Below are 573,862 nucleotides of genomic sequence, written 5' to 3' on the forward strand. Positions count from 1 at the left end.
TGCCTGCAAGAGCCATACTTTAAATATAAAGAGACAAATAGGTTAAAAGGAAAAAATGGGGAAAATATAACATGGCAACTCTTGTCAAAAGGAATCGGGAGTGGCTATTAACATCAGACAATGTAGATTTCAGCACAAATGATATCGTTAGGAATAAAGAAGGTCATTTCATAATGACAAAGGGTTCCATTCATCAGGAAGAAATAAGGTTTCTAAACGTTTATGCAGCTAATAAAAGAGCTTCAAAATACACAGAACAAAAACTGACAGAACTACAAGAAAAATAGACAAATTCATGATTCTGACTGGAGACTTCGATACCCCTCTCTTAAAATTTGATGGAATAAGGCTGGGCGCCTTGGCTCACGCCTGTAATCCCAGCACTTTGGGAGGCGGAGGCGGCCAGATCACGGGTCAAGAGATCAAGACCATCCTGGCCAACATGGTGAAACCTCGTCTCTATTAAAAATATAAAAATTAGCTGGGCGTGGTGGCAGGTGCCTGTAGTCCCAGCTACTCGGGTGGCTGAGGCAGGAGAATTGCTTAAACCCGGGAGGCAGAGGTTGCAGTGAGCTGAGATCACACCATTGCACTCCAGCCTGGGCAAGAGAGCGAGACGCCATCTCAAAAAAAAAAAAAAAAATCGATGGGATATGTAGAAAATCAGTAAGGATGTAAAAGATTTCAACAACACTATTGCTGTCGTCTGAATGTTTGTGTCTCCACAAAATTCATATGTTGAAAATCCCCAATGTGATAACATTAAAAGGTGAGAACTTTGGGAGGGGCTTCACTCTCATTAATGGGATTAGTGCCCTTATAAAAGAGGCTTGAGGAAGCCCCTTTGCCTTTTCACCATATGAGGACATGTAGAAGGCACCCTTAGGAAGAATGGGCCCTCACCAGACACTGAATCTGCTGGGTGCCTTGATCTTGGCCTTCCCAACCTCCAGAACTATAAACAATAAATTTCTGTCAGTCTAACAACTACCAACCAACTTGAACTAATTAACATAATATAGTGTAATTCACTATATTATGGAACACTCCACCCAACTACAGAAGGATACTGATTGCTTTCAAGTGTACATGAAACATTCAAGATGGACTATATTGAAGGTAATATAAGAAACCTTAAGAAAATGAAAAGAATCCAGCCATACAAAGTATGTGTTCTCATCAAAACAAAATTAAATTATAAATCAATAACAAAAACATACCTGAAAATTCTCCAAATATTTAAAAACAAAATGACACCCTTCTAACTAATCCATGGATCAAAGAAGAGGTCTAAAGGGTTATTAGAATATATTTTGATCTGAATGAAAGTGAAAATACAACATAGCAGAATTTGCAAGATGCTGCTAAAGTAGTAAAAGGGGAAAATTTATAGCATGAAAACACTTATATTAGCAAAGAAGAAAGGTTCTAAAGTCAATGACCTCAATTTCATATTAAGAAAATGTGGCACATATACACCATGGAATACCATGCAGCCATAAAAAATGATGAGTTCGTGTCCTTTGTAGGGACATGGATGAAACTGGAAAACATCATTCTCAGTAAACTATCGCAAGGACAAAAAACCAAACACCGCTTGTTCTCACTCATAGGTGGGAATTGAACAATGAGAACTCATGGACACAGGAAGCGGAACATCACATTCCAGGGACTGTTGTGGGGTGGGGGGAGGGGGGAGGGACAGCATTAGGAGATATACCTAATGCTAAACGACGAGTTAATGGGTGCAGGAAATCAACATGGCACATGGATACATATGTAACAAACCTGCACATTGTGCACATGTACCCTAAAACCTAAAGTATAATAAAAAAAAAGAAAAGAAAAGAAAAAAAAAAAGACACTAGGAAATGAAGAGGAAATTCAACCCAAAATAAACTGAAAAAAGGAAACATGTAAGTAAAAAAAGACCAGGGTGGGAGTCAATGGTACAGAAAACAGGAAAACAATAGAGAAAAATCAATGAAGCCAAAATCTGGTTCTTTGAAAAGATCAATAAAATTGGTAAGCCTCTACCAGACTGACCAACAAAACAGAGAGAAGACATGCATCACTAATGTCAGAAATAAGAAAAATGATATCACTACAGAATCCACAAAATTTTAAGTGGATTATGGGACACTGTAACAATTATATGCCTATAAAAGGCCAGGTGCGGTGGCTCACGCTTGTAATCCTAGCACTTTGGGAGGCCGAGGCGGGTGGATCACGAGGTCAGGAGATCAAGACCACAGTGAAACCCCGTCTCTACTAAAAATACAAAAAATTAGCTGGGCGTGGTGGCAGGCGCCTGTAGTCCCAGCTACTCGGAGAGGCTGAGGCAGGAGAATGGCGTGACCCCGGGAGGCAGAGCTTGCAGTGAGCCGAGATCGCACCACTGCACTCCAGCCTGGGTGCCTGGGTGACAGAGCGAGACTCCGTCTCAAAAAAACAAACAAACAAACAAAAAACAATTATATGCCTATAAATTTGACAATTTAGATAAAATGGATATATTCTCTGAAAGAAACAAACTACCAAAGCTCACACAAGAACAATTAGATAACTTGAATAGCCCTACATCTATTAATACAATTGAATTGGTAATTAAAAACCTTTCCACAAAGAAAACATCAGGCCCCAGATGACTTCATCGATGAATTCTACCAAAAATTTAAGGAATAAACAACACCAATTCAACATTAACTCTTCCAGAAAATTGAGGAAGAGGGAATATTTCCCAACTCATCATTCTGATATCAAAATATTTTCTATGGCCAGCACTACCTTGATACAAAAATTTTCTGAACAAAATTTCAGCAAACAGAATTCAATATTATATAAAAAGGATAATAATGCACTATGGTGACATAGGGTTTATCCCAAAAATGCAGGGTTGATTTTATATTTGAAAATTAGTCAATGTAACTCACTATATTAACAAGCTGGAAAGAAAAAATCACATGATCATCTTAACCAGTGCAAAAAATAACATGACAAAATTTACCATCTGTTTCTTATAAAATTCTCAGCAAAGTAGGAATCACTGGGAACTTCCTCAACCTGATGAAAAACAGTTACAAAAAACCTATCGCTAGTATGATACTTATTAGTGAAGGATAAGGAATAGGGAAAGGAATGTCCACTTTTACTCTTCTATTCAACATTGCATTGGACATTCTAGCCAGTGCAATCAGGCAAGACAAATAAATAAAAGATATGCAGATTAGAACGGAAGAAGTAAAACTGTATTTATCCACAAACATGACCATCTATCTAGAAATCTGATGGAATTTTTAGAAAATCTCTTTAAACTATTAAGTGTGTTTGGCAAGATTGCAGGATACAAGATGAGTATACAAAAATTAATTGTGTTTCTGTATACTAGCAATGAAAACTCAATAATTGAAATAAACAAAGCAATGCCATTTACAATAGCAACAAAATACTTAGGGAACTTAATCCAATACCTAATCCAAAATACTTAGGGATACACCTGGCAAAAGATGTGAAAGGTCTGTACAGTGAAAACTACAGAAAACTGCTGGCAGAAACTGAAGAAAACCCAAAATGATTGGGGAGATATATTAGTGGGTCAGAAGATTCAACATTATTAAAGTGTCAATTCTCCCCAAATTGATCTATGGATTTAAATGCAATCCCAATCAAAATCCCTGAAGGCTTGCAGAATTGACAAGCTGATTCTAAAATTCATATGGAAATGCAAAGGACATAGAATAGCTAAAGCAGCTGTACTTCCTGGGGCAGAGCCAAGATGGCCAAACAGGAACAGCTCCAGTCTACAGTTCCCAGCATGAGCGACCCAGAAGACGGGTGATTTCTGCATTTCCATCTGAGGTACCAGGTTCATCTCACTAGGGAGTGCCAGACAGTGGGTGCAGGACAGTGGGTGCAGGGCACCATGCGCGAGCCGAAGCAGGGCGAGGCATTGCCTCACTCGGGAAGCCCAAGGGGTCAGGGAGTTTCCTTTCCTAGTCAAAGAAAGGGGTGACAGACGGCACCTGGAAAATCGGGTCACACCCACTCTAATACTGCACATTTCCGATGGGCTTAAAAAACGGCACATCAGGAGATTATATCCTGCAGCTGGCTCAGAGGGTCCTATGCCCACGGAGTCTCGCTGATTGCTAACACAGCAGTCTGAGATCAAACTGCAAGGTGGCAGCAAGTCTGGGGCAAACAAAGCAGCCAGGAAGCTTGAACTGGGTGGAGCCCACCACAGCTCAAGGAGGCCTGCCTGCCTCTGTAGGCTCCACCTCTGGGGGCAGGGCACAGACAAACAAAAAGACAGCAGTAACCTCTGCAGACTTAAATGTCCCTGTCTGACAGCTTTGAAGAGAGTAGTGGTTCTCCCATCACACAGCTGGAGATCTGAGAACGGGCAGACTGCCTCCTCAAGTTGGTCCCTGAACCCCGAGCAGCCTAACTGGGAGGCATCCTCCAGTAGGGGCGGACTGACACCTCACACGGCTGGGTACTCCTCTGAGACAAAACTTCCAGAGGAATGTTCAGGCAGCACCATTCGCGGTTCATGAAAATCCGCTGTTCTGCAGCCACCGCTGCTGATACCCAGGCAAACAGGGTCTGGAGTGGACCTCTAGCAAACTCCAACAGACCTGCAGCTGAGGGTCCTGTCTGTTAGAAGGAAAACTAACAAACAGAAAGGACATCCACACCAAAAACCCATCTGTACATCACCATCATCAAAGACCAAAAGTAGATAAAACCACAAAGATGAGGAAAAAACAGAGCAGAAAAACTGGAAACTCTAAAAAGCAGAGCACCTCTCCTTCTCCAAAGGAATGCAGTTCCTCACCAGCAACAGAACAAAGCTGAATGGAGAATGACTTCGACGAGTTGAGAGAAGAAGGCTTCAGATGATCAAACTACTCCAAGCTACAGGAGGAAATTCAAACCAATGGCAAAGAAGTTAAAAACTTTGAAAAAAAATTAGATGAATGTATAACTAGAATAACCAATGCAGAGAAGTGTTTAAAGGAGCTGATAGAGCTGAAAGCCAAGGCTCGAGAACTACGTGAAGAATGCAGAAGCCTCAGGAGCCCATGTGATCAACTGGAAGAAAAGTTATCAGTGAAGGAAGATGAAATGAATGAAATGAAGCGAGAAGGGAAGTTTAGAGAAAAAAGAATAAACAGAAATGAACAAAGCCTCCAAGAAATATGGGACTATGTGAAAAGACCAAATCTACGTCTGATTGGTGTACCTGAAAGTGACGGGGAGAATGGAACCAAGTTGGAAAACACTCTGCAGGATATTATCCAGGAGAACGTCCCCAATCTAGCAAGGCAGGCCAACATTCAGATTCAGGAAATACAGAGAACGCCACAAAGATACTCCTCGAGAAGAGCAACTCCAAGACACATAATTGTCAGATTCACCAAAGTTGAAATGAAGGAAAAAATATTAACGACGGCCAGAGAGAAAGGTCGGGTTACCCAAAAAGGGAAGCCCATCAGACTAACAGCGGATTTCTCAGCAGAAACTCTACAAGCCAGAGGAGAGTGGGGGCCAATATTCAACATTCTTAAAGAAAAGAATTTTCAACCCAGAATTTCATATCCAGCCAAACTAAGCTTCATAAGTGAAGGAGAAATAAAATACTTTACAGACAAGCAAATGCTGAGTGATTTTGTCACCACCAGGCCTGCCCTAAAAGAGCTCCTGAAGGAAGCACTAAACATGGAAAGGAACAACCGGTACCAGCCACTGCAAAAACTTGCCAAATTGTAAAGACCATCAAGGCTAGGAAGAAACTGCATCAACTAATGAGCAAAATAACCAGCTAACATCATAATGACAGGATCAAATTTACGCATAACAATATTAACTTTAAACATAAATGGCCTAAATGCTCCAATTAAAAGACACAGACTGGCAAATTGGATAAAGAGTCAAGATCCATCAGTGTGCTGTATTCAGGAAACCCATCTCACGTGCAGAGACACACATAGGCTCAAAATAAAGGGATGGAGGAAGATCTACCAAGCAAATAGAAAACAAAAAAAGGCAGGGGTTGCAATCCTAGTCTCTGATAAAACAGACTTTAAACCAAAAAAGATCAAAAGAGACAAAGAAGGCCACTAAATAATGGTAAAGGGATCAATTCAACAAGAAGAGTTAACTATCCTAAATATACATGCACCCAATACAGGAGCACCCAGATTCATAAAGCAAGTCCTGAGTGACCTACAAAGAGACTTAGACTCCCACACAATAATAATGGGAGATTTTAACACCCCACTGTGAACATTAGACAGATCAACGAGACAGAAAGTTAACAAGGATACCCAGGAATTGAACTCAGCTCTGCACCAAGCGAACCTAATAGACATCTACAGAACTCTCCACCCCAAATCAACAGAATATACATTTTTTTCAGCACCACACAACACCTATTCCAAAATTGACCACATAGTTGGAAGTAAAGCTCTCCTCAGCAAATGTAAAAGAACAGAAATTATAACAAACTGTCTCTCAGACCACAGTGCAATCAAACTACAACTCAGGACTAAGAAACTCACTCAAAACCGCTCAACTACATGGAAACTGAACGACCTGCTCCTGAATGACTATTGGGTACATAACGAAATGAAGGCAGAAATAAAGATGTTCTTTGAAACCAACGAGAACAAAGACACAACATACCAGAGTCTCTGGGACACATTCAAAGCAGTGTGTAGAGGGAAATTTATAGCACTAAATGCCCATAAGAGAAAGCAGGAAAGATCCAGAATTGACACCCTAACATCACAATTAAAAGAACTAGAAAAGCAAGAGCAAACACATTCAAAAGCTAGCAGAAGGCAAGAAATAACTAAAGTCAGAGCAGAACTGAAGGAAACAGAGACACAAAAAACTCTTCAAAAAGTTAATGAGTCCAGGAGCAGGTTTTTTGAACAGATGAACAAAATTGATAGACCACTAGCAAGACTAATAAAGAAGAAAAGAGAGAAGAATCAAATAGATGCAATAAAAAATGAAAAAGGGGATATCACCACCGATCCCACAGAAATACAAACTACCATCAGAGAATACTACAAACACCTCTATGGAAATAAACTAGAAAATCTAGAAGAAATGGATAAATTCCTCGACACATACACCCTCCCAAGACTAAACCAGGAAGAAGTTGAATCTCTGAATAGACCAATAACAGGCTCTGAAATTGTGGCAATAATCAATAGCTTACCAACCAAAAAGAGTCCAGGACCTGATGGATTCACAGCCGAATTCTACCAGAGGTACAAGGAGGAACTGGTACCATTCCTTCTGAAACTATTCCAATCGATGGAAAAAGAGGGAATCCTCCCTAACTCAATTTATGAGGCCGGCATCATCCTGATACCAAAGCCTGGCAGAGACACAACCAAAAAAGAGAATTTTAGACCAATATCCTTGATGAACATTGATGCAAAAATCCTCAATAAAATAGTGGCAAACCGAATCCAGCAGCACATCAAAAAGCTTATCCACCATGATCATAACATGGGATGCAAGGCTAGTTCAACATATGCAAATCAATAAATGTAATCCAGCATATAAACAGAACCAAAGACAAAAATCACATGATTATCTCAATAGATGCAGAAAAGGCCTTTGACAAAATTCAACAACACTTCATGCTAAAAACTCTCAATAAATTAGGTATTGATGGGACGTATCTCAAAATAATAAGAGCTATCTATGACAAATCGACAGCCAATATCATACTGAATGGGCAAAAACTGGAGGCATTCCCTCTGAAAACTGGCACAAGACAGGGATGCCCTCTCTCACCACTCCTATTCAACACAGTGTTGGAAGTTCTGGCCAGGGCAATTGCACAGGAGAAGGAAATAAAGGGTATTCAATTAGGAAAAGAGGAAGTCAAATTGTCCCTGTTTGCAGATGACATGCTTGTATATCTAGAAAACCCCATTGTCTCAGCCCAAAATCTCCTTAAGCTGATAGGCAACTTCAGCAAAGTCTCAGGATACAAAATCAATGTACAAAAATCACAAGCATTCTTGTACACCAATAGCAGACAAACAGAAAGCCAAATCACGAGTGAACTCCCATTCACAATTGCTTCAAAGAGAATAAAATACCTAGGAATCCAACTTACAAGGAATGTGAAGGACCTCTTCAAGGAGAGCTACAAACCACTGCTCAATGAAATAAAAGAGGATACAAACAAATGGAAGAACATTCCATGCTCATGGGTTGGAAGAATCAATATCGTGAAAATGGCCATACTGCCCAAGGTAATTTATAGATTCAATGCCATCCCCATCAAGCTACCAATGACTTTCTTCACAGAATTGGAAAAAACGACTTTAAAGTTCATATGAAACCAAGAAAGAGCCCACATCACCAAGTCAATCCTAAGCCAAAGGAACAAAGCTGGAGGCATCACGCTACCTGACTTCAAACTATACTACAAGGCTACAGTAACCAAAACAGCATGGTACTGGTACCAAAACAGAGATATAGATCAATGGAACAGAACAGAGCCCTCAGAAATAACACCGCATATCTACAACTATCTGATCTTTGACAAACCCGACAAAAACAAGAAATGGGGAAAGGATTCCCTATTTAATAAACGGTGCTGGGAAACCTGGCTGGCCATATGTAGAAAGCTGAAACGGGATCCCTTCCTTACACCTTATACAAAAATTAATTCAAGATGGATTAAAGACTTACTTGTTAGACCTAAAATCATAAAAACCCTAGAAGAAAACCTAGGCATTACTATTCAGGAAATAGGCAGGGGCAAGGACTTCATGTCTAAAACACCAAAAGCAATGGCAACGAAAGCCAAAATTGACGAATGGGATCTAATTAAACTAAAGAGCTTCTGCACAGCAAAAGAAACTACCATCAGAGTGAACAGGCAATCTACAAAATGGGAGAAAATTTTCACAACCTACTCATCTAACAAAGGGCTAATATCCAGAATCTACAATGAACTCAAACAAATTTACAAGAAAAAAACAAACAACCCCATCAAATAGTGGGCGAAGGACATGAACAAACACTTCTCAAAAGAAGACATTTATGTAGCCAAAAAACACATGAAAAAATGCTCATCATCACTGGCCATCAGAGAAATGCAAATCAAAACCACAATGAGATACCATCTCACACCAGTTAGAATGGCCATCATTAATAAGTCAGGAAACAACAGGTGCTGGAGAGGATGTGGAGAAATAGGAACACTTTTACAGTGTTGGTGGGACTGTAAACTAGTTCAACCATTGTGGAAGTCAGTGTGGCGATTCCTCAGGGATCTAGAACTAGAAATACCATTTGACCCAGCCATCCCATTACTGGGTATATAGCCAAAGGATTATAAATCATGCTGCTATAAAGACACATGCACACGTATGTTTGTTGCAGCACTATTCACAATAGCAAAGACTTGGAACCAACCCAAATGTCCAACAAGGATAAACTGCATTAAGAAAATGTGGCACATATACACCATGGAATACCACGCAGCCATAAAAATTGATGAGTTCATGTCCTTTGTAGGGACATGGATAAAACTGGAAATCATCATTCTCAGTAAACTATCGCAAGGACAAAAAACCAAACACGGCATGTTCTCACTCATAGGTGGGAATTGAACAATGAGAACACATGGACACAGGAAGGGGAACATCACACTCTGGGGACTGTTGTGGGGTGGGGGGAGGGGGAAGGGACAGCATTAGGAGATATATCTAATGCTAAATGAAGAGTTAATGGGTGCAGGAAATCAACATGGCACATGGATACGTATGTAACAAACCTGCACATTGTGCACATGTACCCTAAAACTTAAAGTATAATAATAATAAAATTTAAAAAAAAGAAAAGAACAGCTAAAGCAACTTTGAAGAAGAACATAATTAGAGGGCTAGTAAAAATGCCCATACTACCCAAAGCAATCTACAGATTAAATACAATCCCTATGAAAATTTCAGTGTCCTTCATTACAGAAATTTTTAGAAATCTTAAAATTCATATAGAACCACAAAAAATCTTGACTATTTAAGGCAATTGTGAGCAAAAAGGGAAAGCTGGAGGCATCACACTACTGGATTTCAAATATATTACAAAGCTGTAGTAATTAAGACAGCATACTCTTGGAATAAAAACAGATACATCAACCAATGGAATAGAAGAGAGAACTCAGGCCAGGCACAGTTGCTCATGCCTGTAATCCTAGCACTTTAGGAGGCCGAGGAGGGCAGATCACGAGGTCAGGAGTTCGAGACCAGCCTGGCCAATATGGTGAAACCCCATCTCTATTAAAAATACAAAAATTAGCCAGGTGTGGTGGTGCGTGTCTGTAGTCCCAGCTACTCGGGAGGCTGAGGCAGAACAATCACTTGAACCTGGGAGGTGGAGGTTGCAGTGAGCCAAGATCGCACCTCTGTACTCCAGCCTGGGCAACAGAGCGAGATGCCGTCTCAGAAAAAAAAAAAAAGGAGAAGAATCGAGAGTCCAGGCAAATCCACACATCCATTGTCAACTGATTTTTCACAAAGATGCCAACAACTCATAATGGAGAAAGAAAAATAGAATAAAAAGAGAATAGTCTCTTCAATAAATAGCATTGAATAAACTGGACATCCATATACAGAAAAATGAGAATGGACCCTTGTCTCACCTCTTATACGTGAATCAACTCAAAATGGATTAAAGACTTAAACATAAAACCTGAAAATATAAAATCACTGAAAGGAAACATGAGGTAAATCTCCACGACGTTGGTCTGGGCAGAGATTTCTTGGTTATGACATCAAACCACAGGCAAAAATGACAAACAGGATTGTATCAAAATAAAAAGCTGCTGCACAGCAAAGGAAACAATTAATAGAATGAAGAGACAACACTGGGATTGGGAGAAAATATTTGCAAATCATACATCGAATAAGGGGCTAATATATACAAGGGACTCAAACTGCTCAAGTACAAAGAAAACAAATAACCCTATTTAAAAATGGGCAAAGGATTTGAATAGAAATTTTTTGAAAGAAGACATAAAAGTGGCCAACATATATATGAAAAAAATCTTCAATATCTCTAATCACCAGAGAAATGCAAAATAAAGCCACGATGAAATATCACCTCACACCTGTTAGATTGACTATCATCAGAAAGATGAAAGATAACAAGCATTGTTGAGGATATGGAGAAAGGGGAACTTTTATACACTTTTTGGTAGTAGTATAAATTAGTACAGTCATTTTCTCAAAAAACGAAAAATAGAATCACCATATGATCCAGAAATCCCACTACTGGGTATATACCCAAAGGAATTCAAATCAGTATGCTGAAGAGATGCCTGCATTTCCATGTTTATTGCTGCATTATTCACAATAGCTAAGATACAGAAACAACCTAAGTGTCCATCAATGGATGAATGGATTTTAAATTGTGGTATTTATACATAATACTATTTGGCCTTAAAAAACACACAGGAAATTCCAGGCCAGGCACAGTGGCTCATGCCTGTTGTCCCAATGCTTTGGGAAGCTGAGGCAGGAGGATCCCTTGAAGCCAGGAGTTCAAGACCAGCCTTAGCAGTGTATCAAGACCCTGTCTCTCCAAAATAAAATAAAATAAATAGCCAGGCATGGCATGCACCTGTAGTCCTAGCTACTTGGGAGACTGAGACAGGAGAATTGCTTGAGCCCAGGAATTCAAGGTTATAGTTATATCACTGTACTCCAGCCTGGAGTACAGTTTCTCTAAAAACAAAAACAAAAAATAAACAGGAAATTCTGTCATCTGTGACAACATGTGTGGACTTAGAGTATATTATGTTAAATGAAATAAGCCTGACATAGAGAGACAAATGCCACAGGATCTCACTTATACATGGAATTTTTAAAAGTTGAACTCATAGAAGTAGAGAGTAGAATGGTGGTTACCAGAGGCTGGTGGTGGGAGGGAGATGGGGAAAGGGGAGACATTATCAACAAGTACAAAATTTCAGTTAGACGAGAAGAATAAGTTCTGGTGTTGTATTGCACAACAAAGGTGACTAAAGTTAATAATGTATATTTCAAAACAGCTAAAAGAGAGGATTTTAAATGTTCTCACAACAAAGAAATGATAAGCATTCAAGGTGACAAATATGTTAATTACTTGATTTGATCATTCTGCAATGTATGCATGTATTGAAACATCACATTTTACTCCATAAATATATGCAATTATTATTTGTCAGTTAAAAATTAGAAAGAACAAAGTTAAAGGGCTAATACTACCTGATTTTAAGACTTCCTTTAAAGCTACAGTAATATAGACAGCATGGTATTGGTGTGAAGATAGATAAATAGATCAATGGAATAGAATAGAAAAACCATAAATAGACTTTTACGTGTAAGGACAACTGATTTTTGACAAAGATGAAGAGGCAATTTAGTTGAGAAAGGATATTGTTTTCAATAAATGATGCTAGAGCAATTAGATAGATATGTATATGTCAAAAAAGAGAGAACATAAATCCATACCTTGCATCTAAAAAAATACTCAAAATGGATCATAGACTTAAATGTAATACTTCTAGATAGAAGAGCATAGAGCATAGACGTAAATATAAATTTCTAGAAGAAAACATAGAAAAAAACCTTTGTGAACTAGGATTAGGCAAAAATGTCTTAGATATGACACCAAAAACACAATACATAAAAATGTGATAAATTGGACTTCATTAAAATTTAAAACATCTGTTCTTCAAAAGACATGGTGAAGAAAAGAGTAAGACGACCCACAAAATGAGGGAAAATATGTGCAAACCATATATCTTATAAAGGACATGCACGCAGAATATATAAAGAAATGTTAAAACTTATCACTAAGAAAACAAATAACTAAATTAAAAATGGGCAAAAAATATAAAAAGATATTTCACTAAAGAAGACATCTGAATGGCAAATAAGCACGTGAAAAGATGCTCAACACTGATAGTCCTTAGGAAAATATAAATAAAATTGCAATGAGATACCAACTATTAGAACAGTTAAAATTTTGACCATACCTAGGCTTGGCAAGGATGCAGAGGAAATGGAACTCTCTCATACACTGCTGATGGGAATGTAAATGGTACAACCATTTTTGAAAACAGTTTGCAGGTTCTTAAAAAGTTAAACATACATTTGCTATAAGATCCAGCTTAGTCCATTTGTGCTGCTATAACAGATTACCTGAGACTGGGTTATTTATTTATTTGAGACTGAGTTTCACTCTTGTTGCCCAGATTGGAGTGCAATGGCGCAATCTCAGCTCACTGCAACCTCCACCTCCCAGGTTCAAGCAATTCTTCTGCCGTGGCCTCCCGAGTAGCTGGGATTACAGGCGCCTGCCACCACACCTGGCTAATTTTTTGTATTTTTAGTAGAGACGGGATTTCACCATGTTGGCCAGGCTGGTCTGGAACTGCTGACCTCAGATAATCCACCTGCTTCGGCCTCCCAAAGTGTTGGGATTACAGGCATGAGCCACCGTGCCCAGCCACTGGGTCATTTATAAGAACAGAAATTTGTTTTCTCATAGTTCTGGAGACAAGGAAGTCCAAGATCAAGGTCTGGCATGTTTGTTGTCTGAGGGCCGCTCTCTGCTTCCCTGATGGTGTTTTATTTGCTTCACTCTCTGGAGGGGAGGAAGACTGTGCTATCACATGGCAGAAGGGCAAAAGGAACAAAATCCTGTCAACCCCTTTTTAGAGGGCATTTAATCCCATTCACAAAAGCGGGGAACCCTCATAACCTAATCACCTCTTAAATGTCCCACCTCTTAATACTACCACATTGGCGATGCCTGAATTTTGGAGGAGACACATTCAAACCATAGCACCAACCACACTACTCTTAGATTTTTACCCAAGAGAAATGAAAGTATGTGTCAGGACAAATACTTGTACGTGAATGTTCATAGCAGCTTTACTTGTACTGGCCCAAAACTGGAAACAGCTCAAATGTTTGGAAATGGATAAACAAACTGTGGTATGTCGACACAATAGACTATTGCTCAGCATTAAACAGGAATAAACTGAGTGAATGGCATAACATGGATGAATCTCAAAAGAATTAAGCTGAGTGAAAGAAGCCAAAGTGTTCATATTGTATGATTCCATTTATGTAAAACAAAAAGAAATGCAAACTAATACATAATGACAGAAAGCAGATTAGTAGTTCCCTTGAGACAAGGCTGAATGGGGAGAGATTAAAAAAGGGCATGCAGAAACTTTGGAGTAATGGGTATGTTCAATATCTTAATTGCAGTGGTATATACATACATTAATCTCATTAAGTTGTATACTTTAAATGTGTGAAATTTTATTGTATACCAATTATATCTCAACAAAGGTGTTAAATTAAATGATCCCAGCAACATTTTTTTGTGGCCATAGACAAGCTTATTCTAAAATTTATATTGAAAGGTACAGACCTAGAATAGCTAAAGCATCTTTTAAAAGAAGAATAAAACAGGAGGAATGAGTCTACCCTATATGAAGTCCTGCTACATAGCCACAATAATCAAAATAGTGTCATATTGGAAGAAGGATAGACACATAGATCAATAAAATGGGATAGAGAACCTAGAAATAGACACACACAAATATGCTCAATTGATTTTTGACAAAGGCACAAAACCAATTCAATTGAGGAAGCACAGACTTTTCAATAAATGGTCCTGGAGCCACTGAGCATCTATAGGCAGAAAAATGAACGTCTATCTAAACCTTATACCTTATAAAAATTAACTCAAGATGAATCACAGACTTAACATAGAACTATTATTTAAAAGTTTAGAAAAATAGGGGGAAATCTTTCGGATATAGGGCCAGGCAGAATTTGTAGACTTTATACCAAAAGCATGAGCCATAAAAGAAAAAAATTATAAATTGGACTTTATCAAAGTAAAAAACTTTTGCTTTGTGAAAAACATGTTAAAGGAGGAAAAGATAAGCTACACACTGGGAGAGAATATTTGTACAACACATATTTGATAAAGGATTTATATCTCATATTCTACAAAGAGCTCTTAAAACTCAACAATAAAAAAGCAATCCTATTAGAAAATGGGCAAAAGACATGAAGAAACCAAGAAGATGGTCAAATAAGCTTATGGAAGTATGGCAACACCATTAGCCTTTAGGGCGATAAAAATTGCCCTGTGTGAGGTCATAATGAGATAATCACTATACACCTATCAGAATGGTTAAAATAGAAAACTGACAACACCATATGCCAGTCAGTATGTAAAGAAAATGAATTACCAATATGTTGCTGGTGGAAATATAAAATGGCACAGCCACTCTGGAAAACAGTTTGACAGTTTATTGTAAAACTAAACATGCAATTACTATACAACCCAGTAATTATACACCTGGGCATTTATCCCAGAGAAATGAAAATTTGTATTGACATAAAAACTTGTACACAAATGTGAATAGCAGCCTTATTCGTAACAGTCAAGACTAGAAACAACTCAGGTAACCTAAAACGGGTGAATGTTTAAACAAACCACAGTACATCCATACCATGGATTACTACTTAGCAACAGAAAGGAACAAACTACTGATACACATGTCTTAGTCTGTTTTATATTGCTATAACAGTACCACAGACTGTGTACTTGATAAACAATAGGAGTTTGCTTGGATCACATTCTGGAGGCTAAGAAGTCGAAGAGCATGGCATCAGCATCTGGTGAGGGCATTCATGCTCCATCATCCATCCCATGGCAGAAGGCAGAAGAGCAAGAGAGGTACAAGAGAGGGAGAGCAAAAGGAGGCCAAACTTGCTTTTATAACAAAACCATTCTCATGATAACTGACTCACTCCAGAGATAAGGTTATTAATCCATTCATGAGAGCAGAGCCCTCAATGACCTAATCACCTCTTATTAGGCTCCATCTCCCAGCACTGCTGCACTGGGGATAAAGTTTTCAACACATGAACTTTGGGAGACTCATATAAACCATAGCAATGGATTATATGTGCCTTAATCTTGGACTTTCCAGCCTCCGGATCTGTGAGAAAAGGATTTCTGCTCTTTATAAATTGCTCATGTGAGGGTATTTTGTTATAGCTGCCTAAACAGACTAATACAGGCCCTCATGTACAGAAATACTGTCTCATGTAGAAAGGATGGAGGGATACGGGAGACTGAAATGCAGTCTAGGCAGAAGGAACAGCAGGTGCAATAGCCCTGAAGCAAGAGAGAAGTTGAGTGGAGTTGCAGATTCAGGACAGAAAGAAGGTAGTTGAAGCAGAGGATTTCACCAGGGGAAGGAGATGAGCTCAGAGATGTGGCTTGGATCAAGATTGTATATTGCCCTGTAGACAGTTGTAAGAAGTTTAGATTTTATTCTGGTTGAGATAGAAATCATCTTATGGTTTTGAGCAGGGGAATACCATGATCTGCTTTGTTATTTAGGCAGATCATACACACTGGTGTATGAGCAGAACAAGGAAGAAAGTGGAAAGGCCAATTAGAAGGTTGTTGCAGTGATCCAGTTAAGGGAAGAAGGTTTAGCCTAGGTTAAAGGGACCTGTTAGTTCTGTGAAGTAAAGAAATGGTCCATGTTATGGATATGGGTTGAGGTGTCACGTTAATGTCTCATACAGAAAGATGTGTTAAATGTTAGATAGTGGCAAGTACCTCCAAATGACACTTACCAGCAGGTAGCTGGAAATCCAGAAAAGCATCAAGAACTAAAGAGATAGATATGAGAGTCATTATCATTGAGGGTATGACTGAGTGCTTGGAAATAGATGACATCACCAAAGAAGCAAAAGAAGCAAGAGAGAAGAACAGAGAAGACCGAGGGTAGAATTTGGGATAGCACCCATATTTATGTTATTTTTTTCCATTAAAATTACTTTAAATTATGAAAGTAATATAAAAATATTACAGGAAATTTGAAAGTAGCAAAAAGAAAAAAGTCTGATGATCTAAACCAACCATTTTATTATTTTGAAAGATTTCTTCCTCCAGGGCTTTTAATATCTATCTTTTAACTAGTGTGCATATAGTTTTATATTGTATTATATTTCCTCACTGCTCCAGAATAGCCTACACTTTGGAAGTGGGAGAAGAGGGCCCAGCAAAGCCAATGGAATTAGTTAGCAAAGGAGAGTAATATAAGGGAGTAGTGGCATTCGACTCCTATTGGTGACTTTGGAACGGAAATAGAGATGTATATAGATGCTAGTTTTTAGTTTGGTGGCAAAAGGAAGGGAAAGGATAAAATCTTGAAGTGGTGGGTGGATCCAGGGAGGATTTTTTTGGGTGAAAGATATCTAAGTATGTCTATAGGCAGAGGAAGGAAGCAGAAGAGAGGGAGAAATTGGAAATGTTGTTGACAGGGTATGGAGCATAGTCTCTACAGAAGTAGGAGGGGTCTGAATTAACAGCTGGGAGAGAGATAAATTTCTTTCTCTGACATAGGAGAGAAGAAGAGATTGGGTAAGGGAAGAAGTTGAGGTAGCTCATCCTCCTTGAAGATGACTTGAGGGTCTCAGTCATGTAGAAGATAGTCAGGTCATCTCCTGAGAATGAGAGAGACAAAAGTGGGCCATGCGCTTTGGGAAGTAAATAATGTTTGGATTGGTTAAGACAGAAAGTCAAGAAGATTGCAAAGCAGATAAGTGGGTAACTAAAGTTGGAATTAGAATTAGAGAGGACCTCCAACATCATCTAGTCCAATTCCTCATTTATAGATGAGGGCTTGAGGTTAAGAGGGGTGTGCCAATCACACAGCTACTAAGAGTTAGAGCTGGGATGTAGAACCTAGGTCTACATAAACCTCTATCCAGCCCAGAAAAGCAAGTTTAATGTTTTCATTTTGATCTATCTCATGGGAAAGACTTTCCCCCGGCTAGCTAGAGACAAAACAGGGCAAAACCCAGGAAACAGCTTTATTCCAAATGCAAGCACTCTCCAAAATCTGCATGTTGGCAGCCCTCTCTGTAAGAGCTATCTTAACAAACAGTCCCTCATCTAGAATATTGAAAAGCCAAGTATAGGGTTTCAAAAAAGTGTTGGAAGGCTTTTACCTTAATCAACTAGACAATACATCTCAAAAGAGCTCCATTCCATTTTGTCACAATGAAATAGAGGCTTAGCAAAAAATTAGACATAACCTAGAATAACCAACATTAGGGACATGGTTTAATAAGTGATGACCCATCAACAGATGGAATGTGCAGTCATTAAAATAATTACAAAGACTGTAGAAATAAAAACATGCTTATGATATGATGGTCAGAGAAGATGCAGAATTCAAAATGATAATTATACCTTAATAGCAAATATGTAAAAATAATTTATGCCCATTGAAGGTAACATTCAGAAAGAGAAAACTGTTCATCTGTTCATGATGAATTATAGATGTCATGACTTCTAAATATTCTTTATTATTGTTATATCATCTGTTCAAATAAACATTCAAATAAATAAAAAGTAACTATTATTTCCTCCAGAAAAGAAATACTCATTTTCACAGTTGCTGAAAGCAAATGTTTTCTATTGTTAAATAAACTTAAATGAAGGCATGGATGGGGATCCTAGTCCATTGGAATGCTCAACTTCTTCAACACAATAAGCAAAGGCATTCAGCAGCAATGTCTTCTGGCTGTCACAGGAACACATTTTGGGTACCTCTCCTTTAGCAACACCCCCTTTTTCTCCCTTTCCCTCCTCTAGGATTAAAAGCAGATGGCAGGAGCTGGTAGATCTGGAAGGGCAGCCCAGGGAGAGAAGAGATTCTAATATTAGGCTCCTAGGTGTTATACTGTTTTCACCTATTTATTTGCTTAAATTTATTTTTGATTTATTTTAGCAACTGTACTCCATGAAAGAGAAGAAAGGAACTATTTTAATCTGTAATCCTATTACTGAATACAATTTTTTAATGTGTGTGTTCTCTGGAGATAGGTTTTTATACAATGAAAATGTCTATACAATTATGTGTTCTATTTTTGTCTCTTAACATTATTGTGTTTAGATATTTCAGTGTTTATTGCAGTCCTCAGAAGTAAGATTACATAATATTCCATTCAATCTATGTGTCTTAATTCACTTAACTATTCTGATTTTGTTGGACATTTGGCTATTACCTTTTTAAAAGATTATGCGTAATGGCATTTCTTTGTATTTGTATATATAAAATGTATTTGTACATATAGTTTTTTTTTCCTTCTTTTGAAAGATTACCTAATGAAAAACTTCCAGGAGTGGAATTCCTGTGTGAAAGGGCATGAATTTTCTTTATGGCTTCTGATATAAATTGCCAAATTGCCCTTCAAAAGAATTGTCCTAATTTATCCTGCTGCTCATACTATTGTATGATGATATCTTTCCATCCTCTTTCTCAGAGCTGAATCAACATGTACTTGATGTTTTTTGCTACTTTAATAAGTATAAAATAATATCTCATTATTGTTCTTTAGTACCAGCATGATTGAATGAGTTAAATTATATCATCTAAGAACCCAATCTCAGATCTTCAATTAGAACTGGTGGCTCCCTACTCCTAGTTCAATGCTTTTTTTAAAACAAAACAAAACAAAACAAACTAGTGTGTGTGTGTGTGTGTGTGTGTGTGTGTGTATAAATTGTGTTTCACACCTTTCCCAGCTGCCTAATGGTGTGAGTTGTTGCTGGAGAGAAGGTGAAGAGAAAGGGGGTAACTACAAAAGGATTGAAGTTGCTCCCTGCCATATGTTGCTCTTCCACACTATATAAGAGATGCCAGGATGCCAGGTATCATCAAGTTAATCAATGAAAGGCAGAGCAAAACTGGAAGCGGATAAGTACTGCCCAAGAATGGAGAAAACTATCAATGAAAAAACTCAGGCTTGTTTTTGATTTCTGGACCTGTACTGATTTTCAGTCATACATAAAACCCAAAGGTATACAGGCACTTAATAGAAAATCAGTTACACAATATGTGAAGTGCTAGAAAAATTGGCAGAATTCTTCACAATCCTCCCTAATGTGTTCCTGAAGTTTCCTAGTGAGCCTACTCGTGAGATTGTATTTACTTGTACTTTGTTGCCAGGCAAGAATCAAGGTGTTGTATTTCAACCAGATGTCTTGAGCTGGGTTTTGCAAGATAGCGTAGCAAACAGGGAGACATGTGTTTTCCTTTACACAGACCTTCTTAGGCCATCACCAGCTGCTTTCAGTCTCATGGGTGGATCTCTCCACTTGTCAGATTTCCTAGCTCCTGAGGTTTTGGAAAAGCCACTCTTGGTTTCTTTAATCCATTTTGGGCATTGCTAATTCTCTTTTAGGTGTCAAATTACACTTCCAGCAGTTTCTTAGGCCATCCCTTAGGCTTCCTCCCTAACCTGGGCCCCAAGGGTTATGGGGCCTGCTGACCTTAAAGCAGTCTGCTTGCAATAGTTCTCTCTAGTGTCAAGGAAAATTATGAAAGACTGAATGGGCAAAAAAGATTACTGGATGTTCTGACTTGTGCATTCTTCTGGGATATCTGTGCCTTTTACTGACTTTGAGCTATTTAAAAACTTTATAAGTTGTAAGAAACTGAAAATAATGCAAAATACTCTTATCCATAGAAATGCAAAGGAATTTTGTCTGATGCCATCCAATTGATTATTGTCCTGGATATTGGATATTGACCAGTTTTGTATCTATTTGAAAACTCAGTCCAGTATTCTTAATTGCCTGTAAGAATCTATGTTCTTCAAATTCACCTTTGAACTGGTTGTAACATCTTACGGTTTCCCTCATTGAATAATGAGTTCAATAAAAATTTTTGACATGTGTTTATTTTATATTTGCATGAGAGTCATGATATTTTCTTTAAAAATTATCCTTTAACACTAGCCTGCCTTTCTTCAGAGGCTTGCAGGTCCAAATGAGCCTCTCTTTTTGCCCTTTTGTCTGAACTGGAAGCATTTAGCCCTTGTTCACCATGATATTTCAATTTAACTATTTTTAAAAACTTAGAGAAGAATTCAAAATGACAACTATATTAGCTATAACTTCAACTAATGCTTCCTCCAAACAGCTCTTCTCAGAATTCTATTCTCCAGCTTCCCCAAAGACACTTTTGGAAGAAGCAATTTACTTTAATAGCAAGTTTTTGGCCCCATCAGAATCTGGAGAAAGAAGCTCTCTGACTTGTTCACAGTACATATAATCACCCACCCCCTTTGGAGGCTGGGGCTTCTCACAAGTCAAGTGGTCGTTTCTCAGTAAGTTTTGACCTTTCAAAAACTGTAGTTTTATGTAAAAACCAATTGCTTTATGTGGAAACTTTTCATTTCCCCCTCAAATTTCAAAATTTTAAAAGTACATTTAGGGGACAGCTTGGCAGCTGCTTCTTTAAAAATAAATGTTACCAATTAAAGCATAAAGGTCAGTTGCACAGAGCCTTTTGGTGGCAGGATTCTGAAACAGTCAAGATAAGGTGAGGATTTGCACTCAGCTGGTTGAATACAGGAATGAGGCTGGATAAAATGGAGGAATACCTCAAGGCAAAGTACAAACCAGGAAAATTATTAGAGATTGGTAGGGAATGAGGACTAGGAATCAGAAGCTAAGCCAGTGATTTCTAGTTGATTTCCTGTTTCGTGCTTTTAGCTCAGCAGAAGTAAAATGAAAGTAATTCATGTGTTTTGAAAATGCCTTAAGAGTGTCAGGTACAGATACGTAAGGTAGTAGCTTGAAGGGAGAGGGAGGAGCAATTGGTTCTAGTCCAGCTCATTCATTAACTTAATGGGCATGATTCTTGGCCCTTCTGGGCTTCAGTTTCTTCTTTTGAAATAGGTTGGACTGGACTCGGTGGCCTCCTAAGGGTCTTCCAGTTCTGACTTCTTGAGTTATGTATAAAAGCTGAGAAAAAAAATGCATGTGAGTTTTGGAACTCTGGGGGTTAAAGTAGAACTTGCTAAGCTTGGGTTGTCACACCTGGTACTGCAGGACTAAGGCCTTTGGGCCCAGGAGCCCATGATCTGGTGGGTAGTAGTGATGCTTAGGTCATATAATTTCTCGGGGCTGCCAGCTCCTTCCCTCTCAGCAGCTACTCTCCTTTCTCAAGCAATTTGGCACATTCCTAAGGGCAACTTCTTTCGCGCAGGCATGGGCTTGGTGTCTCAACTCCTGCTTCTGTGGGTCCTGCTTTCTGTTGCTACAGAAAGCTTAGTTTCTAGTCTTTTCACAAAGGAGTCAGTGTGTGGAAGCTTATTCTTCAGTAGCCATTGCTGTAAAGCACATTTCAGTCAAGCAAAGTCTGTATTCCCAGTGTTAATCGAAGATAGGTCACAATAGGAAAACAAAATCCCTAAGCTGACTGAACTGAACTTGTATGATAAAAAGAGTAAGATAGTGGTCAAGACTGCTGTAGGTCTATGATATGCTGGATTTGGCCTCCTGGGTATTCATTTATTAGTTCACACAGTTCACTGAAGTTCTGTGAGCTGTGAGTGCCTATAGCCAGTGCTCAAAAAACTCTGAGAAGTGGATGGATGTATAAATGAAGTAATGAATGAGCAAGTGAAAGAATCAATATAAAACCCTCTGGTAATTTTTTACTGAAACTGTTATTTTGTAGTAGCACTTTGCAAACCCCCTCTGCTAGCAGGTACCCCACTATTTTCTCCTTGGCTCTACCTCACGTAATTTCTTGGGTCTCCATTTACTACTGCTGCAATTTTCTGATTCAGTTTTGTGATTTTTCGAGACCTAATTTGGCTTGGCTGCAGTATCATACCTTCCTATTGGACTGTAAGATCATATTGGAATGAGGAAAAGGTACTGCCATCTAGTATCTATTAGATTCTAACTTTAAAATTACAGAAAACTCCTTATTCCTTAGGTTTCTGAGTATGCAAAATAAATTGTTCATCATGGCATAATGAAAAGAATGTGGGCTTTTCAATCAGTACTGATTTGGATTTGAATCTTAGCACTACATCTACTAGCTGGGGGACATCAGACACAGTACTTCACTTTTCTCTGGGCCTGTCTTTTTTTTACATGTAGGAAAATGAGCAATTTACCTTGTAAGGTTGTTCCTGAAGATCAAATGAGATAAACATATGTAACTTTGCCAAACATGGTGCCTGGCACATAGTAGGTACTCAATACAAGGTAGCTATTATCTTAATATCTTACATTTGTATAACATTTTATATTTTACAAATTCTACCATACTTTCTTTTACTCATCCTAATTCTAGCATCATTATTTATTAACAGAATATATATATTCTATATATATTACATATATATATACATACACACACACACACATTGATACCATAAGACTCAAGATCAACTTGGAGTTCATCTTCATACACCAACTGTTCACCTTGGACCTAGGCTTACATGATTCCCATCCTTCCAGGAGCCAGACTGTTACCCTGTAGAGTCCATTCCTGAGTTTTTACTCATCAAGTGTTAAGCAGCTTAGAAGTGTGCTTAAATTCCAATAAGCTGTTAATTTAGCATTTCTTAGCCCAGGGCTGCTAGTTTTCTGAGTTGTTTAAAGGAAAGCTTTCGAATTGGGGTGATTCACATTTTTTTGTGCAATGTTTGAAGACTCTAAAACTGTTAGGACATGGCATTTCCCAACTTATAAGAGTGTGCCTGTGAATCTGGTCCAGCTCAGAGGTGTAGTGGGAGGGGGGACAAGGCCATTTAAAAGCTTTGCTGTTATACTGAATTTGTGAAAGAGTCCCTATTTTTCAAATAAAAATGTTCTTATTGTACATTAATTGTATTAATTCTTTGTTTTGTCCATTGATGTATTCCCAGCACTTAGACTGGTGCCTGGCACATAGCAGATACTCTATGAATGCTTACTGAATTGATATGCTATATAAAATATCCAAAGTTAAGTGTATTAACTCAATGCAATCTAGTTGTGGGCAGCTGGAGTCATTTTGGGAGAGTTATTATAACTCTAGAGTTTTCCAAGCCCTGTCACAGGTTGCTTACCACAGAACCAAGATTGGATCCTAGAGAGTGTCTCACTCTCCAGGGCTCAGATCCCTAAGATCTGTTCTCTAATTCTCATGACCAAGAAATGCAGACTGTGGGCACAATTAGCTCTTTGGCCAGATGGAGCAGGCAAATATAAGTGTAATGAGTAAATATGACAGGTTTAGTAAAAAAAAAAGAACCCTAGGCTGAGTCAGGTACACTGACTGTGTAACCTTGGATAAGTCATTCAAGTAGTCACCTCTCTGAGCTTCAGTTTCCTCCCGTTAAATGAGGTCAAATGGCCACTCTACCTACCACACATAGTTGTTTAGAGGATGTGAGTACCTGTAAAAAACAATTCCAGTGATTCTCTTAAAGTCCTACTTTGCCAGAACTGAATCTGCAATCTCCTCTGTGGTCCTGATGTGACATGTGGCATGGCTCTGTGGAATATGTAGTGCAGTATGTGTTTCTAGGCTACTTGATGGCCTGAATGGTGGTGCTGACACACATTGCAGGGGACACAGATACAAATGACATTCTGCCAGCAACAGGATTTTCTATTTTTGAATGAAAAATCCCTCTCATGAAGTGAGAGCCTCCCCATATGCTCGGCCACCCATGAGTAGCCAAAGACTTTATTGCAAAAATGAATATTCCATGTTAATATTGTGCCATTTTGCTCCCTATAGCAAGAAGAATTTCTATCTCCTTATTATTGCTTCATGAATTTCTGCAAACATTTCTATGCCACTCATGGCAATAGTCATTTCTCACAGCAAGTAAGAGGTCTGCTTTTCTTCCCCCTTCTTCAGTATATGTTTAATTTTTTTTCCTAAATACTCCTGACAGCCTCGCTTATATAAATGTGCTCAGCATTTTATTTTACTTTGCTTTCCACCTAGAGCAGCTGTCTTCTCTCCATCAAACCTAGACCCCTTCTGCCTTCAAACCGCTGCTTAAAATTCATCTCTACATAGTCTCCAATCCATTAACAAAGATTTGGTAAGCAATGGCTTGAGGTAGATTCTGTAGGGGCTAAGACAAAGCCCTGTCCTTTGAGGAGTGCCGGCTATAAGCTGGAAAAATTAGACCCTCACGCAGAATGGGGGAAGAATTAGCAATCGTGAGTGGCATACTCTCAGTGCCAGCTGTGTTGTATGGGCAGGGTGTCCTGGCGGAGAGCACTGTGGGCAGGCAGGGTCAGGAGGGGGAACTTGAGCTGGGCCTTGAAGAATGAGCCAATTTCAAATAGGCAAAGGGGAAGGGAAAGGAAATTGGAAAGGGGAAGTGGAATAATGTCAGCAAGAGGCAAAGCGGCAGGAATGTAGACATTTGTTCCTGGGCAATGAGAGCCAACGTTATGCAGAGGCAGAGGTTTGTGGAGACCTAGCAGTGGCACAGCTGGAAAGGTAGTGTGGGGCCAGATTGGAGGACCCTGCATGTTAGGCTACTGTTCTGAAGTCAGTGGGATTACTGTGCAGAAGAATGACCTGATAGGATCCAGATTTTGACACCATCTAATTATGGTATACTCAGTGGCCTTGGAGTTAGGGCAAAATGGTGGTGTCAGTAGCAGCCAGCCAGGAGGCAGAAGAAACTGACTTGCAGCCAGTTTATCACTCTGCCACTCCAGAAATCTCACAATTTCTGTGTGTCTAGCTCTGTGAAGCTGATACACTATCTGTTATCAGCTGGGAGGTAAGGTTGAGAACATGGAGCATGGTATCTTTGAGCCAGTCAGACCTGGATTCAAATTCAGACTCTGCCACTTAGTTGCTTTTGAATTTGGGCCAGTCATTTAACCTCCCTGAGCCTTGGTTTCCTCATCAGTGAAACATGGAAAATACTAAACTCACACAGAAGTTAATAAGAAAGACTGGCACATCAAAGATAAGTCTTCAACCAATGTTCCTTTCCTTCCTTCTCTCCTCTTCTAGTTAGCTTTGTGACCCTGAGTATCTTTTCCTCTGGGAGAATTGCCTCATGCAAAATGAGACAACTGTCCTTTCCTGCTTTACTATGCTGAAAGAAAAGGCCTTGCCTATCCAGTAACACATCTGACCAGTCCTTCTTTCTCCTTCTTCTTACTCTACTAGGGACGGAATTCATTCATCCCATCAACAAACATTTATTGAGAGCCTATTTTGTGTCAGGCACTATTCTTGGTCCTGTAGACAAAGCAGTGAACAAAACCAGACAAAAATCTCTGCCCTTGTAGAACTGATACTCTAGTTGTGGCTGCAGAGGAGTCATACAATAAACAAATAAATATATAAAATGTGGTAAGAAGAAAAATACAGCAAAGTAAGGGGACAGAGAATGATAGGTTGATAGGAAATTGGCCAAGGAAAGGTTCTCTGATAAGGTGACATCTAAGAAGAGTCCTGGAGGAAGTAAGGGAGAAGCCATGTGGCTTTCTGGGAGAATAGCATTTCAGGCAGGAGGAAATACAGGTAAGAAGACCCTTAAGTGGGAGCATTCTTTGCAGGTTCAAGGAACAACCAAGAGCCCAACATGACTGGAGCAGAGTGAACAAGGAAAACAGAGGTAGATTACAAGCCCAGGGAGGCAAACAGCAATCAGATCATGTAGGGCCTTGTAGGCCAAGATAAGAACTTTGAGAGAGATGGAGAACCAGTGGAGGATATGGAGCATAAGAGTGATAGACTCTGACTTAACATTTTCACAGAATGTCTCTGACTACAGGGTAGGGAATAGACCATAGGATGGCCAGGACAAAAGCGTGGAGACCCTGTATACATTTATAGTAATCCAGGTGAGAGAGCACTGGGGTTTGGACTAGGATGATGACAGGAAGGTGGTGAGAAGTGGTCGGGTTCTAGATATATTTTAAAGGCAGAACTGACAGAACTCACTAACAGATTTGATGTGGAGTGTTCAAGAAATCGTTCAAGGATGATCTCATAGTTTTGGGCTTGTCCGATGGGAGGTTGGCATTGCCATTTGCTGAGATGCAGAAGACCAAGGGATAAGTACATTTTGAGGGAGAAGAGGTTTGTTTTTGGTCATGTTGAGTTTGAGATGTCTATTAGACAGTTAAGTGAAAATGGAGAGGATCAAGTTGAATACAAAAGCAACAAGTCAGGGGAAGTTGGTGAGAACATATAGGTCCTATCTCAAACTTTAAATATGCAGAAGCAGGGCCAGGGACTTAGTGAAGGCAAATTATGCAGATGCTTTTCTACATTTCTGCCATGTCCTTGAGTATTGCTACATGTTTTCCTCTCATCTTTTTTTGATGGAAGTCTCCTACATAACAGGGACTAACATTTACTGTGCATTTATTATATGCCACACAGTGACAGCATCTGAAGGAGTTGAGAAAGTGCCACCCCATAATATGCCACTTTGGACTTCAAACTGAGGGCATTTGGGGAACAGCAAATTCAGGCAGGGATTTCTGAACTTTCCTTTTCTGTCTAAAGACAGATCCTCCAAAAGGAACTCAATTGTTATGAATCCCCTCCCTGGAAATCTCATCAACCAGGGAAGATTAAATGCATATTACAAGAGAGGAGACTGGAGGTTTACATCATGCCCAGATGAACTTTATCACAGGGTGTCACCTATTCTTCTAAGGTCCCATTTATCTTTCCCCAAAATCATTTATTCCTCCTAGAGGCCTACTTCCCCCCTCCCCTCTCCCCTATGAAGAGGGTCTATAAGCGTCTAGATCTCACTGGGTTGGGCATTCACTTTTTGTTCATGTGATGTCCCCATGCATGTAAAAAAATGTGTATGCCTGCTACAGTTTGGATGTGGTTTGTTGTCCCTACCAAATCTCATATTGAAATTTGATCCCCAACGTCGGAGGTAGTGCCTAATGGGAAGTGTGTTAGTTATGAGAGCAGATTCCTTGTGAATAGATTAATGCCCTCCCTGGGGATGAATGCATTTTTGCTCTGTTAGTTCCCCCCAGAACTGGTTTTTAAAAAGAGCCTGCCCCCACTCCATCTCTCTTGCTTCCTCTCTCCGCATGTGATCTCTGCACATGCTAGCTCTCCTTCACCTTGTGCCATGAGCGAAAGCAGCCTGAGGTCCTCATCAAATGTTCAGTCCTAAACTTTTCCCAGACATCAGAATCATGAGCTAAATAACCTTTTTTTCTTTATAAATTACCCAGCCTCAGGTATTCCTTTATAGCAACACAAAATAGACTAAGATAATATATTTTCTCCTATTAATCTGCCTGCTGTCAATTTATTTTACAGACTCAGTTACCAAACCATCTGAGGAAAGAGGAAAGCCTTCCCTTTCCTACACATCCTGTTTAAGTACAGCTGTCTTGCAAAATATATACTGTCATCTCCGCTTTGCAGATAAGAAAACTGAGGCTCTGTAAGAGAAGCAAAAATCACTTGTCCTAAGTCACATAGCTTATAAGTGAATAAGGTGGGATTCAAACCAGGATCTAAGTCCAAAGTTCGTGTTCCTTCCAACTATCTGCTTATCGCTAAGTAGGTCAGAGAGTCACCTGATCTCTATGTCAATGATTTATTCTGTGGATTAACCAGAGCTAAGAGGTATTTAAAACCAGTCCCTGCCTAACTCCTTAGCATATTCCACTCAATTGGTGGGTATTCAGGGGTTGACAACATATTTTGGATCTTTATTATTTGGGGGTTGTCAACTAATATTGTTTTATTTTATTTTATTTTATTTTTTGAGATAGAGTTTCGCTTTTGTCACCCAGGCTGGAGTGCAATGGCACAATCTCAGCTCACTGCAACCTCCACCTCTCTGGTTCAAGTGATTCTCCTGCCTCAGCCTCCTGAGTAGCTGGGATTACAGGTGCCCGCCCCCATATCCAGCTAATTTTTGTATTTTTAGTAGAGATGGGTTTTCACCGTGTTGGCCAGGCTGATCTGGAACTCCTGACCTCAGGTGATCTGCCCATCTCAGCCTCCCAAAGTGTTGAGATTACAGGCATGAGCCACCACGCCCAGCTATATTATTTTTTAGGGCCAGACAAACAAAAGTAGGAAGGGAAACTTGATGAGACAGACAAGTCAGTGAAATATTACAAACCAACTGTATTTGAATTTCTGGATTATTTATTTTTCTGGATTATCCACAACTCCCATAGCAGCACAAGTAAGAGGATAATTTCACAATTTTCATTTGGTTCTATTTCCTTTGTATCTTTCCATAATGTATTATGTAGCTCTTCAACCAGGAAATGTTTCATAAGTGGTACGGACAGGCATCCCTTGGACCAGTTCCCTTTTTGGAATTCTAGGTAGTCTAAGTTACCACGAGTGACTTCATGTCTTATTCATTTGACAAACAATATTGGTGCCTACTATGTGGTAGGTGCCATGCTAGGTATTAGAAATATCAAAATAAGACAATATTGGTGCCTACTATGTGGTAGGTGCTATGCTAGGTATTAGAAATATCAAAATAAAACAATATTGGTGCCTACTATGTGGTAGGTGCTATGCTAGGGATTAGAAATACCAAAATAGAAAGGACACAATTCTTACCATCAAGGAGCTCATGGTTTAGTGGTAAGAAATCCATGTGAAACATTCAAAATGCAGTGTGGTAAGTGATATCATCGAAGTATGCTCAGGGTGCAATGCAAGCATAAAGGAAGTCTGGTTGGAGTGAGTTGTGGGGCCATATCAGAGAGAACATGTGAATTGATTCTTGAAGAATTTATCAGGTTTCCAAGGTAGGGGCAATCTTGACAAAGAAACTAGCTTGTTCAAAGGCACGGTGGTGTGAGAAGTGTCAGCAAATTTAGTAGTATGCAAGCATGACTTCCTTGTAAAATGGCGGAAGATAACGTTGGAGAGGCAGATTAGAGGTCATGTTAAGGAGCTTATATCTTGTCTCATGTAGTACATGGGATCAAAGAGGTAAGGTGAATGAGTGACAAGGACAGTATTGAAGGATAGAAGAAAGAGGTGGTGATGGCTGTGGAACTTGATTGTTCATGCTTGTTTCAAGGAGACAGTTCTAGCTGAGTGTAGCCACATGGGAATGTGAATCCAGAGTTATCAGGTCTTCTGGTTTTTTAACAGAAAAGCAGGAAATCTGGATTTTTTAAAAATGTGAAATCTCCAGAGTTCCAATAGCTGACAATTTTTTTTTTTAAATTCAAAGGTTTAGTCGATACTGCACCAAACACAACACATCTGTTTGCTGGATGTGGCCTGCAGGCTGTCATTGAGACCTGTGCTTCAGGGGACAGGATATGTATGGAAGCATAGAAGCTAACTGAAGCAAAACTTTAAAACACTTAAAAAATAGCCACATACATTCCTCTCTGGATTGCCCCAGTCCAACATTTCTACTGCATATGATGACACATGTTCTTTCTCTGGGGAAGCAAAGAGAGGTCCCAGGTCAAATGCAACCCTCAGTGCTTCTGAGGGCAATGGTGTAATCCAGAGTCTCAGTCAAGCCTGGTAGAACATGGTAAGGTGAGACCAGTGTGGCCCCTGAGCATCACCATCACCACCAGGAGACGGCTGTCATTTGTTTCCTTTTCATTTTAGAGGAAGAAAGGGCAGCCTGTTTAAACTATGTATGCAAGAAAGTCAACGTGGCCAGTGACAACACAGATAAAACACAGTGTAAAGGCCGTTAAAGTTCAAACTCCTCATTTTACTGACGGAGAAACTAAGGCCCTTAAAAAGCACAGTGACTTGCTCAGAGGGACCCGGCAACCTAGTGGCAGGATGCAGTCTCCTGACTCCTGGTCTAGCATTCTTTCCAATAATCCTGGGCTGTGATAATTAAAGTAAATCAGCCTGGCAGTTTTCCTAGCATCTAGAATTCCTGGACTGGACAAGCAGGACTTGAGAGCAGCTGTTAAACACCTTTTTTCCCCTTAGCTCTAGGATGATGATATTCTTTGTGAACTTTATATTTCATGGGTAGGGGTTAAAGAGAGGACACAAAGGTGTTTTTGAAGCACTGAGAGCATTCACAAAGTGTACAGAGAAAAGTTGTCTGTGGCTAATATATTTAAGGCTTATGACCTCTGTGCTCTCTGGACTGACCTGCCAGCAGATGCTTTTGGTTTTGTGTTTTATTTCTCTTATTTTGTCTTCTTTTCTATTTCTATCTATGTTTTTCTTCTCTTCCACCAGCCTAGGTCTTAGGCCTACACATAAGTGCTCCCAGCATTGCTGAGCCTCCATGATGACACTCAAGATGCCTGCTCCAAGTCAATAAAATTGTTAATTATTCATTACTCAATAACACGGAATGAGAGTGCATAGTGACTATGAAGCATACATGGTTCTCCTGCTATGGTCATTTCGCTTTCTATAATCTCAGACTAGTAACTCTTGTCAATTGTGACTCTTGATTTAACTAACCCTTTCCATCCTTCATTTCAGGGTCTATTGTTCTGCCATTTGCCACTTTTTTTTTTTTATCTGAACCCGTTTCTGATTGGTGCAGCTGTTGAAGATGCTGCAGTTGCAGCAGTGTACATCTGGAACATTTGGCTGACTTGTTGAACTTCCCCTAGGGAGTACTCCAGGAGAAGGATGGGAGGGGTGGAGAGGCCAGAACAGTTGCCTGTAAATAAAGATGCCAGTAGTGTCTGGCCATTCTGTGGACCACCCTTGTACAAATCTACTTCATTCTGGCCCTCGGCTTCCCTGTCTACTCACTGAAGGCATATGTTCTCCAATCAAAACTGCTGCAGTGGAAGAAATCTATTCTGGCTGTGGATGCTCTCATACAGCATTTTCTGCATTGTACAGGGATCGATAGCTATTTGTTGAATTAATTAATATATCAAGAAATCCTAGGAGACTGTTTTACCCTTCATAGGACAACATCATTTCAGTTCCGCTTGGCATGGAGCGGCTTCTCTGTTACTTAGATTGAGCCTTCAGAGTCCCTCCAGGAGTGAGGCTGCTTGAGTCCCACCCATTCCCATAGTTCCCAGGCTCCTGGGTCTCCTTTTCTTCGGGCGAGCCATTGAATTGCAAACACAACAGGCATGGTTTCATTCCAAACCCAGAGCTGTTTTAATTAGTTTAACGTCTGTTAAACGCTTTGAAGATTGGAAGCAACAGATAAGTACTGGATGATGTTATTAACAACTGCAGTTAATTGCAAACATTTCTATTAATGCTAGTTTCTGCCTCCTTTTCTTTGCTCTACTTTCTTTCCAAGGTTCCCAAATTCTTAGCCTCCCCCTCCTTTCCTCCCCGTACTGGCGCTATAGGGTTAAACTGGGGCGGAGCCCAGGGATGAACGACAGCGCCAGTCACCAACTGGGACGGGGCAAGCGGGAAGAGCTGGGTGGGGCGGCCAGGCAGAGGCGAACCCTCACGCCCCCAGGCCCCGCCCCGCGGCTGGAGGCCCGGCTGGAACGGCACGGGGTGGGGCGCCAAGGCTTGGCGGCCCCGTGGTTGGGCGTCCCGGCAGCCGCTTGAGGGATGGGGCGGGGTCGGCCAGGACCTCCTCCTTCATTCCCTCGGCGGGCCGAGCCTCCCCTCTCTCCCGCCCCTCCTCCTCCCTTTCCCACCCCTCGGAGTGGAGCTGCACATGCGGCTGCTCCCTACTCCGTCCCGCCCAGCCACCGTCGCGCAGGAACGGGTCCCTGCAGCCCCCAGCCGATGGCAGGACAGTAGCCGCCTGTCAGAGGTCGTGAACGGCTGAAGCAGACGCAGCGGCTCCCGGGCCTCAAGAGAGTGGGTGTCTCCGGAGGCCATGGGCTACCCGGAGGTGGAGCGCAGGGAACTCCTGCCTGCAGCAGCGCCACAGGAGCGAGGGAGCCAGGGCTGCGGGTGTCGCGGGGCCCCTGCCCGGGCGGGCGAAGGGAACAGCTGCCTGCTCTTCCTGGGTTTCTTTGGCCTCTCGCTGGCCCTCCACCTGCTGACGTTGTGCTGCTACCTAGAGTTGCGCTCGGAGTTGCGGCGGGAACGTGGAGCCGAGTCCCGCCTTGGCGGCTCGGGCACCTCTGGCACCCTAAGCAGCCTCGGTGGCCTCGACACTGACAACCCCATCACCAGTCACCTTGGGCAGCCGTCACCTAAGCAGCAGCCGTTGGAACCGGGAGAAGCCGCACTCCCCTCTGACTCCCAGGACGGGCACCAGGTGAGTCACCTAATAGGGGCGGCGGCGGCCCCCTCCCCTCGCGGGTAGGGCGAGGGCCCTCCGCCTCAGGGGCCTGGGAGCACTCTGCAACCTCGAGCCAATTTAGAGGGCAGGACCAGGGAGGGACCAGGCGAGCAAGGGAGAGGTTGCCCAGGGCAGGTTGTCTTCTCTCCCTGGCCCAGCTAATCCAGACTCCCTGGGGACCCCTTGACTTGGAAAGTCTAGCGCGCGCCCGCGGCCCCTGGCTGCGGGCTGCCTCCAGAAAAGTTGGCGACGCTCCCGTCGAGGAGGTGCCTGCGCTGCCCCCCGGCCGACTAACGGCTTGGCCCTTCTGCTCGTGATGAGGTTCTCTGCCCGCGGTGCTTGTTTTTTCGTGTCTAGAGCTGACGCCAGAACCAGCAGGCTCCCCTTTGGAGTTGGAGCTGTAAACAGCTGTAATAACTGTTCCACGTCTGCCCGCTGAAACAGCTTTTAACCGCATTTTCAGCGCGGGTCCTTGTGCGCTGACCAGAACGTGGGCTTGTTCACACTTACCTGCAATTTGAGACTGATTGTCCTCGGCGTTCTAGTGAGGATCAGCGCCCCTGAGGAATTCTGGTAGAAATATGCCGTCTTGCTAGACAACTTCTGAACAGCAATTTAAAAAATCTATGGAAATAAAACTCACCCTTTGCATGCCGGTTCTGATTCTTAAGCGGGGTAGGTGTGCGGTGGGAAGGGTGGGTGGGAAGCGCTTTTACTACTGCTAGCTTGAGAACAGGGATCTGCCAATGGAATAATTACTCAGGACTAGTCCCCCAAGAGCAGTTTTGTTTTGTTTGTTTTTGCAATCTTTATGGTGTTTGTGCCCTTATTAGCAAACTATTAGCTTTGATGTTTGTTTTCTATTCTGAAAGCTCTTTATTCAACTAAATTTCGTTCACTTAACGTAAATATTGTCTTGGTTGCCATATGTGAAACTTAGGAGAAGCATCCAAGGATCCTTTTGAGGTGGCTAAAGGATAATAGTAAAATTGTACCTCTTAGGGAAGAGAGCAAGTTGTACAAATAAGTTCCTTGAGGTGAGGGACCCAAGCCTTCTATATTTACTGCCACATCCAGAGTCATTGTCACAACTCTGTAAACATTATTTGTGCCACTTTGACCTCCCATCTAAAGTGGTGTGGTTGATAGAGACATCACATTCATGATAATAGTGTAATGTTAGGACTGATACTTAAAAAAAAAAAAAAAAGATGTGCATTGTAAAGTTGCCCTGAGCCTTAAAATGTCTTTCTAGCACACTCCAATTTATATAACAGCTTATCAAAGAAGAGAATCAGCAGACGTGCTTCTCATACTTGAAACTTTAAACATTGCAGCTAAACGATAATTAACTAGGATTCTGACTCCTTTATTTATCTACTGCCACTCCCCCCACACCCCAATGCCCAGTAGAAGTATTTAGCAGCTGAACATTGACATTCTGTGAAAAAATGAAAGAATTAAACTTCTTTAATCAAATGTTGGCCAATACTTTTTGGCATTCAGGATGGACAGAGCCATTTTTATAGACTGAGGATTAGCAGAACAGCTGTACTGTAAGGCTTCTGTGATGGCATGAAACTCTTACAGGTGTATAATGGCATTTAGTTACCTGCCTTTTGTGTGGCACTAAAATAGTTCTGTCTAGATTTAAACACAGCTTCCTATCTTCTGTCCTTTATTCTTTCTGTTTTAATATTTTTGAGCAATAGAAGCACGGATACTAGCTCTTTACATTTGTTGACATCAATTGGAATCAGTTTCCTAGAGTTATGAAGGGCTTATATGAGTCCATTTCGTTTGATTCCCTTGGGAAACATAGGCCCTAAAGGGAAAGTGACTTGCCCAAGGTCACATAACTAGAGTCAAAACTGGGATGATAGTTGCTCTCTTAACTCCTAGTTGGGTGCCCATTCCCCCAACTACCTCCTGGGACCTTTTGCGAGGGAGCAAGATGGAGCTCCATATTAGAACTTTTACAAAGTAGAGGGCTCAGATCTGTATCATTTTGTTCTACTCTACCTGTATTTTGACTACAGTAACCATGTATTCCTTATTCTTCCTGAACTTCACTTTCAGATTTGGAGTATACTTTGAAGGAATTTTAGCCCAAATTCAGCTTATTTTAAGTTATTCAACTTGAGTTTATCTTATCTTGTATTTTAGTATACAAAAATAAGTTTTTAAAAAAGTTGATTGGGTATTAAATTAATGCTGCTACAAGCTTGGGTAAAATTTCTAGTGCCCTGGTGCACCCTCTGCTGGCTTTACAGGGACATTTAATTTTCAGTATCTGCTGACACTCAGAATTCTACATTGTGCTGACAGATTCTGATTCGGTAAATAAGGAAGTAAACAGCCTTGTGGGATTTGGCCACGTAGGTCATATTTTTATATTTTAGTTTTTAAACACAAACAACTGCTGTTACAGCAAATCTTGGATGGAGAGGAAGAAAGATAAAAATATACACCCTTCAACGGGCAGTACATTCAGGTTTCTTACCAGTTTATCTGTAAGGAGTGAAGGCAAGCTGATGAGAGTAAACTGCAGGAAGCTCTCATGAGACCAAGTGGGCAGAACAGTTAGAGACACTTCATGCAGGTAGGCAAAAGTAAACGTATCCATCCTTACGAGATGATGGGCTCTGGGCTCTCAGTTATGACTCAAGAAAGGGACCTGGAAATCACTGTAGATGTATGTATATCATCTCTCAATTTAAAACCTTTTTAAGCAGGGCACACAAGGAAGTTAGGGCAGGCAGGATACAGAGCAGAGAGATCAGCACAGTTCTCTATGTGAAATGTTAGAAAAGTCTCCCCGGTGGGGACACACTTGCTAATGATAAAGTGAGAGAGTCACATCAGACCTTCCGTAATCAATCATCTCCTTCAGCTGGAGCAACCAAGTAGCTGAGATTTGTCTGGATAGTTGGTGGAGATTATCTCAAGAGCAAGGGATATCTCATTTGTGTCTGAATTAGGACAATATACAGTAATATGATTGTCAGAGTAAAAAACTAAAAATCACTGCTGATCATTCTGTGGAGATGTTGCGCCAGTTGTGATTGTGGTCCTCGAAGGCCAAGAATGTAGTGGGTATCATCAGGAAGGGTGTCAAAAACAACAAAACAAAACACTTACAAAACACTTATTTTTTCCATATACAAGATCAAAAGCAGATTGGCTTCTACAATCAGACAAGAAATTCTGGTGGCTGCTCCTCAAGAAAAGCCTAACAGCTGATAAAAGTCCTCAAAAACCCCATTAAATTGATCAAAAGGATGAAGGGATTTTCTAGTTGGTTTTTCAGTCTGGATAGAAAGAGGTTGAAGGAGGAATATGATCAAAGTCTACCAAACCATGAGAGAGATGAATATGATTAATATATTGGTGTAATGTAACAATCCAGTTCAATAAATAGAAAGCCTGCTGTGCCAGACACAATGTTAAGTATTAGACACCTTTTAATGTTTGAAAAATTATTTTCAAGAGGAGGCAAATAAAGGTAGTATCTTATTCAACTCATTGTCTCAAGTAATAATAAAAATTATGGGTAGATCAATACAGATTTACTTAGAACTGTTAGGGCTATTTGGAGTATGTTCCTAATTATTTGAAGTGATGTCATAGATGTTAACCTTAAAGTTCTACAAAACATTGCTTGACATAAGTAGGTAGGCCATTAGTGTATCCAGAGTTGACATTACCTGTGTTAAGGCTCTTCGATCAAGAACATAACTAGGAATCATTCGAGGTAATTCAAGGTGAGCACAATGAATAAATCCAAGGATTTTTTTTTTAGGGAGGTGGGATCTAGATAAAATACCTTTACTGTGGGTTTAAATACAGAAGTTTTGATCAACTTGCTTCATTATTCCCATCGCATTTTCTCTCTCACTAACTCTGCTGCAACCCACCCATCATATCCTGTCTTAGAATCATTCTTTAGTTGTTATTGCTGTTGTTTTCAAATACATTTTATGTCTTTACATTAGAGCTCCTTAGAAATCTGCCTTCATTTTTGTCTTTCTCCATAATGCCTGACACAGTGCTAGTTACAGTTACTGTACTCAAATACTTGTTGAGTTGAATATTATTTTGGGACTTTGGAGGTGTTTATGTAAAACAAAGACATTTTCTCTTTCTATAACAGGCCTGTTTTCCTCAGGTCTTGCTAAGCCTGTGACCTGTCAGCTATGCTTAGGTGAGTAAATAGTTCCACTGGAAATGTTTCACTGATTTCTAGAATAATTAGAAAGTGAAATGGAGAAGAGCCTTAACCACATAGTCAGTCTCCCAGTTTCACACCTTCTCTCTAAGATGGTGCAAAAAGCTTCCTGTAATATTTTGTTTGATGTTTTGTTTTATTTGCTTTTAGGTCTCATATCTTTCTTTTTATCTTAGATCTTTTGAAAAAATAATCTGTAATTTATCTGTAACTACCTTATAGAGAAGATCTCTTTAAAGTAAAGAACCTCTGAAGCCATTTAATTCCCAAGAACATTACCAAGAGAAACCACCTTGCCTGTAGAGGACCATTTTATCTGACTCCTCTGTAAATACTCAGGACTTAGCTTTTCATTTCATTTCTTTCTTTTATTAAAAATCTTTTCTATTCAAGTATAACTCACACAGAAAAGTATATAAATCATATTTGTACAATTTGATGAATCATTACAAAGTGAATATACTCACGTCACCAGCACCCAGGTCAAGAAATAGAACATTATTATATGCCACAACTCCTACTTATACCCTATTGTTATCACTATATCCTCCTCACTCTCTCAAGTTCTGACATCATAGATTAGTTTTTTTATCTTTCTCCACAGTGCCTGACATAGTGCTAGTTGGATTAGTTTATTAGTTTTGTTCATTTTGAACTTTATATAAATGAAATCAAACAGTGTGTATTCTTTTGGATCTGGTGTTTTTTGCTCAATACTGTTTTTGTGACATCCATTCAGGTTGTTGCATGTGGCTGTAGTTTTTTGTTTGTATTTTTTTTGTGTGTGAGACAGAGTCTTGCTCTGCCACCCAGGTTGGAGTGCAGTGGCATGATCACAGCTCACTGCAGCCATGACCTCCCAGGCACAAGAGATCTTCCAACCTCAGCTTTTTGAGTAGCTGGGACCACGGGCACATGCCACCATGCCTGGCTCATTTTTAATTTTTTTGTAGAGACAGGATCTCTCTATGTTGCCCAGGCTGGTCTTGAACTCCTGGCCTCAAGCAATACTCCCACCTCAGTGTACCAAAGCGATGGGATTACAGATGTGAACCACCATGCCCAGCCATTTATTTGTATTTTTGTATATTATTTCATTGCTTGAATATACCACAGTTTATTTGCTCTATTTTTAATGAATTTGTGGATTGTTTCCAGTCTGGGGCTATTACGGATGCTGATGTTGTGAATATTATTGTACATGTCTTTTGGTTGCATATGCTTGAATTTCTATTGCTTGTATAGATTGGAGTTGCTGGGTCATGGGGGATGCATATTTTTGACTTTATTGATAATGACAGTTTTTCCAAGTCATTGTATCAATTTACATTCTCACCAGCAATGTATGAGAATTTCTGTTGTTTCATATTCTTACTAACACTTGGTATTGCCAGTCTTTTTAACCATAGCCATTCTGGTGGGTGGCTTTGTAGTAATATCCGTTGATTTTAATTGGCATCTCTCAGAAGACTGACGAGGTTGTGCTCTTTCTCATGTTTATTATGCATTTGCATATCTTCTGTGAAGTGCCTATACAAGTTTTTTGCCCATTTTTCTATTAATTTGTCTGTCCTTTTCTTATAGATTTGTAGGAATTCTTTATATACTCTGAATATGAACTATTTTTGTATTTTTTATATTGTAAACCATTCCAAAATCTGTGATTTACCTTTCTTTATGGTATCCTTTGATGAACAGAAGTTTTTAACTTTAATGTGTTTAATTTTTTAGTATTTTCCTTTATGGGTAGTGTTTTCTGTGTCCCATTTAAGAAATATTTTCTTACCTTGAAATTGTAGATATTCTCCCATATTATCTTCTAGAAGCTTTATGTTTTTGACATTTACATTTAGGTCTGTACTCCACTTGAAATCGATTTTTGTGTATGCTAAGATACAGAAACTAAGCTTCATTTTTTAAAATATAGATATCCAACTGATCCAGTACCATTAATTATAAGGACCGTCTTTCCCCCAGTCCTCTACAGCGTCACCTTTGTCATAAATCAGGTGCCTGTATATGTGCAAGATTGTTTCTGAACTGTTTATTCTATTCTGTTGGTCTCTTTGTCATTACATCGCTACCGCAATCTTAATCACTCGACTTTATTATTACCTGGTAAAGCAACTCCTTTCACCTTGTTCCTCTTATTTAAAAGTATCTTGGATATTCTTGGCCCTTTGCATTTAGAATCAGCTTGTCATGTTCCACAAAAAAAGAAACGTGCTGAGATTTTTATTGGGATTGCATTGCATCTAAAAATCAATTTAGAGGGAACTCACCATTTTATGGTATTCAGTTTTCCAATCCATGAACATACCCAGCAGATTTGGTGTTTGGTGAGTGCCTTCTTCTTGATCCATAGAATGACACACTCTTGCTGTATCCTCACGTGGTGGAAAGGATAAATGCACTTCCTTGGACCTATTTTATAAGGACATTAATCTCATTTACAAGGGCTCTGCCGTCTTTATTTAATTGCCCCCTAAAAGCCTCATCAAATACCATCACATTGGTGATGATATTTCAACATATGAATGTTGGGGGGAACACAAATATTCAGACCATAGCAAACCTGTTTTAGACATTATCTCAGCATCCTTTATGTCTGTTACATACTTTTCTCTGTATTCTATCCTTTTTTTCTCTCTATACTTCATTCTGGGTATTTTCTTTTTTTTCTTTTTTTTTTTGAGACACTTGCATCTACATACTTTATTTTCAAAAAATCTTCACAGAAACAATGTAAGGTAGATACTGCCATGTCTCTATTTTTACATATGGAGAAACAGACCCAGAGGGGTTAAATAACTGTCTGCAATCATATGGCTATTTCTGGAACTATGTTTTACATAGGAATTTTATAAACCATATATAGAACTTGTATCAACTGGACCATTTAAAATGTGCATGGAGAAGTTTCTATTTAAAGGACTCCCATGAAAGGTAGATTAATTCAGTAAGTGGTATTGGGATTTACTGACTTGCCATTTTGGGGGTTTAAAAAAAAGACAAGTAAAACTGGATCCTTATCTCACCTCTTATACCAAAATAAATTCCAGATGGAACAAAGATTTACATGTAAAACATGAAGTCACAGACATCCTAGAAGAACACATGGATGCATATTTTTATAATCTTACATTCTGGATATTTTCCTGTGACTTAACTTCCAATTCATTAATTCTGTCTTCAGCTTTGTCTAAACTCCCTTTAAACTCACTCATTGAGTTCTTAATATTATTTGTCATGTTTTTTATTTTTAGAATTTTCATTTGGTTCTTTTTATAAAATAGTGTTTGGTTCTCTGCCAAACTCTGCCAAAATATCTTTTAACATACTGGCCATAATTATGTGAAAATCTTCATTAGATTACTCATTATTTCAATCCTTGAGGGTATGTTTCTATTGTCTATTGTTTGTCTTCATTTTCTATCACTTTACCTTTCTCCTGGTTAGTTTTGATTGAATGGTAGACATTATATATGAAAGATTATAGTAGAGATGGTTTGAGGCCTCAGTTATTTTTATCTTTATCTAGAAAGGATTTATACTCACTTCTGGCACGTGGTTAGAGACACTAGCAATCTCACATCTCCTTAATTCAATATGAGACTGAGATAATTTAAAGCTGCCCTTCAATCCAAGTGAAGGTTGACTTACCCTTCCTTTTAGTATTTATGCCTTCTAAGTTGAAACCAAAAGCTTGGGTTTTTTTTTTCCCCTTGGGAGTTCTCCCTCTTTGAAGGGTTCTCAATTCCAATTTTTGTTCTTGTAGCTTCATGAGTCTGTCAGAAGCTCCTCTCTCTCTCTCTTTCTCTCAGCTGACTCTGCTATATCAGCCAATGACCTTAGAAGAAAAACAGCCTCTCTCAGTTTTCTTTTTATCCTGCATTTTGGCTTTATAGTATTGCATTACTTTGTTAGATATCAGATATCTTCAAACATATATCGTTTATATCTTGCCCCAATTTTCTTGTGTTTTTTAAAGCAGGAAATTTAGCCCAAATTACTTTTGCTTCCATTACTAGAAGCAGAATCAGCTTACCATTTCTTCAACAAATGTTTATTGGTCATCTCCTGTGTATCATGCACTGTACAAAACAATGGAGATGCAGCTGTTGAACAGATTGGAGGGGATTCCTGCCATTGTGGAGCATACAGAGAAGTGAACAGGCACATATAATACAATTTCATAAAGCAATGGTAGGGTTAATCATAGGATGATCTAGAGCACTAAGGAGGAGTACCTGACCATGACTTTTGAAATCAAGGAACATGTTCTTGACAAAGCATCTTCTGAGCTTTTTAAACCTAAAAAGTAAGTAAGAATTATCTAGGATAAGACTGTTTTAGGCAGTAGGAACATCAAGTGCAAAGGCCTGGAGATGAAAGAGAACATGGTACATCCAGGAATAAGAAAACCTAGTTTGTATGAAGCTACTGTTATCAAGACAATGTGGTTCTGGCATAAGGACAGGCATATAGATCAATGAACAGGATTGAGAGGTCAAAAATAAACTCTTATATTTATAATCAATTGATTTTTGACAAACGTACCAAGATGATTAGTTGGGGGGGAAAAGATACCCTGTTCAATAAATGATGTTGGGAAAATTGGATATCCATGTGCAAAAAAGATGAACTTAGATACTCACTAGAGACCATACCCCAAAAATGAACTCAAAATGGATCATAGGCTTAAATGTAAGTACCAAAACAATAAAATGTTTAGAAGAAAACGTAGAAAATCCTGAATATCTTGGAGAGCAAAGATTTATTACATATGACACCAAACACATAGTCTAAAAAAGAAATGAACCGTTTTGGAAAGAAACTTTTTTTTTTTCCAAAAGAAAACCTTGAAAAATGAAAAGAAATGCAGCAGACTAGGAGAAAATCTTTGGAAAACATATATCTGGTAAATAACTTATATTCAAAGGAATTTACAAAGGATTCTTAGAATGTAATAATAAGACAAACCAAACAAAAAAATGAGCAAAAGATATGAACAGATATTTTACCACAAATGAAGATACACAAATGGCTAAATAAATAAATACATGAAAACATGTTCAACATCATTATCCATTACAGAAATTTAAATTAAAACCACAGTGAGATACCATTTCACACCCACTAGACTGGCTATAATGAAAAAGACAATAAGAAGTGGAGATGTGGAGAAATGGAAACTCTCATACATTGCTAGTGGAAATGTAAAATGATTCAGCTGTTTTGTAAAACAGTTTGTCAGTTCCTCCATAAGTTAACACAGAGTTACAATATGACCCAGCATTTCCACTCCTAGGCATATACCTAAGATAATTGAAAACATGTTCACAGAAAAGCCTCTACATTGAATGTTCATAGCAGCATTATTCATAATAGTCAAAAAGTAAAACAGCTCCAATGTCTGATGTGGTATAATGTGATATAATATTCTATACAATGCAATATTTTTCAGCCATTAAAAGGAATGAATTATGAATAATGCTACAACATGGCTGAGCCTCAAATATATTATGCTAAGTGAAGGAAGTTAGTCACAAAAAAACCACATTGTATGATTCCATTTATATGAAATGTCCAGAATAGGCAAATATATAGACACAAAAATTAGATTAGTGGATGCCTGGGGCAGGGGGTAGGAATTAGGATTAACTGAATATGGGCATAAGGGCACTTACTGGGGATGAAAATATTCTAAAACTGATTTACCACAGCCAGGGTTATAGCAGTGGAACGAAATAAAGGAAATGATGCAAGAGATATCATGAAGTTACACAATTCTGTAAAGTTACTAGAAATTATTGAATTGTACACTTAAAATGGATGAATTCTACAGTATGTGAGTTATATCTATATAAAGTGTTATTTTTTTAAGTGTCTGGCACATAGAAGATGGTGAATAAATGTGTAAGGGGCGTTGGTTGTTTCTGAATGATACCTATCTTTAGAGGAAGAGAATCTTCAAGGCTGTTCGATTTACTTCAGAGATTTCTCCCTCTAACAGATGTGTCCAGGGTCCCAGTGAAGAATCAATTGAATTAGAAGCTTCAAGGATGGGAGTCTAGTCATATATAATTTGACAAAGCTCTATGGGTGATTTTGCCAAGCACTGCAAATTGAGACTCTGTGATTTATGGAATTGTGAATGGCTTAGTATGGTCAGAACCTAGGGTGCATGTGGGACCCAATAGGTACTTGCACTAGAGTGGGCAGTAATCAAGAATCTTGGCCCAGAATCATCTCTGTCTCCCTCACTTTCCCTTTTTTCCTCTCTACATCCCTCTCCCTTTCTGCCTCCCTGCCTCTCTCTCTGCCTCTTACGCTTATTCTCTCTGATAGAAATAGCTAGCTAGCTATTCCCAGATCCTACTTAGAATTTTTTTCAGAATTGTAGGGTTAAAATATATCATACAGATCATCCGTGGCAGTGGTTCTTAACCAGGGATGCATATTAGTCTTACCTGGAGAACTTTTTCAAGATACACAGCTCCCTGGCCACACCCAGACATACATCATTAGAATCTTTAGAGTGAGACCATGGGCATATATAGTTTATAAAAAGGTTTTTCAGGTGATGCTGATGCTCATCTCCATTTGAGAACATACTGCTCTAAAGGAAGAAATAAAAGCATAAAGAAGATAAGATTTGGTTCCCCATGCCTAACTTCAGCTTCCCTGTTACAGATTATTAGGTCTGTATCACCTGTGTTACTGAAGCTACTTTTGAAGACCACTAGACCTGAGCTTGGGTGGTAGTGAATGCTTAATGAACACCACTGTGGAATACCATTTGGAAAATCAATTCATAAACTCTGGAGAGAGGGATTAGATTTCAGTTGCCATTTCCTCAGCCAGATGATAGTGCTGTGTGCTTGGAATAGCCAAGAAAGGAGGGTGGTTTCCTGTCTCTTGTGGCTTCCTGGGGACTTCGCTTGCTGCTAGCTGCTGAAACCACCTTAAAATAATAGGCTGTTGAGTAATTTTCTCCATGTATGTCCACCTGTCAGTGGGCCTGCACTTCAGAGATGAAGAGTAGTTTTTATTGGTGTGATGGCATATAGCAAGGATTGAAACCAAACAGCCACAATGAAATTGATTTTCAAAAAGAAATTACTTCTGAATTTTATTCTGTGGTTTGTGGATTGTTATTCTTACTTCATCTTGCCACACCAGTGGCCTACAAGGACAATGAAAGCTTGAACATGAGTAAGAGTTTTGGATCAATCCACAAGGCTCTGTACCTAGAAAAATTGCATGCTGCAAAAGCACTTTTGCTATGTAGTCTAAATGATGGGGAAACTCTGAGGGTTTCTTCTGTAAGGATGGACCTTAATACCTGTCACAACTAGTCAGACTGAGGGAAAGAAGGGCAAAGAGTAGATTTCAGGAGTTCTTTCGACTCAACCCCCACTCCATCGAGTCCCTATTTGGTATAAGATAATGCTAGTAGGGGGATTGTATCCTCAAGACAGATTCAGCTAGCAGAACCAATGAAGGAGCACAAACGTACTTCATCCTTAATGACATTAGACAAATCCTTTGGTGCAGCTTGTTTCTGTTTGGATTCCCAGCTGACATCTCAAATTTAGTAAGCTAAACTGAACTTATTTTCATTCTTCCCCTTCCCATCACACACACCAAATTTTACAAAAGTAAACCCTGATTTCATGCCCTCAATCACTAATGCATAAAACTTGGAAGGCATTATATTTTTACTTCTCCCTTGTCCTTGCTACCTATATATAGCAATCAATTGTTGATTCCTACTTTGTGATGTTGATTTATATTGTTCATGATGTCTCTTGCATGACTCCCTTTCTTTCTAGTCCCACTGCTATCACTCTGGCTGTATTTGGCTTAGATGATCTTCAGGGTGCCTCCCAACAATGAAAATCTGTAACTCTTTCTCAGCTCCTTATTACCTCACTCCTACAGTGGTTGTGTAGCTGAGAGTTGCTTTGTTCTCTATTCCATATATACACCTCAGCTAGATTATTTTTCTTCCAGAGCCATTTTGTCATGTCACTTACGCCTCAGAAACCTTGATATCTCCCTACTGCCTGTAGAATAAAGTTCAGACTTCTTAAACTGGCATTCTAAGCCCCGTTGCAATTGGGTTTGAACTACTCTGTCACTCTTCTTTTTATTCTCTGTTTGAATCTTGTTTTATACAGACTGGTCCACTGACAGGCTGCGTTCTGGCCTTTGTTTACCTGTTCCCTCAAAGAAGAATGTCCTTTCCTCCAACCTGTCTCTTGGACCCCTCCAGGTCCTTCAAAGCTCAACTTAAACCTTAACTCTTGGGTGCATTCTTCCTTGCCCATCTATCCATCCCAGCACCCTAAATTCCTCATTCAGCACTGTGCTGTGTTGTAGGTGCTCTTGTTTCCTTAACTTGATGTGAAGGTTTTTGAAGACAGAGACTGAGTGTTACATTCCTTTATAGCTCTTATACCTACAACGCTAACTGTACTCTTAATTAAATACCAAAGTGAATCTTAAGGTATTGAAACATTCCCCCTAATATTGGACTCTAAAATATAGTTGTACACATTGATTGTGAGGATTATCATGCTACCTTAAGGATCTGGTGATTATTAATGGAGTCTGTCACTGGGGCTTCTTTGCTTTTAGAGCCCTGCTTAAGGTCAAGCACCCTCACAGAAAGTTTATTAGACTCTAGAGCTTCCTTCCTCAGTTCCTTTCCCTCCTTCAGATCTTTAAAAGCTTTTCACATAACAAGTATTCATATTCCACTTTGACCTGCTATATACCTCTTGATTTCCTCAACACAGCAAGTCCTTACCTTCAAAATGCTTTTGGAATTCATTTCTCCCTGAATACTGAAGGTACCTCAACTTCTTGGCTTTCAGATTTTAACTCATGTGCCAGGTCACGAGAGGCTCCATACCCAAATTTGTTTTCAAGTCACAAACCCCATACACCCCCATCGTATATCAAAGTTCCCTAACCTTCTTGTTTGTATTTTTAACAATAACTCGTTTAAACGTGTAAATGTTGGAAAGCCCTTAAGGTCAGGACTCTCTCTGTCTTGTATAGTGCAAAATATGCCAGTGTTCCAAATAATAAAGGTTTAGGGAAAAGCCCAGGTTGTGGTTATGTACGTGTCTGCATTTGTCTGTGTGAGGGAGTCAAGGAAGGGGAAGGGGAGAAAATGGAGGGACTGACTTGTGTTTCTTTGTGTTTGCATGTAAGTATTAAATACTAGAATTCTAGCATTTAATTTCTAGGAGAAATGTGATTCATAGTTCAAGACATAAGACCAAGTAGTACTACTGTTTCATAAACTACACTCTTACATTTCCAGTTAACCCATTTTCTTCTCAGCCCCTGACTTTACCTATTCATTCACAAAGTCTGGCTCCCACCTGCTAAACCAGAGTGCCTCATGCTTATTTTGGTCTATTTTGGATATCTTTATTATCCTGGAGGTTGTAGAAAGAATACTGGAATAAGTTCTGGCTCTTAACCAACTAGCACATTTCAGTGTCCTTATTTGTAAAATGGGAAAGACAGTACCTTCACTGTCTCCTTCACACTGTCTTTTTGAGGATCAAACACAAATATATGTGAAAAATATAAAGTCTTGTGGTAATTTCTTAGAGGACTTACTGATAAATCTGTCTCTTTGTCTCGTTAATTATGTAAAACTTTTTTTCTAATTACTACCGTATATTTTCCATATAGTTGCCCTGTCTGTTGACATAAATTCACAGGGGTTGGTAATGGTACTGCGTTTTTTCAAATCATGCTTTTATGTTATACTCCCTTTTTGCATTTACAAATGCTTTCTTTCAGCCTGGCCCTCTGACAATTTATTTCCACAAGTTGTAGAGGGATAACTAGATTGGAAATTGGGATACAGTAGTACTGGTCCCAGGTCTGCGTTTAGTTATTCTTTTCTAGTTAAGTTGGTTCACCTTAGGTAGGTCATTTCACCTTTCTGGCTCTCAGTTTACACATCTGTAAAATGTTGGAGATTGAAGTTGGTGATCTGTAAGTTCTCTTCAAACACTAACAATTTATCATTGCAGCTAAATAGAATTCGTGATGCTGGCCAGGCACGGTGGCTAACACCTGTAATCTCAGCATTTTGGAAGGCCTGTAATCCCAGCATTTTGGAACAACTGAGGTCAGGAGTTCGAGACCAGCCTGACCAACGTGGTGAAACCCCGTCTCTACTAAAAATACAAAAATCAACCGGGTGTGGTGGCACGCACCTGTAATCCCAGCTACTCGGGAGGCTGAGGCAGGAGAATCAGCTTGAGCCCAAGAGGCGGAGGTTGCAGTGAGCCAAGATTGCACCACTGCACTCCAGCCTGGGTGACAGAGTGAGACTCTGTCTCAAAAAAAAAAAAAAAAAAAAAGAATACCTGGTACTTTTTTTTTCAGTTTTTCCTGCTCCACACCCCACTCCTTGAGAATCACTGGCCTAATGAATATAGTCCAGATGCCAAGTTCAAGACCTACATCAGTGTTGGCTTGCCAGTATTATGTACTGTTTCCAGCAAGAACCCCCAGTTATATATAGATTGGTTTTCTTACTGCACATTCTTACCTTCATTGCCACGGTGTCATTCCCCCTGTTAAAATCTTTTTTTTTTTTGTGGTAGAATACTCCTTTGTCTCTAAGGACAAGCTTAAATGTTATACTTTCCTGTGAAGCCTTTCCTAATAGCTTAACCCTTAGTAATATTTTTTCTATTTCATCTGAACCACATCTGCATTTATGATATGCCAGACACTATACCGGCATTGTAGGAGACAGAAAGATAAAATAAGTTCCTCACATTAGAGAAGGTTGAAATTGGGAATTAGCATTCTGGGCAGTGGTTAGCAGCATCAGCAAAGACTTGGAAATAGTAGAGTGGAGTAGAATGGAGGGTGAGTTTGGATAAAGGCTTAGAGCCCATGGACCTTACTTATTTGGCCTATAACTATATATCCTCTTATGACAGTTCTTGTGATAGTATACTACCTTATAATATGAAATTGTGGTTTATTTGTCATTTATTGGCTACCTAGCTTTCATTTCCTTTTCCTAATACCATTGCAGTTTCTTTTTGGAGTAGTCCCTTTCCATTATTGGATGGTGTAATAGGAAATCTAGGTGCCTGTATCCCACAAGACAAGCCAAAGGGGTCAAGTCCTTCTACTTACTACCCCAGTAAAATCAAAGAGCAGTAGTCATGTGATGTATGGTCAACCAACCTACATTCTCTTGTGGGATTGGCTTGACTTTTTGTCTTACAGTCTATATCCTTTGGCCCATTGCTCCAATCACCCTCTTGCAATTACCTCAAGTCTCTTGACTCTCTGTCCCCAGGTCCCCCTGCCTTAACAAAACCTCAGTCTAGGATTAGCTCTACCATTTGGCTTTACCAGTTCTACATGAAAGACTGTTGAATAGGACTGCAGAGAATAACAAATTACAGCCACTACAAATTCAGGCCCCAACCTCTGCTGGATACTTAGTTACCTAGCAATCTTTCTTTCTGTGGACTGAATTAGCTTGATCTTCTGAACTCAGCAGCAATTCTGTACTCTCACTTTGGTCCTCAGACCTCCTGCTCTAAGACATACTTCACTTTCAGCTGTTAAAACCCGATTCCTACTTCACTGAAAACAATCAAGACTATCTGTGACATCACCTGCAAATCCATTCTCCTCACTCACTATAATACCACCTATGGATTTTACTCCATTTGCCCCCACTCTTATGCTCCTGTCTGCATAGAGGAAATGTGTTCCTTTGGTTCAAGACCAGTCCTTTCATCTGAGCTTTGGATCTTCTCCCCTCTTACTATCTCATGGTCCTTTCTCTTAGTCATTTTCTTCCTATCCTGTATCTTGGATCTCTCTCAAACTTCTTTTTTTCTTCTTAGCATGTAGTCATGCTCACATCTCATCTTTGGGGGGGACCTTTTTTGACCCAAATCTTCCTAAAACTACCCTTTCCTACTTCTCTAAATGGTTAAGCTTCTGAAAAGAGCGGAATAAACTTGCCGTCTTTACGTTTTAACCACTCATTGATGCCTAATCATCCTGTGGTTCAGCTTCTGTGTCCTCCTCCCGAGAGTTTGTGCTTGCTCACCAGTGACCTTCATGTTGTAAAATTTAACGGGATACATTTATTCTAATCATATTTCACTTCTCTGTCAAGTCCTTTATTTTATTATTTAAAATTTTTGATAATAAGCAGAGAAAGCCACTTGACATTATGAATTTACTGGGGATAGTTATTTCAATGATTAATGTTCCTCAGTGAATATTTATTATGAAGTTTCAATTTTGTTTTAGAATTTTGTAATTGAGATATAATTTACATAAGTTAAAATTAATCCTTTTAAAATGTACAAAACACTGGTTTTTAGTATATTCACAGAGTTGTGCAACTGTGAACATTGTCTAGTCCAAGAACATTTTCATTGCCCCCCAAAGAAACTCTGTATCCATTAGCAGTCATTCCCCAATTCTTCCTTTCCCCCATCCTCTATCAACCACTAATCCACTTTCTGCCTCTATGGATTTAACCTATCCTGGACATGTCATATAAATGGAATCATGTAATATGTGGCTTTATGTGTCTGGCCTTCTTCACTTAGCATAATATTTTCAAAATTCATCCATGCTGTAACATGTATCCGTACTTTATTCCCTTTTACGGGTGAATAAAATTCCGTTGTATGGATATGCCACATTTTGTTTATCTATTTTGTCTATTGATGAACATTTGAGTTGTTTCCACCTTGGGGTATTATGAATAATGCTGCTATGAACATGGAGGTGTACAGGTTCTTGTTTAAACACCTGTTTTCCACTCATTTGGGGTATATACCTAGTGGTGGAATTGCTGGGTCCTATGTTAATTCTATGTTTAACTTATTGAGGAACCACCAAGCTGTTTTTCACAATTGTTGAACCATATTACATTGTCACCAGCAGTGTATAAGGGTTCCAGTTTCTCCACATCCCTGCCAACCCTTATTATGATCTTTTTTATTATAGCCATCTTACTGAGCATAAGGTGGTATCTAATTGTTTTGATTTGCATTTCCCTAAAGACTAATGATATTGAGCATTTTTTCATATACATATTGGCCATTTGTATATCTTCTTGGAAGAAATGCCTATCCAAATCCTTTGTCCATTTCTAAATTGCATTATATGCCTTTTAATTTTTGAATTGCAAGAGTTCTTAATGTATTCTGCATACTAAACCCTTATTAGAGATAAAGTTTGCAAATATTTTCTCCCATTCTATGTGTTGTAGTTCTTTATTTTTATTTTATTTTGAGACAGGGTCTCACTCTGTTGCCCAGGCAGGAGTGCGGTGGCATGATCTCGGCTCACTGCAACCTCCATCTCCTGGGCTCAAGCGATCCTTCCGCATCAGCCCCCTAAGTAGCTAAGATTACAGGCTTGCGCCACCATGCCCGGATAGTTTTTGTATTTTTTTTTTTAAGAGAGATGGAGTTTCCCCATGTTGGCCAGGCTGGTCACGAACTCCTGACCTCAAGTGATCCGCCCACCTCGGCCTCCCAGAGTGCTGGGATTACAGACATGAGCTACCATGCCCGGCCTCCTTATTTTTTGAACCCTCTCCTCTTTTGGTTTCCGTGGCAATAGGCTTTCTTATTTTTTTCCTACTTCTCTGACTATTCCTTCCTAAGTTCTTTTAGAAGGTTCTTTCCTACATATCTCTTAAATGTTGTTACAGTCACGTGTGCCACATAACGATGTTTCTGTCAATGATGAAGCACATGTACAATGAGGGTGGTCCCGTAAGATTATAATGGAGGTGAACAATCTTTATTGTCTAGTGACCTCTCATAGCTGTTGTAACATTGTAGTACAATGCATTACCTTTTCTATGTTTGCATATGTTTAGATATACAAATACTTACTATTGTGTTACAATTATCTATGACTTTATGAGTATTATGTACAGTGTTCAGTATAGTAACATGTTACACAGGTTTGTAGCCTAGGAGGAATAGGCTATACCTATGTAGTAGGCTATACCATCCAGATTTGTGTAAATACACTCTATGATGTTCACACAATGACAAAATAACCAATTGACATATTTCTCAGAATGTATCCCCGCTGTTAAGTGACACATGACACACTATTTCCTAGGTCTACACTCTTGGCTTCTTTTCTCTTGTTAGTTTATATATTCTCCCAGCGTGATCTCTTTTAAATTCATGGCTTTTAACTGTCATCTATGTAGGAATGATTTTGAAGCCAAGATCTACAGTATATACAGTTCAGACCTCTTTCCTATGCCCCATACCTGCTGAGCTCCAGTAGCATTTCTATTGGAAATCTTCTGAGTATAGCATAGGCAACTTGAAATCAATTTATCCTAAACTACATTTATCACCTTCCTACCCCAAACCTGCTTCTCCTCCCCTGTTCATCTCAGTAAGTAGTACTACCATTCATTTACTTATCTAAGCCAGAAGTGAGAATTGTTCTAGATTACTCCTTCTCACTTCCTCCCCACTCATATTCTAACACCAAATCTTCTTTTTTTTTTTTTTTTTTTTTTAAACAGAGTTTCACTCTTTCGCCCAGGCTGGAATGCAGTGGCATCATTTCAGCTCACTGCAACCTCTGCCTTCTGGTTTCAAGCAATTCTCCTGCCTCAGCCTCCTGAGTAGCTGGGATTACAGGCGCCTGCCACCACGCCCAGCTAATTTTTGTATTTTTAGTAGAGACGGGGTTTCACCATGTTGTCCATGCTGGACTCGAACCCCTGACCTCGCTAACACCAAGTCTTACAGATTCTACCTCTTTAGTGTTTCTTCAGTTTCTCCTCTCATTTCAATACTTACTACCTCAAAGGCCACCACCAACCCAGTTTAGGTTAACTTCTACTTTTTTTTTCAACTTGAGTGTCACCTACTCCAAAAAACTTTCCTTGACTATTCTTTGCCAAGTCTGAAATATATGCTCTTTGCTGTTCCTATAAAATTCTATGCTTACTCCTGCCACTGCACTTAACTATAACACACTGTACTCTACTGATATAGTTCTGATGTTTGTCCCCTCCAAATCTCATGTTAAAACATAATCCCCAATGTTGGAGGTGGGGGCTGGTGGAAGGTGTTTGAGTCATGGGGGCAGATCCCTCATTAATGGCTTAATGTTGTCCTTGAGATAGTGAGTTCTCATGAGGTCTGGTTGTTTAAAAGTGTGTGGCACCTCTTCTCCTCTTCCTTGCTCCCTTTCTCACCATGTGATGTGCCTACTCCCACTCCACCTTCCAGCATGATTTTAAGCTTCCTGAGGCCCTTCCCAGAAGCCAAGCAAATGTAGGTACCATGCTTGTACAGCCAGTAGAACTGTGAGCCAATTAAGCCTCTTTTTATTAATAAATCACCCAGTCTCACAGTCTCAGGTATTACTTTATAGTAATAATAATGCAAAAATGGCCTAATACATCTGTGCATGTTATTTAACTCGTCTACCTTCTCTAGTAAACTGAAGTCCTTCTCTACTAAACCCCCTTTTATATGACTATGTCCACAATGCCTAGAACAATGTCATGCACACCATAGGTGCTCAAACCGGTTCATGGTTTTTTTTTTGGGGGGGGCTCAAACTTTTGAAGGAAATAATTAGAATGTGATACTTTATTATAAATCCCTAGGCAGAATATGTTCAAGGAAACTGTTTCTTCTTGCTACTGTAACTTTTTGTTGTCATAGCTTTCTATTTATTGAGAGGATTATGTTTTTCTTGCGACCTGGACTTACGTGAAGTGAACAAAACAAGATTAATTATGCTCTGTCTGTCAGACATCCCACCTCACTTTCTCCATCATCCTCCAGTGCGGTGTTGCAAGGTTGTGGCATTGTCACAAGTGGGACAAGGATTGGAAGGGCAGGACAAGCAAAATTTTCAACCAGCAATTTTTTTAGCCTTGCCCTGGGAAATCACGCAATAGTAGAGCTGAAAAGAATTTCAAGAGATTGTCTTATCCAGGCCCTCTGCCTTCAAGCAAGTGAATTTTAAAGCATTCGTGACAAATGGTCACTCAGGAGCCCCTAATAATCTCACTAAGAAGAATATTCAATGGGGATGGGAAGAAATACAAAAGTGCAAAAGTTATGTATGCCAAGTAGTCAACAGGTATACTTCAATATAGAGAAGGATATATTAGGAATTGACTCCGGTGCAAATCTATATATAGATCTGTGTTTTCTCATTGCCTTTTATTAACAAATGGGAGGTTTCATTCCTCAGAGAACTGAGCATGTTATCTGGTGTGGAGTCAAAAAAAAGAAGGAATTAGAGAGCAAAGAAGGACTCTGAAATTGTTCCTGGAATCTGGGCTAATGGAATGAGCCAGCTGCCTTGGGAAAGACCTGTATCAGATAGATGAGTTATGCTGCTTCAGGCTGTTTAATTAATGAGATTGAGTTCTGTAACTAACCTGTGGATATAAAATCTGCAGACTGAGGACAGAACATACTCTTGTGCAGCAATTTTGCATTCTAAGTGGAGGATTGTGGAGTGGTACTCTACATGGCAGTTAGATACATGGACTTCATAGCCTGAAGTCAGGATTTGAATCCTAGCCCTGCCATTTACTACAGGTCTCCCACTAGTCTTCTCCATTTCTTCATCTATAATAAAGACAATATCAACTCTATAAAGTTGTTATGAGAATCAAAGAGGCAATGGATATGAACCTTATAGCATAGTGCTTGGCATATAGTAAGTCCTCACTAAATGTTAACTACTACTACTACTGCTTAGTAGTAGTAGTGTTCTAATCATCACTGTGCTGTACTAAAAAGACAATGAGCAAGCAAAGGGGGAAATGCTTGGTTAGTCTTAGCAGGAAATTCATGGTTATTTGGTGGTGGTGGTGGAGGCAATGAAGAAAGGTTGCCAATAGTGTAAATGCCTAGAGAGCCTTCTCATGGGCACCTGAATTCTGTCACATTTCCAATATTAGATGTTTGCTGATTATATGAGGGCTACAGCTATCATACAGTATTTCACTTAAAAAATGTTTCCATTGTCTTAATACTTTAGGCTCTGCCACTCCTTGCAAAGATCAATATAAATCCCCAAATTACCTGAAAAGCCTATTTTACATTCTCTTTCTTAAGAAATATTGTTGTTACCCACCCCCATAATGTTGACACTTTGCCAATGAATTATACAAAAAACAAGAAAAGAAATAAACAATCATGTTGTACTGGAGGCAGCCAGTATTTCCAAATGATGGGTCCATGACATACAAGCAAGAGAAGTTCATGAATAGTTCAGTACTTAGAATTTGAATGTTGGCTAGATTGGGAAAACTCATGTAACAGGTTTTAACTCCAGTTTGAGGGAGTTGTTTTAAAAAGAACTTCCTAATAATCATTTACAGTCCAGTTAGCCATTTTCCCATTTGTAGTAAGGGTTTTTATTTAGCTTTGCTCATTTAAAATTGGTCTTCAGTAATGCATTTAGGGCTTGATAACTGTGCAAATGATTTTCTCAAATAGCATCGTGATGATGCCAAGAGCTCTGAATGCTTTTTATGGCTTCACCCCAATTCTACAGGAACATGAATGTGTTGAACAAAACTTTCTCTGGGTTAGTCTGAGCAGTAATTTCTAGTCTCTGTACTGTAAGCCTATTATGTAGGTAAGATCATAAGCTAAATAGTCACAGACCTGCTTTATTGTTGTTTACTTCTTATTGTGGTAAAATATACGTAATGTAAAATTTATCATTTTAATCATTTTTAGATGTACAGTTCAGTGGCATTAAGTACATTCACAATGTTGTGCAATGATTGCCACTATTTCCAGAATGTTTTTATCTTTCCAAATGGAAACTCTTTCTACCCATTAAACAACTCCCTACTCTCCCCTCCCCCCAGCCCCTATCAACCGTTAATCTAACTTTTTTTCTGTGAATTTGGCTACTCTAAATACCTCATGTAAGTGGAGTCATACACTGTTTGTCCTTTCATGACTGGCTTACTTAAATTAGCCAAGGTTCACTTATGTTGTAGCATGTATCAGAATTTTATTCCTATCATGGCTGAATGATACTCCATTGTATGTATATACCACATTTTGTTCATCTATCTTTAGATGGACACTTGGGTTGCTTCCACTTTGGGGTATTGTGAATAATGCTGCTATGAACATGGGTGTACACATTTTCATTTGAGCGCCTGTTTTCAATTCATTTAGGGTACATACTGAGGAGTAGGATTGCTGAGTTGTATGGTAATTCTACATTTAACTTACTGAGGAACCGCCAAACTGTTTTCCATAATTTTTGAATAATTTTTGCATTTTTACCAGAGGTGTATGAGGGTTCCAAATTTCTCCACATCCTTATCAACACTTGTTATTATCTTTTTGATTATACCCATCCTATTGTATGTAAAGTGGTATTTAATTATTGTTTTGATTTGCATTGCCCTAAAAACTAATGATATTGAGCATCTTTCCATATGCTTATTGGTTATTTGCATATCTTTGGAGAAATGTCCATTAAAGTCCTTTGTCCATTTTTTAATCAGGTTATTTTTGTTGTTGTTGAGTTGTAGGAGTTTTTTTTAATATATTCTAGATATTAACCTCTTATGCATATATGTGATTTGCAATATATTCTAGATATTAACCTCTTATGCATATATGTGATTTGCAAATATTTTCTCCCATTTTGTGGATTACCTTTTCACTTTGTTGTTAATATCTTTTGATGCACAAAATTTTAAATATTAATGTAGTCCAATTTATCTATTTTTTGTGTGTGTGCTTTTGGTATCATATCAAGAAATCTTGAAAAATCCAATTTCATGAAGCTTTTCTCCTATATTTTCTTCTAAGAATTTTATAGTTTTAGGTCTTTTGTTTAGGCCTTTGAACCATTTTGAGTTAATTTTTATATATGGTATAAGATAAAGGTCCAATTTCACTGTTTTATATGTAGATATCCAGTTTTCCTAATGCCATTTGTTGAGAAGACTGTCCTTTCCCCACTGAATGATCTTGGCACCCTTGTTGAAAATCAATTGATCATATATGTGAGGATTTATTTCTGGTCTTTTTGTTTTGTTCACAGACCTGCTTTTGATTCTTGGCTTTGTTACTTATTGGGTGACAATCTGTGGGTTACTTAACCTCTCTCATGATAACTCTCATGATAGAAAGTAAGCTTCATGAGGGCTGACATTTTTGTACCTTTTGTTTACTGTTATATTCCTAATTAATCAATATTTGATTACAAATAATAATATTTGTTGTTGAATGAGCAATAATCTCAGAAGGCTGTTGTAAGAATTAAATGAAATAATATATGTAAAATGTTCAGCACACTTCCTGGCACATAGTGGGTGAGAAATGTTAGTTATTTTACTTATTTTTCTATTAATTGTAGAACTCCTAAGAATAAATTAAATGGTAAATCTTAAAATGCTACTATTTCAAGTGAGTCTCTCTTCGAATTCAGAGGACAGGTTGGTATGGGTGTGGAGTTACCTTGAATTGAGTGGCCCTCAATTGGAGGGGCACACAAGAACGCATCACAACCATCTTCCCCTCTCATAAGTTGCTGAGACTGGCTCCCTTGTTTCTGGCACCCCAGAGACAAAGGCCGGATGAACACTGCTGCTGAGATACCAAAGAAGAAAATGAGGGTTTAGGGTGAAGTGCAGTAAGGAGAGCAGATATTTAGGCATTTGGTAGGCAGCTCTTTAGGTCTGAAAGGAACAAAATATGCATCACTGTGATATACTAACACCAGGCCTGGCAGGAGAATTAGGGGGTTTGGATTTTTGAGGATCTACCATGGGCCAAGTGTCAACCATTGGACTTAGAGATTTACATATATTCTAATTTGTCTTCACAATTTCCCTGCAAAGTAGGTATTATCCCCATTTTACAGATGAGAAACAGCCTCTGAGAGATTAAATAACAGATTGTAAGTAGCAGAACTGGGATTTAAACCTAAATTCATCTTGACTCCAAAGCCTGGGACCTGAAACAACACGGATTTTATTTAGTTTCCTTATAAATTCTAGCCCTTCTGGTAATCGTGAGAACAGCTAATAAAAATTTTGGGCTCATGTAATATTTTCGTTTGTTGTTTTTTTTTCCTGATACATAACTGCTAAGCATTTACATTATCACCATGTCCTGTTCTGTTGTTTTAACTGGCAAATTGGAGGTACCAAAGCCGCTAGCAAACAGTTTTTCTGAGAAATGTAAAATTTTCTAAATTATATGCCTATGCATTTTTATAATTTGCAGTGGCAAATTATAAAACGCAATAGCAATTATGCTATTTGTAGTTTGTTACATTTAGCAAGATATGTGGTGGGGTGAGTGGTTGGGAGAGATGTGAGGGTGTGTATGTGTGTGTGTATACATACATATATAATTTGTGTATATACATACACACATGAAAATAGTGGGAAACACCCAAGTCAGTAAAATGGACAAACACATTGAGGAAAATGGCTTTGAAGTTTTCTAACAAAAATAATGTAATTCTTGTGCTAAGTATTAGACTAGTGTATTTCACTCTGCTTCTAAGCCATGCCAGTCATTTTTATAAACTCATACTGTTGTTTGCAACATAATAAAGGCAGAAAATGCAGTTGGTTCATCCAAGTCACTCCTTTTGTCATAACTTTATATGGAGGGGTATTACACTATTGGTGCCAACTTTATAGAAGGACAGGCTGTTGCTTGGATGTTTGCATGTATATGTATAATGGTGCAGCAAGAATTATGCTAGGACTCTCATGGGTACATTCTATTTAGACTATGAGAAGACAAGAGCTCGGATTATAGAGCTAAACTGCATGGCTTTGAATTGTTGTTCTCACAGTAGCTTTGTGACCTTGAACAAACTACATAGGGAAACTGAGGCTCACAGTTGATGTGAAAAGTGGAAAAAATAACAAGCTATGTAATTCATAGGGTGGTTATGAGAATAAAATACTTGCGAAGTATTTAGAAAAGTTCCTGGCTTACAGAAAGTGTTCAATAAGTGTTAGCTGCTGTGTTTGTTATTGTTGATTACTGTTGTCATTTTTACTGCCAGAAATAATAGTAGTAGTAGTTGGAGGAGGAGGAGGAGGAGAATTATAGGTGTGTCACAGACTGAAAATGAGTGGGGAGGCAATGCCCTATAGTGCGAAATTTTAGCTTTAGAGGCTGAAAGGCCTGGGTTTGATTACTACTTTTATTATTTATCAGCTATGTGACTTAAAACTTAACCTAGTTGTTCTTTCATGAGTAAAGTGAATAAAATAATACATGAATGATTACATTTCAGTATTATTGTGAAGACCATGATGAAGTCACATATATAAAAATACTTGATAAGCTGAAATACTATATGTTATATGTGTATATTGCTATTTGCCAACTCTCTTAAAAAGAACCAAAAAGAGTTGGCAAATAGCAATATACACACATAACATATTGTATTTATATGTTTTATTCTTATAAAGAACCAAAGAGAATTGAAAATGACTTATAAAAATGACAAAGCATTTATATTGTCAAAATTGGTATAATATGAAGATAAACCCAGAGTAGAAAGCTTTGAATTATTATTATATCATTTATTGAGTATTTTCTTTGTGCTATGATATACACTGTAAAAATCTTGCCTCACTTACTCCTTTCAACACCTCTTTAGGTCTAAGGCAGGAACTTGATTTAATTCAAGTTTTGAAATATTACTATAGCTTCAATGTAAAGACCTCACAGAAAACAAAACAAAACAAAGCAAAACTGAAGTTCAGAGAGGTTAACTTGCCTGTGTTCACAAAGCCAGTAAGCCAGTAAGCTACATAGCCAGGACTGGAATCTAGCCCTGATTTCAAAGCCTCTTAACTGAACTTGAAAGATGGCAGTGGGAGGTGAAAAGATTTTGAGAAAAATACTATAAGAGATGAGTGGAAGCTAGACATTATTGAAGATACTCTAAATAAATGTTGTTTCTTCTCCTATTTTCAACCTTAGTAAAAATGTTCTTGAGGAAAATCTAAACCTAGTCAATAACCTGAGGGAGCCAAGGAATGTAATGTAAGCCCAATGAGAGCAAAGACTATTTCTTCTTTACCACTGTATTCCCTGTGACTAGAACAGTGCCTAGCATATAGCAGGCCCTCAACAAATAATTATTACTTTTATGTATAAAATACATCAAAACATATATGGTAAAAAAAAGACCTAGTCATATTTTTAGATTCTTTTTACTTGGAGTTCTTTTTTTTTCTTCTCTTCAACTTTTATTTTAAATTTAGGGGGACATGTGCAGGATGTGCAGATCTGTTACATGGGTAAACGTGTGCCATGGTGGTTTGCTGCACAGATCATCCCATCACCTAGGTATTAAGCCCAGCATCCATTAGCTATTCTTCCTGATGCTCTGACAACTCCAGTGGGAGTTGTTTGTTTGTTTATTTTTTTCTTGTAAATTTGTTTAATTTCCTTGTAGACTCTGGATATTAGACCTTTGTCAGATGGATAGCTTGCAAACATTTTATCCCATTCTGTAGGTTGTCTATTCACTCTGTTGATCCTTTCTTTTGCCGTGCCAAAGCTCTTTAGTTTAATTAGATCCCATTTGTCAATTTTTGCTTTTGTTGCAGTTGCTTTTGCATTTTAGTCATGAAATCTTTGCCCATTTCTATGTCCTGAATGGTATTGCCCAGATTTTCTTTTAGGGTTTTTGTAGTTTTGGGTTTCACATTTAAGTCTTTAATCCATCCTGAGTTATTTTTTGTATATGGTGTATGGAAGGTGTCCAATTTCAATTTTCTGCATATGGCTAGCCAGTTCTCCCAGCACCATTTATTAAATAGGGAATCCTTTCCCCATTGCTTGTTTTTGTCAGGTTTGTTGAAAATCAGATGGTTGTAGGTGTGCAGTCTTTTTTCTGAGTTCTCTATTCTGTTCCATTGGTCTATGTGTCTGTTCTTGTACTGGTACCATGCTGTTACTGTAACCTTGTAGTATAGTTTGAAGTTGGATAGCATGAGGCTTCCAGCTTTGTTCTTTTTGCTTAAGATTGTCTTGGCTATTTGGGCTCTTTTTTGGTTCTATATAACTTTTAAAATAGTTTTTTTTCTTATTTTGTGAAGAATGTCAATGGTAGTTTAATGAGAGTAGTGTTGAATCTATAAATTACTTTGTGCAGTATGGCCATTTTCAAGATATTGATTATTCCTATCCATGAGCATGGAATGTTTCTCCATTTCTTTGTGTCCTCTCTGATTTCCTTGAGCAGTGGTCTGTAGTTCTTCTTGAAGAGGTCCCTCACTTCCCTTGTTAGCTGTATTCCTAGGTGTCTTATTCGTTTTGTAGCAATTGTGAATGGGAATTAATTCATAGCAATGCTAGCAATTTTTGCACATTGATTCTGTATCTTGAGACTTTTCTGAAGTTGTTTATCAGCTTAAGGAGCTTTTGGGCCGAAATGATGGGGTTTTCTAGATATAGGATCATGTCATCTGCAAACAAAGATAATTTGACTTCCTCTCTTCCTATTCGAATACCTTTATTTCCTCCTCTTGCCTGATTGCCCTGGACAGAACTTCCAATACTATGCTGAATAGGAGTGGTAAGATAGGGTATCCTTGTCTTGTGCCAGTTTTCAAGGGGAATGCTTCCAGCTTTTGCCCATTGAGTATACTATTGGCTGTGGGTTTGTCATAAATGGCTGTTATTATTTTGAGGTATGTTTCTTCAATATCTGGTTTATTGAGAGATTTTAACGTGAAGGGATGTTGAATTTTATTGAAGGCCTTTTCTGCATCTATTGAGATAATCATGTGGTTTTTGTCTTTAGTTCTGTATATGTGATGAGTCACATTTATTGATTTGTGTACGTTGAACCAATGTTGTAACCTGGGGATGAAGCTGACTTGATCATGGTGGATGAACTTTTTGATGTGCTACTGTGTTTTATTGAGGATTTTTGCATTGATGTTCACCAAGGATATTGGCCTAACGTTTTCTTTTTTTTGTTGTATCTCTGCCAGGATTTGGTATCAGGATGATGCTGACCTCAGAAAATGAGTTCAGGAGGAGTCCCTCCTTTTCAATTGTTTGGAATAGTTTCAGTAGAAATAGTACCAGCTCTTCTTTGTACCTCTGGTAGAATTCAGCTGTGAACCTGTGTGGTCCTGGGCTTTTTGGTTGGTAGGCTCTTTGTCACAGTCTCAATTTCAGAACTCATTATTTGTCTATTCAAGGGTTCTATTTCTTCCTGGTTCAGTCTTGGGAGGGTGTATGTGACCAGAAATTTATCGATTTTTTTCTAGATTTTCTAGTTTATGTTCATAGAGGGGTTTATAGTATTCTTTGATGGTTGTTTGTATTTCTGTGGGGTCAGTGGTGATATCCCTCTTATTTCTGATTGTGTTTATTTGATTCTTCTCACTTTTATTCTTTATTAGTCTAGCTAGCGGTCTATCATTTTATTATTTTTTTCAAAAAACCAGCTCCTGGATTTGTTGAGTGTTTCAAGGTTTTTTCATGTCTCTATCTCCTTCAGTTCAGCTCTGATCTTTGTTATTTCTTGTCTTCTGCTAGCTTTGGAATTTGGTTGCTCTTAGTTCTCTAGCTCTTTTATATATATATATATATATATATTATACTTTAAGTTCTAGGGTACATGTGCACAATGTGCATGCTTGTTACATATGTATACATGTGCATTTTGGTGTGCCTCACCCATTAACTCAAACCTAATGTAAATGACAAGTTCTCTAGTTCTTTTAGTTTAGCTGTTAGGTTGCTAACTTGAGATTTGTCTAGATTTCTGACGTGGGCATTTAGTGGTATAAATTTCCCTCTAAACACTGCTTGAGCTGCATCCCAGAGATTCTGGTACGTTGTCTCTTTATTCTCATTAATTTCAAAGAACTTCTTGATTTCTGCCTTAATTTCACTATTTACTCAAGAGTCATTCAGGAGCGTATTGTTCAATTGACACGTAGTTTTGTGGTTTTGAGTGAATTTCTTAATCTTGAGTACTAATTTGATTGTGCTGTGGTCTGCGAGACTGTTATGATTTCAGTTCTTTTGCATTTGTTGAGGAGTGTTTTACTGCCAATTATATGATCAATTTTAGAGTAACTGCCATGTGATGATGAGAAGAATGTATTATGTTGTTTTGAGGTGGAGTGTTCTGTAGATATCAGGTCCACTTAATCTAGAGCTGAGTTCAGGTAGTAAATATCTTTGTTAATTTTCTATCTTGATGATCTGTCTAATATTGCCAGTGGGGTGTTAAAGTTTCCCACTATTATTGTTTGAGAGTCTAAGTCTCTTTGTAGGTCTCTAAGAATTTGCCTTATGAATCTAGGTGCTCCTGTATTAGGTGTATGTATATTTAGGATAGTTAGCTCCTCTTGTTGAATTGAGCCCTTTACCATTGTGTAATGCCCTTTTTTGTCTTTTTTGATCTTTGTTGGTTTAAAGTCTGTTTTGTCAGAAAATAGGATTGTAACCCCTGCTTTTTTCTGGTTTCCATTTGCTCGTAAATTTTCCTTCATCCCTTTATTTTGAGCCTATGTGTGTCTTTGCACATGAGATGGGTCACTCGAAGACAGCAATACCAGTGGGTCTTGGCTCTTTATCCAGCTTGCCATTCTGTGTGTCTTTTAATTGAGGCATTTAGCCCATTTACATTTAAGGTTAGCATGTGTGAGTTTGTTAGTTACATGTGAGTTTGATCCTGTCATCTTGATGATAGCTGGTTATTTCGTAGACTTGTTTATGTGGTTGCTTCATAGTGTCACTGGTTTGTGTACTTCAGTGTGTTTTGTAGTGGCCAGTAACAGTTTTTCCTTTCCATATTTAGTGCTTCCTTCAGGAGCTTTTGCAAAGCAGACCTGGTGGTAATGAATTCCAGCTTTTTCTTGTCTGAAAAGGATCTTATTTCTCCTTCACTTATGAAGCTTAGTTTGGCTAGATACAATTTTCTGGGTTGGAATTTCTTTTCTTTAAGTACGTTGAATATTGTCACCCAATCTCTTCTGGCTTGTAGGGTTTCTTCTGAGAGGTCTGCTATTAGTCTGATGGTTTTCACTTTGTCAGTGACCTGACCTTTCTCTCTGATTGCCCTTAACATTTTTTCTTTTATTTCAACCTTAGAGAATCTGATGATTATGTGTCTTGGGGTTGATCTTCTCATGGAGTATCTTACTGGGGTTCTCTGCATTTCCTGAATTTGAATGTTGGCCTGTCTTGCTATTTTGGGAACATTCTCCTGGATGATTTCCTGAACTATGTTTTCCAGCTTGGTTCCATTCTCCCTGTCTCTTTTAGGTTCCCCAGTCATAGGTTCAGTTTCTTTACATAATCCCATATTTCATGGAGGTTTTGTTCATTCCTTTCATTTTTTTCTCTATTCTTGTCTGTCTGTCTTATTTCAGAAAGATAGTCTTGAAGCACTGAGATTTTTTCCTCCTCTTGGTATATTCTGCTATTGCTACTTGTGATTGCATTGTGAAGTTCTCGTGTTGTGTTTTTCAGCTCCATCAGGTTGGCTGTGTTCCTCTCTAAACTGGCTCTTCTGGTTATCAGCTCCTGTATTGTTTTATCATGATTCTTTGCTTCTTTGCATTGGGTTACAACATGCTCCTTTAGCTCAGCAAGGTTTATTATTATCCACCTTCTGAAGCCCACTTCCATCTATTCAGCCATCTTAGCCTCAGCCCAGTTCTGTGCCCTTGCTGGAGAGGTGTTGCGGTCATTTGGAGAAGAGGCACTCTGACTTTTTGAGTTTTCAGCATTTTTACGTTGATTCTTTCTCATCTTTGTGAGCTTATCTTCCTTTGATCTTTGAGGTTACTGACCTTTGAATTAGGTTTTTGTGGGTTTTTTTGTTGATGTTGTTATTGTTGCTGTTTTCTGTTTGTTTTCCTTTTAACAGTCAGGCCACTGTACTGTAGGACTGCTGTGGTTTGCTGGTGGTCCACTCCAGACTCCAGTTGCCTCGGTTTCTCCAGTACCTGGAGTTATCACCAGTGAAGGCCATGAAACAGCAAACATGACAGCCAGCTCCTTCCTCTGGAAGCTCTGTCCCAGGGGGGTACTGACCTGTTGCCAGCGCACATGTGCCTGTAGGAAGGAGCTAGAGACCCCCATTGTGAGGTCTTAGTCAGGAAGAATGGGATCAGAGACCCACCCAAAGAAGCAGTCTGGCTGCTTTTTGGTAGAGCAGGTGTGCTGTATTTCTGGGGGACCCTTCCTTGTCCAGACCACCTGTATTCTTAACAGCCAGCAGGCTGGAGTGGCTGAGTCAACCAAACCTCAGAGATGGGGGCCACCCCTTCCCCCAGGAGCTCCGTCCCAGGGAGAGATCAGAGCTCTATCCGTAGAACCCTGGCTGCAGTGGCTGAAGACCCCACTGGGAGATCCTGCCCAGTGAGGAGGAATGGATCAGGGTCCCACTTAAAGAAGCAGTCTGGCACTGATTTGGCAAGACAGCTGTGCTGCACTGTGGGGAACCCCTTCCCATCCAGGCCGTCTGTATTCTCCAAAGTTGACAGGTTGGAATGGCTGAGTCTACGGATCAGCAGAGATGGTGGCCGCCCCTCCCCACAGGAGTTCAGTCCTGGCTCAGGCAGACTCCAGCCTGTCACCTTTGGCTGGCTTGAATTCCAAGCCAGTGCATCTTAATGTGTGAGGTGCTGTGGAAGTGGGGCCCACAGAACTGCTTGGCTCCTTGGAATCACCCCCCCCTTCCTAGGGACATGTATGGATGGACTTGCCAGTGATCCTGGGTCTGGAGTATGCATTATAAAACTCCTGGGTTTCTGTGTGTGCCTCAGTGGCTGCTCTGCCGAGACTCCACACAGCTCTGTGTATTGGACCCAAGGTCCTGGTGGTGTGGGGTCACAAGGTGATCTCCTGATCCATGGGTTGCATAGATCCATGGGAGAAACATGGTTTCCTGGGGCAGGCTCACACAATCACTCACAGCTTCCCTTGGCTAGGGGTGGAGGGTTCCTTTGGCTGCATGTCACTCCCAGGTGGGCCATCATCCCTCTCTACTTTTCTTCATTCTCTGTAGGTCAAGTTGTTTGCCTAGTCAGTCCCAATGGGAGAACCTGGATATTTCAGTTGAAGGTGCTGAATTCACTCACCCCTTTCATTCCTCTCCATGAGTGCTGCAGACTGAAGCTGCTTCTAATCGGCCATCTTGGCCCCTCCCATATTTTTAGATTCTTATGAAATAGAGTGTTAGCTAATGCATATTAGGTAGTTCCTGAAATAGTTTCAGTGAATTATTGTGCATATAAATATGAAGCATCTAAATGATAGGTTGGTCTATTTAGTCTAGTTGTCGGTGTCAATAGGAGAATGGTAACTCTATTAATTTGTGTAAACAGTGCAATTGTGGTGACTATCTGGGGATTAGATACTGGAAACCTATTGACTGACAAATGTATAAGGTAGGGCTATTATTTCTTTACTTTTTTTTTGGCTTATAGCAAGCTTCCCAGTAGAATAATATTAAATGCTATAAAATAAGCAAAGTGAATACTCAAACCTATTTCCTTTGTACCCTTGTAGTATGTGAAATACAGTCTTTTTTTTTTTTTTTTTTTTTTTTTTTTGAGACAGAGTCGCACTCTGTCACCCAGGCTGGAGTGCAGTGGCGTGATCTCAGCTCACTGCAACCTCTGCCTCCCAGGTTCAAGTGATTCTCCTGTCTCAGCCTCCAGAGTAGCTGGGATTATAGGCATGCCCCACCAAGGCTGGCCACTTTTTGTATTTTTAGTAGAGATGGGGTTTCACCATGTTGGCCAGGCTGGTCTTGAACTCCTGATCTCAGGTGATCTGCCTACCTCGGCCTCCCAAAGTGCTGGGATTACAGGCATGAGCCACCGCACCCAGCCAATACAGTGTTTTTTGAGGGTAAGGAAAGAGGTAGTACTTATCTCAGGGAAATTCTTTAAACCGAAGAGTTGGAACTGTGGCTGCCATATCTTTATGGGAAATGTGGCTTAATGATTTATTATACTATTTGTGTTCATACAACAAAGAGCACTCCCTGTTTGCTGAGGTAGTATAGTACAAGAACATTGGATTTGGAGTAAGAAGACTTTGGTTCTACTACTTACCGTGTGACTTTGAGCAAACCATTGACTCCCTCTATGGAGTAATAACATCTTCTGTATCTCATAGGATACTAGGAATGTCAAAAGGAAATCATAGGTGTTTGTTCACTCATTCCTTTCGAAGATACTTATTGAGTTGCTACTTTATGCCACATATGGTATATTAGATATTGGATATATTATAGCGGCAAACAAAACAGATAGTGTCTCTGACCCTGATGTAATTCATAGTCTAACGGCATAGCTAGCAAATATATAAGTAAATATGTACTTACAAAGGGCTATGAATGGTGGTTACCAGAGGCTGGGAAGGGTCATAGGGAGAGGGGTCATGAAGAGGGGTTGGTTAATGGATACAAACATACATTTAGATAGAAGGAATAAGTTCTAGTGTTTGATAGCACAGTAGAGTGACTATCATTAACAATAATTTATTGTATATTTCAAAAAGGCTAGAAGACAAGATTTGCAATGTTCTCAACACAAAGAAATGATAAATGTTCGAGGTGATGAATATCTTAATTACCCATATTCAACCATTACACATTGTATGCTTGTATCAAAATATCACATGTACTCCAAAAATATAATATGTACAACTATTATGGATCCATTAAATTAAAAAAAAACCAAAGGGCTATGAAGAGTGCTGTGAGAGAATAATAGGGGAGGGTCTGCTTTAATTAGAATGAACAGAGAAGGTTTTGCTGAGTAGGTAGCATTGATACTGAGACATAGGATGAGAAGGGCATTGGGGGAGGGGCCACATAACAGGTAATGGAAAAGCCTATGTGAAAGTCTTGAAGCAAGGAAGAGTATGGGATGTTGGAGGAACTAGAAAAAGAGCACTGTAACTGGAAAGTAGTTAGTAAGGGGGAAAGTTAGGCAAGATGAGATTGTAAAGGCAGGGGGATCCATGGCTTCCTCAGCAAAGTTAGCAGTAGAGTTTGGATTCCATTCTAAGTGAAAAGTCCTAAAACAGGAAAGAGTTTGGCATGTTTAAGGTACAAAAGGATGCCAGTGTGACTAGAGCCTAGTATGAGTAGAAGGCATGTTGGTGGGACAAGAAGTTTGGATTTTGACCTAAGTAAAATGGGAAGACATTGGAGGGTTTTAAGATTTTATAGAAACAATTAGTGCAGATGTAGATTTTTGGAGAAGATTCCTCTAGCTGATGTGTGGAGAAGGGAGAATCAAGAAGTGAAACTAGAAGAATAGTTGGATGTTCTTTCTTTCCAGGTAAAGAAGGTGATGGCATTGGATAATGTGGTAGTAGTGAAGGGGAAACGATGTAAAGGGGTTCAAGGCATATCTTGAACATAGAGCTGAGAGAACAAGCTTTCTGCTATTGGTATCCAGGTATATAATCTATCTACTGATGTGGGGGAAATTTGGGGGAGTCAGTTTTTGAGACTAGGGGAGATGTAGAAATCAAGACTTTAGTTTTGATGAAGTTTGCTTCTGAGAAGTTTAATAAAATGAGGAGCAAAGAGTATCCATTTGTTTATTTTTACAACTTGGAATGCATTGATCTTTTGTAAGAGCAGTTTCAGTGGCATGGTGGGATGGAACAGTTTAAGATAGGAGATACTGGCGTTTAAATGCCTGAGGATAATCTATAGAGTAGAGATTGCTGATGCAGGAGAGAGATGCAATAAACAAAAATATAAAGTCTTTGAAAGGGGTTGGGAGAAGAAATGGGATATAAAACACAAATGGAAGGTTTGGCCTTTGAGAGGGACAGGAGCAGTTCATTCACTCTAACAGAAGGAAAGAGGAGAAAATGTGTGTTGGTGGAGATCACCTGATGAATTTGGTGGTGGGAAGTGGGGTGTGCCCACCTCTGATGATACCCTTCTCAATTAAGTATGGGGCAAGATCATCAGGGCAGAGAGCAGAGGAGAGTGATGAAAGTTTTGAAGAGAGAAAATAGTTGTCCTGGAAAGCAAGCTTGATAAAGTTGTAGATTTCAAACAAGTAGCATTTAGTACCTGTTTGAGGTCTGTGATTATGATTTTAAGTACAACCTATCACTGAGATTGTGTTATTTCTTCTAGCAACATTTAGCTGCTCAGGTGAAAATTCAGAGCAGGCAAATGACTGAATTTATCCAGGGTCAAGGACTTGCTAGGCTAGGGCAAGCAAGTTGAGGAAGTGATTACAATGGCAAACCACTGAAAATCCTGCATAAGGAGGGAAGAGGTTGACAGACAGTGACAACGTGGCAAGCTTAATAGATTGGAGTCTTGATGAAGTTCATTTACTCATTTAACAAATAATTTGAAAGACAGAAATTATAATACATGGTATTGACTGGGGATAAGGGAAAATTAGAAAAGGTAAAGGGATCATTAGGGACATGTTTTTGACACAGCTTTTAAAAAAAGAGATTCTAAATTTCTCAATATATTTCATATCTGACTACACAATCCTTCATCTTACACTTTTAGTAGATTTCTAGCTTAAATACTTCCAACAGAAAGTAGCTTTACTGTTAAACAAATTCACTATTCTTGTCTTTGACCTTTAACCTGTGGCCTCCGTGGAAGTGGTCCAGGAAATAATCTTAGAATTAATTGCTTAAACTTTCCAACTATCTTGTTGAGTTACTGCCAGTCCATAAATATCTTAAGAAATAAATAAGATATAGTGCTTAAAATGTGTATGAAAGTGTTAGAGAATATTATATTGCTATAATCATAGAAGCAGCTTTCATTTCATATGATTTATTATTAAGAACAAAGTCCGTACTTGATTTTGGATAACACTCTCAGGTATAAACATATTTTCTCATTTCACTTAACAAATGTTCATAAACTTCTGCTATGTGCTAGGCTAAATGCTAGAGATACAATAGAAAATAAAACAATAGGCCGGGCGCGGTGGCTCATGCCTGGAATCCCAGCACTTTGGGAGGCCGAGTTGGGCAGATCACCTGAGGTTGGGAGTTCGAGACCAGCCTGGCCAACATGGAGAAACCCCGTCTCTACTAAAAATACAAAATTAGCCTGGCATGTGGTGCATGCCTCTAATCCCAGCTACTCGGGAGGCTGAGGCAGGAGAATCGCTTGAACTGGGAGGCGGAGGTTGCGGTGAGCCGAGATCACACCATTGCACTCTAGCCTGGGCAACGAGCGAAACTCCATCTCAAAAACAAACAAGCAAACAAAAAGACAGTAAAGGTCCCTCCCCTCAGGAATCTTACATTCCTATGCAGAGAGCTTATGATTGTGTACAGAAGGTATCATTACCTTCTTTTACAGATGACAAAATTGAAGCTCAGATTACTCAAGTCAAACTAGAAGCTAGATCTTCAGATCCTCAGTTTTGTCTGTCTTCTGTAATGCACTGTTTCCTTATTAGCATGATGATACCTACCTTTAGTGATCATTTTTGGATAAATTTGAGGGATTTGGACCACATATTTTCCCCATGTGTCTGAATTCATTCCAGTTGTGTATGTGGTGGAGGGGGACTATCTTGAGAAAGTTATCCACTATTATTTACATCATTAGAATAAATATATATATATATATTGCACTTTGTGATTTAAATTATGCTGCAATAGGTAAGGAGGGTGAGAGGGAGACAAACCTCACAACAAAATACCTGTTCCCCTGTCCCATTATTCATGTCTCCATTACTCATTCTGTCCTAGGAGCTCATTCTGCCTCTCCATCTCACTATCACTTAGGTGATATTCTACTCCATTATCCACTGATCTCCTTGCCCACCATCTAACCTACTGCCAATTTAGGCAAAATTACCCTTGTCTTTCCCTCCTAATTTCTCAAGCTCACCGTTTGTCAGATATATACTTTGTCTGTGCCTCTCATGTAGCTCAGTATTTGAGGAAATCTGGGTCTACAGTTGACCTCACAAATTCCACCTGTGCAGTACTGTGTGCACATCAAGTGTTCAGATGCTATTTCCTGACTAAAACCTATATTGAGGCATTTTTGAGCCTTTCACAATGCTCCTTAGTCCTATTAATCTAATCTTCAGAAATCTTTGTCATATACTTTTCTATTTCTACTGCCAGCACTCTAAGTCAGACCACTTGCAATGCATATACCATCAACTCCCTTTCTCTCCCTTGCTTCTTTTTATTCACTTGGCAAAGTCAAAATCACAATTCTAGTAACATTCTGCCTCCTTGGTGCTTTTACCCATGCAATAAAAGTGGCTGGAAAAAAAACACATGACCACACTGCCTGATCTCACTTTATGTATATATGTATGTATGTATGCATGCATATATGTATTTTAGATTCGGGGGGTACATGTGCAGGTTTCTTATATAGGTATATTGCAAGATGCTGAGGCCTGGGGTATGATTTATCCCATCACTCAGGTAGTGAGCATAGTACTCAATAGTTTTTCAACCCCTGCACTCCTCCCTCCCCCCGCATTCAGTAGTCCCCAGTGTCTATTGTGGCCATCTTTAGTTCCATGTGTACCCAATGTTTCACTGTCACTACAAGTGAGAACACGTGGTATTTGGTTTTCTGTTCCTGCATTAGTTTGCTTAGGATAATGGCCTCCAACTGCATCCATGTTGTTGCAAAAGGCATGATTTCATTCTTTTTTATGGCTACATAGTATTCCATGGTGTATAGGTACCACATTTTCTTTACCCAATCTACTGTTGATGGGCACCTGGGTTGGTTCCATGTCTTAGCTATTGTGAATAGTGCTGCAATGAATATATGTGTGCATTTGTCTTTTTGGTAGAATGATTTATTTTTCTTTGGGTATATACCCAGTAATAAGATTGCTGGGTTGAATGGTAATTCTATTTTGATTTCTTTGAGAAGTCTTCTAACTGCATTTCATAGGGGCTGAACTAATTTGCATTCCCACCAACAGTATATAAGTGTTCACTTTTCTCTGCAATCTCACCAACATGTTTGTTTGCTTACTTTATAACAAAAGCTATTCCGATTGGTGCGAGATGATATCTTATTGTGGATTTGATTTGCATTTTTCTGGTGATTAGTGATGTTGAGCATTTTTTCATGTTTATTGGCTACTTGTCTTCTTTTGAGAAGTGTCTGTTCATGTCCTTTGCCCACTTTTTAATGGAGTTACTTGGTTTTTTTTCTTAAGTTCCTTATGGATTCTAGATATTAGTCTTTTGTTGGATGCATATTTTGCAAATATTTTCTCCCATTCTGTAGGTTGTCTGTTTACTCTGTTGGTAGTTTCTTTCACTGTGCAGAAGCTCTTTTGTTTAATTAAGTCTCATGTTTCTATTTTTGATTTTGTTGCATTTGCTGTTGGGATCTTCATCATAAATTCCTTGCCTAGGCCAATGTCTAGAAGAGTATTTCCTAGGTTTTCTTCTAGGATTTTATAGTGGGACATCTTACATTTAAGTCTTTAAGCTATCTTGATTTAATTTTTGTATATGGTGAAAGGTAGGGGGTCCAGTTTCATTCTTCTGCATATGGTTAGCCAGTTGTCCCAGCACCATTTATTGAATAGGGTATCCTTTCTCTCCTGTTTATTTTTGTCAACTTTGTCAAAGATCAGTTGGTTATAGGTATGCAGCTTCATTTCAGGGGTCTCTATTCTGTTCCATTGGCCTGTGGGTCTGTTTTTGTACCATGCTGTTTTGGTTACTGTAGCTTTGTAGTACAGTTTTAAGTCAGGTAATGTGATGCCTCTAGCTTTCTTTTTGCTTAGGATTGCCTTGGCTATTCAAGCTGTTTTTTGGTTCCATATGAAGCTTTGAATAGCTTTTTTTCTAATTCTGTGAAAAATGATACTGGTAATTTGATAGGAATAGCATTGACTCTGTAGATTGCTTTGGGCACTGTGGACATTTTAACAATATTGATTCTTCTGGCCCATGAGCATGGAATGCTTTTTTGTTTGCTTGTGTCATCTCTGAATTCCTTTAGTAGTATTTTGTAGATCTCCTCATAGAGATATTTTACCTTCTTGGTTAGCTGTACTCCTAGGTATTTGTGTGTGTGTGTGTGTGTATTGTAAATGGAATTGCATTCTTGATTTGGCTCTCAGCTTAAACATTATTAGTATATGGAAATGCTACTGATCTTTGTGCATTGATTTTGTATCCTGAGACTTTGCTGAGGTCTTATCAGATCTAGGAGTCTTTTGGCAGAATCTTTAGAGTTTTCTAGGTATTGAATCATATTGTCAGCAACAAGAGATAATTTGACTTACTCTTTTTCTATTCGGTTGCCTTTTATTTCTTTCTCTCACTTTAAATTCATGAATGTAGAACTCAAGTTAGACCTTTATGCAGCCTTTCTAGTTCATTCATTCCCTTCCTTTTTAAGATTTTGTCATACTTTCTTCTCAAACTCTCAACATCACTGCCCACATGCTCACTTTCAACAGAGAACTCTGCTTCCTATGTTTGCATAGTACTAAAGAGTTTACAAAGTACTTTTGCATGCCTTTTCTGATTTTATTTCTCCCTCTTCTGCCCTTGGAAATTGCTAGTTTAAGCAGTATTCTTCTTTAGAGCAAATAACTCTTGGTTCTTCAGTTGGTTCTAGTATCTAGTTTACCTCTCCTAACCATTTAAGCTGCACAGATCAACCTGTGCTTGCATTTCACAGTCTGTAAAAGGAGGATCCTCACACCTACCATTTTCACTCACAGGAACATTGTGTAAGCGTTTGTCTTTACTCTGATTCTTTTTAAGTCTTCGAGTACAAAGAAACTGATTTTCCATCCACACCCACAGCACTACAAAAGATAACCTCCCTGGACTGGAGATTCAGTGATTATTTTTTGACTCCAAAGTGTCTGTTCTGCAGTTTGATAATCAAGAAAAATCCATTTTTATCATGGCCTAGACTAGCTTCTAGTCTAAATATTAGTGTGCCCTGTTTTAATATTTCTCCATGTATTAAATCAAAGTTTTCAGAGCAAATAAAATAAGGATGAGCTTTAATTTTCTAAAAGTATTTCTTTACTAAAAGATTCCTTTTAGGTTGAACAGGTCCTTGGTAGATTTTAAATGAGTTGACTGATACCAATTCAGTTTATACTACATTTCAGGAACATCCTTTTGTTAAAAATGAGCTACATTTGTACAGGCAGTCCCCAGTTTTCACCACAGTGGTATTCCTGGGAACTGTCATAAAACAGATCATATTTTCCTACAGGAACAATATTACAATTGGGGGTTGTGTTCCTGACCAAAGATGTAGCATCAAATAAATCATAAATATAATCAACAATGTGACATAAAAGCAAAGATATAGGAACTAGAAATCTGTAATCATTTTAAGTAGTTAAAAATTACACTCCAAATCCTACAAAATAGACACAAATGTGGCATATGCAATCATTACACAAATGACACCAATGCATTAGAAAGTGTGCATAATGCCCTTAAAATGCAACCCAATTTTACAGTAAATTTTACCAAAAATAACCTGCCAGTCACAAGGGATCTATTTGTAGTAATAAATTCTTTCTTTTTGCTATCTTGTAATGCAAAAATTCTTGTGGTGTTGGAGGCAGTGTATGGTCTAAATGATCTAACTTTGTTCCCAAACCTGGCAGTGCATCAGTCACCTGAGGAGCTTTAAAGATGCAGGTTTCTGGGCCTGAACCCCAGAGATTGTCATTGAATAGGACTGGGGGGAGGCCAGGAATATGTATTTTTAAAAGTTCCCTAGGTGATTCTGACACACAACCAAGTTTAGTATCCTAGGCATGGATGTGTCAGTACCTATTTATCTTTCCCATCCCTTTTTTTCATAAGCTCATACATTCAGAATCATTCCACCGACCATAACATTTGTGCCGGTAATAGGTTTAATAAGTGTTTCCAAGGTGTTTCTTTCATTGAAAAACATTTTAAAAAGTAAAGGCTGTCTTGAAGTTTGAAAAACAGTTTAGTAAGTGAGGATAAAGTCCACATTTCTCTACTCACCCACTCCTATATGTAGCTTTGAATAGGCTTAGGTATTAAATCATGTCTTAGGAAGTGACAGTTTTTTTGACAGCCATCAGAGTTCTTTGTAGTTGATTGGGAAGCAAGAAGAATTGCTAGGTCATTAATCACTAGTATTTTTTTTTAATTTAAAAAAAATTTATTCTTTTTTATTATACTTTAAGTTCTAGGGTACATGTGCACAACGTGCAGGTTTGTTACATATCTATACATGTGTCATGTTGGTGTGCTGCACCCATTAACTCATCATTTACATTAGGTATATCTCCTAATGCTGTCCCTCCCCCCTCCCCCCACCCCATGACAGGCCCCGGTGTGTGATGTTCCCCACCCTGTGTCCAAGTGTTCTCATTGTTCAGTTCCCACCTATGAGTGAGTACATGTGGTGTTTGGTTTTCTGTCATTGCGATAGTTTGCTCAGAATGATGGTTTCCAGCTTCATCCATGTCCCTACAAAAGACATGAACTCATCCTTTTTATGGCTGCATAGTATTCCACGGTGTATATGTGCCACATTTTCTTAATCCAGTCTATCATTGATGGACATTTGTGTTGGTTCCAAGTCTTTGCTATTGTGAATAGTGCCACAAGAAACATACATGTGCATGTGTCTTTATAGCAGCATGATTTATAATCCTTTGGGTATATACCCAGGAATGGGATGGCTTGGTCAAATGGTATTTCTAGTTCTAGATCCTTGAGGAATCGCCACACTCTCTTCCACAATAGTTGAACTAGTTTATAGTCCCACCAACAGTGTAAAAGTGTTCCTATTTTTCCACATCCTCTCCAGCACCTGTTGTTTCCTGACTTTTTAATGATCGCCACTCTAACTGGTGTGAGATGGTATCCCATTGTGGTTTTGATTTGCATTTCTCTGATGGCCAGTGATGATGAGCATTTTTTCATGTGTCTGTGGGCTGCATAAATGTCTTTTGAGAAGTGTCTGTTCATACCCTTTGCCCACTTTTTCATGGGGTTGTTTGATTTTTTCTTGTAAATTTGTTTAAGTTCTTCATAGATTCTGGGTATTAGCCCTTTGTCAGATGGGTAGAGTGTAAAAATTTTCTCCCACTCTGTGGGTTGCCTGATGGTAGTTTCTTTTGCTGTAAACTCTGATGGTAGTTTCTTTTGCTGTGCAGAAGCTCTTTAGTTTAATTAGATCCCATTTATCAATTTTGGCTTTTGTTGCCATTGCTTTTGGTGTTTCAGTCATGAAGTCCTTGCCCATGCCTATGTCCTGAATGGTATTACCTAGGTTTTCTTCTAGGGTTTTTATGGTTTTAGGTCTAAGATTTAAGTCTTTAATACATCTGGAATTAATTTTTGTATAAGGTGTAAGGAAGGGATCCAGTTTCAGCTTTCTACATATGGCTAGCCAGTTTTCCCAGCACCATTTATTGAATAGGGAATCCTTTCCCCATTTCTTGTTTTTGTCAGGTTTGTCAAAGATCCGATGGTTGTAGATGTGTGGTATTATTTCTGAGGGCTCTGTTCTGTTCCATTGGTCTATATCTCTGTTTTGGTACCAGTACCATGCTGTTTTGGTTACTGTAGCCTTGTAGTATAGTTTGAAGTCAGGTAGTGTGATGCTTCCAGCTTTGTTCTTTTGGCTTAGGATTAATCACTAGTATTTTTTTAAAAATACATTTCACTGTGTAAATTTAAGGTATACAACATAATGTTATAGGATACATATACATAGTAAAAAGATAATTACAGTGAAACAAATTAATGTATCCATCATCTCACATAGTTACCTATTTTTTTGTTTCTGTAGCAAGAGCAGCTAAAATTTATTTATTTAGCATGAATCCCAAATACAGTACAATTTTATTATATATACTCCTCATGTTGTACATTAGATCTCTAGACTTGTTTATCCTATATATCTGCTATTTTTTATCCTCTGACCTACATCTCTCCATTTTCTCCCTCAAGCCCCCACCCATAGTAATCACTGTTGTGTTCTCTATTTTCATATGTTTGAATTTTTAAGATTCTGCATATAAGTGATGTCATGTGATATGGTTTGGCTGTGTCCCCACCCAAATCTCATCTTGAATTGTAGCTCCCATAATTCCCACATATCATGGGAGGAACCTGGTAGAAGGCAATTGAATCATGGTGGAGGTCTTTCCTCTGCTGTTCTCATGATAGTGAGTGAGTTCTCACGAGATCTGATGGTTTTATAAAGGGGAGTTCCCTGCTTACGCCCTCTCTTGCCTGCTGCAATGTAAGATGTGTCTTGCTTCTCCTTCACCATCTGCCATGATTGTGAGGCCTCCCCAGCCATGTGAAACTGTGAGTCCATTAAACCTCTTTCCTTTATAAATTATCCAGTCTCGGATATGTCTTTATTAGCAGTGTGAAAACAGACTAATACAGTAAATTGGCACCAAGGTAGTGGGACACTGCTGTAAAGATACCCAAAAATGTGGAAGCGTCTTTGGAACTGGGTATCAGGCAGAGGTTGGAACAGTTTAGAGCACTCAGAAGAAGTCAGTAAAATATGGGAAACTTTGGAACTTCCTAGAGACTTGTTGAATGGCTTTGACCAAAATGCTGATAGTGATATGGACAAAAAAGTTCAGGCTGAAGTGGTCTTAGATGGAGATGAGGAACTTGTTGGGAACTGGAGCAAAGATGACTCTTGCTATGTTTTAACACAAAGACTGATGGCATATTGCCCCTGCCCTAGAGACGTGTGGAACTTTGAACTTCAGAAAATTCTGGGAAGAAATTTCTAAGCAGTAAAGCATTCAAGAGGTGACTTGGATACTGTTAAAAGCATTCAGTTTTATGTATTCACAAAGATATGGTTTGGAATTGGAACTTATGTTTAAAAGGCAAGCAGAGCATAAAAGTTTGGAAAATTTGTAGCTGGATGATGTGACAGAAAATAAAAACCCATTTTCTGAGGAGAAATTCAAGATGGCTGCAGAAATTTACATAAGTAATGAGGAGCCAAATATTAATCGCCAAGACAATGGGGGAAATGTCTCCAGGGCATGTCAGAGGTTTCCATGGCAGCCCCTGTGCTCACAGGCCCAAGGCATAGGAGGAAAAAATGGTTTCGTGAGCCTGGGCCCAGGGATCCCCCTGCTGTATGTGCAGCCCAGGGACTTGGTGTCCTGTGTCCCAGCTGCTTCACCTGTGGCTAAAAGGGGCCAAGGTACAACTCGGCTTGTGACTTCAGAGGGTGCAAGCCCCAATTTTTGGCAGCTTCCATGTGGTATTGAGCCTGTGGATGCACAGAAGTCAAGAATTGAAGTTTGGAAGTCTCTACCTAGATTTCAGAGAATGTATGGAAATGCCTGGATGTCCAGGCGAAGATTGCTGCAGCAGTGGGGCCTTCATGGAGAACCTCTGCGAGGACAGTGCAGAAGGGAAATGTGGGGTGCAAGCCCCCACCCAAAATCCTTACTGGGGCACTGCCTGGTGGAGCTATGAGAAGGCCATCGTCCTCCAGACCCCAGAATTGTAGATCCACTCACAGCTGTACTGTGTACCTAGAAAAGCCACAGACACTCAACGCCAGCCTGTTAAAGCAGCCAGGAGGGGGGCTGTACCCTGCAAAGCCACAGGGGTGGAGCTGCCCGAGGCCATGGGAGCCCACCTCTTGCATCAGTGTTACCTGGATGTGAGACATGAAATTCAAAGGAGATAATTTTGGAGCTCTAAGATTTAACTGCCGTGCTGGATTTTGGACTTGCATGAGGCCTGAAGCACCTTTGTTCTGGCCATTTCTTCTATTTGGAATGAGTATGTTTACCCAATTCCTGTACCCCCACTGTATCTGGGAAGTGACTAACTTGCTTTTGATTTTACAGGTTCATAGGCAGAAGGGACTTGCCTTGTGTCAGATGAGACTTTGATCTGTGGACTTTTGAGTTAATGCTGAAATGAGTTAAGACTTTAGGGGACTGTTGGGAAAGCATGATTGGTTTTGAAATGTGAGGACATGAGATTTGGGAAGGGCCAAGGGTGGAATGATATGGTTTGGCTGTGTCCCCACCCAAATCTCATCTTGAATTGTAGCTCTTATAATTCCCACATGTCATGGGAGGGACCCTGTAGGAGGTATTTGAATCAAGGGGCGTGTCTTTTCCATGCTGTTCTCTTGAGAGTAAGTGAGTTTTCATGAGATCTGATGATTTTATAAAGGGGAGTTCCCCTGCACATGCCCTCTCTTGCCTGCTGCCATGTAAGACATGTCTTGCTTGCCCTTTGCCTTCCGCCATGATTGTGAGGCCTCCCCTGCAATGTGGAACTATGAGTCAATTAAACCCTTTTCCTTTATAAATTACTCATCCTTATGTCTTTATTAGCAGCATAAGAACAGCTAATACATCATGCAATATTTTTCTTTCTGTGTCTGGCTTATTTCACTTAGCATAATGTCCTCCAGGCTTATCCATGTTGTGGCAAATGGCAAGATCTCGTTTCTTTTTAGGCCAAATAATATTTCATTGTGTGTGTGTGTGTGTGTGTTACACACTATGTTTCTTTATCCATTTGTCCATTGATGAACATTTAAGTTGTTTCCATATCTTGGCTATTGTGAACAATGCTGCAACGAACATGAGAGTGCAGATATCTTTATGAGGTGGTGATTTCATTGCTTTTGGGTATATGCCCAGAGAGGGTCATATGGTAGTTCTATTTTTAATTTATTTAGAAACCTCTGTATTGTTTTCGATAATGGTCATACCAATCTACATCCCTACCAGCAGTGTACAAAAGTTCTCTTTTCTCCATGCCTGTGGCAACATTGTAATCTTTTGACTTTTTGATAATAGCCATTCTAGTGGGTATGAAGTGGTATCTCATAGTGGCTTTGATTTGCCTTTCGCTGGTGACTAATGATGTAGAGCATTTTTTCATATGCTTATTGGAGATTTTTATGTATTCTTTAAAGAAATGTCTATTCAGGTCTTCTGACCATTTTGTAGTTAGGTGTTTGTTTTTCTACTATTGAGTTGTATGAGTTCTTTATACATTTTGGATATTAATCTCTTATCAGATATATGATTTGCAAATATTTTCTCCCAATACATAGACTGCCATTTCATTTTGTTGATTGTTTCCTTTTCTGTGCAGAAGCTTTTTAGTTTGTTGTAGTCTCATTTATTTAATTTTGCTTTTGTGGCTTGAGCTTTTAGTGTGATATGTAAAAAATCATTTTCAAGGCCAATATCCAGGAACTTTTCTCTTATATTCCCTTCAAAAAGTTTTATAATTTCTGGTCTTACATTTAGGTCTTTTATCCATTTGAATTTATTATGGTATAAGCTAAAGGTCCAATTTTATTCTTTTGCACATGGAAATCCAGTTTTTCCAGCACCATTTATTGAAGAGACTACCCTGTCCCCATTGTGTTCTCTTGGTGCCCTTGTCACAAAGTAATTGACTGTATATGTTTGGATTTCTTTCTGGGTGCTCTATTCTGTTTCACTGGTCTATGTGTCTGTTTTTATGCCAGAAAAATACCATTTTGATTACTATAGGTTTGTAGTATAATAAATTATATAATATAATCAGGAAGTATGATGCCTCCGACTTTGTTTTCCTTTCTCAGAATTGTTTTGTTTATTCAAGGTCTTTTATGTTTCCATACAAATTTTAGGATAGTTTTTGCTATTTCTGTGAACAATGCCATTGGGATTTTGATTGGGATTGCATTGAATCAGTATATTGTTTTGGGTAGTATGGACATTTCATCAGTATTAATTTTTCCAATCGATGAGCATGGGATCTCTTTCCATTTATTGGTATCTTTTTCAGTTTATTTCATCAGTGTTTTGCAGTTTTGGGTATACATATCTTTCACCTCATTGGTTAAATTTATTAAGTATGTTTTTGATGCTATCACAAATGGGATTGTTTTATTTCTTTTTCAGTTAGGTAATTATTTTTGTATAAAAATGCTACTTTTTTGTATGTTGATTTTGTATCCTGCAACTTTACTGAATTTGTTTATTAGTTCTAACAGTTTTTTATGGACTTGGAGTTTTTTTACATGTAAGATCATCTCATCTGCAAATAGAGATAATTTTACTTCTACCTTTCTTATTTGGGTATCTTTTGTTTCTTTTTCTTGTCTGATTGTTCTGTCTAGTACTTTCAGTACTATGTTGAATAGAGGTGGTGGGAGTAGGCATTCCTGCCTTGTATCACATTGTAGTGGACAAGCTGTAAGTTTCTCCTTATTGATTATAAGGTTAGCTGTGGGTTTTTCATAAAATGGCCTTATATTATGTTGAGGAACATTAATATCTAAACTTTTGAGAGTTTTTGTCAAAAAAGGATGTTGGGCTTTTTTGAATGCTTTTTCTGCATCAATTGAGATGATCATGTGGTTTTTATCTTTCATTTTGTTAATGTCATATGTATCACATGGATTGATTTGCTTATGTTAAACCAGTCTTGCATAACAGGGATAATTCCCACTTGGTCAGCTTATATAATATTTTTGATGTATTGTTGGATTTTGTTTCCTAATATTTTATTGAGGATTTTTTGCATTAATATTCATCAGTAGCCTTTAGTTTTCTTTTCTTGTGATGTCTTTATCAGGCTTAAGAATTCCAACATGTGTTGGAAAGTATTCCTGCTAGCTCTGTTTTTAGAATAGTTTAAGAAGTATTGGTGTTAATTCTTTTTTGAGTGTTTGGTAGAATTTAGTCATGAAGCTACTGGTTTTGGGCTTTTCTTTGTTGCAAGATTTTTAATTATTTCTTTAATCTGTTTATTTGTTATTAGTCTGTTCAAGCTTTCTATTTCTTCCTGACTCAATCTTGGTAGGTTTTATTTTTCTAGGAATTTATCTATTTACTCTAGGTTATCCAATTTGTTGGCATATAATTGTTCATAATAGTCTCTTTTAATTTCTTTTTTTTTTTTTTTTGAGACAGAGTCTCGCTCTGTCGCCCAGGCTGGAGTGCAGTGGTGCGATCTCGGCTCAAGCTTCGCCTCCCAGGTTCACACCATTCTCCTGCCTCAGCCTCCTGAGTAGCTGGGACTACAGGCGCCCACCACCACGCCCAGCTAATTTTTTTGTATTTTTAGTAGAGACAGGGTTTCACCATGTTAGCCAGGATGGTCTCGATCTCCTGACCTCGTGATCCCCCCACCTCGACCTCCCAAAGTGTTGGGATTACAGGCATGAGCCACCGCGCCTGGCTGTCTCTTTTAATTTCTTAAGTGTCTTATAATTTTTTCACTTTCACTTTCATTCTATCTGAGCTTTTTCTATTTTCATCTTAGACTGGCTAAGGATTTGTTAATATTGTTTATTTTTTTCAAACAACCAACTCTTAGTTTTATTGATTTTTTCTATGATTTTTCTGTTCTCTATTTGATTTATTTCTGTTCTGATTTTTATGATTTGTTTCCTTTTTCTAATTTTGGGTTTAGTTTGTGCTTCTTTTATTAGTTACTTAAGGCATAATGTTAGACTATTTATTTGGGACCTGTCTTAGTTCATTTTGTGTTGCTATAACTGAATACCACAGATTGGGCAATTTATAAGAAAAGGTAAATGTTTCTTGTAGTTCTGGAGGCTGGGAAGTCCAAGATTGAGGGGCCTGCATCTGGCGACGGCCTTCTTGCTGTGTCACTCCATGGCAGAAGGTGGAAGGACAAAAAAGTATGAGAGAGCAAGATGGGGCCAAACTGGCTTTTATAACAAGCCCACTCTCAGAATAACTAATTCACTCTCACAGTAATAACAACCTATTCATGAGGGCAAAGTCCTCATTACCTAATCATCCCTTGTTAGGCCCACCTCCCATCACTGTTGCATTGGGGACTAAGTTTCTAACACCACGAACTTTGAGGGACACATTCAAACAATATCAGGATCCTTCTTCATTTTTAATGTAGGCATTTATTGCTATAAACTCCCCTTTTAGAACTGATTTTGCCATATCCCATAGGTTTTGGTGTGCTGTGTTTTCATTATCACTTGTCTCAAGATACTTTCAAATTGCCCTTTTGATTTCTTCTTTGATCCAGGGCATGTTTAATTATTTGTGAATTTTCCAAGATTTCTTACTGTTATTGATTTCTAGTTTTTTTATAATTATGGTCTGAAGTGACACTAGATATGATTTCAATCTTTCTCAATTTATTAAGACTCGTTTTGTGGCCTAACATGGTCTGTCCTGGAGAATGTTCCATGTGCATTAGAGAAAAATGTATATTCAGCTGCTCTTGGATGGAAAGGTTTTTTTATACATTTGTTAGGCCCATTTGGTCAGAAGTACAATTTAAATCCAGTATTTCTTTATGAATTTTCTGTCTGGTTGATCTACCCATTGATCTACTCATTGAAGAAAGTGAAGTACTGAAGTTCCCTACTATTTTTTTTTGGAGATGGAGTCTCACCCTGTCACCCAGGCTGGAGTGCAATGGCGTGATCTTGGCTCACTGCAACCTCCACCTCCCAGGTGTAAATGATTCTCCTGCCTCAGCCTCCTGAGTAGCTGGGATTACAGGTGCCCACCACCACGCCCAGCTAATTTTTGTATTTTGAGTAGAGACGGGGTTTCACTGTGTTAGCCAGGATGATCTTGAACTCCTGATCTCGTGATCTGCCCACCTCAGCCTCCCAAAGTGCTGGGATTACAGGCTTGAGCCACCACGCCCAGCCTGAAGTTCTCTACTATTATTGTATTGCTATTGATTTCTCCTTTTATGTCCATTCATATTTACTTTATGTATTTAGGTGCTCTAATGTTAGATTCCTATATATTTACAATTGTTATGTTTTCTTGATGAGTTGACTTCTTTATCATTAAACAATGACCTTCTGTGTTTCTTGTAAAAATTTTTGACTGGAAGTCTATTTTGTCAGATATAAAGATATAAGCATAGCCACTCTGCTCTCTTTTGGTTACCATTTGTGCAGAATAGCTTTTTCCGTTCCTTTGCTTTCAGCCTATGTCCTTAAAGCTTAAGTGGGTACCCTGTAGACAGCATATAGTTGGACCTTTTTTTAATCCATTCAACTACTCTATGTATTTTGATTGGAGAAGTTAATTCACTTACATTCAAGGTTATTATTAATAGGTAAAGACTTACTACTGCCATTTTGTTGTTTATTATTTATTGGTTGTTTTTTAGCTTCTTTGTTCCTTTCTTTCTCTCTGGCTGAGCATAGTACCTAATAGTTAATTTTCAACCCTTGCCCCCTACCCCATTCCCTTCTCTAATTGTTCCCAGTTTCTATTTTTGCTATCTTTGTGATTTGATACTTTTCTGTACTGCTGAACTTTGAGTCCTCTCTGTTTATCATTTGTATATCTGCTGTAGGTTTTTGTTTTATGTTTACCGTGATGCTTACATAAAACATCTTATAGTTATAATAAACTATTTTAAGCTAATATCAACTTCTATCACATGCAGAAACTAGAGTTTTATCCTCGTTTTCCACAATTTATATTTTTGATGTAACAATTTACATATTTTTATGTTGGGTATTTTTAACAACTTATTATAATTTTAGTTATTATTAACCATCTTTTTTTCTTTTCCTTTTTCCTTTCAACTTTTATCTTAGATTCACATGGTACATGTGTAGGTTTGTTAACTGGGAATATTGCATGATGCTGAGGTTTGGGGTATGAATGATTCCATCACCCAAGTACTGAGCATAGTACCTAATAGTTAATTTTCAACCCTTGCCCCCTACCCCATTCCCTTCTCTAATTGTTCCCGGTTTCTATTGTTGCTATCTTTATGTCTAGGAGTTGTTCACTGTTTTGACTTATAACCATACTAGAGTTATGTATGATTTACACACCATTACAACAGTATTGGAATATTCTGGGTTTGAGTATGTATTTACCTCTACCAGTAAGTTTTAGATTTTCATATGTATTCATAATAGTAATTATCTTCTTTATGTTTCAACTTGAAGAACTTCCTTAAGCATTTCTTGTAGGGCAGGTCCAGTGGTGACGGATTCCTTAAATTTTTTCTTGTCTGGGAAAAACTGTCTCCTTCATTTCTGAATGACAGACTTGCTGGGTATAGTATTCTTGGCTGACTGTTTTTTTTTTTTTTTTTTTTTTTTTCTTTCAGGACTTTGACTATATCATTTCATTCTCTTGTGGCCTACAAGGTTTCTGCTGAGAAATCCATTGATATTCTAATGGATATTCCTTTGTATGTGACTTGACATTTTTCTCTTGCTGGTTTTAAAGTTTTCTCTTTGACTTTTGACAGTTTGATGATAGTGTACCTTAGAGAGGGCCCCTTTGGGTAGTAGCTGTTTGTGAACTTTTGAGCTTTGTGAATCTGGATGTTGATATCTCTCCCAAGACTTGGGAAGTTGTCAGCAATTATTTCATTAAATAATATTGCTGTCCCTTTCTCTATCTCTTCTTTGAAACTCCCATAATGTGAAAGTTTGTTTACTGTTTGCTTAATGATGCTCCTTAAGTCCCATAGGCTGTTTTCACTCTTTTTCATTCTTTTTATTTTTACTGAGTCATTTAAAAAAAAAAACCACCATCTTCAGGTTAACAAAAGTGAACAAGCAGTAGTCAGGAAATACCATTTTATGCCCATCTTACCAATTGGCAGAAGTGCTATTATTCACTGTTCAATAAATAAATATTTACTGATTCTTTCTTCTGTTTGATCTAGTCTGCTATTGAAGTTCCCTCTATTGTATTTTTTTAATTTTGCCAATTGAACTTTTCAGCTCCAGGATTTATTTTTGGTTCTTTTTAATGATATCTATCTCTTTGTTGAATTTATCACTCAGATCATAAATTATTCTCCAATTTCATTGAATTGTTTCTATACCTTCTGTTGTATCTTGCTGAATTTCCTTAAGATTAATATTTTGAACTCATTTTCAGGTAATTTGTAAATTTACATTTATTTGGGATTAATTATTGGAGAATTATTCCATTCCTCTGGTAGTGTCATGCTTCCTTGCTTTTTCATGTTTTTTTTTTTTGTGTCCCTGCGTTGATGTCTGTGCATCAGTTGGTGTAGTCACCTCTTCCAAACTTTACAGAGTGGTTTTTGTATGGGAAGACATTCACCTGAAGATGGGCCTGAGGGTGACAATTGAGCAGACTATGGTGACTCTCATTCCATGTGGGCACAATGCTGTAGTCTTTGTGCAGCTTATTTAGTTGTAATCAATGTCTGTGAAGACTGCAGGAGCCTCAGTAGTCTAGGCTACTGGAGTTTGTGGCAGTGATGGTGGCTTCATAGGTTATTAGGGCAACAGCTTTAGGGATCCTCCTGGTCTTACTTTTCCCACAGTGGGGTATCTGAGCTGTGGGTATCTGTGTTGGTGTCAGATCTGACATGGCCAATAGGCAGCCACAGTGGTACTTAGATCCAGGGCACAGGTGCTCAGAGCAGCTGTGAAGGTGATTTCCTGGGCTCAGGGTCTTGTGAAACTATGGTAGCACCCAAAACTTGAGGCATACGTTCACTCTCCAAGGCATGAATGACTGCGGTTTTCCCACTAACCAGGGACTGTTGCTCTGTGGCACACTTCAGAAGCTTGGGTCCAGGGGACTGTGATATAGCTGTGGTTCTGACCAGCTAATTCCAAGCTGGTTCCAAGCTGATTCTGAATGGGGGAATAGGGTGGCAGAGGCAAGGTGTTTCTTTCCCTTCCCTAAGCAGCCATCCTGGGTTTGTGTGCTCTATAGGTTTTCTGCTGCTTCTTTGATGTTCTCTGGCGCTCTCCTTTAGTCATTTCTGTCAAAAATGTAGTCATTTATTCATTGTTTTGTTTTTGTGTGTGGTAGATAAAACAGTACTGGGAACTTCTCTTTGGTCATCTTGCTAATGTCATTCCTTTTTTCCTCTCAGTCACTAGTCTTTTCAAAAGAAACTCCATGTGTCACCTATTAGAGACACTTATATAAAGTTTTTCTTCTCCTAGTAGATTGAAAGCTCCATGAAGCCAAAGACCAGGTCTTAAATATCCCCCATTTTTGCCCATAAATCCTAATACATTGAAGGAACTCAGTAAATATTTATTTATTGAACAGTGAATAATAGCACTTCTGCTAATTGGTAAGATGGGCATAAAATGGTATTTCCTGACTACTGCTTGTTCACTTTTGAGAAAATTCTTCCCTGCATAGTTTGCATTCATAGGTCTGGATATGTGAATATAAGTTTTAGAGTTGTGGGGGGGACTTAGATCATGTTATACACCTACCACGTTTTTAAATGGGAAAACTGAGGTTTTAAGGTTACCATGCCAGGTTTTTCTCCATTTCATATTTTTCTTTTTATCCATTTATCACGTTTGAGTACCTGCTATGTATGCGCCCCAAAATGCAAATGGTCCATTTCCTTTGTGAAGTAAGAGGCAAGGTCATTTTCTGAAAAGGGTGGAGCTGGGGAATAGTGCTCTGAAGGATTGAGAAGATTGGAGAATTTTTAAAAGTTATGGCAGAGTCTACGGCCATAACACCCTGAACAAGCCTGATGTCGTCTGATCTTGGAAGCTAAGCAGGGTCGGGCCTGGTTAGTACTTGGATGGGAGACCACCTGGGACTACCGGGTGCTGTAGGCTTTGGCTGGGCGTGGTGGCTCACGCCTGTAATGCCAGCACTTTGGGAGGCCGAGGCAGGCGGATCACGAGGTCAGGAGATCGATACCATTTTGGCTAACATGGTGAAACCCTGTCTCAACTAAAAATTCAAAAAAATTAGCCAGGCGTGGTGGCGGGTGCCTGTAGTCCCAGCTTCTCAGGAGGCTGAGGCAGGAGAATGGTGTGAACCTGGGAGGCAGAGCTTGCAGTGAGCCGAGATCGCGCCACTGCACTCCAGCCTGGGTGACAGAGCGAGACTCTGTCTCAAAAAAAAAAAAAAGTTGTGGCAGAAAGTGAAAAAGAGAAACACAGCAAGATTGGTGAGCAGATTTCAGGAGTCTGCTGCAGGTGATTTTCATTTTATGTATTGAAACAAATCTGCCTGTTTTGTTACTTTGCCCTATAACTTGGCTACTGGAGATAGGCACAGAGAAAGTGAATGGTAGGAATGATCAATGGTTAGAATTTGGCCTAGATGAGTACAAAAACATCATTATCATTATCAATAACAATAACATCATCATAGTGAGTTAAGAGGTTTTGTGGTTTTGGCAGGAGTGTAACAGCATTGATACACTATGGAACCTAAGCTGGATAGGGAAGGAAGTGAAGAAAATTTTGATTGATAGGGAGAAAGTAGAGGAAGAAGGGTCAGTGAACTAGAGATCTTGATGACCTGAAAGAATAGTGATAGTAGGAATAGTTGAACCAGCAAAGCTGGAAGTTTGTGATCAGAGAATTTCATGTTTGAATTAGTGATTTTGGAGATGGAGTAGGAAAGGGTGATGGAAACTTCCAAGGTGTACAGAGTGAGTGGCTCATGTGGAATGGAAGGATGAGGTCATCGGAGGTGAAGAAGTTAAGGAACTGAAAGGTCAGCATATTCGGTATGCTATACCACACTTTCATGAATTTATCTTCCTTTTAGATGGTAACAAAAATACATCCTACACCCAGGCAATTTTACTGTATTCAAAAAAAAGTCATTTAGAAGCAAAGTTATTGGTGTGAGGTGAATATATTCTATAGTCTGAATCAATTCATGAGATCTAATAATGTTTAGTAACTATTTCCTCCATGATCAGTTTTACTATGAAATTTATTTTCTGAATCAAGCTTTGCCTTAGGTGGAGGATGGGATCTTTATTAGTGTTCACAAGAGACATGTTTAAATGTCAGCTCTAGGACAGCTATTCTAGGCTATTCAAAGTCTATTCTCCAAGGAATTTGAAGAGCTCTCAGAGTGGATATATTAAATTAGCTGTCGCAGTAAGAAAGATGTGGAATTTTCAATCTCTGCCTCTTTGCTATCCTCTTTGTCTTTGGACATGGTCACATTCCCTCTTCTAAAAAACATTTCCTGGAACCCTGCTGCCCTGTCAAGCTACCTCTCAACTCTCTTCTTCCTTTCCGTGCTATAAATATTTACCTTTCTCTTTATTTATTGAAAACAGCTAATTTTTATTGAACAATATTGTAGGAAAAGCCTATCTGTCTATCTATCTATCATCATAATACATAGCTTTTGTTATTTGGGGTATACTTTTCTCTGTTACATATGTACCTTTTTTTCCCCATAGTTTGAATCACAAACTGTTAAGTCTTATGAGACTGTCTATTTTGTCTGCCACTATGTAGCTAGTATGTGTGCCTATCACATAGGAGGGACTCCATAATCAAATGTGAAATGAATGAATGGTGTATATTTTAAATTTGTATTTTGATTTTTTTCTATTTAACATAAGTATTTCCCTTTTTCTTCAGACTTTATTATATTCAAAAAGTATTTTATTGTTTTAATAGATCATAAATCACTACCTTTTGTAGTTGGACATTTCAAGTATTTTACAATCATTTACTATTACCAACAACAATGTAATGTACAACCTTTAGCATTAATGTATTTGCTTGCTATTATTCTTCCATAGAGCAATTTTTTAAAAGTTAAATTCCAGGGAGTGGGATTACTGGGCAAAAGTGAGTATTTTCATTCTGGTGAGCTGTTGAAAGAATTGAATACCTTTTGCCTTCATGTCCTGACTCCTTCCTAAGTGGCTTGGAATTTGGCTCCTGCCTCCACCACTTCAAAGAAATACTTCTTCCAATGGCTTCCCATTTGCCAAATCAGCCTGTTTGTTTTGAGCTTTGAGAACCTTCTTGACTTTTCTTGTAACGTTTAATACTAATTTACTACCACCTTCTACTCTCTTGGCTTCATGACATGTCATTATTTTGGTTCTCTTGCTGCCTCCCTGACTGATGTTCTTCCTTGAACCTCTGAAGTGTAACTTTTCCCAAGGTTCTGTCCTGTCCCCTCCAACACTGTTATCTCTGTTTTATTTTTTTCTTTTTTGAAACAGTGTCTTGCTTTGTTGGCCAAGCTGCAGTGTCGTGGTGTGACCTTGGCTCACTGAAGCATTGACCTCCAGGCTCAAGAGATCCTCCCACCTCAGCCTCCTGAGTAGCTGGGACCAAAAGCACATGCCACCATGGCCAGCTAATTAAAAAAAAATTGTAGAGATGAGGTGTTGCTGTATTGCCCAGGCTGGTTTCAATCTCCCAGGCTGAAGCAATCTGCCCTCCTCAGCCTCCCAAGGTGCTGGGATTACAGGCGTGAGCCTCCGTGCCTGGCTTCTGTCTGTATTTTAGTAACTCCCAAATTATTATATCTAGCCCTGACTTCATTCTTAAGCTTCAGATTTGCATTTCATTTTTTGATCTCCCATTAGTGTTCCATATTGTATACTCATCGTGTCTAAAAATGAATTAATTTCCACCCTCCAAATCAGTTCCCTGTAACTATTCCATTTCTGATAATGCTGTTGCCATTCCTAAAATCTGGACACCATGGAGACATTTTGATCCTCCTCTTTTGCTCCACCTATTCCATTAGTTGCCTTGCTATATGAATTCTAATTCTTCACTGTCCCTAACTTTTTTTTCAAAATTTTTTTCTTAATTGATTCATTCATTTATTTAACAAATATTTATTAAGAAATACCATGTACCAGTTACTATTTATGGAACCAAGGATATAGCAGTGAACATAACAGACAAAAATTCTGGCCCTCATGGAGCCAATAGTCTAGTGGAGGAAGACACACAAGCAGATAAGTAAAATACATAGAATGTCAGATAATACAAAGTTATATGGAGAAAAATTAGGGAAGTTGGAGAGAGAAGGTCAGGACAGGATGTGTATGTATATGTGCACATTTTTAAATTGGGTAGTCCAGGGAAGCTAACTGAGAAGGTGATATTCGAGCAAAGATCTGGAGGCAGTCAGGAAAGAGCCAGGCAGATATGGGAGAGGATAAGGGAGGATTCCAGGCAAAAGAAGTAGCAAATGTAAAGGCCCTGAGATGAGGGAGAACATGAGTGTTCCAGAAATAGTAACATGGCCATTGTGACTGAAGCAGAATGAGTAAAAGGAAGAGTAATAGAGGTGAGGTCAGAGAGGTAGGAGGAGCGGAACAGATCATGTAGGGCCTTGTAGGTCATTGTAAAGACTTTGGCTTTGTGTTATGAGTGAAATAGGAAACCAATGGAGGGGCTTGAGCAAAGGGCTGACCTGATTTGACCTATTTTATTGGTAGGAAAACTTTAGCTGCTGAGTTGAGACTAGACTGTAGCACGGCAAGGGTAGAAGCAGGAAGTAAGTAAGGGGGCTATTGCAGTAAGTGAGGTGAGAGTTGATGGCTTGGACCAGAGTAGTGGTGGTGAAAGTGGTAAAAGATTGTTGGATTCTGAATTTACTGTTGATTGAACGTGGCATGTGAGAGGAAACAGGGAAGTCAAGGATGTCTTTGAGATTTTGGCCTCAAATGGAAGAATGAGTTTTTCTGTGTGTGTGTGTGTGTGTGTGTGCACGTGTGTATGTGTGTGTGTGTAATCTCTAATTTCTTGGATTCTCAATATATATTTTATTCTGTTCTATACCGTAATTACTTTTCACCTGGGCTGTATCAATAATCTTGATAAATGTTCAGTGGTGAATCAGATCTCCTCTTCCAGCCTCTCTTCTCACTCCAGTTCACCCTTTATAAAGTGAGGCACTAATCATATCTTCAGTGGTTTCCCATTGCACTTAATTCAGTAGGTGGACTCCCCTGTCTTGGATTCAAGGCCCTCCATAATATGAGCCCAACCTATTTCTTTGGCTTTATCCTTTGCTGTTCCCTTATATCTTCCAAATAAAGTGGCTTGCTGCTCCTTGAGTTTAGTGTTTATCAACATGTAACATGTTATAGATGATGCTTATTTGGAATCACATAATGGTTAAGAATATAGACCTCTGTAGCTGGATACCCCAGGTTTGAATCATAATTTCATTTCTCATTGTGCCTTTGGACAGTTTGACTTCTATATCTTAGTTTTCTATCTCTAAAATAGGGATAATATTAATAGCAGACTACTTCATAGAGGTGTTTTGAGAATTAAATGGGTTTATATTTAAAACACAAAAACAGTGCCTGACCAACATGTTAAGTACTCTAATGTCTTGGCTGTCATTGTTGTTATTATTGTTACTATTTTTATTGTCTCTTTCTCTCCCCACTGTAATATCAGGTCCGTGAGGGCAGGAATTTTTATCTGCTTTGTTTACTGTTCTATCCCTATTGCCTACAACAGTGCCTGGCATATAATAATAATAAATGCTCAGTAGATATTTGTGAAATGAATAATTGCAGTTTCCTTAGCCCAAGATGACTACTACTGCTGTCTCTTCCCCCTACTCTCTTCTCTTAAGAACCTGTCCAAACTACAAGGCTTATCATGAATGCCATGTATTCCATGGAATACTTCATGATTTTCTGATCCTTCTCCCCAAGCTAAGTTTAATCTCTCATTCCTTTTAATTCCCATAATAACTTACTTACGGTTTTCTTACATCTATTACATTTATTTGCCTTTCATCTTAGTCATTTTTATCTAATCTCGCTTACTAGATATTAAGTTCTTAAACCACGGACTGTGTCTTACTCATTTTATATCCCTTGTGATGCTAGTATAATGCCTTGAACATGGTAGATGCTCAATAGACATTTGCTGATTGAACTGAATCTGTTTTACTGTTTATATACTTAGTTGTATACAAATTTTCAGATTTCTAAGTCATACTTCCAAGGTATTAAATCTCTGTGCTATTTATTTCTTAGGTATCCTAAATGTTCAAGCTTAGAAAGACTATGCTTTTTTATCTGCAGTTGCAGAAGAAATAGATTTGTCTTAAATCTTGTTTTAACTGCCTAAGGACCTTATACCAGATTATGAAATGGTCCTGCATATATGATCCTAAAGGGGAAGGTTTATCAAATATGGCAATATACAGCTGGAATTCAATGATCTAGTAACATCACCTAAGAACTCAGATGAGAAAAGGCTTTGTGCAGATAAAGTGTGTGTCACAAGATCCATGCACTTAAGCTCATGCTTGTTATATAGTGTAAGATTCTGAGATACTCACTTATAATTTATTTACTCATCATTATGCTTTAATCATGATTATCATATTTCCTGGCCAACAGCTGTGGAGAGGCCATTTAGAAATGTTAACATGGCTCATCGAATAGTAAGAGGGAGAGACAACTGACTCTAAGGAAAGAGACAGAAAAACCAAAAAACAAGCCAGGAACTCATAGCAATGTGGGTCTAATAGCCCTATATGGCTTAAATAAGTCTTGAGGGCATCAACGTGTTATAATATAGCTCAGTAATTGATGTTCATAATAATGACCCAAATTCATCAAAAAACAATTGAATTGTGATCATCTACTATGTTCTATTTGTGAAGATAAGCAATGAGTATTGAGTTTTAGATTTCCATCCAAAAGATTAAATTTAAAATGGTTTTGTGTATAAAGTAATAAACCCTGAACTATCAGGACAACTTGACTAACTCCTTCCTGAGTTACAATCAGGATTTTCCTTCATTTCAATATATACCTTTCTGTTCAGGCCCCTCTAACTAGAATTGAAATGCAATGGTAAGGCAACATGAGGCAGTAAATCTATAAAAATGAATTGTTCATTCACACTACATTTATAAAACAGGAAATACGATTATAAAACAGATGTTGACTGATTGAAATGCTGTATGCTCAATCATGTTAGTGTTTATTTGATAAGGAATGCCATTTGTTTAGCTTTGCTCATTTATTCAGTGACTGTGGCCTGGAATTTTATTAGATGCTGTATAGCTGTATATCTCTGCCCACCAGAATGCTGAGAGAATCTTAGCTTGAATGAAACTGCATAAGAAGTTGGAGCTGTTTAGCTTTGGTAGTGAAGATGAGAAGACTTTAGTTTTGAAGGTTTTCCATTTTAAATGTCTTTGTTTTGTTTTATTTCATTTATATATGGGTGCCAGAACATAGAAGTGACTAATAGTCTGGAAGTATTCATTACTTGTTTAACTTTATTCTGAAAACTTTCATCTTCCCAAAAGTCTTTCAATGACTACCCAGGGAGAGATCGAGAGCCAAGAAAATTTCCTGAAATGGAACCATTTATAACTGATGTGTTTCTGAATAATGGAGAAAACTTAAATTTAATTTTAAAAGTACTGTAATACTAAACAGCTCTTATATTTGAAATAAATTATTCAACTAATTTTTTGTTCTCCCTTGGAGCCAGTTAGCAAATATCTTTTGTGTTGCAGTGAGATTACAGCAAATGATTTCATGGGAACATTTATTTAGATTTTGTATTTTATTTTATTAGCTGATAATATCTGGGCCTTTATGATATAGAAACTAGTACAATAAATATTTGAATGAATAGATTTAGGAACCAGATAATTTGGAAGGATAATTTCAAAACTTGAATGAACTATGACATTTAAAACCAGCATCTTGGATCATCATGTAACATATTGTATAATACACATTATAGTGAAATAGATTTTAAAATGTAATACCTTAAGCAAAATATTTTAGGAATAATTTTTCTTTCTTTTAAAGAATAAGATAAATAGGTTTCTAGTCCCCCACATCCGAATATTTTTGTGTCCATTTTACCCTCTTGATAAAGGCAGAAAAGGGTTTTTAATTGTTCCTAATGCAGATTAAGAGTTGTTAACCTCTACAAACTACACAGCCAAACTAAAGTCAGTTCAGAAGGATGTGATATGTTACATAAATGTAGTATGTTATGCAGCATTACAAGTTCCTTATAATCTCTACAAATAGCTTTTAGAATTTACCAATTGATTTAAAAATAAAAACCAGTGCATGTTAACATAAATAACATAAATAGCATTTTACAAACAATAATTTCTACTTCATCAAGAACATTCTTAAGTGAAATGGCATATCTTTCTTTTCTTTTCTTTTCTTTTCTTTTCTTTTTTTTTTTTTGAGACAGAGTCTTGCCCTTGTTGCCCAGGCTGGAGTGCAGAGGCATGATCTCGGCTCACTGCAACCTCTGCCTCCCAGGTTCAAGCGATTCTCCTACCTCAGCCTCCCGAGTAGCTGAGATTACAGGTGTCCGCCACCATGCTTGGCTAATTTTTATATTTTTAATAGAGACAGGGTTTCACCATGTTGGCCAGACTGGTCTCGAACTCCTGAACTCAGGTAATCCGCCCACCTTGGCCTCCCAAAGTGTTGGGATTATAGGCGTGAGCCACTGCGCCCAGCCTGAAATGGCATTTCTTTCTCTGAAAATGCATGATGGTAAAGAATACAGTGGCCACTACTATAGTTTGGTGTCCCTGCCTTAATCCATGCAAGGCACCAACAGTTTTTGCACCACTATTTTTTATAATAACAGCTTTATTAAGATATAATTTACATACCATATACTTCACTCATTTAAAGTGCTAATTCATTGGTTTTTAGTACATTCACAGAGTTGTGCAACTATTATCATAATCAATTTTAGAGACACAAAAGGAAACCCTGTACCTATAAGTAGTCACTACCCATTTTTCCTGAACCCTCCCCTCTTCCAACCCCTAGGAATCATATATCTACTTTCTGTCTCTATAGATTTGACCATTCTGGACATTTCATTTAAATGGAATCATATAATATGTAATCTTTTATGATTGGCTTTTTCACTTAGCATAATATTTTCAGGGTTCATCCACATGGTGGCATGAATCAATATTTCATTCTTTTTATGGTTGAATGATATTCTATTATATAGTTATATTACATGTATCCATTCATCAATGGATGGACATTACGTTGTTTCCATTTTTTGCCTGTTATGAATAATGCTGCTCTCAATATTTGTGTACATGTTTTTGTGTAAACATTTGTTTTCAATTCTCTTGAGTATATACCTACAAGTGGAATTGCTGGGTCATATGGTAACTCTCTGTTGAACTTTTTGAAGAACTTCCAGACTGTTTTCCAAAGTGGCTGCACCATATTACATTTCCACAAGCAACATATGAGGGTTCCAATTACTCTTCATCCTTGGCAACACTTGTTATTGTCTATTTTTTATTATATTCTTCCTAGTGAATTTGAAGTGATATTTCAGTTGTGTTTTTGATTTGTATTTTCTTGAAGACTAATGATTTTTTCATGTGCTCATTGGCTACTTATATATCTCCTTCAGAGAAATGTATATTCAGATCCTTTGCCCATTTTTCAATTGAGTAGTTTTTTTTTTTAGTTGTAAGAGTTCTTTATATATTCTGGATATGAGTCTCTTATCAGATATTTAACTTGCAAATATTGTCTTTCATTCTATGAGTTGTTTCTTCACTCTTATTTGTGTGAAGAAAAAGAAAGGGAGTATTGCCATCTTAACAATATTAAGCCCTCCAGTCTATGAACGTGAGATGTCTTTTCATTTACTTAGATCTTCTTTACTTTCTTTCAACAGTGTTTTGTAGTTTTCAGTATAAGTTCTACCCATCTTTTGTTAAGTTTATTCCTAAACTTTTATGCTGCAAAGTTTAATGTCCAATTTATCTAATTTTCCTTTTGTGGCTTCTCCTTTAGGTATCATTTTGAAGAAAGTATTGCCTAACCCAAGGTCACAAGGATATACATTAATGTTTTCTTCTAAGAGTTTTATAGTTTTAGCCTTTACATTCAGGTCTGTGATCCATTTTTTATTTTATTTTATTTTTATTTTGGCAAGCCTGTATTGACAACCTGCACTGAGGGATGCATTGATGCAATCGATATCTGAAGATGAACTATTAAAAAGTAAGTGTAAAACAGTGTCTTAGGTTAGGGTCCCTGAGAAATACACTTTAAGATGGAGTTAGAATATAAGCAGTTTGTTGGGGAATGCACTCCGATCAACTCCTGTGGGGAAGTGAAGGAAAGCATTGAGCAGTGGAAGGAGTTGAACTGTTAGTACAGTCTTCACAGGAGCTCTGGGGCTGGGATGGCAAAATGAGAATACTCTCACGTTGGAGGGGGCCTTTGTACCCTACCCTCTTCACAGACTTATCAAGGGATTTTCACTGCCCTGGGAAAAAGAGGTTCTTTCTGGACAAAGGTAATTTCCTTGAGGGATTTGGTTGAGGCTCAGTACCTCATTCCTGAAGCAAGGAACAGGACAACATACACCTCACAGTGGCACAGTGTCAATTCTCAATGGAGGAACTGTGTTGGGATACTATGGGGGAAAGAAAAGACAATTAGTATGTGGATATGCCTCTGTGTCAGTGAAAACTTTCATAGAAGAGGTGATACTTGGACTGCCTTGAAGTATGGAGGTATATTTATCAGGTAGTATAGAGAAATAGTATTCCACTGATATATGTAAGCAAAGCCTGGTGCTTTTTATTTATTTTTTTTTGAGACAGAGTTTCCCTTGATCACCCAGGCTGGAGTGCAATGGCGTGTTCTCGACTCACTACAACCTCCACCTCCCAGGCTCAAGCAATTCTTGTGCCTCAGCCTCCCAAGTAGCTGAGATTAAAGGCATGCACCACATGCCCAGCTAATTTTTGTATTTTTAGTAGAGATGGGGGTTTTGCTATGTTGGCCAGGCTGGTCTCAAACTCCTGGCCTCAAGTGATCTGCCCATCTTGGCCTCCTGAAGTGCTGGGATTACAGGTTTGAGCCACTGCACCTGACCCAAAGAAACATGTCACTCAGAGTGCCTTAGAGTGTAGGATCCAGGAGGAGGGATTGAAGAGGAGGATAATGAGGTGGTGACAAAGGATGAAACTGCAGAAGTAGCAAGGTCTAGGCTATGGAGAGGTAAATGGCATGCCCAGAAGTTTGTATTTTATTCTAACAGCTAGGCAGGCCTTTAAGCAAAGGAAGATCTTGTATGATACGTGTTTTATTTAATTTTTATACGTGGTATGAGGAGTGGATCCAACTTCATTCTTTTACTTGTGGATATCCAGTTGTCCCAGCACCATTTGTTGAAGACTGTTTTTCCCCTATTGAATTCTCTCGGCACTCTTGTCAAAAGTCGATTGTAAATGTAAGCGTTTATTTCTAGACTCTCAATTCTACTCCATTAATCTATATGTCTGTCCTTATGCCAGCAGTACTACATTGTCTTGATTACTTTGTAGCTTTGTTGTAAGTTTGGAAATCAGGAAGTATGAGTCGTATAACTGTTCTTCTTTTTTTTTTTTTTTTTTTGAGACAGAGTCTTGCTCTGTCACCCAGGCTAGAGTGCAGTGGCACGATCTTGGCTCACTGCAAACTCCGCCTCCTGGGTTCAAGCGAGTCTCCTGTCTCAGCCTCCTGAGTAGCTGGGATTATAGGCGCCCGCCACCGTGCCTGGCTAATTTTTGTATTTTTTAGTAGAGATGGGGTTTCACCATCTTGGCCAGCCTGGTCTCGAACTCCTGACCTCATGATCCACCCTCCTCGACCTCCCTAAGTGCTGGGATTACAGGTGTGAGCCACTGCGCCCGGCCCAACTTTGTTATTCTTTATCACGATTGGTTTTGGCTATTCTGTGCCCCTCAATTTCCATATGAATTTTAAGATCAGCCTGTATTTTGATAAGGTTGTGTTTGATCTGTAGATCAATTTAGGGAGTATTGCCATCTTAACAGTATTAAGTCCTCCAGTCTATAATGTGGGATGTCTTTTCATTTATTTAGATCTTCATTACTTTCTTTCAACAATATTTTGTAGTTTTCAGTATAAGTTCTACACATCTTTTGTCAAATTTATTCCTAATGTTTTATTTTATTTTGATGCTATTGTAAATGGGATTGTTTCTTAAATTTTATTTTTCAATAGTTCATTGCAAAAGTAGAATTAGAGCTAATTTTTAATATTGACCTTGTATACTGCAAACTTGCTAAACTTGTTTATTAGGTTTGGTAGGGTCTTTGTGTGTGTGTGTGTGGATTCCTTAGACTTTGCTCTATATAATATTATGTTATCTGCAAATAGAGATAGTTTTCTGGATGCCTTTCATTTCTTTTTATTGCCTAAGTTCATAACTATAACCTCTAGTAACAATGCGTTGAATAGAAGTGGTAAGAGCAGACATCCTTGTCCTGTTGGGGGAAAATATTCAGTCTTTTATCACTTAATATAATGTTAGCTCTGGGTCTTTCCTAGGTACCCTTTAATGTGGTTGAGGAAGTTTCCTTCTATTCCTAATTTTTTGAGTATTTTTATCATGAGTGAGGGTACTGAATTTTATCAACGTTTTTCCATGTACTGAGATATTCATGAATTTTTTTCCTTTATTCTATTCATATGATATATTAATTGATTTTCTGATATTAATCCAACCTTGCATTCCTGGGATAAATTTCATTTGGTCATATTATACAATCCTTTTTATATATTACCAGATTCAGTTTGCTAGTATTTTATTGAAGATTTTTATGACTATATTCATAAGATATATTGGTCTATAGTTTTCTTGTGATATCTTTTTCTGGTTTTGGTAGCAAGGTAATACTGATGTCATAGAATGAGTTGGGAAGTATTCCCTCCTCTTATATTTCTTGGAAGAATTTGAGAAGGATGAGTATTAATTGTTCTTTAAATGTTTACTGGAATTCATCAGGGAAGCCATCTAAGCCTAGGCTTTTCTTTGTGAGTAATTTTTTTATTACAAATTCAATCACTTGTTTTAGGTCTATACATCTTTTCTATTTCTTCCTGAATCAATGTTGGTAGTTTTTGTTTTTCTAGGTACTTTCCCATTTCATCTAAGTTATATAATTTGTATACATACAGTTGTTCATCGTATTCCCCTATAGTCCTTGATGTGTGTTTATGGTTAATAGTAATGTCCTCTCTTTCATTCTGAATTTTAGTAAATTGAGTCTTTATTTTTGGCTTCATCAATCTAACTAAAGGTTTGTCAATTTTGTGTATATTTTCAAAGAAAAAAACCGCCTTTTGAAAAGAGAAGTAGCAAATTAATCATTTGAAGGCACCTAGTAACCACTATATAATGACCTCACTGACAGTGTGTTCTTGGCCACATGTTTCTTAACCTCCTGGAACCTCAGTTGCCTCATCTATAAAACGGGGTGATACGGCTTGCCTCATAGATTTGTCTTTAAAATTAGATGAATTAACATGTAAAATCTCTAGCACAATACCTATTTATGACAGATATTGTACCTTTCAGTAAATGCTCGTATCTTTTTCTTCCACATTATTGTGCTGACCCTGGTTTTACTGCATTATTCTTCAGTAGCCAGCTTTAATTTACTAAAGTAAACCTTAAAAATGACTTCCCTTTTAAAGTCTGAAAAAATATTTTTGTGCTTTTTCTTCTACCATATAATCAAGATGTTATTTATTTTCACTAAAATTTAGGCATATAACCAATTTCAGAATGTAAGCAGGTGAAACATTGGTTTAATATTAACCATAAATGAAAGTAAAAGCACAGCTGGGATTGTATATAATAAATTATCATGCTCTGTATTATTTTCATCTTTTTCTCATCTCAGTAGTAATTTTATTTCCTATTAAATATCCATAGAGATAATTTGTTTCTTCTTAAAGTAGAGCACCATTTCTCAGATAACTTTAACATTTCTGAGACAATTCTGACCTTTAATGAACTTTATGATAGTTCAGCAGTGTTATAAATAATGAACCTGAAACTCTAAAAAGTTACCAAAACTTCTTTCAAATTGTGTTATATAATTTATTCAAGTAAAGAAAGGTAACTCTAATCAATTTTTATATTTTATTAAAAGTTTCTACATCCTATCAGTAGGATTTATATTCTGTCTTTCCTAAGTATTTTTTGTCCTAACTTCCTCCATAGGTATGCACCTTTATTGCTTGCCAGTAACTTGAGGAAATAAGAACATTTCTTCCAGACTTCGAGTCAATGAAAAGTGACTCCCATATGGAAATAGGAATTGAATGCTACTGTCTCATGTATGAACTCTGTATTTGGCCTAGATCTTTTCCCTTTCTCTGAAATGAGGAAGATGTTATGGCACTTCACTTCACATGTGCCTGACCAGCTGTTGTAACATGTATCTTCATGAACCCTATGTACTGGTTTCACTCTATGGATTACTTGTACAGTAGGAATAATTGAATTGACAAATAGGGTTATGATTAGGTTATGATAGAAACTCTCTAGCCCAGCCTGACACAAGTAGATCACAAAACATCTTTATTCTAACACTGATGATAGGAAAGCATCTCCCAGGGATGTCGGTAGAGTTCCCAGGGGTAACTTTCATCTCAATAGATCTCCAACTCCAAGCAGAAGACATGTTTTGCCATGGAATACAGAGAGTGAAAACTCATGAATGAATGAGAAAAATTCATTCCCAAGAGACCTGCCTTAGCTAGCTAACACACGTCATTAGCAATGCGATCTTAACGGAATTATTAAACATCTCCAAGCTTCAGTTTCCATGGATGTGGGTGGTGATAACAGGATTGTTGAGAAATTTTAATAAGATAATTAATGTAAAGTACTTAACACAGTGCTCAGTTCATTGTAAGGGATTTTCATCAAGTTTTGTCAAAATAATTTCTCTCCTATGACCCACTTGGGTGTTGTAACCGGCCCATTAGCTTTCTTTTACTATATCTGAAATTTTTGTCCTATATTCTTTAGATCAGTGCTTTTATTATTGATGGTTTGGGTTTGTGTCCCTGCCCAAATCATGTTGAATTGTAGTCCCCAGTGTTGGAGGAGGGACCTGGTGGCAGGTGATTGGATTATGGGGGCAGATTTCCCCTTGGTTTTCTCAAGAGAGTGAGTGAGTTTTCAGGAGATCTGGTTGTTTAAAGGTGTGTAGTATCTCCGTCCTTGTCTCTCTTCCTCCTGTTCTGGCCATGTAAGATGTGTCTGTTCCCCCTTGCCTTCGCTATGATTGAAAGTTTCCTGAGGCTTCTCCAGCCATGCTTCCTGTACAGCCTGTGGAACCGTGAGTCAATTAAACCTTTTTTCTTTATAAATTACCCAGTCTCAAGTATTTCTTTATAGCAGTGCAATAACAGACTAATACAACTATTTAAGATAGTTTTATGGGTCCTCTTACTTTTACCTCTATGCCCCAGTTTTTTTCATTCCTTTCTTGTATGAGTGATTTTCGGGCTTTTCATCATTTTGGAAACCCTACTTGGATCCTATTCTCAGTTATTTATTTCTTTTAAAATGTAGCACACAGAACTGGACCCCATACTTTAGAGATTATTTGTCCAGCCTAGCCTTCCTTTAATTCAGCTATTAGACTTTTATCAGTGTAGACTAAGATTACTGTAGAATTTTCTTTTCAGTGGCTATTTTATGACCTTGTGGCCAGATCAAAAGAACCATTTTTGAGATAAGAGACCTATTTGAAATCATAGTTCTGAACACTGATTCAAGAATTGTTTTCTTCAGCTCTGAATATTTACATGCTGGTTTCATCAGTAATCTATTTGCTCAGAGACTGACTTACTGGAAAAATGAAAACAGCATTTGTAATTATATATTAGACATTTTATTCTTATACCTATATACCTAGATTTGATTGGTTAACTTATAAGCACCAACATTTCCCACATTTGTTCTTCAAATTTTATTTAGGTGGACTAGCTTATAGACCATTGACTTCAAATGGAATTGTGAAGCTAATCTTTATCTGAAGCTTAGGTGATGAAAGGCTTTCTTTCCCAAGCAAAACTAATGATACTCCCGAGTTAAATGAAAATGGCCTAACATGGAAACCAAGAGTATGTTGCTTCCTCAGCACTGCTTTCTTTCTCTGCCCTCTGGGAGAGGGGAGAGGGCTTATGGGGAAAGGCTGCAGGAGTCAGAGCAGCCAACCTATGGCTGACCTGAATGATATTGTTAAAGGTAAAAGAAATTGCAGAAGAGATAATCAGTTTTTATTGGAATTTAGACACCATTACTTTTCCTTGGATGATTCAGAACACACTTTTAAAGGAGAAATCTAGAAGAATAAGAGGGAAGCACTAAGGATTGAGCCTCTTTTTTACCACACTTTAGATGATGTCAGAATTATTTTGTTACATTGTTTTAAGATGTGAATGCTTAATCACTATAGTATATAGGACTGTTCTTTGCAAATATTTAAGGGGTTTTTTTTTTGCCTCTGGAAAACCTCAGCTCCCTAGACCTCATTCTCTGTATCTCAATTTCCTTATTTGTAAAATGAGGACAATAAGAGTACATAGAATACTTTCTAACTTCCCAGTTACCCCATAAGGTAAGTCTTTTGTCTCTATACTTAATTCTTCCAGTGCTTTAAACTATTCTTAGGACCTATACTGATTTGTGTAAATTGTGGTTACTTGTGTATGAGTTTTTTGTTCCCTACTAGATTATAATCTCTTTGAGGTCAGAGGCTAGCTGAGTTTTCATCTTTTTTGACCTTCGTAGTTCCTTGGATTAAAAACTTCAGTGAAACCACAAGAAAGTAATCAGAAATATAATTGGGCAGGTGGAACAAATTTGTTAAATCTGTTTGGGAAAACAATAACTGGTTCTTAAGTAATAAATCAGCCTCAGGTTCACTGTTCCATAATCAGAGTGGGAACAAGGGAGAGGGGAAAGTATATGTTTCTCAAGATATCTGAGAACAGAAGCCCTGCCTTTAATATGGTTGATTTCATTGGATAATGGAGGAATCTCTTCCTAGTCATGTCCGGAAAAATTAGGAAGCTTGTCATTAGCTGTACTGTGATGCAGATGTGACTTCAAAGAATCAGTTCACTTCGTCTTGTTATGTTGTGGCAGAAAGCAGTATTTCAAACTATCACAAAGCAAGGAATTGGGGTATAAGATTAACGTCTAATATGTTCTGCATGGACAGACATAATTTCTATTAAGTATTGATCCTTAAGGCAAAGCTAAACAGATATAATTAGCATAGGATTTTTATTTGAAAATATTGATTTTCTACCCTCTCTCTCTAAAGCAGAGACTATAAGTGTCATAGAATCTCTGGGTTAGAATGGAGATAGAAGTCATCCAACTCAAGATCTCATCTTCTTTGTCAGTCACTTCTGCAATATCTCCATCAAGTTCTCACCATCCTAGGCTTGCAACGTGTCAGCAATGGAGAACTTGTCCTCATGGGAGATAGCTAATGTCATTTGTAGGCTGATCTAGTTGTTACAAAAGTCTTCCTTATTTAATACTGCAATAATAAACTCTGCCATACCATAGTTATTCAGATGGGAGAAAGATCCCCACATACCCCTGACTAGTCTCCAACCCCCTAACTCCAGGCTAAACATGCTTTCAACTGTTGCTTTGTTACTTTGTTGCACTTTCCACACTGTATATTTTAGTCATAGTTTTGTAGCTGTATTTTTACACATCCTCTGAATTGTGAGCTCCTCGAGGACACGAACCACATCTTATCTTTGAATGTGTCTGGTATATAATGCCTTTGAGTTAGAAAAACATGGCATTAAATCTCTGCATTATCTAGGCTACTCTTGTTTGGATGTTCTCTGAGTTATCCTTCATTAAACATATATTTACTGAATGCCTTTCTGTCAGTCAGATACTGTGCCAGTATTTAGGAATACAACAGTGAAAGAGAAAGATATAGTTTCTGACTTTGTGAAACTTAAAATGTGTGAGATACAAGGAAATGGGCAGTACAAAACAAGGAGACAGGCTGCACTAAAGGAAGGATATAGTACATGGTTTCAAACCAAGGCTTTTGGGATCAAAGATGGCTTTTTTTCTCCCCCATTTTCTTGTTGAAATGGGGAAAATATTTTAGGTATGGTCTGACCAGCCCTGATGATCACAGTTTTCATCTGAGTATTTCTGGATGTATATGTTATTGTAGGTTAAGGTAATATTTGCCTTTGTAATGCTACTACATTATTATTCATTCATTCAATAAATATTTATTGAGCACCTATCATCTGTTAAAATCTTTAGACAAATTAAAGTTAAAGACTATACTTTCAGGGATCATTTCTATAGTTTCTTACTGGAGAAGTTTCTTTGAATGTATAGAGCACTAAAAACCATATTATCTCCCAAGTGTAAAGCTGTCTCTTGGTGTTGGTTTACTTCAATTGTCATTTGCCATTAATGATTGTTCTTCTTTTCTTTGGGGAGAATAAGAGACAGAGGACACAGTCTGGGTGGGGAAAAATATTAAATTTAGCAGAGTCTAATTGAGCAAAGAACTATTCATGAATTGAGCAACCCTCAAAACCAGAACAAAGGGAGGGGAGAGAAGATGACAGGGTTGGCAATCACTACTCTGCTTTCTCTGTTTAACCACCATGACTATAACAGCTCTTCCTCACACAGGCCAAAATCAATCTGATCTCCAGAGAATGGTTTAGGTGAGTTAAGTGAAGTGTGGACCTAATGACATACTATACCGGAAAATACTTTATAAATTAAGTGCTATATATATATACTATCGTTATTATAATAATATTTCCACCTAATTCCTCCCAGTAAAACTTCATTCTCTTCCATGTCATCCAGCTCTCTGACACAGTACCTCTGATCATACATACCCTTCTATCATATCACATCTTCTCACTTCCCCATTGTAAATAAGCTTCATGAAGATACAATCCAATTGACTCAGTTAACTTTGCCAATTTCAGTTTTTAGATTCCATTTGTCCTTTCAGTCTTTCCGGAAGACTGAGGGTGATAAGGACAATGATAATGCCATTGTATTCATGACACCTTATTCAATTGCTTTATAATCTGTCCAGTAAAATAGTACTTCTATTGCTGGAGATTTCTCCAGGAGCACTCCATAAAGGAAATACATGCTTTAATAACCTTTTTAGCTACTGTTATAGTATTGGCTTTCCTACACGGAAAGCTCCTATCCAATCAGAGAATATAGACTATTATGAGAAAATACTCATATCCCATTTAAGATGGCAAATGAATGAAATTCGTCTCTAAATGTTCAAATGGACTATCAGAAAGTACAGATGTACCACCTGAAGTTTTTATTGTCTTCCAAGGATTATGGGTTTGACAAAGCAAACATTGGTTATAAACCATTTTGGCAATTTAAAAATAGTCCCCACACTAATATTTTTTCATAATTGGCATAATTTTGTATACTCCATGATGAGTTATGAAGTACAGAACTTTTAATAATGGAGGCTTTAAGGACTTGAGAAAGACCAGGTGGCCATCTGTGCCCTCTATGAGTCGCTTAATATTGAATTTATATTCTTTTAAATATCAGATTTGTTTCTCCAATTCAGGTGTAGCACTGTTTATTAAATAGGGTAAAATAGGTAATCTGACCTCAATCAGTCTTAAGGAGTTATTTTAAATTGCATATCTTAACAATTTCAGTACTGGCTGACTTGGTATGAAAATCTGCCAAAGCATTTCCTTAGTATTTAATAATTCTTGTTCTGCGTTTGGGTTAGCAGTTTTGTAAAACTAGTTTCTTCATTGGAGATCTGGAAAGTCTCACCTAGTCTAATGGTGTATTAAAGTTATCAGAAATCTGTACTTGTCAGAGTCCTTTCCATGAATCTCCTTTAAGACAAAACACTTTAGGCTTATAGTTGCTCAGGAAAGTACCAGAGTAAACAACCATCTGTGAATAATAAGGCTTAAAATGGCCATGGTTAAAGGCCTGTTGAGAGCTCACTACAACGTTGATGCAATTGACAAGGAAATTCAGTTATTTTTGCCACATACATTTTAAGATAACTGGAATTATGACTTATACCAGGACTACTAGATTTCTATGAATTTTATACAATTTCTGAAACACGTATTAATAACACATCCATACAAATATAACTCAAAGGATTAGCTTTACCTATTATTTGACAACACTTTCCATATAATTTAATATATCGAATAAGCCCAGTTAGTTTATATTTCTCTTTTCACAAAGAGAGGTATCCTTTTGAGATGTTCCAAGGGCTTATCTGGAAAATCCAAAGTTAATTCAAAGTAAAGAAAGAGACTTAAATTAGAATTTGATTTTGTGAAGCTTGTCAAAAATATCAAAGGTTTTGGCCTGGCATGGTGGCTCATGCCTGTAATCCCAGCACTTTGGGAGGCCAAGGCAGGTGGATTGCTTGAACTCATGAGTTCGAGACCAGCCTGGGCAACATGGCAAAACCCTATCTCTACTAAAAATATAAAAATTAGCCAAGTATGGTGGTGTGTGCCTGTAGTCCCAGCTACTTGGCAGGCTGAGGCAGGAGAATCGCTTGAACTTGGGAGGTGGCGGTAGCAGTGAGCTGAGATCGCACCACTGTAGAGAAAGAAAAAGGAAAGGAAGAAGGAAGGAAGAGAAAGAAAGAAAAAAAATATATGGTTTAAAACACTTGGTCAAAATATAATAAGTGACTGTGAAGTAACAGTAATCATTTAAATAGAGTGATAATTAAAAGACTTTAAAAGGCAAATATAGAAACATAGTTGTAGAAAAATCCTTAGCTCTTTTAGAGGACTCAGTTTTCCTTCTTTCTGTCTTTCTTCCTTTCTTTTTTTTTTTTTTTTTTTTTTTTTTTTTTTTTTTTTTTTTTTTTTTTTTTTTTTTTTTGACAGAGTCTAGCACTATCGCCTGGGCTGGGCTGGAGTGCAGTGGCACAATCTCGGCTCACTGCAACCTCCACCTCCCAGGTTCAAGCGATTCTCCTGCCTCAGCCTCCTGAGTAGCTGGGATTACAAGTGCCCGCCACCACGCCCAGCTAATTTTTAGTAGAGATGGGGTTTCACTATGTTGGCCAGTCTGGTCTCGAACACCTGACCTTGTGATCCACCCACCTCCCGTCTCAGCCTCCCAAAGTGCTGGGATTACAGGCATGAGCCACTGCACCCAGCCTCAGTTTTCTTAAGTAATCAAAAACCTAATATAGAACGTGAAGCACAAGGAATCATCTTGATAAAGCACAGAATCTTTGTTTCCTAGGCCAGTTACCTACCAAAAAGGTAAAGAAAGAACTCTCAAAATTTCCTAGTAAGAGCAGATCAAAGGCTGGACGCAGTGGCTCACACCTGTAATCTCAGCACTTTGGGAGGCCGAGGTGGGTGGATCACCTGAGGTCAGGATTTTGAGACCAGCCTGACCAACATAGTGAAACCCCATTTCTACTGAAAATACAAAATTAGCTGGGCGTGGTGGCACATGCCTGTAATCCCAGCTATTTGGGAGGCTGAGGCAGGAGAATTGCTTGAACCCAGGAGGCAGAGGTTGCAGTGAGCGAAGATCGCACCATTGCACTCCAGCCTGGGCAATAAGAGCGAAACTCTGTCTCAACCAGGAAAGCCTTATTGTTTCAACACAAGGTAAAAAATTCTAGTTTTGCATCAGTGTACATTTGGTAGTAAGGCTCAATTTTTAGAAAAACTTGTGAATAATTTCCTTCTAATCTTAGCTTGATCACACATAAAATTACTTTCATAAGATTTATCTTCCACAAACCTTCTGTAATCTTTTTATGTCTCTTATTTTTCATATACTTTTTGGTTTCTCATTTTGGAACAATCAATCATTCTACTTTAGGATAAAAATTACCCTCTTTTTTTCTTCTTCCATACCTCATAGCTTCACTTACTAAAAACATGTCTTACTTTACTCACGTACAACAGTTGTTTTCCTTTTATTTCTATTTTAAATTACCATATATTGATTAGGATTTTCAGCTCTTAGTAACCTTAATTTCTAGTGAAAACCCAGGAAGTAAAACAATTTACAACCCTCTGTTATATATAAACATTTTATGGTTATGCATTTCATAATTTCTAGAACATGTGCTTCTTCATAGAGTAATTTTTTCATGTTTACTAACAGACCCAAATAGCATATCTATACTGTTTGAAAACAAGATGCCAAAATATGTATACTTTAAATTTACGTTTTGTAATTAATATTTTGGTATTTTTAACTTACTTAGAAATGACCTAGACATTTCATGAATATGTATTACAGTAATTCCTCCTTTACTGCAGTTTCAGTTATCTGCGGTCAATTGCAGTTCAGAAATAGGTGAGTACAATACAATGAGATATTTTGAGAGAGGGAGAGTGAAAGGTTCTTGTATTGGTTCGAACCCCAAGAGCACACCAACAGACAACACGAGGTAGTGTGGAGCAACACGCTGTTTTAATGAGCGCCTGGGTGCAGACTGGCTGAGACCTAAAATGGCGTCAGCACCAAATGAGGGTGGGGCAGGGATTTTATAGTCTCCTCTAAACAGAAAGTGTCTCAGTCTGATGTAACTGCTACGTGGTACCCTGATGGCCTCTCTCTCGGTCTTCAGGGGGTACGTGTCTTCCGGCCAGCTCTCTTCCTGCTTCTGGTATCTTGCTGAGGCACGTTGCTCTTGCAAGTGGTCTTGGATCTTGGGACTGGGCCTGAGAAGGGAGGAGTTATTCATTCCCTTAAGCTTTCAGGCCCTGGGGAGAATCTTTCATTCCCATCTATTTTGTTATAGAAAAAGGGAAAAGGGATGACTTTCTCAATAACTACTTCAAGCGTGACATGGGGGGTGGTGTGGGCACCTTGGAAACAAAGAAAAACTTAATTTTGGGGGTATTCTTGACAGACAGGTTGGTATCCATCGTGTCGTTGCAGCAGGAACATCATCTGGATTGTCTGGTGGTTAACTGTAGTTTCAGCAAGACTTTTAATAGCTTTTATTATTAGTGGGATAATACAGGGGAGAAACAGGAGGAACCCAATGATGAAAATTACTGTCCCTACCAGTGTTTTAAATCCTCCTAATTAGAGAACCACCCTCCAGAAGGTTTGTTGGGTCCCATCCCTTCCAGGTTTGGACTGGTACATGGGCTACTTTTCTGATGTTTGAAGCAATTTCTAGAACTGCTTTTTTGTTATCGTCTATGTTAAGACAGCAATTAGAGATATTAAACTTACCACAGACCCCACTCTCTTCTGCTAATAACTAGTCTAGTGGTAGCCTGTTTGATAAATTGCCGCGCGCATTTGATTTTGTTGTTGCGGGAGCATTTCCAGGGCTGGGGAGGTTTGGTTAGTGATTATCTCTAGAACCTCCTGTAGTCTAATTATTCTGTTTAGCATATATATGGGAGTGCGATAACCCCAGGAACCATCCTCAGCCCAAATGGCAGGACCGTGATATTCGATGATCCGTTGCAGAGGCCATTTGTTCTTTTGCCATCTTTGGCTTCCTTCTACCTTTAAGGATCGTTTTTCTTTGTTTAGGTTATTCTATACAGGGACTCCGAGAGTATTGCCCACTGTTAATGTTTTGGAGGAAGGAGTATCCTTGTGGGGTGAGCTTGACCCTGGTGCGACGGATCCAGCAGGGGAGTCCTTGGACTCTCACTGCAGTTGGCATGCTGAGTATCACAGTGTAGGGCCTGTCCACTTCGGTTATAGCTTTTTGTGAGGGTTAGGTTGGCAGATGAACACATCTGTGCCTGCAAGACAGTTATGTTGAGAGGACAAGGAGGTGTCGACAGGCAGAGGCATGGCCTCATTTGTTGCTTCATGAATAAAAGACAGTGTCTGGATTAAGGAAGGGGGGTAATTTCCAGGTGGCTCAGAGTCTGGTAAGGGTGGAGGCCCTAAAAGAAAAGTTCGGCCATACATGATTTCAAAGGGACTATAAAAAGAGGGTGCTTTTTGTGTTGCACAGAGTCTCATGAGGGCAAATGAGAGATTTTTTTGTCCACGACTGGCGGGTTTCTAGAGTTGGGCTTGGTGAGTTGGTCTTTAAGGACAGAGTTGACCTTTTCAACTTTGCCTGAAGATTGGGGCCTGTAGGGTGTGTGGAGAATCCATTTTATTCCCAAGGATGTAGAGACGCCTTGGGTAATTTGGCTGATAAAGTCAGGCTGTTATCAGATTGGATGGGTGTTGGGAGTCCAAAACGGGGAATTCTATGCATGATGAGAGTTTGTGTGACGACATTTGCACCTTCTGAAGTTGTTGGGGATGCTTCTACCCACCCGGAGAAAGTACAGACAAAGACTAGAAGATAGCGGAGCTGTTTATCGGGTGGCATGTGAGTGAAGTCTACTTGCCAATCTTGCCCGGGTGCCTGGCCCCGGGCTTGGTGGGTAGGAAAAAGCAGCGGCGGAAGGACTCCTGGGGTGACACTGAGTGGCAGATAAAGCAGGTCTGGGTGATTTCTCAAACACGGCTAGAAAAGTGAGGACAAGTGAGAATAGGGTGGAGAAGTTGGAAGAGAGGTTTGTACCCGACATGAAAAGAGTTGTGGAGACTTTAGAGGATAGGAATTGTTTTAAGAGTGAGGAACAATGAAGCACCCTCCCTTTACATACCATGGTCCTTGTTTTTGAAGGTTTTGGGCTTGATAGTCCTCCTTTTCTTCTGAGGAGTAAAGAGGAGAGAACAAGGACAGGGACAGAGCATGGCCAAGTTTAGATGGGAGCTGGTTAGCATGGTGATGTGGGGAGTTTCTATGAATAGAGCATACAGTTGGAGAAGGCATGGGGCAGGGATGAGACTTAGTACACTGCGGTGAGCTAGCATGTCTTTGATGTTATGGGTTGAATAAACTGTTAGGTTGGCATGGAGAGATAGTTTTATGCTTTTAAGAGTGAGGACTGCAGCTGCCGCTGATGCTTGGAGGCAGGCAGGTCATCTGAGAACTGTGGCTTCAAGCTGTTTAGAGAGGTAGGCAACAATCTGGAGGGTGGGTCCCTTAGACTGGGTTAGAACACCTAGTGCAACTCCATGCCATTCACTGGTATAGAGGGAGAAAGGTTTGGTGAGGTCTGGGAAAGTGAGGACGGGGGCTGAGATGAGAGCCTTATGGAGTAGATGGAAAGGTTGGGTAATAGTCTGCGCAGGGTTTAAAGGCTCATGGAGAGGGCCTTTAGCAGCTTGGTATAAGTTTAGCAAGTAGAGTGAAGAAGGGAACCCAGAGCCTAAAATATCCCGCTAGTCCTAGAAAAGAGATAATTTCTTGCTTAGTTTGCGGAGGCAGGAGGGACCGGAGTAGGGATATGCGGTCGGTTGTGAGCTGTCAGGTTCGTGGGGTAAGAGCTAGGCCTAGATAGGTGACTGAGGGGGTGCATATTTGTGCTTTCTTAGGGGAGACCTGATACCCCTGTTCTGCCAAGAAGTGTTGCAGTCTCTGAGAGGGGCTACACAGGAGCAGATCATTAACATATTGAAGGAGAGTGGACAGTTTTAGGGATAAGGTGCAGAGGTTGTGAGCAAGGGCCTGCCCAAAATAGTGGGGGCTGTTTCTGAAACCTTGAGGTAGTACGCATGTGAGCTGGTATGAAAGGTGAGTGTCGGGGTCTTCCCACATAAAGGCAAAGAAGTCTTGAGAATCAGGGTGTAAAGGAATTGTGAAAAAAGCATCCTTTAGGTTTAGAACAGAAAAATGGGTGGTATTGGAGGGAATTGCAGAAAGTGAAGTATATGGGTTAGGAACTACTGGACATACTGGGAATACAGCTTGGTTAATGAGCCTGAGGTCCTGGACTAAGTGATAAGTTCCATCTGGCTTTTTGACAGGTAGAATTGGTGTGTTACAAGGGGAGTCTGTTGGGCGGAGTAGGTGACTGGCAAGGAAGCGAGAAATGATAGGCTTTAGGCATATGAGAGCTGCTTGGGGGATGGGATACTGCTTCTGTGATAGGAACTGGGTGGGCTCTTTAAGGGTAATGCAGACAGGAGTGTGGTGTGTTGTGACTGAGGAAAGAGGTGTGGAAGTATCCCAAACAGTGGGGTTGACTATGGATGGGGAATAAGGAAAGGTTGCATGTTTTAAGGTGGGAGGTTGGAGGAGTAGAAGAAAGTTAGAAGCCCCAGAGGGGTCTGGGTTGATGCGTTGGGCACTATGGGGAATGTGGAAGTGGAGAATAGTGTGGAGTTTTGAAAGGATGTCTCTGCCTAGGAGTGGAGTTGGGCATGAGGGCAGGACTAAGAAAGAGCGAGTGAAGGAAAAGGTGTGCAGGGAGCAGAAAAGTGGAGGGGTGGCTCAGGGTTTGGAGACTTGTCCATTAATTCCCACAACAGAGACTTGGGAGGACTAGGTGGGTCCTGAAAAATTAGGTAAAGCAGAGTAGGTTGCCCCAGTATTAATTTTAAAAAAGCAGGCTGGCTTACCTGCCACCATCAGAGTTACCCTTGGCTCGGATGAAGAGATGGTAGTTGCTGGGGCATCTGTTGCAGGGCACCGTCAGTCTTCAGCAGCAAGGCTGATGAGATCTGAGTAGGAGGTTTTGGCCGGCTCAGGAAGGGATGGGGGCGGTCCTTGTGGGGGCCACTCACAGTCCAACTTCCAGTGGGGTCCTCTGCGGAGGGGGCATGACCTGGTGGGCTTAGCTGGGTTTAGTCATTGTCTGGACCAGTGGCCTTCATTGCCACAGTTGAAACAGGTGCCAGGTGGAGGTGGATTCTAGGAGGATTCTGTGTGGAGCTGTGGCCCATGGGCCTGCAGGGCCCCTGATGGTGGAGGCAAGCATTTGAAACTGCCTGTTTTTGCCTTTTACTTTCCTCATCACGATTGTTAAAGACTTTGAAGGCAAAATTAAGAAGGTCTTGTTGTGGGATTTGAGGGCCACCGTCAAGCTTCTGAAGCTTGTGCCGGTTATCGGGGGTGGATTGGGAGATGAACCAAAGGTTTAAAATAGTGGTCCCTTCTGAGCTGGCTGGGTCTAGGTTGGTATACTTTCTCATGGCTTCAGTTAAACAAGAGAGAAAAAGGTCTGGGTTTTCGTCAGGACCCTGGGTGATTTCTGAAAGTTTTTCATAGTTGATTGTTTTATGGACACCCTTTTTGAGTCCTGCAAGGAGACACACAATCATGTGGTCTCGATGGCAGCGTCCAGGGGCCCCGTCTTGATAATCCTAGTGGGGGTCCTGGTTGAGGACTGCCTTTGCGCCAGTAGGCTGGGCAGGAGCTTGGTGATGAATTGTATTAGCATACGCCTGAGCTAGGGTCCAGATATGGTCCCAGTCTTCTGGGGTGAGGGTGGAAGAGAGGATAATGTAAAGGTCATGCCAAGTTCATAAGACTGGGTGAGGTACTGAAACTCTAATATAAGAGGTAGGGTCTTCTGGAAATGAACCAAGTCTTTTGTTAATTTGAGAGAGATCAGTAAGGGAGAAGGGAACATGAACTCTAACAATACCTTCAGTTCCTGCTACTTCCTGAAGGGAGCACTCCAGCACAGGCGCTGAAGTAAGGGTGGGGCATGGGCCAAAGATGGTGCCTGAGTGAGTATAGGTGGGAGAGAAGGAAGAAGCCGGAAGTGGTTCCTGCTGAGGGTTTGAAGGGGGAAGGGGGGTTGAGCTGATAGGCAGTGGAGGATAGATAGGGGCATAAGGTGGCAGGATGGGTTTACAGGCCTCAGGAGAGGGCGGTGGGGGGAGGATAATGGGTACAGACAATACTAGAATTGTCCTGAGGAGGGGAAGGTGTAGGAAAAGAAGTGGATTCTGCTGATTGGGAAGATGGTGGCTGGGAAGATGGCAGCTGAGAGGATGGCAACTGGGAAGATGGCAACTGAGAAGATAAAGAGGAGGCTTGGGGGATTAAAGGTGGTTGAGAGAGAGAGGTAGGTGCTGGGAGGGGTGGACAGCAGTCTGCTGGATCCAACAAGGAAAAAGAGGTAGGGCTGGGAGGAGAAAGGCGATCAGGGCGGTGAGAATGGAGGAGAAGGATTTGAACAGGTGAGCAAGAACTGCAGAGGTCGGGTTGTGATCTGAGTGCAAAAAGGCCTGGACATAAGGAATTTCTCCCCATTTTTCCAGCCGTCAGCAATAATTGCTTAAGTCAGTTAAAATTGTAAAGTCGAATGTTCATTTGCAGGCCATTTGGACCCATTATCTAATTCGTACTGTGGCCAGACTGAATTGCAAAAAAGACAAGGTGTTTAGGGCGGATATCTTGTCTGAGGCCTAATGTTTACAAGTTTTTTTTTTTTTTTTTTTTTTTTTTTTTTATGAGGCAGCCTAGAGGGCTGTCCTTTGGAATAGAAGACTGGGAATTTCCCATAACAGAGGGTAGGCTTGGGAGAAAAGTGAAAGGGAGACCATCTTGCATGGCCGTAGGGAGACGATAAAAGGAGCAATTGTCACTGCTGCCTTTTTCGTTCCTGGAATGGGATCAAATGGCTTAGAAGCGTCCCCCCAACACCAGATGATCAGCGAGTACCTGGCACACTCTAGAACCTTCTTGGACCAACGTTGGATTTTCAGACCGGAGAAACCAAGAGAGGCCGTGCAGATTTTTCCCTGTTAACCAGGCTCCCGGGAAACTTTACTGGTAGGTGAGATCAGTGACTGATGTGCATGCACAGAGAGGCGACTGGAGGCTGAGTAGTTTCCTTTGTCTGGCTGCTGTGGCCTGCTCTCCAGGGTGGAGGCGTAGGTCCACGGGGGACCGGAGCCCCTCCCGGTTTTCGGCACCAGATGAAAGGTTCTTGTATCTGTTCGAATCCCGAGAGCGTGCCAACAGACAACACGAGGTAGTGGGGAGCAACACACTGTTTTAATGAGTGCCTGGGTGCAGGCGGGCTGAGGCCTAAAATGGCGTCAGCACCAAATGAGGCTGGGGCAGGGGTTTTATAGTCTCCTGTGAACAGAAAGTGTCTCAGCCTTATGTAACTGCTACGCAGTACCCTGACGGCCTCTGTCTCGGTCTTCAGGGGGTACGTGTCTTCCGGCCAGCTCTCTTCCTGCTTCTGCTATCTTGCTGAGGCATGCTGTTGGTGGAAGTGGTCTTGCATCTTGGGACCGGGCCTGAGAAGGGAGGAGTTATTCATTCCCTTAAGTCAGGCCCTAGGGAGAATCTTTCAGAGAGAGAGAAAGACCATGTCTATATTACTTTTATTGTAATATATCATTATAATTTTGGTATTTTATTAGTTGTTAATCTCTTACTGTGCCTAATTTATAAGCTAAATCTTATCATAGGTATGTATGTATTGATAACAACATAGTATATATAGAGTTTGGTACTACCTTTGGTTTCAGGCGTTGATGAAAAGAGTTGAACTCTGTAAAACATTTCAAGAGATTTATTCTGAGCCAAATATGAATGACCAATGGCCTGTGACACAGCCCCAGTAAATCCTGAGAACATGTGCTACAGCTTGGTTTTACACGTGTTAGGGAGACATAAAACATCAATCAGTTCATGTAATATGTATATTGATTTGGTCCGGAAAGGCAAAGCAACTGGAAGCTGGGGTTTTCAGGTCATAGGCAGATTCAAAGATTTTCTGATTGGTGATTGGTTGAAACAGTTATTATCTAAAGACCTGGAATCAATAGAAAGAATGTCTGGGTTAAGATAAGAGGTTGTGGAGACCAAGATTTTATCATGCAGACAAAGCCTCCAGGTAGCAGAGGTAACAGGCTTCAGCGAGAATAGATTGTAAATATTTCCTATCAGACCTGAAGGGTCTGTTCTGTCAGTTTTAAGGTCTCTGTTTTGATGTTAATGTTAGTCAGCTGTGCCTGAATTTCAAACGGGAGGAGGGTATAATGAGAAATCTTCCATTATCACCTGAACTAGTTTTCAGGTTAACTTCGGAATGCCCTTGCCCAGAGGTGAGGAGTGGGGGGAGTGGGTGGGAGGGTCCATCAGTGCATCTACTGGGTGTCTTGGAATTTATCTCCCAAGGATAAGATGGGGACTACTGTGCTTAATATAACATAGAATGACTTTAAGATTTTAAGTTACTGAAAAAGATTTTTGAAATTTTGACAAGTTCACTTAAACTTGTATCCTGTTTACATTCACTTAATTTACTTATTCTTGACAATTCTTGAATTGCTCATTAAACAAAACTGGCCATTGAAGGAGTTCAGGAAATACCACCCTAAAATATGTATATCGGTATACATATTTTTGTTATGTTGATGACTTTGAGCTGAAGCACTTGAAAAACAGCAAAATAGGCCAGGCGCGGTGGCTCACGTCTGTAATCCCAGCACTTTGGGAGGCCAAGGTGGGCCAATGACCTAAGGTCAGGAGTTCAAGACCAGCCTGGCCGACATGGTGAAACCCCGTCTCTAGTAAGAAAAAATACAAAATTGGCTGGATGTCATGATGGGCACCTGTAATCCTAGCTACTCGGGAGGCTGAGGCAGGAGAATGGCTTGAACCCGGGAGGCGGAGGTTGCCGTGAGCTGAGATCACACCATTGCACTCCAGCCTGGGCTACAAGAGTGACACTCCATCCCCCACCCAAAAAAAAGAAAGAAAAAAGAATAACAGCAAAATACAGAGGCTTTCTGAGTCCCCCCTCCATCTGCCTAAAGACTAATGCTACAAAAGGAACTCAATTGTCATCAGTCCTCTGAAGATTAACTGTTATCGCAAGAGAGAAGGCCAGAAGTCCATCGCAACCAGACAAACCTTGTCACAACATCATCTATTCTTCTAAGGGGCCCATTCATCTTTCCCCAACACGATTTACTCTGAAGATACCTCTTTTCTTCGACCTCTGACCATTTTACTCACAGTAGCAGTAGGGATTGAGTCAAGGGACCTTTGTCCTTTTTTAAAATGACCTGCCTGATTATTACCCTAAGCAATTTTTTTTTTTTTTTGAGATGGAGTCTCGCTCTGTCACCCAGGCTGGAGTGCAGTGGCACGATCTCGGCTCACTGCAAGCTCTGCCTCCTGGGTTCACGCCATTCTCCTGCCTCAGCCTCTCCAAGTAGCTGGGGCTACAGGCGCCTGCCACCACGCCCAGCTAATTTTTTGTATTTTTAGTAGAGACGGGGTTTCACCGTGGTCTCGATCTCCTGACCTCGTGATCCGCCTGCCTCGGCCTCCCAAAGTGCTGGGATTACAAGCGTGAGCCACCGCGCCCGGCCTGCCCTAAGCAATTTTTAGTTAGGCTGCTCATTATATTTGTCTTTGGGCTTTTAAAATTTCTCCAAACTGAGGTAAATAGAGTGGACTGGTTTGGGTCCCTGAAATGTTGGGGGACCAACAGGGAGTCCCTGTGGTCCATCCATCCTTTGTTAGATTCAACCTTTGTTTTAACCCCATCACTGTCCATTTTAGTCATCTCATTTTTAAGAACCATCTAAAAATTTTCTACGCCAAATTTGCATTTCTAAAGTGATGGTTCTTAGGTAAAACAAGGTACAAAATTTATATCTCAAAGGTACAGAATTCAGATTTCAGCACTAATTGTCATTATTTGCTCAAACCGAAAAAAGAAGGTATAGGTAAAGGCCCAGTTAAGACAAGATGGCCAGGAAAATCACCTTAAACAAAGGTAAGGCTTGTTATGTAAATTTAAGTCAATGCTTTCTCAACTGTAAGAGCTTCTAATAAGAGTCCTGCCTTTCTTCAGGTGCAGAGACAGAGACAGCCTTATAAATGGAGATTTCCTTTATAGATGTAAATTTATTTTACAAAAACGTCTCAAAATAACTAAAAATAGGCAGATCCCAGCCCAAGTTTTTAAATTAGTTAAAATTAGTTCTGAGTTCAGAGTGGTTCCCATTAATGCATAGGGCAGACAAAGCATCTTCTATGCCAGCCTAGGATACATTTCACTGTTGTTCTGAGTTTAAGATTTTGATGAAGGCATAGAGTGGTTAAAGAAGCAGGCCACCTTTATCTGAGGGCTGAACTTCTCTAAACAACTTTTTTATCCTGAGATGGGAAAATAAGCAAAAAGGTTAATAAATTTAGAGTACTATCGATGAAAAGTGTCAAACTCTGTAGAATATTTTTGAAAAGATTTTGTCTGATCCAAATATGAGTGACCATGACCCATGACACAGCCCTCAGGAGATCCTGAGAATATGTGCCCAAGGTGTTTAGGGTGCAGCTTGGTTTTATACATTTTAGGGAGATGTGAAACTTCAATCAAACACATTTAAGAAATACATTGGTTCAGTCCAGAAAGGCAGGACAACTTGAAGAAGGGTGGGGGTGGGGAGGCTTCCAGGTTGTATGTAGATTTACAATTTTTCTAATTGGCAATTGGTTGAAAGAGTTATCAATAGAAAAGAATGTCTATGTTGAGATAAGAAGTTGTGGAGACCAAGGTTTTATCATGCAAATGAAGCCTCCAGGCAGCAGGTTTCAGAGAGAATAGATTATAAATGTTTCTTATCAGACTATGTTGATGTTAATGCTGAAGAGGCCTAATGAGGCATGTCTGACCCCCACCTCCTGTCATGGCCTGAACCAGTCTCTCAGGTTAAATTTTAAAGTGCCCTGGCCTAGGAAGAAGTCCATTCAGGTGGTTGGGGGTACCTTAGAATTTTATTTTTGGTTTACAGTAGGCAGAGGAGGATAAAGAGAAAGATGGAGAGAAAGATAAAGAACAGTCAGAATCATCAGTCAACATAAAATATTTTCTCTCTCCAAAGATCATGTTGAACAGAAAGAGGTGGACAGAGTTGGCAGAACATATAGTCAGCAGGGTTTTGAGAAGACAGGTTTCAGTCAACTGAGAGGTTCCTATAGGAGAAGCAAGAGTAAGTACAGAAAACAGAGAGAACTAATTCTTACAAATATTTTTCTGAAAATGGTCCAAGTGGTATTAGACAGGTTTGGACACAGGAATCTTTTAGACATAATTTGAAACCTCCACCATGGAAATATTCTTTGTTTCTCTCTGAGAAATTGGTTAATTATCATCCAAGGAGTGAAGCCTTTGGGGGCTTCTTCTAGTGAGGAAATAGTGCAGGACAAAGTGAGTGAGTTCATCAGATGTCTTCTGTAAAAACTGACAATTTATTTTCCAATTCTCTGGCTGTTTATGATAAAGGCAGACATCTCAGAGCACAGGGTACTTTAGTTTGGGACCCCTTGTTTTTGGTTTAAAATTTATACCACAAGGTCTTCTTGGTCCTTGTAGATGTTGTAGCTGTAAAGACACCCAACTGTTTGCCTTTTGTAAGGAGTTTTCCCACTGTGCCCACTGTAACTCTAAGTTACTTTAAGTTCACACATTTCTCTAGAAAAACACAGGTTCTATATCCATAGTTCTTATACATGAAATTTGCTAGAGTTCCACATGGAGGAGTTCTAAACTTTTTGGATCCAGATGAACCCATGATTTCCTATCATATTCTAGTAACCTTACCTACCTATTGAACCCAGTCCAGTTTCTGTCTGACCCAGGCAGACACCTGCGGCACCCCCATACAGTACCCATTCCTGTTTCTATTGTGACTTCTGAATCCATTGTGGATTTAAAAAATGCTAAAATAAATTCGAGAGCTCAAGCAACAAATTTGTGGAGCCCAGAATCTGAGAGAGAAATCACCCATGACCCCAGTTGCTGTAATAGATCAGTGGGCATAATGGGCTCTGTTGGGTACTTTTACTTAGTCACTCAGTGCTACTGGGGGTCACTGGAGTTCTACTTTGGATCTGACTTCTGATGCCAATCTGTTAAAAGAAAAACTTTAGACAAACTAAATTTAACAGAGTTTAATTGAGCAAAGAATGATTCACAAATTGGGCAGCCCTCAAAACCAGAACAGGTTAACAGAACTCTTGCCTGCAGCATTTATGGACGAAAAACTGAGTGCCCTAAGAGAGACAGCTTGATTGGTTCCAGCTCTGCCTTTGCCTTATTTGAGCATGGTGTAATCAGTTAGCTACCTGCAGTTGACTGAAGCTTGGCTACTGTGATTGGTGGACACTCAGCTATTTGTTACAAAAGTATACTGTGAAGTTGGGCTTTGAGTTAGTTTTTATGTACGTAGGTTTTAGTTCATCAGTTCATTAGGTAAGGACTCAAGTATGGAGGCTTCACACATGTATGAGGAGCTGTGCTAGGAACTGGGGCTATAACAGTGATTAGAGGTGGATTTACTATAAAGTGAATGAAGCTTAAATTCCAAGGCCCTTCACTTGCAGGGACATCTTCTAAGGCCCTATAACTAATTTTGTATTTGTAATTTTGTATTATTGTTCTTGAAGAAAATTCTGCAACTCATATATTTTAAGTCCAACAAAACCTGTATCTGGCTAGGAAGAAAACAAAGTTCCTGTTACCTGCTCCCATTTTGATGGGAGCTGGAGTGGGGGCAGACAAAAAATATAAAAAATAGATCTATAATATATTAGGTGGAAGCAAATACAGGAGAAACTTAGAGCAAGGAAAGGGATATATAAAAAGTGAGGGGTGGGAGTTGCTGTCTCACTTATGTGGTCAAGAAATGCCTCTGTGATAAAGCAAGACCCCGAAGAAATGAAGGATAACATCATGCAGATACTTGGGAGAAGAACCAACTGGATAGAGAAAATAGCATGTGCAAAGATCCTGAGTCTAGAATGTGTTCTTGGTGTGTTTGAGGAATGGCAAAGTTGTCAATGTAGCAGAAACAGTAAGAGATGAAGTCTGAGATCATGATGGTTCACTGGGCTTTCCATCAGCTTAAAACTCTTTCACAGATGCTGCTGTGTTTATTTAATTGTAAGTTTGGACCTTTGTGAAAGGCTTTTTATTTGTTTATGTTATTTTTCATTGTGTATCTAACAGCCAGTATAGTCTGTTAATTCCTAATTCTGACTATTCAAATATCAGTACCCTTATGTACTTCAGACCATCTGCAGATTCAGTAAACTATATGCTTTCTGTTTGATTTCCAAACCATCAGTGGAAATCTTGAAGGATATGTGGCCTTTTAGCATTTGGCTAGGGACCATTGATTGACATTTAATCTTTCAGTCAGTCTTGAGTATGGTCTTTGAAATGTTTACAAGTTCTCTCAGCTCTAATGTGGCACATCAGTTTTGACTCTATAAAGCTATTGTGAGACACCGTCAAATACTTTCCTAAAATCAGGATATAAAAACAGTTATAGCACTTACCTGATAACATTTATATCAAAAGTAAAGGAAGGAAGAAACGGAGGGGACAGTGAATGAGTTTTTTTCTTAAAAACTTGAAAACTAGCTCCTAGGGTCCACTGATTTCTCTTTTCTTTAAACTGTCTTCAGCATTATTTTTTTCTCTTTTTAAAGAGGGGGTATCACTATGATGCTCAGGCTGGCCTTGAATTTTTGGACTCTAGAGATACTCTCACCTCAACCTCCAGAGGAACTGGGACTACAGGCATGGGCCATCACTCCTGTCTATGTCCCCAGCATTTTAAACCGATGTTGTTATTAAGAAAATTGTAGATTCTTTTTTTTTTCTTGTAAATTTGTTTGAGTTCATTGTAGATTCTGGATATTAGCTGTTTGTCAGATGAGTAGATTGCAAAAATTTTCTCCCATTCTGTAGGTTGCCTGTTCACTCTGATGGTAGTTTCTTTTGCTGTGCAGAAGCTCTTTAGTCTAATTAGATCCCATTTGTCAAGTTTGGCTTTTGTTGCCATTGCTTTTGGTGTTTTAGACATGAAGCCCTTGCCCATGCCTATGTCCTGAATGGTATTGCCTAGGTTTTCTTCTAGGGTTTTTATGGTTTTAGGTCTAACATGTAAGTCTTTAATCCATCTTGAATTAATTTTTGTATAAGGTGTAAGGAAGTGATCCAGTATCAGCTTTCTACATATGGCCAGCCAGGTTTCCCAGCACCATTTATTAAATAGGGAATCCTTTCCCCATTTCTTGTTTTTGTCAGGCTTGTCAAAGATCAGATAGTTGTAGATATGTGGCATTATTTCTGAGGGCTCTGTTCTGTTCCATTGGTCTATATCTCTGTTTTAGTACCAGTACAATGCTGTTTTGGTTACTGTAGCCTTGTAGTATAGTTTGAAGTCAGGTAGCGTGATGCCTCCAGCTTTGTTCTTTTGGCTTAGGATTGACTTGGCAATGTGGGCTCTTTTTTGGTTCCATATGAACTTTAAAGTAGTTTTTTCCAATTCTGTGAAGAAAGTCATTGGTAACTTGATGGGGATGGCATTGAATCCATAAATTACCTTGGGCAGTATGGCCATTTTCACGATATTAATTCTTCCTACCCATGAGCATGGAATGTTCTTCCATTTGTTTGTATCCTCTTTTATTTCATTGAGCAGTGGCTTGTAGTTCTCCTTGAAGAGGTCCTTCACATCCCTTGTAAGTTGGATTCCTAGGTATTTTATTCTCTTTGAAGCAATTGTGAATGGGAGTTCACTCATGATTTGGCTCTCTGTTTGTCTGTTATTGGTGTATAGGAATGCTTGTGATTTTTACACACTGATTTTGTATCCTGAGACTTTGCTGAAGTTGCTTATCAGCTTAAGGAGATTTTGGGCTGAGACGATGGGGTTTTCTAGATATACAATCATGTCGTCTGCAAACAGGGACAATTTGACTTCCTCTTTTCCTAATTGAATACCCTTTATTTCCTTCTCCTGCCCGATTGCCCTGGCCAGAACTTCCAACACTATGTTGAATAGGAGTGGTGAGAGAGGGCATCCCTGTCTTGTGCCAGTTTTCAAAGGGAATGCCTCCAGTTTTTGCCCATTCAGTATGATATTGGCTGTGGGTTTGTCATAGATGGCTCTTATTATTTTGAGATACGTCCCATCAATACCTAATTTATTGAGAGTTTTTAGCATGAAGCGTTGTTGAATTTTGTCAAAGGCCTTTTCTGCATCTATTGAGATAATCATGTGGTTTTTGTCTTTGGTTCTGTTTATATGCCGGATTACATTTCATGATTTGCGTATGTTGAACCAGCCTTGCATCCCAGGGGTGAATCCCACTTGATCATGGTGGATAAGCTTTTTGATGTGTTGCTGGATTCGGGTTTGCCAGTATTTTATTGAGGATTTTTGCATCAATGTTCATCAGGGATATTGGTCTAAAATTCTCTTTTTTTTGTTGTGTCTCCACCAGGCTTTGGTATCAGGATGATGCTGGCCTCATAAAATGAGTTAGGGAGGATTCCCTCTTTTTCTATTGACTGGAATAGTTTCAGAAGGAATAGTACCAGCTCCTCCTTGTACCTCTGGTAGAATTCAGCTGTGAATTTATCTGGTCCTGGACATTTTTTGGTTGGTAAGCTATTAATTATTGCCTCAATTTCAAAGCCTGTTATTGGTCTATTCAGAGATTCAGCTTCTTCCTGGTTTAGTCTTTGGAGGGTGTTTGTGTCGAGGAATTTATCCATTTCTTCTAGATTTTCTAGTTTATTTGCGTAGAGGTGTTTTTAGTATTCTCTGATGGTAGTTTGTATTTCTGTGGGATCGGTGGTGATATCCCCTCTATCATTTTTTATTTCATCTATTTGATTCCTCACTCTTTTCTTTATTAGTCTTGCTAGCAGTCTATTAATTTTGTTGATCTTTTCAAAAAACCAGCTCCTGGATTCATTGATTTTTTTGAAGGGTTTTTTGTGTCTCTATTTCCTTCATTTCTGCTCTGATCTTTGTTATTTCTTGCCTTCTGCTAGCTTTTGAATGTGTTTGCTCTTGCTTCTCTAGTTCTTTTAATTGTGATGGTAGGGTGTCAATTTTAGATCTTTTGTGGTTTCTCTTGTGGGCATTTAGTGCTATGAATTTCCCTCTACACACTGCTTTGAACGTGTCCCAGAGATTCTGGTATGTTGTGTCTTTGTTCTTGTTGGTTTCAAAGAACATCTTTATTTCTGCCTTCATTTCATTATGTACCCAGTAGTCATTCATTTGGAGTAATTATAAATGGTAATATGTCTTTAATTTTGGTTTCCACATGTTAATTATTAGTATATATAGATGCAATTCATATTTGTCTCTTGACATTGGACCTTAAACAACCCCATCAAAAAGTAGGCAAAGGATATGAACAGACACTTCTCAAAAGAAGACATTTATGCAGCCCACAGACATGTGAAAAAATGCTCATCATCACTGGCCATCAGAGAAATGCAAATCAAAACCACAGTGAGATACCATCTCATACCAGTTAAAATGGCCATCATTAAAAAGTCAGGAAACAACAGGTGCTGGAGAGGATGTGGGGAAATAGGAACACTTTTACACTGTTGGTGGGACTGTAAACTAGTTCAAACATTGTGTAAGTCAGTGTGGTGATTCCTCAGGGATCTAGAACTAGAAATACCATTTGAGCCAGCCATCCCATTCATGGGTATATACCCAAAGGATTATAAAACATGCTGCTATAAAGACACATGCACACGTATGTTTATTGTGGCACTATTCACAACAGCAAAGACTTGGAACCAACCCAAATGTCCAACAATGATAGACTGGATTAAGGAAATGTGGCACATATACACCATGGAATACTATGCGGCCATAAAAAATGATGAGTTCATGTCCTTTGCAGGGACATGGATGAAGCTGGAAACCATCATTCTCAGCAAACTATCGCAAGGACAAAAAACCAAACACTACATGTTCTCACTCATAGGTGGGAATTGAACAATGAGAACACCTGGACACAGGAAGGGGAACATCACACACCGGGGCCTGTTGTGGGGTGGGGGGAGGGGGAAAGATAGCATTAGGAGATATACCTAATGTTAAATGACGAGTTAATGGGTGCAACACACCAACATGGCACATGTATACATATGTAACAAACCTGCACGTTGTGCTCATGTACCCTAAAACTTAAAGTATAATAAAAAAAGAAAATTGTAGATTCACATGCAATTTTAAGAAATAATACGGAGAGCTCCTTTGTACACTCTAGTTTCCGCTAATGGTAACAGTTTGCAAAACTATAGTATAATATCATGACCAGGAACTGACATTGGTACAATCTACCCATCTTATTCATATTTCTCCAGATTTACTTGTAGTTGTATACAATCTTATCTGTGTAGCCTTGTGTATCTACTACCACAGTTGAGATACAGAACAGTTCCAACATCAAAAGGATCCTTTGTTTTGTCCTTTTATAAACACATCCATTGCCTCCTGTGTACCCTCCCTTTACCCCATCTCTAACCCCTGGCAACCACTAATCTGTTTCTACAGTTTTGTCATTTCTAAAATGTCATGTAAATGGAATCATATGGTATGTACACTTTGGGATTTACTTTTTCTCACTCAGCATAGTCCCCTTGGAATCCATCCAAATTGTTGTATGTATTAATAGTTTGTTCCTTTTTATTGCTGAGTAATGTTTCATTGTGTGGATGAACTGTAGTTTGTTTAACCAGTCACCTGTTGAAGGACATCAAGGCTTATTCCAGTTTTTGTCAGTTACAAAGAAAGCTGCCATGAACATTTGTGTGTAGGTTTTTGTTTGAACATAAGTTTTTATTTTTCTGGGATAAATGCCCAAGAATCTGGTGGCTCACGCTTGTAATCCCAGCACTTTGGGAGGCCGAGGCAGGCAGATCACGAGGTCAGGAGATCAACACCACGATGAAACCCCGTCTCTACTAAAAATACAAAAAAAATTAGCCAGGCATGGTGGCAGGCGCCTGTAGTCCCAGCTACTTGGAGAGGCTGAGGCAGGAGAATGGCGTGAACCCGGGAGGCAGAGCTTGCAGTGAGCCGAGATTGCGCCACTGCACTCCAGCCTGGGCGACAGAGCGAGACTCTGTCTCAAAAAAAAAAAAAAAAAAAGAATCCAGTTGCAGGGTTGTATTATAGTTGCATGTTTAGTTGTTTTTTTTTCCCAAGAAACTGCCAAACTATTTACAATAATTTGTAATTTTACTTTATACAAAATTTATAATTTTACTTTACCATAGTGGCTATACTATTTTACATTCCCACCATGAGTGGTTCTCTTTCTCCACATTCTTTCCAGCATTTGGCACTGTCACTGTTTTTAATATTAGCCATTTGGATAGGTATGTAGTAGTATATCATAGTAATTTTAATTTTAATTTCCCTGATGGCTAATGATATTGAACATCTTTTCATGTACTGATCTGCAATCTCTGTGTCTTTAGTTAAGTGTCTCTTCATGTCTTTTGTTTTATTTTTAATTTACTCTTGAGTTTTGAGAGTTCTTTATATATTCTAGATGTAAGTTCATTTTCAAATATGTGGTTTGGAAATATTTTCTCCTAGTCTATAAGCTTACTTTTTTGTTGTGCTCACATAGGCTTTCACAGAGCAAGAGTTTTAAATTTTGGTGAGGTTCAATTTATCAATTTTTCCTTTTATGGATCATACTTTTTGTGTCAAGTCTAAGAACTCTTTGCCTCAACCTAGTTCCCAAAGATTTTATCTTATTTTTAAAAAAGGTTTTATAATTTTACTTTTATATTTAAGTCTATGTTACATTTTGAGTTAACTTTTATATAAATTTTGAAGATTATTTCAGGGTTACTTTTCTTGCCTGGGGATATCCAATTGCTCCAGCATCATTTGTTGAAAAGGCTATGCTTCCTCCATTGAATTGGGTTTGACTTTAGTCATACATATTTATGTGAGCATATTTTCTCTGTTTTGTCTCATGGAGCTATATGTCTACCTTCCACTAATACCATGCTGTTTTGATTACGGTAGCTATATATGTTGTGTTAATATGTGCTAGAGTGATTCCTTCTCCTTTTTTTCTCTTTTCCAGGGTTGTTCTACCTATTCTGGGGCCTGTGCCTTTCCATATAACTTAAAATAAGCTTGTGTATGTCTACAAAAATCCTTTTTGGGATTTTTATAGGAATTATAGTAAACCTGTGGATCAATATGGGGAAAATTGACATCTTTACAATGTTCTCTTCTAATCAATGAACACAATATGTCTATCTATTTAGGTCTTTAAAAATTCCTTTCAACCCATTTTATTTTTTTACTTTTTGTAACTTTTATTTTAGGTTCAGGAGTACATGTGCAGGTTTGTTATACAGGTAAACTCATGTCACAGGAGTTTGTTATACAGATTATTTTGTCACCCAGGTACTAAGCCTAGTACCCAAGAGTTATTTTTTTCTGATCCTCTCCCTCCTCTCACCCTCCATCCTCAAGTATACCCCAGTGTCTAATGTTCCTCTCTTTGTGTTCACGTGTTCTCATCATTTAGCTCCCACTTATAAGTGAGAATATGCAGTATTTGACTTTCTGTTCCTGCATTAATTTGCTAAGGATAATGGCCTCAAGCTCCATCCATGTTCCTACAAAGGACATGATTTCATTCTTTTTAATGGTTGCATAATATTCCATGGTGTATATTTACCACATTTTCTTTGACCAGTTTGCTATTGATGGACATTTACATTGATTCTATGTCTTTGCTATTGTGAGTAGTGCTGCAGTGAACATATGCCACATGCATGTGTCTTTATGGTAGAATGATTTATATTCCTTTGGGTATATGCCCAATAATGAGATTGCTGGGTCAAATGGTAGTTCTTTGAGGAATTGCCACACTGTTTTCCACAATGGTTGAACTAATTTATACTCCCACTAACAGTGTATAAGCATTCTCTTTTCTTTGCAACCTCTCCAGCATCTGTTATTTTTGACTTTCTAGTAGTAGTCATTTTGACTGGTGTGAGATGGTATCTCATTGTGGTTTTGATTTGCATTTTTCTAATGATCAGTGATATTGCGTTTTTTTTTTCATGTGCTTGTTGGCTGCATGTATATATTCTTTTGAAAAGTGTCTGTTCATGTCCTTTGCCTACTTTTTAATGGGTTTGTTTTCTTGTAAATTTAAGTTCCTCATAGATGCTGGATATTAGACCTTTGTCAGATGCATAGTTTGCACATATTTTCTCCTATTCTATGGGTTATTTGTTTAATCTGCTGATAGTTTCTTTTGCTGTACAGAAGCTCTTTAGTTTAATTAGATCCCATTTGTCCATTTTTGCTTTTGTTGCAATCGCTTTTGGCGTCTTCATCATGAAATCTTTGCCTGTGCCTATGTCCTGAGTGGTATTGCCTAGATTTTCTTCTAGGGTTTTTATAGTTCGGGGTTTTACATTTCAGTCTTTACTCATTCTTGAGTTAATTTTTGTATATGTTGTAAGGAAGGGATCCAGTTTCAATCTTTTGCATATGGCTAGCCAGTTTTCCCAGCACCTTTACTGAATAGGGATTCCTTTCACCATTGCTTGTTTTTGTTGACTTTGTCAAAGATCAGATAGTTGTAGGTGTGTGGCTTTATTTCTAGGCTCTCTATTCTGTTCTATTGATCTGTGCATCTGTTTTCTTCCATTACCATGCTGTTTTGGTTACTGTCACCCTGTAATATAGTTTAAAGTCAGGTAATATGATGCCTTCAGCTTTTTTTTTTCCCTTAGGATTGCCTTGGCTACTTGGGCTGTTATTTGGTTCCATATGAATTTTAAAATAGTTTTTTCTAGTTCTGTGAAGAATGTCATTGGTAGTTTGATAGGAATAGCATTGAATCTCTAAATTGCTTTGGGCAGTATGGCCATTTTAATGATATTGATTCTTCTTATCCATGAGCATGGAATGGTTTTACATTTGTTTGTGTCTTCCCTGATGTCTTTGAGCAGTGTTTTGTAATTCTCATTGATCTTTCACCTCCCTAGTTAGCTGTATTCCTAGGTATTTTATTCTTTTTGTAGCAGTTGTGAATGGGATTGCATTCCTGATTTGGCTCTCTGCTTAGCTATTGTTGATGTATAGGAATGTTAGTGATTTTTGTACAGTGATTTTGTATCCTGAAACTTTGCTGAAGTTGTCTATCAGCTGAAGGAGCTTTTGGGCCAAGACTATGGGGTTTTCTGGGTATAGAATCATGTCATCAGCAAACAGGGATAGTTTGACTTCCTCTCTTCCTATTTGGATGCCCTTTATTTCTGTCTGTTGTGTGATTGCTCTGGCCAGGACCTACAATACCATGTTGGATAGGAGTGGTGAGAAAGGGCATCCTTGTCTTGTGCTGGTTTTCAAGGGGAATGCTTCCAGCTTTTGCCCATTCAATATGATGTTGGCTGTGGGTTTGTCATAAATGGCTTTTATTATTTTGAGGTGTGTTCCTTCAATACCTAGGTTATTGAGAGTTTTTAACATGAAGGGATTCAACAGCATTTTATAATGTTCAGTATATACAGCCTATATATGTTTTGTTAGGTATCAACCTAAGTACTCTATTTTCTTCAGTGCTATTGTAACTGGTATTATATTTTAAATTTTAGTTTCTGCATATTTATTGTCAGTATATAGAAAAGCAATTGAATATTTGTGTGTTGATATTTCATCTGTGTACTTGGTGATATGGTTTGGGTCTGTGTCGCCTCCCAAATCTCATGTCAAATTGTTTTTTTTTTTTTTCGAGATGGAGTCTCGCTCTGTCGCCCAGGCTGGAGTGCAGTGGCACGATCTCAGCTCATTGCAAGCTCTGCCACCCCGCTTCACACCATTCTCCTGCCTCAGCCTCCCGAGTAGCTGGGACTACAGGCACCCACCACCACGCCTGGCTAATTTTTTGTATTTTTAGTAGAGACGGGGTTTCACTGTGTTAGCCAGGATAGTCTCGATCTCCTGACCTCCTGATCCACCCCCCTTGGCCTCCCAAAGTGCTGGGATTACAGGTGTGAGCCACCATGCCGGGCCAATCTCATGTCAAATTGTAATCCCCAATGTTGGAGGTGGGGCCTGGTAGGAAATGATTGGATCCTGGGGACAGATTTCTCTTTTGGTGCTGTTCTTGTGATAGTGTGTTATCATGAGATATGGTTGTTTAAAAGTGTGTAGCATGTCCCCACTTCTCTCTCTTCCTCGTGTTCTGGCCATGTAAAATGTGCCTGCTTCCCCTTCACCTTCTGCCGTGATTGGCCTCCCCAGAAGCTGTCACGTTTCCTGTACAACCTGTGGAACTATGAGCCAATTAAACCTCTTTTCTTTATAAATTACCCAGTCTCAGGTACTTCTTTACACCAGTGTGAAAATGGACTAATACACTTGGTAAACTCACTTACAGATTCTAAGTGTTTTTCTGTAGTTTCCTTGGGATCTTCAATGTAGACATAGCATCTGCAAACAAAGATAGTTTTCTTTCTTTCTTTCTAACCTATATGCCTTTTTTTCTTGTCTTATTGCACTAGCTGGTACTTCTAGTACTGTGTTTAGTATTGAGAACAACTATTCTTGCCTTGTTCCTATCTTAAGGAAAAAATACTCAGACTTTTACCATTAGGTATGATGTTACCTGTAGGACTTTGTAGATGCTTTTTATCAAGTGAGTTAATTTTTCTCTATTTCAAATTACTGAGAGGTTTTTTTTTCATGAATGAGTGTTGGACTTTGTCAGATACCTTTTCTGCATTGACTGATATGATCGTATGATTTTTCTTCATCTTGTTGATTATTGTGAATTACGTTGATTGATTTTTGAATGTTAAGCCAGCCTTGCATACCTGGAATAAACCCCACTTGGTCATAATGTATAATTCTTTTCATATATTTTGGATCCAGTTTGCTAATATTTTTATGAGGTTTTTGTATTTAAGTTCATGAACAATTGTTGGCCCTTAGTTTCCTTTTTTAAGTTATATTTTCTTTGTCTGGTTTTGGTATGAAGATAACACTACCCTTATAAAATGAGTTAGGAAGTATTACCTTCTTCCTATTTTTCTGGAAGAAATTTGTTAAAGTTTATGTTAATTCCTCTTTAATGATTGGTAGAATTCACCAGTGAATTCAGTTGAGCCTGAAGATTTCTTTTTCAGGAGCTTTTAAATTACAAATTGAATTATTTTGATAGTTACAAGTCTACTTAGATTATCTATTTCATCTTGGTCAAGGCTTGGTAGGTTGTTGTTTCTAAGGAATTGGTCCATTTCTTCTCAGTTATCAAATTTATGAGCATAAAGTTATACATAGTATGCCCTTATATTTTTAAGGGTTGTAGGATCTAGTGATATATTCTGTTTCATTCCTGACATTGATAATTTGCATTTTTTTTCTTTCTGTCAATGTTGTTAGAGTTTTGTCAATTGTATTGTTTTTTTTTTCCCCAAGGAACTAGTTTTTTACTTTATTGATTTTCTTTTTTACTGCATAAGACTGAATTATTTAAAAATGTTTTCCTCATAGGTTCTTTATAATGCATGTAACTGTTTAACACATTTTAAAAAAAAATTTCAATAGCGTTAAGGGTGCAAGTGATTTTTGGTTACATGGATGAATTGTATAGTGATGAAGTCTGAGCTTTTAGTGTACGTGTCACCTGAATAGTGTCTACATTGTACCCAACAGGTAATTTTTCATCCCTTACCACTCTCTCACCCGCCCCACTTCTGAGTCTCCAATGTTCATTATACCACTCTGCATATCCTTGTGTATGAATGGCTTAACTTCCACTTACAAGTGAGAACATGCGGTATTTGTTTTTCCATTCCTGAGTTACTTCATTTAGGATAATGGCCTCCAGTTCCATCCAAGTTGCTGCAAAAGACATTATTTTGTTCTTCTTTATGGCTGAGAAGTATTCCATTGTACACACACACACACACCACATTTTCTTTCTTTTTTTTTTGAAATGGAGTTTCTTTTTTTTTTTGAAATGGAGTTTCTTTTTTTTTTTTTTATTATTATACTTTAGGTTTTAGGGTACATGTGCACAATGTGCAGGTTTGTTACATATGTATCCATGTGCCATGTTGATTTCCTGCACCCATTAACTCGTCATTTAGCATTAGGTATATCTCCTAATGCTGTCCCTCCCCCCTCCCCCAATCCCACAACAGTCCCCGGAGTGTGATGTTCCCCTTCCTGTGTCCATGAGTTCTCATTGTTCAATTCCCACCTATGAGTGAGAACATGCGGTGTTTGGTTTTTTGTCCTTGCGATAGTTTACTGAGAACGATGGTTTCCAATTTCATCCATGTCCCTACAAAGGACATGAACTCATCATTTTTTATGGCTGCATAGTATTCCATGGTGTATATGTGCCACATTTTCTTAATCCAGTCTATCGTTGTTGGACATTTGGGTTGGTTCCAACTCTTTGCTATTGTGAATAGTGCCGCAATAAACTTACGTGTGCCTGTGTCTTTATAGCAGCATGATTTATAGTCCTTTGGGTATATACCCAGTAATGGGATGGCTGGGTCAAATGGTATTTCTAGTTCTAGATCCCTGAGGAATTGCCACACTGACTTCCACAATGGTTGAACTAGTTTCCAGTCCCACCAACAGTGTAAAAGTGCTCCTATTTCTCCACATCCTCTCCAGCACCTGTTGTTTCCTGACTTTTTAATGATGGCCATTCTAACTGGTGTGAGATGGTATCTCACTGTGGTTTTGATTTGCATTTCTCTGATGGCCGGTGATGATGAGCATTTCTTCATGTGTTTTTTGGCTGCATAAATGTCTTCTTTTGAGAAGTGTCTGTTCATGTCCTTTGCCCACTTTTTGATGGGGTTGTTTGTTTTTTTCTTGTAAATTTGTTTGAGTTCATTGTAGATTCTGGATATTAGCCCTTTGTCAGATGAGTAGGTTGCAAAAATTTTCTCCCATTCTGTAGGTTGCCTGTTCACTCTGATGGTAGTTCTTTTGCTGTGCAGAAGCTCTTTAGTTTAATGAGATCCCATTTGTCAATTTTGGCTTTTGTTGCCATTGCTTTTGGTGTTTTAGACATGAAGTCCTTGCCCACGCCTATGTCCTGAATGGTATTGCCTAGGTTTTCTTGTAGGATTTTAATGGTTTTAGGTCTAACATTTAGTCTTTAATCCATCTTGAATTAATTTTTGTATAAGGTGTAAGGAAGGGATCCAGTTTCAGCTTTCTACATATGGCTAGCCAGTTTTCCCAGCACCATTTATTAAATAGGGAATCCTTTCCCCTGAAATGGAGTTTCACTCTGTTGCCCAGGCTGGAGTGCAATGGCATGATCTTGGCTCACTGCAACCTCTGCCTCCCAGGTTCAAGCAAGTCTCCTGCCTCAGGCTCCTGAGTAGCTGGGACTACAGGTGTGCACCACCATGCCTGGCTAATTTTTGTATTTTTAGTAGGGATGGGGTTTCACCATGTTGGTTAGGCTCGTCTCGAACTCCTGACCTCATAATCCACCTGCCTCGGCCTCCCAAAGTGCTGGGATTACAAGTGTGAGCCACTGTGCCCAGCCACCACATTTTCTGTATCTACTCACCCACCAATGGGCACTTAGGTTGGTTCTATATTTTTGCAATAGTGAATTGTTTGTATGGTGTATTTTTTCATTTTATTATTTGCAGTTGTTTACTTTGAACACTTTGAAAAACATTGTGCCACTTTCTATTGGCCTTTACAATTTCAGAATAGAAATTCTTGGCCTTTTGAATTGGTGTTCCCTATTCGTAATATGCATTTATTTCTTTTTATTTTTTAGATTTCAAAATTTTAATTATGGTGTGTCTTAGCATGGATTTCTTTGAGTTTATCCCCCTTGAAGTTCACTCAGTTTCCTGGGTGTGTACCAAATTTTGGAAACTTTCAACCATTATTTTTTTGAATATTCATTTAGTCCCACATCCTTTCACGTCTCTTTCTGGGACTCCAATGATATGAGTATTAGATCTTTTTTCATTGACTCATAGGTCATGTTTTTTACATCTGTACTTTCGCTGTTTTTCAGATTGAGTGAATTCCACTGTGTTCTCTCCTCCAGTTCACTGATTCTATCCTTTGTCATCTCCATTGTACTATTGAGTCCTCCAGCGATCTTACTTTAAAAGTTTCTGCCATTATTTTCTCAGTTATAGAGTTTCCATTTGGTTCCTTTTTTAATAATTTCTTTCTTTGCTGCATTTTTATTTTTTCATCTGTTTCAAGATAATTTGTAATTGATTGCAGAAACATTGTTATAATAGCTGCTTTCAAATGTTGTTAAATAATTCTAACATCTGATTTCATCCCAGTGTTGATCTTAGTTTATTGTCTTTTCTTCTTCAAGTTGTTATCGTCTTGTTTCTTGGTATGTTGGGTGATTTTTTTAATTGTACCATAGATGTTTTGTCTATCATGTTAGGTGACTTTGGATCTCATTTAAATCTTTTATTTCAGCAGACAGTCACCTTGTTTAGGTTTAGCGTGTGAGTTGTGGGCCTACTTTTGTGGGTTGTGGTTCCAATGGCAGTTTAATTTTCATAGCTTTTGTGGTGTTATTTTGGTTTGCTTGGTTTATCTGGTGCTGCTGGGGCTTCCACTGCTCCTGCTGGTGGTGCTTGAGGGGACAGAAGGGGTTTCCCAAGGCCTGCCATTGAATGTCTCTGGAAGAAGGAAGGGCATGGTGGGATACTCCACCAGTGTTCCCCACTCTACTCTTCCTCCAGAGTGTTTGGGCAGAGGAGGAGAGTCTTGGGTTTGTGAGATAAAGAAGCTTCTAAGAATAGGTGCTTCTTCTGACTCAAGTGCCATCTCTGGTTCCGTTTTCTTTCCTAACGTGTTTGAGTGTAGATGGAGTATTTTGAACCCATAGGGATAAAGAGGCTTCTCAGAGCAGGCTGCCTGCTTCAGCTGGGTCTCTCCTATAGGCTCAGCCTTGTCAGCCTCAGTATATCTTGGGGGCAAAGGGAAGCTCAGGCCTGGTGGGGAAAGAGAGTACTTCCCCTGTCTGCTCATTGCTGGTTGGGCTCCCAATTGATCCACCGTGCTGGTGACATTGGGCTCACCTGATGTTGTCAGAAGACGCCCATTTGATTTAGGAGAGGAATGAGCCCACCTGGGCTGATCTCTGTTGCTAAGATAGGGGATTCACAAACACCAGGTCTAGGTGGTCTTTCTCTGTGGAGTATGGGGATGCAAGATATCCCATAGCTTCGCTGTTCTTCCATTCTAAACCAACTCATCTTCCTGTTATAACTCTCATAGTTTCCTTTGGTTGTCTTTTATGTCATTTCCAGGTTTTATAGTTGTGTTTAGCTGAGAGATGCAGGGAAAACACCATCCTGCCCAAACTGAAAGTCTTTTTAATAATGTATTCTATAAAACCTATCTAGAATTGAGGTTACATTCACCAGCTTGTAGACATTACTTTCTTTTTTAAAAAAATCAAGACTACATTTGCCTCTCTCTAGACTTCTGCACCTCTCTCATTATTCACAATTCTGTGTAGATATTAGTTGGGAAATCTTAGTGTAAGATCTTTCCAGTATCCTGGAACTTATCCTAGGACGAGTGCTTCTTAATCTTTTCTTCTGTCTCTCTGTTTTCATCTTTCTTCAACTCATGTTTTCTGTACCCTTTCTTGTCCTTCTTTTCTTTTCTTTTTTATTTTTATTTGTTTATTTTTTGAGACAGAGTCTCATTCTGTCACCCAGGCTGGAGTGCAGTGGTGCTATCTCGGCTCACTGCAAGCTCCACCTCCCAGGTTCATGCCATCCTCCTGCCTCAGCCTCCCGAGTAGCTTGGACTACAGGAGCCCACCACCACGCCCGGCTAATTTTTTTGTATTTTTAGTAGAGACGGGATTTCACCTTGTTAGCCAGGATGTTCTCAATCTCCTGACCTCATGATCTGCCCACCTCAGCCTCCCAAAGTATCTTTTCTTTAAATAGAGGAAAAGTGGAAATAAAATAGGAATATTTTTCTTTCTCTTTGTTACCTAATGTTAGTTTTCTGGTTACTGATTGCAATTTGAAATCCCTTTTTGTTATCCTCAGAATATATCTCTTTTTAAGGCTCAGGTCATTCTGAATCTTGGCCTTTTGGGTGTTTTGCAGGCTCATGACACTCTCGTAGTTATCATTGGTTATGTCTATTTCATTACACTAGTAGAGCTATAAATACTAACTTAAGAGTCAGACAGACTTGCATTTGAATCTCACCTCTGCCTCTTTCTATGTGTGTGATTTGGGATTGGTTGTTTAACCTCAGAGCTATTATTTCCTCATCTATAAAATGGAAACAATAGTACTATTAATAATAGGACCAACTTTGTAGGGTTTTTATAAGGATTAAATGAAATAATATACATTAATCATGTAGCACCATTCCTTACCTAGAGTAAATTAAATGCCATTGTTGTTATATATTTTTAAAATCTGAGATTATAGAAACATGTTATAGCTTTCTTTTGATACTTATCTTTTTCTCCATCTTTATAATTGTATAGTCATAATTTCACCTTTGAGTGCCTTCCAGTAGCTTATATAAATTAAAGTTCTCAAGGAAGAAGGTTACATATCTTTTAAATTGTGAAATTTCACCTAATTTAATTGCAACTGTCATTCTTAATGCAGTTTCTGGTGATGGTCGTCTTACTGAGTAGTAAACGCAAATATTTCACATGCAATTGATGTGTAGGTGTTAAATTAGCCTTTCTGGTTAACCATCCATAAATATTTCAAAATACTTACCTTGTGTGGGTACCCAGCTTGCTTCTACATGCTACAAAAGTTTTTGCTTGTTTGACATTATCATATGTCCTACCTGTATTTCTTGCTGTATTTTAAAATAAGTTCACAGTTATAGAACATCAGCATACATCCCTGGTGAAAAATGAAGTTTATGAGTCACTAAGTAAATTGAACTTTCTGAACAGGAATCATATCTAATTTTATATTTTGTATAGTGCCCAACCCATTCAGGTCTTTATCACTAACAATTGTACCTAAAATGATGCAGCAATTGTACGAAGGTCAGCAAACTGACATCATTATGAGTGTATTCTAACTAACCTAATTCTTCCAGTGTGTTTTTCCTCTGAGTTAAAGTTGGTAATCTTTTTAATCTGGGTAAATTCTTTAGGTTTCATGTTTGGTAGCTATAATTCTGGAACCTCCCAAAACTATCTTAATTAGAGGCATGTTAGAATGTGTTTGAATGTTTTCTGCTGTAGTTTGGTTACTTCTGGGCAGTATTATGTAATCTTCAGATGTGTTTTCTTCAGGAATTCAACCTTTCCTGCTTTCTTTCACCTATTATTTTTAGCACTCCACCCCCTCCTCTGGGAAGAATAGGAATCCAAATTGTTGTTAGTCTCCTGGAGATGCATAGAACTAGGGTCTTGCTAACTCTAACCTTTGAGTGTTCTAGATTGCTTTTGAGGGCCATCCTTGGTGTTATGGTCAAATTGTAACTTGGATAATTTAGATTCTCATACCAGAAATGTAATTGAAATGGGACAAGGTCTAGTGTTTTCTTTCTTGATGTCATGAAATGGTGCTGTGCATTGGTGAGGTACCTGGCTTTCTCCATGATGTTCCATTGGTGAATTGATTACTAGGTTTGGTTTGTTTATATGCTTGTAAAGTACTATTGAGTCCTTTTGGGGGAATCAATTAATTAGTGGTGGTTGGGTTGCTTTATGTTCCACTATAGAATTGTACCCTTGCCAGAAGAAATATAGATGAAAGTGACTGAGTCCTTGGGCCTGATTTGGAGTTGACCCTTTTCCAGGCTTTCCTGGCCTATTGCTATTTCCAAGTCTCTTTCTTTAGGCCGTTCTATAACTTTGCTTTTTTTTTTTTTTAAGAAACATATTCTGGCTTCCCTTTGTACAGGACCCTCTTCCTTAGACTGCTTCCACAGTGTACCAAGTGTCTGGAATGCCCTCTCCTTTGTCTGCCAAACCGTTTCTCTGCTGTAAGCTTGAGAGTGCTAGAAATCTCACCTCCTTCGTTAAACTCTGTTGACCTAAGTGTCATAGAAGTGACAGTTCCCTGAGGCACAGATCATGTAAACACTTCTCCCTGTCAGTTTATGTAGATGTTCAGTGTTTTATACTCCTATTTTAGGTATCTTTGTGGGATGGTTATCTGTGTTGTCTGGTGTCTTAGATTTTTAAATCCACAAAGGAGAGAAATCCTATCAGACTTACTGAGTATTCAGTCACGCAAATAACTAGGCATTTAATATACTGTTCTTTGATGGCAGTGTCATTGAGGAAAAAAGTGAACAAATTACTTCTGTGAAAAATTAAAACTCTTGCTGCTTGTTGAACTTTCTAATAAATAACTGAGCTTATAGGCTTAGGAAATGGGATTGGGATGTTCAACATTTCAATTCTTGGCCACATAGTATCTACTATAATGTTTTAGAAGTTTTATTTCTCTTTCCTCCATACTAGTCAGATAACTCAAATATTTGACTTCATCGCTTAGTAATCTTTGTATGCATTATAATCCTGCCTTTCAGTTTACATGCCATTAACTAGAGAAGTCTTAAATTTCTATTGTTAAATTCTCCACAGATCTGACTGACCGTGTGGTGGATTTCTACCTCTGGGAATGCGATTATTTATTAACTGCCTTAATAAAAACTTTCAGGCAGAGACAAAACCCTTCACAATTAGAACTCTGCCTGTATTTCCTCCTTTATGTCCTGCCATACCCTATCACTCATCTAGCTCCAACAGTACTAAAGTAATAGTAATTTCCCATGCCCACAGCCATACCTTTGTACACATAATGTTATCTTCTCCTGAAGTGCATTTTTCTTTCTCTAACCCCTTATTCATCTGGCATATTCTTGACTTATCTAAAATTTCTTCTATTCTGTGAGCATTTTTTGACACTTGTACTAGACAAAGTTAGTTCTATTTTCATTCTCCCATGTAGTATCCTCTACACACCTCTAGTCACACCTTTAGTTTTACATACTTAAGCAATGTATTTTTTGCCGTTTATTTGTGGTCCTATCCCTATCCATTTCACTGTAAGTTTCCTAAAGACAGGAACTGTTTGTTTTCCCAAAGTTTGAAGAGTTATTGACATATAACATGTGCTCAGTACTTGTTGAAATGAATGAATGAATGAATGAACGAACGAACGAACCAACCAAGGACAGGCATGTCAATGGCATTAAAAACCATGGGTATGGGAATATGGGGACTTCTGCTTTTGGCTTTGACAGACTAACGGATATCAGACCAACCATCCCTCAAGAAAATATAGAAAAACTGGATAAAATTACAAAATATCTGTTTAAAAGCATCACAGTGTTACCAAAGTAACAGGGTCAAAATCCCAGAGAGAAAGGAGATGTATTGAGGTGAGCCTAATAGTCTGTGCTAGATTTCCTTTGAAGGCATTTTCCAGTGTAAGTGATATGGGTAAAGAGACTGAGAAGCCAAACTGAAAGTGGTAACTGAGAGACAGATAAGATGAGCAGGGGTTTCAGCAGTCTCACAGGGCTATAGAGATAAAAAGTGAAGTTCAGCTATATCCTGACAGTCAGAACTTGAGGGTCTAAGATGCCAGAGAAAAGGAAAGTACAGTGAGTTTAGTTCAATATTTTACACTATTTTTTCCTTTGCGGAATTGGCTGATTTATAAGTGGTACAAGGCAAAAAAGTTGAGAAGTTAAGCAGAGTGGCAGATACAATGCTTAGTAGTTAAGCAGAGCTTTCATCAATTTCACAATGCTGAAGAGACAGAAATTAGAGTTCAGAGCCTGCCAAAGAGGAGGGACCCTGGTAATTATTCCACGTTTTCAGTTTGGATCCCCAAAGGGCTAAACTCTAGGAGTAAGGATGAACTAGAAAATACCATTTTTCACAAAGACTGAAGTGGAGCTTTGAATCAGTGCAACCTTAGCAGGATTAATGTGATCTGTCCTTCACCACCTGCCAAAAGCAAAAGTAAATCTTTGGAGGAAGATAATATCATCCAGAGCTCCTCTAACTTTTAATATATAATGTCTGGCATTCAATAAAAATATTACTTGGCTTACCAGGTATATTAGTTTGCTAAGGCTGTTGTAACAAAGTACCATAGACTGGGTGGCTTAAACAATAGAACTTTATTGTTTTACAGTTCTAGAGGCTGGAAAGTCCAAGATCAAGGTTCTGGAAGATTTGGAGTCTGGTGAAGGTGAAACAGGACAGTTCCCTGACTCCCTTGCAGGACTTGTGATGGGTGTGGCTCACTTGCCACACATTCAAACCCCTTACAGGAGCGGGAGCACACGGACAAGCAGGTGCACAAGCCGGGGCGAGTGCTTTTGGGCTCTGGCCCCATGGTAGCATCCACGGGTGTGTTACAATTAACGCTATTTTAGCAGTTGCCATCTGCAGACGGCTACGTGTTAAACCATCTCAGTGGAGAGTCAGAATGGCAATGTTTTACACTCTGTCCTCTTGGTACCTGGGCTCTTTTCTGGCGTTCAAGAAGAATCAGGTCACACAGACTTGATGAATGGTGAATGCGGGTATTTTATTGAGTGGTGGAGTGGCTCTCAGCAGGATGGATGGGGAGCTGAAAAAGGGGTGGGGTTAGAAGATGATCTTGCCCCAGAGTTCGGCTGTCCCCAGTGAACTCCTCTCGATGACTTTCAGATGCTCTTTCTCTTCTCTCCTTGTCTGCTGCACTCTGCTGCTCATCTGCTCATCTGCTCGTGGAGCCTGAGGTTTGGGGTTTATATGGGTACAGGATGGGGGGTGTGGAGGGCCAAATGGCAACATTTGGGCATGAAAACAGGACTACCTATTCCCATTTAGGGCTGCGAGTTTCCAGGCTTGAGGGTGGGGCCTTTGCCAGGGAACTGCCCTCTTCTACGCAGTATTTTCCTGCCTCCTGTTTGGATCAAAGGCATAATTTCTTGTTTATGGATGGCCATTCTCCTGCTGTGATCTCACATGGCAGAAGGGAGAATGGAAATCTCTGGGGTCTCTTTATAAGGGAACTAATTCCATTTATGAGGGCTCTGCCCTCATGACCTAATCACCTTCCAAAGGCCCTAACTTCCCAATACCATTGCATTGGGGGTTAAGATTTCAACATGTGAATTTTGAGGGGACACATTCAGTCTATAGCAATATAAAAACAAGCAAATTCTGGAATTGAAAATTACAATAACTAAAATTAAGAACTTGATAGATGAGCTTAATAGCAGATTTGATACAGCTCAAGAGAGAATTGGTCAGCTGGAAGATAGGTCAGTAGAAAATATTCAGACTGAAGGACCAAGAGAAAAAAGAAGGAGAAACATGTCAACAATATATTGGCTTCACTTTAGTGTATTTTTGGTAAGTCATGTAAACATTAACTCAGCCTATATAGTGCAGAGACCAAATAGGGTTATAAACAGACCTGGTTTAGAATCCCAGCTCTACCCCTTACTCTTTTACTGAGTATGTGATCTTGGATTAGTGATTCTATGAGCCTTAGTTTCCTCATCTACAAAGCAGGAAAATATTACCTACCTTACAGGGTTGTTCTGGGAATTAAATGAAGTATGTGTGGGAGTGCTTTGTAAAATACAAAGTCACACACATGATAGTATTTGTTTTTTATTCTGTATAATATACAGTATTTTGGGACATATCTATTTTAAGCAGAAATTTATAGATATAGTCATGTATTGCATAATAACATTTTGGGCAATGATGATGGTCCCAGAAGATTATAATGCCATATTTTTACGATACCTTTTCTATGTTTACATACACAAACACCATGTGTTACAATTGCTTACAGTATTCAGTACAGTATCATGCTGCACAGGTTTGCAACCTAGGAGCAATAGACCATGCCATATGGCCTAGGTGTATAGGAGGCTATACCATTTAGGTTGGTGTAAGTACACTCTATGTTTGCACAATGATGAAATTGCCTAATGATGCATTTCTCAAAATGTTTTCCTGTCATTAAGTGACACATGACTATTTGTATTCTAGAGTCAACATCTTCCCTAATAACTGTTCGGAGTTTTTATTCCATTTGTTGTATGTATACTTGATGAAAAGGGAGGGGCACTTGCTGCACTGTACCATCTCCTTTCAGGCCTCATTTCACCATCCTTGTCTAAACTTAAATCTGCGTCTTTAAGATTGCTGAGATTTTCTGTTTTGTGGTGCTTGTTTTTTCCTATTCCTAAAGCATTTAATAGAAATAGATCTTGTTTGGGTGTGTTAAATAATTTGTATTTTGTGCTTTTGTCAACTTACATTTTTGGTTCGTTGCTGTTTCTAACCCCTTCTCTTCTATTGTCAAGTCATTTAATCAATATTTTTTGATGTACTATGTGCCAGGCCCTGTGCTAAATGATTGTGATAAAAAATGGGTAATAGGCTGGGCGTGGTGGCTCATACCTATAATCTCAGCACTTTGGGAGGCCGAGGTGGGCGGATCACTTGAGGTCAGGAGTTCAAGACCAGCCTGGCCAACATGGTGAAACCCCTTCTCTACTAAAAATACAAAAATTAGCTGGGCATGGAGGCGCATGCCTGTAGTGCCAGCTACTCGGGAGGCTGATGTGGGAGAATCACTTGAACCAGGAGGCGGAGGTTTTGGTGAGCTGTCATCACACCACTGCACTCCAGCCTGGGCGACAGAGACTCCATCTCAAAACAAAAAAATGAGTAATAGCTAGTGGGGAACTTAGACACTTAAACATTTTTGATATGGTAAGGTGAATGTTGTAGGGGAATCATACGAACACAGAAGAGTGGTTACTTCTGCCTGTGGTGCCACCTAATGATTAGTAAAACATCCTGTGGAGAAAAAGTAGGTGTGCATTTTGGGTAGAGGAAACAATATGTGCAAGGGCACAGAGTATTGAAGAATTTGATGTATTCAGGGATCAAATATAATTTGGCATGTCTAGGATGAAGGCTGTGGGGCGAGAGAAAGGGATGGAGTAACAGATTCAACTGGAAAAGTTGGCAGGAAGATGGGTAATAATGAAGCATTTTAAGCAGGAGAGTTATACAAACTATTTATTGGCAGATAATTGACAGTGATGGGAATGAACTGGAGAGGGGTAAGAGGAAAGGTAGACAGAAGAGTTGAGAGGCTGGTTTAATAGCTCAAGTGAAAAACAAGCTAGTGCAGTGGCAGTGGGGATACAAGAAGAACCCAGGCTCAAGAGGTATGATAGGGATACTAGATAGAACACATCTCTACCCCATGGTGTACAGGTTTCCCCCATAAATAATGAATGGTTTGTATCTATTATTCTTTTCTTAGTAAACTGCATATATAGAGTGTACCCCCAATAGAGGTAGGGGTGAGGGTTTATTGAGGGAATCAGGTCAAATACAGAGTATCTCAGAACATATACAAACCAAATAAAATGAATCTGCTGGGTGGAAATTGATGCAGAGATTCTTAGGATTTGGTAAAGTGAGTAACTGTATCTGAGTGAGTATCTTTGGATGACTGTATCATGGCCTTTCTTCCTAAGTTTCTGTCATATCTCTCCTTTTCACTTTTAGCTCCATGTTTCTTTTTCAGTGAGAAAAAAGAAAGCAATAAGTAGTGAAACTTCAAAAGTTCCTACTCCCATACCTATTCACCTACCAGCATCTGTGCCACTTTTCTCTCTCTCCTGTGGCTGTAGATGAACTTTCCATGCTTTTAATCTAAAGCCAACCTCTCCACCTATGTACTAAATCTCATCTCCTCTTTCCCACCAAAGGACATTGCTCCATCAATTATACCCTACTTTTCCTTCTCTTTCCTTCACACTCCATAGCCAACCCCTTAGCCATTCTATCAACTTAACATTCTATGTATATCCATGCCATTTCCCATCCTCTCCACTGCTACCACCCTGATACAAACCACTATCAATCTCTGAACTATATTGTATCAATAGCTTCCTAACTTATCTCTCTGCTTTTACTCTTGCCCTCTATTTTATTCTAATTACACAGGATCCAGAATGAACCTTTTAAAACATAAGTCAAATCATGTCCCTCTTTGCTCTCATTGGCTTCTCATCTTACTGAAAATAAAATCAACAGTCCAATGTGTTCTACACAAAGCTACCTCTCTGACCACATTTTCTATCACTCTACCCCTTACTCTTAGCAGTCAAACAAGTCAAGCATTTTCTAGATTTGGGATCTTTGCACTTTCTGATACCTCTGTCTAGAATGTTTCCTCCCCCTCTCCACAGATATGTACCATATGGTTTGTTTCCTCACTTCTTTTGGGTCTCTCTTCAAATCTCAAGCATCTTTCCTAGACTGCCCTTTATAGCAAACAAAACTCTCCTGCCCACCATCCCTGTTTGACATTTTATGCTGCTTTATTTTTCTTTATATCATTTATCACTACTTTATATTCTTTCCATTTATTTATTCATTTGTTTTTTAATTTTTAAAATGTTTTTGTGGAGACATTGTCTCACTATGTTGCCCAGGCCAGTCTCGAGCTCCTGGCCTCAAATGATCCTCCTGCCTCAACCTCCCAAAGTGCTGGGATTGCAGGTGTGAGCTACTGCACCAGCCTACTAATTTGTTTATTGTATGTTCTTCCCTTTGAATGAGAGGGTCTTTGAGGATGGGGATTTTGTTTTGTTCACTGCTGTATCCACAGAAGTGCTCAGTGTATTAGGTGTTCAATATTTCTGAATGAGCAAATGAATTAATCAGGGAATCCATCCTGGAGGAGATGAACGTTGATAAGGCTTCTCAAAGCATGAAGGGCCATGACTTGGTAGAAAAGAAGGGTAAGAGCTAAGGGCATTATATACACAAGCAGTGTAAGGCTTCTCAAAGCATGAAGGGCCATGACTTGGTAGAAAAGAAAGGTAAGAGCTAAGGGCATTATATACACAAGCAGTGTCATTTACCAAGACAGGGATGTAGGTATGAGCTCCTGAAGTCTGGGGACAGTAAGCATGTTGTCTTACTACTATGAATGACAGCTAAGATGTGAATGGAGGTAGAAGTATAATGTTCTTGCATATTAAATCCTATCTAGTCTTCAGACCTTCATACCCTACCTCTCTGAGGCCTCATTTGACTCCACAAGTTTTACTTTCACAATGAAACTTGTTAGTTCCTTGGGGGCAAGGACCTTGGTTTAGCCTTTTGTACCCAATAGATGCTCAAAATGCGTGTGTTTCATTTGGCAAAGGAAAATTGCTCAGTGCTGTGCTTTAGTAAGTAAAAGAATCTACCTTTTGTGACCATAATGAAAAATACATATTATACTTAGCTAATTATCTTCATTGCTTTATGTAAGATAGTACTGCTGAACAAATATTAATTCCCAGACAGCAATTTTCTGCTTTTATCCTGGGAAGATACTCACATATGTCAGACGTTATCAAATTGTTCACTTAAAATTGGTGAATTTTATTATTCATTAATTCTTTTTAAAATATTTGGTAGAATTCTTCAGTGAAACCATGTCAACCTGAAATTTTATTTGTTGGAAAGTTTATACATTCAACTTATTTAGTAGATATAGAACTGTCCAGGTTATCTATTTCTTCTTGAATGAGTTTCGTTGTTTTATATCTTTCAAAGAATTGGACTGTTTTATTACATATTTTTATATAGAGAGTTTTTCATAGTATTTCATTGTTGTCTTTTTAATGTCTGTAGGGGGTGTTGTATTAGCCTCACTTTCATTCTTGATATTAGTAATTTGTGTCTTCTTACCTTTTTTTCTTGGTCTGTGTGGTTAAAGGCTTACCAATTACATTGATATTTTCAAAGAACCAGCTATTGGCTTCACTGACACTTCTCAATTTAAAAGAAAAATTATTTTATCATGCTTACTTTGAGCTTAATTTGCTATTCTTTTCCAATTTTATTAAGCTGAATGAGTAGGTTATGAATTGAAGCCTTTATTCTTTTTCTTTTCTTTCTTTTTTTTTTTTGAGATGGCGTCTCATTCTGTCGCCCAGGCTGGAGTACAGTAACGTCATCTCGGCTCACTGCAACCTCTGCCTTCCGGGTTCAAGCAATTATCCTGCCTCAACCTCCTGAGTAGCTGGGATTACAGGCGCATGCCACTACGCATAGCTAATTTTTGTATTTTTAGTAGAGATGGGGTTTCACCATGTTGGCCAGGCTGGTCTCAAACTCCTGACCTCAGGCTATCTGCCTGCCTTTGGCCTTCTAAAGTGCTGGGATTACAGGTTTGAGCCGTCTTTATTCTCTTTTCTGACATAAGCATTTAATACTACAAATGTCCCCTAAGCACTGCTACAGCTGTTGAATAGTGGTGGTGAGAGTCAATATACTTGTTCTGTTCTTAACCTTAGGGGAAAAACATTAAATCTTTCGCCATTAAGTATCATGTTAGCTGTAGATTTTTAATAGATGCTCTTGATCAGATTAAGGCAGTTCCCTCCCACTCCTAATTTATTGAAACTTTTTTTATGAAGATTAGATGTTGAATTTTGCCTAATATATTTTTTGTGCCTTTTGAGATGACCATCTGCCTTTCCTTCTTTATTCTGTTGACATGGTAATCTATTACATTGATTAATTTTTTAATATTTTATTGAAGATTTATTTTTTTATTATACTTTTAAGTTCTAGGGTACATGTGCACAACGTGCAGGTTTGTTACATATGTATACATGTGCCATGTTGGTGTGCTGCACCCATTAACTCGTCATTTACATTAGGTATATCTCCTAATGCTATCCTTTCCCCCTTCCCCCACCCCACGACAGGCCCGGGTGTGTGATGTTCCCCACCCTGTGTCCAAGTGTTCTCATTGTTCAATTCCCACCTATAAGTGAGTACATGCGGTGTTTGGTTTTCTGTCCTTGCGATAGTTTGCTGAGAATGATGGTTTCCAGCTTCATCCATGTCCCTACAAAGGACATGAACTCATCCTTTTTTATGGCTGTATAGTATTCCATGGTGTGTATGTGCCACATTTGCTTAATCCAGTCTATCACTGATGGACATTTGTGTTGGTTCCAAGTCTTTGCTATTGTGAATAGTGCCACAATAAACATACGTGTGCATGTGTCTTTATAGCAGCATGGTTTATAATCCTTTGGGTATATACCCAGTAATGGGATGGCTGGGTCAAATGGTATTTCTAGTTCTAGATCCTTGAGGAATCGCCACACTGTCTTCCACAATAGTTGAACTAGTTTACAGTCCCACCAACAGTGTAAAAGTGTTCCTATTTCTCCACATCCTCTCCAGCACCTGTTGTTTCCTGACTTTTTAATGATGGCCATTCTAAGTGGTGTGAGATGGTATCTCATTGTGGTTTTGATTTGCATTTCTCTGATGGCCAGTGATGATGAGCATTTTTTCATGTCTCTGTGGGCTGCATAAATGTCTTCTTTTGAGAAGTGTCTGTTCATATACTTTGCCCACTTTTTGATGGGGTTGTTTGATTTTTTCTTGTAAATTTGTTTAAGTTCTTCGTAGAGTCTGGATGTTAGCCCTTTGTCAGATGGGTAGATTGTGAAAATTTTCTCCCACTCTGTAGGTTGCCTGTTCACTCTGATGGTAGTTTCTTTTGCTATGCAGAAGCTGTTTAGTTTAATTAGATCCCATTTGTCAATTTTGGCTTTTGTTGCCATTGCTTTTGGTGTTTCAGTCATGAAGTCCTTGCCCATGCCTATGTCCTGAATGGTATTGCCTAAGTTTTCTTCTAGGGTTTTTATGGTTTTAGGTCTAACATTTAAGTCTTTAATCCATCTTGTATTAATTTTTGTATAAGGTGTAAGGAAGGGATCCAATTTCAGCTTTCTACATATGGCTAGCCAGTTTTCCCAGCACCATTTATTAAACAGGGAATCCTTTCCCCATTTCTTGTTTTTGTCAGGTTTGTCAAAGATCAGATGATTGTAGATGTGTGGTATTATTTCTGAGGGCTCTGTTCTGTTCCATTGGTCTATATCTCTGTTTTGGTACCAGTACCATGCTGTTTTGGTTACTGTAGCCTTGTAGTGTAGTTTGAAGTCAGGTAGCGTGATGCCTCCAGCTTTGTTCTTTTGGCTTAGAATTGTCTTGGCAATGCAGGCTCTTTTTTGTTTCCATATGAACTTTAAAGTAGTTTTTTCCAATTCTGTGAAGAAAGTCATTGGTAACTTGATGGGGATGGCATTGAATCTTTAAATTACCTTGGGGAGTATGGCCATTTTCATGATATTGATTCTTCCTGTCCATGAGCATGGAATGTTCTTCCATTTGTTTGTGTCCTCTTTTATTTCGTTGAGCAGTGGTTTGTCATTCTCCTTGAAGAGGTCCTTCACATCCCTTGTAAGTTGGATTTCTAGGTATTTTATTCTCTTTGAAGGTTTTTACATATTAATGAGAGATATTGGTCTGAAATTTTTTTGTTGTAATATTTTTGCTTTTTTTTATCAAGGTAATAATCGCTTTATATAAAATGAATTGGGAAGTTTTTTCTTCTCTTGTATTTCCTGAAAGTTTGTGGAAAATTGGTATTATTTCTTTCTTAAATATTTGGTATAATTTGCCAGCGAAGTCTTATGGGATTGGAGGGCTTTTGTTGTGGTTGGAAGGTTTTTAACAAAAAAAATTTTAAAATAGATATGAGATTATTCAGATTATCTATTTTTTTCTTCAGTGAGCTTTGATAATTTGTGTCTCTCAAGAAATTTGTCCATTTGTCGGTACAGTGTTATTTGTAGTATTCTCTTATTATCTTTTAAATTTCTGTGGGGTCAAGAATGATGCCTCTGTTCTATTCCTGGTATAGATAATTTGTGTCTTCTCTTCTGTTTTCTTGGTCAGTCTAGCTATAGATTTATCAATTTTATTGATCTTTTCATAGGACCAGCTTGTGATTTGATTAAAAACAGGTAAAAAACAGAAACAAAAATTTTTTATTGATTTCTGTTTTTATTTATTTCTTTTCTCCTCCTTGCTTTTTGTTTTATTTGCTTTTCTTTCTTTAGTGTTTTCAGTTGGGAGGTTAGATGACTAGTGTTAGTCTTTCTATTCTAATATAAACATTTGATGCTGTCATTTTTTTCTGTCAGCACTGCTTTAATTATATCCAAAAAATTTTGGTATGTTGAATTTTCATTTTCATTTTCATTCAGATCAAATATTTTTTTTCTTAGGGGGGTGGTCACGCTTGTATCTAGCATTTGGGGCGAGGGGGGTCAGGTCAGGATCAAAAGGTGAAAGTCTTATAAAATACAAAATTAGGGGTGGTGGGGCTGTAGTCCAGTTCGAGAGTGACAGAGAATGGTGACCGGAGGGAGCTTGCATGACGAATTGGCACTGACTCATCTGGGACAGAGCGAGACTCGTCTCAAAAAAAAAAAAAAAAAAAAAAAAAAAAAAAAATTTCTTGAGAATTCTTCTTTGACTCATGAGTTATTGAGATAGATATTGTTTAATTTCCAAGCATTTGGAAATTAAAGCCTATTTTATGTTACTGATTTCTAGTTTAATTTCATTGTTAGAGAACATACTTTGTATAATTTCAACTCCTAAAAAACTTTGTCACACCCATTAGGATGATTACTGTTTTTTAAGAAACATAGAAAATAGCATGTGTTGGTGAGGATGTGGAGGAATTGGAACCCTTCTGCATTGTTGGTAGGATTCTAAAATGGTGCAACCATTATGGAAAACAGGAAGGGCGTTCCTCAAAAATTTAAAAATAGAGCTACCCTATGATCCAGCAATCCCACTTCTGAGAATACATCCAAAAGAATTGAAAGCAAGGTCTTGAAGGGCTGTTTACACACCTGTGTTCATACCGGCATTATTTACAATAGTCAAGAGGTGAAAACAACCCAAGTGTTCATTGACAGATGAATGAATAAACAAAATGGTGTGTTTGTATGTGTACACACATACATACACATACAACGGAATATTTTGTGTGTGTATATACACATACAAAATGGCATATTTATAATGGTATAACAATGGTGAATATATATACACACACACAATTAGTGGAATATTATTTAGCCTTAAAAGGGAAGGCTGTGACTCATGTTATATGCTACAGCATGGATGGGCTTTGAAGATACTAGGCTAAGTAAAAGAAACTAGTCACAAAAAGACAAATACTATTTGTTCTATCGTTTAATTTTTTGTTTTCTGATTGTCCCCTCTAGTCTTCGTTTCTCTCTTTCCCATTTTCTGTTTTCTTTTGTAATATTGATAGTTTAAATCTTAGTTCACTTCTCCAAGCTTTTGGTGTAATTCTTTGGGTATGTTCTGTGCGTGGACAGCTTAGGGCTGAGCACAAGACTTATGTGGATTCATACACAGAATTAGAAGATACCATTCTCTAGCTCTCTCCTCTCCAGAATTTTATTCATGAGCCCACTCTTGAGACCATGATTGCCTCTTTCCCAGTTCCCCTAGTCAAAAAGACAGGGTATTCTTGGAATTTTAGCTGCTTACACAGCCATCACAGCCAATCAGTTCCACAACTAGGGCTTTTGGGGCAAAGCTGCTGGAAAAAACAGAAAACAAAAACAAAAGATGATTGCCCCCACGCACTCTTTGCTCACAGGGACCACTTTTCTTGTTTATTCTTGCTAGTAATACAGGGTTTCTATTAGGATTGTCACCAATCATGCCACTGCTCTGCCATGCAGCTCTGCAACTGGAATCCACCCTCAGGAAAATCTGCAAGAGAAAAAAAAAATAGGCCGGACGTGGTGGCTCATGCCTATAATCCCAGCACTTTGGGAGGCTGAGGCGGGTGGATCACCTGAGGTCGGGAGTTCAAGACCAGCCTGACCAACATGGAGAAACCCCATCTCTACTAAACATACAAAATTAAGTGGGCGTGGTGTCGCATGCTGTAATCCCAGCTACTCGGGTGACTGAGGCAGGAGAATTGCTTGAACCTGGGAGGCGGAGGTTGCAGTGAGCCGAGATTGTGCCATTGCACTCCGGCCTAGGCAACAAGAGCGAAACTCCGTCTCAAAAAAAAGGACACCCACTTATGTTTTGTTTGTTTTCGTTTTTGTTTTTTGAGACAGAGTCTTATTCTGTCACTCAGTAGTGGTGTGATCTCGGCTCACTGCACCCTCCACCTCCCAGGTTCAAGCAATTCTCCTGTCTCAGCTTCCCTAGTAGCTGGGATTGCAGACATGCACCACCATGCCTGGCTAATTCTGTATTTTTAGTAGAGACGAAGTTTCTCCATGTTGGCCAGGCTGCTCTCGAACTCCTGGCCTCATGTGATTCACCCACCTTGGCCTCCCAAAGTGCTGGGATTACAGGCGTGAGCCACTGCATCCAGCTTTTTCTCTAAAGTTTTAACTCCCCTTCAGAATCTACCTGTTTTTGGTTACTTTTCAGTGTTTCCAGTTAATTGATTTTTGTGTTTTTTTTCAGCAGTTTTAGTTGTATCAGGAGGAGAGATAGGTTGTAGTGAGTTTACTCCAACTTTTTTTTTTTTTTTGAGACAGTGTCTCACTCTGTCACCCAGGCTGGAGTACAGTGGCGCGATCTTGGCTCACTGCAATCTTAGTCTCCTGGATTCAAGCAATTCTCCTGCCTCAGCCTCCTGAGTAGCTGGGATTACAGGCGCCTGCCACCATGCCCGGCTAATTTTTTGTATTTTTAGTAGAGATGGGTTTCACCATGCTGACCAGGCTGGTCTCGAACTTCTGACCTCAAGTGATCCACCCATCTCAGCCTCGCAAAGTGCATTGATTTCCAGGCGTGAGCTACTGCACCCAGCCAAGCTTACTCCATCTTGACCAAAACTGGAATTCATCTTTTTACTTGTAAACTCCCTGTATATTTATATTTAATGTGAGTCTCTTATGGACAACATATAGTTGACTTTTTATTCAGTCTCACAATTTCTGGCTTTAAATTTGGATGTTTAGATAATTTTCATTTAATGTAATCATGGTAATGTTCAGGTTTAAATCTACCATTTTGCTACTTGTATTCTATTTGTTCTATTTGCTCTCTAGTTCTTTTTATCTTCTTTTCTTGCCTTCTTTTGGAGTAATTGAATTATGATTTAATTTTATCTCCACTGTTGGCTTATTAGCTATACTTCCTTGTTTTCAGTGGTTACACCAGATTGTGCTTATCGTATCCTACCTTAAAATAATATCATACTACTTCACAGGTAGTGTAAGAACCACACAACAACACACTTTGATTTTGTCTCTCTCATCCTTTGTGCCATTGTTTTCACACATTTTACTTTTACATATACTATAAACCTCCTAATTATTGTTATTTTTACTTTACATAGTTATTTATCTTTTAAGAATTAATAAATGATTACATATCTTTTATATTTACCATTTATAGTGTTCTTTATTTCTTTGTGTAAATCAAAGTTTGCCTCTGATATTATTGTCTTTCTGCCTGAAGAGCTTAATTTAAAATTTCTTGCAGTGTAAGTCTGCTGGTAATGAATTCCCTGTTTTTGTTTGCCTGAAAAGGTCTTTTTATAGAGTTCAGCTTTGAAAAACAATTTCACTGGGTAAAGGATTCTAGGCTGACAGATATTTTTTTGTTTCATCACTTCAAAAATGTCACTCCCCTGTCTTTTGAATAGTGTAGTTTCTGATGATATATCTGTAATTATTCTTACCTTTGTTCCACTATATAATATGCCTTTAATTTGGCTGCTTTTAGCATTTTCTCTTTATCACTGGTTTAAAGGAATTAGGTTATGGTATGCCTTAGTATGATTTTCACTGTGTTTATCTTGTTTGAGGTTTGTTGACTTTTTTGAATTATCAAGTTTATAATTTTCAATAAACTGGTAAATTTTTGGTCATTATTTCTTCAAATTATTTTTTGCCTTTATGTCCTTTGGGAGTTGCAATGCTCTGTTCACTTATTTTCAGTCTTTTTCTCTCTATGCTTCATTTTGAATGGCTTCTGTTGCTTAGTCTTTAAGTTTACTGATCTTTTTCTGCAGTGTCTAATCTGTTCTTAATCCCATCTAGTATTCTTTTAAATTTAGATACTGTATTTTTAATCTTCAGAGCTTTCATTTTTTTATTTCTGTAATGTCATTGGTAATGTTCCCTATTTCTTTCCCAGTTTTAGTAATTTGATTCTTCTCTCTGTTTTGTTTGGTGAGTCTAGCTAATTTCTCAATTTTGTAGATCTTTTCAAAGACTCAACTTCTGGTTTTATTGATTTTCTCTATTGTTTTTCATGATTTCATTAATCTCTGTCCTAATCTTTATTAATTCCTTTCTTCTGCTTGCTTTAGGTTTAGTTTGTTCTTTTTAGAGTGTCTTAAGGTAGGTTATTGACTTCAGATCTTTCTTCTTTTTAAATATATACATTTACAGCTGTAAACATCCCTTTAAGCACTATTTTAGCTGCATCTCATAAGTTTTGGTATGTTGTCTTCGTTTTTATTCATCTCAAAATATTTTCTAATTTCCAGTTTGATTTATTTCATTGACCTATTGGTTATTTAGGAGTATGCTACTTCATTTACACATATTTTTAATTTCCCAACTTTATTTCTGTTATTGATTGCTAATTTTATTCCATTGTAGTCAGAAGACATACTTTGTATGATTTATGTTCATTTAAATTTATTGAGGATTGTTTTATGGCCTAGCATATGGTCTAACCTGGAGAATGTTTCATGTGCGTTTCAGAAGAATATACCTTCTACTGTTGTTGGATAGAGTGTTATATCGATATCTGTAAGGTATATTTGGTTTATAATTTGGTTCACCGGGCGCGGTGGCTCACGCCTGTAATCCCAGCAGTTTGGGAGGCCGAGGTGGGCGGATCACGAGGTCAGGAGATGGAAACCATCCTGGCTAACATGGTGAAACCCCATCTCTACTAAAAATACAAAAAATTAGCCGGGCATGGCGGCAGGCGCCTGTAGTCCCAGCTACTCGGGAGGCTGAGGCAGGAGAATGGGGTGAACCTGGGAGGCGGAGCTTGCAGTGAGCTGAGATCACGCCACTGCACTCCAGCCTGGGCGACAGAGTGAGACTCCATCTCAAAAAAAAAAAAAAAAAAAAAAATTTGTTCAAGTCTTCTGTATCCTGTTGGTCTTCTGCCTAGTTTTTCTATTCATTACTGAAAGTGAGGTATTGAAGTTGCCAACTATTACTGTTGAGTTGTCTGTTTCTTTCTTCAATTTTGTTAGATTTTGCTTCATGTATTTTGGGGTCTGTTGTATGTACATGATTTTTAATTGTTATGTCTTCCTAATGGATTGATCATTTCATCACTACATAATATCCCTGTTTATCTTTGGCAAACATTTTATCTTAAAGTATGTTTTGTTTGACATTAATATTGCCACTCCAACATTTTTATGGTTGCTGCTTACATACTATATCTTTTCCATTATTTTGCTTTCAACCAATTTGTGTTTTTTAATCTAAAATATCTGTCTTACAGACAGCTTATAGTTTAACCTTATTTTTTTTAAAAAACAGTCTGATAATCTCTGACTTTTGATTGGATTGTTTAGTCATATTTAATTTTATTATTGATGTAGTTGGATTTATATCTGCCACTTTGCTTTTGACCCTCTATATCTTTTGTCTTCTTTGTTCCTCTATTTGTACTTCTGCTTTCTTTTGAATTAAATGAATATTTTTCTGCTATAACATTTTAATTCCTTTTATGATTTTTTCGCTATATATTTTTAATCACTTTCACAGTGGTTGCTGTACGGCTTACCATATATGTCTTAATTTATCATGGTCTAGTTCATTTTTTACTAGCTTAATTTCAGTGAGATATAGACACTTTACTCCTAGGTAGGTCTAGTCCCTCCTCACTTTTGATGCTTTTATTGTTATACACATTATACACACACAAACACATATACAACACACATGCACATATATATTACAAATCAAGCAATACATTGTTATATGTATTGCCTTATATAATTTGTATATTTTAAAGAAGCTGAGAGAACAAAGAAGAGCAATTACATTTATATAGTTTATTATATTAACCTTTATATTGCCTTTTCTGGTTCTCTTTATTTATTACTCCTGTAATCCTAGGCTGTGAGCTGGAGGGAGATGGAACTCTGTGTTTTTGGCTGTAATTGCCCAAAGTAGAATTTCTGTTACACTGATCTGGGGAAATAGAGATAGGGCAAGAGAAGCAGGAGATGAATTGTGTCTTAAATGTTACAGACTGACACTGCTGTTACCAAAATGTAGTAGATTTTCTTGAATAAATATTTCTTCATTTTCTGTATGCTTTTAGGACAGTTTCCAAAGACTTTTAGCAGTTGTTGCTTTTTTATAATTTTCACAAACTGTGGTTGTTTAACTAGGTTGAGAGTCTGTCCAGCACTTCATGCCACTATCCTGGAAGTCATTCCCCATATTGTTTTTCTGACGGTTCTTTTCCTCAACTTTTGGTAACTCCCTCTCACATAGATGCAGATTTGGTAATCAGCCAATACTCACCATGCTCTGTTACAGTTTTCTCTTCTTGCCTGTGGCCTGGATGGTACTTCTATGCAATAAACTAGGGCAATAATTGGGCTTACCTTGTTTGGTTCTGTTTTCTTGGGGGTCACAGTCCTGTGCTACCTGTTGTGTAATATCTGAAATAAATATTGTTTGATATTTTTTATGGCTTTCCAGTTGTTTAAGGAAGAAGGATAAATCTGGTCCCTTCTACTACATCCTGGCTGTAAGTGAGATTCCCAGTCCAGTACTCTTTGTCTCCTCTTTTTTCTTTATCTGATTAGGAGCTGAGACTTGAGATTTGAATTCTGGCTCCCCACTGGTTAAGGCAAGTCACCTCATTTTTTTCCTACATCATTTTTCTCTACAAAGTGGAACTAATACAAGTACTTCCCTTTTACTGTTTTTATGAGAGTTGAGTTAATGTTTGTTAAGTGTTTATAACAGAATATGGCCAATAGGAAACTGAAATAAGTTTTAGCCACTACTACCACCACCATCACCACTGCCGCCATTGCTACTACTACTACTGCTGCTGCTACTACTACTACTTCCCATGTATCATTGGAGAAATTGTCTAAGGCATTGCTTATGGTACAGATATGGAAGAGGACTGGACCATAATATTTAGTAGATACTGCTGGATATTAAACATTATATAGTCGTTGGGTTTTTGTATGTGTGTATTAATGTGCAAACTTAAGATGATAGAACTTCAGAGCTGGAAGAGATCACCTGTGTCAATCACAAGCAAAATTAGGTACATAGAGCTGATTCCCTGGGCTAAGATCATGTAACAGGTTCATCTCTGACTTCCATTAAGTGCTGTTAGTGTCACACCATGATACTGCTTGTCTCTTCTGTATCTAATGTCTTCCTCCACCATCATCCAAGGGAAAATTGTGCTAATAGTTCTCTACAATTGGGTAAATTTAAAAATTGAGGTAAAACCAAAGATAGTGTTAACTGCCCACATGAACTCTTAAGGTAGTTCAACCTAGGTAAGTAAATGTGTTCAATATCCAGGCATTAGTAGACCATCCATAGCCTGTTTCTATTTATAAAGATCTGGAAATAGTTAAGGTGGCTAATTTTGGAAATGTATTTCATTTCCATCTGGTCTGAATCAATGAACTTAAACTTCATGCTATGTGGGATGGAGACATTTTATGAGATACCAGATTTAAAGACTATTATATAATGTTCCCAGAGTCTTCTTTTGGTATTACAAGATAAGTTTAATTACTTATCTGTGCACTAGTGATATGATATCAGTAATATCTGATGAAGAAGCAAGTGGATGCCTCCTGTTGACTTGGATATCCTTCTTTGAGCCTTCAAGCCTTCCCTGTATGATGTTCTCTGTCAGGAGAACAGTGCATTGGTGCTTTACTTTAGTACTCCTCAGCATATCAAGGTGATATGATAGCACTGGCAACCTGTTTCTGAATATCTATGTGCCAAGGCATTATTCTAAATTCTAAATCCTTTTCCCACATTATCTCATTTTAATCATCACAGAAACATTCCAAAATAGGTATTATATTCCAGTTTTATAGAGGAATGAAACTGAAGCTCAAAAAAGTGAAGTATCTTGTCCAAGATTATGTAGAAGGCCAGGAACAGATGTGGAATTCTGACCCAGAGTGTCTGACTCTGAAGCCCTGTGTTTCCCATAGGGGTTATCATTGGAATTAGCACTGAAATCATTGGTCATAGTACTGCTACTAAATGCAGAGCTCTACTACTAAAACTTTTAAAGGCAATGTTGTAAAGATACTACCGTGTATCTTTGCACCCAGAAGATTAATAGGAGGAACAAGTAATTAAAGGTTTCATGTTAGATAAGACTTTGGTGAAAGAATGCAAGAAGCTAAAGTAGTACTATGGGCTTAAACCCCCAAATGGTATCCATCTATTGGTTTTACCAGCCAGCAGGTGGTCTTCAAGAAATGAGGATGTTTTGGTTAAGCAAAAAGATGTTGTGGCTTAGAGTAGCAAGGGTTGGTTGCAGTTAGTGCTGCGAGGTGCTTTATGTACTTCTCATTCGATCCTTAAAATGGTGCTTTAAATTAGGTTGTATCATCCTCATTTTCAGATGAAGAAGTTGAAACTTAATAACTTGCCTACGGGCACAGGCGGTTATAGAATTTGGCAGTCGCTCCCCAGGTCTGCCTACTCTGAGCCTGTGCCCTTTCCTCTCTCTCACTCTGCCTCAAGTCGGGTCCAGGTAGCATCATATCTGCTACTATCTCGTTTTCCTCTTTGCTTTGGACTTCAGATTATTTTTCAATGGATAGAGAGAAGGTATATTTCTCTATTACTTAAAATTTTTTCATTGGACAGATATGTGGGATTCTTACATCACAATTCATCTGGAGTCAGTGAAGGGCAGGAATGGGTATATGGAGCAGTTTTCACATACTAATTAACATATCCAGTTTCTATGCTTTACCTTGGAATTCTATCTTTCATGATAACACGCATTATTTCAGGCTGATCACAAGTTCTGATGGGTAGCTATATATGTTTTTGACTGATGAAACCTAAAGAATAGTTCATTAATGGATGTCATTCTTCTAGGAAATTAAATCTTCAAAAATTGGGTCTTTTTGGGAACATAGAATAAAATAACCTTTGGTAAAAAGGTAGTTCTTGTAGTTGATAGTACTTGGGATTAGTGATCTTGCAAGTTAATGATCCTGAGTCCTGCCTCCCATTAACCTTTAATGTCAGCTGTCACAAAAAACAAAACCAAAAAATGGCTATGAGCTTAAAAAATCATTTTACTTTTGCTTTCCTGTGTTCCTGTGTTCATCGAAGCAGTCTTTTCTTTGCCCGTTAAGAAAAAAGAGACCCCGCAAATAAAATACTAAAAACCTCACTAGTGGAGTTGACTTATCAGTGTTCCAAAATACTTAGTGCTTCAGAAAATTCAATCATAAAAACTAAATTATGAAAATGAAGATCTTCTGTCTGGGCACGGTGGCTCACACCTGTAATCCCAGCACTTTCAGAGGCTGAGGTGGGCAGATCACCAGAGGTCAGGGGTTTGAGACCAGCCTAGCCAACATGGTGAAACCTCATCTCTACTAAAAATAGAAATACTAGCCAGGTGTGGTAGTGGGCACCTGTAATCCCAGCTATTCAAGAGGCTGAGGCTGGAGAATCACGTGAACCTGGAGGAAGAGGTTGCAGTGAGCCAAAATCATGCCACTGCACTCCAGCCTGGGTGACAGAGTGAGCCTCCGTCTCAAGAAAAAAAAGAAAAATTAAGATCTTCTACTCCTTCCCTCCTTCTCCTACTGTCTTCCTCTCTTCCCCTCCTCTCCCTCTTCCTTCCCCCACTTATTTTCTCTCATTCTCTTGCTCTCATTCTCTCTTTTGTTCCCTCATTTTCTCTGCCTTTCTCATTCTCTTACTTTCTCTGTCTCTCTCTTATTTTCTCTCTCGCATTGTTTGCACTGTAGCTGCCTCTCCTTTATGTGAACACTAAGCAATATCATGTTTGCCCCAGGTTGCCATGGAAATGTTGCAAGTAGGCCTTTTAAGGAAGCTGACTTGCTCCATTAGTGAAATCATACTCAAATTTTCTAAGGACGATAATTTAGGAATATTTCTTTTTTTTAAATTTATTATTATACTTTAGGTTTTAGGGTACATGTGCACAATGTGCAGGTTTGTTACATATGTATCCATGTGCCATGTTGGTTTGCTGCACCCATTAACTCATCATTTAGCATTAGGTATATCTCCTAATGCTGTCCCTCCCCCCTCCCCCCACCCCACAGCAGTCCCCGGAGTGTGATGTTCCCCTTCCTGTGTCCATGAGTTCTCATTGTTCAATTCCCACCTGTGAGTGAGAACATGTGGTGTTTGGTTTTTTGTCCTTGCGATGGTTTACTGAGAATGATGTTTTCCTGTTTCATCCATGCCCCTACAAAGGACATGAACTCATCATTTTTTATGACTGCATAGTATTCCATGGTGTATATGTGCCACATTTTCTTAATCCAGTCTATCCTTGTTGGACATTTGGGTTGGTTCCAAGTCTTTGCTATTGTGAATAGTGCCGCAGTAAACATACGTGTGCATGTGTCTTTATAGCAGCATGATTTATAGTCCTTTGGGTATATACCCAGTAATGGGATGGCTGGGTCAAATGGTATTTCTAGTTCTAGATCCCTGAGGAATCGCCACACTGACTTCCACAATGGTTGAACTAGTTTACAGTCCCACCAACAGTGTAGAAGTGTTCCTATTTCTCCACATCCTCTCCAGCACCTGTTGTTTCCTGACCTTTTAATGATGGCCATTCTAAGTGGTGTGAGATGGTATCTCATTGTGGTTTTGATTTGCATTTCTCTGATGACCAGTGATGATGAGCATTTCTTCATGTGTTTTTTGGCTGCATAAATGTCTTCTTTTGAGAAGTGTCTGTTCATGTCCTTCACCCACTATTTGATGGGGTTGTTTGTTTTTTTGTTGTAAATTTGTTTGAGTTCATTGTAGATTCTGGATATTAGCCCTTTGTCAGATGAGTAGGTTGCAAAAATTTTCTCCCATTCTGTAGGTTGCCTGTTCACCCATCAAGCTACCAATGACTTTCTTCACAGAATTGGAAAAAAACTACTTTAAAGTTCATATGGAACCAAAAAAGAGCCCGCATCGCCAAGTCAATCCTAAGCCAGAAGAACAAAGCTGGAGGCATCACGCTACCTGACTTCAAACTATACTACAAGGCTACAGTAATCAAAACAGCATGGTACTGGTACCACAACAGAGACATAGATCAATGGAACAGAACAGAGCCCTCAGAAATAATGCCGCATATCTACAACTATCTGATCTTTGACAAACCTGACAAAAACAAGAAATGGGGAAAGGATTCCCTATTTAATAAATGGTGCTGGGAAAACTGGCTAGCCATATGTAGAAAGCTGAAACTGGATCCCTTCCTTACACCTTATACAAAAATTAATTCAAGATGGATTAAAGACTTACATGTTAGACCTAAAACCATAAAAACCCTAGAAAAAACCCTAGGCAATACCATTCAGGACATAGGCGTGGGCAAGGACTTCATGTCTAAAACACGAAAAGCAATGGCAAAAAAAGCCAAAATTGACAAATGGGATCTAATTAAACTAAAGAGCTTCTGCACAGCAAAAGGAATATTTCTACATAGAGACAAGGGCTCAGAACTCTGAAGTCTAGGTACCCCTCCCAACCCCGACTTCTATTCTCCTACATATACAGTTTTCTTCCATTGTGTCTTCTTGGAGACCTGGGTATGATTTTATTGAGGGAATATGTGGATTTCTTTAGACTTCTATTATTCTCTGATTTTTTTTTTAGTCCACAGAACAGTGACTTCCAGTATGCCCTTTTTCAGAGCAGAAGGGAAGGGTATAAATTGAAGTTTGGAGCATATAAAACCTGGCTTAACGTGGAAACAAAAGTGTTTTACAATGGAGGAGAGAAATCTTGACTCCTGCAAATGCATGCAGGTAGAAAAAGGTGAAGATTTTATCTGGTAAAAGGGATTCCTACCCTCCTCTTTGCCCTCCACACCAAAATAAAAAAGAAAGAAGTTGAAAAGATTCACCATCCTCTGGATGGTGAGGAGAGAAATGAGTCATATGTTCCTGGCCTCTAGGGATGGGATGAAGGAAATACTTGGTACTGCTGCAGCCCCAGTGGAAAGGGATTTAATACCCAGTATAGCAATAGAGAAGGGCAACTTTAGGAAGGCCCAAGTTTCATTAAGAGGTTTAACACTCTAGCAGAGGCATCCTCTACGTACTGCAATGAATAGCAGCTTCTCCCTCACACAAGTATGTTCTGAGGTTCTAGGCACTGGAGATAGAGTTATGAATAGACACAATTCCCTGCCTTCCTACAGTACATAGTCCTACTGGGAGAGGCAGGGGACAGATTTCAAAAATTGCTAAGAAAATATCAGATGGTAATAAACAGGAAGAAAGAAATAAATAGGATAGTGAGAAAAAAGCTAGTAAAGATGGAAAGGATACTCATGTTAGGATGTTTAGAACTCTTCTTTGAGGAGATAACATTTAAACTGAGACTTATAGATGAGAAGGATCTATCCACGCAAAGAGCCAGGAGAGCGACAGTATTCAGATAGAGAAAAAAGCAAATTCAAAAGCCCTGAAATAAGAAGTGTTTGGCCTTTCTTAGGAACCAAGGGAAAGTATGAGCAGTGTGAAATATTGGCAGAGGCCAGATTATGCAGATTGGGATTTATAAGCCATGCACAAGGAATGTGGATTTTATTCTGAGTGCAGTGAAAAGCTATTGTGGGATTTTAAACTGGAGTGCAACCTATCAGATTGTGCTTTAACATGATTACTGTCTGCAGAGTGGACAGTGGATTGAAAGAGGTCAGCAGTGGAAGCAGAAATATTGGTGGGGAGGCTACTGCCTTTTTCCAAGGAAGAGATAATGTGATCTTGGATTAGAATAATAACAATGGAGGTGAAGGGAAGTGGAAGGATTTTGGTTATAATTTGAAGATAGAGTCAACGGGGCTTGCCCATGGATTAGATGTGGGGATAGAGGAAAAGAAAGAAAAGACTGTTTTCCTTTCTAGTTTTAGTAACTGAGTAGCTTAAAATGGAGTGTTGGAAGGGTGGTGGTTAGGATTTGCAAGTGAGACAGTGATTTGGAAAAGGAGAAGTCTGCGTGAGACTGGCAGAGTCCTGGAATTGACAGATCAAGAGCAGTTAATTCAGCCACTGCCATGCTGGTAAGGAGAGCAGTGAGAGAAAATGAGAGAAATGCTGCAGATAGGCCTTTTAAGGAAGCTGACTTCCTCCATTAGTGAAATCATACTTAAATCATACTCCTGCAGGAAAGAAGTAGGTCCCTGGAGGAGACTGAAGGTGAGAAGCTGCTCAGCCCACTCTTGTGGTAGGGGAAGCAGTTAACAGATGCAGAAGAGATCCTGCCTGGTTCAGGAGAGAATGGGAAAACCTGGAGTTCCAAGATTTGGTGGAGGAGGGTGGGTTGAGGTTCTTGTTGCCTTTGTTGCGATCAGGTACCTCAATTTTAATCCTCAGGCTGATGGAATCCAGAGAAACACCTGTTGAATCTGTAATAGAAAAATCACTGGAAATGAAAACCACACTCTTCTATTTATAAAAGAGGGTTGATTTGATAAAGGGATGAGAAATAAGATGATTTGCAAAGTACTGTTTCTGACTACTCCTGACCACAGGGATATGCAAAGGTTTATTACCAAGGACTGTGCTAAAAAGGCCCGTTGTGTGATATGTTGTAAGTTTGCATCGTGTAAACAAAATTAGGATATGTGCTGCTGGTTGCCTTTAAGGAATTATAATTTCAATATTATTATACTTTTTTAAAAAAAGAAAAAGAAAAGAAAGGCATCTTTAGGATAATCAGTACACCAACAACTGTCACTTGTCTCCTTTAGGAAGATGGCATAGCATAATAGCTTAAAAGCATGGACTCTTGAGCTGCCTGGGTTCTAATCTCTGCTTTACCACTTACCCGCAGCATGGTCTTTGGGTCAGTTAGTTAACATTCTTTAAGCCTAAGCTTTTAAATCTATAAAATAAGAATGTAGAGCCTCCCTCATAAGGTTGTTTTGATGAAAAAATATGTTGATATTTATAAAGTGCTTAAAACAGTACCCATGTCAGTGTTTGTTAAATAAGATAAAATGAATAAGCATTTTAATAGGAGGCAAATCGAAGAAATGTAAGACTAGCCCAAAATACAGGGTCATTTTATAGAGCAGGCAGGACAAAGAAAGCAGTCAGCTGACAGTTGAGACTCAGGTCTAGAGTAGCCAGCATTGGTTCCGAAGTAGGACAATGGTGCTTGTTATGACTTGATTAGTCTCTTCTTGGCTGCAGGAAAAGAACTGATAGAGACCTTCTGAGGCCCAGAGACAGGTAAAGTATCCCTAGATCTCTAAGAACACTGAACTACATACAAATAACACAGATAACTCTCCCTTAACATAGGACTAATAGGATTTTAGTTCCAGAAAAATCACTGTTTTTCCAAAGCTCATTATGACTCCCAATATGTCTTTTAGAAACTTCCTCTCACTAAGGTTTCTTTTTTCTTTTTCCTTTTCTTTTATTTTTTTTTTTTTTGGTTGGGGAGAGGGGGCCATCGCTTCTGTCAGAAGAATCGACAAAATAAAACAAGTTAGTTTTCTTTTTCTTTTTTTTATGGTTATACTTTAAGTTCTAGGGTACATGTGTACAATGTGCAGGTTTGTTACATATGTATACATGTGCCATGTTGGTGTGCTGCACCTATTAACTCGTCATTTACATTAGGTATATCTCCTAATGCTATCCCTCCCCCCTCCCCCAACCCCACGACAGGCCCCGGAGTGTGATGTTCCCCACCCTGTGTCCAAGTGTTCTCATTGTTCAATTCCCACCTGTGAGTGAAAACATGCGGTGTTTGATTTTCTGTCCTTGCGATAGTTTGCTGAGAATGATGGTTTACGGCTTCATCCATGTCCCTACAAAGGACATGAACTCATCCTTTTTTATGGCTGCATAGTATTCCATGGTGTATATGTGCCACATTTTCTTAATCCAGTCTATCATTGATGGACATTTGGGTTGGTTCCAAGTCTCCGCAGTAAACATACATGTGCACGTGTCTTTATAGCAGCATGATTTATAATCCTTTGGGTGTGTGCCCAGTAGTGGGATGGCTGGGTCAAATGGCATTTCTAGTTCTAGATCCTTGAGGAATCGCCACATTGTCTTCCATAATGGTTGAACTAGTTTACACTCCCACCAGCAGTGTAAGAGTGTTCCTATTTCTCCACATCCTCTCCAGCACCTGTTGTTTCCTGACTTTTTAATGATGGCCATTCTAAGTGGTGTGCGATGGTATCTCATTGTGGTTTTGATTTGCATTTCTCTGATGGCCAGTGATGATGAGCATTTTTTCATGTGTCTTTTGGCTGCATAAATGTCTTCTTTTGAGAAGTGTGTGTTCATATCCTTTGCCCACTTTTTGATGGGGTTGTTTGATTTTTTCTTGTAAATTTGTTTAAGTTCTTTGTAGATTCTGGATATTAGCTGTTTGTCAGATGGGTAGATTGTAAAAATTTTCTCCCACTCTGTAGGTTGCCTGTTCACTCTGATGGTAGTTTCTTTTGCCGTGCAGAAGCTCTTTAGTTTAATTAGATCCCATTTGTCAATTTTGGCTTTTGTTGCTATTGCTTTTGGTGTTTTAGACATGAAGTCCTTGCCCATGCCTATGTCCTGAATGGTATTGCCTAGGTTTTCTTCTAGGGTTTTTATGGTTTTAGGTCTAACATGTAAGTATTTAATCCATCTTGAATTAATTTTTGTATAAGGTGTAAGGAAGGGATCCAGTTTCAGCTTTCTACATATGGCTAGCCAGTTTTCCCAGCACCATTTATTAAACAGGGAATCCTTTCCCCATTTCTTATTTTTGTAAGGTTTGTCAAAGATCAGATGGTTGTAGATGTGTGGTATTATTTCTGAGGGCTCTATTCTGTTCCATTGGTCTATATCTCTGTTTTGGTACCAGTACCATGCTGTTTTGGTTACTGTAGTATAGTCTGATGTCAGGTAGCATGATGCCTCCAGCTTTGTTCTTTTGGCTAAGAATTGTCTTGGCAATGTGGGCTCTTTTTTGGTTCCATATGAACTTTAAAGTAGTTTTTTCCAATTCTGTGAAGAAAGTCATTGGTAGCTTGATGGGGATGGCATTGAATCTATAAATGACCGTGGACAGTATGGCCATTTTCACGATATTGCTTCTTCCTATCCATGAGCATGGAATGTTCTTCCATTTGTTTGTGTCCTCTTTTATTTCGTTGAGCAGTGGTTTGTCATTCTCCTTGAAGAGGTCCTTCACATCCCTTGTAAGTTGGATTCCTAGGTATTTTATTCTCTTTGAAGCAATTGTGAGTGGGAGTCCACTCATGATTTGGCTCTCTGTTTGTCTGTTATTGACGTATAGGAATGCTTGTGGTTTTTCACATTGATTTTGTATCCTGAGACTTTGCTGAAGTTGCTTATCAGCTTAAGGAGATTTTGGGCTGCGACAATGGGGTTTTCTAAATATACAGTCATGTCATCTGCAAACAGGGACAGTTTGACTTCCTCTTTTCCTAGTCGAATGCCCTTTATTTCTTTCTCCTGCCCGATTGCCCTGGCCAGAACTTCCAACACTATGTTGAATAGGAGTGGTGAGAGAGGGCATCCCTGTCTGGTGCCAGTTTTCAAATGGAATGCTTCCAGTTTTTGCCCATTCAGTATGATATTGGCTGTGGGTTTTTCATTAATAGCTCTTATTATTTTGAGATACAGCCCATCAGTACCTAGTTTATTGAGAGTTTTTAGCATGAAGGCTGTTGAATTTTGTCGAAGGCCTTTTCTGCATCTATTGTGATAATCATGTGGTTTTTGTCTTTGGTTTTATTTATATGCTGGATGACGTTTATTGATTTGCGTATGTTGAACCAGCCTTGCATCCCAGGAATGAAGCCAGCCTGATCGTGGTGGATAAGCTTTTTGACGTGTCGCTGGATTCAGTTTGCCAGTATTTTATTGAGGATTTTTGCATCGATGTTCATCAGGGATATTGGTCTAAAATTCCCTTTCTTTGTTGTGTCTCTGCGAGGCTTTGGTATCAGTATGATGTTGGCCTCATAAGATGAATTAGGGAGGATTTCCTCTTTTTCTATTGATTGGAATAGTTTCAGAAGGAAAGGTACCAGCTCCTCTTTGTACCTCTGGTAGAATTCAGCTGTGAATCCATCTGGTCCTGGACTGTTTTTAATTGGTAGGCTATTAATTTATTGCCTCAATTTCAGAACCTGTTATTGGTCTATTCAGGGATTCAACTTCTTCCTAGTTTAGTCTTGGGAGGGTGTATGTGTCCAGGAATTTATCCATTTCTTCTAGATTTTCTAGTTTATTTGCGTAGAGGTGTTTATAGTATTCTCTGATGGTAATTTGTATTTCTGTGGGATCGGTGGTGATATCCCCTTTATCATTTTTTGTTGTATCTATTTGATTCTTCTCTCTTTTCTTCTTTATTAGTCTTGCTAGCGGTCTATCAGTTTTGTTGATCTTTTCAAAAAACCAGCTCCTGGATTCATTGATTTTTTGAACGGTTTTTTGTGTCTCTATCTCCTTCAGTTCTGCTCTGATCTCAGTTATTTCTTGCCTTCTGCTAGCTTTTGAATGTGTTTCCTCTTGCTTCTCTAGTTCTTTTAATTGTGATGTTAGGGTGTCAATATTAGATCTTTCCTGCTTTCTCCTGTGGGCATTTAGTGCTATAAATTTCCCCCTACACACTGCTTTAAATGTGTTCCAGAGATTCTTTTACATTGCATCTTTGTTCTCATTGGTTTCAAAGAGCATCTTTATTTCTGCCTTCATTTTGTTATGTACCCAGCAGTCATTCAGGAGCAGGTTGTTCAGTTTCCATGTAGTTGAGCAGTTTTGAGTGAGTTTCTTAATCCTGAGTTCTAGTTTGATTGCACTGTGATCAGAGAGACAGTTTGTTATAATTTCTGTTCTTTTCATTTGCTGAGGAGTGCTTTACTTCCAACTATGTGGTCAATTTTGGAATAAGTGTGATGTGGTACTGAGAAGAATGTATATTCTGTTGATTTGGGGTGGAGAGTTCTGTAGATGTCTATTAGGTCCGCTTGGTGCAGAGCTGAGTTCAATTCCTGGATATCCTTGTTAACTTTCTGTCTCGATCTGTTTAATGTTGACAGTGGGGTGTTAAAGTCTCCCATTATTATTGTGTGGGTGTCTAAGTCCCTTTGTAGGTCTCTAAGGGCTTGCTTTATGAATCTGGGTGCTCCTGTATTGGGTGCATATATATTTAGGATAGTTAGCTCTTCTTGTTGAATTGAACCCTTTACCATTATATAATAGCCTTCTTTGTCTCTTTTGATCTTTGTTGGTTTAAAGTCTGTTTTATCAGAGACTAGGATTGCAATCCCTGCTTTTTTTTGTTTTGCATTTGCTTGGTATATCTTCCTCCATCCCTTTATTTTGAACCTATGTGTGTTTCTGCATGTGAGATGGGTCTCCTGAATACAGCACATGGATGGGTCTTGACTCTTTATCCAATTTGCCAGTCTGTGTCTTTTAATTGGAGCATTTTTCCCATTTACATTTAAGGTTAATATTGTTATATGTGAATTTTATCCTGTCATTATGATGTTAGCTGGTTATTTTGCTTGTTAGTTGATGCACTTTCTTCCTAGCATTGATGGTCTTTACAGTTTGGCGTGCTTTTGCAGTGGCTGGTACCAGTTGTTCCTTTCCATGTTTAGTGCTTCCTTCAGGCGCTCTTGTAAGGCAGGCCTGGTGGTGACAAAATCAGCATTTGTTTGTCAGTAAAGGATTTTATTTCTCCTTCACTTATGAAGCTTAGTTTGGCTGGGTATGAAATTCTGGGTTGAAAATTCTTTTCTTCAAGAATGTTGAATATTGGCCCCCACTCTCTTCTGGCTTGTAGAGTTTCTGCTGAGAGATTGGCTGTTAGGCCACTGGGCTTCCCTTTGTGGGTAACCCGACCTTTCTGTCTGGCTGCCCTTAACATTTTTTCCTTCATTTCAACTTTGGTGAATCTGACAATTATGTGTCTTGGAGTTGCTCTTCTCGAGGAGTATCTTTGTGGTGTTCTCTGTATTTCCTGAATTTGAATGTTGGCCTGCCTTGCTAGGTTAGGGAAGTTCTCCTGGATAATATCCTGAAGAGTGTTTTCCAAGTTGGTTCCATTCTCCCCATCACTTTCAGGTACACCAATCAGACATAGATTTGGTCTTTTCACATAGTCCCATATTTCTTGGAGACTTTCTTTGTTTCTTTTTACTCTTTTTTCTCTAAACTTCTCACTTCATTTTATTAATTCGATCAATCACTGAGACCCTTTCTTCCAATTGATTGAATCAGCTACTGAAGCTTGTGCATGCATCACGTAGTTCTCGGGCCAAGGTTTTCAGCTCCATCAGGTCATTTAAGGACTTCTCTACACTGTTTATTCTAGTTAGCCATTCGTCTAGTCTTTTTTCAAGGTTTTTAGCTTCTTTGCGATGGGTTTGAACGTCCTCTTTTAGTTTGGAGAAGTTTGTTGTTACTGATCGTCTGAAGCCTTCTTCTCTCAACTCATCAAATTCATTCTGCGTCCAGCTTTGTTCCATTGCTGGTGAGGAGCTGCGTTCCTTTGGAGAAGAAGAGGTGCTCTGATTTTTAGAATGTTCATCTTTTCTGCTCTGGTTTCTCCCCATCTTTGTGGTTTTATCTACCTTTGGTCTTTGATGATGGTGATGTACAGATGGGGTTTTGGTGTGGATGTCATTTCTGTTTGTTAGTTTTCCTTCTAACAGTTAGGACCCTCATCTGCAGGTCTGTTGGAGTTTGCTGGAGGTCCACTCCAGACCCTGTTTTTGCCAGGGTATCACCAGCAGAGGCTGCAGAACAGGAAATATTTTAGAATGGCAAATGTTGCTGCCTGATCCTTCCTCTGGAAGCTTCATCTCAGAGGGGCACCCGGCTGTATGAGGTGTCAGTCAGCCCCTACTAGGAGGTGTCTCCCAATTAGGCTACCCGTGGGTCAGGGACTGTTGATGAGGCAGTCTGTCCGTTCTCAGATCTCAAACTCCATGTTGGGAGAACCACGACTTTCTTCAAAGCTGTCAGACAGGGACATTTAAGTCTGCAGAAGTTTCTGCTGCCTTTTTGTTCAGCTATGCCCTGCCCCCAGAGGTGGTGTCTACAGAGGCTGGCAGGCCTCCTTGAGCTTTGGTGGGCTCCACCCTGTTGGAGCTTCCCAGCAGCTTTGTTTACCTACTCAAGCCTCAGCAATGGCAGACGCCCCTCCCCCAGCCTCGCTGCCACCTCGCATTTCGATCTCAGACTGCTGTGCTAGCAGTGAGCGAGGCTCTGTGGGCGTGGGACCTTCTGAGCCAGGCATGGGATATAATCTCCCGATGTGCCGTTTGCTAAGGCCATTGGAAAAGCGCAGTATTAGGATGGGAGTGTCCCGATTTTCCAGGTACCATCTGTCACGGCTTCCCTTTGCTAGGAAAGGGGATTCCCCGACCCCTTGCGCTTCCCAGGTGAGGTGATGCCCCGCCCTGCTCCATGGGCTGCACCCACTGTCTGACAAGTGCCAGTGAGATGAAGCGGGTACCTCAATTGGAAATGCAGAAATCACCCCTCCTCTGTGTCGCTCACACTGGGAGCTGCAGACTGGAGCTGTTCCTATTCGGCCATCTTGGAACCTCCTCAGTTTTATTTTTCTTACAATTTGTTTTTCTCCTGAAGAAGTAACTCTAAATTTTTTATTGAACACACAATGTGTATTTTATTCCTATTAACCAGAATGTTTCCTCCTCCTTCCTGTTTTGTTCCAGGTATTAATAGTCAAAAGATTTATAATTGCATTTTTTATATATTAGAGGAACTACCAAGTGGTGCTTTATGTGCATCAGATTGCAAAAGTCAGCATCTGTAGTTGGATCAGGATAGTAATTATAAGCAGCACATTTATCTTATTCCTTCTGTGGAGTAGAGCAGAATTAAGGCCCTTTTTAGAGTTATAGGGCTGCATAGGTTTGGAGAGGCCTCATCCATCTGCTTCCCTATAGGTTCAACTCTACCTAAACCTTTCTAGAAAGATGAATATCTTATTTTTAAAGGGCCTTTGGGAATTAAACTTCAAAACCTCCTTCTAAGTCATTTCTGTGTTTAGGATATTCACTGTCAGGACATTATTTTATTCAAGTAAAATCCCATTACAAAGACACAGATATTTCCCCCATCTCTTGAATGCCCTACAGAAATGATGCTTTGTTGCGCTGACCGCAATGGACTACATTACTACAATAAACCTATACCAGCAAACTTTTTTTCTGTCCCCAATTCCATACCAGCTAGTTTATAATACAGATATCTGGTCTTATGTCTGCTTTGTAGGGGAAAGAAGAGGACAAAACTGGGGAAGAGGTATGAGAGGTTTCCTTTTATAACCTTTCCTCTTTGCTGCTAGGTTGGGATCACTCGCAGGTTTACCATTGACAGTGTGAGGTGAGCTCGCTTGTTTTCTGTTCTTATCCATGGGTTGGGATTGTTATTTATAGCAGTATACTAATTAAAAAAAATTCTACTCAAACCAAAGAAACAGGAAGGTCTGTTAACGGGAGATCAATTAGTGATGAACTCTTAGCTGTATTTGAGTCCCTTTTCTCTTCCCCAGTGTTTGTTAGTCTTCTGGTCATTTTGATTTTCTCATTCTTCTGAATGTATCCCATGAGAAAGTCCTAGTACATGCTGTTGGACTAAGAAGAAACTTAATAGTTAAGCTATGTCTCTTTAGTAATTAAAGGGGGTGCTGCAAATAATTTAGTTAAAAAAAGGGGAGAGTGCTAACTCATGTTGGTTGGTCAGGTGTGATAGCTCACAGTTAACATTTGTTTAGCCAACTTAATTCCAAGGTTAAGCATTCGTTGAAATCTCTCTTTTTTGAATAATATTGATTGCATGATCCTCAATGTTCAGCATTAAGTCATCTTAATGTATTTCTTTTAGGAAGTAAAAGTTATCTGGTATATAGTAAGGACCTAATGTAGTTCATATCTCTTTCTTTATAATTAAAAATATATTCTCACTTCTTCGCAGCAGGTACTATGTTAGCTGCTTAGCAGCAACATGTTCATAAGGAAAGAAAATCTTATACATTTAATTCTGCCCAGAGGGGTGCTATAAAGTGTTATGAACAGAAAGCTGAACTTTCATAATGAAGCCCTTGTGGATATTGTGTCAAGATGTCATTTTAATAATCCAAATTTTAATCATCCTGACTTTACCTGTCACATCGTATTTTATTTTCTATTAGCCACACATCTCTGAAATGTTCTCTAAGAGGCAGTGGTAATAGAATCTATACCTGTCCTAATATATTTGCATTGTCAGGCATTGATGAGAGAATAGGTTTAATATACTTTGTACAAAGCTCTCCACATGGGCTCAGTCTGTGTGTGGGATATATTTTCTACGTGACTAACAATATGAACTTAACAGCGTCTTCTCATTATGGAGTTATCATGCTCAAGCGATTTGTTTCCATTTTTATTGTGTATCACTCAGAAGTAGGGTTTATATTGAAATGTATCCTGGATGAAGGCCCTGCTAAAATATTTCATGTTTGTATTCCTCCAGTTCTACTACTACATGTGCTCCTCTTTGGAACTGTCCTTTAAGACTACTTTCAAACGTCGGGTATAGGCTTCAAAAGGTGTTCTTCTTCATCTTTATACACAAAGAGCAAACGTTAAGCATTGTAATTCATCCAGATAATTGAGCATCAGCCAAAAGTTCCAGTTGGGTAGAGGGTAAGACTGTTGCCCATGGGATGGGAGAAATGGGTGTCTTGGATGAAATGCTCTAATAGTGTGCACTAGATGATCTGGTAGAAAGAAGATTCAGTGTCAAGGTGTTAGCTGTTTATGTCCTTATAGAATTTATAGATTATCTTAGTGTTCTTGCTTATTCTTCTTCAATTGCCCTGATTTGGGCTTTCTCACTGTTGTTTAGCCCTGGGAACATTTATATTCAGCAAACATTTTTTGAGCAATGCTTAAGTACAAACTTAAAGAAACAAGTTGGAAGGCCAGGCGTGGTGGCTCACACCTGTAATCCCAGCACTTTGGGAGGCTGAGGTGGGCAGATCACCTGAGGTCAGGAGTTCAAGACCAGTCTGGCCAACATGATGAAATCCCGTCTGTACTAAAAATACAAAAAATTAGCTGGGTGGGATGGCATGCGCCTGTAGTTCCAGCTACTCAGGAGGCTGAGACAGGAGAATCGCTTGAGCCTGGAAGGTGTAGGTTGCAGTGAGCCGACATCGCACCAGTGCACTCCAGCCTGGGCAACAAGAGTGAAACTCTGTCTCAAAAAATAAAAATAAAAAAGACAACAACAACAAAAAACCCAGATGGAGATCACATCTTTTTTTTCCATTTGGATACTTATGAAACCGATTGTCAAGTTGGAGATTTTGGGTTATATCTGACTCCTGGTTCCACACAAGAGTTTATGTGCTGTCTGATCTGTTTATCCTCTAATGCATTTTGATCTTTAAAGTTACTTCAAGTCATTAAACATTTGCATTAATTGAAAAATAGGATGTACTATTCAGTAATTCTGTATATTTTAAGATTTCTTTCCTCTTTTTTCTAGGGAAATTACTGACTTTCTTTTTTAAACCAGCATCATTCCCCAATACAGTATTGTAACTAATGATAGCTGGGATATACTCAATTCCAAATGGTCCAGTGTCATTTTTCCGTATAGTAGGAGTGAATAAGATCATCTGTAGATTAGCCAGAAGGAAAATGGCTTTGTGTTTTACCTTTGTAGCAGCCTCTTGAAGGGTATCTAATTTGATACAGTTATCTGTAAGAAATAGAATAAAGCAAGATAAAGCACGTATGTTTAGATGTGTGGCTGACAGCTGTCCTGAAAGCAGAAAGTGCTAATTTTTTACTTTAAAAAAAAATCTGGAAGAAGGCCCCAAATAATTCAGGGGAAGACAAATGATGCTGAAATGAAGTCACATGACTCAGTGGATAATTCCAGTGAAACCCAGGAAGAACTGCATTAGTGATAGTCTGTAAGTATACACAGTGTTTTACAATAGGTTGATTGCACTAAACAAAGGAGAAAATCCTTTCTCTGAGGAGCTTACAATCTAAAGATACAAGTTGGTGCGGTACAATATGGAATGAGAACAATAAGTGAGCCCCATGGTGGGTGGTCTTCATAGCTGAAATGCTTCCAAACAAGTGCCTTCTTGGAAAGGTAGAGGTTGGAGAGGGAGTGGCCCAGGTGTGCAAAGAAGTTGAAGGCTGTTCTTTTGGGACTGGGGAATAAGGATAAGGAAGGAGAGGGCTGGATAGTATTTCTGAAAAGAGGCTCGACATAAAAATGGGTAAAGAGATCAGACGGACATTGGCATGGTACAGTGTGGTGATTTAGAGAACAAGGGGAAATACCAGCAGAAGAGGACTGAGAGAGAGGGGCAAACAACATACCTTAAGACTGTATTACAGCAAATACCACATCTTTAAAGATTCTCCAGATCTCTCCCTAAATCTGGAGAATGCTGCTTGTGACAGACTCTTGCCAGTGTGAATGGATTCTGTACCAGAGGAAAGAACAGTCTAGTATGGATGGAACAATCCAGTAAGATTCTGTATGTGAAAAGGGCTTTGTACAAACCTCTCATGGGGTTTTATAAAAGCTCTTTTGTACAAAAACAAAATAAAAAAATCAAAGCAGTACAAATGTACATCATCATCATTTTGCCTAGCTTTGACTTGATTAAATTTTTGGTTGGTAAAGTATTTTAAGAAAAGGTTAGCAGTAGAACTTCCCATTTCAGAGATATTATCAGAAACAGATTTGATATTATAAATGCTTCACTTGTTTCCATGTTAGCTCATTACAACTTCTCATAGTAAATGTTCCCACAAAGGGCTCTCTATTTTCCTTACAGTTGAACTAATACTTCACATAAGTGAAGATCCTCATTCTCATCCTCATTCCTGCCCCCTCTCTTGTTATCCAGCCTCTTTTTCACTTGTGTTCATATGCTCGTATGTTTTGTTTGGTCTCACAAAACCAATTTTATACTCTGCCTTATTCCAGCAAGGATATCAGTTGGTTTACCAAGAAATACATAAAATAACAGGATTAACAAATTGACAGGGAAATGGGTATGAAGGGAAAATAATTATAATAAACAAAATGAGGCCAGGGTAAGGTTAGTACACCAAGTATACAGCACTGGAGACTTATGGCAGTGCCCTAAATTTGACTCAGCTTCTTAGCAGACGGATCAAGGAAGGAAATGTTAGTTATAAGAGTTGCAGGTGTCCATAAGGTAAAAATGAACTCATTTCTCAGAAGCAGCACAGCTTTTCTTGAGACTTGTAAGAAATTCCTCCCATGAGGTTTTATAAATGCCAGTTTGTTGGATATGAATTTTATCCTGGGGGCACTGGGAAGCCAGTGAAGTTTTTGATTTAGGGGATGACATACACAAAGCCATATTTAAAGCAGGTATAAGAAAGCTCAAATGAGTTGGGGGGGAACTAGATGCAGGAACAAGTTAGAGACGAGGCTTTAAGAGTCTGGGCAACGAGGATATATCAGAGGGAATGGCAGATGAAGAAAAGCTATAAGAGAGGTTAGGAAGATATACAAGGTCGTTGCTTAGATATCAATGGAAAAGGAAGAAGCAAGGATGCCTCTAGGGTTCAGGTATAGCTAAAGTGATGGTATCATAATCCCTTGCAAATAAAAGGAGGAAAGATGTGTTAAAGTGGAAAGCCCAGAAGATGATGAAAAAGCTGAGATAACCACTATCGGTTCTTATAGTCACATTTTAGAACAAGCAGAACGAAGAAAATGGAGAGTTATCATTTATTTAGCACGTTATAGTTTATGAAGTACTTTTACATACAGTATCTTATTTTGTCCTCATGACATTCCTGTGAAGGAAGTAGTACTATCCACATTTTACAGATAAAAAATCTTGGACTAAATGATTAACTGACGTTATAGCAAGTGCCTTGTTTTTCCCCCACTGTATTACACTGCCTCAAAAAGACCACCTGCTTGGAGCTGTTGACGTAATATTATCAGATGAAAATATCAGGACAAGGTTATGCCATCATTATGAGTTTTGCCATCATTATGAACATCAATATTTTGCTTTGCTTTATACAGTTGTTCTACTGGGGACATTTGATAGGAATAGGACTGTTTGCCCCTACACTAAATGTCCCCAGACTACTATGCTTTTAAAATTTAATATCTGCTTTTTATACTTCTTTAATCTCTTCCGCTGCTGTCAGCTGTTACTACTTGATGTGTCTGTCAGTTCCCCTCCTCCTAATCATTTGTACCCCTGGAAACCAAACAAATATGCTTGTTACTTTTAGACACAATCTTAAGAGTGACTATGCATTGAATTAGAACATAGGGAGTCCTCTTATGAGAACTCTAACCCTTATTTATGTTTTTACGGGTAAAGAACATAAGTCTTACTGTACATTCATTCTTAGAATATATAATTTTGGCTCTCTTCTAGTGTCTTGGCCAATTTTGAGTAGTTGAAAGTGCTGGATAAGTTACCTAGAAAGGTGAGGTATCAGTATATATATTTAATATGTAACCTTGGCCAATACTTTTTAAAAATAGGTGTTTTGATGGTGACTGGAAAGGAATCATGCTTTACAAAGGGAAGGTTGTGAATTTTTAGTGAATAGTAGTCTAGATGCCAAAGGTTTGAAGTGACTGCCCAACCTCCTTTATTCCAGAATGACTGGTGACCACTTCTCTCAGTCCCCATTCCCCTCTACTGGAAAAGTTGCAGACATTTTCTTTGTTCTCCAGTGAGTCTTTCTTCCCAAAACAGTCATAGAAGCTTCCAGCCAGCCCTTTCTTGGTTCACTTGTCTTTCTCTTTTTCCCTCTGCGAGTAAGGCTTTTGATAAAGATTTATTGACTATCCACGGGGCATTGTTCCTATAGGAAGTACTGAACTCCTCAGTGTGAAATCTGTGCCTCCAGCTGGCTAAATAAAGCACTTTGTGACACTTGCTACAGCATGTGCATAATTCAGATGTGTGGACTGTTGCCCAAGCATCACGAGCACTCAGCCCATGTCCAAATAGAAGCAGTGTTTTTTTTTACAAATTTACTTTTCAAATTAATTTTTAAGATGAAGAACAATTAGTGGCTAATCAATACATTTATTAAGCCACCTGAGCTGGGTAGAAATGAGAGAGAAGAGGAAAGGTGATTTCCCTTCACACTCTACTGAAGTATGAAATTAATAAAAGTTGATGTCATTAGAACTCAGCAAGGTCAGTAATTAAAACTCTTGGTCTTTCAAATGTTCCTAGGAAAGGTTGTATCCTTCATTATGATGGAAATGGAAAATGCTTACTTCTCTGCACAGGTAGTTTGGGACAAAGGAACTACTTTTACTGTTAGTTAGAAATATCCTCATGTCACCTTGTGCCCAGAAAAATAAGAATGATTTTGGATTAGATGTGGTCTGTTAAAAATACAGTGGTGATACTACCATTTTATGGCTTTGAATTGAGCTTTGGGAAAAAGTTTCTAGTTCGATGCTTTTAGGAGCTCATGATTGGATATAAGATTTTACAAAGATAATGGGGAGAAAACAACTTCCTATGTCCTTTTATGAATTCATTTAAAGTGTAAAAGTATTTTCTAGAAATAGGCAGGATATCTAGGCCTTGATAGGAGTGAGGGACATTTCTTCAGCTTTAGTAGTCATCCTGTTTTGCATGTGACCATGTCAGTATATCCATTTTAGACTGACCTTTCAGAAGAAGAGAAATTTGCTTTTCCTTCTTTTTGCTTTTGTATCTAAGTGTCTATTACAGGAACATACATTTGGTGGGTATTCAAATGCCTCTGATGAGATGTTTATTGGTAAATGAAAAATGTTTTCTGAAGGGAGCAAATGGTATGCTCTCTAAAGATAATCAGATTTATCAGTTCAAAAATATGGCAATGCAACTGAAGTATCCAGATTGAATAGTAAACTATGAATTATGCCTACACAATGCTGCAACTGCCGCCTTATGTGACCTCAACTTTTGCAGTATAATGAAGGTATATTATTAAACATTTAGATAGCCTCACTTACTGAATAAACAATCAGCGGCTTGATAAATTATGTTTGGACCTAGCACTAGAGATACTTCACTCATTATAGTGCTTGTGAGCACTAAGGCCAACCCCTGGTATTTGAGGGACATTATGCAAATTTCCCCAGAGCAGCATGGTTTGGAGTTCTCTGTCTGATACATCAGTTAGCATTAGTGCCCTGTGGCTAAAAAGGATATGATGATGGGTGAGTATCCAAGTGTAATATTAAAATAAACCAATGAGATTTGAGGCTTTAGACTTTCATTTCATTTCATCCATCAGCTACATTGAACTTTCTTTTAGAAAACCAGACTAGCATTGACCTGCTAGAGTCCATGGGGAGACTATGCTATAATAAATTTTGATTAGGTATTAGTAGATATAAGAGAGAGAAGAGATGAGCTAGCCAGGAAGGGTGAGGTGGGCAGAAGGGACATTACTGAGCTGAGGAGGGGATAATTAGATTAGAACAAAGGAAAGTGTATATGCCTCCTCACTCTTCCTCTCAACTACTATTTTGGTCTAGCAATGAACCTTGCTCATCGATCTCTTATCCTTCCTGTCTTAGTTTTCTTCCACCACTACCACTCCCATTCATTTTTTATTCTTTTTTTTTTTTGAGACAGAGTCTCACTCTGTTGCCCAGGCTAAAGTAAAGTGGTCCAATCTCAGCTCACTGCAACCACCGCCTCCTGGGTTCAGGCGATTCTCATGCCTCAACCACCTGAGTAGCTGGGATTATAGGTGCCTGCCACCATGCCTGGCTAGTCTTTGTATTTTTAGTAAAGACAGGGTTTCACCACATTGGCCAGGCTGGTCTTGAACTCCTGATCTCAAGTGATCCACCCGCCTCTGCCTCCCAAAGTGCTGGGATTACAGGCATGAGCCACCGCACCCTGCCCGTTTCTTATTCTTGATGCCTTCTGTCCTTCTGGATATTCCCTAATAAGTATTACATAATAAAAGAAAGACAACAAGGAAAACTGTTGTTTTTCTTTGTTTTTGTTGTATTTTTGAAAAATATTTCCTACTTTTCCCCTTTACATTTCTTCATTGATGCTGCCCAAATAAAACCTTTATCAGATAATCTCCTTTACCATATTTGTACAAAAGGTTTCTATTATAAACTACTGCAGCTGAGCTCATTTTGTTTATTTAAGTAATAATATTCTCTGGATGGCATCTCAATCACTCTGACACCTTGTCATCTAGAGTGGCATCCCAGGGTATTTATAATCTTCTCAATGGTTAGCATGAAATTCTCAAACCAAAATTAATTTGAAGTCACTTTAACTTAAAATGATTTGAAAAGATCCCCAAATCAAATTGTCATAGGCATGGCACCACCTAACAATCAGAGATTAGTGCTTTGGAACAATTATTCTTAAACTGTTTTGTTTCTGAAGGAAATATTTAGTCAACACTCCACCCTAAGAAGAGGGACAATCATTTATCACTGAACAGCCAGAATTTTCTGATCTCAAGCACTCTCTCAAAAAAAGTTCTTAAAGGCTATGAGAGAATGTAGCAACAGTGGTGGACATAAGGGAATTGGCTTACCTATTCATTCATTCATTTTCATGCGTTCATTCACCAAATATATACTGAGGGCCTACTATATGCCAGCATTATTTTATATAGGTTCTATCTACCTTGTTATACAAAAGATAATATTACCTGGTTTGAAAATGCTCATTCTCTAGTGGTGAGTAACCTATGGTTAAATTAGAGTAACCCTTAGTTCCATTTCTCTTTGGTAACCAATGATTCAGTACTATGTAGTTTGGATCACTTTGCAGTATAGTGGTTTTGTTTTCCCATTCTGTGATGTTTCTCTAGCCTGCAGCCTCTTACCCATCATTCATAACCATCACTGGTGTTCATTGAATTGTACTTGTACTTGTTTGCAATGTGTTGATTTTAATTTTCTTTCTTTTTGAACTTTTTATTTTAAAATATTTTATTTATTTATTTTATTATTATTATTATTATACTTTAAGTTTTAGGGTACATGTGCACAATGTGCAGGTTTGTTACATATGTATCCATGTGCCATGTTGGTGTGCTGCACCCATTAACTCGTCATTTAGCATTAGGTATATCTCCTAATGCTGTCCCTCCCCCCTCCCCCCACCCCACAACAGTCCCTGGAGTGTGATGTTCCCCTTCCTGTGTCCATGTGTTCTCATTGTTCAATTCCCACCTATGAGTGAGAACATGCGGTGTTTGGTTTTTTGTCCTTGCGATAGTTTACTGAGAATGATGGTTTCCAGTTTCATCCACGTCCCTACAAAGGACATGAACTCATCATTTTTTATGGCTGCATAGTATTCCATGGTGTATATGTGCCACATTTTCTTAATCCAGTCTATTGTCATTGGACATTTGGGTTGGTTCCAAGTCTTTGCTATTGTGAATAGTGCCGCAATAAACATACGTGTACATGTGTCTTTATAGCAGCATGATTTATAGTCCTTTAGGTATATACCCAGTAATGGGATGGCTGGGTCAAATGGCATTTCTAGTTCTAGATCCCTGAGGAATCGCCACACTGACTTCCACAATGGTTGAACTAGTTTCCAGTCCCACCAACAGTGTAAAAGTGTTCCTATTTCTCCACATCCTCTCCAGCACCTGTTGTTTCCTGACTTTTTAATGATGGCCATTCTAAGTGGTGTGAGATGGTATCTCATTGTGGTTTTGATTTGCATTTCTCTGATGGCCATTGATGATGAGCATTTTTTCATGTGTTTTTTGGCTACATAAATGTCTTCTTTTGAGAAGTGTCTGTTCATGTCCTTTGCCCACTTTTTGATGGGGTTGTTTTTTTGTTGTAAATTTGTTTGAGTTCATTGTAGATTATGGATATTAGCCCTTTGTCAGATGAGTAGGTTGCAAAAATTTTCTCCCATTTTGTAGGTTGCCTGTTCACTCTAATGGGAGTTTCTTTTGCTGTGCAGAAGCTCTTTAGTTTAATTAGATCCCATTTGTCAATTTTGGCTTTTGTTGCCATTGCTTTTGGTGTTTTAGACATGAAGTCCTTGCCCATGCCTATGTCCTAAATGCTATTGCCTAGGTTTTCTTCTAGGGTTCTTATGGTTTTAGGTCTAACATTTAAGTCTTTAATCCATCTTGAATGAATTTTTGTATAAGGTGTAAGGAAGGGATCCAGTTTCAGCTTTAACATAACTTTTTATTTTCAGAAACAGGAAGTTTCAAAAAATAGTACAGAGAGATCTCTTGTACCCTTCATTCAGTTTTCCCCAATGGTTATATATTATATAATTAGAGTGCATTATTAAAACCAGGAAACTGACATCAGTACAATGTGTGTATAAATTCTATGCCATCTTATCACTTCTGAAGATTTGTATAGCCAATAAAAACACAGAACCATTCCATCACCACAAAGATCTCTTTCTTGCTACCTACCCCTTTACAGTCAAACCTGCTCCCTACCATTCTTCACTATCTGTAGCCCCTGGCAACCACTAATTTACTTTTGATGTCTAAAACTTCGTCATTTCTAGAATATTAAAGAAAAAGAATCATACAGCATGTGACCTTTTGGGATTGGCTTGTTTTTCACTGAGCATGATACCCTTGAGATTTATCTAAGTTTTTGTCTGTATCAATAGTTTGTTCGTTGTTATTGCTGAGTAGTATTCCATGTTATTTATGTACCACAGTTTGCTCGATTGTTTGCCCCACTTTATTGTTCTATTTCCTTGTTCACTGATCTTTTCTCCTGTTCTGTTTGTTCTGCTGTTGAGCCCAAACATTGAGTTTTCAATTTGGCAAGTATATTTTTTCAGTTCTAAAATTTCTATTTGATTTTTTTATAGGGGGGAAGTATCTGGCATTTTTTTAACTTCTGTTTTAGGTTCAGGGTTACATATGCAGGTTTGTTATATAGGTAAACTCATGTCATGGGAGTTTGAGATTATTTCATCACCCAGATACTAAGCCTAGTACCCAATCATTATTTTTTCTGACCCTCTCTCTCCTCCCACCCTTCACCCTCAAGTAGTTCCCAGTGTCTTATAGGTCCATATGTACCCTCTTTGAGTCCATGTGTTTTCATCATTTAGCTCCCACTTATAAGTGAGAACGTGTAGTATTTGGTTTTCTGCTCCTGCGTTAGTTTGCTAAGGATAATGGCTTCCAGCTCTACTCACATTCCTGCAGAAGGCGTGGTCTCATTCTCTTTCATGACTGCATAATATTCCATGGTGTATATGTACCACACTTTCTTTATCCAGTCTGTCATTGGTGGGCATTTAGGTTGATTCCATGTCTTTGCCATTGTGAATAGCGCTGCAACGAACATTTGCATGCATCTGTCTTTGTGGTAGAATGATTTATATACCCAGTAATGGGACTACTGGATTGAATGGTAATTCTGTTTTTAGCTCTTTGAGGAATCACCACACTGCATTCCACAGTGGTTGAACTAATATACACTTCTGCCAACAGTGTATAAGCATTCCCTTTTCTCTGCAGCCTTACCAGCATCTGTTATTTTTTGACTTTGAGTTGGCCTTTGCTGAAGGTGCTATGGATGGGAGTGGAGCCACAGTCTTATCCGTGGTGTTTAGGTGGAATAGGAAGGTGACTAGAATTATTCTGTCTTGCCAGGCTGCCATTTTCCTAGTCCTTTGGCTAGAAAGAGCCACCTTTCCTTGTGACTTGATGTTAAACACCTAGAAATCCTTAAAAGTAGTAACATAATTACTAGTAACATTGTGATTGTGTTAATTATGCCACATTTTACTTACTTTTTAGTACTTTTATTGAAGTATTGACATACAATTAAGTACATTTAAAGTTTACAATTTGATGCACACACCCATCACCACAATCTAAATAATAAATATGCCTATCATGCCCAAAAGTTCCCTTGTGTCCCTTTGTATTCCCTCCATTCCTTCCCTACTCACCTCCTCCTATCCTAGGCAACTATTCATTTGCTTTTTTCTCAATACAGATTAGTTTGCATATTCTAGAATTTTTATAAATGGATTCATAGAGTATGCACTTTTTCTCTGGTTTCTTTTACTCAGTATAATTATTTTTATACTCATTCATTCTGTCATGTATGTAAATAGTTCATTCCTCTCTTATTGTTTAGTAGTAGCAGTATATTGTATAGAAATGTGACAATTCATTTTTCCTTTCAACTGTTGATAAACATGTGACTTGTTTCCACTTTTTGGCTATTACAGATAAATGCTACGAACATTTATATACAAGTGTTTTTGTGTACACATGCTTTTATTCTTAGATAAAAGGACAATGAAATTGCTGGGATATATGGCAGGTGTATGTTTACCTGGTAAGAAATTGCCAAACTTTCAAATTTTGCACTAGCACTAGCAGTGTATGAGCGTTCCAGTTGTTTCACATCCTGCCAAGACTTGGTATACTAAGTCTTTTTAATTGTAGCCATTCTAGTAGATGTACAGTATTATTTCATACTAAGAAGTTTTAATTTGCATTCTCCTAATGGCAGATGATACTGAACATCTTTTCATGTGCTTATTTGCCATCTGAATATATTATTTGATGAAGCATTCATTCAAGTATTTTGCTGAATTTTAAGTTCCTTCTCATCTTATTATTGAGTTGTAAGAGTTCCTTATATATTCTAGGTGCAAGTCCTTTGTCACATATACGTTCTGTTAATAGTTTTCCCCATCTGTGGCTTGGCTTTACATTTTCACAGTGATGTCTTCTGAAGAGTGAACATCTTTAATGTTCATGAAATGCAATGTAATGATTTTTCCCCTTTTGTAATTTCTGGAGTTTTGTAATAATTAAGAAATCTTTGAGAAACCTAAGTACATTGAGATTTTCTTCTGTTTTCATCAAAAAGTTTTATAGTTTTAGCTCATACATTTAGGTCCATGATCCATATTGACTTAATGTTTTATACAATGTGTAGTAAGTGCCAAGGTGTCTTTATTTATTTTTTTGCATATGGATATCCACTTGTTTCAGCATTATTTGTTGAATAGACAGTTCTTTTCCCAATGTATTGCATTGACATCTTTATTGAAAATCAATTGATGATATAAGAGCAGATCTGTTTCTCGATTCTATTATGTATTATTAATAAATTTGCCTGTTTTACACAATAATATACTGTCTTGATTATTATAGTTTTATATTAAGTCCCAAAAAAAGTAACGTATGTCATCCATAATTGTTCTTTTTTGAAGTTATTTAGACTCATCTAGGTGCTTTACATTTTCTTACAAATTTTAGAACCCAATTGTCAATTTCTACAAACATTTCTCCTTATTTGGGTTTAATGTGTTGTTCTTCTACTACTTATTTAATGTAGGAAGATGGAGTCATTGATTTGAGAACTTTCTTGTTCTTTCCTAACATAGGCATTTAGTGCTATAAATTCCCCCCAAATATTGATTACGATATACTGTTTATTCATCATCATTCAGTTCACAATCTTTTTCTAATTTCTGTTTTGATTTCCTCTTTGACCTATGGATTAGTCAGAAGTGCAATATTTAATTTCCAAATACTTAATGATTTTCTAGATGTCTTTCTGTTCTTGACATCTAATTTATTTTCATTGTGGTAATGGAGCATTCTTTGTGCCACTTGCATTTTTAAAAATTTGTTGAGACTTGTTTCCCAGAACGTGATCTAGCTTGGTAAATGTTCCATTGGCAGTTGTGTACTTGTCAATGCTGAGTTGTGTGTTTTATAAATATCAAGTAGTTTACTTGGTTGATAGTGTTTGCAAAGTCTTCTGTCTCCTAACTGATTTTCTGTCTACTTATTTTATCAATATTAAGGGATGAGTAATGAAATCTCTGAATATAATTGTGTATTTGTCTATTTCTCCTTGCACTTCTATCAGTGATCCAGCTTTCTTTTGATTAGTATCAGTGTGGTATATCGTTTTGCATTCTTTAACTTTTAACCCATTTGTGCCTTTATATTTAAAATGTGTTTCCTGTTAAGCAGTATGTTGTTGGATCTTGCTTTTTTAATTCCGTCTGACAGTCTCTGCTTCTTAATTGAGGTGTTTAAAGCACTTCAATTTAATGTGACAATTGATGTGGTTAGGTTTAAGTCTGTCATCTTATCATTTGCTTTTTATTTATCCCAGATATTCTTTCTTCCCTTTTTCTTCTTTTCCTGCCTTCTTTTTGATTAAGTATCATTATAATTATATTGCAAAGCCTTTGCTGGATGATTAGCTTTATCTCTTAATATGTTAGGGGTTGCTTTAGGGTTTATAGCATACACAACAAGAAAAAAATTATGTAATTATTATTTCTGGTGTTCTTCATTCCTTTCTATACATCCATATTTTCATCTGATGTCATTTTATTTTTTCCTGAAGGATGTGCTGTAACATTTCTTATACCATGAGTAGTAGGCAATGAATTCTTCCTTGTATGGGAAGGGGTGGTGTGTGTGGTGTAAAAAGGCAACATGATGGGATTGAAAGTGTGGGATTGAACTCATAGCAATCACTAATCTGTTCTATCTTTATAATTTTCTCACTTCTAGATTATTTTACAAAAGGAATCATAGCGTATATATGTCCTTTTGAGATTGGCTATTTTCACTCAGCACAATTCTCTGCACATTCTTGTTGTGTATATCAAGAATTTATTCCTTTTATTTGTTCACAGTTTGTTTAACCATTCACATGTTAAAGGACATTGATCTATTTCCAGTTTTTGGCTATAATGATTTGAGCTTATATGAACATTTGTATATAGGTTTTTGCATAAACATAAGTTTCCATTTCCCGGGATTATTGCTGAAGAGTGCAATTGATGTATTGTATGGTAGTTGTGTGTTTAGTTTTATAAGAAACTGCCAAGTTGTTATCCAGAGAAACTGTACAATTGTACATTCCCACTAACAATGTATGTATGAGTGATTCCGTTTTTCCACAGTCCTGCCAGCATTTGGTGTTGTCACTCATTTTTATTTTAATCATAACAGATAGGTGTGCAGTGATATCTCATTGTGGTTTGAAGCTGCATTTTCTAATGGCTAATGTGGCAGAACATCTTTTCATGTGCTTATTTTGCCATCCGTACACCCTCAGGTGAAATAGCTCTTCAAATCTCCCATTTTCTAATGGGTTTTTTTTTTTTTTTTTAAACTGTTGACTTTTGAGAGCTCTTTATGTATTCAACATACTAGTCCTCTTGGGTATGGGTCTTGCAAATATTTTTCTCCCAGTGTGTAGCTTGTCTTTTCATCCCCTTAAGAGGGTCTTATGAAGAGCAAAAGATTTAATTTGGATAAAGTCCAACTTAATCACTTTTTTTTGATAGATTATGTTTTTGGTGCCAAATCTAAAAACTCTTTGCCTAGTCTTAGATTCTATTTGCTCATATTTTTTTTCTAAAAGTTTATTTGTTTTAAATTGTACACTTAAGTCCATAATTCATGTTGACTTAATTTTGTGTATTGGTGAAAGTTAGTTCAACAGCAGTTTTTTCCTTTCTGACTATAGATGTTCAACTGCTCTAGCATCATTTGTTGAAAAAACTATACTTACTCCGTTGAACTACTTTTGCTCCTTTATTGAAAATCAGTTATGTCATGCAAAGAAAGGAAGTATTTATTTATTTATTTATTTATTTATTTATTTATTTATTTATTGAGACGGAGTCTCACTCTGTGGCCAGGCTGGAGTGCAGTGGCATGATCTCGGCTCACTGCAACCTCCGCCTCCCAGGTTCAAGCAATTCTCCTGCCTCAGCCTCCCAAGTAGCTGGGACTACAGGTGTGCACCACCACACCCAGCTAATTCTTTTGTATTTTTAGTAGAGACAGGTTTTCACCATGGTGGCCAGGATGGTCTCGATCTCTTGACCTCGTGACCTGCCCACATTGGCCTCCCAAAGTGCTGGGATTACAGGCGTGAGCCACCGCGCCTGGCCAAGAAAGGAAGTATTTTTATACGTAATACTCCTTGGATAAACCTTGAAAACATAATTAAACAAACTAGATGCAAAAGGCTACGTATTATATGATTCAGTTTATATGTCCAGAATAGTAAAGTTCATAAAGACAAAATTTAGATTAGTAGTTGCAGTGCCTGATGTGAGGGGGAAATAAGGAATGACTACTACTGGACATGAGGCTTCTTTTTGGGGTGATCAAAATATTCCAAAATTAGATATTGGTGAAACAATTACGTGAATATACAAAATACCATTAAGTTGTATAACTAAGAGAATGAATTTTATTGTATGTGAATTTAGCTCAATAAAGCCGTTATGAAAAATAGATTTGGCATATTTTTATGTGTTCATTTCTGGGTTATGTATTCTGTTCCATTGATATATGCATGAATCACTCTACCAGTGATGGTAAAGATGGAATCATATGATACACAGACCTTTATGATTGGCTGTTAGCTGTGATGTTAGCTGTAGGAACTTTGTAGATGCACTTTATCAAATTGAAGGATTTCTGTGTTGCTTACTGAGATTTTTCATGAATTAGTGTTGGACTTTATCAAATGCTTTTTAATTTTTTAATATTTTTTTGATGGAGTCTTGATGTGTTGCCCAGGCTGGAGTACAGTGGTGCAATCATGGCTCACTGCAGCTTACCTCTCGAGCTCAAGCAATCCTCCTGCCTCAGCCTCCTGAGTAGCTGGGACTATAGGCACACACCACCATGCGTGGCTAATTTTTTATTTTTTAATATTTTCTAGAGACAAGTTTTCCCTATATTGCCCAGGCTGATCTCAAACTCCTGGGATGAAGCAATCCTCTCACCTTGGCCTCCCAAAGTGCTGGGGTTACAGACGTGAGCTACTGCACCCAGCCTATCAAGTACATTTTATGTGTCAGTTAATATTATCATGATGTTCTTATTTATCCTGTTGATATAGTGGATTACATTAAATGATTTTCTAATGTTGAACCAGCCTTGCACACCTGGAATAAGACCCATTTATAATGAATCATTTTATACAATGTTAGCTTCAATTTGTTAAATTTTTATTAAGGTAAAATTTACATAATGTAAAATTCAACATTTTATTTTATTTTTAATAATTTCAATTTTCATTTTAGATTCAAGGGTACATGTGCAGGTTTGTTTTACGGGTATATTGCATGTTGCTGAGGACTGGGGTATGATTGATCCCATCCTCGTTAGTGAGCAAAGTGTCCAATAGTTATTCAACTCCTGTGCCCCGCCCTCCTTCCTCCATTTAGTAGTCACCAGTGTCTATTATTGCTGTCTTTATGTCCATGTGTACCCAATGTTTAGCTCCCACTTATGAGTGAGAAAATGTGTTATTTGGTGTTCTGTTCCTCCATTAATTTGCTTAGGATAATGGTCTCCAGCTGCATCCATGCTGCTGCAGAGGGCATGATTTCATTCTTTTTTTATGGCTGTGTATTATTCCATAGTGTATATTGACTACATTGTCTTTATCCAGTCCACCATAGATAGGCACCTAGGTTGATTAAATTTGCCTCTTTAGACTGTACCATTCAGTGATTCCTAGTATATTCACAGTGCTGTGCAAACATTGCTACTAATTCCAGAATATTTTCATCACCCCCAAAAGACCCTCTATCCATTAAGCAGTCATTCCACACTTCTTCCGTTACACATTAAGCAGTCATTTCACACCTATTCCATCCCTAGTCCCTGATAACTACTAATCTACTTTCTATTTCAATAAATTTGTCAATGATAAACATTTCATATTAATGGAATTATGATACACACACCTGTACGATTAGCTTCTTTCAGTTAGCATGTTTTCAAGGTTTGTCTGTGTTATAGCTTATATCAGAAAGTCATTGCTTTTTAAGGCTGAATAATATTCCATTGCATGAAAATACTACATATTGTTTATACATTCATCTATTATTGATAGACAGTTGGGTTGTTTCCACCCTTTGACTTTTGTTTATAATACTGCTATGAGCATTGGTGTACAAGTGTCTATTTGTGTCACTGCTTTCAACTCTTTTGGCGATATACCTAGAAGTGGAATTTCTGGATCATATGGGAATTCTGTGTTTAACTTTTTGAGGAACCACTATTCTGTTTTCCACAGCAGCTCCACCATTTTACATCCCACCTGCAATGCACAAGGGTTCCAATTTCTGCATATCCTTGCCAGCACTTGTTATTTTCTGTTTTTGTTGTTGTTGTTTTTAATAATAACTATCCTAATGGGTATGTAGTGGTACCATATTGTGGTTTTTATTTGCATTCACCTAATGATTAGAGATGTTGCACATCTTTTCATGTGTTTATTGGCCATTTATGTATCTTTTTTGGAGAAATAACCATTAAAGTGTGTGTGTGTGTGTGTGTGTGTGTGTGTGTGTGTGTGTGTGTGTGTTGAATTGTAAGAATTCTGTATATATTCTGGAATTAATCTCCTGTTAGATATGATTTGCAAATATTTTATCCCATTCTGTGGGTTGTCTTTTCACTCTCTTGATAGTGTCCTTTGGTGAACAAAAGTTTTTAGTTTTGTGGGAGCTGGATTTTTTTTATTCCATAAATAATCTTTAGGGATGCAGTTAAGTTACTAGGAAACAGTTTAATTCCTTCAGGTATTGCTTTTAAAATTAGTTAGATGAGTACAGAGCAGAGCTTAGCCTGGTGCTAATTATTCCCTACTCCCAAGGCAACACCCTGTTAGGCACTCTGCTCAATGCCTAGTGAATTATGAGTTTTTCCATTCTGGCTGAGACAAAAGCTATTATTACTGGGTTCTGTGTGATCACTGGATAATGTTCTCTCTAATCTTTTTGGATTTTTTCCCTTGTGGCCTTGGGTAGTTTCCTCACATGCATCCACTGATTAGTGCTCTGCTGAATACTCAGGTGGGAACATTTACAGGTCTCCAGGATTTTCTTTCTGCACTGCTTTCTCTTCTGCAGTACTCTGTCCTGTGAACTTTAGATAATCTTGGTCTTCTTAGCCTCTTGGCTCTGTCTCAACTCAGAAAGTCTGCTAATCTCCACTTGGGTTCTTCAGTCTACACTGCAGCCTAGAAATCCGCTCATAGCAATAAGCTAAGGCAGCCACTGGACTCATTTTACTTGTTTCCAGGCTCTGGAGAGTTATTATCTTTTGTTACCTGATGTTCAGGTTCTTGAAAACCTTTTGTTATGTATTTTGTTTTGTTATTTTAAAAAAACAAAACATAGTTTTGTTTTGGGTGTTTCAGGCTGTTACTTCTTCTTAATCAGAAGTGAACCTGTCATATTGTTTTAAGTCGTAACTGTATACTAGTAGCTCAGAGAAATTTCTGACTCTAGAGACTTCCCTGAACTTGCACAGGCTCAAATTCTTAGCCATATGATATTTGAAAGATTAAATATACAAATGTAATAGGGAGATCAACATAATTGTCTTGGTTGTTCTCTTTGTTCATTTTCCAACCCTACCTATTCAACTGAGTGGATATCTTTATTGCTCTGTAAGGCACCCTTCAAATTATTATTATATTTGTGTTGAACAGAGGCATTAAAGAATGTATTGTAAATGACATGATTGATTCTGCTGTCCCCAACCTCCCACATTTAGGATAAACTCCATACATCCTAGTTTAGGATAAACTCCATACATCCTCGTTCTTCCAAGTAAAATATTATGGGTCAATTATTGATGAACCTTTAAAAAATCATTATATGTGTATTTTGAACTATATTTTGAGATTCTTTTAAGTTTATTGCCCACCATGAAAAGTATTCCTTCTTTTTTTATTTGTCTTTCCTGAACTGAAATCCCTGAAATTTCAGACAGAACTATTCTTCCAGTATTTTTGACAGACATGTTTGGGCTCACTGCCCCAATGTTGTTCATGTTCTTGTATGAGTTTGATAATATCCCATCTCAGTCATCATCTTTTGTGACTAAAGAGACCTCACTCATCCTTTTAATCTGTAGTCATACAGCCACCTTCCCTTCTGTACCTATGCCAATCCTTTTGAATTTCTCTATTTCTCTATTTCCATTCTGTCTTATTGTATAGCTCCCAGAGCTACATATAATATTCCATATTGTAACTCAAATATTTATATAATGGTGTGACTGAGGAGAATAATGTCCTTCCTTTGCCTTTATTGAAGAATCCCAGTATTTGTAAAAACTTTTTTGATGTCTCCTGGAAATGTTCCCATATTCCTTTTAAGCTTATACAGTGACTCCAGAACACATCACATTGATTTGTACTCTTGTTCACCAAATTCACCCTGTAATCTCTGTAAATACTTACCTAATTGGTATAATTTATTTTATAAGTCCAATTTTTATCATTTGTTATAAAGTTATAAAATTTAAATGAGATTAATTTAATGCATGCTAAAATTTGAAGTAAAAAGTTATAGATGTTAGTTACATCCTATATCTGTCTCAACATCTATTATATTTCTGTATTTTGGTTTTGATGCATAGTATGGAGAAAATCTTCATTCACACAGATAAATAATTCTAAATGGCAGCAATTTTTAATAGCTCATCTTGTAACCATAGATCATTACTTAATTAACTGATCCTAAAACTTGAAAGAATAGTAGGAAACTTTTATTTTGAAATTGAGTCATTGACAATATCTGACAAGTGCTTATATTCTTTAACAAAATATAAGAGAAACATCCGAAGCTCACAAGTACATAAATTGTAATGTAATGTATTAATTTCTTATAATGTATTAATGGTAGTTTCTTTTGCTGTGCAGAAGCTCTTTACTATAATGTATTAATGTCACTTGTTATTCTATAACTGATTCTTACATGACAAAAGAATAGTTGAACAGATGTGCAGGGGCTCAATTTGATGCCAGGCAAGCGTTAGGCACATATGCCATAGTATTATACTTTTTACAAATTTTTGTATGAACAGTGATATAGTTTGGCTGTGTCCCCACCCAAATCTCACCTTGAATTGTAATAATCCCCATGTGTCAAAGGCGGGGCCAGGTGGAAATAATTGAATCACGAGGGTGGTTTTCCCCATACTGTTCTCGTAGTAGTGAATCAGTCTCAAGAGATCTGATGGTTTTATAAATGGAAGTTCCCCTGAACAAGCCGTCTTGCCTGCCACGATGTAAAACATGCCTTTGCTCCTCCTCTGCCTTCCACCGTGATTGTGAGGCCTCCCCAGCCATGGACTGTACATGGAACAGTCCATGTTCCATGGACTGTTTACATGGAACTGTAGTCCATTAAACCTCTTTTTTTTTTTAAATAAATTACCCAGTCTCGGGTATGTCTTTATTAACAGCATGAGAACAGAGTAATACAAACAGAAATGCATAGCCCTGAGGAAGAGGGGAGCTGTGGCCTTCCTAATCATCTGCCTATTTAGGAGAATTTTAATATACGCACAGAAATGGCAGGAGAGGATTTATTCTGAGCTTTAAGCAAATACTAGTTGACCCTCTGAAACAAGTTAGTGAGTAGGTGGTTGGTCTTCAACAATATATATTTAGTATCTAACATAGTCAGGTGCGTGTGTTGATAGTTCTTAACTTTCACTACAGTTTTTTAAAGTATTTTAACAGTGATTTTCAAATTAAGTATTTGCAGAATTCCTGAAGTACCTCCGTATCCTAGAGTCCTGGAGAATACAGTTTTAAAACTATTTAAGATCTAAATATTTATTATGATTTTCTGGCTAATTTATTTTCCTTCGTTATATTGACCTCAAAAAAAAATAAATACTTTTAGTCAGGGATTATTTTGCTTTACAAAACCTATGAGTCTTTTCTCCAATAGCTTATGACAATGGTTTGTTTCTGTTGATTCTGGGTTTTGTTGGGTTTTGTTGTTTTTGTTATTGTTGTTGTTTTTTGGACAGGTTTTAGAAACTTTCCCAATATGGAGGTTAAACATGCTGGTTTGTGGTTCTATAGAGATCTCTAGTGAATGTTGGGGGTGGGTAGGTGAGTATTTTGTTGGCAGTTCCTCAGCCCTTTGGTAGAATGGCCATAAATCATGGCAAGTCGCACCTTTATAAAGGGTAATTTTGATTTCTCACCTGTGTCTCTTTAAAATTCTTGAGTGACCAGGACCCCAATTTATATAACTATATGTAGTTTGTCATTTGGGGGTTAGAAGTTACTACCGTGGATTTAGTACATCTAACCGACATGTTTCGTAAGCCAGTTTGGGAATAAAAGACTATCTAAGATCCTCTAGGTAAGTAGTGACTCACATAATTTACTTGTTTAATCTCTCTGATAGTGCTTTTTCATCTGACTGTATCCTTTTCACTGTGATCTTCAAGTAGCTCTGTCACTTTCTTATATGTCCTGTGGTATGACCAGAGCCATGAACTGGGCTAGACTACATTATTTTACTTGTGATGCTATATGAGTTGGGGAAAGAGGAGTTTTGTGAAATTGGCCCCCAAATTATTAAAGTTCTAAATTTAAGTATAAATTACAAAATGATAAATTATAAATTTAGGTATAAAACAACGTAGTTTTATAACATTGAAGATAAATTCGCATTTCAGAAAAGGTTTTGCTAAAAATGCATGTGGATGTTGAATATGTAGTATATGAAAACAAACTTATACCTTTTTTTGTTTAGAGAATGAATTCTACATGCACCTCCAGTAGACAGGGATTCTTGTAGATAGATTACTGTTTGTGTGATTTATGACTCCTATCATAAGAAGACATTGCTGGTTTTTTGTAATGAAGTCTAAATTCTCATTCATGTCAAATCTATATAATGATCATATTTAGTTGAGTTTCTAAAGTTTTTCTTTTAATTCAAACCTTTTGTATAATCTTTAATGTGTACACTTTTCCCAGTTGTATTATCATTTAATTATAGCAGTGTAATACAAAAGTCAAAGTTAATATACTTAGATTTTGGAAATGCTGACAAATAGAGACTCCCTACAAATAGTTGAGACTTCATTAAACATTTGGATTCAAGCTGGCGAGCCAAAGCAAGAATCGTTATAGCAACAGATAAATGAAAGGAAGTATGGTTTTGCTATTGGTTCTTGATTGAGAAAAAATAACTGGAGGCAAAAGATGAGCCAGCTTCCTGAACAGTAATAAATAGTGATCTAAAACTCATACCACTAAAGGTTTAGGAGTCTGAATGCCAGAACGTACTTGTTAAATGTCTCCTCCATAAACTATTTGGACAGTTCTGCCTTTTGAGTGCCCCTTCATTTTCCTTTCTTGAAGCGTTTGCTAAATGAACCGTCTAAAACTTCTTGTGGTAAACCATGATGATATCCTTTGTTTTTGACAATTGAAGGGTTCATTGGATTTTTATGCTGGCTGTTAAGTACAGTAATCATGGTTTATACATAGTATAAGAGGTCTGGCTATCTATCTCCTTTATGTTTGAGATGCAGTTAGGGTAACCTCCTATTTGAGCTTCAATCTTGCTGTCCCAAGTTTTCTTAGTGATGAAATTGAGCAAACCAGTAACTGACCCATGAACCTTTAGAATGATGGAGTAAAAACACTTCCTGCAATTTTCTGGCACAACCTCTACCTTCAGCTGTTAGCAAACGTTTTCTTTAAAGGACCAGAGAATAAATAGTTTGGGCTTTATGGGTCATAAGATTTCTGTCACAACGACTCAACTCTACTGTTATAGGGTGTAAGTAGCCATACACAGTACATACATGAGTATGGCTGTGTTCTAGTAAAATTGTATTTACAAAAATAGGTGTTGGGGAGGATTCAGAGAAATTGGAACCACATATATTACCAGTTGGAATGTAAAATGGTACAGCCAGTGTAGAAACAGTTTGGCAGTTCCTCAAAAAAGGTAAATATAGGATTACCATATGACCCAGCGATTCCATTCTAAGGTATATACCCAAAAGAATTGCTAACAGATATTTGAACAAGTACTTGTACACAAATGTTCATAGCAGTATTATTCTCAATAGCCAAAAGCTGAAAACAACTCAGATGTCCATCAACAGATGAATGGATGATCAAATTGTGATATACCCATACAAAATAATATTATTCAGTGATAAAAAGAAATGGACTGCTGATACATGCTAGTACATGAATAAACCTCTTAAACATCCGAAGTGAAAAGAGCCAGACACAAAATGTCACATTTTATATGGTTCAATTTATCTGAAATATCCAGAATAGGTAAATCCATAGAGATAGAAAGCAGATCAGTGGTTTCTAAGGACTGGAGGTAGATAGAAATAGGGAATGACTGCTTCATGGGTATTGAGTCACCTTTAGGGGTGATGAAAATGTTTTGGAACTAGATAGACATGGTGGTTGCATAAGATTTTGAATAGTAAATGCTACTGATTTGTATAATTCATGCATTCAGTAGTACTAAACACTACTGAATTGTATAATTTAAATGATTAATTTCATCTTATGTAAATTTCACCTCAAAAGAAAAAACAAAAACAAAACGAACAAAAACAGTCAGCTACCCTGATTGGCCATAGCTTGCTGACTCTGCTCTACCTAATACAAGAATACTGTACATCTTCTATCTCTGAATTATTTTTGTCTCTAATGTCATTGTGGTTACTGGAGAATATGTTGTAAAATGGTAGAAAAGGCTTATATGGCCATGATGCAACTTGACTACCAAGAACTGATAAAGCATGAAACACCAACATTTTCTCTGAGGGCTTTGTCAGTCACTTTAGTAGTCATAGTTTAAAGACAGAAACAAAACTTGTGGCTACTTATATCAATAAAAATATTTATTAGGCTATTGTATATGTATATGTATACAGATATGGTTGTGTATAAATGCATTGCTCTAAAAGAATTCTGCGTCTAACCTGTACCCCTTATAACATTTATAAAGAAAGATACAAATATTAATAAAACATATACAGATGAAATCTTGTATATGTATATAAATGCTGTATATGTATAATATAAATAATATCTCCAAGAGTACTTACACCTTTATCCTACAGAGCAAATGCTCTCGGGCCAAATCCAGCCCACTGCCTGTTTTTTAGATAAATGTTTTTTAATGGCAGCTGTATTGAGATATAATTCACATATCATACAATTTACCTATTTAAATTGTACAAATCAATAATCTTTAACATATTAACAGAGTTGTGTAACCATTACCACAATCCATTTTAGGACATTTTCATCACTGTAACAAGAAACCCTATACCTGTTAGCAGCCATTCCCTGTTTTCTCCTGAGGACCTGGTGATTTGGTTTGGCTCTGTGTCCCCACCCAAATCTCATGTCAAATTGTAATTCCCAATATTGGGGGAGGTACCTGGTGAGAAGTGATTGGATCATGGGGACAGATTTTTGCCTTGCTATTCTCATGATAGCGAGTTAGTTCTCATGAGATCTGGTTGTATAAAAGTGTGTGGCAATTCCCCCTTCACTCTCTCTTTCCTGCCACCATATGAAGACATGCTTGCTTCTCTTTCATCCTTCCACCAAGACTGTAAGTTTCCTGAGGCCTCCCCAGCCATGTCTCCCATATAGCCTGCAGAACTGTGAGTCAATTAAACCTCTTTTCTTGATAAATTACCCAGTCTCACCTAGTTATTTATAGCAACGTGAGAACAGACTAATACACCTGGCAACAACTATTCTACTTTCCATCTCTATAGATTTGTCTATGATGTACATTTTATATAAATAGAATCACACAATATGCAGTCCTTTGTGACTGACGTCTTTCACTTAGCATAGTGTTTACAAAGTTCATCCATGTTGTAGTATGTATCTACTTAATTTTTTTCTATGACTGAATAATAGACCATTGTATGAAAATACAACATTTTATTTATCTACTCATCAGGTGATGGCCATTTGGGTTGTTTTCATCTATTGGCTATTATTAAGAATCCTTCTGTGAACACTCATGTATAAGTTTTCATGTGGATGTATGTATTCTTTCTCTTGTAAGAAATTCTACCTAGGAGTAGAATTAATCGATCATATGGCAGCCCTTTTAACCTTATGAGGAACTGCTAGATTGTCATTCAAGGTGTCTGCACCTTTTTCATTATCACCAGCAGTTTATGATGGTTCTATTTCACCACAACCTCACCAATACTTATTGTCTGTCTGTAAATAAAGTTTTATTGGAACACCACCACATTCATTCATTTACGTATTATCTATGGCTACTTTTGCAGTACAACTAAAGAGTGGAATAGTTATGGTACAGACTGTATGACTCAAAAGGCCCAAAATATTTACTAATTGGCCCTTCACAGAAACAGTTTGCTGCTAGAGGTATTGTTATAAAGTTGAAGTTAGTCATGTTATGTTTTGAATGTCTTGGTGAAGTGTGCTAATTACAGGAATTAGTCTAGTATATTCTGTCATATGACTTTCCTAAGTGGCCTCAACAGAAACCTATAGTCACTTAAAACAAAGTATACATGTATGGCCAGTATCCTAGATATGCAATTATATATGTTAGACAGAAATTCCATGATTAAAAAAGAGAAGCAATTCATTGTCATAATTTGTCATCAAAAGCATTATAACAAATCATAAAAATACTAGAAAAGGTAGGTATAGTATCAAGATGATAAATACCAGTAAACATGATGCTCCAGAACATGTAAAATATATATTTTGGAGTATCATAGCATAGCATGGGGAGGGGAAAATTAAGTTTGCAAGTCAAGAATAGTGTGGGGGAGGGAGTTTGGAGGGAAAAGACAAGTTGGGTAGACTTTGGAGGATACAGCAGGTGCTAAATCTTAGAAGAATCTGCAATGCTCACTTTGTTCCCAGAAGTAGCTACACCCAAGTCAACCCCTGGCTTGTTTTCCACTAAGGGAGCCAAATACAGACTGGGGTGGCTACAGATATGGAAAGCTGGTATCAAGATCTTGTTTTTGATAAGTAAAAAGGACTATACATGAGGAGTGCCATCAAGATGGGGATGGGGTGACTGGGAGGAGGAAGAGAAAGGTGAGTCAGTCATGCACAAAACTTAATTATTTTGGCTCCTCAACAGTTTTGTTTGTCACCAAGTGTGTGTAGGCAAATAACATTAAATGCTCTTAAAAAAAAAAAAAAAACATTAAGCAGCTACTAAGGAGACTTGGACTGAGAGGAGAGGAGGGGTTAAGGAGCCTTTGCCCAGAAGTTATTTTGGTCTTCTGTGGCCACACAAATGTGTATCTTAGCAACAGCATTCAATTATGAGGCACATTAGTGCTGCTTTGTGTGGTTATATAGTGGTACTTTAAACAGGGCCAATTTCATTATGGAGGAGCTTTCCTGGAGGATTTGTTCATCGAAGTGTCTCAGTGATAGAGTTCTGCTTTAAATATATTGAAAGAAATTACAGGCCTAGGATAGGGAGCTGGCCAATAAAGCGTATGGTACCTGGCTTCTCTGTTGTAAATTAACTGGTAAAAAGATCTTTGAAGCCAGCCAAGGACTGGGAGACTGAATAACTTGACAAAGTATCTAACATATAACTTGACTGAGCTCTGAAACTATTACTAGAGAAAAATAACCTGTATATACACCCTCAAAATGAAAAGAGGTTTGAGTAACTAACATACAATATTCTCTCCTTCCCTCACTTGTACTGCAGGATTACTGCTTGTATAGAATACATTGAAGCCACGTCAACAAATTATTTTCTATGGATCATTCACCAGGTCACAGAAATAGTCATATTCTTCAGAATGTGAGTCTTGTTTTGATAAGCCTGAAGTGTAAGTATATCTGTAGGTCAGTAAGGAATTATAGAAAAGGAATTAACATCAGCATATAACTTCCATTAAAATTAAACATAGTGGGCCAAGGATAGATATGCTATTGTCATTGGAGTTAAAAGTTTAATCAAAGCAGTGAAATAGTTCTCGTTGGATTAAATAGAGATGGTTTCCTAAAGAAGATGGAAATCTTTGAACAGTTTAAATGACAGAACAGATGTTTTGTGAGCAAGGGTAGGGGAATACAATCTGGTTTTGTTTCTTAGCAGAACCAGAAGTAGTAGCAGAATAACCTAACAAAAGGATTTATGAAATCAGCAGAGATAAATTAGGTGATGAAATCATCTCATATTTCTTAGGGCAAATTTTTCAAATGAAGGCTCTGCACCAGCTGTATCTATTTTATCCCTATCCACTGTCACCATTCTATTAAAACCTTTGTCAAAGTAATTTCAGGCCAAATTCCCAAACTCATTGGCCTTTACTTAGTCCTCATTCTTCATGAATTTGATGTACCCTCTCACAAGTACTCCTTGATCTCGGTGATACTGTGCTATCCTAACTTTCCTTCTGCTTTTTAAAAATGTTGTATCTGTATTCCTCCTTGTCTCTTTTTCTCATTTTCTATATTCATTCTCTTTTAACACTACTTTTTAGGCTGCAGTTATACAGTCTCTTATCATGGCCTCAAAAAGTAGATAGGTGATCTACTAATATAGTTTAACATTCCAAGTGGCTGATAGCAAATCTTTTCTAAATGAAAAGGGGAAAATTGAAGCAGAGAGGCACTTTGTAATTTGGTAAGTGTTAAAATAATGTATTAAAGTTGAATCTAAGCATGAACTTAGATTTCTGATTCCCAGGCCCGTTTAAAAACACTTTAGAAGATGTTTTCCCGGGTTTATTATGTGAGCATATCTTGAGCATCTTGAATACTTTTGGCTTATCAGCATGGTGGTTGCTTGACTAAATTATTCAGTTCTTAACAAATACTAATAGCTCAGAATATCCATACTGTTTGGTGAATGAAAATATATAAAGGAAAACTAGTAATTCAGTAGGGCCAATGCCATGAGAAGACCCCTTAAAGTCCTCTTTTTTCTTTTTTTTATATTTTATTATTATTATACTTTAAGTTTTAGGGTACATGTGCACAACGTGCGGGTTTGTTACATATGTATACATGTGCCATCTTTTTTCAAGATCTATGTATGTCAGGGGAGGGGGCAGAGGGGTGAAAGCTGGGGAAAAGGAAGGGGAAGAGAGGGAAAGAGAAAGAATGTGTTCAGATACTACTTTTACCCATTAAATTGCTTAGCTGTATATTTTATTTAATCTTGGTTCAATTGATAGCAAATTAATCAGGAAAGAATATTCAGTGTGTGACCCACTCAATGACTGAAATACCCTGCTACTAAGAGTTCCTAAAAATATGTAGTATGCATACCTTGTATATTACTATTTGAGCCCAAAAGTATAACAAAACAAAGGATGAATCACCTGTTAATCAACTTTTGTTGGTGTTATTGTTCTCAGCTTCATGTTCTTTTACAGAATAATATGTTTCACATGAAACAGTGTCTGACATCTTCTTGGAGCAAGTAGAGCAAAGCGTCTAGATGGTCTGCTCTACACTATCATATTTAAACATACTGCTGGTGCCAGCAGTTCACAGTCCCTCATAGAATTTCTTAGATGAATTGTAAATTTTGTCAGCTAGTAATTTTCTCATGGCTTTTTTTTTTTTTGGTCACTTAACAAATGCTCTAATTTGTGTAATCTTTTCACACATATACCCCTCAAAACAGGCAACTGAAGTAGTTATGATAAGTGAAACACAGTGCTTTGGTTTTCATTTGAATACAGTATTGCCTTTTGAAGGGCATATATGCTTATACTTAACTTATGACAGGGAAGATATGCCTCCTTTAAGCTTTTTTACTTTTTCTTATGAAAAATTCAAACATACACAAAGGTAGATTAGTATGATGGAATGGACTCCCCATGTATGTACACATCACCCTGCTTCAACAAATATCAATTCATGGTCATTTTTTAAACAAAATTTGAGTTTATGAAGTTGGAAAATTAATTATACCTAAGTACTTGATAGAATGTAAAGGTAATTTGGAAAGGCCTGGAGATAGGAATAGTAAAAATAATAAGAAATGTTTATATGTTGATGACAAGCCCTTTGTCAATTGCTTTGCTTATGTTAATTACTTCTCACAAAATCTCATTTTATGGGAACCACATTATTATAATTTTCAAATACAAAAATATTTGAGACACAGAGAGGTAAAGTGACATGTCTCAGGTACCCAACTATAAGTGACAGACTTGGGCTTTGATCCTAGGAAGCCTGGCTCCAAAATCTATCTTCTTAATCACCATAAGAGGGATAAGATATAGAAAATAAGTGTGATATTCAACTGAAGGTAAATTAGAAATTAAAGCTGTAATTCATGAAATTGTAATGTATGCTAATACATAGACAAATACTAATTTTATAGAAATTTTATTTATTTTGTGTGCAACAATTGTATTTTTTTTTTCTTTTGGAGATGGAGTTTCACTCTATCGTCCAGGCTGGAGTGCAGTGGTACTGTCTCGGCTCACTGCAACCTCCGCCTGCCTCCTGGGTTCAAGCGATTTTCCTGGCTCAGGCTCCTGAGTAGCTGGGATTACAGGCACGTGCCACCACACCTGGCTAATTTTTGTATTTTTAGTAGAAACGGGGTTTCTCCATGTTGGTCAGGCTGGTCTCAAATTCCTGACCTCGTGATCTGCCTGCCTCGGTCTCCCAAAGTGCTGGGATTACAGGTGTGAGCCACCGCACCCGGCAACAATTGTATTTTTAAAATTTTTCTTTTTATTTCAACAGTTTTGGAGGATACAGCTGCGTTTTGGTTACCTGGATAAGTTCTTTAGTGGTGATTTCTGAGATTTTGGTGTATCCATTACCTGAGCAGTGTATAGTGTAACCAATATTTAGTCTTTTATTCCTCGTCCCCCTACTAACCATTCCCCCACCGAGTCCCCAAAGTCCATTATATCATTCTTATGCCTTTCCCTCCTCATAGCTTAGCTCCCACTTATAAGTGAGAACATATGATATTAATATTTGGTTTTTCATTCCTGAATTACTTCACTTAGAATAATGGCCTCCAGCTCCATCCAAGTTGCTACAAAAGACATTATTTTGTTCTTTTTAATGGATGAGTGGTATTCCATGGTGCATGTATACCACATTTTCTTTATCCACTGGTTTGTCACAGGGCACTTAGGTTGCTTCCATATTTTTGCCATTGTGAATTGTGCCGCTATAAATATGGGTGTGCATGTGTCTTTTTCATATAGAGACTTCTTTTCCTTTGGGTATATACCCAGTAGTGGGATTGCTGAATCAAATGGTAGTTCTACTTTTAAATCTTTAAAGAATCTCCATACTGTTTTCCATAGTGGTTATATGAATTTACATTCCTACTAGCAGTCTAAAAAAATGTTCCCTTTCCACCACATCCATGCCAACATCTATCGTTTTTGACCTTTTAATTATGGCCCTTTTTGCGGGAGTAAGGTAGTATTTCATTGTGGTTTTAATTTGCATTTCCCTGATAATTAGTGATGTTGAGTATTTCTTTCATATGTTTGTTGGCTGTTTGTATATCTTCTTTTGAGAATTGTCTATTCATGCCCTTTGCCCACTTTTTGATGAGATTATTCTTTTCTTGCTGATTTGCTTGAGTTCCTTGTAGACTCTGGATATTAGTCCTTTGTCAGATACATAGTTTGCAAATGTTTTCTCCCACTCTGTGGGTTGTCTGCTCTGCTGATTATTTCTTTTGCGGTGCAGAAGCTTTTTAGTTTAATTAGGTCCCATCTATTTATTTTTGTTTTTGTTGCATTTGCTTTTGTAGTCTTAGTCATGAATTCTTTGCCTAAGCCAATGTCTAGAAGAGTTTTTCCAATGTTATCTTCTAGAGTTTTTATGGTTTCACATCTTAGATTTAAGTCTAAGATTAAGTCTTTGATCCATCTTGAGTTGATTTTTGTGTAAGGTGAAATTTTATAGAAATTTTGTTAGCACAACTTTTCAGGACTACATCTGTTTCACAAAGTAAAGGCATACTTGTAGATTGAAAAGAAACACAATTAAGATGTCAGAAACTCTCTGATACAAGTTTTATTTTGTATCACACCATATCATTACTATCAATTAAGATTTCTTTGGCTGCAAGTAACAGAAAACTCAACTCAAAGTGGTTCTAATAGTAGGTTTTTTTTTTTATAATTATCTCCCATAACACACCAGTCAAATGGTTCTAGAGTTGGGAAATTCCAAGGCAGAGTGATGTTATCAAGGACCCAGGTACTTTCTGTCTTTCTCTCTCACCATCTCTTGCGTGTTGGCTTTTGCCTTTAAGCTTGTCCCCTAATGGTTGAATGGAGATTTTTGTTTGTTTGTTTGTTTGTTTTTTTGCCCCAGTTTTAGCTTATAAGGCCAACCAAATAAGCAGATCTTTCTGAGGTTAGCAGTTTTAGGCCTGTTATGCTCTTTTCTCTACAAGCAAGGAAGAGGAAGTTTCTCTTTATGTCAGAGCAAAACCTTTCTCAGTATCAAAACTACCTATAAGCTGAAGTTCCATTGTCAAGATTGGACTGCTTACCCATACTCTCGCTGAAAAAGAGGCTGGAAAAACTAGCGTCCCCTATTTTTAGCTTCTAGTGGAAGGTGGGTTTTAGCAGAAAAGAAAGAGAAAATGGGTTAACTTAGGGAGGGTAGATTCACTCCTGGATGTAGAAAACTCGTCTCTGGCAAAACATCTTTACATGTATCTTGGTAACGGGCTTACTATTTGAGCTTGTGCTTCCTGCGGGCTTACTATCTGAGCTTGTGCTTCCTGCATTTATTCACTCAACAAATATTTACTGAATGCTTTTCACTTAGAGATGCTTGAGTTGAAATCTGAAGGGTGAATAGTATTTAATTAGGCAAAGAAGGGAGGGAGGTGACTAAAGAGATTCCAGACAGAAGAAGCAGTAGCATTAAAAAACAGGGTATATTCAAAGGACCATACACAAGCACAGATAACAAGAAGAGTGGCTGAAAAAAAAAAAAAACCTTGCTTTGAGATATAGGCAGAGCTCAGACTCTGTAGGGCATTGTAGGCCATAGTAGTAGTAAAGGTTTCGGCCTTTAGCCACTGAAGGGCTTTAAGTAAGGGATATTGTGATCAGCTTCACATTAAAACAATTTTGAACATTTTATTTGGAAATAATTTAGACCCACGAGAAGTTTCAAAATTAGTAAGGAAGTTCCAGTGTACCCTTCACTCATATTCCCCCAGTAATAATATCTGAAATAATGTTAGTACAATTATTAAAACCAGGAAACAGACATTGATACAACACTATTAACTGCATGACAGACAATTTTTGTATTTTATCAGTTAGCTATGAATTTCTAAAAGATTCCTCTAGCTACAATATAAACAATGTTTTGGAGGACTAGAGTGGATGTGTGGAGACCAGTGAAGAGGCTATTGTAGTACATAAGGTGAGATGTGGGTGGCTCAGACTAGGATGTTGGCAGTGAAGATTCTGAATATTAGATTCAATAGATATTTGGGAGGTAAAATAAAGTGAACTAGGTGATTCATTGGATGGGATGTTGAAAGAGAGAAAGTCATTATTTCTAGGTTTCTGGCTTGGAGAACTGAATAGAAGGTGATGCTATTCACTGAAATAAGGACTAGGTTTGTGTGTATGGAGGGGCAGAGATGAGTAGCTCACCCTTGGATAGACAGGTAGATCTGTTGAGTATGCAATTGAATGTGAAACTCTGGAGCTCAAAAGAGGGGCTACATGGTATTCTATAGCATGGATGTACAATGACATATTTATTTTTTATTTTTAAATTCTTTGTAGAGTTGGGGTCTTGCTCCGTCACCCAGGCTGCAGTGCAGTGACACAATCATAGCTCACTACAAAAGCTTGAACTCTTGGGCTCAAGCAATCTCCCTGCCTCAGCCTCCCAAGTAGCTAAATGGGAGTCTAATCCACCCCACCACACCCAGCTAATTTTATTTTTTGTAGAGACGGGGTCTCACTATTTTGCTCAGGCTGGCATCAAACTCCTGGCCTCAACCGATCCTCCTGCCTTAGCCTCTCAAAGTGCTAGGATTACAGGTGTGAGCAACAGCTCAGCCTCAGACATACCTAATAACTGTTTTCTGTTCTTAGAACTTTTTCCAAATTTTTATTCTTAAAATAAACATAATTGTAGCTAAATCTTTGTGTATATCCTTAATCATTCCTCAGGATAAATTCCCTGGAGTAAAATTTATAGGCCAAATAACATGTCTATTTTAAATAAAAACTTATCAAATATTGAAATTATTTTCCTTCTGTATGATTCTATAAATCATTAAAAACATAATCTGAGTGGCACAAGGACTGAGTTGCAAGTGAAGCATGGGCTGCCACAGTCAGGGCCGAGGTACAAGCAAGGTGCAGACTACTGCCATCAGGGCTAAGAGGCAAGACCACTGGGGCTTAGGTACAAGTAGCACATGCATTCCCCACGCATTGGCCTAGCCTGCCACCTCTGAAGGCAGCTGTGCCCTCCCCAGTGGCAAAGCCACAGCATGGCCAGTACCACTCCCAACCTGAACATTTCACCATGGGCCTGGGGATCACCTTACCCCCTCTACACACTATCAGGGGGCTTGAGGGCAAGCCCACCTGGCCCAGCTTCGCCCCCTCCCCCATCCAGAACATACAGTCCAGGGACCAGGGGATTGCCCAGCCCAGTCCACCACTGTTAACACCTCAGAACTCCTCCAGGGGTCCTGAGGTAGGGCCTACCCACCCTGCCACTCCACCACCTGCATAGCACTTACCTACCTGCATAGCACCTACCTACATAGCACCTACCTACTAGCACCTTCCACCTGTGGGTCTGAAGACTGGCTCAGCCAGCTCATCACAGCCACCACCAACACCAGTGCACATTGCTCTAGACCCAGAGGGTCATTCTGCCACTGCCACTGACATCACCTAAGCCATGTTGGCTGTCCAGGGGCCTGATAACCCACCCATCTGCCTGGCCCACTGCTACAACTACCAACTACCAACATCTGAGTAAGTCATCTGGAGGCCCAAGAATTGGCCTACTAACACTAGAGCCAATGTATGCCACCCTGGGCCCCAAGAATAGAAATGCTCTGCTTAGTGCTGCCACCACTAGGAGCCAAAGACAGGACCACCTAGAATCCCACTACTCAGCAAAACTTCACCACAGCTTCCGCAAATAACTACACCCTAAGCCACTGAGGAAATTACAGATATGCCTGATGCTGTTTATAGCCAACAAAATCATACAGAGACTAAACTGCTGCACACACCCAGAATCAAAGCCAAAGTGCCCTACTCAACCAATACCATAGATACGTCTTCAAGAAAATGTCCCCTCCATGAATGCAAATTCAAAAAATTGGAAGAAGTGACTATTATACCAGATGTGTAGATATCAAATAAAGAAACAGGAAACATGAAAAAGCAAGGGATGATGACATCTCCAAAGGGACACAATGATTCTGCAGCAACAACTGCAAATAAAAAATAAATTAATGAAATTTCAGAAAAAACATTCACAATGATGATTTTAAAGAAGCTGAGTGAGATACAAGAGAATACCGAAAAACAATACACAGAAATCAGAAAAAACAATTCAGGATGTGAATGAAGTTTTACCAGAGATAGATACCATAAAAAAGAACCAAACAAATTCTGGAACTGAATAATCACTTAATGAGATACAAAACATATTTGAAAACCCCAACAATAGATTAGATCAAGCAGAAGAAAGAATCTCAGAACTTGAAAACAGGTCTTTTGAAATAACCCAATCAGACAAAAATGAAAAATAAAAAAGAACAAAAAAGAATAAGCAGAGCTTTATATATATATATATATATATATATATATATATATATATATATATGACACCATAAAGTGAACAAATACTTGAGTTATCCAGAAGGCAAGCGGATAATAAAAGGGTTAGAAAATGCATTTACCAAAACAGATTTTATAAATAAAACTTCCTAAGACTAGCAAGAGATTTAGACATCCAGGTACAGGAGGCTCAGAGGCCCCCAAACACATACATAGCAAAAAGATCTTCTCCATGGCACATTGTAGGCAAACATTCTACAGTCAAAGAGAATAAAATAAAATTAAAATTAAATTAAATAAAAACAGCAAGAGAAAAGCATCTAGTCACCTATAAGGGAATCGCCATCAGACTAACAGCAGATTTCTCCGCAGAAATTTTACAATCCAGAGAGAATGGGATGATATATTCAAAGTTCAGAAAGAAAAAAGCTGCTAATCAAAAATACTATACCCAGCAAAATTGCTGTTCTTAAAAGAAGAAGAGAGACAGACAAAAGATGAGAGACTTTATCACCACTAGATCTGCCCTAAGAAAGTTCTCAAGGGAGTCCTAAACCTGGCAGTGAAACGATTACATTTACCATCATAAAAACACACATAGTTATAAACCTCACGGGTAAAGCAAACACACAAATGAGGCAGAGAAACAGCTCAAACGGTACCACTACAGAAAACCACCAAACCATAATGAAAAACAAGAGAAAAAGAAAGGAACAAAGGATATACATAACAACCAGAAAAAATAACAATATGCCAGAAACAAAACCTCACATATTAATAATAAACTTGAATGTAAATGTATTAAATTCTCCACATAAAAGATATAGACTGGCTGAATGTATTTTTAAGAAACATGACCTAACTATATGCTGTGTACAAGAAATGAACTTTACCTGTAAAGACACATATAGGCTGACAGTAAAGACATGGAAGAACGTACATATCCTACTCAAATGGGAACCAAAAGTGAGCAGGAGTAGCTATACTTATAGCAAATAAATTAGAGTTTAAGTCAAAAACAGTAAAAAAGAAAAAGGCAAAGTCACTGTAAAATGACAAAGGGATCAATCCAGTAAGAAGATATAAAAATTTGAAATATATACACACCTAACACTGGAGCTCCCAGATTCAAAAAGCAAATATTACTAGATCTAAACAGAGAGATAGGCTTAAATACAATAATAGTTGGGGACCTCAACATTCCACTCTTGGTATTAGACAGATTATCTAAATAGAAAATCAACAAAGAAACATTGGATTTAAACTGAACTCTAAACCAAATGGACCTAAGAGACATTTACAGAACAGTTTATCTAACACCTACAGACTATACATTCTTCTCCTCAACATGAGGAACATTCTCCAGGATAGACCATATGTTAGGCCAGAAAACAAGTCTCAACAAATTTTTTAAAATTGGAATCATACGAAGTATCTTCTCAGACCACAAGAGAATAAAACTAGAAATCAATACCAAGAGGAACTTTGGAAACTATACAAACACGTGGAAATTAAACAACATGCTCCTGGATGACCACTGAGCCAATGAAGAAATTAAAATGGAAATCAAAAAATTTCTTGAAGAAAATGAAAACGGAAACACAATATACCAAAACCTGTGGGATACAGCAGAAGCAGTGCCAAGAGGGAAGTTTATGGCAGCAAATGCCTACTTCAAAAAAGTAGAACAGAACTAGAAAAGGAAGAACAAACCAAGCCAAAATTAGCATAAGGAAAGAAATAAAGACCAGAACACACCTACAGAAAATAGAGACTAAAAAAATACAAAGGATCAATAAATAAAAAGATGGAAAATAATCCTAAAATTTATACGGAACCACAAAAGACCCAGAATAGCCAAAGCTAGCCTGAGCAAAAAGAGCAAAACTGGAAGAATCACATTACCTGACTTAAAATTATACCGCAGACTTATAGTAACCAAAACAACATGGTACTGGCATTAAAACAGACACATAGACCAAAGGAACAGAATAGAGAACCCAGAAACAAATCTATACAGTAAATTAATTTTCAACAAATGTGCCAAGCATATACATTGGGGAAAGGATAGTCTTCAATGAATGACACTGGGGAAGCTGGATAAATATATATGCAGAATGAAACTAGACCCCAATCTCTCATCATACACAAAAATCAAAATGGATTAAAGACTTAAATCTAAGACCTCAAACTATGAAACTACTAAAAGAAAACATTGGGGAAACTCTCCAGAACATTGGACTGGGCAAAGATTTTTTGAGTAATGTCCCAGAAGCACAGCCAACCAAAGCAAAAATGGACAAATGGGATTACATCAAGTTTAAAAAACTTCTGCACAGCAAAGGAAACAATCAACAAAGTGTAGGAAACCCTGCAGAATGGGAGAAAGTAATATGCTGACACTGATGAATTAATCCATTGTCAATCTGACAATGGATTAATAACCAGAACACTTAAGGAGCTTAAACAACTCTATAGGAAAAAAATCTAATGATCTTATCAAAAATTGGCAAAAGATCTGAATAGACATTTCTCAAAAGAAGACACGTAAATGTCCAACAGGTGTATGAAAAAATGCTCAACTTCTAATCACTGGGGAAATGTAAGTCAAAACCACAATGGGATATCATCTTACCTTCAGTTAGAATGGCTATTACTAAAAAGACAAAAAAAAAAAAACCCACAGATGCTGGCAAGGATGTGGAGAAAAGGAAACTTTTATCCACTGTTGGTAGGAGTGTAAATTAGCACAGCCATTGTCAAAAACGGTATGCAGATTTCTCAAAAAAAAAAAAAAACAACTAAAAATAGAACTACCATATGATCTAGCAATCCCACTACTGGGAATTTATCCAAGGGAGAAGAAATCAATATGTCAAAAAGATACATGCACACTCATGTTTATTGTAGCACTGTTCACAATAATCCAGATACGGAGTCAACCTACGTGTCCATCAATGGATGGAGAAAATGTGGCATGTATACACAACGTAATACTATTTGGCCGTAGAAAATAATGGAGTCACTCCCTTTGCAGCAACATGGTTGAAACTGGGGGTCATTATGTTAAGGGAAATACGCTAGACACAGAAAGACAAATACTGCACATTCTCACTCATATGTGGGAGCTACAAAAGTTGATCACATGAAGATAGAGTGGAATGGATACCAGAGACTGGGAAGGGTATACGGGTGGAAGGGGGGAGCAGGGGATGAGGTGGAGGGGATGAGAGATTGGTTAATGAGAATAAACATACAGTTAGTTAGGAGAAATAAGTTCTAATGTTCAGTAGCAGAGTAGGGTTACTATAGTAAACAACAATGTGTTGTATTTTTCAAAATAGCTAGAAGAGAGGACTTGAAGTGTACCCAACACATAGAAATGATTAATATATGGGTGATGGATACCCTAAATACTCTGACTTGATCTTTACACACTATGCATGTAATAAAATTTCGTGTGTGCCTTATAAATATGTACAAATATAATGTATCTCTTTTTTAAAAAAAAACCTGATGCCTCATTAGCCTCGGCATGGAACAAACTTCAGTATTCTAAGAGGGGCTGGAGATTGATGAATAATGAGAAAGCTGAGAAAATTATACAAAACAAAAGTAGTATCTGAACTTCTATCAGCCACTGATATAGTATGTTATGATATTAACCATCATAATCCATTTGTTACCACATTTTAAAATGTAAACTATTAGAGAATTTCTCTACCTTTTGGGATAGTACATTTTGTTTCAATAGAATTAATTCTATATTGAACTTTTACTGTTCCTTAAAGCAAAGTGTACCTGAGAAGTTAGTGTTAAAGAGTCTCATAAAGTCTCATATTATCTGTGACCTCTGCACATTTACCAACACAAGAACCATGTTGTACCTGAGAGTACTGTGGAGACTTTTTTTAATACTTGTGAGGTCATGCACAGTTCAAATTAGATCTAGGGAGTACCTTGTTCAACCACATTTATGATGTGTCCCTTATTGGCCAGAGTAGATCCTGACACCTAAGCAGAATGAAGAACATTTCCTGGGTGCAGTACATGCTTCAAAACATTTAATTTTAGTGTGTTGAAAAGAGCATCAAGGCAACACTTTTAAAATTTTAAGTAAAAGTATAGGAAAATGTATTTATGACTTTGGAGTAGGGAAACCGTTTTTTTTGAGAGACAGGGTCTTGCTCTATCGCCCAGGCTGGAGTACAGTACCATGATCAGGGCTCAGTGCAGTGTCAAACTCCTAGGCTTCAGTGATCCTCCTGCCTCAGCCTCCCTAGTACCTAGGACTACAGGCACATGCCATTTTTTTTTTTTTTGGAGAAACAGGATCTCACTGTGTTGCCTAAGCTGGTCTCAAACTCCTGGGCTCAACTTATCCTCCCACCTTAGCCTCTCAAAGTGCTGGGATTTTAGGCATGAACCACTCACTGTACCCAGCAGGGAAATTCTTAAGATAAACTCAGGATTACTCATAAGAAGTTTATAAATTTGACACATTAAAATTATAAATTTCTGTTCATCAAAAGACATAATTAAAATATGAAACAAAATCCAAAAACCAGAAGATATTTGTTACACATATAACTGATAAAGGATTGTTAGCAAGAATATATAAAGAACTTCTCAAACCATTTTTTGTAAAAGACACCCATTATAAAAAAGATTTGAATAAGCAGTTCGTAGAATAAGAAACATGAATGACTAATAAACATAAAAAGATTATCATTCTTACTAGTAATCTGGAAAATACAAGTTAATACCACCAAGTTAACATTTCATGCCTATCAAATTTGCAAAAAATCACCAAGTCTGACGGTTCCAATTTTGGCTAGAATGTAGAACGTGAGACATTTTCTACACTGCTGGTGGTAATGTAAATAGTTACAACCACTTTGGAGAACAATATGGCAATAGCTATTAAAGTTGAAGATGTATGTAACCGATGAATGACCCAGCACTTTTACTCCTAGGTGAATTCCTGGAGAGACTTTCTCATGATAAGTCAGGAGATATGCACATGAACATATTTTTAAAGGCACATTGTTTATAATACCAAGAAATTGGAAACAACTTAAATCCCCATGAGCAAGGGAATAAATAAATTATGGTATATTAAATATACAGTGAATACTATATAGTAGAGGAAAATGAATGGACTAGAACTACATGAATAAATATAGATGAATATCACAAACATAGTGCTGAGCAAAAAAAACAAGTGTAGAAGAATATGTATATAATGGAACATTTTAAATAAAGTTTTAAAATATCCTCAACAATTCTATTGTTGTAATATATAATTCTATATAGTATACTTATAAGTATGTATAGAAATATATAAAAATTATAAACAAATTCAAGATGGTATTTAATTGTTGGGCAAGAAAGGGCAAGGTGATCAGGGTAGAGATACACAATAAAAATTCAACTATATTTGTAATGTTTTATTTCTTAAGTTGAGTAGTAGGAACATAAGTATTTATTGTATTATTCTTTGTGCCTTTTTGTAACTTGTAAACATTTTAAATGGTTTTTGAAGGTATTGGATTGGATTTAGAGTCAGGAGGAGACTCTAGCTTGCCGTTAACCAACTGTATGTCCTTAGGCAAGTCACTTCTCCAGAGAAAATTGGAACAGCTTTTATGACTCCAGAAGTTGGACTTATTTAAAATCATGGACAAACTGTAATATACACTTGTCAATGGCTGTCTGACAGTGTCTGCACAGTTTTTCAGTTTCACCAAAATTTATTGAAGTCAAAAGAAAAATATGCATAAAGGCCACAAAACACTAAAGTAAAACTTACAATGTCAAAAACCTTGACCACATTGTGTGTAAATTGTTTTGAGTTCATTATTCTATCCCTGGCTACTAAAATATAGACAGACAGGTGCTAGGCCTACACATAGAAGATTCTACATGATTTGGAACCAGCCACCTGTACGTAAAGAACTGAAGCAAGCAAACTTAAGTGATCACAGGGAAGATTCTGTAGTTGCTGTTTTTTTTTTTCCCCCTCTTGGTAGGTTAAGATTTATATGGGTGGCTGAAATAATTATGTATAGCTGATACAGATACTAAGATTTTTTAGATGTATCCATACCAACCCTTCTGTGAATATTCTCTGTATTAGAATGCATCTTGTCTTTTTAGCATTTGAAAAAGATGATTCAGGGGATGGTATTTTTTCTTTATTTTTTTTTTATTATACTTTAGGTTTTAGGGTACATGTGCACAATGTGCAGGTTTGTTACATATGTATCCATGTGCCATGCTGATTTCCTGCACCCATTAACTCGTCATTTAGCATTAGGTATATCTCCTAATGCTGTCCCTCCCCCCTCCCCCAACCCCACAACAGTCCCCGGAGTGTGATGTTCCCCTTCCTGTGTCCATGAGTTCTCATTGTTCAATTCCCACCTATGAGTGAGAACATGCAGTGTTTGGTTTTTTGTCCTTGCAATAGTTTACTGAGAATGATGTTTTCCAGTTTCATCCATGTCCCTACAAAGGACATGAACTCATCATTTTTTATGGCTGCATAGTATTCCATGGTGTATATGTGCCACATTTTCTTAATCCAGTCTATTGTTGTTGGACATTTGGGTTGGTTCCAACTCTTTGCTATTGTGAATAGTGCCACAATAAACATACGTGTGCCTGTGTCTTTATAGCAGCATGATTTATAGTCCTTTGGGTATATACCCAGTAATGGGATGGCTGGGTCAAATGGTATTTCTAGTTCTAGATCCCTGAGGAATCGCCACACTGACTTCCACAATGGTTGAACTAGTTTACAGTCCCACCAACAGTGTAAAAGTGATCCTATTTCTCCACATCCTCTCCAGCACCTGTTGTTTCTTGATTTTTTAATGATGGCCATTCTAACTGGTGTGAGATGGTATCTCATTGTGGTTTTGATTTGCATTTCTCTGATGGCCAGTGATGATGAGCATTTCTTCATGTGTTTTTTGGCTGCATAAATGTCTTCTTTTGAGAAGTGTCTGTTCATGTCCTTCGCCCACTTTTTGATGGGGTTGTTTGTTTTTTTCTTGTAAATTTGTTTGAGTTCATTGTAGATTCTGGATATTAGCCCTTTGTCAGATGAGTAGGTTGCAAAAATTTTCTCCCATTCTGTAGGTTGCCTGTTTACTCTGATGGTAGTTTCTTTTGCTGTGCAGAAGCTCTTTAGTTTAATTAGATCCCATTTGTCAATTTTGGCTTTTGTTGCCATTGCTTTTGGTGTTTTAGACATGAAGTTCTTGCCCACGCCTATGTCCTGAATGGTATTGCCTAGGTTTTCTTGTAGGATTTTAATGGTTTTAGGTCTAACAATTAAGTCTTTAATCCATCTTGAATTAATTTTTGTGTAAGGGGTAAGGAAGGGATCCAGTTTCAGTTTTCTACATATGGCTAGCCAGTTTTCCCAGCACCATTTATTAAATAGGGAATCCTTTCTCCATTTCTTGTTTTTGTCAGGTTTGTCAAAGATCAGATAGTTGTAGATATGCGGCATCATTTCTGAGGGCTCTGTTCTGTTCCATTGATCTGTGTCTCTGTTGTGGTACCAATACCATGCTGTTTTGCTTACTCTAGCCTTGTAGTGTAGTTTGAAGTCACGTAGCGTGATGCCTCCAGCTTTCTTCTTTTGGCTTAGGATTGACTTGGCGATGCGGGCTCTTTTTTGGTTCCATATGAACTTTAAAGTAGTTTTTTCCAATTCTGTGAAGAAAGTCATTGGTAGCTTGATGGGGATGGCATTGAATCTATAAATTACTTGGGGCAGTATGGCCATTTTCACGATATTGATTCTTCCAACCCATGAGCATGGAATGTTCTTCCATTTGTTTGTGTCCTCTTTTATTTCATTGAGCAGTGGTTTGTAGTTCTCCTTGAAGAGGTCCTTCACATCCCTTGTAAGTTGGATTCCTAGGTATTTTATTCTCTTTGAAGCAATTGTGAATGGGAGTTCACTCATTATTTGGCTCTCTGTTTGTCTGTTATTGGTGTACAAGAATGCTTGTGATTTTTGTACATTGATTTTGTATTGTGAGACTTTGCTGAAGTTGCTAATCAGCTTAAGGAGATTTTGGGCTGAGACAATAGGGTTTTCTAGATATACAATCATGTCATCTGCAAACAGGGACAATTTGACTTCCTCTTTTCCTAACTGAATACCCTTTATTTCCTTCTCCTGCCTGATTGCTCTGGCTAGAACTTCCAGCACTATGTTGAATAGGAGCGGTGAGAGAGGGCATCCCTGTCTTGTGCCAGTTTTCAGAGGGAATGCTTCCAGTTTTTGCCCATTCAGTATGATATTGGCTGTGGGTTTGTCATAGATAGCTCTTATTATTTTGAGATACGTCCCATCAATACCTAATTTATTGAGAGTTTTTAGCATGAAGGGTTGTTGAATTTTGTCAAAGGCCTTTTCTGCATCTATTGAGATAATCATGTGGTTTTTGTCTTTGGTTCTGTTTATATGCTGGATTATATTTATTGATTTGCGTATGTTGAACCAGCCTTGCATCCCAGGGATGAAGCCCACTTGATTATGGTGGATAAGCTTTTTGATGTGCTGCTGGATTCGGTCTGCCAGTATTTTATTGAGGATTTTTGCACCAATGTTCATCAAGGATATTGGTCTGAAATTCTCTTTTTTGGTTATGTCTCTGCCAGGCTTTGGTATCAGGACGATGCTGGCTTCATAAAATGTGTTAGGGAGGATTCCCTCTTTTTCTATCAATTGGAATAGTTTCAAAAGGAATGGTACCAGTTCCTCCTTGTACCTCTGGTAGAATTCGGCTGTGAATCCATCAGGTCCTGGACTCTTTTTGGTTGGTAAGCTATTGATTTTTGCCACAATTTCAGAACCTGTTATTGGTCTATTCAGAGGTTCAACTTCTTCCTGGTTTAGTCTTGGGAGGGTGTATTTGTCGAGGAATTTATCCATTTCTTCTAGATTTTCTAGTTTATTTGCATAGAAGTGTTTGTAATATTCTCTGATGGTAGATTGTATTTCTGTGGGATCGGTGGTGATATCCCCTTTTTCATTTTTTATTGCGTCTATTTGATTCTTCCTCTTTTCTTCTTTATTAGTCTTGCTAGCGGTCTATCAATTTTGTTGATCTTTTCAAAAAACCAGCTCCTGGATTCATTAATTTTTTGAAGGGTTTTTTGTGTCTCTATTTCCTTCAGTTCTGCTCTGATTTTAGTTATTTCTAGCCTTCTGCTAGCTTTTGAATGTGTTTGCTCTTGCTTTTCTAGTTCTTTTAATTGTGATGTTAGGGTGTCAATTTTGGATCTTTCCTGCTTTCTCTTGTGGGCATTTAGTGCTATAAATTTCCCTCTACACACTGCTTTGAACGTGTCCCAGAGATTCTGGTATGTTGGGTCTTTGTTCTCGTTGGTTTCAAAGAACATCTTTATTTCTGCCTTCATTTCATTATGAACCCAGTAGTCATTCAGGAGCAGGTTGTTCAGTTTCCATGTAGTTGAGCGGTTTTGAGTGAGTTTCTTAATCCTGAGTTGTAGTTTGATTGCACTGTGTTCTGAGAGACAGTTTGTTATAATTTCTGTTCTTTTACATTTGCTGAGGAGAGCTTTACTTCCAACTATGTGGTCAATTTTGGAATAGGTGTGGTGTGGTGCTGAAAAAAATGTATATTCTGTTTATTTGGTGTGGAGAGTTCTGTAGATGTCTATTAGGTCCACTTTGTGTAGAGCTGAGTTCAATTCCTGGATATTCTTGTTAACTTTCTGTCTCGTTGATCTGTCTAATGTTGACAGTGGGGTATTAAAATCTCCCATTATTATTGTGTGGGAGTTTAAGTCCCTTTGTAGGTCACTCAGGACTTGCTTTCTGAATCTGAGTGCTCCTGTGTTGGGTGCATATATATTTAGGATAGTTAGCTCTTCTTGTTGAATTGATCCCTTTACCATTATGTAATGGCCTTCTTTGTCTCTTTTGATCTTTGTTGGTTTAAAGTCTGTTTTATCAGAGACTAGGATTGCAACCCCTGCCTTTTTTTGTTTTCCATTTGCTTGATAGATATTCTTCCATCCCTTTATTTTGAGCCTATGTGTGTCTCTGCACGTGAGATGGGTTTCCTGAATACAGCACACTGATGGGTCCTGACTCCTTATCCAGTTTGCCAGTCTGTGTCTTTTAATTGGAGCATTTAGCCCATTTACATTTAATGTTAATATTGTTATGTGTGAATCTGATCCTGTCATTATGATGTTAGTTGGTTATTTTGCTCATTAGTTGATGCAGTTTCTTCCTAGCCTGGATGGTCTTTACAATTTGGCATGTTTTTGCAGCAGCTGGTACCAGTTGTTCCTTTCCATGTTTAGTGCTTCCTTCAAGAGCTCTTTTAGGGCAGGCCTGGTGGTGACAAAATCACTCAGCATTTGCTTGTCTGTAAAGTATTTTATTTCTCCTTTGCTTATGAAGCTTAGTTTGGCTGGATATGAAATTCTGGGTTGAAAATTCTTTTCTTTAAGAATGTTGAATATCGGCCCCCACTCTCTTCTGGCTTGTAGAGTTTCTGCCGAGAGATCAGCTGTTAGTCTGATGGGCTTCCCTTTGTGGGTAACCCGACCTTTCTCTCTGGCCGCCCTTAACATTTTTTCCTTTATTTCAACTTTGGTGAATCTGACAATTATGTGTCTTGGAGTTGCTCTTCTCGAGGAGTATCTTTGTGGCGTTCTCTGTATTTCCTCAATCTGAATGTTGGCCTGCCTTGCTAGATTGGGAAAGTTCTCCTGGATAATATCTTGCAGAGTGTTTTCCAACTTGGTTCCATTCTCCCCGTCATTTTCAGGTACACCAATCAGACATAGGTTTGGTCTTTTCACATAGTCCCAAATTTCTTGGAGGCTTTGTTCATTTCTTTTTATTCTTTTTTCTCTAAACTTCCCTTCTCACTTCATTTCATTCATTTCATCTTCCATCAGCGATACCCTTTCTTCCAGTTGATTGCATCTGCTACTGAGGCTTCTGCAATCTTCGCGTAGTTCTCGAAACTTGGCTTTCAGCTCCATCAGCTCCTTTAAGCCCTTCTCTCTATTGGTTATTCTAGTTATCCGTTCTTCTAATTTTTTTTCAAAGTTTTTAACTTCTTTGCTATTGTTTTGAATTTCCTCCCGTAGCTCAGAGTAGTTTGATCGTCTGAAGCCTTCTTCTCTCAACTCGTCAAAGTCATCCTCCATCCAGCTTTGTTCCGTTGCTGGTGAGGAACTGCGTTCCTTTGGAGGAGGAGAGGTGCTCTGCTTTTTAGAGTTTCCAGTTTTTCTGCTCTGTTTTTTCCCCATCTTTGTGGTTTTATCTACTTTTGGTCTTTGATGATGGTGATGTACAGATGGGTTTTTATTGTGGATGTCCTTTCTGTTTGTTAGTTTTCCTTCTACCAGACAGGACCCTCAGCTGCAGGTCTGTTGGAGTTTACTAGAGGTCCACTCCAGACCCTGTTTGGCTGGGTGTCAGCAGCGGTGGCTGCAGAACAGCGGATTTTCGTGAGACCACAAATTCAGCTGTCTGATAGTTCCTCTGGAAGTTTTGTCTCAGAGGAGTACCCGGCTGAGTGAGGTGTCAGTCTGTCCCTACTGGGGGGTGCCTCCCAGTTAGGCTGCTCAGGGGTGAGGGACCCACTTTAGGAGGCAGTCTGTCCGTTCTCAGATCTCCAGCTGCATGCTGGGAGAACCACTACTCTCTTCAAAGCTGTCAGTCAGACAGGGACATTTAATTCTGAGGAGGTTGCTGCTGACTTTTTGTTTGTCTGTGCTCTGCCCCCAGAGGTGGAGCCTACAGAGGCAGGCAGGCCTCCTTGAGCTGTGGTGGGCTCCAGGGAGTTCGAGCTTCCTGGCTGCTTTATTTACCTAAGCAAGCCTGGGCAATGGCCAGTGCCCCTCCCCCAGCCTCGCTGCCGCCTTGCGGCTTGATCTCAGACTGCTGTGCTAGCAATCAGCGAGACTCCGTGGGCATAGGACCCTCCGAGCCAGGTGCGGGACACAATCTCCTAGTGTGCCGTTTTCCAGGCCCGTTGGAAAAGCACAGTATTAGGGTGGGACTGACCCGATATTCCAGGTGCTGTCTGTTACCCCTTTCTTTGACTAGGAAAGGGAACTCCCTGACCCCTTGCGCTTCCCAAGTGAGGCAATGCCTCGCCCTGCTTCGGCTCGTGCACAGTGCGCTTCACCGACTGTCCTGCACCCACTGTTTGGCACTCCCTAGTGAGATGAAACCGGTACCTCAAGCAGAAATGCAGAAATCATCTGTCTTCTGTGTCACTCAGGCTGGGAGCTGGAGACCGGCGCTGTTCCTATTCGGCCATCTTGGCTCCACCCCCAGGGGATGGTATTTTTTCAAAGCTTGTTTTAGAAAAATGGTTGACATAACATGCATGATACCTAACATCACTCAGTTTTTTTGTTTTTTTTTTAAGACTTTAGTTTTGATTTTTTCATGAAATGTTGAAGATGTTTTAAGTGTGTAGTGAATAACTTTTAGTGTTTTTTAAAATTTAGGCTCTCTGATTAATACTCAGTTTGTCCATAAATGGGCCTTATCAATCCATTCTATTACCCTTTACAAAAACCCTTTGTTTCATTTAAGTGGGTCTATCTCTCTATCCCTTATTTTAATTCAAATATTCCATTGTGAAATTTTGCTTTCTTGGCAAATTCCAAAATGCAAAAACTGCAGTTACTTTTGCAGTCGCCGTAATGTAAGGTGATCAGATCAGGGTAACTAGCATATCTATCATCTCAAACATTTATTATTTCTTTGTTTTGGAAACATTCAGTATCATCCCTTTAGCTATTTGAAACTATATATTATTGTTAACTGTAGTCATCCTACATTGGTATAGAATAGTAGAACTTATTCTATCTAGTTGTAATTTTGTATCCTTTTGCAAATCTCTCCATATCCCTCCCTTCCCCCTCCCCTTCCCAGCCTCTAGTATTCTTCTTTTCTACTTTCCACTTTTATGAGATCAACATTTTTTTTTTTTTTGAGACAGAGTCTGGCTCTGTCCCCCAGGCTGGAGTGCAGTGTCACCATCTCGGCTCACTGCAAGCTCCGCCTCCCGGGTTCATGCCATTCTCCTGCCTCAGCCTCCTGAGTAGCTGGGACTACAGGTGCCCACCACCACGCCCTGCTAATTTTTGTGTATCTTTAGTAGAGACAGGGTTTCACAATGTTGGCCAGGATGGTCTCGAACTCCTGACCTTGTGATCCGCCCACCTCGGCCTCCCAAAGTGCTGGGATTACAGGCTTGAGCCACCATGCCCATCCGAGATCAACATTTTTAAGTTTCCACATATGAGTGAGAATATGTGGTGTTTAATTTTCTGTTCCTCATTTCACTTAACATAATGTCCTCTAGTTCCATCCATGTTGCCACAAATGACAGGATTTTCATTCTTTTTTATGGATGAGTAGTATTCCATTGTGCATATTATACCATATTTTCTTTATCCATTCATCTATTAATGGATACTTAGGTTCCTTCCAAATTTTGGCTATTACAAATAGTGCTGCAGTAAACATGGGGGTGCAGATGTCTTTCTCATACAATGACTTCCTTTTCTTTGGATCAATTCCCAGTAGTGAGATTGCTAGATCATATGGTAGTTCTATTTTTAATTTTTTGAGAAATCTTCATATTGTTCTTCATAGTGTCCATTGCTCTCAATCGCCACTATGCTAATTTATATTTGAGAAAGAATGTGATTCACTTTCTCATATGTCTTTGATAGAATGTAGATAAGATTTCTGATTGTTTCTTAACAATCTTCTCAAAAGATTGCAGAAATCACAGTTGGAAACAGATACTCAGTCTGCTAAGATGACTGAGGTTATAATTAAATAATTGTTTATACATCTATGAAATATTATTATAAGAGGATGTCAACTACCAGTTTTCCTTCTCTTGTGAAGACAAAGCTAAAAGAAACAGGTTTAAACTATATTGGTAGTGTTAGGTTACATATAACAAAGAAATGCTCAATAATGAGCTTTGTTAAATAGTAGATTAGTCAACAAAAAAAGATAGCTGAATTTCACTCATGGGAAAATTCTTATGAAATAGGATAGATAATCATCTAATATGATTGGCTAGTGGGAATGATCTTCATGTAACTAAATGGCCTCTTAGGACTCCTTCCAAACTCTGAATTCTGTGAAAATAATGTAATTAAAACCTGTTTCCAAAATAAATATATAGTTATTAATACTATATAGAATTGTTTAATAAGTTTACAGTAAATGTCTACCACATTGGCATACAAATCTAGAATACCCTGGAGCCATGTTATAACATTGTCATAGAATCTTTGTTATTGGTATTGTTATTGTTGTTTAAGTCGGAACATTAATAGATGAGGAAACTGAGGATCAGAGGTTAAGGGACTTGCCCAAGATCATAAAGTAGCACTTTCAGGACTAAAACCTAGCCTTGTATTTCTACTTCTGGTTCAGAGCTTTCCATCTCATCACCCTCCTGACCTTGGGCTTCCTGTTCTGGGAGTGCTTAGAGGTGAGGCTGAGATATGTCCTAGAGAAACTCACTTAATGTCAATTATGTTCTGTATCAAATAGAACTACAAGAGATCTAGGAGAAGCTTCAGCAACCTTGAAATTAAGGAACACTGGTTTTCTCTGCCTCTGGAGGGGCCAGAGTAGTTATATATAGTCAGTCTCCTTCACTACATTCAAAGGAACCATATCTGCCTTTGCTCATTGCTGAAACTATAGTTCTTGACACAAAAGTATGAAAATATCTGTTAAATTAGTGAATAGATATAAATGAAATTAACTTTCTTTATTTTATAATCAGACATAAATTTTGTATTAGGCCACTGGCTATTTGTAAAGCTGGGTATATCCTCTCTTTTATTTTTCAAAAGGCCTCTCCAAGATATATCTTTTTTAGTTTTATTTTTTTACCTCCTCTGCTTAGGAAAGTGAGACAAAACTAAACTTAAAAAAAAAGTTTCCGGTTCATTCTCAGCAAACTATCGCAAGGACAAAAAACCAAACACCACATGTTCTCGCTCATAGGTGGGAATTGAACAATGAGAACTCATGGACACAGGAAGGGGAACATCACACTCTGGGGACTGTTGTGGGGTGGGGGGAGGGGGGAGGGATAGCATTAGGAGATATGCCTAATGCTAAATGATGAGTTAACGGGTGCAGCACACCAACATGGCACATGTATACATATGTAACAAACCTGCACATTATGCACATGTACACATATGTAACAAACCTGCACATTATGCACATGTACCCTAAAACTTAAAGTATAATAATAATAAAAAAAAGTTTCACTTTTTCCCAGGTAGGAGCTTCCATGTTGGTTTGCCTTTTGTGGTAGAGTCAAATTTACTGCAGCAATTAACAACATGTTGTGCTATTAAATCAGCACCAACACAAAATGCTTTAATTAAGCAACCATGTGCCCAAGATGCTGATTGAAATTAAGCAGCTGTGGTTCCTGCTTGTAGTCTAACTCAGAGAATACTGATCAGGACATGCTGTATATGTAAAAGGACCCAAACCTTGAACAAATGACAAATAGTAAATTATTTACATACATAAATTTGAGTTGGTACATAATACACTCTGATATAGGAAGATCCAGTATACAAGATTTTGAATTTTAAGATGAACTAACTGAGATTTAGGTTATAGCATGTCTGCCATTTATTTACTACCTACTATGTGCAAGACATTATGCTGAGGGCTCTCTATACTTACTTTCTGAATTTTCACAAAAACCCTCTGTGATTGGCATTATCCTCCGTATACAGACAAACAGGCATGGAGAAGTTAAGTAATTACTCATTGCCACTTTGTAAATAAGGCAGAATTCAAGGCCAGGTTACCTGAATTGATAATCTGTTATATTTCTATTGTACCATCCTACCTTTTCCAGTGTATTGAAAGGAATACTGGATAAGTAATCAATATATCTGAATTTTAGACTTTGTTCTGTCTTGGGAAAGTCAACTAATAACTCTGACTTTAGATTTTCTTTTTTTTATATAATGGAGAAAGATCATTTATTGTCTATGTTAGGGCATGCCTGTGGTGACAGTACTTCCTATATGAATAGTCTTGGCTCGTTCTACAAATAGAAGAGAGTATTTAATATTGAGATTATCAACATATCTGAGACTCTTTTGTATGTAGTTGGCAGTACATATTTATCTAACAAATATTTGTTGAGTACTTAAAATATGGAAGGCACTGTGCTATGTGCTAGAGATACAATGATGTGGGGAAACAAAAAGACAATGTACCCCACCTTCATGGAGCATACAGTAATTTAGTGGGAGACACAGACATTAAAAACCCACCAATAAATGTAAAAATTACAAATGGGTTACATGCTACAAAGAGAAGAATGTGATTCCATGAAAACATATGATATGGTACCTTGACTCACATGACAATGAAGAGGGCTTAGACTGAGATCTGAAGGAGGAGTAGGAGTTATCTAGACAGATGGTAGGGGATAAGAGAGTTCCAAGCAGAGGAAATGGCATGTGCAAGGTCCTGTGGTAGGAAGGAGCATAGAGAGTTTCAACAAATGAAGAGTCAAGTATAGCTGGAACATAGAAAGAAATAGGGGGACAGTAGAGGAGGCTTGAGGGTAGGTAGAGACTAAACTATGCCAGGGCTCATAGGCCATGTTAAGATCTTAGTTAAGCTCTGGTTAAGTTTAGCTTACTTTGGACTTTATGAAAAAGAAATGACTCGATTTTTTATTGTATACTTATGTTTATCCAGTGATTTTACAAAGAAATTTTCTAGTTATATACCATCCACATTTTAAGCAATTAAAAAGAGTAAACGTAGTTGGAAATGCGACTTAGAAATGAATGACATACTGATATCAGAGACAAAGATAACGTATTTAATACTTACAAAACTTTTATGATAAGGAAAATAACAACTCAATATAATGGTCAATAGATATGAACAGAGTTCACATTAATACAATAGCTCTCAAACATACTAGCCTTTTGTTAGAAGACAAACAATTGATTGTGACCAAAACTCAGTGATTGTCCTCATGGGGAAGACAAATGTTAAACAAATAATAATAATTACATGTGTACAATATTATATGGGGAGCCGAATCAATAGCACTCATAATAAAGTTTTCATATGTAATAAAAAAAGAAATGAACGACATACATTTATGAATGGAAACTAGGAAGAGAATTCTATAGATGAGGAGAATTAAAATCTGTGACACATAGTATCTTAAGAGGATTCAATTCACTAAGTAGGCAAAATTTTAAATGTAACATGTATTTTTTGGACAGCTATTATAAAAGATGCTGCTAAATAAGAAAAATAATGCCATATCTGGGTAAGAGCTATTGCTGGTAAAAGTGAGAGAAAGAAGAAAATGGTTGTGTGCTAGTGTAGTCTTGGAAAACATGATGAAGATGATTATAGTTGAATTTACCCCTGGATACCGGATATGGACTACAGGAGGAGGGCACACTAGATATCTCTATTGTGTCTCAAAAACACAAATAATAATTTTAGATTTGGGAGAGTAAGAAGGAGGAAATAGATTTCTTAGCCTTTGCCTCTTTTACCACAGTTTTTTCATCCAGAGTAATCTAAAGACAAGTTGGGAAGTTATTTCCTAGACCACATCCCGTGTGTGTCTACCTACCAATCACTTCTAATGCCATAGACTTTCAATTTACAACAGCATCTTAGAGATCATCTGGTCTACTTCCTTTATTTAATAAATTAGTAAACAGGTTCCTGTCAGGCATTGAGTCAGAGTTATCAGTGTCCACCCATCTGATAGCTAACAGAATATTTGGAGAGATATCATTTAAAGAGAGAAGCAGGGACAGAAAATGACCTTAGTGTGTCAGTATAAAGAATACAAACTTTGGAATCAGAATGCCTATCTTCACAGTTCTGGTACTTCCAGGGACCTTGAATAAATTACTTAGTATCTCTGAACTTAAATTTCCTCAAGTGTAAAATAGGGCTAAGAAAAGTACTTCCTTTACAAGTGGGCATAAGGAATAAATGTGATTATGAGTAAAAGTGTTTTGTAGTCAAAATGTAAATTATGAAACCTTATGTAAATATAAATTGCTGTGCTGACAGAATACACCAAACCAAATTGTACAGCCAATGACAGCAACTGTACTGAATAGTATTGTATTTTGGCTTCCTCTTTTTTCTTCTCCCTATTTTGTTAATTTTATTGTTTTTATTGTTTGTATATTATATATTTATTGTATGTATATTATAAATTTATTGTATTCATCTATTACAGGGAAAGGATACAAATTACAACCAGCCAAAAGAATAGTCCCATATGGCAGAGTCCAGGAAGGTTCCAATCATGAAGCTTCCTTTATCCTCAGGACATGTTACCTTCCTAGCATCAATATGTATCAGTACACATGGAGTATTGCCAACTTAGGAAGCTCACCTAAGCTTTAGTGTTCAGACATTTTGTTGAAGATTAATTACATAGGCATGATTGATTCATTTATTGCCCATGTGGTTGAACTCAGTGTTTAGGTCAACTGATACTGCATGACCCACAGCCTCCAACCTAAGTCACATAGTTGATCTTTCTGATGTGGCCAGCTCCCACCTGAAGACTCTCAGGTTTGTAATGCCATAACTGTGCTCCTGAAAGAAGTTGTATGTGGTTAAGATCTTGCTGGTAAATGTCTTTGATGATAGTGCCGTTGAGGTACCCCGTGAGTAGCAAGATAAGGTACGTTTTATTCCTTTCAAGGTGAAGACAAACTGCAACTGAAAGGCTATTCAAATAGACACTAAATATTAACAAAAATCTATAAAAGCAAAATAATTTTTCAATAGTTAATTGAGTGGAGACAATAATTTTAATATTATTGGCTATGGGCCTTAATCAGTAGTATCATGGCATTAAGGTTGCAGTAGCCCACTGTTAAGTGCCATTCATTTTCATTAGGTTTGGGCATTAGCCATATTGGGCTCATCAAGAAGAAGGTAGCAGGAATAATAGCTGCTTCTTTTAGTAGGTCTTGTATAGTGGGTCTTATTTCTTATACGCCTTGTTTCTATCTATATTGGGCCACATTTACTATTTTAACCTGGTGGTGGTGGTGGGGAGGTCCATAGGTTACCATTTGTCAAGCTTATTGTAAGTGCCAAATACTTAGTATTGTTTAAATTTGTTACTCTTTGGGTCAGAGCATCAGTGCTCACTGTATTAGTCTGTTCTCACACTGCTATAAGCTACCCAAAACTGGTAATTTATGGAAAAAAAGAGGTTTAATTGACTCACAGTTCCACAGGGTGCACAAGGAAGAATGGCTGGGAGGCTTCAGAAACAGTCGTGGCAGAAGGCAAAAGGGGAAGAGAGAGAGCGAAGGGGGAAGTGCTACACACTTTTAAACAACGAGATCTCATGAGAACTCACTATCATGAGAACAGCAAGGGGGAAATCCACCCCTGTGATCCAGTCACTTCCCACTGGGTCCCTCCCCCAACATAGGGAGTTACAATTCGACATGAAATTTGGGTGGGGACACAGAGCCAAACCATATCACTTACATTGGGATATTTTAGGTCAATGAGCAACTATGACCCTGAGGAATTTAGGCAAGGTAAATGTTAAGGTGAGGCATACCTGTTTGTCCTCTATTTTATATTTGGCAACTCCCCTAACAGTATAAGAAGTACTTTGTTTAAAAATTTAATGTGATCTCCTAACAGTATAAGAGGTACTTTGTTTAAAAATTTAGTGTGATCTCCAGATACAACTGTAACTGGAGTCCCAGAATTGATTAAGGCCGTGAAGATTTGCCATTTGGTGCATCTTGGTAGATGTTAAAATTAATAAATTAATTTAGAACTGAGGTTGTAGAGGCACAAAAGCTAATCAAAGCCCTTTTTACCTTTCTTTTGCATAGATTGTTTTAGTAAATGTTGGATTTCCAATTGGGTAAAAAAAAATCATGAGCCCCTGCTTTAGTTATTGTTTCCTCCTCCATATCAAGATTTTTGTTGGCTGGGTGCGGTGGCTCATGCCTGTAATCCCAACACTTTGGGAGGCCGAGACAGGTGGATCATGAGGCCAGGAGTTCGAGACTAGCCTGACCAACATGGTAAAACCCCCGTCTCTACTAAATACAAAAATTAGCCAGGCATGGTGGCTCACACCTGTAATCCCAGCACTTTGGGAGGCTGAGGTGGGTGGATCATGAGGCCAGGAGTTCGAGACCAGCCTGACCAACATGGTAAAACCCCCGTCTCTACTAAATACAAAAATTAGCCAGGCGTGGTGGCGCACGCCTGTAATCCCAGCTACTCAGGAGGCTGAGGCAGGAGAATTGCCTGAACCTGGGAGGCAGAGGTTGCAGTGAGCCAAGATCGCGCCATTGCACTCCAGCCTGAGTGACAGAACAAGACTCCATCTCAAAAAAAAAAAAAAGTTTTTTTTATTTTTGTGGTTATTGGGCATTCATCAAGGAGAGAGAGTCCTCTCTCCCTGCTCATATTTATGTTTCTTCCTCCAGAGAGTTGAAATTCAGTATCATCAGGGTTAAGGGCCTCCCTACAGTGATTGTTGCTCTATTGGGTTTAAGAAACGTGGGCTGGCTGGGCACGGTGGCTCATGCCTGTAATCCCAGCACTTTGGGAGGTTAATGCAGGTGGATCACCTGAGGTCAGGAGTTTGAGACCAGCCTGGCCAACATGGTGAAACCACGTCTCTACTAAAAATACAAAAATTAGCTGGGCATGGTGGCGGCCACCTGTAATCCTAGCTATTCAAGAAGCTTGAGGCAGGAGAATCACTTGAACCCAGGAGTCGGAGGTTGCATTGAGTCGAGATTGCACCACTGCATTCCAGCCTGGGCAACAAGAGCAAGACTCCATCTCAAAAAAAAAAAAAAAATAGAAACCTGGGCTTCAGTGAGATTTAATTTAATCCTTTGGCATGTTGACAAGTCATAGCCCTCAATTGAACCCAGAGTCTTTGTTGGTCATTTTTATAGTTGTCCATTAGGGTGATGGTTTCCTCTGGACATTTAAAAGGGGTAAGGGTAAAACATTTGGGGCTGTCTTCTATAAGGGCTTGTGCCACTGGATAACATGGGCATCTTTTTATAGCCTTGAGGGCCAGAATATGTTTGGATGGCATACGCAGTAGCAGCAGTAGCAAAGGCATCATACAGTCCTAGTTAGCCATCTGATTTTTGGAGTGTAGACTTCAACATGCCACATGGTGACTACTCTGCTTCATATAATCAACTAACCAATGGGCCCATACATTGTACAAGATGTAGACTTTCCCCTGAGCACTCTATAAAATGGGGACCAAGGCCTCATTAAGGCATATAACCAATGGTCATAGAGTAAAAGTCCTCTCCCTGAGCCTAGCATCAATCATGCCTTATTCTAGAATTGAGACACATGATTCAAACTGAAACACTCATAAAGGCCTGGGCTAATATGCGTGACCCAGGGCTACTCCAAGTAGGGCCCCAATACCATATTCCTATCCCTAAATGTAAATCACTGAAACTTACTAATTAGGTAGATTAAATCTATAACAGAGTCTTGGTAGGAATTGGCATATGCAGTACAGCACAGCACAACTCATAGTTCAGGCTGACCAGCAGGCAGCAACACATTTCAAAGTGTACCCTGGCCAGTTAGCAAGCCAAAAGCAAGAGAGGAAAGACCCCTAGGTAGTGATGGTTATTGCCCCAACATCCTCCTCACGGTGCCAATTTTCTTGTGGTTGCCCTGCAAGAGGGGATAATTCCCCTCACCCAAAATGTGGTTTGGATGTCAAGACCAATGATGCCACACATGCAGTAAAAAAGGCATGAGAAGGTTTATTACAGACATAATGAGGTTTTCTGGAGAGAGCAGGGATGGCTCCCAAGCCAATCTGAAATGGCTTCAGTGAAGAGAATGGCAAGTATCTTTGGTTTTTATTGTGGTTAGGTGGTGGGGCCAAGGTGAGGTTTCCTGTGCTGGTTGTGCCTTGTGTGGTTTGAACTTTCAGGCTTGCACCATGGGAAAGAGTGCCCAGGCCCTCTTATCACCTTGTCCTGATGTGGGACAAAAAGGGGAAGGGACAGGAGTGGGGCTTGAAAGCTGTCACCAATTATACAACAAAAATAGGCTCTTTATTATAATTTTCATCTCTAAAAATAAATTCCACCGCCACCAGTAAAAGGAAAAGTAGAAGTTTACCAGCTAAACAAGATGGCTAAAATGAAAACATGTTCAATTTCTTTTAAAAAGTTACTAGTGTTTTTTAAAATATCGATGTTAATAATCTCAGATTTATTCTTCTTAAATTTATCAGCCTTCTTTTTGATGCTGTACTGAAAATTAAGATGTAGTAGTGATATCTGTTCTCTTCCACTGTGTAATTCTATTTTTAGAAGTCCTATGTAGCTTTAATGCTATGCTTTATTTTGGAAATATAGTTTTATTTATAAAGATTTCTTATCTGTCTTTGGATAAAACCAAATATTGCCTCATAGAAGCTGAGACCTCTGGTCTGCATCAGTGCACTTTTATTCTATACCACAAACTAATTGTGCTTCTTGGAAAAACCATTTGTCCTGTGCATTAGATTCTTCATCTGTAAATTTGTTCATCCAATATCTGCTTTCTATGAGATAGACTTTGAATGAGGTGTTGATGGTACAGAACTGAATAAGGCATGACCCTCGCTAATAAAGAGCTCACAGTCTGGTGGGGGACATAAATGTCTGCAATTACAATATGATATGGCAATTGTCATGATAGAAGTGTGCAGGTGGTGCTGGGAATAATAGTGATATGGATAACACCTTTACTAGGTATTCTTCACCAGGAGGGGAATAAATGGAGAACAACCATGTTAAAGTACTTTGAGATGTATAAAGTGAAACAAAATCACAAATACTCGACTTCATTTCATCTAATTTATTCATTTTGAGCTTAAGTACTTAGAGCTTTTGGTACTCTTGAAATGTATTTTTGGAATTTTGGAATTACTGTGGGACTGTATTTGATGCATTTCTAATTAAGATTTATTTTTAGTTTCTGATGGTCATATTCTCCAGATTGTGAAACTGTGTGTTCTTCTTACCGCCATGGTTGAGTGCAGCTGGGGCAAATGACACAACTGGCAGACTGCTAATACTATAAAATTATGGTTTCTAAAGACCTCAGTTGGGCCCCCTGAGCACCATTCAGTAATCCTTTTATGTGTTCTTAATTATTCCCCTCTCCTGTTGACAGGGGCTACTACCATTGCAAACCTTGACTACCTTTCTCATGAGCACTGCTCCACAGTTATACCGCATTTCTACCTAACTATTAAGTGAGTCATGCTTCTTTAGATCTCTGTACCTTTGTACATTCTATTCCTCTGACAGGAATCCATCACCCCACACCAAACTTAACCAGCTTCTATTTTTTTCAAGACTCAGCTCACATATCTCCACTCTCTGAGGCCTTCTTTGGCAGCCCAAGCATAGTTAGCCACTCCTTCATTTGCACCACCACTAGGCATAGTATTTTCTGCTGTTATAGAATGTAGCATACTCTATTATACTTGTTTACTTTCTTAATTTTCTCCTCTAATAAACTGTCAAGTCCTCAAGAACAGGGACTATCTATCTTTGGTCTCCAGCACCTAGTATAATGTTGGCACAAACATAAATATTTATTGAGAGAGGAAAGGTAAGGAAACAACATAAATATTAGGCATATACAGCTTCTTTCAGAAAGCAAAACCACTTTTTTATTAATTTCAATCTTTTAAGCTAATTTGCAGTGGCATACCCCAGTTTCCTTTTTCTCTCAACCTTTAGGAAAATTTCTTTCCATTTAATAGAAAGATGCTGAATTAAAAAAAAAAAAAAAAAACTCCAACAAAGACAGCTGTCTGACAGCTGTAGACCATCTGTGCTTTCAGTCCTGGGTAAAAACATCTGGCTACTTGAGAATAGAAGCTCTGTACTAACGGAGTTTTCTAGACTGATGGTGATTAGTATTCTACAAATATGCCTTGCATTGTCCCACTTTGACATGATATAATGTACACAACTTGTCCCTCAAAATTATGAAGTTTCTTTTTGCTTGTGTACCTCAATGAAGGTTAACAAACAACAAAAACAAAAAATGAAGTGTTATCATGTTGCTACATTTTGGCCATGAAAACTGCTTTTGTCATAAAAGACAACATCACAAAAAGTAAGTGATCAGTCCAGAGGAGTGTGCATATGTACCCATACATTTATGTTGTTAGGCAACAGTCTATACCGCATATGAATTTCTCCTCAAACAAAATATTCAAACTAAATGCCAAACATCCTTTTCTATGTTTCCCAGATTTGGAACTACCTCAGGGACTATTTCCATTTAAAAAGCCATGGAAGAAATAAAGTATAAAAGACCTGGTTCCATGTGTCAAAATACCTGCAGTTCTGTCTAGCTATATTTAACCCTCCTTGATCAACTAATAAGCTTCCTCTTACTTATTTGTACAGAATTCTGAAAAATATCATATCAATTACATGAATAGCATCATATGCACACATTCTATTTCAAATGTTCAGCCTTTAATAAAGCTGTGAGTAGCGGGACTGATCCAAGATGGTCGATTAGAAGCAGCTGCAGTTTGTGGCACTCACAGAGAGGAATGAAAAGGGGTGAGTGAATTCAGCACCTTCATCTGAAATATCCAGCTTCTCACACTGGGACTGACTAGGTAAACAACTTGACCAACAGAGAATGAAGAAAAGCAGGATGGGGTGACAGCCCACACAGGAGCAGCACAGAGCCAAAGGAACCCCATCCCCAGCCAAGGGAAGCCGTGAGTCATTGTTCAACCCCACACAAGAAAACATGCTTCTCCCATGGATCTTTGCAACCCATGAATCAGGAGATCCCCTCGTGAGCCCATGCCACCAGGGCCTTGGGTCTGATAGACAGAGCTGTATAGAGTCTTGGCAGAATAGCCACTCAGGCATACACAGAGACCCAGGAGTTTTACATATTTTGGCCCTGGGATCCCCAGCAAGGCAGGAAATCCGTCCGTACATATCCCTAGGAAAGGGGCTGAATCCAGGGAGCCAAGCAACGTCATTCTTTGGACCCCACTTCCACATCATCTCACAAGTTAAGACCCACTGGTTTGGAATTCCAGCTAGCCAATGGCAATGGGCTGGAGTCCGACTGAGACAAGTCCAAGTTCCTGGGGGGAAGGGAAGCTGCCATCTCTGCAGTTCAGTCAACTCAGCTGCTCCAACCTGCTGGCTTTGGAGAGTCCAGATGGTCCAGAAGAGGAGAGGTCCCCCACAATACAGTACAGCTGCCTTGCCAGATTGTGGCCAAACTGCTTCTTTAAGCAGGACACCGATCCATTCCTCCTCGCTGGGTGGGACATCCCTGCAGGAGCTTCAGCCAGGATTCTATGGACAGAGCTGTGATCTCTCCCTGGGACAGCTTCCGGAGTTAGGGTGGGGGTGGGGTGGGGGTGGGGGGTAGCCACCATGTCAGCAGTTGGGTAGACTCAGCCGTTCCAGCCTGCTGGCTGTGGAGAAAACAGACAGTCTGGACGAGGAAGGGTCCCTTACATTGCAGCACAACTGCCTTGCCAAATCTTGGCCAGAGTGCTTCTTTAATTGGGACCCCGATCCATTTCTCCACACTAGGTGGGACCTCCCTGCGGGGGCTTCGGCCACACCAGCAAGGGTTCTACAGACAAATCTCTGATCTCTCCCTGGGACAGAGCTTCTGGGCGGAGGGGCGGCTGCCATCTCCACAGTTCAGTTGACTCAGCTGCCCCAACTTGCTGGCTGTGGAGAATACAGGTGGTCTTGATAGGGAAGGGTACCCCACAACAGAGCACACTGGCATTGCCCAAAGGCAGCCAGACTGCTTCTTAGGGCAGGTCCCTGATCCAGTTCCTCCTGACTGGGTGAGACCTTTCAACTATAGGAGGTGGTGGATCTCCAGCCACCTCCTTTAGGTTGGTGCAGGACAGCAACAGGTCAGTAGCCCCCTGGGATGGAGCTACCAGAGGAAGGAGGTGGCTGTTGTCTTTGCTGTTTCATGGCCTTTACTGGTGATAACTCCAGGTATGGGACAAACAAAGGCAACTGGGGTCTGGAATGGACCCCCAGAAAACCATGGCAGCCCTGAGGTAGAGTGGCCTGACTGTTAAAATAAAAACCAACAAACAGAAAACAACAACATCAACAAAAAGGACCCCATAAAAACCTCATTCGAAGGTCAGCAATGTCAAAGATCAAAGGTAGATAAGCCCACAAGGACAAGAAAGAATCACCAAAAAATTGCTGAGAACTCAAAAAGCTAGAGTGCCTCTTCTCCAAATGATTCCAACACCTCTCCAGCAAGGACACAGAACTGGGCTGAGGCTGAGATGGCTGAATTGACAGAAGTAGGCCTCAAAAGCTAGGTAATAATGAACTTCACTGAGCTAAAGGAGCATGCTGTAACCCAATGCAAAGAAGCTAAGAATCATGAAAAAACAATACAGGAGCAGATAGCCACAATAGGCAGTTTAGAGAGGAACATAACTGAGCTGAAAAACACAAAACATGAGAACTTCACAATGCAATCACAAGTATCAATAGCAGAATATACCAAACAGAGGAAAGAATCTCAGAGCTTAAAGACTATCTTTCTGAAATAAAGCAGGCAGATAAGAATAGAGGAAAAAGAATGAAAAGGAATGAACCAAACTATCCGAGAAATATGGGATTATGTAAAGAGATGGAACCTATGACTGATTGCGGTACCTGAAAGAGATGAGAAGAATGAGAAGAATGGAACCAACTTTTAAAACATACTTCAGGATATCATCCAGGAGAACTTCCCCAACCTAGCAAGACAGGCCAACATGCAAATTCAGAAAATGCAGAGAACCCCAGGAAAATACCCCACGAGAAGACTGACCCCAAGACACATAATCATCAGATTTCCAAGGTTGAAATGAAAGAAAAAATGTTAAGTGCAGCCAGAGAGAAAGGCCAGGTCAACTACAAAGGGAAACCCATCATACTAACAGCGGACCTCTCAGTGGAAACCCTAAAAAGCCAGAAGAGATTGGGGCCAATGTTCAACATTCTATAAAAAATAAAAAGAAATTCTAACCCATAATTTCATATCCAGCCAAAATAAGCTTCATAAGCGAAGGAGAAATAAGATCCTTTTCAGACAGGCAAATGCTGGGGGAATTTGTTACCATCAGGCCTACCTTGCAAGAGCTCCTGAAGGAAGCACAAAGTATGGAAAGGAAAAACCATTACCAGCCACTACAAAAACACACTGAAGTACACAGACCAGTGACACTATGAAGCAACCACATAAACAAGCCTGCAGAATAACCAGCTAGCATCATAATGACAGGATTAAACTCACACATAACAATAATAACCTTAAATGTAAATGGACTGAATTCCCCAATTAAAAGACATAGAAAGGCAAGCTGGATAAAAAGCCAAGACCCATTAGTATGCTGTCTTGAACAGACCCATCTCATGTGCAAAGACACACATAGGCTCAAAATAAATGGATGGAAGAAAATTTACCAAGCAAATGGAAAACAGAAAAAAGCAAAGGTTGCAATACTAGTTTCTAACAAAACAGATTTTAAACCAACCAAGATTTTAAAAAAGACAAGAGCATTACATAATGGTAAAGGGTTCAATGCAACAAGAAGAGCTATTTAGGTATCTTAAATGTATATGTGCCTAATACAGGAGCAATCAGATTCATAAAACAAGTTCTTAGAGACCTACAAAGAGACTTAGACTCCTGCACAATAATAGTGGGAGGCTTTGACACCCCACTGACAATATTAGACAGGTCATTGAGACAGAAAATTTCAAAAAAATATTCAGGACCTGGAACTCAGCTCTAGATCAAGTGGACCTGATAGATATCTACAGAACTCTCCACCCCAAAAAAACAGAATATACATTCATCTCATTGCCACATTGTACTTATTCTAAAATTGATCACATAATCGGAAGTAAAACACTCCTCAGCAAATGCAAAAGAACTAAAATCATAACAGTCTCTTAGACCACAGCACTATCAAATTAGAACTCAAGATTAAGAATTTCACTCAAAATCACATAACCACCTGGAAATTCAACAACCTGCTGCTGAATGACTCTTGGGTAAATAATGAAATTAAAGCAGAAATCAAGAAGTTCTTTGAAACTAATGAGAACAAAGAGACAGTGAACCTGATTCTCTGGGATGCAGCTAAAGCAGTGTTAAGAGGGAAATTTATACCACTAAATGCCCACATCAGAAATTCAGAAAGATCTCAAGTTAGCAACTTAACATCTCAACTAAAAGAACTAGAGAACCAAGAGCAATCAAACCCCAAACCTAGCAGAAGACAAGAAATAACGAAGATCAGAACTGAACTAAAGGAGATAGAGACATGAAAAACCCTTTGAAAGCTCAACAAATCCAGGAGCTGGTTTTTTGAAAATATTAATGAAATAGACTGCTAGCTAGACTAATAAAGAATAAACATGAGGTGAATCAAATAAACACAATCAGAAATTATAAGGGGGATATCACCACTGACCCCACAGAAATACAAACTACCATCAGAGAATACTATGAACACCTCTATGCACATAAACTAGAAAATCTGGAAGAAATTGATAAATTTCTGGACACATACACCTTCCCAAGACTGAACCAGGAAGAAATTGAATCCCTGAACAGACCAATCACAAGCTCTGAAATTGGGTCAGCAATAAATAGCCTACCAACCAAAAAAATCCCAGGACCAGATTGATTCACAGCAGGATTCTACCAGACGTGCAAAGAAGAGCTGGTACCATTTCTACTGAAACTATTCTAAACAATTGGAAAGGAAAGACTCCTCCAAAACTCATTTCATGAAGCCAGTATCATCCTGATACCACAACCTGGCAGAGATACAACAACAAAAAAGAAAACTTCAGGCCAATATCCTTAGTGAACGTCGATGCAAAAATCCTCAATAAAATACTGGCAAACTGAATCCAGCAACACATCAAAAGGCTGATCCACCACAATCAAGTTGGCTTTATCCCTGGGATGCAGGGTTGGTTCAACATATGCAAATCAATAAGTGTCATTCATCACATAAGCAGAACTAAGAATAAAACCACATGATTATCTCAATAGAAGCAGAAAAGTCCTTTGATAAAATCCAATGTCCCTTGATGTTAAAAACTGTTAATAAACTAGATGTTGAAGGAACGTACCTCAAAATAATAAGAGCCATATATGACAAACCCACAGCCAGTATCATACTGAATGGGCAAATGCTGGAAGCATTTCCCTTGAAAACCAGCACAAGACAAGGATCCCATCTCTCACCACTCCTATTCACCATAGTATTGGAAGTACTGGCCAAGGCAATCAGGCAAGAGAAAGAAATAAAGGAAGAAATAAGGATATTCGAATAGGAAGAGAGGAAGTCAAATTATCTTTCTTTGTAGATGACATGATCCTATATCTAGAAAACCCCATCATCTAAGCCCAAACGCTGCTTAAGCTGATAAGCAACTTCAATAATGTCTCTGGATATAAAATAGATGTGCAAAAATCACCAGCATTCCTATATACCAACAACAAGGAAGCAGAGAGCCAAGTCATGAATTAACTCCCACTCACAATTGCTACAAAAGGAATAAAATGCCTAGGAATATGGCTAACAAGGGACATGAAGGACCTCTTCAAGGAGAACTTACAAACCACTGCTCAAGGAAATGAGAGAGGACACAAACAAATGGAGAAACATTCCATGCTCATGGATAGGAAGAGTCAATATCTTGAAAATGGCCTTGCTGCCCCAAAGTAATTTATAGATTCAATGCTATTCTCATTAAACTACCACTGACATTCTTAACAGAATTAGAAAAAAACTTTTTAAAAATTCATATGGAAGCAAAAAAAAAAAAAAAAAAAAAAGAGCCCAAATAGCCAAGATAATCCTAAACAAAAAGAACAAAGATGGAGGCATCATGCTACCCGACTTCAAACCATGCTACAAGGTTACAGTAACCAAAACAGCATGGTAGTGGTACAAGACCAGACACATAGACCAATGGAACAGAATAGGGAACTCAGAAATAATACTGCACACCTACAACCATTTGATCTTTGACAAACTTGACAAAAACTAGCAATGGGAAAATGACTCCCTATTTAGTAATTGATGCTGAGAGTTCTGTCTAGCCATATGTGGAAATTTGAAACTAGACCCCTTTGTTACACCATATACAAAAATTAACTCAATATGAATTAAAGACTTAAATGTGAAACCCAAAACTATAAAAACCCTAGAAGAAAATCTAGGCTGTACCATTCAGGACATCGGCACAGGTAAAGATTTCATAACAAAAACACCAAAAGCAATTGCAACAAAAGCAAAAAATGACAAATGGGATCTAATTAAACTAAAGAGCTTCTGCACAGCAAATGAAACTACCAACAGAGTAAACAGATAACCTACAGAATGGGAGAAAAGTTTTGCAATGTATCCATCTGACAAAGCTCTGATATCCAGCATCTATAAGGAACTTAAACAAATTTACAAGAAAAAATCAACCCCATTAAAAGGTGGTCAAAGGACATAAACAGACACTTCTCTAAAGAAGACATACACGCGGCCAACAAACATAAAAAATGTTCAACATCACTGATCATTAGAGAAATGAAAATCAAAACCACAATGAGATATCTCATGCCAGTCAGAATGGCTATTATTAAAAAGTCAAAAATAACAGATGCTGGCTAGGTTGTGGAGAAAAGGGAATGCTTTTACACTGATAGTAGGAGTGTAAATTAGTTCAACCATTGTGGAAGACAGTGTGGTGATTCTTCAAAGACCTAGAGGCAGAAATACCATTTGACCCAGTAATCCCATTACTGGGAATATACCCAAAGGAGTATAAATCATTCTATTATAAAGATACATGCACACGTATGTTCCTTACAGCACTATTCAGAACAGCAAAGACATGGAATCAGCCTAAATGCCCATCATTGATAGACTGGATAAAGAAAATGTGGTATATATACACCATGGAATACTATGCAGCCATAAAAAGGAACAAGATCATGTCCTTTGCAGGGACATGGATGGAGTTGGAAGCCATTATCCTCAGCAAACTAACGCAGGAACAGAAAACTAAACATTGCATGTTCTTATAAGTGGGAGAGTTATGATGAGAACACATAGACACATGGGTGGAACAACACACACTGGGGCCTGTTGGGGGGCATGAGGGGGGTGGGAGAACATCAGGAAGTATAGCTAATGGTTCTGGACTTAATACCTGGGTTATGGGATGATCTGTGCAGCAAACCACCATGGCACACATTTATCTATGTAACAAACCTGCACATCCTGCACATATGCACCTAAAGTTAAAATAAAAGCTGAAGGAAAAAAATAAAAAATAAAGCTGTAAGTAGCTATCAACAATAGTATTTGAATTTCCAAAATTTTCAAGTACCATATAGCTCAGATTTCACAACTTTGATCTTAAGTGGTTAGTCTCACTAATAATAATTTAAAAGTACTTGAATTTATGAATTTTGTAATTAACCTTCATTAGCTTAACTTTAATATTAGCACAAAATTAACAGCAGTTCAAATTTCAGTACCAAGATCTTGATGTGTATGTGTGTGAATGTGCATAAAGATAAAGAATACAGATGTAAGTCAGATATGCCAGCAAGTGGTTAATAAAATGTGGTATCATGGCATTTGTGCCTAGCTCATTTGCATCAGATTTACTCTTCTGGGTGCCTCTTGGATGTTTTTCAATTTTTTAAAATTGTTATAAAATACGTGTAACATAAAATTTACCGTCTTAGGCATTTGAAATGTACAGTTCAGTGTTACTAAATACATTCATAATGTTGTGCCACCATCACTACCATCCATCTCTATAACTTTTTGTCTTGTAAAACCGATCAGTTGAACATACTTGGTGAGTATGCCATAACTTTGTTATTGAAAATTGGGAGACCAGGCACAGTGGCTCACTCCTGTAATTTCAGTGCCTTAGGAAGCTGAGGCAGGAGGATTGCTTGAGGCCAGGAGTTTGAGGCCAGCCTGGGCAACATAGTGAGACCCCATGTCTACAAAACACATTTTAAAATTAGTTACATATGGTGGTGCAGCCTGTAGTCCTAGCTACTTGGGAGGCAGAGGCAGGAGGATGACCTGAGCCAAGGAGTTCAAGGTTACAGTGAGCTATGATCATGCCACAGCACTCCACCTCCAGCCTAGGCAACAAAGTGAGACCCTGTCTCTAAAACAATTAAAGAAAATTGGGGCCCTAACTTTTTACCTTCAGAAGTTTGTAGGTATGTCCAGAGATAGTGTGATTTTAAAGTAACTTACTGATAAACTGTAGTGTGTCTGGAGGAAGCATAATTTCTAGATGAACTGGAAGCCCCAAACAGTGATCAAAGGACATCAGTCCTAGAGAAGAGTATTGAGGGACAATATAGTACTTCGCTTTGAAAGGGCAGAACTCAAGTCAACGAGCCACATTCAGATCAATGTAAGAAGAAACTTTCTAGCAGATGCCTTAAATACTTAAGCAGTAGAATGATGATTGTCTGTATGGAATATATTGTGTGGAAGATTAGACTAAATAAGTTGTAACATCCTTTTGTTATGTTATTCTGTTAAAGATAGGAAACACATTGAATAGTAGTCAGGTTTCCTGTCATATCATGTTTTTCATTAGCCCATCAATGAAACCATATTCCTTACCTTTCTAGATTGTTACACCATTTTGTCAAGTGACAGCTACTGTACCCTTCAGTTCTGTTTTCTTTGCCTAAAATGTTCTTCTCCTAGATCTTTTGATAGCAGTGCCATTTTTATCATTCATTTCTCATCTCAAATGCCATCATTTCAGAAAGGGATTCCCTGACCATCCTATTTAAAATAGTCCACTTATGCCCCTTCATCATCATCCCCCATTATTCTCTATCATATCACCTTGTTTATTTCCTTCAGGGAAATGATTATATTCTGTAATTTTCTCGTTTGCTTTTTTCCGTCTTTTCTCACTTAGACGTAAGCCCCATGAGGTCATGAACCTTTTCTATCTTGTTCGTAGATAAATCCCTAGTTCCCAACATAGTGCTGTCCACACATAAAGATGGTAAATATTTGTTAAATGGATAAAGACCCTCACACCACATTTAGGGTTTTTTGTTCTGTTAAAGACATTCCTGGACTGGAAGAGCCTTGCTCAGAGACATTTTGCACTTCCCCACCACCTCATATCAGGTATTTGGATGTCCAAGGTTGGTAATCTTTCCATTTTTATAATATGACAAAAAGTGGTCCTTTTTCTGTTACTGTTTTCAATGATGATAGGTTTTCCAAAATGTAAAGACAAGAAACTGGAGCATTCATGGAAAAAAAATGTTGTTGTAATTAAAATTTTGTGGCTATATTTAAGGATAAATGATAAACATCACAGATGGTTGTTTGCAAAGATATATGTGAGTGCTTGGTTACTTGGGCTTCATCCAGTGGTTTGCTGTAGCTTAATTATTTAACTGATAGAATCAGAAATGGAATCACCTGAGACATTACGGTAGCACCTGCTTCTGAAACCATTATCAAAGTGATCTTTATGGCATTTTTCTTCCCAGGGTCTAGTGAAGATGACCACCTGCTTGCCTTGGCTTTAACTTACTTCAATGCTCACTAGTCATGTTTCTTTTATTTCTCCACCTAGCTTTAATGATTTTTAAAAAATAATTTCACTCATTATATGTGAGTGCTATATTAATATCAAACCACATTTCTCTTTTCATAAATCCCCTAAAAGCACATCATTCTAAGCAAAACATTTTAGTTTGCAATGACCCTGTGTTATAGTTTGCCATTACCTTATTTTCTGTATTTCACAGTATTGTCTAATGTATTTTGGGCAGGCTTTTTGATGAGCTTTTTTACTGACAATAACAGGCAAGTATTTCCATTAGTCTTCCGGCTCCTTTTATCCCTATATTCTTTCTTCTTCCTGTCTTTTCATCTTGCTTCTTCCCCATGCATTTTTTCTATTTATTTAAAAAATATTTTTCTTGTGTGATGTGTCATAAATTAATGTTGACAAAATGGTTTCTATCAATAAATGACTTCTTAAATTTACTGAAAATTTTAATTGAATTTTTTAAAGCCAGAATGACTCCTTGTTCTTCCCAAAGACAAAAAGCTGTTCCTGTCCACACCTGCTAATCTAAGCTGTGGATTCTTAGTCCTTTGAAACACACAAAATAGTGCTCAGCAAAATTTTTTATTTTTTCTAAATGCCAGAATACTGGCTACTGCTGAGGTAATTAGTTAGCCACACGTTGTATATGTTATTATTATGGCTTTTAAAGCTCCAAGTATAGGTAGAAACTAGGAAAAAAAATCTGTATAATCCTCAAAATATTAAACTTCTATAAATAGTATTGGCATAGGTGCCACGTGAGATTTCCTTTGAAAATTAAAAAAAAAGAAATTTATGGAAAAGTAATACTCGTGTAATAACATGTTACCACTCAAAAGATAAATAGTATAATAACTGACAGTGTATCTTTTAGGGATCATGGAAACACTTGAAATTGTGAGTAGGACAGCATTTGATATGAAATAAGCTTGCAGAAATGATTCAGTAGCTAACTGGATATTGGTGAAATAGAATGTTTCCAAAATGCCAGCCTCTGATAAGATATTCTGAAACCTTGAATGCTTAAGTAGGTTTGTAGAGCAGTTTTTCTCAATCTTTATTCTTTAGAACCCTGGTGTAACAAAAGATATGACTAATTTGGCTTGAGGAGAATAGAGGGTTCCATAGCCAAAGAAGTTTGGGGTATACCACATACTATATTTCTCCCTTATATCCTTATTACACATATTAACATATTAAAGGCAGTAAAAGTACCTGTTGTTTACCTTTATTTTACCCATTGTTTCCAAACTTACTTGATGAGAAATCCTTTTATTAGTATTATTATTATTATTATTATTATTAAACTTTAAGTTCTAGGATACACGTGCACAACGTGCAGGTTTGATAAATAAGTATACATGTGCCATGTTGGTTTGCTGCACCCATCAACTCATCATTTTCATTAGGTATTACTCCTAATGCTATACCTCCCCCAGCCCCCTACCCCACAACAGGTGTGATGTTCCCCACCCTGTGTCCAAGTGATCTTCTTGTTCAGTCCCCACCTATGAGTGAGAACATGCGGTGTTTGGATTTCTGTCCTTGTGATAGTTTGCTGAGAATGATGGTTTCCAGCTTCATCCATGTCCCTGCAAAGGATATGAACTCATCCTTCTTTTATGGCTGCATAGTATTTGATGGTGTATATGTGTCAAATTTTCTTAATCCAGTCTATCATTGATGGACATTTCTGCTAGTTCCAAGTCTTTGCTATTGTGAATAGTGCCACAATAAACATACATGTGCATGTGTCTTTATATTAGCATGATTTATAGTCCTTTGGGTATACACCCAGTAATGGGATTGCTGGGTCAAATGGTAATTCTAGTTCTAGATCCTTGAGGAATCGCCACACTGTCTTCCACAATGGTTGAACTAATTTGCATTCCCACCAACAGTGTAAAAGTTCCTATTTCTCCACATCCTCTCCAGCATCTTTTTAATGATTGCCATTCTAACTGGCATGAGATGGTATCTTATTGTGGTTTTGATTTGCATTTCTCTAATGACCAATGATGATGAGCATTTTTTCATGTGTCTGTTGGCTGCATAGATGTCTTCTTTTGAGAAGTGTCTGTTCATATCCTTTGCCCACTTTTTGATGCAGCTGTTTTTTTTTCTTGTAAATTTGTTTGAGTTCTTTGTAGATTCTAGATATTAGCCCTTTGTCAGATGGGTAGATTGCAAACATTTTCTCCCATTCTGTAGGTTGCCTGTTCACTGTGATGGTAGTTTCTTTTGCTGTGCAGAAGCTCTTTAGTTTAATTAGATCCCATTTGTCAATTTTGGCTTTTGTTTTCATTACTTTTGGTGTTTCAGTCATGGAGTCCCTGCCAATGTCTATGTCCTGAATGATATTGCCTAGGTTTTCTTCTAGGATTTTTATGGTTTTAGGTCTAACATTTAAGTCTTTAATCCATCTCGAGTTAATTTTTGTATAAGGTGTAAGGAAGGGATCCAGTTTCAGCTTTCTACATATGGCTAGCCAGTTTTCCCAGCACCATTTATTAAATAGGGAATCCTTTCCCCATTTCTTGTAGTTGTCAGATTGTCAAAGATCAGATGGTTGTAGGTGTGTGGTATTTTTTCTGAGGGCTCTGTTCTGTTCCATTGGTCTATATCTCTGTTTTGGTACCAGTACCATGCTGTTTTGGTTACTGTAGCCTTGTAGCATAGTTTGAAGTCAGGTAGCATGATGCCTCCAGCTTTGTTCTTTTGGCTTAGAATTGTCTTGGCAATGCAGGCTCTTTTTTGGTTCCATATGAAATTTAAAGTAGTTTTTTTCCAATTCTGTGAAGAAAGTCATTGGTAGCTTGATGGGGATGGCATTGAATCTATAAATTACTTGGGGCAGTATGGCCATTTTCACAATGTTGATTCTTCCTATCCATGAGCATGGAATATTCTTCCATTTGTCTGTGTCCTCTTTTATTTCATTGAGCAGTGGTTTGTAGTTCTCCTTGAAGAGGTCCTTCACATCCCTTGTAAGTTGGATTCCTAGGTATTTTATTCTCTTTGAAGCAATTGTGAATGGGAGTTCATTCATGATTTGACTCTCTGTTTGTCTGTTATTGGTGTATAGGAATGCTTGTGATTTTTGCACATTGATTTTGTATCCTGAGACTTTGCTGAAGTTGCTTATCAGCTTAAGGAGATTTTGGGCTGAGATGATGGAGTTTTCTAAATATACAATCATGTCATCTGCAAACAGAGACAATTTGACTTCCTCTTTTCCTAGTTGAATGCCCTTTATTTCTTTCTCCTGCCTGATTGCCCTGGCCAAAACTTCCAGCACTAGGTTGAATAGGAGTGGTGAGAGAGGGCATCCCTGTCTTGTGCCAGTTTTCAAAGGGAATGCTTCCAGGTTTGCCCATTCAGTGTGATATTTGCTGTGGGTTTGTCATAAATAGCTCTTATTATTTTGAGATACGTTCCATCAGTACCTAGTTTATTGAGAGTTTTTAGCATGAAGGTTGTTGAATTTTGTCAAAGGCCTTTTCTGCATCTATTGAGATAATCATGTGGTTTTTCTGTTTTTACCTGACTTCAAACTATACTACAAGGCTACAGTAACCAAAACAGCATGGTACTGGTACCAAAACAGAGATACAGATCAATGGAACAGAGTAGAGCCCTCAGAAATAATACCACATATCTACAACCATCTGATCTTTGACAGACATGACAAAAACAAGAAATGGGGAAAGGATTCCCTATTTAATAAATAGTGCTGGGAAAACTGGCTAGCCATATGTAGAAAGCTGAAATTGGATCCCTTCCTTACACCTTATACAAAAATTAATTCAAGATGGATGAAAGACTTAAATGTTAGACCTAAAACCATAAAAACCCTGGAAGAAAACCTAGGCAATACCATTCAGGACATAGGCATGGGCAAAGACTTCATGACTAAAGCACCAAAAGCAATTGCAACAAAAGCTAAAATTGACAAATGGGATCTAATTAAACTAAAGAGCTTCTGCACAGCAAAAGAAACTACCATCAGAGTGAACAGGCAATCTACAGAATGGGAGAAAATTTTTACAATCTACCCATCTGACAAAGGGCTAATATCCAGAATGTACAAAGAATTTATCCATTTCTTCTAGATTTTCAATTTTTTTGTGTGTAGAGGTATTTATAGTATTCTCTGATGGTAGTTTGTATTCTGTGGGTTTGGTGGTGATATCCCCTTTATCATTTTTTATTGTGTCTATTTGATTCTTCTCTCTTCTTTATTAGTCTTGGTAGCAGTCTATCGATCTCGTTGATCTTTTCAAAAAACCATCTCCTGGATTCATTGATTTTTTGAAGGATTTTTTGTGTCTCTATCTCTTTCAGTTATCCTCTGATCTTAGTTATTTCTTGCCTTGTGCTAGCTTTTGAATGTGTTTGCTCTTGCTTCTCTAGTTCTTTTAATTTTGATGTTAGGGTGTCAATTTTAGATCTTTCCTGCTTTCTCCTGTGGGCATTTAGTGCTATAAATTTCCCTCTACACACTGCTTTAAATGTGTCCCAGAGATTCTTATATGTTGTGTCTTTGTTCTCATTGGTTTCAAAGAACATCTTTATTTCTGCCTTCATTTCGTTATGTACCCAGTAGTCATTCAGGAGCAGGTTGTTCAGTTTTCATATAGTTATGTGGTTTTGAGTGAGTTTCTTAATCCTGAGTTCTAATTTGATTGCACTGTGGTCTCAGAGAGAGTTTGTTGTGATTTCTGTTCTTTTACATTTGCTGAAGAGTGCTTTACTTCCAATTGTGTAGTCAATTTTGGAATAAGTGTGATGTGGTGCTAAGAATGTATATTCTGTTTATTTGGTGTGGAGAGTTCTGTAGATGTCTAATAGGCCTGCTTGTTGCAGAGCTGAGTTCAAGTCCTGGATATCCTTGTTAACCTTCTTTCTCATTGATCTGTCTAATATTGACAGTGGGGTGTTAAAGTCTCCCATTATTTTGTGTGGGAGTCTAAGTCTCTGTGTAGGTCTCTCAGGACTTGCTTTATGAATCTGGGTGCTCCTGTATTGGGTGCATATATATTTAGCATAGTTAGCTCTTCTTGTTTAATTGATCTCTTTACCATTATGTAATGGCCTTCTTTGTCTCTTTTGATCTTTGTTGGTTTAAAGTCTGTTTTGTTAGAGACTAGGATTGCAACCCCTGCCTTATTTTGCTTTCCATTTGCTTGGTAGCTCTTCCTCCATCCCTTTATTTTGAGCCTATGTGTGTCTCTGCACATGAGATGGGTCTCCTGAGTACAGCACACGGATGGGTCTTGACTCTTTATCCAATTTGCCAGTCTGTTTCTTTTAACTGGGGCATTTAGCCCATGTACATTTAAGGTTAATATTGTTATGTGTGAATTTGATCCTGTCATTATGATGTTAGCTGATTATTTTGCTCATTAATAATGCAGTTTCTTCCTAGCCTTGATGGTCTTTACAATTTGGCATGTTTTTGCAGTGGCTGGTACCAGTTGTTCCTTTCCATGTTTAGTGCTTCCTTCAGGAGCTCTTGTAAGGCAGACCTGGTGGTGACAAAATCTCTTAGCATTTGCTTGTCTGTAAAGGATTTAATTTCTCCTTCACTTATGAAGCTTAGTTTGCCTGGATAGGAAATTCTGGGTTGAAAATTCTTTTCTTTAAGAATGTTAAATATCGGCCCCCACTCTCTTCTCGTTTGTAGGGTTTCTGCCAAGAGATCCGCTGTTAGTCTAATGGGCTTCCTTTTGTGGGTAACTCGACCTTTCTCTCTGGCTGCCCTTAATACTTTTTCCCTCATTTCAACCTTGGTGAATCTGACAATTATGTGCCTTGGGGTTGCTCTTCTCGAGGAGTATCTTTGTGGCGTTCTCTGTATTTCCTGAATTTGAATGTTGGCCTGCCTTGCTAGGTTGAGGAAGTTCTCCTGGATAATATCCTGCAGAGTGTTTTCCAACTTGGTTCCCTTCTCCCATCACTTTCAGGTACACCAATCAAATGTAGATTTGGTCTTTTCCTGTAGTCCCATGTTTCTTGGAGTGTTTGTTCGTTTCCTTTTAGTCTTTTTTCTCTAACCTTGTTTTCTCACTTTATTTCATTAATTTGATCTTCAATCACTGATACCCTTTCTTCCACTTGATCAAATCAGCTATCGAAGCTTGTGCATGTGTCACGAAGTTCTCATGCCATGGTTTTCAGTTCCATCAGGTCATTTAAGGTCTTCTCTACACTGTTTATTCTAGTTAGCCATTTGTCTAATCTTTTTTCAAGGTTTTTAGCTTCCTTGGGATGGGTTCGAACATCCTCCTTTAGCTCGGAGAAATTTGTTATTACCGACCTTCTGAAGCCTACTTCTGTCAACTCGTCAGTCATTCTCCATCCAGCTTTGTTCCGCTGCTGGTGAGGAGCTGTGATCCTTTGGGGGAGAAGAGGCACTCTGATTTTTAGAATTTTCAGCTTTTCTGCTCTGTTTTCTCCCCATCTTTTTGGTTTTATCTACCTTTGGTCTTTGATGTTGGTGACCTACAGATGGGGTTTTGGTGTAGATGACCTTTTTGTTGATGTTGATGCTATTCCTTTCTGTTTGGTAGTTTTCCTTCTAACAGTTAGGTCCCTCAGCTGCAGGTCTGTTGGAGTTGCTGGAGGTCCACTCCAGACCCTGTGTGCCTGGGTATCACCAGTGGAGGCTGCAGAACAGCAAATATTGCATAACAGCAAATATTGCTGCCTGATCATTCCTCTGGAAGCTTCATCCCAGAGGGGCAGCCACCTCTATGAGGTGTCTGTCAGCACCTACTGGGAGGTGTCTCCCAGTTAGGCTATACAGAGGTCAGGGACCCACTTGAGGAGGCAGTCTGTCCGTTCTCAGAGCTCAAATATCGTGCTGAGAGAACCACTGCTCTCTTCAGAGCTGTCAGACAGGGACGTTTAAGTCTGCAGAAGTTGTCTGCTGCCTTTTGTTTAGCTGTGCCTTGCCCCCAGAGGTAGAGTCTAGAGGCAGTAGGCCTGGTTGAGCTGCGGTGGGCTCCGCCTTGTTCAAGCTTCCAGACCGCTTTGTTTACCTACTCAAGCCTCAGCAATGGCAGACGCCCCTCCCCCAGCCAGGCTGCCACCTCGCAGTTGCATCTCAGACTGCTGCGCTACCAGTGAGCAAGGCTTTGTGGGTGTGGGACCCACCGAGCCAGGCACAGGAGAGAATCTCCTTGTCTACCAGTTTCTAAGGCCTTGGGAAAAGCACAGTATTTGGGCGGGAGTGTCCCGTTTTTCCAGGTAGTCTGTCACAGCTTCCCTTGGCTAGGAAAGGGAAATCCCCCAACCCCTTGCACTTCCCAGGTGAGGCAATGACATGCCCTGCTTCAGCTCACCCTCCATGGGCTGCACCTACTGTCCAACCAGTCCCAATGAGATGAACCAGGTACCTCAGCTGGAAATGCAGAATTCACCCATCTTCTGCTTCGCTCACTCTGGGAGCTGCAGACTGGAGCTGTTCCTATTTGGCCATCTTGGAGCACCCCCAAGAAATCCTTTTATGATAGGCTAACTCTTAGTGTATTATGAGACACTAGTGTTTTGGAGAGCACAGTTTGGAAAATTCTGTTTTAGAATACTCTCCAGAATCTAGCTGAATAAGCTATTCTGTTTTTTAAATTCTTTAATTTTTTAAAAATTTTTTGTTTCTTTTTCATTTTTGTGGGTATATGGTAGCCATATATATTTATTGGGTGCATGAGATATTTTGATACAGGCATACCATGCATAATAATCACATCATGGTAAAACCTGGCATATCTTTAGGAAGTTTGATAATGTGTCTGGTGTACTTCAACAGCAAACTACAAAAATAAAGTCTAGAAAAGTATAAAGGTGACCACACAGTTAAACCCACAATCAGAGTTGTGGCTTAGTGCAATTCTCCCTTCTTTATCTCTACAGTCAGTCCATGGTGCTGCCTCACAACCACTGTGCCACTGCCACAAAACCTATCTTCTGGCTTTTATTTTGGATTCTTTTCTTTTAATTGTTCCATGAGATGATGACTTTTCACTGTATTAAAGACCAGCTGAATTACCTGTCACTGCTTAAGAGACTCCTAACCCAGTGTTAAATGAAGGCTCATAAAAACAATTTAAAAATGAAGTTGTAACAGTTTTCTATAATTGTTGCATATGATTTTTTTTGTTAAGATCATGTTTATATTCTTCGAGACACATGTGAATAAATCTGTTTCTACTCACTCTGTAACATGCTGCAGAGAGTTGTCTATGTGACAGGTAGCTCAATTGAAATTCAATGCCTACAGTTAAAAGCGTCTTCCTTTGCGAATAGTCACGGAGCTCCTCACCAGGAAATGAACATCTTTTAAAGCAAAAGGATCATCCAAAGGAATTGGTGGCATATGAGGAATTGATTGTCCTCTTTACCATACCCTGTTGAAATGTGCTGTAGCAGGACCCAGAGCTTCATGAATTCCAGATATTGTTCTTCAAATAAGTTCTCAGGGAGACCTGGGGACTCAAGAACTGATCCCAATATGATCTTACCATTCCATCTTTAGGGTGACCTTTCCATTTTACAGCTTGACAATGATGATACATTTCAGACATTATAAAGATGTTGTATTCCTTTGGGGATCCTCTTTGAAATCACTGTTTCTTTTCTCTGCCATGATGTCTCAGCATTGTAAAGAGGATCTCTCACTTTTGGCAGCCACAATCTCCCCATGCTGAACTTTATGGTAGTCTACTTTATGGTAAAGAACAGGCTGTCCCTTTCAGTAAGCACATAGCCTCTGAGTGGAACTCTGTTTCATCTACTGTAGTAGAGGATCCTGCCTTGCACTTTGAGCAGTTAGACACTCCTCAGATTAGGCATTAGGCTTAGTTGCCTTTGAAAGAGCATATTGCCTTTGCAATCAACTACCAAATGATCTTTACATTAGCTAATGCCATGTGATAAAATGTGCATGTAGGATTTCAAGAAATAAACATCTGGGCTGGGCGTGGTGGCTCACGCCTGTAATCCCAGCACTTTGGGAGGCTGAGGTGGGTGGATCACCAGGTCAAGAGATCAAGACCATCCTGGCCAACATGGTGAAACCCCGTCTCTACTAAATATACAGAAAATTAGCCGGGCGTGGTGGCAGGCGCCTGTAGTCCCAGCTACTCAGGAGGCTGAGGCAGGAGAATGGCATGAACCCAGGAGGCGGAGCTTGCAGTGAGCTGCGATCGTGCCACTGCACTCCAGCCTGGGCAACAGAGCGAGACTCTGTCTCAAAATAAATAAATAAATAAATAAAAAACAAATAAGCATCTGGAATTCATGCAGCTCTGGGTCCTGCTACAGCACATTTCAACAGTATGGTAAAGTGGACAATCAATTCCTTATAAACCACCACTTTCTTTGGATGATCCAAAGGATCTTTTATTTGCCCTCAAAACTGCCTATCTCTCATGTTTGGTCCTTAGGTGATTATTCCTTTCAAACTGACTTTCAGATTATCAAAACTCTCATTTGTTTTTAGTTTTTCCCAATCCAAATTTGTTCATCTTCAAAATGGCATTTTGTTAGTCTAATTTTGTGATAATATCCACACAAAGAAATAAATGCAAATATGTAAATGTTTGAAAACCCCTCCTGTCCATATAGGCAGATATAGAAAATGTGTATTTATGAACCAAACTAATCAGCATTTTAAATGAGATGTATTCCAGCCTATATTTTAGGTCAGACCATCCCAATTTTGTTGAATTGTTGAATTTCCATTTAGCTGTTTTCAATAGTATAGTAAGAAACAGGAAGAAAGTTACTTTTGTTTATAGAGATTAGGTCCAAATGGCTTCAATTCATCAGGCCACTCTTCAGACATACTCATTTCCCTTTGCTTCTATTCACCATCTATTCTCCCCTCTTAGAAAAATGAGTTTCTTTATCTCCTTCATCTTTTTAACCTACACCCACAGTTGAACTTTTCCAAAATCTATAACTTGGGCTTGGAACTTCCTACCCTATATCCCAGCCTCTTCCCTTCAATTTATCCAGGAATCTTTTGAAATCCTACATGAACATTTTGTCAAATGGCTTAGCTAATTAATTGAAAGAAAGATGGTACAACCTTTGCTTTACTCAGTCTAAAAGTATTGTCACACCATAATATGCACTTACTCCTCTGCCTTGTCGCAAGAGTAATATGTTATTTCCTTTTGAAAACATTCTGTTCAATAGTCAGTTGTCTACAGGCTCCTTATGACCATCCATGTATGATCCCCTTTACTTTTTAGAGACTAAGTCAAACTCCCTCTGTTCAGTATTCCACAAATGTGTGCTACTAATGAAAACCTGTGTGTGATGGAGGGTAAGGTTGGGGAGAGGAAGCCAACTCTGGCATCGAAAAGATGTGATCAGCCAGATGGTGAAGTAGTTGAAGAATGGCATTATCAGCTAGGGCTGGGGAGCAACATGTGATCAAATTGGTCAAGACCTCAAAACGATTTCAGAGTTATAACAGGCCAGTTCTGTACACTGATGTTTCCCAAACTCTGCTGCAGTATATGAAAAAAGAAGGTGGATGTGATTACATTTAACCTGATGTGTTTACTTATTGCTCTCTTGCCTAAAACTTTTCAGTAGTTACTCTCTGCAGTTCAAATAATTTCCAGCCTCTTTTCCATCAACTAATAAGGTTCTGCCTGCCTCTAGACTCTCATCTGGTGCTATGCTCCTGTGAATTCAACTGCACTCCAGCCACACTGGCCTTTTTTTTTTTTCTTTTCCTCAAACTCACCAAGCTTTTTTCTAATTCAAGCTTTGCTCATGCTCTTCCTTCTGCCTGGAAAACTCAAGCTTATTCATGGCCAGCGAGAGACAGCACTCCTCTTTCAGGTTATGGCTCACACGCTACTTCCTAAGAGGCCCCCAAACCCATTGTTTTCTCTATTCTTTTCCTTCATAGAAATATCATGTTTAATTATTTTTCTTACTTCTTGTCTATTAGTCTTCCCCCACTGGAATGAAAGCAAGGTTCTTGCTTATTTTGTTTACTTTTGTGTCTCCAGAATATAGAACAGTGCCTGGCATATAGCATGAGCCCAACATATATTTGTTGAATGAATGAATGAAATGTTGTTGAAAAGAATACAGGAACTAACTCAAATGTCCAACAACAAGAAAATGATCATATATATTATTTTATTAAATTCAATATAATATTTTTAGTTATAAATAACAGGAATATTATGCAAAACAAATATTTTTGTTAGGATAAGGGGAAAATATAGAATAAAATTGTCTTAGTCCATTCAACCTGCTATAACATAATTCCATGTACTAGATAATTTGTAAAGAATATAAATTTATTTTCTCATAGTTTTAGAGGCTGGGAAGTCCAAGATCAAGCTCCAGCAGGTTCAGTTGTCTAGCGAGGATTTCTCTTTGCTTCCAAAATGGTGCTTTGTTGCTGCACTCTCTGGCAGGGAGAAACATTATATTCTCACATGTCAGAAGGCAAGTCAAGAGAGCCACACACTGTGTGAAGCCTCTTTTCTACATGCCTTAATCCCATTCACAAAGGAAGAGCCTTCATGGCCTAATTACTTCTTAAAGGTCCCACCTCTTAATACTATCACATTGGCCATTAAGTTTCAACATCTGAAATTCAGAGGGGACACATTCAAACCACAGCAACAATATCGTCTGTATGCTATGGTGAAATATGTATACATATGGACAATAAAAGTAATTCAGTATGTGTATATGGGCTCAGCTGTTTGTTCCATGAATTTTAACATGTTTGTATTATCTTCATAATAAAAATAAATAATGTACCTAAAATTCTAGGTGAGCAAAAGAAGTATCAATGCATTAGCCTTGTTACTATGGACAATAGTAGAGGAGAACAGCAAGAGAAATTTCAAAATTCCTATTACAGTGCCAAGATTAGTGCTCCAAATTTTTTCTTGAGGGACATGGAGAATTTGGAGAGATTTAGGAGAGTTTGGATACAGAATTATTAGAGAAATACTAAGGAAATTCATTTTCTTTCCTTTTTTGTGACTGGGTCTCACTTTATTACCCAGGCTCAAGTAGTTCTCCCACTTCAGCCTCCGAAGTTCCTGGACTACAGGCATATACCATCATGCCCAGCTATTTCTTTCTTTCTTTTTTCTTTTTTAAGCAGAGGCAAGATCTCACTATGTTGTCCAGGCTGGTCTCGAACTCCTGAGCTCAAGCAGTCCTCTCACCTCAACCTCCCAAAGTGCTGGGATTACAGGAATGAGCCACCATGCTCAGGCAATATAGTTTCTTCTTCAGGCAGAATAATTCTACTTTATAATCTTCAGTGAGAGCTGAATAAATAGTAAGGGACCTAAGTTACAGTAAATTATAGAATTGTAGAAATAAACTTTTCAAGATGAGTGTCTTAAAAGCAAGGAATTTGTGACAAAAGGAGTGTGTGGGATCTCCTACATAGAACTCTTAGTAACAGGGAATTCAGATGATTGTCTTTTAGTCTTGACGAGGCTAAATGTAGTCCTACCTAAAGCTAAAGAAAAGTATAAAATTTTCTACAAGGTTATTTCAGTCTTGTCATTCTGCTTTTAACTTTGGGAAGACAGAAAACTATTTCTGCTATCTACTATATCAGGGGTCCCCCCCGTCAGACCATCGACCAATCTGTGGCCTGTTAGGAACCAGGCTGCAAAGCAGGAGGTGAGCGATGGGCGGATGAGTAAGGGAAGCTTCATGTGTATTTACAGCTGCTCCCCATCACTTGCATTATCACCTAAGTTCCGCCTCCTATCAGATCAGCACTGGCATTAGATTCTCATAGGAGCGCAAACCCTATTGTAAATCACACATACGAGGGATCTAGGTTGCATGCTCCTTATGAGAATCTAATGTCTGGTGATCTGTCACTGTCTCCCATCACCCCCATATGGGACTGTCTAGTTGCAGGAAAACAAGTTCCGGGCTCCCACTGATTCTACATTATGGTGAGTTGTATAATTATTTCATTATATATTACAAAATAATAATAATAGAAATAAAGTGCACAATAAATGTAATGCATTTGAATCATCCTGAAACCATCTCCCCACCCCAGTCGATGGAAAAATTGTCTTCCACAAAACCAGTCCCTGGTGCCAAAAATATTGGGGACCACTGTACTATACAGACTTAATACATTTTGTTGAATAGCTTGTTTACTAGGCATCTTGAGCAAGGCTAGAGATTGTAAGATGAGAGATGCAAAAATACGTATGATATGGTTTGGATGTGTGTCTCCACCCACATCTCATGTTGAATTGTAATCCCCAATGTTGGAGGTGGGGCCTGGTGGCAGGTGATTGGTTCATGGGGATGGATCCTTCATGAATGGTTCAGCAGCATCCCCTTGGTGCTGTACTTGTGATAGAGTCCTAACAAGATCTGGTTGTTTAAAAGTGTGTAGCACCTCTCCCACTCTCTCTCTCTTGCCCCTGCTCTGGCCATGTGAAACATCCCTGCTCCATCTTTGCCTTCTGCTATGATTATAAATTTCCTGAGGCTTCCCCAGAAGCCAAGCAGATGCCAGCTTCATGCTTCCTGTACAAGCTGCAGAACCGTGAGCCAACGAAACCTCTTTTCTTTATAAATTATCCAGTCTCAGGTATTTCTTTATAGCAATGCAAGAACTGACTGATCATATAATAAAGAAAGTGCCTTCAAGGAGCTTATGGGTTAGTAAGTTATACTTGATAAAAATAAATGTGCAAACGAATATAATTTCTAGAAAAATAAGGTGCCGCAATCCTTCAACACTCCAAATTTGTAACTTTACTCTTTATAGACTTTAACAGTTGTCTTTTTTATTTTGTTTTTAAATTTATTTTTAATACATTTAATTGTATATTTGAGGCTTATAACATTATGTTATAGGATACATATAGATAATGAAATGGTTACTATAGGGAAGCAGATGAACATATCTATCATCTCACTGTTACTTGTTATGTGTGACAAGAGCAGCTAAAATATTTAACAAAAATTCCTAATACAGTCACATCAGTATGGTACTGGCATAAATGAAGAGTTGTCTTTATTCTCTTTTATCTGACCATTTCCCTCTTTAGTCATACTCACCATACCTTTCATTTCATTATACAGAGTATTTCTAAGTCAGTGCAGTAGAGGAAAGAACACTAGATTTGGAATTAGGAGATCATTTTTTTTCCATTCTGCCTTTCCTCTGCATTAGCTGGGTAACTCAATTGCTTTATCTATAAAATGCAGATGGTAAGACTTGCCCTACTTACTTCATATAAAGACAGGTACTTTGTAAAATATAAAATGCCATATATATGGGATGGAATTATAAAGACTTTAAAGACTTCATTAAATAGCTGGGCGTGGTGGCTCACGCCTATAATCCCAGCACTTTGGGAGGCCGAGGTGGGCGGATCACGAGGTCAGGAGATTGAGACCATCCTGGCTAACACAGTGAAACCCCGTCTCTATTAAAAATACAAAAAATTAGCCAGGCATGGTGGCAGGCGCCTGTAGTTCCAGCTACTCGGGAGGCTGAGGCAGGAGAATGGCGTGAACCCAGGAGGCAGAGTTTGCGTGAGCCGAGATCACGCCACTACACTCCAGCCGGGGCGACAGAGCGAGACTCCGTCTCAAAAAAAAAAAAGACTTCATTAAATAAAGCACAGTATAAATGAGACAACTCCCTTGAAGAAGAAAAAAGGGGGTGGGAAAAGTAAAATATAATGAGAAAGAAATGTAGACTACAGTGAATTTTTAATCTAGCCTTTTATGGTTCTTAGGCATCAAGACCAGATCTCTGGCCCAATTTTGACCCAATTGAGATGAGAAATTTGAAGAGAGGATGAGAAAAACTAAAATCATCTCATAGCCTTTGAAAGATAGGCTCTGAAAAAACATATTGATTGGTATCACTATTTTTTGACTTCTGAATAATCCAGATAGACTTTTAATTAGCCCATTTAGAAGTGGTGGGAAATAAGGAAGTTTTCCTAAGGCTGCTGTAGTGTTGATCTTCTAGTAGAAATCAAGCTGTTTGAATTTTTGATGAAGAGTTATGCCCCCAAGCATGATGGGTTTTCTCTGCCTTGGCAGAACTACCCAATACTCTTAGATGATGTGTGTCTATCCCTTAAACTTCAGCTTTAAGAAGCATTGGAAAAAATGTATCAGCCCACCAAATTGTCACAAGCCTCCTGGTCCTAGTAGAACAAATTCTGCAATGTAGGGCCCCATCCCTCAACAGTTTTAGGTTGGATCTCTGCAAACTTTGGCCATCACTTGCATATGTTTTCTCTCTGCAGACATTTGTTTAGAACACTCCACATCTGCTTTTGTCTCCAAAGTCCCACAAGCATAATTTATTCAATCCTATATAAAAATGGCATGAAATGAGTATGATGAAACCTGCTGTAATGATGACCAATGAGTTCTTTCCCACCACCACCTGATATAATTGGCATCAGCTACAGCCCAGTTCCACTCATTTTTTCCCAGGAGTGACCTCAGCATAAGTACATTTCTCCTCTTCAGGCTTAAATTTGATTCTCATGGAATGTGTAATTAAAGTCTTGATGAGTTGAGAAGAAGGAAATGAGGGAAAGGAAAATAAGTAATTATCACCAGTTGGTAACCTCGTAAACTTGACTTTTCATGGGACTCATAAAATAGCGTGCAGAGTGTATTCAACTATAGTTATTCCCTTAGAAACTCCAGACATATTCAAGCATGTTCATATATTAGGGTAGCTCTACATAGTTGAAGGAGAAAAAACATTTTCAGTTTACATCTTTAATTTGAAACAGATTTTGCTTATATGGTAGTTTAACTGTGGATAACCTTTCACATCTAGTTTTGTTACAGTTGGTTTTAGTGATGGTCTTTATAACACAGAGATCTATCTGATTCTTAGATACATTTTTCATACATTTGGCTAATTGGGAAAACAGTGAAATTGGTCTCTATTCATTTGTAGATTTTGTGGATAGTTATTCTTCTCTTTGACATACTTTTGTCTCCCAGTGACTAATTATAGCTTCAGCCTTACCTGTTAAGGCTTTATCTGTCAGATACTTGGCATCCTAATGAGGAAGGACAATTAGCAACTTTACATAGCATTTCTATGTTTCTTTCACCAGGGTTAATAGGTCAGCCTTTGGCCTTGCTCAAATCTATTTGCTCAAGAAGTTATGAAACTTTTTTGGGTTTAGAGTGGTAGGGCCCCCAAGATGGCTCCTACTTATCTCTGATTTTTGATATTAACACCTTTGTTGTTTTCTCACCCAGAATGAATAGGGCATTGTGGACATGATGGAATGTGAATTCCAAGGCTAGGTCATAAAAATACATTGAGTCTTCCACCTTGCTCTTTCTTGGATATCTGTACTGAGAGAAGCCAGCTGTCATATCCTAAGGGCACTCAGCCTGTGGAGAGCTCTAGAATTGAGACCTCCTACCAATAGCCAGCAAATAGCTGAGGCTTTCTGCCACAACCATGTGAGTGAACCATCTTAGAAGAGAATCCTCCAGCTCCAGTTAAGTCTTCAGATGACTGCAGCGCCAGCTAACATTTGTATTACAACCTTATGAGAGACCCAAGGCCAAAACTACATAGCTAAACTGCTCCTGAATTTCTGACTCCAGCAACTGTGTGAGATAATAAATGCTTGTTGTTGTTTTAGGACACTAATTTTTGAGGTCATTGTTTAAGCAACAATAAATAACTAATATAGGAATGAACGTTTGTGAAATTCAAACATGGTCTGGTTTACTAGTGGCCAAACTCAAGGATGAAATTTTCAAATTAAGTTTTTAAATAAACAGTCATCCTTAAAAATAGAAGGCTAAAGAGAAAAATAATTCATGAAAGTTGCACTTTTTCTTCATGTCGTTTTTTGTTTGTTTTTGGTTTGTTGTTGTTGTTGTTGTTTGAGACAGAGGCTTGCTCTGTCGCCCAGGCTGGAATGCAGTGGCACCATCTTGGCTCACTGCAACCTCCACCTTCTGGGCTCAAGCGATTCTCCCACTTCAGCCTCCCGAGTAGCTGGGATTACAGGTGCCTGCCACCATGCCTGGCTAATTTTTGTATTTTTATTATTAGAGACAGGGTTTCACCATGTTGGCCAGGCTGATCTTGAACTCCTGACCTCAGGTGATCTGCCCACCTCGGCCTCCCAAAGTGCTGGGATTACAGGTGTGAGCCACTGTGCCCGGCCTGTTTGTTTTATTATTATATTTCGTTAGTCACCAAAAAGGGGGGGGAAAATTGAGAAGGGACTGCCTGTGTTAGAACACAACCAAAATGTCCCAAGCCTTGACTTGTTAGTATTGAGAAGAAGGAATAGAGGTTTGTTCCCATGTTACCAAATAAACAACTCCCAGGAATTCTTGGAGGAACCTGGCACCTGGGCAATCAGCAGAAACGTGTTTAATTGACTCCTTCGGTGTACTAAAAGGAAATCTTGGTCTCTTCAGATTCCAGGTGAAGAGTGCTTTGGAGCCCCAGCTGATACAGGCCTCCAGTTTTGTTGCTGTCTCACTCATACCTAATAAACCTTACTGCAAAATTGAAGGAAGAGAGCAGAAAATTTTGAGTATGTGAGAGTGGCAGAGACTAAAGTAGCTTATTCAGATGCTGATGTAAAGGATTGGGTACTTTTTGACCAGTTGATTGATAAAAGAATCACCTTGTGGAATACAGGTTGTGTATGGAGTTTTGAAGAATGAAGGGGAACCCAGGGTTGTGCTAAGAGTTGTTGGTGCTTATTGAGAAGTCCCAGTCAGAAATAATGCAAGTACCTTTCTAGCACCAATGAGAAGGTTCTTAAGGATATCTGCTCCTCAGTGGCCTATACTAGACATATCAGACATTTGGACAAGTGTGATTCCCAAAATATTGGGGATACTGATAAATGAATGCCTACTTTTAAATGTAGCAAATTAGCATACTGTAAAATGTACTTGTTGTGGGGGGAGTTTTACTGTTCAGTGAGTTTTCATATACATGCATATTTATTTACCACCATAATCAGGATACAGAGCAGTTCCATCGCCAAAAAACTCCTTCATACTACCTATTTGTGGTCATACCCTCCTCTCTCCTTACTACTACCAACCACTGATTTGTTTTGCCTTTTCAAGAATATTATATAAATATATGTAAGTGCATATATACAGCATGTAACCATTGAGACTGGTTTCTGTCACTCAGCATAATGCCTTTGAGATCATCTAACTTGTTGCATGTATCAATAGCTCACTTGGTTTTTGCTAAGTTGTATTCCCTTGTATGAATGTACCACAGGTTTTTTTTTAATCCATTCACACATTGAAGGAAGTTTCAGCTTTTTTTTTCCAGTTTTGGTGATTATAAATAGAACTACTAAATACATTCATGTACAGGTTTTTATGTGAACATAAGTTTTCATTTCTCTGGGATAAATACATAGGAGGGGGTCATATGATAATGTGATAATACCTAGTACTGGATCATATGATAAGTCTATTTTTATGTTTTACTTTAAATGAAACTATCAAACTGTTTTCCAGAATGGTTGTGCCATTTTGGATTCCCACTAGTAATGTATGAGAGTGCCACTTGTTCTACATCTTTATTAGCACTTGGTATTGTCACTACTTTTCTTTTAATTTTAGCCATTCTAATAGGTGTGTAGTGTTATAGTTATTTTAATTTTACATTTCCCTAATGGCTAATTGTATGGAACATCTTTTCATATGTTCAACTGTCTACTTTTTATTTTGCAAAGTAAGGACATTTAAAATTTAAATATAAAAGGACATTTTAACATCAAAAAGTAAATAAATGTAGCTTCATGAAAAGTTTACCACATTGTCTTACTTATTTTACCTTAGGCCAATTGAAATTTGGTTGTGAATAGGCATTGGTCTATAGTACTGACAAGCCCCTAATGTCTAGGACCAGTTCTTTTGGCATTGGCTTTATTGTAAGAATTCAGGGATCAGCATAGTAGTTCCTCTTGCTGAAGAGTCTTATTAGATAAATCTTCATTGGCTCTATGCCATTTACAGGGTCACATGCAAACTTTCTGGCATGACAGTTGGGATAGTTTATAGTTTTTCATCCCACTACCATTTTTTGCTTTATCTCCTACTATTCTCTCTACTACTTTGTTTCTAGCCACCTCACTTACTTTACTGTCCCCCATACAATCCCCAGTTTCATCCTTCATCTGGAATGCCCATCAAGCCTAGTCAGATCCTACTTATTCTTCAAGCTGTTATTCAGTGTTTCACCAAGTATATTCTGAGGAAAACCTGCATTGAAATATTCTAGAATTATGAAATGTGCAGATTCCTGGGCCCTGCTCTGGACTCACTGAATTAGACTTTCTGGGGATGGGCCCCAGGAATTGAAATTCCAACAAGTGTCCAGTATATGATCCTTAGGCACAACTGAATATGAGAACCCCTGAATCTAGCTGAAGTCCTATCTTTGTGAAGCCGTCATGTGTGAGCCCTACTCCATAGTGATTTCACCTTTCTTTTAAGGATTGTCAAACTTTCTTTCTATTTAAATTTGTCAACAGCACTCATTTTGACATTTCATCTATTATTTAAATGTTAAAGTGTGATTTAGTTTATAAGCCACTGAAGAATAGGAATTCTCTTCATATCCCGTTTAACATGTAGCATAATATAGTTTAATATAATGCACACAAAGTCTATATATATATATACACACACACACACACATACATATTATTTCCATCCTTTTTGGTAGTGGAGTTCTGAGATTCAAGGAGAACCACAATTGTTTCTAATCATTTTTTCAAAGGCATAGTTCTGTGAACAATGATGATGTAAAGCTTTGGGAATCTTGCCTTTGATTTGAGATATTTTCTGCTCCCAGTGCTAAATTGAATTAAGCCTTTGAAAATCCTATTGACACTTTAAAAAATCTTAAATATTTGTTATATGAAGGGGTGGTAGTGTCTCATTGCTTTTGTAGTGTGTTGACTAGCCAAGCATGCTTGTCTTTGAAACATACCATGTTGATTCCACTTGCCCCTCAGTGCTTTATTCATGCCATCTAAGTTTTGTATACTAACCTCTCTTTCTGCTGAAATTTTTCCCATTATTCAAGTCCCACAGCAGTTCTCAACTCGTCTATAAAACTTACTGTTACAACTTCAGCCTACAAGGATTTCTCCCTCCTGTGAACTCCTAGTACTTCCTGCCTATAGTTCTCATTTGGCACTTAACATATACATTGTCTGATAACATACTGTTGTTTCCTTGTTCCACCCTTATTATTTAACTTTCCATGGGTGAATATCATGCTTTGAAAGCTAGCCACGATTCCTTGATGTTCAGGAACTTTTTTAAAAATATGTTTTTCTAGTGTAGAAAAAAAAAAGAAGAATTTAAGTAGTTGTAGCAATACACTGACCTTTATAGAAACAACTGTTGGTGGTGGAAGCTGACAGAGGATGTCGCAATGCTAGTTTCTTAAAGAGGCAACCAGTGTGAAAATCAATATTATACAAAAGCAGATGTATTTGGGATATAACTTATATACAACTTTAAATTATGTTTTTTTACTCCATGCTTGTAAATATATTCATAATTTGCAGTACATAATGATTAATGATGTGAGGGTGTGATTAAGGCCATATCTATACCTGACCTGCATACTGATCCATGGCAGCCACGGCCAAACTGCTCACGTGCCATCTTTATAATCAATATTAATTGTTGTGGCTGAATCCATCATGTGATGAGTCCCATTGGTTGTTAAGAAATCCTTAAAAACAGATGGCCAGTACCTTGGTCTGTTGATTCCACACATGTAGTTGTGGTTTTATATACTGAAGGACAGATGACAGTATACAACACCTCTGTGGCTTATTAGTAGAGTTGGTCTGATTCAGAGGATACCTGGGAAACTGGACTTTTGCCCTTTTATAAGGTCCAAAGAAGTAGGAATGGTTTGAGCCTCTGTCATTTTCTCAAATTCTCTTTGGTTCAGAGGCTAGTTATCCAGTGCAGAAAGATAGGAGGCACACTTAGCTTTTACCTTTCTCCAACTCATTTAATCCAATCAGGAACCTAGTTCTGTGCAGCCTACCCTTATAACATCTCTTGAGTCCATGCTGTATTTCCATCCTTACTACTACTGCCTTATTTCAAAGTTTCTTATATCACTAAGATTAACTGTTTCACTACCTACAGTCTCATCTGCTTCCAATATATATTCCATAGTCATTGGGAGGGATCACGTTATTCTTCCTTAAAATGCTTCCATGGCTTCTATTGCTTAAATGATAAAATGTAGTCTTTAGGATGGCATCCAAAGCCCTCCATTGTCTGGCCACTGCCTGACTTTCCACAGTCATCTCTGGAGAATCCCATTTGTATTCTCTAGCCACATTGAATTAGTTCCTGGATGTATCATGCTGTTTTATGCCTTCATGCTTTTGCACATACTACATTCTATGCTTGGAATGCTCTTTTCCAGTTTATCATTCTACCCCATAAAGGCTCCGAACAAGTACTGCTTTACACTCCTCTATTATTTGTGCCTCCACTGCTTCCTATATACATTTCCATCTTAGCCCCTGTGAAATCTTACTTGTTTATATGTCTGACTACCCCAAATAGACTATAACCTTCTTTTGGAGGGGGGGGTTATAAAAGTAAAATTTATTTAGAATGACAAAGAAATTATAACAAATTATAAATTTTCAAACATTTACACCAAAACGTCGCAAAATCTAAATCAAGGGTTTGTGTGTGTGTGTGCGCGCGCGTGTATAAGTTTTGTAAATTTTCCTGAAGCAAATAGGATATCTTTTGAATGGTTGGCATTCGCAGATGAAAGTAAGTAGAGATCAGGTCTTCTCACCCTGCTCAATTTCTTCCTTCATGGCTTCTCACTGTAACTATTACTTTTATTCTCTTTTGTGCTTATGCATTTAAAATTTTCTGTTCTTATCAATATGTTCTAACTAAATTTAACCAGTTTCTATTGAAAGAGCAATGAAATAAAAGCCAATTTAATCACACATATTATAACTTATGCCAACAATGCTTTGGATGTACTCACCTATGTGTGCATCTGTTCTTTTTCAGCTCTCATTTATTTGTTGATTAGATTTAAAACCACTGTGCCTTGTGCACATTGGCATCACATCCCACTTGGAAGAGAAAAATCCTCAGTAGATATACAATGATGTAAATCTTGTGAATCTATCAAATGAACAGGTTTCAGTAACATCTTTCCACCTGTTTGGCTAGTTCCAAGAACTTTTATTTCTCCCTTTTATACAACTGGAAAGGAAGGCAGAGAATGATAAATGAACTGGGATCCTATAGTCCAACACAGTGATTCTCTCCTTGGTCCAGTGTCATCCCTATCATCTGGAAACTTAGAAATGCAGATTCCCAGCCACATCCCATATCTACCGAATCAAAAACTCTAAAATGTGGAGGGAGAGGCAGCAATATGTGATTTAACATGAAGTCAAGATGATTCTGATGCATGCTAAAGTTTGAAAAGCACTGGAACTTAAAGATCCTAGTATGCTGTTGATTGCCCTGTGTTCTCCTTGTTCTGAAATTAATGTATAAGGCATGTTATATCCTACAGAAAAATGCCTTAGTGGTATTCTATCATTATGCAAAACTGAAAATCAAGGGAGATCTTTGTGTGCCCTCCTTCACGGAGGGTAGGAAGTTTGGCATTATAGCAGATTATAGATCTACAGAGATGGAGTTTCCCACTTGTTGCCCAGGATGGAGTGCAATGGCGCAATCTCAGCTCACTGCAACCTCCGCTTCCTGGGTTCGAGTGATTCTCCTGCCTTAGCTTCCCAAGTAACTGGGATTACAGGCACGTGCCACCATGCCTGGCTAATTTTGTATTTTTAGTAGAGATGGGGTTTCTCCATGTTGGTCAGGCTGGTCTCGAACTCCCTACCTCAGGTGATCCACCCACCTCAGCCTCCCAAAGTGATTTTTAAAATACCCTTTTAAGTACATGGTTGAACTGGCCCAAAATTAAATAACATCTCTAAAAGCTACAAATAATAAGACATCACAAATACAGAGCAGTAAACTAGGGGTAGTGAGCTACTATTTGGCATTTGTCTGCTGATCTCCGTTGGCCTTTAGTTCGGTTTTAATGGGACACTCAAGTTTGGGAGCAGAGGATAAAACTAGAGACCTGAGAAAGGTGGGAGGTCAGATTGGAGAGCCCCGAATTAAGCCAAGATTTCCAAAGGGTCACAGGCATATTGGATGAACTAGGAAAAGAAATCCTTGCAGATGGAGCAATGGAAATACATGCCTGTCTCAGTCTTGGTGCTGATTGGAGTGAGAAAAAAAAATTCTCCACTGAGATTTCCTAATCACAAGCCCACACTCAAAAAAAGGTTGAGACTAGAATTCCCACTGCTTGTGTGGCCTGAAAAACCCACAGAGATATCTAGAACTTTAAACATGTCCCACATTGGTACTGCTTTCCAAGCACCTCATAGATACAATGCAAATCATATTTTGAAGAATTCACTTAAACACAAGCTTCAAATAATTCCTACAGATAAAGTTCCCATGAACATGAATTCACAATAAAAAATCACACAATTTATGAAGAAATAAGCCATTATAAGTGACTAAGCAGAAATAAATAGCAAACTACAGGAGCAGATCTACAAATACAACAGAAATTATCAGATAACAGACTATAAAATAATTGGCATAATATAGTTAAATAAAAGAAGGCCCTGAGGTATGATGAAGGTATAGGAGACTATCAAATGTGACAGGCAAATTTGAAAAAGAACCAAATAGAATATCTGTAAATGAAAAATATAATCATTAAAATTAGAAATTCTATAGATTAAATAGATTAGACACAGATGAAGAGAGAATGAGGAATTGAAATAAATTATACAGAATGTAACACAGAAAACAAAGAGGTGGAAAACAGGCTAGGTTAAGAAACATGGAGGATAGAATGAGAAAGGTCTACCATGTGTTTCGTTGGAGTTCCAGAGAGATAAAATGGGGGAAAGGCAATATTTAAAGAGAGAATGACTGAAAATTTCCCAAAATTGATGAACAGTACCCAATTTAGGATTTTCATTAAGTTCTAAGCAAGTTAAATTAAAAATCCTAATCCAGGCTTAGACATATTGTGGTGAAAAGTATGAAACACCCAAATCAGAGAAAAGCTCAACATTAGCCAGGCAAAAAAGATTATACTTAGAAGAAAGACAACTAAACTCAATAAAATGACAGCTAACTGACAGCAACAGTGGAAGCCAGAAGAAATTGTAATAGTATCTTCCATAGTCAATGACAGTAGTCAGCAAATGTTTTCTGTAAAAAGCGCAATAATAATTATTTTAGGCTTTGCAGGCCATGTACAGTCTTTGTTGCATACTCCTCTGTTTGTTTTTTGTTTGTTTTTGGTTTCTTTCACAACACTTTCAAATATAAAAACAATTCTTAGCTCAAAGGTCACACTGAAACACACTGCAGGCCAGATTTGGCTTATAGGTCATAGTTTGCTTACCCTAATCTGTGAGATAATAACTGTTGTTTTGTTCATTTTATTTTATGGTCAGGGGTACATGTGCAGGTTTGTTAGGCAAACTTGTGTCATGGGGGTTTATTATATAGATTATTTTGTCACTCAGGTATTAAACCTAGTACTCAACAGTTATTTTTCCTAATCCTTTCCCTTCTCCCACCCTCCACCCTCCACCTTCCGACAGGGCCCACTGTGGTTTGTTTTGTCTTGGTTTGTTTTTTTTGAGATGGAGTCTCACTCTGTCGCCCAGGCTGGAGTGCAGTGGTACAATCTCAGCTCAATGCAGCCTCTGCCTCCTGGGTTCAAGTGATTCTCCAGCCTCAGCCTCCTGTGTAGCTGCGATTATAGGCACCTGCCACCATGCCCAGCTAATTTTTATATTTTTGGTAGAGACAGGGTTTCACCACGTTGGCCAGGCTGGTCTTGAACTCCTGACCTCAGGTTATCTGCCCACCTCAGCCTCCCAAAGTGCTGGGATTATAGGCATGAGTCCCAGTGTGTATTGTTCCTCTCTGTGTGTCCATGTGTTGTCATCATTTAGCTCCCAGTTATAGATGAGAACATGTGATATTTTGGTTTTCTGTTCCTGCATTAGTTTGCTTAGGATAAAGGCCTCCAGCTCCATCCATTTTCCTGCAAAGGACATGATCTCATTCTTTTTATGGCTGCATAGTATTTCACGGTGTATAGATACCACATTTTCTTTATCCAGTCTGTCACTGATGGACATTTAGATTGGTTCCATGTCTTTGCTGTTGTGAATAGTGCTGCAATGAACATACGCATGCATGTGTCTTTATAATAGAACGATTTATATTCCTTTCGGTATATACCCAGTAATGGGATTGCTAGGTCAAATGTATTTCTGTCTTTAAGTCTTTGAGGAATCACCACACTGTCTTCCACAATGGTTGAACTAATTTACACTCCCACCAACAGCGTATAAGCGTTCCTTTTCCTCCACAACCTTGCCAGCATGTTATTTTTTTACTTTTTTACTTTTTCATGATAGCTATTCTGATTGATGTGAGATGGCATCTCATTGTGGTTTTGATTTGCATTTCCCTAATGATCAGTGATGTTGAGCTTTTTTTTCACATGATATTTGGCAGCATATATGTCTTTTGAAAAGTGTCTGTTTATATCCTTTGCCCACTCTTTCATGAAGTTGGTTGTTTTCTTATAATTTTAAGTTCCTTATAGATGCAGATATTACACCTTTGTCAGATGCATGGTTCGCAAAAATTTTCTCCCATTCCATAGGTTGCCTGTTCACTCTGTTGATAGTTTCCTTTGCTCTGCAGAAGCTCTTAAGTTTAATTAGATCGCATTTGTCAGTTTTTGTTTTTGTTCCAATTGCTTTTGGAAAGCAAAGATTTCTTCGTTATGAAATCTTTGCCTGTTTCTGTCTTGAATGGTATCACCTAAGTTTTCTTCCAGGGTTTGTATAGTTTTGGGTTTTACATTTAAGTCTTTAATCCATCTTTAATTAATTTTTCTATATAGTATAAGGAAGGAGTCCAGTTTCAATCTTCTGCATATGGCTAGACAGTATTCCCAGCACCATTTATTGAATAAGGAGTCTTTTTTCCATTGCTTATTTTGTCAGGTTTGTGGAAGACCAGATGGTTGTAGGTGTGCGGCCTTATTTCTGGGTTCTCTATTCTGTTCCATTGGTCTATATGTCTGTACTTATACCAGTACCATGCTATTTTGCTTGCTGTAGCCCCATAGTATAGTTTGAAGTCAGATAGCATGTTACCTGCAGTTTTGTTCTTTTTGCTTAAGATTGCCTTGTCTATTCGGGCTCTTTTTTGGTTCTATCTAAATTTTAAAATAGTTTTTTTCTAGTTCTGTGAAGAATCTCAATGGTAGTTTATTTATATTTTTGCTCAGCATTTTATTTTTTTTTATTTATTTCGATAGGTTTTTGGGGAACAGGTGATGTTTGGTTACGTGGATAAGTCCTTTAGTGATGATTTCTGAGATTTTGGTGCACCCATCACCCAAGCAGTATACACTGCACCTTATTTGTAGTCTTTTATCCCTCACCCCTCTCCCACACTTCCCCCCAAGTCCCTAAAGTCCATTGTATCATTCATATGTCTTTGCATCCTCATAGCTTAGCTCGCACTTATAAGTGAGAATGTACAATGTTTGATTTTCCACTCCTGAGTTACTTCACTTAGAATGATGGTCTCCGACTCCATCCAGGTTGCTGCAAATGCCATTATTTCATTCCTTTTTATGGCTGAGTAGTATTCCATGGTGTGTGTGTGTGTGTGTGTGTGTGTGTGTGTGTGTTGCAAATTGTGCTGCTATAAACATGCATGTGTAAGGTGTTTTTTTTTTTTCATATAATGTCTTATTTTCCTCGGGGTAGATACCCAGTAGTGGGATTGCTGTATCAAATGGTAGATCTACTTTTAGTTCTTTAAGGAAACTCCATACTCTTTTCCATAAAGGTTATACTAATTGACATTCCCACCAGCACTGTAACAGTGTTCCCTTTTCACCACATCCGCACCAACATCTATTATTTTTTGATTTTTTAATTCTAGCCATTCTTGTAGGAGTGAGGTGGTATCGCCTTGTGGTTTTGATTTGCATTTCCCTGATAATTTGTGATGTTGAGCATTTTTCATGTTTGTTGGCTGTTTGTATATCTTCTTTTGAGAACTGTCTATTCATGTCCTTAGCTCAATTTTTGATGGGATTATTTGTCTTTTTGGAGGGGGCTGATTTGTTTGAGTTCTTTGTAGCTTCTGGATATTAGTCCTTTGTCAGATGCATAGTTTGCAAAGATTTTCTCCCACTCTGTGGGTTGTCTGTTTACTCTGCTGACTATTCCTCTTGCCATCCAAAAGCTCTTTAGTTTAATTAAGTCCCACCTATTTAACTTTGTTTTTGTTGCATTTGCTTTTGGGTTTTTGGTCATGCAGTCTTTGCCTAAGCCAATGTCTAGAAGGGCTTTTCTGATGTTATCTTCTAGAATTTTTATAGTTTCAGGTCTTAGATTTAAGTCCTTGATCCATCTTGAGTTGATTTTTTTGTATAAGGTGGGAGACAAGGATCCAATTTCATTTTCCAACATGTGGCTTGCCAATTATCCCAGAACCATTTGTTGAACAGGATGTCATTTCCCTACTCTATGTTTTTCTTTGCTTTGTCGAAGATCAGTTGGCTGTAAGTATTTGGCTTTATTTCTGGGTTCTCTATTCTGTTCCATTAATCTATGTGCCTATTTTTATACCAGCACCATGCTGTTTTGGTGACTATAGCCTTATAGTTCGAAGTCTGCTATTGTGAGGCCTCCAGATTTGTTCTTTTTGCTTAGTGTTGCTTTGGCTATGCGGGCTCTTTTTGGGTTCCATATGAACTTTAGAATTGTTTTTTCTAGTTCTGTGAAAAACAATGAAGGTACTGTTATGGGAATTGCACTGAATTTGTAGATTGCTTTTGGCAGTATGGTCATTTTCACAATATTGATTCTGTCTATCAATGACCATTGGATGTGTTTCCATTTTGGCTATGCGGGCTCTTTTTTAGTTCTATATGAATTTTAGGATTGTTTTATCTAGTTCTGTGAAAAATGATGAAGGTGTTGTTATGGGAATTGCATTGAATTTGTAGATTGCTTTTGGCAGTATGGTCATTTTCACAATATTGATTCTATCTATCGATGAGCACTGGATGTGTTTCCATTTTGGCTGTGCGGCTCTTTTTTGATTGCATATGAATTTTAGGATTTTTTTTTCTAGTTCTGTGAAAAACGATGAAGGTATTGTTATGCGAATTGCACTGAATTTGTAGATTGCTTTTGGTAGTATGGTCATTTTCACAATATTGGTTCTATCTATCAATGAGCATTGGATGTGTTTCCATTTTGGTTATATGGGCTCTTTTTTGGTTCCATATGAATTTTAGGATTGTTTTATCTAGTTCTGTGAAAAACGATGAAGGTATTGTTATGGGAATTGCATTGAATTTGTAGATTGCTTTTGGCAGTATGGTCGTTTTCACAATATTGATTCTATCTATCGATGAGCATTGGATGTGTTTCTATTTGTTTGTGTACTATGATTTCTTTCAGCAGTGCTTTGTAGTTCTCCTTGTAGAGATCTTTCACCTCTTTGGTTAGCTGTATTCCTAGGTATTTTATTCTTTTGTGGCAATTGTGAATTAGATTGCATTCCTGATTTGGCTCTCAGCTTTCCTGTTGTTGGTGTGTAGGAATGCTACTGATTTTTGTACATTGATTTTGTATCCTGGGACTTTGCCGAAGTTGTGTATCAGCTTAAGAAGCTTTTGGGCCAAGACTATAGGGTTTTCTAAATACTGGATCACGTCATCTGCACACAGGGATAGTTTGACTTTCTCTTTACCAATTTGGATGCCCTATATTTCATTCTCTTGCCTGATTGCTCTGGCCAGGACTTCTAATACTATGATGAATAGGAATCAAGAGAGGGCATCCTTGTCTTGCTACTGTTTTCAAGGGGGATGCTTCCAGCTTTTGCCCATTCGGTATGATATTGGCTGTGGGTTTGTCATAGATGGCTCTTATTATTTTTAGGTATGTTTCTTCAATACCTAGTTTATTGAGTTTTTTTTTTTTAAACATGAAGAGGTGTTGAATTTTATTGAAAACCTTTTCTGTATCTATTGTGATAATCATGTGGGTTTTGTCTTTAGGTCTATTTATGTGATGAATCACATTCATTGATTTGTGTCTGTTGAACCAACCTTGCATCCCAGGGATAAAGTATATTTGATCGTGGTGGATAAGCTTTTTGATGTGCTGCTGGATTTCGTTTGCTGGTATTTTGTTGAGGATTTCTGCATCAATGTTCATCAAGGATATTGGCCTAAAGTTTTCTTTTTTTGATGTTATCTCTGTCAGGTTTTGGTATTCAGATGATGCTAGCCTTGTAGAATGAGTTAGGGAGGAATCCCTCCTCATCATTTTTTTGGAATAGTTTCAGTAGGCATGAAACCAACTCTTCTTTGTACATCTGGTAGAAACCAGCTATGAATCTCTCTGGTCCTGGGGCTTTTTTTGGTTGGCAGGCTATTTATTACTGCCTCACTTACGGAGCTTGTTATTGGTCTGTTCAGGGATTCAATTTCTTCCTGATTCAATCTTGGGAAGGTATGTGTGTCCAAGAATTTAACCATTTCTTCTAGATTTTCTAGTTTATGTGCATAGAGGTGTTCATAATATTCTTTGATGATTGTTTGTATTTCTGTGGGGTCAGTGGTAATATCCCCTTTGTCATTTCTTTTCGTGTTTATTTGAATCTTCTCTTATTTCTTCTTTATTAATTTAGCTAGTGGTATATCTATTTGATTAATTTTTTTCAAAGAAACAGCTCCTAGATTCATTAATCTTTTAAATGGTTTTCCATGTCTCTGTCTCCTTCAGTTCACCTCTGATTTTGGTTATTTCTTGTTTTCTGCTAGCTTTGGGGTTTGTTTGTTCTTGATTCTCAAGTTCTTTAAGTTGTGATATTAGGTTAACTTGAGATCTTTCTAACTTTTTGATGTGGGCATTTAATGCTATAAATTTACCTCTTAACAGTGCCTTAGCTGTGTCCCAGAGATTCTGGTATGTTGTATCTTTGTTTTCATTAATTTCAAAGAACTTTGATTTTTGCCTTAATTTCATTTTTTACCCAAAAGTCATTCAGGATCAGGTTATTCAATTTCCATGTAATTGTATGGTCTTGAGCCTTAGTCTTGATTTCTAACTTGTTTGTACTGTGGTCCAGGATATTTTTTGTTATGATTTCAGTTCTTTGGCATTTGCTGAGGAGTGCTTTGCTTACAATTATGCAATCGATTTTAGAGTACGTGCCATGTAGTGATGAGAAGAATGCATATTCTGTTGTTTTTGGGTGGAGAGTTCTGTGGATATCTATCAGGTTCATATGATCCATTGCTGAGTTCATGTCTTGAATATCTTTGTTAATTTTGTCTCAGTGATCTGTCTAATATTGTCAGTGAGGTGTTAAAGTCTCTCACTATTATTGTGTGGGTGTCTAAGTCTCTTTGAAGGTCTCTAAGAACTTGCTTTATGAATCTGAGTACTTCTGTGTTGGGTGCATGTATATTTAGGATAGTTAGATCTTCTTTTTCAATAGAGCCCTTTACATTATGTAATGCCCTTCCTTGTATTTTTTTTTTATCTTTGCTGGTGTAAAGTCTGTTTTGTCAGAAATCAGGGTTGCAACAACTGTTCTGTGTTTTCTCTTTGCTTGGTAGATTTTTCTCCATCCCTTTATTTTGAGCCAATGTTTGTCATTGCATGTGAGATGGATCTCTTGAAGACAGCATACCAATGGATCTTGGCTCTTTATCCAGCTTGCCACTCTGTGTCTTTTAATTGGGGTGTTTGGCTCATTTACATTTAAGATTAGTATTGATATGTATGGATTTGATCCTGTCATCATGATGTTAGCTGATTATTTTTCAGACTTGATTATGTGGTTGCTTCATAATGTCACTGGTCTGTGTACTTCAGTGTGTTTTTGTAGTGACTGGTAATGGTCTTTCCTTTCCATATTTAGTGCTCCCTTCAGGAGCTCTTGTAAGGCAGGTTTGGTGGTAACAAATTCCCTCAGCATTTGCTTGTCTGAAAAGGATCTTATTTCTCCTTTGCTTATGAAGCTTAGTTTGGCAGGATATGGAATTATGGGTTGGAATTTATTTTCTTTAAGAATGTTGAATATTGGCTTCCAATCTCTTCTGGCTTATAGGGTTTCTGAGATGTTCACTGGTAATCTGATGATGGGCTTCCCTGTGTAGGTGACCTGACCTTCTCTCTAGCTGCATTTAACATATTTTCTTTCATTTCAACCTTGGAAAATCTGATGATTATGTGTCTTGGGGTCGACCTTCTCAAAGAGTATCTTCCTGGGGTTCTCTGCATTTCCTTTATTTGAATATTGGCTTCTCTAGTTAGGTTGGGGAAATTCTCATGGATGATATCCTGAAATATGTTTTCCAAGTTGGTTCTATTCTCCCCATCTCTTTCAGGGACACCAATGAGTTGTGTCTTCCCTCTGTCCACTCTCAGCACCTTCCCTCTGAAGATCTGTTAAAAGCACACAAGTCGTCTCAGTCCCTCAGTGGGAGCTGTTTCACCTGGCATCATCTAGTCAGCCATCTTCAATGATAACTGTTAAATGAACATTTATATCCACTGAAACCACTAAGTGAAATAAAGATGTGTTTAGGCAAAGAACTGAGTTTATGACTTACAGATCCTCACCAAGGAAACTTCCAAAAGATGTACTTCACAGAAGAAGAAAATGATCCCAGAAGGAAAATTTGAGATGTAAGACAGAAGAACAAGCAAAGATTGTTTAAACATGTGGGTAAATATAAACAAACACTGGCTTTATAAAACAATAATAATGTCTAATTTGTAAGTTAAAGAAAAACTATATAGAAAGAAAATACCAGGCAATAACATGATACAAACCAGCAGGGGATGATCCAAATTCAGGAAAAGATTGTTCATGAATATACTAACCTTAAAACTTAAATATACATGCTGTAAATTCTAGGGTGAACAATAAAATAGTAGAAATAGAGTAGATAGCTTTCAAAGTAATAGGAGTGAAGGGGATCCTCAATCCGTAACAGTGGGGAAAAAGGAGTATGAAAAGAAATATAGAAAAAGTGGGAGAAATACAAAGCACAAAATGACCTGATATGTATATAATCACAGTAGATGTAAATGGACTAAATTCTCTGGTTAAAAGACAAAAATTGTCACACTTACAAAATAAATTTAGGCATATGCTCTCTATACGACACTCATCTAAAGCATAAGAACACAGGAAGATTAAAACCCAAAGAATAAAAGACAAATACTAACAAAAAACTGAGATACTACATTACTATCAGACAAAATAGAACTTAAGGCAAAAAGAATAAAGTAGGTTTCTACTTAAACATGGTAAATTAACCACGTTTCTGTCATTTAGTAGGAGTTTGTGAAATATTTGAGATAAAAATGATAAGAATCCATAAGGACAAAGAGAACAGGAGAAGAAACTTCAATTCATGAGACAGTTTAATACATATTGAAGAGAATAGGTAGAAGATAGATGACAGCAAGCATTAGTTATCTACGGCTGCATAACAAATTACTCCAAAACTTAGTGGCTTAAAATAACAAGTACTTATCTCACACCGTTCCTGAGAGTTAGGAATCTGGAAGTAATTTACTTGGGGATTCCTGGCTCAGAATTTCTCATGAGGTTGCTGTCAGGAAGACTACAGTTATCTGAAGATTTGACTAGGGCTAGAGGATATGCTTCCAAAGTGGCTCACTCACATGGCTATTCGCAGGAGTCCTCAGTTCTCCACCACATGGGCCTCTCCACAGGTTGCTTGAGTACCATTATGACATGTTACCTGGCTTCCTCCAGAGCAAGTGATCCAAAAGACAAATGATGAAGACACAGTAGTACTTTCTATGATTTAGTCCCCAAAGTTGCCTACCATCATTTCTGCTTTATTCTATTCATTAGAAGCAAGGCATTAAGTCAAGCTCACATTCAAGTGGGAAATTAGGTTTTATTTATTGAAGGAAGGAATATTTTTAAAAAGTTGTGAACATACATATTTTCTTGAGACAGAGTCTCACTTTGTCACCCATGCTGGAGTGCAGTGGCATGATCATGGCTCACTGAAGTCTCAACCTCCTGGGCTCAAGTGATCCTACTGCTTCAGCCTCCCCAGTAGCTAGGACTACAGCCATGTGCCACATACCCAGCTATTTTATTTTATTTTTTGTAGAATCAGGATCTCTCTATGTTGCCCAGTCTAGTCAAACTTCTGGCCTGAGCAAACCCCTCTCCTCGGCCTCCCACAGTCCTGTGATTACAGGTATGAGCCACTGTGCCTGGCCAAGAACATATTTTAAAACAACCACCGAGTGGCAACTGAGTAAAGTAGAGTAACTACAACACAAATGCCTGCATAATGTGGTACTTACTAGAAGGAGCCAATTGGCCCCGTATAACCCCTGAGAGATTTGTAACTTTTAAGCACTAAATCCAACAAGAAGCCAGGGAAATGTGCAGGGCTGAAAACAATAGCCTTGACTAAAAATCCATATAGGAAATAGTCGGACTCTCAGATCCCCTCACTCTAACACACACCAAAACAGCACCACCACTAGGAAAGAAAATAGATCTTTATTTTCTGAAAAAAAAAAAAATTAGATGAATATCTCTATGGTAAAATTAATAGATGGTAAACCAGGGGATACTGTCCTGCCCTCAAATTGGTATCCAGTGAATTATGTGCCTCCATCCTCTCTCTTGCCTCTCCTGCACAGTAAGGAAATACGGGATTCTTAAGAAATTAAATGGCCAGAGAAAGGTCCTCCAGATACTGATATTTGAGACTCCCCTAAGCAAATAATCACCTTGCCTTCAATGACCCTACTATATGGTCTACCCATTGACAAGCTCCAATCATGTGCACACAACTTTCAGTCAGTTTTTTATTGATTCATTTTTTAACATGAACATGTAGGCAAGGATTACTACATAGCTGAGGAAGCCTCAGACATTAAAGATAGGGTAAACAACAGCCAAACAGAAAAGAAGAACTTGAAAAAAATAGACAATAAAGCAAACAGAAGAAAAGTATATATATATGTGTGTATATATATGTATTTATGCATATACATATGTATGTATATGTATGTATGTGCATCTACAGGTGTGTGTATGTGTGGGCATATATGTATATACATACACACATATATGTACGTATATGTGTCTGTGTGTGTGTATATATATATTCTATGCAAAGTGAGAGAGGGAATAATTGTGTACTAGCTTAAATATTGCACCATTTTGTGTTTTGAGATGGTTAAAATGGAACCAAGCACTAAAATTTGAAACAATCTTATACACATGCAAAAACTGGCAGCTTTTCACATGTAGCATTATATTGACATTTTACTTGACTTCCTAAGCCACTGGTGAATTAACCTGGCTTCTTTGTATTCATTATTTTAAAGAATGTATTCATTTGTTTTTACATACTAATGTTAGAAGTAGATGCTGGGGTAGAGCTAACTTAATTGCTCTCTCTCTCAGTGTTGTTATTCTTTTTTTAAAAAGTTTGTTTTATAGAAGTATAATTTACATACAGTAAATATTGCCTTTTAAATTTTTAATTTTAAAATTGTACTATTCTGACACAACAAAGGACCCTCACAGAGTCCACTTCACTCCCCTGCTAACTCCACTGGAGCAGGTGCTGGTACTCACAGCTGCAAGACCTGAAGATGGATCACACCTGAAAATTGATGCACTCTTTGCAGACACTCCCTAGTACCAGCCCGGAGCCCATTAGCTCCACTGGGTGGCTGGACCCAGAAGAGAAATAACAGCCACTACAGTTCAGCTCTCAGGAAGCCCCATTCCTAGGGGATGGGGAGAACACCACATCAAGGGAGCACCTCGTGGGACAAAAGAATCTGAACCGTAGCCCTTGAATCCCGGATCTTCCCTCTGACATAGACTACCCAAGTGAGAAGGAACCAGAAAAACAATTCTGGTAATATGACAAAACAACGTTCTTTAACACCCCCAGAAGATCATACCAGCTCACAAGCAATGGATCCAAACCAAGATGAAATCTCTGAATTGCCAGTAAAAGAATTCAGAAGGTCAATTATTAAGCTAATCAAGGAGGCACCAGAAAAAAGTGAAGTCCAACTTAAATCAAAAACATGGCCAAGCACAGTGGCTCATGCCTGTAATCCCAGCACTTTGGGAGGCTGAGGCAGGTGGATCACTTGAGGTCAGGAGTTCAAGAACAGCCTGGCCAACATGGTGAAATCCCATCTCTACTAAAATTACAAAAATTAGCCAGGCATGGTAGTGCATGCCTGTAGTACCAGCTACTCGGGAGGCTGAGGTATGAGAACTGCTTGAACCTGGGAGGTGGAGGTTGCAGTGAGTCGAGATTGCCACTGCACTCCAGCTTGGGTGACAGAGCGAGACTCCATCTTGAAATAAAAAACATGATACAGGATATGAAAGAAAAATTCTTCAGTGAAATAGATAGCATAAATAAAAAACAATCACAACTTCTGGAAATCAAGGACACAGAGAAATGCAAAATGCACTGGAAAGTCTCAGCAATAGAATCAAACAAGCATAAAAAAGAACTTCAGAGCTTGAAGACAAGGCTTTCAAATTAACCCACTCCATCAGAGACAAAGAAAAAAGAATTTAAAAAATGAACAAAGCCTCTGTATTAGTCAGGGTTCTCTTAGAAAGACAGAACTAATAGGGTATATATATAAAGTTTATACTTAATAAACTCCCATATATATATATACATACATATATATACATATATGTATATGTATGTATATATAGTGGGATCACAAGGTCCCACAATAGGTTATTTGCAAGCTGAGGAGCAAGAAGAGCCAGTCCGAGTCCCAAAATTGAAGAACTTGGAGTCCAATGTTTGAGGACAGGAAGCATCCAGCACGACAGAAAGATGTAGACTGGGAGGCGAGGCCTGTCTCTTCTTTTCACATTTTTCTGCCTGCTTTATATTCACTGGAAGCTGATTAGATTGTGCCCACCAGATTAAGGGTGGATTTGCCTTCCCCAGCCCACTGACTCAAATGTTAATCTCTTTTGGCAACACCCACACAGACACACCCAAGATTAATCCTTTGTATCCCTCAATCCAATCAAGTTGACACTTAGTATTAACCATCACAAGTCCACCCCTTGTCAATTTGAACCCATACACATCTACTGAGATCATTCATAATCTTCAAATAAAGACAGTGAGGTCATAATTACACCTAACATAATACAACTATCCTTCGTACAACTGGAATTGCACCAATCCCCAACTCAAATACTATTACATAAAGTTAACACTTAAATGCTGATACAAAGTCAGTAAGTCTTACATCACATGATAAAGGAAAAGGAAATCAGATGAAGATATTTTCTTAGTACAAGTATATAAATGCACCAACATGTTTTTAACAAAAGAAGTAGAAAATATTCATGACAGTTACAGTCCCCGTTTCTGCAGCTGGTCACATGGTCGTAGCTGGTATTGATGACTACCTTCTTCTACTACCCATTCTGTATTCCCTTTGCCTTCAGGAAGCACCTCAGCAGGTCGTGGCTTTTTTCCTGGTGGAGTGACTCAAACCTTCAGTCCTGGAGGGTCTGGGTCATTCATAGTCCTGCCTGGATTGGGCTGTTGTAGTTTCCTATTGACCTTAATCACAAGGTATGGTAATACTAAGAGACGCCCTAATGGATCTCCTGTATTCCATGCGTACTCTTCCTTACCGTCCTTGTGGAGTAGTAGACTTATTTTATGTTGATAGCCTGGGTCAATCACCCCAGCCAACACTGTAACTCCCCTTTTACCCTGTTGACTTAAGATTAGGAGGAGCCCAAAGTGGCCAGGTGGCAACCTTAACTTCCAGTTTAATGGAATCATTGTTGTGTCTCCTGGTGGCAGCGTTCTTCCCTCTAGAACTAAGACCTCTAGGTCAGCAGAACGTAATGTTGTGGGAACAGGAGGCAAAAATTTTGCTAGTGGATCACTAGGGGTGATGGTAAGTGGTGCCACTTCCACTTCCACCTCTTGATCCCTGGACATGTGAATTCTGGCTATGGGAGAAATAGTACCATATATTGGATGCTGATTCAGAGCATACACAGCCTTCTGGAGAACTTTGCCCCAGCCCGGCACAGTGTTGTCACCTAGTTGGCATTGTCATTGTGACTTCAAAAGGCCATTCCACCGTTCTGTCGATCCAGCTGCTTCAGGATGATGGGAAACATGTTAAGACCAGTGAATTCCATGAGCATGAGCCTACTACCGCACTTCTTTAGCCATAAAGTGAGTGCCTTGGTTAGAGGCAATGCTGTGTGGAATACCATGACAGTGGATAAGGCATTCTGTGAGTCCACGGATGGTAGTCTTGGCAGAAGCATTGTGTGGAGGATAGGCAAACCCATATCTGGAGTAAGTGCCTATTCCAGTGAGGACAAACCTCTGCCCTTTCCATAATGGAAGAGGTCCAATATAATCAACCTGCCACCAGGTGGCTAGTTGATCACCCCAAAAAATGGTGCCATATCGAGGGCATAGTGTTGGTCTCTGCTGCTGTCAAATTGAGCACTCAGCAGTGGCTGTAGCCAGGTCAGCTTTGGTGGATGGAAGTCCTTGTTGCTGAACCCCTGCGTAACCTCCATCCCTGCCACCATGGCCACTTTGTTCATGGGCCCATTGGGTGATGACAGGGGTGGCTGGGAAAAGAGGCTGAGTGGTGTACACAGAATGAGTCATCCTATTCACTTGAGTATTAAAATCCTCCTCTACTGAGGTCACCTGTTGGTGAGCATTCACATGGGATACAAATATCTTCATAGTTTTTGACCACTCAGAGAGGTCCATTCACCTACCTCTTCCCCAAATTTCTTTGTCACCAATTTTCCAATCATGCTTCTTCCAAGTCCCTGACCATCCAGCCAAACCATTAGCTATAGCCCACAAATCAGTGTATAATCGCACATCTGGCCATTTCTCCTTCATGCAAAGTGCACAACTAGCATTGTTCAAAGTTCTACCCACTGGGATGATTTCCCTTCACCACTGTCCTTCAGGGATGTCCTAGAAAGGAGCTGTAGTACTCTAGCTTCCACTTTGAGGTGGTGCCTGCATATCGTGCAGAACCGTCTGTGAACAGGCTGTAATCTTCTCTTCCTCTGTCAACTGATCATAGGGAACTCCTCATGAGGCCATTGGTGCAGGCTAGGGGAGAGAAGGTAGGGTGGCAGGAGTGGAGACCATGGGCATTTGAGCCACTTCCTCATGTAACTTACTTGTGCCTTCAGGACCTGCTTGAGCCCAATCACGTATATACCACTTCCATTTAATGATGGAATGCTGCTGTGCATGACTCACTTTATGGCTAGATGGGTCAGAAAGCACCCAGTTCATGATAGACAGTTCAGGTCTCATGGTGACTTGATAACCCACAGTCAAACTGGAAAAGCCCAGTCTCTCTGGCCAAGAGCTGTCTCTCAAAAGGAGAGTAGTTATCTGCAGAAGATGGCAGGGCCTTGCTCCAAAATCCTAGAGGCCTCCATTGTGATTCACCTATGAGAGCCCGCCAAAGGCTCTAAACAGCATCCCTACCAGCCACTGACACTTCAAGCACTATTGAATCTGCTGGATCATATGGTCCAAGTGGCAGAGCAGCTTGCACAGCAGCTTGGACCTGTTGCAGAGTCTTCTCCTGTTCTGGACTCACTCAAAACTGGCAGCCTTTCGGGTCACTTGATAAATGGGCCAGTGTAATACACTCAGATGAGGAATGTGTTGCCTCCAAATCCAAATAAGACTACTAGGCATTATGCCTCTTTCATGGTTGTAGGAGGGGCCAAATGCAGCAACCTATCCTTTACCTTAGAAGGAATATCTTGACAGGCCCCACACCACTGGACCCCTAGAAATTTTACTGAGGTAGAAGTTTCCTGAGTTTTAGTTGAATTTATTTCCCATCCTCTGGCATGCAAATGTCTCACCAATAAGTCCAGTGTGTTTGCTACTTCTTGCTCACTGGTTCGAATCAGCAAAATGTCATCAATGTAATGGACCAGTGTGATATCTTGCAGAAGAGAAAAGCGATCAAGGTCTCTCCAAATAAGATTATGACACAAAGCCAGAGACGTAATATACTCCTGAGGTAGGATAGTAAAGTATATTGCCGGCCTTGCCAGCTGAAGGCAAATTGCTTCTGGTGGGCCTTATGGACAGGAATGGAAAAAAGAGCATTTGCCAAGTCAATGGCTGCATACTAGGTACCAGTAGATGTGTTAATTTGCTCAAGCAATGAAATCTTGTTGTACCACATCTGGTACAACAGCTGCAATTGGAGTCACCACTTGGTTAAGCTTATGATAATCCACTGTCATTCTGCAAGATCCATCTGTCTTCTGCACAGGCCAAATGGGAGAGTTGAATGGGGATGTGGTGGGAATCACCACCCCTGTGTCTTTCAAGACCTTGATGGTAGCACTAATCTCTGCAATCCCTCCAGTGATGCACTATTGTTTTTGATTTACTATTCGTCTAGGTAGAGGCAGCTCTAATGTCTTCCATTTGGCCTTTCTCACCGTAGTAGCCCTCACCTTACTAGTCAGGGAGCCAATGCGAGGGTTCTGCCAGCTGCTAAGTATGTATATGCCAATTATGCATTCTGGCACTGGGGAAATGACCACAGGATGAGTCTGGGGACCCACTGGACCCACTATAAGTCTGACCTGAGCTAAAACTCCATTGATTACCTGACCTCCATAAGCCCCTACTTGACGTTCTGGGTCCCTTGGAATCAAGGTCAGCTCAGAGCCAGTGTCCAGTAGTCCCCAAAATGTCTGATCATTTCCCTTTCCCCAGTGCACAGTTACCCTGGTAAAAGGCCGGAGGTCTTCTTGGGGGAGGATGGGAGAAAGATTCACTGCATAAATTATCAGTAATATAGTGGGGTCCTTCCTCAAGGGGACCCAGCCTCCCCTTCATTCAAGGGGTTCTGGGTCTGTAAACTGGCTCAAGTCTTGAAATTGATTGAGGGGCCATGATTCAAATTAGTTTTTTGTCCATTTGACCTAGAAGTTTTCTGTTTGTGTAATTTAAGTAGGAATACAGTAGGCTTCCTATCAATTTCACTTCTAGGAACACCATGATTAATTAGCTAATGTCAGAGCTCTCCACGAGTCAGACTATTCTGATTGTTGCTTTGCCTCTGCTGTCCATTATGGTAGCTATGCCCACCTTGCCTTTGACGGTTGAGTGCTGTCACGTGGCCCCTGCCACCTCGGGATCCAATTATTCCCATTGTATTTGAATTTTGTAGTTGAGTGACTATGGTTCTCACCGTTAGATCTGATATACAGAGAAGAGCAATTACAGGGCTATTCAAAGATGCAGGTGCTGCCCTCACAAATCTATTTTGCAAGGCATCAGTCAAGGGTATAGCTTCTGGACCCTCCCAGCTGGGATGAGTAAGTCTAAAGTAACTAATCCACTCCACCATCCCAATCTCCCTAAGCCTTTGGATCCCTTCCTCTACATTAAACCAAGAAAGATCAGGCATTTCCAGCTCACTCATGGTGGGCCATCTTTTAATCCATATTACAGCTAACCAAGCAAATAAACTATTATAACCTTTTTTAACTCCCTGAGCTGCAACATTAAAAGCAGAGTCCCTACTTAGTGAGCCCAAATCAATAAATTCAGCCTGATCCAACTCTATGTTTCTTCCAACCATTATCTGATACCCTTAATATCTATTCCCATGCTTGTTCTCCAGGTTTCTGTTTATATTAATTAGAGAACTCAAACAGTTCTTTTCCAGTGTAGTGCACCTCCTCATGGGTCACACTCTCAAACTTACCTCTAGGGGCCTGCCGGGAGTTTAGTCTAGTTGTAGGTCTAGAGGCAGAGATGTTGGGGGTGGTTTCTGAGGAGAATCAACATTATCTTGCCTGGCAACTGCCTCAGGGGAGGCCATTACTGTTGCCTCAGGCAGTGCAGGGTTTGTCTCCTCAAAGGTGGAAAAGCTGATGGCAGCATAGGTCAGGGAGGGGATATTGCCACTACTAGGGATGGGGAAACTGTTCCTTCTTGCAAAAAAGGTTCATCAGAGTTTGCAAACTCAGTGTGCCCAGCTTCATCAGGGTCCTCCCACACATCCCCATTCCAAGTTGCAGGTCCCATTTTTTTTTCCAATCAATACCCTCATTTTAACAGTAGATACTTGGCAAGGCTGTGCATGCATCTTTCATTGTAGGTCAACCACTCGTATAATAAGAGCTTGTGTCTGTTTTTCCACAGTTTCAGCTCTTTCTCTGCAGGAGGTAAGACTCTCATTCAGGGCAATCTTAGCAGATTTGAGGCTCAGTATCTGCTTCTGAAGTCAGGCGACAGAATCCCTGAGTTCATTTTCTTTCATCACTTTTTCCACTGAACTTAGGAGCAACCAACCAGCTTCATTATGTTGCTTAGTTCTCCACATATAGTCAAAGATATTATGTATAGAGTCACTGAGCTCCTTGCCTCTCATGAGTGGTAAATCAGAAGTGTCAAATGCATTTATTTTGCATAACTCTATAAACAGTTTCTGCCAAGGACTATCAGTGTTCTCCATACTATTAGAAGTAGAGTCCTTAGCATTTTTGAGTCTAATCATATTAAGCAGCCAACTCCAGAAACCCCAAAACCAACAAAAGAACTCCATGCTTAATATTCTGTTTCTCTAGAAACACTCCTGGTACCAAAATCTGTATTAGTTAGGGTTCTTTCAGAGGGACAGAACTAACAGTATACATATATAAAGGGGAATTTATTGAGTATTAACTTATACAATCCCAAGGTCCCACAATAGGCTGTCTGCAAACTGAGGAGTAAGGAGAGCCAGCCCGAGTCCCAAAACGGAAGAACTTGGAGTCCAATGTTCCAGGGCAGGAAGCATCCAGCATGAAAGGAAGATGTAGACTGGGAGGCTAGGCCCGTCTCTCCTTTTCACGTTTTTCTGCCTGCTTTATATTCACTGGAAGCTGATTAGATTGCCCACTGGATTAAGGGTGGATCTGCCTTCCCCAGCATACTGACTCAAATATTAATCTCTTTTGGCAACACCCACACAGACACGCCCAGGATTAATACTTTGTATCCCTCAATCCAACCAAGTTGACACTCAGTATTAACCATCACATCTTCCAAGAACTTTGGGACTATGTTAAACATCCAAACCTAAGAATAACTGGCTTTCCAAGGAAGAAGAGAAACCTAAAAGTTTGGAAAAGATATTTGAGGAAATAATCGAGGAAAACTTCCCTGGCCTTGCTAGAGAGCTAGACATCCAAATACAAGAAGCTCAAAGAAAACCTGGGAAATTCATCACAAAAAGATCATCACCTAGGCACATAGTCATCAGGTTATCTAAAGTCAAGACATAGGAAGGAATCTTAAGAGCTGTGAGACAAAAGCATCACAAAACTTATAAAGGAAAACCTATCAGATTAACAGCAGATGTCGCAACAGAAACCCTACAAGCTAGAGGGGATTGGGGTCCTATTTTTAGCCTCCTTAAACAAAACAATTATCAACCAAGAATTTTGTATCCAGTGAAACTAAGCTTCATAAATGAAGGAAAGATACAATCTTTTCCAGGCAAACAAATGCTGAGAGAATTTCCCACAACGAAGCTGGCACTACAAGAACTGCTAAAAGGAGATCTAAATCTTGAAACAAATTCTCAAAATACACCAAAATAGAACCTCCTTAAAGCATAAATCTCACAGGACCTATATAACAATAACACAAACAAAAAAAACAAGGTATTCAAGCAACAAATAGCATGATGTATAGAATAGTGCCTCATATCTCAATACTAACTTTGAATGTGAATGGCCTAAATCCTCCACTTAAAAGATACAGAATGGCAGAATGGATAAGAATTCACCAACCAAGCTTCTGCTGTCTTCAGGAGACTTGCCTAACACATAAGGACTCACATGAACTTAGATCTAAGGGGTGGGAAAAGATAATCCATGTAAATGGACACCAAAAGCAAGCTGGAGTAGCTATACTAATAACAGACAAAACAAACTTCAGAGCAACAGCAGTTTAAAAAGACAAAGAGCAACATTATATAATAATAGAAGGACTAGTCCAACAGGAAAATATCACAATTGTAAATATATATGCACCTAACACTGGAGCTCCAAAATTTATAAAACAATTACTACTAGACCTGAGAAATGAGATACACAGCAACATAATAATAGCAAGGGACTTTAATACCCTACTGACAGCACTAGACAGGTCATCAAGACAGAAAGTCAACAAAGAAACAATGGACTTAAAATATACCCTACAACAAATAGACTTAACAGATATATACAGAACATTCTGCCCAACAACTGCAGAATATACATTCTATTCATCAGCACATGGGACATTCCCCAAGATAGACCATATGATAGGCCAAAAAAAAACTCAACAAACTTAAGAAAATTGAAATTATAGCAAGTACTTTCTCAGACCATAGTGGAATAAAAGTGGAAGGCAACTCCAAAGCAACCCTCAAAACCATGCAAATACATGGAAATTAAGTAACCTGCTCCTGAATGATCATTGGGTCAACAATGAAATTAAAATGGAAATTTAAAAATTCTTTGAACTAAACAATAATAGTGACACAACCTATCAAAACCCCTGGGATAGATCAAAAGCAGTGCTAAGAGGAAAGTTCATAACATTAAATGCCTACATCAAAAAGTCTGAAAGAATACAAATAGACAATCTAAGGTCACACCTCACAGAACTGGAAAAACAAGAACAATCCAAACACAAATCCAGCAAAAGAAAAGAAATAATAAAGATCACAGCAGAACTAAATGAAGTTGAAACAAGCAAAAAAAATACAAAGATAAATGAAACAAAAAGCTGGTTCTTTGAAAACATAAATAAAATTGATAGACCATTAGTGAGATTAACCAAGAAGAGAGAAGATCCAAAGAAGCTCAATTAGAAATGAAATGGGAAATATTACAACTGATACCACAGAAATACAAAATATCATTCAAGGCTACTATGAACACCTTTATGTGCATAAACTAGAAAACCTAGAGGAAATGGATAAATTCTAAGAGAGAATTGAAATGGTAATTTAAAAATTACCAACAAGCAAAGAATCCAGGATCATAAAGATTCATAGCTGAATTCTATCAGACAGTCAAAGAAGAATTGGTACTAATCCTATGGAAACTATTCCAAAAGATAAAGAGGGAATCCTCTCTGAATGATTCTATGAAGCCAGTATCACCCTAATGCCAAAGCCAGCAAAGGACATAACAAAACAAGAAAACTACAGACTGATATCCCTGATAGATGCAAAAATCCTCAACAAAATACTAGCAAACCGAATCCAACAGAATATCAAAAAGATAATCCATCATGCTCAAGGTGGTTTCATACAAGGGTTGCAGGGATGGTTTAACATACGTAAGTCACTGGGCACGGTAGCTCACGCCTGTAATCTCAACACTTTGGGAGGCCAAGGCAAGCGGATCACCTGAGGTCGGGAGTTCAAGACCAGCCTGACTAACATGGAGAAACCCCCGTCTCTACTAAAAATACAAAAAGTTAGCTGGGCGTGGTGACACATGCCTGTAATCCCAGCTACTCAGGAGGCTGAGGCAGGAGAATCATTTGAACCTGGGAGCAGAGGTTGTGGTGAGCTGAGATTGTGCCATTGCACTCCAGCCTGGGCAAAAACAGCGAAACTCTGTCTCAAGAAGGAAAAAAAAAAAAAAAGGAAAAGAAAAGAAAAAAAAGTAAGTCAATAAATGTGATACACCACATAAACAGAATTAAAAACAAAAATCACATGATCATCTAAATAGATGCAGAAAAAGCATTTGACAAAATCCGTCATCGCTTTATGTTTAAAACCCTCAGCAAAATCAGCATACAAGGGACATACCTTAAGATAATAAAGGCTATCTATGACAAACCCACAGCCAACATTGTACTGAATGGGGAAAAGTTGAAAGCATTCTTCCTGAGAACTGAAACAAGACGAGGATGCCCACTTTCACCATTTCTATTCAACATAGTACTGGAAGTCCCAGCCAGAGCAATCAGACAAGAGAAAGAAATAAAGGGCATCCAGATTCGTAGAGAGGAAGTGAAACTGTCACTGTTTACTAATTATATGGTCATATACCTAGAAAACCCCAAAGACTCATCCAAAAACCTCCTAGAACTGGTAAATTAATTCAGCAAAGTTTCTGAATACAAAATTAATGTACACAAATCAGTAAGTCTGCTATACACCAACAGCAACCAAGCTGAGAATCTAATCAAGAACTCAACCCCTTTCACAATAGCTGCAAAAAATAAAATACTTAGGAATATAACTAACCAAGAAAATGAAAGACCTCTATGAGGAAAACTACAAAACACTGCTGAATGAAACAATAAATGGCACAAACAAATGGTAACACATTCCATGCTCATGGATGAGTAGAATCAATATTGCGAAAATAACCATACTGCCAAAAGCAATCTACAAGTTCAATTCTCATCACAATACCATCATCATTCTTCACATAACTAGAAAAAACAATCCTAAAATTCATATGGAAGCAAAAAAGAGCCCACACAGCCAAAGCAAGACAAAACAAAAAGAACAAATCTGGAGGCCTCACAATACCTGACTTTGAACTATCCTATAAGGCTATAGTCACCAAAACAGCATGGTGCTGATATAAAAATAGGCACATAGATCAACAGAACAGAATAGAGAACCCAGAAATAAAGTCAAACACTTAGAGCCAACTGATCTTCAACAAAGCAAACAAAAACATAAAGTGGGGAAAGGACACCCTATTCAACAAATGCTGCTGGGATAATTGGCAGGCCACATGTAGGAGAATGAAACTGGATCCTCATCTCTCACTTTATACAAAAAATCAACTCAAGATGGATCAAGGACTTAGAAATCTAAGACCTGAAACTATAAAAATTCTAGAAGATAACATCAGAAAAACCCTTCTAGACATTGGCTTAGGCAAATACTTCATGACCAAAAACCTAAAAGCAAATGCAACAAACACAAAGATAAATAGGTGGGACTTAATTAAACTAAAGAGCTTTTGCATGGCAAAAAGAACAGTCAGCAGAGTAAACAGACAACCCACATAGAGGGAGAAAATCTTTACAAACTATGCATCTGACAAAGGACTAATATCCAGAATCTATAAGGAACTCAAACACATCAGCCCCCCAAAAAACCAAAGAATCCCATCAAAATGTAGGCTAAGGACATGAATAGACAGTTCTCAAAAGAAGATATATATAAACAGCCAACAAACATATGAAAAATGCTCAACATCACAAATTATCAGGGAAATGCAAATCAAAACCACATGATACCACCTTACTCCTACAAAAATGACCGTAATCAAAAAATCAAAAAATAACAGATACTGGCATGGACATGGTGAAAAGGGAACACTTTTGCACTGCTGGTCGGAATGTAAACTAGCACAACCACTATGAAATACAGTGTGAGGACTCCTTAAAGAACTAAAAGTAGATCTACCATTTGATCCAGCAATCCCACTACTATGTATCTACCCAGAGGAAAATAAGTCATTATGCGAAAAAGATGCCTGCACACGCATGTTTTATAGCAACACAATTTGCAGTTCCAAAAATATGGAACCAGCCCAAATGCCCATCAGCTAACGAGTGGATAAAGAAACTGTGGCATATATATATATATATATATATATATATATATATATATGGTGAGGTATAAAGGACTACACATTGGGTACAATGTACACTGCTCAGGTGATGGGTGCACAAAAATCTTAGAAATCACCATTGAAGAATTTAATAATAAGAATAAAATATAAGCTAAATGACGAGTTGATGGGTGCAGCAAACCAACATGGCACATGGATACATATGTAACAAACCTGCACATTGTGCACATGTACCCTAAAACCTAAAGTATAATAATAAAATAAAATAAAATAAGAATAAAATAATAATAAAATAAAAAATAATGAAAATAAGAAATGTTTAAAAATTATACTATTCTGAGAGTTTGGGCAAATACATACAGCCATGTAACCATCACTTCAATCATCATATAAAACCATTGATCATCTTCCTAATTATCCCAGAGATCTTTTTATAGTCAACCCTTACCCCTGCCCTCAGCTCTTGGTAACTATTTATCTGTTTCCTTTCCCTATAGTTTTGCCTTTTTAGAACATCCTAAAAATGCAACCATGGAATATGCAGGTTTTTGCATCTGGCCTTTTTTCATTTAGCACGATGCATTTGAGGTTTATCTATGCTGTTGTACATTAGCTTTCTATGCCTTTTCATTGCTTAATAAGATGACATTTTATGGACATGATATAGTTTGTTTATCCATTCACAGGTTGAAGGACATTTAGATTGTTTCCAGTTTTTATGATTATGAATAAAACTGTTACAAATATTTATTTATGGGGTTTTGTGTAAACATAACATCATTTCTCTTTTTTAAATATATAGGAGTAGCACTACTAGGTTGTATGAAGAATGTGTATTTAACTTTAGAAGAAAATACCAAACTGTTTTCCAAAATGACCATACCATTAGACCGAGCAGGGTGGCTCCTGCCTATAATCCCAGCACTTTGGGAGGCCAAGGTTGGAGGAAGGCTTGAGGCCAGGAGTTTGAGACCAGCCTGAGCCCATCTCTATGAATATTTTTTTTAAATTAACCAGGCATGATGGTACACACCTGTAGTCCCAGCTACTTAGAAGGCTGAGGCAGGACAACTTGAGTCCAGGAGTTGGAGGCTGCAGTGAAGTATGATCATACCACTGTATTCCAGCCTAGGCAACAGAGACCCTGAGTAAAAAAAATGACCATACCATTTTGCATACCCTTGAGCAATATATGAGAATTCCTGTTACCATCTCTTCGTACTGTTCATTTTTAAAATTATTATCTCAGACATCCTGATAAGCGTATAGCAAAATCCCATTGAAATTTAGATTTCTTTAATGATTAATAAAGTTGAGTGTCTTTTATAATGTAGTAAAGTGTCAGTTTAAACCTGTTACCCATTTTTTCTTTTTTATTTGTTTTTTTATTGTGACTTTTGAGAGTCCTTTATATTTTTTGTATAGAAGTTCTTTATAAGACATGTGATTTGTAAATATTTTTTCTCAGTCTGTGACTTGTCTTATTGCTTTCTTACCAGTGTCTTTCACACAGCAGAAATTTTGAAGTCCAATTTATCAAGTTTGTTCTATTATAGATTGTGCTTTTGGTGTCATATCTAAGAAATCTCTGCCAAACCCAGTTACAGAGATTTTCTCTTATTTTTCCTTCTGGATATTTTATAGGTATTACATTTATATCTTTGATTTATTTTGGGTTAATTTTTGTATATAGTGCAAAGCATGAGCTGAGGTTCATCTTTTTTGCATATAGATAACCGTTGTTCAAGCACCATTTGTTGAGACTATTCTTTCCCTATTGAATTACTTTGACATCTTTGTCAAAAAGCAATTGACCGTATATGTGTAGGTTTATTTCTGGATGCTCTCTTTGTTCCCTCGATCTATGTGTTCATTCTGTCGCCAGTAACACAGACTTGATTCTCTCCTCTAACTTTGTTCTTTTTCTTTTTTTTTTTTTTGAAAAGGATACAAAGTTTTATTAAACAAACCTGGAATCAACAGTATTATTACATAAATTAGACAGCAGTAAAATTTTCCTAGGGCATATGTACAAATCACAGTGATTTCCATTGTGCAACAAACAGACAGGATTAAAAATAGGCACTCCCCTCCCCGACCCCCCATGAGAAGGCGGGGTCACCCCGCGGGGTTCCTAGTTCTGGCTCGCCAAGGGGTGCACAAACCTGCAAAGGCACTCTGCCTGTGTGCGCAGCATCCGGCAGCAGTTACAGGGGCCCCAGAAGCACGTTGGCAACATGGTGAGGCTGCCCAGTGTTCAGCGCAAAAAAAGAATTCAGCTACGACAGCTGAGCAGAGCTCAACAGCCATCTCAGAGGACAAGGACTGTGGAAAGGCTTCAAATCTGATCCGCTAAAACACAATTGTAATGCCATTTACATACAGAACAGACGTCTCCACCATGGAAGATCAAACTAAGCCTGAACAGAACTTCCCAACACACGATAATTTACAGAAAACCATGACAGAGCATCCCTGCTATTAGGAAGGACTGTTCTGCGGGGCGCAAGGCCATAAGGTTTGCAAAGCAAACTTGATTATGAAAAGGCTTGGTGAAAATACAGCCCCTCACCTTCACCAAGACACACACACACACACCCCGCAAAGAAACTATCCAAATGCATTAAGACACCTGTTCGTGTGCTTTTCTTCTTGCTTTTGTTAAGTGAATCCCATCCGTTTAAGTTAGACTAATTAGAAGGCCTTCTTGCCTCCGTCAGCAACAGAGAAAAACAGTGCATATGACTCCCAATGTGTGTAAAATGCATGCTAGGTAGATTGAAGGAAAAATGAGAGGAACCCGGGCACCCCATTTCAAATCTCATGTTTGCTGACTATAAAAATAAATCATAGTAATATTATTGAACATTCTACTTTGTTCTTTTTCAAAACTGCTTTAGCCATTCTCATTCTTTGATTCCGCGCCGCCTCCTCCCCGTCCCCCCGCCCCTGCCAAGCCTTCAAGGTACTATTCAGCTCTTTTCCACATCTGCGCCACTTAGTGGCTAGTCTGGAACCTGCACTGTGGACTACTGCTTAGTTCAGCTCTCGAAGTCTTTCATATTGCTGTTTAGGATCTGATCCTTGCATTTGCAACTTGGGGATGAGCCCAGGGATTTATAAGCAACTTTATGGAATTGCTTTCCTGATCTTCTCCCTCTCTACAGCCTCTCAGTCCTTTCCTATTCCTTGTTGCTCTTCTTTTTGGTTCTTCAGCCATAGTGATAGGGCTTTAGTTACCTGTTTCTGTCACATACTCATCACTACTTTACCTGCACCCAGGCCAAGTGGCTGTAAGAAAGAAAGAAAAAATATAATGGTGGTCAACTCACCCTCTTGAGAACTCAGCTCCTCCAACAGGAGAGAAAGTTCGCCTTCCCTCAGTTATAGGCAACTACAGCATCCCTGCCAATGCTGATGCTGCCATTAATGCTGCTGCCTCTATAATGGAAATGCCTGTAACTAGGTCATGAGAGTATGGAAAAAGGAACCAAAAAAACACACAGAGTGTTCACTCCACTGTCTCCTCCTCAAAACAGAACAAGAGATACTGCTGTTTCTTTAAGAGGAAAAGGAAGATGGCATACCTGGGCTGGAGAAAAATTTTCTCCACCTACCCGTTGTTTCTAGCAGTATGGCTTCCTCTTCCTCTGTGCCTGTGTAGCCTCCATCCCCAGCTGACCATGGGTGCAGGTTCCTCCTTCCCTCCCTCCTGTGAAGTTTCACTATAAGACACAAACTGTGAAAAATCTAAAGTCAACTCTCCCCATGTGTTGGTATTCTTACTTTCTTGGCAAGCAAACTCTGTTCTCCAAAACAGTAGTAATAGGACAAGTTGTTCTTAGCAAAGGAAAAAAATCACTTTATTGTTATTTTAGTTTTTTTAAAAAAACAATAAAGTGGCATGTTGTGTCTGATTACATTGGGAGGTTTAGCATTTTTTTGTTCTGAGGGGGATGGGACCAGCCAAGCCATTCACAATGAACATGGGTTCACAGGACTTTCTAAATGGAAAGAGCTTAATCTGTAGCACCCAGAAGATAAGCCAAACTATGCCATTTTGAGTGAACAGTCAGGTTGGCAAGGACATGTACTTGAATTTTCATTCACCTTTTCAGCTACCAAAGAATGTTTCTACCCATCTCTTGACCTAATCATCCTGCAGTTTGGAAAATCAAACTCTCCAATACATGAGATGAGCCAGCAGAGCCAGACCATGACCAGGAGATAGCTCATCCCAGTGAAGGACATGCTTAACAACAACAACAAAAAATTCAAAATATCTATTTCCTCCACTGCTGGAGACTTTCAACTACTTAGGCATGTGACTTCCTGGTGACTTAGGGGATGAAACTAGTGATGAAACAGCCACCACCACATTGCCAGTAGTGGACAAAAAGAGAAGGAAAGTGAATCTGCCTTACAGCTGCCAGAAGAACCTCAGGATGTGGCATCATCGGGTCAGAAAAGGAAAATCCATGTGTTGTCCTTCTACCCCAGTAGCTGAATTATAGCATTTTGGTCTCCTGGTATACCCCACATTGGGCAGAAATAGCTATATTAGCATGGATCATAGTTTCTGGGCTTCACCTGTTCCCATTGGGCCTTGGTTAGGGAATATCACTTCGTTGGCTTCAAACATGCTTATCTTGCATACAGATTGTAATCTTTCCTTTTTTTTAGGAAATTTTCCTGTATGCAAAACAGAGTGGCAGGGAGATGCAATGTCATGCCCCTTCTCCACAAGGACTTTGGATATTGGACTTTGCTTTCTTGCCATTACCTAGTGGTTAAAGCCCCATCATTGAAATTTACGTCGTTTCTCAATTGGTATTTGGGCAACTCTAACTTCCCATGTAGAAACTTTAACTTCCTTATCCCTGTATAGAAAAATCCTTGCCTTTGGCAAGGGGGAGTGGTGGCAAAGCCTGACGCATCCTGACACCTCATACCCCACGAAGTGCCCTGCCTCCACAAGAAAAAGCAAAGCCAGTGACCAGCTTGGCTGCAGGGCCAGCCCCTTTGCAACTAGCTTTCCGACATTTTTGTTTTAAATTTTTTTTTAAGGATAGCTCTTAAGGGATTGATCCTGAGAGGTTGGGCAGAGGGCTTCCTTCCTAATGCACTGTTCTCACTCTCCACCACCACCCCCCAAAAAAAACCTCTTACTAGGTATTTGGCCTTCATAACAAAGGTAAAGAGCCCCAGGTCCCTTTAGCATGCAGAGTAATGGGGATCCCTCCAGGGCCACTGGCACTTCACGGTGGTCCCAGACTCATAGGAGATTGTGTTGTCATATTTCTTAAGTAAATTTGAATACCTCAGAAGTGATTAGATCACCAGTTCAGTCCTCACCAACACATCACAGGACTCCCTCCTTAGCCCAGTTGCCATAGTTGCTTAGCTATATGCCTTAGCCAGATCCTTGGAATTGGTCTCTCCCACTGGCCCCTATCCACTCAAATCCATTTGCTCTGTAGTTTTTGAGCTGTCTCCATTTCACTGCTGCATTAGTCCATTTTGCGTTGCTATAAGAGACACTTGAGACTGGGTAATTTGTAAAGAAAAGAAGTTTATTTGGTTCATGGTTCTGCCAGCTGTACAAACATGGCACCCACATCTGCTCGGCTTCTGGCAAGGCCTCAGGAAGCTTTTACTCATGGTGGAAGGTGAAGGGAGAGTAGGTGTGTCACATGGCAAGAAAGGGAGTAAGAGAGAGGGGGGGTGGTGCCAGGCTCTTTTTAACAATCAGATTTTGTGGTAACTAATAGAGCAAGAACTCACTCATTACTACAAGGACAGCATCAAGCCACTCATAAGGGATCCACCTCCATGACCCAAACACCTCCCACTAGGCCCTACCTCCAACATTGGGGATCACATTTGAACATGAGGTTTGGAGGGGATGAACACCCAAACTATCTCGACTGCCGTGATGCCTGAGGATCTTTTTCTTTGGGATTGATGCAATTGTTTTTTCTTAATTTAGCATCTGTTTATTGAAAAAAAAAACTAGCCTTAATATTATACCATTAGGAGTTCTCTTAAGCCATGCAGTCCTTCCAGCATTGCATTCTGAGCAGATTGAGGCAAGCAGGCTAGGATTCCATGGAGTTATAAAGAGTCTTCCCTTGGTGACCAGAGCATGACTCATGTCTATGCAGTCTAAGCATGTAAGGGTTAATCAGTTGCTATACATACCTTGGTGCTTCCCAGAGGTCTCACTCCAGACTGCTCTGCAAATGTGGATAGAGTACACCAGCACCCACTGTGCATTCATGATTGCCTTAATGAACATTCTCTTGCTATTTTTGGTCTGTCTAGGAGTAAACAGGGTCTAAGCAGGTGCAAGTCAGGTGACTAGGTTAGCCTCCAATTGAAGTTCCATTTTATGAGGTCCCCAGTAGAAGTGTTGATTGCTTGTTTAGTCACAGTGAGCTTTAAGTACATAGGAACAGCCCCTGTCTGTTAGGCAGAAACATCATCCTCTAAAGTAATTTCCAACTTACTTCGGTGGAAATGTACACTGGTGGCGCATATTCAGTGTTAATTCTCAGTGTTTGTAACTACTTTTTTTTTTTTTTTTGAGATGGAGTTTCACTCTTGTTGCACAGGCTGGAGTGCAATGGCACTATCTCAGCTTACTGCATCCTCCGCCTCCCGGGTTCAAGCGATTCTCCTGCCTCAGCCTCCCGAGTAGCTGGGATTACAGGCATGCGCCACCATGCCCAGCTAATTTTGTATTTTTAGTAGAGACGGGGTTTCTCCATGTTGGTCAGGCTGGTCTCGAACTCCCAACCTCAGGTGATCCACCCCGCCCCCCTTGGCCTCCCAAAATGCTGGGATTACAGGCATGAGCCACTGCACCCGGCCCTGTAACTACTTTTAATGCCAGAAATATAAAATGTGATGCTGTTAATTCAAAGCGATTACTAAAGATCGCAAGCTTAATTTTTAATGTAAATATATAATCTGTTCCCCCTCCTAGTGAGCAAGCATGGCCTACATTTCTCAAATATAAGTACTTTCATGGCAGCCTATAACATTATCTCCTCAAAGGAACTTGAGCTTTCTTCTGATGCGTGTCTTTCAAGCCCAATGCCTAGTGTGTCCCAACCACCTCTTCCATTTTCTTATTTCAATCAGTTTTTCATTCCCAGTGAGTTGACCTGACAATGTTGTTTTGAGTGTCAGAGCCATGTTAGGGCCAGAGTTTCTCAGATCAGGAACTCGTAGTACCATACAGCCAAATTGCCTTTGCCAGGCCACTGCCACCATTACCACCATTGACTCAAGGTGAGCAGATGAATTCTAGAAATTCTTAGGGAGCCAGGATAACTGGGTACCCAATTTGGATTGACCATGTGGGCAGCAGGAATTTGTCTCTAAGATTCTTGCCTTTGTTGACTCCCCAGTGCTGTGGGAAAGTCCTATCTATACGTTGATGGCCAGTGACTCCCAATCTTCCCCATGATGTGTTGGTAGAAATCTAATTGGGATTTCTTTGGTTTTGCTTCCTCACACTTTTTTGATGGGAGGTTTATTTTGTTTCTGAATAAGAAAAAGAAAAGAATACCATGGCCCTTATGAGGGTTTATAGAGTTTTGAGCAGTATTTCAGCCATAAATAAGCAATCTTAGAAGTCTTTGATCAACTAAGTAGTCTTAAAAATATGCTTTTTAGGGGGACAGGTGTGGTGGCTCATGCCTGTAATCCCAGAATTTTCAGAGGCCAAGGTGGGAGGATCACTTGAGCCCAGGAGTTTGAGATCAGCCAGGGTAACATAGCAAGACATTGTCTCTACAAAAAATAAAGAAAAGAAAAATTAGCCGGGCATGGTGGGAGGATTGCTTGAGCCTGAGAGGTCAAGACTGGAGTGGGCTATGATTACACCACTGCATTCCAGGCTGGGCAATAGAGCAAGACCCTACCTCAAAAAAAAAAAGAATTTTTTTCTAACTACTACTGCAAGTGACTGAGTGCAAAAGAATAGGTTTCTCCATTGTATTCAAAATAATAAGTAGGTCTCAAAATTTAGATAGTAGTAGTTGACATATTTCCTCAAAAAGCAGCCAGGAAACTCACTTCGGTATTTGTTTGTATATCAGCTTACAAAAGAAGAAGTGAACGTATACTCCATGTATTTCTAGTTTAATTACCAAGTAGATTAATGGTTGCCTAGGGGTAGAGGGAAGGTGGAAATATAGAATGACTGCTAATAGGCAAGGAGTCTCTTGTTGGTGATGAAAATGTCATAAAATTAGATTGTGGTGATGGTTGCACAACTTAGTGAATATACTAAAAACCAATGAATGATAGACTTTAAATGGATGAATTATGTAAGTGAATTATATCTCAATTTTTTAGAAATGAAGTAAAAGTGGAAATGTTTCTATCTTTATAGATTTGCTTATTCTGAACATTTCATATAAAAGGAATCAGAATCATATAAACTCTGGTCTTTTGTAATTGGCTTTTTTTACTTAACATAACATTTTTAAGGTTTATCCAGGTTGCAGTGTTATTCTATTTTATTGTTGAATAATATTTCGTTGTATGGATATACCACCTTTTCTTTATCCATTCATCGGTTGATGGACATTTGAATTGTTTCCCCCTTTTGGCTATTGTGAATAGTGCTGCTATGAACATTCATGTACAAATTTTTGTTTGAATACCTGTCTTCAATTCTTTCGTGTATATACCTATGAGTGGGATATCTGGGTTATATAGTTACTCTATGTTTAACTTTTCAAGGAACTGCCAAACTGTCTTCCAAAGTGGCTGCAACATTTTACATTCTTACTAGCAATGGTGGAGGATTCCAATTTCTCCACATCATTGTCAACATTTACTATTATCTCTCTTTTCTATTATAACTACCCTAATGGATATAAAGTGGTATCTCCTTGTGGTTTTTTACTTGCATTTTCCTAGTGACTAATGATGTTAAGCATCTTTTCATGTGCTCATTGGCCATTTGTACATCTTTTCTAGGGAAACATCTATTCATATTTTTGCTCAATTTTTAATTAGTTCAGTTGTCTCTTTTATTGTGGTAAAATATAAATAACATAAAATTTATCATTTTAACCATTTTTAAACACATAGCTCTGTGGCATTAAGTACATTCCCATTGTTGTGAAACCATTACCACTGTCATCTCCAAAATGTTTTCACCTTCCCAAACTGAAGCTCTTTAACTATTAAACACTAACTCCCCATTCTTCTTCCCAGCCCCTGGCAACCACCATTCTACATTCTGTCTCTAAGAATTTGACTGTTCTAAGTACCTCATATAAATGGAATCTTACAATATTTTTTATGAATGGCTTATTTTACTTAGCATAATGTCTTCAAGGTTCATCCATGTTGCAGCATGAATCAGAATTTTATTTCTCTTTAAGGCTGAATGGGAGATTGCCATCAACAAGATCGTGAAACAGGATGCTGTTCATATTCCTCCACAGCAACAATAATTTTACAGCCATCCACAGACAAAATTGTCTTTGTAGGAGCCTTGGAATTCAGGTACAAGTTTGTGAAACCCCTGCAGAACCCAAGACTTACGAAGGTCATTTTGAGAAGATGTACCCACATCCAGATAATATACTTATTAACCTTTGTTTCAACTCCAGACCCGGAAACAGCCCCATCTACCTGTGGGCTCAGCTACAGCCCCATCTAGCTTTGGTCCTGCTACCAAAACCGTCTGCCAAGAGGCCCAGGAGGAATTGTGCGTACTACTGCCTCAGGAGAGAGGCCTACTAGCCTCAGTATCAGATGTGGACCTTAAAATAACACTATAACTTATCTCCAGCCTTTCTTGGTAATTGTACAAGATCAATCCTGCTCACATAAGGATCCGGAGGGAGACACACTTAGGTCCCTGGGGCAGGATTACCAACCTCACTCCCACAGCAGGTGCCTAAATGGCTCTGAATCCCATCTTCAGCCTCTCCCAGCTTTGGTCTGAGAGCAATCCTTGACTGTGCTCTGCAGGCAGGCCAGTTTACCTAGTTCCCATAGGAGATCCTGAAACAGACCTAAAAAGTGGCACCAGCCCCTCTCAGCTGTAGCTTGAGAGCAGTCCTGCCCATAAAAAGACCTGCAGGGAGAAATGACATCGGTGACCTTGCAGGTGGACCTGATGTTCTCAGTCCCACTGTGGATCTTGAAATGGCCCCGTAATTTGGCTCCAGTGCCTCTCAACTGTAGTCTGATAGCAGGACTGCCCACCCAGGGACCCACCAGGAGAAATGCCAATCTGTGACCCCAGAAAAAGGCTGAAGACTTCAGTTTCAGCTTGTAGGCCCTAAAACAGCCCTGCAACTTGGTTCTAGCGCTTCTCAGCTGCAGACTACAGTAGTACTGCATGCCAAGGTACCCACTCAGTGATCCAACAAGAGCTTTCCCAGGAACTCAAAGTAAGTCACACCCATCCACAGACCTAGTAACAGGCCTGCCATCTGTGGGCCCTGAATTGGATGCTCATCCTGGCACCAGTCCTACAAACCAACATCCTAGAGACAGTCCAGTCACCCAGGGACCAGACAGGATCCACACCTGCTAGAACCCCTGATAATAGACCTGCCAACTGTGGACCCCAATTGCAGACCCAGCAGCAGCCACATTACCCAGTTCAAACCCCATTTGACTGTGATTCCAGAGGCATTCCATCAACCCAAGAACCTAGCAGAAGAAGGCCTTAACTTGCCAAAATCAGTCTGCAAAGACTGAAAGCGGAATTTCCTTCAAATACATGGACATCAATGCAAAGCTACACAAATAAGGAAGAATCAAGCAAATGTGAGCCACCAAAGGAAACAAAGTTCCAATTACTGACGGCAAGAAATGGAGATCTACAAATTACCTGACAGAATTCAAAATGATCATCTTAAAGAAGCTCAATGAGATTCAAGAAAACATAGATAGACAACTAAATAAAATTAATAGCCCAGGCAGCATGGGGAGACCTCATCTCTACAAAAATAATTAACTGGACATGTTGGAGTGTGCCTTATAGTACCAGCTACTTGGGATGCTGAGGCAGGAGGATTACTTGAGCCCAGGAGGTAGGCTGCAGTAAGCCATGATCACACCACTGCACTCTAGCCTGGGCAACAGAGTGAGACTCCATCTCAAAAAAATAATAAAAACAAATAAATAAAATTAAGAAAATAATGCATGATCAAAGTGAGAAGTCTAATAAAGAAATAGGAATCATTTAAAAAGAACTAAATGGTGCTAAAGAACACAATGACAGAACTGAAGACTTCAATGGAGAGCTTCAACAGCAGACTCCATCATAGAGAAGAATTAGCACACTTGAAGAGAGAAAAGGAAAAGAAAGTTTATTTAAAGAAATACTGTCTGAAAACTTCAAATGTTGAGAAGGGATATAGACCCCCCCAGATTTATGAAGCTCAAAAGACCCCAAGTAAAATAACTCAAAGAAGAATACTCCAAGGTACATTATATTCAAATTGTCAAAAGTCAAAGACAAAGCATCAAGAGATAAGAGATTCATCACATATAAGGGAACCCTCATAAGGCTACCATGAGACTTCTCAACAGAAAACCTTGCAAGCCAGGAGGGAGTAGAATGGTATATACAAAGTACTGAAAGAAAAGGAAACTACCAACTAGGAATATTATACCTGGCAAATCTGTTTTTGGGAAATGAAGGAGAAATAAAGACATTTACAAGCAAAAGCTGAGGGAGTTCATCATCACTGGGCCTGTCTTACAAGAAATTCTAAAAGAAGTTCTTAGAATTGAAACAAAAGGATGCTAATTAACAACATGAAAACACATGAAAGTAAAAAACTCAATGGTAAAGGTAAATACATAGTCAAATTCAGAATACTTTGATAATGTAATAGTGGTATATAAATCACTTATCTCTAGTATAAAAGTTATCTCTAGTATAAAAGTTAAAAGACAAGACTGTTAAAAATAACTATAGCTATAACATTTTGTTAAAGGATACACAATATAAAGAGATGAATTATGACATCAAAAACATAAAATGTTGGGGGAGACAAAAGTGTAGAGTTTTTAAAATAACCTTCTGTAAATATAAGATGTTCTGTCTAAGTCTTATGATGACCACAAAACAAAACCTATAGTAAATACACAAAAGATAAACAGAAAGGAATCAAAGCATACCACCAAAGAAAATCATCATATCACAAAGGAAGACAAAAAGAGGAAGAAACAAAGGACCTACAAAGCAACCAGAAAACAAGTAATAAAATGGCAGTGATAAGTCCTTACCTATCAATAATTACCTTGAATGTATAGGAATTAAATTCTCCAATCAAAAGACAGAGTGACTGAATGGATTAAAAAAAAAAAAAAAAAGACCTAGTGACATTCTGCCCACGAGAGACCCATTTAAACTTTAAGGAGACATATATTGAAAGTGAATAGATGAAAAAATATATTGCATACAAATGGAAACCAAAAGAGAGCAGGAGTAGCTGTGCTTATATCAGACAAAATAGACTTTAAGTCAAAAGCTGTAAAAAGAGACAAAGAAGGTCATTATATAATGAAAAAAGGGGTCAATTCATCAAGAGGGTATAAAAATTATGGATATATAAGGCTGAATAACATTCCACTGAATGTGTACATACTACATTTTGTTTATCCACTAAATCTGTTGATGGACACCTGGGTTGCTTTCACCTTTTGGCTATTGTAAATAATGTTGCTATAAACATGGCGGTACAAATATCTGTTCAAGTTCTTGCTTTCCATTTTTTGGGGTATATACCCAGAAGTGAAGTGGAATTGTTGTATTGTGGGGTAGTTATATATATATATATATATATATATATATATATATATATACATATATTATGTTTGTCCACAGCAGCTGCACCATTTTTACATTCCCACCAGCAATAGACAAGGGTTTCAATTTCTCCACATTTTTACCAAAACTTGTTATTTTCTGGTTTGTTTTTTACTTTTTATTTATTTACATATTTGTTTTTTGAGACAGGGTCTCATTCTGTTTCCCAGACTGAAGTGCAGTGGTGCAATCATGGATCACTGCAGCTTTGACCTCCTGGGCTCAAGCGATCTTCCCACTTCATCCTCCATAGTAGCTGGGACTACAGGCACACACCACCACACCTGGTTAATTTTTAAAATTTTCTTGCAGATACAGGGTCTTACCATGTGGCCCAGGCTGGTCTTGAACTCCTTGGCTTAAGCCATCCTCCCGCCTTGGCCCCCCAAAGTGCTGGGATTACAGGTATGAGCCACCACGCCTGGCCTTCTGGTTTGTTTTTTTAATAATAGTCTTCCATTTGGTGTGAAGTGGTGTCTCATTGTAGATTTGATTTGCATTTCCTTACTGATTAGTGAGGTTGAGTATCTTTCCATGTGCTTATTGGCTCTTTGTATATCTTCTTCGGAGAAACATCTACTCAAATTCTTTGGCCAATTTTTAATTGTTTTTTGTCATTTGATTATTTGTTTATGTGGATTCTTTATATATTATGGGTATAAATCCCCTAACAAATATATGACTGTAAATATTTTCTCTCATTCTGTAGGTTTTTATTTCACTTTCTTATGCTGTTCTTTGAAGCACACAGATTATACCTTTGATGATGTCTACTTTATCTATATTTTGTTGTTATTGCTTGTGCTTTTGGTGTCATATCTAAAAATTCATTTTCTAATCCAAGGTCATGAGACTTCATATCTGTTTTCTTCTGGCAGTTTTATAATATTAGCTTTTCCGGTTAGGTCTCTATGGTCTACTCTGAGTTAATTTTGTGTATGGCATGAGGTAGAGGTCTAACTTCTTTCTTTTCCACGTGGATATTCGGTTGTCCAAGTACCGTATGTTTAAAAGGCTATGCTTTCCTCATTGACTTGCCTTGACATCCTCCTCCTTTTTATTAAATTCAAAGTGAGTGCATGGTGAATGAACTCCCATTCAAAATTGCCACAAAAAGAATAAAATACCAGGAATTCAGCTAACAAGGGAAGTGAAGGGCCTATTCAAGGAACACTACAAACCACTGCTCAAAGAATTCAGACGTGACACAAACTAATGGAAAAACATTCCATGCTCATGGATAGGAAGAATCAATATTATGAAAATGGCCATACTGCCCTGAGCAATTTAAAGATTCAATGCCATTCACATTAAATTACCAGTGATATTCTTCACAGAATTAGAAAAAACTATTTTAAAATTTATATGGAACCAAAAAAAAAAAGAGTCCAAATAACCAAGGCAATCCTAAGCAAAAAGAACAGAGCTAGAGACATCATGCTACCCAACTTTACTATATTACTATACTACCCAACTGTACTATAGGGCTACAGTAACCAAAAGAGGGTGGTACTGATACAAGAACACATAGACCAATGGAACAGAATAGAGAACTCAGAAATAAGACTGCACATCTACAACCATCTGATCTTTGACAGACCTGACAAAAACAAGCAATGGGGAAAGGATTCCCTGTTTAGTAAGTGGTGCTGAGAGAACTGGCTAGCCATATGAAGAAAATTGAAACTGGACTCCTTCCTTACACTATATATAAAAATCAACTGAGGATGAATTAAAGACTTAAATGTAAAACCTTTAACTATAAAACCCCTAGAAGAAAATCTAGGGAATATCATTCAATATAGGCAAAGATTTCATGTTGAAAATGCCAAAGCAATTGCAACAGAAGCAAAAAATGACACATGGGACCTAATTAAAGAGCTTCTGCACAGCAAAAGAAACTATCAACGGAGTAAACAGACAGCCTACAGAATGGGAGAAAATATTTGCAATCTATGCATCTGACAAGTGCCTAATATCCAGCATCTATAAGGAACTTAAACAAATTTACAAAAAAAAAAAACTCCATTAAAAAGTGGGCAAAGGACTGAACAGACACTTCTCAAAAGAAGACATATATGTGGCCAAAAACATGAACAAAAGCTCAACATCACTGATCATTAGAGGAATACAAATCAAAACCATAGTGAGATACCATCTCATGCCAGTCAGAATGGCTATTATTAAAAAGTCAAAAATAACAGATGCTGGCAAGGTTGTGGAGAAAAACGAACACTTTTACACTGTTGGTAGGAGTGTAAATTAGTTCAACCATTATGGAAGACAGTGCGGCGATTCCTCAAAGACCTAAGGACAGAAATACCATTCTGTCCAGCAATCCCATCACTGGGGATGTACCCAAACGACTGTATATATTCCTTATATATCTGAAGGAATATAAATCGTTCTACTATAAAGACACATGCATGCATATGTTCATTGTAGCACTATTCACAATAGCAAAGACATGGATCAACCTAAATGCTCATCAACCATAGACTGGATAAAGAAAATGTGGTACATATACACTATGGAATACTATGCAGCCATAAAAAGGAATGAGATCATGTCCTTTGCAGGGACATGGATGGAGTTGGGGGCCATTATGCTTAGCAAACTAATGCAGGAACAGAAAACCAAGTACCACGTGTTCTCACTTATCAGTGGGAGCTAAATGATGAGAACACATGGACACATGGGGGGAACAATACACACTGGGGCCTGTCAGAGGGTGGGGAGTGGGAGGAGGGAGAGGATCAGATAGAATAATTAATGATGATGGGCTTCATACCTGGGTGATAGGATAATCTGTGCAGCAAACCACCGTGGCACACGTTTACGTATGTAACAAACCTGTACATCCTGCACATGTACCCCGAACTTATAAGTTGGAAATGAAAAAAAAAAAGTGAGTGCATGAAGTTAGAAAAGGACACAGGAGAAAATTTTTCATGTGGTGATCTTTAGAACCTAAGCTTTAAGTTTGTTAAACCTTCATGTTTCTCATGAGTACAATATGGTAATGAGCTTAGTAAGATACTGTTGATTACAAAGTATTGAGGGGTACATATCACATTTTCAGGAAGTATTTACATTGACAGTCTGCAGTTATAAGGTATTTGTATGCTTCTTTGACAAATACCTGCAAATGTAAATATGCAGAAGGTTAATTGAGTTTTTGAATGCCATTTCTACTGAACAGGAGAGTTTCAGGTATAAATGTCTTTGCTGTATGTAAACTAATATTACATGCTCTTTCAGCTTCTCTTTTTCATACCCAATAAAGCTTTTAGTAAATAAAAATGATGCAGATAGAGAAAATGCTTCTTGAGGTGTATTTTAATAGGAAAAGTTTCTGACCTGACAGTCAGTTTTTAAAATTCCAGAGAAGTGTCTGCCATGGCTTTTTTTTTTAGACACAAACTAACAAAAATGTCACACTTATGCTGTGACCACAGCTACTATTGTCCCCACAGAGCTAGGGAACAAAAAATCTTCCAGTTCTAATAACATATTTCAGTGCTAGGATAGACCAATTGAAAAATAGATTAGAGCCATGAAGAACATTAGAGATCATGTAATATTTAGCTCACAAATTTAGTTTGTTTGACACACAGTGTTTTAACAATTAAAATTAGTTTCCCCTATTTTTTATTTATTTTTTATTATTGTACTTTAAGTTTTAGGGTACATGTGCACAACGTGCAAGTTTGTTACATATGTATACATGTGCCATGTTGGTATGCTGCACCCATTAACTCGTCATTTAGCATTAGGTGTATCTCCTAATGCTATCCCTCCCCCCTCCCCCCACCCCACAACAGTCCCCGGAGTGTGATGTTCCCCTTCCTGTGTCCATGTGTTCTCATTGTTCAATTCCCACCTATGAGTGAGAACATGCGGTGTTTGGTTTTTTGTCCTTGTGATAGTTTACTGAGAATGATGGTTTCCAGTTTCATCCATGTCCCTACAAAGGACATGAACTCATCATTTTTTATGGCTGCATAGTATTCCATGGTGTATATGTGCCACATTTTCTTAATCCAGTCTATCGTTGTTGGACATTTGGGTTGGTTCCAACTCTTTGCTATTGTGAATAGTGCTGCAACAAACATACGTGTACATGTGCCTTTATAGCAGCATGATTTATAGTCCTTTGGGTATATACCCAGTAATGGGATGGCTGGGTCAAATGGTATTTCTAGTTCTAGATCCCTAAGGAATCGCCACACTGACTTCCACAATGGTTGAACTAGTTTACAGTCCCACCAACAGTGTAAAAGTGTTCCTGTTTCTCCACATCCTCTCCAGCACCTGTTGTTTCCTGACTTTTTAATGATGGCCATTCTAACTGGTGTGGGATGGTATCTCATTGTGGTTTTGATTTGCATTTCTCTGATGGCCAGTGATGATGAGCATTTTTTCATGTGTTTTTTGGCTGCATAAATGTCTTCTTTTGAGAAGTGTCTGTTCATGTCCTTCGCCCACTTTTTGATGGGGTTGTTTGTTTTTTTCTTGTAAATTTGTTTGAGTTCATTGTAGATTCTGGATATTAGCCCTTTGTCAGATGAGTAGGTTGTGAAAATTTTCTCCCATTTTGTAGGTTGCCTGTTCACTCTGATGGTAGTTTCTTTTGCTGTGCAGAAGCTCTTTAGTTTAATTAGATCCCATTCGTCAATTTTGGCTTTTGTTGCCATTGCTTTTGGTGTTTTAGACATGAAGTCCTTGCCCACGCCTATGTCCTGAATGGTAATGCCTAGGTTTTCTTCTAGGGTTTTTATGGTTTTAGGTCTAACATGTAAGTCTTTAATCCATCTTGAATTAATTTTGTGTAAGATGTAAGGAAGGGATCCAGTTTAAGCTTTCTACATATGGCCAGCCAGTTTTCCCAGCACCATTTATTAAATAGGGAATCTTTTCCCCATTGCTTGTTTTTGTCAGGTTTGTCAAAGATCAGATAGTTGTAGATATGCGGCGTTATTTCTGAGGGCTCTGTTCTGTTCCGTTGATCTATATCTCTGTTTTGGTACCAGTATCATGCTGTTTTGGTTACTGTAGCCTTGTAGTATAGTTTGAAGTCAGGTAGCGTGATGCCTCCAGCTTTGTTCTTTTGGCTTAAGATTGACTTGGCTATGCAGTTTCCCCTATTTTTTAAATGGAAATAATTTCAAATAAAAGGTTGAACTTTTCTTGAAAACCAGATGCTCTGGCAATCCTGGGCCTGCATTCTCACCTGATAACAATAGGCTGGAACTAAGGAGTGTTCTTCAGGTCATCACTCACTCTTGTCCCTCTGACACTAAGATGCTTGTTTCATTTCCATGAATCATTACACTTACAGTTATGTTTCACGTAGCAGCCCATTTCATTTATTAATGTTACCTGCCTGGACCCTCACATCTGATTCAATTCTCACCCCACTCCCCCTCCATGTTAGCTTTCTAATGCTGCTGTAACAAATTACTACAAATTTAGTGGCTTAAAACAACAAAAATTTGTAATCTCACGCTCCTGGAGGCTAGAAGTCCAAAATCAAGGTGTTGGGAGATTTGGTTCCCTCTGGGTTCTGAAGGAGAATCTATTCATGCCTCTCTGGTGGCTGCTGGCAAACCTTGCTATTCTTTGGCTTGTGGACCCATCACTCCAATCTCTGCCTTAATCTTCATATCACTTTCTCATCTGTATCTATGTGTCTCAAATCCTCTTCTGCCTATTTCTTATAAGGACACCTGTCTTTGGATTTTGGGCCCACCCTAAATCCAGGATGATATAACATTGAGATCATTAACTAATTTTATCTGTAAAAGCCCTTTTTCCAAACAAGGCCGCATTCACAGGTTCCAAGTTAGGACATGAACTTATCTTTTTGTGACCACTATTTAACTCACTACAACTCCATTTTAAAGATAAGAAAACTGAATCCAAGACAGGTTTAGTTACTCCTCCAAAATCATACAACTAGTTTGTGTTAGAGTTGATTCAAAAACATTAGTCCCCTAACTCCCAAATGAGTTTCCTTTCCACTATTTTATGTTGCTCTTTTACATCAGATCAGTTCATGTGCCAAATAAAATATGGAATAAACATAAGGAATAATAAGTTGCCTCTAGCTCTATCACTTTGTAATTTTGTGCATTATTTTAGCTGATGGAAATCTTTAAAATGTGTGATCTCTTTAACATTTTGTTATTCTCTATTAAAATATCAGAAATTAGTACATAAACCAGTTGCATGGTAATTTAAAGCTGTCTGAAGAAAATATTTTGTTGTTGTTCAAATCCTGGCTCTGTTACTAACTTGCTGTGTTTTCCTGGGCAAGTCCCATCCTCTCTCTGGATTTCAGTTTGCCAACTTGTAAAACAAAGGAGCTGGACCAAGATGAATTCTAAGGTCTCCCCCAGCACCAATTTTCTGGGATTCTGTTTTTGCAGAATTATTCTGAATGTAGTTAATCAGCCACTTTGAGGTACTATTGTCCAGCTAAGCTTTTAGGAATAGTAATTTCCAGAAGAGAAAATCTGTTTCACCACCACCTCTATTTTGAGTTGATTTTTGTATATGGTATAAGAAAGGGGTCCAGTTTCAATCTTCTGCATATGGCTAGCCAGTTATCCCAGCACCATTTATTGAATAGGGAGTCTTTCCCCCATTGCTTTTGTCGACTTCATTGAAGATCAGATGGTTGTAGGGGACGGCTTTATTTCTGGGCTATTTCTGTTCCATTGGACTGTGAATCTATTTTTTTTACCAGTACCAGTACCAGTACCAATATTTTTGGTTACTGGAGCCTTGCAGTATAGTTTGAAGTCAGGTAAGGTGATGCCTCTAGCTTTGTTCTTTTTGCTTAGGATTGTGTTGGCTATTTGAGCTCCTTTTTGGTTCCAAATGAATATTTAAATTATTTTTTCTAATTCTGTGAAGAATATCATTGGTAGTTTTATAGGAATAGCATCAAATCTGTAAATTACTTTGAGCAGTATGGCCATTTTAACAATATTGATTCTTCCTATCCATGAGCATGGAATGTTTTTCCATTTGTTTATGTCATCTCTGATTTTTTTGAGCAGTGTTTTGTAATTCTCACTGTAGAGATCTTTCACCTCCTTGGTTAGCTGTATTCATAGGTAATTTATCTTTTTTGTGGCTATTGTGAGTGGGATTGCATTCTTGATTTTGTTCTCAGCTTGGGATGCTGTTGATATATAGGAATCCTACTGATTTTTGTACATTGATGTTGTATCTTGAAACTTCGCTGAAGTTGTTTATCAGCTTAAGGAGCTTTTAGGCAGAGACTATGGGGTTTTCTTTTTTTTTAATTTTTTTTTTAATTATACTTTAGGTTTTAGGGTACATGTGCACAATGTGCAGGTTTGTTACATATGTATCCATGTGCCATGTTGATTTCCTGCACCCATTAACTCGTCATTTAGCATTAGGTATATCTCCTAATGCTGTCCTTCCCCCCTCCCCCCACCCCACAACAGTCCCCGGAGTGTGATGTTCCCCTTCCTGTGTCCATGTGTTCTCATTGTTCAATTCCCACCTATGAGTGAGAACATGCGGTGTTTGGTTTTTTGTCCTTGCGATAGTTTACTGAGAATGATGTTTTCCAGTTTCATCCATGTCCCTACAAAGGACAGGAACTCATCATTTTTTATGGCTGCATAGTATTCCATGGTGTATATGTGCCACATTTCCTTAATCCAGTCTATCGTTGTTGGACATTTGGGTTGGTTCCAACTCTTTGCTATTGTGAATAGTGCCGCAATAAACATACGTGTGCATGTGTCTTTATAGCAGCATGATTTATAGTCCTTTGGGTATATACCCAGTAATGGGATGGCTGGGTCAAATGGTATTTCTAGTTCTAGATCCCTGAGGAATCGCCACACGGACTTCCACAATGGTTGAACTAGTTTACAGTCCCACCAACAGTGTAAAAGTGTTCCTATTTCTCCACATCCTCTCCAGCACCTGTTGTTTCCTGCTTTTTTAATAATGGCCATTCTAACTGGTGTGAGATGGTATATGGGGTTTTCTAGGTATAAAATCATATTGTCTGCAAACAGGGATAGTTTGACTTCCTCTCTTCCTATGTGGATGTCTTTTATTTCTTTCCCTTGCCTGATTGTTTTGGCCAGGACTTCCAGTGCTATGTTGAATAGGAGTGGAGAGAGAGAGGACATCCTTGTCTTGTTCTGGTTTTCAAGGTGGGGTGCTTCCAGCTTTTGCCCAGTCAGTATGATGTGGCTATGGGTTTATCATACATGACTTTTTATTATTTTGAAGTATGTTCCTTCGATGCCACATTTGCAGGGGTGGGATTAACATGAAGCCTGTTGAATTTTATCAAAGGCCTTTTCTGCATCTATTGAGATGATCGTGTGGTTTTTGTTTTTAGTTCTGTTTATGTGATGAATCACATTTATTGATTTGCATATGTTGAATCAAAATTGCATCGAAGGGATAAAGCCTACTTGATCACACCACCTCTATTACGATGAGGGGATTAGGGTACTTTAAGTTTAGTTTCCAGCGGTGAGACTGGATTTGTACAAAACCATCCATCTTCCTCCTCACCCCATCCCTTCTTTGCAGCCTTTCTCAACCTACACACACGCACACACACACACACACACACACACACAGATGCACATACCCTTATCATCTTTCTGTCCCAGTATACAGCCATTGAAAAAGAAGCCAACTGGCAGGCCAAGATGTCACACCCTGATTTTAAACACTTTAACACCATCCTGAAACCAAAAATTACCTGTTTTGACTATAAACAGGTAAAAGAGTAAAAATAAAAAATCCTACATTATATAAATGTTGTTCTGACAAACTGTTTTCACCCTGATTTCTCTTCATTGTGCTCTAATTTTTAAACCTTCTTGACATTTGACTTTATAGGCTGCAACTTTCTGCTTTCCACATTTGACTTTATAGGCTACAACTTTCCACTTTCCACAGCTGTAATTATCATTTATTCTGTGGCTAGTTCTGAAAAAGGAGCCAGGAAATTTGAGCTTCCAGCAAAATCTCCCTAAGTATAATTCACTGGATAAACTGTACAAGTCTATTCTCTTTTAAATAAATTACTCGAGTTCTTACTTAAATAATGTACTGTATTAGTTTGCCAGGGCTACCATAAGAAAATACCACAAACTGTGTGGCTTAAACAACAGAGATTTATTTTCTTGCAGCTCTAAAACCTGGAAGTCTGAGACCAGACTTCCAGTCAGGTATCAGCAGGGTTGATTTCTTTTGAGGTCTCTCTCCTTGGCTTGCAGATGGCCACTGTCTTGCTGCCTCTTTACATGGTCTTTCCACTGCCTCTTCACATGGTCTTTCCTCTGTGAGCACACATTTCTGATATCTCTCTGTAGATTCTAATCTCCTCTTCTGATAAGGACACCAGTCAGATTGGATTCAGGCCCACTCAGTCTCATGTTAACTCAATTACCTCTTTAAATATCTTATCTCCAAATATAGCCACATTGTGAGGTACTGGGGGTACTGGTGTGACATCTTGGTCTGCCAGTTGTCTTCTTTTTCAATGGCTATATACTGGGACAGAAAGATGATAAGGGTATGTGCATCAGTGTGTGTGTGTGTGTGTGTGTGTGTGTGTAGGTTGAGAAAGGCTGCAAAGAAGGGATGGGGTGAGGAGGAAGATGGATGGTTTTGTACAACATACAAATTTGGGGAGAAGAGGACACAATTCAGCCCATAACATGTACCATATTATTTCACACATTATGAAATGTTAAACCTAGAAGTAATTTAGAGACTATTTAGTATAATCCTCTCATTTTGTAGGTTATAAAGACTGAGGTACAGGGAAGTTAAAGACACTTACCTAAGGCAAGCCATATGGAATTAGTGGCAGAGGCAGGACTAGAAATCAGGTCTTCCAGCTCCAAGTTCCATCCCCTTTCCACCATACCATGCTGCTACTTTAGTCCATTTGACTTATTGATGCCTTTAACTTCTCTTCTTCTCACTCCTCCTCTTGATCATTTAGAATAAATTTGGCAAATATATTAAATTAGCTATTTTTAAAACTATATTTACCTTAATTTTCCTGTACTTACTACCCTCCACAACTCAAATTTTGAAAAGAAAAAAATTTAAGGAGTTTTCTACTTAATTTCCTGTCAATTTTCTCTTTATACATATATTTTTCACTCTTGCTTTGAAATAACAGGATTTTTCTAAGATAAATGAACTTTGCTTGCCAGAATAGACAATGAAATGAAATCAAAGAACCCTCAGCTTTTTGTCACCTTCTTGGGATCTGAGGTAGAGAAAAAAACTTGCACAAACCTATGCCTCTCCCCCTTCTTATTACCTGTCCTTCTCTTTCCCTACAGTAGGATTTTAAAGCTTCTAGAAACTTTGATATACACACTCCTTCTCCCTCCCCCAACAAAACAATAAATACCATCATTGAACTGATGCCATAAAAAGTGCCTGATTTTTCATTCTTTAGCCAGAGGTATTTAAGCTCAAACTTTGGAACCTGAAAGGAAAGAAAATTCTGAATATAAATGTACCTTTTCTTTACTTGTAAATCTTCTCTGTTCACCTTTTAGAGTGAAATATCAAGAGAGAAAAGGGAGAAACTTTGAGTTATAAAGTGAATGATATGAATGTTTAAAACATTTATTAAAATTAGGTGTACTCTTCCATTTAATCCAGGGTTTTACTTTTACTTAAACTACTAACAGAAACTATTTCTTTTCAATAGTCAGCTAGTTACTTCAGTGGACCAGGGAACACTTTTTTCTCTCCTGTCTAAATCTCCAGTTGTTTGCTTCTTGAGAGATAGATGTTTAATGACAAAAAGCCTTTCTTCAAATGAGTCCCTTGGGTAACATAGCCCCCATGCTGCCTCTCTCTTACCTTGCTGATTACTAAGGAATTCATCTGGATAAGTCACCCTCTATGGAGACAAGAAAGGGGCAGGGATTCATCCCATCCTGCCTCTAGTGCAACATGTCAGAGCTTGATCCTATTGCCTGCTTATTCAGTACAGACAGAAACACTGGGAAGCACTAAAATATAGGTGTCTGTGCCATTAAGGTACAAAAGACAATTAAAATATGTCTGTCAAGCAGATCCGTATTGTACCACAGTCTTAATGATTTTGACTGTCCAGAAGATAGAAATATAGATTAAATTTGATTGACATGCTCTCAGACTGGACATGAATGGGTGGGTGAAAATAAGTACAGGATCATATTATTTAATAAACAATTCGGACAACATGAAATAATAAAACAGTGATTTCTTTTTCAAATGGCATTCTCAGAGGGTCTAGAAATTTCTGATTTGGTGGAGGGGGGTTGGCTATAGGACTTGATTCCTCCCCCTACCCAAGTAATTTCAACTGGAAGTTCCATATGTATTTTTTATTGTGGTAAAAATGCATAAAGTTCCACTTTTTATGCTTTAAGATTTTAATTTCTGTTTACTAGTTCATTTGAGGTCGGGCATGGTGGCTCACGCCTGTAATCCCAACACTTTGGGAGGCCGAAGCAGGTGGATCATTTGAGGTCAGGAGTTTGAGACCAGCCCTGGCTAACTTGGTGAAACCCCATCCCTGCTAAAAATACAGAAAAAAGAATTAGCTGGGTGTGGTGGCAGGCGCATGTTCTCCCAGCTACTCAGGAGGCTGAGACTCGAGAATCGCTTGAAACCCGGGAGGGAGGCGGAGGTTGCAGTGAGCCGAGATCGCGCCACTGCACTCCAGCCTGGGTGACAGAGCGAGACTCTGTCTAAATAAAAAAATTAATAATTCATTTGAATAGGAAGTTCATTGGTTTCTAAAAAATGTCATAAAGTACTATGAGAGAAAATTTTTTCCTGATATCTGAATATGTTTATATAAAAAATCTTGGCTATATAAAATAAAAATAGGTGTTATGTATTGAAATTTTTTTATTGAAAACCATACAATTGGAACTGCCCTGGTTGTTGTACCTTTTGCACAAATTTCCTTCACATAGTGACAAATTACTTGTGTCATCATCTTTTCCCTATCCTTGTTTTCAGCAGTCAGAATAGCAAGGTCCACTATGTTGTCTGATGTACCTACAGCCAGGCTCTGATGGAGACAGAGTTCTCTTGCTTTTTTACTTCTTTGCAATTACTATTGCTTTCAGCAGACATTTGCATCCCTGTAACTTGGGGGGTGCTGCTTTTGCTATGATTTTTAAGTGTCATCTTCTATGAAGTATAGTACTGAAAAAGAGTTATTGTATAGTGGGAATAAAACTGTAGAGCTCCACTGGATAGTTCTTTTAATGTGAGATCATACCATCCAGTAAGACTCAGAGGGATATATTGAAATCAGATATTTGAGAATCTCCTCCATTCTTCTCCAGCACTATTGCTTATCATAAGGATTGAACTAGTTCTGTGAGAGACACAATGAGGTACATCTGGTGGGCTAGATTTGCTGTAATAGCCTCATCAAATGGTCCATGTTAATCACAGCAACTAGCAATTGCTTTACCATTGTTCAGGTTGTTATTTGCAATCTGATTATTTGGTAATGAACTGCCCTTAGCTGACCTGCCAACCTCAGGTCTGTTTACAAAACCTGTGACATTACGAGAAATACAGTATTCCTAGTAGTATAATCCAAAAATCTAAAAAACCATGTTGCAAATGGGAGGGAGATCATAATTCCTGTCTGAGTATTGGAAGTTGCAATTATTAACAGTTGTGTGTGTGTGTGTGTGTGTGTGTGTGTGTCACTAGAAAATATGTATATACATATACTGTAATTATTACAGTATATATACAGTGAATACATATATATAATTTCTTAACTGTTCCTACCCACTCTATTCATTAATTCCATACAATTATATATCACTTTACATTCTCCAAAATACTTCCACATACATTCTTGTTTAATCCTTATACTAGCTCTGTTAGTAAAAATCGTTCTCTATTTTATAAAGAAAGTGAAGCTATGAAAGGTAATATATCTTGCAAGATTTCAGAGGTTGAGTCTGAATTGTTTTTCTAAACTCCTAGCCTACTGCTTTTTTCTGTTACACCCCAGCTATCTTTGTTATAGAGGCAGTGTGATATAATGGACTCAGACTGCCTGGATTTGAATCAGAGATCTTTTACTTCCTAGTGGTATGACCTTAGACAAATTATTAAACCTCTCTGTGCCAAAGTTTCCTCATCTGAAAAATGGGAATAATAATAGTATCTACCTTTGTTGTGAGGATTAAACGAGTTGATATAGAGATGGTGTTTGGAACAGTGACTTGAGTAGTTAGCATTATGTTAGTGTTTGATGCTATTATTACCTTTATTATTATCATTCTTGTCATAATCAGCATATTGCATAGCATGGTGGCTAAGATCTGTATTTTTTAAGATCTCAGTCACTGCATGCAAACAGTCTAGATTCAAATCCAAACTCTACTACTGTGTGACGTTGGACAAATTACTTTGACTTTCTGTGCCTCAGTTTTATCATAAATATATATATCACATATATGATATATATATATATATCAAACATTGGGCTAAGTATGTTACATTAATTAATTTAGTAGTCGTAGCAGCCATGTGTGACTAACGCTTTATATATTTATGATATATATTTTCGATACATATTTTATCATAAAAATACATATCATAAATAAAGTGTTAGTCACACATGGCTGTTTTGACTACCAAATTAGTTAATTCACGTAACATACTTAGCCTAGTGTTTGATGTTAGAAACCCCACTTGCCTTATTCCTAACATCTTGGCTGCAAACTCAGACCCATGAGGTGTCTGTGTGGCAGTTGTATATTGTATATGACATATGTAATTTATCAGCCCTCTATAGTCTAATCACACAAGCTAGTGGTTTGGTTGTCATGATAGTTCTTGGTAGGAATGTATTTGTCGTATAAAAGTTATTTTGGTATGGTGTGGTGAAATGAGTATTCACTGGAGATCTGGTTCTATTGCCGAGTGGCCTTACAAGTGAAATTCTGGAGCCTGGAGAAAAAAACTTTAGCAAGAGTAAGAAATGAATTCTCAGTCACCCTCTTTTCTCTCTCCCTACTAATGCTGTAATGCTATATTTTCCAGCCCATGGTGGGGTGGGTCTATAGTGGTAAGACAGTGTGGTATCATTATATTTAGGAGGAAAATTGTTTCAAGTTTGAAATTTTTTCCAATATTATATTAGAAGTCAACTGGAGAATGATATTTACTTAGTAGTTATTTTAGAAATAACTTTTCTAGGCCCAATTCATTAAGAAATAAAGGAGATCATCCTACAGACAGATCACAGGCAAACCCTCATTTTAGGGGATGACTTTATTCCAGAAGATCATTTCTAAGTTGATAGTTTTGCACTTGAATATTTTTCTATAGAAATTATGTTATTTTTCTGTAGCAATTAGGTTATTGTGTTATTATGGTGAAGTTTCCAGGTTAGCCTACAACCTGTGATAGGACTGAAATACTGTGATAGAACTGAAATACTGTACTGTACTAAAATACTATTAACTAGCAATTAAAGCAAAATGTAATTGAATAAGAAACAGCACCTTGACACTAAAGCATGAGCATAGCAGAGTTAATTACTGGTTAAGAAGATAGATGGAGGCTTTGGGAGAGTCTTTCTGAAGAGCACTTCTAGGTACTTTCAATGGACATTAGAAGTTGATGGCACAGGTTTTATGTCTAACTTCACTTCAGAAAGGATGATTTTACTTTTCCTTGATACAGATATCTCACAGTGCTCTTATAACTATCAGCCTTTATTAGGGCTATTTGGGGTTCATAAATAGAACAAAGAGACCAAGAAAGGTAATTTTGAGGTAACTGGGCAAGAAATAGCAGAAGAAAGAACCATTTAAAGGGGTAATATGGATCCATGTGAGGTTCTGTGATTGCTTAAGGTGGAATTGACCACAGTAAATGATAAAAAGAAGAAAAGTGGGGAGCTCAGTTTGTGCGTAGGATCCCAGTGGAAAGAAAGACAGTGAGAAGCTTTCCATGAAACCCCAGCACCTTTTTAACTTCAATTCACACATTCTTTCTGTACTGTTCCTTTTATGTTCCCTTTCTCCCCCACTAGACTAGTTCTTGAAGGGCAGATATGGTTTCTTATTCATCCCTCTGCTTCCAACAATAACTACCACATAGTAGGTGTTAACACACTGTATGTTGAAATGATATCACATATGATCTTTCAGGCCAATTCGTGTGCTTCTTACTTGACCAGGCCATTAGAAAGCTGTAAAATTGTGCTCTCAACTAGCATTTGGTACATAGTTCTAGCATTTGAATTCAGAATTGTAATGTTATAAATAGAGAACTGAGAACCCATGCATGAATTGTCTGTTTGGTTATAGACCCAGTCTCTTCTCCCCATTTCATGAGTGACGTCATCTTTTCTTTCTCCATCTCTCTGTCTTGGAGCATGGTCTGGCCAAACTAATTTTGTAAATACCCTAAAGATGGAGCTTTGGACACTCCCTGATTGACAAAGTTCTCTGGAGCTTTTATACCTTCTCTCAGAAACACATAGTAACATTCTGGTTCCAAAGAGATGGTGTAGAGTTTGACTATTGATTCTTTGTCCTGCTTGCTTGCTTTTGTTCTGTTTGACCCCTTCCCTGATGCATTCCCGCTGGAGACAAACCCACATGCTGAACCATGGGGAACAGTCTGTAATGAAACAACAAGCTGCTCCCAATTTTACATATTGCATGTTGGGGCAAAGGCAGAGTTCCTTTTCCTCTAAAGCTATAACATTAAAAAAATTCTGTTTGATATTCAGAGTTATTTGATCTGGCAGTTTAACAACTGTTGATGTTTTAATTGCTTCTTTAAAGGATTTCATCTACATTTCTAGGTTTATTTTTATTTTACTCTGAAGGAATGTCAATATTAGCCATCACTTTGCCCAGTAAGTTCCCATTGCAGGATCTTGGAGTAAAATCCAGTAATTACTGGAGCTGGTAACTTAAGACCCTGCTGAGAAATTTGGCAGCTACACTTTTCCCGAGGAGGCATCTCTTCCCATGGAGCTAGCAATCATTTATTGTTCTGAATCAATTTTAAGTGAGTTTCCTACCTTAGAGACCAGCTTTCTATGTTCCTTTGGAAGCGATTTAAATCATTCTTTTTGGGTGAAAGAGGAATGTTAAGTCATGTTAAGTCACTCTTTTTTTGTATGCACCTAATAAGAGCAACAAAGTAACTCTTAGACAAATGTACAATTGTAAGATGTGCTAGCAAGAAAAATTTAGCAAGTTTATAATCCCTCAGGGTCTTACTTCATTTTTATTTGTCTATTCATAAGTTTATTTCCAAGACCAAATAGAATGTTTTGTTGGCGTGCTGCTTACATATATGCAACTAGCCATTTGAATTCTCTCAACAAAACTATGCACATTCAAAGCAGTTTAGAGATGAAAGGGTCCTCTGAGATCATCTAGTCTAGCCTCTTCTAAATGCTTTAACCTTGTATTTATTAATAAAAGGAGAGCTGGATGAGCTTGCATCTTTGCTCTTCTGTCATGTATCCTTTGAATTATTCCAATGAAAAAAATGTTTGTTAAATGCTTACATGCTGAACCCAGTCTGAAGCAATTTGCTTCAGAAGGCATGGTTCTTAGAGTTTTGGAGCCTACACGCTAAAACCAATAGCACTGACATACTATATATTGTCTGTCACATTTTCTCTTCTAAAGTATCTTTACACTCCGTCATCACCCCTACCAGCCCCCCTCCGCACACACACACACATAAACACACACACACACACACACACATCTTGGGGAGATGAAAACAAATCTCTTAAACTTTTATTTTTCTGCTTTGAAGCAGCACTCCCAGAAAAGACTTTTTTTAAAAAAAGTATTTAAAAATTATTAAATTTTTAAAAAATTTTTTTGAAAATGTACATTAAAAAACTATATTATGGGTACATAATAGTTGTACATATGTATGGGGTACATGTGATATTTTGGTTTTGGTTTTGTTTTGAGACGGACTGTTGCCCAGGCTGGAGTGCAGTGGCATGATCTCAGGTCACTGCAACCTTTGCCTCCCGGGTTAAAGTGATTCTCCTGCCCCAGTCTCCCGAGTAGCTGGGATCACAGGCGCCCACCGCCATGCCTGGCTAATTTTTTTGTATTTTTATTAAAGACGGGGTTTCCCATGTTGGCCAGGCTGGTCTCAAACTCCTGACCTCAAGTGATCCGCCCCTCTAGGCCTCTCAAAGTGTGAGATTACAGGTGTGAGCCACCACCCCTGGCCACATGTGGTATTTTGATATAGGCACACAATGTGTAATGATCAAATCAGGGTAATTGGAATATCAATCATCTCAAGCATTTATCTTTTTTGTGTTAGGAATATTCCAAATCAATTCTTCTAGCTATTTTGAAATATACAAGAATTATTGTTAACTGTAATTGACCTATTGTACTACCAAACACTAGATATTATTCCTTTTATTCAACTGTATTTTTGTACCCATTAACCATTCCCTCTTCCCCTCTTTTTTTTTTTTCTTTGAGACACTATCTTGCTCTGTTGTCTAGACTGGAGTGCAGTGGCACGTTCATGGCTCACTGCAGCCTTGAACTCTTGGGCTCAAGCAGTCCTCCTACCTCAGCCTCCGAAGTAGCTGGGATTACAGGCATGCACCATAATGCCTGGCCATTTCTTTAAATCTTTGTAGAGATGGGGTCTCACTATTTGCCCAAGCTGGTCTCAAACTCCTGGACTTAAGTGATCTTCCCACTTCGGCCTTCCAAAGTGTTGGGATTACAGGCATGAGCCATCGTGCCTGACCCCCTCTTCTACTCTTTATCCACCCTCCCCACTAGCCTTCCCAGCCTCTGGTAACCACATCATTTTACTCTGTCACCATGAGTTCAATTTTTTTTGTAGCTTCCACATGAGAGTGAGAATGTGCAATGTTTGTCTTTCTGTGCCTGGCTTATTTCATTTAACATGGTGATCTCCAGTTCCATCCATGTTGTTGCAAATGACAGGATCTCATTTTTTTTATAGCTGAATAGGACTCCTTTTTGTTATAAGTACTGCATCTTCTTTGTCCATTGGTCTGTTGATGGGCACTTAGGTTGCTTCCAAATCTTGGCTATTGTGAATAGTGCTGCAATAAACATGGAAGAGCAGATATTTCTTCAATATACTGATTTCATTTCTTTTACGCATATACCCAACAGTGAGATTGCTGGATCACATGGTAGTTCTATTTTTAGTTTTTTGAAGAACCTCTATACTGTTCTTCATATTGGCCGTACTAACTTACATTCCCACAGCAGTGTACAAGAATTCCCCCTTTCTCTTTTACCTTTGTCAGGGATAATCAAAAGTTAAATGAAAGGATCAGCCAACTGATTGATGGGAGGGCCACTGGTTAGGATGGTTGAGGAGAAGTGGACTTAGCCACAAGGTGTATTATTCAGCTTTCCCGTATTTTTCCTTCCTTTACTCTATCTCCTCAACACTAGGAATATAAGACTTTTCACTCATAGACTTAATACTTATATTATATGTCCAACAACCTTTTTGGGAAATGGAAGCAATTACTAGTTCAGCTATCTGGTTCTTCCTCTGAATTTTTTTTTTTAATGCTGAAAACCCAGAAACTTCCAAATGAATCTCCTGGCCTTTTCTACTGGTTATTTCTTGTGCAGCTTCACTAGGCTTAAAAGGTCAGCCTCTTCATTGGGCTATGATGTTATGATTGTAACTCTAGACTATTTTCTTCTTGGCATCCCTTCTCAATAGATAGCACTCAGTGATTGAAAATGTAAGAGATTGCTACTGTGTGAGGAATTTCAGAATATAAACTATGGTAGTTAGAAAATGATTTGGATATAGTATATGTTAGAACCCGTCTTTGCCTGGATCACTTTTCATGAGTCTTTTTCTGTTGATGTTGACCTGTTCTAGCCCCTCCAAACCTAAGCTTTTTGTTTTTGTTTTCACTTGACTTAACTAGACCATAAGCTCCATGAGGGAGGAGACTATACTGTTTGCCTTATTCACTGCTATAAATTTCTATGTCTCATATGCCTAATATAATACTTGGCACATAGTAGGTATTCAAAAAATATTTATTGACTGAATTAAATAGTCAGTAGCCTTGTCCTAGTTCCCGTATTTGCTACAGTAAGAGCCCTCTTGCTGAACTCTGCCTGGTTATTGATGAAACCAGGTCATCTATGTCTTCTGTTTATCTTTGAGTATAGACTACACCCCAGCAACTTCCAACAACCTTCTGGCAGCAATATTTTTCTGATTGCCCACTCTTAAAACTCTTCAAGTGCCCTCTTCTCACACCAGATTTCTCTCCTAACTAACCATCCTACGTCATTTCTGACAAAATCTTTCCTTTGTCTATTGTTCAAGATTATATGGGTTCAAAAATTTCTTACGATGTACTGTACTTGCAGTCAGTCTCCTACTTGATGTCCTATAGAACACAAAGTTACATTTGCATAATAAGGGCCACCTCCTTTCTACCTCCCAGAAGGGCTACCCCAAATCGTAAATAGTAAGAGGAATCTTTTGAGCACAAGGACAAAAAGAAGCAGGATAACTCCATTTTTTGAAATGAAAATTTTAAAATATCACATTGAGGTGATGGTGTGAAAGTACTTTCCTGAAGTTAAATTTGCAAGTGTCTGCCTTCTTCTTCTCTCCTCTGGATATCACACTGACACATCTGCCATTCGAATTGGATTTTGTGTAGCTTTTGAATTGAGAGTGACACAGAATGCTGTGGCTTTCGGAATGTCTTTGTATTGTTCCCTCGTGAGAGCTAGGATGATGGGATATATTATGGTGGTGCTGTCTATATTCTCAATCATCAGTGCAAATTGACAGCAGCACCATAAAGTCAGATTTATTGGCACGTGTGCACATACACACACACACACACAGGTTGTTAGAGTACAAGTTCTACAGTATTTATGTATAAGAAAAAAGAATACTTTTAGCTAAACGTAATGTCTTTTCTTCTCTGTATTTCCATGCATACCTGAGAACATAAAAGATATTCAATAAGTATGTGGCAAAGTTAAAATTGTTGCCTTGATGACAATTTCATTTCTTGGGCTGTAGAATAATTCAAGCAAGGAATTGCTACTCTGGTCATAATTCTGAAAAGGAAGAAAGAACTGCTTGGTGAGATAGTGATGATAGGCACCTTGGGAGAAAGTGAGTGTGTCATACTAGAGTTTGTAATAATGAAGGAAGTAAGTGCTGCTGATGGTTCCACATCTATTATAGGCTTTACGAAAGCATATTTCAGAAATTAGGGAAATGAAAGATAGGTATGTCCCCCTTGTCTTGATATACTACATGTTTTTAAAATGATAAGAGGCTTTCAAAATTGAATACTCCTAATTTCTTGGCAATAGAGAAGGAAAGGGAGTATCTAAAACAGTCATATTCAACATTTCCTGTGCCCTAACACATACCAGAAAGGACATGACATATACCTAGTAATAGTGCTCACTACAGAATGTACAATAACACACATCACAATTTATAGAGAAGCGTATGTATTTTGAATCCCCACCCAAAGGGCCATTCTCCTCTCCCTAGCCTCTACACGTGGTATCATTGTTTTGTGTGACTGCACAGGAAGTTCTTTGGTAAGTTCAGATGTGACATGATAAAAGGAAGAGCATAGAACCAAGTATACATTCTAGACAAGGACATTATTCTATAAATAATATCAGGAAAGTCAGAGCCTTGTAAAAAAAAAAGTTAAGGACCACTAAATGTGTACCTATATTTAGTTCTGTTTAGAACAAGAACAAGGAAGAGCTAGGCCTACTTGGCATCCTATTAAAAGTGACAGCTGGCAGAACTATTCACCCAGGCTTCTCTATTAATGATATTGATGTTCAAACAGAAAAGGGTGAATGGAACATGGTTAAGAAGGAATTTTTGAAGCTCAAAGTAGATGAGAAATTAGAAAAGAGATATCTATTCCCTTTGAGTCTCTAATCCCAGAAGAACTAGGTGTAAGAGAAAAGAAAAAAAATTCTAGAGAAGAAAAACTAGATCTATGAGAAAGAAGCTGCAGAGATAATCACAAAACTACTACTCCCAGTTTTTGAGATGTCATAAAGGGTAAATTCCAAAAGATAAGAGATGGACAAATTCCCTGATTTTCTCAAACAGAGAGGAAGGTTGGGAGTGATTTGCTGAAGCTATGGATCTGTACACTTGACAGTTACTCCCAGCATAATTCTAGAATGTATTTTCAGTGAGATGCTTTATAGACATTCATTAAAGAAAATAATGGCCACTGGGACCTCCAAGTTGGTTCTCTAAGAAGTCATTAAGAAAATAATATTTATGTGTCATTTCTTGGTAGGATTACTAAACTAGACTTTAAGGGAAAGACATCATAAAATAGGGATCCAGTAAGATAATTAATCCTATGTCTTGTGTTATCCTCGTGGAAACCAGGACATAAGAGAAGACTGATAGCAGTTAGAGGAATTTACCTTGGTTGAACTCTGTGTATTCATTTCAATGTAGAGGGAATTATTGAGTAGCTTACCATAGAGCTCTGTCCTGTTCAACACTTTTATCAATAACTTGGACAAAGTTATTGATATAAATATATTGACAAAGGATATAAAAAGTATATATAATATATATATTAAATTATTGGATTATACAAAATTAGAAACAACAGATAACATATGCATGACAAATGGCTTGTCTGGTATCAACCAAGGCAAGGTACCATACTTCAGGAATCACTGGAAAATATTGCATCTGGAGGAAGGTTTTACTTAGGGGCTGAAAACCATATCTGATGAAGAATGGGGATTTTTAGCTTTGCAAATAAAAGACTTTAGTGGGACATGGTAGTGGTCTTTAAATATTTGAAAAAATGGTATATGTAGGAGAAATTAGAAGGATGAGGGAATAGTTGGAACTGAGTGGAGGATATATAGGAAGGAAGATTTTGGCTTAGTTTAGGACAATTTTCTAACATTTTTTTCTGTTTAACATAGCAGTGGTCTGTTTAATAAGTTAGTGAGCTCCTTCCATATCAATAGAGGAATTCAAGCAGAAGCTAGACAACCATCTTTTGGAGTGATTGTTAATGTGATTCTTTCCTTAGAGGAAGATTTAGACAAGATAAGTTCTGAAATCTCTTACAACTCTGAGATTACTCTGAGATTTTATGATTACTATCTCTACTGGCAGTTTTTCTTGTTAACACCTGTGTCCATCATAATTTTCAAGGGGAAAGTTAATAATCCTGAAAATTACATCACAGATATCCTATCTATAAAGCTTTTCCCCCCAAATGTTTATTTTCCATCTTCTCGTATCTTCCTTCCTTTCTTTCCTTCCCATATACTCATTTAAAGGCATATTCAATTAGTAATACACCCGTAGCGATAATCAGAGCCCTACTTATTTATACCTTCTACAATTATTTGGGTTTTTTTGTTTGTTGGTTGGTTTGTTTTGTTTTGTTTTGAGACAGCGTCTCACTCTGTTGCCCAGGCTAGAATGCAGGAGCTTGATCTCATCTCAGCTTACAGCAACCTCTGCTTCCAGGTTCAAGGGATTATCGTGTCTCAGCCTCCCAAGTAGCTGGGATGACAGGTGTGCACCACCACGCCCAGCATTTTTGTGTTTTTAGTAGAGACAGGGTTTCACCATGTTAGCCAGGCTGGTGTGGAATTCCTGAGCTCAAGTGATCCGTCTGCCTTGGCCTCCCAAAGTGCTGGGATTACAGGCGTGAGCCACCACGCCCGGCCCTTCTACAATTATTTGTACCATCAGAATGAACTATAAATTTGCTTGCTCTTTTCTTTTGTATGTATGTGTTTGGAGAAAAAAACTTCACAACATTTTTAACAGAATAAGTCAATATTTATTTTGAAAAAGTGATATACTGCTTAGTCTCCACCATCCACCCAGTAAAATAATCTGTCTTCTAGAAGTATCAAGTACTGTTTTATCATTTAGGATGTCACCTGAAAAGATTAAGGGTAGTCCAAGCGTTCTAGTATCCCCTATTAAATGACTATGGATTTATCTCTTGTCTATAAATGTATACAGCTTCTCTTGAACCTTTTTTACCCATTTCTATTTTCAGCCTAAATCATTTCTAAGTATAATGATGATAATGAACTCATAAATTTTTGATAAAGTAGTATGCATTTTCTTCCGTACAAATGTTTGGTATTGTTGTATATCTCTTTTAAGTGGATAATTCAACAGTTATTAAGCCCCTACTATGTGTTAGGCAATTTTATATCTATTATTAAAGTGCTTGCGAAGTAGATGGAATTACTCATAGGTTTGGGTTTTTTTAATTAATTAATTTTTTTTTAGAAACAAGGTCTTGCTACGTTGCCCAGGCTGGCCTCAAACTCCTGGATTCAAGTAATCCTTCTGCCTCAGCCTCCTGAGTATCTGGGGCTATAGGCACACTCCATCGCACCCACCCACTAATAGGTTTTAACTTTGGTTTTCAGTGGGTTATCTATAATATGCTAGGTAAAGGAGAGAGAGAGAGAGAGAGAGAGAGTGTGTGTGTGTGTGTGTGTGTGGTGTGTGTGTGTGTGTGTGTGTGTTTCAGTCTTCCTAGGGGTTTACTGTACTTCTTGAATCTTTAATCTATACATTTATATCTTTGACCAAATTTGGGGAAATTTTGACCATTTCTTCAAATATTTTTCAAACCCAATTTTCTCTCTCCTCTCCTTCTAAGATTTCAATTACGTATGTGTTTGAACCTTAACTTTCATCTTACAGGTCCCTGAGGCTCTGCTTATTTTTTCCAATCTTTTTCCTTCCTATTGTCTAAGTTGGACTTTCCTGTGAATCTATCACGTTCACTGACTATTTTTTCATTTCCATTCTGCTAAGTCTGAGGGTGAACTTTTATCTCAAATATTGAATTTTTCTGTTTCAATTTTTTTCTTTCTTTTTCAGTTACTATTTCTTTGTTGAGATTTCCTGTCTTTTACTTTATGCAGATATGTTTTCCTTTATACCCTGAAGCATAATTAACAATAGCTGCCTTAAAATCTTGTCTGCTGTTTTCAATGTATGTATCACTTCAGAGTTGGTCTCTGTTAGAATGAGTAAAATTTTCTAGTTTTTTTCTTATGTTGAATGTGAAAAAACATATTGTATACTGGATACTATGAAAGATTGTATACTACATACTTTGTATTATATCCTGGGTACTATAAAATATTATGTTATAGACCCTCTGGATTCTGTTACATTCCTCAAAAGATTTTTTTAAAAAATTTTTAAAAAATTTTTTTAAGCAAGCATTTAACTTGGCTGAACTCAAATTATAAACCCTCTTTCCCCTGCAGTGGGAAGTAGCTCAAATCTATGTTCAGAACTTTTATGTTTAGCTGGGCTGCTTGTAGTCTACCCTGCATATGTACAGTTCAAATGTTAGCCAGTGATTCGGACAGAATTTATATGCAGAATTTAGGATCACCTCTGGCTTTCTCCTTTCTAGGATTTCTCCCTCACTTTCCTATAGCTGTAGATGCCCACTCTGTCCTCCAGTTCTTTAAGCCAGTGGGAATGCAGATTTCTGAGTTCTACACACTCCATGAGATGCTAAAAGCCATTTTTAGAAATAGAAAACTCACTCAATTTCCCTTCTTTTAAATGTCAACTCCCCTCTCATGTGTTCCATCTGTATGCTTATTTTATTCTCCAGTGCTTTCAGGTAGCTTTTTTCTTTTTCTTTTATCCAGAGTTACAGGCACACCTCAGAGATATATTGTGGATTTGTTTCCAAGCAGCCAGAATAAAACTAATATCATAATAAAATGAGTCATATGAATTTGGGGGTTGCCCAGTAAGTATAAAAGTTATGTTTACATGATACTGTAGTCTGTTAAGTGTGCAATAGCAATATGTCCAAAAAAACAAACTACATACCTTAACTCAAAAATAGTTTGTTGCTAAAAAATGCTACCAATCAGCTGAGCCTTCAGTCATAATCTTTTTGCTGGTGAAGAGTCTTGCCTTGATGTTGATGGCAGCTGACTGCTCAGGGCAGTGGTTGCTGAAGGTTGAGGTGGCTGTGGCACTTTCTTAAAGTAAGACAACAATAAAGTTTGCTGTATCAATTGACTATCGTTTTCACAAAAGATTTCACTGTAACATGTGATGCTGTTTGATAGCATTTTAACTATAGTAGAACTTCTTTCAAAATTGTGTTCAATCCTCTCATTGTCATTCCAACAGTGTTCACAGCATCTTCACCAGGATTAGATCCTATCTCAAGAAACCACTTTCTTTGCTAATCCATAAGAAGCGACTTCTTATGTGTTCAAGTTTTATCATGAGATTGCAGCAATTCAGTCACATCTTTGGGCTTCAATTATAATTCTAGATCTCTTGCTGTTTCCACCACATTTGCAGTTACTTCCTCCACTGAAGTCTTGAACCCTTCAAAGTCATCAATGAGGGTAAGACTCAACTTCTTCTAACCTTGTATTAATGTTGATATTTTGACCTGCTTCCATGAGTCATGAATATGCTTAATGGCATCTAGAATGGTGAATCATTTCTGGAAGGTTCTTTACTTACTCTGCCCCAGTACATCAGAGGAATTACCATCTATGGCAGCTATGGCCTTATGAAATGTATTTCTTAAATAATAAGACATGAAGGTTGAAATTAGTCCTTGATCCACACGGTGAAGAATGGGTGTTGTGTTAGTAGACATGAAAACATTTATCTCCTAGTACATCTCCATCAGAGCTCTTGGGTGACCAGGCATATTGTCAATGAGCAGTAATATTTTAAATGGAATCTTGTTTTTTTTTTCTGAGCAGTAGGTCTCAATACTAGGCTTAAAATTTCAATAAACCATGCTGCAAGCAGATATGCTGTCATTCAGGCTTTTTTGTTCCATTTCTAGAGCTGCAGCAGGATGGATTTAACATAATTCTTTTTCTTTTTTTTTTTTTTTTTTTTTTGAGACAGGGTCTCACTCCATTGCCCAGGCTGGAGTACAGTGGCATGATCTTGACTCATGCAACTTCTGCCTCCCAGGTTCAAGCGATTCTCCCACCTCAGCCTCCTGAGTAGCTGGGACTACAGTCACACACCACCACACTCGTCTAATTTTTGTATTTTTAGTAGGGACAGGGTTTCACCATGTTGGCCAGGCTGGTTTTGAACTCCTGATCTCAGGTGATCTAACTGCCTCAGCCTCCCAAAGTGCTGGGATTACAGGCATGAGCCACCACACCTGGTGAAGATTTAGCATAATTCTTAAGGGCCTGTGATTTTTGGAAAGGTAAATTAGAATTGGCTTCAACTTAAAATCACCAGCTGCAATAACCTCTAATAAGGAGAGTCAGCCAATCCTTTGAAACTTTGAAATCAGGCATTGACTTCTCCTCTCTAGCTATGAAAGTCCTAGATGGCATCTTCTTCCAATACAAGAGTATTTTGTTTGCATTGAAAATCTGATGTTTAATGTAGCAACCTTCATCAGTTATCTTGGCTAGATTTTTCTAGATAACCTGCTGCAGCATCTTTGTCAGCACCTACTGCTTCATGTTGCCCTTTTATGTTATGGAGACAGATTCTTTCCTTAAGCCGCAAGAACCAACCTTTGCTACCTTCCAACTTTACTTCTGCAGCTTCCTCACTTCTTTCAGCCTTCACAGAGTTGAAGAGAGTTAGGGCCTTGCTCTGGATTAGGCTTTGGCTTAAAGAAATGTTGTAGCTGGTTTGATCTTCTATCCAGGCCACTAAAACTTTCTCCATATCAGCAATAAGGCTGTTTTTCTTTCTTATCATTTGTGTGTTCATTGGAGTAGTGCTTTAAATTTCCTTGAAACACTTTTCCTTTGCGTTCATAACTTGGCTAACTCCTTGGTACAAGAGGCCTAGCTTTCAGCCTATCTCGGCTTTCAACATGCCTTTCTCACTAAACTTAACCATTTCTAGCTTTTGATTTAACATGAGAGATGTGCCACTCTCCCTTTCACTGACACTTAGAAGTGATTGTAGGTTTATTAATTGGCCTGTTTTCAATGTTGTTGTGTCTCTGGGAATAGAAAGGCCTGAGGAGAGGCAGAGAGATGGGGGAACAGCTGGTTGTTGGATAAGTCAGAATACACACAATATTTTTTAATTAAGTTTTCTCTCTTATATGGGTGCAGTTTGTAGTGACCCAAAACAATTACCCTAGTAACATCAAAGATCACTGATCACAGCTCATTATAACAGATATCATAATTATGAAAACTTTTGAAATATTGTGAGAATTACCAAAATGTGACACAGAGACCCAAAGTGAGCACATGCTGTTAGAAAACCGACACCAATAGATTTGCTCAAGGTAGGTTTGCCACAAACATTTAATTTGTTTAAAACACAGTATGTGTGAAGCATATTAAAGCTACTGTCAGATCAAGCCTCTTGCAGATAATAACTGTATTGATCTGACAGGAGCTTACATGGCCATGACCAGAAGTGGAGCCATCCTGTAATATATCTACTCACATGTTTTAGAAGAGAATACTGAGGCTCAGAAAGATTAAGCGACCTTCTGAGTGTCACGCGACTAGAAAATAATAGAGCTAAAGTTTAAATATAGGCTTTCTGGCTCCCAATCCAGAGCATTTCTACATGTTACTTTTTATAATTTACCTTTTAATTTTATTTTTAATTGACATGTTATAATTGTACATATTTTGGGGGTCCATAGTGATGTTTCAATACATATAATGTAGAGTGATCAGATCAGGGTAATTAGCATATCTGTCCTCTCAAACATTTATCATTTCTTTGTGTTGGGAAATTCAGCATCCCCCTTCTAGCTATTTGGAACTATATAATAAATTATTATTAACTATAGACATCTTAACGGTGGTATAGAAGACTAGAACTTACTCCTCCCAGCTATAATTTTTTATCCTTTAGATATCAGTAATATTCTTTCTCAGGCATTATTCTCCCAGATGGATAAGTCCTGATTCTTTTGTCTCTCCTCATATAATACCAATTACTCCCATTACCTTAATGAGTTTTCCTTGTAGATGTCCACTAAACATTTTACAACTTCCTTCTAATCTTTTTTAGGTTTCCACTGTTTCCAGTATTGGCTTTCATTACATAAAAAGAGGAAAGTGTCTCTTGCTTACTTTCCAATGACCTTTTTGAATTATATCCCAGCAACATCTTCATGGAATGGTTTTTGAGGCTTTAAATATGATTTCTGTGTTAAAAGTAGAAGCTTAGAAACTGTAATCTTACATAATTCAGATTATTCTCCTCCTAAATATGTTACTTTATTCACCCTTATAGGAAATTTTACCTTTTCTACTCTCTCATAAGTCTCATTAGGCCTTTCTTTTTGTAATGTTTCCCATTTGTTGTAGCCTTTCATATAGAAAGAACTTTATGTCCTCTGTAATCTTAAACCCATGTTCTTCCAGATCACTAGCAAAAATGTTAAGATAGACTGTGTGGTATTGTGAATTAAAAAAGCATCATGGACCAGGCGTGGTGGCTCATGCCTGTAATCCCAGCACTTTGGGAGGCCAAGGTGGGTGGATCACCTGAGGTTGGGAGTTTAAGACCAGCCTGACCAACATGGCAAAACCCCATCTCGACTAAAAATACAAAATTAGCCAGGTGTGGTGGCACATCCCTGTAATCCCAGCTACTCGGGAGGCTGAGGCAGGAGAATCACTTGAACCCGGGAGACAGAGGTTGCAGTGAGCCGAGATCGTGCCATTGCAATCCAGCCTGGGCAACAAGAATGGAAAAAAAAAAAAGCATCATGACAGGTGTACATATATGCAAAAACTATTTATTGAGTGGCTACTCTGCACTGGTCGCTTTGCTGGGTGCTGAAGGTATAATAATGAGCAAAACAGACATAGTCCTTGCCTTCCTAGGGCTTTTGTGGTCCAGTAGAGAAGTCAGACAACTAAACAAGCAGTAAAAGAATAAAAACTAAGTGTGGACATGGGAGGAAGTGCAGGGTGCTATGGAAGCACATAGCAGTAGAATCTAACCTGTCTGGGGCGGGAGAGGGCAGAGAAAACCCTCCAGATTAAGACAGATTCTGATCCCAGTTCTGCTGCAACCTTATGTGGCTTTCTTGTCAGTGCTCCTCTCTTGGCCTCAGTTTTCTCGCAAGTCAATAAAGTTGTTGGACAACATAGTCTTCAGCGTCTTTTCCAATTAGTTAATTCTGCAGTTTCAGTAGTGATGCATGATACTGTAAGTGCAGACTTTGAAGGCAGATACACCTGAGTTTTATACTCTCTCTGGACCCCAACTTCCACATCTACAAAATGGGAATAATGACTACTTCAGGGTACTGGTATGAGAATTAAATGAGATCAGTTATGCAAGGCTGAAGTTACAGAGAGGACACAGATTAAACATGAGCCATTTTCCTTTTATGCCAGTTTCAATAAATAAGTGACTTAAAGCATTATCTTTGAAGTAAAACATTTATTATAAAGTAGAATGCAAAGTTTACGTGAATTTTAAGATAAACGAAAGAAATTTTCTGTTTTGGTACATGCCAGCAGACATTAGTAACATTAATCTCTACTGTTCTTTTTTTTTTTTTTTTTTGAGACGGAGTCTCACTCTGTCGCCCAGGCTGGAGTGCAGTGGCATGATCTTGGCTCACTGCAAGCTGTGCCTCCTGGGTTCACGCCATTCACCTGCCTCAGCCTCCCGAGTAGCTGGGACTACAGGCACCCGCCACCACGCCCGGCTAATTTTTTTGTATGTTTTTAGTAGAGACAGGGTTTCACTGTGTTAGCCAGGATGGTCTTGATCTCCTGATCTTGTGATCCACCCGCCTCGGCCTCCCAAAGTGCTGGGATTACAGGCGTGAGCCACCATGCCTGGCCACTCATTTTTGTTTGTAAGCAATCTTTGGTATATGACCTTAAAAAACTTGAAAACCCAAATAAATATCATCCATTGGTTTTCCATTGACCATATTCATATTTACTTCCTCAAAAACTCTTGCAAATGAATCAAGACATGATTTCTACTTACAGAAAATAGGTTGCCTTTCCCCACTGAGTTATGTTGCCATTTACATATTTGGTCTTATAGATTAAGTTGTTTGAACTCAAAACTAGGAGAGTATTTCAGAACCTCAGTAAGCTTATAAAGCCCAACTCCTAGTGTTTGTGTTAACCGGTAAAGGAATATCATGGATAAATAGTATCCACAGATGATCCTCAAGCCTTCCTTTATCTATCGTTTGAACACATTTCTTCATCAGAAACTATATACCAGAGGAAGAAAATTGACTAAAATCACTTTTCATCTACATCAAGTAGTCCCAGATTAACTCTATTTTATACTAATCGCCTCTTCATTCCAAATTTCTATGGCACTTAGGTTATCAATTTTTTAATAATAGTATTGTTAATATAATATGTTTTAAGTCAGTCTCTGGTTTTCATATACCTTGTGTTTTACTACCCCCAAAAGATCACAAACTCCTATGTAAGCATGAAATATATTTTGAGGTTCTCTTTTTATATATATCTTATTCTATAATGTCTGGTAATTTACAAGTTCTGTACAATGTAGATGCTTAGTAACCATTTGTTAACTAATTTTATACCTTCTCATGGGTATAACTACTTTGAAAAAGGCAAGAGAATATCTGCAGGAAAGAAGTGGAAGGGAATTCATGATGGCAAGTACCGGTGATGAAATTATGCCTAAACTGAATTTATTTCCCAAATTCCAGAATAGGCTAATCCATCCTTTCTGCTAAAGGAAGCTGAATACCCCCATCCCCTTCTTTTTTTTTTTTCCAGACAGAGTCTTCCTCTGTCACCCAGGCTGAAGTGCAGAGGCACGATCTCAGCTCACTACAACCTCCGTCTCTCGGGTTCAAGAGATTCTCCTGCCTCAGCCTCCCAAGTAGCTGGGACCATAGGCGTGTGCCACCACACCGGGCTAATTTTTGTATTTTCAGTGGAGATGGGGTTTCACCATGTTGGCCAGGCAGGTCTCTAACTCCTGACCTCAAGTGATCCGCCTGCCTCGGCCTCCCAAAGTGCTGGGATTACAGGTGTAAGCCACCGTGCCCGGCCAGGAAGCTGAATACCTATTACAAGTGAAATGTAACTTGAACTCTGTGCAAAGAAATTGTTATTCTGAAATCATCTGCCTTACTATGAAGTGACAGTTCTCTAAGAAATGTGTTACCTTTTCCCTAAAAAGAGAACCTTCACTCCTTTAGCAGTCAAGTGAGTTAATTTCCTTTCAGTTTTATCAAAACCATTTCCAAACTCCATCTTAGCTTTTCCTATGAAGACAGTCAACTCTGGTGGTATCCGTACACACAGACTGTTTTGAAAAAAATCTCTGGAAGAATTAAACCTAGGGTTCTTTCGAAAGTAACTGATTGGATTCACTCTAAATAGATTTATTTTTGACAGATAACTCAGAGTATTTGTGACTGGCTAACAGCAGGAACTAGAATAGACTTCGTAGTCTAGCAGGAGTTAAAACTTGAGAAATGGCCATTGATGATGAAAACCCATAGCTGATAGATAAGTAACCATTTGGAGTACTACAAAATGGGGCAGAAAAGCCACTGATAATTTATTGTATTTTTTAATCCCCGTTACAAAAAAAAAAAAAAAAACTCCTGGGTGCATTTATAAACACACAGACACTAAACATGACTGGGATCACACCTGGGCGATTCAGCTTCTCCAAACTCATTAACTGAAAAGATATAGATTAATTGGAGGGAGTTCAGAGAAGAGTAACAAAAATGATTAAGGGGCCAGAGGGATTGATTTATGAGCAAAGATTAAAAGAATTTTGTCTATACAATTTAACTAAGTGATGACTAAGGGGGAAGGGGGTGGGGATACAACTGTCTGAAGGGTGTAAACACCAAGGAGAGAGGAGAATAATTTACTATGCAACATGAGAATATAACTAGGGCTAATAAGCTATAATTACCCAAAGGAATAACAGAATAAATATTTCAGGGAAACTCAGAACCATGAGACCGCCAACTTGTTTCTCAAGGAGACACTGGCAGATACTTATAACGTTGGTCTCATCCAGATTAACAAGTATGTGGTATGAAACAATCATTTTATGCCATTGAGCTCTCTCTTTCCCCACCCTAGCTTCAACAGTCTTGCCTTTTACATTATTGTGGCATAGTTTGAGTCCAGCCTAGTGCACAAGTCTATATAGTTTTATCTTTGTTAGTGCCGATAAGTCAAAGTTTAATTCCAATAGTGGCCATACAAGAGCGCTTCCTTTTGGATTTACTGTGAATTTAATTGAAAAGCACCAAAATAAGGAATCATATCTGAAGAGGAGAAAATCTTGGATTCTGCTTCAGAAGTCATAGTATTTCTGTTTTGGATCTCCAATAATAAACTTTCAAATTATATTTAATGTCTAGAAAAGTTCAATTTTAGCATTATTGCAAGAAAAAAGACACTAAAAATAAATCTTTGTAGGCTTCATGATTTGTGTAAACTTTGGAATGTGGTTCTTCAGAAAACAAATTAGTCTGTGGGTAACTGCAGGCTAAGTTATTTGGCTAATTCCTATTGTGCTATCATGACATTCCAGAGCATTGCTATTTAACTTTGCCAGATAAGATTTTGCATGTCACTGCAGTGAGAGCAGCTTCTTTTGTATGCATACTTTTCTCCTTCTTTTCCTTTGTGTTGGGAATCTTCATAGGGCAATCCCAGTCTAGAAATACCATTTTTTCCCTTCACCATTGCATTGACAAGTTTTTCTGGTTTTATGTTAAATTTTATACTTCCTTGTCAACATTTTTCTTAAATAATATATTAATGCAATATTTTAAATAAAATTTTTAAATAAATGTTTAATGTTATAATAGTTTTACATTTACAGAAAGGTTGTGGAGATAATACAGAGTTCCCATATACTCTATCCCCAGTGTGCCCCTATTACATTAGTATGGTACATTTATCATATCAAATGACCTAATACTGATACATTATTATTAATTAAAATTCATACTTTATTCACTGTTTTTAGTTTTTACCTAATGTCCTCTTTCTGTTCCAAGATTCCATCCAAGATGCCACAGTACATTTAGTATCCCCTTGACTATAGTAATTTCTCAGACTTTCCAATGACCTTAACAGTTTTGAGGAGTACTAGTTAGGTATTTTGCAGAATGTCCTTCAATTGGGATTTGTCTAATGTTTTTCTCATGACTAGAATGGGGTTATGGGCTTTTGGAAGGAAGACTACAGAGGTAAAATGCCATTTGAAGCACATCATAGCAAAGGTACATACTATCTTTAACTTGGGGAAGCTGATTGAAAAAAAAAAATTTAAGTACATAGTATCAACGTGACTTATCACTATTATTGTTAACCTTGGTCGCCTGGCCAAGTAGTGTTTGTCAGATTTCTCCACTGTAAACTTATTTTCCCTTTTCATATTTCACTGTTTGTAAGGAAATCATTATGCACAGCCCATGCTAAAGGAGTGAGGAATTAGGCTCCACCTCCTTGATGGTGAAGTATCTACATAAATTATTTGGAATTCTTCTGCAGTTGATTTGCCTATTCTCACACTATAGGATTTATTTATTTATGTCTAGATACAGTGATATTTATTTTATACTTTGGGTTATAATCCAATACTGCTTTATTCTGTTGTTCGAATCATTCTGGCTTTGGCCTTTGGGAGGTCTTTCAGTTGGCTCCTGTGTCCCTTTGATGTACCCTCATCCATGTGGGCTTTTATTGAACACTTCTTAACTTGATGGCACTACGAGATGCTACAGGCTCATATGTATATTTCCTGCCCCAGTTAGTCCTGTGACCACCCAATTCTCCAAGGATCTCTGGTTCCTTTTATTGGGTATTACAAAACAAGATCTGAGTGCTAGATGTGCTCATTGCTACTGGGTGTCATTACTTCTAGGCCTTCTCAGCTGACAGAGGAAGAAAACGTATGTGTATACTAGCCCATGTATGTATACACATATCTATCAATATTTCCATATGTAACCATCTGGATCATTACTAAGCTAAACATGAGTTCATACTGATGTCCCCAACGCTAATACAATACCACATGGATCATTCTAACCTTCTCTCCTGCTTGCGTGTAACTTCCTGTTGCCATCCACCATCCATTTACTTGATCATCCAATTCCAATTTGTGGCTATAGCGGTTTCAAGCTTGTTAATTCACACCTCTGTGGGAACAACTTTATCAAATATAGTAGATGCTTATCTATGGTTCCTTTTGTCTTTAGTCTTACAAACTCATTTCCAAAGTTACTTAGATTGGGCCTTTTTCCCCCCCGCGTCCTTCAGTGAAGTTGTTTCATACATATAATTGGATTCTTTTGTCAAATTCTGTATCCCATCCTGAGATCAATCCCCTGATGACTTCTTAGATTATTTTTTAACTTTTGCATACATTAAGATTTACTCTTTGGGCTGTAAAGTTCTGTGAAGTTTGAAAAATGCATAGTGTTGTATATCCACCATTACAGTATCATACGGAATATTTCGTCACCCTAAAAATCTCCTGTGTCCCACCTATTCAACCCTCCCTCCTCCTCCACATACCTCTGACAACCACTGATCATCTGTATACCATCTCTACAGTTTTGTCTTTTCCAAAATGTTGCATAAATAGGATAGTGAAGTGTATAGACTTTCCAACTGGCTTCTTTCACTTGGCAATATATATTTTACATTTAGCCATGTCTTTGCATAGCTTGATAGCTCATTCCTATTTTATCGCTGAATAAAATTCTATTGTATGGATGTACCACAGTTTGTTTATTCATTCACCTATTAAGTGACATCTTGGTTGCTTCTAATTTTGGTGATTATGAGTAAGGCTGCTATAAACATTTGTGTGCAGATTTTTGTGTAATCATAAGTTTCAAATCAGTTGGGTAAATACAAAGGAGTGTGATTGCTGGATCATATGGTAAAACTATGTTTAACTTTGTAAGAACTGCCAAACTGTCTTCCAAAGTGGCTAACCATTTTTGCAATCTCACCAGCAGTGAATGAGGGTTCCTGTTACTATGCTTTCTTGCCAGCAATTGGTATTGTCAGTTTTTGAATTTCAGCCTTTCTAATGAGTGTCTAATGATATTTCATTTTTGTCTTAATTTTTATTTCACTAATGACAACCTTGCCCACCTTTGAGTGATTATAAACTATGAATTTTTAAACAATAGTTTTAGTTTTACTAATTCTCTCTTTGTTGGAATTGAGGGAACAATGCTTTCAAAGTGTTAGGCTTTATTTATATTAGAAAAAGGTTTAAAATTCAGGCTGTTACCTTTTTATAAATGTGTCGATTTGTGCTTCTGTACTAATTAGCTACAACGTAGGCAAAGGACGCATCTACTAAAGTGAATGCTAAGTCACCAGTGGCAGACAGTGAATCACAAGAACCTTATTGGATTGTTGTGCACAAAGTAGAGGGAGTTTTGTTGGTAAGCAAAGATGCCTATAAGATTATTGTTTTTCTGGATGTATCTGGGACTTCATTTTATTCTTTTTTATTCTTCTCTCTCTCATTACCATCACCACACACACACACCTTTCTGTCCTCCCCACCTAAAGATGGAAACAGCAGTAAGGAGGACTAAAATGTAATCAGAATATATATGCAGCATGACTTTTTCTTGCTTTAGGACCAGAAAACCAGAGTGACTTTCTTTTTCCTATTCCAATGTGACTAGTGGATAAATGATTTCTTTCACAACTGCTAGTTGTATCTGATTTTGATGGCCTTTCTTAAAATTTTACTTTAAGTTCCTGAATACATGTGCAGAACATGCAGGTTTGTTACATAGGTATACGTGTGCCGTGGTGGTTTGCTGCACCTATTGACTCGTCCTTTAAGTCCCCTCCCCTTGCCCCCCACCCCCAAACAAGCCCTGGTGTGTGTTGTTCCCCTCCCTGTGTCCATGTGTTCTTATTGTTCAACTCCCACTTATGAGTGAGAGAACATGAGGTGTTTGGTTTTCTGTTCCTGTGTTAGTTTGCTGAGGATGATGGCTTCCAGCTTCATCCAAGTCCCTTCAAAGGACATGATCTCATTCCTTTTTATGGCTGCGTAGTATTCCATGGTGTTTATGTGCCACATTTTCTTTATCCGCTCTATCATTGATAGGCATTTGGGTCGGTTCCATGACTTTGCTATTGTAAATAGTGCTGCAATAAACATACATGTGCATGTGTCTTTAAATCAGTAGAATGATTTATTTAGATGATTTATTTATAGTAGAATGATTTATTCCTTTGGGTATATATCCAGTAATGAGATTGTTGGGTCAAATGGTATTTTTGGTTCTAGATCCTTGAGGAACTGCCATACTGTCTTCCACAATGGTTGAACTAATTTACATTCCCACCAACAGTGTTAAAGCATTCCTATTTCTCCACAGCCTCGCCAGCATCTATTGTTTCCTGACTTTTTAATAATTGCCATTCTGACTGGCATGAGATCGTATCTCATTGTGGTTTTAATTTGCATTTCTCTAATTATCAGTGATGTTGAGCTTTTTTTCATATGTTTGTTGGGTATGTAAATGTCTTCTTTTGAGAATTGTCTGTTCATATCGTTTGCCCACTTTCTGATTGGGGTTGTTTTATTCTTGCAAATTTCAGTTCCTTGTAAATTCTGGATATTAGACCCTTGTCAGATGGGTAGATCACAAAAGTTTTCTCCCATTCTGTAGGTTGCCTGTTCATTCTGATGATAGTTTGTTCTGCTGTGCAGAAGCTCTTTAGTTTAATTAGATCCCATTTGTCAATTTTGGCTTTTGTTGCAACTGCTTTTGGCATTTTCATCATGAAGTCTTTGCCCATGCCTGTGTCCTGAATGGTATTGCCTAGGTTTTCTTCTAGGGTTTTTATGGTTTTGGGTTTTACATGTAAGTCCTTAATCCATCTTGAGTTAATTTTTGTATATGGTGTAGGGAAGGGGTCCAGTTTCAAATTTCTGCATGTGGCTAGACAGAACTCTCAACACCATTTATTAAATAGGGAGTCATTTTCCCATTGCCTCTTTTCGTCAGGTTTGTCAACAACCAGATGGTTGTAGATGTATGGTGTTACTTCTGAGGTCTCTGTTCTCTTCCATTGGTCTATATGTCTATTTTGGTACCAGTACTGTGCTGTTTTGGTTACTGTAGCCTTGTAATATAGTTTGAAGTCAGGTAACGTGATGTCTCCAGCTTTGTTCTTTTTACTTAGGATTGTCTTGGTTATACAGGGTTGTCTTTGATTCTACATGAAATTTAAAATAGTTTTTTCTAATTCTGTGAGGAATGTCAATGGTAGTTTGATGGGAATAACATTGAATCTACAAATTACTTTGGGCAGTATGGCCATTTTCATGATATTGATTCTTCCTATCCCTGAGGATGGAATGTTTTTCCATTTGTTTGTGTCCTCCCTTATTTCCTTGAACAGTGGTTTGTAACAAATTCTTGAAGAGGTCCTTCAAATCCCTTGTTAGCTGTATTCTTAGGTATTTTATTCTCTTTGTAGTGATTGTGAATGGGAGTTCACTTATGATTTGGCTCTCTGCTTGTCTATTTTTGGTGTAAAGGAATGCTTGTGATTTTTGCACATTGATTTTGTGTTCTGAGACTTTGATGAAGTTGCTTATCAGTTTAAGGAGTTTGGGGGCTGAGACAATGGGGTTTTCTAAATATAAAATCATGTTGTCTGCAAAGAGAGAAAATCTGACTTCCTCTCTTCTTATTTGAATACCCTTATTTCTTTCACTTGCCTGATTTCCCTGCCCAGAACTTCCAATACTATGTTGAATAGGAATGGTAAGAGAGGGCATCCTTGTCTTGTGCTGGTTTTCAAAGGGAATGCGTCCAGCTTTTGCCCATTGAATATGATATTGGCTGTGGGTTTGTCATAAATAGCTCTTATTATTTTGACATATGTTCCATCAATACTTAGTTTATTGAGAGTTTTTAACATGAAGGGATGTTGAATTTTATCAAAGGCCTTTTCTGCATCTATTGAGATAATCATGTGGTTTTTGTCTTTGGTTCTGTTTATGTGATAGATTACATTTATTGATTTGCATATGTTGAACCAGCTTTGCATTCCAGGAATGAAGCAAACTTGATCTTGGTCGATAAGTTTTCTTGATATGCTGCTGGATTCAGTTTGCCAGTGTTTTATTGAGGATTTTTGCATCGATATTCATCAGGAATATTGGCCTGAGGTTTTCTGTTTTTGTCGTGTCTCTTCCCAGTTTTGGTATCAGGATGATGCTGGCTTCATAAAATGAGTTAGGCAGGAGTTCCTCCTTTTCAATTTGGAATAGTTTCAGAAGGAATGGTACCAGCTCCTCTTCTTAGAATTCGGCTGTGAATCCATCTGGTCCTGGGCTTTTTTTTTTTTTTGGTTGGTAGGCTATTAATTACTGCCTCAATTTTAGAACTTATTATTGGTCTATTCAGGGATTCGACTTCTTCCTGGTTTCGTCTTGGGAGGGTGTATGTGTCCAGGAATTTATCCATTTCTTCTAGATTTTCTAGTTTATTTGCATAGAGATTTTTATATTATTCTCTGATGGTAGTTTGTATTTCTGTGGGGTCAGTGGTGATATCCCCATTATTATTTTTTATTGTGTCTACTTAATTCTCTCTTTTCTTCTTTATTAGTCTAGCTAGTGGTCTATTTTGTTAATTTTTTCAAAAACTCAGCTCCTGGATTCATTGATTTTTTTTTCGGAGGGTTTTTTGTGTATCTATCCTCTTCAATTCTGCTCTGATCTTAGTTATTTCTTGTCTTCTGCTAGCTTTTGGATTAGTTTGCTCTTGCCTCCCTAGCTCTTTTAATTGTGATATTAGGGTGCTGATTTGAGATCTCTCTAGCTTTCTGATGTTGGCTATTTAGTGCTATAAATTTCCCTCTTAACACTGCTTTAGCTGTGTCCCAGGGATTCTGGTACATTGTCTCTTTGTTCTCATTGGTTTCAAAGAACTTCTTGATTTCTGCTTTAATTTCATTATTTACCCAGGAGTCATTCAGGAGCAGGTTGTTCAATTTCCATGTAATTGTGTGGTTTTGAGTGAGTTTCTTAATCCTGAGTTCTAATTTGATTGCACTGTGGTCTGAGAGACTGTTTGTTATGATGTCAGTTCTTTTGCATTTGCTGAGGAGTGTTTTACTTCCAATTATGTGGTCTATTTTAGACTAAGTGCCATGTGGCACTGAGAAGAATGTATATTTTGTTGATTTGGGGTGAAGAATTCTGTAGATGTCTATTAGGTCCACTTGTTCCAGAACTGAGTTCAAGTCCTGAATATTCTTGTTAATTTTTATCTCATTGATCTGTCTAGTGTTGACAGTGGGGTGTTAAAGTCTCCTACAATTATTGTGTGGGAGTCTAAGTCTCTTTGTAGGTCCTAAGAACTTGTTTTTGTGAATCTGGGTACTCCTGTATTGGGTGCATATATATTTAGAATAGTTAGCTATGGTTGCATTGTTGCCTTTACCATTTTGTAATACCCTTCTTTGTCTTTTTTGATCTTTGTTTTTTTAAAGTCTGTTTTGTCAGAGACTAGGATTGCAACCCCTGCTTTTTTTTGCTTTCCATTTGCTTGGAAAATTTTCCTCCATCCCTTTGTTTTGAGCCTATGTGTGTCTTTGCACATGAAATGGGTCTCCCAAATACAGCACACCAATGGGTCTTCACTCGTTATCCAATTTGCCAGTCTGTGTCTTTTAATTGAGCCATTTAGCCCATTTACATTTAAGGTTAGTATTGTTATGTGTGAATTTGATCCTGTCATCATGATGCTATCTGGTTATTGTGCACACTAGTTGATGCAGTTTCTTCATAGTGTCATTGGTCTTTATATTTTGGTGTGTTTTTGCAGTGGCTGGTACTGGTTTTTCCTTTCCATATTTAGTGCTTCTTTCAGGAGCTCTTGCAAGGCAGGCTGGTGATAACAAAATCCCTCAGTATTTGCTTGTCTGGAAAGGATTTTATTTCTCCTTTGCTTATGAAGCTTAGTTTGGCTGGATATGAAATTCTGGGTTGAAAATTCTTTTCTAAGAGTGTTGAATATTGGCCCCCAATCTCTTCTGGCTTGTAGAGTTTCTGCTGAGAGGTCCACTGTTAGTCTGATGGGCTTCCCTTTGTAGGTGACCTAGCCTTTCTCTCTGGCTGCCCTTAACACTTTTTCCTTCATTTCAACCTTGGAGAATCTGATGGTTATGTGTCTTGGGGTTTATCTTCTCATGGAGTATCTTAGTGGTGCCCTCTGTATTTCCTGAATTTGCATGTTGGCCTGTCTTGCTAGGTTGGGGAAGTTCTCCTGGATTATATCCTGAAGTGTGTTTTCCAGCTTTTTGATTGCCTTTTAACACTAATTTAGGTCCTTCCTCTCTGAGTATACCTGGTGCTACCATGTTGTCCCATCTCTCCCCAAGCTGCAAACTTGTCTTTCTCCCTTTGTTTCCAATTCCATCTTACCCATTCTATATGCCATTACTTCAGGGTCACACTAGGTAAAAAACAATAATAGTAATTGTCTAAATCAATTTTATTTTAAATGTTAGTGGGGAAGAATACAACTAACATTAATTGAACATCTACAATGCACCAAGCACTTTTATACATGTTCTCATTTAATTCTCACAACAATCCCGTGGTGATTGTTATTTCTGTTGTATAGATGCCATTAATTTAGAGGTAAGTGGCATGCTTTAATCCTTTTGTACATACTATTTCCTCTGTCTAGGATACCCCTTCAGTTCCATCTCTATCTAGCAAACTACCAAACCTTCAAAAGCCACTTCAGATGTCATCTCCCTAGCTGGTGGTCTCAGCACTGCCCATGTCAATTCTGAAAAGACTCTCCAAGTAATTCTGATACTGGCCCCTGGTTAAGAGTCATCATATGAAACAATACTGTGTAGAGAGCAAGAGCCACATCTTACTGACATTTGTATTCCTGTTGCATTGCAGAGTCTATTTTGCATTCCACAGTAGTGTTTTGGTCAGTGTTTATTGAAGGAATTATTTGAGGTTTATGGAAATGCCCATGTTATGTTGTATGTTACTGTGGGTGGGTGGATTTTGAAAAATTCAAGTAAATTTATTCAGATAAATGCTACATCTCTGGGGAGCAGTAGAAGTGAAAGGTGGTGATAACTATGAATGAAACCCATATAAACACAGAGGCAACAATTTTTAGAAAGAAGATAATGCTTATCATATTTTTATTCTTTCTGGAAACAAACTACTTTTCTCATAATGCAAACTAAAAAAAGTAAAATTTGATAAAGTCTGTTTGGCTGGTACAAATACATAGCACATAATTGTAAACCAGGGATATTTCCTTGGGAAATGGATTGCCATCAGAAAAAGAGACTGCATGAAATGTTTAACATTTATTAAAGTGGCATAGGTTAAATTGTTAAATAGCTGAAAAACACTGAAGTAGGAACTCATAGAAAAGTTTGGGTAGCCTACTATCCTTTATAAAAAGCAGGATCTTTGTTGATTCAAAATACTTTGGTTGCCTTGGGCTCTATGGTATTGAATGTTGCTAAAAATAAATGCGCCACCAACTTACACTTAGAAATTTCTTCTTTCTATAAAAGTTTACATTGTGTTGTAATTTGACCTTTATTGGCAAGAAATAATGTAAAACATTTCTAATCAATTCTAATCAATTCTCAAGCATGATATGGCAGCACTTTCCACACAACTAGGTACCAGCTGATAAGAGATGAGATCTCCGATTACTATTTCAGCAGTTACCATTAGTACAAGTAAAAATGAATATTGTGACTGGCAAGTGCTCAAGGATTTTAGTACTAACATAATTATTTATTGCTTAGAACTTGGCTCTGCATGGTCCAAGTTCAACGTCAATTTAAGACCCCAGCATGATACTGTACAGCTGACTTCATTTGCCAAAGAAATTTGAAAACTTTTTTAAAGCTATTAAAAGCATTCTTGCTGTTTTTTGGCAGTGCTAGGTAGAACTTGGCTCATCATGGAGCTGGGATAATCACAGAGTGAGCGAATGATAATTTAGGTCCTTAGGCAAACATACAAGCTTTGAAGCCAGGGTATTTCTAATTGCATGCCTAGTGCCTGATTGACATGATTCTGAGGTTAAACAACTACCCCGAGAAGCTACTCCTAGTTGCCGATTGTTTACCAGTGACCTTCCACTCCTACACATAGAATTGTGTTTCACCTACTGACAGTGGTCTGCCAAAGTCCAGGATGAATCTTCCTGGAGTGTAGATTCTGCTCGGGGTTAACAGAAAACATTTCACTTCATTCTATTTGTGTGTGTGTGTGTGTGTGTGTGTGTGTGTGTGTGTGATGTATAATGCAAAATTCTTCTAAAATGGGAGACTTCAAAGAAATGTTAGGACTTAAGCCTGTCCCTCCCACTCCTGCCATGGGGAGACGGCATTTGGAAGTGTGGAGAATCTTAAAAACACTGCTCTAAGTTATGGCCACTTTTCTGGAATGCTCTTATCTCTCACCTCTGCCCAGAAGTATCCTGCTTATTTTTCAAAAGTCATTGTCCCCATCTTCTGTACCCCAAGCAGAGTTAACACTTCTCTGTGGCTCCGTAGACTTTCCTTTATGAACCTCATATGGCATTCATCCCATTGGTGTGATTACCTGTTTGTCTTCTCACTAGGTAGATGGTGAGTCTCAGAAGAACAAGGTCTTTATATCCTCAGTGCCTTGCACTGTATTTGACTAGAGCAAGTAACTAGCAAACAGTGAATAGTGAATAGGTAGATGGATAAATGGATGATAGAACAGACAGGAAAATGTCCATTGATATGTCCACCCACGTGAATAAGATTCTGAGCTCCTCTCCTAATATTCTAGTTTAGGCCTCTGAATATAGAAATGGGTGTTCACTGGGCTGTTTTCAACTTGCATATCAGTTATACCCTTACTTTTAATGGGGAAATATCAATGTAATTCATTCTATTAAGGCTCAGGAAGAAAAATCATATGATCATATCAATTAATGCAAACAAAGTATTTAACAAAATCCAATACCAATTCATGATTTAAAAAAAAAAAAAAGAAACTCCCAACCAACTAGGAGTAGAGGGGAACATCCACAAATTGATAAAGGACATCTACAAAAGTTCTACAGGTAACATCATACTTTATAGTGAAAGACTAAATGCTTTTCTTCTAAAATCAGGAACAAGATTAAGATGTCTGCTCTCAACATTTCTAGTCAACATTGTGCTGGAGGTTCTAGCCGGTGAAATAAGGAAGCAATAAATAAGAGGCAACCAATTTAGAAAGGAAATAAAACTGTCTTTATACACGGATGACATGATTATCTTTGTAAAAAGTTGTAAGAAATACACAAAACAACTACCAGAACTAGTAAGTGAATACAGCAAGTTCACAGGATACAGGGTCATTATTAAAAATCAATTCTATTCCTATATACTAGGAATAAACAATCAGAAATTGAAAATTTTAAGAATACCATTCTTAATAGCATCAAAAATATGAAATATTAAGATGTCAGTTTTCCCAAAATTGATTCAATGCAATTTAAATTTTTTATAGGAACTGATAAGCTGATCTGAAAATTTATGTGGAAAGTCTGAGTACCTAGAATATCCTAAACAACTATGAAAAAAGAGCAAAGTTGGAGGACCTATGCTACCTGATTTCAAGGCTTATTAGAAAGCTATAGTACATAGTGTTTTTAATATAGACAGTAGATCTAGTTGCAGAATAGTGAGCCAAGAAATAAACCCACACATATATGGTCAAATGATCTGCAACAAAAGTGTGAAGCAATTCAATGGAAAAATTATATTAAAAAGACAAAATACAGCATGGAAGAAAATATGTGCAAATCACATATCTGATAAAGAACTGTTATCAAGAATATATAATGATCTTTTAAAAATTCAATAATAAAAAACACACAACTCAATACTTTTAAATGGAAGAAAGAGAGTCAGGGACAATGGTGGATATCGGTAATCCCAACTACTTGGAGGCTGAGGTAACAGGATCACTTGAGCCCATTTTGAAACCAGCCTGGGCAGCATAGCCAGATCTTGTCTCTAAAAACAAACAAAAAGTTTAAATGGGTGAAGTATTTGAAAAGACAATTCACTAAAGAAGATATATGAAAAGATCCTCAACATCATTAGCCATCAGAGAAATGCAAATTAAAGCCATAATGAGAGACTACTACATACCTATTAGAATGATTAAACTTAAAAAGACTGACCATACCAAGTTTTGATGAGGATATGAGAACCTGAAACTCTCATACACACTGCTGGTGGGAATGTAAAATGGTACATCCACTTTAGGAAATAGTTTGGCAGTTTCTTGTAACATGTACTTACCACATAGTATATGTTACCCAACAGTTCTACTCCAAGGTATTTCCTAAGAGAAATAAAAGCGTATGTCCACAGAAAGACTTGCACACCAATATCCGTAACAGTTTTATTTGTAGTAAGTAAAAACTGGAAACAAATCATTTTGTCCCTCAACAGATAATGGATAAACAAACTCTGTTACATCCATGCAACAGAATACTACTTATCAATAAAAAGGAATGAACTGATACATATTATAACATGTTAAAATCTCAAACTAATTATGCAGAGAGAAAGAAGCCAGACAAAGTATCTTGTATGATGCTATTTATATAAAATTCTAGAAAATGAAAACTGATCTATAGTGGCAAAAAGCAGATCAGTCGTTACCTGGAAATGCAGAGGGCATCAGAGACTGGGCTGAGTGGGAAGGGATTACAAAGGAGCATGAGGAAACTTTTGGGGGTGATGGATTTCCTTGTTATTTTGATTGTGATGATGGTTTCACAGGTGTACATAGATGGACATACATATGTAAAAACTTAAATATGTACAGTTTGTTATATGTCTATAAAGCCATAAAAATGATCTCTGTGGCTGAAAATGAAGCTGGTTATAACTTAATCTGGAGTTTGTGTCAAGTATCAGTGGGTTATAAGAGAAAGGATATAGTCTTTGAGGCTGGGGTTAAGGGAAAGAGGCAGGTTAAATAATAGAGACGGGCTATTCTTCAGTTGCCTTCTTGCCAGAACACTTTTACAGGTAAAGGTTCTGAGAGACAGATTTAAATTTAGTAATGGCAAAGGAAGATTTCTCTTCCAAGGTTACTAATTGGTTTTTAAATTGCCATATGATTATTTTTATATCTTATGAGTAGTACATGCACATAGTTTTTAAAAATATGAACGAAGTACCTAAAAGTTTATAATGCAGGCAGTGTTTCACTGTTCCAACCCTCCAAATCCTAATCCTCTGAGATTACCTTTCACTCTATTAACTGTTTCTGTTTAGTTCTTCTATTGACTGCTTCCATATATACTGCTATTTCTTAATTCATCTATTTTAGGCTTTATTAACTTTGTAATTTAATAAATGAGGCTATAACTCACTTTTACTATCTCTTGCCCCAATTTGGTTATCATGCTTTTTAGTTCCTCTTTTTTTTTTTTTTTGAGGAATATACTTAGATCTTTATTTCTTGTTTCATAAACTATAGACAGTATCTCTTAGTTCTTTGTAAAAACTAAGAGTTTGTAAAAAGAGGCCATCAGTTCCCTTTATCTCTCTCCCCTACCTACCAATTCTAGTCATTTGTACTTTTACTTTTTACATTGCCAAGAGTGGTAATGTTTATGTTTTGCTCTACATTTATAATTAACTATCTCTATAATTAAATATCCTGTGATTTTATATACTGGTTATTTCCAGAAGTTGAAAATCAATATACAGTGTTTATACTATTGTTAATTATTTAAAATTTTTCTCTCTTCTGTCAAGTGTTGATAGTATTACATTTCTTAAATTGTAAAACTTGTTTTTTTCTGGATTTTCTAATTACCTTTATTTTTTCTTGCATTGTCTGCTACATTCATAAGTTTCTCTAATTTCTTAAAGATGGATAGGCCTGGCGTGGTGGCTCACACCTATAATCCCAGCACTTTGGGAGGCCGAGGTGGGCAGATCATGAGGTCAGGAGTTCGAGACCAGCCTGGCCAACATAGTGAAACACCATCTCTACTAAAAATACACAAAATTAGCTGGGCGTGGTGGCGCCTGTAATCCCAGATACTCAGGAGGCTGAGGCAGGAGAATTGCTTGAACCCAGGAGGCAGAGGTTGCAGTGAGCTGAGATCGTACCACTGCACTCCAGCCCAGCCGACAGTGCAAGAGTCCATCTCAAAAAAAAAAAAAAAAAGATGGATAAAATGGTGAATCCTTTTCCCTGTCTTTTTCTTGATGCCTCTCTCTTGGAGCCCCCCCTTCCTTCCATTCAGACTAAGTGTTCCTTAGGCCTCTACTGTACGGCTGGGACTTACTTTTATTAGTCTTTGCAATATTAAAATGTCATGTTTTTGTTATCAGACTCAATTGATAGTTGGTTAGGACAAAATTATAGGTTTGAAATAATTTTCTGTCAGAATTTCGAAGGCATTCCTCCATTGTTCTCTCTAAGAGCCAGCGTTGCTGATGAGATGACCAAGCCATTCCAACTCTTGTTCCCTTAACTATTAATGTTTTTCCTCTCTGGGAGCTTTTAGGATCTTTTATGTATCTTTGCTGTTCTGAAATTTCATAATGTGTGTAGGGGTTGAGCAAAATGGTTTAGTACCCCAGATATAAGGCCTTCAACTCAATAAGCCCCAACTATGTAAATAGAGCCATTATACTGGGGGACCTCTAAATTCCAGATAGTAGAGGTCTTTGTTTTACAGCATTAATGCCCACATTAGTTACCTCAATTCTTCTTAGACAATTTATTCAATCTCTTTAGAGAAGAACCTTCTGATTTTTTTCTTTGCCTTGGGAATCAATGCCTGAATACTAGCAGTTCTATATGCAGTGGAGGAAAATGATTAATATATGGATTTTCAATGAATTTCTCATATTTCATTTTCACCCTCTGCCTTACTTGACATTTCCAATTTTCAAATTTTTCTGTGATCCTACAGGGCAGACCAACATCCTCCCAACCTGTAAGCCCCCTCTGTCATTTTATCTGCCAATCTTTATTAGCCAGCATCCTATTCAATATCTGTCTATCAGAAATGGTTTGGGATCTCTTTTCTGCTGACTCCCTCTACTATTGTCTTCATTATATCTTTTTTATTGTTTAATGTCATTTTTAAATTTTTTTGTTTTTAATTTTTGTGAGTACATAGTAGGTATATATATATTTATGGGGTACACGAGACATTTTGATACAGGCACACAATGCGTAATAATCACATCAAGGTAAATGCAGTAACCATCTCTTCAAGCATTTATCCTTTCTTTGTATTGCAAACAATCCAATTATACTCTTAGTTTTTTAAAATGTACAATATTTTAAAACGTACAATATTAAAATGTACAATAAATGATTGTTGACTATGGTCACCTTGTTATGCTATCAAATACTAGATCTTATTCATTCTATCTAACTATATTTTTTACCCTTTAATAATCCCCACTCCCCCACCCATTACTACCCTTCCCAGCCTCTGATAACCATCATTCTACTCTACATCCCCATGAGTTCAATTGTCTTAATTGTTTAGCTCCCACAAATGTGTGAGAATATATGAAGTTTGTCTTTCTGTGTCTGACTTCTTTCAATTAACATCACGACCTCCATTTCCCTCCATGTTGTTGCAAATGACAGTATCTCATTCTTTTTATGGATAAATAGTACTGCATTGTGTATGTGTACCATATCTTCTTTATCCATTCATCTGTTGATAGATACTTAGGTTGCTTCCAAATCTTGGCTATTGTGAATAGTGGCACAATAAACATGGGAGTGCAGATATCTCTTTGATATACTGATATCCTTTCTTTTGGGTATATACCTAGCAGTAGGATTGCTGGATCATATATGGTAGTTCTATTTTTAGTTTTTTGAGGAACCTCCAAACTGTTCTCCACAGTGATTGTAATAATTTACATTCCCACCAACAGTGTACAAGGGTTCCCTGTTCTCCACATCCTCATCAGCATTTGTTATTGCCCGTCTTTTTTTTTTATAGAAAACATTTTTGAAGCCTTTATTTACAAAAGCTTTAAAAACAAATAATACACTCTGTTTTGCAAATAATGTTTTGTTTAAAAAAGACCGCCCAGTTACAGCACTGTAATATCATGAATAAAGAATGTACAAGGGAGACAAACCAATGTGACTAACATTTGGAGATTTGCTAATATTATTGATTGAAGTATAGGTAATACACATTATAACTTGTAGTCCATCATTTCAGGGTAGAGTTAATGATTACCAAAAAGTCTTCTTATATCCTACACATACTCTGGTCTGGTCACATATTCTGCATGGCTAAATATTTCACAGTCTCTTTTGTCAGTATATGTAAAATAGATTGCAAAGATATACACAAAAAAAAAACAAGTATTACACTCCTCAGGTAATTTTATTAGCTCTCTCTATATACATATATATGAGAATATATATATTCTCATATATTCTCAAGCATCAAAATGTTATACTTGATTGAAGATTTGTTTCAGAAAATATTTTATCCTTTATGTACTCATATATATATGAGTACATTATATATATATTATATATATACATTTATATATGGATTTTGTTGTTTTGTACCAAATGTCTCCATTATTTACCTTTGTAGCAACTAGGAAAGCACAATTTTTTACTTCTAATGTAATTTGGTACAAAATATACCTAAAGACTTGCTATTTTTGGATTTAAAAAAAATCAATTTGTATAACCAACGAATCAAGAGCATCATAAGTATGGCTACAAAATTAAAAAAAAAAAACAAGGGTAAACAGTGATGGAATAAAAATAAGCAGATCAAGGGAAGTGTGCTATCATAAAGTAACTGTAGCTTCAACATCTTGAGTACCAGTTTCCTGGCAGATACTAAATATTCAATCAGAAGGGATTTTTCCTGAAGGGTGTAAGACTGGTTTGAAAAGTCTTCAGTCACAGAGCAGCCTACACATGCCAGTTAGAAACTGAGAGACACTAGATGTGCTTGGAAGATTAAACACTACGTACAGAAACAGCAGTTACTAAGCTCCTCAGTAGTTTCTTGTCTTTTTTTTAGTTTCACTGAATTGACAGTTTGCACAATGAATGTGCTACATTCTGTGGGTCAAAACCGAGTAAATGCTGTGTAAAGTTGGCAGATGGTCATTTTTCCAGCTAAGATCAAGTAAAAAAAAATTTCTGATAAAACAGAGGTTTTGAGTTAGAATCACTCTCCAAAGTACAAAATTGATGGTCCACAATCTCAAATAGCTAAAACTCCTGCAGAATGGAAGGGAGAGACATGAAACAGAGAAATAAATTACAGTCAGTGCTAGTTAATTTAGGAAAAGGGAAAAATAAACCAAACTCCCAAGTAGGTAAAGTTTATCAAAATATTCAATGATGTAGCTTTCTCCACTCTGTCACACACGCTTGCTAACAAGTATATTAAATTAAGGCCAAATTTAACCTGAATGTGTTTTTTTGTTGTTGTTGTTTTTTTTGTGTGTGTGTGTGTTTTTTTTTTTTTTTTGATCTGAGATAGGAACGATCATACTTAGTACTGAAAGGCAGACAATAAAATGGGCCATGAAAGGGTGGGGGAAGGTACTGTCTATTGTTCAAGGGATTCAACCAGTGATGAAACCTATATACAAGCGTGTGTGTAGCTCAAAATAAAATAAAAATAAAAGGACTATTTCATGTCATGACTGCTTGTTGGCTTCTTCTTCATATGATTCCCTGTGCCATTCTGTACATAGGATGAACCAGAACCAAAGCCATACAAATGACCACAATATTTGGCATCGTCAGTATGATCTTCAAAGAACATTCCTCTCATTTTGAAAAAGGCCATTCCTGTGAGCAATGAATTAGATCCTGCCTGATGTGGTGGTCCTATCTATGCCAGCTCTAACTGTTCTGCCACCTCCTGTAATCCAACTTTGAGATTTTTGCAGCTCTTCATGAGGTACTTCACATCATAAATGACAGGTAAAAACAATCGAAGGATCTCAAAGAAGTCAAGTTCTTCTTCAGGCAAGTTAGAGTTGGTCAGGATTTTGATTAAATAGCCAAAGTTGTAACTGCTATGAAATGACAACCATTTGACCCCTTCACAGAGGACCACTCCTGAAGTCATAAGAAGTTCTGCAAAATACTGGGTCTCAATTCCTTCCTCATCATGTTTTTTAAACTGGATACCAGATGTCGTTAGTAGCTCTATAGAGTCCTGGGCATACATGTCCTCTGTCAAATTAAATTTAAAATTAAACTGCCAAGTTGAAGTTCCTGGAGGGTATTCTCCTTGCTCATTTATAAACGTCAGTCCTAGCTGAATTATCTTTAACAAGTCTACATTACACTGCAATAGTTGGTATTGATAGTCAGCATTGCTCCTGAATTCTCCAATGGGTCTTGCAACCACACCTGGAAACTCGGTGTCCATAGCAACGTAATTATATTTTCGGATAACTTGACGAATTTTCTTCGTCTCTTCATCCATGTTGCAAGCCCAAACTTCACAAATTCTTTGGCTATGATGTACAGTTGCTGCTGGCATAGTGAGGGCACAAGGGAGTCTAGATGCCAAGCATCAAAATGTTATACTTGATTGAAGATTTGTTTCAGAGAATATTTTATCCTTTATTTATGTACTTGTGTCACTGAGCTCTTGCTCCTCCTCCTCCCCCTGGCCATAGAGACAGCACCCGGCAGCGGTGGCAGTGGCAGGTGCCCCATAGACACCTCTCGCCCAGCAAGGGGGAAAGAGGAGCAGGAGCTGCGCCACACTGTGCTGCGCCGTCGCTTTTCGCACCACCTGTCTTTTGAAAAAAGTTAAAATGGATAAAGGCCATTTTCACTGGGGTGAGATGATATCTCATTGTAGTTTTGATTTGCATTTCTCTGGTGATTGATGATGTTGAGTACCTTTTAATATGCTTCTTTGCCATTTGTATGTCTTCTTTTGAGAAATGTCTATTCAGATCTTTTGCTCATTTTAAAATCGAATTATTAGATTTTTTTTCCTATAGAGTGGTTTGAGCTACTTATATGTTCTGGTTATTAATCTCTGTCAGATGAGTACTTTGCAAATATTTTCTCCCATTCTGTGGATTATCTCTTAACTTTGTGGATTGTTTCCTTTGCTATATAGAAGTTTTTAATTTGATATGCTCCCATTTGTCCATTTTTACTTTGGTTGCCTGTGCTTGTGGGATATTAAATTTTTGCCCAGTCCAATTTCCTGGAGTTCCCTCAATTTTTTTCTATTAGTGTCATAGTTTGAGGTCCTAGATTTAAGTCTTTAATCCATTTTAATTTTATCTTTGTTTACAGTGAGAGATAGGAGTCTAGTTTCATTCTTTTGCAAATGGATATCCAGTTTTCCCAGCACCATTTACTGAAGAGACTGTCTTTTCCGAATGTATGTTCTTGGAACCTTTGTCAAACATGAGTTCACTGTAGATATATGGATTTATTCCAGGGTTCTGTATTCTGTTCCATAGTCTATGTGTCTCTTTTAATGCTAGTACCATGCTGTTTGGGTTGCTCTAGCTCTGTATTACAATTTGAAGCCAGGTGATGTGATTCTTCCAGTTTTGTTCTTTTTGCTCAGGATAGCTTTGGCTATTCTGGGTCTTTTCTGGTTCCATATACATTTTAGAATTTTTTTATTTCCATGAAGAATGTCATTGATATTTTGATAGGGATTGCATAGAATCAGTAGATAGCTTGGGGTACTATGAATATTTAACAATATTGATTTTTCTAATCCATGAACATGGACTATCTTTTCCATTTTTTGTGTGTCCTCTTCAATTTCTTATGTCAATGTTTTATAGTTTTCAGTGTAGAGATATTTCACTTCTTTGGTTAAGTTTATTCCTAGGTATCTTATTTTATTTGTGGCTATTGTAAATGGGATTACTTTCTTAATTTCTTTTACAGATTGCTGCTGACATATAGCAATGCTGTGTTGATTTTTTTTTTTATCCTGCAACGTTACTGAACTTGTTTATCAGTTCTAATTGTTTTTTTGGTGGAGTCTTTAGTTTTTTCCATATATAAGATCATTTCATCTGCAAATAAAGATAATTCAACTTTGTCCTTTCCAATTTGGATGCCCTTTATATCTTTCTCTCATCCAATTGTTCTAGCCAGGACTTCCAGTACTGTCTTGAATAACAGTGGTGAAAGTGGGCATCTTTATCTTATTCCAGATCTTGGAGGAAAGGCTTCCAGTTTTTCCCTATTGAGTATGATACTAACTGTGGGTCTGTTATATATGGCTTTTATTGTATTGAGGTATGTTCCTTCTATACCCAGTTTGTTGAGGGTTTTTATCATGGACAGATGTTGAATTTTGTCAAACTCTTTTTTCAGCATCAGTTGAAATGATCATATCATTTTTGTCCTTCATTCTGTTGATATGATGTATCACATTGATTGACTTGCATATGTTGAACCATCCTTGCATTCCTGGGATAAATCCCACTTGTCACAGTGAGTGATCTTTTTAATGCATCGTTGAATTCAGTTTGCTAGTATTTTGTTGAGGATTTTTGTATCAATGTTGATCAGGGATATTGGCTTGTAGTTTTCTTTTTTTGATGTGTTTTTGTCTGGTTTTGGTATCAGGGTAATATTGGCCTTATAGAATGAGTTTGGAAGTACTCCCTCATTCTCTATTTTTTGGAATAGTTTGAGTAGGATTGATATTAGTTGTTTTTTAAATGTTTGATAAAATTCAGCAGTGAAGCAATTGGGTCCCAGGCTTTTCTTTGCTGAGAGATGTTTTATTACAACTTCAATCTCATTATTTGTTATTAGTCTGTTCAGGTGATGGATTTCATCATGGTTCAATCTTGGTAGGTTCTATGTGTCTAGGAATTTACCCATTTCTTCTAGATTTTTCAATTTATTGGCATACAGTTGCTCATAATAGCCTATAATGATCTTTTGTATTTCTTCAGTGTCAGTTATTAATGTCTCCTTTTTCATCTCTAATTTTATTACTTTAGGTCTTCTCTCTTTTTTGTAGTTAGTTGGGCTAAAGGTTTGTTAATTTTTTTTATCTTTTGATAAAAAACTTTTCATTTTATTGATCTTTTGTATTTTTATTTCAAATTTTTACTCTGATCATTATTATTTCTTTTCTTCTACTAATTTTGAGTTTGCTTCGCTCTTGCATTTCTGGTTCTTTTTTAACTTTTGTGAGTACATAGTAGGTGTATATATTTGTGAGTTACAGGAGGTATTTTGATACAGGCATGCAGTGCATAATAATCACATCATGATAAATGAGGTATCTATTTCCTCAAACATTTATCCTTTGTGTTACAAACAATACAATTATACTATTTTAGTTAGTTTTCAATGTACAATTAAATGCAATTCTAGTTCTTTAAGATACATCATTAGGTTGTTCATTTGAAATTTTTCTAGTTTTTTATTGTAGGTGCTTATTGTTATAAACTCTCCTCTTAGTACTGCTTTCACTGTATCCCATAGGTTTTTGTATGTTGCGTTTCCATTTTCATTTGCTTCAAGAAATTTTTTAATTTCCTTCTTAATTTCTTCATTGGCCCACTGGTCATTCAGGAGTATATTGTTTAATTTCCTTGTGTTTGTATAATTTCCAAAATTCCTCATTATTGATTTCTAGTTTTATTCCATCGTGGCCAGGGAAGATACTTGATGTTATTTCAAGTTTTTGAATGTTTTAAGACTTCTCTTGTGGCCTAACATATGGTCTATCCTTGAGAATGATCCATGAGCTGAGAAGAAGATTATGTACTTTGCAACCCTTGGATGAAATGTTATGTGAATATCCATTAGGTCCATTTGGTCTATAGTGCAGATTAAGTCTGATGTTTCTTTGTTGATTTTCTGTCTGGATGATATATCCAATGTTGAAAGTGAAGTGTTGAAGTCTCCAGCTATTATTGTGTTGGGGTCCATCTCTCTCTTTAGCTCTAATAATATTTGTTTTATATATCTGGGTCTTCCAGTGTTGGGTGCATATATATATTTAAAATTTTTATATCCTCTTATTGAATTGACCCCTTTATCATTATATAATGACCTTCTTTGTCTCTTTTATAGCTTTTGTCTTGAAATATATTTTGTCAGATATAAGTATAGCTATTCCTGCTAATTTTTTTGTTTCCATTAGCATGGAATATCTTTTCCCATCCCTTTATTTTCAGTCTATGTGTGTCTTTATACATGAAGTGCATTTCTTGTAGGCAACAGATCATTGGGTCTTGATTTTTTATCCACTTAGCCACTCTATGTTTTTTGATTGAAGAGTTTAGTCCATTTACCCTCAATGTTATTATTGATAAGTAAAGATTTACTCCTGCCATTTTATTACTTGTTTTATATTTTTGTGGTCTTCTCTTCCTTCTTTCCTTTCTTGCTGTCTTCCTTCTAGTGAAGGTGATTTTCTCTGATGGTATGATTTAATTTCTTGATTTTGAATTTTTGTGTATCTGTTGTATTTTTTTATTTAAGGTTACCACTATGCTTGCAAATAATATCTTATAACCATTTATTTTAAACTGATGACAACTTAACAGTGATTACATATACAAACAAACAAGCAAAGAGAAAACTAATAGGAACTCTACACTTTAACTTCATCCCCCCACTTTAAAACCTTCTTTTCTATTTATATCTTATTATATTGTCTATGTCTTGAAAAGTTGTTGTAGTTATTATTTTTTATTGGTTCTTCATTTAGTCTTTCTACTTAGGGTAAGAGTCATTTACACACCAGAGTTACAATGTTATAATATTCTGTGTTTTCCTGTGTACTTACTATTACCAGTGAGTTTCGTATGTGCAGGTGATTATTTATTACTTATTAATGTTCTTTTCTTTCTGATTGAAGTACTCCCTTTAGCATTTTTTGTAGGACAGGCCTGGTGTTGAAATCCCTCAGCTTTTGTTTGTCTGGGAAAGTCTTTATTTCCCCTTCATGTTTGAAGGATATTTTCACTGAATATACTATTCTAGGGTAAAAGGTTTTTTTTTTCTCCTTGAGCACTTTAAATATGTCATGCCACTCTCTTCTGGCCTATAGGGTTTCCACTGAGAAGTCTGCTGCCAGATGTATAGAGCTCCATTGTTATGTTATTTGTTTCTTTTCTCTTGCTGCTTTCAGGATCCTTTCTTTATCCTTCACCTTTGGGAGTTTGATAATTAAATGCTATGAGGTAGTCTTTTTTGGGTTAAATCTACTTGATATTCTATAACCTTCTTATACTTGAATATGCACACCTTTCTCCAGGTTTGGGATGTTCTCTATTATCTCTTTGAAGAAAGTTTCTGCCCTGATCTCTCTCTATCTCTTCTTTAAGGCAAATAACTCTTGTATTTGCCCTTTTGAGGCTATTTTCTAGATCTCATAGGCATGCTTCATTTTTTTGTGTTCTTTTTTCTTTTGTCTCCTCTGACTGTGTATTTTCAAATAGCCTGTCTTCAGGCTTACTAATTTTTGCTTCTGCTTGATCAATTCTGCTAGTAAGAGACTCTGATGCATTCTTCAGTATGCCAATTGCATTTTTCAGCTCCAGAATTTCTTCTTTATTCTTTTGTTTCAGTCTCTTTGTTAAATTTATCTGATAGGATTCTGAATTTCTTCTCTGTGTTAGCTTGGATTTCATTGAGCTTCCTCAAAACAGCTATGTTGAATTCTCTGAGAAGTCACGTATCTCATTTTCTCCAGGATTGGTCACCAATGCCTTATTTAGTTCATTTGGTAAAGTCTTGATGCTTGTGGATATTCATCGATGTCTGGGCATTGAACAGTTAGGTATTGACTAGTCTCCACAATCTAGGTTTATTTGAACCCATCCTTCTTTGGAGGGCTTTCCAGGCATTTGAAGGGACTTGAGTGTTGTGATCTAAGTCTTTGTTCACTGCAGCTTTAGGGCCATGCCAAGCCCAATAATGCTGTGGCTCTTGCAGACTCAGAGAGGTACCACCTGGTGGTCATGGGTAAGATCTGGGAGAATTCCCTGAATTGCCATACAGAGACTCTTGCTCTCTTCCCTTACTTTCCCCCAAACAGAGTCTCTGTCTCTATGCTGAGCTGTCTGAGGCTAGGAAAGGGCTGACACAAGCACCAATGTGGCCACCACTACCTGGACTGTGCTGGGTCAGACCCAAAGCCAAGATAGCACTGAGTCTCACCCCAGGCCTGTGGTAACCACTGCCTGGCTACTGCCTATGTTCACTCAAGGCCCAAGGGCTCTACAATCAACAGGTGGCAAATCTAGCCAAGTGTATGATATTCCCTTCAGGGTGGCAAGTCTCCCTGGCCCCAGACAGGTCGAACGATGCCATCCAGGAGCCAGGACATGGAGTCAAGAAGCATAGGAACCTACTTGGTGCTCTATTCTACTGTGGCTGAGCTGACACCCAAAGTGCAAGACAAAGTCCTTCCCACTCTTCCTTCCCCTTTCCTCAATAAGAAGAGTCTCTCCCTGTGGCTACCACTGCCTCAGGCCCATGGCGAGTACTGCCTGGCTATTGCCAATGTTCACTCAAGGCCCAAGGGTCTTTAGTCAGCTTGTGGTGAATGCTGCCAGGCCTGGGACTCTTCCTTCAGGGCAGTGGGCTCCCCTCTGGCCAAGGACAGGTCCAGAAATGCCATCCAAGAGCCAAGGCCTAGAATTTGGGACCCCAAGAGCCCACGTGGTGCTCTACCCCACTGTGGCTGAGCTAGGACCTAAGCTGTAAAACAAAGTCCCTTTTACTCTTCCCTCTCCTTTTGTCAAGCAAGAGGATTCTCTCATAGCCACCACAGTTGGGAATGTACTGGGCCACACCTGAGGCCAGCACAGCTGAATCTCACACAAGGCCTGTGGTGAGTACTGCCTGGCTACCACTGCTGGTTTTTCAGGGGCCAAAGGCTCTTCAGTCAGCAGGTGATGGATTCTGTCAGGACTGGATCCTTCCCTTCAAGGCAGCAGGTTCCCTTCTGACCCAGGGTGTGTTTAGAAATGTCATCCAGGAGCCAGGGCCTGGAATGGGAGCCTTAGGACTCTGCCTGGTACCCTATTCTACTATGGCTAAGCTGGTATCCAAGTTGCAAGACACAGTCCTCTTTATTCTCCCCTCACCTCTCCTCAAGAAGAGGGAAGGAATCTCTCCTGGAGCTGTGAGCTGCACTGCTTTTGGTTGAGGGAGGGGTGACGCAAGCACTCCCTTGGCCACCCCAGCTGATATATCACTAGATTGCATGCATTCCAAGCCACTGTCTCCAAACCCAGCACAGCACCAGGACTTACCCAGGAATTGCTGTCCTTATGGCCTAGACTGCCTTTAAAGTTTATTTAGAACCCCAAAGCACTTTAGCCTACAGTATTAGGGCTTGCGAGAACTCAGGTTCCAACCACGGGGATGGACAGTTCTCCTCTCGCTAGCACTGGTCTAATGCTCCTTCCGTGGTTGCCAGCTGAGTTCTGCCCCAGGTTGCTTTCCGCTGTGACAGGGCAGCACTGAGTTTCAATGCAAAGTCATGATCACTGTGCTCTCCCTCCCCAAAGTGCAGATTCTCTTTGTGCCACATGGCCACTGTTGGGGGATGGGTGAGAGGAGGCATAGGTGTCTTAAGACTGTCTTTCCTACCCTCTTCACTGCCTCTTTCTTTAATGTGATGTTAAAACTAGGTACTATGATCACTCATCTGATTTTTGGTTCTTATTAAGGTGCTTTTTTATATGGATATTTGTTCAATTTGATGTTCCTGCAAGGGGGTGGGGTGATCACTGAAGGCTTTCATTTGGCCATTTTGCTCCACCTCCTCCACCTCTGTTTGTTTAATGTCATTTTAATGGGATCTTGGGAGAGAGAGGAGCTAAAACTGTTTGGTTAGTTACCTTGATGCAGATGACTATATACTTGTTAAATTTTAAAGTTTATGGAGTTTCTGTGAATTTTTTGGAAAATATTTGTAATTAGGAGCAATTAGGTATGAACTGGACAAACCTACGTTGTTTATCCATTTATAGAAATCAGAGGATTCATTAGAGTTAAAGCTCTGTGAAAAAGATTAGTATAAAGCATTGAAATCTAATTCTCCATTGCTCCATGGAAAGATATCTTTAGTCCCTAATACTAACAATCAAACAATGGATATGTATAAAATTGACTCTAATGAATAGGGTATTTTGCCATATTTCATCTCATTTGTTTATATTTTATCCTAATTTCTTTTTGAGTGGATCGCTCCATTGAGATACTATACAAAATATTCATGAGACAACACTCAGCATACTTTCTTTACTCACTTTCATGGTCACAAGCAAGAGACAGGAATTTTCCTCTAAGAAAATGACATTTCCATAGACATCCTAATGCTGGATTCCAGTCAGTAGCCATATTGAAAAAAATTGGCTTTCAAGACATTTGTCTCTCAGTTTTACAGCCACTGAAATAGTATTGGCCTGCCATTACGTCACATAATGAATTATTTTGTATTTACCTGAAGGCAGGCCCTGGACATACTTGGACACATGAGGCACTAAAATGCCAAGCTAACAGAGAACAGCATTGCAGCTTTGGATTTGTCTAATCTCACCGTGGTCTTGCTGGTCTCGTGTTTTTCTTGCCAGTCCTTTTATGCCCTTGGTGATTCTAGTGTTATAGTCTTTAAAATGCTGAATTTGTGTCCCAGGCCCTTTACTGTTTTTTTATTTATTATGGACTAAATCCTTGCTGATTAACCTGCCTGCCCCTAAGGTACCTGTATCTTAAACTCTTCTTTGAATTCAATCTGTCGTACTTATAGCCTATCCTGCCTGACCTTTTCCTCTGAAGTTATTTACTGATCTCTGAGATTCACTTTCTATACTCACATTCCTGTGAGCCAGTCCTGGATTAATGGTCCACTGGCCACATATCTGTGTTCATATCCTTGTTATCTACCCAAGCCCATGAGTCTATTTGGACCATTGTTTCTAGTCTTTCTTTAATTATCTGAGCCCTAGTTATAACAGTTGAACTCTAGTCTACAATGTATTTCAATATCAATGTAAACTGAGTATCACTCATCTTTCCTTAAAATTTTTCCCACTACTTAATTTTTTTTTATAATACTTGGAACATTTTTGCCTTCTCAGAATCAATAGTCATCTGTTTCTTAATTTGCTTCTTACTTGTATCCTATTCCCCTCCCCCAAGTTCTGACTGTTGCAACTCTGTTTTCACTAACTACCTCACTTTTATCTTTCCTTCATATTTATCTTGAATGTTGTAGTCAGATGCGGCTTAGGGGTAGTTTATGTGGTGTAAGTCTCCATTGGCAGCAGAATGGATTTCGTAGAATGCTATTAATGGTGAAATTTTGGACAAGGAGAAAAAAATCCCAGTTTAAATGTATTGCTCAGGCAATCTCATTTTAGTCATAATGCTACTCTAACCTGTGCTAATCCAGCTTCATAAAGGTAAACTGCAACATCATTATCAAATGTTTAAGAGCCATTTAACAATTCACAATTAAGAGGTTGTGTTTGAGCTAATGTTTTCTGAATCCAGAGCTCATTTAATTTATAAGCTACTCACAAATGATTGCCTTTAGTGATTTCCAGGTACTGTAAGTGGAAGAGTATGTTTTTATGTGCCAAAGCACCTTTCACTTTAGAAGCATGAGGAATTACAAAATAAATAAGCACACACTCCCAAGGGAAGGCAGTGTCGTCCAGTATATATTGTTGCCCTTCCTTTTATTCAAAGATGTCACTACTGATCTCATCCACTCTCATGGGGAGCAAAGACTAAATCTTCAACCAGAAGTCCTTTCTATATGACATACATACAAACCATTTTTTTTTATTTGTGTCTGCAGATGCTACTTGTAGAGCCTGTCACTGTATGTATTTCTGTGTTTGACTTGTGGTCAGCTGAAAGCCTTTGCTCAAAAACTTCAAAAATTCCATATTGTTGCATTCCAAGCTGGTCTCTGCTGCTGTTTTCCCTAGCAGCCCACAGCTATGTTATTTAGAGCTATTCTTTAATACACCTTTAGAGTATTTCTTATGCCACCCCTGCTTGTGGTTATGCCATAAAGCTCACCATACCAAAGATGCTTTGGTTTCCTTCTGCCATTGTATTTCTACACATGTCAGCAAGGAACAGTGATTTAATGCTGATAGACCAGCTGACTTCCAGAATCTCAGTAGTAGTCATCCCCTCTTACCATTTTACATTAAGCATGACTCTGACTCTGACAATAAAACAGTTCACCAAGTAGATGTGGTATCTGCGGTGGATGTAAATTTCAAAGTCATACAAAAGCTGGACCCAACTTATATTTTCCATTGATGAGGATCAGTTCAGTAAGCTTTTAGTTTTTCAGCTCTGTTCTGGATGTTAGGAGTCAAGCTAGACCTAGGAAACAAAAAGTCAGGGCAGGGGTCCATTTTCCCCCTTTGCATTGATAGTTTTATGTTTCTAATAACTCATCTTTCTCCTTGACGTACATCTTAAATAGATTTCACCCTGTCCAGAGGACAAGTCCACACTGGTTCTGGACCCACAAATATACCTGCCATTGAGGAGCTTACTACCTATGGGGGAAGAAAAAATACAATTAAGATATATAAGGCATTATTTGATAAATGTGAGGGGATCTGTTCTGCCCCAAAATGGGATCTAAGAAAAGCCAGAGATTGAACTGGTCTGTAGTACAATTTCACACTGCTGCCATTCCATGGTAATCTTCCCAAGTAAAAATACTTTTTTTATTTTCCTTTCTACTTTGTAGTTACTTGCATTGTTGGGCAGTGATTTTTAAGTCAAACTGCCTAGGAAGCAGAATTCAGTGACTGCTTTTAGCTCTATGTGATGAAAAAATGTTGGTTGTGTTTAGATTCCACATTTAGCCTTACTCCATAATTTCAGTCATCCTCTGACATGTCTACAACAAGACATGGCAATCCCTGGCACTTACATCAGAGATGTCCAAAATGCCAGTTTAATTTGGCATTTGGCCTGATTGCTGCCACCACCACCCCCAACCCACTGGTGACAACTCCCATGGGATGCTATGATCAATGTTGAATGTCCTTGTTTGCTTACTCCCAGGAGTTGGCACACTCTGTTCAGCAACTAGCACATACTGTGCTTCTGTTGTTGTCACACTGCTTTTGAAACCTCTTACTACCTCCTATTGTGTAGTGCTATCACAGCTACAAAAAACCACAAAATTATTTGTATGTTGTTTGTCTATGTATATTAAAGATAGTTTCTAGTTCAGTGCCTTCCATATGGTAAGTACTCAATGTTTATTCAGACAACAACACCCTGAATGACCTTCTGTAGACCTTTTGTTGGTAATCAAAGCATGTCGAGTTAAGGGTTCTTATGATTAAAAGTGCGTTCAATGCCATCTTTTGTAATCATTTTATATCTATGACATATCCATCATGGATATGTACCAATGAGACAACCGTGTTTCACTCATTGGTGCCAGGATGCTTATATCTTGCTATAGTGAAATCAGAGATTTTGTTGAATGTTTCAGGGCATAAATGGTTTAATTTATTTGAAGGTCCCAGCTGATAGCTCATGGATCATGATAGTGATGGCGGTGGTTGCAATAAGAGAAATAGATTTTATATTCAACAACAGTGAAAGAGAAATCATTTTGGAAAATAATAGATGATTTGCTGATTTTACAGAGCCTGGTATGTACCTGCCTCCTCTTGAGGGGCATGAAGTACCAATTTCACAAATACATTAACTCCTGGGAATGATAGAAGAAAAGGTGAAAAACATTAGCTATGCAAGACCCCTATTTTACCCAGAAGAAAAAAGAGGACTTTGTTTTTTTAGTCTAAAGGTAATGAACTGATTGATAAATGAACAATACAGCTGTTTCTCAAAGTTTAGTTCAAGGATTGGGTGCATCAGAATCCCCTAGTGAGCAAGGTGAAAAGTCAGATTCTAGGGTTCCACCTCAGACTGACTTTAAATTTGGGAAGGGTAAGGCCTGGGATTCTGCATTTTGACACTCATGCCTAGTGATTCTGATGTACACTGAAGTTTGAGAACCACTGACCTATAGGGTTCTCATTCTTAGGATCCCTTTGACTTGATTCCTGCCAGTAGTGTATTGAATCCTTAGTGTACCTCTCCATGATGGATCTCAAAAACTAGGCCCAATTAGAGTCAAAAAAAAAAAAAATCTTGGCTTTAAGGAATGGATTGGTGATAGTCCGCTCTCTGGTTTAAGTATGTCCCCTCCAAAATGTAGGTGTTGCCAATGTGGTGGTATTAAGAGGTGAGGCCTTTAAGAGGCAATTAGGCCATTATGGCTCCTACCTTGTGAATGGGATTAAGGTCATTTTAAAAGAGGCTTTATGCAGTATTCAGCTCTCTCGCCCTTCTGCCTTCCATCATGTGAGTACACAGTGTTTCTCCCCTCTGGAGGATGCAGCAACAAGATGCCATCTTGGAAGCAGAGAGTAGCCCCCACTTCATAATCAAACCTGTTAGCACCTTGATCTTGGAATTTCTAGCTCCCAGAACTGTGAGAAAATAAATTTCTCTTCTTTATAAGATACCGAATCTCAGGTATTTCGTTATAACAACATGAACAAAGACACTCTAATTATTCTTTCAAGAGAGTGAAATGTATTAGGGCCTATTATATGCCAGGCCCAGGGCTAGGCACTAGCTATACAAAAATGGATGTGTGATCCCTTCCCTAAAGAGGCTTATGAGTAATTTTCTATGAATTATCTAGTAAAATCAAGGACATTAGCCATGAAATAGAAAATGAATTAAATTTACTCTATGTCATGGTACCAAAAAAGTACCAAATAATTTTGTGGGTTTAGATATATAAAAAATATGTTTGTAGAAGTGTCTGGAGAGTCACTAGCAATAATGGATGTATCCCTCATGTCTCACTGTTAACGAATTGTTTCCAGCTGAGATCCCTGTAATCTGCAGGTGCTGTTTACCATGTAATTTTACCATAGGAAACAAGGGTGTAATCACTTAATAAAGTGTAAAGAATTAGATTTCTTTTCCCCTTGAGCAAAATGCCTGGCTGTGGCCAACATTCCTGATGCTTCCTCCCTTGTGCAATAGGAAAGCAATATTCTAAAAGAGAAAACTGTTTTATTCATATCCTGCAACTTGCCTCTGGAGGCTATGCTAATGAATGCAAAACTCAAGCTAGAATTCCAGACATTTTGTGTGAGCAGCCACTGATTTTTGTCTTTACCATTATACAGAAGATAGTTTTCCCTTCTACCTCTAACTGAGATGCAAAAAAGGGCCCCGTGAATAGGGAGTCTCTCATTTTAAGCAGTGTTTTTGGGTTGTTTTCTTCTTATTTTTATTGAAAAAATAGAAACTATGTGTATTAGTTTGTTTTCATTCTGCTGATAAAGACATACCTAAGACTGGGCAATTTAAAAAAGAAAGAAGTTTAATTAGACTTACAGTTCCACATGGCTGGGGAAGCCTCACAATCATGGGGGAAGGCAAGGAAGAGCAAGTCACATCTTACATGGATGTCAGCAGGCAAAGAGAGAGAGCTTGTGCAGGGGAAGTCTTTTTTTTAAAGCCATCAGATCTCATGAAACTTATTCACTAATTACAAGAGCAGCAAGGAAAGACTTGCTCCCATGATTCAGTTGCCTCCCACCAGGTCCCTCCCACAACACATGGGAATTAATCATGAGATCTGAGTGGGGACACAGCCAAACCATGTAACTATGTTCAAAGCATTTTCATATACAGGCAGGCAGTTCTCTTCTAATGAACACTTGACTTATGAATGTCCCATATTCATCAACAACCTCTCTTGAGGGACTTTGAACTACTCTTACTACTCATGGAAGGTGGAGTTGTTTCTGCTGTCTGCGAAGTTTGTTTCTCCCTCAACTCTCCTCTTCTGGGGGCTTGAGTTCTCACAAACTCCTATTAGACCCTTAGAACAGTTAATACAAGAGTATCTTTTCCTACTGCCACCACTAGGATGCAGGAAGGTGCTGGGGCCCCTGCCAGAACTCCCATAGGAGCTGAGCCCATGAGAGAGCACAACAAGTATGAGGGAATCTCTGGAATTGTAGTTGGTAATGGCAGGGAGGTTCTTCATCTGCATTTCAAAATATCTTTTCCTAGAAATAGCATTGTGCTTAATAGCCTACCCTTGTAGAACTTGGGTATATGATAGATTCACTGATCTAGACCACAGCCAGAAATCAAGCAGTAAACAAATGGCTTCTAAGCCACTAGAAAATATGCATCTTACTTATTGGAAAAGCCGTTCAAAACCACACTCATTGCCTGTTTATTCTGTTTGTACATGAGTCTAATTAGTTTTAACTAAATGTCAAGCCTATAGCAGATTATAAGCAGCAAATCTGAAGGGACTGGAAAAGATGTTACAGGTAGGTAAAGTGAAATCTGATAGTTGATGACAAGATAAAAGATAAAATAACATTAAAAAGAAGTTTAAGCACTCAAAAAACCAATCACAATGAAACAGTACTTCACATCCACCAGAATGGTGGATTGATTAAAAATACTGACAGTACCAAGTGTTGGTGAAGATGCAGAGCACTGGGACCCTTTATGTTGTTGGTGGGCATTTAAAATGGTACAGTTACTCTGGAAAATAGTTTGGCAGTTTCTTACAACAAATACCATATAACCCAGAGGTTCTACTCCTAGGTGTTTACCCAAGAAACATAAAAACATAGGTCTACACAAAGACTTGTACATGAATGTTCATATGAGCTTTATTTATAATAGCCCCAAACTAGAAACAACCCAAATGTCTATCAACGGGAGAATTCATAGAAACAATGTGATAGAGCCATACAGTGAAATACTGCTACTCAGCACTAAAAAGGAATGAACTAGTGATACATGCAACAACATGAATGAATCTCACTGACAGTATGTTGAATGAAAATTCATATTCATTCATACATATGAAAAATTATAATGGATGATTCTAATCTAGAACAGGAAAAATTAGCTATTGTGATAGAAATCAGAACAGTAGTTGTGTCAGGGTCAGGGCACTGGAGAATGACTGAAGGGCACAAGAGAAAATTTTAGGGGGTGATGGAATTCTTGATTTATCTTGATTTTGGTGGTAGTTACAAAAGTGTGTATATTTATCAAATCTCTTCAACCTGTATGCTTAAAATTTGTGCATTTTATTGTATCTAAATTATATATCAAATTTTTATAAGGTACAAAAATTTCAAAAGGGAAAAAAATCCTTCAGAAGATCCCCCTGCTGCAGGATCTAAGTCTAAATTCCTCAACATGATCTGGCTCTTACTTAATACTCCTTGGCTTATTTCTCACCATTCCCTCTCACCTCCTAGCACTTATTCTAAGCTACTTATAGTTCCAAAAGTTGTTATTCTTTCTTTTTCCTCTGAACCTTTAAGCACAGCACTCCTTTTTCCTGGAATTCCTTTTCCATTTTCCATTTATCACTAAATCATTGACATCCTTTAGGACTCACAGAGGTAGCACACCTCCTCCAAGACGACTTGTTCACTTTCAGGTTGTGTTAGATGCTTCCCCTCTTGCTCCCAGAGAGCTTGAAGCTCCTCTCCATCAAAGCATGTATTGCTCTATAATGTAATTGTAATAATTAAAAAACCCTCAAACCCATAGTGGACTGAGGTCATTTAATGTACAGGCAAATAGTCCTCCACATATTCAGTAAGCCCTGAATTAAATCACATAAACTAATTTATTTTTTATTGCATTATACTAGGCCCTAGCATATACTTTAATATTCACAAACACTGAAGTAAATATTGTTATTACTGGGTTTTTTGGGGTTTTTTTAGTTTTTATTTTAAGTTCAGGGGTACATGTGCAGGATGTATAAGTTTGTTTCATAGGTAAATGTGTATCTTGGGCATTTGTTATACAAATTATTTCATCACCCAGGTATTAAGCCTAGTATCCATTTGTTATTTTTCCTGATCCTCTCCAACCTCCCACCTTCCACCCTTCAGTAGGCTCCAGTGTGTGTTGTCCCCACCACGTGTCCATGTGTTCCCATCATTTAGCTCCCACTTATAAGTGAAAACATGCCATATTTGGTTTTCTGTTCCTGAATTAGTTTGCTAAGGATAATGGCCTCCAGCTCCATCTATGTCGCTGCAAAGGACATGATCTCGTTCTTTTTTAATGGCTGCATAGCTGAAGTAAGTTTCAGCACTCAAAGTTTTCAAGAAAACTCTTCTATCCAGGATGACTTGTAGAGTTGCAAATGATTGAGATTTTATTGTAAACAGCAGTTTAGTTTTATACTATTATTAGTACTTAGCTTATTTATATTGTGAGTTAAGTAACTTTCTGTGGGCTTATCAGGAAAACTAGCCAAACTTTATTATGTTGATTGTATGAGAAAATGCATTTTTACATTCTGATCAAGTGACTCAAAAATACTACTCAGTTGAACCATGTAAAATTGTTGATTGATATTCAACCATTTTTGACAAAAATGGCAGTTTATTTTGAAATGCAATCCTGTTGACAAGATGGAAATTACCTACACATTGATTTATTAATTTTATATTTAATACATTCATGTATCCTTCAAGATGCTAATCCTACACCTTAAGGATATTGAGCAAATCACAGAATTTTGAAGAAAGTTTGTGTAGAATATTAGGGCTTTCTTGGGTCCAACCCATTTTTTTCCACTTAATCAGAGATGGAGCAGACATGAGGACTCTGAAATTGTTTATTTTTTGAACTGATAATAGAATGAAAATGCAGATTCATTTGTTCTATTTTAGGCCCCAAATTAACCATTCTATTTTGAAGATTAAGTTCAATAATAATAGTAATAGCAAATATTTATTAAGTGCATACTACAGGCTAAGTACTGTTCTAACTCTACAACTGTTTTATCTGCAAAGTACTATTATTATCCCTATTTACTGATGAGGAAACTAAAGCGTAAGTAACTTGTTCAAGGTTATACAGCTAGTAAGTGGCAGAGTTGGCATTAGAATCACTTAATCCTACTACCATGTTTACTGTTTACCTCAAGCACATGGTTTTACCACAATAAAGCACTCATGCTAAAAGATTATGATTCGATTCAGCAAATATATATTTAAGTTATGATTATTAGTGAAGTCAGACCCATTCACATATGAAACATGTTGTATTATTATGAGAGACCATTATAAGACAGTAGAGGACCAGGTACCAAAATTAGTCTTATAGACCACAAGTGCTGTAGGAATCTCAGAAGAGGAGAAAATAATTGTGTGCTTTGTCATGACTAACTCCCAGAAGAGCATTGACATAAATGGTACCTCAGTATTGGATGCACAGCATTTGGGAACAAACCAAAATTACATCATAAATAGCAATGTGGCAAAATCATGAATGTGTAATACTGAAGTCCAATGGGGAGCAGCAAACTCAAGGTTTTCTTTCTTTCTCTTTCTTTCTTTCTTTATTTCTTTTTCTTTCTTTTTCTTTCTTTCTCTTTCTTTTTTTTTTTTTTTTTTTTTTTTTTACAGAGTTTTGCTCTTGTTGCCCAGGCTGGAGTGCAGTGGTGTGACCTCAGCTCACTGCAACCTCCACCTCCCAGGTTCAGGCGATTCTCCTATCTCAGCCTCCCCAGTAGCTGGGATTACAGGCACCCCCCACCACCATACCCGGCTAATTTTGTATTTTTAGTAGAGATGGGGTTTCACCATGTTGGTCAGGCTGGTTTCGAACTCCTGACCTCAGGTGATCTGCCCACCTCGGCCTCCCAAAGTGCTGGGATTACAGGCGTGAGCCACTGCTCCCAGCCAAATTCAAGGTTTTCTGTTCAATTTTCTGTTCAACTCAAATTCTGAGTGAGCATCCTCAGTATGTGCGGGAAGTTAGAAATTTGTGGCTAGGCTCTCTGAATCCCAGAAATATATGAAGAAATGGGACCTGATGGATTATTTATTAGATATTCAGGGTGGAAGGAATGGGATTCAGAAATTAACCAAAATTTCATGCCTACATGATTGGAATAATAATGGTATCAAAAATAAAATGGTTTGTACAGTGGAGGGGAAGATGGGCTCAGGCTTTAGACACATCAAACTTAAGGTACAGGTAAACTGTCTATGGAAATCTGGTTTTTTATGTTGGCTATAACTGAGTGGGGTCAACATTTGACTAATGTACTTGTAATTTTTACAGATGGCCCTATTGAATTTCTTCTTCCCTGATGAAAAGTCATACTCTGAAGAAGAAAATAGGCGTGTTCGCCGCAATAAAAGAAGCAAAAGCAATGAAGGAGCAGATGGTAAGTCTACTCAGTTGATCCTTTATCACTTCTGAATTATTTGTTAGTAAAAGTATCCTTTTAAGAACTACCTTCTCGGTAGGGCATGGTGGCTCACACCTGTAATCATAGCACTTTGGGAGGCCCAGGCAGGCAGATCACTTGAAGTGAGGAATTCAAAACCAGCCTGGCCAACATGGTGAAACCCTGTCTCTACTAAAAATACAAAAAAAAAAAAAAAAATTAGCTGGGCCTAGTCCCAGCTACTTGGGAGGCTGAGGCAGGAGAATCGCTTGAAACTGGGAGATAGAGGTTGCAGTGAGCTGAGACTGCGCCGCTGCACTCCAGCCTGGGTGGCAGAGTGAGACTCCATCTCAAAAAAAAAAAAAAAAAAAAACACTACCTTTTCAAGTGTGCCTCATCGTCTTATATACTGTCCACAGACCCAAGGTCATAGACTATTTCTGCAGCCTAACCTACCAATCAGTCCTTTAACATAGAACTAACTATACAAGGATCCTCGCTCCTCCAACTCCAGATACCTTCAGTCCTTTCTCAGTATGTCTGAGAGCCATGATAGCATTTGTATCTCTCAAAATCACCCTCTATAAGGACCTCATCTCTCCCGGAGATGTCCCACACCTATTAAGGTCAACAGGAGGATTTGGTCCTATTCTTGGAATTGACAGTGTTGTACCCTGCTAGCACTTACATGATGTGTTAATTCCAATGATAATTTTGTCAATGTTGGTATCCACTACCATGCCCAAATCTGAACTAGACCTTCTAGAACTAGTTTATAAGTTTCTTGTGAAAAGAGATTTCATTTCTCTTTGTATAAGCCTAGAATCTAGCCTACTATCTGGAACATTGTTGGTGATTGTTATGTAAGTTGATAATGTTGACTGCCCCTTCAGCTAGGCAGTGATGTATCAATGGAAACCGTACCTGTTCTGGGTGTAATAGCTTTGAGTTAACTAGCAATGCATTCTGTGGGGCATAACAAAATGTTGAGCTAGCTCCTGGGCAGGGTCTTCGAATTGCTCTGATATTTCAGCATCACTCTGTCAATTGACATAATGCTACCCCTTTGGGCACAGGGGTTTGTAGAATACATAGCTCTGGGCTGCTGCAAAGGCATCTGGATTCAAAGACAGCATGTGTCTGGCTACATCTGCCAATAATATGTGTTTGGAGGGTTACAAAGCAATATGACTTTATACAGATGAAAATGAAATTTTTAAACGGACATTTGTTGATGTGAATAAGGGCCAATGATGGAAGCAGTTTTAGAAGGCGGGAGCTGTTAAAGAGATGGAGCCAGGACTTTGTCAGTAGGGGCAAGAAGAAGTATAACTGGCTGAAATCTGAGAAAGAGCTCAGAACAAGGACCCCATAATAATACAAAAAAAAAAAAAAAAAAAAGAGCCAGAGCAGTAAGACAGGGTTTTCTAGTCAGTGGAGGTGGCAGCAGCATTGAGCCTTTGAATGGAGCACTGGACCAGTGGGGCCATTCTCTAGAGCAGTTATGCAGATTCATTCTTAGAGCCTAAGAAATGCAGTCCATGAAGTAAAAGTTACCCATTATTCACCTACTACTTGTAGCCAGTTTCCCAGAAGTCTTCTGGCTATTTGGAAGCAGGGAGCTAAGAAGCATGGTCCCTTTCCTCTCCTAATCATCTCACCCTCTGATACATGTAAGTCTCTCCACCTTCGGCTTTTCCCCTGAGGCTACTCCCACAACCATCAAACTTTTCATAATCCCTGGTTGCGAAGGAAGAGAAGAGACAGGTGGTAAGAGCAATATCACCTTCTATAGTGGGCGTGGTCTTCCCTCCCTCTCTGAATGGAAAGTCTAATGGCTTCTAATGTTTACCTCTTCATCTAACCTCCCAAGTTTTCTCTTAAAGAAGATAATTTCCTCCTTTCCCCAAAACTGCTTTATCCAAATTCGGCTACCAACATCTCTGATACCAATCTTCCTTAGAATGTTTATTCTGTCCTGATACAAAACAGTTTTCTCTCTGGTCAAGGTCAAAGCCTCTCTTATTAATGTTTAGTACTTCTTATCTACTTCCCTCCTGATCTGATACTCTAGTCAGTCACTAGACTCTAGTTTCTTGGTACCAATGCCAAGTTTCTCATGCAATCCAGGCATTTTTCTTTAATCAGTATAGCTTGGAGGAATCCAAGAGTCCCTTAGAGTTAGGAGTATAGAATGCCTGGGGGTCCTTGAATTTTATTAGATTTCTAACTTTTCACCTGGTGATCTGTAGAACCATTTCTTTAGATGTGGCAGATGCTCCAATGAGTTGAAGAGTGGTAAGTCAATCCAAATCTCCTTTTCCTTTGAACCATTCTTGTTACTCTGATGAGTGTATACTATATTTATTCAATATACTCATCAAATATTTACTAAGCAAATACAGCAGTTTATATAGTACTTGAATAAACATTCAATGAGGATTTTTTTTAATATCCCCACTGCCTAGAAACAGACTTGGCACCTAGTATACCCTCAATAAATATTTCCTGTTGCCCTCAAAGTGATTTACTTCCAGCATAAAGAGACAGACAATAAATAAAGTTGGTTAAATTTGATAAGTGGTATGAAGAAAAATATAGCCGAACAACAGGGAGACAGAGTGATGGGGTATGCTGTAAGGTGATCAAGGAAGGTATCTCTGATAAGGGAACATTTGGGAAGAAACCTGAATGAAATGAAGTAAGAGCTATGCAAATGTCTGGGGAGAAAAGAAGCAGAAAATTCAAAGGCTCTGAAGCAGAAGAATGTTTGGTATGTTCCAGAAAGATCAGTGTGGCTGGGAGCAAAGTAAGAAGAGGAAGAGGGAAGGAGATGAGGTCAGAAAGCAAAATCCAATCCAGAGCCTTGTTGGCCAAGATAAGGACTCTGGCTTTTATTCTGCATGAAATGGAGGACCATTGGAGGATTTTGAGCAGAGGAATGACAGGATCTGATGTATGTTTTAACAGCATTCCTCTGGCTGCTATATTGAAAATAGGTGCAGGAAGAAAGGATACAAGCAGGAAGAATCTTTAGGAGAGTATTACAGTAATCCAGACAAGAGATGACGGTGGCTTAGACCAGGATGGAAGCAGTGTGGGTGGGGAGAAGTGGTCAGATTTTAGAGAGATTTTGAAGGAATGGCTGAAGGATTTTTCAGATTGATTAGATAAGGGATATATGACAGACAGAGAAGAGGCATCAGTGACCCCAGGGTTTTGGACTTAAGGAACTAAACAGGTAGAATTGCCATTTCTGAGATGGAGAAGAAAAGGAGAGAAGCGGTGTAGAGGAATATGGGGAAAGAGTTTAGTTAGGCTTGTTAAATTTGAGGTAGCTATTAAACAGCCAAGTGGATATATAAGTCTACACTATACATCACTGCGTATCATGAAAATGAGATGACTCTCTTTTGTACAAATAAAGGACTTGTCATTGAAGAAGTGAGTCAGTCTGGAAACTGCTCTGAACAGAATAAGAGGTAGGATGGGATAGGTAAATCATAGTGGGGCAAGTTAAGGCCAAAAAAATATCTATGCCAAGAGATTTTTTTAAAATTCTTATCAGGTGTTGATTCTAAATTCACAAATTACTTGATATGTTATAATAAAAATTTAGCTATCTAAGCTCAGGTTTGCCTCACAAGTGTCAAAGAACAAGTCATTTACCTTGAAGAGTTAAGAACATGGCAGAAGTTCGTGACCAGCCTGGGCAAAATGGTGAAACCCCGTCTCTACCAAAAATACAAAAAAAAAAAAAAAATAGCGGGGCACTGTAGCACACACCTGTAGTCCCAGCTACTCAGGAGGCTGAGGTAGGAGAATTGCTTGAGCCCAAGAGGCAGAGGTTGCAGTGAGCCAAGATCGTGCCACTGTACTTCAGCCTAGGCAACAGAGTGAAACTCCGTCAAAAGAAAGAAAGAAAGAGAGAGAGAGAGAGAGAGAGAGAGAGAGAGACAGAGAGAGAGAAAGTCTAGACCCTACTTCATTTGTTTGGTCATTCATCATTTAACAAATTTTTTTTACAGGTGCCCGCCACAACACCCAGCTAATTTTTGTATTTTTAGTAGAGACTGGGTTTCACTATGTTGGCCAGGCTGGTCTCAAACTTCTGACATTGAGTGATCCACCTGCCTCAGCCTCCCAAAGTGCTGGGATTACAGGGGTAAGCCACTGCACCCAGCCTAGACTTTCTTTCTAGGAACTATAGATATTAAGCTTAATGATCTCCACAAATCCCTGTGGGAGAAAAAAATTTTAATAAACAGTTCATTAACTCTTGGAAAAGGAAGGGATGTAGTGATCCTTAGGAGCTGCATAGGTTCACCAAGAACAAATCAGGCTGCAGAAGCCTATTTTCCTGTTTTCATCAGACTATTAAACTAGTTGATTAGAGGCATAGCATACACATAGTCTATCTTGCCTTTTAAAAAGAAAGTCAGTGGCAATATCCAGGGTATATACAATCTTTCTGACTCACCATTCAAGAATGACTAGGTTCATCTCAGTTTCTCCATTCAGATTACTTTATAAATGAAGGCATTGTCTAGCTAAGCAGGAGTCCCAAACACACGGTTAGTTTCAACTCTTAGAAAAGAAGTGAATTTCGTTTTCTTTACTACATTTCTTCCTTGAATTCACTGACTTGAGTTGGCCAGAAGTATTTCAGATCGTTTAAGTTTATTTGTACTAATTATGTGAGGCCTTTGGTGGTGGTTGTTCTTCAAAGAAAGTATGATACCTTCATTGTGGCTGTTGAGTCACAACAGTTCTAGAAATTTGTGCCAGGATTTCCTGCTGCGTCTTATCTTTGTGATGTGTTTCTGAAGTAATAATAGCTCCAGGGGGCTTGTTTGGTCATCTCTTGCCCTGCACTCCAGAAATCCACAGAACTTTATTTTCTAGTTAGAATGAAATGTAGAATGTATTTAGGAGGTCATGAGGCCTTAGAATCAGGTAAAATGAATCCAGAATTCCCAAGGAGGTAGTTTCCATATTTTACAAATATTATTGTGAAAACATCTGTTCTCTTCCGATAAGAGCATTTTCAGGAGTTAATAAAAATCTTAATATCTCTCCACACCTGCCTGCCTTCCATGTTTCTGTCCTGGTAAGAGAATAAAAGTGCAGCATGGTGTAACAGAAGAGGTACTAGACTGAGCTGCAATTTCTTGATCCCAATCTTGATATCACTGCCACCTTACCAGCCATGTGAACTTGGAGAAGTCACATACTTCTAAGCTTCAGTTTTCTTGTCCTTAAAATAGGGATAATTAGCCCTGCTTACCTCACAGAGTTGTTGTATTTACCAAAAGTGTTAACGTCTGCAAAAGTACCTCATTTTATTTTATTTTATTTTATTTTATTTTATTTTATTTTATTTTTGAGAGGGAATCTTGCTCTGTCACCCAGGCTGGAGTGCAGTGGTACGATCTCAGCTCACTGCAATCTCCGCCTCCTGGGTTCAAGCAATTCTCCTGCCTCAGCCTCCCAAGTAGCTGGGATTACAGGCACCCGCCACCACACATGGCTAACTTTTATATTTTAGTAGAGACAGGGTTTCACCTTGTTGGCCAGGCTGATCTCAAACTCCTGACCTCAAGTGTTCCTCACGCCTCAGCCTCCCAAAGTGCTGGGATCACAGGCACGAGCCACTGCACCTGGCCTGCAAGAATACTTCAAAAATTATTAAGTGCTATTACTACGCTGTCTCTGGAAAACAAACATACTAGTATGGTCTGCCAGGCATTTGGGGCACTCACATTCCCTAATTTATGGACAACAATTATAATTTCTTCAAAAATGCTCTCTCTCAGCCAAATTGCCCATTTTTGTTCTCACTCATGCTATCCAAGCCCATAGGAAGAAGACTCCAAGCCTCACACTATGGCCTACTTCATCACAGCAAATGATCACATCTGCACATTGCTCTGTGGCATTATCTCACTCTGGCTGGCTGGCTGTATATATGTATCCTTTTTGTTAGTATCTCTTAGAAATTTCTCTTCCTTGTAGTTTACTTTTGGATATATCAAAAAACTTAGTATTCTTTTCTACTATTATAAAAGAACAGAGGGAAAAACAAGATTGAAATATATCCTTTGTACTTCAATTTTTTAAAATGATAATGGAATGGGGCATAGCTACTATTAAATTGATACAGATGAACATGAGAGTCCATGATGTCAAAGAAAACAGACTTTCTGCCTGTACAAATGTTAGCTAGTATTAAGAATTGCCCTCATTTTAGTATTGCTCTTGTATTTATTGCTTTCAGTGAGCCATCACTGTGGATTATCAAATGAGAGAGTAAAATCATTTTGAGAGCGATAGAGTTTCAGGGGCTTGTTCACAAGACAAAAGTAAAGCTTTTGAAGGCTCACCATGTGTGTGGACTCGAAGAGGACTGTTGATTTCAGATGTAGAATCCCCAAGGTTGCCTGCTGGTAGTGGGTGCCAACAGCTTAAGTGCCCACAGCAGAACACTCTGGAGAGTGGCTTTATATCAAATAAGACATTAAGTAAGCTAAAATATCTTAGCTTGCTCATACTCCAAAATATCCTTTAAAACTGTATTTTCATTGACGGAACTAGCCCTGCAGTAAATGATCTCAACAGGCCATCACCACTAACACTTGGTTAACAAGCACCTTTAGAATACCAACTACTTGTAAGACATTGTATGAGGTTCTGTAATTGGTATAGCTACCAAACTCCTGTACTTAGTATGTAAGGCCTAAATTGAATTGGGTATAGAGGTTAAAGATTAAGATGCTTAAAATATTTATGGGATTTTTTAAATTATAAAATGATACATATATTATAACAAATATGAGCAATATAGAATCAGGAAAGGTATAATGTGAACATGCCCTCCCCACCCACTGCCCCGCTACAATAGTGCTTATAAAGTTAAGACATCTTTGAGGAATATCTCACTTGCCTAAAGGAGGTCACAGTCCCACCTGACCTGATGTTCTCTAAAGGTCCTTCCTGTCTACTCAGTCTCTCTAAAGTTCCTTCTAGTTATTTTTTTCTCAATATTAGGGAAATTGGTGAACTCTAAGCCAGGAGATATAGATTCTAATTCCAGCTCTGCCATTAGTAGTTATAGTAGCAGGATGACCTTAGGAAAGTCTTACTTCACTTCTCTGATCTTAGTTTCTTCTAATGAGTTAAACTAGAATCAGTGATTCTCAACTGGAGTGTAAGAGATCCAAAAGCATATAAGGAGTTCTTTTTGAAGCACGCATACTCCTGGGAATTCTGACCACTCCACATCCCATTAAGAAAACTATACTGAGGAAGGTACTATTACTGATGGGAGCATATCATATCCTTCAGATGTATTAGGATAAGAAAAGATGCTGAACTACTAGAATAGATGGTTGAATTGTTTCCTTCCAACTCTGATATAACTTGTTACTAACTATTCCTGACTTCTATAATATAATGATAATAGCTAGGCTAGTTTTAGCCAATCAGATGATGTCTAGATGATTAAATACTAAGGGTTTCAATTTGGATGATCAGTGAGCCTTTTCATTAGCATCCCTGAGAACGCTCAATAAGGATTAAGCGCATGCAAATGGTTTCATGAAGTGAAGGCTAAGAAGGTTAATCTGTTGGCTGGGTGGTGAACTGCTAGCTCACTTCTGTATGGCTCCTCAAAATATCACAGGCAGATATAGATGTGTGGTCAGAAGGCACCTGTTGACTCTGTGGTGTATTACTTACACAACCCTGCCTTACTCTAGATTCTACTCCTTGACCTGTAGGACCTCTTCAGTCTAAAGATAAGGAACTACTACAGCTTCCTTTTTTAAAAAACTCATTCATTCAGTAAATGTTTATTAAGTACCAAACTAGTTGTTAAATCAATGTTTATTGATCACCCTTCCAGACACTAAGGGCACAGTAGTGAACAAGATAAGACCCTACCCTAATCAAACTCACAGTGGATGATTTCAGTACAGTGTAGTGACCATATAATGGGGTAAGCACAGGGTGCTATGGGACACACTGTCACCTGATCTAGACTTGGGAGGACAAGGAATGTCTCCTAATAAGTGTAACATCTAAGCTGCAAACTGGTGGATGCTATAGTTAGCCAAATGAAGATTTGAGGGAAGTGTGCACCAGGCAGAGAGAATATATATGTTGGAAGGCTTAGAGTAAAGAGGGAGCATGGCTCATTTAAGGAACTGAAAGAAGTTTGTAAGGTTGTAGTATAAAGATCTAAAGGGAAAATGATAATAAATGAGCTGGCCAAGAGGGGTCAAATCACGCAGGGCTTTGGAATCAATTTTATGGAATTTAGAAACTATCCTAAAGGCAATGGGGAAGTACAGGATCAATGTCAAGAATAGATTATGTGGCAAATATCTTCAAATGCTAAACACACATACTGTAATCCAGCAATTCCACTTCTATTTATAGATACACTAACACACTGGAAATCATTTATCAATGAAGATATTCTTTGCTGTACTACTGATAATAGCAGAGAATTGGAAATACATGTCCATTATTTAGGAACTCATTAAATATGATAAATCTGTAACTGGTCATCATGGTTGTTCTGAGGAAGAAAGCTGAGTGTTTGGGGCTGAGGTTAGGAGGGAGTTGACTAGTTGAACATGTGCATGTTCTACCAGTTTAAAATAAACAGATAAAATTTAATTTTAAAAATAGTCTGGACACGGTGGCTTACGCCTGTAATCCCAGCACTTTGGGAGGCCAAGGTGAGAGGATGGCTTGAGGCCAGGAGTTTGAAACCAGTCTGGACAACATAGTGAGACTGCATCTCTACAAAATTTTTTTTTATTAGCGAATTGTGGTGGCATGCACCTGTAGTCCCAGCCACATGGGAGGCTAAGGTGGGAGGATTGCTTGAGCCCATGAGTTCAAGGCTGCAGTGAGCTATGATTGAGCCTCTGCACTCCAGCCTGGGTGACAGTACAAGACCGTTTCTCAAAAACATAAAAATAAATAAAATGGGCATGATATGCCATTTTCTACTCATTACCTAAATACATTAGCAACAATTTTATAATACATTAACATCCTATTATAATTAGGAGGTGGAAAAACTCATATATTGCTGGAAATAATGTAAATTGTTATAACCATTTTGGATCTTAATCTCTCTAGTAAAGTTAAACATTAGGATACCTGTGATCCAGCATTCACTGTCTTGGGAATCTAGCCTACAAAAATAAGAATTCGGCCAGGTGCAGTGGCTCACGCCTGTAATCCCAACACTTTGGGAGGCCGAGGCAGGTGGATCACCCGAGGTCAGGAGTTCGAGACCAGCCTGGCTAACATGGTGAAACCCTGTCTCTACCAAAAATACAAAAATTAGCCGGATGTGGTGGCATGGCCTGTAATCCCAGCTACAAGGGAGGCTGAGGCAGGAGAATTGCTTGTACACAGGAGGTGGAGGTTGCAGTGAGCCAAGATTGCACCACTGCAGACTGGGTGAAAGAGTGAGACTCCATCTCAAAAAAAAAAAGTGAGAATTCTGGTATATAGGTCATACATAAAAGGGTATTTATTATATCACTGTTTTGTTGCCAAAAGGAGGGATAACTCTAATATCTATGAATAAGAAAATGGTAAAATAAACTATGACGTAGACATACTATTGAATATTATGTATATTATTATTCAATGTAATAATAATAGTAATATTATTACTATTAAAAGGAATGAGTTCTATGTAGTTCTGTGTAGTGGTCTGAAGTAGCCATGTTCTATTGCTAGGTTTAAAAATGCAAGTTTTAGAGTAATGTGTATAATATGATCCCATTTTCATAGAGAAAGATTTTAACATATATTTTTTATTTTATATGTAAACATATATAAAATATTTTATAAATATGTATAGGTGTGTGTGTGTATATATATATATAAACATAGGAACAGATGTGGGAAGGGGAAGCATCAAACAGTGAATATCGATTACCTTGGGTGGAAGAGGGTTGGATGGGAAGGGAATAACTATTAAGTGGTTCTTTATGTAGTTCTATATGTTTGATTTGTTGCAATAACATGTGTAACTGTAATTTATAAGAATATAAAAAGTGGTTAAAGTGGATAGAAAATAATGGATGGGAAAGGGCATAATGAAGACAAAGAAGGGAGGAGATTGCTGTAATGATACACAAAAGGAATGACAGTGGCTGAATTAAAGTAACAGCAATAAAGACAGAAGTAGATAGATTGAGTTCATAGGTGGAAAAAATAGGACTTGGTGATTTGATTGAAGGGAGAAAAAGAAGAGTCAAGGAAGCCACCCAGGTTTCTGGCAAGGTACTATACTAGTCACTGATGTAATGATCAGGGGAAGAAGATGTGTGGTTTTGGACAGGTTGAGTTTCAGGTACCAGTGGGAAATTCAAGGAGGAGAAACCTGTAAGCAGTCCGAGATATGCATCTGAAGCTCAAGAGAGATAGCTGGTCTGAAAATACAGATATGGAGATAATTAGCTACATTAGGACTCTCTCAGTTACAAGTGACAGATAGCTGGCCTAAATTGGCTTAAGATTTTAAAAAAGAAGGAGGGGGAGGATTTATTGCCTCATTTAACTGCAAAGTCCTTCATGAAGCTGGCTTAAAACATGGCTTAACCTTGGGGCTTAAATGATATCATCAGGACTTTCTCAGCTCTGCTTTCCTTTGTATTGGCCTCATTCTTCATGTAGGTTCTTGCTATGTGGTGACAAAAATAGCTACTAGAAGCTCTAGACTTACATCTTACCAATTCAACAAGCCCAGTGGAAAGAGGATGACTTATTCAGTAAGAAAGATGTTGGCAACACTGGTGAGAGCAGGTTTAGTACAGTAGTTGGGGCAGAAGCGTTCATGATGAAACCAGATGACGAATTAGAAAAGAGCAAATATAAACAAAAGAGAGGAGGAGAAGAGAGGAATAGCAGAGATTCATTAAGCATCTATTATGTGAAAGACACTGTGTTATATTACACCCAGGGACACAAAGATGCATAAAATATGGTTTTTTTTTAAGCTCTGGAAGCCCACAGCCTTCAGAAAAGAGAAAATCTTATAAGTAATTCACAAAGGTGATAGATAAGTACTTATATAGAGGTATAATAAGACTGCAATGGGAGCATAGAGGAGGGAACCACAGAATGGTCAACCAAATACATTAAATACATCTCTGAGGAGAAGTGCATAATGGCTGGCACATACTAGGCATGCATATATGACGAATTAGGTGACAATTATGTTTTGGAAGGTGAATGGGACTTTGATGAAGAAAGCTAGACAATCTATTTCTAACAAAGGGAACAGCAAGTACAAAGCTAACCAATCCCCTGGTGCAAGGTAGCAAAATACATTTAGTACCTTGATGTAATTTAGAAGCAGTGATTGATCCTACCTTCCTTGTGTAAGACTCTTAGCTGACTTAGAGAACCTAAGTCCTATGTAATTAACATGTTCACAAATGTAGAGAGAGCTGTTTTTGAAATGGTGAGTACCAAGGACACTTTGCTGTAGGCTTATGAATCTTGGCTGCATTTTACCACTGCTTCCAGCATGTAGCTCCTTTAATGAACCTAGTACTCCGGTGCATTAAGTCACTCGTTTAGGGTCTAGTCACACTAAATTCTATATACTGCGAGCCAGAGGTCTAATCAACCTATGCTCTTTGTCACATGGTATACTGGAAAGAAGAGGTCTTTGTGCAGATCTATTCTCCCTATAGCAAAACAAGTCGTGGGCCTGGCCTGCTGCCAGAAAGTTAGTAGTGTCATCTGTGTAGATGAAATTCAGCACCTCATTATCTTACATTGTGCCAGAAGAGTGGGAAGAAGATTGACTTGGTAATTTGCTATGTTTCGATCCTAATCTGCTTAGAAATATGATTTCTTTAAAAGGAAATGGAAAAAGAATGTGTTTCTCATGATAGCTTCACAGTATCTCCTGAGAGGATGTTCAGCTATTGTAAATACAGCAATTTAATTCTCTCCTTGAATTTCAGATGTATTTCATCTCTTTAAAAAATAAATGCGTTGAAATGATCAGATTATAAAGTATGAATTGTATACTTCCAAAAGTGGAATTTTATATTTCAGATTATACAAAAAAACTTTTTTCATGAGTCATAAAGTTATTGGTTTGTATACTATGTTATTTTTATACATCATCTCCAAAACTCTTTAAAAATAAGTTTACATTGTAACCTATTTAAAGGAGAAAGGCATATTTGCGGTACACATATTTTATCTCAGAGGTTACTTTCAAGTTAGTTTCATTTCAGCGTTTTGAGTCTAATTCATTCTTCCCACCCTGTAGCATAGTATGCAAAATCCAGAAGCTATCAGAAGCAAGGCCCAAATTTAGTGTAGTAAAGCTTCTAGTACATGGATGAAATACACACATAAGAAAGAAAAAAGAACAAGGCCAGGTGTGGTGGCTCACACCTGTATTCCCAGTAATTTGGGAGACCAAGGCAGGAGGATCTCTTGAGGCCAGGAACTTGAGACCAGCCTGGGAACATAGCAAGACCCCCATCTCAAAAAAAAATTTTTTTTTAATTAGCCAAGCTGGGTGGTGCACATGTGTAGTCCCAGCTACTTGAGAGGTTGAGACAGGAGGATCACTTGAGCCCAGGAGTTTGAGGCTGCAGTGAGCTATGACTGCACCACTGCACTCGAACTTGGGCAACAAAGTGATGACCTGTCTCAAAAAGAAAAAAAAAGAAAGAAAAAAATTCAGTTGATATCAAGTTTCTGACCCTTAGTTTCTCTCTGAGACAGTTTGGGGTAAGGAAAGAGCATAGGATTTAAAATCACACAAATCCTAGCTATACTACTTTTAGCTTTGTGGCCTTGGCCAAGTCATGTAACCTCTCTCAAGCTAACTTTTCTCATTATATATGATAGTAATGATACTTCCTTTGATAAGACTTTATAAGGACTAGAGATAAAGTAAAATGCCTAAACCATTGCAGGCACATAACAGGTGCTCAATAATTGGTAATTATTAGTATCAAGTGTAAAATGAGAATAGTACTAATCCATTTATTTCTCAGGTTATAAGTCGAATAAATGAGAATGCTTTTTTTTTTTCAAGCACCTTAATCTCTTAGCTATTTCGTAGTTGAAAAGAAGTTATCCTGCTTATCTCACAGGATTGTGATGATCAAAAAGGATAATAAATGTTAAAACACCTAGAAAAACATAAAGTGCTGCTCGACATTGGGACCAAACTTCACTATATACTGAACATCTCACTATATGGTCCAGAACGGGATCTTCATGGTGATTCTTAGTCCTCAATAGACAGCTGTATCTAGCGTGATAAGACAGGGAAGTCTCAAAACACTTTACAAAGATTTCTGTCAGGTTTCAAAGTTTGCTGTTAACGAAGTAGACCTTAATTACCCAGAAAACTCATTTCTGTGGAACTCCTTATATGGAGCCAAGGAAGCAAGGTATTAAACTGTGCATAACTCTATTAGGTGAGGACTATATAGCATTGTAATTAGAAAGAAATCTGAGGTATAGTGTTCAAGCCAACTCTATAAATGCCATCTTAAAGATTATATAATGTATTCTAAAATATTTCATATGGATTTTTAAAGAATTGAATAACAATCAAATATGCTAAACATAAAAATGACTCAGCACACAGTTTAATAATTCCTGATGCCAAATATATATCAGAATCTGTAGGACCTTAACAATATTATTTATGAATATAAATTATTGATCAAAACTGTACAAGTAAATGTTGAAGACTGGACCAAACCTGATCTGGGTTGAAGTCCTGAGCTCCCTCACTCACTCATCCTCTAATTTGGAGCTAGTCGGCCTCCATGTCATTTCACTGATTGCTGTAAAGGTCAAATGAATTGCTATCTGTGCAAATGCTATGCAAACTGTAAAGTGATGTACAAATGTGAAGTATTATTTATCATAAAAGTTGAATACAGAAAAATGGTTTGAAACAGTTTATTAATTTGGGAATGTCAAAGAAATAAGAGCGTATGAGAAAACCAAAGGTCTGGTTATGTTTAGTATATCATGCAACATTGCCATGGGGTGGCAACCATAGCAACAAAGTAAGTAATCTTTTCCACCAGACATTTCTGGTTACAGCCTCTTGTTTGACTCAAGCCAGTCCCCCTCCTTGACTGCCTTTTTACCTCCTCACTTTTGATCCTTATTCATCCTTCCAAGATCCAGCTGTAGGCTTCATAGCCTTTAAGAGGCCTTGATAAACCTCTATCCAGATAGCTCATCTTAGTTTACATTCTTCCACGTGCATGCTTAAGATACTTATATTTTCTAGGCCTTTTTCATGTGCTTCTCGCATCTTCACAGCTAGGTAACAAGCCAAAAGAGGTTAGAGATTCCTTCTATCTCAGTGTGGCAACTAGCATAATGCAAACAAACAGTTAAGTACTTAATGAATATTTGTAGATTGAAAGAAAACATGCTGCAGGCCCAATGCTAAAGCATACCCTTCTTTCAAAAAAGAAAACTATATTTGAAAGAGCTTAAGAGATGGTCAGTAGACAATGCAGTTGTCTATGAAGCCACAATGAGTTATATATATAATGGCAACTAATTGGTAACTTATTGGGAGATCAAGGGAAGAAGTTGTTATAAATATTTGTTCATGAGGGAGCAACCTTCAGGCCCTTTCCAGTTCTATCCCTGTACCACAGTAATGATACTGTGCACAAATGGCTTCCTCAAAGGGCTATACTGTGTAATATACATAATGTTCCATTTTCACATTTAAACATAAGTTAAGAAACAAAATTACATTATAATTTATCATCACATATTTATTATCTCCCCTTCATCTCCCAAATTTTACGATTTTTCTGATTGCTAAGGTGTAGTGTGGCACTCTTCACCATTTATTGGCATAATACAGAGCTTAGATAACATTCACATGCAGAACACCCTCCCTGGGGCCCGTAGGGTTCTGTAGATTTTTCTAGCACGATGGCTGTAACTAGGCCCCCTTTTCTTCTTGCTCAAGAAAACCTATCAGAATGTGAATAAGAGTGACACTATCATAGAAAGAACATTTGTTCCAGTTTTTATTTAAGTAAATTATTAGTGACCTTCAGGACTTTGTTAGTAACAAAATGTTTGCAGTACACTTCAATACCACAGTTGCAGTCACTGGGGCAGTAAAATGGACTTTGGTTTCACATTTAAGGACCTGGGTTCAAGTTGTAAGTCTGCCACTTATTTTCTATGAAACTTTGAACATGCTTCTTGATCTCTCAGCCTCAGTTCCTATAAAATGGTAATAACAGTAATACATCACTGGGATGATATGGGGATTAAATACAATGTTATTTGAAAAACCAATTTTGAAAATGTAAAGCCCTGAGCAAACCTGAGTTCTATATCCCCTTATGCACCCATGTAATTCTCCTTTCTGTCATTGCCATACCCTTGGTTTAGGCCTTCCAACTACCTATTGCTTTGTCTCCTTCCTTACCTTATATGAATTCCTCATCCCCTTTTCCTTCAAAATCATTCTCTTGTAGTTGATCCAACTAACAGTCACAGATTCATGTTCTTTTCCATTAGAATTGGCTATGCTAAGCCCTAACTCCTAGAGGTTGTTCTTAATTATGAACTTGCATGCAGTCTGGGACAGAAAAACAGAAAACTCCTTACTTACTTTAGAGTTTTCAATCTTTTCCCCCACCCCCAGAGAATGTTTTTATATACACCAAAAGTCAAGCTCTTCTGTTGCCTTCCCAATACCTCCAGTGTATACCCACACATAGCCCAGTGCTGAAAGACAGCTTAGGGAATGCAGAGGAAAGGGATTGACCACCAAAAACAAGACAAGGATCTTGTGGGAAGACAGGACGCAAGTTCTCTAGATGGCTGAACTACAACCTCAGATGTGTTGGCATTCTCAAAATTTGTATGGGAACCTTCAGCAGTAGGGCCTGGCTATACCTACTGCTACTGTTCCAAGCTCTAACACCACATGGTCCAGTCCAATAGAGCAAACAAAGATTGTAAAACTAGGACCAGCTGCCACTTACAATGTTTCTTGGGCCTTCACAAGCAACTCCACTCCTTGCCCATTGCTCCTCCTACTGGTTCTGATCCATATTGGAACTCCCTCTAACTTGCATTGCCTTCTCCCTCATTCACTAGTTGTCCCAGTTGAATGAGAATTGTGAGTTCCTAGGTCTCTCTCAAAAGACACTCTTCCATATATACGACAGGAGACTTATACAGTGGCAAAATCTAACAACCTGAATGCCCATCAACAGAATAGTGTATGGATAAACTATGATATATTCATACAATGAAATATTAAACAGCAACCAAACCAATGAACTGTAGCAACACTTATGAATATGAGTGAATCTTACCAATATAATGTTAAGCTTATAAAAAGTAAATCCCCTATGTTGAATTTGCCAACAAAAGAAAAAACTATGTTTGTATTAAACGTATTTAAGAAGCAAGTCATCACGGACCTGTAATAAAGGCAAACCTAATTTAATACTGAAAAAACTAAGTCCTAAAATATTAAATGTAGCATAATAACCTTTGTAAGTTACAAACAACTAACTTTAAAAATACATATATATTAGGAATATATATAAACGTGATATAATTATATGAAAAGGAAATTGAGGAAATGAATGAACACAGGATTCAGGATAAAGATTACTTGAAAAAAAAAGATTACTTGAGTGGGTAAATTGTAGGGAGATGAGAGTGAGAAGGAAGCATATGGTTGAATGTAAGTTTTTAACAAAGTCCTAGCTTTTGTTTTGGGTGACTCTTTTACAACTGCTTATTACATTATTTTATTAAAGCTAAACAAATACAAAAAAAAGCAATGGGGAAAGGAGTCACTGTTCAATAATAGTGCTGGGATAACTGACTGTCCAAAATAATAAAATATGCAGAAGAATGAAACTGGACCCCTACCCATCACCATACACAAAAATTAACTCAAGATTGATTAAAAACTTAAATATAAGACCTCAGAGTATAAGGATCCTAAACAAAAACCGAGGAAACACCATTCTGGACATCAGATTTGGGAAAGAATGTATGACTAAGTTATCAAAAACAATTGTAACAAAAACAAAAATTAATAAGTGGGACCTAATTAAACCAAAGAGCTTCTGCACAGCAAAATAAATTATCAACAGAGCAAACAGACAACCTACAGAATGGGAGGAAATATTTGCAAACTATGCATCTGACAAAGGTCTGATATCCAGAATCTATAAGGAACTTAAGTTTGTCTTTATTACAGGTCCGAGATGACTTGATTCTTAAATACATTTAATACAAACATAGAACAAGCAAATTGAACAAGCAAAAACAAATAACCCCCTTTAAAAAATGGGCAAAAGATATGAACAGACACTTCTCAAAAGAAGATATACAAGTGGCCAAGAAACATGAAAAAATGTTCAATATCACTAATCATTAGAGAAATGCAAATCAAAATCACAATGAGAAACCATCTCACACCAGTCAGAATGGCTTCTATTAAAAAGTCAAAAAATAAATGCTAGTGAGGTTGTGGAGAAAATGGAACACTTATGCACTGTTGGTGGGAATGTAAACTAGTTCAACCACTGTGGAAAGCAGTTTGGAGATTGCTCAAAGAACTAAAAATAGAACTACCATTTGACCCAACAATCCCGTTACTGGGTATATATCCAAAAGAAAATAAACTATTCTACCAAAAAGATGTATGCACTCATATGTTCATGGCAGCACTCTTCACAATAGCAAAGACATGGAATCAACCTAGGTGCACATCAACAGCAGATTGGATAAAGAAAATGTGGTTCATATACACCGTGGAATATAACACAGCTATTAAAAAGAATAAAAGTATGGCCTTTACAGGTACATGGATACAGCTGGAAGCCATTATCCTAAGCGAATTAACACAGGAAAAGAAAACCAAATACCACATGTTCTCACTTTTAAGTGGGAGCTAAACATTGGGTACATATGGACATAAAGATGGCAACAGTAGACACTGGGGACTACACGTGGAGGGAGGGAAGGAGGGAGGGAGAGGTCAAGGGTTGAAAAACTACATTTTGGGTACTATGCTCACTATCTGGTGATGGAATCAATTTTACTACAAACCTCAGCATCACACAACATACCCATATAACAAACCTGCACATGTACTCCCTGAATCTAAAATAAAAGTTGAAATTTTTAAAAAACTAAATAAATAAAAGTGGGCTACATATAGACCAATGTGAATGTGCTACAAATGTAAAATAGATTTCATAATAGATTTCAAAGACTTAGTACCAAAAAGGCAATGTAAAATAGCTCATTAATATACATCTATATTGATTACATGCTGAAATTAAAATAGTTTAGATTTATTGGGTTACATAAAATCTATTAAAAATTAATTTCACCTGATTCTTTTTACCTTTTTAATATGGTTAATAGAAATTTTTAAATTACCTATGTGGCTCACATTTGTGACTCACATTATGTGTCTATCAGACATAGAAATGTGTCATGGTGGTATAAGAATTCTAGAGCACTGCTCTTTATGTGTATAGCCAGCTGTTTTCGGGCTTAAAGCTATTTAGTTTGTCTTTTTAGGTTTAATAATTCTAATTTATTTTATTTCAGGGCTTCTGAAACCTTAATTGAAAGTTTTAATAAATACAAAAGTAATACATGCTCCTTTTAAAACAAAATTAAGTATCAGAGAAATTTATGATGTAACAGAAGGAATGTAATACCACAATCTTAGCTCCCAGATATAGGCACGGTTAAGAATTAAGAAGATTTTCTAGGTATATGTGTTTTTAAAGTATTAGAATGTGAACATCAAAGTTATCCCTATTCTTTCTCATTTTTTCTGATACCAGAGAGGCAACGGAAGGTCATGGCTCAATGTTTGTGCCAAGCAGAGAACTAAAGTAGTGGTTCCCACCTCTGGAGTTACAGTCCTCTGTCGTTAGCTGGAGTTCGGATGTTTTTTCCTGGCCAAATCTCTTCTCCTCACCCCAAAAGTTCCATCTGGCATATGTTTATACTAAAAGCTGAAGTGAACTAAAATTAGTGTTTTGAGAATTTCCTAATACCCCTTGGGAAAATATCAGAGACCCAATGGGATATTGTAAGACCAGAACTAACAATCACTATTTCAGTGTATTGATTTCCAACAAAGTACCTGATCATTTTTCTCAGTGGGTATGAACGAGGCTTCTGATGGGAGTGTAATGATTTGGAGAAAACAAGATGGATCTATTTCTCTATAGGTTTCTGTCTGTTCTTAGGAAGAAATTCAATGGAGGTAGCTGTGACAGGGGGAGGGGGTGGAAAAGGGGTCCAAAGGTCAGATTTTGATTATGTGCTAGATCTTGAAACTTTTCTTTTCAAATTGCCTGAGGCCCTATAAAAATCATTAATATAGAAATAGCTATTTTTTCAAGCCTTGGACTAAGTGTCATGGAAATTACAGAAGTTATTTTCTTTGTTCACATTATTGATTGACAAGTTCAAAGATTTTGGATACATTTCTTGGAACAGACATCAAACAGTTTGACATTTTTCCTTCTTTTCTATTCAATGAAATGAATCCTTCATTCAACATCATATTCTTAGGAAACACACCAATGAATTTTTAAATCATACTCTATATTACCCCTGTTCCTGCACTGGTTGAGACTTGTGAGAGAAAAATAATACAACCTGCTCTTTTACTGCTATTCTGATTAGAATCTCTTTCCTCTCCTTTTTCAGGGAAATGGCAGACTTGAACTAGGCATTCCAACGAAGGCTTTTCTGAAACTTTTTAAGTCATTGTTCTCAGCCATCCTATCTATTCTAAAGTCCATTATCATTTTCCTTCTAGCCTGAACCCCTTGACGCCACAATTCTAATGTATTTGTCTGTTTCTTTCTTGGTCACATGTTCATTTGTCTTGCTTCTGCCTTCTCTTAGATTGGCAGTTCCTTGAGGTGAGAGACCATGTCTAGGTCTAATTCCAAAGTAATATAAATTTACATGGTCAGAAAATACTTATTAACAAAATTATTACCTAGAACCCATTTGCCCCAAACCCTACCTAGGTTTATTTTATGAAATTCATGCTTTCATTTAAAACCATTAAGTTCACATAACAGTAAACTTCTTCAAAGATCACACAAAAAGATAAATTGGAGCTAGAAACACAAATGAACAGCATGGAAGAGTTTTGGATATTAATGGCCCATGTATATATTTTTCACATTTTTAGTTTGCTTTTGCTATATAAAAATGTGTCCTGTTTATGGAGTACTGTGTGATCTTATTTATTAAACAGAACAGTAGATTACACAGATCATTCAGTTGGAAATACATCTGGAATTCAGATCTAGTTCAAACACTAACTAGCTATGGGACTTACGTGCTCAGTTTTTTGGGCAGAGGAAGGAAATGACCTAACACTGATCCTGATAACCTCACAAGGGTATTGACAAGATCAGTGCATCAGAAATATATCAGAAAGTGTTTTGTAAACTAAATACCATATAAATATGTGGGATGTCATTAGGTTTGCAGTTTCAACATTCAAGAAGGCCATTCACTTCCTGTTAGCATCCCTTGTACTTTGAGGATGTGGCCACAAGGTCCTTTGGCCTTTGTCAGTATCATCAAAAATGCCAGCTTTTAGACACAGATGTGATTTATTTGAAAGAATTATATTAGCTCCCTTTTATCTTTTAAAAAATTAAGACAATATTTTATTAAAATAACAAAACAGGCCCAGCCCAGTGAGGCACGCCTGTAATTCCAGCACTTTGGGAGACCAAGGTGGAAGGATTGCTTGAGTTCAGGAGACCAGCCTGGCCAATGTGGTGAAACTCCATCTCTAAAAAAAAAAAAAAAAAAAAAAAAATTAGCTGGGTGTGGTGGTACACATCTGTAATTCCAGCTATTTGGGTGGCTGAGGCACAAGAATTGCTTGAACCCGGAAGGTGGAGGTTGCAGTGAGCTGAGGTTGCACCACTGCACTCCATCCTGGGTGACAGAGCGAGACTCTGTCTCAAAAAAAAAGAAAGAAAGAAAAAAAGCAGCTTTCTTGAGATATAATTCATATATCATACACTTCACCCATTTAGTATATACAATTCAGTGGTTTTTAGAATGTTCTCAGACTTGTGCAATCATCACCACAATTCATTCTAGAACAGTTTCACCACCTCAAAAAGAAACCCTTTAGCTATTATCCCTCAATTCCCCTATTCCCTCTCCCAGTCATAGGCAACCAGCAATCTACTTTCTATCCAATAAGTTTGCCTATTCAGGACATTTCATATCAATGGATTCATACACTACATGGTATTTTGTGTCTGGCTTCTTTCTCTTAGCATAATTTTTTCAAGGTTTATCCAGGTTGTAACATGTATCAATACTTCATTCCTTTTTTATCATGGTAAAATATACATAACATAAAATTTACCATTTTAACCATTTTTAAGTATACAATTCAGTGGCACTGAGTACATTCATAATGTTGTGCAACCATTGCCACTGTACATTTCCAGAACTTTTTCATCCTTCCAAAAAGAAACTCTGTGTCCATCAAACAATAAATCCCCATGCCCCTGCTCCCTGCAGCCCCTGGTCACCTCTATTGTACTTTCTGTATCTATGACTACCTATTCTAGTTCCCTCAGATAAGTGGAATCATACAATATTTGTCCCTTTGTGTCTGGCTTACTTTCCTTAGCATATAAGTCAAGGTCCTTCTGCATTATAGCATATACAGTACTTCATTCCTTTTTGTGGATGAATCATATTCCATTTATGAATATACTATATTTTATCCACTCATCAGTTGATGAACACAGGTTGTTCCTGCTTTGGGATATTATGAATAATGCTAGTGTGAACATTCAAGTACAAGATTTTTATGGAAATATGTTTTTATTTATCTTAGCTATGTACCTAGAAGTGGAATTGCTGGGCCAAATGTTACCTTTGTGTTCAGCTTTTTAAGGAAATACCAGACTGTTTTCCAAAGCAGCTACATCATTTCATAATCCCACCAGTAGCAGATAAGTGTTCTAATTTGTTTATATTATCATCAACACTTGTTACTATTTATCTTTTTGATTATATCATAGTGGGTGTGAAGTGATATCTCATTGTAGTTTTCATTTACATTTCCCTGATGACAATGATGTCAAGCATCTTTTCATGTGATTATTGGCCACTTGTATATTTTCTTTTTCTTTTATTTTATTATTATACTTTAGGTTTTAGGGTACATGTGCACAATGTGCAGGTTCGTTACATATGTATCCATGTGCCATGTTGGTTTGCTGCACCCATTAACTCATCATTTAGCATTAGGTATATCTCCTAATGCTGTCCCTCCCCGCTCCCCGCACCCCACAACAGTCCCCGGAGTGTGATGTTCCCCTTCCTGTGTCCATGAGTTCTCATTGTTCAATTCCCACCTATGAGTGAGAACATGCAGTGTTTGGTTTTTTGTCCTTGCGATAGTTTACTGAGAATGATGTTTTCCAGTTTCATCCATGTCCCTACAAAGGACATGAACTCATCATTTTTTATGGCTGCAGAGTATTCCATGGTGTATATGTGCCATATTTTCTTAATCCAGTCTATCGTTGTTGGACATTTGGGTTGGTTCCAAGTCTTTGCTATTGTGAATAGTGCCGCAATAAACATACGTGTGCATGTGGCTTTATAGCAGCATGATTTATAGTCCTTTGGGTATATACCCAGTAATGAGATGGCTGGGTCAAATGGTATTTCTAGTTCTAGATCCCTAAGGAATCGCCACACTGATTTCCACGATGGTTGAACTAGTTTACAGTCCCACCAACAGTGTAAAAGTGTTCCTATTTCTCCACATCCTCTCCAGCACCTGTTGTTTCCTGACTTTTGAATGATGGCCATTCTAACTGGTGTGAGATGGTATCTCATTGTGGTTTTGATTTGCATTTCTCTGATGGCCAGGGATGATGAGCATTTTTTCATGTGTTTTTTGGCTGCATAAATGTCTTCTTTTGAGAAGTGTCTGTTCATGTCCTTTGCCCACTTTTTGATGGGGTTGTTTGTTTTTTTCTTGTAAATTTGTTTGAGTTCATTGTAGATTATGGATATTAGCCCTTTGTCAGATGAGTAGGTTGCAAAAATTTTCTCCCATTCTGTAGGTTGCCTGTTCACTCTGATGGTAGTTTCTTTTGCTGTGCAGAAGTTCTTTAGTTTAATTAGATCCCATTTGTCAATTTTGGCCTTTGTTGCCATTGCTTTTGGTGTTTTAGACATGAAGTCCTTGCCCACGCCTATGTCCTGAATGGTATTGCCTAGGTTTTCTTCTAGGGTTTTTATGGTTTTAGGTCTAACATGTAAGTCTTTAACCCATCTTGAATTAATTTCTGTATAAGGTGTAAGGAAGGGATCCAGTTTCAGCTTTCTACATATGGCTAGCCAGTTTTCCCAGCACCATTTATTAAATAGGGAATCCTTTCCCCATTGCTTGTTTTTGTCAGGTTTGTCAAAGATCAGATAGTTGTAGATACGCGGCATTATTTCTGAGGGCTCTGTTCTGTTCCATTGATCTATGTCTCTGTTGTGGTACCAGTACCATGCTGTTTTGGTTACTGTAGCCTTGTAGTACAGTTTGAAGTCAAGTAGCGTGATGCCTCCAGCTTTGTTCTTTTGGCTTAGGATTGACTTGGTGATGCGGGCTCTTTTTTGGTTCCATATGAACTTTAAAGTAGTTTTTTCCAATTCTGTGAAGAAAGTCATTGGTAGCTTGATGGGGATGGCATTGAATCTATAAATTACCTTGGGCAGTATGGCCATTTTCACGATATTGATTCTTCCAACCCATGAGCATGGAATGTTCTTCCATTTGTTTGTATCCTCTTTTATTTCATTGAGCAGTGGTTTGTAGTTCTCTTTGAAGAGGTCCTTCACATCCCTTGTAAGTTGGATTCCTAGGTAATTTATTCTCTTTGAAGCAATTGTGAATGGGAGTTCACTCATGATTTGGCTCTCTGTATGTGATTGGTGTACAAGAATGCTTGTGATTTTTGTACATTGATTTTGTATCCTGAGACTTTGCTGAAGTTGCCTATCAGCTTAAGGAGATTTTGAGCTGAGACAATGGGGTTTTCTAGATATAGAATCATGTCATCTGCAAACAGGGACAATTTGACTTCCTCTTTTCCTAATTGAATACCCTTTATTTCCACTTCCTGCCCAACTGCCCTGACCAGAACTTCCAGCACTATGTTGAATAGGAGCGGTGAGAGAGGGCATCCCTGTCTTGTGCCAGTTTTCAAAGGGAATGCTTCCAGTTTTTGCCCATTCAGTATGATACTGGCTGTGGGTTTGTCATAGATAGCTCTTATTATTTTGAGATACGTCCCATCAATACCTAATTTATTGAGAGTCTTTAGCATGAAGGGTTGTTGAATTTTGTCAAAGGCCTTTTCTGCATCTATTGAGATAATCATGTGGTTTTTGTCTTTGGTTCCGTTTATATGCTGGATTACATTTATTGATTTGCATATGTTGAACCAGCCTTGCATCCCAGGGATGAAGCCCACTTGATCATGGTGTATAAGCTTTTGGATGTGCTGCTGGATTCGGTTTGCCAGTATTTTATTGAGGATTTTTGCATCAATATTCATCAAGGATATTGGTCGGAAATTCTCTTTTTTGGTTATGTCTCTGCCAGGCTTTGGTATCAGGACGATGCCGGCCTCATAAAATATATTAGGGAGGATTCCCTCTTTTTCTATCAATTGGAATAGTTTCCGAAAGAATGGTACCAGTTCCTCCTTGTACCTCTGGTAGAATTCGGCTGTGAATCCATCAGGTCCTGGACTCTTTTTGGTTGGTAAGCTATTGATTATTGCCACAATTTCAGAGCCTGTTATTGGTCTATTCAGAGATTCAACTTCTTCCTGGTTTACTCTTGGGAGGTTGTATTTGTCGAGGAATTTATCCATTTCTTCTAGATTTTCTAGTTTATTTGCATAGAGGTGTTTGTAGTATTCTCTGATGGTAGATTGTATTTGTGTGGGATCGGTGGTGATATTCCCTTTTTCATTTTTTATTGCATCTATTTGATTCTTCTCTCTTTAATTCTTTATTAGTCTTGCTAGTGGTCTATCAATTTTGTTGATCTTTTCAAAAAACCAGCTCCTGGATTCATTAATTTTTTGAAGAGTTTTTTGTGTCTCTATTTCCTTCAGTTCTGCTCTGATTTTAGTTATTTCTAGCCTTCTGCTAGCTTTTGAATGTGTTTGCTCTTGCTTTTCTAGTTCTTTTAATTGTGATGTTAGGGTGTCAATTTTGGATCTTTCCTGCTTTCTCTTGTGGGCATTTAGTGCTATAAATTTCCCTCTACACACTGCTTTGAATGTGTCCCAGAGATTCTGGTATGTTGTGTCTTTGTTCTCGTTGGTTTCAAAGAACATCTTTATTTCTGCCTTCATTTCGTTATTGTACCCAGTAGTCATTCAGGAGCAGGTTGTTCAGTCTCCATGTAGTTGAGCGGTTTTGAGTGAGTTTCTTAGTCCTGAGTTGTAGTTTGATTGCACTGTGGTCTGAGAGACAGTTTGTTATAATTTCTGTTCTTTTACATTTGCTGAGGAGTGCTTTACTTCCTACTATGTGGTCAATTTTGGAATAGGTGTGGTGTGGTGCTGAAAAAAATGTATATTCTGTTGATTTGGGGTGGAGAGTTCTGTAGATGTCTATTAGGTCCACTTGGTGCAGAGCTGAGTTCAATTCCTGGATATCCTTGTTAACTTTCTGTCTCGTTGATCTGTCTAATGTTGACAGTGGGGTGTTAAAATCTCCCATTATTATTGTGTGGGAGTTTAAATGCCTTTGTAGGTCACTCAGGACTTGCTTTATGAATCTGGGTGCTCCTGTGTTGGGTGCATATATATTTAGGATAGTTAGCTCTTCTTGTTGAATTGATCCCTTTACCATTATGTAATGGCCTTCTTTGTCTCTTTTGATCTTTGTTGGTTTAAAGTCTATTTTATCAGAGACTAGGATTGCAACCCCTGCCTTTTTTTGTTTTCCATTTGCTTGATAGATCTTCCTCCATCCCTTTATTTTGAGTCTATGTGTGTCTCTGCACGTGAGATGGGTTTCCTGAATACAGCACACTGATGGGTCTTGACTCTGTATCGAGTTTGCCAATCTGTGTCTTTTAATTGGAGCATTTAGCCCATTTACATTTAAAGTTAATATTGTTAAGTGTGAATTTGATCCTGTCATTATGATGTTAGTTGGTTATTTTGCTCGTTGGTTGATGCAGTTTCTTCCTAGCCTCGATGGTCTTTACAATTTGGCATGTTTTTGCAGTGGCTGGTACCGGTTGTTCCTTTCCATGTTTAGTGCTTCCTTCAGGAGCTCTTTTAGGGCAGGCCTGGTGATGACAAAATCACTCAGCATTTGCTTGTCTGTAAAGTATTTTATTTCTCCTTCACTTATGAAGCTTAGTTTGGCTGGATATGAAATTCTGGGTTGAAAATTCTTTTCTTTAAGAACGTTGAATATCGGCCCCCACTCTCTTCTGGCTTGTAGAGTTTCTGCCAAGAGATCAGCTGTTAGTCTGATGGGCTTCCCTTTGTGGGTAACCCGACGTTTGTCTCTGGCCGCCCTTAACATTTTTTCCTTCATTTCAACTTTGGTGAATCTGACAATTATGTGTCTTGGAGTTGCTCTTCTCAAGAAGTATCTTTGTGGCATTCTCTGTATTTCCTGAATCTGAGTGTTGGCCTGCCTTGCTAGATTGGGGAAGTTCTCCTGGATTGTATCTTGCAGAGTGTTTTCCAACTTGGTTCCATTCTCCCCGTCATTTTCAGGTACACCAATCAGACGTAGGTTTGGTCTTTTCACATAGTCCCAAATTTCTTGGAGGCTTTGTTCGTTTCTTTTTATTCTTTTTTCTCTAAACTTCCCTTCTTGCTTCATTTCATTCATTTCATCTTCCATCACTGATACCCTTTCTTCCAGTTGATTGCTTTGGCTACCGAGGCTTCTGCAATCTTTGCGTAGTTCTCGAAACTTGACTTTCAGTTCCATCAGCTCCTTTAAGCCCTTCTCTTCATTCGTTATTCTAGTTATTCATTCGTCTAATTTTTTTCAAAGTTTTTAACTTCTTTGCTATTGTTTTGAATTTCCTCCCGTAGCTCGGAGTAGTTTGATTGTCTGAAGCCTTCTTCTCTCAACTCGTCAAAGTCATCCTCCATCCAGCTTTGTTCCGTTGCTGGTGAGGAACTGCATTCCTTTGGAGGAGGAGAGGTGCTCTGCTTTTTAGAGTTTCCAGTTTTTCTGCTCTGTTTTTTCCCCATCTTTGTGGTTTTATCTACTTTTGTTCTTTGATGATGGTGATGTGCAGATGGGTTTTTGGTGTGGATGTCCTTGCTGTTTGTTAGTTTTCCTTCTACCAGACAGGGCCCTCAGCTGCAGGTCTGTTGGGGTTTGCTAGAGGTCCACTCCAGACCCTGTTTGGCTGGGTGTCAGCAGGGGTTGCTGCAGAACAGCGGATTTTCGTGAGACCACAAATTCAGCTGTCTGATAGTTCCTCTGGAAGTTTTGTCTCAGAGGAGTACCTGGCCGAGTGAGGTGTCAGTCTGTCCCTACTGGAGGGTGCCTCCCAGTTAGGCTGCTCGGGGGTCAGGGACCCACCTTAGGAGGCAGTCTGTCCGTTCTCAGATCTCCAGTTGCATGCTGGGAGAACCACTACTCTCTTCAAAGCTGTCAGACAGGGACATTTAAATCTGCAGAGGTTCCTGCTGACTTTTTGTTTGTCTGTGCCCTGCCCCCAGAGGTGGAGCCTACAGAGGCAGGCAGGCCTCCTTGAGCTGTGGTGGGCTCCACCCAGTTTGAGCTTCCTGGCTGCTTTGCTTACCTAAGCAAGCCTGGGCAATGGCGGGCACCCCTCCCCCAGCCTCACTGCCGCCTTGCAGTTTGATCTCAGACTGCTGTGCTAGCAATCAGCGAGACTCCGTGGGCATAGGACCCTCCGAGCCAGGTGCGGGACACAATCTCCTGGTGTGCCATTTTCCAAGCCTGTTGGAAAAGCACAGTATTAGGGTGGGACTGACCCGATTTTCCAGGTGCCGTCTGTTACCCCTTTCTTTGACTAGGAAAGGCAACTCCCTGACCCCTTGTGCTTCCCGAGTGAGGGAATGCCTCACCCTGCTTCGGCTCGTGCACAGTGTGCTGCACCGACTGTTCGGCACCCACTGTTTGGCACTCCCTAGTGAGATGAACCTGGTACCTCAAACGGAAATGCAGAAATCACCCACCTTCTGTGTCACTCACGCTGGGAGCTGTACACCGGAGCTGTTCCTATTCAGCCATCTTGGCTCCACCCCCCAATGTATATATTTTCTTTAGAGAAATGTCTATTTAGATATTTTTCCTAGTCTTCAAGCAGATTATTTGTCTTTTTATTATTAAGTTATTTATATATTCTGGATCCCATCTCTTATAAGATATATTCTTTGCCAATATTTTCTCTCATTCTGTGGATAGCGTTTTCACTTTATTGTTGGTTTCATTTGCAGCACAGAGTTTTTAATTTTGATAAAGTTCAATTCATCTATTTTTTCTTTTATGACTTACATTTCTCATTTTTTAGTGTTTCTATTTTCTATTTTTTAGTGTTGCTATTATAACTTAGAAAAGTTCAGGATCGTTTTTTTTTACTGAGAAAACTTAGAAAAGGCCAGGGTATGTTTTTCACTGAGATTTTATATCAGTCACAACTCAAGTGGCTCTGTGATTTCACTGTGATTTCAGGGCTCTATAGCTTCTTTGACCACAGTAGCCTGCCTAGCTTTGCCATCTTAGTTTCTCTCATATTTGACTCTCTGCAGAATGGTATGGTCTAATCTGGGTGACAAGGAGTCAATATTTCTTCTCCCTCACCCTCCTGTAAAGACTTTCCTTCCCATCTTACAGTTGGCAGAAATGGAGTGAGACTATATCATATAGGTATGTCTGTGCCTTAGCATCAAACTAACCTGTACATGGTCTCTCCAATAACTGACTGCATTTTGCCTACAGAGATCTACTATAGTAAGTATTCTGTAACACTTAGCTATGATGTTGGCTGTTAGGCCCTAGAAACCTGTGCTTTTTCTGAATAGCTTAGTTACAGAATACTGTAGCAAAAGAATTCGTCAGAGCTGATTACTATAACAATGTGCCAGAATAATACTTTTACATTTAAAAAATCTTAGATGACCTCTAAGATTCCTCTCAGCCATGAAATTATATTAATTTTGAGCAGTTAAGATGATTTTATAAAAACTATTTAACATCTGATTTACTTATTCTAGACTAAATAAGCCAAGTGCTGTAATAAAGATCTCAAGCTATATTCTGAAAATTTATCATTGATTACATTCCTACTATGTTCCAGGCACTATGGTAGGCACTCTAATCCTCCCATCATCTCTGCACATGAAGTGGAAGTTATTCTCATTTTACATATAGACACAGACAATAACCTCAGATATGTTAAATAACTTGAGTAGAGTTACAGGTAGTGTGGAAAGATAAGAACAAAAATAAAGTCTTCCTTGTCTTATTTTGCCCATCTGGGCAGGTGTTCGTTTTGTCTTTTTGATGCCTTCAGTATCTGTGTTGACCTTTTCTTGCCTGAGCCTTGGGCAGGCTGGGCTTTCTGTAGAGCTACTTGGCTGGAAGCTTTTTCTAGCCACAAGCATTCCACTGGGGTTGTGGGGCATCTGCTCACTTTACTGTCTCTTGGTAGAAAAGCTTAAAGGAATTTTTTTTTTTTCTGTTTTCAAAGATGTTACTTTATTTGGGAAGTCAACAAACTAATACACAAAAAGCAAGAAGTAATACACAAAAAGCAAGGAAAATGCCTGACTGAGTATAATTAGGTAATGAGTGTGTACACTAAAAACTATATTTTTAATTAATTGTTAGCATTAATTACACAGAGATGGCCAGACACTACCTTGGCACTGTGGAAATGGATAACGATGATGTCACGTCCAAAGTGACCCAAATGGAGGGAACACCCTTTACACTTCAAAGGTCTCTAACTACTACTCTTTTTTATCATGTGACAAGAAAGGTAAATATGGTAAACAATTCTGAGTATTTCTTTATACTTTATACCCTTTACATTGTACACAGCTAGCCACAATCTTCATGCCTTGAAAAACTTAAAGTCTAGTAAATTCAAGAAATTACATGTGGACCAGATATAAAATAGCAAATAATACTACAAAAACAACAACAAGAAAAACAACAAAATACCTAACAAAGAAAACAGGAAATATGTTTTCACTGGTGAAATTTGAGAAAACATACCACATGTTGCTGAAGGCAAAAGAGAAAACTGGTATGACAAGGAGCTCATTTTGTTTTAGTTAAATCCTGTGTTCTGTCCAAATTTTTTTTATCATAGAATATTTTTAATAAAATAATCACCACACAAAATTTAAGCTGGTACAGAATAGAGCTGATATATTAACACATTCAGCTTTCAGAGTGCTCAGTTGATAACAGTATGATGATTCTAAGCAATTAAGAGTCTGCCTGTTCATTAGAGAGAGAGTTTCTGGGAAATTTTAATTTTCTAGTGATGCCTAATGATAGAAGTGGATGCAATTTAAAGTCTTAGTACACTCAATCAGATTATCCCCTTTTTGATCTCATGTAACTCACTAAAATTAATAGAAATGTTACACTCAGACAAATAACAAAAATTAGCCAAGAAAAAAATCAGAAAAATAATGAATCTGAAAAAGAAAGTTGATCTATCTAAAAAAGAAATTTAAGTAGCTATGCATCCAAACTCTGCTGCAACACACTCAGACAGGTCTCTCTAGGTCTCCTAGTGTGAAGAGAGGGTATGCTATATATGATTAAGAGCATGGGATTCCAAATCAGAAAGCCTTGCCTTAAACCCCAGCCCCATCCTTCTTATTTGTGTAATTGTCCATGAGACTTGTAATGTTTAGTTTCTCTAAGTTTCAGTCTCCTCATTCACACACAATATTTAAAAATAACACAAATCTCATGAGTTTGTGAGAATAGAAATTAATTTATAAAAAGTAACTGGGTGGATACCTGAAATATAATAAAGGTTCAAACCTGATAGCTATTATTGTTATAGTTATTATTGTTACTATTATTTTTTTTCTTTCTTTTTTTTTCTTTTTTTTGTTGTTTTTTTTGGTTTTTAGTTTTCTTTTTATTATTATACTTTAGGTTTTAGGGTACATGTGCACAATGTGCAGGTTTGTTATATATGTATCCATGTGCCATGTTGATTTCCTGCACCCATTAACTCGTCATTTAGCATTAGGTATATCTCCTAATGCTGTCCCTCCCCCCTCCCCCAACCCCACAACAGTCCCTGGAGTGTGACGTTCCCCTTCCTGTGTCCATGAGTTCTCGTTGTTCAACTCCCACCTATGAGTGAGAACATGCGGTGTTTGGTTTTTTGTCCTTGCGATAGTTTACTGAGAATGATGTTTTCCAATTTCATCCATATCCCTACAAAGGACATGAACTCAAAGTGAAAGTTTAGAATCCTAGTAAAGACATAGACCCAACCCCAAACTGCTGTCTCAGTGGGGTTCATCTCTCTTTATGACTAGATCCTTCTATGTCAGTAGGATAGGACCTTGAACATTATTGCCAGTGGTATACAGTATCACTATGGTAGGACTGAAAGTTTGAGTACTATTTCTATACTCCTGTACCACAAAAGCAATCTCATACTATAGAAACAAACCTGTACTGTAGAATAGAAGAGAATTGAGCAGGAAATGTTTAGTTTGCATTGCAAACTTTTTTATTTTTTGTTTTTTTCTCACTTTTAGCATCTTGGGCTTCTATTCTGGGTTTAGAGATAGTAAGTAATTATAATATCAAGATGAGATGACAATATCATTCTTTTTCTGTTCCAAGTGAATGATGGCTCTTTGGCCCATAAGCTGTAACACACATAAGTAAAGAGGTTAAATTGAAGGCATGCAAGAAGCAGGAAACAGCCACTACATGGTCACGTGTGAGAAACATTAGTTGAATACAGATATAATTGTTAGAAGTCAATCACATTTTCTAGAAGCTTTTTCAGACTTATTGAATACCAACTTTGTGCCCTCACTTTATGTGCTTTACGTCATTGAATTCTCATAACAATCTTGTGAAGTTAATATTATTATTCTCATTTTATAGACAAGAAAACTATGGCTCAGAAAGATTAGGTAATTTGCCCAAAGCCACACAACTAGTGAGTGGCAAATGCAGAGACTGAACCAAAGTCTTTTTGACTCCAAAGTTCTTTCAACTACACTGCCTCCAAATGACTTAGCATGGTCAGATACTTGCTTTTTTCCTTGTAGTATCCACTGTTACGATCAGCCTGGTGTTAGTAATGCAGCAGCATCTGAAGCATAGTGGTTTGAGGAGAGGGGAAGGGGGCGTTTACGGACCAGAAAATGGCATCTAAGATAGGAGTTGTCAAGTGGAGACATGGGGCCTCTCTGCTGAAACCATGAATTTAAAATTGTATTCTTTACACTAAGAATCCCAACAAGTAAAAGTCACTAATACTTACAGTTGAGAGTGTGCGTGTGGGGAAAATGTTGCTGCCGTTACTTCTGAGACTTAGAGCAGCTGCTATTGCAACCTCCAGGGTACCCTACTCCCACCAGTCTTACTTCTACTTTACAGTAACTGTGAATGTCAAATCTTGTTTTAGGCACAAGGAACAAAGTTTCCCTGCCGCTTACATCTTTCCCCCCAAGAAACACAAAGGGCTTTACAAACCCACAAAGGAGCATTGCATAGAAAGAGAACTTGGACCGTACCAAGAGTGATTGGTTTAACATTCCACACATTTCCAGTGAAATTGGGAAAGGCATCTTGCATGCCTTTCCATAAGCCTACTAAATCTCCATCTCTTCAAGTTTCCTTAGACTCTCTTTTACTATGGTTTATTCCCTAAATTATTGCTACCGTCAGAAATCCTGTTAGCTATCCAGAAATTCACTTTTGAGGATATTGTGTGCTCTGCTGATTTTTTTTTCTTAAAAATAAAACAGAGTGACTTCCATTTCCACCAAGGTGGAGAAACCCCATTCCTTCTATGTCCTCCCTCTTACAACTAAAATACCCTGGATATAACACAACATACAAGACTGAGTGGTGGAAAGAATAATGAAGACTGCCTTGGAACTTGAGGAACCAGTGGTGGGCTCCCTGGGTTTCCTTTTTGCCTCTCTCACATATCCCAGACAGGGCACTACAGAAGCCTCCAATTCATAACTGCCACTAAGCACAGACAAAAAGCGCTCTAAGAAAAGCCTGTTTCCTGTATCCAGAAAAAAAGAGGTAAAGGGTCACTTTACAGCAGAAAACTTTTTGACCATACTTTTCATACTCCAGTGTAACAATAACGGAAAAAGTTTTACCCTCCCCACCAGCCTACAGTTTCAGTGGGACCTACCCAGAAGTTAAGATTCTATTCCATTTCTTCCCCCACAAAAGCAGACAGCTTGCTCTTAATCCACTACTAGAGCATTGTTGGCAGGACTGAGCAGACAGCTCATCGTCTCTCCCCCATCTGTCAGAAGCAGATGGTGCTCCTATTCTCCTGCCAGAGTAGTGTCAACCCAGTCCAGTGGCAACCTAAGCCACCACACCCACCAAGCAGCAAGGAGAATTAATGGCTCAGTATAAGGTAGGGCTAATTGCCTTTAGATTTAACCCCCCACCATCTCATGTCATTGCTGCCCAATGGGGGTAAGAGGTTGAGCTTCCACCCCTACCTAGCATCAAAAAGACTGAACAAGGAATTGCATGTCAAGACTAGTAAGCTCATTATGTTAAGTGAATTAAGCCAGGCACAGAAAGACAAACTTCACATGTCCTCACTTATTTGTGGGAGCTAAAAATCAAGACAGTTGAACTAATGGAGATAGAGAGTAGAAGGATGGTTACCAGAGGCTGGGAAGGATAATGAAGGGCTGAGAGGGGAGTGGGGATAGTTAATGGGTACAAAAAATAGTTAGAAGAATAAGACCTAGTATTTAATCATACAACAGAGGGACTATAGTCAATAATAACTTAACTGTACATTTTTAAATAACCAAAAGAGTACAAGTGGATTGTAACACAAAGGATAAATGCCTGAGGGGATGGATACGCCATGTTCCATGACATGATTGTTTCACATTGCATGCCTGTATCAAAGTACCTCATGTACCCCATAAATATATACACCTACTATGTACCCACAAAAATTAAAAATAAAAAAAAAAAATTAAAGACTGGTAAGGGCCAGTCGCGGTGGCTCACGCCTGTAATCCCAGCACTTTGGGAGGCCGAGGCGGGTGGATCACCTGAAGTCAGGAGTTCGAGACCAGCCCGGCCCACATGGTGAAACCCCGTCTCTACTAAAAATACAAAAGTTAGCCAGGCATGGTGGCAGGCACCTGTAATCCCAGCTGCTCAGGAGGCTGAGGCAGGAGAATCGCTTGAATCCGGGAGGTGGCGGTTGCAGTGAGCCAATATCACGCCACTGCACTCCAGCCTGGGCAAGAGAGCGAGACTCCATCTCAAAAAGAAAAAGAAATTGTTTAATTTAAAATAAAATAAAAAAATAAGGACTCTACTTTTCCCTCAGCCCCTGGTGCTAGGGAGGCCTGGTGGAAAGCTGAACCCCCACACCCACCTGACAGTAATGAGACTGAAAGAGGCAGCATGAAGCAAGGCTAGTCAGCACTCCTATTCCCACTGCCCTGATGTCAGCAAGGCCCAGTGAGGAACTGAACCACCACCTCCAATCAGCATCAGTGAGGCTTAACAAGATGGTGAAAGTAAAGCTAATTGGCAATCTGCTTCTCCCCCTCCCATCCCCTGATGCCAGCAGGGCCTGGCAGGGAGCTGACCTTACACCTCCATTCAGAGGCAACAAAATCCAGAAGCCTTGTCAGTCATTGCCCCACTTTCACTGGGATAGTGTCAGTGAGGCCCAGGGGGTAGCCGAACTTTCACTCCACCTATTTGCAACAGGAAAGTGTGAGTCAGTGCCCCACTTTGTTGCCAGGGTCATCTCAGCAGGACACATCAAGAAGCTGAACATACTTGACCCTCACATTATACCTCATATAGGGGTTTCCTGCTTTAAAAAGAAGATTAAATAGAATCCAGAGTTTCATAATATATAATAATATCCAAAATTTCAAGATTAAAGTTGAAACTCACAAATCAGAAAAGACAATCCAATGGACACCAACACCAAGATAAATCAGATTTTATCTGACAATTGTAAAACATCTGTAGTAAAATCCATAATAAAAATTATCTAACAAGCAATTACAAATCCTCCTGAAACATAGAAATATATATATAATCTCAGCAAAGAAATAGAAGTTATAAAAATAAGCAAATAGAAATTATAGAACTGAAAATTACAATAACTACAATTTTAAAAGTTGGCAAATGAGCTCAGTAGCACAGTGGAGATAACAGAAAACAGAATCCATAAACTTGAGGACAGATGAATACAATTACTTTATCTGAACAACAGGAAAAAAAAGATCAGAGCCTCAGGGAACCCATGGGACAATAAAAAAAGATCCAGTATTCGTATCATCAGTGTCTAAAAGGAGGGGAGAGAGAAAGAGGTTAGGCTTTCTATTTTTTTTTCATTTTTTGTGTGTTCATAGTTATTCATTGAAGCATTCTTATGATGGCTACTTTAAAAATATTTGTCATATAATTCTATCATCTCTGTCATCTCACTGTTGGCTGTTGGCTTCTACTGATTATCTTTTTTTCATTCAGTTTGGCATATTCTTGGTTCTTAGTATGATGGGTAACTTTTTATTGAAACCTTAACATTTTTCTATTTTGTTTTAATGTTCTCGATCTTGTTTAAACCCACTTTAGTTAAAGCTTTTTGTGACACTGTCTGGTAGGCGTAGAGGGGTTGCCACCTCATTACTGCCTGGTAGAAGTAGAAGTGTAGGTCCCACACTTGGTCTCCTCTGACACCTGAAGGATAAAGAGCTTCTCATTACTGCTAGATTTGGGTAGGAGTTCTAGCTACCTGTAACTAGCTATCAGTACCTAGACCAGTTCCAACTGCCAGAGTCTATAGTTATCTGCCAGGGGGGATGAAAGTGTCAGCTCTCTTCTTGGCCTTCTCTGATACCACATCAGCAGGGTACCTTGTTACAGCCTCATGAAGGTGGAATTCTAGGCTTCCCACTTGGCTTTTGTTGGTTGTTTGTGTGAATGGGGTGGGGCCACAGGTTTTTTTTCTGTAGTGTTTGACTAAAGCAGATATTATCGAAAAATTTTCTCTCATGCTGGGTTGCTCCTTTTTTGGTCCTTTGGCTCAAGAGAGCAGGATTTTGCTAGGGCTTTTTTTTTTTTCTGTCCTTGTTGGCATTTCTAGGTTGCTGGCTTCTTCATTTCCAAGTCTGGGATTTATGAGGCAAAAAGAAAACCAGGAGAACTTATTACCCTGTTGCTCCTTGGGTCCCAATGGGTCAGTCCATTTTTCTCTGTTCTTCAGATTGAGTAAACCATATTCATCTGTCTTTGAGTTTGTTGTTTCTATATTTTGTCATCTCCACTCTATATTTGAGCCCATTTAGCAAGTTGGTTTATTTTGGTCATTTTAAATTTTAGCTGTATAATTTCCATTTTTATTTTTTTAACTTCTATTTTTTTGGTTTTGTATTTGTTCATTAGTTTCAAGGGAATTCATAATTATTGAAGCAGTTTTTGATGTCTATTTTAAAACTTCTGTCAAATAGCTCAAAAATCTGATTCATCCCTGTATTATATCAATTGATTTTTTGATTCACATTATTACTCCTGGTTCTCATTATGATGTGTGATTTTTTTATTGTATTCTGGACATTTTTAATATTATGTTAGGAGATTTTTGACCCTACTTACATCTTCTATTTAAGCACTTTTTAAGTACAGTGTGTCAGCTCTGGCCTACTTCTGTGGGCTGTAATTCCAATGGCAATTTTGTTTTCTAAGCCCTTGCAATGCCTCTATTCTGGTCTGCTTCATGCTCTGGCTCTACTTGAGCTCCTGCTTGACTCCTACTGGTGTTACCTATGGGAACAGAAGGTGCTTCCATGGGCCATCCAGTTTCACTACTAGAAGGTCAGGAATACTAGACCTGCGGGACAGAGAAGATTTTCTCTTGACTATTCTCCAGCCACCCAGAGCTTGTGGGCTTTCCACTCCATCTCTGCTAGTGCCTGCAGAGGAAGAAATTACCTAATTGGGCTCCCTTCTTCTGCTGGGTAGAGGGACAGCAGATACAGATTCTGTATGAGTCTTTGCCACTAGGTGGAGGTTCAGAAGTCTCCTAGCCGGAGATCATTTTCTGTCATTTTTTGCCACTCTTTGGAGGCCAGGAGGCACCAAGGCCTGTGTTGCCTTCTGCCATTGGGTAAAGGTCTGGTGGCAGATGCCTGGCCTGGATTATCTTCTGTTGCTAGATAAAGGGTTAGAGAGAGGGTTGGGGAGGGTTACATCTGGGGAGAGAGGGTTGGGAAGCACCTGGCCAGCTGGCACTGCTGGTGCAAGAGAAGTGCCTGCTACCCACTGGTGTGGGGCAGAGGATGGGTTAGCCTGCTCAGGTTCCACTGTTGTGTTAAGAGTTACTTTAAGAAGATTGGGTCCCCTGCCACTGGGTAAGGGTTTCCCTGCTAAGTCCTTGTTGGGCTTTCCTTTTTCCAATCCTTGGGCAAGAGACAACAGGCTTTTATTTTTTTCATTTTTGTCTATGCATGTTTGTGATTCCAGGTTGCAGGACTCTCTAGCACTGGGATATATGAGAGATAGAGGGAAAACCCAGAGAACCCACTGCCATGTAGTTTCTCAAGTTGTGATGTCCCTAGCCAGTCCACTTTCTCTTTTCCACTTTTCAAAGCTTTTGTGATTGTCTGTTGAATTGTTTCCAGGGTATTTAGTTGTAGTTAGAAGGAAGAAGGCATCTTGTCCCAGAACCAGAACCCTGACTTACATATATTTTCAATTGTAATAAGTGGCATCCTATTGTCTTTATGTTTCTTCAATGTGCTTTTTTCACAGAATATCATGTTTTTGAGATCCACTCATTTTGGTAAACATACATGTATACTTCATTCATTTTAAATGCTATAAAATTTGCTCTTATATGAATATGCCACAAGTTATTTATTCATTCTCCTGTTGATGGACAATAAGGTTTCCATTTCTCTCTATTACAAACAATGCTGCAGTAAACGTTCAAATACATGTCTCCTTGTGCACATGTGGGGGAGTTTATCTGGGTCTATATCCAGAGTGAAATTACTAGGTCCCAGGATATATACAGCATGAACTTTATCAAATATTGCCAAATTGCTCTCCAAAATCATACCAGTCTGTACTCTTGCCAAAAATGTGAGATGTTTCATTTTGCCACATTTTCACCAAAACTTGTATTAATGTAGTCAACTTTATTCAGCTCTTTTCCTATGAGTCTGCTTTTGTGTCTTCTTTATGAAATCTTTCCCTACACTAAAGTCATAAAAATATTCTTCAATTTTTTTCTTCAATATTTTTTCAAATACTTTAAACATGTTTTTCTCCAATTTAGGCCTTTAGTATGTGTCTGTAACTTATTTTTGTGTGTGGTCTGATAAAAGAATCTTATTCTACTTTTTCTAATATGGATAGCCAATTGCTCCAACACCATTCATTGAAGAGTCCTTTCTTTCCCCATTTATAATGCCATTTCAATCATGTTTCACGTTCCCATAGAGTCTAAGTTGACTCTGAAGTTTAAAAAAAACCCTTAAAAAACCCTTAATAGAACAAAAATAAATAAATAATATAAAATATAATAAAAAAGTAAAATAAAAAAATAAAATTAAAATAACCCCCCAAAATGAGGGTTAAGTACAATATTGAGTTTAAAATGAGAAACTTTTTATTACAGGTACCCCAAATAAAACCTTTACCTTAAACCAACTTTCTACTAGTAAAGGAACTTTGAGGATCAGGGGTAGAGATTAACACTGATTAAGTACCTGTTAACATTGATTAAGCACCTATGATGTATCAGACACTTCTGGTCAATTTACTGCCATGGCCATTTTATTTATCCTTTGCAATAACTTTGAGAAAGAAATTATGTTATTACCATTTTACAGGTAAGAATGCTAAAACTTTGAAAGGTTAAGTTGCCTAGGCCACACAGCAGGTTGGACAGAGCTTAAATTCAGGTCTGTCTGATTCAAAAGAGCTTGATTTTGTCAGTCTACTACACTGCTTCCAAGGAAAGCTCACAGCCCTGAACTGAGGAAGATGTGACTTGCCCATTAGGAGTAGAATATGTGTTACAATGCACTGTTGTGCATTGAATGACCAAGTATTCTCAGAATGACTGCTTTACTTGTTTGCCCTCCTGACTAGTGCAAAACATCAGTCTAAGATGAGCTCCTGCTTCCTCTCTCATCCTCTTCTAGTTTATTTATATCTCTATCTCATATTTCCTCAACTTGAGGTACAAATTTGGTTGTCAGAGACTTTCCTGCTAAGCTCTAGGTAGCATGGGGGAGGAAAAAGTAAACAAGGGGTGGTTAAGGGAGGGCTAAATCACTTATTCTTGTTAACATTTTTGGATTGGATTTCATATATTAAAGGAACCAAATGTAACGCTGATGTGATATCAGCCCTTGCATTATTTTATCATATTACCACAATTGGATATTGACTGCTTATTAAACTATCATTTTTTCCTCCTGTGAACTCAGTGCTCATTGCTCCCCAAGACTGTTCTGAAGAAGTTGGAATAAGTGGTAAAAGCAAGAGATTTGGTATCAGATAACATAAGTTTGAGTCCTAACTCTGCTTTTGGCTCTGGGATCCTACACAAGTGATGTTTTCTTTTTTTTTTTTTTTTTTTTGAGACGGAGTCTCGCTCTGTCCCCCAGGCTGGAGTGCAGTGGCACGATCTCGGCTCACTGCAAGCTCTGCCTCCCGGGTTCACACCATTCTCCTGCCTCAGCCTCCCGAGTAGCTGGGACTACAGGCGCCCGCCAACACGCCCAGCTGATTTTTTGTATTTTTAGTAGAGACGGGGTTTCACCGTGTTAGCCAGGATGGTCTCGATCTCCTGACCTCGTGATCCGCCTGCCTCGGCCTCCCGAAGTGCTGGGATTACAGGCTTGAGCCACCGTGCCCGGCCTACAAGTGATGTTTTCTTCCTTGAGCTTCAGGTTTCTTCTCTGTAAAATGGACATTAACATGAGTTAATGTGAGGATTAAATAAAATAACAGTTACAAATTTACCTTGTAAAATAATGTGCAAAGGGAGGTTCTTATTCATCTGCCATTCTCTATAATCATTTCTGTTCTTTTCACATCTATACCAACAGCTCCCTGCTAGATGACCCTGATGCAGCAACCCTAATGCCATTATTCTCAAATTCATAAGAATTACCTAGGACTTGCTTTGTAAATACAGATTTCCTGGCTCTACCCTCAGATTTTATTAATAGATCTGAGATGAGGCCCAGAAATCTGTACTTTTAAAATTCTTTCCAAACAATTCTTTAAACACAGCCAGATAGAAGACATACTTTGCCTAAAACACTTAGCATCATATATACAAAGAAGAATTTCTTGGCCCTGAGTGGGATTCAAGGTTAAAGCAGCTTATGGTGAGAGGTTATAAGCCAGCCTTCCCTAATGTTCCAAACTCCTATTCTGCCTAGGTCAAAGAGGACCCAGCCACATGATATCTTAACATTCCCTTCCACTGCTGTGATTGCAGCTGCATCATGAGTCCTTAGAAGCAAAGCCTAGTAAATTAAACCAGCAATTATTGCTGTTTAAAATGGTAGTGATTTTAAGAGTTTTCTTTGAAAAGTCTGTCAATAGGAGCAGAAGACTATGAATAACACCAAAATATTTAGCTGTCTATTGAAATTTCTTTACAGTATCAAATAAAATGGGAACAGATGCAACTAGACCAGAACTTGGTTAGTAGGTAACAGATTTATTGGGCTTGCTCATTTTAAAAATTAAGGTTATAAACAACATATGTCAAAAATCCTATAAAACTGCTGTGGAAATCATCTTCCTGGAAAGCCAAAATCCCTGCTAATATTCTGAATTTGCTTTTCAGAACTGAAAATGACATTGTATACATCTGCCCCACTATTTGAAACAATGTTTCCTTGAGACAGAGCTCACTCTGCCCTGGGTGTGCATTCAGTAGCTACCCCAAAGTTTCAAATACCTGGTCTCTTCCCAGAATGTAATCCATCCAATCCCTTGAGAGAAGACAAATTCTCTATTTACAAATACAGGTGGAATTGCTATGAGTTACAGTTTCCTGGAAGTTTTCATATATAGCTCATGATTTGAAAGTAAAAGGAAGTCATATGACAGTGAAGTCACCAGGTCTTCCATCTATCCTGAAGGATAGAGAGGGACCTGATGAGAATCTCAATTGGCTGTTTTTCTTTTTACTGTCACATATGCAGGTTTCCTGTTGAATCTCTCTGGTCCACTGTTCCCTCTAATGAAGTCATGTTCTGTGCTCAGGGCAGTAATATCCTCAGAAGCAGATGTCTCCCATAAAGCATGACCTCATTCCTTGGAATGGGAAGAGCCAGCAGTAGACTGTTGGGCTAATGGGTGGGGAGGGCTTTGTTTAAAAATAGTTTTCTAAAATAATGTGTTTAACTTTTTAATAAATTTCTATAAAAAGGCAAATTAGTTTGTTGCTGTTTTTTGTTGTTGTTGTTTTTGTTTTTGTTTTTGTTAACCTCACTCCTTACTTCCAGAAGGGGCAACCACTAGACCAGAAGGAACGGAGTCCTCGCAGAGCACAGGCACTTCCATCCAATTGTTTGTACAGATGGGTGAAAATTAGGATTTTCCAGATGCTGAATCTAGGCTCTGTATCAGACCCCACTGAATCACAGCCTAGATTTCAACAAGCCTTTTTATAACAGCGCTGGAGCTTAGAGGAAATAAACTGAAGTGCCCAAGGAAAGTTACTGACCCAGATGCTCCAGCAAATTAGGCAAGTGGGAATATTGCTAGAGAAGGGAAGAGTAGAGGAAAAGGGTGGACCAATTAGAAGGATGCAGTTTGAAGCCAATCCAAACTTGCTAAAGGGAATGGGCTTTCCAGGCTATTCCTGTTCCTTTAGAAAAGTACATGTAGGGCAGTTCCTGAACACTGGTTTCTCAAATTATTAGGAATAACCAAGATGAATGGCATCCTGTACTGTCTGACATCCTATCATCAGGGCTTACAGGCACTGCCCATGTGTTCTAGTGTGTTACTCACTTCTGTTTCTGTCTATGCAAAAGGTGATCACTAAACAAGGTCCAAAGAGCTAATTTCCTAAACATGGAGGGCAAAGACCTTTTCCATAAACAAGATCCATAAACAAGGAAACATGATAAGGTAGTTATCATCTGAGCTTGGTACCTTCAATTTGTAAATTTAATCACTACATCCCCATAAGAGGTCCATTTCAGTTACAGCTATGCATTAAAAATGAAGATATGCCAATAATTCTGTAAATATTAATTGATGGCAGTAAATACTGAAATTAAATTTCCTTTCCCAACTCCCACATTAGTCACCTTGGCCAGCAACCAGTCTTCCTCCAGATAACTCTTTAAGCTTCATCTCCACCATAAAGCCTGATATGGTTTGGCCCTGTGTCCCCACCCAAATCTCATCTTGAATTTTACTCCCGTAATTCCCACATGTGAGTGGGAGATAATGGAATCATGGGAGCAGTTTCCCCCATACTGTTCTCATGATAGTGAATAAGTCTCACGAGATCTAATGGTTTGATAAGGGGAAACATGTTTCACTTGGCTGTCATTCTTTCTCTTGTCTGCTGCCGTGTGAGACGTGCCTTTCACCTTCCACCATGATTGTGAGGCCTCCCCGGCCACGTGGACCTGTAAGTCTATTAAACCTCTTTTTCTTCCTAGTCTCAGGTATGTCTTTATCAGCACCACGAAAATGGACTAATACAGAATGGGGTGTTGCTGAAAAGATACCCAAAAAAGTGGAAGCAACTTTGGAACTAGGTAACAGGCAGAAGTTGGAACAGTTTGGAGGGCTCAGAAGAAGACAAGAAAATGTGGGAAAGTTTGGAACTTCCTAGAGACTTGTTGAATGGTTTTGACAAAAATGCTGATAGTGATATAAACAATAAGGTCCAGGCTGAGGTGGTCTCAGATAGAGATGAGGAACTTGTTGGGAACTGGAGCAAAGGTGATTCTTGTTATGTTTTAGCAAAGAGACTGGCAGCATTTTGTCCCTGCCCTAGAGATTTATAGAACTTTGAACTTGTGAGAGATGATTTAGGGTATCTGGCGGAAGAAATTTCTAAGCAGCAAAGCACTCAAGAGGTGACTTGGGTGCTGTTAAAAGCATTCAGTTTTAAAAGGGAAACAGAACATAAAAGTTTGGAAAATTAATCTGACAATGGGATGGAAAAGAAAATTCCATTTTCTGAGGAGAAATTCAAGCCAGCTGCAGAAATTTGCATAAGTAACGAGAAGCCGAATGTTAATCCCCAAGACAATGGGGAAAATGTCTCCAGGGCATCTCAGAGGTCTTCACAGCAGCCCCTCCCATCACAGACCTGGAGGCCTAGGAGGGAAAAGTGGTTTCATGGGCCAGGCCCAGGGTCCCTGTGCTGTGTGCAGCCTAGGGACTTGGTGCCCTGCGTCCCAGCCACTCTAGCAGTGGCTAAAAGGAGCCAACGTAGAGCTTGGGCCATAGCTTCAGAGGGTGCAAGCCCCAAGCCATGGCAACTTCTACTTGGTTTTGAGCCTGCAAGTATACAGAAGTCAAGAATTGGGGTTTAGGAACCTCTGCCTACATTTCAGAAGATGTATGGAAATGCCTGGATTCCCAGGCAGAAGTTTGCTGCAGGGGCAGGATCCTCATGGAGAACCTCTGCTAGGGCAGTGCAGAAGGGAAAAGAGGGGTCAGAGTCCCCATACAGAGTCCTTACTGGGGCACTGCCTAGTGGAACTGTGAAAAGAGGGCCACCATCCTCCAGACCCCAGAATGGTAGCTCCACCAACAGCTTGCACCATGCACCTGGAAAAGCCACAGACACTCAACACCAGCCCGTGAAGGCAGCTGGGAGGGAGGCTGTACTGTGCAAAGCCACAGGGGCAGAGCTGCCCAAGACCATGGGAACCCACTTCTTGCATCAGCTGGATATGAGACATGGAGTCAAAGGAGATCATTTTGGTACTTTAAGATTTGACTGCCCTGCTGGATTTCAGACTTGCATGGGGCCTGTAGCCCCTTTGTTTCAGCCAATTCCTCCCATTTGGAACGGCTGTATTTACCCAATGCCTGTACTGTACCCTTATTGTATCTAGGAAGTAACTAACTTGCTTTTGGTTTTACAGGCTCATAGGCAGAAGGGACTTGCCTTATCTCAGATGAGACTTTGGACTGTTGACTTTTGAGTTAATGCTGAAATGAGTTAAGACTTTGGGGGACTGTTGGGAAGGCATGATTGGTTTTGAAATGTGAGGCCATGCAATATGGGAGAGATCAGGGGCAGAATGATATGGTTTGTCTTTGTGTCCTCACCCAAATCTCATCTTGAATTGTACTCCCATAATTCCCACATTGTGGGAGGGACCTGGTAGAGATAATTGAATCATGGGGGCAGTTTCCCCTATACTGTTCTCGTGCTAGTGAATAAGTCTCACAAGATCTGACATTTTGATAAGGGGAAACGTGTCGCTTGGCTGTCATTCTTTCTCTTGTCTGCCACCATGTGAGACGTGCCTTTCACCTTCCACCATGATTGTGAGGCCTCCCCAGCCACATGGAACTGTAAGTCCATTAAACCTCTTTTTCTTCCCAGTCTCAGGTATGTCTTTATCAACAGCGTAAAAACAGACTAATACAAAGCCTTCCTAGGGCAAACCTCCCAGACTTTTGTTTCTTATCTCCTTGAGCCCATCCTTCCTGTCTCCTCCTTCTGTACCTTTGTCTTTCATCCTTCCCACCTCTGATGCCTCTAGAGACAATAACATTGGTGCCTGAAATAAAAACAAATGGAAAACAGATAAGAAGAGATTATGAACTTTAAAAAAAAAATCAGTGTAGCTGGGTGGACTGAGAAAAATAAACTGAGGTCATGTATGAGTTGTTGTCTCTCAAGAAAATGTTACACACTAGGAATAACCATATTATTCTTAATGAAGGTTACTGGACTTTTTTTCCACCAGGAAGAAAAAAAATCACCCAATGATATCCTAGAAAAAGGGAGTTAGGGCTGAGTATAGTGGCTGACGCCTGTAATCCCAGCACTTTGGGAGGCCAAGGTGGGTGGATCACTTGAGGTCAGGAGTTCAAAACCAGCCTGGCCAATATGGTGAAACCCCATCTCTACTAAAAATACAAAAAAAAATTAGCCGGGCACAGTGGCAGGTGCCTGTAATCCCACCTACTCGGGAGGCTGAGGCAGGAGAATTGCTTCAACCCAGGAGGCAGAGGTTGCAGTGAGCTGAGATGGCGCCGTTGCACTCCAGCCTGGGCTACAAGAGTGAGACTCCATCTCAGAAAAAAAAAAAAAAAAAAAAAAGGAAAAAAAGAAAAAGAGAAAACAGGAGTTAGGCCCAAATCGAGATACTACAGAACAAAACAGTTCCCATGTTCCTTAAACTGTTACAAAGCATAGAAAGAGAAATAATTCCTCTTGGTTCATGTTATAAAATTGGTATAATCTTGATAACAAACTCTTCCAAAGCAGCACCAGAAAGGCAACTAAAGATATCTCACATAAAAATCTTAGGTAACTACTAGCAAATCAAACCATGCAATATATTTAAAGTATAGTGTGTCATGACCAAGTAGGGTTTGTCCTAGGAATGCAAAGATTATTCAATAATAGGAAATCTCTTAATATTATATTATATCATCAACTCAAAGGATATAAATCATTTGATCACCTCAGATGTCACAAAGGCATTTAATAAAAATTTAACACTCCTGATTATTCTTAGTAAACGAGGAATAAAAGGACATTCTCTAATATGATAAAGAATATCTTGGCCTAATAAACAGCATAGTACTCAATGGTAAATATATTAGAGGTATTTCTTCTAGAATTGGGAATAAGACAAAGATGCTCATTATAACTGCTGATGTTCAACATTATTCTTGAAGTTCTTACCAACATAATGGGGCAAGAAATTGAAATAAGAGATATAACTGTTGGGGAATTATACAAAGTACCATTATTTACAGATATTGTTCTATAGCTAGAAAACCCAAGAGAATGGATTAAAAAGATATTATAAATAGCAATCACCAAGGTGGCCAGGTCTTATATTATCTGTTTGTAGTACAAATATGGTACTGGCATATCTTGTGTTCAAACAACATTTATAAGTTGAATATAATTGAAAGAATTAACTGAAAAAGAACTTTCTACAGGCAGTTAAATCCTTCAAGACCATTTCAGAATCTTGCTGTGTCTTGGGATAATTATTGTGAACACTAATTTATATTGGATAAAGAGGTTCAGTTAATCGAGATTTCTGTTTGCTTGAGTTTGGGACAAATGAAGTTTATATGGTTATAGAATTTTGCAAAAAGATGAATTTGTCTTTATTGAGTGCCTAGAGAATATCTTATACTTGCTTTTCATGTTATCTTGTATAAACCTCACAACAACTCTGTAAGGTAAGTAATAGTATCCCCATTCTATAAATGAGAATGTACTCAGAGAGATGAAGCAATTTGCTCAGTGTCATGCAGCACTTACTAAGTAGTGGAGCTGGGCTTGAATGCAGTTCTGTGACTTCAAAGACCACACCTTTTCCACTAGTGACTTTCAATTATGTGTTCAATTTCCCTGGAAGAGAAATGTATTTCCTGGGACAACGTTCTGCTGAGTATAATGTATAGAGGGTGGCCAACACACAGCTACCAAAACAGACACTGCCTTTATGGAGAAGGGGGTGGCAATAATGAAAATATTAAAGGCAAGATAAATACTTATCATGTTGAAGGATAATCCCAGAAGAATCCAGGTAGTATGCCCTTCTTGGGGAAAAAAATTGGATTGACTCTTTCTAAATCAAAGTATTAGCAGCACCTCCATCCTAGGGCAGGCACTAATGTAAATGACTGGAGTACACACAAACTGAACATTAGAAATCCTTAGTTTGTCCCATCAGAAGAAGAATCCAGTGTGACTCAGGATAAGCTCCATTCCTGATTAAAGGGACACAACATGCACAACAGCACAATAGCTAGCCATCTTGAACTGTTCTGGGACCCAATCTAGAGCCATGTTGCATATGTGTGGTTCTCAATGTAATCGCTGTTTGTGGTTTGGCTGGCCAGCTGCCGTGGTAGCACTCCTCCTCAGTGAAGAGGAGCCAGCCAAATGGCTGTCATCATGTGCTTCTGGGAACAGCACATTGATGCCAGCCATTTGGGCCCCTTCAGCCCACTGATGGGGTTAACCTGCCCACAGTAAGACAGGGTAGCTCTGATGATTTATGTCACGTCCCAAAAGTAGATTCCCTTCTGACTCCTATGTTCTGCTGAACAAAAAGGTTGGATGATAAATTGCCAGTGTAACCTTTACTATGTTTAGTGAGTTAACACATCTCAACTACTGAAGCAATCCATTTGATTCATGTGCATACTGCTTAAAATAATTCTTTGCATTTGCTTAGCACTTCATACTTTCCAAAGCTGTTTTTGCTTCTATTATCTCATTAATCCCAAGAGCTGGAGATGGAATACTATGGAATATTCTTACCCTCAGACTTCTGTTGAGCCCAAGTGAAGGAGAAATGGTGCTCAGGGCTTGTCCTAGAGTAGTGGTTCTCAACCTTGGTCACACATTAGACTCCCCTAGGAAGGTTGGAAAAATCCTCATGCCCAGGCCTGACCCCACACAATTGCATCAGAATTCCTAGGGCTGGGGTCCAAGCATTGAGAGTTTTTGAAACTCCACAGGTGATTACAATGTATAGACAGATTTGAGAACCACTAAGAAGATAAATTCAATCTGAGGCATGTGAGTTCCCGGTAACAGGAATGCGTTCAAGTGGCAATGTCACAGTGGTATTAGAGACATGGGCTGTATCTTTCTCCATGAGGGTTGAAGTCCTGAAACAAAATGTGCTCATGAAAGAGTGTGTAGATAAAGAAAAGCAGGGACCTGAAGACTAACTTTTGATATTCATAGTGTTAAGGTTTCTATCTGTGTTAACCTAGTTTTTTTTTCAAAGGCAACATGATTTCATAATGAAAAAAAAAACATGACTAATCAGAGGCCTTTGTGGAAGGAACTGTGCATATATCTAAAGGGATCAATGGGTGTAATTTATTTAGACTTTCAAAAAATCTCTAACTGACATTCCACAGCAAAGGTTATTATGATTTAAGTTATGTCACCATGAACCATGGAATTAGAGGGGCCATCCTATGAAGAGGGCTTGAATGCAGGGATAAAGGGGAGTGATAAATGCTGTTTCTGGTTTTATTAAACATTTTTATATATAGTCTGGGTGAAAGAGTTTGCAGTGAAATCTCTAAGTTTGCAGATGATGAATCATTTAGTCCAAACACCCATTCAAAGTTCTGCCACTTACTAGCTGTGTGACCCTTGAAAAGTTACTTAACCTCTCTTGTCCTGTTTCCTCAACTGTAAGATAATGGAATTGGACATGAACATCTCAGCTAGAAATTCTGTAGATTAGCTTAACTCAGCTCCCCTCTCTGTGTTGATAATGAAAACAACACATAATCAAGTTCTTTGGTTGATTAGGGCAATGGTAGAGAGTGACAATCATGGGGTCAAGGACCAGAGAAAGCAATTGTTATACAGAATTATTCACTATACAGAGTTCATTGTAACCAGATTGGCAAAGCACTATTTCTGCCAGCCATCTGCTGGAACACAAAAATAGCTTTGTTATACAGGACCGTCCTTTATAATTGGATTTAACCTGTATGACAGATTTCTTCAACAATAAATTTATAAATCCTTATATAGCATTTTAGACCTGAGGTTCATAAAATTTTGGAGTAAGAGGTCACCTAGTCCATACCTATATTTGGCAGGAGGAGAGAGAAATGCAGACAGGTGAAGTGATTCGCCCAAGGTCAGACAGCAAATAAGTCATACAGCTCTACCTCTGGACAACTACTCCAGTTTTCTTCTCCCTACACTCAGTTCTCAAAGCAGTTAGGAATATAGCTATTTGAGTCCCAGGCCAGACCGATTTTGAAGCTGTTTGGTTAGCCCTGCCAGGTAGGTATGTGGCTTGATAATGATGGTGATAGAAAATGAATGTGATGATGATAGCTGCTATTTATTGAGTACCTATATGTGCTAGGCCTTGTGTTAAGTACTGTAAATTATCTAATTCGATCCTCCTGACATCCCTTTTGAGGTAGATATTATTGTACCAATTTTCATAAATGAAAAAACTGATTGAGAGGTGAAGTAACTTGCCCAAGGTTATATAGCTATTGAATATTATTATAGAACTAGAATTCAAACCCAGTTCTGAAAAGTTAACAAGGTTCATGCTCTTTCCACAACCCCAGCATTTCCGAAACAGTGCAATCCAGAACATTAAGTCAACAAGAGATAGGTATTTCTTTAAAAAGCTTCTATAACCAAATAAGTTTGGGAAATGCTGCATTTCATATCCCCTTTTTGAAGAGTCACATTTCCAAGAGTATATTAAAGGATATGAGAAATCTTCGATGAAGAAATCTGTTTTTCTTTAACCATGTGTTTCCCAAACTCTTTTTTGACCAAGGAGCCCCATTTCCAATAACATCCACTGATGTCATACAGGACCCTGGTGCTCTCTAGAACACAGTGTGAAAAACACTGCATGATCTCCCATTCATCTTTCTGATTATCTTCAGAGATTGTTACCCTTAGGCCTGGCTTTCTCCATCCTAACCACTAAAGCGACCAAAGACTAAGTGTTGCAGAATATTTATTTAGCAAAGACACATGCTTATGACTTTGGGAACATATTTGGTAACATGAAGAAACCTATACCTCATGAAACTTTGAGGGACCATTATGCTTCTGAAATGTCAGTAGTTGGTAGGACTCTTTTAGTACTTTCTTAACCACAGTAATATTTTTTAGTCTTTTCCAAACTAAGCCAGAACCGAGCCAGAGAAGTTTCACAGCTGTTCATAACTTAAGTTTGTGGAGCCTGAAGCCCCAGAGATGGGCCCTCGCTGCAAGGGCTAGAGAGGAAATCCTTGGATGAGGAATGTAAGCCATCTCGCATAAGAAATACTTGAGATTGGGATGGGATGGGGCGGGATGAAAATCAACTTGCAAACTCCTACCTTTTCTTGCCTTTTTGTCACGCTTACAGCAGATGTTGAAACTGTAATCTGGGTTCTGAACGTGGGCATTCCATGTGGTTCTCATTCAAAATTCCCACTCTTCTTTGAAGCTAATGGCTTCTATCTTCTTCATACATATTGAGCTTGCCACGCGTATTTGCACATTTCCTCTGTTTTCAATTCTAATAGTGTGAGATAGAAAATAAAATAAATTCTTAAGATGCCAAGATTTGAAGATACAAACTGTATTGAGGAATGGTTTTCTTTTTCTTGAATAAAATGTCCATTCCTGTACCTCCCTGGTTGCTAGCCATTGCCTTCTCTTTATTCCTTTACTGACTGGTACTGAAGAAATGTTGACAATGTCCAGTTCTCTGGTATTGTTCTCAACATAAAGAGAGAAAAGCATGAAAGCTAGAAGCCTGGGCCAGGAGCAGTGACTCACACCTGTAATCCCAGAGAGGCCAACAAAGGAAGATTGCTTGAGGCCAGGATTTCGAGACTAGCCTGGGCAACATAGTGAGACCCCATTGCTACAAAAAATAATTTTAAAAAACTAGCTGGGTGTGGTGGCACATGTCTGTAGTCCTAGCTACTTGGGAGGCTGAGGCAGGAGGATTGCGTGAGCCCAGGAGGTTAAGGCTGCAATGGGCCATGACTGTGCCACTGCACTCCAGCCTGAGCCACAGAGCAAAACCATGTCTCAGGAAAAGTGAGAGAAAGCTGGAGCCTACTACCTGTATAACCAGAGAACAAATAAAATTAAATTAAAATTTATGAATACCTACTCTATGCACATGACTTTCATTTATTTAGGCCATAAAATAACTATAAATTGATAGAATTGTGCCCATTTTACAAATGGACAGTTTTTTGAAACTATTATCGTTAATACTTTAAGCTTAGCATGACTGTGATTCAATGGAAGGTACAATGAGCTTGGAGTCAGAAGAATCTTGGTTTACTTCCCAGGTTTACCACTTTCTTCATCATTCATTTGTTCATTCAACAAACATTTTTATTGAACAGCTACTATAAAAGAAATGCTTTAGGAGCTGGAGATACAGAGATGAGTAATTCACAGCCCTTGCCCTCAAGGAGTTAACAATGTATTAAGTAGAACGATCACATATCAGAAAATTATAATTTGATAAATGCAACAGTGTGTTAATGGAACACAGAGGAATTAGTGTCTGACTTTTAAAGTTTTAAAGGATGTGTAGGTATTGAGGGAAAGTGGAACTGGAGAAGGGCACTTCAAGCAGAGGGAATGGCATGAAGAAAGGTACAGAGGCAAGAGGTATGTGACAGGTGTGGTGGATGTAGAGCCAGGGCTTGGAGATTCATGTTGCACTACATGCCATGCAGTGTTGCTTTTAAACTAGTGGATGTTTTATAAATTTATTTTTATAATTATGGACTATTTTTAGAACAGTTTTTGTATACAAGAATATTGAACAGAAACAGAGAGTTCCTGTATACTACCTCTCTTCCCACCCTTGGCAACCACTGATCTTTTTACTATCTCTGTAGTTTTTCCTTTTCCAGACTGCCATATGGTTGGAATTATACAGTATGTAGCATTTTCAAACTGGCTTCTTTCACTTAGCAATATGCATTTAAGGTTCCTCTGTGTCTTTTACTGGATTGATAGCTTATTTATTTTTATTGCTGAATAATATTCCATTATATGGATGTCCACAGTTTATTTAACAATTTACCTATTAAATGACATCTTAGTTGCTTCCAATTTGGGGCAATGATGAATAAGGCTGCTATAAACATTGGTATGAAGGTTTTTGTGTGGACATAAGTTTTCAGCACATTTGCGTAAATAAACACCTAGGAGCACAATTTATGGGTCATTTGGTAAAACTATGTTTAACTTTGTAAGAAACTGCCAACCTGACTTCCAAAGTGGCTGTAACATTTTGCATTCCCACCAGCAATAAGTGAGAGTTCTTTTTGTTCCATATTCTCTCAAGCATTTAGTGTTGTCAGTATTTTGAATTTTAGCCCTTCTAAGAGATGTTTGGTGCTATCTCATTGTTTTAATTTTCAAATGACAATTTGAATTGAATTTAAATTATTTAGAAATTTAAATTTAAATTGAATTTAAGTTATTTAGAAATTTAAATTTCTAATGACAAATGGCGTTGAGCATATTTTTCTATGCTTATTTGCCATCTGTATATCTTCTTTGTTGAGATGTCTATGCAAATCTTTTGCCCATTTCTTAATTGTATCATTTTTTTCTGATTTTTGAGTTTTCTGTTCAGATCTTTGCCCATTTCTTAATTGGGTTAACTGTTTTCTTATTGTTGTTATAAGAGTTCTTTATGTATTTTGGATAAGTCCTTTATCAGATACATGTTTTACAAATATTTTCTCCCAGTCTGTGGCTTGTCTCTTGATTCACTTAACAGTATCTTTCTCAGAAATTTTTAATTTTAATGAAGTTCAACTTATCAATTTTTTTTCTTTCACAGATTGTGCTTTTGGTGTTTTATCTAAAAATTCATTGCCAAGCCCAAGGTCATCTAGATTTATCCTATGTTATCTTGTAAGAGTTTTATGGTTTTGTGTTTTGCATTTGAGTTAATTTTTGTCAAAGTTGTCTAGATTTTTTTTGTATAAATGTCCAGTTATCCCAGCACCATTTGTTGAAAAAAAAAACTATCCCTTCTCCATTAGGTTGCCTTTGCTCCTTTGTCAAAAATTTATTGACTGTATTTGTGTGGGTCTATTTCTGTTCCATTAATTTGTGGTATTTCACAAATACCACTGTCTTGATTACTGTAGCTTTATAGTAAGTATTGAATCAAGTAGTGTCATTCTTCAGCTTTGTTATTATTCTTCAATATTGTGTTGGCTGTTCTGAGTCTTTTGCCTTTCCATATAAACTTTAGAATCAGTTTGTTGATACCCACAAAGCAACTTGCTGAGATCTCAATATTGTTTGGCTGTATCCCCACCTAAATCTCATCTTGAATTGTGGTTCCCATAATCCGTACATGTCATGGAGGGACCTGGTGGGAAGTAATTGAATCATGGAGGCAGTTACTCCCATGCCGTTCTGGTGATGATGAGTGAGTTCTAGTGAGATCTGATGGTTTTATGAGGGGCTTTTCCCCCTTTGCTCGGCACTCCTTTCACCTGCCTCCATGTAAGACGTGCCTATTTTGCCTTCTGCCATGATGGTAAGTTTCCTGAGGCCTCCCCAACCATGTGGAACTGTGAGTCAATTAAACCTTTTTTCTTTAATATAAATTACCCAGTCTTGGGTATGTCTTCATAGCAGCATGAAAATGGACTAATGCAGATCTTAATTGGGATTGCTATAGACAAAGTTGGGAAAAAGTGACATCTTAACAATATTGAGTCTTCCTATCCACGAACATTGATCATGGATAGGAAGACACAATATTATTAAGATGTCCATTGATTTAGACCTTTATTTTCTTTCACTGAAGTTTTGTATTTTTCCTCATATAGATATTCATATTTTGTTAGATTTATACCTAAGTATTTCTCTATATATTATGTTAATATAAATAGTGTTTGTTTTTAATTTCTAAATTCCAGTTGGTCACTGCTGGTATGTAGGAAAGCAATTGATTTTTATATATTAGGTGTGTATCCTGCAACCTTATTATAATTGCTACTTAGTTCTAGAAGATTTTTGTTGATTCCTTGGGATTTTCACATAGACAATCATGTAATCTGTGAACAAAGACAGTTTTGTCTCTTACTTCTCAATCTTTATGCCTCTTATTTCCTGTTCTTGCCTATTGCATTAGCTAGCATTTCCAGTATTATGTTCAGTAGGAGTGGTGAATGGGAACATCCTTGCCTTGTTCCCAGTCTTAAAGGGAAAGCATCTAGTTCCTCACTATTAAGTTAGCTGTATGGTATATGGATGTCCAATTATTTCAGGATCATAAATATTCTGAATGTTATAGATGTTCTCTATCAAATTGTGGAAGTGCCCTTTGATTCATAATTGGCTGAGAGTTTTTATCATGAAGTGATGTTGCATTTTGTCAAAAATCCTTTTTTGGATCTATTGACATGATCATATGATTCTTCTTTAACCTTTTGATGAGCAATGGGATTCAATTAATTGATTTTTGAATGGTTAACCAGCCTTGCATACCAGGAATAAATCCCATTTGGTTGTGGTATATAATTATTTTAATACATTGTTGGCTTTGATTGGTTAATATTTTATGGAGGATTTTTGCATCTATATTCAAGAGATAGCAGTGGTAGTTTTCCTTTCTTGTAGTGCCTGTGTCTGTTTGGGATATTAGAGTAATGCTGACCTCATAGAATGAGGTAGGAAGTGTTCCCCCTGCTTCTATTTCCTTTTTTGTATAATTTCAACTTTTATTTTAGATTTGGGGTACATGTGCAGGTTTGCTAAATGGGTATATTGCACAGTGCTGAGGTTTGGGGTATAGATGATTTCATCACCCAGGTAGTGCCTCTGATTTTATTTTTTGAAACAGACTGTAGAGAATTAGTATGATTTCATCTTTCAATATTTGATTAAATTCACCAGTGAAACCACTGGGGTCTGGTGCTTTCCCTTTGGGAAGGTTACGAATTGTCAATTCAATTTCTTTATTACATATAGGCCTACACAGATTACCTATTTCTCCTTGTGTGAGTTATGGTAGATTGTGTCTTTTAAAGAATTAGCCCATTTTACCTAAGTGATCAAATTTGTGGGCATAGAGTTATTCATAATATTCTTTTATTGTTCTTTTAATGTCCATGGGATCAATAGTGATGGCAGCCCCTCTTTCATTTCTGATATTAGTAAAATTTGTGTCTTCTCGCTCTTTCTTGGTAGGAGTTTGTCAGTTTTTTTGAATCTGGGAACCAGCTTTCAATTTCATTGATTTTCTCTATTGCTTTCCTGTTTTTACTCTCATTTATTTTTGCTCTCATTTTTATTACTTCCTTTCTTCTGCTTACTTTACATTTAATTTGTTCTTTACTTCTAGTTTCTTAAGGTAGAAGCTTAGATATTGATTTTATATCTTTCTCCTATTCTAATATATGTATCCAACACTATAAATTTCCCTCTCAGCACTGCTTTTGCTCCATCCCACAAATTTTGATAGGTTTCATTTTAATTGTCATCTTGTTCAAAATATATTTTTAGTTTTCCTTGAGACTTTTCCTTTGACCCATGTCTTATTTAGAAGGGTGGATTTTTTTGTTTGTTTGTTTGTTTTGGTTTTGTTTTATTTTGTTTTGATACGGAGTCTCACTCTGTCTCCCAGGCTGGAATGTAGTGGCTCAGTCTTGGCTCACTGCAAGGTCCGCCTCCCAGGTTCAAGTGATTCTCCTGCCTTAGCCTCCAGAGTAGCTGGGATTACAGGCATGCACCACCATGCCCAGCTAATTTTTGTATTTTTAGTAGAGACAGGGTTTCACCAGGTTGGCCAGGCTGGTCTCAAACTCCTGACCTCAGGTGATCTGCCCGCCTCAGCTTCCCGAAGTGCTGCGATTACAGATATGAGCCACTGCACCTGACCTAGAAGGGTGTTTTTAAATCACCAAGTAGTTTGGGATTTTTCCAACTATCTTGCTATTAATTTTTAGTGTAATTCCATTGTGATATAAGAGCATACTTTGTATGATATCTCTTGAATTTTTAAGGTGTGTTTTATGGCACAGAATATGGTCTGCCTTGTTCAGTGTTCCATGTGAATCTGAGAAGAATGTGTATCCTACTATTGTTAGATGAAGTATTCTATAAACGTCAAATCGATCTAGTTGATTGATGGTACTTTTCAGCTCAACTATATTGTCACTGATTTTCTGCCTGCTAGATCTGGCAATTACTGAGGACATATTGAAGTCTCCAACTAATAGTAGATTCATCTATTTCTCCTTGCAGTTATTTTGCCTTATGTATTTTGATGTTCTGTTATCAGGCATGCATACATTAAAGATTGTTATGTTTTCCTGGAGTACTGACTCTTTTTTATCATAATGTAATACCCATCTTTATCCCTAATCATTTTCCTTGCTCTGAAGTCGGCTTTGTCTGAAATTAATACAGCTATCCCAGACTTCTTTTGATTAGGAGTTAGCATGATATATGTTTCTCCATCTCTATACTTTAATCTACCTGTGTCTTTATATTTAAAGTGGATTTTTTTATAGACAACATATAGTTGGGTCTTGTTTCTTCATTCACTCTGACAGTCTTTGTCTTTTAACTGGTGTGTTCAGAGCATTCACATTTAAATTGATTATTGATATAGCTGGATTAATATCTATCATTATATTAGTCTGTTTTCACACTGCTGGTAAAGACATACCCGAGACTGGGTAATTTATAAAGAAAAAAGGTTTAATGGACTCACAGTTCCACATGACTAAGGAGGCCTCATGATCATGGTAGAAGGCAAATGGCACATGTTACATGGTGGCAAACAAGAGAGAATGAGAGCCAAGCAAAAGGGGTTTCCCCTTATAAAACCATCAGATCTCGTGAGACTTATTCATTACCACGAGAACAGTGTGGAGGAAACTGCCTCCATGACTCAATTATCTCTACCAGGTCCCTCCCACAACATGTGGGAATTATGGGAGCTACAATTCAAGATGAGATTTGGATTGGGGATGCAGCCGAACTATATCAACCATATTTGTAATTATTTTCTATTTGTTGCCATTTTTCTTTGTTTCTTTTTTTGGCTTCCACTTTTTCTGCCTTCCCTGATTTTAATTAAGCATTTTATATGATTCCATTTTCTCTCCTCTCAGCATGTCAATTACACTTTGTTTAAAGAAAAGTTTAGTGGTTACCCTACAGTTTGATATATACATATATACATTTGCAACTAATCCAAGTCCATTTTGAAATAACACTATACTGCTTCTCCCATCCTTCCCTTTCATCCCTTAAAATACTGCTGTGATTTGTTTCACATATCCACATACTACAATCACAGAAAGCATTTTTTCTTTTTTCTTTTTTTTTTTTTTTGGAGACAGGGTCTCACTCTGTTACCCAGGCTGGAGTGTAGTGGCATGATCTTGGCTCACTGCAACCTCCGCCTCCTGGGTTCAAGCAATTCTCGTGCCTCAGCCTCCCGAGTAGCTGGGACTGCAGGCACGAGCCACCATGCCTGGCTAATTTTTGTATTTTTGGTAGAGACAGGGTTTCACCATGTTGGCCAGGCTGGTTATTATTTTGAACAAACTGTTATCTAGTACATCTATTAAGAACAAATAAAATGTTTTATTTTACTGTCGTTTATTTGTTATCTAATGTGCTTTCTTTCTTTATGTAGATCTAGGTTTCTGACCTATGTCATTTGCCCTCACTGAAGAACTTCTGTTAACATTTCTTGCAAGGCCGATCTACTAGCAATAAGTTCCTTCTTTTTTGTTTGTCTGAGGAAGTTTTCATTTCTCCTTCATTTTGAAGGACGGTTTCACTGGATACAAAATTCTAGCTTGCTATTTTATATCATTGATCCTCATCAGAACCCTGGGCTTTGAGTAGAGACAAAGTATGTAGTGTCCCCTAATTTAGCAGTTGAAGAACCAGAGGAAAAGTAACTTGCCCTATGGTCATTTTGTGGTTCATTAAGCACTAGAATCTGGCTAGACCTGCTGCTGCTGGCCTCCGTGGCCCTGATTCCATCACAAGATCCCCTTTTCTTATTGTCAGATAGGCAAACTGCCTGCCCATATTGATCAAAATTTGTCCAATCCCAATTTTACTCTTATCAAAGCAGTCCCCCATACTGCACAGCTATATGTCCCCCTCTGATGCAGGTGGGTTTTGTCTAAAGAAAACATATGATTACAAATACGGGGAATTGGAATGATATAAAAATGTAGCTTATTACACTAGAAATAGATATGTAATAGTGGTAGTGCTCTGAATAGGTATGAATAAGGTTCTGAAGCATATAGAGAAAACAAATAGATATATCTAAAAGATTATAGAACTCATCAGGGATTGCTGCTTTTGCTCTGAGTCAAGATGCTCATGTCTAGTATGGGACAGCTCTAGCTCCCTGACATTTTCTCTCTAGAAGCTACAACTACAATGGCCTCAAGCGAAAGCAATGAACATGGTAGAGACACAGCCAAATCTTAAAGGTCCATGTTGAAAATAATAAGAATTATTTACTGGTCATGGTGAGCTATCTTAGAACAAGAAGAAACTCCTATACTGCTGAAATGATGTACTTATTAGCACTTGTGGGAAATGTGATACTGTCTAATGACAATCTTGTGTATACTTTTACATCTTTGTTTTTTCCCAAGGGATATGCCAAATGTCCACTAAGCAGGAGCTCTCTGAGAGCCCTTCTATGACCCAAACTATAGTGGAAGAAGACTTTGTGAGCCCCCAGCCCAGCACAGCTGCCTTACAGAAAAGTGGCCAGACTGTTTTCCACATGGATCTGTGTCCTCGCTATTCCTCCCTGAGCAAGGCCTCCCGACCTGAGACCCCAGCCACCCCACCGCCACCTGGGCTCTTGGGCCAGTAGCAGCTCTGCACCTCCCTGGGACAGAGCTCCCAGTGGAAGCAGGCAGGCCTGCCACTTTTGTTGCTTCACAGCTCCCTCCTCTAATGCCCTCGGGCTCAGGAGAGAGCAAAGTGATTAAGGACTATCATGGACCTCCAGCACAGTGCAGATGCCTTATAGAAAAGCAGCCAGACTGTTTTCCATGCAGGTCTCTGACCTTGTTACTCCTCACTGGGCAGAGCCTCTCCACCTGGGCCCCCAGCACAACCACCCTGCCCCTGCCTGAGCACTTGCCAGTGGTGGCTCTGCATTTCTCTGGGGAAAGAAATCCCAGAGACAACCTACAGCCCCTCTCCCATTGCAGCTGCAGCGGTATCGCCCTTACTGCCCATGGGCTGGGGAAGGAACAAAGGGCCTGGTTGTGTCATTGTACCTCCAGCACACTGCAGCAACCATAGGGAGAAGAGCCCAGTAGCTCTTCCCTGTGAGCCCTTACCCCCTACACTTCACCAGATAGGTCCCCCAACTTGGGATCTCAGAGTAGCTGTCCCAACCCTGACTGGTAGTGGCTCTGTGTTCCCCTGGGGCGGAACTTCAGAGGAAACCGACAGCCCCTCTGCCACTGCCACTGCAGTGGTTCTGCCCTTGCTGCCCTCAAACTGAGGAGGAAACAAAGAGCCTAAGGGCTTTACTTATACTTCCAGCACACCACAGTTGCCATATGGAAAGGAGCCCAGTCTCTCTTCCCAGTGAGCCTCTGACCCCCTGCTCTTCACCAAGCAGGGCCCCCAGCTCAGGCCCATAGTGCAGCTGCCCCACCCTCTGGCTGAACATTCCCATTGGCAGCAGCTCTGCATTTCTCTGGGGTGGAGCTCCCAGAGATGACTGAAAGCCCTTCTGCCACTGCCACTGCACTGATACTGCCCTTGCTGCTCTCTGACTGGGAAAGGAACAAAGATCCTGAGTGCTTTACTCACACCTCCAGCATACCACAGCTGCCCTAAGGAGAAGAGGCCAGTCTGTCTTCCCCTACAATACCCCTGCCTCCCTACTCATTACCAGGCAGGGTGCCCTGGCTTGGGCCCACGGCACAGCTGCCCGACCCCAGGCTGATTGCTCCAGTCGGTAGTGGCTCTATATTTATCTGGGGTGGAGCTCCAAGATACAAGTGGCAGGCACTCTGCCATTGCCACTGCCAAGGTCCTGGCCTTTTCAGTCCCCAAGCTGGGGAGGGAGCATAATGCCTGAGCACAGCCCAGGAGTGCCAAGTGGAGAGCTGAGAGCTGAGATCTACAGCCAGCACTCATGTAGGAAAGGAGCCCACACCCTCAGAGCACTGAGAGGGAGCACAGCTGAAGACACAAGGAAATACAGAGGAACCACATGGCTGAGCAAGAGCCTACCTACTGGCCATTATGCCTAAGTGCTATCTACTGGATTGCAGCTCAAATTTCAACAACAAAAATACTTTGCTAGTGTACCCCCCGATAAAATCAAGGACAAGAATTCAGCTACAAATGAAGACCTAGCGCAAAGCCTCAGCCCTCTGATAACATCCAGAAACAAAGTCAGCTGACCATAACTGAAATTATACCACAGTTAAAGGAACATCAGCCCATGCAGATGAGGAAGAACCAGCATGAGAACTCTGGCAATTCAAAAAGCCAGAGTTTTCCTTACATCCAAATCAATGTACCAGTACCCCAGCAAGAGTTCTTAGCCAGGCTGAAATGGCTGGAATGATAGTCATAAAATTCAGAATAAGATTCAGGAGAAAGTCAAAACCCAATCCAAGGAATCTAAGGACTACAATAAAATGATACAGGAGCTGAAAGATGAAATAGACATTTTAAGAAAGAACAAAACTGATGTGATAGAACTGCAAAATACACTGTAAAAATCTCATAATGCAATTGCAAGTATTACCAGCAGAATAGACTAAGCTAAGGAAGAACCTCAGATCTCACAGATTGGTTCTCCAAACTAAATTAGTCAGACAAAAATAAAGAAAAAAAGAATTTTAAAAGAACGAGCAAAACCTCTGAGAAATAGGAATTATGTATGTAAAGACACCAAATCTAACACTCATTGGCATCTCTTGAAAGAAAGGGAGGGAATACCAGCAACTTAGAAAACCTACTTGAGGATATTATCCATGAAAATTTCCCCAACCTCGCTAGAGAAGCCAACATTCAAAGCCAGGAAATGCAGAAAACCCCTATGAGATACTGTACAAGACAACCATCCCCAAAACACATAGTCATCAGATTCTCCAAGGTCAACATGAAAGAACAAGTATTAAAGGCATCTAGAGAGAAGGGGCAGGCTACCTACAAAGGGAACCCCATCAGGCTAACAGTGGACCTTTCAGCAGAAACCCTACAAGCCAAAAGAGATAGGGAGCCTATATTCAGCATTCTTAAAGAAAAGAAACTCCGGCCAGGCTCAGTGGCTGACATCTGTAATCCCAGCGCTTTGGGAGGCCAACGCGGGTGGATCACCTGAGGTCAGGAGTTTGAGACCACCCTGGCCAACATGGCAAAACTCCGTCTCTACTAAAAATACAAAAATTAGTCGGGCATGGTGGTGCACGCCTGTAATCCCAGCTACTCGGGAGGCCGAGGCAGGAGAATCGCTTGAACCCAGGAGGCGGACGTTGCAGTGAGCCGAGATCATGCCTTTGCACTCTAGCCTGGGCAACAGAGTGAGACTCTGTCTAAACAACAACAAAAAAAAGAAACTCCAACCAAGAATTTCATTTCCAGCCAAACTAAGCTTCATAAGCAGAGGAGAAATAAGATCCTTTTCAGGCAAGCAAATGCTAAGGAAATTCATTACCACCAGACCTTACAAGAGGTCCTTAAGGGAGTGGTAAATATGGAAATGAAAGACCATTACTGGCTACCACAAAAGCACAATTAGGTACATAGACCATTGACACTATAAAGCAACTATACAATCAAGTCTACATAATAACCAGCTAACAACACAATGACAAGATCAAATTTGCACATGTCAATATTACCCTTGAATGTAAATGGGATAAATGCCCCAATTAAAAGTCATATAGTGGCAAGTTGGATAAAGAAGCAAGACCCAACTGCTTTCTTCAAGAGACCCATCTCACATACAGTGACACTCATAGGCCCAAAGTAAAGGGATGGAGAAAAGCTGCCAAGCAAATGGAAAAAAAAAAAAAAAAAAAAACAGGGGTTACTATTTTAACTTCAGACAAAGCAGCCTTTAAACCAACAACAATTTTAAAAGACAAAGAAGGGCACTACATAATGGTAAATGGTTCAATTCAACAAGAAGACCTAGCTATCCTAAATATATATGTACCCAACGCAGGAGTACCCACATTTATAAAACAAGCTCTGAGAGACCTACAGAGAGACTTAGATAACCGTACAGTAATAGTGGGAGACTTCAACACCCCACTGACAGTATTAGAAAGATCATTGAGGCAGAAAACTAATATAGATATTTTGGACCTAAACTTGATACTTGACCAAATGGGCCTAACAGACATCTACAGAACTCTTTACCAATTTAAAAAAACCCAGAATATACATTCTTCTTATCTGCACATAGCATATACTCTAAAATTGACCACACAATTGGCCATAAAACAATTCTCAGCAAATTAAAAAAAAAAAACAGAAATCATACCAACCACACTGTCAAACCACAGCACAATAAAAATAGAAATCAATGCCAAGAAGATCACTCAAAACCATACAAATAACCTACTCCTGAATGACTTCTGGGAAAATAATGAAATTAAGCAGAAACCAAGAAATTATTTGAAACTAATGAAAACAAAGATACAACTTACCAGAATCTCTCAGGCACTGCTAAAGCAGTGCTAAGTACCAGATGCCCACATCAAAAAGTTAGAAAGATCTCAGATTAACAACCTAACATCACACTTTGAGGAACTAGAAAAACAAGAGCAAACCAACCCCATACTAGCGGAAGACAAGAAATAACCAAAATCAAAGCTGAACTGAATGTATTTGAGATGTGAAAAAACATACAAAAGATCAATGAAATCATAGTTGGTTTTTTGAAAGAATAAATAAGATAGACCACTAGCGAGAGTAATAAAGAAAAAAAGAGAGAAAATCAAAATAAACACAATCAGAAATGACAAAAGGGACATTACCATCAATAAAACAGAAATGCAAAAAAAAAAATCAGAGACTATCACAAACACCTCTATGCACACAAACTAGAAAACCTAGAAGAAACTGATAAATTCCTGGAAACATACAACCTCCCGAGACAAAGCCAGGAAGAAACTGAATCCCTGAACAGACCAATAATGAGCTCCAAAATTGAATCAGTAATAAATAGCCTGCTAAGAAAATAAAAAGCACAGGACCAGGTGGATTCACAGCCAAATTCTACCAGACGTACATAGAAGAGTTGATACCATTCCTACTGAACCTATTCCAAAAAGTTGAGGAGGAGGGGCTTCCCCCTAACTCACTCCGAGGCCAGCATCATCCTGCTACCAAAACTTGGCAGAGACAAAAAAAACTTCAGGCCAATATCCTTGATGAACATAAAAGCAAAAATCCTCAACACAATACTAGCAAACTGAATCTAGCAGCACCTCAAAAAAGCTAAGCCACCACAATCAAGTAGGCTTTATCCCTGGAATGCAAGGTTTGTTCAACGTATGTAAATCAATAAAAATTATTCACCACATAAACAAAACTAAAAACAACAACCACATAATCATCTCAATAGATGCAGAAAAGGCCTTCAAGAAAATACAGCACCACTTCATGTTAAAAATCCTCAACAAACTAGGCATTGAAGGAACATACTTTAAAATAATAAGAGCCATTTATGACAAACCCACAGCCAACATCATACTGAATGGGCAAAAGCTGGAAGCATTCTCATTGAGAACCAGAACAAGACAAGGATGCCCTCTCTCACCACTCCCATTCAACACAGTACTGGAACTCCCAGCCAGAGCAATCGAGCAAGAGAAAGAAATAAAAGGCATCCAAATAGGAAGAGAAGAAGTCAAACTATCCCTCTTTGCAGACAATATGATTCTATACTTAGAAAACCCCCATAGTCTCTGCCCAAAAGCTCCTTGATCTGATAAACAACTCCAGCAAGTTTCAGGTATAAAATCAATGTATAAAAATTAGTAGCATTCCTATACACCAGCAACATCCAAGCTGAGAGCCAAAGCAAGAATGCAGTCCCATTCACAACAGCCCCAAAATAATAAAATACCTAGGAATACAGCTAGACAAGGGGTGAAAGACCTCTACACTGAGAATTACAAGGCACTGCTCAAAGAAATCAGAGATGACACAAACAAATGGAAAAAACATTCCATGTTTATGCATCAGAAGAATCAGTATTGTCAAAATGGCCATAATACCCAAAGAAATTTGCAGATTCAATGCTATTCTTATCAAACTACCAATGACATTCTTCACAAAACTAGAAAAAACTATTTTAAAATTCATATGGAACCAAAAAAGAGCCTGAATAGCCAAGGCAATCCAAAGCAAGTAGAACAAAGCTGGAGGCATCATATTACCTGACTTCAAACTATAAGGCTGCAATACCCAAAACAGTATGGTACAGATCGAACAATGGAACAGAATAGGTAGCCCAGAAATAATGTCACACACCTATGACCATCTGATCTTTGACAAAATTAACAAAAACAAACAATCTAGAAAGGACTTACTATTCAATAAATGGTGCTGGGATAGCTGGCTAGCCATAAGCAGAGATAATTGAAACTGGGCCCCTTCCTTACACCATATACAAAAATTAACTCAAGGTGGATTAAATACTTAAATTTAAAACCCAAAACTATAAAAATCCTTGAGGAAAATCTAGGAAATACCATTCTAGACATAGACCCTGGAAAAAATTTTATGACAGAGACACAAAAAGCAATTGCAACAAAAACAAAAATTGACAAATGGGACCTAATTAAACTAAAGAGCTCCTGCACAGCAAAACAGCAAAAGAAGCTATCAACAGAGTAAACAGACAACCCAAAGAATGGAGAAAATATTTGCAAACAATGTATCTGACAAAGATATAATATCCAGTACCTATAAGAAACTTAAACAAATATACAAGCAGAAAAACAAGCAACCCCATTAAAGAGTGGGCAAAGGACATAAACAGACACTTTTCAAAAGAAGACATATACATGAGCAATAAGCATATGAAAAAATGCTCGGCATCACTGATTATTAGAGAAATATAAATCAAAACTAAATGAGATACCATCTCACACCAGTCAGAATGGCTATTACTAAAACATCAAAAAACAAGAGAGGCTGGTGAGATTGTGGAGAAAAAGGAACACTTATATACTTCTGGTGGGAGTGTAAATTAGTCCAGCCATTGTGGAAAGCAGTGCGGTGATTCCTCAAAGAACTTAACGCAGAATTACCATGCAACCCAGCAATCTCATTATTGGGTATATACACAAAAGAATATAAATTGTTCTACCATAAAGACACATGCACATGTATGTTCATGGCAGCACTCTTCACAATAGCAAAGATGTGGAATCAGCCTAGATGACCATCAGTGGTAGACTGGATAAAGAAAATGTACATACATGTCATGGAATACTGTGCAGCACAGTAGACTGGAAAAAGAAAATGTACATACATGTCATGGAATAATATGCAGACATAAAAAAGACTGAGATGATGTTCTTTGCAGCAACATGAATGGAGCTGGAGGCTATAATCTCAAGCAAACTAATGCAGGGACAGAAAACCAAATGCTGCATCTTCTCACTTATAAGGGGGAGCTACACATTGAATACATATGGACACAAAGAGGGGAACAATAGACACCAGGACCTTCTTGAGAGTGGAGAGTGGGAGGAGGGTGAAGATCAAAAAACTACTTATTGGGTACTATGTTTATTACCTGGGTGATGAAATAATATATACACCAAACCCCTGTGACACACAATTTATCTATAGGACCAACCTGCACATGTACCCCTGAAACTAAAATAAAAGTTTAAGAAATGACTTTGAGCCCTGTTTCTCTTGGTACTCTTCATGTCATGGGCATTTTAAGGAAAAAATATAAACATTTTAGTTAACTCTTTGTCTTATACTGTATGCCAAAATCTATACCAGATTAATTGTAGATTTAAAAATAAAAATGAAACCATAAAAGAACTAGAAAATATATAAAGAGTTACCTATAATATCACATTAGGGAAGGCCTAAGCATGACACTGAAGGCAGTAACCATATAGGAAAAGATTATTAGGTTTAACTACATGTAAGGAAAGCTTTTCACACCCTTTGACCCAACAGCGTCATTTCTAATGACACATCCTAAAAAACCTTTGGACAAGTGTATAAAAATGTACATATGTGGGGCCAGGTGTGGTGGCTCACGCCTGTAATCCCAGCACTTTGGGAGGCCGAGGCAGGCGGATCATGAGGTCAGGAGATTGAGACCATACTGGCTAACACAGTGAAACCCCGTCTCTACTAAAAAATACAAAAAATTAGCTGGGCATGGTGGCGGGCGCCTGTAGTCCCAGCTACTTGGAAGGCTGAGGCAGGAGAATGGCGTGAACCCGGGAGGCGGAGCTTGCAGTGAGCCGAGATCACACCACTGCACTCCAGCCTGGGCGACAGAGCGAGACTCCGTCTCAAAAAAAAAAAAAAAAAAAAGTACATCATTGTTTATAAATGTACATAACATATAAATTGTTTATAAATGTACATATAAATTGTTTATAAAATGTACATATAAATTGTTTATAAATGTACATTGTTTATAAATGTACATCATTGTTTATAATAGTGAAAAACTGGACCCAATCTAAATATCTATCAAAGATGATTAAACGCTGATGCATCCATATTAAAAATTACAATGTAAAAATGTATTTATTGACATAAAAAAGGTTATCAAATGACATTTTTCATCTGATCCCATTTTGTAAAAATACCTATTTATATACATAGAAGACTTCTAGATGTGCATGAAATGTTAGTAGTGGTTATTTGGGGATACTTTAATAAGCTCTTTTTCCTTTTGCTCCTCTTTTGTATGTATATATGTATGTATGCATGCATTTATGTATGTGTAAGGCGTAGGTATATCTTGTATAAAAATAATAGAAGCTTAAAAAGATTTTAAAATTTCCATTTCTCTCTTTTCACTTGTGGATTTAAGTCAGACCTTCTCCAGGAAGCTATTTGTTCCCCTTAAGTGGCCAGAATAATTCCTGAAGCCACTCCCTCATCTTTTGTATTTCCCTATTCAACTGTAAGTTCTTGAAGATAGAGTTGTGAGTTGCGTTTCATTCTTTACTGCCTTCCATACACATGCTCAGTAAGGACTGGTTGGCTGGTGATGGCCTGATTTCCTCAAAGCCTGCTTTTGAAGTCTGATATAACAGTGCTTACCCTTAACCAGCTGAAATGGTCAAAAACTTGGTCCGGGCTAGCACACCTTTGCAAAGAGGGCAGGGTAGCCATAATGGCTGTCTTCCTACTACTCTCCTAGGCTGTGGTGGCTGGCTGATAGAGCTGAGCCATTTCTGTGTAAATCTTTCCCCGAACAGCTTTCTTGTTCAAGAAAAAGGCATTTCTCAGGTTGAGTCGCTGCCTCGTATCATTAATGTCTATGTAGTTGTGCTTTCCTCTCAGAACTTCCAAGCACATTTTCAAGAACTCACAACACTGTTTAAAAAAAAAAAAGATTCATAAAGGATGGGTAACAAAGAAAGAAGACAAAGAACTGGGAGGAGAGGAGAGGAGAAGAGAGAAGGAAAAGAGAATTGAGATGCATGACCTTAAGTACAGCAGGTTGCTCCAATCTAAAACATCCCCTGGACATAACAATAGCTACTGTTGCACATGAAATTACTTTGCCAGAAAAGTCTACACAGACATTGGTTTTTCAAGGGACCTGTGAAAGCTCTGATGGCCACTCTGGCAGCCCTCCAGGTTAGAGACTTTACTGATCTCTAATAGGGCCTGCTCTTATAGTTAGAGATCATTCCAGGTTTGTTGCAAATATCAAATGAGATGATAAATGGAAATATGTTTTATAAACTATAATATTGAAATGCTTGGTGTTCCTTTTGTAAGCTCTTGCGGGCACTGACAGCGGTTTAATGTGTAACTGTCTTCATGGCAGTTTGGAACAGATTTTAAATACCTGTATTTAAAGAAAGTCAAATCCGTATACAGAATGAAGAGAATTTATTTCTTAGAAGGGAAAAAAAAAATGACTGGGAGTGACCTAAACTGTTTGGGGAGTTGCGGTCACCTAACTATATTAGAAACACCTTGGGTTTTCTAAGTGCCTTCAATTGATTAGAATTATTTTCCTTAGAAGTAATTTCCAATAAAATACTTATGATTTCACTGCCAATGAAATGGTTGACATTTATTATTTTATTTTACTTTTTATTTTTTATTTTTTTTGAGATGGAGTCTCGCTCTGTCGCCCAGGCTGGAGTGTAGTGGCGCGATCTTGGTTTGCTGCAAGATCCACCTCCCAGGTTCACGCCATTCTCCTGGCTCAGCCTGCCAAGTAGCTGGGACTACAGGTGCCCGCCACCATGCCCGGCTAATTTTTTGTGTTTTTAGTAGAGACGAGGTTTCACTGTGTTAGCCGGGATGGTCTTGATCTCCTGACCTCGTGATCCACCCGCCTCGGCCTCCCAAAGTGCTGGGATTACAGGCGTGAGCCACCACCCCTGGCCGACATTTCTTTTAAAGTGTCCATTAACTTATAGTAAATTACAATGGAAATGCATGTGGCCCTCACGAGTGTATTATGGTCAAACTTTTAATAAGTAACAAATTAAATCATGATAAGGAAGTGACTAAAAGTTAAACACTGCTGCTCTGCTCTTTCCATGAAAATGACCCTTTGCTCCTTCCAAGTTCAACATGAGACTTCATATCAGATTCTCACCTGAACGCATGACTCTTCAACCTCAGGACTTGCAGAATCCTAAGGTTGTTGAGTTGTGTGTTTCTGGGCATTTCATCTCTATGGAGAAGTACCCATTCCCTCACCCCAAAGACTGAAGTAGAGAGATTTTTCTCCCTAGGGAAGAATCTTCCTTGAAACTTTTGTGGCCTCAAGAGTTGGAAGACAGAATGGGGAGGTTTGATAGTTGGATCCTTGCCAAAAGCCTGACCCTTGGCTGTGAGACTCCCTCAAATTTGCGGTGTCTTGGGGATCCCTCCTGGTGACTATCTTAGAAAATAAACATTTTCTGTTCATTTCCAATGACTTAATTATCTATTTTATTTTTCTTATAGGTCCAGTTAAAAACAAGAAAAAGGGTAAGTTCCTGACTTTATAAAATTGCTGTCTTGTCATATATTTTCTAAAATTAGAAGAAAAAAAATCAAGAGTATGATTTTTGTATTATATTCTTTCAGTATTGTCTGTTATTGTATTCAATCATATGTTATCTTCTTGAGTATTGTAGTTTCTGAAGAACCAGAAATCATTCTTCAGTGATGATTCACCTCTTTCTTTCATTCTTCCTTGTTCTTCTCCCTGCCCTTCTTTTTATCCTTTTTTTTTTTTTTTTCGAGACGGAGTTTCACTCTTGTTGCCCAGGCTGGAGTGTAATGATGCAGTCTTAGCTCGCTGAAACCTCCACCTTTGGGGTTCAAGCAATTCTCTTGCTTCAGCCTCCCGAGTAGCTGGGATTACAGGCACTCACTTTTATCCTTTTTTTCCTCCTTTATCAAATCAGTGATTGGGTATGAATGAAATCCTGAGTCACCATGTAGGAACTAGATACACTACCTATCAACAGATGTCAGTACCCTATTTCTTGGACTTAAAGTTTCCCTGATTTGATTTCCCAAAGAGTCAGGGAAGGTATTTCTTGCTTTGAGGATTCAATATCATTTTCTCTGTAATGAAAAAGCTATTCTGGAGTAGTACCCTGACCGTTTAGTCTTTTCAAAGCAGCTTCCATTGTGCCGTTGTTGGGTCAGTAAGTCCCCAGTGTACTTGCAATGAAACTGGCCCTAGGGCATGTACAAGTGCTCACTTACTAAAAGAGGAGAATCAATCCAAAGACAGAACAGTCTCCAAAGACAGGGCCAGGCAATATGGTCTACTTCTTAGGACTGAAAGAACCAATTATGAAACTAGTTAAAGCACCTGTTTGTTTCTGGGTTCTGACCTGGGAGGAAGACAGAGTAAAACTAATGATTTTTCATTAAAATGCTTTAAGTGAAATGATGCTGTGTGATAAGATTTATGGAGCTTTATAGAATAGATCGTCAACCCCATACTAAGCCAAAAAGACTGGCTTCAGCTGCAGTCTGCCACTTCTTTGAACACTAGGGTACTCTGGTGCCTTGAGGTATCATAGTCCACATGGAAAAGTTGTGTGCCTGTTGTAAAGAAGCTGAGGAATGGCCTGGCCTCCTGAGGGCCTGAACTGAGCAAGGTTGGAAAACAGCCAGGGAGCTGGAGTCAGTGAGGAAACCTTTCCCTGTGGGGCCTGGGCACTTACCGCCGAGATATTCTGTCTTTTAAGAAAGTAGATTTGATTTTCAAACATGTAGTTCTTAACTCTTGTCATATCCCTTTAAAACAGAAATTATAACTCAGATCATTGCCTGGCACTGCTACCTTGTGTACGGGACATTATTGAGAAGACAGTGCACATAGGCCTTAAACATTTACTTTGGCTGAAAGTTATTTAGAAGCCATTTAATATGGATTTCCTTGGACATGGTGAATAGGCACATGCTTGAAGAGGTAAATTGAATTGTTCTCTTAATTTTCACCCTTTAATGGAATTTTCCTCCTTCCACAACTCTCTCACTCACTCACTTTTGGTTGTTCTTTCATTACTCCTTTGATGAAGTTTAGCTTTGAAAGGAATGTGTATATTCTTTCATCTAACACTACATAGGGTATGTTTCTAAGTACAAACGTCTCTGGGCTTTTATATCATGAGGTGTTCTGTTAAAGTAAGGAAATCCAGAGAAGGGAGTCAATCCTCTGAAGTTACCCTCTTGCTCCAGGGGTCATTTTGTACATTCTCTTCTCTGGGCCCAACTTTGTGTAAGTATGCAAGTGTGAGAAGCACACTTGCCTAACCCTTGTTGCAGAGAAGCAGAGGACCAGCTGCAGAACTGGAACAAAGCAGTTTTTTTTTTTTCTCAAATGCCTTCTAACATTTTCATAAGTGAACTTTCTCTGTTTTCACTGCAACCATTAGTTTCTTGGACTGGAGGAGTTTCTGGCTCTAATTCTTTCAAAATTACATTAGCAATTACAGGAGACTCACATTCTTGAAGCTGAAGTTTGTGCTACCCACAGAACACCCTCTAGCTTGAAAATCACTATTAGGCTTGGAAATCTTGGGACACAGGACAGCCTAATATGCACCAACTTCTGTGTCTATGCCATCTAGAAAATAAGGAGGGAGAAGCAAACCTTACAACCAGGCTAAGGAAGCTTCCTGACTGCAAGGGGTAAGTCACCCCTCCTTATAGAAACTCAGTCTCATGAGGAAACAGAGAAATCATTGAGGCCAAGCTCCTTGTTTCACAGATGTAGAAAGGAAAGGATTTGCCCAAAGTGTGTCTGTGGCAGAGCTGGGGCTTACGTCCTTATCTCCTGAGTACAGATTCTGTGTTCTTTCCACCACACTAGCTGGAATTGAAACTTGGGCTCTGAATAAGCCTGATTTGGAAGCTGCCCAAATCTGAAGGGAGATGGTTTTCCTGTTCAGCATCTTGAAATTGGCTAGATCTAGAAACGGGGCAGATCCAATCTTTTGCTGCTAAGTGCAGAGAAACCTCTAAAGCTCATGCCTCTAGGTCTTTAAGGCTACAGGGACTCTTCTGGGAGAGATGTTCTCTGGACCTTCCTTTCCTTCCTTTCTGAGGAAGAGACCCCATGATGACCCCATGGTTTCATTCCAAATGCAGATGTGGTTAGACATAGACAACTGGCCTCTTGAGTGGCATTGCCATGAGGATCTGGTTTCTTGGCCATGAGGCATTGTTCTTAAAGGAGGACCTGATAAATCAGGACAAGATTCTCCTGCCTAAGGGTCTGGGGAGCAAGAAGTCAGAGTCAGTAAGAAGGTTTTTAGTGAGACTAGAGAAGGTTGTAGTTAAAACTAAGAAACTACCTCAGGTGAAGACATTGCGATGAAGTCTGGAAAAGGAAGGAAGAAGACCTGTGCCTACATGTAGTCTTTGAGTGGAGCTTCACAGAGCAGAGGAAGTCAACAGGAGGAGCTGGAGGTTTTGGTTCAAGACCACAGTTATGACTCATTTAAGACAACTACATCCTGGTGGGAATGTTGAAAGGACTGGAATATGAAATAGGAGGGTCGAGATTGTTCTAGAAGGGATAGCAAGGAGGAAAGGGGGAAGAGTTGGTGGGCATGATTAATAATACATTTGAGAATAGGACTTCTGAGGAAAGACTTTGGGAAGCTGGATTATTTAGCCTATAGAAATAGGGGTTGGAGGCCAGGCGCAGTGGCTCACGCTTGTAATCCCAGCACTTTGGGAGGCCGAGGCGGGCGGATCACGAGGTCAGGAGATCGAGACCATGGTGAAACCCCGTCTCTACTAAAAATACAAAAAATTAGCCGGGCGTGGTGGCGGGCGCCTGTAGTCCCAGCTACTCGGAGAGGCTGAGGCAGGAGAATGGCGTGAACCCGGGAGGCGGAGCTTGCAGTGAGCCGAGATTGCGCCACTGCACTCCAGCCTGGGCGACAGAGCGAGACTCCGTCTCAAAAAAAAAAAAAAAAAAGTAATAGGGGTTGGTGGGTAACTTAATTTCTTTTCATATATAAGGATTATTATGTATATGTATATTCTTTGTCTACACAAATAGAATAAGAGCTTAAACTGCCACAAGAGGGACGTCAGTTAATATACCAGAGAACTTCCTAACAGTGAGCAGTGAGGGGCAATAAACATTGGAACACGTTACTATGCAGTTTGCAGAATTTCCTTTCCCAGAGATCTTTTAAAATAGAGTTTACAGAGGTCAGCTGAGAAAGTGAAACCTGCTGCCTCCTCCTCAGCTCTCTCTACTCTCTGTCTCTGCTTCTTTCCTGTTTCTCAATATCTCTCTCTCTCCGTCCTCCTCTTTCCGTGCCCCTCTTCCTCCTTCTCCATTCCCCCATCTCCAAAACTCCTTCCCATTCCTCATTCCCAACTAGCACTGTCCCAATCCCAACCCCCATTTCCTGTACATCCTGACTCCCGGAGGAACCTTCCTGGAGCTGATACTGTTCCTAAGGCCAGGCTGTACGGCTTCCTCTTGTTATCGACATCAAGTCCACCAAACTAGGCAGTAAACAGAAAAGCTCCACATTCTTCAACAATAGCCCAATTCTAAAAAGAACCACAAAGTGATCCATAGGTCTAATCACTTGGTAGTTCTCATCCTTTGGACTCGGCTGAAATGTAACCTCCTTTTTGAAACCTTCTCTGACCTCTTCAGCATTTGGTCCCTACCCGCTAAGGTAGCACTTCTACTATCCCATGGCTGTGTCTGTTTCCCCACAGACACCAACTGATCTCCTGGAGGGCCACTTATTTCTGTATGCTCAAACCTGGCTTTGTAAATGCATATTCACAAAAGGAAGTGGGGGGAGGGGAGAGAAAGCACAACACAGACGGAGACAGGGAGACAGAGATGTGTGATAAAGGTATCCAACTCTTTAGCAGGGCCTCCCAGAGAGCTGACTTTGTGTCCTCAGAAGTCTGTAGAACTCCTGACAGTACACTCATCACAGAAAAGAACTACAAATGTAACACTGAGGCCAGGCACGGTGGCTCACGCCTGTAATCCCAGCATTTTGGGAGGCCGAGGAGGGCAGATCACCCGAAGTCAGGAGTTTGAGACCAGGCTGGCCAACATGGTGAAACCCCATCTCTACTAAAAATACAAAAATTAGCCGGACGCGGTGACACGCGCCTGTAATCCCAGTTACTCCGGAGGCTAAGGCAGGAGAATCACTTGAACCCAGGAGGTGGAGGTTGCAGTGAGCCGAGATTGCGCCACTGAACTCCAGCCTGGGCAACAGAGCAGGACCCCGTCTCAAAAAAAAAAAAAAAAAAAAGTAACACTGAATCCTATTTTTCAGGAAAGAAAGCAGGACCTCCTGGACCCAATGGCCCTCCAGGACCCCCAGGACCTCCAGGACCCCAGGGACCCCCAGGAATTCCAGGGATTCCTGGAATTCCCGGAACAACTGTTATGGGACCACCTGGTCCTCCAGGTCCTCCTGGTCCTCAAGGACTCCCTGGCCTCCAGGGACCGTCTGGTGAGTTCCCCTGTCTCTCCACCCCACCAGATGCCTTACAAGTACTTTAGGAGAGCAGGAGTGGGTGATCCTGAGAGCAGTTTCAAACGGTGGAGATGGGGGTTGGTGTGCAATAAGGGATGCAGATCTCCTAGCCCAGTGTAAAACTAGGAATTGGACAAGCCAGTAGGGCCTGGCCTGCTCTAGCTTCTTATATCTACCAACCTGTCAAGGACAGGCCACCTGTTCTTGCCCCATCTCAACCCTTCTGTTACAAGCCCTCCCTGACACTTGGCCTCCCTGTAAAACTCATATGAGCTCATATGACCAGTAAAACTCATATGAGCTCATATGACCAGTAAAACTCATATGAGCCAGAGACAGAGGCCCTGGTGGTTCACTGGAGTTCCAGTGGGGAATAGATTTAATCTTCTCTGATTCCCAGCATCTAGCTCCACATGCTGATGTTTGCATAGAAACAGGCTATGGAGTAGAAAGTTGAGGACTGAACAAAATGACAAGCCCTAGGATAGTTTCATCTTATGAAGTCTGAAGTGCTTTTCCCATAGCAAGTAGTCACTAATGGTCAAGAAGTTAGAAACTGAACACTCACTCAGGCTGTGGATGAAGCAAACCCAGGCACCAAGGCTGTCCTGTCCAGGAACCAAGTGCTTCTTGCACTAGATCCTTACCCTACCACACTTGACATTCAAATGTCATTTCATCCCTTTGCATCTTTCTCCTTAAGCCCTGAAGGGCATCCGAAAGGTATGAATGCAGATCCAAACCTGCCTAATTGGAGTTGACAAGAGTCAGACTGCCTGGGCTAATGTCAGTTGTTATTTCTTTCTCCTGCTCCTCACTCCCCTGCCCTGTATCTTGGGGCTTTAAAGAAATGGACCCTTACAGCTGATTTCTCCAGGGGCAAGAATTCTGCAGCAGGATTCAGATTCTTTAACTTGTACTTCACACAGGGCTAAGCAGTGTTACCATGGCCACAAGAGATGGAGTTAGGAATTTTTTTTTCATCCAATCATTCCTTAAATATTGAGCACTTTCTGTATACAAAGAGATATATTGATACATGGTCCCTTTTCTTATAGAGTTTATCTCCTAGAGGAAGAGAGAGCAAAGAAACAAGATATTTACAAATAGCAGTGGGCTCTATGAAGAAAATTAATAGAAAGGGAGCAAAAGGCTAGAGAAGCCAATGCCATTGCCTCAGGGTCACACAGTGACGGGAATGCCCTCTCATTGTTCTCCATGGCTGCCCGGTGGGGCTTGCCTTGAGCTAATATTGGCCAGAGGCAATACTCAGAAGTTTCCCTGCTGGGTGCTGGGCCCACTGAAGATGAAGGTCAGGGCAGGAAACAGAAGGGGTGCACTCTGACTCTTCCTCCAGCTCTAAGCCCTGGAGAATAAAGCTCAGACAGGGCTGGCTGCAGGGAGCACGGCTCACCACCGCTAGCTGCTCAGGTGAGGGGAAAAGGAAGTCAGAAGATCATGCCCTCTGATTGTCCTGTCCTGTTTTGCAGGTGCTGCTGATAAAGCTGAAACTCGAGAAAACCAGGTTGGCTGGGGATTGCTCTCTTCTTGGGTAGGAGGGAAAGCCACAGGCTAGAGCCACCTTTAAATTAGCTTCTTATTAGATTTCCTGAGGCTTTATTTCATGAGAACACCCTGGAGATTCTGAGGGTTTTCACTCACAGCCCCCTCCCATCTCCAGGAATAGAAAAGCTTTGCCCCAGGGCATGTTTTTAGCTAAGGAAAGGGTGTCTTGCCAGGATCATTTTTCCTCATTCCACAGGAGACCCCAGGGTCACCATAGCCAGGCCCAGTAGTCAGCTGAAATAAGCTGCCAGTCAGATCTATTCACCTGAGCCTCCAACTCTCCAGACACCCCAGACACCTTGTCGGCTCTCAGACCACCTGGGATCCGGAGCTGAAGAGTTGAAGAGTATGTCCTTGAAAAACAGCCAACCAGCTCCAGGCCCAGCCTAGCCTGGGCGTCTGCCTTAATGGCCTAAAGAGCTCCTCCCAGTCTTTGAGCTTCCTAATCTGTCTCTATTGGCAGGTTCTGCTGCCTTGCCTTGTCTCATCTCAGCCTCCCTCGCTACAGCTGTGTGGCCACAGTGATAAATCTACACAGCTGCACAGTGCTTGACGGCTTGCAGGGCAATTTTCTATCCATCACCTCATTTGATCTTCAGACATCCCTGTGAGAGAGGCCAGACATTCTTATAATCCCCATTTACAGTTAGGGAAATGAGGCTCAGAGGCATTACATTTGGTTGAGGTCACATAGCTAGGAAGCGGTAGAGCTACAAAACCATATTACCCTCTAGTAGAAATGTAGTCAGTAACATCCCAAGACAGGGGAGAGGGATCAGAATTGGATTGCAATAGAAGACTAGAAACCAGGACGGAAACATGGGACCGGTGGCTGAGCAAGCAGCCATTACTCATAGTGACTACTCTCTATCCTTCTCATCCTGCCAGCCAGCTGTGGTGCATCTACAGGGCCAAGGGTCAGCAATTCAAGTCAAGAATGGTAAGAATCAAAATAGGCTCTCTTCCAAAGAGGAGCTTCACCCCTGCCTCCTCCCCAGCCTCCAAATAATCACCCAGCCTAGTTCCTCCCAGGCCCCTGAGGTACCCTTGGCATACAAAGTCATTCTTTGCTCCACCATGCCCTCTACTGGCTGTCCTGAGCAATTGCTGGCATCAAGACCAGTTGCTACACCCAAATTGCTTTAGAATCACTGATGACGGGGCTGAAAGGGACTTGAGACATCATCTAGCCCAGGCATTCTCAGGGGATGGAGGTTATATCAGAGCCACCATGGAGATATGTGTAGTTAGATTAATATTTTCACAATACAAATTATAGAAAGTACAACTATGTAAAATTAAATTCTTTTTGTCTGATGGATCTGCACAGATGGGCAGACAGGCTGCATCTCTCAGGGAAGGTGGGGCATGTTAGAATCTCCAGGGAATTTAAGATGCTAGTGTCTATCAGAAAGGAGAACGTGTTTAATGGGGTTAAGAAACACTGATTTGTTGTAATCCCTGCATTTAAAAGATGGGGAAACAGAGTCCCAGAGAGATTGGATAATACCATAATAAATCATGCTGCTTCATATTTGTACAATACTTTAGAGTTCTCAGCATACTTTCTTTGTCTTTAATTTCATTCAATCCTCACAACCACCCTATGAGGTAGGTATGAGCTCCTTTTTACAAAGACAGAAAGTGAAGTTCAGAGAGGTTAATTAACTTCCCCAATATTTCTTAGTCAAGTTAGTTTAGGAGCCAGGATTCAAAACTACATCTTTCTGACTCTTTCCTCTCCCCTATGCTACTTCAGTGATATGTAGGTACACTCCACTGAATGATTAGGTTCATTTTCTTCCCCCAAAGAGACATGAACATTCATGAAAGAACAGCACTTTAGAATAATGTCCAGTCCCCAGAGTGCACAAAGCCTAAAATGCGTGAACCCCCAGGAGCCTTGGGAAGCAGCAAGCTAGCCAAGACGCCAGATGCTTTCAGAGCTTGGGGTGGAAGGGAGAGGTTGTGAGTACAGAAACAGTAAAGGAAGCTTAAAAAAAAACAGCTACATGGGGACAGTTTCTAAGAACTCAGTCAGTCCTGAACTGGCTGTGCTGAGTTTCCTTAATGACTGTATTTAGCTACTTCCCTGACTGCCACCTCCATGTCTGACTTAGTAGCCTCAGAAGTGTAAATAGGAACACAATGGCACCAAAACCCAATTGGTCCTGCTGGGGACCCCAAGGCCCTGAGTGGACCATGATCCCCACCTGTCCAGGGAGGCCAGAGACAGGCCAAAATAGATTTGTTTGGGTATCTAGACGGATAGTGTTTATTCTGTGCCAGCAGCCACTGATTTTGCTCCCACTGCCACATAATAAGATTGTTTCCAGCCCCTCTGGGCCAATCCTCAGAGGTGGTCTGTGCTGACCTTTAGTATTACCAGAAGTGATGGGGGTGGGGTGCAGTGGCTTTAGTATTACCAGACCTTTAGTATTACCAGAAGTGATGGGGGTGGGGTGCAGAGGCCGAGGCTGGTGGATCACTTGAGGCCAAAAGTTTGAGACCAGCCTGGCCAACATGGTGAAACCCCGTCTCCACAAAAAAATACAAAAATTAGCTGGGCATAGTGGCACACACCTGTAATCCCAGCTGCTTGGGAGGCTGAGGCAGTAGAATCACTTGAACCCGGGAGGTGGAGGTTGCAGTGAGCCAAGATCACACCACTGCACTCCAGCCTTGGTGACAGAGTGAGTGACAGTCCATCTCAAAAAAAAAAAAAAAGAAGAAGAAGTGATGGGGTCAGGGGTTGGAGGACGTCATGGAGAGTGGTCCATTGATGGGACAGAGCCAGGGCAGCTCCTAGCCCATCTACTTACCACCTCAAGGAAAGATGGTCACCTTTTCCAGAAAGCCTGTTTCCTCATCCCTCAGAGAGGCAGGCCTACCGAAACTGGCCAAAGATGGACTTATAAAATATAATTTCTTGGGTGCAGGATGGATGGCTTAGAGGGGAAAAGGCTGCCTGGGCTTGGATGTCCTCCTCTTATGGTGGGAAGGAACATTCCTCTTTCTGCAGGATGGAAAGAGAAGTTTTTCCTCCACCCTCACACACTGGCTTCCGCTGTCCAAAGGAGTGTGACTGCCCCCTCCACCCCTGCCTGGGGTGGGGCGGAGACAGATGCTTTGCCAAAGGTGCCTCGGCTCCTATCCTCCCAGCTGGCTCTATTGCAGCCTTCCAGTCTATCCTTCACTCTCATAAGGATCCCTCTCACCTATGGGGCCCTGGTACTAGTGGTCAGTAGCCCCAGTTGCCATGGAGTCTGAATCATCTCTAATCCCTAAGGTTCTCCAGTGGTTTCCTCCCAGGGAGGCTTTCCAGAAAGCTGTGGGTGTGGAAGAACCATAAAAAAGAATCTCTTAAGGAGAAAGAGAAAACCCATGAACCTATGAGACAAGAGAGGGATTCAGGAGCTCTGGCTGGGAAAGTAAAATTGAATAATAAGACTTAGCCTGCCACTCAGTGTCTGAATTTTGCCTGTGCAGGCCCCATAACAACAAAGAAAATAGGGCAGCATGCCCACTCTGATCCTCCACCAGCAAATTCCAGCTAGAAGGTATTGGGTAAAGACCCTTCCAGATGCAAGAGTCAAGAAAGGAAGGATAAAGACAGACAGGCAGAGCCCATGAGCCCTGAAGCAGGCCTGGCAGCTGCTTTACAAACAGAACAGCTTCTCTGCTTTCAAATGCTCTTCTTAAAGGTTGGCCTTCTAGGCTACCCTGGTTGCACTGGGATAGGGGTGGGGGTTGTGAACTCCTTGGTATTTATTTTCTGTTGCCTCGATTATTCTGACATGTACTGAGTGACTGCCCTTCTCTCATACCGAGATCTTTCAGGTGGAGTGCTCAATGACTGGTCTCGCATCACTATGAACCCCAAGGTGTTTAAGCTACATCCCCGCAGCGGGGAGCTGGAGGTACTGGTGGACGGCACCTACTTCATCTATAGTCAGGTAGAAGTGAGTACGGTCTTAGGCCTAACTCTTCTTATATCCAGAATGCAGATCCGGTGCAGGCCACATAGGGGCACTGTGGAGCCAGCCAAGACCATCCAATGGCTAACTTCCTGCTTTGGGTGAAGGGGTGGGGGGACCGCACTGGGAGGGAGTTGAAAGGAGGAAAGAGAGAGGGGGCCAGCTTCTTTTGTTTTGTTTTGTTTTGTTTTTCCCTAGCCAAATATTATTGAAAAACTGTGAAAAAGGCCCCTCCCACACCCTGCCATCTGATTCCCTCCTGCAGGGCCTCAGGCCCCTGTTTACCCTCTGAGCTGTTTGGCTGCACTGCCAAACTTGAACTTGGTCTCAGTATATTCTTTGAAAGTCAGTTCCAGGGTTACTGAGAACCCTTCCCCTCAACACTGCTGGCTCGGACGTTATAATGAATAGTGCTCCGGCAGACTTTCTTTCCACCTCAAAAAGATTTCTGACTGTCTTTCCTTCCTCTTTCTTCTATTTGTTTCCCTATCTTTCTATTCCTCTATTCTTGCCTCCTTCCTGCTGTCATTCTTCCAGCCCTTTCTCCCTCTGCTTTTGTCCTCTTCCTGCCCTGGGCCCGCTCCCCAAGTCCACCAGTGTCCATCTACTTCCATTCCCCCATTGTTTGCCTCCACGGGGGTGGCTCCTTGGAGATAAAGGAAGATGAGCCATGAGGTTGGGATTTTTGTGGGGTGGGCAGCAAGGAGGCAGGTGGACAGAAGGACTATGGAGCCAACAGATGGGAGTCACATGAGAGCGGCCAGAGAAGGTGGACTAACAAGCATCTACTAGGCACACTGCGCACCCCAGTGTAGCTTGGGTCCTGACCCATATATGGCACCCAAATATGCTGTTCCCACCTGAAGAGCTGATAGAGGGAGTGACCTTTCATAAAATGATTTACGGTGATATCTGAGAGTCCCAACACCCATGGGGCACATGGGCATAACCCTGATGTCCTATGAGCCAAGCTCCACATGGTGGGGGCGGGTGGCAGATCAAAACTTGGTGTGAGGTATGATGGATAAGGGTAGTGAAGGATGGAAAAATTAATTTTCTGAGCCTAGGAGAGAATTGAGAGTGGCCCATGCAGGCCGGGAAAATCCCCATGACATTAGGCCACTGAGCATAAGTTAGTGCTTCCTTCTGGCCACAAAGTTAGGGGCCTGGGCTTTTCCAAATTCTTTGTCTTGTTTGCGGTAGCTAGCTCTCCATCTCTCTGGACCTGTTTCCTCAATCATCAAATGGGAGGCCCAAGGGGCACTGTGAATCAGTGAGGGGAGTCCAGGCACAGGGGAGGGGTGGTGCAAGCTGAATAAGCTTCTGTTAAGGAGCTGAAGAAATCGCCAGTTGTTACATGCCCTCTCTCGGGAATCAGTGACTTCTAAGTTTCTCCACAAATAGTCTGTGGGGCTCAAGAATGGAAGTCAGTTTGTGTCTACGGCACTGTGTGCACACCTGCTATGTTCAGAGCACTCTGCTTCATGTCAGGGCTGGGGCAGGGGTGGGCGGGGGAACGGGGACACGGTGAAGCTGCAAATAGGGCATGGTTCTTAGCCTCACAGAGTTTACGACAGGTGTGCTGTTGTAAGAAAGGTTTGCTCAGCCAGCTGAGCCCCATGGACTAGGGGAAGGACAATGCATCAGCCTGTCACCCTGCCTTTCCTGTTGGCCAGCTAGCACGCCTTCACATGGGACTGCCCCATCCATGGGGTATACTGACAGTTCATCTGTGAAGGTTCTGTCAATTCACCACAGGGAGGGCCCCCCACCCTCTCTTTCCTCTCTTCCCCAATCCCTTCTTGTTGCCTCTCACTCAGGTATACTACATCAACTTCACTGACTTTGCCAGCTATGAGGTGGTGGTGGATGAGAAGCCCTTCCTGCAGTGCACACGCAGCATCGAGACGGGCAAGACCAACTACAACACTTGCTATACTGCAGGCGTCTGCCTCCTCAAGGCCCGGCAGAAGATCGCCGTCAAGATGGTGCACGCTGACATCTCCATCAACATGAGCAAGCACACCACATTCTTTGGGGCCATCAGGCTGGGTGAAGCCCCTGCATCCTAGATTCCCCCCATTTTGCCTCTGTCCGTGCCCCTTCCCTGGGTTTGGGAGCCAGGACTCCCAGAACCTCTAAGTGCTGCTGTGGAGTGAGGTGTATTGGTGTTGCAGCCACAGAGAGAAATGCCCCAGTGTTATTTATTCCCCAGTGACTCCAGGGTGACAAGGCCTGCTTGACTTTCCAGAATGACCTTGAGTTAACAGGACAGTTGATGGAGCCCCAGGGTTTACATGAAGCAAAACCTTCTTTGGTTCCATGTTGACTGGCTTATGGCATGACTCTTCAACCCCGAGGTCCCTGTTGTCAGATATATTGTTTGTTGCACTAAAATGAGGATCCAGGGCAGCAGGCCAGAGAAAGCAAAGGTGCACTCCAGACTCTGGGGGTGGACATCTGACCCCAAGGGGGCTGCTGCTCCTCTCTTGGGTAGGGTAGTGGCTGGGGCGGAGTGGGAAGGGAGCATTGCAGCCTAAGAAGAAGGCCAGAGAGGGAAAAGGCAGGTGCTTTTGGCAGAGACCATGAGAGAAACCTGCCAAGGAGCATCCTTGGCAGTGGGAATGTTCTTTCTGCTCTATACTGTGGCCTGCAGGAGGGTCGGAGTGCTCTTCCCACTCCGGCTGACAGCCACACCGTGGCAGCTTGCTGGGCTTTGGGAAGTTTGCTGTGCTTTGGAACAATCACAGGGAATGGCCACAAATCTGCCCACATAAGACCCTGAATCGGTACTTGGGTCACATGTCTCTCATTTTATTTACAGCTGTGCTCCACACTCAGAAAATTCCCTGGGGTCACCTTCTAGTTGCCCCCATTCCCAGCCTGACTAGAACTCCTGTCTTCTTTCTCCACAGAGCCTACCTCTGTCTGAGACAGGTGCCTAACCTGGGACCTGTGGTCATGTGAGTCTGGGATACTCTTTAGCTTACCTGGGCACAAACAGAATTTTCCATTTATTAAGCAGTACAAATGTTTTTCATCCATTCCTAATCGAATTCTGTCTGGGGACAAAGGGTTGGACTGGATGACCTCCAGAAGTCCCTTCAATTTCTAGTACCTGTGACTCTTAGCAGGTGGCTCTCACCACAGCCTTCTAAATTCCCAAATCCTAGACTGCTCCTGGGCATTAGCAAGGCAGAGCCTTTTTACCTGGCCTAGAAAGGGCAAGGGGTGAGGATAGGACAGAGGGTTTTTGTTCAAGTTTGCTACAACCCAAGTGGACATTAGGCCAGGCCTTACCTGAAAGGCCATCAGCTGATGCCGTACTAACCCAGTCTTTCTTCACTCTGGCTTCAAAAAGCCACAGCAGAGCATTGTCACTGCAGATGCTCATGCTGCTCCCCTAAAGCCAGGCTCAGGAGAAGCCAGTGTCTAGGCACTGAGCAGGGATCCGCCCCCTAGTTCAGGTCCAAATTCACCTTCCCCTAAACCCCAAGCTTCCCACCAGATCATATGGTAGGACCCTCGAGAGCCTTACTTCAAAGTGCCTGGGCTCAGCCTGGCTTCTGGGTGCTAGGTCCAGCCCAAACCTGGGAAGGCCAGCCTTGTACAGTCTGCTCCTCTTGTTCCTGAAATGTGTTTCCTTTTCAGGAGATGGGGAATAATTTCCTTCAGGCAGCTGAAATTCACCAAGAACAGCGGGTACTTATTTCTCAGCTGTGCCTTCCCTTTCTAAGCAACCACACTGCTTGGCCCTTCAAGGGTCAGGGTGAGAGGTGATGGGCTAGGCCTCCGTTGTCTGGTTGCTAATGACAGCCTTGCAACCCAAGGTGAGGTGAACTCCAGGCACGTGTCTGGGCCTAACTCCTATAAAGTGCCTTGGACAGTCCGCAGTTGTAGCAGAAACCAACAAGAACCTCTCCTTCATGTTTGGAAAATAATTTCTCTTTTATTATCTCCTTTGAAGAAGGCAAGGCTGATAATATGACAAACATCATTGTTTAGATGAGGCTCAGAGAGGTAGCACTCTCAGAGTGTTTTGACCAGTTTAAGCCGCAGACCTGGAGCTTCAGCCGGGTCTGACTCCAAAGCTGTTCCATTACACCACAGCATTGTGTAGAATTTGAGGTCTAGAGAGAACCAGTAAAAGTGGTAATTTGGAACTGAAATCCTTGAGGGTTCTAGGGAGAAACTCAGAGATGCCTGATTTCATTCCTTGATGGTAATACCTGTCCTCTTGGCTGCCAGGGGCTCCGTGGCAAAAAGAGTCAGACATTTCTTTGGGAAACAGCCAACAGCCTTAGAGCTCTTGTGTTCAGAAGAATCTTCCTGGCACCATGTTGAAGCAGCAGGCCTCTGGGACCCACAGAACTGGTAGCCTTTATGTTCTTTCACCCATCCTAGGAACCAGCCAACCATCATGTGTGGAGCCCCTACTGTGGGCAAGGTCCTCCTTTCATTACCCTACAGACAGCTTACAGGAGCCAGCCTGCTTCCCACAACTACTAGTGTGACTCCTTATCTCTTTCCACCATACCTTAGAGACTTTGATACTACCAGGGTCTCTCAGGGATGGAGGGAATACCTGAAAGAGAGGACTGGTTCTGAGGCCAGAAAGGTGTGAGGAGAGAGGAGGAAAAGTCTTCCTAATTGTGCCCCTAAAGAGCATCCTGATACCATTCTATTCTCCAGACATGGAGGGGATGACAAAGGAAATAGGATCTCCACTGGACCCTTGATTCGTTCTGAACCCTCCAAAGGAACTCTAGAGGGCGAGGGATGATGAGGGAAGCAATAGGTAGCTGGGGAGCCCTATTGCTGCTAAGTCATTGGCAAAGTGACAAAGCAATTTACTGATGAGAGAATGTGGAAATAGATGCGCAGTTTGGAACTATGCTGGTGTGAGTTTGCCAGAGGACCAATGCTAGCATGGAGAATGGGACAAGGACATTTGTGGGCAAGCAGATGACAGAGGTTTGAAGGAGAATTGCATGGCAGGAGTCTCTGCCAGCTACTTGGGCTTCAACAGCCAAGCTGGCACAAAAGACAGCTGGCGGAGGCTGCTCGGCTACTGGTTACCTGGAGAAGTAGTATTTGCTTATTTCCCCCTTCATCCATCCTGAGCCAAATTTCTTTTGCTGAACAGGAAAGAGCTAGGAACCCTGGAGGTAAACAAAGACTTTGATCCATGTATGAGTGTGTGTGTTTATGTAACTTCCTGTGGATGCAAATAGATTCAGAGAAATTTAGAGCTAAAAAGGCCCTTAGAGGGAATCTAGCCCAACCTACATTCCACCCTGTTACTTATGTAGAAACTGAGGCCCAGAGAGGGAAGACGACCTGCCCCAAGTGGTGAGCAAGCACCAACCTCCAGATTCAGCAGAGTGAGGGGGTAAAGCAGTTCCTGTCCCACATGGCCATCTTCTTTCTTCTACCCACAAACTCCAGGCTGGAAGTACTTGGCCCCCTTCAGGAGCCTGGCCAGGCAGGGAGAGAGTAGCTGCAGCCTTCATCAGAACTCTTCCTCCTCCCAAGGCATTCTCCCAGCTCTAGCCTCTGGACTGGAAAGCACAAGACTGGCCCAGTACCAGCAAGTCCTTAGGCTACTGTAATGCTGCCTCAGGACCCATCCCTGCCTGGAGGCTCCTCTAGGCCCTGTGAGCACAAAGAAGAAAGCTGATTTTTGTCTTTTAATCCATTTCAGGACTCTTTCCAGGAGGGCTCGGGGTGTGTCATTTCTGTATTCCTCCAGCTGGGATTGGGGGGTGGGCTTTGTTGTGAGAATGGCCTGGAGCAGGCCCAATGCTGCTTTTGGGGGTCAGCATCCAGTGTGAGATACTGTGTATATAAACTATATATAATGTATATAAACTGGGATGTAAGTTTGTGTAAATTAATGGTTTATTCTTTGCAAATAAAGCGCTTTCCCCGTCTGTTCTTGAAATCGGCGTGAGTACTTCCTACATGTTAGGTGCTTCTTTGCAAATGACGCCACATATGAGCTAGGGGAAGGACCAAGGCACCCATTTCAGAGGCAGCAACAGAAGGAAGATGGTCTGAATTTCCTGTTGGAACATCCCACATCCTTTCCATACCTCAGACCACACTCCCGCATCCCCATTACCTTAGGTCAGGGTGTCCAATCTTTTGGCTTCCCTGGGCCACATTGGAAGAAGAAGAATTGTCTTGGGCCACACATAAAATACACTAACACTAACGATAGCTGATGAGCTAGAAGAAAAAAAAAGTCACAAAAAGTTATCATAATGTTTTAAGAAAGTTTATGAATTTGTGTTGGGCCCCATTCAAAGCCATCCTGGCCCGCATGTGGCCCACAGGCCACAGGTTAGACAAGCTTGCCTTAGGTCTTCTGTGACTGTGACCACATGACCGGTAGGCTCGATGTCCTGCCAAAAGGAACATTGTCCTGGGGCAGCAATACACAGAACTGACTCACTCTCAGCTTAAGAATGTGGCATCTACAAAAGATACTTCAGGCCTGGGCCCCAAATAGCTTGGGTAGACCCAGCCTCCAGCTCATTTTGCAGATGAGGAAACCAACACTTAAAGAATTTAAGTGGCTCACCCAGAGTTACCCAACTAGTAAGTGTGTCAACCTGGTCTGATTCCTTCCCAGCCGAGGCTGCTGTTACCTGGGAAAGTAGTATTTGCCTATTTTCCCCTCCATCCATCCTGAGCTAAAATCAATAAGGAAGGGGCTCACAGGAAAAAGACCAGATTGCAGCTCAAGAACACGTAGCTCAAGAGAGGTCTGGCGCTTTTCACAACCCCAGCAGCCTTTCCCCCAGCCCCCCGCCAATCTTTTGGCTTCCCTGGGCCTGCCCCTGTGCCATCGTATAGGTGGAGCAATGTGCACACAGGTGTGCATGGTCTGGGTGTTGGAGCCCAGGCTGGTCCTATGGCCGCCTTAGAGGTTTGGGGTTTTTTTCTTTTAAGGAAACCAGTTACAGGAAAGCTACAGACTGTTTAAAAACACTTTATGGAAGCTCAGGGAAAATGTAATCTCTGGCACAACAAGTAACAAAGACAGCAGAAAAGCAGAAGCATGTCTTTGGCCACTGTATACAAATCATCACATGAGGCAGGCACCCAGGATAGAGGCAGCAGCCCACACTGCAGTAAACACGCAGGATATTGTAGACCAAATTGACGAACGTAATGCAGGTAAATCACTGGACCAAATGGCACCCACCCAAGAGAGATGGAATGAGAGGGCTGTGAGCCAAATTTTGTAGCCTGTCATTGCAACAGCCATTAGACCAAGAGTCTGAGAGACTTGCCATTCAGAAGGAGAGTTCTTTATGGCTGCTAAAAGCCAGGCGCCTCATTTCCATCCTGAGCAGGCTGGCTGACTCTCAAACAAAGGCCAGAATTACAGGGCCACGCAAGTATAGGCAAGTTGCTGAGGGAACGACAGAGAAAATTAGGCCTGAGCCCAACCCATTCTGTTAAAGCTCTGTGAGGTGGAAACTGAGTGCGGGCTAGTGGGTAGCAGAGGGTATTTAGGGCGTTGTTTGCTCAGGGACAGGAAATGGGTAAAATGGTTGGAGAGGAAAATGGTTGGTGTAGCTCTCCACTTTATAAAGTTCAATCACATCCAATATTGTTTGATCTCCCCAACAGCCTTTGAGGTAAGCAGGAGAGAGATTGTTAGTCTCATTTTATAGATGAAGAAAGGAGGCTCAGAGGTGACTGATTGCCCCAAAGTCACATGGCTTGAAGTTGGTGGAGCTTGAACTCAAAGCCCACTGGCTCTCAAGGCCCCAGTCCTACTCCTGTAGGAAGTAGGACTCAATGCCAGAAGATGGGGCTCAATGCTGGGAGATGGGGCTGTTTGACAGCTAGAGAAGGAGAAACATGCATCCCAGAGCCTTCAAAACAGAGTAGTTGGTGCACACGCGGTATCAGAAGACGGGCTTTTTATTTTGTCCATTGTTTTCCTCAATGCTGGTGCCAAAGTGCCGTCAGGACACCTCTCCCCTAGGCTCTTCCCTGTTTCTTGGGACTATCTCTCCAGTAGCTGCAAAGAAAGGGCAGAAAAGAGCTGGAAGGAAAAAAAATGAAGTGGGAAAAGGAGTGCAGAAAACAAGCAAATAAATAGCCCCTCCCCATAAGGAGGACTGGTCTAATCAGGAGCGGGAGCCCGATAGGTGACTTTTGTCCTCCTGTTCTCACTGGGTCCATACCTTCCAGCCAGGCTGAAGGCTGCTGGGGATGTCTGTCAGATTATCTCCAGCTCCTGGGTCTCTGAGATACCAAACTTGGTCTTATGCTGGTCAAACAGTTTGCGTAGGGCATCAATATAGAGTGTGTGATATTTAGCCACGATCTCCTGGCTTGGATTCTCAATCTTGGGCATTGGTAGAGGCTCCCCAACTGCCAGGGGAGACAGTGAAGGAAAAGGGGAAAGCATCAGAATAGCTCATTCCTCAGAATGGGCCCCAGGCTTCAAGCCCAGACTCTCCCCATCCTCACCTCAAAAAGCTGCCACTCATCCCAGCCAGCCTCCCTGCCTCTGAGCAGAGTCAGAGCTGAGGTTCAGCCTCAGAGCTAGATCCTGTGTCCTAGACTGAGGCTGCCAGCAGAAACGCCCACTCACCGATGGTGGTTACAGGCCGACTATAGGGCAGAAGGCCCCAGGAGTTCTTGGTGAAGCCACGTCCGTAGAAAGCACAAGGGTAGATGTGTACCACGCTCTGGAACCACTTCTGGAAGCGGTTGACAAAGCCACCAGGAGTGAAAATGTGCTGATCATAGAGGTCCGTCTCCCCAAAGGCATAGGCAGGTATTAGAGCCACTCTGCAGAGCAAAAGCATATCCTCTGAAGCCCAGAAAGGTAGGGACCTTGTCAAATGCCAGACACGCTGATGGCCCATGATCCCTGGGTCTGCCTACAGGCTTCCCAGACCCCAGTCCAGCTGTGCCTAGATCCAAGTTGAGTGTGGGGGCTCTGTGGCCTACCCCTGGCTGCCTGTGGGAGCAAAGCATCAGTAAGCTAAAGGAGGAGGCAAGCCCAGACCCTCCTGGGAACCCCTGGGTCTGAAACGCTGGAAAGTAAGACCCAAGGGCCATGCCAGTTGATTTTCTTCACTTTAACACAAGCTAAGGTTGGCTCTCTCTGAGACAGGGTTGTTGCCACTCCCCTTGTATAGAGGGGCCGGCCCAGATGAGAGGCTGGTGTGAGGGAGAACAGGCTCAGGGCTGGCCCTCTGCCCGTTCTGCTTCAGCAGAAATGCCTCCAGGACCTGGCCCCAGCTCTTCAACCCAGAGGTGGCTTTCCTCCTCCCTCTTTTTTTTTTAACTTATTTATTTTTTTAATTGACAAAAATTATCTTTCTGATGACCATAGTTCATAAGAATGTATTGTATACTTCCTCCTCTCTCTGTGGATGTCCTTTCGTCGAAACCCCCTCTTCTTTCCCTGCAACACTTTTGGATCCCTTCCGCCAGCCTGGACTGGAGCTGTCCTTACCCATGCTGAAGGGCCATGCGCACAAAGCCAGACCGGTTCTTCAACACCAGGGTAGAAGAGCCTGGCAGGCTGTATCTGCACTCAGCCAGTCCACCAGCCACCACGATGACCATGTTGCCTGTGCCTTTATGAGTCAGCAGAAAGTCAATGGAGGATTGACTCACAGAGCAGGCCCCTGGTGGATAGAAAAAGCCAAACAGCCACTGGTCACTTCCCAAACCCCTACGTTTCCTCTCTACTGCTTCAAAGGAGGGGGAGTGCAAGGAGCCTAACATCAGGCAGGTGAGCCTATGATAGCTGTTTCACACCAGAGGGGATTGGGAGCTGGCCTTGCTCTCATGCATCCCCCTACAATTCTCCCTTGGGGAGCCATTTTTTCTTTGGCTTTGTGTCCTAGGAGCCAACTTACCTGTAGACATCACATATTCTCTGAGGAAAGGCATCCAGAAAAAGGCTCCCAGTGTGAGTACGTAAGGGGTGATGCCAGGAAATATCTTGGAGAAGCCTGAGGCCTCTGTGGAAAAGTGGCCAAACCATCCATGGGCCAAGAGCCCATGAGGGTGGCAGACGAGGATGTAGTTGCGGCTGGGGGAGATGTCATGAGTCTTCAGAAGCTGCGGAAGAAAGTAGAATCAGGAGGGCTATCCCCGGGGTAGAGAACTCCTCTTTTGGGCAGAGATCTGAAAGGAAAAGGACTGCTACGTCTAGCCATGCAGGCTGCCCAATGTACAACTACAGGGGGCGTCATTCTCAAGAGCCTCAATGTTGATGGCACCCTCCACCCCTAGCCTGACCCAACTGCTAGCACTGAAGTCGGGGCTGGACCCGGGCCTGAATGGGGACCTGGGGCTACTGACCTTGAGAGGGAAATAATCGCTGTAGTGTTTCCACAGGCGCCAGTGCCTCACACAGGTAAACCGGCGGCCGCCTGAAAACAGAGGCAATACAGCCAAGCTTTGTCCATTCCCACTGTGGGCCTGCCCCAGGGTGCTCTCACCCCCTGCTGTTTCCTGGCCTCTTAAGTGGCAACCAAGTTGGGCATATCAGGGCAATTTAGGACAGGCCTAGCTTCTGCTTCACTAGCTGCCGCTCCCCTAACCCACTCCAGTTCTGATCTGGGCCTTTCTACCACCTTAAAAAGACTCCTTCCCTCAGCCTCTCTAGCCCAGGGAGGGACAGGCTAAAGGGCTGTCTGGGAATTGGCCAGAGCCTCTCAGGATTGTGATGAGAGAAGGGGAAAGAGCATGTGGCACGTGGCAACACAGCACCAGCAGGACCCTTACCTCGCTGAGGGGTCTTCCAGTCGAAAGCCAGCCAGGTGAGAATAAGCACAGTGACAGGCCAGTATGGCGTGAACACCACCAGGTAGAGGTTGACAACAATCACAGTGGTTGCTGCAGGAAGCCCAGACCAGAGTTAATGAATTTCAAGCAGTCCCTCACATTTACCCTCTCTCCGGAGTTCTGTCCACCCCAAGGTCACGTGCACTCTGTCTCACCCATACCCACTCAGCACTCTCACTTCACCCCAGCACCTGGCCCATCTGCCCATGTCCCCAGCCCCCTCTTCTATCTGGCCTTGGGAACCTGATTCAGGTCTAGGAGGCAAGGTGTCTTCCTCCCCAGCTGAGCTTCACACTGTGAGCCCTCTCCTCTCTGGGCCCTGCTCCAGCACTGCACTGGGCTCTGCCTGCAGTGTGGTTAATGGCAGTGAGCCAGCGGTGGGTGACCAGAGGTGGGGAATCCTGGGACAGTTTTCCTCTAATTCACGTCCTCCTCTCCAAATCTTCTCTCTGAGGCATTAGTTAAGGGAATACCAGGGAAAGCAAAGACCCATCTTCGGCCCAGTTGGGAGCACACCAGATGGCAAACAAAGAAAAATACAAACCGGAATAGAATAAGGTACTGGGCTGTATTAAGTTCCAGTAAGATAGGAACACTGTAGGTTAGCATAGTTAGGAAGAGTTACTAGAGATGAGTCATAGGGAGCCACACTCAGAATTATTACTGGACTCAGTTTTTAAGGCAGCTGTAAGTAAGATTATTTGGGAAAGCGGGTCAATAAAAGGTTAGAAAAGACAGAGAACATTTCTAATTGAACATTGCAGATTGAACACAAGTTTTTGCCTTGACTTCTTGCTGGAGCTCCATGAAAATTATCATTAAAATGTTTTTTAAAATATAGATCCACAAGGAGAAAGAGAATTAATGAGATGCCAACAGCAGATAAGAGATATTAGCAAAACATTTCCATGTAGGAAAGCAGATGGAAGAGGGGGTAACTGACTTAGAACAAAAAAGTTAAAATCTAGTTACCTGTAAGGGGGATGCCTACAAGATGTGAGCCTATTTGCACTGGAGGATCTAGGAAAGACTCAGAAGTTGGAGGCATCAGGTGCCACAAGAGGCAGGGATGAGGCGCAGGGCTAGAAAAACTGGAGGATTGGTTGAAAGTCTGCCAAGGAATTAGAACCCCAGGTTCCCTCTCCTCCCCGACACAACTGGATGATGGGAGGATTGTTCCCCAAAAAATTGAACTAAAGAGACTCTAGACTCAAATACTTACACTAGGCACAGCTAAGATATTATATATGCAGCCAAATTATTAATCAAGTATAGAAATGGAATAAAGGCAATTTCGGATGCACACAGTCTCAGATAATTTTTCTCCCATGCTCCTGTCTCAGAAAACTACTGGAGAATGTGCTTCACCAAAATGAGGGAGTAAACCAAGAACGAGGAAGGCATACAATCCAGGAAAAAAAGGACCCAACGAAGGAGGGGAGCAAGCAGGGCCAGGGATAGGGAGAGGTGAGCAAGGTGCCCAGGGCACAACGTTGAGCAAGACACTCACTCTCAGGTCATGCATGTACTGGCCCATCACTTGCACAGCCCTGAGAGTGAGCACCTTCTTAAATTTTGCACCCAAGGTGCCTCAGGGGCCCTGGAGGTGACAGCTGTGCATGAGGCCAAATTGTAACAGGAAGACACTGGGCTCCAGCAGCGATGTTCTAAAGGAAATAAAAGGATTGGGGGGACTTAGATTCTTGTTGCATTTGCCCATACTGAGAGATTGACATGTCTGCAGAGATTCAGAGGGTGAATTCATGATAACTAATAGATTTCTAATAGATAACAAAAGAAATGTAAAATGAAGCAATTAACTACAATTCATTTCAGTTTACGGTATGAGTAAGGCTACAACTAGACTTTCTGAATGAAATGAACGATTTTTCTAATAATACTTTGTGGTAAGAAACCCATCCCCTATATGGCTTTAGGATGCTTCACTGTGAAATGTTAAATTTGTGTGTCTGTTTCAAGACCACTGTACTCAATTTTTTTTTTTTTTTTGGACGGAGTCTCACTCTGTCGCCTAGGTTGGAGTGCAGTGCCATGATCTCAGCTCACTGCAACCTCCACCTCCCGGGTTCAAGCAGTTCTTGTGCCTCAACCTCTCCCGTAGCTAGGATTACAGGTGAGTGCCACCACGCATGGCTGATTTTTGTGTCTTTAGCAGAGACGGGGTTTCACCATGTCGGCCAGGCTGGTCTCGAACTCCTGACCTCAAGTGATCCACCCACCTCAGCCTCCCAAAGTGCTAGGATTACGGGCGTGAGCCACCGCCACCGACCTGTACTCAATAATTTTATCTGTGAATTCTAGAGTCTGTGAAGCTTTTTATGTAACAGTTTTCTACCCAATATTTCATAGGGAGCGTTCACAACTGTGCTTCCTCTTTTCTTCCTCTTTTCTAGTCTCAAAGGTTTCTTTTTCCAGATAAACTTTGAAATTATTTTGTCAAATTGCAATGATGATACTTCTAGGATTGGAATTAGGTATTTTTAATCCTTATGTTAAGTAGAAAAAGTTTTATTTCTATAAAATATTTAGTACTTAAGATTCAAAAATTGATTTTAAAATATTACATTAAAAAATTATAAAATAAAATAAAATGAGGCAATTATTAACTTCAGGGAAAACAAGAAATTCCATGGGAAAGGAAATATAATCTTGGTGACTAAATAGCTCAATTATGAATCATATTTTCTAGTCATAGGCATTTAACCAAAACCTGTGCTATAACAATTTTGGGAGGATGGGGGAAGAGGAAGTTCTAGTGATAGTGTATGCAGCCAAATTCTCATCTTCCATATTAGGAAGTCAATAGACAATGTCTAAAATTATTACATCAGCAAATAATAAGATTTAGAAATATGGAAGTAAATTCCAGAAGAAAGAACCAACAAAGTTGAAAAGCAGTGCCTTGGGAAAGAGAATTAAGGGTGTAGCAAAGGCCAGCAGTTCTAGGGTTTTGATAAGCACCATATGACACTACTGACTTCTTCAGGAAGTAAAGAGAGGCATGGGTCTAGTCCAGAGGATCCCTCCCAGTTTCCTTTAGGCTCTGCTCAAACCTAGGCAGTGCTGGGGACATCTTGTAAGTGTGGCCTCAGGTGGGGTGCCCTGTGATGTGATGAATCTTGGATCTGCCACTTACTGTGTGTGACCAAAGACGTTGCTGAACCTCAGTTCCTCATCTGCAAGATGGGAACTAAAATAGCAATATCTGCACTATTTCCCTCACTTATTGGGAGGGCCTTCGCTCAAGGCCTTTAGGGTCCAGATGGATTCAATTGCACTCCTAGAGTGAAGAGCTGAGAGGCCTCCGAAGGGCCATTGCCCCACTTGCCCTATGTGAGCTAGTGAGGAAGGGGCAAATGCTTGCAGCCCACACCTGCTGCCAGGGCCGAGAGCTCTTCTGCCTGCCCCCTCCGTACCTTAGTATACCCCAAAGTCAAACTCCAGTTAAGAGTCCTATGAGTCCATTTTGTCCCTGGACTCATCCCCTTTCAGCCACTCTCCTCCTTAACCCTTCTCTGCTCCTCCTGCCTCCCTGCCAGCTCACACTGGGACCTGATCCCTCAGTCTTGCTTCCTCCATTTCTCTTGTGCCCCACCCCCCAACTTCAAGTCCTATTCATTCTACTCCAATTTATTGAATCTCCCCTCTTCTTTCCTCTTCTCTGCATCACCATCACTACTGGCCTGGTCCAAATTACCGCCATCTGGATTATTGCAACAGCCTCCTACCTGGCATTGCCCCTTTCCCTTCTAACTTCCTATAATCAGTTTGCTTCACAGAGCTAGAGTAATCTCTGATGCCATCACCCTGTGTCAATCTCCCTCACGGCTCCACATGGCTCTCAAAAAAAAGTCCAAACTCCTTCCCATGGTTTACAAAGCCCTATACAATCTGTCCCCTGCCTGTTTCTCCAGTCTCTTCCTTCTTCCCTCTCGTTTGTTCATTCATTCATTCAATAAATATATATTGAGCACCAATTCTGTGCTTCTCACCCTCCACCTCACTTAACCACTGGCAGCTCCTTGAATGCATTATGTGCCCTTTGCCATCCTAGCTTTTCCATGTGTTGCCCACTCTCTGCCCCAAATGGTCTTCCTTTCTTCACCTATTTCCTATTTGTCCTTCAAGAGTCAACTCAAATTCAAGAGAAGAACGGGCAGAGGTCATAAATGGGCAGTTAACAGAAAAAGAAATGCTAATTGCTGATAAACACGAAAAGATGTTCAATCTCATCAGTAATTAAGGACGTTCAAAATGAGGCGACAGCTCATGGTTTCTTGCCTATTACTTCTGGGTGGAGGTAGTAAGGACTGTGGATGAGTTCTCCATTCACTTTCCCTCCCATGCTGTGGTAATCCCTCAAGCCCCATTTTGCAGCGACACAATTTGGTGGTGCCTCCGTCAGCCTGAGTATTAATGTCCACAGTGAGTGGTGACTCCCACCAACCTATATTGGACATTCAGCATGAACAAGAAATAAACATTTGCTGGGTTAAGCCACTGAGATTTCAGGGTGAATTTATCAGCACAGCATACCTAGACCATCCTGATTAATACACCCTGAATGCTCCCACTTTGCAAATGAGGAAAACAAGACTCAGAAAGGATAAATACCTTGCTAAGAATTGCACAGATAGTAAGTAGTAGACCTGGAATTTGAAAACAGGTGAGGTGAGGTAAGGAATGCCCGCCCACCCTTCCTATTCACTGGCATGCCTCTATGCCAGCTCTGTGCACCAAGGCCTACCTGCATTCTTTATTCCTAGATAGCTTGCAAGGTCACTTAATTCATGTCCCTGACTCCAGCCAGTACTCACCTGAACCACTGGAAAGGCAAGAATGTTTTCCAGGACCCCTTCCCATAGTGACGATTTGTTTCAGCACTTAGAACACAGTGGCCAGCATAGAAATAACTTTCACAAAGTGTTTGTAGTGTATCCATCCATGCAGACATGGATGGATAAATGGTCGAAATCCTCAGGACGAGGTTTCCAGAGCCTCGGTCTGCCACCTGACCCAACTGTCTCTCACTGGTGGTTTGCTTGAGTCCCTGTGATTGCAGCCAAGCCCTTTTCCTTGGCTAGCCTCAGTGGAACTGCTCCTCATCTTCCCAAAGAATGCCCTCTACACCCCAATGTAGACCCAGGAGGGCACACACCTGCAGCGAAGTCCATGTGCATAGACGCGCATATACACACCCCCGCATAGGCACACACCCATATGCACACACACATGCCCACAGGGACACTCACAGATCCCACAAACACCATGGCCAGGTGGACCAGGCCAGAGGCTGGTGTTACGAACCTTCCTGGTTTTACTGGAACAACCCTACTTTGACCATTGAACATCCTGCAACCCTAAAATCCTTCAGTCTCAGGCAAGCCAGGATGATTGGTCACCCTACCAAAGGCTGAAGACTCACTGATAAGCAAGGCACTGAGGGCCCACTGGAAAACAGCAAAGACGTCCAGGGCAGTCTTGAGGTCCTTCTTAGAGGGCAAGAGCATTGTGCCCAGCGTCCCAGTGGCTCCAGGTAAGTGCTGTTCAGCTGCCCAGCCCTGATTGCTCAGGAGTCTGTGATGTTTCCTCTCTTAATGTTTTCTTCCCCAGCCTCTGCCTAGCCTCTGCCCCTGTACCACCCCTCCACAGAATTACAGGACCACATAATGCCTCTGCTTATCCAGTTCCTTCCAGCTGCCCACTCACCTGTACTTCTACCAACTTGGGTATTGCCTGGACTGGGATTGTGACACTCCTTTGCACACTTGGCTAGAGAAATGTGATGAAACCCTGGTGTGGGAAGTTAGTGTGGGCGTGCAGCCGACAAGAGGCCTCCAGGGCCAGTCTGGATGGTGGAAAGTGATGGGCAGGAAGGAGCCTGGGGCTCAAATGGGACACAGGGCTTGCATTTCTGTTTCTGAGGCCCAACTGTCTATGGTCTCTCAGTGACAATGGGATTGGAGGGCAGAGGGAAGGAGGTCACAGGCCAGGCCTTAGAAATACCTTCAGCCTTTTGGTCAGTCTGGGAGAACTCATTACTCACATTGAAGAGACATCACATGTATGTCTGTGAGCTATCATAGGTACTGAATAAACCTGTTATTGAGTGAAGAAACAAATATTGGGGTATATTATTCTGTGTACATGAAATTTTAGAATAGGCAAAACCAATCTATAGTGAAACAAATCAGAGCAGTGGTTACCTGTGCTGGGGGATTGACTAGGAAGTCTTTAGGGGTAACAGTGATGTTCTCTGTCTTGATAGGACTTTGAGTTACACAGATCAAAACCTCGTTACTCAGTGAGTATACACTTAAAATGTGTACATTTCACTGCCTGTGGATTTTACCTCGAAAGTAAAAAAATGTTGAACTCTCATTAATTCTGAAGTGTGTAGGGGTGAAGAATACTAGGCTGGGCATGGTAGCTCACACCTGTAATCCCAGCACTTTGGGAGGCCAAGGCAGGAGGATCACTTGAGGCCAGGAATTAGAGATTACAGTGAGCTATGACCATGCCACTGCACTCCAGCCTGGATGACAAAGTGAGACCCTGTCTCTAAAAAAACAAAACAAAAAAAGAGTGCTGATGTCTGCAATTTACTTTGAAATGCATATAAAATATATTGATGGATGGATACAGGGATGTATTGATGGATAAATATGTAATAAACATAGCAAAATATTATCTGTACAATCTAGGTGGTGGGTGTTCACTGTACGATTCTTTCAACTACTCTGTAGGTTTGAATTTTTTTATAATAGAATTTTGGAAAAAGAGTTCCCTCAAGGTCATACTTTGGGAGGCCGAGGCAGGCAGATCACCTGAGGTCGGGAGTGCGAGACCAGCCTGACCAACATGGAGAAACCCCATCTCTACTGAAAAATACACAATTAGCCGAGCGTGGTGGCACATGCCTGTAATCCCAGCTACTCGGGAGGCTGAGGCAGGAGAATCGCTTGAACCCAGGAGACAGAGGTTGCGGTGAGCTGAGATCGCACCATTGCACTCCAGCCTAGGCAACAGGAGCAAAACTCTGTCTCAAAAAAAAAAAAAAGTAGTGGCTCGCTCCTGTAATCCCAGCACTTTGGGAGGCCGAGGTGGGTGGATCACATGAGGCCAGGAATTCGAGAGCAGCCTGGCCAATATGGCGACACCCCATCTCTACTAAAAATACAAAAAATTAGCCGGACATGGTGGCACGTGCCTGTAATCCGAGCTACTCTGGAGGATGAGGCATGAGAATCACTTGAACCCGGGAGGCAGAGGTTGCAGTGGGCTGAGATCATGCCACTGCACTCCAGCCCGGGCAAGAGAGCCAGACTCTGTCTCAAACAAAAAAAAAAAAAAGAAAAAGAAAAAGAAATTTTACAAATATGATTTTGTTCATGCACATGCATGTGTACATGTGGTCTTTGCCTGTGAGTATATATGTACAAAGGGAAATATGTATCTAGTTGTCAACACATGTTTATATATGCACATTAGTAGGTGGCATCTCCAAGTCTGTGTATGATGGGAGATATGCGAGTATGAAAGATACCAAGTCCAGCCAGGTGTGTCCTATGTGCCAAATACATGGAAGGGTGGAAGACTGGAAGGGTGTCTTAATACAACATCTAATTATTATGAGGACATAATATATGCCAGGCACTGTTCTGGGCAGCAAAACAAACTAAAAAAAATCATGATTTGTGAAGTTTATATTCTGGTGGAGGAAGGCAAATGATATAAATTAATTAATTAACTAATTCTATAGTGCATTCTAAGGTGATAAAACCTACGGGGAAAAAAACAAAAAACATTTGAGCAGAGTAAGAGGGATGCAGAGTGCTGGGAGGTGGGAAGGGATCAGGCAGGGAGAGCAGGCTTTACAATTTTAAAAGGAGTGATCAGGGAAGGCCACGCTGAGAAGGTGACATTTGAGCAAAGGCTTGAAGGAGATGATTAAGTAAGCAGTGTGGCAATTGGGATTGAGAAAGTTCTAGGCAGAGGAAACAGTAAGGGCACACAGCCCCTGGAATAAGGTGTCCCTGGCAGGTCATGAGGAGCAGCAAGAAGACTTGAATCAAGTGAATGAGAAGAACTGAGTAGGTGAGGGCAGAGAGCAGAGTGCCTGGCAAAGGCCTGCTCACGGAGGGCCTTGTAGGCCAACATAAGGACTCAGCCTTCTACTCTGACCGAAATGGAGAGCCTCTGTAGGGCTTTGAGCAGAGAAGAGCCAGAATGACTTAAATTGCTAAAGGGTAGGGAAGGAGGAGACCTTTGAGGGGCTATAACAATAATCCTCTGTGAGAGATAACAGTGCCTTACACCAGGCTGGGTGGCAGTGGAGATGGAGAGAAGTAGTTGGATTCTCCATGAACACAGAATTCCACAAAAGACCATTTGGAAGAAGGGTTGGAGTTGGGGATGAGGCAGAGGAAGAACATTCTGTACGGCCCTGTGGGAAGGATCTGCACTTCCCTGCCAAGGAGAAGCCACCTCAGCACAGCTGGGGTTGGGCTGTGGGCCAAGTGCATGGAGCCCCAGGACACTTCCAGGAGCCAGCACCCATGCAGCGAGTGAAGACCGCAGTGGCCTGAAAAGAAAGGAAGAGCTGCCTACCAGAGAAGAAGAAAGCCTGGGGTTGAGAGGCCACTTCACTCCCTCTACTGAGACACTCCTGAGACGGGCCTTCTTTGTATCAAGCCAGGCCTTGTGGAACTGTGTTGTCCCCACCTCTTCACACATCTGTCCCCTGTCCCTGATGCCTCGCTCTCCCATCTTGGTCTGGGAGCTCTCAGGGGCAGGAATTGGGTGGTTCTGGGTCTGACTGTTCTCACGTGCCCAGCCCCTAACACAGGCCACACGGTAGCCACTCACTGACAATTGTTATGAAAATGCCTGAGTGGATGGAGGCCTGGCCCATGTGGCACTGGGCAAGTCTCTGAGGCTTGGTTTCTTCACTTCCAAATAGGAGATAATGAGTGGTCACTCAGACGTGAGAATCCAGAGAAGTAACAGATGGCCGATCACTTTGTGAACCGTGAAATGGTGTCCAAACACAGGTTGCCACTGTTGCTGCCATTGAGAGAAGGTGTGGGAAGGATACAGTGGGGCACTGAGAAGTGAAGGCCCAGAGCTAAACTGCATTTGTCCCAGAATGGGCTTCCCTCCAACAGCGTCACTGTGGAGAAAGAATGGCAGAAATTCTGGAGCAGAAGCCATGGCAGTGTGAACGTTTTGGACATTTTGGAAGCCCTGCCTTCTCGTCCACAGAAAGAAGGGCATGTACCTAGCTGATGCATCTGCATGCATCCCCCCATCCTAATACCAAACAGAGAAGTTGTCAAGATTGTGTGGGTGCTTCCAGTCCTCAGTCCTATCCCCCTCCACCATCTCTCCACTCTATCCTCACAACATTCCTGGACTTTCTGAGGCTCAGAGATGGTCAGAGCTGGAAGGGTTCTTGGAATTTTCCATTAATAATTCCAAGCTACTCAGGGGAAGACTCTCCATGGCTTTCACTGAGCCCCCTGCCCGTGACATATTTCTTCATGCTCTCAGACCCAAGCTCAAACCCCACTGGTCCCACTCTCTAGGCTCCTGGAAACAGATGAAAAATAAAGCCAGTCATTCTTCCTTTACATAGCAGTTTTTACTCTGCCCAGGTAGGGTTGTCGGATAAAATAACAGGATGCCAGTTAAATTGGAATTTCAGATAAACCATGAACAATGTTTGAGTGTAATATTTGGGACATACTTACACTAAAACATTATTGCATGGGACATACTTCTACTCAAACATTATTTGTTGTCCATCTGAAACTCAAATCTAATCAGGTTCTGTACTTTTATTTGCTAAATGTGGCAACCCTATGATCAGACCAGGATCATGTGGTCAAAGCAGTTGGCACACCCTGGCAGCCACAGCCGGGCCTTGTCTGGCACACGCAGATAGCAGACCCCATTCAGTGGCTCACGAAATCTGAACGTCACCCCCAGTTTCTCAGCTGCCTCAGAAATCAGGCTAGCCTCCATCCCCTGCAGTTAACGGCTTACTCAGATTCTTCCAGCAGAGTCCCCACTGTGCTGAGGGATATTTCCTGCATGCCCAGCACCCACTGCCAGCCCACCCATCTCTTCTGAAGGGAGGTGGCCTGCTGGTCAGCGATTTTGTGTATTCTGGCTCAAGTTCCGGTTCTCGCTTTCTCTCATTTAGCAAACTAAGAATGATCAGGGGATGGGAGCCTGCCTAAGAAACCAAAGCAGGACATTAGTGATGGAAGGCAAAAAAAAACCAAGCATGATAGTTTGAAAGTGCCAGAGTGGGCCTCTTCTGACTCAGAAGATTGGAGTTGGTCACTGTCCTCTGCTCTGGTGGGTAACATGTACCTTTCCTGTTTCCAAAGGCTCCTGGGATTGGCGGCTTTCACATGGCCACTTTTTCCCAAGCATTCATATTCACCTCCAACCTCATGCCACTGGCGACAGTAACAAGTCTCAAACTCTCCCAGGAATGCTCGTACAATCCTTCAGCAGATGTGGAAAGGGAACAGAAGAAGCTTCTCTGTGTACATGGACCATTGCTGAGGAGGGACAGAGGGAGAAAAGAGGCTAGAACGCTAATCAAGAGCAAGACTAGGAACCTCGCTTCCAAAGGTCAGCTTCAATTTTGTATGTAGTTCTGTAGTTGTTTCTTTCTTTTTTTTTTTTTTTTTTTTGAGACGGAGTCTCTCTCTGTCACCCAGGCTGGAGTGCAGTGGCGCGATCTCAGCTCACTGCAACCTCTGCCTCCCAGGTTCACGCCATTCTCCTGCCTCAGCCTCCAGAGTAGCTGGGACTACAGGCACCCGCCACCATGCCCGGCTAATTTTTTGTATTTTTAGTAGAGACGGGGTTTCACCATGTTAGCCAGGAAGGTCGCGATCTCCTGACCTTGTGATCCACCCGCCTCGGCCTCCCAAATGTAGTTGTTTCTTTTTAATCTGTCTTCTCCTACTTAGCTGTATGCTCCTTGAGATTAGGGGTCTCTATTTTGTTCATTGTTACATCCTAAGTGCCTAGAACAGTGCCTGGAACATTGCAGGGCTGATAAATGGTGGCTGAACGACCGATTGAATGAATGAGCAAAGGGGGTTGGCGTAGAAGGAGGGTCAGGAACAAGGTTGGGGCAGCACAGAAACCAGGCCTGAACAGAGCAGGAAGTTCATGTGGCCCCAGAGCCTTAAGGGACAGGTGGGAGGATGAAGAAAGAGTAAATCCACAGTGATCTACTCAAAAGCCTTCAGTGAGGTTGCCTCCTTGTTGCCCAGTCTGCTGTATCACCTGACTCACACTCCAACACCTACAATCCGGTGATATACTCCCTCTTAGGCAAGTTCTAGGAAGACAGTTATTCTCTAGATGCCCAGGAACTGTAAGCCCAGGACAAGATGGGATGATTTCCTCACATCCTGTCTCTTTAGATTGAAATAACACCATGTGCTATTGTGTCTAGTTAGGAGAACTTGGTTATATTGGTTTATGTTTGACAATTTCTCAACAGCCCTTGAGCTCACTGGAAACTTCCCTCTGATGTAGGCTAGAAACTCAATCCAGACAGACACTTAGGGACCATTAAACTCTGAACTAATGAGGGTCCTGATTACCATGGAAACTGCCATCTCTGGTTACCTGTGAAGGGGAGAAGAAATAAGGGTAAAAGGGTGGATGTGGGGATATAGAATGGGGAACAGGAGTTGGGAGGTAGGGACTGAGGTATGGTAGAGTGAAGAAACTGCAATTTATTACTGGCCTCTTTGGTGCCAGGCACTGAGCATTGCATTTCACGTACATTTGATCATCACAGCCCCCTGGAAGTTAAGCACTTATTCTCTTCTCCACCCACCTTGCTGATTGGCAAAGCATAACCATTAATCAACAAGATGGCCTATCACCATTCCTAGTGCTTATTATTGGAAGAGGTAACCTTGAACTCCCTGCCATCTAATCCTTATCAAAAGCTCACTTGTGAGAAATGGTATTCATAGAAAGATGCTTGAAGAGCAGGCAGCTCATCCATTGCTGGAGACACGTGACTTTAAAAGGCAAGGCCTGTGCTTCGGAAGTTGGATCATAATCTCCAGATGGGAAAGTGTGTGTTGGGGGAGTAGGCTTCAGTTCAGAGCTGGAAAAGGCACATTCGATATTATAATAACTATGGTTTCCTTAACACAAACTACAGACAGGAAAGCTCAACATTTGCAAAGCTGGTTTTTCTGCACTTCAGGCCACAAAAACAAACCCACACAATGGGGTTTGACATTCAGAGGGACCTGTCATTCTTTCTGCAGAATCTGAAAAAGCTATCTTGATTGCAGCAAACAAGCAGACTCTACAGGACCATTGCTATCACACTATCAAAGTCCAAAAGATGTCTCTTTCAGGATCAGCATAATGGTTTTCTAAAATTATAATTGCTTTGATTCATTTTAAGTCACAGTATTTAATTTCTTTGAAACATGCAAATGCCAGTAAGGGAGAGTGTGAAATAGTTCCATTTATTTCAAATAAGATAGGAGAAGATAGAATAGACATCCTTTGCCCTATTCCTCTTGCTATTACAACAAAAAACTCTGGATATTATATACAAAATGAACACAAGGCTCCAAAAAGTGGAAAGAAGGCAGACCACGTAGGGTCTTCAGGACAGGAGGAATGACGTGAGTTTTCTTTTTGATTCATATATCTTAGGCTTGAAGTTAAAGAAGCCAGCAACCAAAAATACACTTACAGCCATAGACAAAAAGAGCCCCTATAAAAGCCTGTTTTCTCCAGCCAAGTGACTAGGAATGAATTAGCCTAGCAAGACAGAAAAGTTTTAGACAATAATCACTCTACTACGCCAGCCACAACCAGAGAAAAACTGTGGTCCCACTCCCACCAGCAAAGACTGAGTGGGGAGCCTAGACTTCCAATAATGATCAAAGGATGGATATACCAAGAAGATACAAAGATCCTAAAATGTGTAGGATTTGCAACAGAGGTGCAAAATATGAAAAGCTAAGCCTCATAGAACTGAAAGGAGAAATAGAAAAGGCTACAATTACAGTCAGAGACTTCAAAACTCCTCTCTCAACAATAAACATAAGAATTAGACAGAAAATCAGCAAGATGTAAAAGAATTGAACAACATCATGAACCGCTGGGATCTAAACAACATTTTTAGAACATTCCACCCAACAGGAGCAAAACATGCATTCTTTAAAGTGCCCACGGAACATATATTAAGATAGGCCATTCTCTGGGCCATAAACTAAACAAACCCTAACAAATTTAAATGAATTGAAATCATATACAAATGTGTTCTCTAACCACAAAGGAATCTGTGTTAGGCTATTCTTGCATAGCTATATATAAAGAAATACTGGCTGGGCCAGGAGCGGTAGCTCATGCCTGTAATCCCAGCACCTTGGGAGGCCTAGGTGGGTGGATTACTTGAGGTCAGGAGTTCAAGACCAGCCTGGCCAACATGGTGAAACCCTGTCTCTACTAAAAATACAAAAATTAGCTGCTAGAGGCTGAGGCAGGAGAATCACTTGAAGCCAGGAGGCAGAGGTTGCAGTGAGCCGAGATCATGCCATTGCACTCTAGCCTGGGTGACAGAGCGAGACTGTCTCAGAAAAAAAAAAAGAAAGGAAAAATACCTGAGATTGGGTAAGTTATAAACAAAAGAGAAAAGAGGTTTAATTGGCTCATGGTTCTGATGGCTGTACAGGAAGCATAGCAGCTTCTGCTTTTTAGGGAGATCTCAGGACACTTCCAATCATGGAGGAAGCAGGAGCAAGAAAGAGATGAGGGGAGGTGCCACACACTTTTGAACAACTAGATTTCACAAGAACTCACTCACAATCTCAAGGACAGTACCAAGAGGACGGTGCTAAACCACTCATGAGAAATCTGCCCCCATGATCCAATCACCTCCCACAGGCCCCGCCTCCAACAGAGGGGATTACAATTCAACATGAGGTTTGGGCAGGGACACAGACCCAAACCATATCAGAATCAAAGTAGAAATCATTAATAGATAACAGGAAAACCTACAAACACTTAGAAGCTAATAACTCACTTGTTAATAATCCATGGGCCAAAAAGTCTCAAGGAAAACCATAAAGTACGTTGAACTGAAGGATAATGAAAACTAAACATATCAAAACATGGGAGAACCAGTTAAAGTAGTACTGAGAAGGAAGTTTATATCACTAAGCGTATAGAGTGGAAAAAGAGAAAAAGTCTGAAAGCAATTATCCAAGCTCCCACCTCAAGAACCTAGCAAAAGAAGAGCAAACTAAACCCAAAGCAAGCAAAAGGAAGAATATAATAAATAGCATAAATTAATGAAATCTAAAACAGAAAATCAGTGGGGAAAATCAATAAGACAACATGCTAGTTCTTTGAAAAGATCAATAAAATTGACAAATCTCTAGCAAGACTGACAAAGAACAAAAGAGGAAACACAAATTACCAATAAAGCAGGGAATACCACTATAAATCCTCCCAACATCAAACAATAAAAACGGAATACTACAAATAATTCTGCACACATAAATTTGACTACTCAGAATAAATGGACCAATTCCTCAAAAAACACAAGCTACCAAAATTCACTCAATATGAAATATATAATTTGATTAGTCCTATTAAGGAAAACTTTTTTTTAATTTTAAAACTCCCAAGAAAGTGATGTCTTGGCCCTGATGGTTTCACTGGAGAATCCTATCAAATGTTTAAAGAAGAATTATTACTGATTTTACACAATCTCTTTCCAAAAAACAGAAGAGGAAGGAACACTTCCCTCCTTTTCTTGTGAAGTTAGTATTTAACCTGACACTAAAACTAAACAAAACAGTACCAAAATAGAAAACTGCAGACCAATACCTCTCATGAAAGTAGATTTTTTAAATCCTTTTTTAAATTACCAAAAGAATTCCTCAACATATAAAAATAATGATAAACTATGACCAAATCGGGTTTATTTCTGAAATGCAAGACTATCTCAATACTTAAAAATCAATCACTGTAATCTACCATATTAATAAGTTATAGAAGAAAAATCATATTAGCATATCAATACAGAAAAAACATTGACAACATTCAATACCCATTCATGTCAAAAACTCTCAGAAAAATAGGAATAGATGGGAAAGGCCTCAACTAGATAAATAACATCTACAAAATCCTACAGCTAACATCATACTTATCAGTGAAAGATGAAATTCTTTTCCTCCTAAAATCAAGATCAAAACAAGGATGTCTGCCCTTGCCATTCTTATCCAACATAGTGCTGGAAGTTCTAATCAGCACAATAAGGCAAGAAAAGGAAATAAAAGACATACTTACTGGAAAGGATGAAATAAAACTGTCCCTATTCACAGATGACATGATTGCCTATGTAGAAAATTCCGAGGAATCAAGGGGGTGAAAACCTCCTAGAAATAATTAGCTAGTTAAGCAAGGTCGTAGAACACAAGATAAACAAAAAAAGTCAATTGTATTTTTATATACTAGCAATGACCATGTGAACACTAAAAATACAATACCATTTACAATCACTCAAAAAAAGAGAAATGCTTAAGTGTAAATCTAACAAAATACGCACAGGATTTATATGCTGAAAATCATGCAGTGTCACTGAAAGAAATCAATGAAGATCTACATAAATGGAGATACATATCCAGGTGTTCAAGGACTGGAAGACTCAACATAGTAAAGATGTCAATTCTCCCCAAATTGATATTCAGCTTGAACACGATTCCTACAAAAATCCTGGCCAGGCACGGTGGCTCACACCTGTAATCTCAGCATTTGGGGAGGCTGAGGTGAGAGGCTCGCTTGAGCCCAGGAGTTCAAAACCAGCCTGAGCAACATAGTGAGGCCCCCCATTTCTACAAAAAGTAAAAAAAAAAAAAAAAAAGTTAGCTGGATATGGTGGTGTGTGTAGTCGTCCTGGCACTTTGAGAGGCCAAGGCAGGAGGATCACTTGAGCTCAGGAGTTCAAGACCAGCCTGGCCAACATGGTGAAACCCTGTCTCTACGAAAAATATAAAAAGTATCCGGGTGTGGTGGTGTGCGCCTGTAGTCCCAGCTACTCAGGAGGCTGAGACATGAGACTTGCTTGAACCCAGAAGCTGGAAGCTGCATTGAGCCAAGATCATGCCACTGCACTCCAGCCTGGGTGACAGAGCAAGACTCTGTCTCAAAAAAAAAAAAAAGAAAAAAAGGAAGGAAACGAAGGAAGGAGAAAGAGAGTAAGAGAGAGAGAGAGAGGAAGAAAGAGAATGAGAGAGAGAAAGAAAATAGGCAAATGAAGGGCTGAGCGTGGTGTCTCACATCTGTAATCCCAGCACTTTGGGAGGCAGAGGTGGAGGATCACTTGAGCCCAGACTGGAGTGCAGTGCCGCTATCTTGGCTCACTACAACTTCTGCTTCCCAGGCTCAAGCTATCCTCCCACCTCAGCCCCCAGGAGTAGTTGGGACTACAGGCACACACCACGCTAATTTTTTGTATTTCTAGTAGAGAGGGGGCTTCACCATGTTGCCCAGGCTGGTCTGGAACTCCTGACTTCAAGACATCCTCCCACCTTGGCCTCCCAAAGTGCTGGGATTACAAGCGTGAGCCACCGCATCTGGCAAAAAAAAAAAAAAAAATTCCCCAAAATTAGCCAAGTATGGTGGTGCCTGTAGTCCCAGCTACTCAGGAGGTTGAGGCAGGAGGATCACCTGAGCCTGAGCCCAGGAGTTTGAGGCTGCAATGAGCCATGATCATGCCACTGGATTCCACCCTTGGTGACAGAGCTAGACCCCATCCCCCCCAAAAATAGAGAGAGAAAATAGGCAAATGACATAAACATTTTACTGAAAAGGATATGGCATAGATGGCAAATGAGCACATGAAAAAAGGAACATCATTAGCCATTAGGGAACTACAAATTAAAACCACAGTGAGATACCACTTCACGCTTATCAAAATGGCTAAAATAAAAACTTGTGGCTGGGCACAGTGGCTTATGCCTATAATCCCAGCACTTTGGGAGGCTGAGGCAAGTAAATCACCCGAGGTCAGGAGTTCAAGACCAGCCTGGCCAACATGGTGAAACCTCGTCTCTACTAAAAATACAAAAATTAGGCCGGGCGCGGTGGCTCACGCTTGTAATCCCAGCACTTTGGGAGCCGAGGCGGGCGGATCACGAGGTCAGGAGATTGAGACCACAGTGAAGCCCCATCTCTACTAAAAATACAAAAAAAAAGTTAGCCGGGCGTGGTGGCGGGGGCCTGTAGTCCCACCTACTCGGAGAGGCTGAGGCAGGAGAATGGCATGAACCCGGGAGGCGGAGGTTGCAGTGAGCCGAGATTGCGCCACTGCACTCCAGCCTGGGCGACAGAGCGAGACTCCATCTCAAAAAAAAAAAAAAAAAAAAATACAAAAATTAGCTGGGCGTGGTGGCAGGCGCCTGTAGTCCCGGCTACCCAGGAGGCTGAGGCAGGAGAATCGCTTGGACCTGGGAGGCAGAGGTTGCAGTGAGCTGAGATTGCACCATTGCACTCCAGCCTGGGCGGCAGAGCGAGACTCCGTTCCCCGGCCCCCCCCCCCCGAAAAAAGAGTAAACTGAAAGGACTGTGTTTGCCGGAATGTAAGTAAATGTCCTTGTTCTGATGCACAAGTTAATGGTTCCCTGGTGAAGGGACCTGAAAGACTGGAGAAAAACGCACTGCTTCCTCAACAATAGGGGCAACGCCAAGTCCAGGGTTAGAGCACATTCAGCGGTGTAGTATCTGTCATGTGGCTGTCAGGCATGGCTACTGCCTGCATTGTGTACAGACTTGGAAATGAAGTCGGCTGTCAATCAGCGAAAGACTACAAGCCCAACTGCCACACACGTTGCAGGAAGGCCATATTTGAATCCCGCCAAAAACCTTTGCTGTGGGGTCCAATGGGCTCATACTTCCGGTCTCCCAACAGCCACTCCTAGCACTGGGCATGCTTGCGGGGGGGGTGGCCATGGAGACACAGTGACCAATGGCAGAGAAGAATGCGAATGGGGGAGGGGAAGCGGTGGCTGAGGTGAGCCCAGAGCCGCGGTTAGAGCCGGCTGAGGTGAAAGAGAGCGACCGTTAAGGCAGGCTGAGGACTTCTGGTCTGTTCGGTACTTGAACTGCCAGCAAATTTCAACTCCCGCTTGCCATTCAACATCATGGATGATCCGAAGAGTGAACAGCAGCGCATACTGCGCCGCCACCAACGCGAGAAGAAGGAGCTGCAGGCCCAGATCCAGGTCTTAAAAAACTCGGTCCCCAAGACCGACAAGACGAAAAGAAAGCAGTTGCTCCAAGATGTGGCCCGCATGGAGGCCGAGATGGCTCAGAAGCACCGGCAGGAGCTGGAGAAGTTCCAGGACGACAGTAGCCTTGAATCTGTCGTCGAAGACCTGGCCAAGATAAATCTGGAAAACCGGCCTCCCCGCCCCTCCAGAGCCCACAGAAAGCGAGAAAGAATGGAGTCCCAGGAGAGGGAGCGCCAGGAGAGCATCTTCCAGGCCGAGATGTCGGAGCACCTGGCCGGCTTCAAGCGCGAGGAGGAAGAGAAGCTCGCCGCCATACTGGGAGCCAGGGGTCTGGAGATGAAAGCGATCCCGACCGACGGCCACTGCATGTACCGCGCCATCCAAGACCAGCTGGAGTTCAGCGTGTCTGTGGAGACGCTGCGCTGCCGCACCGCCGGCTACATGAAGCAGCACGTCGACGAGTTCCTGCCCTTCTTCAGCAACCCCGAGACCGGCGACTCCTTCGGCTACGACGACTTCATGATCTACTGCGACAACATCGTGCGCACCGCGGCATGGGGAGGCCAGCTGGAGCTGAGGGCCCTGTCGCACGTCCTGAAGACCCCCATCGAGGTGATCCAGGCCGACTCGCCCACCTTGGTCATCGGGGAGGAGTACGTCAAGAAGCCGATCATCCTGGTCTACCTGTACCACGCCAACAGCCTCGGCGAGCACTATAACTCCGTGACACCGCTCGAAGCCGGCGCCACCGGGGGCGCGCTCCCGCATCTCCGCTAGGCCCCAAGGCGCCGAGCAGCCCTGGGGAACCGTCGCCGTCGCCGCATCTCCTCAGTAGGCTCAGTTTATTTTCCCCTTTTGCTTTTCTGTTGTTTTTTGTTTTTCCTTCCTTTTAATCAAAACTACCCCCCCGCCCCGCCCCCGCTTTCCTGACCTTGCTGCTTTCACGGGGTGGGAAACGAAATTCGAGGGAAATTCCCTGGAAATATGAGGGAAATGCATTGCACCATCAGAGGGGCATAAATTTGATAAGTTCTAACCTCGTCTTGCCCTTAAAGGTCTTTACCTCCCTCACCGACTAAGATTTGGTCATGTTCCGTATAACTTAACGACAAAAATGGAAATATTGGCCGGGCGCGGTGGCTCGCGCCTGTAATCCCAGCACTTTGGGAGGCCGAGGCGGGCGGATCACGAGGTTAGGAGTTCGAGACCAGCCTGGCCAACACGGTGAAACCCCGCCTCTACAAAAAAAAATACAAAAATTAGCCGGGCGTGGTGGCGGGCGCCTGTAGTCCCAGCTACTCGGGAGGCTGAGGCAGGAGAATCGCTTAACGGGAAGCGGAGGTTGCAGTGAGCCAAGATCGTGCCTTTGCACTCCAGCGTGGAAGACAGTGAGACTCCGTCTCAAAAAGAATGAAAAATTAGCCGGGCGCGGTGGCGGGCGCCTGTAATCCCAGCTACTTGGGGGGCTGAGGCAGGAGAATCAATTGAACCCGGGAGGCGGAGGCTGCAGTGGGCCGGGCTCGCACCGCTGCACTCCAGCATGGAAGACAGCGAGACTCCGTCTCAAAAAAAAAAAAAAAAAAAGGAAAAAAAGGAAATGTTAAGTTTCATGTGTTCTGGGAAAAATAAATCTAGTAGACTAGCTCGGGGAGTCTTCAGGTTTTCCTATGAATATCTTGGATTACTTAGACAAAATTGGAGTTTATGTGATCAAAATACCTTGTGAAGGCCTTTTGCTGAGTTTTGGGGGGAAAGATTGTCATGGTTTGCTTTTTACTTAAGCTAGGCTACTCAGATGTCTCAAGTTATGAACAAGAGATCCGCTAGTACTTTGTTTTGTTTTTTTTCATCAAAACTTGTGCGGTTCCCAATTAATTTTAGTTGCTCCCATGTTTGCTAATTCTAAATAACAGCCTTTGTTAAACTTGTAAGGTAAATCTGTTAAATAGAGAAAGTAAATTTAGATAAACTGATAGGCTAGATAAGGTTTACTCTAAGACGTGAAAGATCTGAACTTAATTTCCTTTACTAAAGGTAGGAAGAGATATGACTTTATTCAAATAGTTGATACGTTTCATTATCTTTACAACTAGTATAAAGAAAAAAGAGACACATTGATAGGTAATTTACTTACTCTAAGGGGTGAAGATCTGAATCGAGTAAGTTTCCTTTATTCTTAGAGATATAAAAGGCTATGACTTTATTCAAGTACTTGATTGACCTTATTATATCATCTCGTATGAAGTGTGAAAGATATGAATGTAACAACTTTCCTTATTTCTTAGAGATAGAGAAATATCTAAAAAGATTCTTTAAAATATTAAAGTTTTGTTCTATTTTGTTACATCAAAAGTGAACAATATACTTTTGTTATTTGAGACTTGTTAATATCCTTGAATTTTCCAAAAGAATATAAAGTGAAATGATTTACAGTCAACAACTTATGAAAATTTTAATCTTTACTTTCTGTAATTCAGTGAGATTAATTTTGGAAAGTCTTTCTACATTCCAACTGCTCTAAGATAAAATATACATGTTTTTAAAAGTTTTTAAACATGTAGTTTGTTCAAAAATAAAAACCATTTAAAAAATACCTCCTTCTCTGTTTTTGTGTAGCTAACTTCATACAGAGTTTATATCCCAGGATCTACTTCAGCAAAGGAATCCTGGAGGGTTAGGGAGCATAGGCCTGTTGGGGGTGGCGGGGTGGTGGTTGCTGACTGGGGACAGGGGCAAAGACTGCTGAAGGGCTCTAGAAATGGGAAAGGTGCTCTACTTCAGTGGGCTGCATAGGATCAGGGAAGGGGGTGACAAGCTAAAAGAAGAGGCCTGGCTAGGGTAGGGGACCTTCATGGACAAAGAGGCCCAGCTGGGTAGCGGGGGCACAGGCTAGGAAAGAAGGCCTGGCTGAGGGAGGATGCCTGGAAAAGGTCCAGGCTGGAGGCTGGGGCATTGGCTGCTGAAGGGTTCCTGGTAGGAGAAGGTGGCCCAGCTGGGGCAGGCTGGAGAAGGAGAGGAAGGGGGCCTGGCTTGGGAGGGGAAGCTGTTTGGGAACTGGGCTACAGTCTGGGGAAGGGGTCCTGGCAGGGGTGGAGTTGGGTGGAGAAAAGGGCAGGAAAGGGGGCTGGGTCAAGAAAGAGTCACTGGCTATACAAGGAGGAATAGGCTGACCAGGGGGCAACTCAATGCGACAAGACGCCTGGTAGCAACAGGTCTTTGGCTATTGAATGGGGAAATGGCTCAGGCAACCTGCCTGGCCAGGGGAATTGAAGGGAATTGGGAAATTGGGCCTGGATAGGGAAGGGAGCCTCACTGGGGAGGGCACACAGGCTGAAGAAGTGCCATATGGTGTGGAGGGGTCATGGAAGAAGGAAGCCTAGCTGGGATGGGGGGAGGGGGGACCTGGCTGCAAGGGTGGGGGAACGCTGGCTGGGAAAGGTGGCTGGGCTGATAATGCAGGCTTAGGTGACCAAAGGGGCCAAGCATGGGAGTGGCCTTGGCAGGGCAAGGAGGAAGATCTTGGGGAAGAGGGAACAGGCTAGGGAGGCACAGGCAGAGGAAGGGGACAAGGCTGGGCAAGGGAACCTGGCTGTGGACTGGGACATGGGGTGGGGAGGGAAGCCTGGCTGGGAGGGGCATCATAGGTTGAGCGGGGGTGGGGGGAACGGGTTAGGGAAGAACTGGCTGGTCAAGGGAAGGAGGCCCAATTGAGTTAGGAGCCAAAGGATGGGAAAGGTGTTCCTAGCTGTTAATGAGAGGAAAGGCTGGGGAAGAACGCCCGGCCGGCGGAGGGGACATGGGCTGTCCAGTGGAGTCCAGGCTGGAGAAGGCACTGGACCAGGGAAGGAGATCTAGCAGGAAAGCAAGCGTAAGCTGGGGAGGAGGACGTAGACTCAGGGAGAAGGACATAGATTGGCGGAGAGGGCGAGACTGAGGAAGAGTCCCAGACATGGGGATGTGCCTGTCTTGTAAAGGGACCACAGTCTTGAGAGGCTGGCACAGTCTATGGAAGACAGAAGGGTGTGGGGTAGGGAGGATTGTGGAGTAAAAAGACCCCTTAGGGAAAGGATGCCTAACTGGAGAGGGACTCTGACAGCGGAAGGGGCTGGGGAGGGAGGCACAGACTGGGAAAGGGAACCTGGTGGTGGGAGAGGTTTGAATACCGAGAAGGACATAGGCTAGAGATGGGATCATAGGCAGGTTAGTGGGCCCGGCTGGGAGAGGGGCCCTACCAGGCAGAGAGAGCTTGCCAGGAAAGAGATCATGCCTGGGAATGAGGGCCTCTCCCCCTGACGGGAACTTGGCTGAGGAAGGGCACGTGGTTGAGAAAACGGGCTTAGTTGTGGAGGGGGACACAGGATAAGAATGGGGTCTGGTTGGGGTAGGGGCAATAGGCTGGACAAGCGGCCTGGGCAGGCGAAGGCTGTGGAAAGAGGCCTGCCTGGAGAAAGGAGCACAGACTGGGGCAGAGGGCACATTGGGTGAGGAGAGCTTGGCTACAGGAGGGCGATGGCTAGGAAAGGGTTCCTAGCCGGGGAAGTGGACTTGGCTTAGCATGGGGCACATGCGGGTGAAGGGATCCTGGTGGGAAAGATTGCATGGCTGGGGAGGCCACTGGGCAGGTGAGGGAGAGCTGAGAGAAGATGCCTGACTGAGGAAGGAGGTGCTGGCTGGGAAAGGCCAGCAAAGGGGCAACTCCTTGGAAAAGTGGTCCAGTTGAAAAGGGGAAAGGCTGGGGATGGGTGCCTGGCTGTGGGAAGGGGACATAGAGTTGAAAAAAGGCCTGGGCTAGGGAAGGGCAGACTGGCTAAGGAGGCTGTCAGCAGGATCTCAGGTTGGGGAATAGGCTCTGGCTGGGGTTGAGGCTGTCCTGGGGAGCGGAAGGAAGGAGGGGCATCCAGTGCGGGTACAGGATGAGGAGGAAGCCCCACTGAGACACAGACTGGGAACCCAGCAGTAAGTGGTTAGAGGGCAGAGAGGTGCACACAGACTGGTCAGATGGCTAAGAAAGGGGCCAATCTAAAGAGGACACAGCTTGAGGAAGAGGGTCTGGCTGGGGAAAGGGGCCCTGGGCAAGGGGACATAGGCTAAGCAAGGAAAATAAAGTTGGGTCGTGGAGCCTGCCTGGAGATAGGGATATTGGGCAAAGGGGACCTGGCAGGAGAAGGGGCTCTGGCTGGGACAGAATTCCTTCATGGTCCAGGACAGGCTAGAGACAGTAGTTCAGGCTCAGGAAGGCTGCCTGGTTGCCGAAGAGGGCCCACCTGTCCAGGGGGCACAGGCTGGGGAGGGGCAACAAGCTGGGGAGGGGCAACAAGCTGGGGCAGAAAGCCTGGGTAGGGTTGCTGCAGAAGGCAGTACTGGCTGGGAAATGGGGCCTGACTGGGGAGGCCTATCAGTAGGTATAGGGGAACCATGTCTAGCAGGGCAAGGTGACCTGACAGGAGAAGTGGCCTTGGCTGGGGAAGGGGGCCTAGCTGGGAGGAAAGGTATATAAATGGATGAAGGGGGCCTGGCTAAGTGAGGGGGCCTGACTGAGAAAACGGGCATGACTGGGTTCCAGGGAACAGGCAGAATCAGGGCTCCTGATGAGAGAAGGGCAGGCAGCATAGGGTGGGGATCGGGTGGAGAAGGGGGACTCCCTGAGAAAGGAGGCCTAGGTCTGGAAAGGAAATAGACTGAGGAGCAAGGTTAAGGAAGCGCAGCTGGGCAAGGAAGGGGGAATAGGCTGGTGACAAGGACACTCACTGATGAAGGGAGCCTAGTTGGCATAGGGTATAAGTTGGTATAGGATGAAAAAGAGTTTCCTGGCTTTTGAAGAGGGGAGGGCAGCTGCCTGGGGGCAGAGGTACTTGCTAGGCAAGGGGTTCACAGGGTATGGGGGGATGGCTGGGGATTGGGCACAGCTGTGGAAGGGTGCACTGGCTGGGAAAGGGGGCATAGGCTGGGCAGGGGTCTTAAGTGGAGAAGCGGCATAGGTTGCTGAAGAGGGCACTGCCTAGATAATGTGAGCCTTGCTGGGGGTGGGGCTGGTACAGCCCAAAAAATTCTGTGACAGATGGCACCAAAGATGGTAAAGTCCCATTTTACAGGCTTGTCCCTGAATACAAGAGAAATAGCTATTCCTATTTTGGGAACCTTTAAGATCTCACTGGTCCTGTCCCCAGCTGCCCCCATTGGGTCTGCCTTCAGCAGGAAGGAGAGGGAAGTGTTAACCCAGGCCAGATCCTAACCATGCCCAGAACACAAAGAGGGGGGTCTCCACTGTGGGATCTGGCAGGACACGAGGGATTTGCAGTTTGTTCCATTCTATAACAATGACTACAGTCACTGAGGACAGACTATTCTGGGCAAGTTCATGAAAGCCACGGGGTACTGTTCTCAAAAGGATCTGATTCCAGAAGCAACTTTCATTCATTTCCTTACTGTTTTTCATTTATTCATTATCATTCCCTCTCCCCTCTTGCCATAGCAATAAAAAATAAGATGCTTCTTGTATGCAAATGTAGGCTCTGGAGTCAGACATCTATCTGGGTTTAAAGCTGAAATTGCCCACCTACTTCCTAGCTTTGCGACCTTGGATAAGTCACCTAAACTTTCCGGGCCTCAGTTTCCTCATGGATAACATAGGGAGATTAATACTTGTCTTAGAGGTATTTCTTCAGGATATTAAGAACATTAAATGAAAATGCCTCCGGGCTTGATGGCTCACACCTGTAATCCCAGCACTTTGGGGGCCAAGGTGAGTGGATTATTTAAGGCCAGGAGTTTGAGACCAGCCTGACCAAAAAGGTGAAACCCTGTCTCTACTAAAAATACAAAAATTAGCTGGGCATGGTGGCACACGCCTGTGGACCCAGCTACTTGGGAGGCGGAGGCAGGAGAATCACTTGAAACCAGAAGGCAGAGGTTGCAGTGAGCCGAGATCGCATCATTGCACTCCAGCCTGGGCAACAAGAGCGAAACTCCGTCTCAAAAAAAAAAAAAGAAAAGAAAATGCATATCAAGTGTCCAGAAAATAAGTGCCCAACAAATGTTAGCTACTATTAATATTATCTAGGAGCCCATGAACATGACATTATCGGCTCTGCGAGCAGCCACTTCTTGCTTTTGTCTACGGTGACTTTTGGGGCCACTTGGCCTCTTCCCACAGGTCCTGCAGGGGAAGCAGAGACTCTCCCAGGGCTGTCTGCCCCAGCTGTTGCTATCAGAGCTTCTACTGGAGCTCACCAAAAGTGCCCCTCTGGGGACAGGGTGACCTGCATGGAGGGACTCCTCAGGTTCTTCTTTTCAGGACTTTTCTACACAAACACATAATAGACTCACATGTTTTGAAAAACAATATTGGTGTCATTCTATTGAAATTGCCTTTTAAACTTAACAATACATTATAAACACTTTCTTGTGTCCTTAAACAGTCTTCAATATGATGATTTTAAAGCCTGCATTCTAGCCAATGAATGTGCCATAATTTATTTATTCAATTTTATTGTTTGACGTTTAGATTGCTTTCAATTTCTCACCACTATAAATATGCCACTGTAATATCCTTGCAGCTGAATCTTTGTCTATATTTCTGATTATTTCCTTTTGATAAGATTTGTAGAAGTGATCTAGGTCAAAAAGGAGAGGCTCTTAATGCATACTGGGAAAGACTGCATGAATTTACACTCCCAGGCTATGAGGGTGTTATTTTCCTACATAATTGCCAACACAGAAAATTATCATTGTTGCTAATTTGTTAGATGAAAAATGTTGTATTAGTGGATATTTCATTGATTACTAGTGAGATTGAATATTCCTCTATGCATTTATTTCGTTCATGCAGGAACAAGTATTTCTCTTTTTCTGAATTTCAACTTTTATTTTAGATTCAGGAGGTACATGTGTAGATTTGTTATGTGAGCATATTGCATGACACTGAGGTTTGGAGTACAAATGATCCAGTCACCCAGGCAATAAGTATAGTAGTCAACAGGTAGTTTTTCAGCCCTCGCCCCTTCCGCCTCCACCTCCCCCATAGTAGTCCCAGGTGTCTATTGTATCCATCTTTGGGTCCTTGTTTACCCAAAGTTTAGCGCCCACTTATAAGTGAGAGCATACGGTATTTTGTTTTCTAGGAACAAATATTTCTTATTTTGTTGCCTATTCCTGAACTTCACTTAATTTTCTCTGAATAAGTTTTTCTTTTTCTTTTTTTATTTTTTTGTTTGTTTTTGTTTCTGTTTTTTGAGACGGAGTCTCGCTCTGTCGCCCAGGCTAGAGTGCAATCGCGCAATCTCGGCTCACTGCAACCTCCGCCTCCTGGCTTCAAGCGTTTCTCCTGTCTCAGCCTCTCAAGTAGCTGGGATTACAGGCACACGCCACCACGCCCGGCTAATTTTTTGTATTTTAATAGAGACAGGGTTTCACCGTGTTGCCCAGGCTGATCTTGAACTCCTGAGCTCAGGCGATCCACCCATCTCGGCATCCCAAAGTGCTAAGATTACAGGCGTGAGCCACAGCACCCGGCCTTCTTCTGCATTTTTAATAAGACCTTCCATATTAATAAATCTGATCACTTGTCATTTGAATATTTTAAAAAATAGTTGGCCAGGCATGGTGGTTCATGCCTATAATCCCAGCACTTTGGGAGGCCGAGGCAGGCAGATCATGAGGTCAGGAGATCGAAACCATCCTGGCTACTAAAAATACAAAAATTAGCTGGGCGTGATGGCACACACCTCTAATCCCAGCTACTCAGAAGGCTGAGGCAGGAGAACCGCTTGAACCAGGGAGACAGAGCTTGCAGTGAGCCAAGATCGTGCCACTGCACTCCAGCCTGGGCGACAGAGTGAGACTCTGTCTTAAAAAAAAAAAAATAGTTTTTCCTGGGCATTCATTAGCCTTTCAGTTTTGTTTCTTTCTTTTTGCATATATGTAAGTTTAAAATCATAATGAAATCTATTAATCTTTCTCATTATGGTTTCTGTCTTGGTGTCAGTCTTAGAAAAGTCTTCCTTATCCTGAAAATGGATCTATACTTGTGCATAATTTATTTCGATTTTTTAATGCTTTCTCTTTATATTTATATTTAACATATCCACCTGGAAATTACATGGGTGTAAGATAAGGACATAAAGTGATTTTCCTCAATTATGATAGCTAACCAATTAGCTCAACACTATTTATTGAATAATCCACCATTTCACCACTGATTTGAATTGCCACCTTCCATATATGTTACATTCTTATACTATAAAAAGGTGAGTCTCTTTCAATCAGTTATACAGAATACCTATTTTTTAACCTCAATTTGAAACTGTCAGCTGTCCATTCATCCACTTATTTCATATTTACTGATGATAACAGTGATAAACAATAGCTTAAGAGAGAGAAAAGATCTAGTCCCAGTGCTCACCGTCTAGAGGTGGCAGACAGGAAAACAGAAATAGACAGAAAGCAACATGACCAATGCTGTGATAAGAGGAAGCACAGAGGAAGGAAGGACACTGAATCCGACTTGCTGTGTCAGGAGGCTTAGCAGGAGCTCCCAGAGAACACAACCAGAGCAGAGACAAGAAGGAGTGAAAGAACAGGTGTCTCCTGTTCAGCCTAGCTGAAGGGTAGTTGTGAGAGAGTTGTGGAAAAGAAGCTGAAGAGGGAGGCAGGAGAAGTAACCCAGCTTAAGTAAACATCGGTTTTACTCATAATATTACAAATTAAATGAGATACCATGCTTCATCAGTCAGATTAGCAAAGAAGTAAACTTTGTTTGTATGCTGTGTTGATGAGGGAATGCAGAAACAGGCACTCTCAAACAGTGCTGATGGATGGTGTATAAATGGGTACAATCCCTTTGGAGGGCCATTTGGCAATAGCTATCAAATTTAAAGTGCATAAACCACTATCATTTGTATTTTTAGCAGTTTCCCTTGCACATGACTAGAATATATATTTAAAAGGATATAACTGGTCACTTTTGAGGAGGGGAACCAGGTTCCTAGGGGAAAGGATGGGAGGGGGCTTTTCACTGTGTAATCTCTTGAACTTCTGGTATTTTGAACTATATGAATTAAAAATTTAAACCTAACCTACTTAATAAAATGCACATAGCTTTTGACCTCGCAATATATTGAGGGTATACATATTGTGGCAGGCCAGAGCTCACTAACACAGACCTCCATAACAACTGTTTCAGTACTGACTGAGTGGTTAAGTTAAATATTAAAAGCCAGTGCCCTTATATAAAGGCTGGGATGTAACGAAAGCTCACCAAGAGTTTTGCCTAGGCCTTTCCTGGGCCTTAAAGCATGAAAAAATAATGAAGGAATTTTTTTTTTTTTTTTTTTTGAGATGGAGTCTCGCTCTGCCACCCAGGCTGGAGTGCAGTGGCACGATCTTGGCTCACTGCAAGCTCCGCCTCCCAAGTTCAAGCGATTCTCCTCTCTCAGCCTCCCGAGTAGCTGGGACTACAGGCGCCCACCACCACACCCGGCTAATTTTTGTATTTTTAGTAGACACGAAGTTTCACCATATTGGTCAGGCTGGTCTCGAACTCCTGACCTCATGTGATCCACCCACCTTGGCCTCCCAAAGTGTTGGGATTACAGGCGGCGTGAGCCACTGTGCCCGGCCATAAGGAAGGAATCCTTAATAGGAAGCTATTTAAGATTAAAAGAGTTTTACTGGGAGTCTGAAGAAACTCCCCAGGCCTCCAAAAACAAGTTTATTGGAGGTCTGAGAGAACTCCCCAGACCTCCATGATTTAGCAGGAGACAAGATAAGGGTAATCACCCAAGCACCTAGACCCATTTAGATTAAGTAAATTTACTGAGGCTCCAGAGGAAGGTCTTCAGAACTCAGACCTTAGTTATAGATTAAAAGCAGTTAATTACCAGGCACGGTGGCTCACGCCTGTAATCTCAGCACTTCGGGAGGCCGAGGCGGGCGGACCACGAGGTCAGGAGTTCAAGACCAGCCTGACCAACGTGGTGAAACCCCCGTCTCTACTAAAAATACAAAAATTAGCTGGGTGTGGTGGGGCATGCCTGTAATCCCAGCTACTCGGGAGGCTGAGGCAGGAGAATCGCTTGAACCAGGAGGCAGAGGTTGCAGTGAGCAGAGATTGTGCCACTGCACTCCCCGCTGGGTGACAAAGCGAGACTCTGTCTCAAAAAAAGAAGTTAATCACTTATGTCTTTAGATGAATGCACACTTACATGTAGACATATAGCTTAGAAGGTATATAAGCTCTGGAAAACTTTGTAATTTTGAGTTGATCTGGCGATAATTTCCAGGCCTTCTCCCTGTGACTGGTTACAGAAATAAAAACTCTCTTCCTCCCCAATTCATCTGCATCTCGTTACCGGGCCATGAGAAATAGCAGCCCAACCCTCAGTTTGGGCCGGGAACAACATTACACAAAGTTTATTTTTAGGATGTTCATTACAGCATTGTTTGTCAATGCAAACATCTAGACACACCTTAATATCCTCAGTAAAGTCTAATTAAATAAATTTTGGCATATCTATATTAATTATTACCTCTAGGGACAGGAATAGAAATGGGTGCGTGAAAGGAAGAAGATGGTGAATTTTCACTTTGAAACTATGTACTTCTATAAAGCTGATTTTTTTTTTCTTTTGAGACAGAGTCCTGCTCTGTCGCCCAGGCTGGAGTGCAGTGGTGCGACCTCAGCTCACTGCAACCTCTGCCGCCTTGGTTCAGGCAATTCTCTTGCCTCAGCCTCCCAAGTAGCTGGGATTACAGGCACACACCACCATGCCTAGCTAACTTTTTTGTATTTTTAATAGAGACAGGATTTTACCATGTTGGCCAGGCTGGTCTCGAACTCCTGACCTCAGGTGATCTGCCCACCTCAGCTTCCCAAAGTGCTGGGATTACAGGTGTGAGCCACTGTGCCCAGCCTACATAACTGAATTTTTGTATTGTGGTGGTATATACATAACAAAATCTACGACTTTAGCTGTTTTTAAGTGTACCCTTCAATGGCACTAAGTACATTCATATTGATTTGCAACCATCAGCACCATCTGTCTCTAGAATTTTCTCATCTTCCCAAACTGAAACTTCATACCCATTAAACATTAAATCCCCATTCCCCCTCCCCTCAGCCCATCAACCAATATTCTTTTTTTTTTTTTTGAGACGGAGTCTTGCTCTGTCACCCAGGCTGGAGTGCAGCGGCGCAATCTCAGCTCACTGCAACCTCCACCTCCTGGGTTCAAGCGATTCTCCTGCCTCAGCCTCCTGAGTAGCTGGGATTACAGATGCCTGCCACCACGCCCAGCTAATTTTTGTATTTTTAGTAGAGACAGGGTTTCACCATGTTGGTCAGGCTGGTCTCGAACTCCTGACCTCGTGATCCACCTGCCTCAGTCCCCCAAAGTGCTGGGATTACAGGCATGAGCCACTATGCCTGGCCCATCAACCAATATTCTACTTTATGGCTCTGTGAATTTAACTACTCTGGGTACCTCAAACAAGTGTAATCATACAGTGTTTGTCCTTTTGTGTCTGGCTTATTTTACTTAGCATCATGTTTTCAATCCTTATCTGTGTTGTGGCACGTGTGAGAATTTCCTTCTTTTCTAAGGCTGAATAATATTTCATGGTGTGTATGTACCACATTGTGTTTATCCATTACATTGTTGAATTTTTAAATAGAAAATGTTATCTATGTATTATCTAAACACTAGAAAAAATATTTTTTAAACTGGATGGTTTCCTCTTTTTTTTTTTTTTTGCTCTGAAATAATTTAAATAGCATATGAATTATCTGCTCCTTGAAACTTTGAAATAATCCATTCATTTGTGAAACTGGGCCTGGGCCTTTGAGGTAAGACTCTTGACAGATACAATTCTTGAAAGAAAAGCTATTGAAAAAACAATACTAATTCATCTAAAATACATAGGGACAAAAATTGAAGAACAAAAAATCAGGAGGTAAAAAGGAAAGGTGACAAGTTTCTCATCTCTCAGAGGGTGAATCAGACACAATTTCACTTTAGAAGCTGAAATATTGAGAATTATAGGCATAGGCATGGTGTTTAACATCATAAAAATAACCACCAGTAGAACTAAAAACAGATTGCCTATCTTCCCATTTAGAAGATCTTTTTTAAAAAAAGAAAAGAAAACCCAGCCCTTGGAGCAACAGATAGAAAACCTAGGTAATTGGCCTTTTGTGGGGGTGGGGAGGGGGTGTCGTTGTGCATTTCTCTTGGTATCTTCATTTTTCCTTGGGTTGACATTATTTTGCATATGGAGATAATGAGATTGTGGTAGGCTACTGTGGCCTGAACCTAGTTTAAGACAGAAGATAATAGAAGATATCTACTTTTCTGGTTTTGGTTCCTTTTCATTTCAGTGGGTCTTAGCCTAAGGGAATTATGCAAATATGCATTTACCCAACCATCAAGTCCCATCTTCACTGTGAATGGGAAAATGCATCCCCTAAATATGTTTATTGTTCCTGAATATCTTGAAAAAAAGAAAAAAGAAATCTTGTTAACAGCCATTGACCTAGATTGATCACCATAGGCCTTCCCAGCTGTCTTTCTCTCTCTCTCTGTCTCTCCCGCCCCACCACACACACACACACAAAAGACCTGAGACCTGTCTCAATGTTGTGCATGACTCCACAACGTAAGGCAGAAGTGAGAGGAAAGCAGTCGTGGTTTGGTGTAAGAATGTTTTGATAATCAGAGGTATTCAAAAATATAAAGGACCATCTCACAAGAAGGCGTGTAAGCTAGGCTGGATAACCACCACCTACCACCTCATAAAGAGGTTTTCAGGCCATTCAAGCACCTGATGGTAATTTAGAAGCTTTCCACCTCACCTGAGGATTTAGAAAACAAAAGAGATTTCTTTTGCATGGAGGTGAGGAGTGAACCAGAGGAAGCAGACAGCCCTAAGTCATGGGGAAGGCTAGCTTGGGAGGTGGAGGACCACTGACAGAGGTTTGCTTTGGCCCAGTTGAGTCCTCTTTCTAGAACCACATAAATGTTAATCCCCCACCAGGCCCTGATCAGTCTTGAGTTTGGGAACACACTCGTTTTGTTGAGCTGAAGAAGCAGCCTGAGGTGGAGACACCACGACTACAATGTTGATTCCAATCCCCCTTCCTAAGTGCAAATCAGCTACTTCAGCCCAACTTGGAGAGCTGCTTAAGGGACCTATTCTAATGAATAGCCTAGAGTGACTGGAACACATTCTCAAGTGTGTAAATAGTGCTTTTGAAATATTTGAGGGGGCTTAAAAACAGCTTGTTCTCTTTAAGTAGCCTATTCAGTTAAACAAAATGTATCAAGTATCTCCATGACAGGCACTGCTTGCTGGGCTGGGGCCCAGGAAGGCCTCAAAACAGTTAAGACTGCCTTGGTGCTCTCCAAGGAGGCCTAGCCTCAGAGGTGAGACCAATATAAATCCAAGTGACCCCCCAATCCAAGGCCCAACAGTAAGTGCTGTGGTCCAATAAGAAGATGAGGAAATAAAGTGGGGATGCCCTGGGCCAGCTTGGGGTGGAGGAATCGCAGAGCAAGGGGAAATGGGGAGACTTGAAAGGCCAGCTTAGATTTAGGTGGGCAATGCTGAAGGCAAGGGCATTCCAGGCAGAGGGAACCCCATTAGGCAAACACACAAAGATGACAGTCTGTGAGACACGTGTAGAGAACAGTTGTTCACATTTCCAGCATCCATTGCCCACTATTCCTGCAAAAGCCCCCACTTATCTTTTGGTGCACCATCTCTCTCCCACCCTGTTAGGTTGAAAGGGGTTCACCAGGGCCCTCCCCCTTAGGCCTGCCAATCAAAACACCTCTTCTCCCTGGCCACAGTGACTGGTTCACGATGTTATATGTAAAAATGTTTATTTAGAAATAGAATGTTTGTTCCCCAGTGCCACAAAGAAATACCACTTGAACATAAATTTAATTCTCTCAGCAAGGCCATTTTTACTTTCTGCAGAAAGGGCACACTCGCCAGCAGTTTTGCCACAAGAGTACACTGAACAAAAGAGACAAGGTCATTTATAACCTGATGCATTCACCCTACTGCTGTCTCCGGTTTCCATTGGCTGGAACAGGACCTCACATTCTGTATTTGTCCCGATTGGCTAGCAACTTAGAACTTTTTAAAAGAGGCAAAGGCAGAGGAGAACAAAGGAAGGAAGCAGTAACTTGTGGAATGCTGAGAAAGGTAAAAAACACCTCCAAATAAGGAAGAGGAACAGGCTATGAGCTAGTGCTTGCTTGGACCAGTATAAGCATGCCAGGGCAAATATTTAGGCTAAATTGTGGGAGCTAAGAACACAAACTACATTGATTTCTTTATTATGGCTAGCAGATATTTTAAAATGTTAGCATAGGTATTTGAATAAATTTTGCTTCTAAGAGAAGTTACTATTTATTCCTAATTAGACGGAGAGGAAATTCTCTTTGAAGAGGAATCTCTACTTCACATTTTACAAAGATGAGCTCGTGGCCTGGGCTCATCCAATTAGAGGAAAAGTCAGGATATGATGGGTGCATGAGCTTTGTTGCTTTTTTGTTTTGAGATGGGGTCTCGCTCTGTCGCCCAGCCTGGAATGCAGTGGCGTGATCTCAGCTCACTGCAGCCTCCGCCTCTCGGGTTCAAGCAATTCTGTCACCTCAGCCTCCCAAGTAGGGAGGGATTACAGGCACCCGCCACCATGCCCAGGTAACTTTTGCATTTTCCGTAGAGACGGGGTTTCCCCCTGTTGGCCAGGCTGGTCTCGCACTTCTGACCTCAGGTGATCCACCCGCCTCGGCTTCCCAAAGTGCTGAGATTACAGGCGTGAGCCACCGCACCCGGCTGCTTTATTGCTTTTTTTTTTTTTTTTTGAACCCTGCTCCATCTTAACCTTCGGATCGGGACTGCTGCAGTTGCTACAGGCTGTTCCCTTTGAAGCCACCTTGGAAAATCACCAAATTGAATCAGTTCCTAGGAAGAGGCCATTAAGGCCTTCCTGGAATTGCAGGTAAGTTCAGAGTTCTTGGAAAATCCCAATCAGAATTTTGTTTGAAAGGAGGAAGGAAATGGGTAGCAACAATAGTGTTTTCCAATGTTCCAAATCTATGTGCGCGAAGCAACTTTTTCTAGAATTCTCAGCCACCTGGAAACCAAGAAGAGGTTACTCAGGGTATATTCTAGCCCTCAATCATTACTGAGGGTACAGAGAGTACTCAGTTTTTTATCATGAGGACCAGCCCCCACAGCAACTTCCTGAGCTACCTTTTCTGTAGAGCCTTGACTCAGCGACCACCCCATACCTGAGATAAGAGAGAATGTTTTTTCTGCAACTTGCTCACCCTTCCAGGAAAAACTCTTCTTTACTGACGATTTAGAATGTTACAATATAGGCAATGGAATCCATTAAGTTAATGTTTTTCAGAAGGAATGAGACATCAGAGCTATGCTTTAGGAATGACACATAGGATGACATTTGGGGGAAATAATGAATTGCAAGGAGAGATTGAAGGGAAGAAGATGAATTGAGGGTTTCTCTTTTAATTCATGACAGATGATGCTGACCCGGATTGGGTCAGTGGCAGCAGGGAGAGAGGAGGGGACCAAAGTCGTAAACATTAGTAATAGAATTAGCATTTATGTGGAGAGTAAGGGTAAAGCCAGGATCAGAGGTGATCCTGGTGATTCCCTGGTTTCTAAGTAATTCTGGAAATGGTTCACTGAAAGGCCCTTAAAAATCCCTTAAATCAGGGCCGGACACAGTGGCTCATGCCTGTAATCCTGGCACATTGGAAGGCTGGGATGGGAAGACTGCTTGAGCCCAGGGATTCAAGACCAGCCTGGGCAACACAGTGAGATCCCATCTCTACAAAAAAAATCTAAAAATTAGCCAGGTGTGGTGGCATGTGCCTATAGTCCCAGCTATTTGAAGAGCTGAGGAGCTGAGGTGGGAGGATAGCTTGAGCCTGGGAGGTTGAGGCTGCAGTGAACCGTGATTGCACCACTGCATTTCAGCCTGGGCAACAGAGTGAGACCCTTCCCCTCAACCCTTAAATTGTCCATTCCTCCCAAAAAAATCCCTTAAATCGTCTATCAAGTAGAGTATATCTAGTTTCATGTATACAACCTTTGTACACTAAAGGTTTTTGGTACCTCTGAGCTAAACTAAAAAGAGGTGTGCGTGTGTGTGTGTGTGTGTGTGTGTGTGCGCGCAAGCGAGAGAGAGAGAGAATGTGAGAGAGAGAGAGAACAGACTATCTTAGAAAAGAAAGTACAAGAAGGCAAACTCAGTGGCTAAGGGGCAGGGTGTGAATGTATTGCTTATTCAAAATATAAATATGGCTAAAATTTAAAATATATATAATTAAAATTAATAAAGTTAGTAGCAAGCCAAGCATGTGTCAACAGTCATCCAGCAGTAACCCTCAACAAACAATATTGCTGCCAAACTCAGAATGATTCACTTGATAACAGTAAGACGAGAGCTTCAGCAGGACAGTGCAGGGAGGGCTCTGGCACTCTGGCTGTAATGAGCTCTGCATCCTTCCTGTAGTTCTCCAGTAAGTAACTATTTGGCTGGATTTCGTAGCCTATCTCTTTATCGTATGTACATCCCATCCCTTTCAAGGAAAGCAGTGATTCTCAGAAATAATAAAGTCTAAATTCACATTTTAAAAGCAATAATTTCTTTCCTGAATTCAGACCCATGATGGATTTTGGGTTTTACATCATTTTGCAAAGCAGTTTCTGTTCTTTCTGTTTCTACTGGTGGAGAGACCTGAGGCCCATACAATGCTTTGTCTAAAAACAGATCCACTAAACCCTAGTGACACAAAGAAACTGCAGCAGAAGCTTTGAAATTCAAGAACTTTTTGCAGGCTTTTTTTTGTTGTTTTGGTTTTGTTTTTTACTTTGGGCCAGGTCAAATTTTTTAGCTTTGGTGTATTCACCTCTCTGATCTTTGAAGATAGTCCCCCAAAAGCCAGGTGAGGATAGTGCAGGAAAGAAAGGATGGTGGGGAGTAACCCTTAAGATTCCATTTGCATAGAATAAGCACCGAGAGAATAGACATCAAATATTATCAGAGCTTTGTTTTTTCCCAAGTGGAGTAATAGGTGAATTTAATTTCTGCAGATTATCAGCTGTGAGCATATGTTACATTTTATTTTACATTGTATTTCAACAAAAACAAATCAGTATAAAGACTCCTAGATAGTATAAGAGACTCATTAAATGATTTTAGAGTGTTTTTTCTGCAAACAAAATGCCTTTCTGTAAATAAGAAAAAAATCATTTTAAATTGCAAATGCTTTCCCTTTTTTTAATGGAAAAATAATCAGCCGCAATTTTTTTCAATGAATAAAGATTTCCCCAGACAGACTTGTACTAAATGTTAACATTTTAAACATTTCAGTGATGTAGTATGCTAACTACATACACATACACAATAGCTAACATGATGAAAAGTTAAAATCTCCCTTAAAAACTGAAAATTGATCTAACTAATAATTCAAATTTTAAAAAAATTCAATGTTTTCCTGAAAATAGCTTTATATTTTAAGGACTTACTAGAAAAATGAAGCTGCAAAGTAACTTATAGAATAAAACCATACAAGTAAGTAAGTAATTTACTATAAAATTCATTGTCATCCTCCTAAGTTTTTCAGTATTATATAAAAACTATAAATGTTAAAATAAATGTTTACAAAGGAGGATGTGACTAAGGCAGCAGGAGGATGGGGGCTGGGGAGACACTTCTGGGGTAATCATAAATGTTTTATTTCTGGATCTGAGCACTGGTAATACAGTTGTATTCATTTGGGAACACTCGTGGAGATGGACCATTATGAAATGGGCACTTTTCTGCATGTGTGTTATACTTCTATTTTAATAAATAATATTAAAAGCAAAAAAGAGGGGAAAGTCAAACAGAGTTGAATGTTACAGAATTTTAGGATGGTGACCGAGACTGGGTTGGATATTGTGAATAACAATGGTGACAATAACTACCGTGTATATGGCTAATAATTATTTCAGTGACCACTTATCCTGTGCCAAATATTGCTATAAGTACTTTACATATGTTGACAAATTTAATTCTCCCCAACCCACTGAAGTACGCACTATTATAATCTCCATTCTACACATAAGGAAACTGATAAACAGAGTGGTTAAGTAACTTGCCCAAGGAGGTTATAGACTACTATTTCAAGAAGTTTATAGTGAATGAAAAAAGAGAACAGTAAATCGTGCAGAAAACAGGGAGGTTTGTTTTTTGTTCTGTTGTATAGGCAGGGGTTGAGCGCATTTACGTTTCAGGAGAGAAGCCAGGGAAAGGGGAGTGAAAGTGCTTGATCCCTCCCTCAGGAGGCCAGAAAGGATGGATCAAGAACCCAAGTATGTACAGCTTTGCCCAAGGGAATGGCCTCTCCTAAGATCTGAAAAGCCAAGAGTTCTGTGCACTAGAGAGCAGAGAGAACACACATTAGGTAAAGTAGATTGTTGAGGACCTTGCTGAACAATAAGGAGGCCAGGAGTGGGTAAAGAAAGCTGGAGAAAATATGCAGTGAGGATTCCTTAATGTTTATCACAGTTAAAGCAATTGCACATGTCTGGATCCCACCCCAGGCCTACTGAATGGCATTCTCTGGAGGTGGAGTCCCAGTGACAGCATTTTTAACCAGCTCTAAAGGTGCTTCTGATATCCCTTAAGTTTAAGAGACATAGTGGCATATGAGATCCACAGACAGAGGATGAAGTGAAGAAGGATCCACCCTCTAAGACGGAGCATGGAGGGACAGTTTCCCCAGGAACTGGGACTTTTTGAATAAGTTCTTCAAATGATTCTAATGCAGGTAGTCTGTGGGCCACACTGAGGAAGTTTTGCCTGTAGGGTGACAGTGGCTAAGCATGTAGACTCTGGAGCCAGATTCTGAATACTGTACTACTATTACCTGTGCAAACTTTGGCAAGTGAGTTAACCTCTCTGTGCCTCAATTTTCTCATCTGAAAAATGGGGCTAATAGTAGATAGTACCCACTTCATAAGGCTGTTGTATTAAATAAGTTGATATATGTAAAGTGCTTGAAACATAATAAACATCCAATACTCAGTAAATATTAGCTATCAGTGTTGCTTTGTTTTTATCATTCACCATAGTTGGGGGGCACAGGACCACTGAAAGTATGACCTGAAAAAGTAGGTTAGGCAATGGAATGTTCAAGTAGACTCATGAAAATCGCCCGAAAAGTCTTGTGACCAGCTCAGGAGGAGAAAGGGGGACTAAAACCTAATAATGTGGCAAAGTAAGGGTTGTACTCCTTTATGACTGGTCTGACTAGGGTCCCTGGTTGGTGAAGACAGTCACTGACAGGGGAAGTGTCACACAGTATAGAGCTATATCTGGCAAAGTGAGAGTGGCAGGGAGATGGACATAAAACTGCTGCTAGGCCCTCCCTAGATGGAGAACATACTGGTTATTAAAAGAGGCTAATGTATTCAAGAAAGACTTGATAAAAAGAGTAGCTTGGGAACCAGTACTGCAAGGATGGCCAACTGCTTAAAACTTGCCTTGTTTTGCCCCTGGTGGGAAACACCAGGCTCTAAAAGTGCTCTCAAATCAACTAAAGTCCTTTATTACCCATCTGACTAAAGGCCTTAGATTCTAAGCTAAGCCGCCTTGGCAAGCATTTGGAGCCCTGTCACCAGCCACAGGGCCAGGCTGCTGCTTAGCCTCTTGGTGTGTCTTTTGCTCCTTTGCAACTTAATCCTGTTTTGGATGTCAGTTAAGCGGGGCACTGAGAGGCTAGAGAGAAAACTAGAACCCAGGTCCCAAGGGAAACAGTTGAAGGAGCTGGGGCTGCTTAGCTTGAAGAAGAGAAGACTTGAGTGTTTTGAATGAACTTCTTCAAGTTGGTTTTTTTTTGTTTGTTTTGTTTTGTTTTGTTTTGTTTTGAGATGGATTCTTGCTCTGTCTCCCGGGCTGGAGTGCAGTGGCACGATCTCGGCTCACTGCAACCTCCACCTCCTGGGTACAAGCGATTCTCTGCCTCAGCCTCCTGAGTAGCTGGGATTACAGGCACCCGCCATCATGCCCAGCTGATTTTTGTATTTTCAGTAGAGACGGGGTTTCACCATCTTGGCCAGGCTGGTCTTGAACTCCTGACCTCGTGATCCACCGGCCTCGGCCTCCCAAAGTGCTGAGATTACAGGCGTGAGCCACCGCGCCTGGCCCAAGTTTTTTTTTAAATCAATTTAGCTGATAGCAACTGTCCCTCGCAGCCACCAGAGGCCCTGTCAAAAGAACATCAGCAGGGGACCAACTTGCATGGGTCCCTTTTGGCAGGCAGCCTCAGGGTCAGGGGTCAGATTGCGGGCACTGCTTCAATGACACAACTACAATGTGAAAGTCTAAGACTTCTTATTAGCACTTACCCACCCTGGGGTGTACACGGCATGCCCTGGAGGCCGCATGCACACAGGCACACATGCAAGGTCAGGGAGCACGTGAGAGAGAAGAGAGCATGTCAACTAGCAGCATATATTGGAGAATAGGGTGTGTGGGGGTCGCTTTTAATTTCACAGGCAAAAGCCTGAATGGTCCTGCACCAGAGATGTCTCTAAGTTCTTATCTCCAAACACCTACTTGAGCCATTTGGGTGTGGTGTCGAACTGAAAACGGTACTGGAAACAGTGTCAAGGGTGACTGAATGAGACCTGCCTCTGGCACGAGAAAGCTAAACCTGCATTCAAAATGGATGCCGAGGCAACATAAAATTATAAGCATTCACTACATCAACGCAGTGTGGGTTCTGTACCTCTGAAGGGCTATTACAAAGCTGCAAGAGCAGGTGGGATGTGAGGGGTGGTGCCCAAGGGGCAGAACTAGGATTCATAAGTGGGTAGAAATTTCAGGGAGGCATCTTTCAGCTCAATACAAGGAATTAACTTTCTAACAGAACTGATCGACCATGAATCAGAATGGATACCTTGTGAGGTACTGGGTAATGAGTTCCCTGTCACTGGGGGAGTGCAAGCTCAGGTTGTATGACAAGTTTACAGGAGAGCACATTTAAGCACCCAGTTAAACTTTATAGCTAAAATGCTTGTTCTCTGTTTGTGTTCAGCAGCCTGGTTTCATTTCATAACCCTTGGCTTCTTAGCCCTGGGCTTTAACGGGCTGCTTTAACATCTGGCAACCAGGTCACATCTAAATATAACTAGGAAATGGATGTTGGGTAGCACTTTGATTCTCCCATAGGCCCCAATTAGGTCCATGAGCGTCTCTCCTTTCTAGCTACCGTCACCTCTCCTCTCCCAGACTGCCTACAAAGTAGGATACGTTTCTCTGGTTCCCTGATTTCTTGCTGTCTTTGAAACAAACCCATAGGCCCTTTAGGATTTAGGATAGGAGGTGACAAAACAGCAAACATGGGCAAGTAATCCAGAGGCCCAGGAACTTTGTCCAAGTTTCCAGAGCAGATGTCCATGGTCTACTAAACAAGTGCTTCTCAAACTTTCATGTGCATTGAATCACCCCGAGATCTTGTTACAATGAAGATTCTGATTTAGAATCCTGAGAGTCTGCATTTCTAACAAACGCCTGGTGATGCTGATGCTGCTGGTCCATGAATCTAAGTCATTATGTAAATGGCAGGTAACTTACATGCCTACAGGATTAGCATAAACAGGTGAGGGAAGCCCAGGGGTTCTGAGAAGGGAGCAAATGGATAAACCAGTTGCTCTTCAAATATCCCTGGACTCCCTGGGCCCTAGATCTCGTTACCTACCCCATCCCCCTGCCCAGGTGAAGGCTTCCTTGGCATTTTCTTCAGATTTCTTCCTTCAAAACAAAGGGCTTGGAATCCACAAAGGGCGCCGCCCGCCACGAGGTACAACGTTTTAAAAAGTTTTTAATTTTAAAAATTTTATTTTTGGCTGGGCGCAGTGGCTCCTGCCTGTAATCCCGGCACTTTGGGGGGCTGAGGCGGGTGGATCATGAGGTTAGGAGTTCGAGACTAGCCTGGCCTACATGGTGAAACCCCATCTCTACTAAAAATACAAAAAAATTAGCTGGGTGTGGTGGCAGGCACCTGTAATCCCAGCTACTCGGGAGGCTGAGGCAGGAGAATCGCTTGAATCCAGGAAGCGGTTGCAGTGAGCTGAGATCACGCCAATGCATTCCAGCCTGGGTGACAGAGCAAGACTCTGTCTGGCGGGAGGAGGGAAATGGGGGGGCTCTTTTTTTCATTCAATACAATTTGCAATGGATGTCTCCATCTTGAGCACTCCCACCTCACACACACACTATTTTTTTTTTTTTGAGACAGAGTCTCACTCTGTGACCCAGGCTAGAGTGCAGTGGCATGATCACAGCTCACTGCAGCCTCAATCTCCCCAGGCTCAGGTGATCTTCCCACCTCAGCCTCCCAATTAGCTGGGACTACAGGTGCAAGCCACCACGCCTGCGTAATTTTTGTATTTTTAGTAGAGATGGGATTTCGCCATGTCGCCCAGGCTGGTCTCAAACTCCTGGGCTCAAGTGATCCACCTGCCTCAGCCACTCAAAGTGCTGGGATTACAGGCGTGAGCTACCGCACCCAGCCTGACTTTTTTTGTTGTTGTTTTTTTTAATACAGACGGGGTCTCATGTTGCCCAGGCTGCTCCTGTGCTCAAGCAATCCTCCCGCCTCGGCCTCCCAAAGGGCTGAGATACAGGTGTGAGCCACTGCACCTGGCCACACACACACTTTAAACAGAAGATTTGCTGCAGTTGTTTTTTTGCCAGTAGACTCCAGGACAAACCCCAAGTTGCAGGGCAAAGACTTTCACCTCTGTAAAAGAATTGTTCCTTCCATAAGAGGTCCATACAGTAAGAAAAATGGTAGTAGAGAAAGAGACTTAAGCCTGGGTTTATAATCATTGAAGAAGACCCTACCCCACCACCTTGGTTCCTCAGGGAAGTAGCCGTGGAGAGCAAAACCCAGCTCATTCTACAGAAGCCCCCTTTCATAATGGAAGCACAAATACCTCCCCCAAAGGAGCTGTGCTAACTTTCAACAGTGGTGGGCATCCCGTCATGAAACAGCCTGGGCACACAGCTATATGAGCCAGATATGGTAAACACCAAGGATCCCAGGGAGGGGAAAGGCTCTCAGAACTAGCTGCCTCCCCAAGGGAAGGAAGAGTTGTGTTCAAGGCTCCAGGACATCATCCCTCTCACACCACACTATGCTCTGGGAGCATGGAGGGGTGGTGGACCTCATACCTCAGGGGCATGTTCTGTTGGAAGTGGCTCAGACGAGACACTTACAAACCTGTCTCAGCAGCCTGCCTGTCAAATTATACCTCTGTGCTGGGTCAAACTTTTGGCCAATTAGAACTCAGAAGAGCAGACCAGTGCGGTGGCTCACGCCTGTAATCACACCACTTTGGCAGGCTGAAGTGGGAGGATTGCTGGAGCCCAGGAGTTCGAGACCAGCCTGGGCAACATGGTGAAAACCCTTCTCTACAAAAAATAGAAAAACTAGCAGGGCATGATGGCATGCGTCTATAGTCTCAGCTACTCAGGAGGATGAGTTGAGGCCACATAGGGTGGCTCACACCTGTAATCCCAGCACTTTGGGAGGATGAGGCAGGCAGATCACTTGAAGTCGGAAGTTCAGGACCAGCCTAGCCAACACGGTGAAACCCCTTCCTTACTAAAAATACGAAAATTAGCCGGGTGTGGTGGCAGACGCCTGTAATCCCAGCTACTCAGGAGGCTGAGCCATGAGAATCGCTTGAACCCAGGAGGTAGAAGTTGCAGTGAGCTAAGATCATGCTACTGCTCTCCAACCTGGGTGACAGAGCGAGACTCCAACTCAAAAAAAAAAAAAAAAAAAGAGGCTGAGGTGGGAGGATCACTTGAGCCCCAGAAGGTCGAGGCTGCAGTGGGCTGTGATCACATCACTGCACTCCAGCCTGGGTGACAGAGTGAGACCCTGTCTCAAAAAGAAAAAAAAAAAAAAGAATTTAGAGGAGCAAAGGCCACTACCAGCTGGCCCTTCACAGGTGTGGTGAGAATGGTGGTGTTGGCCCCAGTTGGGCACAAAGGTAAGCCCTGGGATGGAGAACTGACAGGGCCTAATAGTGTCTGCTCCCAGACAGACAGACTGCTACTTGGTAGGAATGCCACAGTTGTTGCAGAGAAGCTGTGTTAAACTGGGAAAAGCTTGCTTTGAGAATCGATCCAGTTAGACTGCAATTCTAGCTCCCCCACTTTCTAGCACTGAGACCTTGGAATAAGTTACTTCACTGCTCTGTGCCTCCGTTTCCCCCTCTGCAAAAACAAAGCAAGACCTACCTCTTCAGTGTATTGTGAGGATTTAATGAGGCATTTGTGAAAGCACTTGACACGGAGCATGTGCTCTAAAAGTGTTTCTTTCCTTCCTTTGGCCTGGCAGCATATGTTTACTAAGGAAAGCTGAGACATAGAGAGGCCAGCCCTATCCCTTGGACTGATGCCAAATTGGAGGCCTCTACGTGCCATGCCCAAGAAACAAATATAAGACCAGAAGAAGATTAGATAAAGCTGCTGTCTGCCTGCCTGCCAGCCAATGTGACAGCTCTTTTGGGTTCTGACAAAGGAGAGCAAGCCAATCTGAACAGAGTACCAGCTCTGGGAGTTTCGGATCCCAGAAAAAGGTCCTAAGTCCTGGGTGGCAAAGACAAGGTCTCTAACTGCCCCAGTCTGGCATATATAGTCCAAGGCTGGCAGATGTATAGGAGAGGCCTAGATGGGGAAATCAAGATGGCTCCAACTCTGACTGCCACGAAAAATGTGGTTTCTGGAGTCCCGGGTCAAGAAGCTTCCCTCTTTCTGAGCGCCAGAGAAGAGTTCCAGAATGAACAGGAAGTGCAAAGAGAGAGCCAGCCGAGAGGCAACCCTAAAAGAACTATCCATCAGAGGCTCAGATCACAACTGCTCTTCTATGCATTGGCTTGAAAATCAAATTCCATTCTGGACAAATTTCCTTATTGCATGCAAGCTGCTCTAATTTCAAGAATGTCAAATACGCAGCCAAATGCAATTACATTTTAAGCACAGCACTCACTTGAAATATAGCACAAATTTCTAAACCAATTTTAATCAAATTACAGAGAGGGCAGACATGCTCAGCAATCTGAAATTCCACCTGATCCAGAGAGCCTTTCCTGATTAGTTAGAAGAATGGCCAGTTCACTGGCTCTCCCCTGCCTGTTGTGTTCACTCTCTGCTCTCAGGTATGTCTTTATCCTTATTCTTGTCCACTGTGTAGATGTGTTTGCTGATTATGCATTTCTGCCCTGGTTACCTGTTTGCTCAGTTAATCACATGTCCTTTATGCCTGAGCAGTATTTTGGCTATTTCCTTCTGGTGCCTCTCTGTGGGCATGGGCCTGGCCTTAGAATCCTCCCACGCAGGGCTCCTGCCCAGGTGCTTAATAAGGGCTCTTTGAGAATGAAAGCTCAAGAAGTCTTAGGCCAAACCAGGTGGCTGCTGGGACATTATGTGACAGCAAGTCTAAGCCCTCCCCCAGAATTCAGGCAATAACTCATTTATTATCTGGGCAATGGGTATAAGTGCCTTAGTGTCACTCTGGTCTAGAAGACTGGTCTACCCCTCACAGCCAAGCATCACCAGAGATGCCTGCATATATATTCCTGCCACAGGTGGCTGGAGGAAGAGCTGCCTGGGTGCTCCCTCTAATGCTCAGCCCACTGACCAAGACCTGAGGGAATCATATCCAGGGGGCAGCTGACAGAAAGGAGATCAGAAGTCAGCTAGTGACGAGGTCTGCGACTGACTTTGGGAGTTCTTCCATTGGGAAATCGACATTGTTGATTTCTGGATTGCCCCAAAAGGCTTCAGGACCATCATTCAGGCACGAAAGGGCTCTGGGCTCCATGGACAGCCTGTAGCTTACACCCACTTCTTGGTTCTTTCTCTCTTTTCTTCCCCCTCTCCCTCTCCCTCCCTCTCCCTCTTTTCTTCTCCTCTCCCTCTCTCTGACTCTTTCCATCTTTGACGGTGTGTGTTTGTCTCAGTCTTTTTCTCCTCCATCTCCATCTCCCTGTTCTCTCTGTCTCTGAGTGTCTCTTTCTCTTTCTCTTTCTCTTCCACTCCCACTCCTCTCTCTGTCTCTGTCTCTGTGTCTCCACTCTCACTCTTGCTCTCTCCCCCTTCTCTCTCCTCTCTCTTACTCTGTCTCATCACTACACACTCCATATGCCCACATACAGAAACACCCATTTTTCCCTTTAACAAGCCCACAAATTTAAAAAGGTAATTTCACTTAGAAACTAAGAGAAAGGAAGTAGCCCAGAGCACAGATGTCAGCCTCAGTCAGGATGCTAAACCAACCCCCCTTAACTCTTTTTCTGTTGTGTGATGAGGTCTCAGGTCTCCAGCCCCCAAAGGAACTGTCATCCTGCCAGAACTTGACTCACTGGAACCCAAGAGTGACTCACTGGGATGGACAGTCATGAGTTGGATGGCAACTTGCTGGGATCTCTAGCATCAGATTGAGGAATTGAGGGATGAGGGTGGACTAGATGGAGCAGATAAATGACTTTTAAAGTCTGTCCTTAATGCAAGATTCTGAGATTTTTATAGTTGTGACATACTTGAACCTGAAATGACCAGATAGTATTGAGTTCTGGGCTTTATACATTAAGAGGAACAAACTAGAATGTGTCCAGGGGAGTGTTAGTAGGATGGAGCAGGGACTGGAGACCGTGTCACTGTCTCAAAACCAACATGAACTAAGTGCCTACTGCATGCCAGACACTGGACTCAGCACTGGGCATCCAGATTAATGAGGTACAGTCTTTTGACTTCAAGAACTCACTTGAGTGATCAAATCTAGAAATAGGAGTTTAATAATAACAACATTCATTGAGTGCTTGCAATACATCACACACTGTTCAGAGCTTTGTGCTTGTATTATCTGATTTAATCCCTATTTCACAGGTGAGGAAACTGGGACACAGAGAGGTTACATGTGGTGACAGTTTGGTGCCATGAAGATTGATTGAAAGAGCTAGGGCTGTCTAGCCTGAAGAAGATTCAAGGGAATGTGGGCCTCTTGTCTTCAGACTTCTGTCAGAGTCCAAGAGAACAGGTGTATTTGTACATGGCCACTGAGGGCAGAGCTGGAACCCAAGAGTAGAAGCATATCTGGACTTAATGGAAGGAAAAAATCTGCCTTAGGAGTCAGAGTTGTCTGTGGGTAAAATAGGTTGCCTGGAGAGGAAGGGAGATGTCTAAGCAGAGGCTGGATGACCATTCAAGAAGGGAAGAGGTGAAGAAGATGTTCCTAAAGGTTTCTTGTAGTTCTGAGGGTCTGGACATCTCTATTTTCTGGCTTGAGGACCCAAATATGTCCCCTTTAAAGTCCTATGGATATCCATACTTCAGCTGTCAGAGATAAACATGCCCATCTCTGTATGTAGGAAGCCCCTGTGGCCTGCTTTTATGCTCATCCTCCTGCACAGAGTCCCTAATTATCTTCTCTTGTCCCATGCCCAAGGGGTTTGGGGCCATGCTTTGAAAAGAATCCCACCACAGTCTTCTACCTCAAGTTTCCTGCTCAGGTCTAAGGCTGATCTTATTGCAGTGGAACTGCAGGACAAGAGCTAAACAATGGTTCTTCTTCAGTAGGGTGGTCAGGCCACAGCAGATGACCAGCAGGCCAGTCACCATCAGCAAAGTCCAGGTAGCCCAAGGCCCCCATGCCTCATACATGGTGGATTGTGGTCACCCATTACTGCCAAGATATAGGCTCTGGCCTTCCTCCAAGTCTAGCACACTCACATTGGCCCTTAGCAAAGCATCCAGCAGTGGAGAAGATTGCTAGAGATAGCTAAGTTAGTGAGGTGGCCAGGTATGGCTTTCAGGGTCCCTCCTTCCAGGGCTTGCAGCCTATTGTAGTGGAGGCCCAGACTAGCCAGGGGGAACCAGCCAAGGCCCTCAGGAAAGCTTCTCAGCTTATCAGGGCCATCCAAAACATGGAGCTTCTGCAGGCAGAGAGGCCATGCCTGGGAGCTCTTCATCCCATTGGCCTACAGAGAGAGCTTCTGCAAGGAGAACTGCAAGCCTCAAAAGGTCCCTGGGGTTAAAAACCATCCTCATGTTGCCAGAGAGATCCAGGCAGTGGAGAGTGGCAGGAGCAGACTCCTAAACGTAGGACCCTGGCTCGTTCTTTCGAAGGCTCAGATTCTTCACTAGGAAGGCTGTCCTGGTGAAGGCTGGGGCCGGGGGTCAATGGTGCTTCTGAGGGAGGGGCTCTTTCCTCATGCTCCGTGCCCCCAAAACAGGTACAATATGTTATCCTCCAAGTCTACAGCTTTCAGCCTGGGCATAATTTCAAAAAACCAGACAGGCGCACACTGAATCAGATTCCATGGAAATCCAGAGATGTCATGGGCAGAAGGACAGTGGAGAAGTAGGGAATGACCTTGGAACTGGTGATGCCATGGGCAGTGGGCTGTCACATTTCAGAGACAGTTCTAGGCCGTGCTGAGGTGCTGAAGGGCAGGAAGCCTACCAGGGAAGTCTCTTGGGAATGATACCAGTCAGTTTCTACTAAGGTCAAGTGGGATATGCCAAGATAATGTCACTCAGGTTGGATGTTACATCATGGCTACTCCGAGTCAGATTCCACTAGTCACCTCTTAGTACCAACTGGCAACCCCCCATACTGGAGATAGGGAATTTGGTTCTAGAGACATCAGATAGTTGTCAAAGAGGGGAAACTGTCAGAGATGGTTTGGGGTAGGGAGAAGTGGGAAGGTGCTCAGAAGCCAGTTATGACTCGGGTCTAATACCTGAAACTAGTGTGTCCCATCTCACTCCTCAGCTGCAAATAACTGCAGGGCACTGGGCCTCTAATGGAGCTGCCACAGGTTGGGGAGGCTAAAGGCAGAGATGCAGTGAAGGTAATTGCTGGCCGAGCTGATCTCCTACAGCAAGAGCAAGCCAGCCAAGGCCCCTGACTCAATTTCCAGAATGTACTTGCTGCTCAGGTTGATCCAACAGCAAAGGGGAGCCCAAGAAGGTGCCCCAGGCCAGGCGAGTCACGTAGTTACCTGAGAGATTTAGGCTCTCCAAGGAGCTGAGTTTGGCCACCTATGGCACCATTGAGGCAGTTGGCCGAGAGATATGGAACCCAAAAGCAACACAAGAACTGGAGTGCTCTGTCATTAGCCAGATGGTTATGGTCCAGGAGGTTGGATGCCAGGATGAGAGAGCAGAGCCAGTGAAGCTGGTGGAGGGCCTCTGAAACCAAAACCTTCAGCTGGTTGCCCCAAAAGTCCAAGTGTTGAAGCCTTGGTCTGGCCTCAGTTGCACCATCCCCCCTAGAACTTTTAGAAGAAGGTTGTGAGAGAGGTCAAGTTTTTCCACACTACATGGGAGCCCTGCCAGAAACATTTGGAAGCAGAAGCCCTGGTAGAAAACACTCGGCCTGGCCATCAGGGTTGGGGAGAGAGAAGACTATCTTGGAAGCTAGTGAAAGAGTAGGGTGGAGTTGGGGAGGAAGAGATGAACCCCATACCCTCAAAACAAAAGATCTTGAGCACCTCTCATGGCACTGCCAAATACATTACCTCACTCCAAGAAGTAGGGGTGGTTGTTCCTGTCTTACTAGATGATGAGAGAAGCTCAAAAAAGTGAAGTGACCTGCCCAGCATACAGGATTTTAACCCAAGTCTGGCTGACTGAAAGCCCATGCTCTTTCAATTTATATTACCGCCTTGAGTGTATCTTTTTCTACTTCAAAAAGCTCTTGTTCCCTATGGCAACAGGAAATTTGTTTCTATCCATGAATGAATCAGGCGGTCTTACGGTACAATACAATCAATATGATCCTTGAATGTTAGAGCTAGAAGAGACCTTAGAGAGTATTTCTCTCTGACAACCCTCTCATTTTATAACTAGCACAACAAAAGGCTCAGAGATGGGAAGAGGCTTGTTGAAGGGGACAGCAAACCTGAGCCTACCTGCTCAGTCCCTGCCCCAGGAGCGCACCAGATAGGGACCAAGAAAGGAGGGAGAGGCAACAATGAATCTATTTCTGGATTCCATAGGGTGGATGCTGCCCACCCATAGTTACTCTTCCTTGGAGATGAAGCACCCACCAAGGACAGGAGGAACCAACTTCTAGCCCTTTCCCTTGGAAAAAGAGTCAACCAGGAAGGTTCTCCACTCCCCAACCCTACTCCCTGGAGAATATAACTTATGGGGTAAAAAGGGGTTTTGGGGTAAAAAGGGGTTTTGAGGTAAAAAAAAAAAAAAAAAAAAACACATGAGTTGGCTGGGCGTGGTGGCTCACGCCTGTAATCCCAGCACTTTAGGAGGCCAAGGTAGGCGGATCACCTGAGGTCGGGAGTTCAAGACCAGCCTGATCAACATGGAGAAACCCCATCTCCACTAAAAAAAATACAAAATTAGCCAGGTGTGGTGGTGAGTGCCTGTAATCCCAGCTATTCGGGAGGCTGAGGCAGGAAAATCGCTTGAACCTGGGAGATGGAGGTTGCGGTGAGTCGAGATCACGCTATTGCACTCCAGCCTGGGCAACAAGAGTGAAACTCCGTCTCAAAAAACAAACAAAAAAAAAACACATGAATTCAATTCCCAAGCTCACCACTAACTAGTCTAATAATCTTGGGCAAATTCTGTGACTTCCCTGAGCCTCTTTCCTCATTTGTAAAATAGTGATACCTCTCTCACAGGGTTGTTGTGGAGATTCAATGCAATGACAAATGTAAAGCACTTAAGGCAAAGTATGCATCTATAACTATTCAACTATTCATTTGTCTCTTATCTACCAAGGACTCCCATATTTTCCTTTTTTTTTGAGACAGAGTCTTGCTCCGTCACCCAGGCTGGAATGCAGTGGTGTGACCTTGGCTCACTGCAACCTCCGCCTCCTGGGTTCAAGAGATTCTCCTGCCTCAGCCTCCTGAATAGCTGGGATTATAGGCACATGCCACCACGCCCGGCTAATTTTTTGTAATTTTAGTAGAGACAAGGAGTCACCATGTTGGCCGGGCTGATCTCAAATTCCTAACCTCAGGTAATCCACCAGCCTCGGCCTCCCAAAGTACTGGGATTACAGGCATGAGCCACTGCGCCTGGCCTCTGGCTAATTTTTGTATTTTTAGTAGAGACAGGGTTTCACCATGTTGGCCAGGCTGGTCTCGAACGCCTGACCTCAAGTGATCCACCCACCTCGGCCTCCCAAAGTGCTGGGCTTACAGGCGTGAGCCACCACGCCAGGCCAACTCCCATATTTTCATCCCAGACTGGGCCAGGAAGGCAAAAGTCCCCAGCATGGGGAAGATAGCAGCCTCAGGGCAGAGGTAGCCTTGTAACAAGGAGGCAGAATGATTTATTCTACTGCTTTTGCAGAAACAGCAAGGCCAGGAGTAGGCTGAGATCTGGTTGGGCCATGCTGTTGGGGTCTTTCAATTTCCCCCAAAACCATGAACCTGGGCTAGGCCTTGGAAACTTTTAAGTAGGCCCATGCCAGGGCAAGAAGTGTTGATACAGGATGGGAAAAGTAGGGACCAATGTTCTCCCTGGGGGAAAGATGAAAAAGAGAAGTTGGGGAGGGAGTGAAGGCTTTTGAAATAGGTAGAGGAAACCTGCTGGGCTTTTCTTGAAAGGAGTCACATCTTGGGGTACCAGGAAATGAATGCTTTCCCTAGCTGGCCTATACGTTTCCCTCAGTCCTTGGGGGCCATTTTAGGGAAACTCCTCCATTAGAAGGGAAATCCAAGCTCTGAGTAAAAAGGCCAGCCTCTCACCCCCTGTATTGTAGGGCTCTGTCTCAGAGACAACAGGAAAGTCAGAGGGTGGGGACCAGGGTGAAATTGGGAGAGGGCCCTGCCTCTTGGCACGTATTGTTCAGGGTGCCCCTCCCTCCACTCATTCAATTACTTAGTGCCAGGCCCTGTGGGGAACAGAAGAATCTCAAGTCTCACCCATATTAAAAAAAACAAAACAAAACAAAACTGTACTGGCCGGGCATGGTGGCTCACACCTGTAATCCCAACACTTTGGGAGGCCGAGGCAGGTGGATTACCTGAGGTCAGGAGTTCGAGACCAGTCTGACCAACATGATGAAACCTTGTCTCTACTAAAAATACAAAAATTAGCTGGGTGTGGTGGCACGCGCCTGTAGTCCCAACAACTCAGGAGGGTGAGGCAGGAGACTCGCTTGAATCCGAGAGGCGGAGGTTGCAGTGAGCTGAAATCGTGCCACTGCACTCCAGCCTGGGCAACAGAGTGAGACTCCGCCTCAAAAAAAAAAAAAAAAGACAAAAGCAAAAAAAAACTGTACCATGATGCTACTTCCTTCTCTGTCCCTGGTTCTTCTTTCTTTTTCAGGCAAGCTCTTGGCAGTTTCTTCCTCTGAAAAAAAATCCGTGGACTTCATCCCTTTATCTCCATCCCGAATACAACTTCTCTAGTCTAAGCTCAGCTCATCTCTCACCTGCCTCCAGCTTCTGTCTTCCTTCAAGGCAGCTGGACCTCCAGGTCATCAGTTGCATCCATCCACTTCCTTGCTTAGAACTCTTTGATGGCTCTCCACTGCCCCCACCAGATTAAGTCCAGTCTCCTTCACCTGGCACATGAGGTCCTTTGTGATCTGGTCCCTGCTTATCTGTCTGTATTTGTTGTCACTTCTCCCACAAGAAACATGCAATTCATACTTACTTACAGTTCCTGGAATGACTGTGAGTAGCTACCATTTTACACCTCTCTTTATTTGCACATACTGTTATTCCTGGAATGCTCTTTCCAGCTTGACTGGCGTAATTTGACCTGTCTTACAACCTGTGGCTGAACCGTGATCTTTTTTGTGAAGTTTTCCTTGATCTCCCATCTTTTCTTGGCTTCAGCCTTCTAGTCATCTAGTCGGCGCCCTCCTCAAACTCCCTGGCAAGTTCCTGCCATGCCTGGTCTTGTTTATTCCCACTTTTGCCCTTCATTTTTGTTCAAGTGAGCTTTATTCTATACCAAACACTCTACTTACGTTGTATGCGTGTTATTACATTGAATCTTCACATCCACCCCGTGAGCTTGATGCCATTATTATCCCCATTTTACAGCTGACAAAACCGAGGCTTGAATATCTCTGTTTGTTGCTCAACATCACCCAAGATACAAGGTTAATAAGTGGCATAATGGAGACCAAACCCAGGTTGACTCAAAAGGCTTAATCATGGTGCTAGAGTCCCTAGCCTTTACCAAGTTGAGGGGTGCAGTAACCCTGGGAGAGGCTTGCTGAAGCTGGGCAGAAGTGGGGGTGAAATCTCCTTAGGGCCATGTGTCCTGATGTCCCAGAGGCTACAGTTACTTTGGGGCAGCCCAATGGCCAGTATATGGCTTCTTCCATCTGAGACAGAGAGCAGGCTGTGGCAGGAACAAGGTAGTACCTTTCTAAGGATAAAAAGATGCAAAGTTGGTCCAGTCGCAGTGGCTCATGCCTGTAATCCCAGCACTTTGGGAGGCGGAAGCGGGTGGATCACTTGAGGTCAGGCATTCGAGACCAGTCTGGCCAATATAGTGAAACCCCATCTCTAATGAAAATACAAAAATTAGCTGGGCGTGGTGGGATGCACCTGTAGTCCCAGCTACTCAGAAGGCTGAGGCACGAGAATCGCTTCAACCCAGGAGGCAGAGGTTGCAGTGAGCCGAGACCTCACCACTGTACTCCAGTCTGGGTGACAGAGTGAGACTCCGTCTCAAAAAAAAAAAAAAAGTTTTAAATACTGAAGCTGCCTACTTTAAGAGCTCTCACAAAATCCTCTAGCCTCATGCCTAGGCAGAGAAGGTCAAAATGTCCTGGGCAAGACTGACAGGCAGCAGAGAGAAGGCAAAGGGAAGCAAATGAGACAGAAGTTAGGCTCCAACTGCCACCTGGTGGCCAGCCTTAGAGAAGCAAGTGGATGGTTCTAGGGTCGCAAGCTTAGGACACAAGCCAAGGGCCAGAGAGGCTGCTCAGGTGAGCTGGGCCTTGGCTCACGGCATTCATTCGTTCATTCACTCACTCACCTATTCATCCATCCAACTATCTATTCATTTCTTCATTCATTTAAAAAGGTATATTATACTAGACAGAGTCAGCACTCGGAATACAGCAGTGAACAAAAACAAAAATTCCTGCTCTCATTGAGCTCATACTGCAGTGGTAGGAGACAGAGCAAAAAAGTCCATGACATTGTGTTTTAGATGGTGATGAGTGCCATGGAGAAAAAGTGGGGAAAGGGGAGGGGCAGAGGCTTTGCCATTTTAAATAAAGCCTCACTCAGAAGGTGAAATTTGATAAAAGACTTGAAGGAAGGAAGGGAGGTAGCCATGAGGACGTCTGTGCGAAGCAGATTCTGGGTTAAGGAAACAGTCTGTGAAAGCCCCAAAAGTAGGAGCATGTGTTATGTGACTGAGGATCGGTCAGGCCAGTGTGGCTGGAGCAGAGTGAACAAGGAGGAGAGTAATAGGAGACAGTCACGGGGAAGCAGGCAGGAGTTCGATCATGTGGGGCTCTGGAGGCATATTTTGTATACTGAGTGAGAGAGAGGAAGCCGGGGAGGGCAACTTGCCCAGGGTCACCCAAGCTAGCAAGTGGTACTAGGCATTCTGTCCCAAAGGCCTGAGCTCTGTGGTTCTCACAGGGATAGACACATAGATCAGTGGGACAGAAAAGAGAACTCAGAAATAGACGTATACAAATCTGCCCAACTGATTTTTTGACAAAGGTACAAAAGCAATTCAATAGAGGAGAAGGATAATCTTTCCAGCCATTAAATTGTCTAGTGGTTTATTTATTTGTTTATTTATTTATTTATTTATTTATTTATTTTTTGCCTATGGTTGTCTAATGCTCTAGAGCTGGGCAGAAGTGGAGGTGAAATCTCTTTGAGGCCATGTGTCCTGATGTCCTAGAGACTACAGTTACCTTGGGGCAGCCCAATGGCCAGTATCTGGCTATCTAATTGCTCTAGAGCATTAGACAACCATAGGCAAAAAAAAAACCCTGAACTAAACCTCATACCTTATGTAAAAATGAACTCAACACGGATCACAGGCTTAAAAGTAAAATATAAAACTATAAAACTTGTAGTTTTTAGAAAAAAATAAGAGAAAATCTTTGGGACCTTGGGCTAGGCAAAAACTTTCTAGGCTTTTCACCAAGAGCATAATCTATAACAGAAAAAAATTGATAAATTGACTTCATCAAAACAAAAAATTTTTGCTCTGTGAAAGACATGTTTTAGTCACACAAAACTATGAATGTTCATAGCAGCTTTATTCATAATAGCCAAAATGTGCAAGCAACCCAGACGTTCTTCATCAAATGAGTAGTTAAACAAACTGTGGTACATCTCTACCATGGAATACTACTCACCAATAAAAAGGAACAAATTATTGGTACATTCAACAACTTGGATGAATCTCTAGGGAATTATGCTGAGTGAAAAAAAGCTACTCCCAAAAGGTTATACACTGTATGATTACACTTTTATAACATTCTTGAAATAGCAAAACTATAGAGATGGAGAACAGATTTGGGGTTGCCAGGGATTAAGAATGGGGAGAGGGAAGCTGGTGGATGTGGTTCTAAAAGGACACCATGAAGAATCCTTGTGATGATTGAACAATTCTATATCTTGACTGAGGTTGTGGATACATGAATCTCCACATGTGATAAAAGTGCATAGAACTACACACACACACACACACCACACACACACACACACAGATGAGTTCATGTAAAACATGAAGTCTGATTAAGCTCTGTGGACTGTATCAATGTCGGTGGACTTGTGTTTTGTTTGTTTTTGTTTTTGTTTTGAAACAGGGTTGCCCAGGCTGAAGTGCAGCGGCATGATCACAGCTCACTGTAGTCTCAACCTCCCAGACTCAGGTGATCCTCCCACCCCAGCCTCCCAGTTAGCTGGGACTAAAGGCATGCAAAACCAAGCGGGCTAATTTTATTTTTTTGTAGGGACAAGGTTTTGATGGGTTGCCCAGGCTGATCTCGCACTCGTGGGCTCAAGCAATCCGCCCACCTCAGCCTCCCAAAGTGCTGAGATTACATGCATGAGCCACCGCGCCAGGCCAGTTGACTGGTTTTGATATTGTACTATAGTTATGCAAGATACCCGCATTGGCAGAGGTGAGGTAGAGACTACGCAGGATCTCACTGCAACTTTCTGTGAACTATTTCAAAACAGAAATGTAAAACCAAAACATAAAACCCTACAAGAAACCAGTAGAGATTCTAAACAGTAAACTTAAGATGTTAGATCAAAAGTTTGGAGACCTCCACTGTCAGTTAAACAAAGAAACAAAAAACCTTAATGTATTTACTGTTTATAATATTCATAACTGAAAAACCAGCTCCTCAGTGAGATTAGAACTACTTCTGATCTGACCTTATGTAAGGGGATATTCAGGAAGATACTTTAGTGCAACACTCTTATTTTAATGTTGGGGAAAATGAAGCTCAGAGAGAACTTGTCCACAGTCACATAGCAAAAGAGAATGATGGAAATAAAATCCTGTTGGTTTTCCGTTTCAGGAGGATTATGAGAAGCTTGGGGGGAAATAAGGCCAAGTCCCTTTGCTTCTCTGAGCCTTTCTTCCTTAAATTCTGTAAAATGGCCAGTTATGAGTTTGAGTATGTAAAGTAACTGGCTTAGTGCCTGGCACGTAGAAAGTACTCTATAAACCATAGTTTCTTTACCCCCTTTGTTGAGAGAAGGACTGCTATGCCTTCAAAGCCAGAAGGGACAGAGAAGGAGACAGCAGATACTGCAGGGAGTCACCCTCCCCTTCCAGCCCTCCCTGAGTTCTAGACCTCCAGTAGAAATTGATCCTAATGATATCGTGGGGATAGTCACCATGGAAATGGCTAGGGAGAGGGGCGTTCAGTTTCTATGGTGACAGCCCAAGAAACAGGGATGTGACTTGAAAAAAATGCTGGGGATCATGGAGTTCTTTCCATGGAGATGGGAAGGGGGCTTTCTGAGGCTCACATAGGGGGCAGGGGTAGGGAAATTGGAGAAATGAAGCCATTCATCTCTATGGCAACAGATGGAAAAGGAGTGGAGTCACTCAAAGAACAGTTGACAGTGAAGCTTTCTGTCTCTGATGCTAGAGGGCTGTTACAGGTTCACTTAGACCTATTTAAATTTTTAAAATGTCCCTCCATGTGCCATATAAATTCATCTTTCATATCACCAGTGTGCCTCTACACTTTGGGAAAACTAGACCAGTGTATCTACTATAGTTTGCCTTCAAACAGTTAAGGGGAGCAGTTAAGATATTGTTTACCTGAATTCTTTGGAAATAAGTGCTTTGTAAATGGGGGACATGCAGCAGCCCCAGCTTACCTTTCGTGATTCATGAGGGCAGGGAGTCTGTCTGTCTCATTCACTCCAGCACTTTAGAATGGTGTCTCACACATAGCAGGCATTCAGTAAATGTATGTGGAATAAATTAACCATCCTCTTCTTGTTGCCCCCAACTGGAAGTTCCAAGAATATAAAAGTGCTTCAAGTTCCCTGCATATGCTATCACCATTTAAGACTCAGTTTAGCAGCTAGGCACTGTGGCTCACATCTGTAATCCCAACACTTTGGGAGGCGGAGGCAAGAGGATCGCTTGAGGCCAGGAGTTTGAGAGCAGCTTGGGCAACATAGTGAGACTACAAAAGCTAAAAAATAAATAAATAAAAATAAATTAAAAATAAAACAAATAATAAAAATATAAAAATAATAAAAATAAAATATAAAAATATAAAAATAAAAATATAAAAATAATAAAAGTGAAAAATAAAAAATAAAATAAATAAATAAAATAAATAAAAATAAAAATAAAAAAATTAATTAATTAATTAAAAAATAAAAAATAAAAAAATAGCCAGGCACTGGCACAGGCACTGGGTCCCAGGCACTGGGACCACAAGCAGGGTGGCACACGCTTGTGGTCCCAGCTACTTGGGAGGCTGAGATGGGAGAATCGCTTGAGCCCCAGAAGATTGAGCTGCAGTGAGCCAGGATCACACCACTGTGTTCCAGCCTGGGTAACAGAGCTATGAAGCCCCTAACTAGGCTCTCCTGGATGTTTCTGTCATACCCTCCAGGTATCACGATAACAGCATTTGCTTCATTACATTGAATTCATGCGTTTGTTTGTCTCTCTCCTCACCTAGCTGTTAGAGCCTCAGGAGCAATGACTATGCGTATTTATATCCCAGCAGTTAGCACAGTGCCTGGCACTCCAAAGGTCCTCAATAAATATTTAATTGACGTAAATGCCTTTCTCTTACTTATCAAGTCTGCATTCTCCTGGCAGACTGTACATCCTCCATAATATGAGCCAGCCTACTGATTCAATCTTTCTTCCATTTACTTTCTAGCACATATGTGTTACATTTTCATTTCTTTTGTCCTTCACTAGGTCTATAATTCACCCTTCTTCTGTAGTAGAGTGTGGTGGTTAAAAGCATGGGCTCTGGAATCAGATCTGGATCCAACAGATTTGGGTTCAAATCTGAGCTGAATGTAACACTATTGGGCCAGTTACTTTAACCTCTATGAGCCACAGTTTCCTCATCTGTAAAACAAGATGCTGTGGTTTGAATGTTCCTTCCAAAGCTCATGTTGAAATTTAATGGCCAATGTAGCAGTATTGGAAGATGTGCCATTTAAGAGGTGAACAGATGAATGCTGTTTTCATGGGGGTGGGTTAGTCATTGAGGGAGTGGGCTCCTGAGAAAAGGATGAGTTCAGCCCAATTTCCTCTGTCTTGTGCACACACTCACCATGTGATGCTTTCCAACATGGGATGAGGCCCTTACCACGTGCCAGCAGCATGCTCTTGGACTTCCCTGCTTCCAGAACAATGAGCCAAATAAATCTTTTCTTTATAAATTACCCATTCGTAGTATTCTGTTATAGCAGCAAAAAGAAAAAGGACCAAGAAACTGTGGTATAACAGCACCTATTTCTTATGGCACTTCACTTGTGAGGTTATTTTTTTATTTTTATTTTTATTTTTGAAATGGAGTCTGGCTCTTGTCACCCAGGCTGGAGTGCAATGGCACAATCTTGGCTCACTGCAACCTCCGCCTCCCAGGTGGGAGCGATTCTCCTGCCCAAGCCTCTCAAGTAGCTGGGATTACAGGCGCCTGCCACCCCTTCCGGCTAATTTTTTTTGTATTTTCAGTAGAGACGAGGTTTCACCATTTTGGCCAGGCTGGTCTTGAACTCCTGACCTCAGGTGATCCACTTGATTCACTTGGCCTCCCAAAGTGCTGGGATTACAGGTGTGAGCCACCTCACCTGGCCACTTGTAAGGATTAATTGAGAAAACGCATGTGGAGAGAGTGAAAGATGGCTTCCCTCCACTCTTCCAGGTTCTGTAGGTGGCCTATGAATTAAATGGACATAAGACAGATTAACGGTAGAAGAAACATTAATTACATACATATGCACAGTAATCCCACAAACTATGAGACTTCAAGACGGGTCAGATGATTGAAGCTTATCCTGAGTTATAGGAAGGAATAAGGGCTTGAGGCTTCTAGGGAGTGGTGGCAACACAAGTTAGGGGAGGGTAAGGGAAGGAAATGTTTGGTGAATAAATGTTGTTTTGTTAGGCAGACAAAAAGTCTCTCAGCTAATAAAAGTCATCTCAGAGCAGCCCTCGGAAAAATAGGCGATAGTCGGCCTGGGTGTGGTGTCAACCTCCAGTCTCCTCTCCTGTGATCTACGTGGTTGATAAGATTCCCAGGGAGGGGTTTCATGACAATTAAGTTCCTTTTGGAGGAGCCAGCTTTAGGCAGATAAGGGGAGCTCAGAGACAGCCTCTGCCTGTATCCACTGTTCCCCAAGTGCCCTCAGTTCAAATAATCAGTATACCAAAGCAACATATTTTGAGGTGGCATTTCCCGAACTCCTCCATTTCCCCTGTCTGAAACTTCTCTGGGAGTTTCGCACACTAACAGTTGAGTTAATGGCTGAGAGAAAAATTGAGTTAGTAGCTGAGTGGTAAGAGACCTGAGAACAGGTCAGTCCACCTAAACAGTTGTGTCTCATTTCAGGAGGTTTGTTGCAGGTGAGTTCCCATCAAAGTTAGTCCTCTAGATGATGCAAACAGGTATTTAATAAGAGACATTTCTATGGAAACAAAAGAAATACAAAGGTTAATGTTTGGAGCAGTCTATAAAGTAGTTTTTTCTTTTCTTTCTTCTTTGTTTTTTTTGAGACAGGATCTCACTCTGTCACCCAGGCTGGAGTGCAGTGGTGAGATCTCAGCTCACTGCAACCTCCGCCTCCTGGGTTCAAGCGATTCTCATGCCTCAGCCTCCCAAGTAGCTGCGATTACAGGCGCCTGCCACCACACCTGGCTAAATTTTTTTTTATTTTATTTTTTTATTTTTAGCAGAGACGGGGTTTCACCATTTTGGCCAGGCTGGTTTCGAACTCCTGACCTCAAGTGACCTGCCCACCTCGGCCTCCCAAAGTGCCAGGATTACAGGCGTGAGCCACTGCACCCAGCCTCTATAAAGTAGTTTCTGAGTCTGGAGGGCAACCAGTTGAGAAGATATCTAGATATTAAACTTCAAGCATTTTCAGTTAGAGTAGGGGCAGGCAGTGGCAATATGACCTATTTTCCTGGTTTGCAGTTGGCATCAAGTGTTACAGTGAACTTTCCGAGTAGTCCATACATCAACAGGCACAATGCTTATCCATATGTAAGTTGTGGTGATTTCTCTGACATTTATATCAAGTCATACAGCTTCAGCTTTCAGGGCTTCAGGAAAGGGCAGTTTTAATTTCAGAAATTACAAGTCATCCGGGTAGGAGAAAAACTGGAAATATTAGTTTGCAGAGTCATAGCCAGACACCGGAGAAACTAGAAGAATTCAAGATGTAGTCTAGTTTACAGGTAAATAATAAATCCTCAAAAAGAATGAACTAAGATCTAATAATGGCTGCACTATAATTTTCTTTTGAGACATAATTTTTCTCTCTACAGTCACCCCCATTTCTACCAAAGATAATCACAGTAAGACCAATTTATTTACAAAATAACTTATTTTCACAAAATTTGGCCTGATTATTTACATAAGTGCTGTAAGGATGGTGATTGAATTAGCCAGGCATGGTGGTATGTGCCTGTAGTCCCAGCTACTCAGGAGGCTGGGGTGGGAGAATCATTGAACCCGGGAGGCGGAGGTTGCAGTGAGCCAAGATCATGCCACTGCACTCCAGCCTGGGCCACAGAGTAAGACCCTGTCTCAAAAAAATAAAAAAAACAGTAATTGATCTTACAGTCTCTTTTAAGTCTGGAACTTTTAATAAGGAATTACAGATTGGACTTTTGGAAGCCTCTTGAAGCTATAAAGCCAAACTGAAGACTCATCATCAAACTTTGCCTGTAATATTTGTAGATTTGTATGAATTCCTCTCTTCCCAAGGTCCCCAAAATATTTTGAGTTTCCTGGGCTTGCCAGGAAATAACCTACCTGTAAGGCAACAAGATGAAGTGTGTGTTCAAGATACCAGGCCAGTTTTTTTCCCCAAGGGCTTTATTGGTTCTATAAAGTCAACCTTAGTTCCCTAAAGTTATCTAGTCATATCAGAAAATACGACATTTCAATCAAGCCTTGGTAATATAACCAGTGTCTCCAATTGTGTCCTATTACAAAGAAAACAGACTCTTATTGAACTTATGCAAACAATTATATTGCCATAAAAAATAAGAATATTCAAAAATAGTTTCCAAATTCTGGAAGGATCAGGTATGGAGAAAAAGATAAATGTTGCAATTCTATTTACAAAAGTATAATTTGCCAAATTTTGTAAGTTATAGATAGCTTAAATTTTTTTAAGTTTCCTTAAATTCAGTAAACAAAATATAAAAAGAATCAGCAATTTTTTTTTTTCTTGAGACAGAGTCTTGCTCTGTCACCCGGCTGGAGTGCCGTGGCGCAATCTCAGCTCACTGCAACCTCCGCCTCCCCAGGTTCAAGCGGTTCTCCTGCCTCAACCTCCCCAGTAGCTGGAATTACAGGCACCCGTCACCATGCCCAGCTAATTTTTGTATTTCTAGTAGAGACGGTGTTTCACCATGTTGGCCAGGCTGGTCTCAAACTCCTGGCTTCAGGTGATCCACCTGCCTCGGCCTTCCAAAGTGCTGGGATTACAGGCATGAGCCACCACATCCAGCCAAGAATCAGCAATGTTTTAAACAAAAACTCATTTTTAAAAATTTAATCTTTTTGTCAGTTCATTTCCAGGTAATTAATTCTCATTCTGCTTGATGTTAAGTTAGTAGTTTCATGAGCCCATCGTTTCTTCGTTACAGTTCTGGAAATTCTTACCCAGTCCAATGGTATGATCGTAAAGTTATCATAAACCTGTATCACAGAGTACAGAGTACTGTATCATTCATTTAACAAGAGTCATAATTAAGACTTCAAAGGCAAATAAAGAATAGCCTTAGCTCTTTTAATAGATAGGACTCTGTTTTCTTTTAAGTGGTCAAAGACCTGATAAAAGGCAACATGAAGCACAGGAAATTATTTTGATAAGTAACAAAAATGTTTTCATTTAGGCAGATCACTCAAAAGGTAAAAACAAATCTTTCACTGTCTCTCATCACTACTATAAGAAAATCTTGTCATTTTAAAGGAGAAGACCAATTCTAGTTTTGCCATCAGTGTACTTTTTTTTTTTTAATTATTATACTTTAGGTTTTAGGGTACATGTGCACAATGTGCAGGTTTGTTACATATGTATCCATGCACCATGTTGGTTTGCTGCACCCATTAACTCGTCATTTAGCATCAGGTATATCTCCTAATGCTGTCCCTCCCCCCTCCCCCCAACCTGCAACAGTCCCCGGAGTGTGATGTTCCCCTTCCTGTGTCCATGAGTTCTCATTGTTCAATTCCCACCTATGAGTGAGAACATGCGGTGTTTGGTTTTTTGTCCTTGTGATAGTTTACTGAGAATGATGGTTTCCAGTTTCATCCATGTCCCTACAAAGGACATGAACTCATCATTTTTTATGGCTGCATAGTATTCCATGGTGTATATGTGCCACATTTTCTTAATCCAGTCTATCCTTGTTGGACATTTGGGTTGGTTCCAAGTCTTTGCTATTGTGAATAGTGCCACAACAAACATACGTGTGCATGTGTCCTCATAGCAGCATGATTTATAGTCCTTTGGGTATATACCCAGTAATGGGATGGCTGGGTCAAATGGTATTTCTAGTTCTAGATCCCTGAGGAATCGCCACACTGACTTCCACAATGGTTGAACTAGTTTACAGTCCCACCAACAGTGTAAAAGTGATCCTATTTCTCCACATCCTCTCCAGCATCTGTTGTTTCCTGACTTTTTAATGATCGCCATTCTGACTGATGTGAGATGGTATCTCATTGTGGTTTTGATTTGCATTTCTCTGATGGCCAGAGATGATGAGCATTTTTTCATGTGTTTTTTGGCTGCATAAATGTCTTCTTTTGAGAAGTGTCTGTTCATGTCCTTTGCCCACTTTTTGATGGGGTTGTTTGTTTTTTTCTTGGAAATTTGTTTGAGTTCATTGTAGATTCTGGATATTAGCCCTTTGTCACATGAGCAGGTTGCAAAAATTTTCTCCCATTCTGTAGGTTGCCTGTTCACTCTAATGGCAGTTTCTTTTGCTGTGCAGAAGCTCTTTAGTTTAATTAGATCCCATTTGTCAATTTTGGCTTTTGTTGCCATTGCTTTTGGTGTTTTAGACATGAAGTCCTTGCCCACGCCTATGTCCTCAAATGGTGTTGCCTAGGCTTTCTTCTAGGGTTTTTATGGTTTTAGGTCTAACATTTAAGTCTTTAATCCATCTTGAATTAATTTTTGTATAAGGGGTAAGGAAGGGATCCAGTTTTAGCTTTCTACATATGGCTAGCCAGTTTTCCCAGCACCATTTATTAAATAGGGAATCCTTTCCCCATTTCTTGTTTTTGTCAGGTTTGTCAAAGATCAGATAGTTGTAGATATGCGGCATCATTTCTGAGGGCTCTGATCTGTTCCATTGATCTATGTCTCTGTTGTGGTACCAGTACCATGCTGTTTTGGTTACTGTAGCCTTGTAGTATAGTTTGAAGTCAGGTAGTGTGATGCCTCCAGCTTTGTTCTTTTGGCTTAGGATTGACTTGGCGATGCGGGCTCTTTTTTGGTTCCATATGAACTTTAAAGTAGTTTTTTCCAATTCTGTGAAGAAAGTCATTGGTAGCTTGATGGGGATGGCATTGAATCTATAAATTACCTTGGGCAGTATGGCCATTTTCATGATATTGATTCTTCCAACCCGTGAGCATGGAATGTTCTTCCATTTGTTTGTATCCTCTTTTATTTCATTGAGCAGTGGTTTGTAGTTCTCCTTGAAGAGGTCCTTCACATCCCTTGTAAGTTGGATTCCTAGGTATTTTATTCTCTTTGAAGCAATTGTGAATGGGAGTTCACTCACGATTTGGCTCTCTGTTTGTCTGTGATTGGTGTACAAGAATGCTTGTGATTTTCGTACATTGATTTTGTATCCTGAGACTTTGCTGAAGTTGCTAATCAGCTTAAGGAGGTTTTGGGCTGAGACAATGGGGTTTTCTAGATATACAATCATGTCATCTGCAAACAGGGACAATTTGACTTCCTCTTTTCCTAATTGAATACCCTTTATTTCCTTCTCCTGCCTGATTGCCCTGGCCAGAACTTCCAGCACTGTGTTGAATAGGAGTGGTGAGAGAGGGCATCCCTGTCTTGTGCCAGTTTTCAAAGGGAATGCTTCCAGTTTTTGCCCATTCAGTATGATATTGGCTGTGGGTTTCTCACAGATAGCTCTTATTATTTTGAGATACTTCCCATCAATACCTAATTTATTGAGAGTTTTTAGCATGAAGGGTTGTTGAATTTTGTCAAAGGCCTTTTCTGCATCTATTGAGATAATCACGTGGTTTTTGTCTTTGGTTCTGTTTATATGCTGGATTACATTTGTTGATTTGCGTATGTTGAACCAGCCTTGCGTCCCAGGGATGAAGCCCACTTGATCATGGTGTATAAGCTTTTTGATGTGCTGCTGGATTCGGTTTGCCAGTATTTTATTGAGGATTTTTGCATCAATGTTCATCAAGGATATTGGTCTGAAATTCTCTTTTTTGGTTATGTCTCTGCCAGGCTTTGGTATCAGGACGATGCTGGCCTCATAAAATGTGTTAGGGAGGATTCCCTCTTTTTGTATCGATTGGAATAGTTTCAGAAGGAGTGGTACCAGTTCCTCCTTGTACCTCTGGTAGAATTCGGCTGTGAATCCATCAGGTCCTGGACTCTTTTTGGTTGGTAAGCTATTGATTATTGCCACAATTTCAGAGCCTGTTATTGGTCTATTCAGAGATTCAACTTCTTCCTGGTTTAAAACAATAGCAAAGAAGTTAAAAACTTTGAAAAAAAATTAGATGAATGGATAACTAGAATAACCAATGGAGAGAAGGGCTTAAAGGAGCTGATGGAGCTGAAAGCTAAGTTTCAAGAACTACGCGAAGATTGCAGAAGCCTCGGGAGCCGATGCGATCAACTGGAAGAAAGGGTATCAGTGATGGAAGAGGAAATGAATGAAATGAAGCGAGAAGGGAAGTTTAGAGAAAAAAGAATAAAAAGAAATAAACAAAGCCTCCAAGAAATTTGGGACTATGTGAAAAGACCAAATCTACGTCTGATTGGTGTACCTGAAAATGACGGGGAGAATGGAACCAAGTTGGAAAACACTCTGCAAGATATTATCCAGGAGAACTTCCCCAATCTAGCAAGGCAGGCCAACATTCAGATTCAGGAAATACAGAGAATGCCACAAAGATACTCCTCGAGAAGAGCAACTCCAAGACACATAATTGTCAGATTCACCAAAGTTGAAATGAAGGAAAAAATGTTAAGGGCAGCCAGAGAGAAAGGTCGGGTTACCCACAAAGGGAAGCCCATCAGACTAACAGCTGATCTCTCGGCAGAAACTCTACAAGCCAGAAGAGAGTGGGGGCCGATATTCAACATTCCTAAAGAAAATAATTTTCAACCCAGAATTTCATATCCAGCCAAACTAAGCTTCATAAGTGAAGGAGAAATAAAATACTTTACAGACAAGCAAATGCTGAGTGATTTTGTCACCACCAGGCCTGCCCTAAAAGAGCTCCTGAAGGAAGCACTAAACATGGAAAGGAACAACCGGTACCAGCCACTGCAAAAACATGCCAAATTGTAAAGACCATCGAGGCTAGGAAGAAACTGCATCAACTAACGAGCAAAATAACCAACTAACATCATAATGACAGGATCAAGTTCACACATAACAATACTAACTTTAAATGTAAATGGGCTAAATGCTCCAATTAAAAGATACAGACTGGCAAACTGGATACGGAGTCAAGACCCATCAGTGTGCTGTATTCAGGAAACCCACCTCACGTGCAGAGACACACATAGAGTCAAAATAAAGGGATGGAAGAAGATCTATCAAGCAAATGGTAAACAAAAAAAGGCAGGGGTTGCAATCCTAGTCTGATAAAATAGACTTTAAACCAACAAAGATCGAAAGAGACAAGGCCATTACATAATGGTAAAGGGATCAATTCAACAAGAAGAGCTAACTATCCTAAATATATATGCACCCAACACAGGAGCACCCAGATTCATAAAGCAAGTCCTGAGTGACCTACAAAGGGACTTAAACTCCTACACAATAATAATGGGAGATTTTAACACCCCACTGTCAACATTAGACAGATCAACCAGACAGAAAGTTAACAAGGATATCCAGGAATTGAACTCAGCTCTGCACAAAGTGGACCTAATAGACATCTACAGAACTCTCCACCCCAAATCAACAGAATATACATTTTTTTCAGCACCACACCACACCTATTCCAAAATTGACCACATAGTTGGAAGTAAAGCTCTCCTTGGCAAATGTAAAAGAACAGAAATTATAACAAACTGTCTCTCAGACCACAGTGCAATCAAACTACAACTCAGGATTAAGAAACTCACTCAAAACCGCTCAATTACATGGAAACTGAACGACCTGCTCCTGAATGACTACTGGGTACATAACGAAATGAAGGCAGAAATAAAGATGTTCTTTGAAACCAACGAGAACAAAGACACAACATACCAGAATCTCTGGGACACATTCAAAGCAGTGTGTAGAAGGAAATTTATAGCACTAAATGCCCACAAGAGAAAGCAGGAAAGATCCAAAATTGACACCCTAACATCACAATTAAAAGAACTAGAAAAGCAAGAGCAAACACATTCAAAAGCTAGCAGAAGGCTAGAAATAACTAAAATCAGAGCAGAACTGAAGGAAATAGAGACACAAAAAACCCTTCAAAAAATTAACGAATCCAGGAGCTGGTTTTTTTGAAAAGATCAACAAAATTGATAGACTGCTAGCAAGACTAATAAAGAAGAAAAGAGAGAAGAATAAAATAGATGCAATAAAAAATGAAAAAGGGGTTATCACCACCGATCCCACAGAAATACAATCTACCATCAGAGAATACTACAAACACCTCTACACAAATAAACTAGAAAATCTAGAAGAAATGGATAAATTCCTCGACAAATACACCCTCCCAAGGCCATCAGTGTACTTTTGATATTAAGGCTCATTTTTAAAACGCTTATAACAAATTCAATAAATTTTAGTCAGTTTGACCACACAAGATTCTCCCTCACTTACTCTCTCTCTTCCCAATTTCACATCCATTAAATTTTTGTCCATCTTTTCTTCATTTGTTCTGAAACAATCTTTAAATAACCTCCCAACTGGACAAAATTATCTTTCTGTAGAAAGTAGAAAAGTTCCTCTTCAAAGCTTATTTTGGTTTAAAAATAAAATAATAGACACTAGGCATAATAGCTTCTTACTCTAAAGCCTCCTATCAACTATCAGCTCTTACACTTTAGCCCCATTAGTTGCTTTGGCTTACTCAGGCATGTCTGGACAGGCCCAGGCAAGTCTTAGCTCATAGCTTACTCCCCTTCCTCATTTGGAAATGTTATTGCTTCCTTAAACCTTTCATAAGCAACTTCCTCTCCTTTGTTCCCCCTTGCACTTATCTATTTAGGAAAGATTTAGGCTATTAGCAAATCAGGTATCAGTTTAAGACTGTGAGGTCCAGCTCCAGCCAATGGATGCAGGACACAGCAGTAAGGACAACCCAAATGTGTAAGGGATAAATATGTCTGCTTTTCCTTTGTTCAAGTGTGCTCTCGCCATTGTTCCATCTGTGAGAGGCACCTTTTCTGCAGAAAGTAAAAATGGCCTTGCTGAGAGAATTAAATTTATGTTCAAGTGCTATTTCTTTGCAGCACCAGGGAATAAGCATTTCTAATGCTTTCCCTCAACAACAACAAAAAAACATTCTCATACTGTAGATCACCTTTCTTTATACTTTTTGTATACAATGTTCCCTTATTTCTAGTAGTTTTGATTACATGTTAGGATTTTAAGTCTTAGTAACTGATATGGTTTGACTCTGTCCCCACCCAAATCTCATCTGGAATTGTAATCGCCATGGTGTCAGGGGAGGGACCTGTAATCCCCATGTGTCCAGGGAGGGAAGTGATTGGATTATGGGGGCAATTTCCCCTATGCTGTTCTTGTGATAGTGAGTGAATTCTCACAAGATCTGATTTTTTTTGTTTTGTTTTGAGTCTCGCTCTGTCGCCCAGGCTGGAGTGCAGTGGCTCAATCTAGGCTCACTGCAACCTCCACCTCCCAGGCTCAAGCAATTCTCCTGCTTCCGACTCCCAAGGTGCTGGGATTACAGGCACATACCACCATGCCTGGCTAATTTTTGTATTTTTTTAGTGTTGACAGGGTTTCGCCATGTTGGCCGGGCTGGTCTTGGACCCCTGGTCTCAAGTGATCTGCCCACCTTGGCCTCCCACAGTGCTGGGATTACAGGCTTGAGCCACTGTGCCCAGCCTCGAGATCTGATGGTTTTTAGAGTGGCAGTTTTTCCTGCACTCTCACTTCTCCCTTCCACCACCTTATGAAGAAGGTGCCTCATTGTAAGTTTCCTGAGGACTCCTCAGCCATGTGGAATTGTTGAGTCAATTAAACCTCTTCCCTTTATAAATTGCCCAGCCTCAGGGAAGTTCTTTGCAGCAGTGTGAAAACAGACTGATACAGTAACCCTAATTCTTAGTGTAAACCTAGGAAGTAAGCAATTTTGAACTGTCATGTACCAGAACTTTATTAATACACATTTCATAATTTTTGCAAACATGTTTTCTCATAGAACAATTTTTCATTGTGGAACAGGACATATTTACTAACAGGTCCAAAATATATTTTGTACTTCTATAGAATTCAAGAAGCCGAAAGTAAATAAACTTATGTTCAGAAATTAATGTTTTAGTATTTTATCTTATTTGGAAATGATCTGGATGTTCAGTGAATAGCCATCATTCAATTTAACTTAGCAAAACTCTGTAGGTAGGAGTTACCAAAGAGATTTGGGAAACTTTTTAAGTAAACATATAATAAAAACATAATTATTGTTTAAGTTTATTTATAAATTTTATCTTATTTACATCTTATTTAATTTACTCATTCTTAACAATCATGTTTGGATTACTCATGAAAATCTCATGAGACATTAGACAAAACTAGCCATCATCTCAAGTTATTTCACTATTAACTTTTTCTTTTTTTGTTTTTGAGACAGAGTCTCGCTCTGTAGCCCAGGCTGGAGTGCAGTGGTGCAATCTTGGCTCACTGCAACCTCCGCCTCCTGGGTTCAAGCAATTCTCCTGCCTCAGCCTCCCTGGTAGCTGGGATTACAGGTGTGCACCACCACACTCGGCTAATTTTTGTATTTTAGTAGAGACGGGGTTTCACCAAGTTGGCCAGGCTGATCTCAAACTCCTGACCTCAAGCAATCCACCAGCCTCAGCCTCCCAAAGTGCTGGGATTACAGGCATGAGCCACTGTGCCTGGGCACTATTAACTATTTTTACAGCATATGCATGTCAGGCAGTCATCACCAAAGCAAATTACGTGGGTGTTTTTTTTTTTTTTTTTTTTGGGGAGGGAGTCTTGCTCTGTCGCCCAGGCTGGAGTGCAGTGGCGCAATCTCGGCTCACTGCAAGCTCCACCTCCCGGGTTCACGCCATTCTCCTGCCTCAGCCTCTCCGAGTAGCTGGGACTACAAGCGCCCGCCACCATGCCCGGCTAATTTTTTGTATTTTTAGTAGAGACGGGGTTTCACCGTGGTCTCGATCTCCTGACCTCGTGATCCGCCCGCCTCGGCCTCCCAAAGTGCTGGGATTACAAGCGTGAGCCACCGCGCCCGGCCCAAGTGGGTGTTTTTTTTTATTTGTTTGTTTATTTGTTTCTTGTTGACAGCTCAGAAGATGCAGCTGTTTTCATTAAACCAATAGTATCAAGCTAGTCTTATTTACCAAAGATTTACCCAAGTCACATAAACTTGAAAAATATTTGAGTTAGTTACCATATTTCTAGCAGTTTTAGTTTTTCATTTATATAAGCACTCATTTACCTCTAAGCCAATTTGGTTTTTGGTTTGTTTGAGACATGGTTTTGCTCTCTCAGCCAGGCTGGATGTAGTGCAGTGGTGCAATCATAGCTCACTGCAGCCTCATCTGCCAAGCTCAAGCGACTCTCCCACCTCAGCCTCCCAAGCAGCTGACACTTGCAGACACACACGACCATGCCCTGCTAATTTTTTTTTTTTAAGTAGACACAAGGTCTCACCATGTTGCACAGGCTGGTCTTGAATTCTAGAGCTCAAACAATCCTCACATCTCAGCCTCCCAAAAGAGTTGGGATTACAGGCATGGGCCACCACGCCCTACCAATGTCTACAGCCAGTTTGAATAGAACTCCTTTAAGAGATTTTATACCATGGGCCTGGCACGGTGGCTCATGCCTGTAATCTCAGCACTTTGGGAGGTTGAGGTGGGCAGATCACTTAAGCTTAGGAGTTCAAAACCAGCCTGGCCAACATGGTGAAACCCAGTCTCTACTAAAAGTACAAAAATTAGCCAGGCCTGGTGGCAGGCCCCTGTAACCCCAGCACCTTGGGAGACCAAGGCGGGTGGATTGCCTGAGGTCAGGAGTTTGAGACCAGCCTGGCCAACATGGCAAAACCCTGTCTTTACTAAAAATACAAAAGTTAGCCGAGTGTGGTGGCATGCACCTGTAATCCCAGCTACTCTGGAGGCTGGGGCAGGAGAATCGCTTGAACCTGGGAGGCGGACGTTGCAGTGAGCTGAGGTCATGCCACTGCACTCCAGCCTGGGTGATAGAGCAAGACTCCGTCTCAAACAAAAAATTAAGAGATTTTATATCATGTAGACATAACATGCAAACATGCTTGTATATACACATCCATAAGCATACATAGACATACAAATAAACACCAATAAAGATCTTAGGGCATTTTACTTTAAAAGTTTTACTCATGAGGCAGTAAAATATAGTAATATAAACTCACTGGTTTATCCCCTCTTATATTTTTATGTAAATTGTGTTTCTGACCCCCCAAAGTAGAACAAATTAAGGTTACCTGCTCACATGGCTAAAGCTTTTTTTTTTTTTTTTTTTTTTTTAAGATGGGGTTTCACTCTGTCACCCATGCTGGAGTGCAATGGCGCAATCTCGGCTCACTGCAACCTCTGCCTCCTCGGTTCAAGGAATTCTTCTGCCTCAGCCTCCCAAGTAGCTGGGATTACAGGCCCCCACCACCATGCCCGGCTAATTTTTGCAGTTTTTAGTAGAGATGGGGTTTCCCATGTTGGCCAGGTTGGTCTCCAACTCCTGACCTCAGATAATCCGCTCGCCTCAGCCTCCCAAAGTGCTGGGCTTACAGACGTGAGCCACCGCACCCAGTCCGCTAAAGCTTTTTACTGTTAATAGAAAAGACTTTTAAGATTTTTTTTTCAGGCTGGGCACGGTGGTGCACACCTGTAATCCCAGCACTTTGGGAAACCGAGGCAGGTGGATCACCTGAGGTCAGGAGTTTGAGACCTCCTGTCTCTACCAAATGCAAAAAAAATAGCCAGGCGTGGTGGCACATGCCTGTAATCCGAGCTACCTGGGAGGTTGAGACAGGAGAATCACTTGTACTTGGCAGGTGGAGGTTGCAGTGAGCCAAGATCGTGCCATTGCACTCCAGCCTGGGCAACAACTCCGTCTCAAAAAAAAAAAAAAAAAAAGATTTTTCAGGTTTTTTGTTGTTGTTGTTTGTTTATTGCTGAGAATCATCTTCCTAAAGTTTGCATTTCAAAAGGGATAGTTCTGGGATAAGGCAGAGTAGAAAATTACATCTCAAAGGCACAGAGAAAGAATGTCAGTTTGCACCAAGAAGGAGGGGGCATATTTGCCTATTAGAGGTCTAGTTTAGTTACTTTTTACATTTTTCTTTCTTTTTCTTAAGTGTAGGACTGTTCTGTTTCCAATGTTCTAATTTTTTAAAGTATCTGCAGACATCTTGAGATGAATAGGTGAAGTTTGGAGATTGATAATAAGGATAGGTGGGCTTTGAATTGCCTCTAGAGGCACATTCACGTTTTTGTAAGGACTCAATTGGTAAGACAAGGACAGTTGTTTTTAATTCCCCAAAAATTAGGTTGCAGGCTGAATTATATCAAGGGGTTGAGCAATCCATCTAATTATATTATCTATAATTTGCTCCTTTATATCAGGGAGATTTCCAACTAAGATGGAAATTAAGATTCCTCTGTTCTAGATTTACAGTTGCTCATCTTTGGAATGTTTTAATAATCTGTTTTCTTTCTTTCTGTGTATATAGTTCCATTTTAGCTCAAGAGAGAAGGCCAGAAAAAAAAACAAGTTCCTATTATGCTCTGAATATATATAAACCAGAGTTCTAAACCAAAGGTATACCTAATAGATCACTCAAACCAAAACTAATAAGCCTCTTTTGGCTTTAACCATGGACATATGAGGCATCTCCAGAGAGGAAGCAAGAAGATGCAGCCCTTCCAAGATAAAAAGCCACTCCCAAAGACAGCCAGAAGAAAACCTTAAGACGATGATCCTGAGAGCTGGTAACAGTAGGTACACTAGCCTCAAATGGGGCACAACCCACATTCCTGTCCAGCCATATTTTGGGGTGCTCCCAACCTTTTGGTTGGTTGCCTGTACATGCAAGCCTGATAACCCATGTGCCCCTAACAAGCAGAAAGTTAAACCAAGTTCTCAAGACACAAAAATGAGACAAACAGGAAAACAATAACTGTTCACGAGAGAGAAAGAATCACTAACAAATGGGTACTCCAAAACCAAAAGTCATAGTTCAAAGCAATTCTTACAAATGTTTCTCTCCTTAGCTAAAGGAATGTAATGAGGAAATGGAGCTGGATTTGGAGGAGGGGAGTTTTAAATTAGGACCATGAGATCCAAAAGATATTTTGAAGGGTCAGGGACAGGGAGTTGGGGAAGTATAAGAGGGCAGAGAAGTAAAATTTACAATGAGTTAAAAGGATTTTAACTTTGTTCTAATCTGATTTCTGCTTTTTGATCTTGCTAAGGGTGTCTCTAAAGCTAGCTGTTATACCTCTTTATGTCCTTTTTTCAATTTGACCTTCTCATAGGTACCAATAAATAGTTGTTTAGAACAGCCCTCTGAAAATACATTTTTTTAATATAGCCAATTCATTTATCTTAAAAGTGACTCAACCAATAAGTCTTTTCACAGAAAGATGTAGAATTAAACCGAAAGTTATTCTAACTTTCCAGATTTAGGATATGTGATCTGAGAGACCAAAATAGATTCCCTTTTATCAACTAAGATGTACCCTAAGGTTAAGAAAATAAAAGTTACCTGTATTAGGGTCTGTTCTCGCATTGCTATAAAGAACTACCTGAGACTGGGTAATTTATAAAGAGGTTTAATTGGCTCACAATTCTGCTGGCTGTACAGGAAGCATGATGCTGGTATCAGCTTGGCTTCCGGTGAGGCCTCAGGAAACTTACAATCATGTCAGAAGGCAACGGGGTAGCAGGCATGTCACATGGTGAAAGCAAGAGCAAGAAAGCGAGCGGGAGGTGCCACACTCTTTTAAATGTTCAGATCTCACTTGCTATCGTGAGGAAAATACCAAGGGGGATGATGCTAAACTATTCATGAGAAATCCATCGCCATAATCCAATCACCTCCCTCCAGTCCCCACCTCCAGCAATGGGGATTACATTTCTTTATTTTATTTACTTTTATTATTTTATTTTATTATTTGTTTATTTATTTATTTTTTTTTTTGAAATGGAGTATTGCTCTGTCACCCAGGCTGGAGTGCAGTGGCACAATCTCCGCTCACTGCAACCTCTGCCTCCCAGGTTCAAGCAATTCTCCTGCCTCAGTCTCCCAAGTGGCTGGGATTACAGGCACCTGCCACCACACCAGGCTAATTTTTGTATTTTTGGTAGAGACAGGGTTTCGCCATGTTGGCCAGGCTGGTCTAGAACTCCTGACATCAAGTGATTCGCCTGCCTTGGCCTCCCAAAGTGCTGGGATTACAGGTGTGAGCCACTGCCCCCAGCTGGGATTACATTTCAGTATGAGATTTGGGTGGGGACACACATCCAAACTATATCACCCACAGAATGTGGGATGCCTCCGGTCACAAACCTCCTGGTCTGTAACACTAGGCAAGTGATATTGGGATGGGAATTTCCAAGCACTAACCAAGCAATGAAGGTTAAAACAACAAAAGCTCCTTATGGACTGGGACTGCTTATTGTGACAGACTCCCCTGAAAGCTGACATGGTCAGTCAAAGAGAATGCTGCTTGCCACTTCTAGTCTCAGGTTCCAATCTGTTTGATTGGCTGCCTGATGCAAGCCCGTACTTGAGCCCCACTCCACCAGATGGCAGACATCAGAGAGAGTGTTCTCTGGTCAGAAAGCCAAGCTCTCAGGACATAAAACAAGATGAAAGGAGAACCTCATCAGTTTATTTGTCTCTGGGACCCACACCAAAGTTTGTCTAAACTGACACCACTTTGGTGAGAACCTTAAACTCACCAATCTGTGAGGCCAGCTGGAACAACAGGTTTATAAGGGCCTGTGCCTATGTTCTGCCCCATGATTCTACTCCTCATGACACATGACGTGAAAGACAAAATAAATGAAAAAGACCGTATCTGGGAGGAAAGGGATCAGAAAACAAGAATATTCATACTCCCCTCCCCGAAATACTAGAATCCATATACAGGAACTAGTTCAGTGGCCAGGTGCAGTGGCATGTATCTGTAATCCCAGCACTTTTAGAGGCTGAGGTGGGCAGATCACTTGAGGCCAGGAGTTTGAGACCAGCCTGACCAACAAGGCAAAACCCCATCTCTATTAAAAATACAAAAATTGACAGGATGTGGTGGTGCACACCTGTAATCTCAGCTACTGGGGAAGCTGAGGCATGAGAATTGCTTGAACCCAGGAGATGGAGGTTATAGTGAGTCAAGATCATGCCACTGCACTCCAGCCTAGGTGACAGAGCGAGACTCTTATCAAAAAAAGAAAAAGAAAAAGAAAAAAAAGAACTAGTTCCCACACATTTCTACTGCTAATCCAAGTTTAGAAAGGGTAAGACAAAGAGACTCTTAACACTCTTGCTTCAACCAGACTCTGAAGGAAGAGACCTGAAAACCTGATGTGGTCAGAAATCTTACCTGTGGCTAGCATTTTCGTCAAGGGTCTCAGGATCCTGTAGTTTCAGCATTTGTGGAGTGAGCTGGTCCCTGCCAGTGAGGCCCTAGGTTGGGTGCCAACTACAGGGAAGCAAAAATAGGCTTTCCTCCACCCTTCTAGGTTCCTTGGCTGGGCTATGAATTAAATGGATATAAGACAGATTAACTGGATTTTAAAAACCTATTTCATTACATACATATGTATGGGAATCCCACAAATTATGAGACTTATAGAAGGGTCAGACTATTGTGTTATAGGACCAACAGGTTTGTATGCCCACTGTGCAGTAACATACCAATACACTGAAACAGTAGGGTTTGCAGCAGAGAAAGAGCCTAGTGATTGCATGGCACCAAGTGAGGAGATGGGAGGAGACCCTCAAATCAATCCTCTCAAGGAGTTCTGGGCTGGGGTTTCTAAGGGGATCATGGAAGGTGAGGGGGCTGGAAAATTGGGGCCGTTGATTGCTTGGGGTAAGGGGGATGAAATAATCAGGATGTGTAAACTGCATTATTTGGTGAGTCAGCTTCTTGTGGGGTTCTTAACCCCAGCTGATGTCAGTAGTTTCACTGGCATACAGGACCTGAAAGAATATCTCAAATGGAAAACTTAATACTTTATAATGTTCAAGTTGTGCACTGTATTATCATTATGTTCATCAAGCATGAGTGAATTAGCACCTTATGGTTATAAATGTTGACTCATAATATTCAATTTAATCCAGCTACAATTGACTTGGCTGGGTTCAGGCTCCCACCGTACTGGATCATAGCATCCCCAAATTTTAAAAATACCAAATGCATGACAGTGCTCCCATGAGTGATCATGAGGTGATTAGTCATTGTTCCATTGAGATATCTTATTTAAGGGGAACAAGCTGGCGATCTTAGTGTCCATGGCCCTGAAGAACCAGATGCCAGGTTTAATTTCAGTATAAGTCACGCCTAAGTGTTACGGGCCTGGAGCAAGGAAGGTAGAACTTCCTGAGTGGTTTTCTAATTTCTCGAAGCTTGGTAGTTTAAGAAGGTGAATTGGAGGTGATAAGCATGTTGACAAGGAATGATTTGACTTGGATGTGCTATGTACCATAAATGACTGAATGTCCTATGTAATATTAAGGATTTGCTGTACTGGACAATGGGCATGTATGCAAATCTGTCCTTGTGATATGTTCAATAAATGTATGATAGGTTATTATGGCATTATTGTTTTTGCTGGATATTCATGGAAGTAGGAATTTAATGTATGATAATACATCAATGTACAATGTATGATTAAGCATATATGATACTGGTACATTAATTCTTGGGGTCGAGCAGGAATGCACAATGTACATAGTTGTACTATTAATTTTTGTGGATTCTTCAATAGTGACATAGTTAAAATAAAATTACTGTACTCCCAAGTAGAGAAATCAGGGGATAGTTAAGGTACAACTTAAGCTTTGGGTGCTGGTGGTAAAGCAGGAAGCTTTCTCCTTGAAATTGGCCTGGGGAGGAGGGCCCTCCATTTTTGGTTTACAAGACCTAAGTAATTTAATTATACTACAAGGAATTCTTCATTTGAGTAACTTGTTTTCTATTAGACTAGTGGGTGACATGAAAACAAGGATGAGGGAAAAATATGCAATAGATGCTGCTTAGCCAATGATGATGAAGGGGTGTTGGACAGCTTGGCCTCTGATTCATGTAAGCTTAAGAAGGTCTGCTACCAAAATTCAGCATAAGCATTGACTTAATGGTTGAAGTATCATGCTTCGCTGCTTGGATATGTGAAGTATTGGAAAAATAGTTAGGATAAGAATGGAGAGGACAAAGGCCAGTACCCCTCTTACTTTGTTAGGGACAGAATGTAGAATTGTGTAGGCAAACAAAAAGTATCACTCTGGTTTATTGTAGGGTGATGTACTGAGGGTATTTGCCGGAGTCTAGTTGGTCAGGTGAGAATAAATAGGTCAGATGAGAATAAAGTAGTAATAGAAGAAAGGGGATCAGGCTTAAGATGTCTTTGTATAATAGGGGTGAAATGGAATTTTGTTAGAATCTGATGAAACTCCTGACAGGTTGTTAGCTCCTGTCTTGTGGAGAAATAAAAGGTGGACAGCTACTAGGGCTACAATAACAAAGGGTAAGATGAAGTGAAGGCAAAGAATCATGTGAGGGCGGCCTTGTCAACTGAAAAGCTCCAACAAATTCACTGCACAAGGTCAGTGCCATTATATGGAATAACGGATATGAGTTTGTGATTTCTGTTGTACCTTAAAAGTTTATCTATCCTCATGGCAGGACATAACCTATAAATGCTGTACTATTACGGCAAATAATAAACTAACACCAATGTTTCAGGTTTCTAGGCAAGTATAAGACCCGTAATATAAGCCTCATCCTACATGTAAGAAGAAGAAAATGAAGAATATTGATGCTCCATTGGCATGTAGGTGTTGGATAAATCAGCCATAATTTACATCTCAACAGATGTGTGTGATGGAGGAGAATGCAGCTATTATATCTGATGTATAGTGTATGGCTAGGAACAGTCCTGTAATAATTTGTAGGGCCAGGCAGACACCTAGAAGAGAGCCAAAATTTCATCATGCAGAAATGTTTGGTAGTGCTGATAGGTCAATAAATGAGTGATTAATAATTTTTATTAAGCAGTGGGTTTTTTGGATGTTGGTCACTAGAGTTCTTATAGTTGAAGTACTGTATTAGTCAGGGTTCTCTAGAGGGACAGAACTAATGGAATATATATATTTTTTTCATTATATATATTCCCTTTATATATATATATATTTCATTATATACATTCCCTTTATATATATATATATATATATATATATTTATATGAGAGTTTATTAAGTATGAACTCACATGATCACAAGGTCCCACAATAGGCTGTCTGCAGGCTGAGGAGCAAGGAGAACCAGTCCGAGTTCCAAAACTGATGATCTTGGAGTCCGATGTTCAAGGGCAGGAAGCATCCGGCATGGGAGAAAGATGTAGGCTGGGAAGCTAGGCCAGTCTCTCCTTTCACATTTTTCTGCCTGCTTGTATTCTAACTGCACTGGCAGCTGATTAGATGGTGCCCACCCAGATTAAGGGTGGGTCTGCTTTTCCCAGCCCACTGACTCAAATGTTAATCTCCTTTGGTAACACCCTCACAGGCACAACCAGGATCAATACTTTGTTTCCTTCAATCCAATCAAGTTGACACTCATGATTAAACATCACAAGTACAATGATGATTTTTCATGTTATTGGTCATGGCTAAATTCCATGTGAAAATTATGACATAGACTGTGTAGGAGTTAAAGAGGAGCTGGGAATGGTGGCTCACGCCTGTAGTCCCAGCACTTTGGGAGGCCGAGGCAGGTGGATCCTGAGGTCAGGGGATCGAGACCAGCCTGGCCAACACGGCAAAACGCCGTCTCTACTAAAAATACAAAAATTAGCCGGGGGCGGGGGGTGGTGGCGGATGCCTGTAATCCCAGCTACTCGGGAGGCTGAGGCAGGAAAATTGTTTGAACCTAGGAGGTGGAGGTTGTGGTGAGCCAAGATTGCACCATTGCACTCCAGCCTGGGCAACAAGAGTGAAACTCCATCTCAAAAAAAAAAAAAAATAAGAAGAAGAAAGAAAGGAAGAAAGAGGAGAGAAACACAAAACGCTGCTTGCAGTTAAAGATAGGTTTACTTTAGATAAAACCTGAGAGGTGCTCCTGGCTGGTTTCGGTCAGGAGCGCTTTCTCTTACGGACTAAGAGTATATATTGGTTTTAGGGTGAGAGGGCTTATCACAAGCTTGGAATGTTTCTGTGTGGAGAGAAGTTTATGGTGGGGTTGGAATGTCTCTGGGAGGAGGGGAGGTTATCTTCGGGCAGACATCTTTCTGGCCAGAGGGGGCTTATCTCGAGGCTGGCATCTTCCTGGATGGAGGGGTGTTTATCTCGGGGCTAGCATGTCTCTGGTCGAGGAGGAATTTGGAATGTTTCTGGTTGGAGATGTTATTTGTGGTTTATGGTCATGCTGACCTTAGCCATTAGGCTGATGCCCTTTGGATTTAGGCGGTTTTTTCCTAAGGTGAACTTTAGAATGAGGGGCTCGTCCAAGATGGCGATGCTCCTGCTCTGTCAGACTGTATTTTTATTAAGTGCAATTTTTGTTGTGGGCTTTGTGGGTTTTTCTTCAAAGCCTTCACCTATTTATGGAGGTTTAGGGTTGGTCATTAGTCGACGAGTAGGTTGTGGTATTGTGTTAAATTTTGGTGGTGCTTTTCTGGGATTAATTTTTTTTTAATTTACTTGGGGTGAATGATAGTGGTTTTGGAATGTACTACAGCAATGGCTACTGAGGAGTACTCTGAAGCTTGGGGCTCAAGTGTTGTTATGGGGTGCCCTGTTGTTAGGATTATTGTTAGAATTATTTATGGTTATGTGAATAGTGCATTATGATGAGGTAGAAATTATTACTGATTATTAAAATATGGAAAATTGGGTGATTTTTAAGGGTGAGGAAGTAGGGCTTTGTGAAGATTCTGTAGGTATTGCTGCATTGTACAGTTATGGTAGTTGATTAATGGTGGTTTCCGGTTCGTCAGCATTTTTATTGTGATTGAGATTACTTGGGGAAACAGGGTTATATGATTAAGAATAAGATTAGAAATATTGGGATAAGAAAGGAGAGAAAATAGAGTTTGGTTAGGCCTTTTTGGCTGGATACAGTGATCGAGGCTAGTTTTTAGAGCTGGGCTATATTTTTTGGTGTTGCTTTTTCTTTTCTTTTTTTTCTTTTTTTCTTCAGACGGAGTTTCGCTCTTGTTGCCTAGGCTGGAGTGCAGTGGTGTGATCTTGGCTCACCGCAACCTCTGCCTCCCGGGTTCAAGCAATTCTCCTGCCTCAGCCTCCTGAGTAGCTGGGATTACAGGCATGTGCCACCATGCCTGGCTAATTTTGTATTTTTAGTAGAGATGGGGTTTCTCCATGTTAGTCAGGGTAGTCTCGAACTCCCGACCTCAGGTGATCCACCTGCCTTGGCCTCCCAAAGTGCTGGGATTATAGGCATGAGCCACCACACCCGGACTGGTGTTGCTTTTTCTATTTAAATTAAGTATCATAGAAGGAATGCTATATTTTGGCTTGCAGTGAGGTTTGAGTATGGTGTTATGTGTTGTATTGTAATTGGAAAGGACTCCAGTATATCAGAGGAGAATTTATATGTGTGTGAGGGGATTTTAAGTTTAAGATTGTTAGTCATGAGATTAAGTTCTTTTTTTTTTTTTTTTAGACGAAGTTTTGCTTTCATTACACAGGCTGGAATGCAGTGGCATGATCTTGGGTCACTGCAACCTCCACCTCCCAAATTTAAGCAATTCTCCTGCCTCAGCCTCCCAAGTAGCTGGGATTACAGGCCTGAGCCACCACGCCTGGCTACTTCTTTGTATTTTTAGTAGAGATGGGGTTTTGCCATGTTGGCCAGGCAGGTCTCGAACTCCTGACCTCAGGTGATCCACCTGCCTCAGTCTCCCAAAGTGTTGGGATTACAGGTGTGAGCCACCACACTTGGCAAAGATTAAGTTCTATTGCTACTGAAAATCCTAGAATAGTTATGCCAAGGGCTGTAAGTTTTAGGAAGAGGGGCATAGTTATTTGGGGAATAGGTATAGGAGTAATATTGCTGGAGATGAAAAATCCAGCAAAAATACTACCAATTGCTAGGCATTTAATTTAGTTTATTAGAAGGGGGTTACTTTTTGTTTTTTGTTTGTTTGTTTGCTTTTGAGATGCAGTCTCGCTCTGTCGCCCAGGCTGGAGTGCAGTGGCGCAATCTTGGTTCACTGCAACCACCGCCTCTTGGGTTCAAGCGATTTTGCTGTCTCAGCCTCCCAAGTAGCTGTGATTACAGGCGAGTACCGCCAGGCCCAGCTGATTTTTTGTATTTTTAGTAGAGGTGGGGTTTCACCATGTTGGCCAGGCTGGTCTCAAACTCCTGGCCTCAAGTGATCTGCCCACCTCAGCCTCCCAGAGTGCTGACATTACAGGTGTGAGCCACTGCGCCTGGCCTGAGTTATTTTTGTTGATGACAGCTAAGGTTGTAAAGCAAGGCTGTCCTAGCAGTGAGAAGAAAATAATTCGGGTACTGTATACAGCCTTTACGGAGGTGGTGATGAGTGTAATTAAGAGGGCTCAGCCATTGGTATATGATGTGCTTGTGGTTTCAATGATGAGATCGTTGGAGTAGAAGCCTGTAAGGCAAGGTATACCTGCGAGGCTGCCACTGATAAGTGAGGAGGAACTGAAGATGTCTTGTTCATTATTTAGATTATGAATAATAGATCCAGAGCATATACACTATGGCTTTGAAGAAAGTGTGAGTATAGATATGAAGAAATGCTAGGTGAAGTTGATTAATGCCAGTTGTAACTATTGAGACCTAGTTGACTTGAGGTAGAAAATGCTACAATTTTTTTGATATCATTTTGTGTTAGAGCTCAGATTGCTATGGATAAAGTGGTGATGGCACGTAAGCATAGTGTAAGTGCCCGAATGAGTATATTATTTTGTATTAAGGGGTAAAAGCAAATTAGTAGGCAGATACCTGCTACTACCATTGTGCTAGAATGAACGAGGGCAGAGATGGAAGTTGGGCCTTCCATGGCTGATGGAAGTCACGGATGAAGTCCAAATGGAACTGATTTGCCAGTTGCTGCTACTAGGAGCCCAATTAGTAGGAGGATATTGGGGTTGGAGTTAAGAATAAATATCTGTTGAAATTCTCATGTATTAGAGAATGATAGGAACCACGCTATTGCTAAGATGAAGCCAATGTCTCCAATGCAATTATGTAGAATTGCTTATAGGGCTGCTGTGTTAGCATCTGTTCAGCCATATCATCAGCTGATTAGTAGTAAAGATACAATACCTGCTCCCTCTCATCCAGTGAAAAGTTGGTAGTGACTAGAATTAGTATGGTGATGAGAAATGTGAGTAAATATTTGAAGAATGATTGATATTAGGGCCTGAGTGTATATATATATAATATTTATTTATTTATTTATTTATTTATTTATTTTTATTTTGAGATGGAGTCTCACTCTGTCACCCAGGCTGGAGTGCAGTGGCATGATCTTGACTCACTGCAACCTCCGCCTCCTGGGTTCAAGCGATTCTCCTGCCTCAGCCTCCTGAGTAGTGGGACTACAGGTACACACCACCACGCCTGGCTAATTTTTGTATTTTTCAGCATGTTGGCCAGGCTGGTCTCAAATTCCTGACCTCAGGTGATCCACCCACCTCAGCCTCCCAAAGTGCTGGGATTATAGGTGTGAGCCACTGTGCCAGGCCATCATATTTAAATTCTATAACCGACCATGAGCTGAAGAGTGCTACTGGTATAAATACTATTGAAAAATAATCTAGTTTAAAGCTAAGTGAGAGTTTTAGGGTTTGGGTGGTCTTTCAGTGTCATTTTGAGACGATGGTTTCCTGAAGTGGGTAAATAAATGTAGTAGTTGGAATGAGACTGGTAATGAAGGGCTCATGTGATGGAAGTTTTTATGTAGGTGAGGTAGGAGTTACTTTTGTAAATATTAGTTGAAGTAATAATAATTGGAAAAGTTAAGGTAAAGGAGGAGAATATATGCATTACTTTTATTTGGAGTTGCACCAATCTTTTTGGCTCCTAAGGCCAATGAATAGCTTCTATCCTTTAAAAGCTGAGCCTTGGCCGGGCGCGGTGGCTCACGCTTGTAATCCCAGCACTTTGGGAGGCCGAGGCGGGCGGATCACGAGGTCAGGAGATCGAGACCACGGTGAAACCCCGTCTCTACTAAAAATACAAAAAAAAAATTAGCTGGGCGAGGTGGCGGGCGCCTGTAGTCCCAGCTACTCGGAGAGGCTGAGGCAGGAGAATGGCGTGAACCCGGGAGGTGGAGCTTGCAGTGAGCCGAGATCGTGCCACTGCACTCCACCTGGGCAACAGAGCGAGACTCCGTCTCAAAAAAAAAAAACAAAAAAAAAAGCTGAGCCTTATTGTTAGATATGGGGACATGAATTAGCAGTTCTTGCATGCTTTCTTGGTAAATAAGAAGTTGGAGGCTTCTACAATCCAATGTTTTGGTTCAACTGTATTTACAATATATGAAGCCCAAAATCATTTTGGGGTTCAGTGACAGGAAGAGGAGGGGTAAAAGATGTATGGACATTAAGGTGTTTTCTCATGTAAAGGAAGGTTTAATGCTATTAATGTAATAGGTAAATATCCCTCATTGTGTTATAATTAATATATATATAGTGAATAGAGGGCTGTGATTAGCATGTTAAGTCCTATTAACACATACTGAAGTTACATCAGGAGAATGAAGCTATAGTTACAAAAAATTCTCCAATTTGGTTGATGGTTGTGGGGAGAGCGAGATTTGTAAGACTAGCTAAAAGCCATCACACACCTATTAGGGTAGTGTTTGGAGACCTCAGTGCTGCTTGGCCCACTGGAGACCTCTGTGGCCGGCAACGCCCCTGCCTGGGCCTCACTCAGCCCTGGGCTCGCCACAGGAGGTACCCTGCTCACTCGGCCCAGTGGGCTGCACTTGGCTTGTGCTCCGGCCTGGATCCCCCACTCACTGTGGGATCCACGCTCAGCCCTCAGCTGGGCCAAGTGTGCCACGACCTGCTTCCACCTTGGGCTCAGGCGTCTGGATGAAGGGACTGTGGTGGTGCCTGAACAGGGATGCCAGTGACCTCGAAGCCCCAAAGAGGGTGTTGCAGCATGCTAACAGCTCTTTCAGTCCCACTCTCCACAGCCTGACAAAGGGGTGCATGTGGCACCCAGCGGCTCCCTCTCCTGCTTGCTCAGCAAGCCAGAGGGGAGTGCTACAGGGTTACAGTTCTGTTTGCACACACCATTCAGGGGGTCCCAAGTTCTTGTCCCACATCCAAGAAGAATGAGGTTATGCTGACAGCCAGTGGGTGAGCAAGGCAAACTGAGTGATGAAACAGCTCTCAGTGGAGGGGTGACCCAAGTTGGGCAGCCCTTTTACCCAAAGTTAGGTAGGCTCCCCACAACCTGCAGGCGGGTAGTCCCAAAGTGTGAATGAGTCCGGGGCTTTTATGGACTCAGGATGGGGAAGTGTGTGCTGATTAGTTTATGAGTGTGCAAAAAAAAGGCTAAAAAAAAGACACCACTCAAAGATGGGCACAATGGTGTAAAAAACCAGTTAGGGAGGGTAGGTATATGTAAAATAGGTGAAGAGTGGGGATCAATCAGAGGAAAGCACGCCAAACAGGAAGAGAGGTTCTCAATCCGGTCTGTGGATTTATTTGAGACTTGTAGCTTGGTTTTCAGGCTTTAAACTGTCTTTGGTTTGAAGGTCAGGTTTCACAGGGGACCCGCCCCTGTCTGCCTAGGGATTTGTCTGCCTCCTGCTGCTATCATCAGGCTAATAGTATTGTTCAACTATGGATTCATTCATAATTTGAGTTTGCAAGGCAAAACAGTATAGATGATGTGAGTCCATGGGCAATTATTAGGACAATTGCACCTGTAAAACTTCAGGGTATTTGGATGAGGATGGCTACAATAAAAAGCGCCATGTGGCTGCTTACAGAAGAATAGGCAATGAGATACAGAACAGTTAAGGGGAACTATAATCTTGTAACAGGGTCTACATGATTTTGAAGCAGTAGGCAGCAAACAACTATGAGGAAGCGGGTCAGAGGGCAAGCTGACCTCATGATTCATGCTGAATTTGCTGCAAGCTTGGTTTATTTTTTTCTCTCCCTCCTTTTTTCCATGATTAATTTTATGAAGTTTATAGGGATTGTTTCAATTGAAGCTTATACAGCATCCTGAACTACAGAAAGGAATAGGGGCTTGGGGCTTCCTGGGGGCTGGTGGCAACACAAGAGTTATGTGAGAGCAATGGAAGGAAATGTGTGGTAACAGAGGTTGTCTTGTTATGCAGATAAAAAGTCTTTCAGGTAATAAAAGTTGTCTCAAAGCAGCCCTCAGAAGAATAGGTCATTGTCTGGGTGTGGTGTCAGCCTCCGATCTCCTCTCCTGTGATCCAAGTTAATCTTTCCTGGTTGGTAAGATTCCTAGAGAGGGGATTCATGACAATTACATTCCTTTTGGAGGAGCCAGCTTTAGGCAGATAAGGGGAGCTCAGAGACAGCCTCTGCCTGTATCCACTGTTCCCCAAGTGCCCTTGGTTCAAATAATCAGCATGCCAAAGTGGCATATTTTGGGGTGGCATCTCCTGAACTCCTTCACATGTAAAGTACTTAGCATAGTCACTTGGCAGGATGTGTGAGCACTTAAGAGAAGTTTAGGTATTATTATGATACAAAATTATTCATTTAACATTGAGTCTCTCCTACCTAATGGGTGGCAGGTTCTGTGCTAGAGTGAACAAAGATGAGTAAGACACTCTCCCTGGCCTTAAAGAGCTCTCAGTTTAGTGAGAGACAGGTGTGGATAAAGATAACCACAGTACAGTACTATCACAGGGGGATTAATCAAATGCTGTAAGAGCTAAGAAGGAGGCAGCCTCGCCTACAGGGGAAAATCAGGAAGTGCTTCCCAGAGGAAGTGATCTTTGAGCCAAGTTATGAGTAATGAATAGAAATTTGCCAGGCACAGACAAGGAAGATGACATTCCAGGCAGAAGGTACCACCTATGTGAATGCATGAAGGCCTAAGAGAACATGATAGGTTTGGAGAACTAGGAGAGTTTGCTAAAGGTTCAGCTTAGGATCCACGAAGGAAGAAAATAAAAAGGATGTCAGCAGGCAGATCAGAAAGGATCTTGAAGTCATGTTATTGAGTTTGACCTTTAACAGAATGCCCCTCCGGGCCAAAGTTATTCTCTCCATTCTTCTAACACCTTGAACACACCCTTACCAAAATATTTATCAAATTAATATTTGATTATTTGTTTACCTGTCTCTTCCATGGAACTACGGACCCCTTAAGAGCTTAAACCTTGGGTGGTGTTCGAATTCTCAATGCCTAGCATTCAGGTAGCACACAGCATGTATGGTAGGAGTAAAGGAAGGAATTTCTCCAAGGTCACACAGCTATTCAGTAGCAGAGTTGGGCTAAAGGGATCCTCCCACCTCAGCCTCCCAAAGTGTTGGGATTACAGGCGTGAGCCACCACACCTGGCCAGATTAATGCTTTTTATATTGTGTTACTTAGAGCCCTTGAGTCCCTCACCTGGAGTGCCACTCACTGAGCAGGTTGAGGAAGATGGGCCAGTGGCTGAGTTGGCAGGCTTCTTTGTATCCTCTTCAAATACATCAGTCCTTTTAGAAATTACAGGCTCTCTAAAACTTGTTTTGGAAAAAGAATTATGCTACTACAAAAAGTTTAAGTACCATTATACTTTCATGATTGCTAAGTGCCCTAAACTAGGATTTTAAAAAGTCTCCCATGCACAACAGGAGTTTAATATGATAAAGTGTTTACACACAAAACACAGCAAACGACTCGTTTTTATTATTCCTTTTTTTCTTTCTTTCTTTTGAGACAGAGTCTTGCTCTGTCACCCAGGCTGGAGTGCAGTGGTGTGATCTCGGCTCACTGCAGCCTCCGCCTCCCGGCTCACTGCCTCAGCCTCCCGAGTAGCTGGGATTACAGGCCCGCGCCACCATGCCCAGCTAATTTTTGTATGTTTAGTAGAGACAGGGTTTCACCGTGTTGGCCAGGCTGGTCTTGAACTCCTGACCTCAGGTGAGCTGCCCACCTCGGCCTCCCAAACTGCTGGGATTACAGGCATAAGCCACCACGCCCAGCCATTATTCCTTTTTTTCTAACCACTTTTTAATCTTGGTATTCTTTCAAAATAAGATGAAATGCAATGCTTAAAATGACAATTCTAATATATAACAGGCACTCTGAAAGTAATTGGCATCCCCCATAAAGACTGTCATTTTGGCTGGGCACAGTGAATCACGTCTGTAATCTCAACACTTTGGGATGGTGAAGCGGGTGGATCGCTTGACCTCAGGAGTTTGAGATCAGCCTGGGCAACATGGCGAAACCCTGCCTCTACAAAAAAATACAAAAAATAGCCAGGAGTGGTGGCTTGCACCTGTAGTCTCAGCTAGTTGGGGGGCTTGAGGGTAGAGGATCACTTGGGTCCAGGAGGCGGAGTTTGCAGTGAGCCAAGATCGTGCCAATGCACTCCAGCCTGGGTGGCAGAGTGAGACCCTGTCTCAAAAAAAAAAAAAAAAAAAAAAAAAAAAGACTAATTTTGAAAGCCATAAAAAATGGCTCACAAAGTTTAAGACCAAATCAAGATTGTGCATATTTTTTCCTCTTAAGTAACAGTAAAGACATGTTTTAATCCAAGCAAATGCAGAGAAGCAAATTATCTTTACTCTCACAATTACTACATTTCTAAGTCTCCTCCACAAGTACTATCTTTTTCTTCTTTATATTCCCTGCCAAGCCTGACCCTGTAAGGTCAGTTTACTAGAGGTGTCAGATAAACCAAATAAGTAATTCGCCAAAGCCTCACTTCCTTCTTAGTCTATAAAGCACAGGGGTTGCAAGGGAAGGTTTATTAGAATCACCTGGGAAGCTTTTTCAACCTCCATGTATGCCACAGTCTCCTCTCCCTCTTAGGAAGCACTGTTCTAGTTTGGGGCTTCAATCTGTCACACATTAAAGGTCTTCATCTTTCTAAATCCTACCCAACTGAAGGCTAATGGAGTAGAAACAATTGAACTCAGAAGTCACTGACTTTGTCACAAACTGGCTGGGCAAGTTCCTTAACCTTTCTGGTCTCAAGTTTTTCCTCCGATTTTTGGGGTTCCCTTTAAACTTTGACATTCTTCTATGTGACTGCATGTCTAAGAAGCCTTCTAAACTACTCCTAGCATGGAATGACTTGCCCTTTCTTGGTTTTCCAACAGCCTATGCAATATAACATATCACCTATTTTATACTGTCCTATATTGCCCTCTAGTTGTTTTTTAATGAATCTTTTTTTCTTCTCAACGATATGTAGTTTAAAATACTAGTTTAAAAGTTTATTTTCAGGGGTAGAGAGTGTGCCTGCTACTTAAATCTCCTAGACAGTTCGGGCTACGTCCTAAGGTAATCAGTATGTATTTATATTGCTTTGTTCAAAACAATGACGTCCCTTCTTTGAAGTCCTGAAATTATATTTTCCATCAGTTCTGTCCAGTAGAAATATAATAGGAGCTACAAATATAGTTTTAAATTATCTGGCAGGCACATTTACAAAGTGAAAAGAAACAAGCACAATTAATTCTAATAATATATTTAATCCAACATATCCAAAAGACTACCATTTCAACATGTAGTCCATGTAAAAAGTATTTACATTTTTCATTCTTTTTTTTAAATGTCTTTGAAATCTGGGGTGTTTTTTACACTTGCAGCACATCTCGATTCAAAATAGCCACTTTCAAGTGCTTAGTAACCACATGTAGCTAGTAACTACCTACTGAACAATGCTGTTCTGCATAAGTTGGCTGCTTTCCAAACTGATCACTTTTTTTTTATTCAGATAATGACTGATACTGAGTACTCAGGCTAGCCAGAGTGGTGCAAAGATGAGTCAAATTCATTCTGATAAGAGAGATTTGTAAGTCACTAGCAATTATACAGCGTGGTAGGTGCCATGATAGAGATGCATAGAAGAAACCCAGACTTGGCGGCTGAAGGGCACAGGGTGGAAGGCGGTAGGGAGACAAGGAAGGTTGCACAGAAATAACATTTGACGTAGGAACTAAGTGCACGAAGGGAAGCCGGCTGTGGAGTGACCGGAGTTACAGGTTACCAATCTTGCTGAGGGGGGCTCCACCGGACGTCGGCCTACGGGTCGTAGGCGTGTGTGGGGTGAAGGGGAAAGAGGACGGGAGAGGATTGGCTCGGAGGAACCCGTAGCTCCATCTGGTGGGTGGACCGAAGCCGCAGGGGGGCGCTACTTGCACTTCGCGCTCAAGCGACCGGATCTTCAAACCGTGGGAGTGGTGCGGCAGCTGGAGTCCCTGGACTCCTCAACCTAGGGAGCTACTGGCGAGGTAAGGGGCGCGCCTGACCGGCTCCTAAAGCGCACTCACTCGTCCGCACTCCTCGCGCTCCGAATTCCGCCTCGCCTCACCCGGGCTTCAGAGCCCACAGAACTTCTCAGCCCCGTGTCGGCGACGAGGAGCTCATGGTAAAACAGCGCATAGGGTTTTGCTTGTTTGCTTGCTTTTAACAGATGCCTACGACTTGTAACGGTCTGTCTGGTAAAATGAGTCTATGGAAATGGTTGCCAGGGCCGGCTAACAGCGGCTCCCGGAAGTCCTTTGATGCTTTGTTAACAGTGAAGCTACTGGACCAATGAGGGGCCTCTTCCGGTTTTGTCCGCGCTCGCCTAGTTCTTCTTTATCAAGGTTGCCTTTGACCCCGGAAAAGGGATCTTCCGGGTTCCTCTCTCCCCAAAATGGCTGCTGAGGACGAGTTACAGCTGCCGCGGCTCCCCGAGCTGTTCGAAACCGGTAAACAGTTACTGGACGAAGTAGAAGTAGCGACTGAACCCGCCGGTTCCCGGATAGTCCAGGAGAAGGTGTTCAAGGGCTTGGACCTCCTTGAGAAGGCTGCCGAAATGTTATCGCAGCTCGACTTGTTCAGGTATGGGGGAAGATAGTAATAATGGCTGAGAACGAAGGTAATAATGGTTACCAAGGGTGGAGCCATTGCGCCTGAGTGGAGGGGACCTTTAGTAGTGAGAACCTTTCGTTCCTACTTACCACTGCGATCTTGTGTACATTGTTTACATTCCCCACCTCTCTTCCCAGATGGTTGATATCTCACGACTCTGCTTCCTAGCGTCTGCTGATTGCATAGGCATTGGGTGTGAGCGCTCAGCCACTTTAATTGAGTGAAACTGGCGGCTGTTCCCCGTGCCTCCCTCTGCTCCACTCCCAGCCCAGCCTCCCACTCCGTCCCCCAGAAAGCAAGGGCCACAATTGGAATGCCTAGTCAGGCTTCGCTGCCTCCTTTTTGCTCTTCCAGCCGAAATGAAGATTTGGAAGAGATTGCTTCCACCGACCTGAAGTACCTGTTGGTGTCAGCGTTTCAAGGAGCCCTCACCATGAAACAAGTCAACCCCAGCAAGCGTCTAGATCATTTGCAGCGGGCTCGAGAACACTTTATAAACTACTTAACTCAGTGCCATTGCTATCATGTGGCAGAGTTTGAGCTGCCCAAAACCATGAACAACTCTGCTGAAAATCACACTGTCAATTCCTCCATGGCTTATCCTAGCCTCGTTGCTATGGCATCTCAAAGACAGGCTAAAATACAGAGGTGGGTCAATAGCTATAATATGAGGGCTGCCCAATGGCAGTGCTTTTCGGGGGCATGCTTTCTTGGCGGGTGGTGGGGGGCCAGAATGGTGTGGGTCACTTTCTTGGTTCTTACTGAGCATAGGCCCTGGGGAGAGCAAACTTTCCTGAGTTTTTCAAGAAGCCTCTGCTTTTGTTGAGATGATTATACCTACTTATCAGACCCCTACTACCTTATGGTTGCCAACAGCAGCAATGTAGTTTAGCAGAGTGTCTCCCAACCTTTTCCACATCACATCATAGCAATGTTCATATGGTACAGTGGGGTAGATGTCTCTGAAAGGCAAAGCTAGGCCATTTTATGGTCCACTGATTGAGGAGCTCTGTTCAGACTACTGGAGTAGATGTGTAACATCCTGAACTGATCTTAGTCCTGGCACAGCTTCATCGTGTGACCTTGGAAAAATTGCTTACTTTCTTAGGTTTTTTTGTTGTTGTTTGTTTTTTAAACAACATTTAATGGGTGGTCATGATGTCTAGGAACTGTGCTAGGCACTGGGAATACAAACTGTATAGGTATTTGTGTGAGTATGAGTGGTCCTTGCCTTGGAGGAGCATACAATCTGGTGAGGAAAACGGGCATAGAAACAGAATATCAATATAAACGGATGTTATGGAGGGATGCACAAGGTACTATGAGAGCAGACAGAAAGGGCACCTAACCAAAGGGAGCAGGAGAGAGGAGAAAGCTCCCTGGAAGAGGTGACTCCTGTGCTGAGTTCTTTAAGGGTAAATAGGAATATCCAGAGGAAGAGGAGAGGAGGGCATTAGCCAGCAGAGTATGTAAAGCCTTAGTGAAGCCACAGAGGCATTAAAGAAACAGTGGTGAGTGGAGATGTGTAGGCCGAAAACAGCAGCTATAAGCAATTAGGTGACGGTAGAACACAAAGAGGGTGGTAAGGGGGAAGGAATGATACTGAAGAATGTCGTAGGGTCCACATCAAGGAGAGCCTGGGATGTGAGGAACGTGAAGAGAAACTTGTTGCTGAGAACTTTGTAAGGTGTTTGAATCCCAGCTCGACCACTGTGATTAATCACTGTGATTTTTGGTAAGTTATTTGATCTTTCAGTACCTTAATTTCCCCAGCTGCAAAATTCAGATAATAATAGGTCCTTCCTCATAAAGTAGTTGATGAGGATTAAAAGAGAAATACATATAAAGCAGTTAGCACAATGTTTGACACAGTAAACACTCAAAGTCAACTATTATTATTTGTGGCTAAGAGTATGGGTCGTAGAGTCAGAGACCTGGGTTTGAGACCCAGCTTTACTTATAATCTGTTGGACTTTGGGGAAGTTATTTAACCTAACTGAGCTTCAGCTTTCCTCATATGTGAAATCTAAGTAATAATGGTACAGATGGTCCCCGATTTGCGATGGCTAGTCTTAGAATTTTTTAACTTTATATTGGTGCAGAAGCAATACACAGTCAGGGGAACATCAATAAATTACATGAGTTATTCAACACTTTATTATAAAATAGGCCTTGTGTTAGATGATTTTGCCCAACTGTAGGCTAATATAAGTGTTCTGAGCATGTTGAAGGTAAACTAGGCTAAGCTATGATGTTCAATAAGGTGTATTAAATGCGTTTTCAACTTACCATATTTTCCATTTATGATGGATTTATTGGGATGTAGCCCCATTGTAAGTTGAGATGCATGTGTACCTATCTCAGGGTTAATAAGCACAAATGGGAAAAATCACATAAAACAGCACAATATCTGGCACGTGGTGAGTATTCTATAAATGTCAGCTGCTATGAGGTAGGACATGCCAAAGAGCTTACTCTGGTGACTGAGATCCACTGAAGAGTTTTGTTTCTTTTTTCTTTATTATTATTTTTATTATTATTTTTATACAGAGTTTCACTCTTGTCACCCAGGCTGGAGTGCAATAGTGCGATCTCGGCTCACTGCAACCTCCACCTCCTGGGTTCAAGCAATTTTTATCCCTCAGCCTCTCGAGTAGCTGGGAGTACAGGCACCTGCCACCATGCCCGGCTAATTTTTGTATTTTTAGTAGAGATGGGGTTTTGCCATGCTGGCCAGGCTGGTCTTGAACTCCTGATCTCAGGTGATCTACCTGCCTCGGGCTCCCAAAGTGCTCGGATTACAGGTGTGAGCCGCTGCACCCTGGCTGTTTCTTTTCAAATAGTAGCATGATCACATTTGCATTTTAGCTAGTATACTCTAACAGCAGTTAGGAAAAAATGAGGGAAAAGATTAGACCCAGTTAAGTCACAAAGGTGACTAGGGTTTACTATTGCAATGGTAGAGGGATGGGGGAATATATTTAGGAGGGTTGAATCTACAGGAAACCTGGTGATCAATTGGTTGTGGGAGGTGGGATAGAAGAAAGCAGCAAGGAAAGATGTCCATGTTTCTGATTTAGGTGGGTGGCTGTGAAATTTATTGAGATGGGGAAAGAGGAAGAAGAGAAGATCGGGGAAGGGGAGACTATGAATTTAGTATTGAAACATGTTGAGGTTAAGGTGCCTAGGAGATAAGTAGAGGTGTCTGTTAGTCTGAAGCTCAGAGGCGAGGCTTGGTCTAGAGAGCTGAAGATGATTCATTTATTCAGAAATATTTATTAATTCCTTCCTGTGTGCTAGGAGCTGTTCTAGGTGTTAGAGAACCAGATGCAGTCGGTGCTGCTATGGAGCTTTTATTCTGGTAGTAGAGACAAACAGTAAGCTAGTAAATAATGTAATTTCCGCTGGTAAGGACTATGAGGAATAATAAAGTTAGGGGATAGTGAGTGACTGAGGATATGGGCTAGACTGATATGAAATGGAATTTAACATCCTGTCCTTTGTAAGAAGTTGGGGGCAGCCTGTCAGCAGATAAGAGGTAGTTTAAACAGTGAGTTTGGTATCCAAATAATTATACAAAAAAAAAAACAAACTGCAAGAGAGAGATGAAGGAGTGGTCACATCTGGTTGGAGGGATGAAGAAAAGGTTTCAGAACATAATGGCATTTGACACCAGGCGCCGTGGCTCACGCCTGTAATCCCAACACTTTGGGAGGCTGAGGCGGGTGGATCACTTGAGGTCAGGAGTTCAAGACCAGCCTGGTCAACATGGCAAAACGCCATCTCTGCAAAAAGAAAAAAAATAGCCGGGGGTGGTGATGCACTCCTGTAATCTCAGGTACTCGGGAGGCTGAGGGAGCAGAATCGCCTGAGCCTAGGAGTCGGAGGCTGCAGTGAGCCAAGACTGTACCATTGCACTCCAGCCTGGGTAATGGATTGAGACTGTGTCTCAAAAAAAAAAGAACATAAATGGTTTTTGAGATGAGTCTTAAAGGATGGTTAAAAATAGAAATTAGGTTGAGCGCGGTGGCTCATGCCTGTAATCCCAACTCTTTGGGAGGCCAAGGCAGGAGGATTACTTGAGCCCAGGAGTTCAAGACCAGCCTAGGCAACAAAATAAGACTCTGTCTGTACCAAAAAAATTAAAAAATTAGCCAGGTGTGGTGGCACAGGCCTGTTACAAGTCCCAGCTACTCCAGAGGCTGAGCTGAGCTGGGAGGATGACTTGAGCCCCTGGAGGTTGAGGCTGCAGTGAGCTGTGATCGCACCATTGTATTCCAGCCTAGGTGACAGGGCGAGACCCTGTCTCAAAAAAAAAAAAAAAAAAAAAAAAAGATTTTCCTGAATGTAATAGTGCTCATTGTAGAAAGTTTGCAAAACAGAAGAATATTTTTTAAATAAAAAAGCCTCAATCCTAGCACTCATAGATGATCATTGTTAACTTTCTGATGTGTTTCCTTTCAGTTATATAGTTATTTAAGCTAATAAATTTGGAATGCTGTAACTATAGCTTTTTATCCTGTTTTTTTTTAACCTAACATTATACCATGAGCATTTCCTCGTGTCTTTTGAAACCATGATATTGAATGTTCCATGCTCTAGTTGTACCATAATTATTTAAACTAATCTGTTATTGTCAAATATTTAGACACTGGCTTTTTGCTATTCTGAGTAATGCTATAAACAAACATCTTTAAATGCATCTGTCACTGTTTCCTTAGGGTAGATTTCTAGAGCCAGTGACTAGGTCAAAGTGTTTGAATATTTTGAGGCTCTTGATATGTGGTAAAAGTGTTGCTTTCTACAATAACAGAGTTTCAGAATATGTTCCACTGCATTTGTCTTGGGTGTTAATACTCAGAAAATCCAACTGGGTGGCCGGGCGCGATGGTTCACTTTGGGAGCCTGAGGCGGGTGGGTCACCTGAGATCAGGAGTTCGAGACCAGCCTGGCCAGCATGGCAAAACCCCATCTCTACTAAAAATACAAAAATTAGCCAGGCGTGCTGGCGGGTGCCTGTAATCTCAGGTATTTGGGAGGCTGAGGCAGGAGAATTGCTGGAACCCGGGAGGTGGAGGTTGCAGTGAGCCAAGATCGCACCGTTGCACTCCAGCCTGGGCTGACAACAGCGAGACTCCGTCTCAAAAAAAAAAAAAAAAAAAAGAAAAGAAAAGAAAAGAAGAAAAAGAAAATTGGGCAAACAGAAAGTATCTGTTGTTTTGATTTGCATTTCTTTGGCCTGCCGCTTTGAACGTTTTTCTTAAATGCCTGACAGATATCAACACCTAACTTTATACTAATGTCTCCCACATTCGTATCACTAGCCCAGACCTCTCCTGACCTTCAGACCCATACTTGCAACATCCTTCCTTTATGGGTGTTTCACAGACATGTCATACCTTGAACCCTTGGCTTTTTAACCCCCAAATGTGCCTCCTCACCCATCTCAGTAAGTGTACCACCATTGACTTAGGTTTTTAAACCAGAAACCTAGGATTTAGCTTCAATTCCTCCCTTTTTCTGAATGTTCACATCCAGTCCATCAGCAAAGGCCTGTCCATTCTAGCTACAAAAGGTATCTTCTATCCTTCTATTTCTCTCCATCTCCACTATCATACCTCAGTCTAGGCTACCAACATTTCTCATCTGAGATAGACAAATCAGCTCCAAGGCTTTGTGTGATCTGCTGCCTGCCTCTTTTCAGTCTCACCATGTATCATTCTCCCCTCGTTCACTAGACTCCAGCCACAATGACCGTCTTTCAGTTCTTTGAATAGACCCAGCTCTGTCCCTCTATAGAATCTCTGTGTGTGCAGTCCTCTTTGCATGGAATGCTCTTCATATGGCTAATTCTTCATCCTCTAGGTCTCAGCTTAAATGTCATTCCTCAGGCCTTTCCAGATCAGTCTCTTTAAGTAGTTAACAACTATTATTCTCTCTTTGCTTCATGTTTGTTTCCTTCTTGGCACTTACGTGCAGTCATTTCATGTGTCTTTCTGAGTTTTGTCTCTCTCCCCTACTACAGTATATACTCTATGAGGGCACAAGCCATTTCTTGTTCACTATGTTATGCCTGCCATAGAGCTTGGCATATAGAAGTTCCTCAAGCAATGCTTATTGTTGACAAGCAAGAGAAACAAGATGAACAAAAGCCCAAAGCCAGGGTATATTTAGGTATGTTCAAAGACTATATAATAGTCTGGTTTGGCAGAAGCTAAGAGGAGTATGGTTGCAGCTCTGCATGAAGAAGTGATGTGTACATAAAATACTGAAAAAGAAGAGAGGCAGAGGGAGAAATACAAGTTAGCATGTTATAATAGTACTTCAAATAGGAAGAAGTGATAAAAAATGAAGTTATAGCTATCAGAGATACTACTTTTGCAAGAATAGTTTACATGGTTAGAAAACAAATTACTCACATCCTTATTTACTTTCTGGAAGTCCCCCAACCCATGCCTTTAGATACTGAGGCCATCTTACATAAAACACCTGAATGGTATGTCCTCTCTCTCAAAACCTATTTCTTCATATATGTCCTCTATTTCCCATATTTGAGGAGCATGAATCTGGTTGAGTAACAGCACCTCCATCCTTTTGAGAGAAATAGAGAAGCGGACGCTGGGTAAGTAATGAGTCTAGTTTTGGATTTACTCAATTTAGGTCCTAAAGTGACAACTGGATAGTTATTTCCATAGACACATTTACTTGAAATGTGCAAGTAAAATTTATGAGACTGTTTTGTGACTGATGTGAAAAATTTAGGAGGCCTCTGCTTTCGTTGGTGTAGATGAGTTTGCCAAGGAAAAACATGTAGACAGAAAAAAAAGTCAAAGATAAAACTTTGGGGCAAGTTAAGGGAGAAGGAAGAGGAAGGAAAGAGCAATCAGAAACTCAGTAAGGTGGCCGGGCGCGGTCTCTCACGCCTGTAATCCCAACACTTTGGGAGATCATGAGGTGGGTGGATCATGAGGTCAGGAGTTCAAGACCAGCCTGGCCAAGATGGTGAAAGCCCGTCTGTACTAAAAATACAAAAAAATTTAGCTGGGCCTGGTGGTGGGCACCTGTAATCCCAGCTACTCAGCAGGCTGTGGCAGGAGAATCGCTTGAACCTGGGAGGCAAAGGTTGCAATGAGCCGAGATTGCACCACTGCACTCTAGCCTGGGCAACAGAGCAAGACCCCGTTGCAAAAAAAAAAAAAAAGAAACTCAGTAAGGTACAGGTACTTATAGGAGCCTGGAAAAGAGAAAACAAATGTTATGTCCTCTTTGAAGCCTTTCCCTAATTATCTTCCCTCCCAGATACCATGGCATTTAGTTCATGTTACTTATCACAGTATAACTAACTATCTGCCAGTCTCTAGACTTGAAACTCCTCAAGGTCAGAGACCTTGACTGATTGTATCTCAGTATACTAATTATATCATTGTATATAATTGCATCCCTTGGTGCTTAACCCAGTAATTGGATCATAGTAGGTATTTGGAGGTGTCTTTGGGAGAGACAGAGTGGTCATAAAAAAGATGGAAGCAAAATGCTGTAGCGGAAAAAGCCTAGACTTAGGAGTCAGACCTGGGGTAACTAATCCAATTTCTACCACTTAATAGATGTGGCATCATTTAGCAACCCCCCCCAGCCTCAATTTCTTTATCAGCTAACAGTGTATTGCTGCTTACAAAGCACTTTGATGTGTGTTTTTCCATTTGATCCTTTTAACAACCCCATGAAATAGACATTCTTATCCCCATTTTAGAGATTAAAAAAAGGGGGGGCTCTGAGAATTGAACTGCCCAAAGTTAACATAGCTAGTAAGTAGCTAGGTTAGGATTTAAACCCAGGTCTTCAAATTCCCAGTTCTAGTATCATTCCCACTGTAGCATAGAAAAGAGAAGAGTAGGCCAGGTGTGGTGGCTTATTCCTGTAATCCCAGCACTTCAGGAGGCCAAGGCGGGCAGATTGTTTGAGTCTAGGAGTTCGAGACCAGCCTGGGCAATATGGCGAAACCCTGTCTCTACAAGAAATACAAAAATTAGCTGGGTGGTGGTGCACACCTGTAGTCCCAGCCACTCAGGATGCTGAGGTTGGAGGATGGCTCGAGTCTGAGAAGTTGAGGCTGCAGTGAGCTGTGATCGCACCACTGTACTCCAGCCTGGGTGACAGAGTAGAGACCCTGTCTCAAAAATAAAGAGAAGAGTGATCATTTGAAAGGGTAGAAAAATGAGTTGAGGTAAAGTGTTTCTAAGACAGGGGAAAGGCACCAGTAGAGTGAAAAACTAGCTGCTAATGACCAGGAGGATGATCAATAAATAGAGTGAGGCCTGGAAGAATGTGGGGGGGGTACTAGATTGATAACAAAAGTGGAGTGGTAAAGACATTACCTTTGGTTGGGCACAGTGGCTTGTGCCTTTAATCGCAGCACTTTGGGAGGCTGAGGCGGGAGGGTCATTTGAGGCAGGAGTTCAAGATCAGCCTGGGCAATGTAGTGAGACCCCGTCTCTACAAAAAAAATAAAAATTAGCTGGGCATGGTGATGTGCACCTGTAGTCTTAGCTACTCGGGAGGCTGAGGTGAGAGGATCACTTGAGCCCAGGAGCTGGAGGCCAAAGTGAGCTTTCGTCACACCACTGCACTGCAGCCCGGGCAACGAAGTGAGACCAAAACAAAAAAAAACAAACACATTACCTTGGAAATGGCTTGGTAGAGACAGTATCAGCTCCTTAAAGACAACAGTAAAAGAGGAAGAGTGAAGTTATAGAGTGTTTTTTTTTTTTTTTTTTTTTTTTTTTTTTTTTTTGAGACAGAGTTTCGCTCTTGTTGCCCCGGCTGGAGTGCAATGGCGCGATCTCGGCTCACTGCAACCTCCACCTCCCGTGTTCCACCCATTCTCCTGCCTCAGCCTCCTAGTAGCTGGGACTACAGGCGCCCGCCACCAAACCCGGCTAATTTTTTGTATTTTTAGTAGAGTTGGGGTTTCACCGTGTAAGCCAGGATGGTCTCGATCTCCCGACCTTGTGATCTGCCCACCTCGGCCTCCCAAAGTGCTGGGGTTACAGGCGTGAGCCACTGCGCCCGGCCGAGATGGGGTTTTTCCTTGTTGGTCAGGCTGGTCTCGAACTCCCGACCTCAGGCGATTCGTCTGCCTCAGCCTCCCAAAGTGCTGGGATTACAGGCGTGAGCCACCGTCCTTGGCCAGTTACAGAGATTTTATGGTGAAGAGGGAAATTGAATTCTACATTGGCTGGCCATGTGGTGAGTGCGATGGTGATAACAGTCTTCACAAAAGATGAACAAAAGGATGGCTGAGCAAGGGTGACCACTCAGCCAAAGTTTGACAATAGTGATTTGTAGTTGACCCATTTGATACAAGTTTCTAATTCCTTAACTCTCTTCAACAGCTTGGGAACAGAAAGGGAATGGAAGTTGCCCAGGGTCAGAAGGGTTACAAGGATAGGGGATTCTAGGGTAATAGGGAGTATTTCCATGTAATGGCCCACCATGGGGAATCCATAACAGTGATGAAGCTATAAGACAGTGGTTTTCTATCTGTTCCTTGGAGCCCTAAAATTTCACTGCAATGCCTAGGGGTGGGGGGGGCGGTGTTGGCAGCCCTCCTGATTTAACCAAAGTAAATTTTACTTGTTTATTAATTATGGGAGTTCCGTGGCATCTCTCATTAGAAGAAAAGGTTCTTTTACTAAGACAAAACAGTTTTAAAAACACTGGCCCAAATGAACAAGTATTGAGTTAGAAGTTTAAAAGATGATGAGCAGGCCAGGCATGGTGGCTCACGCCTGGAATGCACTTTGAGAGGCTAAGGCAGGCAGATCACCTGACGTCAGGAGTTTGAGACCAGCCTGGCCAACATGGCAAAACCCCGTCTCTACTAAAAATAACAAAAATTAGCTGGGTGTGGTGGTGCACACCTGTAATCCCAGCTACTCGGGAGGCTGAGGCAGGAGAATCACTTGAACCCGGGAGGTGGAGGTTGCAGTGAGCCGAGATCACGCCATTGCACTCCAGCCGGGGCAACAAGAGCGAAACTCTGTCTCAAAAACAAACAAAAAAACAAAGATGATGAGCAAAGTCATAGAAGCTAGGAAGTAGAAGAAAAGGAAGGAGCAGAGTGCAGTAGTTAGGCGTTAAGCATGCAGAGAATGGGAAAAGAAACAAAAGAACCTTATTCAGAGGACTACTAGACTAACCCTGAATTTACCCTGAATTATATCATCCTAAGGTCCTCGTATGTTATTTTTTTTCCTGTGACTTAGGTACATCCAGGAAAGAGGGTTGGGGATAGGAGTGAGACTGGAGTTAAACATTCTCAAGTAATATCTTGAACTAGGAATTGTAGTTCTTTGTAGTGTTCTACTCAAAAAGCTTCTTAGGATGATGATGTGTCAGTTATTTGTAACATTATAGTAAATGTCCACTTGTTAGGTAAAAGGAAGAGAAGAGCCTAAACATTTTTATAATAGTCTTTTCAGAACAGTGGTTCTTGACTTTTTTTTTTTTTTTTTTTTTGAGACGGAGTCTCACTCTGTTGCCCAGGCAGGAGTGCAGTGGCACGATCTCGGCTCACTGCAACCTCTCCCTGGTTCAAGCAATTTTCCTGCCTCAGCCTCCTGAGTAGCTGGAATTACAGGCGCCTGCCGCCACATCCAGCTAATTTTTGTATTTTCAGTAGAGATGGGGTTTCACCATGTTGGCCAGGGTGGTCTTGATCTCCTGACCTCATGATGCACCCACCTCAGCCTCCCAAAGTCCTGGGATTACAGGGCTGGGCCACTGTGCCCAGCCGGTTCTTGACTTTTCATGGGTCATGGACCCCTTGCCCCTTTGATAATTTGATAAAATCTATAAAAATTTCTCAGCCGAAAAAAAAGAAAGAGAAAGCATACAGGTAGAGTTCTGTATAAAATTTGAGGGAGTTCAAGGACCACCCCCACCATACTGAACTCTCTGTGGACTTCAGCTTAAGATCCCCTGATTTGGGTGAAGACCTACAGAGGAACATCTGATTCTGGAGAGTCTAAAGTGGGATTTCAAGCAGAGATATTTCAAGATACGTCTCTTGGAAATCTTGATGTTTTTCCTTGACTTCTGTCTTTCCTTCAGGCTCTTACATCCAATAAATCAACAAATCCTGTCTATTTTATATTTTAAATATACCCACATCCCACTATCTCCATCACTACCTTCCTATTTCAGGTCACCATCTCTCACTTGGATTGTGGCAGTATCCTCTTAATTGCTTTCCCTGCTTATATCCTTGCCTCATAGCCCCCCACAGCCCATACTCCACACAACAGCCAGAGTGGCCCATATTTTTAAAAGTCTTTTTATGTCACTCTATTCATGTCATGTATTCAAAAGCCTCCAGTGGCTTTCCCATTCAAAATACCATGATATTTGATATTTTGGTTATTGTGACCTACCAGGTTCTACACATTATGGCCCTGGCTATGTCTGACCTCATTTTCTGTCACTCTTTTTTTATCTCAGCCATACTGGCCACCTTGTTATTTCTCAGCCATGTCAGGCCAGGCACGCTCCCACCTCACAGCCCTCGTATTTGCCCTTCTTCCTTAGCATACTCTTCCAGATATTGGCATACTTATTTTCCTGAAGTCTTTGTTCACTGTCATCTCTTCAGAGAGGTCTCTTCTGACTACCTTGTATATAATAGCACCGCTACTTTTCCACCATCACTGTATGCACTTGACCTTACTTTTCGCTCTTTCGTAGCACTTATCATGACCTAACTCATCTATTTCTTTTTGTCTACTCCCACTGGAATGAATGCTTCATGAGACCAAGGACTTTTATATGCTGCTGTGTCTCCAGCACTGAGAATGGTGCCTGTCACACAATAGGTACTCAGTAGATATTTGTCAGATGCCATACCAGAATGCATCCTGAAAAAGAAAGGCAGCCAGGGTGGTTATGAGTCTTCAGATGATACAAGGATGAGCCAGAAGAGCTGGGAATGTTTTGCCCAGAAGAAAAAAAGAGTTGATCATTTTTTAGGCTGTTTCACAAGGCATTCCTGCATCACTGACAGGTAAATGACCCCTAAAATTCTATGATTTTTTTGAAGGTGTAATTCCCAAAATGGAAGCATCATGGGAAGCACTGTGTTGCTATACTAAGCACCCACCCTAGTAAAGGTCAGTATAATCAAATGACTAAGGTACTCATCTTCCCTAAAGGACTTGCTGAGATCCGGTTACTTCTGTATTTTTCTGGCTTCAGAAGGTACTCCTCAGCCCCTGCTGGGCCCTTACTTGTCATCTGAGGGAACTGCCTGGTGGCTATCTCTGGGGTATAGAATCTATATCCCTGCCAAGGTGGAAATTGGCATGCTTACTACCCGATCATTTGCAAAGATAAAATCTTATTGAGGCCTTCTTTTGAAGGAATACCTCTTCATTTGTAAGTTCATGGGTAATGCTTTTCTGTGGAACAGATACAAGCAGAAGAAGGAGTTGGAGCATAGGTTGTCTGCAATGAAATCTGCTGTGGAAAGTGGTCAAGCAGATGATGAGCGTGTTCGTGAATATTATCTTCTTCACCTTCAGAGGTGGATTGATATCAGCTTAGAAGAGATTGAGAGCATTGACCAGGAAATAAAGATCCTGAGAGAAAGAGACTCTTCAAGAGAGGTAAGCCTGGCCAAAGAAAGCTACTGCCAGAGATTTCAGTATTCTACAGAAGATCAAATTAAGATCCTTTTAAGTCTCCATAAAATCACTGTTTTTATCAAGATGAGTATAGAAAGGCCGAAGGATCACTAAGGTAGCTTTCTCTTTAATTTAATGTGCTCCCCAGTGCTTTTTAATCTGTAACACACTTGTAGTCATTTGTAATTTTGTGGTATACCATGGGGGACAGAAATGTCTCTGAAATAAAAATTGGTTTTGGTTGTGGAAAGCTGTGGCTGGTGAAGGAAGGCATAGGGAGTTAAACCTTTAAAATCTGTGCTAACTGGCCACCACGGTGGCTCATGCCTGTAATCCCAGCACTTTGGAATGCTGAGGCGGGCAGATCACTTGAGGCCCGGAGTTTGAGACCAGCCTGGCCAACATGGCGAAACCCCCTCTACTAAAAATAGCCGGGTGTGGTGGTGCGCGTCTGTGATCCCAGCTACTCGGGAGGCTGAGGCAGGAGAATTGCTTGAACCTGGGAGGCAGAGGTTGCAGTGAGCTGAGATCATGCCACTGCACTCCAGCCTGGGCGACAGAATGAGACTCCATCTCAAAAAAAAAAAAAATTGACTATAATGAAGGGGAAGAGAGGGAGAGGATGGGAATGGAGAAGAAAGATAGAACTGGAGGAGAGGGAGAAAAGAGATGTATCTGCTGCCACTTGTTCTTTGGTTCAGGACACAAAATGAATTGGGTTGAATTTATCAGGAAGTCACAGGCATTTATTTAAGTCCTCAGAGAAACCTCTTCCTAATTTGATTTGTACTAATTAGCCCAGGAGCTCTTGCCTCAGGATAATATCAACCTAGTTCTTCATGTTAAGAGATCAAAGAATGAACAATTAGTATTCTAAGGTCATAAGGCCCCTTGAGCATGTCTAGATGAGTGCTTTTCAAGCATTTTGAGGCTGGACTTTTCTGGGTCCTGCCCTGTCCCTTTCTTGGTGTGTGGGTTTTTTGTTTTTTCTTGTTCGTTTGTTGTAATCGTTGTGGTGTTGTTTTAATGTGCTCTTATGTGGTATTGGAATTGGTTCTGAAAGTGATCGAGCTAGAACTAAGTGAGCACCTTTTCTTTAGCCATCCTTTGTTTCAGCATGCCCCTAGAAAGCCAAGGTTCCTTGAAACTTTTCTGTATACCTCTATATGGAAACTACTAACCAATCCTTCTCCCTTTCATTTAGGAACATTGACTTCTAAAGCACCGTAGAAGTTCTTGACAATTAAGTGCATAATTACATTGGAAGAGGTTTTAGAAGAAGGATGGTAGTGATTCAACTTTTTAACTGAAGGCCAGGCTGAAGAAAGGGGCTTCGAGTTCAGCTCAGGGGATTTAGATGGAACATGGAAGAGGGCTTTGGAATCTCCTTCTTTGGACAGGGTATTTTAAAGCCAAGTAATTTTTTACTTCTAGTGACATGATTCCTGGGAGAACTTTCTCTTTCTCTCTTTTTTGCAAGGTACTGAGGCCCCCTCAGGAGAGCTAAGGAACTTCTACCATTAGTGTTCTGCTGCTATGTCTTAGAGACTGATAAATAGAAAGTGAGTGAATTTTGAATCCAGAGCTTTTCAAGCATCTGAAGACTTAAGAGCCCATATGGTAGGTTGGGTAAAATGGTAAATTCACCTCTCATAATTAATTTCCTTCTTAGGCATCAACTTCTAACTCATCTCGCCAGGAGAGGCCTCCAGTGAAACCCTTCATTCTCACTCGGAACACAGCCCAGGCCAAGTAGGTAGTACTAGAAAGTGGTTTGCTTTGCAGCCCTCTGCTTTTGTGGTTCAATGTGGCAATTCATTAGTGACCCACAGACTGAGTGGTGTTGAAAAGTCATGATCTTGGGCGGGCGAGGTGGCTCGTGCCTGTAATCCCAGCACTTTGGGAGGCTGAGGCGGGTGGATCACCTGAGGTCGGGAGTTCGAGACCAGCCTGACCAACATGGAGAAACCCCGTCTCTACTAAAAATACAAAATTAGCCGGGCGTGGTGGCACATGCCTGTAATCCCGGCTACTAGGGAGGCTGAGGCAGGAGAATCGCTTGAACCTGGGAGGGGGAGGTTGTGGTGAGCCGAGATCACGCCATTGCACTCCAGCCTGGGCAACAAGAGCGAGATTCCGTCTCAAAAAAAAAAAAAAAAAAGTCATGATCTCACTTACGGAAGTTGTTCTTTTATCTAAGGGATATTATTTCTCCTGAAACTTTCTCCATGTCTGTCTTCCTCAGACACTTCCTTCACAAACTCAAGCTTAAAAATAGGCACACATGGGCCGGGCGTGGTGGCTCATGCCTGTAATCCCAGCCCTTTGGGAGGCCGAGGCAGGTGGATCACCTGAGGTCAGGAGTTCGAGACCAGCCTGGCCAACATGGCAAAACCCCGTCTCTACTAAAAATAGAAAAATGAGCCAGGCGTATTGGCGGGCACCTGTAATCCCAGCTACTTGGGAGGCTGAGGCAGGAGAATCGCATGAACCCAGGAGGTGGAGGTTACAATGAGCTGAGATCACCCCACTACCCTCTAGCCTGGTCGACAGAGCGAGACTCCATCTCAAAAAAAAAAAAAAAGGCACACATGTAAACAAGCAAATAAAACAAAAAGGGAAAATAATTGAATGGAGAATTGTATACTTTAAAGTTTTTTTTTTTTTATTATTACATTATTGGCACTCTTCCTGCCTTCAGCTACAATTCTCAAAAGGACATATTTGCCTCCCTGTGATGTAATTCTGAGTTCTTGAGATATGTTTCCCTAGGGTGGCAGGAGTCTCCTTGTTTTCTGTACCTTTCGGAGTCACCAACTATAAATACCCATTCCACGGTGTCTTCACTGCTTTGTGGAGCATAGGTCTCTGGGATTGCTTAATGGGAGGTGATCCTGGGCTATTTATCTTCTCATGAAAGCTCTTGACTTTAATGCCCGTTTCTGGATGCCTCTTTTTACACATCCTCCCATGAGTTTGTACAACTCCTCAGAAGTTGACTGGGTAGGGAACAAGGCTGAAATGGACACAGACTTTGTTGTTGAAGAGACTTTTTGTAGTATTGTGTTTTTTTTCTTTTTTGTTTTCTAAATGCAGTGTAATTTTTGCAGAGTATTTGGAGCTGGTTATCCAAGTCTGGCAACTATGACGGTGAGTGACTGGTATGAGCAACATCGGAAATATGGAGCATTACCAGATCAGGGAATAGCCAAGGCAGCACCAGGTATGACGGGGTAGGAGGGAAATAGTTGTACCACTGGTCTTTTACTCCCTGGCAATTAAATTCTTACCAAGTATAGTTGCCCTTTAGGAGCAGAAATAGTGGGGACAAAGATTCTGAGTAATAGAAAGATTCTAGACAGTATTATGTTTATTATTAAATAGCAAATGGTTATGGGAGGATGGGGACAGTGATAGCATAGTTTGTAAATCTCTCCAGATGTCATGACATAAAAACAGAGCAGCTGTGTAGAAAACTCAATCTATGGATAGCAGTTCGCATCTGGTAATGGCAGAGTAGGTTGTATCAGGCCAGCCCCTCATACAGGATAACAATTACAAACTGAACAAAATATTTTAAAAACCAACTACCTGAAGGTACTGGCAAGTCACCAAAAGCAGGTGTAAGCTGAAGGGCAGTCAACACTTAGAAGGAGGAAATGATACTTGGAATTCCTTGAGGGCAGGGACTTTGACTTACTGTACCTTTAGTGCCCAACTTGGTAATTGGATCATAGTGGGTACTTGGAATTGTCTTTGGAAGGGGAAGATGAAGAGGGTGGCCATCAAAAAGGTGGAAGCAATAGGGTATAACAGAAAAAGTATGGACAGACCTGGGTGAACAGTCCAACTCCTGTCACTTTTTTTTTTTTTTTTTTTTTGAGATGAAGTCTCGCTCTTGTCCCCCAGGCTGGAGTGCAATGGCACGATCTTGGCTCACTGCAACCTACGCCTCCCAGGTTCAAGCAATTCTTCTGCCTCAGCCTCCCGAGTAGCTGGGATTACAGGCGCCTGCCACCACACCTGGCTAATTTTTGTATTTTTAGTAGAGATGGGGTTTTACCACATTGGCCAGGCTGGTCTTGAACTCCTGACCTCAGGTGATCGGCCCGCCTCGGCCTCCCAGAGTGCTGGGATTACGTGAACCACCATGCCTGGCCCTCCTGTCACTTAATAGATGGAATATCTTAGTCCCTCTGAGCTTCAGTTTCCTTATCTCATGTATTATCCCATTTGATCCTTTTTAAAAAGGAAAAATAGAGACAGAGTCTCACTGTGTTTTCCAAGCTGGTCTCAAACTCCTGGGCTCAAGCAATCCTCCTGCCTCAGCCTCCCAAAGCATTGGGATTACAGGCATCAGCCACTGTGCTCAGCTTCATTTGATCCTCTTAACAACTTCATGAAGCAGACATTCTTATTCTCATTTCAAGATGAGAAAGTGCTCTGGGACAAATAGGTGAAAACAAAAAGAAAAAAAATAAAAATAAATAAGATGTGCTGGGCGCAGTGCCTCACACCTGTAGTCCCAGCACTTTGGGAGGCCGAGGCAGGCGGATTGCTTGAGCTCAGGAATTCAAGACCAGCCTGAGCAATATGGCGAAACCCCGTCTCTACCAAAAATACAAAAAACAGCCAAGCGTAGTGGTATGCACCTGTAGTCCCATCTACTCGGGAGGCTGAGGTGGTAGGATCATGTGAGCCCGGGAGGCAGAAGTTGTAGTGAGCCAAGATCACGCCACTACACTCCAGCCTGGGTGACAGAGTGAGACCCTGTCTCAAATAAATAAATAAAATGAAGAAGGTAGTCACTGAGAACTGACTTAAAGTGGCCTGGCTAGGATTTAAAATCAGACCTTCAAATTCCCAGGTTCAGTTCTGTTTCTACTATAGCACCAAAAAGAGAAGAGTGGTAATTTGAAAGGATTAGCTTTTCACCTGTGGGCAGACTGCAGTTACTATGATGTAGGGTAGCTTAAACTTGGATAGGAACTTGCAGTCTTACTGTTTGAGGAATGAGAGAACTGAGATCAGGGTGAATAGCAACTGAAAAATGAAGGAGGATATCCCAGAAAAGAGAGAACCACAGAGAAGATGCCCTGATTCTGTATATAAACCCTACTGAAATCTCTGGCTGACTATGCATGCACAGAATGGACTCTTAAGCACCTCAACTAAGGCTAAAATAACTGAATAGAGCATTCAGCTGTTGCCCAATGCAAGGGAGATAGAATTTGGTATTTTGGTTTTAGACGAGTTAATTGCCTGCTAAAATGAAAAATCAGTACTCTTTAGAGGAATGAAACAGAATTCAGAATCTCTACAGTATATCATTTATCACGTTTAGAATTCAATCCTAAGCTATTAGACATGAAAAAAACAAACAGGAAAATGTGACTCATAATTCAAAAGAAAAGGCAATCAATGGATACCAACCCCAAGATAACTCAGATGTTGGAATTAGCAGACAGGGACTTTAAAGCAGCTATTATTTTTATCCTAAAGGGCAGAGAGCAAAATATGTTTGTAATTAATGAAAAGATAAGAAATCTCAGCAGAGAAAAACTATACACACAAATTCTGGAATGGAAAAATACAATATCTGAAAATGTAAAGTCACTGGATGAGCTTAATACCAGATTGTTGCTGACAGAAGAGCGTGTCGGTTAACTTGAAGATCAATAGAAATTATCCAATTTGAAAAAAAAGATTGGATAAAAGTAAGCAGTATCTCAGTGGCCTGCGGAATTATGTACCAAGGTCTCATGTATGTGCAATTGGAATGCCAGTACCAGAGGAGAAAGAAGGGAACAGAAAAACTTGAAGAAACGATGGCTAAAGATTTCCCAAAATTCAGAAATGTCAGCAAACCTCAACAGTTTAAATACAAAGAAAATCACACATAGGCACATTATAGTCAAACTGCAGAACACCAGAGAGAAAGAGGAAATTTTGAAATCATCCAAAGATAAAGTACACATCACAAATAGGAGAACAAGGATATACATTATTGCTGAATTTCCATTAAAAACTATGGGCGCCAGAGATGGTGGAGCAGCTTCAAAGTGGTGGGGGGAGGAACCTGTCAACGTATAATTTTATACCCAGTGAAAAATATCCATAAAATGAAGATGAAATTAAGACATTTTCAGATAAATGAGAGCTAAAAGAATTCTTCACCAGAAAATTGGCATTAGAGAAATGCTGAAGGAAATTCCTCAGGCTGAGGGGAATGGTATCAGATAGAAATGTAAATATTCAAGTAGTGAAGAGCAGCAGAAATGGCAATTATGTGGGTAAATGCAAAGGACTATCTCCCTCAACCCAGTTTTTAAAAACTATACGTAGCTTCTCAAAGCAAAAATTATAATATTGACTTGTGAGGTTTATAATGTATTAGGTGTAATATATGTGACAGCCATCGCAAAAAGGACAGGGTAAATGGAACTATTTTGTTTGTGAGATTCTCCTGTTTTATGTGAACCGATACATGTCTATTGCTGTATAACAAATTACTCTAAAACTTAGCAACTTAAAATAATCAGCATTTATTGTATTACATAGTTTCTGAGGGTGAGGAATTCAGAAACAACTGGGTGGTCCTAGCTCAGAAACATTCATGAGGTTGCAGTCAAGCTGTCAGCTGGGGCTGCAGTCTTCTGGAAGCTTGGATGGGACTAGAGAATTTGCTGCCAAGCTCATCGATGTGTCTGAGGACAGGAGGCTCACATAGGGTTGCTCACAACAGCTTCCATTCTCCAAAGTGAATGATCTGAGAATGACCAAAATCGAAAGGCTCAATATCTTTTATAACCTAATGTTGGAATATGACTTCTGCCCTATTCTATTGGTCATATAGACCAATCCTGATACAGTATGAGAGGGGACTTCATAAAAGCATGAATACCAAGAGGCTGGGATTGTTGTGCACCATCCTTGAGGCCCCCCATCACATAATTTTTTTTTTTTTTTTGAGACGGAGTCTTGCTCTGTCGCCCAGGCTGGAGGGCAGTGGCGCGATCTTGGCTCACTGCAAGCTCCGCCTCCCAGGTTCACGCCATTCACGCCATTCTCCTGCCTCAGCCTCCCGAGTAGCTGGGACTACAGGCGCCCGCCATCACACCCAGCTAATTTTTTTTTTGTATTTTTAGTAGAGACGAGGTTTCATTGTGTTAGCCAGGATGGTCTCAATCTCCTGACCTCGTGATCCGCCCGCCTCAGCCTCCCAAAGTGCTGGGATTACAGGCGTGAGCCACTGCGCCTGGCCCCCATCACATAATTTTAACTCTAAGTAGGCTGGGAAGTTAAAGATGAACATTGTATTTCCTAGAGTAACCACTTAAAAAATAATTTATCAAGAGAATGAGAAAACAAGCCACAACCTGGGAGAAGATACTTGCAAAAGACTTATCTGATGAAGGACTTTGTATATTTTACCCAAAATATACAAAGAACTCTTAAAACCCAACAATAAGAAAAGGAGCAGTTTTAGGCTAGGTGTGGTGGCTCACACTGGTAATCCCAATACTTTGGGAGGCCAAAGTGAGAGGATCCCTTGAGCCCAGGAGTTCAAGATCAGTTTGAGCAACATGGTAAGACCCCTCTCCACAAAAAAAAAAAAAAAAAAAGTTTTTAAAAAACTAGCCAAGTGTGATGGTTCGTGCCTGTAGTCCCAGATACTCAGGAGGCTGAGGTGGGAGGATTGCTTGAGCCTGTGAGGTCGAGGCTACAGTGAGCTATTATCGTGCCACTGCACTCCAGCCTGGGTGATAGAGCAAGACCCTGTCTCAAAAAAAAAAGGGAGCAGCCTGATTAAGAAGTGGGCCAAAAACCTTAACAGATACCTCACCAAAGAAAGTATACAGATGACAGCATGTGACAAGATGCTCTACATCATGTCATTAGGGCAGTGCAAATTAAACAACACTGAGATACCACTATACACCTGATAGAATGGCCAAATCCAGAGCACCTCAAATGTAAGTAGAATAAACCTTCAAATTAGAAGTCAGGGATCGATTATCAGGTCTAGCTGCATGCTGTCTATAAGAGATACATTTTAAATATGAAGACACAGATTGGTTACAAATAAAAAGAAGAAAGAAGATATGTAGGTGGCTCACGCCTGTAATCCCAGCACTTTGGGAGGCCAAGGCAGGCAGATCACGAGGTCAGGAGTTCAAGACCAGCATGACCAACATGGTGAAACCCCATCTCTACTAAAAATACAAAAATTAGCCGGGTGTGGTAGTGCACACCTGTAATCCCAGCTACTCGGGAGGCTGAGGCAGGAGGATGACTTGAGCCCAGGAGTTCGAAGCTACAGTGAGCCATGATCACACCACTGTACTCCAGCCTAGGCAACAGAGAGAAACCCTATCTCAGAAAAAAAGAAGGCTCCTGAGCTGTTAGAAGAGATCAGATCCCCACACATTTCATTCATAGTAATGAGACTATTTCTCATGAGCAAAGTCAGAGTAGCCAGGAAAATGCTGCTTTACCTCACAAAGGAAAAAAAAAAGTAAAAGAGATGCAGCAGTTGGTTTAATTTCTTTTGGGTGTACACTGCATGATAAGTGCCATTTGGACCTCAGAGCCTATTTCAAGCACTGCAAAATAATACGTAGGCATTCTTTTCTGGTAGGTCCAACTGCCCTGTGATTTTCAATTTTATGCACAAAAACTTATGTATGACTATAGTAAAGGAAATGGGTGGAGGAGGAAACATCAACTGCAATCCCACCCCCCCGGCAACTCACAAATCACAAATTCATAAATATTTTTTCTTTCCTGTTTTTGGATTGCAGGGGTTGTTTGGTGGTGGTAGTAATGTTTTTGTTTAGGGGCTTGTGGGGGGTGGGTGTTGGCCATTTTTGCAAGAATTCTCTTCCAAAATAGAATTCATTCTGAGGGGCACCTTTTATGATTTTTGCCTTCTTGTGGAAACCACTCAGAGCATCCTTTCATACTATTTTTTAACATGCGATATATTAGGTAATGCAAGTTCTCTCCCCGCTTCCGCCGGGCTCAGGGTAGGCAGCTGGCTGTATTCCTGTTCTCATTGCATGTGGTTGTGCTCAGAGTGGAACTGAGGCCCCTGACGTTACTTATTAACATTCCCTCAATTTCTCACCTCCCTTTCTAATTTTTCCACTTTAGAGGAATTCAGAAAAGCAGCTCAGCAACAGGAAGAAGAAGAAAAGGAGGAAGAGGATGATGAACAAATACTCCACAGAGCCCGGGAGTGGGATGACTGGAAGGACACCCATCCTAGGGGCTATGGCAACCGACAGAACATGGGCTGATCTTCCCACACCACCACAGGACTGCAGGGTGCACAACTCCCCCACCAAGGAAAACCGTGCAGTCCTCCCCTCCCTGGGCTCCCGCTTCAGCTCTGTACAACGAAGGCAAAGATGCTAAATCTTGCTTTGCATTCAATAAAGTGTCAAGTGATTAAGTGTGTATTTGTACCCTAGATGATATGAGCCAGCAGTCTTGTCTTGGCATCATCCTTATCATGTTGTACTCCAGTTTCCTAAGTGGAAGGAAAAGAGTACTGAGAAATGGCTCTGTATAATCTATGGCTATCCGAATTCTCTGAAAAAATAATAAAAGTCCGCTCTATTACATGAGCCTGTACAGAAATATGGCTATCAGCTGCTTTTTTTGACAGGGGATTGGGGACATTTAGCTGTGGGTCTCTGGGCTTATGGGGAGATGCCCTTTGATGTGGGCAGTGAATTTGTCCAGCATCAGATCTGCCCAGGCATTCTCCTTCCTACTGGGCATACGATATGAAGCCATATAAGTAGCACCCTGCACCATGAAGCAATCCAGCACTCTACAAGGGGAGATCATAAAAGCCAGAGCTTTCCCTGCCACACAGCACTATTCTCAGAAACTATAGCTGTAGGTGAATGGACCGCAGAGGGATGTAGTCTACTTCCCGGTCCTGTCTACCTCATCCTAGCTTGACCAGAAGAAATGAGAGAGAGAGGAGGCACTCTTAAAAGTCATCCTTGTGTATGTATCTGAGGCCAGAGCTTTTACTCATGCATTTACCATATATCCCTTAGGGTGAAGAGTAGCCTCAGGCCATAGCCTTTTTTGTTTTGTTTTGTTTTGTTTTTGAGACGAGTGTCATCTGTTGCTGGAGTGCAATGGCGTGATCTCTGCTTACTACAACTTCCACCTCCCTGGTTCAAGCGATTCTTCTGCCTCAGCCTCACAAGTAGCTGGGATTACAGGCGCCCGTCACCACACCCAGCTAATTTTTGTATTTTTAGTAGAGACGGGGTTTTACCACGTAGGTCAGGCCGGTCTCGAACTCCTGACCTCGTGAGCCACCCACCTCGTCCTCGAAAGTGCTGGGATTACAGGCGTGAGCCACCGCACCCAGCCATCCTAACTCTTCGATTGGCCCTTCTTGCCTATGCTGTGAGATACCTGGCACAATCCAAACTAATGGCCTGGGTAAATGTGCCGTGGTGGTCCTTTGGCTGCTTAGTGAGGTGCCTGCAGTCACGTAGATAATGGGTGTGGAGGAGGGGGACAGTACAGATGACACTGCAGGGTACCTACTTTCTGAGGAACAGAGAAGACAGTGTCCTCAGCTCTTGGCGTTGGTATCCTATAAAAGCAGCCATGTGTTGAAACAAATGATATGCACAGAAAGCATACTTCTGTGGCTTTGTTAACACGGGTTTTCTTTTAAGAGGAAGATGACTCAGCCCTCCCAGCTTCTGCAGTCTAGCTTAGGAGAGGTGTTTGAAAAGGAGACTCAGTTCCCTCTTGTTTATAGGGTGGTTAGTGGAGGGCTGTCAGGTGATGAGGGGGAGGTTGTGTTTCGTGGGAGATGACAGAAGACTACCAATAATCTATTTGTATACTGCTTAATGAGGAGTCATCTCACCCTCACAACATAAGCTCCTGAAACTGGGAGAGCACAGATTAAATCCCCCAAGGATTTGGAAAGCAACATTTTCCGCTCTCTTCCAATGGTTGCCAGCCTGCCTCTAGCAATGGCCTATTTCCTGTTTTTGAAACTCCACCCTGAGTTTATTCCCAAATGGGCCAGGTTGGAGTTACCTCCTTGGTCCAAGTCCGTTGAAGATTGGGCCTTCCAGGAGGCCCAGCTCAATTAAACACCTTCACACATCCTGATATCTAACAGGCAAACCAGACAAGGTGGGTTTGAATTCTGGCTTTAAAAATTGCAGGCTGACAGAAAGACAAACTTTGCATGTTCTCGCTTATTTGTGGGGACTAACAAAACAATTGAACTCATGGAGATAGAGAGTAGAAGATTTACCAGAGACTGGAAAGGGTACTGGGGTGGGGATGGGGATGGTTAATGGATACAAAAAAAATTTAATGAATAAGACCTACTATTTGACAGCACAACAGGGCGACTGTAGTCAATAATAATTTAATTGTACATTTAAAAATAAAAGTGTATAATTTGTAATAAAGGAGAAATGCTTAAGGGGATAGATACCCCATTTTTCATGATGTGATTGTTACGCATTGCATGCCTATATCAAAACATCTCAGGTACCCCATAAATATATACACCTATGCACCCCCAAAACTAAAAAATAAGAAAATTAAAAATTGCAGGCTGTGTGACGTGACCTTGGGCAATAAGACTCTGAACTGCCTTTTCTTCGGGGTATGTAGATAAGCTGTCTCCTGGGGCTGTGAGGATTAAATGAATAATGGCACCTATTATCTGTAAACTCAGGCAACTGAAGAGTAAGTGCTTTCTGTTAGCTTAGTGACTGCAGTCTGTCCACTGAGAAGGGAAAGGAAATGGACAGATATTGGGCCCCTAGTATGTGCCAGGCACTTTCCCACACTATTAATACAATGACCCTGCGAAACTTGATTTCTTCAAGTTCACACTAGTAAGATGTTATGCTGCTGTCATTTTCCATGTGCTTCCCAATTGCTTGTGCTTTTAGCTGTGTCTTAAAGCTGCTTCAAAGAGGAGCAGCTTTAGAAATCCAAACTAAAACAACCATGTCTACATCAGTGGAGCTCTAGAAATTCCTTCTTAGCTGACTCACCGAAGAAAAGGTTATGCCAGCTCCCCCGCCACTGCCCCCTCAGCTGGGGGATAAGAAGACGGAGGTGGTGAGCAAGCTCATCTTCCTCCATTTTCCTGCCCAGTTCTGTCTGCCTGAATGCCGGAGAAACCAAAAAAGCGCCACCTTCTCTACTCCCACCAGAGGCGATTTCTTTCAGGGTCCTAGAGTGAGCTGGGTTTGCTGGATTCCCGGAAGCAAAGACTCTTAAAGCTCTCAATGATAGTACTGCTTCATAGTTTGCAAAACACTTTCACATATGCTGCTTATTTCATTCTCACAACCTGTCAAGCAAGATCTGATATCTTCACACAGCTAAGAAGTAGAGCATGCAAACAGATCAGCTTAGCCAAAGTATTTGCTCTCTGCGGCCCTCACGTGGAGGCCAATTAGATTTGGAAAAGGAGAATGCTAGGCACTATTTCCTCTAATGCCGTTACACACTCATTTGTCCTTTCCGCTCTTGTTCCTCTCAACAGCCCTGTGAGAAAGGGCAAGGAGAGAAATGAGCTGACTTCAAACCCAAGAAGTTGGAGTTGGAGTCCTGAGTCAAAGTCTGAATTCTGGGGGCTCTGCCACTCCCAGGCTGGGTGGCCCCAGGCAAAGTCTTCTGTCATTTGAAACAACTTGAAAGGGGGGAAACTTTAGAAAACCGCCTCTCTGTGTCACCCAAACCCCAGAAAGTCCTCCTCTGCTGACCCTGGGCCTGCAGTTTGCTCTTTAGCACAACAGGAGCATAGCCACCTGTCTCTGTTGGGCACGCTACAGCAATAGGGTATTGTTGTCACTGTCTCCTTGCAAAACAGCTGTCCCCAAAACCTGCGCATCATTTCCTCACAGATTCCTTTTAACCCACTCATCAAAGGTGCAAGTCAACAGGGCACGGTTCGTTTCTGTCCATCACAAGGA

The 573,862-nt window shown here is 40.0% G+C and overlaps 4 protein-coding genes, 1 long non-coding RNA gene and 3 pseudogenes across 9 annotated transcripts; 5 read left to right on the forward strand and 3 right to left on the reverse strand.

Annotated features, from left to right (window-relative positions):
• The first annotated feature begins 32,451 nt into the window (after positions 1–32,451).
• On the forward strand, positions 32,452–453,486 carry EDA (ectodysplasin A). Of its 4 annotated transcripts, none has more exons than XM_030807330.1 (8): positions 32,452–33,080; positions 367,566–367,671; positions 436,964–436,987; positions 441,796–441,975; positions 443,490–443,524; positions 444,454–444,505; positions 447,397–447,527; positions 449,363–453,475. In XM_030807330.1, the coding sequence occupies exons 1-8, from the start codon at positions 32,694–32,696 to the stop codon at positions 449,612–449,614; spliced, it is 1,167 nt and encodes a 388-aa protein (XP_030663190.1). In that variant the 5' UTR covers positions 32,452–32,693; the 3' UTR covers positions 449,615–453,475. The 4 variants fall into 4 exon arrangements, with proteins under 4 accessions (XP_030663190.1, XP_030663191.1, XP_030663193.1 ...); XM_030807331.1 differs by having other exon boundaries at positions 447,397–447,521; XM_030807332.1 differs by having other exon boundaries at positions 32,458–33,080; positions 447,406–447,521; positions 449,363–453,486.
• LOC115833517 lies at positions 86,882–87,000 on the forward strand (annotated as a pseudogene).
• LOC115833509 lies at positions 104,334–104,533 on the forward strand (annotated as a pseudogene).
• LOC115833309 lies at positions 213,113–219,239 on the reverse strand. The gene is made up of 3 exons (XR_004028761.1): positions 219,163–219,239; positions 217,589–217,593; positions 213,113–213,124 (listed from the first exon to the last, which is right to left on the reverse strand). It is a non-coding gene; the product is annotated as an uncharacterized LOC115833309 (long non-coding RNA).
• Positions 349,064–350,111, reverse strand: LOC100579407 (annotated as a pseudogene). The gene has a single exon (XR_004028760.1). The product of XR_004028760.1 is annotated as a CCR4-NOT transcription complex subunit 7 pseudogene (transcript).
• A 1,037-nt stretch (positions 453,487–454,523) lies between the features above and the next one.
• Positions 454,524–463,909, reverse strand: AWAT2 (acyl-CoA wax alcohol acyltransferase 2). The gene is made up of 8 exons (XM_003272673.1): positions 463,825–463,909; positions 458,319–458,429; positions 457,893–457,963; positions 457,445–457,649; positions 457,036–457,210; positions 456,163–456,362; positions 455,750–455,939; positions 454,524–455,607 (listed from the first exon to the last, which is right to left on the reverse strand). Exons 1-7 carry the CDS (start codon positions 463,907–463,909, stop codon positions 455,785–455,787), a joined length of 1,002 nt encoding a protein of 333 aa, XP_003272721.1. The 3' UTR covers positions 454,524–455,607; positions 455,750–455,784.
• Positions 463,910–476,555: 12,646 nt separating this feature from the next.
• OTUD6A (OTU deubiquitinase 6A) lies at positions 476,556–478,266 on the forward strand. The gene has a single exon (XM_004092957.3). The coding sequence runs from the start codon at positions 476,618–476,620 to the stop codon at positions 477,482–477,484; it is 867 nt and encodes a 288-aa protein (XP_004093005.2). The 5' UTR covers positions 476,556–476,617; the 3' UTR covers positions 477,485–478,266.
• A 68,774-nt stretch (positions 478,267–547,040) lies between these two features.
• Positions 547,041–570,512, forward strand: IGBP1 (immunoglobulin binding protein 1). The gene is made up of 6 exons (XM_012499078.2): positions 547,041–548,160; positions 548,545–548,838; positions 560,654–560,849; positions 562,540–562,619; positions 563,978–564,090; positions 570,024–570,512. Exons 1-6 carry the CDS (start codon positions 547,973–547,975, stop codon positions 570,167–570,169), a joined length of 1,017 nt encoding a protein of 338 aa, XP_012354532.1. The 5' UTR covers positions 547,041–547,972; the 3' UTR covers positions 570,170–570,512.
• Positions 570,513–573,862: the final 3,350 nt, after the last annotated feature.

This window comes from Nomascus leucogenys, chromosome X (genome assembly GCF_006542625.1).
Source record: "Nomascus leucogenys isolate Asia chromosome X, Asia_NLE_v1, whole genome shotgun sequence".
Classification (NCBI taxonomy): domain Eukaryota; kingdom Metazoa; phylum Chordata; class Mammalia; order Primates; family Hylobatidae; genus Nomascus; species Nomascus leucogenys.

Bases quoted from the DNA above. Each gene is read 5' to 3' on its own strand.
- OTUD6A (XM_004092957.3), top strand. From the start codon at position 476,618: ATGGATGATCCGAAGAGTGAACAGCAGCGCATACTGCGCCGCCACCAA.
- EDA (XM_030807330.1), top strand. From the start codon at position 32,694: ATGGGCTACCCGGAGGTGGAGCGCAGGGAACTCCTGCCTGCAGCAGCG. The intron at 367,672-436,963 runs GTAAGTCTACTC...TTTTTCTTATAG, and splicing joins AAGCAATGAAGGAGCAGATG to GTCCAGTTAAAAACAAGAAA. The intron at 444,506-447,396 runs GTAAGAATCAAA...TCTCATACCGAG, and splicing joins AGCAATTCAAGTCAAGAATG to ATCTTTCAGGTGGAGTGCTC.
- AWAT2 (XM_003272673.1), bottom strand. From the start codon at position 463,909: ATGCTCTTGCCCTCTAAGAAGGACCTCAAGACTGCCCTGGACGTCTTT. The intron at 457,964-458,318 runs GTAAGGGTCCTG...CTCTGTTTTCAG, and splicing joins CTGGAAGACCCCTCAGCGAG to GCGGCCGCCGGTTTACCTGT. The intron at 456,363-457,035 runs GTAAGGACAGCT...TTTGCTCTGCAG, and splicing joins CGCATGGCCCTTCAGCATGG to AGTGGCTCTAATACCTGCCT.
- IGBP1 (XM_012499078.2), top strand. From the start codon at position 547,973: ATGGCTGCTGAGGACGAGTTACAGCTGCCGCGGCTCCCCGAGCTGTTC. The intron at 560,850-562,539 runs GTAAGCCTGGCC...TTTCCTTCTTAG, and splicing joins AAAGAGACTCTTCAAGAGAG to GCATCAACTTCTAACTCATC. The intron at 564,091-570,023 runs GTATGACGGGGT...TTTCCACTTTAG, and splicing joins AATAGCCAAGGCAGCACCAG to AGGAATTCAGAAAAGCAGCT.